The 573,145-nt window shown below is 46.7% G+C and overlaps 13 protein-coding genes across 31 annotated transcripts; 11 read left to right on the forward strand and 2 right to left on the reverse strand.

Annotated features, from left to right (window-relative positions):
- The first annotated feature begins 392 nt into the window (after positions 1-392).
- NOTCH1 (notch receptor 1) lies at positions 393-81,593 on the forward strand. Its single transcript, XM_044992582.1, has 34 exons — positions 393-616; positions 4,736-4,817; positions 42,986-43,248; positions 44,277-44,615; positions 50,613-50,735; positions 51,136-51,369; positions 51,879-52,034; positions 52,236-52,421; positions 53,329-53,442; positions 55,115-55,228; positions 58,280-58,513; positions 58,945-59,055; positions 60,589-60,781; positions 61,813-61,958; positions 62,382-62,495; positions 63,926-64,045; positions 64,449-64,601; positions 65,435-65,663; positions 66,529-66,730; positions 66,943-67,096; positions 67,547-67,731; positions 68,354-68,486; positions 69,003-69,260; positions 69,349-69,461; positions 70,450-71,021; positions 72,469-72,897; positions 73,747-73,895; positions 74,505-74,721; positions 75,026-75,116; positions 75,363-75,528; positions 76,298-76,593; positions 77,112-77,259; positions 77,375-77,472; positions 78,366-81,593. The coding sequence occupies exons 1-34, from the start codon at positions 559-561 to the stop codon at positions 79,800-79,802; spliced, it is 7,617 nt and encodes a 2,538-aa protein (XP_044848517.1). The 5' UTR covers positions 393-558; the 3' UTR covers positions 79,803-81,593.
- Positions 81,594-89,544: 7,951 nt separating this feature from the next.
- SEC16A (SEC16 homolog A, endoplasmic reticulum export factor) lies at positions 89,545-130,434 on the forward strand. 5 transcript variants are annotated; one of them, XM_044992705.1, is made up of 32 exons: positions 89,545-89,665; positions 97,155-101,058; positions 102,118-102,263; positions 104,601-104,689; positions 105,800-105,935; positions 107,185-107,383; positions 108,683-108,860; positions 109,766-109,908; positions 111,124-111,185; positions 111,437-111,575; positions 111,978-112,220; positions 112,629-112,726; positions 113,632-113,713; positions 114,178-114,295; positions 114,609-114,720; positions 115,002-115,107; positions 115,374-115,514; positions 115,663-115,776; positions 117,739-117,943; positions 118,784-119,035; positions 119,765-119,853; positions 120,866-120,913; positions 121,100-121,261; positions 121,931-122,008; positions 122,247-122,303; positions 122,965-123,070; positions 123,429-123,566; positions 124,530-124,624; positions 125,668-125,742; positions 126,358-126,417; positions 127,328-127,405; positions 128,786-130,434. In XM_044992705.1, the coding sequence occupies exons 2-32, from the start codon at positions 97,234-97,236 to the stop codon at positions 128,852-128,854; spliced, it is 7,443 nt and encodes a 2,480-aa protein (XP_044848640.1). In that variant the 5' UTR covers positions 89,545-89,665; positions 97,155-97,233; the 3' UTR covers positions 128,855-130,434. The 5 variants fall into 5 exon arrangements, with proteins under 5 accessions (XP_044848640.1, XP_044848641.1, XP_044848643.1 ...); XM_044992706.1 differs by having other exon boundaries at positions 117,739-117,922; XM_044992708.1 differs by lacking the exon at positions 126,358-126,417.
- Positions 130,435-133,206: 2,772 nt separating this feature from the next.
- On the forward strand, positions 133,207-150,427 carry INPP5E (inositol polyphosphate-5-phosphatase E). Of its 4 annotated transcripts, none has more exons than XM_044992597.1 (11): positions 133,207-133,334; positions 135,056-136,125; positions 140,325-140,448; positions 141,341-141,438; positions 142,273-142,397; positions 143,187-143,306; positions 144,396-144,503; positions 144,651-144,812; positions 145,654-145,769; positions 147,031-147,167; positions 148,455-150,427. In XM_044992597.1, exons 2-11 carry the CDS (start codon positions 135,278-135,280, stop codon positions 148,585-148,587), a joined length of 1,971 nt encoding a protein of 656 aa, XP_044848532.1. In that variant the 5' UTR covers positions 133,207-133,334; positions 135,056-135,277; the 3' UTR covers positions 148,588-150,427. The 4 variants fall into 4 exon arrangements, with proteins under 4 accessions (XP_044848532.1, XP_044848534.1, XP_044848531.1 ...); XM_044992596.1 differs by lacking the exon at positions 133,207-133,334 and adding an exon at positions 134,128-134,247; XM_044992598.1 differs by lacking the exon at positions 133,207-133,334 and adding an exon at positions 134,128-134,247 and having other exon boundaries at positions 141,341-141,402.
- A 699-nt stretch (positions 150,428-151,126) lies between these two features.
- On the reverse strand, positions 151,127-161,751 carry PMPCA (peptidase, mitochondrial processing subunit alpha). The gene is made up of 13 exons (XM_044992600.1): positions 161,649-161,751; positions 160,563-160,765; positions 159,797-159,876; positions 159,424-159,506; positions 159,042-159,136; positions 157,531-157,631; positions 156,794-157,057; positions 156,351-156,443; positions 155,854-155,972; positions 155,290-155,380; positions 154,438-154,500; positions 153,788-153,932; positions 151,127-152,698 (listed from the first exon to the last, which is right to left on the reverse strand). The coding sequence occupies exons 1-13, from the start codon at positions 161,699-161,701 to the stop codon at positions 152,529-152,531; spliced, it is 1,560 nt and encodes a 519-aa protein (XP_044848535.1). The 5' UTR covers positions 161,702-161,751; the 3' UTR covers positions 151,127-152,528.
- Positions 161,752-161,930: 179 nt separating this feature from the next.
- Positions 161,931-168,136, forward strand: ENTR1 (endosome associated trafficking regulator 1). The gene is made up of 8 exons (XM_044993229.1): positions 161,931-162,080; positions 162,165-162,259; positions 162,344-162,685; positions 163,436-163,509; positions 164,939-165,050; positions 165,814-165,876; positions 166,750-166,889; positions 167,461-168,136. The coding sequence occupies exons 1-8, from the start codon at positions 162,011-162,013 to the stop codon at positions 167,552-167,554; spliced, it is 990 nt and encodes a 329-aa protein (XP_044849164.1). The 5' UTR covers positions 161,931-162,010; the 3' UTR covers positions 167,555-168,136.
- A 2,171-nt stretch (positions 168,137-170,307) lies between these two features.
- On the forward strand, positions 170,308-201,505 carry SNAPC4 (small nuclear RNA activating complex polypeptide 4). Its single transcript, XM_044992847.1, has 24 exons — positions 170,308-170,480; positions 170,725-170,868; positions 173,336-173,376; positions 174,287-174,448; positions 175,499-175,624; positions 177,149-177,227; positions 177,858-177,939; positions 179,686-179,790; positions 181,077-181,149; positions 181,836-182,000; positions 183,192-183,339; positions 183,847-183,953; positions 184,845-184,939; positions 185,517-185,611; positions 187,541-187,626; positions 188,972-189,385; positions 190,722-190,811; positions 191,798-192,047; positions 192,653-192,723; positions 193,077-193,184; positions 194,271-194,298; positions 194,957-197,097; positions 198,993-199,134; positions 201,045-201,505. Exons 1-23 carry the CDS (start codon positions 170,435-170,437, stop codon positions 199,113-199,115), a joined length of 4,779 nt encoding a protein of 1,592 aa, XP_044848782.1. The 5' UTR covers positions 170,308-170,434; the 3' UTR covers positions 199,116-199,134; positions 201,045-201,505.
- A 421-nt stretch (positions 201,506-201,926) lies between these two features.
- On the forward strand, positions 201,927-221,528 carry CARD9 (caspase recruitment domain family member 9). Of its 3 annotated transcripts, XM_044992166.1 has the most exons (13): positions 201,933-204,710; positions 206,691-206,914; positions 208,945-209,082; positions 209,867-210,192; positions 210,837-211,016; positions 211,870-212,022; positions 212,947-213,072; positions 213,177-213,368; positions 213,948-213,989; positions 215,373-215,421; positions 217,604-217,674; positions 219,352-219,428; positions 220,769-221,528. In XM_044992166.1, exons 1-13 carry the CDS (start codon positions 204,697-204,699, stop codon positions 220,863-220,865), a joined length of 1,689 nt encoding a protein of 562 aa, XP_044848101.1. In that variant the 5' UTR covers positions 201,933-204,696; the 3' UTR covers positions 220,866-221,528. The 3 variants fall into 3 exon arrangements, with proteins under 3 accessions (XP_044848100.1, XP_044848102.1, XP_044848101.1); XM_044992165.1 differs by having other exon boundaries at positions 201,927-204,710; positions 219,352-221,528; XM_044992167.1 differs by lacking the exons at positions 215,373-215,421; positions 217,604-217,674; positions 219,352-219,428; positions 220,769-221,528 and adding an exon at positions 214,835-215,025 and having other exon boundaries at positions 201,930-204,710.
- Positions 221,529-222,940: 1,412 nt separating this feature from the next.
- On the forward strand, positions 222,941-225,654 carry DNLZ (DNL-type zinc finger). Its single transcript, XM_044992595.1, has 3 exons — positions 222,941-223,191; positions 224,468-224,607; positions 225,357-225,654. The coding sequence occupies exons 1-3, from the start codon at positions 222,973-222,975 to the stop codon at positions 225,526-225,528; spliced, it is 531 nt and encodes a 176-aa protein (XP_044848530.1). The 5' UTR covers positions 222,941-222,972; the 3' UTR covers positions 225,529-225,654.
- Positions 225,655-228,192: 2,538 nt separating this feature from the next.
- On the forward strand, positions 228,193-234,899 carry LOC123352457. 2 transcript variants are annotated; one of them, XM_044992594.1, is made up of 5 exons: positions 228,193-228,473; positions 228,686-228,788; positions 232,403-232,585; positions 233,151-233,191; positions 233,567-234,893. In XM_044992594.1, the coding sequence occupies exons 1-5, from the start codon at positions 228,336-228,338 to the stop codon at positions 233,735-233,737; spliced, it is 636 nt and encodes a 211-aa protein (XP_044848529.1). In that variant the 5' UTR covers positions 228,193-228,335; the 3' UTR covers positions 233,738-234,893. The 2 variants fall into 2 exon arrangements, 1 of the variants encoding a protein (XP_044848529.1); XR_006574187.1 differs by adding an exon at positions 229,857-229,999 and having other exon boundaries at positions 232,403-233,800; positions 234,825-234,899.
- A 1,683-nt stretch (positions 234,900-236,582) lies between these two features.
- GPSM1 (G protein signaling modulator 1) lies at positions 236,583-376,764 on the reverse strand. Of its 8 annotated transcripts, none has more exons than XM_044992587.1 (14): positions 376,633-376,764; positions 329,132-329,353; positions 327,544-327,679; positions 326,175-326,317; positions 321,787-321,910; positions 319,212-319,327; positions 318,114-318,269; positions 315,266-315,374; positions 309,808-309,922; positions 284,222-284,292; positions 277,839-278,018; positions 243,888-244,047; positions 239,446-239,654; positions 236,583-238,885 (listed from the first exon to the last, which is right to left on the reverse strand). In XM_044992587.1, the coding sequence occupies exons 1-14, from the start codon at positions 376,689-376,691 to the stop codon at positions 238,703-238,705; spliced, it is 1,983 nt and encodes a 660-aa protein (XP_044848522.1). In that variant the 5' UTR covers positions 376,692-376,764; the 3' UTR covers positions 236,583-238,702. The 8 variants fall into 8 exon arrangements, with proteins under 8 accessions (XP_044848522.1, XP_044848521.1, XP_044848520.1 ...); XM_044992586.1 differs by lacking the exon at positions 376,633-376,764 and adding an exon at positions 354,120-354,230 and having other exon boundaries at positions 277,839-278,012; XM_044992585.1 differs by lacking the exon at positions 376,633-376,764 and adding an exon at positions 354,120-354,230.
- Positions 376,765-399,652: 22,888 nt separating this feature from the next.
- Positions 399,653-471,981, forward strand: CCDC187 (coiled-coil domain containing 187). Its single transcript, XM_044993098.1, has 33 exons — positions 399,653-399,707; positions 400,540-400,583; positions 403,203-403,296; positions 404,603-404,672; positions 405,489-406,117; positions 408,532-408,651; positions 410,303-410,401; positions 415,446-415,574; positions 416,207-416,946; positions 417,391-417,485; positions 418,399-419,060; positions 419,987-420,086; positions 431,669-431,859; positions 442,623-442,717; positions 443,715-443,825; positions 445,238-445,356; positions 446,408-446,538; positions 447,453-447,598; positions 447,737-447,924; positions 449,223-449,310; positions 450,684-450,830; positions 451,829-452,007; positions 454,890-455,074; positions 457,287-457,387; positions 458,791-458,872; positions 460,895-461,019; positions 461,831-461,925; positions 462,973-463,058; positions 464,526-467,524; positions 468,114-468,455; positions 469,020-469,163; positions 469,735-469,860; positions 470,387-471,981. Exons 1-33 carry the CDS (start codon positions 399,653-399,655, stop codon positions 470,540-470,542), a joined length of 8,673 nt encoding a protein of 2,890 aa, XP_044849033.1. The 3' UTR covers positions 470,543-471,981.
- Positions 471,982-483,624: 11,643 nt separating this feature from the next.
- On the forward strand, positions 483,625-520,781 carry QSOX2 (quiescin sulfhydryl oxidase 2). Of its 2 annotated transcripts, none has more exons than XM_044992148.1 (12): positions 483,625-483,942; positions 493,513-493,613; positions 495,929-495,977; positions 497,224-497,332; positions 497,527-497,617; positions 502,182-502,327; positions 503,380-503,523; positions 506,726-506,855; positions 510,111-510,233; positions 512,006-512,156; positions 516,509-516,697; positions 518,877-520,781. In XM_044992148.1, the coding sequence occupies exons 1-12, from the start codon at positions 483,681-483,683 to the stop codon at positions 519,425-519,427; spliced, it is 2,046 nt and encodes a 681-aa protein (XP_044848083.1). In that variant the 5' UTR covers positions 483,625-483,680; the 3' UTR covers positions 519,428-520,781. The 2 variants fall into 2 exon arrangements, with proteins under 2 accessions (XP_044848083.1, XP_044848084.1); XM_044992149.1 differs by having other exon boundaries at positions 497,227-497,332.
- A 12,896-nt stretch (positions 520,782-533,677) lies between these two features.
- Positions 533,678-555,194, forward strand: LHX3 (LIM homeobox 3). Its single transcript, XM_044992996.1, has 6 exons — positions 533,678-533,899; positions 545,769-545,940; positions 547,749-547,951; positions 550,656-550,807; positions 551,751-551,922; positions 554,142-555,194. Exons 1-6 carry the CDS (start codon positions 533,830-533,832, stop codon positions 554,558-554,560), a joined length of 1,188 nt encoding a protein of 395 aa, XP_044848931.1. The 5' UTR covers positions 533,678-533,829; the 3' UTR covers positions 554,561-555,194.
- The last annotated feature ends 17,951 nt before the right edge of the window (positions 555,195-573,145 follow it).

Genomic DNA, 573,145 nt, shown 5'->3' on the forward strand with positions numbered 1-573,145 from the left:
AGCTTTGGGCTGAGCAACGCCGGGATCCCTCCGCGCGCACACACACACACACACACACACACAACTTCCAGCAGCCTGGGAAACTTCCCGAGGCCGAGGAGTTCCCCTGGCCGGGCTCCTCCTGCGCGCAGGGGCTTGGGGAGCAGCTCCCCCCCCAACGATCCCGCCCCCACCTGCCCTTGGCAGCCCGGGGGCAGGCTCCCCCTTGCCCTTGGCAGGCTGCTGGGGCTCAGGGCACCTGGGCGGAAGGATCGGGGGCGGGGGGGGGGGGGAAGGGGAGGAGAGCGCAGCTCAGAGCCGCCGCCTCCTCCTCACTAGGGGATTTGCAGCCGGAGGTTGCACGGGGCGCTGCGGCTCTCTGCGGCTCTCGGGGGCACCGGGCATTTCTCCCTGGGAGCGGACTGCTTTCCCCGCCTGAGTTTGGGGTGCTCTTTTGGGGGGGGGATCCTGCATGCCCGCCGGCTGGCTGGGGGCGCCCCGGGACCGATGTGGCTCTGAAAGCGGGGGGCCAGGACCAGCGCAAGCGAGAGACGCCGGTGCGGAGCTCGAAGAGAAGGAATGCAGCAGCTTCTGGTGCAGAGCCTCCTGCTGTCACTGCTGCCCGTGCTGAGCCGAGGTAGGGGCCAGGGCCAGGGCCGGGCCTGGGGGAAAGGGAGAGGATGGGGGGGAGGGGGGCTGTGGCCACCAGAGCGTTGATGCTCCGGAGCCGAAGTTAAGTGGCGCCCCGGGAGATGGAGCTGGGCTCCGGCGTGTCCCAGCCAAAGTCCTGCCTTCTCTCGCCGGCGAAGTGGAAACTTTCTGGCCCGTTTGTTTTCCTTCTTCCCCTGCGCAGTGCTCCCCCCCTCCCCCTGGGGGCAGCCTGGCGTGAGGAGAGGGGGCTCCCTGACTGGAGAAGGGGAGAGACCCCCTTGGTGCTGGGGGGTGCTAGCGGGGGAGAGCCCGGGGCAGGTGAACCCCTTTGCAAAGTGAAAGCAGGGCTGTCCGGCAGCGGCTCAGCCCGGAGCAGGCTGAAGGGGAAGAGACCGCGGCTTGAAAAGTTCTGTTCTTATTAAGGAAATGAGCAATCCGGAGTGAAATCGCTCTGTGTGTGTGTGTCTGTTGCTGTCTGCTTCCAACTGCCCTCCAAGAGGGAATCTCTCCTCCCCGCTCCCTCCGATTTTAAAAGATCACAACCCACCTGAGAGGGTGTGTGGCGGGCAGAGCTCCAGGGCGGGGAATCCAGTGTGTTTAACCCCCTCGCTTTTAAAACAAGCCGGGGGAAGAGCTGATCCTGCCTCACAAGGTGGCATAACTTCTTCAGCGCTCAACCAAATCCCAGCCAAGGAGGCTGCGAAGGGTGGAGCTGAGTTCTCTTAAAACTTTATTCTCTCGAGCTCTCCTGAGCGGAGCAAGCCTTTAAAATCTGCCATCACCAGGGCTGGAAAGCATGACTGGTTTTGTAAAACAAAACAAGCCCGTGAGTGTGTGTGTGGGGCAGGGGGGTTAGTTTTGAGACCTGATCTCAGGGTAGCAATGTGGTGAGTTGTGGGGGGGCTTTTCTATGGGTTCTTTTTTCTCAGCAGTCGAATATTTCATGTTGCAGAGCTCAGAAAGTAGCTCTTTTCCCTGGCCGCTTTTCAAGGCAGGACTGTGCGCTGAACAAGCCGGAGACTGGTTTTTATTTTTTGAAAGCCCTGTTCATTTTTTATTTCCTGTTTCTCGAATCGACGTCAGATTTCTTGTTCTCTCAGCCCTTTCCTTGCAAGTGTTGGGGCGGATGTCAGAGGCCCTTGTGTTTCGGCACCGTGCAGTAACCTTTGGGGAAACAATCAAATGGAAACTTGTGCAACAATTCTTTTTTAGTCTAAAAGGCCTAAAAATGAAAGATGCCTAAGTTTCACCAAGGTGAGAGAAATGAGTAGGAAGATGCTTTCAAAAAAAAAAATCTTCTTAACATGCAGAAATAATTGTATTGTGCATCTCTGCTTGAAAATGTAGCACTTCAATGCCTTTATCCTCACAACACTGAAAAAATAAAGATGGTGAAGCGCTTTTGAAAAGCGCTATATAAGAGTATAAATACAGGAGTAGCACCTACTCATGTGAGGAGTCTCACTAACTTCCTGGGGCCTGCTAGTGCGGAGGAAGTGCTACTCAGTGAAAAGGCAGCAGAATCTGGCCTTTAAGTGTTTGGCTCAAACCGATGCTAACTGTAACATAGTGGGTTGGATTCTGCCACCCTGACTCCCACTGAACCCAGTGCCACTGATGCCAGCAAGGGAGGCTACCAGGAGACGCAGTGCTGGCGTATAAGAGAAAAAAGGCCGTGCTCAGCCAGCCCATATAGCCACCTCTCATTCCTGCACGCTGCCCTCACATGTTGTTGGGGGTTTTATATATATATGTGCGTATTTAAAAAAAAAAAAGGATGCCTAGCTGCATCTGTCCTAAATGCAACGATTTTTAAACAGGAGAGAGACTGGGGTTTTAGATCAGGGAGCGTCGGCCTGAGCATTGAGACACTAATGCCCTCTGCCTTAAGCAGTGTAGCCTTCCCCTGTGTACTTCAGAGTTATGATATAAAGGCATAAGTCTTACTCATAGTAAGGGTGTCATCACAGCCTTCCGGGAAGGGCCCCGTTTAGGTACCATTTGCGCTGTCTGGTTTCACTTCACTTTGCATAACTGAGGAGATACCCAGGCTGGCCTAATTCCCTCCTCCCCAAAGAAAACAGCCGCAGTGTTTTGGCATGGGAGGAGGTAGTGGGGCTGTGAGTTGACTCAATCAGATCTTTCAGGCAGCAAGTATTGAGTATCAAGGGTGATACAGGATTGAGAGCTGCCCTACAGTAAATAATGTAACAAGAGGTGTCTTTAACGTTTTACAATGGGCTGCTCTGATTTCCCCCTTTGTTAGGAATCAGGGAAGGCTCTGCTCTGCAGCTGTTGCTTTTTCCCACGAGCAAGGAGGGGAGTGTGCGCCTGTGGCTTTACGACTCTGTTCTCCCTCTGTAGGACAGTCTGTAGTCACTTTTTGTCTTTCTTTCTTCTCTCTCTTTTTTTTTTTACCATGAATATCTGAACAGCCAGACAATTCAGCAATAGTTTCAGGAGCATTTTCTGTAGCCAGGACAGTAGCAGTAAGTGGGGGGGGGGGGAAGGCGGGGACGAAACCCAGCTAGGTGGCTGAGAACAAGGACGGGAGTCTGCCCTGTAATCTGAACTTAAAGTTTGCAGATAACTTTGCCTTGTGAAAGCAGCCCGGGCTGCTCTGTGACTGCTTTTCTTGAAAGCTCCGTGGCAGCCCCCTTTCCCCTGTAAGCTGTTAGACAGAATTGCTAGCACGTCGCCATATGGTTGGTGGCATTCCATTGTGCACCCCCATTTGCATATTGGAAACACCTTATGTCACGGGCAGCCTTCAATCCACTAATGTCCCATGCCACTGCAGTGGGCCTCCACTGGGTTTGATTGGTTAAGAGCCTATCTGCAATTATTATTGAATTATTTGTATGCAGTGCTGCAGAGATGCATGGGGCTTTGCAGACACACCAAACATCCAGGGATGCATTCTGCTTGAAGACACCCCGGTGTAAATCTGAAGTAACTCCATTGATTGATCTGAAGTTACTCTGGTTTTTCCCCAACGTGAGAGTCAATTTTGGCCAAGGGGCTGTGCCCTGAAAAGTTTACAATCTACAGGCCAAATTAAGATGTAAAATCAGGTGTAATTCCAGGATAACTGAGAGCAGAATTTGGCCCAAATGACCAGATCCTGAAATCCTTATCCTAGTAGGCTTCAGTGGACTACTCACTTAAATAAAGCTTACTCTCATGAGTAATGGTTACCGGTTGGTCCCCTTGGTTAGGTTTTTAGAATAGCCCATGTCACCCAAATCCTAAGGGCCTGACCAACTCCATACTAAGGCAGTGCTCCCAGTGAGCTCCTTCAGAGTGTAGCTGAATAAGGAATGAGAGATTGAGTCCGAAATCCATGAAGTTTGCAAAAATGATCTTTTCAGGCCAGCTTTTCCCTGCATAAAAGACAAGAGACTGGGCCATGTTATGCCAGCCCCCTTTGAAATCACATGCTGCCTAGGAACTGGTCACAGCTTGGCCCAGTGCAATTAGCCATGCATTTTTATGTGTTTCATCATTTGATGACATCGTCTACTGAGAGCCCATCGCTTCCAGAGCTTTAGCAGAGCCAGAGTCTCTGTGAGCCTGCTGTTATAGACTAATATAAGACCTCCTCTCATTGACTTGAGTATGAGAAGGCCTTTGATCAGCAAAAGACTCTCTGGAGATTAGGCTAATAGAGGTGTCGAAGGCCTGTTTTACACTACAGAGTTAGGTCACCGCAAGGCAGCTTACATCGACCTAACTATGGAAGTGTCTATGCTAAAATTTCACTCCCGCTGACAGAACTGCCCTGGGATGCCAATTTAATAACTCCACTTCCACGAGTGGCGTCGCGTCAAGGTTGATGTAGTTAGGTCGACACAGCGTCAGTGTAGACGTTGCATTGCTTACGTTGATTGTTACTGGCCTTCAGAAACTGTCCCACAATGCCCCACGCTGACAGTTCACTCGATACAAGCGCTCCTGCTGAAGACGCACACCGTCGACACAAGGAGTAAAGTGTCAACACGCACAAGCGATGTAATTATTGAGGCGTCTGTATGCCAATGGTCAACGTAATTTTATAGGGTAGACATGGCTTAACTACTGGCTAATTCTCATCTTCTGTTTGCAGGTTTACGATGTACCCAGCCTGCCGAATCCTGCTTGAATGGGGGAAAGTGTGAAACTTACTCCAATGGGACTGGGGTATGCCTGTAAGTATAAAAGCGAACCGAGCCAATGAGTTTCCTTTATCTAGATGAACACATTGCCATAAAGTTGACTTTGCTTTGAAGGACCTGAATTCAAAAAGAGGAAAAGCGTTTTTTTATTTGAGGTGCAAGAATAATTTGCAGCCATACTGGGACCCAGTCCTACTTGGTGTCCTGGTTGGGGGGAAAATACAAGAAACGTGTCACCCTGTTGAAGGCAGTGGAGCAGGATTTAGTACCATCTGGACCAATAAGTAACTTCGAAGGGAGACTCTTGATAGCTTTATTCAGTTTTTTTTTAATTCACTCCAGGACAAGCTCCTGCTTCTGGCCCCAGAATCTTGTGCTTTAGAGACACCTGCTGGGCCTGTAAAAAGCATTAATGTTCACTGCAAAAAATCCAGCAAGCATTTGAAGATTATCGTATTATTTACCCTATCCTTTGGCCAGAGGTCACACTCAGTGACAACCCCATGATTCATAGATTCATAGATTCCAAGGCCAGAAGGAGCCACTGTGACCACCTAATCTGACCTTCTGTATAGCAAACCTGTGGAGCTCCTCAAAAATAATTCCTAGAGCAGATCTTTTGGAAAAACATCCAGTCTTGATCTAAAAATTGCCAGTGATGGAGACCCTTGATGAATTATTCCAGTGGTTAGTTATCTTCACAGCTAAAACTTTACATCTTAATTCTAAATTTGAATTTTTCTAGCTTCAACTTCCAGCCATTGGATTGTGTTATTATACCTTTCTCGGCTAGGTTGAAGAGCTCATTATTAATCAATATTTGTTCCCCATGTAGGTACTTACAGACTGTAATCAAGTCATCCCTTAACCTTCTCTTTGTTAGAGATTGAGCTCCTTGAGTCTGTTGCTATAAGGCATGTTTTCCTTCTCCTTCTCCTGCTTCTTCTCTGAACTGCCTCCAGTTTATCAACATGCTTCTTGAATTGTGGACACTATAATGTCAATTTACAATACAGCGCGATCTTCCGAATGCCATGATTTTGATTCTGCTGCCACTGAAATAAAGAAATATTTAGGTATCGATTGACTTCAATGGGTGTGACAAGGGGCCGCCACCTCCCATTAGAGTCAATGGGGGTTGAAGGCGGTTGTGACCAGGCTCTCAGCTATGGCACATCAGCATAACTCCATTGAAGTCAATGTTCACCAGCCAAGGATATGGCCCATGCTGTGTTGCAGGATTAGGCTCATAAGAATGCGGGTTCACTCAGTAAGAGAGAGGCACCTTTTGCCTGCAAGATAGTTTTATGTGACGGTTCTCTGGCCGGCTTTCTCCAATCCTGGATCATGGAGCCAACTGATATGTAAAATGTTGGGATTTCCTGAAGGACTCACCAACCAACCCACCACAGCGATGACTGATTCACTCCAACCTTCCAAGGAACAATAACCAAAGAGAAATGAATAAGATTTCAGTTTTGGTTTTTTTTAACTATTACATAAACGAAATCCGAATGGGTTTGTTTTCCAGCCAGCCTCCCCCATCCACCTGTTAAGCGTGTGCGAGGTTGGGGCTTGCCAAGAAGACAGTCTTTTCCATTCCAGACGTCCAATTCAGAGCTCCCCTCTGCAGAGGGACCTGAAGGCATTTCCATGCCAACTGTTGAATGGCAATCTTCCTCGACAACATTCGGGGGCGGGGGGGCGGAGGGGGAAGATCAGGTTTTCACGTCTGCTTCAGTTGGGTTATTCTGCCCAGTTTGGCATCTCCTGCCCCCTCCCTTCCACCCAAACTGCCACCCCCTTGGAAAAAAAAATCAGCAAATTAATCAGGCACATGAACAATTTAATGGACAAAAGTTGGATCCCTTTGTGAGCTACTAATGAATGCACGCCACTTTTTTTTTTTTTTTTTTTTTTGCAGAAGCCCTTACCAACGCTTGACGCTCTAAATCTTGTTTTCTTTCATTCAAAGAACGACAGCTGGGATTCGGTCGAAATTCGGCAGCTATTGTTAAGGGAGGCAGATTAATGCTGTGTGACTAATCATGTATGGCTTCCCCGAATGCATAACTCTTTCCATCCCCCACTCCAACCCTACACCCCTCCTTTTCCTTGTGGTTTCTTTCTTTCTTTCTTTCTTTCTTTCTTTTTTTCTTTCTCTTAAGTTCCAACTCCCTGCAACTCCCGATTTACATTGCATGTGCAGATGGCAGTGGAATCTAATTAGATCTGATGTGTGCAAGCTCTGTTAAAAGGAGCAAAAGCCTCCAAAGTATCTTTTTTAAGAAAAAAAGAGAGACTTTGGTATCTTTGAAGAATTTCTTTGCTGGCAGCCGTAAGTGACTTATCTTCTTGACCACAAATACAGAGCCGCTTGCAAACGTGTGAGCTGTTTTTGCAGGAAACTAAGGTTTCAGTAGCTGCTAATATTGAATGCTGTGTAGGTTGAACTTTTAATGGATGATGATTTCGGGAAGGCAAGTTTGGTGGGGACTGAGACGTTGGATGAGATGTAACTTCCAAGGTACCTGATAGGGATTAGCAAAATCTTACTTTTCAGACTTCTCTAAGTATCTCTTTTCTAGGAGTTTTGCTTCCAAGCCCCTTAAACAAAGCAAAGTTAAGAGCACAGATAGAAGAAGTGGAAAAAGTTGGCACCGCCCATTGGCGCCTGAATGAAACATACCATTTTGGCTAGAGGCCACATCTCAGTTTGGCCTGGCACTTAACACAGTTTGGCCATAAAGCCCCTTTGTGCTTCCCCCACAAATCCAATTAGAAAGTGGAGTGAAATAAATAGTGTACGAGGGAGAAGCTACTCCAGTGGAGAAGTATCTCTGCGTTTGTTGTGGATACTCATTACAGCAGAGAGCTAACTGAGTTACTTGAAAGTAACTTTGGTTTCAGAGTTATCAGTGTATAAGCCCTGTTATGGAAAGCAAATCACCAGGGTGAAATGATGAGCTTTCACTTACTTTTGTTATTTTACAGCTACATTTCCTAAAACTCCTGGTCCTTTATCTTATTGTCTCCTTGCCAGTCTGTCTTGTACATAGAGCTTTAATTGAATGAAGAGGCCTGGGCATTCGATCAGCTAGAGGTCTTGCAACAGAAGTGGCCTAATTAAATTGCCTTTAGAGTTCCTATATGCAGTGTAGCTGTAGCTGTGTCAGTCCCGGGACATTCAAGAGAGACAAGCTTTTGAGCTTATGCAGAACTCTTCTGCGGGTTTCGGAGTATGTTTCCCAGCCCTGAAGAAAAGCTCTGTGTGAGCTCGAAAGCTGGTCTCTCTCACCAGCAGAAGTTGGTCCAATAACAGATAATACCTCACCCACCTTGTCTCTTTAGAGTTCCTATGCAGGAATAATATGATCTTGCAAACAGCTTGAAAGTTTATTGTGATGTTTTACCTAACGGGATCTTGTGAGGAACTCAACTCAAGGTAAAAGTAACCCAACACCAAACTCTTGCCCTGGCTTTGTAACTTTAAAAAGCCTGGTTTGCAAAAGTTTGTACCAGCAGGTGGTGAAGCTAGCCACTAACTGCAACAGCACTGAGAAGTGTGGTTTTGTGGTGTGTGTTAACTGTGGCTTAAGGAATAGGCTCTCATTTGAATCAAACATGTTCCCAGATAAGATGAAAAGGTTTTTTTGAAGATCACTTTGACTTGCAGTGATAGGTCCTAATTAAACATTGTACAGTTATATTTTGGACTGGTACCACTGCAAATTAATAGGACTAGTCTAAGATTGTTGTGACATACAAACTTTATTCCCAGCAAGCCCTTGTTCCACTAGTTAAAAGCACATGGTTTGGGAGGGGGCTGAACTCAAACTCACTTGTGTTTCATCACTGAAATCAGGGGGTTATGCCATAGGCGCCAACTTTCTCCGGCGTCGGTGGGTGCCCGCGATTCCCCGCCCCGACTCCACCCCATCCCTGGCCCCGCCCCATTTCAAAGTCCCCGCCCTAACTCCACCCCCTCCCTGCCCCTATTGGATCCCTTCCCCAAATCCCGGCCCTGGCCCTGCCTCTTCCCCCAGTGTGCCGCATTCCTCCTCCTTCCCCCTCCCTCCCTGCCCCGCGAATCAGCTGTTTCACAGCGCAAGCGCTGGGAGGGAGGGGGGAGAAGCAGGACGTGGCGTTGCGCTCGCTGAGAAGGTGGAGGTGAGCTGGAGCAGGGGGGCCGGGCGGGGCCATGGGGAGCTGCTAATGGGTGCTGAGCACCCACCAATTTTTTTCTGTGGGTGCTCCAGCCCCGGAGCACCCACGGATTTGTCACCTATGGGTTACGCCAACGTGCTGAGAATCTGGCCCTGTGTAGCAAAGCGGCTTTTAAGGTGAAGGAAAAGGTTAAATCTAACCACTAGGTTTGCAGTGAGGAAAAGGTCAGTTTGCTAAAGTACTTCCTTTTGTTTATGAATCTCTGCAGCTACATGGCTCAACTTCTGGATATAGGGCCTGATCCAAAGGCTGTGGAGGTCAATGAAAAAACTGCAGTGGCCAATGGAGCTGATCCGTAGGAGTTGGGGAAATATTTAGTTAAACCTCGATTTTAAAAAGCAAGAGATTATTATTTTAGATTAAAATAATTTTGTGGTGACAACTAGAAAACTACAGCGACAGTCTTAATTCTGCAGTCCTTTGTGGCCTCTGGGTTATTCAACTGCTCAGTCATTGTTATCTCATTTTAAAGGACGGATGTTTCCTTCTGGTTTGATATTTCTCATGTGCTTTAGCCCAACGTTATTTCCATGAAATAATAACAAAGAAAAAACGTCGCCTCCATGCTGGACAGGAAGAGGGTGGAGTGTGAAACAATCAACCAGAGGAAACTCTTAAAGGAACAGTCTCATGGTGATTCAGCCACTTTGAGACTCCTGGGTGGTCATTTCAAGTCTGATCTCATGTTTTCGGAAGGAACATGGTTGGAGTCTGGAGACTTGGTGGAAGAGGGTAGATTAAAAATACAAAAGCATCAGCATCCCCTGTTGCAGCTTCCAGTGGAAGAGAATCTTGGTCCAGATCCTCAGGTGGCATAAATCAGCACTGCCCCCAGAGTCAGCAGAGCTTCATCCATTCACACCAGCCAAGGATCTGGCCCCTTGTGTTATTTTATGCTGTTTTATAGGGATTTTTTCATATATTATTTTCCCCCACCCATCCCAATGTGGCTTCTATTCTCAAACAGTCAGCAGAGGGATTGGAAGGGTGATTTAATGGCTGAACTTTGCCTATATCGCTTGTCACGTGCTCAGTGCAAGAAACTGGTTGCAGGGCCCAGCCACCTCAGTGCCAAACTTCATTTAGGAAGTTTTTCAGAACAGGGGTGTGGGGGGCTCATTCTCCAGTGCCTTTTGCCTTGTGCCTGTGCAGAGTTATGCTGATGAACTGTGAATCTGGCCTTGGTGAAATCCCTCTTGTTGCCACCTTGAGCTGATTCAGATTCTGCCTCCACAAAAACACACTGAGTTATTCCAATCCCTCGGCCAAGGGCTTGGGAACAGGAGTGTATCACGCCGTTTTCCTTAAATGCCACCAAAGACTCTGACCAAGACTTAGAAGAATGAAGAGCCTTAGAACTTGTGTGATCCTGTTTATTGATCACCTGCGCTCATGATGGCAGATGTAGCTACACTGCTCATAGGATTCTGCCTGTATATTATGTTTTTTTTTCCCTTCATCGCTTGAACTTGCCCTGTGAAAACTATCTGACCTCAAAGGGCTAGAATCGTAGCTGGTGTGAATCGTCATAACTACGTTAACGTCAATGGAGCTCTGCTGATTTCTGCTAGCTAAGGATCTGTCCCAAAGCGGGTTATAGTTTATTGCAGGGAGTCTCAGACTTCTGCACTGCAAGCCTCTGAGTGCGACCCCCCTTATACATTAAAAACACTTTGTAATATATTTAACACCAGTATAAATGCTGGCGGCCAAGCAGGGTTTGGGGTGGAGGCTGACAGCTTGCAACCCCCCCGTGTAATAACTTTGCGACCCCCTGAGGGGTCCTGACCCCCAGTTTGAGAACCCCTGGTTTGACTGTATATTGCATTAGATGGTTCCACTTGTTCCCCACCTTCTTTGCCCCTCTATTTGTAAGACATTAGAAACAAACAATTTGGCAGTTAAAGGGCTGAATAACATACATCAGCAAGCAATTAGCAAGTTTTAAACTAGCGTCCTTTGTAAATTAACTTTCTCTTTCTGGACCTGGAGGTGCTCTGACCCTCACTTTGCTCATGTTCATAGCCGTGCTGACTGGTAACTGTATGTACGTGAGTGGAATGTGAAATTTATAGAGCATAAACATATTTAACCAACTAGTAGCCTCAGGGTGCAATTACCATAGGCTGGTGTACGTGTGGTCATTATGGTGAGTTCCCATGGCTAAGCTATCTCCAGGGTATGGGTATAGTTTTTCAGGGCCATAAATCAAGTCTGTAGGGTAGAGGAGCCTGCATTTACTTGCAGGATCCTACATCAACAGCTGTATCTTCCCAAAGCAACGTAGACTTTTGATGTGAAAGGTGAGGCATATCTCCATTTTTTTTTAAAGGGGGAGGGATAGCTCAGTGGTTTGAGCATTGGCCTGCTAAACCCAGGGTTATGAGTTCAATCCTTGAGGGGGCCACTTAGGGATCTGGGGCAAAATCAGTACTTGGTCCTGCTAGTGAAGGCAGGGAGCTGGACTCGATGACCTTTGGGGTCCCTTCCAGCTCTATGAGATAGGTATATCTCCATATATATATAGGTGGTTGGCTTAGATGTAAGATAGGAATCCATCCATCTGTCTGAGGGCCATATCCAGACAGGTGATGAGCAGTTCCCACTCACTTTGGTGGGATTTGTGGATGCTCAGCATCTCTTGGGATTGGACACCGAAAGAGGCCTCTGACACAGAAGGAGGGTTTTTCGGCCTCTAACTGGCACCAAGGGACCAGCCTGGCACACCAGATCAGGGAAGTGCAAAGGGAACCTTTGTGCCACTCCCACATCCACCAAACAAAGCCTGTTGTGTCAGGCCTAGGCACTGCAGGGATCTGAGTGCACAGAGGAAAACAAGAGTCCAGTGCAAATTCCAGACTAATGGAGCCTGCCTTTCAAATGGCGCCTCTTGCTCTTCATCACCCTGGGCACCATTAGGAGATGGCTGTTTATCCCCCTGTGTCTAGAAGGGGATGTACTGATCCCCCATACTGTGGTAAACGCCTGCGGGTGGTACCTGCCCAGTTTTTAATGGCGCTCACTCTACTTTCTGGCCCATTGTGCAGTAACAACTTGAGTTGCTTTTGGTGTAGGAAGAATTATGCCGAGACTTTAGTATCTGTTCATTTCTGCTCCTGGACACGGGAGTTGAACCACAGGCTTTGCGATTCCTCCATGCAATTCTGCTTCTGCTGCCACATCTAAACACGGGACAGTTTTGTTTCTCTGGAAGTGTGTGTATTTGGAGACCTCCGCACGGTTCAGTGCAGTGCCACAACCGCCAGGAGGTAAATGATTTACTTGGCTGTAGCTAAATTAACATGGAGCTTTGGCAATCGGTGTCCTGCATCCCCAGAGCAGGTGTGTGGAGCTGAAGCCGAATGCAGGAAGTCAATGGAATGGCATTCCTGGAGTGTAATGGGCTGTCCAGCAGCAGGAAGCTTTCAAGGGCTCAACTCGAAGGACATGGGATGTAAACTTTTGCGTTTTCAGGGTAACCAGGGCAAAAATGGGCTGTTTGGGCAGGGATGTCAGAGCATGGCCACACAAATGCCAACATACGGGCCCAGTGTTGCTTGAATACAGGCTGCATATGTCAGAGTCTTCAGGAACAAGCCCTGTAGTGTATTCCTTATTTACAGGCAAAAAGCTTTGTGAGCCATAAAATTCACCTCTGTGAAGAGAGCCAGTCCAAGGGCCATTCTTTGGAGGTGGTAAATGGGGCGACTGGAATACCACGTGCTGGCTGTCTGCATATCACTGCCGCAGTTGCACTGAAGTAACTGAGGAGAATTTGGCCTTGGTGTTGACAGCTCCTCCATTGTACTTTCAGTGCTGAGGGCAATGTACTGCTCTGTTACACCAGTGTAAATCTGGAAACAGCTCCCTTGTAAATCCAGAGTAATTCCATTGCAGACAGCTGAGAGCAGAATCTGGCCTTAAGATCCAAATTTTCCCCTGATCTGCATCCCGCAAAATCCTCTGAAGTCAATGGGATGAATGGCCGGCGGATTGGGTGTGCATTGGCTTGCATTCTCATGTAAAACCATCGAACCCCTTGGGGAATTTGACCAAGCTCACCATTCCCATTAACTGGACTGCTCTGCTTGTCGATGTTATTTGATGCTCAGCTGTTACTCTTCACTACTGACAACTTGTGAAACAGTCACTAAACATCCCTTTAGCAGCGATATTCAGAGCACAGTGACTCTTAGGTAAGAGCCTGATCCTGCATGATACTCTGGCAGTGCTGTTAGAAGGATGATATTCTTACTCTTTATTATTTGTGTTGCAGTAGTCCCTAGGAGCCTGAGTAACAGACCAGGAACCCATTGTGCTAGGCACTGCACAAACACAGCACAAAGAGAGGGCTCCAAACATCTTACAATAACACAAGTGACGCTTGCTTATTAAGCTTTGCGCTGATTTGAATCGGTTAGGTTTTTTGCACACAGGGAATACCAGTGGTTCTCAACCTGTGGCCCCATCCGCACACAGCTGCGACCCAGGTGACATCCTCAGGGCCATACAGGTAGCATTGGATGTGGCCCACGTAACACATTCTGGGCCGTATATGCGGCCCACAATGGTAAATAGGTTGAGAACCACTGGAATAGACCAATAAAAATGTGCATTTACTATAAATTCAGTAAGGAAGGCCCCATGTGGTGCATAATGTTAACGATATCCCTGAGGAAGGTCAGTTTAATATTAGCGCCTTCTCTGCAGGTCCAGGAGTTTCGTTTCCCATAGAACCATCACGTTGCAAAGAATTCTGCTCCCGTGTTCTCACACATTAGGGTTGTGACTGTTTATTTATTTTCCAAGGAATGATACAGAGACAATAGGCTAGATTCTCAGCTATTGTTAATCAGCGTTGCTCCAGTGACTTCAGTTGAACTATTCCAGTTTACACCAGCTGGGGATTGGGGCTAAATATGGAAACGTTATTGTAGAGTTTATTTTCTCCATTTATGTTTCTTTGCCATCTTACAGACATTTGTACTCAGAGGCTCATAGTATTAGAACTTGAAATCAAGCTGTCTTATCCGAGGATCAGATTCTCCTTTTAGCAAAAGTGGTGTAATTCTGGTGTAATGCCAAAGAAGTCTGGAGTTATTCCAGATTTACAGTGGTGGAACTGAGATGAGAATCTGGCCTATAGTATGGAAGACAATGCACAAAATAAAGGCTTGCTCCAAAGCCCACTGAAGTTAATGGGCATCTTTCCCGTTCATAGCTGAGATGAGAGTCTGATTAGAGTGGGGGTTTGTTCGTTGGTACTGAATAGATTCACATCATAAATTGCCTAGGGAGGCTGTGGAATCTCCATCACTGGAGATTTTTAAGAGCAAGTTAGACAAACACTTGTCAGGGATGGTCTAGATAATACTTAGTCCTGCCATGAGTGCAGGGGACTGGGCTAGACGACCTCTCGAGGTCACTCCCAGTCCTACCGTTCTGTGATCATGAAAAACCACATGGATCAAGCCTGGCTGTTCTTGGTTTAGAGGCTTCCAGTTTTAGCAGAAGCGAGGGAAATTCCCTTCCATCTCAGGCCTGTGTATCCAGAGGTGATGCTGTGTGCATGCTAAATACTTCCCTCCCACACCTCTAAACCAAAGTGTTACGGGTGAAGAACGGGGGCTCTGAAGTTTTCATTCTGGGCTCCCATTGAAGCTAATAGCAGAACTCCCATTAGCCTCCTGTGATGTGATTTTGGTGTCTGTGAAGCATTCTCTGGTAGATCTCGGTAAGACCATACCCTGGCCCCATAAGACTATACCCTGGTCTCTCATCCCACTGCCTACCTCCAATGGTGGTTTAAAATAACCGATCACTTATAGTTTTCTCTTTCAAGTCCATCTCTTTGAAGCTTATAAGTAAATGAGTGGTCAGCGCTGTTTTAAACTGACCGTATGAACGAAGTACATAAATGTCTCTAAGGAAGTGGTTTTCAGCCTGTGGTCTGTGGATTCCTGGGGGTCCGCAGCAGACTATGTCTAGCTTTCCAAAGGGGTCCGCACCTCCATTGTAAGGGTCCACAAATGGAAAAAAAGATTGAAAACCATCACTGTAATGAGACGTGGGAAGAGTCATTAGGATAAATAACTTGGTTAGACCTTCCTTATGGAAACTACAAAAGAGCTGTTGAGAAGTTCAGGTTGGAGCTAATTAATTGCAGGGCTGCACTTTATAGAGTGGTGAAAAATTCTGCTGTGTATCAGAGCCGGCTAGCTGCCTTGCATTTACATCAGCAGAACCTACAGCTCTGAAGTGCAGCAGTACAGGAGATGGTGGAGGAGGTGTTGGCGGGGTCCTGTCTGCCACTCTGGAATTTTTCCTTTCATTAAAACTGTGCTTTAAGCCTGCTTTGATTGGGGCATATATAGAAAAATGCTATTTGTAAAACATTGTATATACTTTTTGTGAGCTATATATATATGCACATTATAGGCAGGATTTTCCAAAGCACTCAGCATTGGACTAACTATTCCAGTGGGAGCAGTTAGCCCAACTCTCAGTCCCATTGACTGCAATGGGCGCAGAGGCTTTTGAAGGTCTCTGCCATCTAATCTTATCTCTATCAGCTATAATAGATACGCTCCCTATCTGCCTACCCATCATAATATGGAAGTGGCATTCTTGAGTGGTTAGAAGGTGGGGCAGAAAGTCAGGGCTCCTGGTTTTATTGGGAAGTCCCTTAACCTCTCCGTGTCTTGACGTTACCTGTGCATTGAAAACTCTCCTTATATGACGCGTAGAGCACTTGAAGCAGGAACGCAGTGCGGTAGAATCTGCTTATACAGATGGAGCAGGAGATACGGTGCCTGCTCCCTGAGAATGTAGTGACAAGAATCCTATTGACGTGAATGGAAGAAGGATCAGGGTCATGGGTAAACAGTGCTTCGGATAAGTGTGTGGTTCCGGTGTAACTGCCCTGTCTGGGGGCACAGCCCAGTTTTGAAGTTTTCCCTTCCCACTGCAGGAGGGGAGGAGTTCTGCTATAATGTGGCTGATGTGTATTAGATTATTTTCTAACTCCATCAGTGTAGTAGGTGGTTTGGTTTGGTGTTTTTTATTAAAATCAAAAATAACCAGAGCGGCTTTTAACTCAGCAGTACTATCTCTGGCCCTGATTCAGCCAGGCAAGTGAGCACATGCCTAATTGATTGAAATCGGGAGGATTATTCACAGTTGGAATTAGATACCAGCCCATGTACTTTACCAAATTAGGGCCTAATTGCTGGTGCCATTGGAAGAAGCAATGATTTGAACATTGCACCTAATGAGAGCAGAGTATTGTAGTTTGTGACCGTTATTCCCCAGACAAGAGTTAACGTTTTGTTCTAGCTTTTATGCCATGATGTTCAGTCCCCACGGCTGTCTGAAGTTAATATTGGCAACGACAGTTAATCAATTAACATTTAGGCATTGGTTGAAAGCCCTCGTGAACCTTCAGCAAATGCGGGGGGAGTGTTGGCGGGAAGGGAGCTGAAGTTTAATGGGAAACTTTCATGCTCAGTCAAGTTGCAAAAAGTTTATTTGCACATAAATCACTTTCTTTTTAACAAGATTTTAACCTAATTCCCTTCCCAAAACTCTGGAAGGCTTAATGGTATTTAGATGCGAAATGGATTTGTAAGTTTTAAAGATGCCATAATTGCTCCCCTATTTAATAGATTGTACAACTCCAGCATGTAAGGGAAGGCTGGGAGGTTAGTCTGCTAAAGTGCTTTGATTTATGATGCTGTGTTGCTGCTCTGACAGGGGGGAAAGAATTCAGAAAGAAACCAGTTTATTAAAGTTTAGATATTGCAATGTCTCACTATCCTGTCACCTAGAGCCTGATCCAAAGTCCGCTTAAGTTGATAGACTCTGGTTACCTTCATTTGGCCTGAGAACAGGCCCTTATAGCTAACTCTGGGGAGCCAAAAGGTTGCAGAGATGTAGCTGAAGGCAAGAAGGGACCTGCAGAATCAGGCTGGATGTGAAAGTTTCATTCCAGTGCTGGGCCAGGAGCTGGAATTTTTAAGCTACTGCAGAACAAGAGGATGTTTCATTCACAAGTGTCTTACTCTTTTGTGAATGGAGACTCGGCAGGCTGGAATCCGAAAGCTCTTTGACAGATTGTAGGCCCCAGAGGTGATCCTGCAAACCCTTACTCCCTTGAGTAACCTCATGGAGTTGAATGGGATAGCTGCCATGGAGCTGGGGAACTGGGCCTCATTTTGTACAGCATCTTTCATAGTATCTTTACCCCCCAGACACTCTCCGAGACATTGGAGGGCTGATCTCTCTTTCCCAGGCTTGCTGATCTCTGGCATCACAGCCTCTGATTTCGGAGCCATCAGCGCAGTCCAATCACCAAACCTCCATCCTACGGTATAATATTACAGGCGCCAGAACTAGTGGCACGATGCTTTGACTGCGTTTATGGGCCGCGCTGTGACCCTGAGAACGACAGGCTAATCCATCAAGGCCCGCTCAGGCTGCAATATGGCACGTCTTGTGTCCACCGAAGACAGTCCCCGGGAGGGATAACAAAAGAAGACTTCAGCATTTGTGCTGTTCACGCTGTCAGCCACCCTATGAGTCCTGTACCCTCCTGCCATGGTGGTCACAGTTAAAGGGGTTGTGCTCATGACATCTCTTCTAATGGTATTAATGTCTTGTAAGATCAAGAGGCAAAGTGCTTTAAGGGTCTTCTAGTGTTTGCTGCATAGCGCTATTGAACTTTGAGTATGCAGTTTCATTTTGTTTTTATAAGAACTGACTGTTTTAGATTTGGCAGGGTGTGTGTGTGTGTTTATGCTTAAAATACCAATATTAGACACAAAGTAGATTTCTGCAGATAGGCTGCAGTTAAATAATGCGGGGCTGCCAGTTTTTTAAGACATGTGGATAAGGCTCTTCCAAAGAGATGCAGCGCTAGTTAAACAGTGCAATAGTTCACTTGGGGCATGCGGCCGCCTGCGGTTATGGCTAACAGGCAGACCCAATACTGTACTATTTTGTCATGAGGACGATGCAGCTAAAGACAGGAATCACTCCGTTCTGCAGTTCTGCCAGCGTCCATCAGCTCAAAGCTCTGGTGTCCTCTCGCTGTCTGAACGTTCAGGCGAGAAAGCGGTTAGTTTGGTTGGCTAGAGAGGAAAAGGATAGTGACAGTTGTTGGATGGGGGAATGACCCTGCAATGGAATGACCCTGGAGGAAAGAGAAGAGGGGAAAGAAAACCCAACCTCTCCCTGGCCCCTAGCTGCTATTAAAATGTTAGACACAGGCCTCAAAGTCAAAAGGCAAGGCAGCAGACGGCCCTTTCACCATGCCTGCTGTTCCTAATAAAAGGTGGGTTTCTAAGGAACACTGCAGAAGAATGTGGGATAGCGGCCTGAGGGCAGAGGCTCCCTCATTGTCTGCTTTCAGTCAATAAGGCTTCATGTTGACACAGGGATTTTTGCAGGCAAAAGGTGTGGAAGGCACAGTCTTCCCCTCTCACTGGCTGTTTCCTTGGTTAAACTTAACAACCAAAATATCAGGCTCAAAGGAAATATTTGTCTGCTCAAATGTATTTTTTAATCTCAGACTTTGTTTGGACGGGGGAATTTTGTTGCCAAAAAACTATTTTAAGGGATTTTTTATTATTTAAAAAACACACAACTCCTCTGTAGTTTATGGGAAGACCCAAGATAGATCCATCACTATTCTTGTCTTTCTCTTTCATGCTTGGTGTCTGTTTCTTCCTCTTTTCCATCTCGTTTGTTTCACCATAGTGCAACTAGTGAAATACTTTAGGGTAATGGTTTCAAAAGCATCCACGGGATTTTGGCCTCTTAAGTCATTTATGAGCTTTTCAAAATCCTAGTCTCATTCTGTTTATAAATCAGGGCTAAATATAAATTGTTTAACTCTTGGTAGCCTTCAGATTTTAATCTTGGGTTTTATTTCCAGGATTAGTAATGTAGGATATAGGTATCAAATGTGTTGCTTGTGGGACTTTTCCATATATGGAGCTGAGGTAGTTTAAATGATTATCCAAAATAATGGATGGGGTGATTTTTGAGAAAGAAATGAAGTACCGGTAAGTCTTATTCATCCTTTAGTGACATGATCGTTTCATTGGCACTGAAGTTTATGCCACAATTTCACGGTTTATCAAAAATAATTCTGGCCTAGTACTGCATGTGAATCCTCTGGGTAAGGCAGAGATACATTTACTCACACGATGCAGTGATCTTATTATAAGTCAACAAAAGAGCTTTAACTTTGCTGTGAAAGTGGTGTTGAAAGATGGCACCATAGGCCATAAAATGTCCCATCCTGTACTCTCCAATGACAATAACATTTCCAAGGTTAATGATTTCTACAGCTGTCTTTAAAAAAAAAAAAAAAAGTAAAAAATGTCAAAATTTGTGGAAAAAATAATGACAAGGTGGGATTTCTTATTTTGTTTTGTTTTATTTTGAACATAAAAAAATAAGTGAAAATTCTCAAAAATGTTCGGATGAATTTCTAATGAAGTTTCATGGCAAAATCCAAATTGGAAAAAGTTCAAACCCATGTTCATTTGCAGCTAATATGCAAAGTGCAGTGGAAAACTATTGGACGTGTACTCAGCTGATGTAGAAGGCTTGTGTGGATCCGGTTCCCAAGGGGTACATTGAAGCTAGACCACCTGCAATCAGACTGTGGGTTTGATTCTGTAAGCTCTACTCACACTCGCTGTCCTTAATCAAGAAAGTACCACAATGGGGCCAACCTGCATGAGTAGGAGGCCTTAGATCCTTATGAACTAATCCCCAGAGTGTTCGATACCCTTGCGCTTTGGACAGCCCAGTGGATCTGTTGCAATTAATGCCTGACTCTGCATTAAGCCTGGATTCTGTTTTTCAGGGCTGAGACTGCTTTAGAAGTATTGGTTACATTTGAAGTGCCAGAAGTGTTTTGTTTCAGATAAAAGCAGCAAAGAATCCTGTGGCACCTTATAGACTAACAGACGTTTTGCAGCATGAGCTTTCGTGGGTGAATACCCACTTCTTCGGATGCAAGTTCTTGCATCCGAAGAAGTGGGTATTCACCCACGAAAGCTCATGCTGCAAAACGTCTGTTAGTCTATAAGGTGCCACAGGATTCTTTGCTGCTTTTACAGATCCAGACTAACACGGCTACCCCTCTGATACTTGTTTCAGATAGAATCTGGGAGTAAAGGATCCCTGATGAAATTAATTTAACCTTCAATTAAACATATCCAGGGAATTCTCTAGGCCTTCAGTCAACAAGGGTAGAGTGCACTTGGATCTGAAAATACTTTATGGCAAGAGATGGCTGGCTCCTCGGCTAGTGTAAATCAGCATTGCTCCACTGAAGAGATGGCGTTGAAAACTAATGCAAAAATCAGCAGAACAAGTTGGCAGCGTGCATTTTGAGGGTGGGAATTAAATGATTTTCCTCTTAGCCTCCTCATTTGTCATCCTACATTTTTATTGTGAATGAATCTCTGAGACTCATCATCCCATTGAAAGGCAGTTACTTCCATGTAGCTATTTACCATCATTGATGAATAGTCTGGGCTGTTTCACTTAGTGATGGGATTATATTGTTTTTCATTACAATGGGGACTTGGATTCCAAAATTGTCCAGATATTTCTGCCTACAAAACAATACAAGCAGCTTGAGTCATCCCGTACTTCTCTCAGCCACCCTTGCACTCCCACACAAGCGGTTCCAGCGTTGGGGAATTCCTTTTGTTTGTTTTCAGACAAAAGCTTACTTCTTAAAATCTCACTTAGGTGGCTTGGGCTAGGTATAAAAAACATCAAAGACTTTGGATTGCCATTTGATTTTTTTTTTTTTAATTAAGCAAAGATTGCAGATGTGGCTTCCTGCTATATTAACCGTACGTCACTCATAATAACCTGCTGCTTACCCAACCACTGTTCCTTTTGAGCCGGTGTCCTGGGGTGTTTAATAAACTCAGGCCTGGACAGGAGTTTAAAGTGAAATGGGCTGTTTTTTAATTTAGCATCACTGTTTGGCTGTAGTGGTTCCCACGTGGATTCTGCGGTTCTAGTGCTGTCTTGTTAGGAGAGGAAGGGGAGATGAAGGAATGCTGGCAAGAGGGAATTCCTCAAGCTCCTGCATGAGGACTTGATGCTGATAGGAACAAATCTTTGCCCTTGTGTTTTATCCAAGATGTGCCAGGTGTGTGAGCGCTGAACTCCTTCCTCGAACCCAGTTGTAACAAGAAGCGGATGAAGGACAGACAAGCCTGCACACTTCTCCATGGGGTGTAGAGCTGGGCAGAGTAATTGTATTGGCTTTGCTTTGCCCATCCTTCTTTTCATTTGGTGAATGAATTTGTAGTGTTTTGTGCACCTTCCTCTGAAGCAGCTGGTTATGGCCACAATCCGAGACAGGATGCTGAGCTAGATGGGCTGCTGGCTTGGTCCAGTCTGCCAGTTCCTTTATACTCTGCTTTGAGGATCCACCTCTGGTGAGGAGGGATGGGTTTCTCTGCGGTTCTTTCCATTTTTAGCTTCTCCAAAGCTGGCTTTTTATGCCAGCTGTGTTGGTGGCCTTTGGGATATTGTCATGGGGTTCATTAATCGCTGCTGGGGTGTTTCCTTGTGTCTCATCTGAGGATTAGCTCTCAACCAATCTGACGCCCCCTCCTTTGATTGCTTGCCCCATGGTCTCTCTGTCTGGAGTCAGTGTGTTCAGGTGACTAGGGTGGAGTATAAAGTTACTGCTCGAGCATGCAGGGGTGTAATCAGGAAGGCCAAAGCACAATTGGAGTTACAGCTAGCAAGAGATGTGAAGGGTAACAAGAAGGGTTTCTACGGGTATGTTAGCAACAAGGAGGTCAGGGAAAGTGGGCCCCTCACTGAATGGGGGAGGCAACCTAGTGACAGATGATGTGGAAGAAGCTGAAGTACTCAATGCTTTTTTTGCCTCGGTCTTCACAGATAAGGGCAGCTCCCAGACTGCTGCACTGGGCAGCACAGTATGGGGAGAAGGTGAGCAGCCCTCAGTGGTGAAAGAACAGGTTAAAGACTGTTTAGAAAAGCTGGACATGCACAAGTCCCTGGGGTCGGATCTAATGCATCTGAGGGTGCTGAGGGAGTTGGCTGATGTGATTGCGGAGCCACTAGCCACTATCTTTGAAAACTCGTGGTGATCAGGGGAGGGCCCAGACGATTGGAAAAAAGGCAAATATAGTGCCCATTTTTAAAAAGGGGAAGAAAAAGAACCCGAGGAACTACAGGCCAGTCAGCCTCACCTCAGTCCCTGGAAAAATCATGGAGCAGGTCCTCAAGGAATCCATTTTGAAGCACTTGGAAGAGAGGAAGGTGATCAGGAACAGCCAACATGAATTCACCAAGGGCAAGTCATATCTGACCAACCTGATTGCTTCCTATGATGAGATAATTGGCTCTGTGGATATGGGGAAAGTGGTGGACGTGATATAGCTTGACTTTAGCAAAGCTTTTGATACGGTCTCCCACAGTATTCTTGCCAGCAAGTTAAGAAAGTATGGATTGGATGAATGGACTATAAGGTGGACAGAAAGCTGGCTAGATCGTCGGGCTCAATGGGTAGTGATCAACGGCTCGATGTCTAGCTGGCAGCCGGTATCAAGCGGCGTGTCCCAGGGGTCAGTCCTGGGGCAGGTTTTGTTCAACAACTTCATTAATGATCTGGATGATGGGATGGATTGCACCCTCAGCAAGTTCGTGGATGACACTAAGCTGGAGGGAGAGGTAGATACGCTGGAGGGTAGGGACAGGGTCCAGAGTGACCTAGACAAATTGGAGGATTTGGCCAAAAGAAATATGATGAGGTTCAACAAGAACAAGTGCAGAGTCCTGCACTTAGGACGGAAGAATCCCATGCACTGCTACAGGCTGGGGACCGACTGGCTAAGTGGCAGTTCTGCAGAAAAGGACCTGGCAATTACAGTGGATGAGAAGCTGGATATGAGTCAACAGTGTGCCCTTGTAGCCAAACGGCATATTAGGCTGCATTAGTAGGAGCATTGCCAGCAGATCGAGAGAAGTGATTATTCCCCTCTATTCAGCAGTGTTGAGGCCACATCTGGAGTACTGCGTCCTGTTTTGGGGCTCCCACTACAGAAAGGATGTGGACAAATTGGAGAGAGTCCAGCAGAGGGCAACGAAAATGATTTGGGGGCTGGGTCACATGACTTACGAGGAGAGGCTGAGGGAACTCGGGTTGTTTAGTCTGCAGAAGAGAAGAATAAGGGGGGATTTGATAGCAGCCTTCAACTACCTGAAGGGGGGTTCCAAAGAAGATGGAGCTCGGCTGTTCTCAGAGGTGGCAGATGACAGAACAAGGAGTAATGGTCTCAAGTTGCATTGGGGGAGGTCTAGGTTGGATATTAGGAAAAATTATTTCACTAGGCAGGTGGTGAAGCACTGGAATGGGTTACCTAGGGAGCTGGTGGAATCTCTATCTGTAGAGGTTTTTGAGGCCAGGCTTGACAGAGCCCTGGCTGGGATGATTTAGTTGGAGTTTGTCCTGCTTTGAGCAGGGGGTTGGACTAGATGACCCCCTGAGATCTCTTCCAGCCCTAATCTTCTATGATTCTATGCTCCCTCTTCATGACCCAGCCCTCTGGCCAGGTCACTGAACAGTCCTCCCCTTCTGGGGTATAAAAGTCTCACTGGACTAGCCAGTGTTTGGGTATCACCCCCTCCAATTCTAGATTATGCCACTTCCCCAGTGGCGGGTAGGGAAACCGGGGCCACCCACTATTCCAGGTTCCAGCTCACGGACCCTCAGATCAACAGCCATGGTCTGCACCGTCTCAAATCTTGCTGTTTTCCTGGGCCCTTTCCTACTCCAGCCCCATCAGGCTTCTACTCCACCACCCTTCTTTCAGGGCAAGGAGCCCAAGGCTTCTACTCTCTCCCTGGGTCTCCTCCTTTCCCTCTCTAAGCCCAGAGAATGACTGCAGGCTTCCATGCTGCAGCCCTCTTTCTGCTGCATACTTCCTGGCTTTATACCAGCCCCACCTGGGCCTCCCCAGCTGGGTGCCATCTCCAGTCAGTGCTCGCTCATCAAGCCTAGCTCTCCCACAGGTGTGGCGTATCCAGTTACTTAACCCCCTCTGAGTCCTTTCTGGGCTCCTGTGGGGTGAACACCCCGTCAGGGGTGGGAATCTCTGCTTGCTTAGGACAGGACCCTCCCCCCAAATGCATTTCATGAAAACCACTGAACCCCCCTGAGAGGCTAACGGCTTTTAGCCAAGAGAAAGCATAAAGGCTGTAGCTATCTGGGTGGGATCTGAACCAGGGACCCAGGAGTGAAAGTCCCTGTATCCCATTACCCGCTGATCTCTTCTCCCCAGTTATTCTTCTTAATGCACTTTATCCCTCAAGTAGTCGTTGAAAGTCTTCAGTGCCTCTGAAGGTGTCCAGAATCCAGGTGTGTGTTGGAAGGCCATGAATTGGCTTCTAACTCTTGATCCTCCTCTTCTGCCACCTTGCTTACCCTTTCCCCTCCACCCCCTTCTCTCGTGCTCTCCTGGGAACCCATTGTGACTACTAGGAAACAGTCAACTTCTTAACGGATGCATATGCCAGAAACCACAGTGAGAAACTGCAGGTGTAGTTGCAAAGTAACCTGATCCTAAACCCACCATGCCAGCCTCATTATTAGGAAGAGCTTAAGCTCTGCAGAGGAGAGATTGGCTTGAACAGACGTCTGGTGGTGGTTGTTGTTTTTTAAAGAGGCAGGTGTTGGAAGTAACTCATGTCTCGTCTGAACACCGCAGTGATGTTCTGGTGATTTTCCCTCCCGCCCTCCAACAATGATCTACTTTCAGCCCACCCTGGGGGGTTTGAAGGTGCTCCTGTGTGCTTGGCGTTGGAAAAGCACAAACAGCCAGAGGGTGGGGAAAATCTGAACGGGAGCAAGGTTTAAAAACAAAGGCTTCCTCTCATGCGAAGGCTCACACGCACCCAACCTCCTGGAAGCAGAAGGTGGTGATGAGACAGGCAGGTGTTCTGCCGAAGGCTCCCTATGGTCTTGGTTAAGACTTTGATCATTCTGATGTTGAGAAAACTCCCACCTTTATATAGGTTGTGGATGCTCTTTAGCCTCTTTAGAAATGACCTGTTTGACACATGCGGCATAGATCACAGGGCTCCGTTTTGCCATGGTCGTCCCGCCCCGCCTCCCACCCCCCAACCTTCCTGACGCTCTGGAAATCTATTATCCCAGGAATATAATTGAGTTGTATCTAGAAGAACTGGTCAACATTCCTTAGAATTCAAAATTGCACATTTCAATGAGAAAACAGGAAAAACTGTCAGAAAAAATGTCTGTGATTGTCCCCACCTCCCCGCCCCCGCACACCTCCCCGCCCCATTTTTCAACCTGCTTTAGTTTTCTAATATCTGATCCAGAGAGCAGGTGGTGGTGGTGATTTGTGTTAAGTGGCGCCTAGAGGCCTGTGGTGCTAGGTGCTGTACAAACATCAAGTAAGAGGAAGCCCCTGCCCTGAAGATCTTAAAATCTAAATAGACAAGATAAAGGAAAGGAGTTCCTATTTTTATCCCTGCTGAGAAGGAGAGGTTAAGGGACTTGCCCAAGGTCACACAGGGAGTATGTGGCAAGGCTGGGAAGCGAACGTGGGTCTCCAGACTCAGTGACTTAACCACAAGACCATCCTTCTTCCCCCAAATTGTGGTGGCCTTGGGGGACCTCTCTCAGGTTGGAAGGAATAACTTGGAAAAACCTCCTTGTCAGATCCCTGTTTGGGAGAAAGTAGTTGAAAACATGGACCGGGCCCGTTGTAGCCCTGAGGAATCATGGCAGATGGCCAACAGGACAAAGCTGTCTTTCCTTTCCACCTTTAGGCAGTGCCCGGAGCATCTGGTGACTTGTTCACACACCCAGACTTGGAAAGCAGTCCAAGAAAGGATGTATCAGGCTGAAAGAGAGAGACTGTGTACCTCTGGCTAGTGCACAGGGATTGGGACTCCTCCCGCTATTTGCTTTCCCACAGGGAGCAATTTTCCATGCTTGTTTGTCTTCTCCTCATGGCAGGAAAAACTTAGCTTGCGCTGCACTAGACCAAGAGATGCAAGCTATCTCGCTGTCACCTCCATTTCCAGGTTGCAATTAAGTAGATGGGATGCTTCCAAAGTCAGCTAGGCTGACGCCCTGACGTTAAGCTGTCACGTAGACAGTAGTTTGCATGTCTAATCCTTGGCAACGCTCCTCACAGGAATTCTGTGGTGACCACCATGGTTGGTGTGCACTCAGGGAGAGCAGCTTCCAGGAGTTTATGCCTCGAAGTGGAAATCAGGATCTACTAATTGCTCTCAAATGAACTGCTTTTTCAGTGCGTGAATGAAACCAGGACACCAGCTGGAATATGGGAAGCAAATCTTTCTCTCGGTGTCCCTGAGAGCAGCTTTTCTCTACCATTGGCCTTTGCTTTTCTTATTTGTATTGCGGTAGGGCCTGGAGCTGCAGGCCGAGATCAGGGGCCCATCGCACTAGGCATTGTACAAACACACACCTGAAAGGCTGATCGTTTAATTTAAACTAAGAAATATGGGCTTGATCGTAGCCGATATACCTCCAGCGAGAATTCAGCTGAATAGAAACCAGTGATATAACTGGGTGAATAACTCCTGTGTAGGAGTTTAACAGTAAAAAACAGACCTGATAGTTGTTTTCAAGCAACCACTGGGTTACTAGACGCACATTTGGTTACATAAAGGGACTTTTTAAAGACTTGCCCAAGAGGTAGACAGTTCTAGTTTCTGTTTATCTGCATGGAGATGACAGTTATCCGCTATTAATGAACTGGTTGTACACCACTGCCCTCTACTGCATAGAATCATAAATGTTCAACTGTGTCATATCCTTTATACTGCATCCAACTCGAGGAGAGTCTCCTTTTCTTTAATTGTCATTGGAAAATGTTCCACTGTTGGGATATCCAGGTAGTGTTTGGCCAATCAGGGTTCTGCTGGAATTTGGCCTGTGAACAGGTCCAAATTGTGTTGCAACACCCTGGCTTTTGACCTAGATAGGGAGTCGGGTTATTGCATGGTGTGTGGATGAGCTTTTGGCTCATTTGGCCACAGTGGAATTTAAAGCTTGCCATGAACATGATTTCTGAGCTCTCTTTTTGTCAAGACCAAAATGGCTGCCCCATTGGGAGAGCCAACAGAATGAAGAGATCAAAGCAGTGACAAGACGGTCCAAACATTGGTTTGATGTTACTTTAGCACATGCTTGACCAGAGTTCATGGAGCTGAGAAGGTATCACAAAGGTAGTTGTTTAGCTTTGAGATACTGTGCCAAATCGAGGGACTTTGCTTTTAAGGCTCAGTGGGGTCCACACGCTAGTTTGTTGTTGCATGGGGAAGGGTTTTTTTTTAGGATGGTGAAGTATGACGTGAAGCCCTTGAGCGAATACCTCATGGATTTGATTTTCATCTCCTCTGCTGTGCTGTTTCCGAGCGATGGAAAGAATGATGCGCCAGACGCTCTTCAGACACCAGGTCAGGTGGCTTATCTAGGATCATTGATAAAAGGCCACAGATACTGTGGAACAAGGGACTCGCATCCTGGCTGCTGCTGGGGTGTGCTCTGTGCACATTCAGCACAGGTTGCATTTGCGTAGGACTTTTCATCCCAACGTTCTTTATAAACATTACGCTGTAGGTTTGGGCAGATGCAGAAATGGATGCACTTGGTAGTGAAGTGACTTGCCAAAGACCACACAATGAAGTCAGAAACCCGGACTCCTGACTCCCAGTCCTGTGCTTTGGCCACAAGACCTTCCTTCCCCATAAAGCAACAGTTTCTTTTTCCGATCTATCACTGTGCAATCAGATCTTGTCAGAAGTATTTTTTCTTTTACAGCTGCTGTTTCCATCTTTCCTTCTCAGGCCTCATCAACATACACTAATGCTGTGAATGCTAACGAAGGAGAATGTTTGGGGCCAGACCATGAAAGGTGCTGAGCCGCTACATCTGCAGGTGCACCTTTCATGTGCCCACCTCATTCCCATGTATTGAGGAAGGGTAGGAAGTCTGTGGTCCAGTGAACTCACTGAAGATGTCTGCCTAAAAACTGACAGCATGATTCAGCCTATTTGTCCCTTTACGCAGCAGTGCGGTTCATCCCCGGGGAGCTATTGGAAGCCCCGTCTCTTGAGAATACACTGATCCCTTGGGGGATTTACCATAGGGAACTCTCTTGTATTGTCAACCCCACAGGGGCTGGAGAAGGCCCTGTGCCTAATCTCTAACGGTGAGAGGTGAGCTCCTATCTCGCCAAGCTCTGATATGTTCCTGGCACAGATGATAAAGTGCTGCTTTTATTGTCAGCTGGCGAAGTTACCCCACCGGCTGATGAATAGCTGTAAACTTTGAACCCAGGCACTTGGCGTAAATAAATAAATAAGCCCTATAGTGTGAGACCAGGGACTTGTCCATAAAACAACACCTGGAGCACAGCAGCCTTTGTAATCTCCGAGGGCGACACCTGTAATCAGTGGGGCGAAGGGAATGCAGGAAATGCAAGGAGAAGGCCTGGCAATCTGGGGCTGGTGCTCCTGGCAGGTGTCAGCTGTGGAGCTGAGAACACTCTCACCTGCAAGCACCTGGGAGTGTTTACTGCTATTCAGGAGGCAGAGGGAAACTACCGGCCCCATTAATTAATTCAAAGGCAGGGGGACTAATTAAAGCCATGACCCGTCCTTCCTAGACTTTCCCACGGGTGCTTTTACCTTAGGGAAAAACAAACATGGCAGTTTATGTTTCCAGCAGATGAGGGTTAGGAAGAAGTTATTTGCTAGTGCCTGAGATAAGCAGGTCGGTGTAAACTTGGTGGGGATGTCTGGAAGGTGGGAGGTGCCAGTTCCAAACTGCCCTCCCCACCTTTTACTGGTTCTTCCTCACTGAACCTAACCACGCCAGAAGGCCAGTCTCAAGGAAGCCCCCACGCTGGTGTACTAGGCACCAGCATTTTCTTCCTGGGGCATGTAATTAGCCTTGCTAGGTGGGATTACAAGCCCCTCTGGCTATTTCCTAGATCAGCTGTCATGCCGCCCTCTCTCCAGTAAGTGACTCAGCCTCCTGAATTCCATGGCGCTAGGATTGCTGGAGCTCTGTGAGTGAAATCGTCCTGTTTGCCTTTCTCCCTCCTCTCAACCTGAGCTCGCACCCTGAACACAGAGGAGCCGGATGCCGACTCACCTTAGTTTTCACGGGGAAGTTTTAATGTTATGCCCCAAGCAGGCTTTGTTCTGAGCCCTACTGACTCTCATTTGTGGCTTTATCCCTTTGCGCTGGAGGCAACAGTGCCCAGCGCTGGCCAGGAAAACACCCACTTCCTATGACAAGAGTTTTCCTCCTATCACCCTAAGTGGGGTGTCTGAGGCTGAAAGCTCATGGGTTAGTAATACTCTAGTGTGCTGCTAACTGGGAAATGCAGGCTGGCTCTGTTTACAAGTGCTGATTCTGCTGTATACACCTGGCATCTTTTCAATAACCTTCTCTGCAAGAAGCCCTTAAAATGCTGGTTGTTTCATAGTGTAGAGTGTTACCATGTCTGTCTTGTGAGGGCTTTGCAGCTCTCCAGAATTCTGCTGCTCTCCCCCACCATGTGCTGCGCATCCCGCAGGAGCTTGGTCTTGGGTTTCTCTTCAGTCGTTTTTGCTTTGGGGGTGGGGAGGGCGGTTGCTTTATCATCTGTCTCTGGGGTGGCAGATGGGAGCTTAGCTCAGAAAGGAAAACAGCAACACTCTGAATTAGTCTTGGGTTAAAGGTCATAGAAACATCTGCCTTAGGATGCTTTCAGTGGCTGCATTTCTATAGTGTGGGATTGCATTAGGGACAGAACCTGTTGCTGGTAGGCTGATGGAAAATCCCTGCACAGTGGAAATATTGAAATAAGCGAACAAAAGGGGAGGCAATATTTGTTGAACAACAGACATGGGACAGCCTTTGGCATGTGTCCTCCCCTGTCCCTGCGCGCTGTCAGCCCTCGAGTCGGCACTTTGTGTTCCTGTGCCGCTATCTCACTACCCCGTCTTAGGACGTAGTTATACTAGTCTCTTTGCAATCAGCTCTGTGATACTCTGGAGGCCAAATTGAGACCAGGCATAGGGAAGAACAGGTCAGCTGGCTTCAGTGGAAGATACCAGGTCTGCAGTGACCCTGTGTGGTGTTTTATATCCACATTGTATTCACCTCTTTTAAAGGCATATTTGAGTACACCATATTCTTAGACACTCAGCATGCAGGAAATGAATTGTGTGTGTGTGTGTGTGTGTGTGTGTGTGTGTGTGTGTGTGTGTGTGTGTGTGTGTGTGTGTGTGTAAAATGTAAAAACATTAGACGGGTACCCAACCAATTCTACATCCATAAATCATACAAGCGTGTGTGTGGATATGGTTTTCGTATATATAGATACACACACGTGCGCACATATACACACTCACTCACTCTCTCTCTCTCTCTCATATGATCCATGGGTGTAGAACTGAGCATCCTTTTCTAACATTTGTGTTGTAATCTGTTTAGAGCCTGGGATAGACACACTGGATGAAAGTGAACGTACTACGTAGCATTTTAAGTCAGCCATGGTCTAGCGGCTGGCGCAAGGAGCTGGGGCTGCTACTCCCAGCTCTGCCACTGGGACTCACAATATGATCTTGGGCAAGTCACTTCACCTTTTGGTGTGTCATCTATAAAAGGGGGATCAGGATACAATGATCCCCACCTTAGCAGAGCACCTTGAGATCTGTGGATACAAAATGCTAAAGAAATGTTAAGTGTTATTAATTATAACCTCCCCAACCACCTCTTTTTTACCACATTACATTTCATTACTAGAAAATTTGGCAGGGACATAACTTAAAAAAAGCCAAACCCGCCACGATGGTGTCACAGGAGTTGAGCCATCAGCCTCCCTGTGTCATCTCTAAACTGAAAGGACGTTAGAGTGAACATAAAGAGCAAGAAGCCCGGCTGGTGTAAATCGGTATAGCTCCATTGGAATGAGCCAGCGTACGGCAGCTGAGAATCCTGCCCAATATCTGTGTATCTGCATGTGTCGGAAAACGGTTGCTTTATCTGCATTCTGTTATATCTTACCCCATTTCTCTCAAGATCTCACATGATAGTATAGTCACATTTGAGTCAGATCATTTTGAAAATATTATCTTAAAAATGCAGGGGATTTTTGGGGTCAGGAGGCAACTTTGTCACCAGTGTGTCCTCTCCTAGTATGCTGACTCACCCTCTTCACACCCAGACAGCATCTTAAATAACTTCCCGCGAGGTCAGTGCGGGTGCAAGTGAAAGTATTTGGCAAAAGGTGTTGAGCTCAGATGCCATTTGCCTGCTGGAGTCTTCTAACCATCGTTTCTTTTTGCAGTTGAAATATTTGACGCTTCGTCGCCAGGTTAATGAATAAATGGAAGCTTTTTCCAGCAGGGAGAACATTGATATTTTTAGCCATTCTTGTTTGCGTTGGGAATGGGCTGTGGATGGGTTGGGATTTCTGCCGTCTCTCTTGGGAACTGTTTTCTGGCATGAGCTATTGGTTGTTTCAAAGGGGATCTGGGGTTTGGGAGAAAGCAGATTGACTCCATCATGCAAGGGAGTTTGCCTATATTCTGTCTATCAGCACATGAAAATTAATGCGTATATTTGACACGTCTAGTGCAAATTCGTATTCAGCTCAGATTGCCCTGCTGTATAAAGGCAGTTTACTGAAGGGTGGGATTTGTTACATGGAGGATTGGTGTAGCCCATAGAGCTAGCTTCAGCATTTATTTAATTCAGCAGTAATCAGTAAAGGAACCTACAAGTCGGTCTCCTGTAAGACATTGGCTTAAGCAGTTAGCATATGGTTTGAGGCCTATGAACTTTGGCACAGACCAGTGGCCTAACGGTCACCCCTAAGTTTTGGGGAACTGTCAGTAGAGTGTTTAAGGGAGAAGTTTGTCCCTAACGACACCAGCCAACCACAGGAACATGAGCTAACACCAGGATGGGAATGTTTGCAAATGTCTGATAACAAGAGTTTCATGGAAATGAATTGATGTATATGAGAATAAGTTGAGATCATTATTATACTAACTTATAGGAGAAACACAGCCCAACATTAGTAGGGTGAGGACATACAAATAAGGCAGAGGAGAGAAACCCCCACTGAATATGCATTAAACATAGCAGTGTCAGTGTAACATATTAAAGAAATTGTAGCCCAGCCTGTGGGCAGGAGAAGAGAGAGATGTAGCCTTTGGGAGGTGCCTGGATGATGGCCACTGGTGATGAGGAACAACACTTCAAGTTGTTCTGCAAGGGGTGGTGTGAGTATATGGATGTTCAGATGCACATTCTGTATTATTTCTACCTAGGTTAGAGTGTTTGTGACTTTGCTAACTCTATTAATAAACTATTACAAATACACCAGGGCGGGCTCCTAAAGGGTGAGTGTTGCAACTGTGCCCATCGAGGTTCCCAACTATACAGTAATTTTAATAATACTGGGCCTGATCTTGGGACAAGAACCTGTCAAACCTCAGAGTGATCCTGGGAATTTTTAAGTAATCAATGTAATTAATATACGATTCATAGATCGGGCTACATGAGTGAATGAGGCTAGGAGGGCTAAAAGTCTTTCTCTGAAGGCCCTGCTAAAACATTCTGGTCATGGGACGGTCACACTAGCCTGGAGCAAAGCCCCGCAAAGTTCACTGTGCTGTTGCCAGTGGCTTGTATCTTGTTGACTTTCCCAAGCTGAGCAGGGTTGGGTCTGGTTAGTAGTTGGATGGGGCGGGAAGAGCACTACCAACCCTACATCCGTCTTCAGTATGGCCTGAATTAAAACAATCAATGCTGCATCATGGTGCGAGAAGGGGCTGTGTTGTCTTTTTGCATTCAGTGAAAACCAAGGTTAACTGGTGACGGGATCAGTCTGAAAGATCTCCCCACTTGTGATCAGGAAAGATACCATGGCACTTTGCACAAGAGTTAGGGCCGGATTTTCAAAGGAATTTAGCCAAGGAACTGAGTGCCGGATTTTTAAAGGTATTTAGGCACCTGGTGGGATTTTCAGAATCATCTAGTTGCCTTGGCTAATTGCCATCTCAGATAATGACATTTCACTTCCCTGAATCCCAGTATTGTCAGCCCCAAGCATCCAAATTCATGAGCGAGGCCCTAAAATCATGAGATTGGTTTAAAAATCTTGAGATTTAAAATAATAATAAAATTTGGATTCTTTTTATTTGCCCTTGGTTTCTGAGCCTTTAGGTTACACATGGGTCATATTTTCAAGCTTTTCTCTGCAACCACAAGGACCAGAAACTTTTTTTTTAAATGAAACCCGAGCTTCTCAGTTAATCACAGGATTCCCAGAGCTGGGGCTTGAATTAAAACACCAAATAGTGTCAGACTCGCAGTAAAATTGCAAAAGTTGGCACTCAGTAGAATCTTCTTTGTAGTTTCAACTAACTACAGTACCCTTCACTCCCTCTTCTAAGAATTGATCCCACAGACACGTACACATACAAGTAAAGTTACTCACCTGTGTGTCTGCAAATATGGGCCCATGAACTACAGAGGTTGGTGGCTTTCAATGACAAAATGATTCTTGTTTGTAAAGAGCTATAAGATCCTGCAGGGTGGGCAGTGCTGGAAACGTATAAGATATAATTAGTTATCTTGTTTCCATGCCTTATGAGCATGGAAAAAACAAGCATAAGTTCAGGAGTTGCTGGTGTCAGCGTTCAGTATTCCTGATGAGACTGATAACCGTTTGATCGTCTCTGCAAAGATGGCAATATTCATGCCTGCAGCAGGGGGACAGAGGAAGCCCTCACTCCATAATTTTGAAAAGGTCATCAGATTAATGCGAACCTGCAAGGAGTGCTCCACAGAGTGAGATTGGATGGTAGCGATTTCTCTAGCGTTTTCCCCAATGGCAGGTGGGAATGGTATCCCATTGCTTCCAGTACTGAGTGTATAGCAGAGAGAGACACCGGGACACTTTCTTTCCTTTCCTTTCTTCCTGGTTTTGATTGTTCTAATTCAACAGTTGCAGGGAATTGGGGGCTGGGTCTGTGCAGTGGCTCCTGGAGTCTGTGCAGAGCCCTGATAGGTCTTAGTCCATGTAACACACACACTTGCAGTCTTGCGTTGATTGCAACAGGAATAAAGCCAGGTGGGTTTTGTTCGGTTGCTTTTTGCTTAAAATTTGCTTTAATAGTAAATTTTATCCACAGTCTTTCTGTGTCTGCCCCGACCTGCTCCAAAGGTGCTAATATTACCAAGGCCCTTTTGTCAGAGGGGTAGTTGTGTTACTCTGTAGCCACAAAAACGAGGAGTCCGGGTTGTTTTTCAAGTCCCTTTTGTCTTGCATCCTTTGCACACATGAGTTCTCTTTCTTTCAGAACAGCTCTGCTGGCCAGAGTTTTCCTCTCCCGAGGAGTGTTCCAGACTTCCAGGTGTCAGGACTTAGGCCCTGATTCAGCAAATCATTTGAGTGCATACTTGTATTCCAGTGAGTCTTAAGCACATGCTTAATATTAAGCATTATGCGTAAGCGCCCTGCTAAATAGGGATGGAGCAAAGCAAATGTTTAAATGCTTTGCTGAATTGGGGCCTATAAGCAGTGTTGTCAACTGAATTTTGGCCCCAAAAGTTCAAAATTTCTACAAATCCACCTTTTCAAAACCTAAGAGCAACCGAAATATTTCTGTGAAACTAAAGAAAAATACAAACCAAACGTCTATTTTAAAACTGCCCGCAGTGCCTGAAAGCAGTAGGTTGCTGACTAAGAAACTGAAAGGGAAACTGACCCTAAACAAATATGAAAGTGGCTTCATTGTCCAAGGTGTGAGAAATGCAAAAAGTAAACAAAGAGCATAAAAATGTACAGCGTCTTAACACGTCCTTTGCTGTTAATGCTCTGCAGTGTTACTGATAACCTAGGCAAGGATATTTGTTTGTTTAAAATAAGATTTGTAAATTTAGCGACTCTTTAACATGATCATATATTCATAGACTTTTAGGACCTTTTTGATGAACTAGTCTGAGCTCCTGCATAACACAGGCCAGGAACTTTTATCCTGTGATTGTGGCATCAGGCCCATAACTTCTGATTGAGCTATAGCAGATCTTTTAGAAACACACTAGATTTTGATTTAAAGATATGACAGAGAATCCACCCTGTCCCTAGGTAAGTTGTCCCAATGGGTAGTTAATTAACCTCACTGTTAGGGTGACCAGATGAGAGGAAGAAAATATCGTGACACATGGGGGAGGGAGGGGTCACCGGCGGATCAAAAAAAAAAAAGTGCCGAGCGCTGCCGGCGGAGCAAAAAAAGAAAAAAAAGAGTACCACGAAATATCGGGACAAATTGTGTCCCGACAAAAGATCGGTCAGGACGCGGGACAAATGCCTAAATATCGGGACGGTCCCAATTTTATTGGGACGTCTGGTCACCCTACTCACTGTTTTAAAAAAAAACAAAAAACAAAACAGTGCAACACTTCTAATCTGAATTTGTCTAGCTTCAGCTTCCAGCCACTGAATCTTAAAACGCTGCTAACGAGAATCCAAATTGGAAATGGTCCGAAAACTAATTGGGTGGGTGGGCTTTACTCCCAGCAGTGTCCGTGTGAGCCGTATTTCAAATCCCAGCAAAACCCCACCACACATGAATCTGAATTCCAGTTATGGAATTACTGAGAACCCACCACGTCCCAGTTCCCTTTGATTCAATTCCCACTAGAACATGGTTGAATGCCAGATGAACTGAAGCTGATATTAAAATGAGAGTGGTTTCCAAGATTATAATGTCACTGCAATTCAGTCCATCCCTGGATACAGAACCCTCTTCCCCCGCCCCTGCCTCTCACTTCACAAACCACTGAGCCTCTGCAGGGACCCTACATAGGAAGGCGCCACTGAGCGAGCTGAAGACGATTTCACAACGTATTCCTAACGGCAGAGCCCAGTTTGGTTTTGTTTGAATCCAGCACATTGGGGTTTTTTGTTTGTTTCTTTCTCTCTAGGATGGAGACGGGTGAGAATCTTGCGCCGTTCTCATTGCAGGCAACTGTGAAAGTTCTGAGGATTGTTTTTAAAAAAGGGGGGAAAATGGTGGTTTTAACAGATGACTGCACACTTTAGCGGTGTACAGCCGGCGTGCCTTCGCTGGCCCTCTGGGACGGAGAGGAGGGGTGCGCGGCACAATGGCCTCTCTCATAGGAACAGCAGGCTTCAAAACCAGCCTGTTGAATTCCCTAACGCAGGGATGCAGTTCAACCACCCAGAAGTCCACTTCCTTCCCCGTCCCCGAAGCTGCCCCCCGCCCACCCTGTGCAGCGCTTGAAGTTTATTGGACGGCAGGGTACCCGGCAGCTGCCGTCCCCTCATTAACATGCACACCTGCTCCCCACAGCCTTTTGTGTGTCCAGCAGATGCCCTGATTTATTATTATACACATTTTCTTTTTCATTGGGCCTGGATAATGCCATCTCATTAACTCAAAATGTCTCCGAATCCTGACAAATTCTCACACAATCCCCAACAATGAAATCAGAATCAGGTTAAAAAAAAAGGGGGGGGGGGACAGGCGGTGGGAGGAGGGGGGACGGGACCTAGATTTATTCCTGCCTCTCTCATCTCCCACTAGAATGTTTTGCAACCTGCTTCTTTGGTGGCTTTAGCACAGGCTGGAATGCCTCTGGGTTTACGCTTGCTATGATTCATTGGAAGAATCGCCCCTTTGGGACTTAATAATATTCAGTATTTTGTAAACTCTTTGGCGGTTTTCAGGCCGTCAGGGTGGAACCACGGGAACCTCACACTTCAGAGGCAATTCAGTATTGTCCAGTGTCAGGTTTGAAACGAGGCTTTGTGGAGCAGCGAAGTATTCATTAGAGAAAATCTAGATAGTTCAGCTCAGTCTGTTTCTGATCCTGTTCCCTCAGGCAGCTGAGGACTCAGCCGCTTGGAGGATCAGATGTTAAATATGCACATGTTATTTATTTCTATTATGGGAACACCTAAGCACCCTGATGAAGGATCTGGCCCTCGCTGTGCTAGGTGATACACAGACGAGGAACAGAGATGCCAGTCCTTGACCTAGAAAGCTCACAATAGGACAGGACCCAACAGATGGACAAAACACAAATGGGAGTTGTTGGGAGGATGAGATCACAATGAAGTAACAGAGTTTCATGTGAGAACAGAAGGCTCAGCTTGCCGCTTGCATAACCTGAGTTAGCCTCATGGCTGTGTTTAGTCATACTAATGATGCTCACAGAGCTATGCCAGCAGGAAGTGAAGTAACAGGCATCTCATGCTTAAAGTTCCAGCTATTTTTTTCTTTGCTGCTAAACACAGCAGGGTGAAATGGCAAAGAAGCCTTGTGCTGGCTGAAAGGCCTCAGCTCACATCAGTGGTGCTAGCAGCCACTGTCGTTTGTTTTCCATGAACTTCTGTACAAGTGGCTCTTTGCCACTGCTGTTCACGTGGATGTTGTAGAAAGCAGAAGTCTCACCAGTCCTCGTGCAAATAAATGTTTGCACAAATGCTTGCACCATAAGTAGCTTATCTAACTCCTCCTTCTGTATAAAGGATTAAGTTATCCAGTCACGAGTGCAAAAAAATACTATGTGACCTCGAATGACCAATTGCAAAATGTAACTCGTGACTACCGACAGCCAGTAGCTTGTCAGCAAATCCACGAATTTGGTCATGTGGGGAAAAGGAAGCAGTGAATGAGGTTGAAGAGTGATCGAATTCTTAAATATTGACATGTGGGGAATTGAGAACAAAAAAGGGGTTTCAGGGCCAGGGTCTCAGCTGGCGTGAATCAGCATCTCTCCGGTAATGTCGGTGGAGCTCTGTGGACTTACGCTAGTTGAGGCTCCGGCTCAAACCGATTTACTGAGCTGTAGTGCTAATATTTCTGGCAACGGCAGCGGGGATTCTGGTCACGGCTCCCCACTGTGAGTAGCTTTATTGAATGTGGCTGTTAAAAACCATGTGGCCAGAGCTCGGATCCAGTGCCCGTTGAAGTCAGTGGGTGTCTTTCCATTGACTTCAGCGGGCTGCAGATCAGGGCCCAAGAGCTACAGAACTCGGTCTCTCCGTAACTCACTAAAATAAACACAATCGTTCTCCAAACTCATTGCCCCCAGTTACAGCTTTGATGGACGCCACATAATGTGAAACAGGCAAATGTCTGGAGGAGGAATTTAACAGGGTGGGCCAAACTCTGCTCTCAGCTACAGCCATGTAAATCTGGAATACCTCGATATGCCAGGTCACCCCACCGCTGTCTGGAATTCCAGCTGCGTCACTAGGCTCAGGATCGAGCCCCGGTCCCTCACATTTCTACCGTTTCACTCCTTATGTGCTCCCTTTCAGGGTGGGGTGGGGGGGCTGCTGATTAGAGGCTGGTAGGGCCACAGCAATGGAGTAAAGCTCCCTTTGAAGTGCAGTAACGCGAGCGTCCCAGTTCAAAGAGTGAAATAAACAGGATCTTGTGTTGAAAAGGCCAAACAAAAGGTGCTGAGCCGGGCAGATTTGTGCCAGCGAGGCGTTGACGAGACTTGTCTCCAGAACCTTCTTTTGAAGATCAAGTGCCCGCCCTCTTGCCCCATCCCACTCTTCCCCCCCTGTTGTCATCAGCTTGGAGGGGTCCCTGCTGCGGGTCGTTCCCAACAATGGGGTACATTGAAATCTGATTGTTGTCCCCTCCCCCCGCCCCCTTCTTGTTTAATTCATGAATGAATCACAGAGAACAATGGGGTGCAGACGTAAGGGCGAACCCCACTTCGTGGCAGGGGATTCATCTTTGCTGGGAGGATCTGGGAGTGTGGGGCAAAGGGAATCTCTTTGAAGCATTAAGCCTGGTCAGTTACTGGGGGACCAGGGATACCACAGAGCAAACTTAAGCAGCCACTGTTTGTGAGTCAGGAATGACAATCTATTCCGTGGGTAGCATTTCAATCCCCAAGTTGCCGAGCACCCTGAGCTCCTGCCGACGTCAGTGCTGGTTGAAGTTGCTTAGCCCTCTCACAAGGTCACCATTTCACAGCTTCCATTTTCTGCTGGGTTTTATCTACATTTATTTGGGGCCAGATCTGAGTAGCCCTTTACCACGGGAGCAATCCTGTTGATTTCCGTGGGGCTAGGTGCAGAATAAAGTCACAAAAACAAATCCATGTTTTGATCTCGTGCTTGTCCGGAGTAGATCTCAGCGTTCTACAAAGGAGGTGAGTGTCGTTACGCTGTGTGAGTAGCAGGGGCAGAATCTGGCCCTTATTTCTTCATCCTCTCTTCCTCCCTGTCATCATCCCTGAAAGGCTGGCTTATGTTAAAGCACCTAAGTGTTAGGTCAGGAAACACTCCCCATTTGCAAGCCTCTCCCATCACCTGGTTTTGTTTTCTCATGAGCCAGTTGGCTTGGACCTTTTGGCTTCTGGTAACAGATGGTTGGGCCAGTCGCCATTTCATGTGTCTTTTTTTTAAAAGGCCTCCATGCTGAGATAAAACTCAGGCATGTGTTTGTTTGGCCTCTCCCACTGCTGGAGAGAATACGGCTTTGGAAAGTGTTTATCTTCAAGGAAGATCGGAGCAGCTGTTTAGGAAGACAGTAATGTAAGAGAGAGCATAAATATGCCACACCTGTTATCCAGGCTAAAGCTGAGCTCGTGTTTGCCAATGCTGAGATATGTTTGACTGTGATTTCTGCAAGACGGAGGGATGTTGGGGAAGCTGTCAGTTGTTGATGAAATAGTAATACTGCCACCGGACTCCTTGTTAATACTGTACCGTTGACAGAAAGCTCGAGGGATCTCAAAGCACTTTACATGAGTGTTGTGGCCCTTTTGGGGCTCCATCCAGCCAAGCACTTAAGCTCAAGAGTAACTTTAATCCCATAACTAGTCCCATTGACTTCAGGGCAGTGACTTGGGTCGTAGCGTTATACGCATGCTCGAGTGCTTTGTTAGACTGGGGGCTTTGGCCGTTGCACATGTCAAAATGCAAAGGGGCCCCTGATCGCAGATCATTCTGAAGGTACTTTGCATGCAACCCCTTTAAGCTCTCTGCTGTCAGGTTGCAAGTGGCCAAGAGCCTGAGACAAAGTGGAGGAATTAAGAGCATGGTCGGAAAGGCCAGCTGTATGTTTTGGGGCAGAAGGGTGGAAATTGACCTGTCCATGTCAAATCTGGCTTCCTGCTCAGGAGAGGGTGAGGGAATCTATCCAGGACAAAGTATGTGGGTACAAAGACCTCTTAGCACTGTTCAGAATACTCTCTGCTGTCCCACAAACCCTGATTGGGTCTCTACAAGGACTTCATTTTATGATTGCAGGGTGGCATTTTAGTTAAACATCCAAAGGCCTAGTGGACAGAGCACTGGACTGGGACTCAGGAGACCTGGGATTTTTTGCAGCTCTGCCACTGGCCTGCTGGATGACCTTGGGCAAGTCGCTTTCCTTTCCCGTGCCTCAGTTTCCTCGTCTGTACAATTCGGATAATGATGCTGACCTCCTTTGCAAAGTGATTTGAGATCTACTGATGATGAGTGCTACGTGAGAGCCAGGTGTTACTATTTTGCAGGTCTCTGCATGCTACCCGGCTGGGGCTTCTCTTTCATCTTTTCCTTCTCTCTTAGTGTGAAATTCACCCTTGTCCAGAGAAGCCGGCAGAAGGCCTGTACCCCACGTAAATCTTCAAAATAGGCCTCAAGTGGTCCGTTGTGCTGGCTCTCTACACAGGGAGGAATTTCAAGCAGAGTGAATATATATCACACACACGTATCATCAGTGCTTGGGTCCCTTTGATCCTTAGACTTGCATAGTTCCATAAAAAAAAATCAATAAAACGGTATTCCCAGCAAACGTGCTATGCTAACTGGCATCCCTTAAAGAAATAGACCCCACCAGCTCTGATATTGATTAGGGACAGGAGAGGGAGTTGGGGATTGTTCTTCCTCTGCTCAGCTGGTTTGGGAAAGGCAATTCGCATAGATCCTAAGCTTCAATTATTCGGTTGTGCTTCAAGGGAGTCGGAAGATGCCCCGCAAGCTCTTTGAAATCTCAGTGATTTCTGGCACTCCTGTGCTCTGGAAAATGTTGGAGACAGGTGGCAAGGGATGGGAGCTAGCGGGTGTGTGTGAAAGTGATTCTCACACAGGCAGGGAAGTTGGCAGCTTTGTGGGCTGCAAGGAGTGTTCTTCTTTCTCTCCTCCACAGCGGGCTGCGAGGGTCATCAAAGGTGCCCATGAAGGGGCGGGGAAAGGGAGAAGCCAAAACAGATGCTGTAACTGAAACCACATGGGCAAAAATTGTCCTAAGATAAAGCAACGGTGCTATGGACCCAGCACAGAAGCCTATCTCAGGCTTTAGGAGGGAAAATGCCCACTCAAGCTGGGAGCACAGGATCTGTATGCTCAGTGTTAGTCTAAATGCCTTTTTACAACACATCTGAGATGAGAAGTGGGCTCTTCTCGGTCTGATTTTAGCACAGACTGAACTTCTCCCTTTCTTTTCCCCTGCACAATCCACCTAGCTGTCTGTACCATGTGTATTTAACCCCCTACAGCCTGCACTGAGCTGCCAGAAAAGGGAGCTGCTGTTTGCCCTCTGTGTGTTTACTTTGTTTTTAATGATCAGCTGTGTAACTCGGTTTGAGACTGAACTCGGCATTTTCTCATCGGTGTGATGGTCACACCCCACAAGGCAAATGTTTCTTCTCTGATCCGTTATCATTATAATTAATAAACCTGTATATTACCATAGTGCCTACAAGCCTGGATCGGGATCAGAGCCCCACTGGCCATAAGTGCCAACTCCGTGGGTGCTCCGGGGCTGGAGCACCCACGGAAAAAAATGCAGCCCTGAGGATCAGCTCCTCCCCTCCCCACTCTGCCCTCCCGCTTGCTGGCAGGCCCTGCTAATCAGCACGGCCACCTCCCTCCCAGCACCTCCTGCCCACCACCATCAGCTGTTCAGCACCATTTAGGAGGTGCTGGGGGAGAGGGGGAGGAACAGGGGCAGGAAGAGGTGGGGGGCGGGGCTGGGGGCGGGGCAAAGGTGGGAAGAGGCAGGATAGGGAGGGGTTGGGGGAAGGGGTGGAGCAGGGGCGGGGCCTAGGGCAGGAGGCGGGGCTTTGAGCACCCCCCGGGGACACTGGAGCCTCTGCGAGGTGCTGTACAATCATGTGATTACATGGTCCCTGTCGTGTGGCGCCTGCAATCCAGTCTGCACAGGCAGACTCCATACCAGTCTGAGTCTCTTCACAGGAGCAAGGGGTCCACCTGGACGGCTCCAATTGCAGGAAGGGGGTTAGGTGCTGTCTGACTTGCCCGGTGGCTTTGCCTGCAGTTTTATGGCTGTGAAATTCTGGACAGAGGCTGCACTTGGGAGAAGGAAGAACATCCTAGAGATGAAGAAAAATGTCTCCTTTTACTTTTCCCTGCCATCAGAGCAGGCACCGCAGCACCAGTAGGAACCAGTTCACTGCCACTGCTCTTGTGTGACTGACAGTACCGAGCACACTCCGCAGAAGGAGCTCACAGCACTTCCTCCATGCTGATTAAGCCTCCTGATGCCCCCATGTGGGAGGGGTGGGAACAAGATGCTTCTTTGGTGCTAAAAGTTTGGCCTTATCCCCTTGTATCGTAGCCAGGTTGCTATCGGGGAATAAGGCACCCGAGGCCGCGTGTTTCCAGAGCCCATCTGCACCAATTGAAATGTTGTTTGTTGCATTGCTGTGTGTGCAGCTGGCCTGTCTGAGAGCTCACCCCTGGCCTTTGCAGCCAAGAATTTAGCTACACAAGAGAAATGGCCCAAATCAAACCCTTTCCCCTGCCTTGCCGGCTCTCTGCAGTGGCTGCTTTATCTTGGGAATGGTGGGGCGGTCTGACTGACTCTGACTTGGTGTTTTTTCTTCTCCCCAGATGCAACAGTGCCCATGTAGGCGACCGGTGCCAGCTGCCAAACCCCTGCCTCAGCTCCCCATGCAAGAACGCTGGCACCTGCCACCCGGTCATCCGTGGCAATGCTGTGGACTACACCTGTTCCTGCCGCCTGGGCTTCACAGACAGTCTGTGCCTGACTCCCGTGGAGAACGCCTGCCTCAACAACCCCTGCCGCAATGGAGGGACCTGCGACCTGCTCACGCTGACTGAGTACAAGTGCCGGTGCCCTCCAGGATGGTCAGGTGAGACCAGCATGCATACCTCCCTCGGGGAGCCCCAAGAGCCCCACTGCCCGCATCCCCAACACACAGGGGTGGGATTGTTGTAATGCCCTGCCTGCAGGGGCGGCTCCAGGCACCAGCACACCAAGCTGCGGGGGGCGCCCTGCCGGTTGCCATGCGGGTGGCAGTCAGCCTGCCTTTGGCAGGTCTGCCGGTCCTGTGGCTTCGGCGGCAATTTGGCAGCGGGTACGCCAAAGGCGCGGGACTGGCAGACCTCCCGCGGGCGTGCCACCGAAAACCGCCTGACTGCCATGCTTGGGGCAGCAAAATACATGGACCTGCCCCTGCCTGCATGGAGCAGAGTCCCCAAAGCCAGGACTGGCCTTGGAAATCCAGGGTGAGGGGCATTTGCAATGCCTGCTCCCACATAGCAGCTCCCATCCGGTCTTCTAAGGGGGCTCACTGCAGCTGGTCAGGGGCAGGAGGGTCCATGCAGAGCAACACGGGGCGCTTCCTCCTGCCCCCAGGCAGCGAGTGTGTTGCCGTCCTTGTGGGGGCTTGGAAGACCAGGTCTCCTACATGGCAGTGCTATCTAGTGCCTGTCCATGGGAACGAGTAGACAGTGAGAGGGCTTAGAAACCAGCCTCGAAACTCCTCCAGGCCCTGCACCTACAGGCTCCAGGGCAGGCAGCATCGACTCCATCCTTTGTCCTGTCTGCTCTGCGTGGACATGAAAGATACCTCAGCCTTTTTGGTTAGTGGAGTGGCTTGTCCCCTTCTCCTCTTACTACCGTGCCGCGGGCCAGGCGTCGTGTGGGAACACCGTGTGTACAGCTGGGATGTGCTTTGGGGTGGGAGGTACTATCAAGGTGGGGAGTGTGTGTTGTGAATGAAACACACCTCTGTGCAGACTGAATGCCAGTGCAGGAGGAGCACAGTTCAGCCACTGGAATCCCAGAGAGGGGGCAGGATTGGGGGGCACAGGAACCCACAAGGGACTCTGCATCTATCTGCAATCTCCATCCCCACCCTCTTTGTTCGCTCCCCAGGAAAGACCTGCCTGCAGGCAGACCCCTGTGCCTCCAACCCCTGTGCCAACGGAGGGCAGTGCGTTCCTTTCGAAGCCCATTACGTCTGCAAGTGCACTAAGGGCTTCCATGGGGCCAACTGCAAGCAGGACGTGAACGAGTGCAACACCAGTCCTCCCATCTGCAAGAATGGCGGGAGCTGCACCAACGAGGTCGGGACCTACCAGTGTTCCTGCAAGCCAGCATACACGGGCCTGAACTGTGAGCACCTCTATGTGCCTTGCAATCCCTCGCCCTGCCAGAACGGGGGCACTTGCCGTCAGACCGGCGAAACCACCTACGACTGCACGTGTCTTCCAGGTACAGCCGGCCTTGCTCATGCTTTGGCCATGGGGATCCAGTGATGAGGGCACTAGCATGGGTCTTGAGAGATCAGGGTTCATTTCCTTGCTCTGCTGCAGACTCCCTGTATGACCTGGGGCAAGTCATTTGAGGTATGTCTGCCCTGAAGTCGGGACAGCACCTGTAGGTGTAACGGAGCTAGCTTTGATTGAGTTAGCTTGCTAAAAGCAGTAGTGTAGCTGCAAAGTATGTACCCTAGTCAAGGGTTGGAGGGAGGCTAGCCCCTGCCGATGCAGCTACACTGCTATTTTTAGCAAGCTAGCTCAAGCCGTGCTAGTTCAGGTGCATTTACACATACTGCGGTCGCACCTCCCAATTACTGTGTAGACATACCCTTAGTTTCGCCGTGCTTCAGTTCCCCCTTTGTAACATGGGCAATAACGGCACATCCCTGCTGCACAGAGGTGCCGTGGCGATAAATACTATGTTAGATTGTGAGATGCTGAACTATGACATTGGTGAGGGCCATATAAACATCTCCAATCGGTAGATTTGTCTGAGTTGCCATTCATTTTGGAGGACTGATTTTCATCCTATTGACCCTGAAGTATTGAGATGCAGAAAGCTCAGCAAATTCAAAACTTTTCCAAGTAACTACAGTGCAATATACCTGCAGTGACCACTCGAGGGATCGAGAACAACCAACAGCTCTAACAGAGATGTTCTCAGTAAGTCTGGGCGCATACTTTGTGGCAGCCCCTGCTGACGGGAAATATCATCTGAGAGATTATCTCCAGATGGAAATTGACTCCAGTAGCTAATCTGGAATAGTTATTTCAGTAGACGCGCCTGTGCGGACACTCTTACTCTGACCTAAGAATGCCTTTTTCTGATTTAGCTTAATCCACTTCTAAAGTGGCACAGTTATTCTGGAATAGCTAGTTCGGTAAATTTCCAAGTGGAGACAAGCCCTGATGGAGAGGCCTCTTGGCCTGAGTTGGCGAAGGGAGACCCTCCCCATGCTCTCTGCTGCCCCTGCTGGGCAAACCATGGAACAGCACAGATCGGTTCCTGTAGGAGGGCTGGAATAAACGACCGTGAAAGGGGAGAATGGGGTGGGAGAGAGGAAGGGAAAGGGTGGGGTTACCCGCTCTCAGTTAAATTCATCCCTGTGCAGAGGGAGTAGGCCCAGGCGTAAGCCAGTGAGGATTTAAGTGGAGTACAGGCCTAGGGCTAACTGCTCGCCAGTCAGGGAGATGAACGCAGGTCTCTGAACTCAGGGAGTCCTTTCGGTTCTGTCGTGCTGCAGAGGTTTTCACCGCAGCACGCTGGGGTCAGAGCCTGAGCAGCTGGAGGGGAACTGGTTGAGCTTTGCTCGTGGGTGTGAGACAGCTCCCCGGCTTCTGCGGCAGCGAGGTGCTCGCGGCCAGACGGAATGAAATTTACAAACTTCCTGCCTGTCGGCAGCCTGCCCCCAAGAAGGAGCTGCGGTTAGGCTGGGTGAAGAGGAGGCCGAATAGCAGGAGAGCTTTGTTTTCAGGGGGATTAGTCTGGTTTCTCACCCAAACCGGCCTCCTCCACCTGTCTGAGGCAGACACAGCGAGAGGAAGCATCTGCCTAGTCACCCCCCGTTGGAAAGACGCTATCGGCCGTGTTAAGCTGCCTGGGAAATGTCTGTGCGGTGGAGAGGGCTCGAGGATTTTTAATCTCTTTTCACAGATAAACCATGATAGGGTGGATACTTCGGGTGTGAAGATAATATAGTGATTAGAGTGGGGGACTTGTATTTAGGCTCCCCCCTGCTTCTCTTCCCGACCTCCTTGGGGAGTGACACTTAGTGGTTAAAGCAGGGAGTGCGCAATCAAGACCTCCTGGGTTCTATCCCTATCTCTGCGGTTGACTTGCTTTGTGGCCTCTCTGTGCCTCAGTTTCCTTCTCTGTAAAATGGGAATTATGATATTTGTATAGCAACATGGGAATTACCAGACTAGATCAGACCCCAAGTCCATCTATTCCAGTGTCCAGCACCAGCTGCTTCAGAGAGAGGTGTAAGAACCCTCCAGAAGGCAGATGTGGGATAATCTGCCCTCAGCATAGCTCTCATCCTGATCTCTAATAGTTACATTAGTTTTAGCCCTGGAGCATGAGGTTCAATATCCCTTCCACAATGTAGAACTTCCCTGCCCAGCTTCCCAGGACTGTCGTGAGGCCCCTGTCATCCATGTTCATCAAACAAGAATGACCTAAAATGACAGAGCTATAGATGAGCTGCCTACGTGACTTAGAACAGCAGAGCTTTCTCCTGGGCCAGATAAGGGAATGAACTTCCAAAGCTGGTGAGAGCTGGGAGCAAGTTCTCATAGGCGTCGACTGCAGGGAGTCGGGAGCACCCGCCAGAAGATAGCAGTGAACTGGTGGCTGCTTGGAAGGATGGCCATTTTAGCGCCATACCAGTTATTGTGACGGAGAAAGCAGTCCTCCAAGTGAGGGGAGAGGAGAGGGCTTGTGGCGCCCCACAGGCCCTCTCAGAACTGGGAAGAAAGTCTAGCTCTGGCTAGCCAGCTTCCTGCAAGAAACCAGCCTGCCTTGTGCGGCAGTGAAATGCGTCATCTCAGAGAGCGAATCTCCACTGCACGGGGGATGAGTGAGGAAAGCATTAGCTCTTTGACATCCAGCTGTGACTGGAGGGAACTGCTTCCTAGGGATTTGAGTGAACCCTTTATTGGTTTGCCTCCCATGAAGTCCAATGGACAAATATTAACATGCAAAATAACCTTGGAGCTATTGAATGCTCTGGTAACTTCTCTATTTGAGGCTGATCCTGCCAGGTGCCAAGCTCCATTGAGAGCCTTCAGCACCTCGCAAGGATCAGGCCAGCCAAGGCATGTGTCTTGTGAAGCAAACACTGTATCAGATGATTCTGGCCGAGGCATAAAAAATTGAGGGCCATTTCTCAAGATAAGATACTTATTGATGTGCTGGTTTGTAGCTCAGCACATTTTAAAACAATACCCTCTTTTAATGTAAAAAGAGTCTGTCTGTTCAGAGTCTTTTACAGCCCAGCTAATCTAATCTGTGTTATCATGCCTTTGCTTTAGTACCTAACCCTGAATTTAAAGTAATTGCAGCACTAATTACTCATTCGGATGGTTCAAAAACGTTACAAGTTATTGCCACTCATGCTCAGATCTGCAGCTTAAAAGCTAGGAATGAATCAACATTATCTGCTTTGGACTTCTACCAGCAATCATAAATAACTGGTATTGCTTTTCATTCAATACGGGGCTGATGTTTGTGGGAGGAAAACAAGGCAGTCATTTTGAGAGAGGCTCAGGATGTGGCTGGGACGCAGGTACTCGTGAGTTCTAATCCTGCCTCTGACCTGCCTTGGGCAACTCACTTGAAGTCTCTGTGTCTGGTTGTTTATCTGTAAAATGGGAACAATGTTACTAAATCTACTTCTCTGGTGTTGGGTGGAATGTGAGGGGCCTGATTTTCTACAGGTGCTGGGAGCACCCACAGCTCCAGCTGGCATCAATGGGAGCTGCAGGCACTCAGCACCATGGAAAATCAGGCCCTTTAAAAGTGCTGAAGGCATGTCCTGGGGTCAAGGATCCTGCAAAGTGGAAGGGTCCCAGAGATCAGGGCCTGAGCCTGGAAGTCTACATTGCAATTAAACAGCCCCGCAGCGAGCCCAGGTCAGCTGGCACTGGCCAGCCATGGGCGTCTAACCGCAGTGTAGCCATACTGTAAGTAGTGGAAATAAAACCAAAGCCTTGGGTCCTGTAGACCTGGATCGTCTTTGTTACACAATATTATCCAGAATACTTCGTTGACAGACGAAACATTTGGATGAGCTGGAGAGGCAAGGATCACATGAGGGGATGCTACAGGGCTGTGTTCGCCTGGGGTTGTGTTGTGTATACTTCTCATTAATGCTCCAGGGTCCCCGTCCTGTGATTTTTGCAAGCATCACCGCCTGGCTGTATCCACTCTTGCAGCCGTCTGAGTGGGAGGGGTTTCAGGGTATGTCTGAAGTGCAGTCCCGGGGGCAGCGGGGGGTCATGGCGGCTCATGTGCTTGTACCCCAGCTAGCTGTAAAGTAGCGAAGGATTCTGGAGCAGTGACGCTGCAGCAGCACAAGCTTCAGCATGCCTGGGCTATACATGCCTGCCCAGAACCCTGGGGAATTGCTTGCACAGCTAGCTTGTGTTGCTCCCGTAGGTGAGCGATCCACATTAAAGCTAGCTCGGCTACAGCGTCTACATGAGCTGCAGTTACTCCGTGATGGCAGTGTAGACACACCCTCCTGGTCTCTGCAGAGCAGCCATCTGGACACACAGTTAATTGCAGTCGTTTCTATAGTTAGTTGTGTCTGGTTTCAACTAGTGGCTGACTAGGTGAGCACAGAACTTGGTGAGCGGAGACCTGATTACACCTGCAGTGCTAGCCTAGGTCTACGGCATGTTCTTTTCGGCAGGCTGGCCGAGCTGCTGCAGAGGAGCCAGTCTGTGGTGCAGTGTTTACAGTAAATACATCACTTAACCCTGTAACAAGGCCAAGCGACAGTTTAAAATGTTAACAAGCAGGGGAGGGGGCCCTGCTTGGCAGATCTGCTGATAAGATCCTGGCCTCTTTGTGTTTGTTCCGCCCACCTTGGGGAGCTGGGAAAGGTCAAAAGCTGTTCAGCTGCCCTGTGTGTCATGCTATGGGATGAAGATAATTAAAAAAAGCCCCAGGCTGACCGTGCAAAGGAGAGTGCTGGGATTTCGGTAGCATTGGCAGCCTTGATTCACGTTGCAAGAGTCTTCGTGGTGAAGAATTTTCCCTGGGAGGAAATACTGGCTGTTAGCCTCATTAAATGGGCTATTAAAATGCAGTGATTCAGAGCCCAATTCTGCAGCCCCTTCCGTGAGTGATCCTCGGTCACATGGGCGTGCCATGAAGTCAGCAGGCTGCACTCGTGAGTGAGGGGCGTGCAAAGCGAGGCCCCCACCTATTCCCTGTGAAGGATCAAGGTCCTTATTTTCAGAGGTGCCATCGATCTGCCACTTCTGCTGAAGCCAGCGGGAGCGGCAATGCGAGTGCTCGGCACCTCTGAAAAACAGGCCCTGTCCTGGGAAAATCCTCATCCTAGGCAACCAGTGGGAGGAACCTGGCTGCTGCCTCCAAGATTCCTGCAGTTCCAGAGCGAGATTTCTTCATTCGAATGAACCTGCAGCTCATAAATAAGTCTGCAGAGGGGAATGGAGGTGAAACTGGGCGGCTTTCTTCAAAGCCAAGGGTGAAGAGCTGCCACAAACAGTCGGCGTGCGTTAATTAGTAACCTGCCACAGGTTGGACTTGCTGTGCGGCTCAGAATGAAAAGACTTCTTGTTAGTTATTGCACAAGTCCAAGGGAGGAGACTAATCACTAACCAGCCGTGATGAGGCTTTCCAGCTAACATCTGTGTCCTGGTAGCAGTGACATACAGCTTAGCGCTGCACTAGGGAGCAGGCAGAGTCCCACCTGACATATCCATGCTACAAAGGCTGCAATAAACAAGGCCCAGGTGGTTACTGACGCCTGACTGAAAATCAGGAATGGAAGAGAAAACGTTGGCCTGATTCTTGTCTCACACCATTAAATTAGTTTTAGGCAATAAAGGCTGCAGGATTGGACCCAGAGTGTCGCCGAAAGCTGTGTATCCTAGAGCTGAAGCATGCAGCAGTTTGTTGCAGTATGGTCCCAGGGGAACGGGGAGTCAGAGAGGGAGGAGGGCATTTTGTTCAGCTGGGAGCAGAGGCAGAGCTCAACCCAAACCCTGCAGCCAGACACCCCCAGTCTTTGGCACAGTTCACATTGGATGGAGGTGGCTGGTACCTATCTCAGCACCTGCATCCTGCTGTGGATAGCCAAGCCTATTCCTGGGGCGTGGGAGATCAAGCTCCTGTTAGCTCTGTGGCGCTCCGGAGGCTGGGACAGGTTGTTTTCCTCCAGAGCAGAGAGTAGATCTAGGTGTTTCCTTTCCCCAGGTTTTGCTGGTCAGAACTGTGAGGACAACATTGATGACTGTCCTGGGAACAACTGCAAGAATGGAGGCACCTGTGTGGATGGAGTTAACACCTACAACTGCCAGTGCCTTCCTGAGTGGACAGGTAAAGCTGGGGCTGTGGGGAGAGCATGGGGGACTGGGTGTGTGAGCTTAAGGAGCAGGGACTGCAGAAGACAGATCATGCTGCAAATGAAGCAAATAGCAGAAGATCCATTGACTGAATTGGGGCAGATGTTGCTGCCAGTCCACAGCTTGCTGCGTGCCATAATGGACATTGGTCTGGTCCATTAGGGCTGATCCTTTGCACTATCCAGTCCAGTATCCTGCCTCTAGCAATGCTTCTGAAGATAAAAAATCCCTGCATTGTACCTAGCTTACTGTGCAGGGCTGTCCATGTGGCGGGGGAGGCAGGAGATTCCTTCCTGACCACTGTGGAGAGACCAGCTCATGCCCTGGAGCATGAGAGTTGGGTTCACTCACTATGATATTCCTCCCCATTGCAGGCCAGTATTGCACTGAAGATGTTGATGAGTGCCAGCTCATGCCGAATGCCTGCCAGAATGGAGGAACGTGCCACAACAACCACGGCGGCTACAACTGCGTATGTGTCAACGGCTGGACCGGCGAGGACTGCAGTGAGAACATTGATGACTGTGCTATGGCTGCCTGCTTCCAGGGTGCTACCTGCCATGACCGGGTGGCCTCTTTCTACTGCGAGTGCCCACATGGCCGCACAGGTGGGTGATTGCAGGTTTAGTGTGATACATGGGGATGGAGGGAAGTGTGTGCAGCCAGATTAAAGTCCAGTGGCACATTCAGGGGACTCTATCCCGCCCTGGCAGCGGAGTTGGCTTGATCTAATAGCTCTCTGTTCCTCTGGTGTAACAGCACTGGCGTCAGTGGAGTTACACCAAGGGGAATTTAGCCCTTTTCCTTCACCCAGAATAAAGAGTGGATCAGTCATTGGACTGGGAGTCTGGAGACCTGGGTTCTTTTCCATTGTCCTGCTCTGATCATGGGCAGGCTACTTCCCCTCTCTGTGCTTCTGTTTCTGCCACCTGTCGTCTCTCTGGTCTGGGAGCAGTTTGGGGCAGGGACTGCCTCAGTCGCTGTGTTTGTACAGCACCCGGCACAATGGGGTCTGCTCTCGGCTGGGCAGTCTAGGCACTCCCCTCAGACAGAGGTCGGAGACTTGCCTCCACAGCTCTACCCTGACAGGTGTGTGTGCGTGTGCTTTGCTCGATAGGTTTGCTGTGCCACCTGAATGACGCCTGCATCAGTAACCCCTGCAACGAAGGCTCTAACTGCGACACCAACCCTGTCAACGGCAAAGCCATCTGCACCTGCCCCTCGGGTTACACGGGCCCAGCCTGTAACCAAGACATAGACGAGTGCTCTCTAGGTAAACGCAGGGGCTGCCAGCTTTGGGGGTCCTTTCTGGGGAAATGGCGGGGGATCAGGCCCAAGCTGAGGTTTGGTTTAAAAATACATAAACGGGGCGGGGAGGTTGTGTAATGCCCCGTGACCCTCTTGCATCCAGACGTCGGGGCCGTTAGTAGAGACTGTCTAGATGGGTTTTATCAACGGCACTTGTCATTTTTAGGAGCCAATCCTTGTGAGCATGCTGGGAAATGCATCAACACCCAAGGGTCCTTCCAGTGCCAGTGTCTCCAGGGGTATTCGGGTCCCCGCTGTGAGATAGACGTCAATGAATGCCTCTCGAATCCGTGCCAGAACGACGCCACCTGCCTGGATCAGATTGGTGAATTCCAGTGTATCTGCATGCCAGGTGGGTAGAAGGGCTGTCACTTTTCCCTCTCCTAGACCTCAATCCTGACCCTGGGCCCTGGGGGGAGCATGGTTTACTTTGAGAGGACACCATGGGCATGCAGATCCGATAGCAGGATTGTGGCCACCCCTTAGCAATGAGCGATTACTTTACACGGAAGTGTGATTATTTGTAACCTTACCATGAGTGTTTTTGAAACCTTCTAGGAACAGTGACAAGGGAGGTTCCTCCAGCAGGGGAAATCCTGCTGGGGGGCATTTGAAAACCCTCCAGCTGGAAGTCCCATAACTAAACCTGAGAGCCCACAGGCCCCTGATGTCTGCAAACTGAGCCCAGTGATATCAATGGGCTTGAGTCAGAGTTCTGATTTGCAGGGAAGGTCTGTGCTGGTGGAGGTGGGAGGCTGATTTTTGTCAGGGAATGAAGCTTAGAAGAAAAATCCGCTGCAGGGATTTGTTTTTCTTTCATTAAACTTCCTTGACGATACTGCGGCAATAGGAATATTGGGGATGGGTGGGGAGAAAGAAATCAACGAGGGCGTTGGGTGCGCAGAGAATGCAGGATCGGGCCCTTTTTATACACTGCCTCTTACAAACATAGGCTTTACCTGACTGGCCCAGGCTGGGGTCTGTATCCTGTCTCTGACAGTGGCCAGCCCCAGCTGCTTCAGGGGAAGGTGCAAGTACCCCATGGTGGAGATTTATGGAACACGTTGCCCATAGAGAAGGCTTCCTGATGACCCCCATCAGCCACAGGTTGGCTTTTGCTCTGGAGCCTTGCAGGCCATGTTCCCCAAACACGGCGGCCTACATCCATGCCTCGCGCCCCTCGGTGCAGGCCTGCAATGCTCAGCATGGGGGTCTTTTGCTGCAAACTCTGAGAGGCACTTTGGATCTCTGACTCGCAGGTTACGAGGGCGTTTACTGTGAAATCAACACGGACGAGTGTGCCAGCAGCCCCTGCCTGCACAACGGGAACTGCATCGATAAGATCAACGAGTTCCACTGCGAGTGCCCCACAGGTACGGGGCGATCGATAGCATTGCCTTCAGCATAAGCCTTTGTAGTGGAAACAAAGTTGGAATTAATCCACCACCCAGAGGCAACGCTGGGCCGATGGATTTCAACCCAGCAGAGTGGGGCAGATCCCTGGAGCTCAGGGAAATAACGCTCCTTTCGTTTGAAGCCTCCTAACTTTGGCAGCCTGGATATGAGTCTGGAAACTTTAATGTGAGCACCAGGCGCATTCCGGGAAGGGAGGAAGGAGCGCCAGTGGGATTTCTCCCTTAGACCCAGTAAGTGTGTGGGGAGAGCTGTCCGGGATCCTTTCTCCCACCCAAGAATCCCCAACGGCCTATGCTGGAGAGATTCTGGCAGATGATTTCAGCGAGCCCTGCAAGGCAGCAAGCTCTGTAAACCGGTGACTGGTGTATGTGTCCCACTGCCCCCTGTTGGCTGGAATAAGAGCTGCCTTACTGTGTGTCATAAGCCCTGTATTGTGAAGATTCTCCTTTAGCTCTAGAGATGGGCGCACATGCCTCAAAGCGCAACAGTGTGCAGTGCAGTGAGTGTCACAAAGGCCTGAGTCGCCATAGAAGAACTGGTGTAAATCAGCATCTCTCCATTGCAATTTGTGGCGCACAACTGATTTATCCCAGAGCAGCACCTGGCCCTTTTCTGGTGTGAGACCCAATCGGCCAGGTGAAAGAAGAGGCACGGAGGTTCCCTTCATGGCAGCCCCAGCCCTTTCCTCCTGTGGAGCCGAATCCTGAATGGAGCTGAGTGCCCACAAATCCCAGGGACTTGAGTGGGAGCTCAGCTCTTCTCAGGATGGGAGCCGTGTGGGTGGGAAGATGCATTCAACGGGAGAGCCCTTCCCGCCGAGCAAGCGGGGCCTTCCCAGCCCGCGGGAGAGAGCAGCGAGGATTTTAAAAGCCCAACTTTGCACTTGAAAAGGCCCCAGTGTGGGGAGGAGGCGCGGCTGGGCAGAGGGGCCATGCTGGCGGGTTTGAATAGGGTGTCAAAGTCAGGGGGTAGAGCGGAGAATGGGGAGACGGTTAATCTGTGAAAGGAGGTTTGGAAGTTCAGAGCCTTCGCTCCTCTAGAGATGTAAATAAGATGTGCTCAATGCTGGGTCACAGCCCCCCATCCAGCCATCACCATGGAAACCCCAGCCCGGCCTGGAAAATGTCCTCTCCTGCAGGGGAGAGCGGGTTCCTCCGGCCGCATGTGGGGCTGGGAAATACTCGGGTTGTAAAGAATCGAGCTGGGGCGGTGGAGGGGGCAAACCACGGGTGGAATCTGCAGGTCTGTTTGCCATGGACGAGCCCAAGGGCTGCTTGCCTTCTGCCCTGCCCCCCTTGCTGGTGTTAGGAGCCATTGTCCCAAACTTGCTGGGAGTAAGCGCCCTTGTTAAGGGGTGAGGGTAGAGAGGCAGTGGGTGGGGAACAAGTTAATCCAGGTTGTGTCTGGGCTGTCGGGGCGAAACCAGGGGCTCTTCATTCCTCTGCTTTAGCCGCCACCTCCTGCCCAGTGCAGACCTATCAACGCCCGCAGCCCCGTTAGTCTCATTCTCTCAGAAGCCGCTAGGTTCCGAGCCGGCCCCTGAAATGCTCCCAAGGAGCCGGTGCTCGTCCCAGCGCTGGCCTTGCCGGGGCAGTGAAAAACGAGCTTTCTCTCTGTGTTCTCTTCCAGGCTTTAACGGGCACCTGTGTCAATACGACATCGACGAGTGCGCCAGCACGCCGTGCAAGAACGGGGCTAAGTGCATAGACGGCCCCAACACCTACACCTGCGAGTGCACAGAAGGTGGGGAGACCTTTAGCTGACCAGTCGGAATGGGGTGCGGGAGTGTCGTCTGGCAGCTAGAACGGAGAGGCTGGGAACTGGGACTCCTAGGCCCAATTGCTGCCTCTGCCAGGGATTCGCTGAGAGATCCTGGATAAATCACCCTTTGCCTCAGTTTCTGCCTCTGTAAAATGGGGAGAATATTTAATGCTGAAGCATTAATCAGGGCTCGATCCTGCTCCCGGTGAGGAGTTATGTGCCTGAAAGCCATGGCAGCAGGATCAAGGTCTGGAAGCTTGTCAAGGGCTTTGAGCTGCTTGGGCAAAAGGTGCTATAGAAGGACAGCATCTAGAAATTCCTGGAGTCAACCATCAGAGGGGTAGCCGTGTTAGTCTGGTTCTGTAGAAGCAGCAAAGAATCCTGTGGCACCTTATAGACTAACAGACGTTTTGCAGCATGAGCTTTCGTGGGTGAATACCCACTTCTTCGGATGCAAGTTCTTGGTGAATACCCACTTCTTCGGATGCAAGTTCTTGCATCCGAAGAAGTGGGTATTCACCCACGAAAGCTCATGCTGCAAAACGTCTGTTAGTCTATAAGGTGCCACAGGATTCTTTGCTGCTTCTGGAGTCAACCGATATTGGAACTGATTTAGTGCCGTGTTTAGACTGTAGGATCTTCGGGGAAGGGACTATCTCTCGCTGCATGTCCGTGCAGCACCTGGCACAACGGAGCCCTGCTCTCGGTCAGTGCAGGGACTGTCTCGCTGTGCGTCCGTGCAGCACCTGGCACAACGGGGCCCTGCTCTCGGTCAGTGCAGGGACTGTCTCGCTGTGCGTCCGTGCAGCACCTGGCACAACGGGGCCCTGCTCTCGGTCAGTGCAGGGACTGTCTCTCGCTGTGCGTCCGTGCAGCGCCCGGCACAACGGAGCCCTGCTCTCGGTCAGTGCAGGGACTGTCTCGCTGTGCGTCCGTGCAGCACCTGGCAGAACAGGGCCCTGCTCTCGGTCAGTGCAGGGACTGTCTCGCTGTGCGTCCGTGCAGCACCTGGCAGAACAGGGCCCTGCTCTCGGTCAGTGCAGGGACTGTCTCTCGCTGTGCGTCTGTCAGGGTCTGTAGGAACTGCCATTATACCAGTAACGAACCCTACTTATAATCCCACCTGCCTGGGACTTGTTGTTTGGGGCCCTGTCCTCTTCCCCTGTCGCTCCTCCCCACCTCCAAGGCCAGCGCTAGCAAGACAGAGAAGGATGGAAATAAAGCCGCCTCTATCGTCCAAACAAGGTGCAAGGCTCTGTGGGCTCGATGAGTGAAACCTAAGGAATGACTGGCCCAAACGATGACATGAGCCCCAGTGGCAAACAGTGGCTCTTTTGTGGAGCAGCTCCCGCCAGAAATCTTCCAGCTGAATGGCCTCTAATTAGTGTATTGCTAATGCCAAGCCCCGATGAAAAGCTGCTATGTGGGTTTCACGGAGGATAGTCAAAGCTGTACTTTGTCCTCCATGCCCCCGCCCGCCACTTCTGGGAGCGGAGTAGGGCCGGATAATGGCGAGAGCGTTATTATCTCCGGGTGCGCGCGCCCCTTCCCCCCTCGGATTCCATGACAAACGCACGGAGAGGCCGGCAGGCGAGTGAGGGACCGGCTCCTGCGCGGAGCCAGCTTAATGATGATCATTGTGTATCCCCGGGACAAAGCCCAGCTCTCCTGGCTCTGAAAGGCCCTTTCGTTTGAGTGCGGGGGAGACGCTTTTGTTCTGTGCGCTCTGGCCACGTTCTCAAGCAAAGCCCCATTGACTCCTCGGGGCCTGTGCTCTCGCGGCGCTGGGGGAGCTTGGCTGGGGAGGGCGGTTATTAATTAGGGGGAGGGGGTAGCAGTTGCAAGGTTGATAGAGAGAGGCTGGCTCTCCATGCAGCTTGGCATCTTGCGGCCCAGTTCCCCAAGAGAGGCTTCCACTCCCACGGGAAGCTAAGGGAGTGTGAAGCATGGGATTGGGCACCTGGGTCCTTATGCTAGAAGAGGCCAAGGAACCGCTCTCCAGTGGAAAGGAGAAAGGAACGATTGCCTAGTGGTTACAGCATTAGCCTGGGAGTCAAGAGACCCAAGTTCAATTCCCTGCTCTGCCACAGACTCCCAGCATGACTACTCTGTGCCTCAGTTTCCCTTCTGCACAATGGGAATAATAGCACAGCCCTGCCGCCTAGAGAGGCTACATGCAGTGATGTTTGTGAGGTGTGCAGATACTGCAGTGACAGGGGCTCGACAAAATAGAAATGCTGGGATCAGACAAGTGCCTAGGTAGATAAAAACGCTGTGATTACATTAAAGAGCAACTCAAGTCCACTGCCCAGTTAACCCAGAGGCTGGATACAATGGTGCCACCTCCCCCATCTAGCTATTTGCAAACCCATTCCAACTTAAGGTGGCTGTCTCCGATGCATGTTGTGAATCTCTGCAGCCTGCAATTCACCCAGTCTCCCTTCAGCCTGGCACTGTTTCCAGGTTCTTTAGACTGGACAAACGTTCCCTACAGAGCTGCTGGCGTGACAGATCAGGCAGGGTTGGGACTGTGGCTCTCCAATGAAGCCAGCGACTGTAGGCACACACAAGCCAGACCGGCTGGCTCCGTGGCATGGTGGCAGTGCCTGAGCTGATCGCTGTGGGGAATACCTTGGTCCCAGCCCATTTGACCCCGGGAGTAGGGGAGAAAGGGATGAGCCAGGGTGTAGGCTGACTCTGCTGTGGTATTTCCAGAGGCTATGGCAGTGGGCACTGGACAGCGCGCTATCTAGGCGTGTTTGGGTAGAAATGGAAGGGCTGTGAGGTGGTCTGTGGATGGCTGAAGGAAAAATGGGTAACCCTAAGGACTTAGACTCCCTCTCTGTTCCCTCCCCTAGCTGCTTGGGCAGGGGAGCCGTGGGCAGGGTCTGCTCTGACGGGATTCTGAGCATTGCAGCTCTCGTTAGGGGGTGGCGAGTGCTTTGCGCCTCTCAGGACCAGGCCCTGCATTAGGAGGAGCAAGCGCATGACACAAGGCTCCCGCTTTGACTGTTGGCTTCTTCCCCGTGCCAGGATTTGCTGGTGCTCACTGCGAAATCGACAAAAACGAGTGCGACCCTGACCCGTGCCACTACGGGACCTGCAGGGACGGCGTCGCTGCCTTCACCTGTCTCTGCCAGCCTGGCTACACGGGCCACCTCTGTGAATTCAACATCAACGAGTGCCAGAGCCAGCCGTGCAAAAATGGAGGGACCTGCCAGGACAGGGACAACGCCTACAACTGCCTGTGCCTCAAAGGCACCACAGGTAAGGAGGAGTCACCCATCTGGGGCTCTGTCTTAGCAGTGAACAGGGCAGCGCGGGCTCTGGCAGGACTCCAGCTAGCTGTCCGTGAGGGGTGCGGGTGGGTGATCAGTCGAGGTGAGTGTGAACAGTTGGGTCATGGAAACAAAACCAGGAGATGTGGAGCTAATTAAAGCTCTTGCTTTGTCTCCCAGTGCCTGGCTGATTATGGAAAAGGCCTGTGGGTTTCCTATGGAGAGGACAAGTTCTCCCAGCTTGACTGTCTATTTCAGAACCACCTCCACACCTGGGGGTCTGGAAAAAATTTTCAAAGGAGGGGGGTGGGGAAGAGTGTCTCAGTTCCCCACCCCCACTGTCAGTCTCTTCTGACTATATTTTGTCTTGTCAGTGAGGCCTGAGGCCTGTAAACATCTCGTTACATTTTCCTCTTTAAGGGCCTAATTGTGAAATCAACCTGGACGACTGTGCTAGCAACCCGTGTGACTATGGCAAGTGCCTAGACAAGATCAATGGCTATGAATGTACCTGCAAGCCAGGATACACAGGTGAGAGCTGCTGCTGGCCGCTGGAGAAAGGGCCGGGGGCAGGATGGAGTGGGGAGCTCACTGGGATCGTAGGGCTGGATTTTCCCACCCAGTTTGAATCAAGCCCTCTGATTTGCAAGCTCAGGTGGGTATTTAGATGTCTGAATGCTCTAAATCCCACCCACAAACTTTGGATGCAGGGCCAGAGGCTAGTGGCTGGGGTTCTGGGGCCTGCAGAGTCCTTCCCTGACTCTGAGGCTGGGTGCAAAGAGGAGGTAATGGCAGGAGAGCTTATGAAATGATGGATTATTCTTTCTATTATGGTAGGACCTAGAGCCCTAATCAGGGATTAAGGCCCCATTGCGCTAGGTGCTGTACCCCCATATAATAAAAAAGTCCCTGCCCCAGAGAGCTGCCATCTCTACATTGGGCGGGAGATGAGTGCACAGTGGAAGATGCATTTATTTAGAGAATTTACAGTGATTTAACCTCACTGCGCAGAGCGAGGCAGCTGCCCTGCTGCTGTGTGTTCTTCACACAGAGGGATGTGGGCCACGATTTTGGAAGTGGCTGGAGATCCTGGATGCCTCCGTTCCTAGGGCCCCAACTCGAGACTCCTCAAAAGGGCCAGTTTTTTCCAAGGGCGGGTGTTCGGCGCTTTCTTCTAGAGCGGGCCCCATCAGCTGGTCTCCAGTTGGGCCCCAAAGTCTCTGATCATCTTGGAACTTGTAGCCTTCACTGCCAGTCTCCATCAGCCTGTTTCAGAGGGCTCCATGCTTGGCCCAGCCCAGGTTCTAGCTGCATCTGGAGCTTGCCCTGGACACTAGCGTAGACCCTGTCCCTGGCTCCTCGCCCCAGCGTCTGCTGGTCTATGAAACGAGCTATTCACTCTCCCTAAGGGAGGCTGGTGCTCCTGCCGGCCCAGGTGACTTAGCTGAGTCCAGGAATAGAGAGAGCGGAAAGCTGTTGATTAGGCTCCCGCACCGTCAAATCCCATGGGTATCGGGTTGCTGCCTCGTCTAACTGGTTTGTTTGATCGCTGCTGGAAAATGTGTACGTCCTTTGATACGCGCAGACCCCGGCTGGCTCCCTGCTCACCCGCAGCGGGGGCGGTAGCCTTGCAGAGCCTCTCTGCCCTATGCCTGCTGCCAGGGGCTTTGAATAGGGCCTTTCTTTGCCAGGCTGCCAGCAGGTAGGGTTACAGGCTGAGATTGCTCCCCTTCATTGTTTCCTCCTGCAGCCAAAGTAATGTCAGGGATGGCTTCGCTCCCCACAACTGTATTGAATTTAGAAGAGAGGCAAGCTAGCCACTGCTAAGTCACCTTGCACCAAAGTGGAGTCATGCTGCTGGTTACCAGCCCAGCCGGTGCATGTCCCTTTAGAACCAGCACTGCTTGGAGACTCCATCCTACCGTCCTTTACGCAGGCTGGGTGTCCCTTGCCTACCTGCCCTGAGACCCCTTGTATTATTACTCCCCTGATGGGACGTGTGAGTTCCCAGGATGCCTTGCATGCTTCACAGAGGTGATGTTTTTTGGCTTTTCCCTTTCCTAGGGAGAATGTGCAACATCAACATCGACGAGTGTGCCGGCAACCCGTGCCACAACGGCGGAACCTGTAAGGACGGCATCAACGGCTTCACGTGCATCTGCCCCGAGGGATACCACGACCCCATGTGCGTGCTGGAAGTGAATGAGTGTAACAGTAACCCCTGCATCCATGGGAAATGCAATGATGGACTCAATGGGTAGGTTTTCAGGAAGCCAACAGCGTGTATCAGTCCACGCCGCTCTGTTAATGCACCTTCCAAATTCCAGCAGCACTCCTTGCTATTTCAATTTTGGGCCCCAGCCCAGCTCTGCTGCAACATCCAAACCTTGCTCCACAGCCCTCCTGCTTGTGAAAGTAGAGAAAGAACTGACAGGGGTTTGAAGGGAATTTCAATGCAAACAGTCCCCTCTGTGAGCAAGAGTCAGGCCAGCTGTAACCCGAATAACGCGAAATTTGTAGACGCGAGGATTGTGTGAGGCGAGTGGGAAAGAAGTGTGTGAGAAGTTGTTGCGACCTTGTGTTAGATAAGTATGGAATGTAGACTAGAGTCTAAACAGAGATGAGAAAAATAAGATACCAGAATGACCTATGTATAAACAAAATGCAGTTGTTGCTCATTATTGTATGTACCAAAGGTATAAATGCTTGCTGTAATTATTTACCTAGAGAGAGACCTGTTTAGCTCTCTCCCTCCATGCAATTGCTAGAGATAATAAAGTATCTGGCTTGCTGCACCCAACCTAAGAGTGAGAACTCTGTTTTTCTCGGACATGCTATTCCAGAGAGGGGCTCCCACATACAGCTCGGTCAGTGCACCCCACTGCTGATGTACATGGCTAGCTGCACGTGCAGCCCCTGGCTCCTACTGAGCAAAGACTGCCAAGCGTCCTGAATTGCCATGGAGGTCTCGGGACTTGTAGAAACCCAGATTTGATCGTGAGATTCCAGGTGTGAAGAGCTGTAGTCCCCTGAAATCTAGCATTTGACTTAATGCAGCTCTCTTACAGTTCTGGAATCCTGCAGTCCTATCAAGGAGTCTGTAAAGCGCTGCTTCTCCAACTGCTCAGTCATCCAGGATTAGCAGCGAGCTCTTTTCTCTGCTTCAGGGTGTCTGGGAACTTGTGCTTCAAATAAGTTCTGACGACTACAAAAGAAGGGTTGATTGAAGGGGTGGGGGGGATGAGTACAACTTGACTCTCCGCTTTACGTTTTTCTTTCTGACAAAAGCTACAGGTGTGATTGTGACCAAGGCTGGAGCGGGACAAACTGCGACATCAACAACAACGAGTGTGAATCGAATCCTTGCATGAACGGGGGCACCTGCAAGGATATGACCAGCGGATACATCTGTACCTGCCGGGAGGGATTCAGCGGTAAGGGCTGTTGCTACTTTCTTACAGCTGAGTGGCGGGCGTGTGGGAGCTTTGCTTCTCTGGATAGTTCTTTGTGAATTTATTGTCATGGAACACATGCTACGCATCTATGGGAAAGGCAACAATGGATGGGTCAGCACTGGGCTTTGAACCTGGGACCTTCTGCACTAAAAGTGCTGATTGCCCCAACTTCAGCTAAAGGAGATACTCCTCTGGCTGGTAACGGTAGTAAACTCTTAACCTCTTATCTGGACCAGCGTCTAGAGGTAACCAGTGGGTTCTGTGCACATCATTGCCTCATTCATCCCGTCCTCCCGTTCATCTCTCTTGCTTTCCCATCATACCATTCCTCTTGCGCCAGAGGAAACCTCCATCGTGGTCTACACCGAGTTTGCTGATGTGTGTTTGGTTCTTCTAACTCAGGGCCCAACTGCCAGACCAATATCAATGAATGTGCTTCCAACCCTTGCCTGAATCAGGGAACCTGCATAGATGATGTAGCTGGCTACAAATGCAACTGTCTCCTGCCATATACAGGTAAGAAGGCAGCCTGTGCTGAAAGTTACACTGCAGCAGAACTGCTGCATAGGCTTTCGGGTCCTGCATCCTTTCCTCAAGAGAGATCAGCCCTGAAAAGAGAGTCACTGAGCAGCATACCACTCTCCTTTCTCAGGCAGTACCACACCAGTACCTCCACAGGAGAGTTTTGCTATTGACTTCAGTGGGAGCAAGGCTTAGCCCATAATTCATAAAACACCAGTCTCCCTCCCTGTTGTGCACACGCCATGAGCCATATCCTCAGCCGGCGTAAGTCAAAGAGGCAGCGCTGGCTTCCTTGGAGCTTTGCCAACTTACATGAGCTGAGGATCTGGGACTGCATACAGGACATGATGGGGTGACCCGGGCAGTGTTTTGGCACAGCCAAACCTTAGACAAGGAAACTCCAAGGAGCTTTCGGAAGCAGCAGGGCAGGATTTTGAACTTGTGCTTCGTCCCTGCCCCTTTCCTGTGAATGCAGAAGTGAAGATGTGGTTTGTGGGCTCTCCTCCTCATCCAGTGCTGGGTTATTAATAAAAGCACGTTGTGGCTGCTCTGCTTTCAGTCCTGTCCCCCTTTCGGGGTCTGTTTTGTGAACAGCTCTGTTTATCCACTGACCCTCCTTTTGGAAAAATATGCCGCAGGTCGGGGTGCAGAATATGCTGTGGATTCCGTAGGGGGAGGAATTTCTGCTGACCTGATTCCTGTTTGCCAGTTTCCTGCTTCCTCTTGCACAAAATGGCAACATGTGCACAATTGTAGGAAGCCATGACTAGTTTCCTGTCTTCACCAGTAGCCATGGAAACCAATGGGGGGTCGAGGAGAGTGGAAGGCTCTGGAAACTAGCAAAGGCCAACTTAGAAGATAACGGCTGACAAGGAAGATAACATTTTGGAGGGAATTTAGCCCTTGGCTAGTGTGTAAACAGGAAAAATGACCATTCAGGGGCGTTTGAAAGCCCTCTCCCCAAAATTGCACTTTCCTTTCAAATAAAAGCTCGGGTTTGGATTGTCGCCATAGTTTTAATATTTAAAATCTGAAAGGTGGGTGCCCAGGCTGTCTCCAGGGAACCGGGACCAAGTACTGTAAAACCATTCAAAGCCCCCCCAGCAGATGGGCCATCCCCGCCCTTCCCAGTAAGGAGCTCCTCTGGAAGGCCTCCAAGAGGCAGGTCATGAGTCCCCACTCATGCAGCTCTACATAGGCGTGTCGGTCTCCGTGAAATCTGGGAATTCTGAAATGACCCTGGAGGGTTACGGAGGAAGCATGAGCTCCTTTGTCTTGTCAAGGCCTGGAACTAGCCCAAGACTTCTTGGGCAGCGGGCTGGATGCAGCGAGCATGTCACAGGCCCTGCCACCTTTTGTTGACTCGGGACAGCAGCCTGCCATCAAGGCTTCAGCCGCATGTGTGTCTCTCTCTCTGCCCACAGGGGCTACGTGCGAGGACGTGCTAGCTCCGTGTGCGGCTGGTCCGTGTAAGAATGGTGGCGAGTGCAGAGAGTCGGAGGACTACGAGAGCTTCTCCTGCGTGTGCCCCTCCGGCTGGCAAGGTATGGAGGGGATCTCTGCCGCGTGCACTGATCTGTCCTCTTCCGAGTTCAGCACTCTCCTCTCGCTGGGCAGCCAGGTTGTGCTGAACCCTCCTCTGGTTTTGTGCCTTCCCTTTCCCATGTGGCCCAGAGAATATCAGAACAAAGGTGGGAGAGTGGCCTCGTTAAATTAAGGGTATGAGAACCAAGACTTCTGGGGACGATCCCTGGCTCTGCAACTGACTCACTGTGTGACCGTGGTCAACTCACTCGTCGTCTGTGTGCCGCAGCCTCCTCCTTCCCAAGTGGCACTTACCTACCGCAGGGCTGATTTGCACTGGAGCTGGTGCTAGAGGAGACCGTGGTTGCAGCACTTTTACCAGCATGTTAAAGTGCTAAAGCTTTCCCTTCTTTTCTCTTGTAGGTCAAACCTGTGAGATTGATATCAATGAATGTGTGAAAAGCCCCTGTCGAAATGGCGCCACGTGCCAGAACACAGATGGGAGCTACCGCTGCAACTGCAAAGCTGGCTACACCGGCCACAACTGCGACACCGACATCGATGACTGCAAGCCAAGTAAGAGCTGGGCAGAGTGTCTGCTCTCTGAGCTGGTGCTAAAATCATAAGGGTATCCACTGCCACTTGCATCCCTTACCCTCCTGGGCTGGAGTCAGGGACGTTTTGTGCGGCGTGAATAAATAGAGGCTGCTCATGGGGCAGAAACCTGCAGCGACATATTCCAAACTCCTTACAGGAGCTTAAATTGCAGGGAGGGCAGTACACAGTGTAGTGAAAGGATAAGGGCAACCAGTCGTTACAACGTGTAACTACGACGCAGATTCCCAACATTTCAATGAGATGCAGTGTTTTCCTGGCTCGCCATTCACAGGATCTGCTGTTAACAAAGCCTTCAATTGCAACAGGTCCCCCCACAGGGGCATCTGGGATTCCCCTTTGCTTAGGGTGGGAAACAGCGTTGCCCTTTTAATGCCACCTGTTGCACCTTGTGTGTTTTTTTTTTTAAAGGTACCTTCGCCGTTGTCCAAAAGGGAATTGGAACTTTTGGACTGGATTCTCCACGGCCCTGTACCCGCTGTCACCCATTTAGACTAGGGCAGAATGGGTGTGAATCAGAAATGGCAGCATTTCACACCTACTCTGCCCTGGCACTAATGACAACACAAGGGGCAGGGAATGGAGAATCAGGCTCTTTGTGCATTCAGTGCCAGCTCCTGCCTTGTCCAGGATCGGGCCAGGGCTGCCTTGCTCAGCTGCTTTGATACTCCTGTGGCTGCTCGCGGGTGGCGGCATTGTGGGCTAATGCCGCGTGGAAGCGTCCCAGCTTCACTGCTGTGTTTGGGGTTGTGAACTGCTGTATCTTAATGCCACATGACTGCCTCTTCTTTCAGATCCCTGCCATAACGGCGGTTCCTGCTCTGACAGCATCGACGCCTTCTTCTGCGACTGCCTGGCAGGCTTCCGGGGGCCCAAATGCGAGGAGGACATCAACGAGTGCGCCAGCAACCCCTGCAAGAACGGGGCCAACTGCACGGACTGTGTCAACAGCTACACGTGCACCTGCCCCTCTGGCTTCAGCGGGATCCACTGTGAGAACAACACACCTGACTGCACAGAAAGGTAACCAGCCGGGGCGGGCGCTGCTTGGGATGCTGAACAGCTGGCTGCTGCCAGGGGGCGACGGTGGGCCCGGGAGTCGCTGTAATGCCAAGTGTCCCAGCAGCCCCATAGGTCAGACCCTGAGGTCCTTGCTGTACTCCCACTGAAGCCAATGAGCCGGCGTCTGAGAGCTTTACGATATGCAGCCCTTTCCCAGCCAAAACTCCCACATGCTTCCGCTGGAGTTGTGTTAAGGCACTGGACTGGGACTCTGGAGACCCACGTTCAATCCTGCTCGCTCACGGACTCCCTGCAACCTCGGGCAAGATGCTTAGTGTCTCTGGGTTTCAGCGGTACAATGGGGATGCTAGTATATCCCTGCCTCCCAGCAGGGCTGGGAGGGTTACTACGTTCAAGGACATGACCGGCTCAGATATAACCGTGAATAGGGCCATGTACACAAAGCCGGGAAATGAAGCTTGAGCCCAAACCATGTGGTTTTTGCTCCAGTCATTAAAATGGTGGATTTACATTGCAAGACTAGAGATTTTTAAAAACCCCATGAACTCTCCTTACGTTAGGTGCTAGCTAGTGAGAGGTACAACCCATGGGCTATGCCATTTAGTGGCTGAACCAGAGGACTAGCAGTCTGGACTCCTGGGTTCTGTTTCTAGCGCTGCCACTACACTAAAGTCTGACCTTGGGCAAGACACATAAGCTTTCTGAGCTTCAGTTTCCCCATCTGTGCACTTATCTCCTTCCCAGAGGGGTTTTGAGACTGAATCAATTAGTTTGTACCAGGGCTTTGAGATCCATGGATGGAGAACGCCATTACAATCGTCACTATTGTTTACTGGGAAGCAATGTTTGTTTTCCCACCTTCCAGCTCCTGTTTTAACGGGGGAACCTGCGTGGACGGCATCAATACCTTCACCTGCGTGTGCCCACCTGGCTTCACGGGCAGCTACTGCGAGCATGACATCAACGAATGCGACTCCAAGCCGTGCTTGAATGGAGGCACCTGCCAGGACAGCTACGGGACCTACAAGTGCGCCTGTCCGCAGGGCTACACCGGCCTCAACTGTCAGGTAAAGAACAGTCAGCCCATCAATCACATGAGGGCAGGTCCTCACGTAGCATCCTGGAAGGATCGCCAATTTACACCAACGGAGGATCTGCCCTAGGTTCACTGCAGCTCAGCACCCCAGATCTAGAGGTCTCCTTTCTCCCCTACTTGCTATGTCCTGCAGAATCCTTCCCATTCCCAAACAGCGTATGAACTTCCTTCTCCTCTCCCCAGAATCTGGTGCGCTGGTGCGACTCCTCTCCCTGCAAAAACGGAGGCAAGTGCTGGCAGACCAACAACCTGTACCGCTGCGAGTGCAACAGCGGGTGGACGGGCCTGTATTGTGATGTCCCCAGCGTATCCTGTGACGTGGCTGCAAAGCAGCAAGGTAACTTCTGTCCTCGATGCTGTCTTCTGGGCAATAGCGCCCTGGGGCCTGGTCAATTCATGGAGGTTTAGGGTCAGATTTGCAAGGAATGGCCAAGCTCTATTCGGCACAGGGCCCAGGAATGGGGAGAAAGGTGGCTGTACACCCTGACTCCTAGTGCTGCTGGGGGCTAGTTCAGCCTCTGGCACAAGTTAAAGCAACCTCAGGGCTGCTGTGATTTACATTGACTCAGAACAGCTCCCAGTGGCTGCTGTCCTGGCCAGAGATCACCTGAGTGACACAAAGAAGCCAGAGCATGGGCCAAGACCTGGCACTTCTAATAGTGCCCTATGGGGGTGCTTTTCTCAAAGAGCAGCCTCCCCTGTACCGGCCCATTTTGCACAAACATGCCCATGCATCGCTGGCCTTGCATGTGCTTCACTGTGTGCTCCCGGCCTTGTGCTCTCCCAGGCGTCGACATGGTGCACCTGTGCAGGAACTCCGGCCTCTGCGTGGATACAGGCAACACGCACTTCTGCCGCTGCCAGGCTGGCTACACCGGCAGCTACTGCGAGGAGCAGGTGGATGAGTGCTCCCCGAACCCCTGCCAGAATGGAGCTACGTGCACGGACTACCTGGGAGGCTACTCCTGTGAGGTACGAGGGCTGGCTGCCAGCACTCTGGGGGAGCACGTGGGGCTCAGCAGTTAGAGCAAAGGGCTGGGAGATGGGACGCTTGGGTTCTACTCCTGACTCTGCAACTTCAGACAAGACATTTCACTTCTCTGTGCCTCACTCTTCTCCGTCTGTAAAGTGGGGTTAACAGCACTGCCTGTGCATAATCCATTTGTGTTGGTAGCGTGCTTTGAGATCCACAGATGGCAGGTCATTTGTAAATGCTCATTATTTTCTTTCTTTCTTTCTTTCCTATAAACAAAGCTGTCCAAACTTCTGCCAAACCATACTGCCTCATTGGCAACTGACTAGTTCCCTCTGGGCTGCTCCCAGTTTGCATAAAATTGAGTAGATTGCAGCTGCAATCTGCAATACTGAGGCACGGGTATTGCTGGGGAGAGAGGGAGAGCAGTGTTTAGCCCATGCTTTGAACATCCTGGCCTCTAATCAGGGCTAGAATAGCCCCCACACGACCGCTGAAGGAAGAGATCAGGCTCTCAGCTACCTCAGTGATGGGAACAGTATAGGAACCTGAGATTAGAACTGAACAGATTCATTACCAGAGTGAATGTAATTAATGGTTCCCCTTATTCCTCCCTTGCAGTGTGTTGCTGGCTATCACGGAGTTAACTGCTCTGAGGAGATCAATGAGTGCCTGTCTCACCCGTGCCAGAATGGAGGAACCTGCATCGATCTCATCAATACCTACAAATGCTCTTGCCCCAGAGGGACTCAAGGTAAATTAATGGGGAATACTTTTCTGAGTGCAGATATCCTTGATATGTGCTCATTAGCTCCTGTGTACGCACGCTGGTCTTAATGGTGGAAGCAGCTGCAGGAATATTGGATTACAGTAGCCTGTTAGCCCAGCCATCAAGGAGCTCAAGTGGTCTTGTAACGCTGCCGGTCCCCTCCTGCCAGAGACCGGGTGCCCTCAACTCCCACCGAAATGGCTGGAGGGGAGGTTGGCAAGCAGCTGCAGGGGGAGATGCCGTCTGACTGCCCTGTTACCAATGCCTGCCACGCTGACTAGTATTGTCTCATGGTTTCCTTGCACTCCCCCATCAATCTGTCTGTCTCCGTCTCTTGTCCTACACTTAGCTTGTAAGCCCCATGTCTTTTGGTTCTGGGCTTGTACAGCACCCAGCACAATGGAGTCCTGGTCCATGACCAGAGCCCATGGGCACTAGGGTAGAACAAAAAATAAATCAGACTGAACATGGGCTGCTCCCCCCCACCCCCTCTGTCCCCAGGGGTGCACTGTGAGATCAACATTGACGACTGCAGCCCCTTCTTTGATCCCGTCACTCTGGGGCCCAAGTGCTTTAACAACGGCAAATGCACAGACCGGGTGGGCGGCTACAGCTGCATCTGCCCGCCCGGCTTCGTGGGGGAGCGCTGCGAGGGGGACGTCAACGAGTGCCTGTCCAACCCCTGTGACGCGCGGGGGACCCAGAACTGCGTGCAGCGCGTCAACGATTACAAGTGCGAGTGCAGGCAAGGCTACGCAGGTGAGTCAGCCTTTCCCATCCAGCCCGGGAAGGACCCCGAGGCTGCTGGTAACACATCACACTCACAGGTGCCTCCTTCCCCCCGCAGGCCGTCGCTGTGATACCGTGGTGGATGGCTGCAAGGGCAAACCCTGCAGGAACGGCGGAACGTGTGCAGTTGCTAGCAACACTGGCCGGGGCTTCATCTGTAAATGCCCCCCTGTACGTATCTAACTCCTTCCAGGTTTCATGCAACAGTTCTGCTCCATGCTCAGAGGAGGGCAAGCTAGGGGATCTAATAGTCCCATGTGGCCTGAAAATCTGAGTCCTAGTACATCGTGTGGACCCTCCAAACCAGTACACTGGAGGGAGCTCAGACCAAAGGGGCCAGGTTGTGAGCCCCTTATTCATGAATCCCACTGCAGTTAATGGGAGTCTGCCTGTGACAGTAACTGCTCACAGTCTGGCCCCATATGGTTAAGGGGTCGCAGGGAGTGATTCAAACAAAGGGACTGTGGTAGCCAGCTGTGAGTGTGTGCAGGCCATGACCATGGCAGAGAGAGAGGAACTGGGGCAGGTGGCGCAAAGCGGGAGAATGCCATCCTGACCAGGAGCCAGAGCGGGATGTCAAGCAGAAAGAGGTTTTGGCTGAGTATCAGGAGAACGGTGCCTAGCAGTGTGATCTGCTAGGACCGTAGAAGAGGCTCACATTGGAGATGGTGGAAGCTCTGCTATATAGGCCATTTAAAGCTGGACTGGATGGAGTGCTAGAAAATATCCTATGGGGAAGAGACCTGCCTTGGTTGGAGGTGGATGATCGCATGGGAGAGGAGCGTATAGATTTTTTCCCATGTTTAATTTCAAGGTAAATGTTCAGGCTGTACTTTGATTTATTATTTTTGAGAATAGTTAGGTGCCTGATTCCCAGTGACTTTCAATGGGATTTAAGCACCTAACTCCCTTAGGCTGTAATTTACTAAAGAACATTACAGTTATTGTCCCAGAGCTGTGGCCAGGCTGGCCGCCATGATGATGAGAGATTTCAGTGTCTAACACAGAACTGGGCGCCAAACCAGTGTGCTAGGCCACTGCTCTTCTGCTTTCACTGTCTCCCTGTCCGTTTGTTCCTCCTGATCCACATTTCACAAGGCTGATGGCTGCAACGTCAGAGACACTAACTCTGCCGCCTCCCTGGCTCTTGTCTCCCCAGGGTTTTGATGGCGCCACCTGTGAAAACGACTTGCGCACCTGTGGGAATCTGCGCTGCCTGAACGGCGGCACCTGCATCTCCGGCCACAAGAGCTCCAAGTGCATGTGTGATCCTGCCTTCACGGGGCCAGACTGCCAGTACCCCATCAGCAGCCCTTGCCATTCAAACCAGTGTTACAACGGGGGTACCTGTGAATACTTCAGTGACGCTCCCCCATATTACCGGTGCAAATGCCCTGCAAATTTCAATGGCCTATACTGCCACATCCTGGATTTCGATTTCCGGGGAGGCATCGGCCAGGACATCCCCCCACCCACAATTGAGGAGAAATGTGAGATACCCGATTGCGCGGGTTTCGCTGGCAACAAGATCTGCGATGCGAAGTGCAACAACCATTCCTGTGGCTGGGACGGAGGGGACTGTTCCCTCAACTTCAACGACCCCTGGAAGAACTGCTCCCAGTCGCTGGAGTGCTGGAAGTATTTCAACAACGAGCGGTGCGACAAGCAGTGCAACAACACCGGGTGTCTGTACGACGGCTTTGACTGCCTGAAGGTGGAAGGGCAATGCAAGTAAGCAACCTCCTCCCCGTCGCTGTCCCTTCAAAGCCAGGGTCTTTCTGCTGATTATCGGAGGAACTTCTGCTGCTTGTTTTGCTTCTCCAAGTGCTATTTCCTATCGGGTGGGGCCAAATCCTGAGCAACCTCAACACCCACTGACTTCACTGGGAGTTGTAGGTGCTCACAACTTCCTGGGTGTGGCCCTTCTTTGACTAGATCGCCCCATTATGGAACACCCCTGTTGGCTCCTTTTTGGGCAGCTCTGCTGATGGAGCATTCTGCACAGAAATTCACCACTTTGGTGAATTCTCCTCTATAGACAGCAGTGCCTTGTTGAGTTTGGCGCTGTTAGTTTTTAGTGGGAGATCAGCAAGAAACCACCAGGATTCTATAGGAAGTGGTGCTCACAGGGGCAGCTCTAGACATTTCGCCGCCCCAAGCACGGCGTCATGCCGCGGGGGGCGCTCTGCCGGTCGCCGGTCCCGCGGCTCCAGTGGACCTCCCACAGGCGTGCCAGCGGACCCTCCGCAGGCACACCTGCAGGAGGTCCACCAAAGCCGCGGGACCAGCGGACTCTCCGCAGGCATGCCGCCGAAGGCACCCTGCCTGCCGCCCGATCGGCAGAGCGCCCCCCGCGGCATGCCGCCCCAAGCACGCGCTTGGCGTGCTGGGGCCTGGAGCCGCCCCTGGGTGCTCATGTTACAATGGGTGCTACTCATAGACCTTAAGGTCAGAAGGGACCATCATGATCATCTAGTCTGACCTCCTGCACAGAACCTCACCAATCCACTCCTATAATGGACCCCTAACCTCTGGCTGAGTTACTGAAGTCCTCAAATCAAGATTTTAAAGACTTCAAGTTACAGAGAATCCACCATTTACACTAGTTTAATCCTGCAAGTGACCCATGCCCCATGCTGCAGAGGAAGGTGAAAACCCCCCAGGGTCTCTGCCAATCTGACCTGGGGGAAAAATCCTTCCCAACCCCAAAATATGGCGATCAGTTGGATCCTGAGCACGTGGGCCAATACTGAAGCCATCCTTCTGGTGTGCTGCCAATGGCACCAACTTTCAGAAGAGCCCCTAAATACTTGCTGGCATTTACTGAGCATTCTTTTGCAATAGCATGGATTTGATCACAGGTTCCTGGAAAACTCTGTTTTGAGTAATTGTATTCTGCCTCTCTCAGCTTCCCTGGGTCAAAGTAGTCGTCTTCACATCCCGTCCTAAATTGCTACCTACAGTTTAATAGCTGCCATGTTTCACCCCAGAAGTAGTTGCTTTTCAGTGTTGCATAAAGTGATTCCCCTCTTTATAAGGCAATTTAGGATGTCAGGGTGAGCAGTGCTGTTGTTACAGGACAGAAATCCTTGAAACTCCTACTGCTATCTTAGTAGATGGATAATACTATGGCTGTGGGTGTAATTAATCCTTTTCCCTTTCTTTTCCTTCTCCCTAGTCCTCTGTATGACCAATACTGTAAAGATCACTTTTCAGATGGTCACTGCGACCAGGGGTGTAACAACGCTGAGTGTGAATGGGATGGTCTGGACTGTGCCAACAACATGCCTGAGAAACTTGCAGATGGCACTTTGGTAGTGGTGGTCCTGATAACTCCAGAGAACCTGAAGAACAACTCCTTCAACTTCCTCCGGGAGCTCAGCCGCATCCTTCACACCAATGTGGTCTTCAAGAAGAACCCCAAGGGAGAGTACATGATCTTCCCATACTACGGCAATGAAGAGGAGCTGAAAAAGCACCACATCAAGAGGTCGACGGATAACTGGTCGGACATGCCCAGCGCCGTCTTCAACACAATAAAGACGTCCCTCTCGTCACGTGTCGGTGAAAGGCAGCGGAGAGAGCTGGATCAGATGGATATCAGAGGGTGAGGGGGCAGAGAAAAGGCTTTCATTGGACAGCAGTTATTGTGCCCTATTAATATTAATAATCCGCTCTAAGGAAAATGCTGCAGGATGGAGAATTTTACCTAGATGTTGGTTTTAAATATGAAGTGGAACCAAATTTCTTATGCAAGAGAAGTTGGGAAGGGGGTGTCAGTGCTGACACGTTTCTGGTTTGGAATTTATTTTTTTTAAATAATGCTACAACTGACGTGGCTAATGGAGTCCCATGTGTTGGCTAGGAGTCACTCTGCGGGGGTGGGGCTGGCAGTCAGAACTAGCTTGGCTCTCATTATTTTAGGAAGTCACTTAGTTAAGCCTCGATTTCCTGACTGTAGAGGTCTGTTATGAGTCTCAATTACTGCAAAGTTGTAAGGTGCTTTGAGACACTTGCTGAAAAGTGCTGTATAGCTACAAAGGGCCCAATTCTCCTCCTGCTCAGAGCAGTGGAAGTCAGGAGTCCCTCCACCAAAATGAGCGGAGAAGACGATGGGGTAAAACTGGTGTGAGACGAGATTCAGGCCCCAAGTACCCTATCATGTTTGTGTGACTTCTGTCGTTGCTAAGGAAAGACATTCCTGTGTTACTGAACAGCTGACAAATAGACTTGGAGCTAAATCCTACAGTCCTCATACAGGTAAAACTCTAACTGACATTAGCGAGAGCTTTGCCTAACTTAGGTCTGCAGGTTTGGCCCATCCATGAGTAAACAAGTCTGTTTCCACCATCTTAATCCACCCTGATGTGGGGTTATGGGGAGAACAGACATAGGTCTTGACTCTCCTTCAGTCTGATCATTGCTCTCTATTTCCATTTGCTCTTCTTCCATACAGATCCATCGTATACTTGGAAATCGACAACCGCCAGTGCATCCAGTCCTCCTCGCAATGCTTTCAGAGCACAACTGATGTGGCGGCTTTCCTGGGTGCCTTGGCCTCACTTGGTAGCCTGAACATCCCCTACAAAATAGAAGCCGTTAAAAGTAAGTTTTAGCTGGCAGCTGCTGGAGGGATTGAGACTGGAGGTGATTGAAACTTTCCAACCCACATCCGTGATCCAATTATCAGCCAGCCGAGCTCAGAATGCTGTATCCAGAGACAGTTTGGCTTTAATAACCTTGAATCTTTGTGTTCTTTAAATCTACATTAATAAACTAATGCTGTATTTTTTTTTTAATTTTGCTTAGTTCAGTTTTATTTCAAAATCATTACAGCTAAAAAAGGGGGGAAAAAACCCAACTCCAATCAATCAGTGACATGTGAGAGAAGCTGGAGTTTGTATCTTGGAAATCCCCCTGAATCCTTTTGTCTTAACAGCTCAATGAGAGCGCAGTGATTTGAAGTTTGCTAATCCTTTTCCTTAAAGGAGAAAAAAGTAAAGCTGTCTCCTGATGCAGTGGGCTTGTGCAGAGGAGAATTTGCCAATAGTTTGCAATTCTGATTAATAGCGTATAAAATGACCTTATTTTGGGGGATGATTTAGATCAGCCATAGGTACCTCTATTAACTAATTTCTCTTCATTTGTGCTCCATCACCAGTTTGATATGCGGCTTAATGTCTCACTTTCTCCATGCGCCCCACTCTTTTTTAGGTGAAACAGCTGAGCCCCAGAGGAACTCCCAGCTATATCCTATGTATGTGGTGGTGGCTGCACTTGTCTTGCTTGCTTTCATTGGAGTGGGAGTAGTGGTGTCTCGAAAGCGGCGCAGGGAGCATGGGCAGCTCTGGTTCCCAGAAGGCTTCAAAGTGACAGAGTCAAGCAAGAAGAAGCGACGAGAACCACTTGGGGAGGATTCCGTTGGCCTGAAGTGAGTAATCTTACTGTTAACCTGTTACGTGCTGTGGCGTGCAGCTACTAATGACAGTGCTACTCTAACGGAACCGTTAGAGCTCGCTCCTTTAGTGCTTGATACGATACAGCAGGGGAAAAGGTTATAGAGTTTTCAGGGTTTTGCAAGGGGAGAACAATACCCTAGCTTTGTGGGGATTTTAATGTTCTGTAAATTACCATGAATTTCTTCATTTAGTTTTGTGCATGTAAAGCATGTGATCTATTGCCTCTCCGTTTTTGCAGAAGAACTAATTACTTGAGTTTTTCTGTATTTTTGAAAGACCCCTGAAAAATGCTTCTGATGGCACCTTGATGGATGACAACCAGAATGAATGGGGTGATGAAGAAACCTTGGACACTAAGAAGTTCAGGGTAAGCTAACAGTAACATTGAGCTGTTTCATTAGGAAGGTGAACAGTGCGATGAGACATAACACAAGGGTTTGCTCTTAGGATTCCATACCATGCTGATCACAACTTCTGAAGGCTCCTTTTCAGCCTGTGTGTGATGTAATTGTAGCTTTGAGTCTTACACAGCTTTTCATTTCAACCCTTTGTTATATCTTCTCTTGCCTTTTCCTTGAGGTCTGACTTTCAGCTTCCTTTTGTCCTTTCTTAGTTTGAGGAGCAGGCGATGCTGCCAGACGTGGACGATCAGACAGATCACAGGCAGTGGACTCAACAGCACCTAGATGCAGCCGACCTGCGCATCTCTTCCATGGCACCCACCCCACCACAAGGTGAAATTGATGCAGATTGCATGGATGTCAACGTTCGAGGTCCTGGTAAGGGAGATTCCTTGCTCCGATGCTTGCATAATTTAATCTACAAACCTCATTCTCTTTCTACAATTGAGCAGTGCCTATTGCTGTGCTGCCATTTACACATCAGTCTTCATGTAACCTAACACAGAAATGCCCCTCCTAGAAGTCCTTCCATGTTGCATTGCTACTGTTTTGTATGACTTAAGGAGATTTGCCTTTGTGGCATTTTGTTTTCCATAAATCTCTCCTTATTTAACCACAGAGAAGGAAGTCAGAGAATCAAAGAGGTTAGAGTTGGGGGAAGACACCCATTCAATCATGCCGTTCATCTGCCTGCCAGTGCAGGATTGATCCCTATGGGACGTTTACAAGTGTTTTCTTGTCTAATCAGGTTTTAACTATCCCAAGCATCAGAGCTTCATCCACTTCCCTTCGGAGACTTTTCCACAGTCAAATAAGAAAAGCTTTTAAACTTCAGTACAGTGCAGCTGTATTCTGCATAGTGTCTTCCATGTAAACCATGCCCTGAAGTGCTTTGGAGAGTTGAATCCAAGACCACAGACAAAATAGGGAAGCCAGTGAGTGATGAGAAGCTACTGAATGAGGAATAAATTCAGACCTAAATCTGAGGAAGAGGTTTCGTGTCTGGTGTTAGGAAGTAGATAGGAACCAGAGCTCGAGGTGCCAGGAGAACAAGTAGCCCTGGCAAGTCAGAACATCTCCCTGGAATCGCCTATCACAGAAGGGCAAAGAGCCCCTCCTGTTCATGGGGTTGCTCTGTGTTTTCCAGACGGATTCACCCCGCTCATGATCGCTTCGTGCAGTGGAGGAGGGCTGGAGACTGGCAACAGCGAAGAGGAGGAGGATGCTCCCGCTGTCATCTCGGATTTCATTTACCAGGGTGCCAGCTTGCACAACCAGACAGACCGAACCGGTGAGACGGCACTCCACCTGGCCGCAAGGTATTCTCGCTCCGATGCTGCCAAACGCCTGTTGGAAGCCAGTGCAGATGCAAACATCCAGGACAACATGGGCAGGACGCCCCTCCATGCAGCTGTCTCAGCTGATGCTCAAGGAGTCTTCCAGGTACATCAGCCTTCGCTAGCAACCTTTCCTACTGCGGTCCTTTCTCTACAGAGTAAAGGGCCACTGGGAGTCAGTTTTGTGGCCCCTGTTAATTGATCCTATCCCAAAGTCTCCATCCTGGCCTTAATCAGCCAAGTCATTATTGATGTCAATGAGAATTTTGCTGAGTAAGGATTTTAGCATTTGCCCCAACATCTAGTGCTGTTGAAAGGTACAATGATGTAAGACTTGGTGACTTGAAGCCGCCTCTTTAGTGGCAGAGCAGGTACAGCATGGTGGCTGTGCAAGCCTCCCCAGTGCTGCCCCGCTTATATGAGCCACTGCTGGCCTGCAGGGACCAACTCTAGGCACGAGAGAGGGAATTGAGCCTTCACAACACCTTCCAGACCTTGATCTCTCTGTAGCGGCTCCCAGCAAGAGGGCTGGTAGTTTTTTCTTATGTGGAAACCTCGCTGGAATATCCACTGGCTTTCTCCTAACATTGGGGTTTTTCCACGCGTTCGTCTCGTTGTGGGCAGATCCTGATTAGGAACAGAGCGACCGATTTGGATGCCCGCATGCACGATGGGACCACGCCGCTGATCTTGGCAGCTCGCTTGGCAGTGGAGGGCATGCTGGAGGATCTGATCAATTGCCACGCAGACGTCAATGCAGTGGATGACCTAGGTACGGCAGTCTTCTAAAACATGCACCACTGTATGTGGTGCTGCGGGCAGGGAATATTTGTTCTTGTTCTAACTGCTGACTAATGCGGGCTGTATATCACCTTCTTCTTCCCTAGGCAAATCAGCACTGCACTGGGCAGCTGCTGTGAATAACGTAGAAGCTGCCGTGGTGCTGCTGAAGAACGGTGCCAATAAAGACATGCAGAACAATAAGGTAGGGATCTACAGGGCTAGCAGATGCAAGGCAATTATTTTCCTTGTACAAGTCAATCCGAGGGTCATTTTTGCCTCAAATGTAACCCTGGCTGCCAGATGGTGAGGTCTGTACTGCCACCCCCCAGGTTATGTAAACCTGACTTACGCCAATCCGCACTTATGGAAAAAGTTTTGTAAGCTAGAAATAGTTTGGGGTTTTTTGCATAATGGTCGGGTATACGTGTCCGACTTAAGCAAAATTCGAGTTACACGAGACTTTCCAGAACGGAACGCTTGCGTAAGTCAGGGAGCGTCTGTATCTGACTTTTACTCCAGCTGAAGTTGATGGGAGTTGGCTTGAATACGGAGCCCAAGGGTTGGCCCCATACGCAGTGTTAGTGACCTGTGCGCTGTTGGGTTAGGAGGAAATAACAAGTGTTCGTTTGCTCACCTCACTGTGCCTTTTAGGTGAAGGTCACGTGATTAGTGGTTTAGTATTGAATATGGATGAGGTAATTCAAACACAGAGGCATTCAGCAAGGTCTTTCCCTGGACCTCACCAAAAAAGGGGTAACAGAAAACTCCCCCAGCCTGGGGCTCAACCCAGTTCGGTGACCAGTCGGAGCCCAACTTCCCCATGAGTATTGTCCCCACTCCGCCTCCCCAGCAGCCTTTCTCCTGAGCACTTGTGCTAGGGAGAGAGAAGCTATGCAAGAAAGTGAGACTCTGCCCCTTACCACTGCATGAAGTTGAACTCCATGAACTTATGAACCTTGCAATTATTTGTGCAGCTGCTGAGCTTCCTAATTAATAGCAATGTCTTCAAATCTAAAATAAAAACAGGATTGGGCCGGCCAGGAAAACCTGTTAGCTTTGGGGTTTTAAAACAAACTGTCTCCACTGTGTTTCTAGGAGGAGACACCGTTGTTTCTTGCAGCCAGAGAAGGGAGCTACGAAACTGCCAAAGTCCTCCTGGATCACTTTGCGAACCGTGACATAACAGATCACATGGACCGGCTCCCACGGGACATTGCGCAGGAACGCATGCACCATGACATTGTGCGACTGCTGGATGAGTATAACCTGGTACGGAGCCCTCCACTGCATAATGGCCCGCTGGGGGCGCCCACCCTGTCTCCTCCGCTCTGCTCTCCCAACAGTTACATCGGCAACCTGAAACCCAACGTCCAGGGGAAGAAAGCTAGGAAGCCAAGTACCAAGGGCCTGAGCTGCAATAGCAAAGATTCCAAAGACATCAAAGCCAGGAGGAAAAAATCGCAAGATGGGAAAGGTTGCCTTCTAGATAGCTCCAGTGTGCTGTCACCAGTCGACTCCCTGGAGTCGCCCCATGGGTACCTGTCGGATGTTGCTTCTCCTCCACTGATGACATCTCCATTTCAGCAGTCCCCATCCCTGCCTCTGAATCACCTGCCAGGCATGCCTGATGCCCACATGAGTATCAACCATCTTAACATGGCGGGAAAGCAGGATATGGCGATGGGCAGCTCCAGCAGGATGGCCTTCGATTCAGTGCCCCCGCGTCTCTCTCACCTTCCTGTATCCAGCCCCAGCACCGTCATGAGCTGTGCACCGATGAATTTCACTGTAGGCGGAGCTGCCAGCCTGAACGGCCAGTGCGACTGGCTAACAAGGCTGCAAAATGGGATGGTCCAGAACCAGTATAATCCAATGAGAAACAACATCCAGCCCGGGGCTCACCAGCAAACCCAAGCCCTTCAACATGGCATGATGACCTCCCTGCACAACGGCATGCCCACCACTACCCTGTCACAGATGATGAGCTACCAGCCCATGCCTAATACAAGGCTGGCCTCCCAGCCACATCTGATGCAGGCCCCGCAGTTGCAACAGATCCAACAGCAGCAGAATTTACAGCAGCAGCTGCAACAGCAAAATCTACAACAGCAACAACATCACAATACCAGCTCAAACACCAATGCCCACATTAGCCAAAACTTCCTCAGTAACGAGCTAAACCAGTCAGACATGCAGCAGGTGAGCAGCACTACCATGACAGTGCACACTATTTTGCCTCAAGAGACCCAGATCCTATCAACGTCTCTACCATCCTCCCTCACGCAACCCATGACCACCACCCAGTTTTTAACTCCACCCTCCCAACACAGTTACTCCTCCCCCTTGGACAATACACCCAATCACCAGCTTCAGGTGCCAGACCACCCTTTCTTAACACCTTCCCCGGAGTCACCGGACCAATGGTCAAGCTCGTCACCTCATTCCAACATATCTGATTGGTCAGAGGGGATCTCCAGCCCTCCCACAAGTATGCAGTCACAGATAGTACACATCCCAGAAGCCTTCAAGTAAAGAAGGTGTTTCAGAGACATTGACACAGTGGGACTTAGGATCATCTTTTAAAAACTTCTTCTAAGGACACTGGTTGTTTGGACTGAAGGATCCCTTTTTATATGTTTTTTTATACAAAATAAGAACACAATGTTTAATCTTTTTTTTTAGTATTTATTTATGTACTTTTTATTTTACATGAAAACACTGCCTTTTTATTTATATGTTCTGTTGTTAAGAACTCAAAATGAGACACTTCAGTTGTGCGTCAAGGAATTAAAACCTAGTAAATCTTTTATAGAAAATTCTTTTTTGTTTTTGGGGTGTTTTTTAATATGTTGACTTGATGGGGGAGGTTGTTTTTGTAAAGTTGTAAGCAAAGATTCGTGATTCTGAAATGCCATTTATTTATTGGTTTTTGGGTTTTTTTGCGTTCAAACCCAGAAAAAGTGGGAGGGGAAGGGGGGAGAATTAGCTACAAATGTCACCCCTTGAAAAAATTATAAATTAAGCATGAATTGATTTTTGAAATGTACTTTAAAATGTTTTCTTGGGTGTTATCTGAGAGGACATTTTATGGTACTAGTCATGAATCTTTGTTTAAAATTTCAGTATTATATAGTTGTACATTTATCTTAATACATAGAAATTCTTGTTCTTTCTTTTTTATATATATTTAAATGCTGTCTATATTAAAAAATCAGGATTACAGACCTGTGATAGGTTCTAAGCTAAAAAAAAAATCTACATAACGTTGCTGCCTAGAGAAACAGAACATTTGCCAAATCTGTTGAAAACCCATAGCTATGGAGTCAGTGCCGAAGAGTTTCTTGGTTTTTTTCTGCAATTGACTGAATAACAATTGAAACAATAAAAATGCGAGGATTTGGACTTTTAGAACCACATCCTTCTTTTAAGGGTGGCCCGTCCTATTGTAAAGGAGGCATTTGTCAATTACTATAAACCAACTTAAATGAAAGTTAACAGAGCATTACAGTGCCCAACCACAGTCTACTATCAATCCCTAACATCCAAGCTCTTTTTGAAATGTTGAACTTTTGGGTTTGCAACTTAAGATGTCAGGTTTGGATGTAGCCCTGACCTACTCTACCACGAGGGCAGAAATTAGGAGACGCAGACAGAAACTGGGCTGCTGAGCCCATGTTTTTAAATGTTGACATTTTATTCTTGCTAGTTTGGCATGATGCATCGGGTTTATATTGGTGCACACTCTTTTGTGGAGGTGGGGGGAAAACAACCATGTAAAATATAGTATAAGCCTGTGGCAGATTTAAGGTTTGTAAATAAGTTTTTTTTTAAAAAAAGGTGGATTTTGTTTCAAAAATCTAAATGAACAAGTCTTAAGTACATCATGCTTATTAGAGGTGTCAGAATATTGCTCACTCATTGACTGCAAAAGGAAAGCGAACACTATGCATACACACAGGACAGTCACTCACCTAAAATGCAGTCAATCAAGGAAACCTAAGAAAAGGGAGAGATTCCTGATCCCTTTTAGTTAGAAACCAAATATGATTTCAATTTCTCAAAAGCCCACGGCTTTCTGCAGTCCCTTGTGTGCTCATCTCTTAGTAAACACGGAGCATCGGTATTGTGACATCCCTAATACAAGTGATTTAAACATCATGTGGTGTTGTCTTCCTATGTTTTATAAACTAGAATGTAGTTTACGAAAAAATCTTCTGTAATAAAGTTATCTACCTGCAAAGTTGTAGTTTGCAAAAATGATGTATTTTTTGGTTAACTGATTTGCAATAAAGGATGCTCCTGGGCGTCTAGATTTTACTAAAACTTGAACATGATGTTTTTGCCATGTGTCGGTAGAATTTTTGTGGACAAACTCCCCAGCCTGCCTGACCCAACATCTGCTCCTCATCAGTATCTGACGGCTACGTGAAAATCCTGCATCTCCAAATGATTCTTACTATATTGTTTGTGCAACTAAGACCAATCCAATTCCTGTTGAAGTCAATAAAGATTTCATTGGAAGTTGGGATTGGGCCAGTAGGAAATGCTACTGCAGGCTTTTATTCGGGCAAAACTCTCATTGGCTTCGTTGGAGGTTTTGCCTGAGCAAGGTCTGTAGGAGGAGACTTGTACTGCGTAAAGTCCTGACCTTGCAGTGAGATCTGTACAGGAGGTCTCTTACCTGAGCTGTGGCATTGTAAGGACTAGATCAGGGCCTAAAATGGGAAAAGCTGGGAAGATGTGTTTTAAACAGCTTCTTGCATGGAAACTTCAACTGCTTTCTTAATTCTCCCACTGGAAAAATAATCCCTCTTGACCCCAAAAGTTAGATTTTAGGAGAACTTTGTGGTAGATGAGATAGCTGGGAGCGAGTGATGGATAGCTGCTTTTAGTTATAGATGGGTTATTGGGAAAAACAAACCAACCTTTGGTGTTGAATAATGCAAAATGCTTTACACTTCACACCCAAAGCAGAGTGCATCTGGAAAAGGCCACAAGTGGGGCTGCTAATGTAGATACTGTAAAGAAATCTAAATCCCTAGTTAAGTGAGAACGTAGCCTTGAACTGAAAATGAAACCAACACTATGAAATTCAGTGAACTAACCTCACCAGAAAAGCAAACATGACTATTTACGTTGTGCTTAGATCTTTAAGATAATTATTTTAATTCTTCTTTTTCAATAAGAACTCTGTATTGTTCTTAATGCAACTGTGAAGTCCCAAAGTACTGAATATAAATAGAAACCTAATGTATTACAATGACTGGAAACTTCTACTAAATCAGATAAGCATGTTAACTCTTGGAACATTGATATTTCTACTCTGTTGCCCAAACAAATGCTGGGGAAGAGTGTGTGGGTGTGTGTATACATACCTATATATGTCTGCACACATCTATATATAAAGCACTGTCTGGGTCTCTTCCAAATATTTGCAGTATGTCTAGCAAGAAGCTGCCCATGCAATGCTTCCTCCACACTGATGAAATAGCAGAGGAATCTGTAATGCATCCCTCCGGAGCAATAAGAACTGCACAGTACTTACTGCAGGAAATGTTCAGACTACCATACTGAGTCTTTGTGATTAATTACAAGCATAAGTGAAACAACATCTTACATTTCCATAGCCCCTTCCCATCCGAAGGATCCCACAGCACTTCACAAGCCATCCAGCACCAATGAAATGCAGCTACTTCTGGGGTAAAGGGAGGCGACTAATCAGCATACACCACCCAATGGAAACATGGTGGAATGTGATATTTTGGCCAAGAACACTAGGGACAAACCTCTTCTCTTATGAAAAGGACCATGGGATTATTAGGAGAAAGTTCCTAAGGGCTGGTCTACACCCCAAACTTACATTGGCATAGCTACTTCTCTCAGGGGTGTGAAAAATCCACCACCCTGAGAGATGGAACTATGCCGGCCTAACCTCATAGATGTGCCACTCAATGGAAAAATTCCTCCTTTAACCTAGCTACTGCTTCTTGGGGAGGTGGATTTACTACAGTGACAGGAGAACCTGTAGCAAGAGCCTACATTGAAGCATTACAGTGGGGCAGCTGTGCTGCTGTCATGTTTTAAGTGTAGATGTACCCTCAGTTTCTGAGGTCTCATTTGAAAGGGCCACTCCCAAATAAATCTAATCCCATGATGTTTACTATCTCATAAAGGAGGAAAGCTGAGCTGACGCCACAATGATTTGACCCTGTGGTTCCAGAGTGTCGAGGAATTTCAAGCCTGAATATTTAATAGATTCCCAGGCCAGAAGGGACCATTGTGGTCCCCTAGTCTGACCTCCAGTACAACACAGGCCAGAGAACTTCCCCAAAATAATTCCTAGAGCAGATCTTTTAGAAACACATCCCATTTTGATTTAAAAAATGCCGGTGATAGAGAATCCACCACGACCCTTGGTAAATTGTTCCCAACAGTTAATTACTCTCACTGTTTAAAAATTTACAGTCTGAGTTTGTCTAGTTTCAACTTCCAGCCACTGAATCATGTTGGATCCAGCCATTGGATCACATATTTCTCTGCTAGATTGAAGAGCCCATTCTTAAATATTTGTTCCCCATGTACATACTTGTGGACTTGATCAAGTCACCCCTTAATCTCCTCTTTGTTAGACTCAAGGAGCTCCAGCTATTTAGCTTATCACTGTGACATGTTGCCTTATCTTTTAATCATTCTCATGCCTCTTCTCTGAACCCTCATCAATTTATCCACATCCTTGAATTGTGGACATCAGAACTGGACATTGTCTTCTCGCAGTGGGCGCACCAGTGCCAGATACAGAGGTAAAATAACCTCTTTGCTCCTACTCAAGATTCCCATTTATGCATCCCAGGATCGCATTAGCTCTTTTGGCTACAGCATCAGACTGAGAGCTTATGTTCTGCTTATGTCCACCATGCCCCTCGAATCTTGTTCAACCAGTGAGGTGTGACCTGGTGGAAGTTACAAGGGGCTGCCCTCTGGATCACAACCCCACTGGTTATAGGGTAGGGTTGCCAACCCTCCAGGATCGTCCTGGCATCTCCAGGAATTAAAGATTAATCTTTTATTAAAGACAGCGTCATGTGATGAAACCTCCAGGAATACATCCAACCAAAATTGGCAACCTTATTATAGGGGCAGATAACTACCAAAATCCCATGGTCCCAAGTCCCTTTAGGAGCCCAGGCAGGGAGGGAAGGAAAATCTCACCTCCTCTCTGCTACTCCCTCCACATCCTCCCTTGGTCCAGCCCTCTGATAGCTTAATCAGTCCCAGGGCAGTTCTTCCCCGACTCCCTCTTCTCTCCTCCCCAGACATGCCAAGGAAAGCGCTGCCCCTGGACACTGGACCAATCTCACTAATGACTGCTGAGTGCTGTGGAGAGAATAGGAGAGAAATATTCCCACCATCAACCCTTTGCCTAGGTGCTCCTAGCATCAGAACCCACCCTACACCCAGGACTCATTCCCCCATCCTTACACCCCCCCATCCCCAAATCACCTGTCTTTTCTTGCCATGACCCCCTTCCATCTTTTATGGCTGCAAAGGGATGATGGGATTTGAGGGGGGGGGGGGTCCTGGCAAGAACCTGCAGGTGGCTTGAAGAGTCAAGGTGGAAAGTGGTGTTGAACTTCTATACTATACCATAGTGATCAAAGGATTTATAAGCACCTGTTTAGACCAGAATACCACTCAGCTGCTCCGAGCGCAAGCACATCTGCTGCTAATAAAACACTGGTGCATCTGAGTTACTTGTTTTTATGCTGGAGGATTAGTTGCGTTGGTGGTATTTTTGTGTGTGTTTGTTTTTTCATTATTCCTGCTCAATTAGATGGAGCATTTAGAAATTGCTGCTCTGCCTGGCTTTCTGGGGGCTGTCTGTGCTTGCTCTGAAAGTTTCCAGCACAGGTGCTTGGGTCCTGATCTCTGACATGTGCCCCAGCAGTTCTGATTGTCCCCTTAGAAGGAACAAAGTGGGCCCATTTCATCCCAGGTGTAACCTCACTGGCACTGCACCAGGAATTAATTTGGTGTTTTGAATGATGAAGGCTAACCAGAAAAAGCTACGCATGTCTGAGTTGGCTGGACTGATAGGATGCTGATAGCTGAAGCATAAGCTCTCCCCGGAGCAATTGCTTCCCTGTTGAACTCAGACTGAAAGGTAAAAAGTCTTTTAAAAAATAAGCTCCTTGAGGCAGGGACTTCATTTTTCCTGTTGTACAGGGCTGAGTGCATTTCAGCACTTAATAATGAAAGGTGCATATAACTGCATTGCACCCCAAAGAGAGTAATGGTAACTGCACAGAAGAGAATGAAAAGGAGGTTTGCAAATGTTCTGTTTTCTTACCTTTCACGCATCTGCAGTTTATCCAGTGTGCAAGGAAAGGATCCTTTGCCCTTACTTGGCTAGCACGTGTTTCTTATTTGGTACCCCGACCCCAGAGCTGGCTGCACTTCAGTGGTGCTGCATGTAGATAGTAAAGGCTACAGAATGAAATATCATCAGCATATCAGTGTGATAATATAGTGCAATCAGTCACTTAACAGCAGGAAGAGCAAAGATAAGCTCCCACTCGAACCTGATAGTGTTTGAATTCAGTAAATAGCATCAATAATAAAAGACCCACGTAGGCCCAACCAGGCTAATCAAACTCAGATGTCCTCACAAAATACTCCTGGGGGAAGCACCAGGACACAGCCTTTGTGTTCACTTCAGGGCGATGTAGGTAAATGGCATTTGACAAGCTGGTTCATAAGAATGTCCTCACAAAAGAGAGATGAAAGGCACTTTTAAAAATCACAGCATTGCGTCTGGTTCCCACACCATCATCAAAGTGCTGCCTGCCCTGCTCCGACTGGGCTTTGAGGCTATTACCTTGCTTTAATGATCAAGCGGGCAGGAAATGGCCCTTGCACTGATAATGACCCTTGATTAAAATGTTTGTTTAGGTCACTTGTATTTCTTGTATTTTTGTCTCTGAGGCTTTTTGTTCAATACAGAATATGACAATGCAGGCACAGTGGAAACACCTGTACACAAACTGTTGTAAATAAGACCCATCATTCTTACTTTTGAAGAATGACTTCCTCTTTACAAGCATTGTCTCCAGGAGAAATATATCCTCACAATAGAGCTAGAGCCCAGACCTACATGCAGTAAAAACTCTGGCCCAGTTTATGGTAGAGTGTTAGCAGCTTCTTTAGAAAACCAAAACTTGTACTTTTCTGGAGCAGTGCTCCCACAGTTCTTTAAAAATGGGGAACTATGGTTTCAAACTGCAACATAGACAGGGCCCTGTATCTACCTCGTCTGTAAAATTACAATCCATGGAATCTTAAACCACAATCCTGCATATATGCACATGCTTAACTTTAAGCATTCCTGTTAAATTAACGGTGTGCGTAAATGATTGCAGGATCAGGGCCTTAACGTGTAGCTTCTGAAAGCAGTGAGATAACAAGCATCTTGGTGTATTCAACTGCCGCTCAGCCAAAATAATTTTTGATAGGCTCAATTTCTAATAACCCAGTGCTATTAAAGCCCCATTGTACTTCAGTGATCCATTCTGTGACCTTTTGGTAACTCAGCGAATCTTTTAGGCATACTTACTACAGAACTCCCAAAATCTTTGCCTTGAGAAACCAGACAATGTTCTAGAGATGCAGTTGACTCTTTTGAGTAAACTTCTAACTAGTATTGCTCAGTACACTTTAGCATATTGGCGCAGAATGAGTCTGGAAAATCAAAAACTCAGTGTCACTTTTCCCCTTTCTATGCTCCTTAGAGTAGGCACCTGACTCAGCTGAAAACAAGTTTTCCAGCAGCTGCCTTGTGGGAAGGGCATGCTGTATAATGAAGGAAATGGAAAAGGTTGGTAGACCCACATTTCCCTTTTAGTTGGATGCTAATTTTGCAGGTCCAACATTCCACAGGCAGTGCTCTGCCTCACCCTAGTGGTTCTTCTTCGCAAGTTCACCTCTTCAGTAATGGCAGGTCTATCCTTAAAACACTGGTACCGTACAGCTGTGCCACTGTAGCGCTTCAGTGAAGATGCTACTACACCAAAGGAGAGCCTCTCCCCTCGGTGTAGTTAATCCATCTCCAGGAGAGGCAGTAGCTATGTCGACAGAAGCCCTCCCATCAACATAGCGCTGTTGGCACTGGGGTTTAGGTCAGTACAACCATGTCAACGGGGTGTGGATTTTTCACATCCCTGAGCGACGTAGTTATACCAATATACATTTATAGTGTAGACCTGGCCTCAAACCAGTCTATATGGTCCATTCAGCCCTTGCCTTTCCTTCTGAAACTGCCCATGAGCTCTCCCTAATTTACTAAACTAACAGCTTATTGCCTTATTTCATGTGTCTGCAATGCTACAACCCCACAACAGCCAAGGCCACCCCATAAGCTCTTTGGGGCAGACTGTCTTTTTGTTCTGTATTTGTCCAGAACCTAGCGCAGTGGGGTGAATGACTGGGACTCCTAGATGCTACCTAAATGCAGTAAGAATTAATAATAATATAGGAACTGGCACAGATGCTGACTAGGCCTTACGATTGCTGAATCAGAATTTCCTTACTTCTCAGAATGGTTTGTGGTATGGTGGGCTTCTTGAGGCTGTGTGAAGACTGTGAAACAGGCAGGAAGATTGTTGGCCAATGACTCCCGTGCATTGTGTTTATTGTTCATTGTGATGTGTCTCTATGGTGCTTTGAACTGAGAGAATGTATGCGATGTAAGAAGACTTCATTGCTCTGTGGTTATTGAGAACATTGAGCGAGCTCCTGACAGGAAACCACCTGATTATTCTAGTTGCTTTTTCTAAATTGGAGTTTTCCGGGTGAATCTGCAGGGGCAGAGCCCTTCCACTCAGACTTTCACATTGCAAGAAAAACGAAAGGGATGGAACAGAAGGTAATGGAAATTTCGCATGACAGAGAGAGGAGATTCTTCATTCTCCATTTTGAGTTTTCAAGAATATGCTTATGTAAGGGACCTGGACATAAGCAGTCTGGGCTTGCAGTCACAGCTGGGCTGGGATCCACAAGTCAAGGAGGGTCAACAGCGAGCAGGGGTCAGAGGAATCGCTGGAGCCAGGTTCAATAAGCAAAGTTGGGTTTGGAGTCCGCCCAGGGTCGGAGATCAGAGGTAGTACCAGGCTGGAATCAAGAGGCAGGGTCAGGGTCCGAGTGGGGCTAGGGTTGGAGAACAGTGATCAGGAGACTTTGGTGAGGTTTGGAGTCACAACAGTCCAGAAATCTATGTGGCTGTGACTTTCTGGGCAGCCTCCAGGATTAAATAGTGTGCGTGGCCAGTCAGAGGGGGGCCGGGCACTGTCACGCTGCGTCTGCTGGGCAGTGCTTCCTGCAGCACCCACTCTCCCCGGCGTTCCCCGGCTGTGCCCGGTGACAGTGTGGGAAGATCAGCCAGCCCTGGCTGTACAGAGTGGGGTTCTGGTCATACAGACCCTTACAGTTTAGTCAGAGATGCCTAATTATCACACACCTCCTCCTGCACACCTGTGCCCAGCACGCGTCACAGCCAGACTTCTTGGTCCTAGCCGGCGCCTGGGCTGTCAGTGCAGGGGCTGACAGCGCTCCCAGGCCAACCCGGGGACGCAAGCTTTCACCACCACATGCACTGAGGGCACAGGCAAGGGGGGAGAGGGGCTAAGGCTGTGCAGTGCCAGGGCCACTGGGGAGGTGGGCGCCTGCTTTCCAGCATCTGCCCAGTAACCAAGGGCTGTGTTTAATAACTCACTGACAGGGGGGCAGGCCAGATGCAGTGGGGAGGGGCGCTCAGACATGGTTTGGCATTGGGGGGGGTCATAGTGTCCCAAGGGAGGTAGGGTCTGGTTGGGCAGGTCTGACGTGATGGACAGCCCCAGCCTGGAATAACAGAGGCTAAGCAGTTGAATTCTGCTCAGGCCCGTCAAGGCGTCTCCAACCTCCCTAGGTGGGGCTCGAACCTGCCATCCTACCGTCTCCAAGAAGCTGTATTTGCTAGCGTTCCCACCAACCCTCAACGCGCATGCGCCCAACTCTGGAGGTCTTCGGCTGTCACCCGCCGGTGAGCGCCGAACTCTTAAAGGGATGGTTACATTTTCTGTCCGCCGACGCAGCCTAGTTTACACCCGCCGCCCCCCGACGAACCCTTTAAGCAACTCAACGGAGAGCGGAAAGAAACAAAATGTGTGTGGCGTCGAAGCGTACGCGCCTGCGTCATCGCGTGCGGCGCGTGACACGTCGGCGGCGGTGGCCATTGGAGCCGGATGTTCCAAGATGGTGGATACTGTTGGTGTTGCGGCTTCTGGGAGGCGGGGAGGCGTCTGCTGCTGAAGGGGCTTCGCCCGCTGCGTGCACCCCCTGGGGGCCGAGCCGGGCTCCGCCAGGTGAGGGGAGCGCGCCGGGGGGCCACCGAGGAGGGGCGCCGGCTGGGGGAGCCTGGGGGATGGCGGGGAGGGGGAAGCTTTGCGGGTGGGAGGGAGTTTGGGCTTGGGGCTGGCCGGGGCGGAGGAGAGTCTGGGAGGGGGGCTGGTTTCGGGGGCGTTTGAGAAGGGAAGCGGCTTTGGCCTGGGAGACTCGGAGCCACAAAGCGAGATGTCTTTAGGGTGCAGCCTGGCTGGGGGAAGCCTGGGGCATTGGGAGGTGTGGATGCTGTGTGGGAGAAGTCTGAGGTGATTTGGTTAGGTCTCTGGGGTTGGGGGTGGGGAGGTATAGCCTGGGGACTGTAGCTAAAGACTTGCTGAGCTGTGGGATTAAAATCTGTGGGCAGCTCTTCACATTGAGAGAAAGGAGGGCCCAGTGGATAGGGTGCTACCTTAGGACTTGGGAGACCTTGGCAAGTCACTTCGACTCTCTGCCTCAGTTCTGTATCTGTAAAATGCAGATCTTAGCACTCCCCTATCAAACAGGGATGCTGTGAGGTTAAATAAATTAAAGATCGTGAGGTGCTTGTTGAGTAATGGGTGACATACAAGTATGATGTATAGACAGTAGGGGTGGAAGGTCCAGCACTGGATACTTCAGGGACTGGCTGTCTACGATTACCCCGACTTCTCGTATGTATTCATATTGGTCCCCAAAACATGGTACCTAGTGTTCCCACCCTGGACAATTCTGATTTTTCTCAGGGTGCCTTTGTGGCCTATAACCAACATAAGCAGCTGTAGAAAAGGGATTTCTTGGAAATCCTGAAGTTGGATTGGGGTCCCTGCTGTGACATTTCATGATATTGCGACATGGTGGTGCTCAGATGTTGCAATGTATGGGTTTATACTGTCAGAATGAATTTGCAAAGATGGCAGTTGAAGTTTCTGTCCCTCCACTTACTTGCTTGTGTTGGGGAAACCCAAGCTTCACAGTAGGTTAGAGTGTATGATTGCAGGTCTTAGTTGTGGGTAGATGTGGTGAATTAAGGCTATTTTGAAAGTATGTCTTTTAGTGTAAATGTCTTTGTTTATTTTCAACAAGGCATTTAAAGTGCTCCCTTCAAAACCAAAGTCACCCTTTTTCAAACTGTTTTAGCTTCTTAGCCCTGTGCATAATTGAATAGGAGAGACTGAGTACCAGCTGATGATGGCCGAGTATTGCCTGAAAAAGTTGGGAACCACTGACCTAATTAACTAGTAATTTCTTTTCCAAACTAATGGAAAGGTTTATGTTGCTGTTGTCTGAGGGCTGCATGTTCAGCTCCATGTTCTTGGTTCCAGGAGCATCAGAGCAATATTTGCGTTTATGTGGAAACTGGTAGGAAGTTTTTTTTCACTACTGTTGTAGCATGGTAGTGTTCCACAGTAAGTTAGATGTCATCCATACATGCAGGAAGATGTTCTGGACAACTTATGGTTTGTGGCCCTGATCCTGTAATTGGATCCATACGAACACAGGGGTTTGCCCATACAAATCCAACTGCAGGATTGTGGCCTACGATGACAAATAACATATAAAAGGTTTGGGAGACTAATAAATCATACAACTGAATTTTTAAAAAGTGTTCAGTTGTTATGCTTCTAGGGTTGGAGAAAAACTACCTTGCAGAATAGAAAGGCACTGGTGTACTTTTGCAGGATCTTCTGTGATAATACAGTAAAAGCTGTGTTATCTGGCAATTTACCAACTGGAAAGCTTTAGAAACCGGCATTTCTGATATCTCCCAATACAAATATTCAGTAGGGTTGCTATGGGGCTCCACGGGGCTCCCCAGAAGCGGCGACATGTCCCTGCTGCTCCTAGGCGGAGGAACAGCCATAGGGCCTCCGTGCAATATCTCTGCCTCGAGCGCTAGTTCCGCAGCTCCCATTGCCTGGGAATCATGGCCAATGGGAGTTGCGGGGGTGGCACGTGCAGGTGGAGGCAGTGTGTAGAGCCGCCTGGCTGTGCCTTCACCTAAGAGCAGCGGGGACATGTTGCCGCTTGCAGGGAGCCGCCCGAGGTGAGTGCTGCCTGGATCTGGCACCCCACACCTCCTCCCATGCCCCAACCTCCTGCCCTGAGCCCCCTCCCACACCTAAACTCCCTTCCAGAGCCTGCACCCAACACCTCATCCTGTGCCCCAGACCTGAGCCCCCTCCTGCACCCAAACTCCCTTCCTCGGTAAGTATAACTCTTAGTTAACCGGAATTTTTGACTAACCAGCACCCCCCCCCATTCTCCCAACATGCTTGATAACAGTTCACAAGCTCTTATCTCTTTGCTTGTGTTGAAAGCATAGCAGAGATGTTGAGGAAACTTTGGATTCCTGTCATCTCAGCCAAAACCAGAGTTGCTTCTGGATCTTGTTTTGATAGTTAAAATTGCTTAATTGGGTCTGTTTTGATCACTGAGTAAATTATGCATAAAATATTTATGACCCAAGATCTTCAATTAGGTAAATCTGTAATCAGTATTCTAACTGTATTTGTGCTGTTTACGTATTCCTGCAATGATGTTGACAAACTCTTGTAATAGATAACTAATTTAACTACTTTGGTTTGTGCGTATTGTAGTGTTATTGTACATGGGTTACGGTACACTAAAGATGTTAGGAAGGAGGTACACAACATTGAAAAGCTCTGTGGAGAAAGTAATAGGCCTTCCTTCATTGTTCACTGCTTCATGCTAACATTTGTCACATTTCACTTCAGTAGTTGCCATTTAAGCTCCACAGAAAATCCTAACATAAACAAAGAGAATTTTTCCAGATTATACCAGGGTGTATCATTTGCTCCATTAAGATCCTTTTCAAAGAATTAAGAAAGCTGTAAAAACTTATAACAAATGATCAAAACTAAAATGGTATAAGCTTTATTTAGCTAGGCTGTCTTTGGGGTAAATGATCACCTCAAGTACATCTGTTGCATTCAAACTTCACTAAGTGTTGCAGATGCTATTCAATGAATTTCAATGGTTTCTTGTTTGGGTTCAAATCCTGATCCATTGCAAAAATTCAGATTTCTACTAAGATGTCACTCTTGACACACAATAAGTTGTAAAAATGAAGGATCATATGAATATAAATATCTTAATGTGAATTGCAAGAAATTTGTGAGATTGGGGGAAAAAAATCTTCTATGAGCTATTCGGCATGCTTAAATAGAGAACTGTGTGTGTGAATAAAGCATGTCTGAGACAGAAGTTGATCTTTCTGAAACACTTCTTATGCTGTATTTTTTTTAATAAACTGACTTGGGGCTATGTAATAACATTAGTTAATACAGGTTTCAGAGTAGCAGCCGTGTTAGTCTGTATCCATAAAAAGAACAGGCATACTTGTGGCACCTTAGAGACTAACAAATTTATTTGAGCATAAGCTTTCGTGGGCTACAGAATTCAGTCTAGAATTCAGTCCAATATCTAGTCAGACACTAGACAAAATACAGACATAAATGTTTTATCCTTTGTGGATAATACTGAAAGTTAGAGGTGGTGGTGATGTCATAACCCTCAGGACATTATTAAATTAATTAAGAACACCAAACATCTCTTCATAAGAGGCAACAAGAAAGAAAGAAAGAAAAAAAAGCTACAGTCTGGTTCTTGAAATTGCATTGCAATCTGAGTTTTTTATTAGTTGGCCTCTGGAAAGACAGGTCACATGAGCTTTCAGTGGAATTATTTTGCACACTGAGCGATCGATTCTGTAAACATACTAACAAATATTTGAGCAATCACACTGACTATGCTGGGCCCTCAGTTTGACTGTTCTGAAATGTATTAATACATCTTTTAGATATTACTTTAACTCTTAACGCTTAAGCCCAATTTTTCAGATTTTAGCTATATCTTTTTGGGGTGTTCTAATGACTTTTTTTTTAAACAGTTTATTTTCCTTTGTTTAGGTGTTATCTACATGGGAAAGCTTTTTTAGTATAACTAAAGGAGTGAATTTAAGCTGACATAGTTGTAGCGTATAACCCCCTGTGTGGACACTCTGGCAAACTCTCCTAGTGGAGACGCAGTTTGTACCAGCAGAATAAGTTATACTGGCCAAAACATTCCACAAGTTCCCCGAACAAAATAAGTTATACTGAGAAAAGGAGTTTGTTGTTATAAACTGCAAATATGCTAGGGCTTTTGCCGGCATAGCTATGTCTATCGGGAGTGTGATTTTTTTTTTCTTTTTTTTTCACTTCCTACTCCTAACTGACATAGCTATGTTAGCAAAACTTTCAAGTGCAGAGCAGGCCCAAGAGTGGCTTTTTTTGCTTTATTTTATGGTACTTGGGGAAGAGGTTTAAGCTAAATCAAAAAAGCCCCTCTTACACTGGAGTAAGTGTCTACATTGGGTTATCAGTGTATCTATACCTGGATAGCTATATTTTGATATAACTGGTAAAACTTTGTTTTCGGTAACCTTTTCTGGGGCTTCCATTTTTATGCAATTTTAGATTTTCTGTAGCCATTAGGTGACTAACATTTAGTAGGCCATTGTGCATTATCAACTAGTAAAACTTTGAAATACAAGAGTTTCCACCTTAGATGGGAACACTCTAGTTGAATTGGCTTTGAGATTATTGTGTAGCCATCATCATTCTCACTTATTTAAAACAAAAAACAAAAAAACAAAAACTCTTCTGTTAATTTTAAGTTTTGGAAAAAAGATTTTTTTTCCACATTGATATTGTTGATTAAAACTACTTGCTTTCATCACTTTAATAACCTGCACAGTTTGTGTTTTTAATCTCTTGTACATCTTTTCTACTTGCTGTGTGTGATCTGTTTATTAACTTTGATCCAGAAAAGGATGCATCTTCTTGGCTTGTGCCTCTAAAATAAGTTGTCATTAGAATTCTTTATTTATTCCTGAGGTCCACAAAAAAGAGAACAAGTAATTAATGAAAAGTAGGACTCTTCACTAATTTTGAATTTGCTAATTATCAGTTGTTACAAGAACACTGAAGATATTAGTATTTTGCTGTTTTGTGTGTGTTTCATAAGATATTGTTAGGAACAAAGACCCTCTCAGAAATGTGGAAGTCAATACTTATATTATAAAACACCTGATTTCTCTACCCAATTACATTTTCAAAAACAAGTTTTTTGGGTAAACTAAAAAATGTATAAACTGAAAATAAAAATTTTGTTCACAAGAAATTATGGTTTCCACTTGAACTATTGTCTTACATTTCTGGCTTCCATTTTCCCATGCATTGCATCAGAACAACTAGTACAATGAAAACAAAAAAAATAATAATTTTAGTGTAAAAACCTGAAAACTTAATTGTGGAAAAATAAATATAAGGGGATGTCCAAAACAGATTCTTAGAAGCATGTTCATTTTCTAAGTGTGTAGAATCAGGAGCTGCTGACGAGGCAGGGTTTCCTGGTAACATCCTGGTTGGCAGTAGTTGTGCCTTGCTGGAAAACCTTCTCCCAGATATCAAGGCAGAGAGAAATGATTACAATATTTGAAAACTCTTTGAATTGTTAGATGTGTTTGTAGCAACTAATGTTCCCTGACATGGATTAAGCATGCAACTGTTTTAAAAAAGAATTTTAAAGAAAAATTAAAGTCATTCTTGAAACTAACAAACCTAAGTTCAATATTTCTATTCAAAAGCCTAGCATTAACTCAATTCTTCTCCTCCTCCTCCTCCCCATCTCAACAAAAGATTTGCATTGGATATAAAGCAATAACTAGAACATTGTAATGGGGTGCATTGGCCTTTTGGTCCCCATGGAGGGGGACCCCGATAGTTGACCCCCTTCTCAATGATCCCATTTAAAGAGGGGCTGCGTTACCATGACTTATGAGCTACAGTAATACAAATAATAAATAGTAATGAGAGATTGTATTCATTAGAAACCAGGAGAAGTTGCCTTTGGGAAATATATAAGGGCTATCCTGCTCATTGGCTTATGTGCTTTGTGTTTTTGAAGTTTACTGATTTTTAAAGTTTTACAGAATGAATGCAGCCAGAGACTTTTTGCCAAGATTATATTTTGATTAAGCTGAAACCCCAGAGAGAGGTTTTTGCATTTAATCCCTTTTCTAGCTGCTTAGCTCCTCACCCAGTCACAAACATCGTTCTGTTGTAGTTTCTTAACATACAACTCTTGCTATCAAAAGACACAAGTTGCATAACCAGAAATTTAAAGGTGGTTTTAAATAGGTTCTAGTCATCTGATTGCCATTGACTTTGGGGGTCATATTGCTAAAACACTGCACAACTCTTGGTTGCCTTTTATTATGAAGGATAAACAAAAATGTATCCAATAGATGACACAACTACTGTGGATACTTTTCTCTCCATGATGCAAACTACATTAATAGCATATTTCTATTAAAGAAAGGTCCCACTGTGTAGTACAGGACTAGTAATAATGCCCCAGATCTCATATAAATCACCATGGCTTGTTTTATTTTATTTTAATTTTTTTTACGTGGTACAGTATTATAAATGGAAAAATACGGGGTCTTAACTAACTTATGAAAACTGCTGTTGCGTAGCCCACTGAATTCTTATAATTCATACCAGTGAGTTTAAGTTGAGATGGAAAAAACTTCCAAAACAGTCTTATTAAAATTAACCAGAGAGCATATATATTTTGACGAACTTTACAATAGAATTTAGACAGTATTTTAAGTTTAAAATACTTTGCTTCTGGTAATGTCTCCCTTCCCTTCCTCCTTCCCCTCGTCCCAGAATGTCTTGCAGTGATAAAAGTGGAATGTGGTGAATTAATGCAAATAACATTGTATGTTCTTTATATGGATTTCTTTCTGAAAGTAATATGCTTTTACTCCATCCATACAGCTCTTCCTGTGTTTAAATACAGCTCAAGCTAAAGCGCTTTCGAAGAAAGTATGAGAAGCAGATAGTTTTCTTAACTGATCGTTTCTTAATATCTTCCACTAGTGCACTACCACTAACTGGTGCTACCAATGGTGGGAGTGCTAGTATAACTCAGTTGCTGATGTTTTTGCCACTATATTGTCTAATCCTGCTTAAAGCAAGTCTAGACAACATGATGGTATAAATGTCACCGCACTAGTGCTACCGGTGTTAGTACGAGACTTTACAAAAGAGCTCAGCATAAGTGTAAAAGTCAGTGTAAACATTGCCTGGGTCCAAACCGTATTTAAAGACATTTCCCTGTGGGGTTTTTTTTTTACATTGTTTTTAAAATGGTTTGGCTTTATTTGCACTGAGTGGCCAAACAGTATTAGATGGAACCTCATGTATAAATACAATTATAAGTCCAGTGTAGTGAAAACTCAACGTGTGAAATAAATATACATTCTGGAAAAAATTTTATTTTTGGGAATCCTGTGTCTTCAGCAGATCACTTTCTGAAAATTCTTTCTTTTAGGAAAAAAACAGAATGAGATTTTTTTAAATGCTGAGTTTTCTTAGAGTAGGATGTGAAACTAATTTGTCTTTATGTTCTCCTTTGCAGTGTGGGGAAAAAGGAAAACCTGTCTACAGCATTCATTGGTGGTTCTCCAAACAGCATTTGACTTCGCTAGAAATTTGTCATGCAGCCACCTCCACAGACAGTTCCAGCAGGAGTTGGTGGACCACCTCCTGCAGGAATTGCTCGTAACACGTATTGGCGAAACAGCCCATTTAGTAGACGGGCAAATGCACCGGTCTCAGGAGCAACTGCCCCAGTGCAGCCTGTGACAGACCCTTTTGCATTTGGCAGGCAAACTCCACAAGGTTCCCTGTTAGGTAATCCATCCAAAGGCAATCCCCTGGTTATGACAGGTCCTGCTCCATCAGTGTTTCCTCGTCCAGCTGGTGTGCATTCTTCTCAGTCATATGCAGGGGATAATTCTCATGGACTGCCTACATCTTTACCAACATCTGTATCTCAACCAGGAATAACTTCAAATACTTTTTCTAATGTGGTGACTCCTTCATCACCTGCACATATTATAAATAGCACTGGAGAAATGCATCCAAGTGCAGAACATGGACCCCATAACTCTTCAGCACAGTCGCTTTATAATACAGGAGCAGCACATGAAAGTTCTCTCAGTGGACATCCGGCTATGGCACATGTGGCAAACAGACCCCTAAGCAGACAAGATATTAATAGGGATCCAAGCAACACTAGTTCAGTGCCTACAATAGCACCATTCCTCCCTCCACCTCTTCAACAAACCCCACCTCAGTGGAGACCCATTCGAGATAACCTGCAGCCTCAGGTTCAGAACTACTGGCCCTACACTGAGCCACCTTCTCAGAATGCAGTTTATAGCGTTTCTCCTGTTACGTCCCATCTTCCTCCCCAAGCAAATCTGCATCAGGGACCTGCACATCAACATATTCCACAAAGTACCATGCAAGCACCTTTGGTCACTGGTGGTGAAAAGAATGAGATAAGCAGCTTCCCAGTTGCCAACCACCATGTGAACAGCTTTCAGCCTGAAAATATGTTTAGACAGAATATAAGAATGACTAATCCTTGGCCAAGTCAACCTTACCAAGAACAGTTTTACCCACAGCCTCTTTTACCAGACTCTGGTTTTGTTAATCCCATCACTCAGGAAAATAACCCACAAAAACAATCTCAAAATGTGTCTGAAACACCAACTGGACATACATCCACAAATGCAGATTCAGGAACTCTCTCCATGTTTTTCAAAGGGGATGAGGCAGAAAATGAAGAAATACTTTCATCAGAAAAAAATGATCTGTCCGGTAAAGCTAATTATGATGCTTGTCAGCTACATTCAGGGCATATGTATCACCAACCACTGCATCCTCAGCAGGCTGCAGCTAGTGTTCTCTCTCAACCACAGATTAGCATAAGCTCAGCTAATGAGGCAGCGCAAAAGGGAATGGATGTCCAATATTTTTCTAAAACTATAAGCAGCCAGCATGAGACACAGACCAGTAAAAACTCTATGTATATTAGTGATGACAAAGCAAATGTTAGCAAAGCTCGTGAGACTGTTGGGTCGCATTATGAAAATGTTGAGAACCTGGAATGCATTCAGAATCAAGAAGTTCTGCCAGGTGAACCACAGACTATTAATTGCTCATCCCCAAGTGTAGGTTCTGATCTGCACAGATATGGGTCACTACCAGGGCAGTTGCTTCCAAAGAACACCATCATGAGCCATGCAGAAAGAGGACCAAATCTAGAGGCACCCGACTCGTTACCTAATCCTGTCCGATCTGATAGTGTATCCTCAAACTACAGTAACATAAGCCACAAGAGTGTTTCTAGTTCAACAAGACCTCAAGAGCTTGTTGGTACATTTATTCAGCAAGAAAGTGGGAAGCCTGATGAGGTGTCCTCTGCCAGTTTCTTTAAGCAGATTGACTCCTCTCCTTTGGGAGGAGATTCGAGTGAGCCAAATGTCAGCAAGAATTACCATAGTAATCTGTCCCAGCCTCCAACTCCAAGCCCTCCCAAACCTACAGGAATATTTCAGACAAGTGCAAATAGTTCTTTTGAACCAGTAAGGTCCCATGGAGTTGGGGTAAAACCTGCAGAGGTTGACCAAGCAAAGATGGTGGTTGAACTAAGAGAGAACCACCCAAACCAAAAGAATATTAAGAAAAGTACTGCTATGCCAGCTGCCTCACCAGGTAATCTTGAACAGCCACCAGATAACCTGGAAACTATTTTCATGCCCCAAGTACATCCATTGCCTCTTACAGTCACTGGTGAACCTGGAAACATGTTGCAGACTGCTAGTGGACCTGTTGTGGAAAACATACAATCGGTACCTGAGAAAAGACCCTCAACAAGAGCACAGGGAGCAACTAAAAAGTGTGAGAGTCCAGCAACAACTCTCTGGGCTCACAATGAGTTACCTAACTTTGGGGGCAATGTTCTTCTAGCCCCTGCCGCTCCTGCAGTGTATGTACCTGCCAAACAGACAGTGGAAATTATTCAACCGCCTGAAGAAGGGCTGTCTAGTCAGCAGCCAAATAAACCAGAGTGTGTTCCTGTGCAACCATCCCAGCATGGGAACGCCTCTTCTGAAAACCTTGAGAATCCTCCCAAAATGGGAGAAGAGGAGGCACTTCAGTCTCAGGCAAGTTCAGGTTATGCAAGTTTGTTGTCTTCTCCACCCACGGACTCTCTGCAAAATCACCCTATCTTGATTGCCCAGCCTAATCAAAGCTATAATTTGGCTCAGCCAATTAATTTTTCTCTTTCTTTTTGTAATCAGCTAACCAGGAATGAAAATAATCTTTCACTGAAAGATCCTGGAGTTGAAGATAAACCTGTAACAAGACTCCAAGCTCCACATGCTGGTGGGATCCTCTCTGGGGAAAATGTGCCGCTGTCTGTGATGCAGGTTGGATCTTCAGTTAATACTCCTCCATCTTCTAATCTGTCACATTCTAATTTATTACAAAGCCCTGTTAATTCTTCAGAAATCACCTCAAATCAATCCACAAATTTGTTGATGCAACCTCCATCTCAAACTCCAATTAATTTGGCTCCAGAAGGTCAAAAGAATGCTAATTCAGAAGGTTGTCTGCCTGAATTTGCTAGTAAACCAGGATCTAACTCAGCTGTTTCTCCTGGGACAAATCTCCCCAGTGGGAATGCAAGTGTGTTGTTAGTTCCACCAGTGAATACCATGGTGCCTAATAATAATTCTACAAATGACTCGCATAGTCATGAAGAAACTTCTGGAGCACTCGATTTTACAGTAACACGGACACTGGACAAAAGCAAGACCAGTAATCCTGTACAGATGCATAATCCATTACTTTCTTGTGGTCCAGTATTTCCTCAGCAACCAGTCAATCATGCTATCCAGGTGGGGCCAGACACACACGACAAACAACATTTCTATCAACAGGTAACAAAAGATGTGCAGCTTCAGGCTCCATCAGACAGAGCCACACAGGGGGCATTGCTTTCTCAGCAACAAAAGCAAACTGCTCTAATGCCGCAAACAGTACCTTCTGGGCAGTCCTTGGTTCCTTCAAATTATCAGATGGCTTCAGGAATTAAACTTACCCAAGCACCACAGCGACAAGAGAATCAGGTGTCAACTAATAGGTATTATCCAGCAGGTCCCCCAGAGGGTAGTTCAACACAGCCACCAACAAGCTATAGTCAAACAAGTCCTGATAAACAACCATTTTCTGGTCAGTCATTGAGTGCTCCAACTTCATCAGCATCTGTTACCACCAGTCATCCAGCCATGCCAACCATGCAACAAGAGCAAAATCCACCACCACCTCAGACTCCTCAGGATGCCTGTGGGCCACCACAAAACCCTTACTACTATTACAGACATCCTTATGATGCTTATCAGACTCCATATCCGCAGCCTTACCCTCCCCTGGATCCTAGAACAGCAGCTCATCTCTATTACCAGGTAGAGCAGGAACTTTTTTTCTTTTCTCTCATACACCTCTACCTCGATATAACGCTGTCCTCAGGAGCCAAAAACTTTTACCGCGTTATAGGTGAAACTGCGTTATATTGAACTTGATTTGATCTGCCAGAGTGCGCACCCCCCCACCTCCCACGAGCACAGCTTTACCGCGTTATAGCTGAATTTGTGTTATATCAGGTGGCATTATAACGGGGTAGAGGTGTAATTGTATTGATATATTTAGTAACTTCTTTTTGTCTGAATCATAATGAAGTGTTTGAAGTGATCAAGAATATAGCATCATCTTGAAAGATTCACTTTATATTTCATTATAGAGTGAAATCACAATGTCAGTAACATAATGCAAGAACTCAACAAAACTGTAGGTAATGGGAAAGCCTTTGGAAGGATTTTTGGTAACATTTTCATTACTAACTGGCAGCTTTAAAGCTAACAAACATGATACATATCTGATGTCAGAAAGCAGAATCAAAATTAATAGAAAAATTAATTTACAATCAGGAGTGTGAAAACCCAAACGTATAAAGACAGAACTGAAAATGGTGGATAAATTATAAACAGATTTAAGATAGGAAATGAGTATTAATATTGTTAACTTCCAGGAGTGACAGTGACTATCTGAACACTGTTTTCTTGGCCTGTGTGAAAAAGATGGTAGTTTCAACCTTGTCCTAGTGGGACGGATGTCCAAATCCTAAAAATGCCTTACCTCCCAGTGGGACTATTGACAGTTTCAGAAGTATTTTCTTAAATTGGGTTTTAAGGCACGTTGTCAGGCAACAGTGTAGCCATGTGTACCCTTCGTGGCAAGATAAAGTACTTTAGTATCCATGGCTGTCAATACAGCCTCTTCCGTGGGTGCTAATTTCAGTTTTTTAAGATGGTGGGGAGAGGAAGAAGGGAAATTGAGTCATCAGAAAGGGGTTAGCCATAGCAAAATGTGTATGGGGTGAGGGTTTGTTTTTTTTAATAATTCCATGTCAGATTTTCAAACAATTTAATTTACTAGTTGGTAATCTATAAACCTCTCTTCTCGAGGATGATGTCTATGGACAATATGGTCCCCGCTACCAGCACTATGATAGAAGCAATGCTGCCTATGCAGATCCTGGTGGTTATCGATACGGTGAGCCTGAGCGTCCTAGTTCCAGAGCTAGTCAGTGCTCTGATCGACCTCCTTCTAGGTATGTAATTACGGAACTATGCAAAGGTTTAGTGTGTCCTGATGGATTAAATTTAATTATGCATAATGAACTTTTATCTTGTGTAGCTCACAGTATGGGACCTAGATGGTGGAAATGAGTCTGTCAATATTGACAAAACATTCTACAATTTAAATTATACTTTCTATTAAACACATAATTCAAAAGTATGAATTACAGATTGTTTGCTGCCTTTAGAGGTGAGGGAACACAATGCCATGTATAAAATGACAATGATATGATTGCGGTCATCTCCTTACTGCTCCTTAAGCCTTCCTTCGTGGCCATTTGTAGGCTTTCATTACTGTCTTCCCATTAGAGGGGGCTCAACAATAGAATCAGTACTGATATTACCTATTTTCTGTCTGTCCACTGAGAGAGCAATGCAGATTACAGCCTCTTATTAGAGTTTAAGAGTAATGTTTACAAAGCTGTGTGTAAGAGGGAAATTCTCCAATCCTGTTAACAAATGGCATTTCTGCATGTACCTCCTGGGATTTGCTTTTGAAAACATACCAGTACATGTTGCCTACTGAGACACAGATTTTTTGTTCTCAGATGGGAGGGAGGATGAGAGTCAGATGAAAAAGTCCACAATTCTGCATCAGGTCAACTTTTCCAATGATGACCTTCACTGTGGTGGTGATAAGCTCTAGCCAATTAACTAATAAAATAGCATAGAGTTGTGGGAGGGGATGTGGCAAAACAAGCCTGAAGTAAGAGGATGAATTGAAATTACTAATGTCAATCAAGAAGCAACCAGTTTCCCTTTTCAAGGGTAACTAATTTATAATAAATATTACATGAGTGATTTGTATGACTTTTTCATCCATCACAAGATATTGCTGTAGCAACAACATGTAAATTAGAAGTCGACAGGCTTTGAGAGAATGGATTGTCCACTGGAAAGCATTAACCTCCCACCAGTTGTCATCAGCTATATTTTCAGTAATTCTGCTATGGAACCTCCTTTACCTGGAATAATACGTATTGACAGCCTCTAAAAGGGAATGGAGGAAGTTATGGGTTTAAGGAGCAGTACAAACAGCTGCAATAGTCTTGTGCACATCTGAACCTCAAAAAAAAAAAATAGTGAGAATTTGTGGTGAGATGAGTTAATGGGATTGCTTTCTCTTAATAGCACTGTTCTCAGTGCACATCATCACTCTCTTACAGATAGTATTTCAAAGCTCCTTGGAATCACAGCCTTGTAAAATTATTCTTGCCCTCTCGCTGTACATTTTTTTTAAAGAGATGAATAAAATTTAGTCTCTTTATCGTAATAGAGAGCAGACAAGTAGATTTTTGTTTGGGTTGATAAATTTTCCTGACCATTTGTGCAATTACACAACTTTACTGGTCCTTCTGTCTAAATGTTTTTAATGCTTTTATAAAGTTCATATCTATCCTGCTAAGACTGAGCAAGACTAAATAATTATTTTATTTTTAACCAAAATAACAGATTTCTTCTATTAAAAATCAGTGTTTTATTGCACAATCTTTGACTTAACTCATGGTCCTGGCTCACAGTGGTAAGTTAAAATTTTCAAAAGACACAAATGGGAATTGGTTGCCTTAGCTGCCTTTTGAAAATCTCTCCCAAAGTAGTCCAGGTTGACAAAATTTTATCAGATCAAATTCACTCCTGCAAGAGTGGATGCTGTCTTTACAAGCCTCCCACTCATTGCTACGCTGCTTGCACCTCTCTTCACCTATTCAGGCACTCACTGAATGTACACTACCAATTATGTGATGGGTTTGTGGTGTGGACAGACTTTCAGATTCATTTAATTGGTGGCATTGGTTACTAAAAAATTAATCCTGCAGAAATGGAAAAGTTGATCCCCACCAAACATTTGTTCCTGGTTCAATAATATGGCTGACCTCGCATGAGTGGCTCTAGAGCTGAGAATAGTTACCTCAATACCTAGTTAGCTATACTGGCAGCCTCAGCAGAGAAGCCAGTAAGAATGCCAGTTGTAGAAATGGCTTTTGTGATATGTTTGTCTGTCCATAAGTGACTGGACTGACCACCAAATCTGTTCACAAGCCACTTAAGCTATTGTACGGTAACACCTTTCAGTCACTGATCATATGGAATGATTTGAATTAGTGATGTTCTGGTATATAGGCTCTAGTTCTCTGAACCTTCCACTTCCTGTAACTGCAATTTTTTAAAAACTATAACACTAGATATTCTGCTCTCATAGTGAGAATAACCATCATCAGCTGTGTGTATCCTCTAACAACTTTAAGAATAGTCACTATGCCTGTTTTAATCATGGTATTTTATCTCCTGTATTTTTTTTCCTCTTTCAGACAGGGGTATACTGAAGATTATTATAATCCAAAAAGTGGTTGGAATGATTACTATGCAGACTACTATGCAAACCCATATAATTATGGAGGTACAGTTGGACAATGAATTCTAATTTTTTCTGAGTTTAGTTGGTTCAGAAAAAACATGGGAAGTATATTAAAATTAGCATCAGAGAACTGTTATAAAACTAAATTTGTGGTCTTTTACTGAAATAATGATATTGTCATATTTTCCACAGCTAATGAGAATAAAGCTTTCAGTTTGTTGAAAACTGATCCTCCTGCATTGCGGTTGTCCTTAATGCTTTGCTATCATCTCTGTATCCTTGGTTCAGTAGGAGGAAAAAGCAGAGAATTAAGTTTGAATTTGTTGTTTTGATTCCCTATTTGACAATGAGGAAAATGATCAAACTTTTCTTTTGCCTTTAATTTATCATGGTAAAATTATATGGTGGCACGTGTATGGGATTGCTTGCTATAGTGTACAACATATATCACTGTGCCCACTTGTGCCTGAACACATGTATTGTGGACAAATTCTTAATCACTGGAAAACTAGTTAATGATCAGAACATAAATTGACTCTACCTCAAAATGTAGTGCTCCGCACAAATAATATGCCCCACAGTCACCCATGGGTTAACAGTGTTCTGGAGATCAGCACTTGAATTCTATCAGACCAATGGGTTCTCTCCTCCAAACTCCAGGATTTTATATTGAAAGTTTCCATATCTTCTTGTAGAAATAATTTTATCATAACTTAGCCTCATGGTAATTTAGATGAAAAGATCTATTAAATTGCAGAGACCATCCCCTTGAAAGAGTACAGTATAGTATCCAGATAAGGTACATAACAGTAATCTGATAACTACACTTGGGTGTAACCAAATTTATCACAGGGACATGAAATTGATATACAGCTTTTTTGCTTACAGTTCAACAATTCAGTCTATAACTTTTATTTGATCTCATCTGGTTCTGGCAAAATGTATGAGTATACATATTTCTAATAAAATTAGTATCTCAACTTTGTTTTGAAAGCTTTTTTTTTTAATTGGATTTGTACAATAGTTATCTCAGATGGTAACAAAACATAGGTGTATGCATTTCAGGAGGGAACAAATAGAGACATTCTGTGAGCAACTTACTGGGCAAAGATTTTAGATTAAACCCGTTCTTTTTTTTTTTTTTTGTTAAAGATCCAAGTCGCTGGGAACGTTATCCATCAGCATATGACTCCAGATATAGAGATCCCAGAAGTTATGACCAGAGATACTGGTATGACACTGAACAGAATCCATACCAAAAGAGAGAGGCATATCCATATGATAACAGGTTTGTAATCCATGCCCTTTATTTGCAGGCTTTGAGATATGGCTCTTTAGTGTAATTTGCTGAAACTTTTGATTATCCAGAAAGCTTCAGAGTTACAAGTTATTCTGTAAAAGTTCTGGGCAGCATTTTTTTAATTCATTTTGAAGGAAAGTATCTTACTCTAGGTAGGCAAATCTATTGCATGACAGATTATGAAAATGTTTGAGGTATAAAACAGGATTTTTTAAAGTGTTCTTTATCGGTCTGTATGTTTCTTTATGGCGAGGAGAATTGTTATGGAAATTGACATACATTGGATAAACCAGATTTGAGAGAATGATTTTAGGAAAAATAGGACTTGTTTTGTAACTAGCTTTTTAAATGGCTTAGTACAGAGTCTAAACAGAAACCAACATAGGAAAATGTTCTTCAAGTTTTCTGTGTTAGATGGATTCAGAATGGGATATTGGTCTTAATTTTGAATAGCCTAGATCAGGGGTCAGCAACCTTTCAGAAATGGTGTGCCGAGTCTTCATTTATACACTCTAATTTAAGGTTTTGCGTGCCAGTAATACATTTTAACATTTTTAGAAGGTCTCTTTCTATAAGTCTATATTATATAACTAAACTATTGTTGTATGTAAAGTAAATAAGGTTTTTAAAATGTTTAAGAAGCTTCATTTAAAACTAAATTAAAATGCAGACCCCCCCTGGGCCCGGTGGCCAGGACCCGGGCAGTGAGAGTGCCACTGAAAATCAGCTCGTGTGCTGCCTTCGGCACGCGTGCCATAGGTTGCCTACCCCGGCCTAGATTTTTGCAATTAGTCTAAACAACATTTCAAGTTGGAAGGGATACTGTCAGGGTAAAATGATGTCTTTTTAAAAACTGATTTTCATACTTTTGCTACTAACACATAGTTACTAAAAAAATTGAAACTCTTTACTCCATCATTTGTTTACTTTTTGCACTTCATTTTGGACAGTGAACACAAGACTAGTCAATTTCACTTTCTGGTTCTCAGGTACTTGCTATAAAGCTGGGTTTAAATCACAGCTAGAAAATATTTTCAAGGGAAAAAATAACTGAAGATATTTCTATTAAATCAGGTTTTGGACTGTCTACTTTACAAAACCTAAATCTGTGGACTAGTTTGTGACATGGTCTCTTTAAACTGTACTCTCTAGTTTAATGGACACAAATATCCACTGAAGTTAGTTCTTCCCAGGATACAGGTTCTTATCTTTATTTTCATGTTTCATTGCTCTTTAGACAAGACCGATATGAAGATCACTGGCGATATGATCCTCGCTTTGCTGGAAGCTTTGATGATGAAACTGAGCCTCACAGAGACCCTTATGGTGATGAATTTGACAGACGAAGTGTCCACAGTGAACATTCTGCCCATAGCCTCCGTAGTTCCCACAGTGTTCATAGCCATCAGAGCAGCTTCAGTTCTCGCTCTCAGCAAGTGAGTTTCATGTGAGAGCATCATGTGTGTGACTTTGTTCTGTTAACCCGCTTGATGTTAGGAATGGGGTTACCTGGCAATCTCTTGGATCAAATCTCTAGAAGCAAGTGGAAGATCATAAACATACAAAAGTTACAATTATTTCTGTTCTTAGCTTGGGTAATAGAGGCATATTTTGAAAGTTCGTATTCAGCAACTAGAGACAGAAGATTGTGCCACAGTATGTGCTTGATTTTAAAATATTTATTTAGTAGTTCTTAGTCTTTCATTAGAACTGGGGCTCAAGTTGTGCTTGGTGATACATAAGAACATAGGAAGAAATGGTCTCTTTGGCTAAGGGCTTAGTCCTACAATTCACTGGGGATGGGAGCACTGCTACATTTTACTATAGTTGAGAATGTGTCCACATTCCTATTTTTATATGTCCTGTTCCTCCCAACATCACAAGCATAAAAACTAATGCTGGGCTGAAACTTGGAATACATTTAAAGAGTTGAGGCTGTTGAATTGATATGTAGAACAGTCTTCTACTGTAAGGTTTTAAAAAAAAATTACTCTTCTATTTTAAGTACAAATGCACAGATAATTCCATGAAACATTTTTTACTGGTAGATGATTCTTGTATACTGTTAGTAGAGTTTGCACTTGCATTATCTGTAGTCTCATATGTAAACCTTCCAGAAATCCAGATGTAGTTTTAAATTTAGTCATCCATTTGGGACCCAAATGTTTCATTGATATTGGACATGGAGAATTGGAGGCTATCCAGGCATTTATACCGAGTATCCATACTCAATCTAGTCGGATTTTCTCTTAAGTCAGGAGAGGCACTAAGAAAAGGTTGTGGGGTCGTTCTGATCTTGGCTGAGCTGCGGATGAAGCCACACTCCAGTCTGCAAATCATTCTGTGAATTTTTATTCTTGGCAAAATACACATGCGAATAATCATTTAAAAAAGGAGGGGGAGGAGTTGGTAAAGAGAGAAGTAAACCCACATGTGCAGTCTGAGGTGAGCAAATCAAATTGTAAGAGGGGAACATAGGGAAGTAGAGCTAAAATAGTTGTCTGTTTTAATGCTCAAGTCCATTATACCACTTGATTCATTGTGCAGCTTTCATAAATCCAGTGAAAGTCCTGTGCAACTTACTATATTAAAATACTTATAAGGAGCCCATATAGCTGCTAAGTGGGAGATGATAAGCTCCTCAGTCCTGCTTGCCATGTTATTCAGCAGGAGGGGAAAGAATCACATGGGCTATTATGTCTTTAATGCAACAATTATTAATATGTTCTATTCAGAGCCAGCTTTATAGAAGCAACCATGATCTGACAGCTAATGCATATGAAACCACCACCCAGCCAGTCTCGCTTCACACAGATTATCCATACGGAGGATACCCTGCTAACTTTGATGGTCAACAGCCTTTTACAGATTATGGTTACTCAGCTGAAACTGGATGGCCATCTGTAGAACAAGGTATTTGCAGAAACGTGGGGGATGGTCAGATTGAGAGGGTAGTTAACAATTCTATGCTTTTGTGCCTTTCATTCAGCTTTAAAATGCTTTACAAACATTTATTGAACCTATTGGTAGTAAAGACACCCGTGTTCATAATAGATATTAAACTGATAACAGTAGAATGTAATGTTCCCTATTTGTAGAGTCATAGATATGAGCTATACCTAAGGTAAGTTTTGCTCACTGTGAGGATAGTCCCTTGCTTGTTCCATCCTGGGTTGTCACTGAACAGTTCCATTATTTTATGGCCAGATATTAATTGCTACTGGTTATGTATTAAGTACTGCACACTTATTTTGCATTTGTGGTGTTTGCTTTAGAATCATGTGTATATAATGGGATACTGTAAAACTCTCTTGACTCCAAGCATGCTTTGAATTCAATCTACTCTTAATTCATGGAGAATCTTTAAAATAAACATACCTTAGAAACAATTGTGTTTATATAATCCTTTGCTTTTTCTATTAGCCTTGCTTCTTGCAGTTAAACAGCAGTGTTTCTAAAAAGAGTTTTTCATATAAAGTATCAGTAGTTTTTTAAGAAAAGATTTGTCAGAAGTCCTCTAAAACATAGAAATGTACTGGGGATTGATAAGCAAAAATAATGTTCAGGTTCTCGGTACCAAATTTTTTCTCATTATTTCAAATTTCTGAGAGTTCTGCTCTCAGTACTGTCTTGCATTTGATAGGACAGTATAGCTATTAACTTGTTGAAGATGGTGTTTAGCCAACTTCAATAACTAGTTTGTTTCATGTCTGCTTTGATTGTGATAAGAACTATATAGAAAACTAAATAAAACGTAAATAACTAAGTTGCTGCAAGGTAATTGAGTCACTTGATTCTGATCTTTCTCTCTACTGTAGTCCCATCAAGACCCTCGACACCTGAGAAATTTTTAGTGCCTCATGTCTGTGCAAGGTTTGGTCCTGGGGGCCATCTGACAAAAGTGCTGCCAAACCTGCCTTCAGAAGGACAGCCGGCTTTGGTTGAGATACACAGTATGGAGGTAAAGCAAAAGTGCACCAGGAATACAAATGTGTTTATGTTTATAATATCTTTGGGTTTTTTTCTAAAGGGAAAATAGGGCACTTAAGTTTTGTTATGGCTTTCTGTTGTATGTGCGTTAGTTTATAGAAAAACAAATGTTGATTCTTTGCGTCTGTAAGTTTCCTTATGTTTTCACTTTTGATTTCTCTGCAAGCCCTTAGTGTAGAATAGCTATCTTCTTTTCTCACTGTGGCATTTGATTAATTAAAAAAGGATTTCCAAGTCCTAGGAAGGTTGGGGTCTTGATTTTTGTGTGCATGCAGCCATTGATTGAGACATGAGCATTTGTACCTTTCTGTGCCGACTGCGACAGTGATGATTTGCTATCTTAGTGTATGGCTACGCAGCCTGTGGCAGTGAATCTCTGAGCCCGGGTTGTCAGACTCACAGGGCTTGCGCTACCATGCTAAAAAAGCTGTGTAGACATTGCCTCTTAGGCTTTCAAGCCCACCTCATCCTTAGGCTTCCAAGCTCCAGCCCAAGCCACACTGTCTACACAGCTATTTTTAATGCAGTAGCTCAAGCAGGAGTCAGTTGACCCAGGCTTGGAGGCTCTCTGGGTAGGCTTACACCCGAGGTACTTAATCTCCTTCCAACATGGGTATTTCCCTTTCTCTTGTGACTCCACCAGTGAGCCAAAGGAATACAAAGTTTTTGGTCACTAGAAAGATGTGGACAGATTGGAGAGAGTTCAGAGAAGAGTGACAAGTGAGTTGGAGGATCTAATTTATGGGGAAAGAGTAGAATGTGGCCAACATGACCAAGATAGAACACCATTATCTACAAGTATGTGAATGGTGTACACAGCAAGGAGACAGAAGAATTATTTAGAATGTCACAAGGAGATATGAAAAGGAAAATGTAGGCTTAATACCAGGAAAAACTTCCCATGAGATCTTCTGCTTTGGAATAATTTCTCATGGAAAGTAATTAAAACATTTTAAACTGGATTGGACAGGGCCCTAACGAACATACTATAGGGAAAACAGCTGTCCAGGAGTGGTAGACTAGATGACACCATAGGTTATGTGTAGCTTTTATTTATTTATGTATTTTATTTTGATACACTGTTAGGTACAAAATGAATTACTGTATAAATAGTGGAATTTATAGATGTAAGAGCTACTCATCATGCTTTTATGGTTTGTATTTTTTTTGTTTTGGTTTTTTTTAGACTATGTTGCAACATATGCCAGAACAAGAAGAGATGAGAGCCTTTCCGGGCCCTCTTGCTAAGTATGTTTTATGGATTTCATAAGCTGTTTTAAAGTTTTCTCAGGCTTAATTTTTCCTTGTAATTTTGCATGGCCACAAATAATAGATTTAAACTGGTTAGATCAGATATCTCTTATCTATATTCCTCAAGCCTAAATGTTACTGGAGGTTTGACTTTGCTCTGTTCTACATACTACTTATTATGGTGATGATGATGTCTGGCACTTCATACTGATTCTTTGTTTCATTGCATACTTTTCTTCCTCTTCCAGAGATGATACCCATAAAGTGGATGTCATTAATTTTGCACAAAACAAAGCCACACAGTGCTTTCAGAATGAAAATCTAATTGACAAAGAGTCTGCAAGCCTGCTTTGGGATTTTATTGTATTGTTGTGCAGACAGAATGGGGTATGTCATATTTCTTAAATCTTTGTAAGCTTTCTCTTGATGCCCTGAAGGTCAGTTTGCAGAGCCTTTATCTTTAGGTTTTAGATAAGAATCTTAAGATAAAGCAGCTCCATTTATGTGAAGGTGGCAAGAGTACGTAAGGTGTTTGTACTGGGCCAAGAATGCAGGTCTAATACTCAAAAGGCAGGCATTCCTCCTTGCTGTTTTGACGTGCAAAATAAGATGAGAGCAATGGGTCTTTATCTGTATAGTCCCAATGGGTCACCTGAGTTGGCCAATCCAATCTTATCTCCTTTTGTCCAACCCACTGCATCATTTGTGTTAATTAACTTGTTGAACTTCAAGTGTTTAAAATAGTTCAGTCAAATTATTTCAAAGTGATTGAATTTGTTTCATTTATAGACTGTAGTGGGCACAGACATTGCAGAGCTTTTGTTACGAGATCACAAAACAGTTTGGCTTCCTGGAAAATCGCCCAATGAAGCAAACTTGATTGACTTCACTAATGAGGCTTTGGAGCAAGTGGAAGAGGAGTCTGGTGAAGCTCAACTCTCATTTCTCACCGATAGTCTTATAACCACAATTGACAGTCTTGAAAGAGAGACGGAGAGATTCAGGGAGCTTCTGCTTTATGGTCGTAAGAAGGTGAATGCTCATATTGTTGCTTAAAGTACTGGTTGAGTTTGGTTTTTTAACTAGGATTTATTGTTCCAAAAACCACACATCCTTAAAGCCCTAGTGGCTTGCATATAATTAAAATATCAAATAATAAAAATGAAAGCTTCACAAATACTAAGGTATATCATATGTAATATTTATGGTACCATCAATGTCTTTGGAACTCTACAGTAAAGAGAGATTCTCTGTCCCAAAGAATTCACAATTCAAAACCAAATTATATTGTAACACACTAGCATGTGACTTAATGAGTATTTTCAATTCATAGTCATGAGATATCTGCACTAGAAATCATTAGCACTTTGTCCTGAGCTGTGTATTGATCTTGTTCCCCAATAAACTCATGTACTTTTCATATGCTTTCTACATTAATAGGATGCTTTGGAGTCTGCCATGAAGCATGGATTATGGGGTCATGCTCTGCTGCTTGCCAGTAAAATGGACAACAGAACACATGCAAGAGTCATGACCAGGTAATGATTTGCTGCTTGATGATGATGATTAGAATATACTTCTAGTATGGAATAGCCATTTATTTTCCATTAATGAGGTAAAGTCCTGTGGCTCAGAAATTGAGGCCACAATTATGGTGTGTGCCTGTGCCCATGCAGGAATTCTGCTTTAGATATATCATCTGGGTGTTGACTTAAGTCATGTTGCAGCTTTAGTTTCAGGGACTTCAGCCTTTAAAGTTAGACTTCACAGAACTTCAGTGACTGCTACAACTGTTGGCAAGAGCTATTCTGCCACCACCTTCACTGTAACATGATTTCCTCTTTGGATCTTAAACCATGCCGTAAACTGGCTTACTAGCTGACTGACAGATCTGCCATACAAACTATAGAACATTAATGAAAACGGGGAGGGGGAATAGCATAGGAATTAGCTTCACTTCACGTTTCAAAAGCTCCGATTTTGACACTAAAGGGATTAAGTCCACTACATGTATGCTTCTCTTCCTTCAGAGTTTTGGGTGGCTATTTCCCCACTTACTTTTGGGACTTTTAATACCGAAGTAATGTTATGCCCCTGCTGCTCCTTATTTCGGAACGAAGCAACCATCTTCCAGCAAGGACCGTCTGTACATAAGAGCAGCATTTTCTCTCCTCCCACAGCTTCTGAAACAATGTTACAACTGCTGTCTGCTGGCACTAGGAGCCCAACTCTTGAGGTTGTTCCTAGGCTTGTATTTGCAAATGGCTGTACTGCAAGTCCAATGGTTTAGAAAGTAACTGTTCTAAAGATGATTCACTGGCCAGTTACACTTATTTCACTGCGGTGCTTTGAAAATGTCTGTTCTCAAAGCTAAACTAAATATAAGAATGTTAGTCCTGTTATCTGCTTACCTACAATTATTTTTATTTTTGTTTTTATATAGATTTGCCAACAGTCTTCCAATTAATGATCCTCTGCAAACTGTTTACCAGCTCATGTCTGGAAGAATGCCAGCAGCATCCACAGTGAGTTTTAACAATAAGCTTCAATTAAGACTTGTATATGTTCTCTTGTGAATTACCTCTTACAGCACACTAGTGATATGCTTTTACATATAACTGGGTACCAAAAAGAATTAGGTAAGTTCATGGAGGCTAGGTCCATCAGTGGCTATTAGCCAAGATGGTCAGAGGTGCAGCCCCATACTTTGGGTGTCCCTAAACCCCTGACTACCAGATGCTGGGACTGGATGACAGGCAATGAATCACTTGATAACTCCCCTGTTCTGTTCATTACCTCTGAAGCATCTGGTACTGACCACTGTTGGAAGACAGGATACTGAGCTAGATGGACCAGTAGTATGGCCATTCTTATGTTCTTGCATACCTGGCCTAGAATGCAAAAATTCTTCTAGCCCTTACTCAGGTTGTAATTCTTATCCACGCACCCTTCCATTCTGTGGCTTGATGGGTATCTGCTCTAATTCTAGTGCTGTGGAGATGAGAAATGGGGAGATTGGAGGCCTCATATTGCTATGGTACTATCCAACTTGACCAATAACATGGATGTGGAATCGAGGACTATTATCACCATGGGAGATACTCTTGGTAAGTCATTTGAAGTTGAATCTGTGGAGAATAAAATGAGTAAACAGCAGGGATGTTTATATTGGGAGCAATAGAATGGATGTGGGCTCTGAACAAATGAAGGGTTTTCTTAAACTTAAATTGCTGGGTTTGTTTTATGAAAACTAACAATTGCTACTTATACAATAAAACCAAATCTTTTTTAGTTCTGCGGATTTCTGTTTTGTGAGAATAAATTGGCATTACAGAGAACCAAAACAATTCAAGATACTATGAATTAGTTATGTCCCATTCAGATACAATTTCATGAGAGATCTATTGTGCTTTGTTTCAGCTTCTAAAGGCCTTTTAGATGCTGCTCATTTTTGCTACCTGATGGCCCAGATCGGGTTTGGCGTTTATACAAAGAAAACAACAAAGCTTGTCCTAATTGGATCAAATCACAGGTGTGGAATTCAAATTACTTGCCTTTGTTTTTGTTTTTGTAAAATGTTGCTATTTAAAAGACGAAAATAGAAGGAAATGGTTTGTGATAGTCTAACAAGTAACATGCCACAATATATAATTATTTAACCAAAGCTGCTTATTTCTGAAGCATGGAAGTTTCTTAATCTGATGCTTTATACTCATTAATGCAACATGACTAACTTTTGATGTGCCAGTAACATTACATAATCTAAATTAGAAGTAATGTCAAAATTAATTTGTTTTTCCATTTTTCTCTCAGTTTACCATTTTTTAAGTTTGCCACCAATGAAGCCATTCAAAGAACAGAAGCCTATGAATATGCACAGTCACTGGGAACCCAGCCCTGCTGTTTACCCAATTTCCAGGTTAGTAGCGGTTCTGTTTTGTTAGTGTTGTATCACAGGTTTTGTATGAAGTGCTCTTTATCCTTTTTCGTAACGGTGTGGTGTTCACTTTTGTTGCATACTCTTTCAAGTACTTTGAAAGCTTTTTGACTAGTATTCATTTTTAAATCTAGAATACATGTGATAATGGGGTACTTCAGTTTGTGGCTGGAGTAACAAACTGCCCTGCAGTACTTTTAGAAATTATGTGGGCATGCAGTATAACTTTACCTTCTTGCATTCTACAGGTTTTCAAATTCATCTATGCTTGCCGACTAGCTGAGATGGGACTTGCTGCACAAGCGTTTCATTACTGTGAAGTGATTTCCAAAACTGTCCTTAAAAATCCCTATTATTATTCGCCTGTGCTTATCGGCCAACTTATTCAGGTACTATAGGGATGAGTACTCTTCAGAATTAAGCACTCATGGTTTGATACATATTGGTTCATGAATGATAGTTTACAAATCTCTAAAATTTCTATTTTATTGATCTCTTTACCAATTTTGTTTATTTTTATAATGCTTCCTTTGATAGATATCATCTCAGTTGCGCCTGTTCGACCCACAGATTAAAGAGAAACCAGAGCAGGAATTATTTATTGAACCTTCTTGGTTAGTACGACTTCGGCACTTGGATGGACAGATCAAGGTATCAAATCTGCTTTCCAAAATAAAAGGCTTCCGTGCTAAGATTTTTACTTAAGATCCTTTTCATAAAATGCTTTTGTGGTGCACTTGTTCTTGTTTAATAATAGATGGGAATTATAAAATTCTGATTTCTTACATATTAAAGCTACCAGTTGCATACCACTTAAATCAGGTTGATGTGCAGACTTGTGGGTGCCCCAGTTTTCAGTATAAAATGGAAGATGGTGTGTGTGTGCAGGGCCGTCCTTAGGCATATGCAGCATAACCGGCTACGTAGGACACCTGAAAATTTGAGCCACCCTTGAGTCTTAGGGCTTGGCTACACTTGAGAGTTACAGTCCTTAGAACTTGCAAGGCAGGGAGCTGACACAGTGTCAGCTCCAAAAATCCACTCTCTCTGTCTCCCCCACGCTCCCTGTCACACACCACCCCACCCCCCTCTTTTGAAAAGCACGTTGCTGCCACTTGAACGCTGGGATAGCTGCCCATAATGCACCACTCCCAACACTGCTGCAAATGTGGCCACACTGCAGCGCTTTCCCTACACAGCTGTACGAAGACAGCTTTAACTCTCAGCGCTGTACAGCTGCAAGTGTAGCCAAACCCTTAGGCTGTGGCTACACTTAGCACTTCAAAGCGCTGCCGCGGTAGCGCTTTGAAGCGCTAAGTGTAGTCAAAGCACCAGCGCTGGGAGAAAGCTCTCCCAGCGCTGTCCGTACTCCACCTCCCTGTGGGGAATAACGGACGGCTTTGACCACACTGGCGCTTTGCAGCGCCGCAATTTGCAGCGCTGGAGAGGGTGTGTTTTCACACCCTGCTGCAGCGCTGCAAATTTGTAAGTGTAGCCAAGCCCCTAGTGTCCACCCTCCCGCCTCTTCCTATCACTGTTCTGACCCTTTTTGCAGGCTCCCACAGATAGCTGCTGCAGCCTGGTGAGTCTTCTTCCAGAGGGGATCTAGTACTTAGAAGTGAGAGAGCCTGCCAGACCTATTAGCACAACAGTGAAACTGTTAAAGAGCCATTCAAGTAATGAAGCCGTTTAACAAACATTTGCTAACCCCCAGGTATATGCTGTCAGTTTCTGAATTTACAGACAAAAACTATTGTGCATCACTAATATTTACTCAGAACAGGTTAGCCTACGGGACCTTCATTTAAAATTGTCTTTAAAAATCTCATATTAGTGTGATGCTGAAGATTATAAAATCACATTGCTAAAAAAATCCTTACATAGATTTTTAGATGCCCAATCTGAGTATTCATCTTTAGCCTTAAATGCTTGGATCTTCAGACATATAGCTTTTTAAATAAATCCTTCAAAAGACCACTGTTCTCTAAAATACACATACGAGCCTGGGCTGCCCTCGGGCATAGGGGCACCAGTTTAATAATATTGCATGGGCCCCAGAAATCCGAAGGATGGCCCTATGTGTGTGTGGAATAGACTTCTTTATACATTCTTGTGCAAGGAGAACTGTAAAACTCTAAGGTTTTAATACCCCATAGGAGCAAGCAGAAATGCACTTGTTAGAAGAATGAGCGTGTAAGTATTGATCGTAGTAACTGACTACTAAGTTGCACTATTAAGTTTCAAACACTGCAGGCGGGGGAGGTATGTTGATTTAAAAAAACTAATAGAATCAGTATTTTTTTTATAAAACCTGAAGGAAACTTTTCTAAAACTTGCCTTTGCTTTTGCAAAAGTTTGTGTGTTTGTGTATATTTTTTTTTAAAGCATCTTTTGGGGGGATTGAATTTGATCTAACAATGACCCTTTACTTATTTTTTTTACCTGAGAAAGTTGTGAATGGAAAATCTAGTTGCAAAGTTTTCCCTTCCTCACCTTCAAGAAACTAACAAATGATCTTTTTTTATTTAGAAGACTTTCCTTGTTATGCTCTTCCTCGATTATGAATTTAACTCTTATGTTGATTAATAGGCTTTTGTTTTCTCCTAACTACAGGATGGTACGATAGCTTACAATGCAGATAGATCCACCCCTCAGCAGTATGCCTGTAGCACACCAAGCTCTGAATTAGACCATGTCAGTCAATGTGATGGAACAGGTTCTGGACAGGAAATGGGGCCTGCTACTGAAAACCCATTGTTGACATCCTTGTTACCTAATACTGTGCACCACATGCAAGGTGTGCAGCTAATGCCTTCAGGTTAGTATTTCACATTGTTCTCCTTGTGCGTCAAGGGGAAGAACCAATACAGTGGACTACAAAATAAAGAAATCACTTAAAAGTAAAACTAGTGGGATTTCATTTCTCAACTATATCATTTTAGTTATAAATTGGCTCTTTTTGTGATTGATTCATGCAGCATTAGAAGTAAAAATAACACTTCCTTACATAATTGCCAATTAGCTTTTTCTGTTGCACATCAGGGGGTGTGAAGATTGTACAGTTCATATAGAAACCCATAAAGGCATAGGGCTCATGTCTCATTTGTAATAGGGACAGAAATAGATGATATTTGAAATGTAACTGGGAGTGTTTAATAGTCCCCTTTTGACTTCAGAGGCGTTTACTTTTTTTTAAAACTGTGTTCATTGTCTTTTGAACGACTTGTTTTGTACGTTGGATGCTTCTAATCCTATTGCTGCTTCACGTTGGATGCCACAGGAGCAAGTGTGAGACCTAAGGATGTAAAAAATGCCAAGCAGCAGCAATGGGAGTATTGAGGTCTATTCTCCCAAGTAGGCATTCCATGAGCATATCCATATGGAGGTGTTAGATCCTCCTCAGAGGCAGAAGTCTCCTGGTATGGTGACTTGCTTAACTTTTGTCAAATAAACAAATACAGACTAAAAAAGACTTACTGCCCATGAACTGCAATAACTTCTTCACAGTAAAATGCATCCCTATAAAGTAGACAAATATTCTGTGTTTTACAGATGAGGTTGTTGGAATTGGAACTGAGCAGATCCTAGCTCCTCAGTCCAGTGCTTAGACCATATCTCTCTTTTGTTACCAGTAATTTTCTTAAATTTTGTTCTGCAGCCCCTCAGACTATCCTTGAGGGATCAGCAGCTATGACTCCTCCTACGCAGCAAGAAACTGTTGGTGGTGTTCCTTTCTATCCTGTGGCCCCTCCCTCTATTGGGCCAGGGTCTGGCTTTGCACCACCAGGCTTTCCAAATCAATATGGAGCTGAACAGCCTTCACTGTACCTGGGATCTACAGTGCCACCGGGAGGACCACCTCCTCAAGCAGCAGAACCACGGCCAGAAGAGCAGTTAAACCAGGAAATAGGTTTGTGCTCTGAATAAATGTTTTCCCTGCCCTTAAAGGCACTGAAGTCTTTTTGGAGGTTGAGTGTACAGTAACTTGTTTCAATCATTAAAAAATTGTGAAGTAAATCTTGGGTAACTGAGTGTAGAGTGAAAACCTAAAAGACAGCAAAGAATCTCACTGAGAAGAGTTTAGTACTACTGGCTTTGCATATCAGGTTTGACATAAATCCAGTGTAAGTGAGTCACAGCCTGTTCCCTACTGGACACTTGTCTGTCACAAAACCATTACCTAATGTCATCATATGGGCAGTTTCTGTTGGAAATGCTCATGACTGGAACTGGAGAAAGTTCTTCACCTCAAACTGAAAGTGAATGTTTAGAACTGTGGGAATCAGAGAATTTAAATAGTAGGAGATGCTGCGTGTGAAGGCTGAAGTCCACTGACAGAGCTGTGCAATGAATCCCCCAGATCATCACCCTAAGGAATGCCTCACTTAGCCAGTTCTGACCCTCCTTTTTAGGAAACTTAAATACACATGAATTAAAAAAAAAAGACATCAAATGCAGTTCATGCAAGCCCTGAAATTTAACGTTAGTTCTTTAAAACATCAGGTTCTCTAGCACTAGAATCACTAACCAATGAGAAGTTGGGTAAAGTTTATCACAGTTCTAGTGCAACTGCTGAGACATCTATTATGTCTTGAAATCCACTGAAATTTACTAACTTACTCTGTTCTTGTTTTTCAAGCAATGCAGAGAATTCCCCAGGAATCTCCAATTCAAAAGACTTTCCCTGAACAAAGAGAGGAGGATTTCTATGGCAAAATGGCAAATATGGTATTTTTATATCATACATCCTTAGTGCTTTCTCCAAATCGCACTATGCAAATATGGAACTCATTATTCAGTGGCACTCTCAAATACTAAGTTCATGAAGTGCACCTCAGCACCAATCCAGTCTTTTGTTGCAGAAGAAAAAAATCCAGGAGAAATGTGAGACCTACTATTTTAAAATACTTGTGGAAGTAGAAAATCAGACGTGTTGGATTTAAAATGTTTATATGCCAACCCACCACGACCCAGCAGGGCTGTAGCATATCCTAGTGAGCAAGTCTGCTGATCGTGCTTTTAAAAGGCAGTATTGATTTGCACTTGAGTCCTGCCCTGAACAATGGGTGGTGCTATCCAAATTGTACATAAATGTTCAAAACCTAGCCATGAACATCTGTTTTACTGTACAGCGGGTATTTTCAGCGTTAAGTCACTTAAGTTGGACATCTCCTAGGGAACTGATTTAGCCCCACGAGGTAACAGGTGCTTAATTGAAACAGAATTAATGTTAATTTTGCTTAATAGGGACACATTTGGCTATTTCCGATGGATGAAGTGATGTTAACCACTTGTTAAATAAATAAGTGTACAAATCTAAATTCTGATATTTTTAATACCAAAGTTGCTAAATATTTTAAAAAATAATTTAAAGATCACATACAGACAATGTAGCAAACATTATTCATTGCAATATTTTTGTAACCTTTAATTTTTTTTACAGCCTCTCTCTCAATGGTGATAGCTGTTCAATGAGTGTGTTCAGTGGGATGCCCTGACACAATTACCTCTTTAATAGATTGGACACATTACTGTGAAAGCAGAGTTAGGTTTCAGTTTTCTCTGCCTCTGTACTATGCACCTAAACCAGAGGGTAGAGATGTGCCTGAACAACTAACTCAAATGGCTTGCATTTTGTTTGGGAACATGTAATTAAAATTGGAAATGAAGGGGATTGTACTGTCTACATTTTGCTTAATGGCTTGCTTATTAAGCATGTGCTGGCTTTGTATCTAACCAGGCGCCGGGACGAAGATCCAGATCTACCTCTCAGTCTTCAGCACACATGGTACGCCATGACCAGGCTGGTTTTCACTATCTCGTCATTCCTATCTACATTTCACCCACTTCTAATGACTTTGCATCTCTGTTATTACTGACATTTCAAAAGAAGGAATTTCTTAAGCAAAATAAAGTATAATCCCTCTAGGTTAGTAGTAAGATGATTTAAAATCCCTGCATGTTTGTAATGCAGGGCTATGGGCGAAGATCTCGGACCACCTCAGAATCCTCCACCCATTCTATAGGACGAGAAAGATGTAACTCTGCAGCAAAGCAGCCCTCTCCTCCTCCTCCATCCATTCCTGAAGGGAAAGAGACCAACAAAGAGATCAAGAAGGAGCCAGCAGTGAGAAAGGTAAATTAAAATGGGTATCTAGTTACAAGTAGCAATGATTAATGGCATCTATAGTAAATCATGGTGCTAAAATGGGGGAGAGGCTGCCTATCTGAATCATCAGATGAACATTTTGTCTTGACTATTGCAGCCTCAATCTACACATTCAGCTCAGGCCCCAGACTCCAGCATGTGCAGAATGCTGCTACTTGGCTTTCCAGCATGCACTAAAGTTACATGCACTGAAGCATGACACACATTGCAGTTGGCTTCTCATTCTTGTCAGGAGCCAGTTCAAAACTGCCTTCTCTGACTTCAGCCAATCTCTCAGAACTTGTCTGACTCCCCATTTCCGCTCAGTTAGCACTGACCTCTTGGCCTGCCATACACTTGTCTCAGCTGAGAAGAGCTTTCTCCTCTGCAGCTTCTTACATCTGGCTCAGCCTTCTTGTATCCCTCTGCCTCATTGAAATTCATGATTTCAAATTTCAGCTACCAGCTCTTTCTCCTTTCCATATTAATTTTTCCAGCCTTAATTTTTCTCTATTGATTATCATTTAAACTGTCTTGGGATACAGTTTATATGAAGGACTAATTGAAATGGAATTGTATGAAGTTAGATTTTTTTATAAATCTGCTATCAGCAGATTCTTAGAGGAATACACTAAAAAGCCTTGTATTTATTTTTAGAGTGGTGCAAATTGGTTTCGCTGGCTGATGGGAAAAGGAAAGAATGAAGCTCACCTTCCAGATGATAAGAACAAATCAGTAAGGGCCCTAAACCGCAGCACACATCACACACGTTAATTTGCTCAAACTGTTTTCTAGTCCATAGAGTATGGATTTTTTTTCTTGCGGCCAAACAAAACTTAATGTATAAAGTTTTTTTCAAAATGCCTGTCTAATTCTGAAAATGGCTTTCAAAATTAATATTATAAATGATTTGCCGGTTACTAGCCTTGTGACCTATTTGCACTCTTAATCTTGAACTATGATTTCTTCATAGATTGTTTGGGATGAAAAGAAACAGCGCTGGGTTAATTTAGACGAACCAGAAGAGGAGGTAAAATACTGAGGAGTTTCTCTTTTTCTTTGCCTGAGTGGATAAGTATCAGATAATGGGACTTCCAAATAGTGGCTCTTAAAAGCCATCTTTGCTGGCTTACTTTGGGTTAAAATGTAGTATGGCATTAACTGCAAGTGGTAAACAATTTATGTAAATCAGAGTGAGTGATGTGTTTTCTGGGTCCGTTTCTTCCCTCAGTTACTGGTGTGGATCCAGTGAGTACTGTGAAGTTTCTTAAGGGGACTTATTCTGATTTACACCAATGTAACTGAAAGTAGACTATGGCCTGTGGGAGTTGACACCACTTAGACCACTTTTTCTCATCCACAGAGTCATGATGCTGGTGGGGGCAGGCGGGGAGGCATCATGTTTTATTATAGCCTAAAGCAAAAAATCCCCTCCTGCACATCCTTACTCTTTAAGGTCAAATATTGCTGTTGATGCTTTTTTTTACGCTTATAATCAATGTCAGGAGATTGTGAAAATGTTTGATTTCAAATAAGGGGTTGCCTGCCTGAAAAGGTTGAGAAATACTGAGCTAAACTGGGGAGGGAGGGGAATGTGTCCAATTACATGCTTGATGGAGTGGCAAAGGAAAACAGAGAAACGTCCGCTTTAAAAATGCGATTCAAAGACTAATACTGTTTTTTGCTTCCAGAGGAAGCCACCGCCACCACCTCCAGCCGGGTTTCCTAAAGCTCCTCAGACTGCTCCACCTGGGCCCGGGGGTCCACCCGGTGTCAACATTTTTTCCAGAAAAGCAGGTAACCACACAGTAGTGGATGGCATTCCTCATGATAAAGGGAAAGGCTTAAGATTGTCCCTGTTGTGAAGAACCCTAAGGCGAAGTTGCCACCCCTTTTGGAGGTGGCTTCTTTGATGAGCACTTGGCAGCTTGCCATGTCATGGTGTTGTGGGCAGGATTGGCCTTGCTGGGTAAACTAGCATCATGATTGTAATTGCTGCCAACACCACATCCTGTGATTCAGTTTACCATCTTGATCCTTGGGCCTACTTGTTTCTGATCCTGAAAGATGTTCTAACCAGAAGACATGTTCTGTCTCCATATTACATTTTTACTGCAAGCTGACTTATTTCCATATGTTTGTTGTCCTGTTTCAGCAGGCACCAGAGCTCGTTACGTTGACGTTCTAAACCCAAGTGGAGCGAAATCCAGTGGTGCTGTTCCTGCCCCATCAGACCTGTTTGCCCCCTTGGCACCAATGCCTATCCCTGCAAACTTGTTTCTTCCAAACTCAGGTGCGTAAACCCAATGCAGATAAACTGCAAGAAGCAGGCATCTTAAAGGATGCTTATCCATTACATGTATCACAAATATCCTTTTGAGCCAAAAAATGTTAACTCCTGTTACTATTGGTCTAAACTTTAAAACTTCTTTAAAAGTCATTGAATTCCATATTAGCCTGGAGATTGCAACTGGGCGAAAACAGCTACAGCTCTGCACGTCACAAACCTCGTCTTTTTAGAAAATGTTTACTAAAAGGGGTTACCTCTTAGCTGTCTTGGGCAGCTAGGACCTCAGAATAACAAATCTGAATGGTTCCAGCACCTGTTCTCCAAACAACATGAAACTTTTAAACATTGATGCTATGTAGTAACTCCATTTTTTATTTAACAGGAAATGGGAGTTTTTACTAAACCCACAAAGAGCATCTCATAAAACAATCTGATGAAGTAATGTATGTTCTTTGCTAGACAAAAAGTGCTTTTGTTTCCCCCAAAATTTGAACTGTGCAAGGTGACATAATTCATCAACCCTTATTCATATTTTGCTAAGTACTTGGCATCAGTTTTCGTTTCTTACTTATCTGCTGTTTCCTGTCCCAGAATCATTTTTTCTGGGCCTTACCAGCATATTTTCCTGCTGCAAGTCCTCTGTTTGCTGTGTTGCTCCAAGGTTTCCCATATAAAATGTATATACTTCTATTGCATATGGCTAACTATAGCTGTGTGCTCATCCATTGAACAAGACTTGCCACCATCTTTGAGGGGAGATTGGAAGAAATAATGGAAATAGATCTAATATATTTTTCCTTTAATATCAAACCAATGTAACTCTTCAAATGAGATTTTTAATTCATCTCATTCGCTGATTGCAGTTTGCTACTCTGAAAACCTGGATCTACTGTTGATCCTGTTCTTCATTTATCTGTAAGGTCTGATACAGTGTTCATTTTTGGTTAAAACCTGTTTCTTCTGTAGTTCCTGAGGAGCAGCAACCTATGGAGGGAAGCGGGGCACAAGAACAGACATTATCTGCAAATCAAGTCAGCGCTGATGCTACTACAGAACCACAGGTAGGTTAGTAAAGATGCAAACCACCATTCATATCCAATTATAACTTTTATTGAAAAACTAAGTATTACGGTTGCAGTTTCCTAGTGGTGTAATTTAAAAGGCATGTTATACCTGTACATAAATAACCCTTAGTGAAAGAAGGGATACAGCTAGGAAAAGGAGACAGAAGAGGAAACACAGGGGCAGAAGGAAGATGGAAAACTTTTCCTGGGCCCCAGTTTTTTAGGCGCTCAGTGTGGGTCCACAGGCAGAGCACCTATAGGATTAGGATCCCTTAATTATTTTTCCTAGTATATAATATGTAGGTAGTCACTTTATATCTCACTGGTCACTTATAGCCTCAGAGTGACATGATCTACTCCCTCTGGAGATGAAGCATCTTTTCCATGCTTCAGTACTATTTACCTTATTGTTCATATTGCTCATAACTGTGTTGTGTAGTCAGGCCACATTTACGTCATTGAAATATCAGTCAGTACATGGGCAAGAATTCTTTGGTCTTATGATTTCTTCCCAAAATGTCGAATTTTGTAATACTAATAACCTATTAATAGAATACCCTATCTCTTCTGCTCACCTCCACATATTTAAGATGTAGATTTCAGATATTTACATTGTGAGCTCTTTGGAGCAAAGACTCTGTTGCAGTAGCACAATGGGGGCTCAATCTAACTTGGGTTCTCTGGGTGCTACCATAATACAAATGAGTCCTAATTAGAACTCCTAACGACTCATTCTTTCCCTGCAGTAGTTGCCATTGAATCTCAGTGTACTCACCTGACTCAATCCCTGATGGTTTAGTAAAATGGCTCTTCTCAGGGCTATTCTTGAAGGACACCCAAAAGCTTCAGGTTGTGCAGAACATGGCAGCCTGCTCAGCAGTGTTAGCCTGATGAAGTTTGTTATATCTCAGTGTATTGCATTATGGTTGCTTCAGAAGTTTTAGTACAAGCATAAAGCAAAACAGAATCCCATTGGAAATCTGCATTGGGTCTCGCTGACTGAAGATATTGAAAATGAATAGGGTTACTTTTTTTTTTAGTATTTAAACTCTACAATGCTTCCACCTGGTTCTGAACTCCCTGGGTCCAATCCAGATGGCTCCCAGTCAGGAGAGGTAAGGCTTGCTTCAAAGTGGGTCAACTAATGCCTCTGTGCAGTGTATTTTAACCACCAGGCTGTAATGGTTTTAACCTGCATAATCTAAAACAGCAAGTAACTGATTCAATTGCTGATGACTAGCCAAGATGGAAACTTAGTTACTGCCTCAAAATCTAAACAAAAGAGCCCCTCAGTTCCATAAGCAAAGTACAAGCTAAATGTCTTAATTTCATTGCTGCAAGAGCACCTTGTTCGTTTGAACAAAAGTTTGAAAGGTCTTTTCAGAACAAAGTATCAGTAACAGTTCTTTGGGGGTCCTGCCTCTGTTCATGCATTTAATTTCACTAATATTAAATGCTTGACACACGCAGAGGAGAATAGATCGCTATATGCCAGGCCACCTTTGTTCCTACTAAATGATCTATAATTTTGTGCTTTCTAAAAAAAAACCCTTTTGATTTAAACTAACTTCTTGCTCTTCATTTTTTTAATTCAAAATTGGTTTACGCCTTTCTTAGAGTGAAACTTCATTTTTAATGAAATAAAATGACTGAAAGCTGCTTGGGGCAGTGACATGCATGACGACATTTTTATTTGTTTTTTGTATGTGTGTGTTCTTGCTGTTTTGTAGCTTTCGCGCTCTAGTTCAATGAGTTCATTATCACGTGAAGTAAGCCAGCATTTTAATCAGGTACATGTGGCTGGCCATTTTCACTTACATTGGCTTTTTCCCCCTTTATTTTGCATTTGCTCAGTTTCTTACTAATGCTACTTTAAGTCATTTTCCCCCTCCTCCATTTCACAGAATTAATATTAAAAACAATGTATGATGCAGTGTTCCTTTTAACACTTAAACAGGGTCTTCAAAATTTCACCATTACATTTATCAAAAAGCACATAATCTAGGCATGTTTGCTTTATTTTTATGTTCATAAGTAATTCACTTGGTAATTCTGCTCAACTCTGTCCTTACATTAATGAAAGAGCCAAAGTAGTCAGTTGCCTTAAATTAAAAACAAGCAAGAATATGCTTGTTTTTAATTTAAGGCAATACTGCAATATGCAGTATGCAGTAAGGCAATATGCTGCAATACTCTGAACTCAGTAATGATAACCTTGCCCATTTCATCCGTAAACAACCCCTGTAGGAATTAAAGGAATGCTTCATCTCTGCTGTTAAGTTTCAGTACACTGTAAAGAGCTGACATCATAAAACTTTTTTGTACTTACAATAAAGCACAACAGTTATCACAGATGGAATATTTTATTCTTGGGGGAGGTCTAAGCTCTACTAACAAAACCACAGGTTACTAATTCAGTAAAGCTGCACTGGTGTCTTGTTACTTTTGTTTTTGCATGCTTAGATTTTCAGAGCTGTTTACAGTTCGTGCATGTGATATTATTTTGCCAATGCCTACATTAAGCAAGTAATAATAAAGGTTGCAAAAAGTGCTGACACATTTTGCATCCATGTGTTACAATCTGCTGCTCTGTACCTATTATAGGCATTGCTACTCTAAAGTGTCTTCTTTCTACTAGTAAGCAAACAAAACTTGGGAGAGAGAATACATAGCGTTAATGGAATGTAATCTGCTTTCTAGCCTCTCCGTAGTGTGCCACCTTCTGGGGGACCTCCAGCAGGAACTGTTCAGTTCTACAACCCTTCTCAATTTGCACAAGTGAGTGAAACCGTCATTGTTGCTAGAGAAACTGTGTGGGCTCCTGTATCTTGAAAATAAAGCCAGGTAGCAAAATGTTTCCGACATAGCTCACAGTGATGGTGAAATCTCTTGCTTCGTGTCTGTTGCTCATATCTGCCTTCAGAAAGTGATGTTGCATGATATACCAGTTTCAAACATACAGACAAACTCTCTGCTTTCTTTTCTGCCCTTTATCTCATTGTGATTCATCTCTGCATATGCTCTTCTTTTCCATCTCTGTCCCTTGTTCACTCTTGTTCATCTTTTCTGATCCACACCTACAGCTCTCCTATTGTTTCTGTGGTGCTAGTCCCTTCAATTTGCAAATCACTTGGCCTATCTCTTCTGCTTGTCCTGCCCTCCATAGTGTTCTGGGACTTAATCTTATTAAGTGCTAAGCCAGGGGTCGGCAACCTTTGAGAAGTGGTATGCCAAGTCTTCATTTTTTTTTACTGTAATTTAAGGTTTTGCGTGCGAGTAATACATTTTACATTTACAGGGACCAGCGGTCGGAACCCCAGACCGGCAGCAGGCTGAGCTGCTCATCCCACTGCCGGTCTGGGGTTCCGTCCGTGGCCCTTGCCAGCCGGGGTCCCGGCCCCGCTCAGCCCACTGCTGGCCCGGGGTTCCGTCCATCCAGGCTGGCAGCGGGCTGAGCGGGGCCAGTGGCCAGGACCCCAGCTGGTAGCAGAGTGTGACTAATCAGCTTGCGTGCCGCCTTTGCCATGCGTGCTGCAGGTTGCCGACCTCTGTGCTAAGCCATAGTCCTTTACGTCTGCTCCTCTCAACCAAGTATGCAGGGTCAAAAGGAGTGGGGCCCGAGAGATACTCTAGTTTTAGGCTTTGCTGTTAGGCTAGTAACGGGGTAGCCATGCAGCAGGCTGTCGTTACTATTGGGTCAGGTTCCCTTGCTCTCCCATCCTATTCATCACTTTTGAATTTGTGCCTACACGTGCAACCCTCCACACCTGTGCTGTGGAGAATCAGTCTTGGTGTGTTACAACAGATTTCTGAAATGTGGCTTAGCATCTTAATACTTAATGGCAGCAGACAAGCAAATTGTTCTCTGCCTTGCTAACTGAATCTCTGATAAACTTTGGTTTTATAGTTAAGCAGTTCACATGGATAGTAGTTACATGTAGAATTGATGCTAGAATGTTAAATTTGCTTGTGGACCAGTCCAACTCCTATGTTAATCACTGGGAATTGGATTAGACCTCCACTGTTTTAAACCTGTCTTTTTTCAAAGCAGAAAAAAATTCAGTATTTGTTCTGAAAGGTAACCAGATTTTTGCAGGACTTTTAGTTGGTGAGAAGAGCAATTAAATTACTTGATTTTTATAAATCTTTCTTTTTCAGTCTCCTGCAACTACTGGAAGTTCAAGGCTGGGGAGAATTGGACAGCGAAAATACCCAACATTGAAATAGACTATAATGACTTGATGTTTGGAACACTTACACTAGTTCTGGACATTCTAAGAACTACTCAAATGTTATGGCACATAGTAGTATCATTGCTATCTTGAAATTGACATGACAGTAATTTAATGCTGGCTGATCGTTTGTCATGGGTCTCCCTACTTGTAGCTCATGTACATGAATCATTACCAAACTAGAAGAAATACACATGTTCCCTTAAAAGCTGGTTAGAAAGATCTAATCTCCTATTGGGGTTGGAAAAGGATGAACAGGGGAGGATGTGGTTGTTGTCTGTTGTGAAAACCAACTGTAAACTGCCACCAAAGGGAGGAGTTCTTCGGTTGATTTTAAACCTACCAGTGTGACTTGAAGACATAAATTAGGTTTCAGGGTCATTGCTGAAGGACACTTCCCTCCCAGTGTAGGACTTACATGTCCACCTTTTAACAGAATACTCTATGGCCTTAACAGGACCATGCACAATTGTAATGCATATAAAACAATACTGGCATTTGCCAATATATGAAGGTTTAAGATGCTCATCTGGGAAATGCCTCACATGCTTATTTTTTTTAGGGGAGAGGGGCCACAGCTCATCCAAATAAATAAATTGACCTATAGTGAATTAAAACTGTGACTGTAATAAAATCTAAAATTAGTCTGATTTGGATTTTATCTAGTATGTATGTAGTTGTGTTTTAGACTCCTTGTAAAACAAATTGTATAGTCTGAAAGAAGCTCTTTGTACAATAGTCAATGCTGTACTATTTCTGATGAGTGAGTGTTCTTCTTAAGTGCAATATGGTTACTTGCTTTCTCTCTCAAACTACAGGCACTATATAATTAAGGTGGTAACAGCTTGAAAGTTGTTTAAAAATAGTTTTCCTTTTGAGTGCCAGAATCTGTTCCTAATACTCTGCTCTTGAACTTCCATTAATAAAATAACTAAGGTCTTAAATAGTTAACAACTGAATTTCATACTAAATTAAATGGATTAGACCTCTATTGATCAACTTGAAAAGCTTTAGGTTTAATATAGAAAATTCTGAAAACTATTGAGGTGTAATATTCACATGCATTGAAAAGTCTAAATGGCCCACAAGGAGAGAAAATAAACTTCAAATATTTATTAAATCATTAGGTCATATTTTCTTTAGGATTTGACAAGGAAGCTGATTGATGTTACTTGCATTTCTGCCCATGAGTTGTAATAATGTATATGTGGAATTGTTAATGTTGGCCCTTGATTTTTTTTTTCTTCCCCTTTTCCTGGGTAATACCACCTTTTGAGATCTGGACAGCCTTATGTATATTTCCAAAGGGATTATACATGATTTGAACTAAAATGTGGTGACCTGGAGGAATTAGTAGCCTTCTGGTAATGGTCCATACTCTAAATCCTGGACTTGGTCAGCAGCAGTCAGTGTGGCTTTCTTTTGTAACTTAAAAACCTGTTCAGATACTTGGCTTTAGAGACTGCCAAATATCTTTTAATTCAAGAAGGCTTCCTCTGAGCTGGGAGCTGCTATCTTTCCGAAGTGTTAGATTTGACGCTGTAAATTCTTAAATAAAATATTTTGCGCTCTGGAGCACTTTCACACTTTACTTTTTCTTGTGGTTATTGGTTAGCAAGCTGGTTGGATGAAAGAACTTTTCTGTACAGTTGGAGATACAACTCTGAACACTTCAGGCTTCTTAAATAATTTAGAGAATACTGCCTCTCTGATCTCAAGGATTGCCACTTATCCATTACCAATCTTTAACTTGTATATATTGGAAATTGATATTTCAACCTCTGATTTAAAAGTGATTATTTTCCTTTTAATGTTCAAAATTAAAACCCATTTTACAGTAAATAAATGACTTTCCAATTTATTGCAGGCTTGTAACAGTATTTAAAAAAAAGTGCTTATTAGAAAAGCAATACAGTTGGTTTAAATATCCACTTCTCAGTAAATATCATACAAGGTTTTTTGAAAGGATTCATCCCTGGGTAACCTTCCCAAAACCTCTGATTTTTATATGGTTTTATAAATGTGCTGTTTCCTATTGGTTTTGCATTACTGCAGCCTGATATCAAAAGTAGTCAGTATCTTCTCTTCCACCTTGATACTTTTTTGTGTGTGGCATTTTCCATTTGTCGTGAAATGGTTTAGAAAGCACAATGTTTTTAGCTTTATAATATGCTACTATTAACTGAGTCACAGGGCAAGCAGGTATGTTATACAAAGCATCAGTGATGCAGACTTGATACTAATCTAATCCTCCTAGCTTCAAATGTTTTTCATTAAGTGCTAGCGTTCTTATTTTTTTTATTTTTACTGTGTTTTCTGTTTTCAGATACAGCCAGTTTACTAATGTTAATGAGGCAGCTTTATAGTTCAGACATGGATAATTAGTTTTTCTTCACATCTTCACTGCATGTTTTGTCTTAACTTTTGAAATGCCTACACTTCCTGCAACCACAGGGTCAAATGCTGGCAGCTGTTCATACTTCTGCAATTAACTTAATTTATCTACGTCGGAACGATTAGCTGTCAAGATTTGACCCTGTGGTTCTTGTGAAACCTTTGAAAAGGGAGGTCTTCTCTTGGTATAGATACTAAAGGTCCTATGGTAGTTTTCAAAAGTTCTGGGACCTTGGATAATTTTTTTCCTCCACCTAGAATGCAGCTGCATTTTGATGCTAGTTTGTATACAGTGGTGAGTTTGGGATGACAAGCACTGATCCTATTTATGATGTACACATTCATTGAATTTTTTTGTGTGGAAGAGCCCATGATAAAACCTGCATTAGTTTCTGTTCACTTACAGACGGCTTGAAGTAAGAGGCACTTGCTTAGAACAGACATACTTAAAAACTGTTGCATCCCTACTCTATGAGCACAAGTCAATAAGGTTTTTCCCCTTTTTTAAAAAAAAAGTGGATTTAAGTAAGTATTTAGTAGCATGTATCTAACCTTCAATCAGTTTCTAAGACTGAGAAGCAAGAAAGGTCTTGACTGACACTTCGATCTTCAAAAGAAATTTTATATGAAAGTCCTCCTAGTGCTTAATTTGTAATGAGAGGTTCTGCAGCTCAAGTAATTTTTTTACATTGATAACTGATGCAAGAAGCCTAGAGCTGCCGGGGCTATGAACTGCCAAGCCTAGAGGTGCCAGGGCTCAGCCTTGGCAAGCACTGGCACAAATTAAGCACCGAGTTCTCTCCTTCCATCTCTCAGGTGCAGTGGGTGAGATGGTGTCTCCTCTGATCCGTAATGATTTCCCATAGGGCCGCCTACTGATACGGCAGATCAATTCTGACTTCATGTGCTAGTTTTTCAAAAATCCTAGGAATTTGCTCTACCTTGTATATTTTTAAAAAACATTTCCTTTCCAGAACTGAGACAGAAAAAGCTTCCATTTGTTCTTGCTCAAGTTTTGTAGTGTATGGTGGAAAGTATACTGCAAAAAACCTGGGTTTCTGGCTAACTCTAGTGAGAATCTGCTTGTATAATTAGTGCAGTTTAAAGGATGAGTGTTATTGCCATACCTACTTCAGCCAGTGCTCCAGAACTGACAGTGTTAGAAGCAACTGCAGGATACCATGTAATGGATAGCTGTGGAATAGTGTCTGCAGATAGACAATGTTTCTTCCTAAACTCTTTCAGTTTCATACCCTGAATCATCCCTTCTAAATTCTGTATCCTATCATAGAAATAGCTGCTCTTAGTATATCACATTTAATCCCTTCTGGTATCTTGCTAAATTGTTGAAAAGCTGAACTGGGAGGCCTGTGATTCTCAACAAGGGGTCGGTGGGGGTACATCACTTCATCTAGATATTTGCCTAGTTTTACAACGGGCGACATAAAAAGCACTAGCAGAGCCGGTACAACTGAAACTTGCATCCAGACAATGACTTGTTATACGCTGAAATGTAAGCACACTACTTATATGCCAATGGATTTTTTTATTTATTTGGTAAATGGCTTCCTGTGTCTCCCCCCAAGTCAGTGGGCTGCGCCGCTTGTATGTTTATGTCTGATTTTGTAAGCAAGCAGCTCCCCAGGGAGGTGACAGTGGGGGGTGCGCCAGACAGCTCGGACTCCCGCAAGGGGCACAGGAGGCGGGAAAGGTTGAGCCGCTGCTCTGGCCAAGCAAGGGCCGGTGGCTGGAGGGCGGGGGGGTGACAGGTGCAACCACCCCCGCCGTGCTCAGAGGGGCTCCCGGGGGCTGGGGCCCGGCCGGGCAGCGCTACGAGCCCCTTGTCGCCCGCGGCTCGGCGGCCCGGAGGAGCCCGTGTCCCGTTGTCACGGGACGGGCCCCGCGGCGGGGGGCGGCCGGGGCTGAAGGCGCCGGTCCCTCCTCCGGGCGGCAGGGCGCGCTCGCGGCGGGCTCCGGCCCTTCGAGCCGCGGCTGCTCGTTGTCAGGGGCGGCCCCGGCCCGCGGCTGCCGACCGAGCCGGTTGCTAAGGCCGGGCCGCGGGCTGCAGGCGCGGACTGGAGGTGAGGGCGGCGCCGGATCCTCCCGCTGGGCCCCCGTCCCGCCGCGGCCCCGCCATTAGCGGCTGCCCCCCCACCCCCGCGTCGCTCGGCCTCTGACTCGCTCCCCCGGCCCGTAGGGTCACTGACCCCCCCTTGTTCGTCTAGGCCCCCCCGTGTATCCCCCCCGCGGGGACTCCCCCCGTGTATCCCCTACAAACACACGCAGAGTGTGTCAAACCCCCTCCCCCATACACACCCACCCTGGTGTGTCTCACCGCCATAGCCACAGGCACAGTCTGCCCCCCCCTATACACACACACAGTATCCGTGTCCCACCCCGCGTGTGCGCACACACTTGCCTGCCGTGAAATAAGTGTTTCCAACACTAACACAAAGCACGATCGGCCCCAACGATGGGGGTTCCGGCCCCAGGAAAGGGGAGCTGGTGGGGCGGGGGGGCCTTTCCTAACCATGCTGTTTAGACTCTGTCCACCCGGTCACCGAAAAGTCCCAGCCCCTTTGGAAACAAATAGTTTCCCCGGTTCTGGGAGTGACTGGCCCTTTTGGGGGGTAGCGTAGTGTTAGGGTTGAACAGGAATTAATCTGGAGTCCTCCTTTTCTTTAGCTAATAAAGAAACCCTGCCTTTATTCCCTCCAGGCTCCTATGCTGCTCCAGTCACCATAGTAGTTTTAATAAATTGTTGTTTGCATTACCAGCAGAACTTTTCTTACAAGTACCCTAGAAAATAATAGGTGGTATGGTGATTTGAACCCATGAGTCTCAAAGGGTTTTAGATTATTTTGGTTTAGCTCTAAATTGGTGAGGAACAGTAAAATGAAGTAAGCTGCTCTTAAACCAAAATAAGAGGGGTTTGCACCAGTTCAACAAGTTATGCAAGCTTGTGTGCAGGGGAGGCCTAAGGCTCTGAGGCAGGTAAGTAGTAGTGTGCCCATTTTACAGGTGAGTAAATCTCCTCTGAGGGGTTAAAAGCTCATAAAGCTCCTAGTAAATGTTTGGTGCCATATTAATAATAAATCAGTGGTGAATGCAGGAATAGAGTGTCATTCCAGACTCCCAGCCACTGGAGAACATGCAGGGCCGGCTCTAGGCACCAGCAAACCAAGCATGTGCTTGAGGCGGCACAATTCCAGGGGTGGCAGGATCCCAAGACTGTCTCCCATAGAGGGGCACATACAACTCCTAATGCTGCTGCAGCTAATGGAGAGTCTTCAGCTTAAGAGGTAGTGGCCTATGTGTTTTGCAGCCACAGGTCTACCTTAATTGATTATGGTGATTCGGGATCATTACAGAACCTGAGATCACTGAAAACTTACTGGTTTCTGATGCTGAATGTTTTACCTACCTATATTACTGAATCACCACACAGAGTGACCATCTGAAAGCCTAAAAGATTAAGGTGGTAACTTGTATGTGGTTTTAATTTCCATTTCCTGCTCTGCTAAAGCGAACGAACATCCTGTCCTATTAAACGCATGGTGGGAATTTACTTCCAGTTCTGTCACATACAGTCCTTGGGAAGTCACTTCACTCTTCTGGGCCTAAATTTCCCCTCCTGTAAAATGGAAATAACACTGACCTTTCTTACAGGGGGCTTGTTGAGGTTTGGAAAATGCTTTGAGATCCTCTGATGGAAGGTGCTATGCAAGAGCATGATTTTATTGTGTTTATAGTATATGGCTCAGGAGGTTGTTACAGTTCTGTTTCTTTTGGGCAATTGCAGGTTTCTTACCTCTAAGGCTTTTCCAGCCATGCATCTTGCTACTCACGTAACTTTCCTGTATTCCTGGCAAAAGACTCAGGTGTATTCACATTCCTGATCTGTGTTTTGATTCAAACACCTGAACGTACCACCCTGGGAGCCAAAACTGTACAGTAAAGGAAGATGACTCTTTGAGGGACTGACTCTATGGAGAGGAGTCCATAACTGGTACATGGGAGGAGAATGAACCCTCCAAATGGATTTTCCCCACATGCAGTGGCATGTATTACTTCAAGCACAGAGGGCAGAGTACTACAGGACCAGCAAGTGAAGAAGGCTGGTGGAGCTATGAGGAAGGAGGCTGGTGACAGCAGGGTGCTTGCACTTGAGGACCATCCAGACATAGAATCCTTTTTAAATGACACCTTAAGGTTTCCCCCTGATGAAATCAAACCCAATATGAAGATTAAATCTGTCACCCCAAAGCCTCCCAGGAAACCCAGGCTGGCACGAGCATCATCTCTTGATGAGAAAAGCTGGAGGAGGAGGAGAGTGTTTAGAACGAGTCAGGAAAATCTGATCGATCCCAGTGAGACAAGCTCCTCCAATGGCTCTCTCCAGGAGTCGTCCCTGAGACCTCCCACCAGGAGCAGAGTGGTACTCAATGGTGATCAGGGTTCTTTGCACAACTTGCAGGATGCCTCGGAACCGAGCCCTTATAGGAAGAACAAGGGTAGCATTTCTGATTCCGAGAAACAGGTCTCTGAGGTTCCCAGTGTCTCTGTGGGGCTTATGCAGGGGAAAGAATCTTCAGGCAGCAAACCCCGGCTGTCCAAAATAACACCGCCTCGACCGCTGCCCCCCCTGGAACTCAGCGTGGCCTCTCATGTGCTGAGGACAGCTAATAGGATCGACTCCGATTATATGGATTACCAACATTATTCTCAGAGCAGGTTTGAAAGGTTGAGCAGCAGCCTGAGTGACACGGGTCTTCACAACAGTGGGATGGTCTGCGATAGCTGTTCCACAGACTCCATGAAGTCTACGTTCAGCCTGCTCACCCCTCTTCGTGCCAAGGATGTTCGAAACAGGTATATTCTCCATGTTTTCATAGCAGAGAGAATACAGCATTTGTTACTAGATGGCCAACTGCCTTGCAGAATTCTGTTTGTCTGCAATAAATAACTTGACCACTGAGCAAATTATCATTGTTCACTTATATTCACTGTCATGGGAAGGGCAAGTGAATCCATTTTTGAATGGCTGCTTTATGGCAAAGCTCCTCAGAAGAGCAGCATGTTAGGAAGAAACACGGGCTGGATCAATGTGCGTCCAGGAAGTGCAGGGAATATTTTGAGAGCAAAAGCATAACATGTAGAAAGTGCAGTCACTGGGTGTATTAATCAAGGTTTCATAGCAGAATGCTTTTCACATGCATAGCTGTAAAGGTTAATGTTCTTAACTGTTTTGAAGATGAAAAGCTCAGAATAAGCGCTAAATATAATGTTGGCTTTTTCATGCTGTAACTTACTTTCACATGAAAAAATGATTCAAAAGTTAATTACTTTCAGCTTTCTGATAATACATAAGTAGTTGGTTTTGCCGGGGTAATCCCAAAATCCAGATATTCTAGCTGAAACTACTAGTTAAAACAGGGCTTTTTTCTTTAGCAGAAGCTGCATGATTTTCAGAGATATCTGATCAGAAAACTCCAATGTCCAGTTCATTTTTATTTCCTGTTTCTGGGCAGGAGGAGAAAGTAAACAATTTACCAGGATCCATAAATCTGACAAGAATATCGTATTGAAGGAGAGGCACTGGGCACATGCCGTTTCCATTGGCTTCAGTGGGAGCTATAGGTGCTCAGCCCCTAACTTAGGCATCTGATCATTTAATGTAATGAGTCAAATTGAGATGGCTGGGATCTTGTCAGAACTGGCAAATACAGTGGTATAGCCTTGGTGTGTTTGTCCATTGCTAAAAGAGCTCACATAGGGCCAGCCAAGGATTTACCTGCTACTCTCAGAAGTGAAGAGAATTAGCCAATGAATTACAGGGTGACATCATCTGCTAATGTGGTAGAGCAGTGGCAGTTCTCCGTTTTGCTGGAAGTGTGTTTCTGCTAAGTAAAAAGCTAGGAGAATGCCTTCCAGCTGCTTGACATTAGAGCAGGCTTTGGCCCCAGCCCTGTGGGGTGCGGAGTGGCCTCAACTCCCAGTGGTGTGAATGGGTACTGAGGCTCTCAGTTCCTTACATGAGGTATTCAGCTTCTCACAGGATCAGGCCGCATGTCAGCACCTATTTCATCTGTGTCTCGCAGGAGATTCTAGCCTGCAGATTTTCTAGAATCCCTTGGGAAGGGAGCACAATTCTTCCCCTCCTCCCCTTCCTACCTTCTGGAGTATGTTATAGAAAAGAGTATAAAGAAGGGCTTGTGTTCTGTAGAATGAAGAGGGAATAAATCCAAGAAAAGACAGTGAAGTAGTGGAATCCCTCTGAAATCTGTAGTATCTCCAGAAACCCCAGGCCTAGAACTAAATGCAAGGCTTTATGAATGACAGGCTGTCGCTCAGAAAGCTCCGGAAAGGTTTGAAAAGCAGAGAGAGGCCCAAGTCAAAACCCTGATTTAATGCAATCTCCAGCTTTCGGGGGTGTTTGATACTGAGCCCAAAACTGGATCTGAATATTGCCCATTCTCCTACTGTGCTTCCTATGTGTATCTCTTGCTTCTTTATCCCCCACGTTGAGTTGGATTCAACAGTTGTTTTGTAGGGAACAGGCTTGTGAGTCCTCCTCATCTAGTTGCCAGCATAACCCCAAGCAAGCAGCAACAGATTATTAAGAAGTAGCAATTGTCATCATCCAGTTTCTATACTGGGACATTTCCAAACACTAAAGAAGGAAGGTGTTTGATCATCTGTCCATCCCAGTTGCTGCTTTAATTTTCTTCTTATATTTGAGAATTTTCTAGTTTTATTCAAATGCTCGGTAGCATCTGGAACTCATTGCCACAAGATGGTGATGCAGAAAACAGCTTAGCAGGGTTCTAAAGCATATTAGACATTCATATGAACAATAAGATTAATAACATGTGAGGCTAAATAATTATAAGGGATATAAATCCTCATACCGTAATGTACAAGTCAGGTAATTGGTGTTAGGAAGAAATTTCCTCTGCAGGCAAGTTATTGTATACTTATCTGTTTTGGGTTTTCTTGCACCTTCCTCTGAAGCAGCTGTTGGAGACAGGATACAGGGTGAGGGAGACCATTGGTCAGATCCTGCATTCCCTGACATTATGTTGTAATCATTAATTGCAGGGTTTAAGGCTCCACAGACTAAACCAGATGAGAAGTATTAATTCAGCCTGCTCTCCTTTCATGAGTGTCCCTGCCGAACCCCGACCATCCTAGCAGCAGATTCCCTGCAGGACTCATGGGAGCAGTTGGGGAAATCCATCTGTTTCAAATTGCACATACTGTTTTATGTAGGGCTCCAGAAACCTTTTATTTAGAAAAATCTTATTTGACAGAGTAAATTGAAGTGAGAATAAGATTATCTGAATTTGACTCCTTAGTTCCCTGCACCCTAATGCAGGAACTATTGTAATGTTTTTATTTTATGAGGTGAACTAGTTCATACTATTATTGGGAGCTAGTTCTTGGTGGGGCTCGGTCATCAAACCAGTCACACTATTTGTTCCCATGTATGAGTTTAATACTGGAAGAAGAAACAATCTGTACAGCCACCCGCCAGGTACAGCACAGGTAACATCACTGCAAGCTTCCCCGACACTGATGCACCAGGAGTGTCCCTGCCATGACTGAAAGAGACTAGGAACAAGAGGCTAGTTCAGTGTTCATGGTTCATTCAGTCCTTGAACGCTCCACTGAGATTAACATGAAATGTGACATTCGGGGGAACTGAACTCTGCCTACCAAATTCATTTTCTACAAGCCAATGTTGGCAGATGGTAGGAACTTCTGTTCATACCAACCTGCGTTGTGTTTGAATTGGTGACCTAGAGAGGTGCAGCTACGTACCATTTCCAAGTGCCTGAGTTGTCAGTTGACCCTCCTCCCAAATTCATTTTATTTAGAACATTTCAGCCAGAGATCATTCTCCTTTTCCTCTGCTGAATAACTAATAAACTAGCTTATAACATCCCATCTGTTGACTGTGTTGGTATACTTATATGGCACCCAGTAGTGGAGCATTATCAGAGTTATCCAGAAGCTAGATGAGGGTTTTCTCCTCTGAGTGAGAATACAATTTTAACTGGAGCCTGACTTGATACTTCTGTTAGATATTCAGCAAAATGTGGGTGGGCTCTAATACATTATTTCTGGTTATAGTGTTCCTTCCTGGAGTTCTGTCCAGTTCCTCTTCCTAAGATGACTGGACATGTGTTCCTCCAGAGCTTCCTGACACCAACCTGAGCATTGGTCAGAGGTTGAGTGGGGATCGCTTGAGAGAATTGCAAGCAACTTTGGCAGTGCTCAGAGAGAGCTCTCTAAATTGGATGTTGTAACTGAAAAGAGTGTTAATACAACTTGGCTGTTTAAAAACGTCCCTTCCGGTTTAGAGTATAGTCAGGAAGCTTGCATGCTGTGAAACAGGATCCTGAATGTTCTGTTTCTCCATAAGAAGACCTCTGAGAACTCCAAGCTACTCTTTGTTTTGTGTGCTTCAGAGTCTCATGCTTATGGCCTGGTGCTCCCTCAGGCAGGGATGATCTCATCAGATCTGCCAAGCTAAAGCAGGCTTGGGTCAGTTCAGTACTTCACTTCAGTGGATATGAAACTCCTCAAGGAGCACCCCTGGTGCTGCAGGAAGTAGTATGAGTGATTCAGTACATTGCATTATTCCTGCTGAGCCGTTACTGACCGGGGCCCATGTGTTATAGTAGAACTGTGCTGCTAGAATTGTCATCTCTTGACTAAGATATCAAACAAACCTGACCACTTGTGGGTGTTAAAAAACCCTTGTGGCACTTTTCACAAGAGAGTGTATGGATCCTGGTGTTCTGGCCAGATTCCTCTTTTGTCATGTCTTCTTTCCCTGGAAGCAACTCAGTATTTAATGCTGCATTTCCAAAGGCTGTGAATATTAGCTCATTTTTTAAAGGAACTTTTAATAGACAAAGTACTATAAAATGTTAAATATTGTTAAGATTTGGGTCTATTCTTGAGTGATGCAAACTAGGATTCCAGCAACCAGAACATTTGCTTATTTGCCTTTTTAACAATATGGAGTTTTAAAAATACATTTCCCTTTCCCTGTTTCACAGAAGCTATTTGGAAGGCAGCCTTCTAGCTAGTGGTGCATTGCTGGGAGCAGAAGAACTGAGCAGATATTTCCCGGATCGGAACATTGGAATATTTGTGGCCACCTGGAACATGCAAGGCCGGAAGGTGGGTACATGAATCTCCTGAATTTGGCTCTTGGCAGTGCATGTTTCCCCCTATGTTTGTTAAACGGACTAGCGCCGCTGCTTCTTGCGAAATTGTCACTTTCAATATATTTATGATGTTGATCCTCATCTGCCTGAGTAGCTTAGTCTCTATGGCTGCTCAGCCTTCCTCCTGTGTCCTTGGATCCTCTTGCACATGCACAGTTGAGTAGACGTGACCATTGTAATGGTGAAACCTGTAGTATTTGGTAAACAGGGAGCAGGAAGCGGGGAGCTGCCGCTTTTTTATTAGTATTGTGAGTGCTCCCTAGGGCCTTAGTTAGGATTGGGGCCCTATTAATCTGTGCGATGCACAATTGCTTATGGAGAGAATGTCTTTGAAGAGGAAGATAATCATAATTACATCTCTGCACAGCAGAGAAACCTTAGATTGCTGCAGCCAAGTTACTTAGGGACAGTACCAGAGAGAGACTGAGGAACACTAGGTGAGTTCAATGGGGGATGCAGGTGCTTGGCACCTCTTGGGATCAGGACCTTAAAGAGGTCGGTATATTAGCCTCTAAACTCTTCTTAAATAAATATCCGAGAGAAGTTAAAAATACACACTGGGCCACGGCATTCATCGTGTGGCCTTGACCAAAACGCTTCACCCCCTCTGTGTCTCAATTTCCACATCTACAGCCTGGGTACAATGATGCTTTGCGATGGGGCAGGGAGGTTATTAGACTTGATTAATGTTGAGCATCTCAAAATGCTGTGTAAGTGCAAAATATTAGCAGTGGTCGTAAATGATTTATTAACTCATTAAGCTTGAAGCTTTTCTGGATTTTCCCTCCCCTCCTTTTCCAAATGCTAGCATAACAGATACTGTGCATCTCTTCCCTTTTTTGCAGGAACTTCCAGAGAATCTGGATGACTTCTTGTTCCCATCGGATCCTGACTATGCCCAGGACATGTATGTTATTGGCATTCAAGAAGGCTGTCCAGACAGGTAGCAGAAACAGCGTAATGAAGAGCCACCCTTGTCACTTGCTAATCACTGCTGGGTTTTTTTCTTTTTAAATTAGTTTTCAATTCACCAAAAACCGGAATAGACTTGCCCTTGTGCTTTATCTATATTTCATAAATCTGTGAATTCGTCAGTATAAGGAGAAAACGAGTTCTAGAAGGTGCCTTTATTTAACCTCATAGTAGCCCTAACTGCCTATCATCACCCAAAGTTTGGCCTCGGTACGCCTCTCACTGAAGGCAATAGCAAAACTCTCTCTTGATTTCAGTGGGAACCTTCAGCTTTGCTGCTGACTTGTGTGACCTTAAGCAGGTTAGCTCCCCAGGGTACTGCGAGGCGTCAGGCTGGATGAAAGGTGCTGTGGATGTGCATTCATTCTTAGCATCCTTCCAAGAGTTTCAGAATGCCTTCTGGCCGTTCCTGTGATCTACTGATATGTAAAACTATGTCAGAGTAAAGCTGCTGCATGCAACCGGCAAGGTGCTTACTGTGTTTGCCTACAGGTTTTATAGTCCTCAGTTTAAAAAGCTGTTTGTCTTCAGATCAGCGCCATTGTTTTGGCAGAGGAGGTTTGCTGTGAAAACCCTTATATGGTAGCGGTTGCTGTACCCTCACACTAGTGGTTCTCCACACTGCCTGCTCATTCCATTGTCTTCCTCATCACCTTCACCTTCCTCCTCATCACCAGTGGGCATCATTCTGGCACCTCCCAAGGACTACATCTCTCTCTCCTCCTGCCCACAGGCTGACAACTCTTCCCCTCCACATTGTCCTGTAGTTGTGATGTAGCCATGGTGCTTTTGTTGTCTCCCATAGAAGAGAGTGGGAGATCCGTCTGCAGGAGACGCTGGGGCCCCATTACGTCATGCTGTACTCATCTGCACACGGAGTTCTCTACATGTCAGTGTTCATAAGAAGAGACCTCATCTGGTTCTGCTCAGGTATGTTGTTAATTAAGTGCTGGAGATTACAGCGAGGGAAAAATTGCGCTGTCACTGTGTGGGACAGGGAGGCTTGTAATGAAACCTCAGAGAGTGGCATCAGTTAAAGGCATAAATTCCCCTTACCTCCTGAAAGTGTTTGTGATGCCCAAACTCTGATCAGTAGCCTGCCAAGCCAAATCGGACCAGGCCTTTTGAGAGCTCCGTGGCGGTTGTGAGCGCTAAGCACCTCTTGGGAGCAGGGTAACCTATGTATTTATTATGAACCACAAGCCAGAGAGGCTGGCTTTCCGGACTAAGCCTCTGGACTCCCTTCAGTTCGAGGCTCATCTGCCACCAGGGTGGGTGCATCCTTTCATCCTTCTGAAGGCTAGATTCCCAGATAGACAAGCTGAGTGACATTCATTTTGCTGCGTCTCTCTCGCAGATGGCACCTTGACAGCAGAGGTCCTGTCTGTGCCACATGGACCTTCACAAACCTGTGGCCCTTGCTAGGTGTTTTCCCTATGTCCTGAGCCAGAATATTCCTCCACTCCACGGTTGTATGGTAGTGTGTGTTCCTGTTAACTGCCTGGCTGGGCCCCTGCCGGAGGGTGGTGTATTGCAATGATGCCAGGCACGTACAGTTTGTAAAGTGAGCTGGGATCCTCGGAGCCCTATCAGACAATGCAGCAGTCTGATTAAATGACTGTCCCCTCCTCCCTTCCCGTCCTCTTTCCTCCGCACAGGGCAGTTTCAATGGGCTTCCTGTAGCAGCAGCAGCAACTTCTCTTTCCCTTCTCCCTACAGAGGTGGAATACGCCACTGTGACCACTCGCATTGTGTCTCAGATCAAAACCAAGGGAGCCCTGGGAATCTGCTTCACGTTCTTTGGGACTTCCTTCCTCTTCATCACTTCCCATTTCACATGTGAGTCAGTTACTTACTTAACACAAATGTCCTGCTTGGGGGGGGAAATTGCTTCACCTGGCTTACAAGATACATGTGCCCATTTGCTGTATTACTTACTGCTCTGAGGCTGACTCTGACATGGAGCGTCTGTGTTTTGCTCCTCACACTGGTAAAGTGTATGAATTCCTTATTTTAATCTACTCTTTGCCATAGCACACCCCACCATTTAAGCTGTGAGCAAACCCAGTGGGGAATGAACTCCTTGTTGGCATGTCTGAACTACTGCTTCTGCCTTCACTGCGTTTCTGAGATCTGAGCCTTTCCCTCTAACCACACAGCTAAACCCTGCTCTTCTGGCTTTATTACTGTAAGCTTCTCTGTGGTCTTCCAACACTCCCTCCCCCTCCATACAGAGAACAGCTGCTAAAATCCTCTCCTGCTCTCATTCCATCCCCCCCTGCTTTGAATCCCTCCACTGACTCCTTTCTTCTCCGGTGCCCCAAATTCAGGCTCCTTGTTTTTGAGGCTGCTGCTCCTCATCTATCTCCCCTTGTCTCTCATCATTTTGTCCCATTTCTCTCTCCTCTGCTTTGCCAGTGATGCCAGGCTTATCCCCATTTGTCCAGCTTTCCCACACTCTCCCCTACATAAAGAATGGGGGCTGGTCTACAAAGTGACTCCCCTCCCCTCATTTAAATCTCTTCTGAAGATCACTCCTACCGACTAGGTCACCTCCATGAACATTACCTTAATGGATCCTGAGAGTGCAGAGGGGTGGTGATGCTGGACACTGGGTTTGAAGCTGAGGATTGCAGGGTTGGGAAGTATGAGGGAAGGGAACTCACAAACCAAACATCTACTGACACACCAAATGCTCTGTATGTTGTGTCCCCTTTCCCCATCCCTCACCTCTTGCTGCCTTTTTAGTGTATACTCTCTTCAGGGTAGGGACCATCTCATCCTACATGTTTAGAAAGTGCCCAGCACATTTTGGACTCTGCCACAATCATTCTACATAATAATGATCCATGGCGATTGAATTCAAATTCTGCACAAAATCTCCATCTTTCCACATACATTTGCAGTGTTTATGCATCTCTCTTTCAGCGGGGGATGGTAAAGTGTATGAGAGGATACTGGACTACAACAAAACCATCCAAGCACTTGCACTTCCCAAGAACGTCCCAGATACAAATCCCTATCGATCCAGCCCTTGTGAGTAACTTGATGTGAACAGAACCCATGTCTCTGGGCGTGTGTATGCGTGCGCATGCGCGGCTAGTGGAAGGGTTTGTGGGTTAACTTGCTGCTCCACCCCAAAGCAGAAATGGGGCTGATGGCCTGTCTCACTTGGCTTTGCAGCCGATGTCACAACTCGGTTCGACGAGGTGTTCTGGTTTGGAGACTTCAATTTCCGACTCAACAAGGATCGTGAGAGCGTGGATTCAATCCTGAACCAGCATCTAGAAAAAGATATGTCCACGCTACTGCAGTATGACCAGCTCATTAAAGAAATGAATGATGGTAAGGGACTTGCTGCCTTCACCTCTACTCCTAGGCCCCACTGACTGGAGATTTCCAAGCATGTGAATGTCTGCAGCCTGCCACTGTGAAATAAGTGAGGGCGTTGGCTCTGGAAAGGGAAAGCCAATAGCTTTCAAATCTAAGGACACTTCAAAGTAGGGGAGTAGGAATGTGAATTCTTGGGTTCTGCCTGACATGCCACATGCTCCTGCCGAGGTAGTCAATTATTATGAATCATGTCTATTATGGGGGAGCCTACGGGCCAGCCAAGACTGGGCCCCATTGTGCCAGTTGCTGTACAAACACAGGGTAGAAGATGGTCCTTGTCCCGAAGAGTTTACAGTCTGAACAGACAAGAGAAACGCAGGGCAGAACACACAAGTGAACAATGTCATGGCAGCAAATATCATGTTAATTCCACCACCTGGGTCCTAGTGCCCCTGGAGTTGGGGGGAGTCTCCCCTGCACTTAGGTGGGGTGTGGTTTGCCTCTGTTTACTGCTCTGTAAATTGGAGATAATTTCCACCTGTCTCACAGGGGTGCTTAGAGCTGATTGATTTGCAAAGCATGCAGAGGGTTTCAATGGAAGGTACCATAAACATGCCAAGTATTAGTTCTCCAGTCTTTTAAATGTTCCCTTACTATAGATTTGCCCTTAATTTGAACAGACTTTAGCTAGCCCCATTTATGCTGTCTGGGTCCGGTTTTGTAGCCCTGTATGTTACTGGTTTAGTTTCTAGCTGTGATTGCCAAGCTGCTGTTAAAATGTGTGTTGTAAATGCCCAGATGCTGTTATGCTCGGTTACGAGGGTTCTTCATGCTGCCTCCCCTTCCCCTGCAGGGGCTATTTTCAAAGGGTTCCAGGAGGCTGCCATTCATTTCCGTCCTTCCTATAAGTTCGATCTAGGGCAGGAGAGCTACGACACCACTTCCAAGCAGAGGACGCCTTCGTACACGGTACAGGGTTCCTTATAAACACGCTTCTGGGGAGGGGATGGACTAACAATCCTCCATGGCCACTGTAACGGGTTCCCTGCTCGTGGCTGGGACGCCTCCCCCTGGCTGCATCTGGGAAATAGCTCTGCGTGGGGAGATGCCCTCCTACCGCTCGTGTGGCCCCTCTTTTGCTTCCTCTTTACGGCTTGGCCCTCCGGCCACGTCACTAGAGTTTCCCTTCCGGGGTATCAGGCTCACTGGCCTGGTGGACCGGCTGTCATTCCCAGCAGTCCTCCAATTCGACTATGCCACTTCCCCAGTGCAGGATGGGGGAACCTGGGCCCACACACTAATCTGGGTTCTAGCTCAGGGACCCTCGAATCAGCAGCCACGGTCTGCACTATCCAAAACCTTGCTGCGATTTCCTTGGGCCATTTCCTGCTCCACCGCCCCTCTGGGTAAACCCTGCCTTCATGGTCAGGGCTTCTACTCTGCCCCGGGTCTCTTCCTTTCCCTCTGTACGCCCAGAGAGTGACTGCAGGCTTCCTGGCCTTATACCAGCCCTGCCTACTCCTGCCCAGCTGGGCTTCAGCCTCTCTGTGCTTGCTTGTCAAGCCTAGCTCTCCTTCAGGTGGGCCTACTTCACCCCTCTGAGCCACATTAACACTTTCCAGGCTAGTGTGGGGTGAACATCCCATCACAGCTGGATAGCAGTTCTGCTCCTCTCTAAGGGAGGAAATCCACCTATCATGGGGGACTGATGGGATGCCCTCCCCATCACCATGCGTCTACTTGATCAAACTGCCATGCTGGGAACTTCCACGTCTTCCTGAGCAGAGTGGCGCACAGGGGGTGGGGTAGGGGAAGGGTCACTGGATGCTCAAATACATGGATCTAGGAGTCCCTGTCCCCTGCCAGATAGGAGGTGAGATGTGGCAGGCACAGCTATCCCTCTTTGAGTCCAGAGGGTCAGCCATGTAGGGCATGGAAGCTCATCGAGAGGGAATTCTCACCCACACGTAGAGCTGGATGCAAAGCAGATCCTTGGGTTTGCAGTGCCAGATGTGCATCCTTCAGTGTGCTGCCTCCATCCCAGGGTGCTAGGACAGGGGAGAATGAGTCCTACACAGGGCTCTGAGTTCCTTTGATTGCAAGGCACTTCTGAAAGTGGAGGGTTTTAAATTAACCTGTGTCTTTAGTGAACAAGTGTTTCTCTCCAGGGCAGATAAGCAAAGGGGAGTGACCATCTGTTTCCCTTCTTCTTTCTCTCTCGACCTTCCAGGATCGAGTGATCTACAGGAGCCGTCACAAGGATGACATCCATGCAGTGAAGTACGCCTCCTGTTCCGTGGTCAAAACATCAGACCACAGGCCAGTGTACGGGCTGTTCCGGGTGAAAGTGAGACCCGGCAGAGACAAGTAAGTGACCTGTTTGTGCATCTACGCATGTGATCAGGCTGCAGTGATTTCCTAGGACATGTTCCCAGTCAGGAATTTGTGGCTTATGTTGTCACAAGAGCTCCTGAGATGGAATGAATCCCCTGTAACTCACTGCAGTGTATTTGCTCTCTGTGCAACGTTTGGACCCAGCGCTGAAAACAATAAAAAGCATTTAACCCAGCTTGGCCATAGCAGAATCCATCCTGCCAGCCCCCTTGGTCCTTCTGAGGGATAACTTGAGTCCAGTGCATTTACCACGTAGGCATGCTCACCTGAGAGACAGCTCTCATTGCCCTTTATAGAGGAAATAGGGGGGCTGCCCTTTTTCCCCTCCCCAGAAGTGGTTGCGTTTCAGTAGAGCTCTATGTATACAGCTTGTTAAGCACCTTGGGATCCTTTAGGATTCATAACTCTAGAGAAAGGTAAATATCAATCATTCTCTAACATTTTAACAGCTTGTAAACATTAGTTGGTTTGAATCCATGAAGCTGGCGAGTTGCATGCTCAAGTAATTAAAAATGTAAAAGAATCTATAAATTAGAAAACAGTGCTGACTGGGTGTTTGGGAAGTCAGTGCAGTTAAAAATGGCTGTTTGCTCAGTTTCAGATGTGGGTGGGTTTGTGCCTGAGCTCAACAGGTGCTCTGTTCTGTTGTGGGTGAAATGTGACCAACTCAACGTGATAAATACAGAGCTGTTGCTGATTCCATGAAGGCAGACAGGTTTGGTGCATTGCTCCAATTCTGCTCGCTGGGAGGTACCTTCTGGGCTCAGGAGGAAGAGGAAAGCTTTCCGACTCTGCATAAGTAAACTCCATCTTAGCCTGAGCGGAAGAGCTGGGACGAGCTGTGGAGCCTTGCACAGTTCAGAGAGACTTTTCTTGGAAGTTAGATAATGAGACTAGCAGGACCAGTTCATAGTTAAAAGAAACAATGAAGGTTTGGTTAGCTGTTTGATTGACAGTCATATGCTTAAGGGCCCAGGGCTGACAGCAGCTTCCTCAGGTATATCTCCCATTAATATTGGAAGTTTCATGCTTAGATTGAGGGTGTTTCCCTTTTACTACTCAATCTAGCCTCTCCAAACAAGCAACGGCAGAGAAACACTTAGTTTCACTTAATGTTAGAGCAAGAGCCAGGTGCTTAGTGCGAGAGAAAATGGAAAAGTTCATTCTTGCTCCTGTCGGGTCCTACACAAATCATGGAGCTCTAAGCCAATGTAAGTTGTGCGCATTGCACAAATCTAACAGCTTTTCTTTATATTGTAGCATCCCGCTCGCTGCAGGGCAGTTTGACAGAGAACTTTATTTAATCGGAATAAAGAGACGAATTACAAGGGAACTTCAGAAGCGGCAGGAGATAAAGGACCAAAAATCCAGCAGAGTCTGTACTGTTTCCTGACCTTAAAGCCCAGCAACAAGCTTGTAAATGGTGCCCTAAAGGAGGATTTCAGACCCAGGCAAAGATGACTTGATTCCATGTCTGCAGAGGTACAGCTCAAGAGGAAGGGGTCTTGGTCTGAGCACCAGCATGACAGTTGATGTGGCCTGTACCAAATGTCTTAAACTTCAGCTCTCAAGTTTCATTTGCATGAGCTAATCCAAGGAACTTGAGTGCTTTTGCTGAAGAGGAAGGGAGTAAATATTCAGAACAGATGCCCCTGCTTATTCAATCAGGTCACTTTTAGCAAAACTTCCTTTGCAAGCCACAGGATGCAGTTAGGTGGTGATGTTGGCCATACCCAAGACAAGATGCCCCATTGGGTGCATTTGTATTATGAGTGGTTACTCAAGGACATTTTTCAAAAAGGAGACAGTTGTGGTTCCATCTGTTCTATTCAGTCTGTTCTGGATACTTGCTTTGTAAGTATCCATCTCAGGAGGGCATTGATGTCAGCTGTTTATTTCTTTACGTGTAGCCAAATGTACAGTATTCTGTAAAATACCTAAGGGGACCAACGAGAGAACCTGAGCAGTCTCTCTCCCAGCTTGATGCTTGCTCATAATAGTTTTGTTGTTGTGGGCCACTACAGCAAGATCGGTATGGATGTACAGTAATCAAAGTGCATTTGATATGGCCTTTTAATTAGTATTTATTTTTACTACTTCTGTTGTTGCTAAGGGTGCATATTAATTTCTCAAACCAGCACATGTCCTTGGATAAAGTCAGACTTTCTGAACCAATGTTCATATCGTAATTTATGGATCCTCTGCAGTAGAGATCCAGTTTCTACTTCAGTGAGAAATTGGCCACAAGCTTGCAGCAGCAAGAGACACTGCAGCTGAAATCAGTGGTGTTAATGTGTAAAAATCTAGAAAAAAGTGATTTACTGTAGAAGTAAAGACAGCACTAAAGAAAGCTACTTTGGGGTGGGAGAAAAATCTGTTTTGACCTTTGGGAGCTATTCAGAGCAAGAACCAGGAATCAGAAGAACTCAGTTCTGTTCTTTCTCTGATTCTCAGTTTGGAGAAGTTCTGTCTCCCCTGTGGTTGTTTCCCAGTCAGCAAAATGTGGAGAATCTCTCTCTCTCTCTCTCTAATGGGGCTTTTTCTGGAGATAAAGTATTACACTGGTAAAATGTATGTGACAGTTAATACTATAAAACTTCTCATGGGCATACCTTGCTTGAATCATTAGCTAAATTTAACACTTTTTAAACCACATTACTACTGAAAATACAAAGCAAATGGTTTGGAGGAAGCTCCATTGTAATTAGGTATTTGGCAATCACCTACTTCCACAAAAAACCTTTGGATGAAAAGATGTATTTTAGAACATGAACAATATTGTGATCATTCTCAACTCTGAGAAGAAAACCTATGAGAAGTGCTACTGTTCATTGGTAATAAATTAATCATCTTTTCATGTTTTAAACAAAAATCCTGCTCTCAGTAATCATGTATCAATCCCTCCTTGAGCAAAACTTGCATTGTGGTATCTGAGGGTAGAATTGTTATATGTGTAGGAGAGACAATAAGAATTGGCTGCTTTACGGAAGGAATATAAGGCTCAATCTTGCAAGGTGCTGAGCACACCAGCCTTGATCCAGCAAGACTGAAGTCTGTGGGACTACTCACATGCTTAAAGTTGAACATCTGCTTAAGTGCTTTGCTCGACTGACCTGAGCACCTTATAGGCCTGACTCCTTAATGTGTCTCCCCATCCCCTTAAACCAAAATCTGATTCCTTTTTTAAAGTGATATTTTCATACCGTAAACATATAAAGAAAAATCCAACTTTATCTGTGTTTTCAGCATTTTCATGTTAAAGCACCTGTTAGTGTATTTTCTGTCCCAATTTCTTTTTACAAATAAAATGAAGAGCAGATTTTACTCAAATGGCATAGTTTCTAAATTAAGCTGGTTACTGAGACTTAGATTTTGTGTGAGAACAGTACTAAGCTAGAAAAGGGACCTACTGCCCATGTGCCATAAATCCTTTGCTGAGAGAGTGAAGGTCCCTCTGTATGTGCATAGCCCTAAGCTGATGGAACCATGCACATGCCTGGATAAATAGTCCCGAATGATGCAGAGCTTCTGTGAATTTAAAGCCATCTCTGTCTGTGCACAGGACAGATCGAGCCATCAGTCTTAGCCTTTTCTTTTTGGTTCCTTTATATTAAAAAAAAAAAAAAAAAAAAAGCCATCCAAATAAAACAGTGCACCGTAAGCCAGAGCCAGCTTTGTTGCTCAGCAACAGCAGAGCCGAGTTCTAGTCAAAGCTGTGACATGTGCTTACTGTCTGGGTGACCTGGGGCAAATCATGTCATCTTTCCTCAGCTGTAAAGTAGGACCCAAGCTTCTTGCCTTACTAAGTGTTTATGGATTAGTTTAAAAGCACGTCATGAACTATCCATTCAACAAAGCAGTCTAGAAATCCCTTAGAGTTGATAACTTTCTAAACTGTCATAGTCACTTTACTCACTTACTAATCACACCCATTCATTTCAATGTCTTTATTTGTTTCCTTGACAAAGATACACACCACAATTGCCAGGACAAAGCTGTATGTTGTAAAACATACCATGGGTTCAAAAAGCAGCTGCATTTTGTTAGAATTAATAGCACCACTTTGGGCCTGTTCTCTGCTCCAGGAGCATGCACAACTTCCACTCACATGAATGAATGTGGGTGTAGCTAGTAGCTGCCTCTGAACCTGCTCAGTTTGATCACTTATGCATAGTCATTTAATGGCAGCACTAAACAGTTTAACTATTTATGCCTAGAAAGGTGATGGGTTCTCATGTGCCTGAGAAACAGGTCGCTAAACCCTGTTACTGGTGGTATTCTTATATGGATTTCTTCTTATGGGCTTTTAGTAAGAACCAGTTACCTTCAAGACTAAGCTCTTTATACAAATCATTGTCTCTTTACTGACAACATTTAATTCGGCTTAATCTTTCCTTGGGAAATAAACTTATCAGGGTAAATGGCATTTCTGTTTGCAAGAAACCATTAGTTACACTTAAGGTTCAACCTAACTTCGTGAGCTCTGTGTGGCCAAGTATCTACCACCCCACACCCCTTTACAGAGAGGATCTGCCTGACAGCACAAAGTATGTTATCCATGATATGTCTAACAAGAACATGCAGCAATCTTGTTCAGATTATTGAAGGTATTTTACAATAGCAGCCAGTATTTACATTTTAAAATTAATGAAGTATAAACTCAGAACTCTGTCGTGGGGACAGATTGTTCTAGTGCCCTCTGTTCAACTTGATTACAGTTTTATATATCCTCTGCACTAGGAAGCATCACATTAGCACCTTACTTTAGCAGTACTTGTAACAATCCTCCCCACGCGACAGTATTACTACTCACAGTCTACAAGATTGGAGGACAACTGACTTATGAAATGTAACTTCACCTAAATCTATTCCTTTAGTAAGGAGTACCACACACATTCTGGGCTACAACCACCAATGCTCAGACCGATGAAGAAAAAGTAACATGAACACACTTCCCTTGCAATACTGGATATTTAAAACAAGTGGTAACTGTAAGATCTTGGCTGGTTCATCAATGTGTGTAGCCCTTTCACCTGTAGTGGTTTAGGTTTGCTTTGCCACACTACTATTCAAGGTGCCAAGAGAAAGGCACAGCCTTCTGTGGTAGGCAGAAGAATTTATTGATGGCCAAAGTGCTCATTCAGAGCTGGGACCGGTCTGTAAGCCTTTATCAACATGAACACTTCACATTCTGAACATCTGAAGCCGTCTCAGCTACAAGGAAAATTCCATATTTACATCATGTGCATGTAAATATTTTTTGCAGTGACATAATCCAAAGAACAATATGTATAAAAAAAAGTAAGTCTCCTGTTCTAGACGGTATTTGCTGCTTTATCGAAAAAGCCGATACATCCTAGGTAGCCGCCCGTCCTTACTAGACAGTGCTGCTTGAATGTGTTCATACGTAGGTAATTCCGTCAAGTCACCCAGTGCAGCCACTGCTGGTTTGTTACGAAGCATTTTTGCAACCACCCTCTTGATGTCATTGGGTTTCACGTTACCTGCAGACGATAACAAGAGCTATTTCAAATGCATTTTAAACAAAGATAGAAGCTTTGCCCTGGAGACGGAATAATTTCATCATGCCGCCTCTATACTTGGAATGCCTGCATTTTAATCCCAGCTCTGACAAACTGTGTGTCAGATTTCTCCTTCTGTCAAACAGAAGCACCGAGCTAGCTCGCAAACAGTTGTGAGGGTTACTTTGTGAGATGCTTTGAAGATATTAAGTCAATGTATTACAAGTACGCCCAGTTAAAGGGGGACAGTTCACAACTGCATTTCCCTCTGATTTTTTTTTAACTAGTAAATAATTGTCACAATTATTTTGAGATCAAAGAAAACCTTTTTTGGTAACACTTTGTGTCAGGCCAGTTCTGCTGGTCAGTTGCTCTGGTTTTGGTACAAGAACCGGCCCGTATCACTCATGCACTACGCCCCACTCAAGAGGGCTTTTCTCCGTAATTACAGCAGCAAAGCTGAAATAAATTCAGAGGCAACATGCAGATGACAGAAGAGACAGGGATGGGGAGGAGGGGCTACTCCCAGGATTGCCCATAAAAGCCTTGAGGCTGGCTCTTAATTTAAAAATCAAATTGATGGTGTCTAAGCCTTGCTTAGTGTAAACACACCGTAGGGCTGCAAGGACAATACGAGCACTTCCATTTGCACTGTCACCCTACCTCCTAACACCCCGCGAAGTGAGAAATGTGGTACCTGTTCTACAGAGGGGGAGACAGAGGATCAGAAACATTAAATGGCTTGGCCAGACGCAGAGCAAGTCCATGCAAGCGCTGGGATGGCCTGGCTGTCCAGTCCACTAGACAGTAAGGACCAAATCTGAAGTCTTTCCATTGATTTCAATGGGCTTTGGCACTTCATCGCCTCACTGGTTACATTTGCTGTCTATATTTGAAATACCGTCAGCAGCAAGGTGAGCTGGGCATTTGCCTCAATACTGACAAACAAATATCTAATCTCTAGAGCGACTGCTGCCCTTGGGGGATTCTGCTGAAACTTCCCTGCCCCCTATCAGCAGAGTGCAGCTACAGTCCAACACACTCAGTGCAAAGTCCATGGGGTTTACTCACCGATGAGAGAGCACAGCTCATGAGGGAGTTTTCTTGTGTTTGTTGCCAGCACTTGCCTTCCTACATCCTCAAAGATAACTGGCCGGGATTCTAGGTTCATCATAAGCATGGATTTCAACTGAGTCTTTGCTCGCTCCAATTCCACCTGTATGGCAACAGAAAATACAGCAGACTGCTTTAGACTGGTCTCAGGACTGGCAACTCCTCTGCATGCTGTACACAGTCCTCCTCCTCCTCCTGGAATAACTGGGAGACATCAACATCACATTCTGCTGTCAGCCTAAGTCTAGAGCTGGGATGGCCTTTACAGCTGGAATGAGTCTGCAGAGGTGGGTTTCAGAGGAAAAGGAAGGTGCTTGGTAAGTTAACAGAGATGGTTCCAAAATGAAGTGATGTGAAGTCAGGACTGGGCAAAGGGTCCCTTCTCCTGCGTAGATATTTGCCACCCCTACACACACAAAATTGAGCTACGAACACCTGACTCCTTGTGGAGATTCTCTTGTGACTACTAGACTATTAAGACATGAAACACAGTCAGAAAATGTACATTCAAAAGCTTATGTATGAAATTCATCAGCCTAGCTAGGGCCCATCATCAGGGTATTTCAGTACTGAGACCATGTGCATAAAACAGGGTCTGGGCAACTTACCTCCCCCACTGCTCCCGCCATTAAAACGAACTCTCTCGTAATTATTTCCACCATTTCTCGGACCTGTAAAAACAAGCGAGTCTTTGAAAGAAAAACAGAACAATGCCTGCTCATTCTCTCAAGTCAGGTTTAACCGGAAAAAAACCAAAAAGATCAAAACCCAGTGATCAGCAGGGTGTGACTTTCCCCTTTCTGAGTCTGAAAGATTCAAACCCCTCCCTCGTTGAACTGCACGAGTACAGGAAAATTGCAGTGCGGCACCACAGCAGCAATTGCTGTCAGTGCGAATGGAACTTTGCCAGAAGGGGAGGGAGGCTGTGCACAGCACCTGAGCCATCTGGGGAAGATGTTTATAGTAGTGGGTCAGGAATACATGAACCCAATTCACCTTTATACAAAGTCAGCTAAGGGGGGGAAATAGGATTCCCTCTTCCAGAGTGGTGAACTTTCACAATGCCAAGAAGATTTTACAGTTAGAATTGGCTATTATGAACATGCAACCCCACTGCAAAATAACGTATCATTCCCTCTAGGGGTGAATGACTTAAAGTTTGATGTGTTATATGCAACCGATAACTACTTAATGATAATATGGAAAGAGCTGAAATTAAGTCAGTGACAGACTTACCTTTTATGAATTTATGACTTTATGGGGGAGGGATAGCTCAGTGGTTTGAGCACTGGCCTGCTAAACCCAGGGTTGTGAGTTCAATCCTTGAGGGGGCCATTTGGGGAACTGGAGTAAAAATCTGGGGATTGGTCCTGGTTTGAACAGGGGTTGGACTAGATGACCTCCTGAGGTCCCTTCCAACCCTGATATTCTATGACTTGGAATACAGATGAGCCACGTACCTGTCGAGGATCTGCACTGGCATGAATACACAAGAGACCTGTATCCTCATAACTGTGATGGTAAGAGGTTGCATTATACATCCAGTGATGCCTGTAAGTACAAAAACATGCATCTGAGTGCTCTAAAACTAACAAAAGACAATACTCCCTGCTTCATCTTCAAGGTGAAGATTCCCAAATGCTGATGGGAATTCAAACTATCAGTCCAATCATTAGGAACAGGTCTCCGCTCCCCTGATTATTTTCTTCTGTACATGTCTGCCTTCTACTCCCCTCCTCACTGTTTCTATAGGAGGATACTGTGCAGGAACAGTTGCATCAACTGCTAATTTTCAAGATTCCCCCCCAGTTGAAGGCATGGGCCAGTGGAGGACGACAGGATTCCAGGGCACCCGTGTGCTCAGTTGAACTACACCCACCTCCTCCCAAATAAGCCACATCTGCTTCTAAGAGCTGATTTTTAAAAATGGACACATTTAGGCTTTTAGATGAGGCCTTCTGTTCAGGGCCCTCATCCAGAAAAGTGTCTTTTGGCAGCATTCCTTGAAAGAGAGGTAAACAAACCTGTTGAGCACATTAAGATACAGACGGGTGAACATGCCCTTGCCAGGCCCTCCAGCAGAAAAGGAACCACCACCTCCCATCATCATGTTTAATACAGCAAAGGGAATGAAGTCTTCCTCCTGAATCACAATAAGAGAGTCCGTCATCTCTACAGTGAAGATGCAGTGCAGGGTGTCTCAGTGCTCAAAGGTAAGTGGAAGAGGCAAAAAACCAGGAGAAAGGCCCCTGATGAACACAAGAAGCCATGCAAATATTGGTGCATATCTCCAAGATCTAACTAGCGATACATGTGATAGCAAACTCCTGCATTTGAGAGCTGGGTGGCAAAACCTTTCCCAGCCTCCCAACAGGCTACTGATGGAAAAAGCTCCCTTGCTACCTGCATGCATCTGTGCTCTCAGACACAAAATAGCTCCAACATTTGAACAATGACATGGTTGCGCAAGGTTTTGCTAGTTTATGGTGTGCACAGCAATGAATTCTGGGACAGTACTTACCAGAAAGGAACAGCTTTCTAACCCAATCATGATGTGGGTCAGCTCAGGGATTGGAGTCGGACCCAAACTCACATCCGACATGTCTTTTTCAAGCTGTGGGAGAGAGAACAAATTAGGATTGAATTTCACCTTCAAAGTGTGGCCTAGTAAATTACAGAAATCAAACAGGTTGCCCAGCGGCAGCCACAATGGGTGCACACAGAGCTGTTGCACATTCATAAGCCTGTACTTCTATCTGCACAGTAGGCAACTGCATGTACAAATGAGCACTGATGTAATTAACTAACTGTTTTGTGGGTACGAATGCTGCTTATCGCAAGTTCAAGAGGTGCCTTTTTGAAAATGAAGACCTACCACTATGAATGAAATCAAGGGAGCTCAAATCTATTACTGTACTTTAAGAAGTCGCATGACGCACTGATTAGTTCTTGCTTTTATTTTACCTTGATGATTCCTCCCGTGTACTGTGCGACTGATTTGTCAACTTGCTTGGGCTTGTCGCTTTTCCACACTGGATCTACACCAAGCAGATACTTCCTGGCACACTCCACCAACTGCTCATGCTCTATCCCAACCCCAGCCAACACCATCCTGTCAGGTGTATAGTAATTCTGCAGATACGAATGGAGCACTTTCCGATCCATTTTCTCTATGTTTTCCACGGGGCAGAACCTGTTGAGTCCCACGGTGTTCTCCCTGTAGGCTGCCTATTGGGAGGGTGAACATACAACCACCCTTAGTTTAGAACACATAATGCTCTGTTCTCCCTCAAACTTACGATGTGAGCCTTCCCTTGCCCCTTTACATGTAGGCTAATGTAGATGCAGTACGAGAGGGAAGACATATTGAGCATCATTTCATGGAATGCTGGAGACAGGAAGTTCTAAAAGAAGCATGACTGCAAGTATCAAGCACACTATACAAAGACTGCAGTGTGAATAAGCTTTGCTTTATGTTGGAACCTTAACTGCCCCTTTCTTGACTTTCTACCTCATGCAGAATGTAGGATTTCAAAACGGAGCATAAGCACAATGCTCCCCCCAATTCTATGTTAGCATAATAAAAGCGCGTTTATAGCCCAGATAAAAAGCACCAGTGAAATTAAGTAAAGGGTGAGAAATAAACTGCATCACGTAGTGCAGAGAGCAACATGTGAGAGACAAATCCCACAGCAGTTTACCGCATGTATCATCTCCGTTAGTAGAGGCTCTGGATCAGGTCTCATATTCAGATCTTCAAGCTCAAACTGCACAGCCATTCGAGTCATCTCGATTTCTTCATCTACAGTGAGAGGAAAAAGGACATGAACCACTGTCTAAAGTATTGAAAGGTAATGAACTCCCTGGGTCCTGCACAGACAAGGAGGAACACCGTGGGATGTTGGCTCCAGCAGAATCCCTAAGGTCGAGAAACAAAGAAGCTCAAATTAAGACAGGTGAGGGAAAGAATCCATGCACACTATTCAGTCTTAAGTAAAACACTGAATATCAGAGAGGTAGTCATGTTAGTCTGTATCCATGAGTCCTGTGGCACCTTACAGACTAACAGATTTATTCAGGAAAAAGATCTTGGAGTCATTGTGGATAGTTTTCTGAAGACGTCCACGCAGTGTGCAGCAGCGGTCAAAAAAGCAAACAGGATGTTAGGAATCATTAAAAAGGGGATAGAGAATAAGACGGAGAGTATCTTATTGCCCTTATATAAATCGATGGTACACCCACATCTTGAATACTGCGTACACATGTGGTCTCCTCATCTCAAAAAAATATACTGGCATTAGAAAAGGTTCAGAGAAGGGCAACTAAAATGATTAGGGGCTAGGACTTTTCATCTTGGAAAAGAGGAGACTAAGGGGCGATATGATGGAGGTCTATAAAATCATGAGTAATGTGGAGAAAGTAAATAAGGAAAAGTTATTTACTTGTTCCCATAATACAAGAACTAGGGACCACCAAATGAAATTAATGGGCAGCAGGTTTAAAATAAATAAAAGGAAGTTCTTCACACAGCACACAGTCAACTTGTGGAACTCCTTGCCTGAGGAGGTCGTGAAGGCTAGGACTATAACAGCGTTTAAAAGATAACCTCCATGAATTTATCCAGTTAAGTCCATTAATGGCTATTAGCCACGATGGGTAAGGAATGGTGTCCCTAGCCTCTGTTTGTCAGAGGGTGGAGATGGATGGCAGGAGAGAGATCGCTTGATCATTACCTGTTAGGTTCACTCCCTCTGGGGCACCTGGCATTGGCCACTGTCAGTAGACAGGATACTGGGCTAGATGGACCTTTGGTCTGACCCAGTACGGCTGTTCTTATGTTCTTATTTGGACATAAGCTTTCATGGGTAAAAAACCCACTTCTTCAGATGCATGCAGATATAGGAAAGCAGCAATAGACTGGATCCATTTGCAGACTAGGGCGATATTATTCTCTGTCCATCTTCTCAGATGGAAGCAAACAGTCTAAAACAAACCCCGTTGCTAGAAGGAAGTGGAAATGACTGACCTGTCTCATAAGCATATTAACTTTCATAATTATAACAATCTAATGTTTGCTCTGTTACTTCAATACTCAACACAGCCTTTGTAAAGTCTTTAAATCAGTAGGATGTAATGAATAATAGTACTGAAATAATGTTGTCATGCAACGTCTAGGTATCCTTTCCTGAAACAGAGACTCAGATTCTCGCACCTGATAACCTGGGCTGTAATACAACATCAGCCAGTAGATTGACCACAGTGTCTAGGCCTTTGGCATCAGCAGAAACAGCATACATTGTGGTATCCCTGCAACACAAACAGATATTTTGCATTCATTCAGTTTACAAGTAGAATATATGAACTCCTGGTAATATTTGCCCAGTACTTGGAAACGGTAAAGTGCTAAAATTCCTTCTCATTTTATGTTCACACTAGCATCCTTATTGCAATTTGCCACAAAGAGATTACTCTTGCTATTCCAAAACAAAGCGATTGTTGTGATGGAACAGAAAATCAAGTTCAGCCATGCTGCGTCGCTGTCAGCAATCACGACAACTATTCATGTGTGTGGAAATACAGAGTAAGATGTGTACCTTGATGCCTGACAATCACAAATACCCCCGTGTTTTTCCAAGGTCAGAAGGATTTCATCTTTGCTGCCAAACTGGGCTGTGGACTAACAAAGAAAAAAAAAAGTATTACGGCTTATGAAATGTATGTCTATTTATCATTTGTTAGTGTGACCTAATACACTGAAGCACTTTTCTTTTTTTCCCCACTTGAAGCAAATATATGCACAGAACTTAAACTGGATTCCTTGAAGTCAGTAAGAATCTTGGGTGCTTAAGGAAAGCAGACTTGGGTCTTCTGAGAATAATTACAGACATACTAATAACTGAGTTTAGGTTTTTTGTAAGTATTTAACACAGAGGCTTCAGGAACCTTATCATCACAAACAATACTTACAGAGAAAGCCAACTTTTCCAAGAAGTGTGAAATGCCGCTAAGGTATTTTGCTTCATGTCTTGATCCTGAATTTATAAGAACTTATATAAAAAAAAAAAAAGAGAGTTAATATTTATTTTAACCCCATAGCCTATTCACTGATTTTACAAGCATGAGACTGCATATGACTAGCAAAGACCATCTCAATTTAAAGCATAGTAATTTCAGTACATTAGATTATTTCTAAGTAAATATTTAACTACCATATCTCTAAGGACTTCTCTTCACTGCAAAGTTAATTTGAGTTATAACTCAAGTGTTGCTCCCGTCCACACACAAAACCCCTTGACTCAAGTGAGGTGCTTTTAACCAAGTTGGCTGGCCCACTGGGGTATAGGCCAAAGCTCAAGTTAATGCAACTCATCAGCTGCTAACTCGGCCACCAGTGTTATTTTGCAGTGTGGCTGCTCTCGTTTGAGCTGGGCTAACTCAAGGGGAATAACTCGAGCGTAGTTAACTGTGCAGTGAAGACAAGCCATTAGGTATGTCTGTATCACGTTGGTATCTAAATACCAAATCTGCTCCCAATTAAGTCAATGGGAATTTGGCCACTGGTGCCAAAGCAGGATGTGGTCCTCTATATATGGTAGATCCCCAAATGCTATGATTCCTAGATTACAAAGCCAGAAGGGACCATTGTGATCATTGAGTCTGGCCTGTATAACACCAGTCATAAAACTTCCCCTGAGCAGCGAGACTTGCCTGCTTGAAGTCATTCAGTACTTACTCCCTACAGTACAGAACTGTCCAAATTTGTTTTGTGATGCAATCCGCAGTCCATTCTCTAGTGTTGTAACTTTGGTTTCAAATTTCTCCTGTCCGTCAGCTGTTGCAAAGACAGGCTTAGGCACTCCAGGCAGAGGAGAAGTGAGAGGGACGTTGGGGCAGCCCCCTCCACTGCTGTATTTTCTGTAGGCTGCCAAGCCAAACCTAGACCAATCATAGACATTTGTATAAAAATATTAATCACAGTGCACCAGACCTCAGTTCATCAAACAGGCTTTTAGTAACAATTGAGAGTGGGTGCTTTGCTTGTGAGGATTATAGCACTTCCCTACTTTGCTAGGGTGTTGAGAAGATAAAAATCTCCTCAGATACTACAGTGCTGGGGGCCATGTAAGTACTTAAGTAGATACAGGGAATCAATTGGCCTTGACCTCACTAGTGACAGTCATACTGCCAGAAGGTTGCTGAGGTTTCCAATTCTGTCCATCAAGGGCTGTTCAATGTTCAGCAAACTGTGAAGGAGGCTAACATGTCCCCACAGTCATGCGGTTGAGCGAATGGGGTTCTAGCCAAAGGAAAGCCCTGCATGATGCCCCAAGGGAAGGAGGCTGGGTAGGTGAGACAGACAGATGTGCTGGTCAGGTCAGGATCTGGTCAGCGGAAACTCTATTCGGAGCTCAGCAACAGTAAGGCCCCAGGACACGTGGGGGGGGGGGGATCTTGTGAGGTCACTTGCCGAGAAGCAGCTAGGGGTGTCCTGAAGGTGGCATCCCTGACCTAGCTCTTGGGGGTCCCTGTCAGAGGAGCGCCTGGGTGCGGCACCTGGGTGCGTGGAAAGGTGCTGGTGAAGCAATTAGGATTCACTGATGAGTTGGGGGGGGGGGGGGAGTCTGGCAGGGGCCGCTGGGGAAGACCAGGATTCTTGAGTCTCGGGCAGGAGGAAGAGCTCGGGGGGGGCAAGGGCCTTGGGGCCCTGCCACAGGAGAGGCTGGGGACTCTCTGGGGTGAAGGGTCACAGGGGGGCTCCAATGGGGGAGGGGCCGCTCTACTCAGCTACTGTCCGGGTGGGGGAAGCGGCTGCGCTCACCTGCGAACCGGGCCCCACGCGCCACCCCGAACCCGCACCATGTTCGCCGCCATCTTATGTCCGGGGAGCCCCGGCCTCGGCCCTCCCCTTCCGCCCGGCTGCCCGGCACGGAAACCACGTGCGTAGCCCGGGGCGGGGCTAAACGCGTTCGACGGCGGCGTTTGCGGGTTGGCCAATGCCGGTGAGGGGTGGGGCCGAGTGCCCCGGGGGCGGGTTCTGACTGGTTAGCGCTGAGGCGGCTGCTGGTTGGTCAGTCCCAGGAAGGGCGGGGCCAGGCGGGGATGGCCCCGCCTCCGGCCCCGCTGGGAGCCGACTGGCCGCCCAGGGGCCTCCAGCCGTTGCTGAGGGGAGGCGGGGGGGTCATGGCGGGTCACAGCCGCGCCCCGGCCGGCGCCCCCCGCTCCCCTTCCCCGAGCCCGCACCCCTGGGGCGGTGAGAGGCGGGAGGGGGCGGGCACCGGGGGGGGTCTCCCCGCGTGCGCCCCGCCCGGCTGACGCGTCCCCTCTCTCCCCGCAGGCGAGGCCGAGCCCGGCGAGTCCAACCCCTTCTCCTTCCGGGAGTTCGTGCGGAGCCAGGGCCGGAGCGCGGCGCCGCGCGGCGCCAGCCCCAAGGTGCGGGGGGGCGGGGGGTGACTGGCGCGCGATCCCCCCCCCCGGCCAGCCCGCGGTCCCCACCTCCGCCCTCTCTCCCCACAGGCCGCCGCCCGCCCTGCGTCGGGGCTGAGCCTGCGGCGCCAGGAGCCCTTTTTCCCGGACCCCAGCGCGGGCCGCGGGCCGCTGGACGAGGAGGAGGAGGCGGAGTGGAGCGGCTGTTACCAGCCCGCCGCCGTGGAACACGCCCACCTGGCCGGGCCTGGCAGCGCCTCGCCGGGGCCCAGCGCCTTGGAGTCCTTCTACTGCCACCGCGCGGACTGGGACTGGTCGGGGCTGGAGGACTCGGCCCCGTGGCCGCTGGACGAGAGTGACCCCCTGGGCTACGCGTCCGGGGGGGAGGCTGGAGAGGGGCATCGTCACGCGCCGCAGCCGAGCTTCCGAGAAGTAAGTGCCTGAGCTCGCCCCTGGTGCAGCTCGTAGAGCCCTTCCGAGCAGCCCAGCTCCCGCTGCCACACCCAGGGTCCGGTTCCAGGCCTGAGGCGCGCTGGAAGCTCCCCAGCTTCTCTCCCACCAGCAGAGGCTGTTACCTCCCCCGCCTTGGCTTTCTGGTATATTGCCCTGGTCGTGTGTGAAGCGCTGGAGCTGAACTTCGCACCTCAGCATGTTACAGAACAGTTAGTTTAGGGCACCCTAAAGGGCCTTTAAAATGTATCCGCATTTTCACTGAAGTCTGTGCATGGTATTAAGGCAACTTGGCTTCAGAGTTGGAGCAATATGAAATGGAAACCCCTTGACATAGTTCTAAACTCTTCTATGTAGCAGAAGTTAAAACTAATGATGATGTGTGGCACACCACAAAGGTTTCTATAGGCACTCAGGGTGACCTATAAAATCCCCTCATCGCTCTCCATATATTCATGGCAATAAAATCTTTATCCAGGCACACACTTGTCTCACTTAATCTCTTCATGCCTCATGTTTTTCCTCTGAGATGGAGAAGATTATTATGTTGGTTTTGAGAGGATATATTCTTAAATATTTGTTAGTGAATTTAGTTCACGGAAATTGCCAAGATTTTTCCAGCTCTAGAAGTGAGACTTGAAGGTTTCATCAATGTTGGTTTTTGCACGTTAAAAAGATCAGTATGCTCACCAGACCATACATTCCTGATTTCTAATTAGTGTTTTTCTGCAGCTACAAGAAGAAAATGACAGACTGAGAAGCAAGGTTAACCAGCTTCACTTCTTCTCTGAAACTCAGACAGACAGGTATGTATACTACAGCAGAAAAGAAATCATGAACTTGATAAATGAAGATGAAGTGCTGATATCCTTATACATTGTAACTGAATGAAACAAGATTTGTGACAGTTTATGCCAGTGGTCACCAACTGGTCATGGTCGATTGGTCGATCCTATAGGATCTCTCAGTCGATCGCAATCTCTGGTGGTGCAGTGGGGCAGCTGCTAAGGCATGCTCCCTGCCTGCCCCGACCCCGCAGCTCCCATTTGTTGGGAATGGGGAGCTGTGGCCAATGAGAACTGCAGGGGCGGTGCTTGCAGAGAGGGGCAATGCATGGAGCCATGTGCCCCCCACTCTCCCCCAGGAGCCACAGGGGCATGTTGGCCCCTTCTGGGAATGGTGTGGGGCTGGGGTAGGCAGGGAGCCTGCCTTAGCAACCGCCACGCTACATCACCAACTGGGAGCTGCGGAGGTAAGTGCTGCCCAGCGGGAGGCTGCCCCCCCCAGCCCTGAGCCCCCTCCCAGAGCCTGCACCCAGAACCACCTCTTGAACCTCAACCCCCCTAGAGAGTGAGGGTGTGGGAGAGCGAGCAAGGGCGGGGGAGGGTAGAGATCCTGGGTTGCTCTTAAATTAAAAAAGTGATCTTGGGTGTAAAAAGGTTGGAGACTACCGGTTTACACTATTGTATGACAATTTCACTACAGGGTTATTTCAGCTGAGAAACTTTGGCTTCTAAGAAATTATTTGGATTTCCTTTTAGAAAGAAATCAGGGAAAGTAGGTAGAATGTTTGTCTGATTTGGTGTCTTGTTTTTTAATAATAATTGGAGCCAAATCCTGTCCTCTTTTATGGCCTATTCAACTCAGTTAGGCAAGTTTGCCCTCTCTGACAATTGGAGCACTTCCAACCTTCAAAGTGATGTATTAATAATCCTTACTTTGCTCCTGTGAGGTAAATAAGTATTTTCATTTTACCAATAGGGAAATTGATGGTGGGGCGGTTAGGTGAATTTCCCCAGGACACAGGTGAGTCAGTGACAGAGCTGTGATTAGAACTCAGGAATTCCTTTGTCCACTGCATAATGCTGCTTCACATACTGAGGCAATTCACACTTTCCTAAAAATGGACTGTTACTCCACCACCAACCACACCTCAGAATGGCTTGAAAAGCAACATAATATAGACTGACAGTGAATGGATGTGTTGTGCAGAGATTCAGCTGTATAATTATCCTTAACGCTCATGGATGTTGAACAAATAAATCCCCTGAGGCCCACCCAACCTAATTCTTTGGGTGGATTTTCTATAGTGCATTAGAATGAACATTCTTGTCATACTGAAGCCTCTATCTAGGATGTTCTAAAAATACTGATAATAGAATCTTCTTGCCTGCAACACTTTACTCTCTCCCATAGAATGCAAATAAAAATGCCTACTTTGTTCTCTTTAACAAGGGTAAAGAAGCTTGAAAAAAAACTAGAGGAGAACAAGATTAAAGAGGAAAAAGAGGCCCGGGATCTAGAAGCAATGGTGCAGCATGTAGAACAGAATCTCCAGTTGATGACTGTAAATATTTCTTTATGTTCTTATAGTACAGAACCATGATCAGGGCTGCCCTGTGGGTTTTTGTTTTCCTCCTCAAACACTGGAGGAAGCATAAGCAATGCAGGCGGGAGGATGGTTCAGTAATGGTAACATTCTCTTTTCAACTCTGACACTTTGGTTCAACTTTTTCCCTTCCATTATTCAGGAGACAAGTTATCTATCACTTTTCATGGTATCAGGTGTCTATTACTGACAGCACTTCTGAAGCAAGGGCTGCTAACATGAAAAGGAGCTGAGTTCCACTAGAGGAGTCAGGGCTTTGCATGATTGATTAAAGAGTCTTAATCACTTAAATTCAGCTGTTTCTGTGTAGCTTTCTGGAAACACCCAACTTACACATAATTTACAAATGTTTACGTATAGGCATTGCTTGCAAGAAAATTGGTAATTAAGTCATCTGTTTGTTTATAGTGAGTAAATTCTTTCCTTCGAAGGCAGAGAGAGATTGCTGCCTTGATCATTTGATTGGAATGTTATATCCCTTCCCTATCTTTAGTATCTGTGGCACCTTAAAGACTAACAAATTTGCACCTAGTCTTTAAGGTGCCACAAGTACTCCTGTTTTTTTTGCGGATACAGACTAACACGGCTGCTACTCTGAAACCTATCTTTAGTATGTTATTTTAGTCTTTGAGGTAAGACTTATACATTCTTCTGTATTAGGAAAATGCATAGTGCATTCTAGGCACTACCACAGTATAAATCTTGGTATCTTGTATTCCAGAAACGGGCTGTGAAAGCAGAAAATAATGTTATAAAACTGAAACAGGAAAATGCACTACTTCAGGTATGAATCTGTCCTCTCCTTTTTAAGGTTCTCTTACTGTATGAACTTCAAGTGAACATATCTTGATATTACACAGAGTTTATAACAATGCTACTGGAAAAGTATTCACCTGTGGGTGAATCTTCTATAAAATGTCCTTGTGTTCTGACTGAATGTAATGTAAATGTAAACCAAATATTTCACAACTCCAACGTTTAGAACTTGTGCGCCATGGGACCAGTAACTTGTGAGGCTTCTTATCCCACAGAATCTGGGATTTCTCACTTTCCATTGGCATAAACACTGACTTTTAGCCGTGGTATGTTATGTGATAGACATTAAAATTGCATTATTCTGATTGACCTCTTCCTCATCCCCAATGCACACTCTAAATTTGAACTGATTTTAGTGCCTTTTCTCTTAGCAGTGTAAGATAGGCTAGTAACCCCAACACCACCTGGAAGTCCAGCTTTCTGATATCAAATATTAACTTCTAAATGAGTTGGAAAATCCACTACTCTAATATCAGAATTAAAATTTGAGTAAGGGAAGCAGAAGCAAGATGGTTTTCAGAATGAAGCAGATTTTGAGACTGCTAACTAGCAACCCGCCAGGGTTAGAAGCATTTGGTGGGACTAGTACCAGACCTGAAAGCATTTGTAAAGGCTTCCAAGGTTTAGTCCTGGATGAGAGATCACGTGAAGAATTTTGATCCCTGTAAGTGGAGACCATGATCTTGCAGATGGCACAAGTTCCTAATGGAGAGAGCCCTAAGTTAGCCCCCCAAAAGCAGCATTCAAGACTCATAGGAATTGTTTTCTCATGCCATCTTATATAAATAAATGTGCACCTGCTCTAGGAAAATTGCTTATAATAAACTAAACTCTTCCTAAGGTTCAGCTGAAGAATTACAAGGCAGAGAATGAAGCCATGAAGACTGGCCAGTCTGCTAGTTTGGCTGTAGTGAAACAAAATGCAGATACTGCCTTGCAGAATCTTCTGAGAGTAATTACAAATTCACGCTCTTCAATAAAGTAAGTTCAGCTTTATAAAAAGAACTGTAAAATAAAGAACTTGTCCTAACAGGAGTCTGTAGACTAAATGAAAATTACAGTACTGGAGGCTTTTCCATTGACATTCATGAGATCATGATTTTACCTTTTTGTTTACATTTTGAATTTCAATTTCACATAGGTGGAGGTGCAAATACTGTTCAGTTTGACTTTCTAGTTCACCTACAGTAGCTCAGTGTTATGTTTGTGCACACACTGCAGGAAAATAATTACACAATTCAGAGTTTTCACTAACTGTTCAAAATTAAGTCCATTTTCTTTGTAGTATTAAGTTTTTGTACAACTAGGGTTTTTAATTAATGATGTAAATGTTAATCCTAAACTACCTAAATCTTTTTTTACAATGAATTTTGCAATTCAAGTGAACTGTGTTTTCTTAGCAACTGAAGTTGCATAAATGTTCTCTGATCTAAATAAGTTTGAAATGCCCTGTTTGTTCTTTGTCTCTGCATATTGACCCCTCTTCTGGTAACATTTCTTGTTGTTCGTAATCTGCCCTATCCTGTTCAGTATTTTGTTTTTTAAATTCCAGGCAATTGGTCTCTGGAGCAGAATCATTGCAGGTTGTTGCTGAACTCCTTAAATCGATAGACAGAATTTCTGAAATTTCAGATGATGGACCGTGAAAAAACCACTAAAGGAACTCTACCCCATGAGTTCTGTTTACATATAGAAATCACTATTTAAAGATTGTTTGCTTTGATATTTAAAAAATGCTGTCTTAAAATATGCAACCTTTACCCTTACTGTTTTTATTGTGGGAGAACAGTTCTGCACTGGTGCAGTATTACCCTTCCTTACATTGTACCAACAGTGGCTTTCCAGAACCTGATCCAGCAAAGCACGTACTTTAAGTGCTTTGCTGGATTGGGACCTCAAGACCCAGCTGTCACTCTTTGTGCACTGCAGTCTCCCATTAAAACGAAGTGGAGCACTGGACTCAAAACATTTGTGTTCCCTGCCTTTTTTCCTCCTTCCCTCTAGTAGTGCTGTGTCAAAGTATTTTATAAATGCTGGGAGCAAATAAAAAAAAACACAATTTTTTTTTTTACTGCCGTGAGGGGTGAGGTAGGGGAAAATATTTTGAACTTTTATAATTAAATATGAGAATGAGACGACATACATAATGCTTTAACAGTTTAAGTACTTCCTAAATATATTAAAAAATGCTCTTTAATTGTTTTAGGTTTTGTAATAATACTTTTTTTTTAAAAAGATTAAATACGACTGCCTTTTGGTGATTCTTGATGGTTTAAACAAAATGGTTTTCAGAAAAAAAAAAGGGTTCTTTTTAAAAGTGTGTGGGGGGGAGTCACTTTGGTAGAGGTGAGGCAGCTGCTTTTGTGCACTGGACTACTTTCATAGGCTATGGCTACATTAACGCTTCAAAGCGCTCCCGCGGCAGCGCTTTGAAGCGCTAAGTGTAGTCAAAGCCCCAGCGCTGGGAGAAAGCTCTCCCAGCGCTGTCCGTACTCCAGCTCCCTGTGGGGAATAACGGACAGCGCTGGGAGCCGCGCTCCCAGCGCTGGGGCTTTGACTACACTGGCGCTTTGTAGCGCCGCAATTTGCAGCGCTGCAGAGGGTGTTTTTTCACACCCTGCTGCAGCGCTGCAAATTTGCAAGTGTAGCCATACCCAAAGACATTAAGGTCAGAAGGGACCATTATGATCTTCTAGTCTGACCTCCTGCACAACCCAGGCCACAGAATCTCACTCACCCACTCCTGTAACAAACCCCTGACCTATGTCTGAGCTACTGAAGTCCTCAAATCATGGTTTAAAGGCTTAAAGATGCAGAGAATCCTCCAACAAGTGACCCATGCCCCAAGCTGCAGAGGAAGGCAAAAAAAAAACAACCCAGGGCCTCTGCCAATCTTCCCTTGAGAAAAATTCCTGCCTGACCCCAAATATGGCAATCAACTAAACCCTGAGCATGTGGGAAAGACTCACCAGACACCCACCCAGGAAAGAATTTTCTGTAGTAACTCAGATCCCACCCTGTCTAGTGTCCCATCATAGGCTATTGAACATATTTATCACTAATAGTCAAAGATCAATTACTTGCCAAAATTAGGCTATCCCATTATACCATCCCTCCCATAAATTTATCAAGCTTAGTCTTGAAGTCAGCTATGTCTTTTGCCTCCACTGCATCCCTTGGAAGTCTATTCCAGAACTTCACTCCTCTGATGGTTAGAAACAGTCATCTAATTTCAAGTCTAAACTTCCTGATGGCAAGTTTATATCAAGAAAAAGTCCAGAACTTTGATCTATACTCCCACAATAGTGTATTCTGCCTAATACAGGAATTGTTGTAATGTGTATAAATACACCAGTAAACTCACATTTGAGCAGCAGTGAATACTATAATTACAAAAACCAAGGAAAACTCTCCATATACTTACTTCAGGTGTGACTGAACCAATGGAGCTAACATTTCTTTGTGCAAAACATGTGCCAATGATGTAGTAGTGACTGGAAAAATGGGGAAGTTAATATAGGTACAGCATGAGAAGAAATTAGCGTTTGGGGATTAGTAGTTATTGTACATTTGAGTATTTATTTCCAATGTTATTCTGGCAGGTGCAGTGCAGGGAACTGTTGAAAATGTGTCTACTAGCTGCACCATCCTACCTCAGTTCTACCCTGTTTTGCTCAGTTAACACTGAGGTGGGTGTAAGTGGCATGCACACAGGGTAGCCGTGGAGAGACAGCAGCGAGAGCAGATCAGCAAACTCCTTCACAGCCATCCCAGGTGGATGTTTTCCTTTGTTGGCGGCCGGGGAGCGGTGGGTCCCGCCTCACGGCCAGACAAATGAAATCACAGCAGGACTAGCAGCCTCCTAGGGGCAGCAGGCGCCTGCCCGGTCACATGAGCCCTGGGTTCCAGTTGTTCCGCTCCGCTTCTGGCTCTGCGGCCGGTTACTACGTGTGGGGTGAGGCCGCCACCTCCATCCCCTGCCTTCGCTAGGTACCAGGCGGCCGAGAAAGGCGCGACCGCTCCCGAGCCGCTGGCCAGGTTCCCGCGGCTCTGGCTGCAGCGGCGGCCGGCCTGGCGCCTGCTGTTCCGCCCTCCAGGGGTTGTTACCCGGGTGCCTCGTGCCGCCTCCCCAGCGCCGCGGCAGCCCGGGGCCGGCCCTAGACCGGAAGGAGTCTGGGTCTAGAGGAAACACGTGCTGGGCCACCGCCGCCTCTCCAAGCCCCGCCGTGACCGCCTCGGCCCCTTCCCGTGGCGGAATTCAGCCAATCAAACAAGTCTCCTCCGGGCTATGAAAAATACCGCGGCACGTGACTCCTCAGCCCAATCGGAAAGCCACCTCCCCCGACACGTGACAGCGGCACTTCCCCGGCACGTGATACCGGCTGCCCAATCAAGTCAGCTCCTGGGGCAGGGGGTGGTCTCCTAGGCACTGGGAGGGCGGTGCTAGCCCGGCAGCAGGGCCGGGGGGACGCTGAGGGAGTCTCGCCTTCGTCTCCCGCAGCCCTCGGGGCGCCGCCGCCGCGGCCATGGCCCATTACCTGGGCCCGGCTGGGGACCTCCTGCGGGAGCGCGGTGAGGGGCAGGGACGCGGCTCTGTGCGGGGCTGGGGCTGGGGCTGGTAGCCGGGCGGGCTCCGGGGCTGGGTGCCCGGCAGTTCCCTGGGGGACGCGCCCGTGGGGGTGGGGTCTGCAGGGGGCTTTCCCTGCTGCCGTTCCCCTGGGGAGCTGCCGCCACGCTCCCGTCCTGGGGGGGCCCTGCTCTGGTTCCGTCTGTTGTCGCTGACTCTGCTGCCTCTCTCTCTCGCTCGCTCGCTCAGAAGTCATGTCGCCCGTGGATTTACACGCCGAAAGGGAGAAAATCCGGCGGGAAATCGAGGAGCTAGAAAAGAGCTTGGACCCCAGTATCCCGAGTATCGAAGTCCTTGTGTCGGATTCCAGCCTGGACTCGGATTCCGACGTAGGTCCGTTCTCACGCCGTGCCGTTATTTCTCTGATCGTTACTGTACTTCTGCCCCAAAGATGTGTCCTGCAGTGTCTAGACACTGATACCAAAGACAGTGGCCTTATCGCCTAGTTACATCGGACTTGCGTGCGGAGCTTAAATGTTGTCACAATGCTTTCTGCTAAAAACTGCTGTCTGTGCCTGCTTTATAATTTATGAAAGGCTTATTTGGTACCTTGGGAGAAAATTAAATGTGACATTTGTTTCTTGTAGGGTGCTAGAAATCCAGTCATTATCCTATTTATCCTAAAGTGGTCACTTGAAAACTCTAAGAATGTTAGGGTCTTTCTTACATATTTTTAAAATCATCTTATATGTAAAAGAGCTTTAGATTCATATATTTTACAGATAGAAGGGACTGTCACGATCGTCTAGTCCGACCTCCTGCATAGCACAAGCTCGAGAACCCTTCTTAATAATTCCTTCATGAAGCCTGTAACTTCTATTTGAGATATAGCATAGCTAAATGAGAACAGTCCTCTCTTCCGTGATAAACTCGGTGGGATTTGAACATGACACTTTCTACTTCTCTACTAAGCAATTGCACCCGTGTTATAAGCATCCCTATAAAATGAATATTATACCTCTGCTTTTGCAATCAAATTGTAGTCAGATACGTGTGGTTTTTATTGCATCACGTTTCTTAGATAAGAATCTTATTTCTGTGGCTTCTGTCCACAAAAAGCATACATTACATCACATCAGCACAAAATACAACTGTACTGTATTTTATGTAATGTACAAATTCTACTGTAGTGCTTTAAAGCCAAAGAAAAGGGAGTGTGGAATAGGAGAAGGGGAGTAATAAACCCTTGAAATGAATTTGAGAATTGATCAGGCAGAGGGTTACAGAAAAGCTTTTTCCAAATCGTGGTGTCTACTGAGGAGAAGGTTCTTTGTGCCATCTGTTGCCAGGTTTTGTGATGAGACAGATGAAGTGGGCAGTAGTTGAGAGGGAGGGGATTAAGGAGGCCTATCATCTGCCAAGTGGACTGGAACCAGTCAGTGGAGTGTGTTACAAACAAGAAGAGCAATATTGAACTGGCGCATGGAGTCAAACTACTATTTTGGAGTGTTGTCAAAAGCTAAATCAAGCAGGTATGAATAAAAAAAACAACCCGACTGTTCACAACTGCCGTGGGCATGTCCATTCAGTGCAGCACAGAGACACACAAACCATCTGTCTTTGCCTGCATCTGCCTGGTGAGACATCCCTTTAGAAAAAGAACTGCAAAAAGTCTTAAGCCACCAGCTGCTTGTCTTGGTGATCACTGTGCACGTTCCTTCATTTTACTATGCCCCGGTTCTCCACATACCCAAGTACATGCTTACCTTTAGTAGTCTTATTGAGAACAAAAATGGAAGCTATTTACTGTTGAAGTCTGTTGGACTACTCGTGCTTCTAAAGTTAAGCACATTCTTAAGTGTTGCAGGATTGGAGCCCTAGTCTGCACCCTGGATTATTTGTTTGTGTTGCTCACCATAGGAGCTGAGACATAGCTTCATTGCAGCTCTAGTTGAGAGAGGTTCTTTCATTCTCCAAAGGGCCCCAAAAAAAAAAAGTCAGTGAAAGGTGATTGATCGAAGTTTGGTCTTGGCAACCTTAACAGTGGCCTAGAATGTTGTTGGGTCAGACTTAAGAAATTAAGCATTGTTCTGTTTTCTTGTGGTCACTTTAGCTGGAAAGCTTTTGATTTCAAAGCTCTTGTCATCTTTACATAAGAACAGCCATACTGGGTCAGACCAAAGGTCCATCTAGCCCAGTATCCTGTTTTCCAATAGTGGCCAATGCCAGGTACACCAGGGGGAATGAACAGAACAGGTAATCATCAAGTGATCCATCCTCTGTTGTCCATTCCCAGCTTCTGGCAAACAGAGGTTAGGGACACCATCCCAGCCCATCCTGGCTAATAGCCATTGGTGAACCTATCCTCCATGAACTTATCTAGTTCTTTTTTTGAACTCTCTTATAGTTTTGGCCTTCACAACATCCTCTGGCAAGGAGTTCCACAGGTTGACTGTGCATTGTGTGGAAAAAATTACTTCCTTTTGTTTGTTTTAAACCTGCTGCCTATTAATTTCATTTGGAGACCTCTAGATCTTGTGTTATGAGAAGGAGTAAATAACACTTCCTTATTTACTTTCTCCACACCAGTCATGATTTTATAGACCTCTGTCATATCCCCCCTTAGTTGTCTCTTTTCAAAGCTGAAAAGTCCCAGTCTTATTAATCTCTCTTCATACATAAGCCATTCCATACCCTTAATGATTTTTGTTGCCCCTTTTTGAACCTTTTCCAATTCCAGTATATCTTTTCTTGAGATGGGGCAACTATATCTGCATGCAGTATTCAAGATGTGGGCGTACCATGGATTTATATATCTTTTCCCATAATAATTTTTTTTTTGTACTTCTATTTCTAACAGATGATCTGGACAATGATGATTCAGATGCCCATACTGAAATGGTAATTCATCTTAAAATGCATCATCCAATCTTTCTGCTAATGGGGGAAGACCAGACAGAATTTTGTATGTCTGTAGGAGGCTTTTCACATTTTTGCACCTAAAGGGAAATGTTGCACCTAAAAAGGGAAAAGTTATTGCTAAAATTTTCATTTTTACAAGTCCTGTTACTGGTTTTTTTTTTTTTTTTTTTTTAGAAAAATAAAAAAAATTTAATTAGAGATAATATTTCCTAGAACTCAAGTAAGAGTATTTAAAAATATTTGTATAACAGAGCACGTACAAAGGGAACTTTCTTTGTGGGTCAGATCCAGTTGCTGTCATTGCAGGGCTCACTGAGTAGTTAGATGTTTGGATGTAGTGCATTGGCAAAAACAGAGTTCTGTTTCACCCATAATGTTTTTATTGAGTAGTTCATACAAAACTGTCTCTAGACACTCTAGAAATCATGCAGTTGGGAATAAATAACAGCAAAGGGGGAGAAACGAGATGATGAGTCAGGAGTGGAGTTCTGGAAGGCTGGCTCATACAGCAGAGGAGAAGGCCCTGGCATCAACAGCTGCAAAATTGTGAGACTAGCCAGAGAAGAGGCAAGTACTAAGGGCCTGACACTGCACCTATAGAAGCCAGTAGCTACATTCCCATTGACTTCAGTGGAAGTAAGTGCAGATCCAGAATCAGCAGAGGAAAAGGGAGAGGGACAATAGGCAAGGTTGGTAATGTTGGCAGTGAGAGCACTAAAGAGGACAGCCAGGTTAGAGATGCACAGTTGTTTTCAGAAGGATTCACACGAGATTCCTGACGTTAATGGTAGTGGCTAGTTAAATAAAAATCACTGTCTGTCTGCTCAAAGCGAGCTTGGCTCTCTTCCCTTCTATCTGCTTAAATCACAATTATTTCACCTCACATCAGGAAGTAGAGAAAGAAGGGGGCAGTAGTGATGACGACAATATTGATGATAACCTCCCAGCGGACCCAGAAACGTGTTTACAGATGAACCTGGTGTATCAGGAAGTTATTCAGGAAAAGATAGAGGAAGTCAACCTTCTGATCGCACAAAACAAAGAACAGCAGGTAGGTTGAACTTTGGGGAAAATGTTCTTTAGTGCACAGTTGGGGTGTGATTTTTCTCCCATTCATATCAATGGGGGAAGAAGTCCTGCAGATGTTTTTTTAAATGGGAGTAAATTTGAGTCCTTGAATTGTGATTTATTTGGTATGAATCATTTTTCAAATCTCTGGCACTTCGAAGATTTTATCAAGTAACAGCGGATGGCAGCGTGATCTGCAGAGTAAAGGAATCCTATTGATTTTGTTTATATACCAAGAGCCTGATCCTGGGAATCATATGAGTGGCTCCATTAACTTCACTGAAACTGCTTATGGATTGTAAGGATGGGCAAGATCAGGCCCTAAATCTGGGTTTAAAATGACTTGAAAAACCTAATATGAAGAGAGAGATTTTTTATGAAATCCTGTTTTAGGGGCCTGTTTTCACTGGGTTATTTAAAGAAAAAAACAACAACATTCAATTGATGAGTTACAAACTTCCAAGCAGCATTTTCCTAATGTAGGAGAATCACTAACATTACGAGCATCAATGTGAGAGGTAAACTAGACTTTTATTATAATTGGTGCCATGTGGGTAAGGAATTTATTTTTCAAGTAGATTGCACTGAAGTTTTCAGAAATAACACATTGATGGGCCACATGGATAAAACTAAGATAGGGATATTAATCTTCACAATGCAAACCGGGTTTTTTTTGGCAGTTTTCTATTATGGTTTTAGACACTTCATTCCTGGCCATTGGTGATTTTGACATGTAGCACATGTATGTAGTTAATTTTTGCTTGCACTGGGACGGTGACAGATTTTTGTTCATTACAGCAAGTTGCTCTTGTCTCTGTTTTTGCATTGGTCCACTTGGCAGTTGCATCTGAAATTTTCCAAGTAGCAGAAACTACATTTAAAAGATCAGCTTTATATATAGTCTGATGGTACAAGGTAATTGGGGCTTAGCCTGGGATGTGCATAACACCAGGGCCACTGGCTGAATTTGAGGTGGGATCATTTAAAAGTCTCAGTAATGTGTATGGTTTTTCAATTAATGATTGTACTGCAGAAAGAAATTATGTGTGAGGTTGGTGGTCCAAAGATGGCGAAGGCAGGAGATAGTAAACTTCTACCGTTGAATGTATTCTTGGGCCATTTTATGAAGCCGTACTTCAAGGATAAAGTATCGGGCATTGTAAGTATAACTAAATGCATACTACGCTCATTATTCCGGTGTCATTTAGCCTTAATTTGTTACTTATGCTCCCTCTTGAGATGAACATTGCTGAACATTAAGGTCACTGCATCTAGGTTTTCAGTGTTTTGGTTTGTTTTTGGAGTTTTTTTGCGTGATTTGAGATACAGACTTAGCTTATCGCTTGCTTGCTTGCTACCTTTTTGGCCATCAGACTCTTCAGATCTAAAAGGGGGAGAGATTCCCCCCCCCCAAATTCTGGCTTACACAGCATCCAGAAAACAAAATATATGTTCATAACCATTCTGTTATAAAATATGTCACCTGGAAGAGGATTCTAGGTAATAGCATGGAAATCTACCCACCAAACTTTCTAGGCACAGCACAGTATATCAGGCAAATGACAAGCTGTGACTTCTGTTTGTTACCTCATCTTCCCAGCCCAACCCTCACTGTCTGTTTCACCCACCTGTTGCATCCTGGCTGTCATGTAAACTGAGCTCTTTGGGGCAAGGGCTGTCATCTGTTGCATAAGAACAGCCATACTAGGTCAGACCAATAGTCTGTCTAGCCCAGTATCCTGTCTTCCAACAGTGGCCAGTGCCGGGAATGAACAGAATAGGGCAATTATCAAGTGATCCATTGCCTGTTTTCCAGTCCCAGCTTTTGGCAGTCAGAGGCTGGGGACTCCCCGAGCATGGGGTTGCATCCCTGACTGTCTTGACTAATAGTCATTGATGGACCTGTCCTCCAAGAATTTATCTAATTCTTTTTTTTTTAATCCAGTTGAAGTTTTGGCCTTCACAACCTGTCAGTGCCACAGTTACGTGTCTTAGCCCACTAGGGCCTGACCTTGGTTGTGGTTACTGTAATACAAATAATAACAACTGCGCTTTGTTTATTAATCCTTATCCAAAATGGTCACACAGCTTTTTGAATTGGAGTGGGCAGTTGTCACATAGAATATCAGGGTTGGAAGGTCATCTAGTCCAATCCCCTGCTCAAAGCAGGACCAGTCCCCAGACAGATTTTTTTTTTTACCCCAGTTCTCTAAATGGCCCCCTCAAGGATTGAACTCTCACCCCTGGGTTTAGCAGGCCAATGCTCAAACCACTGAGCTATCATACCATTACCCAAAGCGCTCTTCCACCCAATTCCCAGCTGGTGCGAGGCACTCAGCATGGATGAGTGGACTGAGCTCTGGGTAGAAAGAAAGGAACTCCAGAGTGCTCATCTTAGCTGTGCCACTGACTTGGTCGGTAGTCTTTGGCAAATCACTTAACTCTCACTCCCTTAGGTACCCTATCTATAAAATGGGAATAAAGCTGCTTGCGTGCCCATTCCTCATGGAGCTCTTCTGAACTAGAGTTTGTAAAATGCCCTGTGCAGTGGGGGAGTGCGAATGCACAGTCTTGAATTAGAGTCTGTTTTATAGCAGTTTGGTGTCACAGCTCTGGGAATGAGCTGAATTCTCAATCAAAATGTAACATCTGTGCTGTTTCTAACATCTCTGATCTTTACTAGGGCCCTCCTGCCAATGAAGATACCCGAGAAAAGACAGCACAAGGCATAAAATCCTTTGAGGAGCTGCTTATAAAAAAGTGTAAGAAACCTCCTGTCTGTGTGCGCTGCTCCAAGTTCTAAATAGGCTTGGCAAACTCACTGAGGTTTTCCCCGTCATCTTCCTTCTCGTTTTTCTTCAGTGTTCACACTGTTCTGCGTCGAAGCCACTAATGGAAATGGTGCGGACGCTAAAAGTAAATGGGACTGCTCTGAATTATGCTAAACTCCGCTAGCCTTGAATGTTGGCATGGCTGATAGTTTCACAGCTCTTCCCTTCCCTTCCCTTGCACATGCCCTGATGCATTGCATGTTAAATTGTGCAGCCGTCCTATTAGCTCACACAAGCTAAGCAGGGTCGTGCCAGGTCAGTACTCAGATGGCAGCACCTAGGTGTTATGGAATTGGTGCTGGGGATGCAGTCGGTGATGCTCTTCCATGAGCTGGATCTCGTATCAAGTTAGCAATGGAACCAGGAATAGAGCCCAGATTTCCTGTTTCTCTGTGCTTCTAGGCACAGAGGGAACCAGCAACAATCTGGGCATAATGCAGGTGGACGTTTCCAAGAGACCCTGGAGATACTTTAAAGTGGTGGTTGAAGGCAGTGGGTTTGCTTATTGGAGGTGGCCTTGTATTAGTGACTCTGGTGCCCTCATCTGTGTTTTATCCCCAGGGAAAAGCAGAGAGAAGAGCCTGCTGAACAAATCAGTAATAAGTGACCGTTTGCAGCGTCTGCTTCAGCCAAAGTTACTGAAGTAAGCAAAGCCTAAGAAGTCCCATCGCCGCTGATGAGACAAGTGTATGCTAGGATTTGATGGCTGGTTAGACAGTGGGGAGGAGAGTGACTAAGAGCTGGTATCATTTCCACCTCCCTTCTCTCAAGTGCGTGCCTTGGCCCAGTTACCATCACCTGCAGTGAGGTCACAGAGAGCAGCAGGGAGAGGGTTGTGTGTTTGGGCTTGGGGTGGTCAGCCGGTGCCAGTAGGGAGCATAGGTCAAGACACGAATGACTTGCTGATTATCTGCAATATAATCCTTAGGCTGGGAGTTCACTTTTATACCTCACAAGTACCGAGACATTTCCTAGCCATCCAGCCCTTTCCATTAATAGAATCATATGGCCTAAATGTTGTACCAATATAATAAAAACCAGCAGGATCTTATTAAGAGGGATAAGGCAAAGATGCCACATTTATTGTAAATACCATAACAAAACAAAAGACAATGTTTTTCTACTTATTTCTATCACTACTTATTCCTTATACACAGACACACACACAGACACACACACAGACACACACACAGACACATATATTCATTCACACAATCATTCATTCAGGTTCTGTATAGATGTTATAGTTACCAGCCTAGATGTTGCTCATGCCAAGTTACTGGCCAGGTACCTTGGTCATGAGGATGGAGCCGAGTCTGTGTCAGATGCATCTGATGCTCCTGGAGGTTGGTATCAGAACCATAGACTCAAAGTCCTCAGTCTTTAGAGTCCAGTTTTATAGGGATTTTTCCCTATGTTAGTTCATAGGAGTTGCCTCATTCTGCTGTTGCTAAATCAATCAGCAGATGGCTGGCTCCATTCTGTCAGATGCTTGTTTTTCCTTCCTTTGAGGTGTGGTGGGTCATCTGGTTGATCCCACTTGACACCTTCTTCAGCCAACACTGAATTCTTCAGACTGGTAACTCCCTAACCATTCAGTCACATACATTCTCTATCTTAATCACATCTATTTCACTGTTTTGGCTTACTTAGAGTTAATTAATGTTTAACAAGTTTTATACAAAGTATTTCTTTGAGCAGGCTTCACACAGACACAGCTGGTGGCTTGCAGGTTAGAATCACAAATTTACTTTTAACATAAACCTTTAGTTATGAGGCATCAATTAACAATAAGTCATTTTTCATATAAACCATGTCTAATATAAACCTTCTTTAATATCCCTACATAAAATCCTATTACAGGGGCTGCAACATTTAGGTTTGGAGGGCTACCGTGTAGCCTTTGAGCCCTAGCTATGCATCCTAGAATAAACTGAACAGCATCATGGAGACAGATTCTTGTTCCTACTCAGTATCATCCTGCACTTGGCTCCTGGGGGGATATGGCTTGTCTGAGCCACGGACCTAGCACGCTTCTCTGTGTCTGCCACCGCAGCAGCCATTGCAGATCCTCTTAGATCCAACTTGCGGGAGGTGGGGAAAGCACTTGGTCTGTCACCTGTTCTGTAGATTCGCACTTGGTATAGATGAGGAGGCAAAGCAGGAGCAGTGGGTCTGCTATGTGGAAGAGTGTCTGGTTGGGGGCTGTTTTCTGGAAGGTGGGGACAAATGCAAAGCGTTAGGTGAATTTTGAAATAAGCCCTGTGGAATAAGGATGGCAGAGGAAAAAACCCAGCTTTTGGGCCTGCCAGCTTTAACGCTATTTTATAATACTTACCCTTGCTTCTGTTTAGTCATGTTTAATAATCTTGGAAATGTCTTTAAACAGGCTCAACTATTTGAATCAGAAACTGGAAAAAGCCAAGAATGAAATGGAAAAGAAGATTTTGGAAAAGCAAGTCAAAGAAGCAGAGCGTGAAATAGAAGAGATCAAGTGAGAGGATTTATATTCTGGGTGAAGTGAACACTACCTCGTCTTTAAGGGGGGCAAAACCCCCTAGAAATTTCATAAAGCTCAGACACCAACAGACTTAAGCTGGGAAAACCTTGCCTTATTCTGGCTTGCAAACCATTCCAAAACCAGTGTTCAAACCTTGCAGCGTTGTAGAGTGTTTTGGGTATTAATATGCAAATATTGGCGTCCCGCTTTGTTTAATAACTTCTGCTGCCAGTACTGAAGTGCTGCAAGCAAAAGCTGTTGGTTTAGCTGCGTTGAGGTTAGAAATGTACTGACACATTCTGTATAGTGCTTTTCAGAATTGTGGTAGAGTTAAACTCCTATAAAGCCAGCATCAAGGATCCATGTGTGCTAAGGTACATGTGTGTGTGAATGAGGCACATTTAAATAGGTGCCATTTGGACTTGGTTAATTTTTATAATTTAGACATTTATAGCCAGCACTTTTCTGAATTCCTGTCATCACCCCTATTGCAAAGTATATTAATGTGTCACCTTACTTAGGGCATTGCCACATCTGGGTGCTATGAAGAGAAAATACAGTTTATACATATCTTAAGTGACTGTCTTAGTTAGAAATGCTCTAAATTCCATAAGAGGATTTAGAGACAAGTCTAAGTTGTATGGTAGGTGTATTACAGCTTTGGCAGCTACAGTATACTAAGGGAGTTAAACAGTGTGTGTACCTATTATTTAGTTGTGTTGTCATGGTAGCTAGGAGCCCTGATCATGGAGTGGTCTCCATTGTGCTAAACACAGCACGTTTCGTTAATCACAAAGAGTTGAGGATTTTTTCCAAGGGACCTATGGGGATTAGGGAACCAACTTCCATTGAAATTCAGAGAGACTTGGGAGCCTGAAGCCCTTAGATCCCTTTGTCTTAATTATAGAATGATTTCCAATCTCATGTTGCTTCAGTCCCGTACAGCCGGTCTCGTGACATGCTGTGAGCCTAACAAACACAAGTGCTTATCTTCTCTTGCTGTTCGCTGACAGCCCTTGATGCTACAAAGGAAGCATCTGTCCCTAGAAAGACTGTACTGTGCAGGTGTGCCGGGGTGGGAGAGGGAAGGCAAATAGATGAAGCAAATGCCAGTGTCAGATCATGTTAACAGTGATTAAGAGCCTGATCCTGTGAATTGCTGAGTCTCTGCCTTCAATGGGAGATGTAATGAGATTTGGAGGTGTACAACGCTTAGCAAGATTAGGCATAGAAAGAGACCCAATGGTTGATGTGATCATTCCTTCCTCCCCCTGCTTTAGCCAACTGCCAGAGGAGGCCTTATTAGGAAACAGACTGGATGAACATGACTGGGAGAAGATTTCCAACATCAGTGTAAGTTGGTAGAGCAATTACGAAGGGCTTGGCTACACTTACAAATTTGCAGCGCTGCAGCAGGGTGTGAAAACACACCCTCTCCAGCACTGCAAATTGCGGCGCTGCAAAGCGCCAGTGTGGTCAAAGCCCCAGCGCTGGGAGCGCGGCATGTTATTCCCCACAGGGAGGTGGAGTACGGACAGCGCTGGGAGAGCTCTCTCCCAGCGCTGGCGCTTTGACTACACTTAGCGCTTCAAAGCGCTGCCGCGGCAGCGCTTTGAAGTGCTAAGTGTAGCCACAGCCTTAGACCCAGATTCTACCTCCCTTCCTCTGCAAGTTGCCCCATTATTTCACAACTAGTCCCACTGAAATCAAAGAACTACTTTGGGTGGACAAAGGAGATAGAACCCAGCCTTTAACACTTCACTCTTTTTTTCAAAGGTCTGAAACACAAATCCTGATTAACTTCCAAATATCCATCTGTTTCAAAGGGGGAGGGGACAGGTTTGAGACTTGGCATCGTAGAAGGGGTTCAAAAGTTAGATGCCAATGGAAAATACCCAACTCTTTACGCAAAGATTAACAGCAAAATATATTTGAAAAATTATTTAAGAAATAAGCCTTTTTGCATCAATCTCACTCAATTTGCTAGGCTATTTCAGTAATGTCCTGAAGGGAGAGCCAATTTGTGTTGTTTCTCTTAGTTTGATGGAAGTCGCAACGCAGAAGAGCTAAGGAAATTCTGGCAGAACTGGGAGCATCCAACCATCAACAAGAGTGAGTGGAATGAAGAGGAGATAGAGAAGTTAAAGGAAATAGCTGCGAAACATAATTGTCTGGACTGGCAAACTATAGCCCAGGAGCTTGGGGTAAGGTGCTTGCCACTATGAACCGAATATTTATTTGAGGCCCAGGGTTAGATTTTGAAAATAATGCAGTCAGTGCTGAGAAGTGGCTTGAAGCAGTGGGCGTACTGTGGGGTGCTGTTTTGAAAAAGGAAGTTCATTGTAGTGCTCAGGAAATGGATAAACCAAGTGAGTCCTAGCAAGGCATAGTGCAGGCAGGTGCTGTGAATGTGGGTTTTATAAACACTTTATAGTCATGTCAACACACTCTCCAGTCTGTGCAGGACACTTTTCCAGGCGGTGTCAATTGAAAGCTAACTGTGTTACTGCCCCACTTGGGTTGCAATAACTTGCCATTTGTGCAGCAGCAGGGAACTCCTTGCAGCACGGTGTTCAGTTTCAGTGTCGACACTTTTTTAAAAAGATGTCATAAAATTGGAGAGGGTTGAGAAAAGAGCCATGAATTATGGTCTGGAAAACCTGCCTTACAGGGAGAGTTTAAGTGGTGACTTTGATCAGTTTATGTGGGGAGAAGAGTTCTGAAAGACGGCTCTTTAATCTAGCAGGCAAAGGCATAACAAGATCCAGTGGCTGGAAGTTGAAGCTAGGCAGATTCGAAGTGAGAAACAAGGCACAACTTTTTAACAGGGAGGGTAATTTACCAGTGGGACAACTTACCAAAGGATGTGGTGGATTTTCCATCACTTGAAGTCTTTCAATCAAGATCAAATGTCTTTCTAACAGATGTTTTAGCTCAACCACAAGGTCGGGGCTTGATGGAGAAATTGCTGTGAAGCTCAATGGCCTGTGTTGTGCAGGAGGTCAGACTAGATGACCATAATCAGCTCTTCTGGCCTTAATTTGTGAAAGGAAGAAAGATAATGAATCAGTGGGAGTTAGTGTTGGACCATTAATTGACAATGATTATAATCACATCACTGTCATCTGGTGCTCCCCTCTGTTTGCTGTATACACTGGTTATCTTGCTTGTCTTAAACCTCTGTTATAAATTCTTTGGGTAGGGACTGTCTTTTCATTGTGTATAGTGCTTCATACAATTGAGACCTGGTCCCTGACCTGGCACTACCACAGTATTAATAATACTTAAAAGGACTGGATTTGAACCACCACAGGTTCACGCCAGATTGAGTCAACCCTCTCTTTCCCAGGTCAAAATGCCCCTAGTGATCTAAGTAACTTTTTGTTTTTATTAAGACAAACCGAAGTGCATTCCAATGCCTGCAGAAGTTTCAAGCCTACAACAAAGACTTCAAGAGGAAAGAATGGACAAAGGAAGAGGACCAGATGCTCCTGCAGCTTGTTCAAGAAATGAGAGTAGGAAGCCACATACCTTACAAGAAAAGTAAGTGATCTCCAAGGCTTGTACTCACGGAGTAAGTGATCCCTTGTACTCACGGAGCCTGATTCTCCAAGGTCTTGTTTTCAGTGATATTCCCAATGTGCGGCACCCTTTCCAAATACAAAAGGTGACATGGTCCCTGTTCTGGAGAGGTGGAGTTAATTTCATACAATCCTTGGACTTGCCTCCTTTAATTTTAAAAGGCTCATCTGCAATCATGACACCTGGTGACAGTAGCCTATCATATCTTCCAAGGATGGATTTGGTCAGTACTTGGGTGCAAAACCTCCCAGGTGCTGCAAGATTTGTTGTGAGCAGTGTATGTATGTAATGCACATGATTCTAGTATCAATGGTAATGTTTCTTACACACTGTGTGTTCTCGGTTCTTGTTGCATGCCAGTTGTGTTTGAGAAGTTAAATATTTAAGTTGTAACTACAATGTGCTTTAATAAGAATGCTAGAAGCATTGTATTAAAAGCAGAATTTAAATATTTCTTTCAATTTCTAGTTGCTTATTACATGGAAGGAAGAGATTCTATGCAGTTACTTTACCGATGGACAAAGAGAGTGGATCCCAACCTAAAGAAAGGATTCTGGACGCCAGAGGAAGATGCTGTAAGTTCCTTTAGCTTTTCTCTAGTGCTAGAAAAATGACATGGTACAAAAAGTGGATAGATTAAGCCATTCCATTGTTCTGTGCTGAATAGCCACATGTCTTGGAGGTTTTAATCAGTGGAACATGAAAAAGCAACCAGAAGAGGCAATTCAGAAGTTTTAGGAGTTCACGTGGTATCATGGGGCCTAGTTTCAGATTAAATTATAGTAGAGACTAACATATCTGCTTCTGTCTTGAGCCCATTTTAGCTGAAATGGACAAACATGCAATCTCTGCTGGGTTCATTAGTGAAACATTAACTTTAATTAGTGTTCTGTCAACACTTGACTGTCTTCCTACATTATCTAGGCACAGAAGCGGGTTGTGATCTCTATTACAAAGATGGCATAGGTGCTATACAAACCCAGAGGTAGATGCGCAACTCTCCCCTGAAGAGCGTCCAGTCTGCTCTGACTGTATTTCGCTAAGGCTGAAATGCCAAGTCTGTTTTCCTCTTCCTCATGCACTAGACCAGTGTAGCAGTGTTGTTATTTTTTTTTGTTTGAAAACAAACTAGTTTAAATAGTTCTATGGGTATTTTTAAAAATAAAATTAATTTGGGGGCATAAATGATCTGGCATGACCTCTCTGAGTAACTCCAAAGCTCAGCAATGATAAAATTGAAGTCCTCTTGTGATGGATCTCTATTTGCCGTGTCTTCTTTGGGGGTGGGGAGGGAGGGTGGGTGTGACTGGGAGGGCACAGACCTAATGAAGGCAGAATGAATTAAAAGCAGGGTGTGATGCATATAGCTAGGTAATTCCCAAAAGATTCCAGCCAGTGGAGACTTGTTAACTTAGAATGACTTGGATGCATTTTCAACCTAATCTTTCTTTGTGTAATTCATGTAGAAGTTGTTGGCAGCAGTTGCTAAGTATGGAGAACGTGACTGGTATAAAATTCGGACAGAGGTACCAGGAAGGAGTGACGCTCAATGCAGAGACAGGTCTGTATAGTGACTAAAAGAATCTTGCTTCCAAGTTCTCTCCTGTAATAAAGATGCAGCATTTAAAAAAATTAAAAATTTTTTTTTACGATACATGCACTTAGCTCCTCTGTGCACCTTTCACAAATAAAACCCCTCAAAACCTATATTCTACGTAGAACAAAGAGGCCAGAAGGAATCTCGGTGTATCCCCTTCCACGTTTTCACTGCTTGATTATTCTATGCATGTCTATGAAAAGTCTAGTCAGTGACTCTTGTGATCTGTCACTGATGTGGGGAGTTAGAGGTGCTCAGCACCTTCCAGGATTAGGCTCTAAATTAGCAATTGTACCTGAAATGTATCTAGTTTTGTGTTGCCTTTACTACTCCTTAATTGTGGGTCCTGGGATCTTTGCTGAGAACCAAGGACTTGCATTACCAGCAATGGAGCTGCAGTGTCAAGGATACAGGCATGTGGGACTGCATGGGGAAGGAAGGGGTCCACTGATTTTACTCTCTTCATTTAACTTTAGATACGTCTCATGAAAGAGAATATTTAATCCCGTTAAACTTTGTATCAAATCTTTTAATTTTCTAGGTATTTAAATGCATTACACCACGACGTAAAGAAAGGCAGGTGGAGCTTAGAGGAAAAAGAAAAGTTAATTGAACTGGTCGAGAAACATGGTGTAGGTAAGTTTTTTTTTTGTTTGTTTGTTTGTTGTTTTTTTTTGTTTTTTCCACTGTGGCATGATCTTTAAGGGCTTGTAATGGTTTGAGCTGCCTTCCCCCCCACTCTCCCCTTCCCCCCCCCCTTTAATTAAAATCCTGCAGTTGGTACTGGAGAGCTTTGCTTCTTACTGAGAAATGCATTTTGCCATCTTCCATGTATGGTATGGCCTGCATGTAGTGATCTCTGGAATAGGGAGACTGTTTACATAAAGAAGTCTTGAATTGTTTCTGTGCACTGTGCAGTCCTGGTTACTGAAACCCCCTGCTTGTGAAGTTGACCAGTAGAGGAGGAAGAATTCTATAAATGGGCTCCCCTGTGCATTACTTTCTTTCAGGATAAGATCTTATGGCAGTACAGAAGCTTTTGGGCAGGCAGCTATACACTTCCCTCTTCTAATAGTAATTACTGGAAGGGAACCTTCTTTCCACCTTCTAACCCCAGCTACAAGTGTATGGCAAAGGGAGATTGGAGCACAGGACTGGGAACTAGGGATTCCTCTAGCTTTGGTCCAGCTCTGATACTGACTCTTTGTGGCTTTGGACAAGAAATTACATAACATTTGTATAGCACTTTTCATTTGGCTCACATCCAGTCTTATGTTCCTAAAGCTCATGCTTCAGGAACGCGCACAAACATGATTTTCCCCACCTCCCCACAATGTATTTGGGTTTTTTTGTGGTTGTCTTCTGAAGTATCAGTCATGGCCACTGCAGAAGGTAGGCCATGGCTCTGAGGTGGCACCGAGCATTCTGTGTCTCTCAGGTGCTTGGCTGCCTGGCTCTTGCTCACATGTTCAGGGTCTAACTGATCACCATATGTGGGATCGGGAAGGAATTCCCCCCAGATCACATTGGCAGTGACCTTGTTTGTTTTTTCTGTCTTCCCCTGCAGCGTATAGGGGCAGGTCACTCTGGGTGTATCTCCCTTCCTTTTCATTGTGGGGGTCTCGGACACCTCTGTCCCTTCTATTCTCAGCCTGTGGCACATAATGGGCTAGTCTCCTGTGGGCTGTAATGCTTGCTTCTAATTTTGGAGGCTGGATTTAGTGTGTGGGTGGTGGTGGCGGCCTGTGCTAGACAGGAGATCAGACTAGATGATCTGGTGGTCCCTCCTGGCCTTAAACTCTATGACTACGTGTAAAAAGCACTTGTATTAAAGGGACTGTGTCCCTTTAAAGATCACGCTACTTTCTGAACGTCGGCCTGCTCTTGACGCAGGTAACCTCTCGGATTACTGGAACTGAAAGAGATTAGAGAGAAGAACAGTCACCCACTTTTCCAGTTTATGTACTTTGTGCATTTCACAGCACTTTGCATATTGTCCACTTCAGCTTCCCTGCATAGCTGGTCAGTGTCCTCTCTCTGGGCCTTTCACAGAGAGGCATGGGAGAGAGAAACATTTTAAAAGGTAATAAAATATGATCGTAAAGCCACACACACAAAAACTGTCTGGGAGCTCAGGGCAGGTGTAGGATCTGAAACTAGTTGGAACTTTTCTTATATTGACTAGATTTCAAGCTGATGTCCCTCTTATTTAATCCTTGCGTAACCCCTGTCTGGTAGGCTGTATTTTACATGTTGCTGTGAAGGAAGCTGAGGCGCAGAGGTTTGGATTCAGGAACACACATAAGCAGGTGTGTAAGTCCCATTGACTTCACTGCTAAAAGTTAAGCATGTTCTTGTCTGACTTCCTGAACTGAGACCAGAGGTTTTGACTAGCCTAAGGTCAGCCAGCACATCTGTAGCACATCTTAAAAGTATTACTAGTCAGTGGAAAAAAAACTTCCTGAACAGCATAAGTAAATATTATCTGGAGTCTAATCTGGTGAGAGAGGGACTTGCTTTCCTTAATTTAAGATATTAACATGGCCCAACTATTTTTCTCCTTAGGTCACTGGACTAAAATAGCTTCTGAATTACCACACAGAACCGGCTCCCAGTGTCTAAGCAAATGGAAAGCCTTGATTGGGGCTAAGGTATTGTAACTCTCTGATCTGGTATAGTGGGTTATCTTCCTTTTCCTTTGCAGTAATCAAATGACCTGTTTTGAAGTACAACATCCTACTATGCTATAGACCAGTGGTCCCCAACCTTTTTGGCTGGCTGGCGGGCGCCAGCCGAAGGACCAGTGCGGCGGTGGAGCACCTGCCGAAATGCCGCCGAATTTCGGCGGCGACACCTCTCAATGACATCGTTTGCCATCGACAAGCGACATCGAGAGGCGTCCCTGCCGAAATTCAGGAGCGACGCCTCTCGATGACGTCAGTTGTCGATGGCAAGCGGCATCATCGAGAGGCGTCCCCGCCAAAATGCCGCTGCGGCATTTCGGCGGGTGCTGTCCCGGGGGCCAGGACACGGGTGCATTAAGATGCCCCCGCGGGCGCCATGGCGGGGACCTCTGCTATAGACCCATCTTCTTTAAGAAAAGACTGGGAAAAGTCAATCTGACACAAGTCAGTGAGCATTCAGGACCCACGCCCTAGGACCCTGCTAGGGGGGTGGGTTGGAGCCCAGGTCCTACTGTGATTCGATACTCACCCTGCCGTTTTGAAGCATGGATGCAGCTCAAGCTGTGGACCTGAGTCAGAAAGTTGGTGTAGTGCGGTGTGGACACATGAGCATGGCCGTGAGACCCAAGTCCAGCAATTGTAAGCCCAAATTTACAATGCCATATGGACACTCAAGCATGGGCTTGGAAACACCAAGTCCACAAGCCTGGTTCCCACAGATGTGGGATTACAATGCAGTGTAGACACACCCTGTGGCCAGATTTTCAATGGGGGCTGAACACACTTGAAAATCTGGCCACATGTTTTAGGTACCTTAAGGCATGATTTTATTTGCCAGTGGGGAAAATACCCATTAACATCAGTGCTGCAGGATCAGATCCTGAATGGGGAGCTGTTGGGTGCTGAGCTCTTATTAAACTCTGGCCCCTGGTCCTGAAGGTTAAAGGTTTATAGAACCTAAACGTGTGAAGACGAGAAAGACCTGTGGTGTCAGTGTATCCACTTGGTGCATTAAGCCTTGTTGCTGGAGACAGAAATCGGTGTTAGAACTTGCCTCTGTATAAGGAATTCTGAACTCATAAAAGGCTTTGGTCCTAGAAGTAGCATGTGAATTATGTCAGAGACTGTAAAGTGGGGTTGCCTCCTGGCAAACTATGCCTTCCTGATGGCGTGCTGTCCTCTAAAGCATTTGTATGTAATGCCAGCTGGTTGCCTCCAGCTCTAATGAAGAAGAAATGGGGGAGACACAAATCAGTGGTGAATATTTGTCGGCTCTTATTTGTTGGGTTTGTGGTTTTTTAATGCTAAACAGAAAAAGTCTGGGCCGAGGAAACGCCTTCAGAAACGCAGGCGAGTGCGGAGACGCAGTTCCACCTCTTCAGAGAGCAGCAGCGAGGATTCAGAGCCGGAGCTAATGAATAGCTCTGAGGGAGAAATAGACCCCGCCTCAGGATTCAGGGGTACAGTGCCTGGCCTTGACCTGTGGATCCCGACGAGGACAGATCCGGCCAACTGCAGGAAAGCCAAACACTTGATTTCCTCCCTCTACTGTTCCACAAGTGCTTATGTAAAGGGACACTTAAAACGAGTTCCAGCTAAGTCTGCTCGGAGACGCAGGGGCAGAGTCCCAACTGATTCAGCAGGGTTAAGTACCATACTGAAAGGTATTGGATATTCACCTTCTACTGACCTCAATTTGAAGGATCCAGAAGAACTGGTAAAGGAGGTAAGCACTTTACTTCTCCTTTAAAAAGATTGTACTGTTGGGCTGTCAACTAAGCTCAAGCTGTGAAGTGTTGATCAGGTCGGATGGGAGACCGTTAAGGCAAGTGGTGTGGGTGATTATGGCCCCTTTTTCCTCTCTGAATCATTACTGGACCACTGCCCCGTGTGTCATAGGGGGCACTGTTTTGGGAAGACCACCTTTTGGATGAAATGTAGAATCCAAGGCCTTGCCCTTTTTGGTATCCTCAAGGCCTCTGTAGCACTTCCTGTAAGAATGGGGTGTTAACCTCAAAGTCCTAGCCAAGTGCCAGTGTCATCAATTGCATTCTGCTTGTCAATTCACTCTGCCATGACACACTTCCTGCCCAAACTGTGGCTTCATGTGGCTGTCAAACAGCTGCCACCCTCCACCCCAGAGATGATGGTATTACTGGGGTCAAGAAAGAGCCCTCTGTGCACAGAGGTGTGTTAGTATAAATTGTAGAGCATTTCAGGTTAAAAGCTAACAAACGATAGTGTATATTGGCCATGGGAGCCTCTATTCATCTCAATGCAGATGAGGTATTTGCATAACTCGGGGAAAAATGTAATGTTACTGTCTGGGTCACACTCTTCGAGGTTGTTCTGGAAAATCAAATTGTCAAGTGTAGCATTGGCTTGATATTCAATCAATGATACTGCTTTATTTTCCTGAACAACTTCACCACACCCCAACAGGATGAGGTGCCTTTGGAAAATTTTACACAGTGTGTCTTGTGGTGACTTTGATTACCCAATTTCTCTGGGAAAAGTTTCAGGTTTGTGTCTCTTCTCTCTCCTCCCCCCCCCCCCCCAATGAAGCCAGAATAGCAGAACAGGTGGGTCAAAATGGTCCTAAATTTGGGTTTCCTAACGTTTTTTCTTTTATTACTTCAGAGGAAAGTTTATATGCATCTGCAAACCAAACATTGCAGCACTGGGCTAGTGTGTGAGACAAAGTTAAACTGGAAACAAATGAAAGTTGAGCTGGTTACTTTGAGAAAATGCAGATATCTAGCTGGCAGTGCAGATTAGTTCTTCACAAGACTCTTAATCCTTTAAACTTTTTGTTTTGGCTCATGGCTTAGATAAATTCATGGAGGATAGGTCCACCAATGTCTGAGCCAAGATGGTCAGGGATGCAACCCCATGTTCTGGGTGTCCCTAAACCTCTGACTGCCAGAAATTGGGATGGTTCTGTTTGCTCCCTCTGAAGCATCTGGCCCTGGCCACTGTCGGAAGACAGGACACTGGGCTAGATGGACCATTGATCTGACCCAGTATGGTCATTCTTATGGCTTTTATATACTTTCCTCTAGGCTTCCATAAGAGGAAAGCAAGTGTTAAAGGTTACCCTGGAAGATGTGAGGAGAGTGCTAAGAAATAATACCTGTTCTCAGAGGAAATGCGTAAGTGCCTTTTTGTTTGGTGGTTCTGGCTTCCCCTGCTAATAGCACAGACAATCTGTTTGGAATTCCAGATGTTCTTCATGATAAACCATACGATGGACTGAAGGGAGTAAAATTTCCAAAGCAACTTTAACTTCCACACTCCTATTTCCTGTCTGAGCTCTTGTTAAAGGGCCAATGATGCATGTAGCTGTGAGACTGCCTCTAAACATATACCTAACCAGGCTACGCACTTAAACAATGCTAGGACTGAGAGTTCCATGTGCTCGCCACTAAACTTAGTGCCTTGCACTTCTCATTTATATGCCCCGATGGAAGGCTTCGCTTTAGCGCGCACGTGATCAGCTGAGTTTGTTTTTTAATCCTCCGTGAAGGACCAAACCCACAAGTGTTTCAACTGGTGGTTTATCCAGTGTGATCCTGCCATAGGGAACAGCATTTGAACCTGAGTTCTGTGTAGATAAAAAGATAAGTAGCTAATGTGCAATTAACAAGGGAGGCAAAACAAACAATCTAATTGGTCAGCTGCTTACAAACTATGCCCTGTCCCCATCTACACTGAAATAGTAGAGTGCCCTGTAACTAATAATATTGGCATCCCTAAGGACGCGGTTAGGAACTCACGTTGATGCACTTTGTGAAGAGAAAGTGAAGGGGAAAGGGAAGGATAACAGTACTCTCAATTCCTAACCTGAGCAATCTTATGGCTCTGCTATAATCATTTAATGTTGGTGGTCTGACCTATAACCCCTGCCCCGGTAAGAAATCCAGGGTGTATATGCTTTCTTCTAATCTGCAGCCTTTATTTTAACACACAGTAAGTGTTTTGACTCCAGTGTCCTGGTAAAATGGAATAAAAACCCACTGGAGCAGATCCTCCACTGGCATACATAGGCATCGTTCCATAGAATTCCATGGAGCACTGCTAATTTATAGCTGTTGGTTTGAATTTTTGTGATCTTGTATCTTTGTTCTGCCACATACAGCAAGACTGGCTACGGAAGCCTTATGTCCCCGCTTCAGCAGTGGCTTCTGGAGTGACACCGGGCACGTCAGTCGGCCAGGAGCTGCAGGGATTACAGACCACTAAGGAGAAACGGTACCGTCGCCAGAAAGAGCAATTCCACAGAAAGTATCTGGAGAGGAGGCTCCTGATGGCAGTGACTCCGTGGGTGGGCAATGTCCTACTGCCTTGCACCTTTAGAGCTGAGAGGGTGGCGTCCCATCAGACAAAAGGTACCATTGACCCCATCAGGTTTCTATCTGTCCCTGTCTCCCACCCCCCTTACAAGCATGGCACCAGACTCTTAAACAGGGCTCCAGGATTGTGCCTTAGGACACAGCACCTTTCATCTCAGGATCTCAAAGCACCTTTGACCACCTGAGGTGTAGGGTAAGTGGCATTACCTCTTACCATTTACGGTACAGGTACCAGAGACCCAGACAGGAGAAGGGATAGCCCCATGTCACACAGCAAGATGGCAGCAGAATTGGCAGTAGAACCTAGGAGTTGTATTCCTAGTCTCCTGCCCTAACCACTAGACGACACTTTTCCTTTGTAGGTTAGATTTTATTGAGGCAGTACTTTTTCCTATCCAGGAGTCTCTGTTAATCGAGAGGCAGGGAATTATGCTCATTTATTTACTCAAAATATATGGTCATTCTGAGATCTTAACAGAGGGGATTCTCTTTTGCCAGAGGCTTTTATAAGAGCAGAGTGAGTTGCAAGTGTCGTTATTCAGCTCCTCAAATGTTAATATTGGAGGGGCGCTGCTCATAACCCTCTGCAGACGTATGTGAATGTTCACTTAACTTTTTTTACATTGGATTCTTTTTTCCAGCTCTTGTTATTCAAGAACAGCTTCAGACAGTCACACTGGGCAGCACTCCAGTGTTCACGCTCTTCATTCAGGTGGGCACCGCTGCATTAACTGGACTCCAGAGTTTTAACATAGTTATTTTTATACTTGTATTTGATAGATATTTAACATCCATCACTGGCACTTATTTTGCTCTCGAATGATTACGTCTTGCTGTATTTATATGGCCCACGTAGAGAAGCCATGATTGTAAATTCAGCTTAAAAAAATAAATCTTGCAATACAAAGAACCAAATACTACCTAGCTTCTTTCCAGTGGCAACAAAAAAAGGCCCTGAGGTTCTTCAAACGAAATGTCTCCTGTTTGCAGGGTGTCGTCCCTTTCACCCCCAGAATGCCTCTCTTCCGAGCTGAGCTTTAACATAAGATTTTCATCTCCTTGCAGCTCTTCCAGATTGACACTAGTGGGTGCATGAAGGTTATTCGTGAGAGGAAGATGAGGCAGTCAGACCTCATCAGGTCCATGGCTGGGAATACAAGGCGACTTCAGAAGGTACTGTGTGTTTCAAACCCTGTCCCATTGTGCGGGGCGCTTGGGTGGAAATCACCGACTGTTTGTGTTAAGGGAAGCTGTATGTATCCTGTTTGTCAGCTGCTGCTTTGTACTTCTCACAGAGGAGAGACTAAAACCAGTGTTAATGTGGCTGAGTGGATAGGGCGCCGAATTGGGCAGTGGGAGACCTGGATTGGGTTTCCAGTTCTGTCACTAACTCTTGGTGACCAGAGTCTAGTCACTTAACCTCATTTTCCCTCAGCTATAAAATGAGGTTAGTAAAAGTTACTTACCCTATGTAAAGCTTTGTAAGATCTACTAGTGAAATGCTGTATTAGAAGAGGAAGTGGCTGTTGTGAATTTGTAATTACAACTGGCTAAATGGCTTGTCTAGACAGTCCAACCTTTGCATACCTTATGCTTGCTGGGTCTGCTGCTGATGATTCTCTTTTCAAAAGCTGGTACTAGGCTCTCCCATGCATCCCCGCCATACTGTATGTGCAGGCAATAAAACAATTATTTATCTGTATTGCAGTGTAGTGCCTGGGAGCTAATGGGGAAATAGTGAAGATGTCTTTGCTGTTGGTGTTCACAGTAATGAAAGGGTCAGCTGGGACCTTGCCTTCACGAGCTGATGCTCTGTGGCTGAATGATTAAAGTGGTGCCAACTGGCTCCAAGAACAGCAACATCTACCAAGGAGGATTGTTTGTGTCTCTCTTACCAGAAGTTCTGACTCCCATTCTAGGCCAAGTCCTGTGGACTTGCTGCTCAAACTCTCTAAAGAGGCATGTGGTGTCAGTAGAAGGGAAGATAAGAGAAATCCAACCTGCACAGCTGCACTGACATCATTAGTTTTATTGGGGTCCACTTCTGACATATGTTTTCAGTGTCCTGAGGATATTTTCCTGCTAATGCGCCAATGTATAGCTGCAAGAATCCTGTTTTCCTGCTGGAGTACAAAGCTCTCCCAGAAACATCTGAGAAATGATGTACCCACAATATGAGTGCCCTCTACTTCAGTGCTGTGTATCTGATCTCTAGATATCCCAAGAACACAATTCATAATCTGTTTCCCTTTTTTGCAGCCCTCCTGCAGTTCCAAGAACTCTTCAGGTACCTACCCTAACACTTCCTGTATACTGTGAAAATAAATGGGACTTGTGCTTAGTTAATCACTGGTTAATACGACTCTCAATCTAATGTGATAAAAGCCTCAAGAACAAAATCACTTTTCATTTTACTCTCTGGGGGCTTTTAAGCTGATTGTATTTGATCATTCCATTACTGGCCATAGAAAGATGCCGTTTAATAAAGAAGGGCAAAGATTCTGGAGGGACAGGGTGTCCAACAATGCTGTGACATCATCTCTGGACATCAGCTCTGTAGTGCTATTGAAGGCTGGGTGTTCTGGCAGAGCACCCTGGCGCGGTCTAATACCGGTGCTGAATGTTGGTGTTATATTGACCTGATTGAGCGGGCGTTCCCTTCCATGGTATAGTTCTGTCAGTAAGTTCTGCCCACGACTCCTGGGACGATAGTTACATTCACTCCTCATTACTGGGATTCGAGTGTCACTTTTTTTTAAGAGGCCCTCAGAACAGGGCAGATTAGATACATTTTGTCGAAGAATCCCCCGGAGCTCCCTATTAGCATGAATGGCAGCCGTGTGTTACTTACCATGTTAAGGTACCCTATGGTTTAATAGCTAGGGAGCGACTTTTAAAGCCTCATTCGGCTTTGAAAGCATTGATAAAATCTCTTCTTTCTGAAGGCTTGCCAGCAAAGCCCCGCACCCAGAAGGTCCCAGCAAAGGAAAGAGCCAGGAGATCCATCGCCTTAAAAGCAACGGAGAACCCTGCAGCTGTGTCAGCAGATGTCCCTACTCTTCCCACTCCCAGGCAAAAACCTAAAACCGTCTCAGAATTACTGAGAGAGAAGAGGCTGCGGGAGTCCCGGGCTAAGAAAGCTTTGCAGAGAACAGTGATTCTTGCCCCCCAGGTGTTGGTTTCACCCTCTGTGATAATCCAGCACCCTGTGCAGCAGGTAATTCCTGCCCCACAAGGAGGAAGTGAGCCTCAGACAGCTGGATTGGCAGGTAGCAGGAATGCTCAGGCAGCGTGTGTACCAGTGTCATTACCTCCATGTACTCCTGTCATGGCTTCTGTCTCCTCTCCCAAACCTGTCGGAAACCATTCATCTCCAGCCCCAGAATCTGCAGAGAGCACTTGCTCCTCCGAGAGGAGAGCGAAATCCGAGAGAGAGCTCAATGAGGCAGCTTTGGGAGATGTGTCCAAAGGTGAGGCTTCTCAGGACAGACCCATGGGTGCAGGGGAGAACGGCCTGTCCCAGCGGTGCAAGAAAGCTCAAGCATTCAGTGGCAGCTCAGCACCTGTAGTCTTGCAAAACCATGCCTTCGTGCCACAGCAGATTGCATTGATGCCATCTTCAGCCATTTCTCTGAACCCTGCCGCCGTGAAGTCAGGCCCCCAGGAAACCTCTCCCTCCACATCCACGACTTGTGCCCCAGCACTGATCAGGTCACAGCAGAATGCAATCAATCTATTGCCTGCTATCCTAGCTCCCCAGAGAAGGTCTCACGTGGTTCCCAAGAACATCATGCCCATCACCTGGGTGGTAACGCAACAGGGTTTGATCCCCACCTCGGTACAAGCATTGGTGAGTGTTCAGAGCCAAGGGAAGCAGCCTGCAGCTGGGATCGTAGGCAGTGCTGCCAAAAATCAGAGTCAGACTGGAGAGACCTCTGCCCCAAGAGTGCCGCAGATGCCACCTGAAGCAAGTCACCCTCCCATCGGGTGCACGGGTGCACAAGTGCTGAGCCCACAGTTAGCGGAAGGGGCATCCTCAGGGAAGACGATTTGCTTAAACCCTTCCACTCGTTCCTCATCTGTAACCTGTTTGGATCCTGGGCACAACTCACCCAGCATGACTCCCCCAGCTCCTGCATCTTTAAACAGCCTCTCGAGGATGTCTGACTCCTCTGGAGAGAGGAGTGCAACTCCAGCGAGCCTTCCAGATGAAGGAGCAGCTCTGCACCCCAGCCCTGTGGTGTTGCCCCAAGCGAAGCCTCCTGCAAGCACTCCATGGGCTGACCTGCTCTGCTCACCAAGTCTCCCTGGCCCGGGCGAGAGCAATAACTGCAGTACACTCACCGGAGCCGCCTCCAATCCAAACATCCTGCTGGAAGGGAGCCTGGTGCAAAGGCAGGATCAGCTTCTGGCCTGTAACAACATAGTAGAGAACTCAGACGCTCCTGGTGCACAGGTAACCAGGAACAGGCCAATCTTCCCAAAGCCACAGAGCACCCCACAAGTGGACAACCCCCCGGGGCTGCCCACACCCAGTGCCGAAAAGAACCTCCTGGACGTCAACCTTCTCTCCCTTGAGGATGAGGCTTTGGTGAAGGAGTGGCTGAGAGGGAAGCGAGGCATCCCGGTGCCCCCATTGGAAACCAGCTTGGCTTACTTGCCGCCTTTCTTGTGCAACTTGAAAACGCTCTCCAGGCTGCTTCTGCAGAAGAAGACGCTGGAGCAGTGTGTGTCGTGCCTCGGGACCTCTGAAGAGCGCAATGATGGGGGCGCTGGGGCTGATCTGCCAGCTGTCAGAGCGCTGGTGTGGCAGAAACTCAGCGATAACCCTGCCTATCTCCTGCTGAAAGCCAGGTTTTTAGCAGCATTTACTCTCCCAGCCGTCCTAGCAACTCTGCCTCCTCCCTCTGTGACTACGACTCTCTCCAGCAGCTGGCAGCAGTGTTCAGAGAGTGACGAAGAGGAGTCCTCTGCTGATAAGGAACTGATGGAGGTAGAAAGCTGTGGGAAAGGACCAGCGGAAGTACCCTTGGATAGCACAGCTGGCATTGTCCCTGGGAGTGAGGATGCTGACATCACTAACCAGGTAAAGTCAAAGCATTGAATTGTTCCTATTGGAGTTAATGGCAAAACTTCCATTGACTTTGGTGGGGCCAGGATTTGGCTTGTAACTTTTTTTTTTTTTTTTTTTCCTTTTTGAATAAGCATGGGTTTATCTGGTTGAGAACTAGGGGAAAGTTTCCCTGCTCCACGCAATACCCTGCATCCACGGAAGTCGGATCCTCTCTTCTCTTCTTCCCCCCCCCCCCCCCCAAAAAAAAAAAAAGGATCAAGTTTCCATGCAACATGTTAGACTCGGATTATGTGCCACTCCTTCCCACGCATGCCAAAGCCCTCTTTCCCGGAGCACCCAGTCAGTAGGTACAGCATAGTCAGTGCAGCGTCTCTGGGTCTGTTAAATATGAAGCTCAGGTTAGTTTACAGTACCCCTAGATTTTCACGGGGCTGCAGATGTAAACCCAGAGCTGCTTTGTAGAAGGTTGTCAGAGGGAATCTGGAGAATTTGGTTAGGGCTGTTGGTAGCCATGACGGCACAGGGTTTCGCAATAGTGCATTTCTTGGTTGCGATCTTCAGAGAGACTTTCAGTAACTTAAATTCTCTTTATAGTGTTAAAACACAATGGTCTTTAACTTCTAACCATGTTTCTAGCCCTGTTCTGAAAGCTCCTGTTTACAGAATTCGTGGTGTTTCCCATAAAGCTCCTCCTTTTCGTCTTGTGCTGGTGGATACTACAGTAAAGCAAAGCAGAAGGATGCTTGGGGAAGACCTGCAGCTGTTTACCTCTCCCAGGAAAGCTTGGGTTAGCAGGATTGGGTGTGTCTGAGAATTCCTTACATTGTGGATAGGTAACACGGTGGTCTTTGCATCTCCAGGATGTAAGGAGAAGAGCACCTGTGTCCCTATGTAGAATGTGAGGTTCCTACTCCACAGCGTCACGTGTGACTAGACTAGGGTTTTCCAAGTGCTTGTATGCCTGTCCAATGGAAGGGGTTTTGGGGGAGAGATGTTCCTGATGAAGCTCCGTAACACCAAAGTTGTGGATGGTGACTATGCCTCATTCTTGGGCCCTCCTGATCCTTATTCCGTTGTTCCTATGTTGCTACTGGCAGTCCCTTCCTAGAAGAGCTGATCAAAGAAGGGTGTTAGAATAGTGCCGGCTTCGCCTCTTCTCCTCAGGGAAGAACCTGCGGCTAGGCTTGCCCCCTGCCTCAGCCCCACAAGCTGATACTGGGGTGCTAAGCACAGTGGGTCGTACCCAGGAGGAGCTCTCAAATTGCTCTAGGGGTGGGCAAAGACTTACAGGTCCTGCCGCCCACCCACCTTCATTCAGTTGGAGTGGCTTCATTTCAGCAGCAGGGGGCTGATGGGGAGAAGTCAGACTAGATTCCCTTTACCTGCTAGAATGTGCACACAGTCCAGGTGGCTGCATTGGGGTGGGGAAGAGTCTTTCACTTTGAGACACTCTGGAGCCCCTTGTGCAGCAGGGCCCCAGCCTGACCCCCAGCTGCAGTGGCACAATCATCATGTGTGGGAGGAGGAATCGTTCCCACGGAGCCAGGCAGAGGCTGTGAGCTAGGGAGCTGCTGTAAAAGCAGGGCTCCAGCTTGAATCCTTGCAGTATCACTGTCCCCAGGAAGAAACACCTGAGCATTGGCTAGATGAATTTTTACTACACTCTGTATGTAATGTTCCTCACTATTGGGAGAACACATGCTGTCTGGCACGGCTGTGTGATCGAGGGGAACAGGCCTCACGTTGTGCTTTTAATGATCTGGGTAATAGAGAGTGCTATTTTTGTTCCATTCTTTCCCAGCCTTGCCAGAATCCCTGAAGGATTTGTGGGGAGAAGGTTCCGGTCCTTCCTGCGATCCCAAGTATCTTCAGCCTGCAGTAATGCCCTATCACTGGTTATGTTGCAGGGTGCTGGAGGTGAAGCGCCTGCTGTGCAGTCGGTCTCAGGCTCCGGCACTGACGTGGGTGAGGCCAGAGTTCTGCGAACCAGGAGAAGTACTCGCTTCAGGAAGAGGAGGAAGCGGATGTGAGAGAAGCATGCGGAGAAATGTTAGTAACTCCGCTATTTCTCGCTTGAGGAGAGAGACCTGGAGAGGCACTTGTGTGAGGCACAGCTTAGAAATAGCTGGGGAATCCTGACTCAAGGCCTATATCAGTGGTTTGAAACAGGCCTGTCTCACCTTCCCTGTGGGCATGCAGGTCTGAAGTCACTTGTTTAGTCGTGATCAGTAAAGACCGTAATTACAAGGCATGCTACATTTATACAGTGCTTTTGTCAGGGTTCCTTCCCCACTCTGAACTCTGGGATACAGATGTGGGGACCCGCATGAAAAACCCACTAAACTTTTTTTATATTTCACCAGCTTAGGTTAAAAACTTCCCAAGGCTCAAATTCCTTTTCTTGTCCTTGGACGATATTGCTGCAACCACCAAGTGATTTAAACAAACATTCAGGGAGGGGCCACTTGGAGCCCTACTCCCCTCTCCGCAAATATTCCCCCAAACCCCTTCACCCCCTTTCCTGGGGAGGCTTGAAAATAATCTACCAACCAATAGGTTAACAAGGTGAGCACAGACCAGACCCTTGGTGTTTTAGTGTCCTAAAAAACACCCAGGTTCTTAAAAGAAGAACTTAATTAGAAAGAAAAAAGTAAAAGAAGCACCTCTGTAAAATCAGGGTGGAAGGTAATTTTACAGCGTAATAAAAAGATTTAAAACACACAGGATTCCCCTCTAGGCTCAACTTCAAAGGTACAGAACAGGAATAAACCTCCCTTTTAGCACAGGAAAAATTCACAAGCTAAAACAAAAGATAATCTAATGCATTTCCTTGCTATTACATCTAAAATTACAGAAATTGTAAGTATCATTTCAGTAGGAGCTGGGTTACCTGCTTGGTCTCTCTTTGTTCCAAGAGGGAACAAAAACAAAGAGCACAGACACAACCTCTCTTTCCCCCCATCCCCCATTTGAAAGTATTTTCTTTCCCCCATTGGTCCTTCTGGTCAGGTGCCAACTGATTAACCCCTTACAGGAGGGATCTGATGTTACTGCATTCATCAAGGTTGTTACCCTTCCATTTATATTTATGGACCGCTTTAGAGAGACAGGCCACTGTCGTATGGACTCAACAACCCAGAATCCTTGCAGTCAGTGGTGAGAATTGGTCGTGAGGCATTGCAACTGATAGTGAGAGTTTTGCATGATTGGTTGCTAAGATAAGACAAGTCTAACCAAAAAAACCCAAACAGAGGATGAGCGTTTAGGTGAGGAGGAGTGAGCTCCTGGGGAGAGGAATGTCTGAAGGATGTGTTCAAAGCTATTGGCTCCTGCTGCAGAGCTTAAACATTGTCCCAGTGTCTTCTCTACACCCTGGCTACTGTGTGCCCCTTGCTGATGGCCTTACAGAGTTCTGGTGATGGGGGTTCACTTGGGCTGCTTTTGTCTGATGTCTGGCTGACTCTGCAACAGTGGAGCAAAGATACTGAAGGTCCTACACTAGCAATGGCAGATGTTCTCTATTTTTAAATTCTCAGTGGCCAGAGTGATGGACTTTTGAATAGAGTGCAGCACATGGTCTCCATCAGGCAGTGCTTCTAACGTGAGCAAGATCACCCACAAGCCACTGCTGGGCAAAATAAGTGTTGTTTAGTTCTCAGAGGGCCTGGGGAGTTGGATGCTTTTCATGTCTCTACCATAGAGACTCTGCGGGGCAAGTGGTTTCCTTGCCTGTATTCACAGGGCTAACACCATATTACACAGGTGCTGTGGTCTGATCAATGTAAAAAACACCAACAGCTTTTGGTTGACAGTTACCAAAAAAGTGAAAAGATTTATTTTTTTTTTGCCTTGATCCCTCTTCAGTTCATGGAGTTGTTCTCGTTTCTTTTTGATTCTTTTCTTAAATGGCTTTAGAAACTGCCTGTGACTAATGAGAGGTGAATGTGTTCTTATTACAGGAGTCTCTGAATGAAGCTTGCTTTCAGACGTGGCAATAGCAGCTGTTCCTTGCACTACTGACCAGTGATGCTTCAAATAAACTGACTCTGCAGCTCTGGGGAAGAGGAAAACGGTTGCACTATTTTTCCCGTCACTTAGCCAAGTCTGTATATTACTACAGTTCTCGTTTAAAACCACTAATTGGGAAAGTTAGACACGGAAGTCTCTTTTTTTTTTTTTTCCTTGACACAGTCTGATTCTGTTCTAACATTCTTACAGTCTGGCAGCAGCATGGACAAAGGTGGGAGAAGACTATTGGAAACAGGCGTTAAAAATGAATGCTTGCTTGTTTTTTGTGTTGGAGCCTATTTATATAAATGTCTGTCCCCAGTTCAGAACATGAGTCTGTGTTTTTTAATGCTGTGGCAATGCTTGTGGTTGACAATTAACTGGTTCTGAGGTGACAATACTGTTGAATCATCAGTGGATTTATTTTGTACCTGAATGATTCTGACTGTTTGATTAAATATAAATGTTATATCTTTTTCTCATTTAAAAAGATTTAGGCATGTTATTTCTGGCCCCACAAACAGGAGAGGTTTCGTTTGAATATGCTTTCCTGTAAGTGTTTGGTCTTTGACAACAAGAAAGGTGATGTTTGTTTCCTCGCATAGCACCCAAGAGGGAGTGGGAATTAACTGATCTTGTGGTTAAGGCACAGGACTTGGTCACACAGGATCCCCTTCCTGGCTCTGTCGCAGATTACAGTGCAACCTTGGGCATGTCACTCTCTCTAGTTCCTCATCAGCAATGCAGGGATTTTTGTCCCTCAGGAGTGCTGAGGCTAAATGAATGAAAGTTGGTAAAGTCTGAGTTCCGTGGATGAAAGATGCTGGAGAAGAGTAGACACTGTGGAGTGGCTCTAATTTCCCAGGAGCACAGCAGTGATTTCAGGCTGTAGTGATGCTATGAAGCATGGCCTCGCTGGCAATGCCTTGTCCCACCCTATGCCTGTGTGGTGCTTTCCAGGGTCGCCAAGTCCCAGTAGGCCAAGGTGCTATTCAAATGTTAAGCCTGTATCACACCCAGAGAAGGGAATTCCAGGCAAGTTTCCCCCTCCCAAAGCGTGTGCGAGCCACCTTCCTGCATGAAATTCACCCCAAGGCACAAGCTTTGCCATGAAACCATGTGCACCACTTGGCACACAGCTGTTAACATGAGGCTTAAGTAGGGCATAGGACTTTATGCCCTGGAGTCAATGTGCCTTTGGGAATGCCACTTAGGTAATGACACCTGCTAGGCTGATTAGCCAGGCTGCCACTGTGTGGCACCTGATCTGAGTCTCTGGTGATGGGGTCTAATTGTAATGCCTCCTATTTAGTGGGTTAATTGGAATGTCATGGTTGTCTACCTCACACTTGGAGGGTTGCGTGTGGTATGTGGCCAGCAAGCTAGGACTAAGGTATGGAGCATGGTGGGGGAATAGAAATAGGGACCATACTCTAGAGCATCCCTATAATTCAAGGACCTGGGATGCCCACACCTTTGGTCTAGGTGGTACTCCACCAGATGGTGGGGTGGGAGAATTGGACTGATTCTGGAAGCTGTCCTCGGGCTCTGTTGCAGAGACGGTAAATGCATAGTGTGCACAAATTCCCTCCTGTTTGCTGGCACCAAAAGGCGGCTCTGCCAGGGAGGTCTCTCCAGTGGTTTGGATTTAAAAGTAACCCCCTTCCCCTACTGTGCTACAAACATGCCCAACACCTGGATTCTGTCATAATGGAGATTGGAGGACGCAAGAGTGGAATTCCCAAAACCATTTTATAGAAAGAACCAGAAACTTAGTTATTAAATGAAGAAAACTTAAGCTACAGCTCAGCCCTGAGCATCAGTCATGCTAGCGAGTCCTTTACCTATCTGTCTATTACACAGCTGAAGAAATGATCAATAAGCAAACTTTCACCTAGGAACCAAGTGAGGTCATCCGAAACTATTGCAGCCCTCTCTTGTCTGAGGCTGAGCCTCTATCTTCGGTGGTTATAACAGATTAGAGTTTATATATCTTCTGCTTCAAACACTTCAATACCATTTCCTTCAAAAAAACAAAAATCACTGCCAGCCGACACCTGCACTAAGCCGACACCTGCGGACCCAATGCTCCTGAGCAACCTCTTGTCATTATTTGTCAAGAAAACATGGAAATAGAGGCAGGTTTTTATGCTTTAAGATGGCACTGAGGTACTGTCATGATGAAGGCCCCACAAGGTGGATAGGCCTATCAATTAGCACATTGCTTTCAGATCAGCCTCACCCAAAGTCTTCACAAAGCGTATCTTGGAAGGCATGTGCTACACGTGCAGTTTGTACGCAGCAGGAAGCACAGGGTTTGCAGACGCTCCAACCAGTTTTGCTCCACCCAGAGGATTGTGCTGAGAGGCCCAGGAGCAGGGGCTCTGACCGCCCTGCATGAGGCTGTTCAGGAGTTTAGCCTGTAGAAGAGTTTAGCCTGTAGGGAGAGGTGCTGATCCAAAGCTGTATGACGCTGCATAACTCGATACTGCAGGAGTATCGAGTTATGTGACTCCTCTGGACTCTTTAAAATCAGGCATCTGAATTGTCATCGCTGTTACAAGTCTCAAGTTCTGTGGGAAGAACAACAGAAATAGTTCCGTAAAGGAGCAGTCAAAGTGATTTGTGTGCGTGCTTAAAATCCTCCAACAACTATTGCTGTGCTGCCCCTCCCATCACATGCTTAGAGCTGGGGCCTAGGAGCCAGGACTCCTGGGTTCTATTCTTTGCTTTGTCCAACTTGAGACACCTAGGGCCTGACTCTTTTCAAGGGCCGAGTACCCACAATTACCACTGAAGTCAATGGGCACCCAAAACTAGAAGCCCCGTTTGGGAAAGTGTCATAATGGTCTATCCCATCAACCCCAGGCACACCAGCTGTGGCTCTACACCAAGAAAGAATTCTTGTCCCTGTCTGCATTCAGGTACAAAGGTGTTGGTGTGTTGATAAGGCTGCAGTTAAAGGGATCAAGGTTTAACCTGAAAGGCTGTTATAACTCCAGTTGTGTGGGTTTTTTTTTTAATAATGAAAGCATTAGTTCTGTTTATCATCTCCACCCCTCCGGTCCCTGAAGACCCCTGTCCTATAACATTGGACCTAGAAACTTGAGAACCTACTTCAGAAGCTGTTGTTTTCCCACATGGCTGTTGTGCAAGCTTCTTACTGAAGAGATTGGACGTTCTAGACAGTGCCTGTGCACTCCTGTAATACTTCTCATCAGTGGAACCTTATAACCATTAAATAAAGAAGCCTCAACTGCTTCTCAGAGTTATTGCGTGGTACAGATGGGGAAATTGAGGCACAGAGAGACGAAGTTATTCAGCAAGTCAATAGGGATGTGAGGTGCTTCCAGACACTAGGTTCTTTTTTTCCCCTTGTGGCTTCCTCTTTTTTTTTTTCCTTTGTCTCGGATAAGCGCTGTTACCCACTGGTTTCCCCTTTCTTCTTTCTAATTTTTACTCTGAGTCATCTGTATTGCAGATGGACTATTTAGGGAGGCTGCCATGCAGCTGGGTTTGCTGGGAGATGGGACAAAGAGCATTGCCATGCTGAGCCGGTGAGAGAAGGAGCCGAGGAGAGCCCGGGAGAGGAGGAAACACTTGATGCGCAGAGCCAGGTTGGTCCATGTAACACAGAACGTCTAGTAGTTATGGAAATCTGGATCCAGTCTTTGACTAGAGGGAAGGGTGGGGTGTGTATCAACTGGGCAAGGCATTTCTACTTCTTTTACCTGGTTGGGAACTGGGACTGGCTCCGCTAGTGGGCAGAGCAGTTTGTGTGCTGGGGTAGCAGAATGTTTAGGGATGGGTCAGGCAGGCTGCTGAAGTCAATCCCACTGGCTTTACCTAGTGTCGATCACTGTAGTGTCTATGCAGTGAAGTCAGTGGGAGTTGTGTCTGGGGGGGAGCAGAGTAAGGCCCGTTAGGGACCGAGAGAGGGAGCTAGATATACCCCAGGCTCTACAGACCTGCTGCTGTCAGGAATGATGCAGGTCCGTCCCCGTCCCCCCCCGAAACAAATGAAACACTCCTGGATTTGTAGGTGGCTGGCAACCCCTCTGGGCCATTGGCTACTGCAATGAATCCTGTTCTGATAGGAGCACTGCAATCAAATGCCTGGGTCAGAATGTAGGCACCCATTTCGGTGCAGCATTTGGCCCCAAATGGGCAAAACAAGGAATGGGGATAAGAGGGCATCACAAAGTCATCGTTAGGTCAGAAAGGTCTCGCCGAAGCGTCAGGTTATTTCATGTTTTCTCTAAGCGGGGGAGGAGTGAACCTGGCCCGAGTGTGCATTCCTTGTATCAAAATGAGTCGCTGATCAAGGACAATGCACATCTAACTGTAGGCTACAACTTCTGTAATGTGGCTTCTGCATCTTGATGTCAACAGTCCCTGAGTGGCTTCCTGATTTCCTCGAATCGGCATATAGCCTGGTTGAGCTGACTCTAGAAAATTCCAGTCTGGTTTCATTTTGGTTTATGGGTGTATGGGAAAGATTGCACTGGGGAGGAAGCATTGTGGGAAAGAAACCCCAAAGTGCAGCAGCTGCTGAGGGTGGATGCCAAAAAGTTCCTGCAAAAGTAACACTCAGGAGGCTCTCTGCAGTGACACAACGCTGTCAGCTGACCACCTCAGGCAGTGATGTTTCAAAGCAATGTGCATGGTGCACGTGAACGTTGCTAGGGTTACCCAAAGCTTGTGACTTTCACATGCAATGTGGCCGGCACTGCACGTAGTTTGCAATGTTGCAAGATCGTGTATAGTTGTGAGTTTTGCACATCCACTTCCTTTGCAAATGCAAATTAGACACTATTAAAAATATTAGCTCTTGGTGGTTACAATTAACTGCAATTTAAGAGCATAGCTGTTAGGGGTTCTTCCCCTGGAACTGTTCAAACAGGTTCACTCTCATGTTCGAATATGTGTCTATCCCTGTTGCCCAAGGGGCCGCACAACACTCTTAGATGATCTCTGGTTTCAAGCAGGTAATAGCTATCTGTTGTGTGATGGTTCTTTGTTTATGCTCTACCCTTGCACTTGTGGGTCACTAGATTAGGTTTGGGCCCTGAGCACATGTGACCCCCTGTTAATGTCAGTGGGACATGTAGATTCTCCCTTGGTACAGCCTGTTAGGAATCCATATGCAATTTGAGTTCCTGGAGTCCCCAGCATCCACGCAGGAGCTTTCGGTCTTCAATGCTACTGACCCAGGGTGCACACTAAGTGGTTTCACTTCCCTCCTCTAATGACTCAGGAAATGGCTGGTTGAAGGGCGCTCACCAGAATTTCTTCACCTCTTCACAGTGGTGCCAACCCTGCCAGCTGCTGAGGGAGCTTGGGACGTAGTGCCCCAGCCCTACATTTGCTTGCACAAGCTGGCATTTCTGCACATGAGGTGCACCATGACCCGATCCACTTATGGAATGGGGGGTGCATGTATTTTGTACGTACAGAGTTAGAGGCTGCTGTGGGAGACATGGTCCCTTATGGTCAATGAGTGTGTTTCCCAGTCTCGTTGGGTTGATGGTGTTGGGCCACCTGCTATCCTTGCTGCTCATCCCGAGCTGCTCTGAGGCTTGTGGTGTGGCTTTCAGACAAGAAGACCTGGCCTGCCAGTATTTCTTGCTCTCCACCATGTCGGAGCAGGAGGATGACGAGATGTGCTGGAATAACTTGGAGAACTTCCGGGTGAAGCTGATCTCGGTGATAGACCCCTCCAGAATAACGCCTTATCTCCGCCAATGCAAAGTGATTAACCATGACGACGAAGAGCAAGTGCTTAATGACCCCAGCCTGGTGGTCCGGAAACGGAAAGTAGGTGGGTACTGGGCAGCTTCCGACTCGCCACGTGTGGGGGTGGCCAGGCTCTGGGGTGATACACTGGAATGAAAATGCCGAGGTGTCAATTGCTCCTGCAGGCCACATGGTGTTACCATCAACATTTGTAGTGCAATTCTGGGAATCATGCTTTTCAAGGTGCATCTTTTCCCAGCCATTTGAAAATGGTTTTCTCTAAATCCAAATAAACAGGTAAATAATTCCTTCTCCTTGAGCTAACGTGGTGAATTCTCCATCACTGGCAATTTTTAAATCAAGATTGGATTTTATTTAGTGATTTATTTTAAGATATGCCCTAGTTCAAAGGGAATTATTTTGGAGATGGTTTCTGGTCTGTTATATGAGCTCAGACTAAGGGATCACAGCACTTCGTACAGACCTTAAAAAAGCTCTGAATCTAGGATAAACTATTTCTGTGCCTCAGGTTCAGAGGGACTCTGGCAACGTTAGAAAGAAAAATTAGCCTCTATTACTAGGAGTCCCTGGGGTTATTCAATCTGAGAACATTACAAATCAAAGGTACTTTTCACCACCTAGTCTATTTTACAATATTAACCCCTAGCTCTTTTGTGACAGTTTTCATCAGACCTCAGTGCTTTACAACGGAGGCCAGTATTGTCACCCCCATTTTACAGATGGGGAAACTGAGGCACAGAGCGGGGAAGTGACTTGCCCAGGGTTACCCAGCAGGGCAGAGATGGGAACAGAACCCAGGGCTCTGGAGTCTCAGACCAGTGCCTTAGTCTCTAGGCCACGCTGCGTCACTGTTAGTAGCCTCCAGAGGTCTGAATCAGGATTGAGATCCCATTGTGCTCCTTCCCAAAGAGTTTACAGTCTCAGAACAGTTGAGTTTCAGACAGCGTGGGCTGTGAAACAAAGCTGTTCACTTTCCCTTGGAAAGTGTAACTCACTAACCGGTTCTCCTTTGCCACCATCGCAAGGAACCGAGACTGGAAAGGCTTATTGTGGACTCTTCCCTTGCCTCCATCCAGCTGAGTGTAGGATTCTTCTTTCAGAGCAGCAGCCGTGTTAGTTTGTATCCGCAAAAAGAACAGGAGGACTTGTGGCACCTTAGAGACTAACAAATTTATCTGAGCATCAGCTTTCGTGGGCTACATCCCATTTCATCGGAGGCATAGAATGGAACATACAGTAAGGAGATGCATATACATACAGAGAACATGAAAAGGTGGGAGTTGCCCAACCAACTCTAAGAGGCTGATTTAATTAAGATGAGCTGTTGTCAGCAGGAGGAAAAAAAACTTTTGTAGTGATCATCAAGATGGCCCATTTAAGACAGTTTGACAGGATACTTAACGTGGGGGAAATAGATTCAATGATTCTTCTCTGCAGGATATTGACTAGCACGCACTCTGCTGTTTGGGTTTCCAGCATTGCAGGGAGTGTTTAACTTCAGACTGACACCATGAAAAAGACCTGCCTGTGAAAGCATCTCTGGTCCTATTAGACTTCATAATTCCAACTTTAAAACCTGGTGACAGACTCCCTCTTCTCTTGCTCTCACTGTGACCCCACCTGTAGCAGGCTGCGGTCCTGCTGACCTTGAGAGCAGAGCAGAGGCTCCAGCACTTCCTGGCAGATACTTTGCCCCTTGCAGGATCAGGACATCTGTGCCACCTAACATCCCCTCTTCCTGAATTTGAGACCAAAGCCGCCCAGAGTTATAGGAACTTCCATGGCCATTTCATTCAAGCCTGCCTGCTCTCCTCCTCCCTAGCCTTCAACAAGGGATTGCTTCTCTTGCAGCACCTGCTCTTTGCAACACTATAGTAGGAGCAGAGGCCTAGGGGCAAACCCTGCTCAGCTAAATTGCCCCTTAAAGCCAGTGAGAGAGTTGCCTGGGCCAGGCCTGAAGGGTTTGACACCAAGGACTCTCTTCTGCTCTTGCTTACAGAGGAACGTAAGTACCAGCCATCTCTGGAGGTGCAGGGAACGCGCGTTACTCTGACGTGCCATGTTGCAGTAAGCGCCTTTGTTTCTGTATTGCAGGCGTCCTCCTGGATATACTTCAGAGGACGGGCCAGAAAGGTTTTGAGGCCTTTCTCGAGAGCCTTGAGCTTTACTACCCACAGTTGTATATGAAAATAACCGGCAAGGAGCCCAGCAGGGTCTTTTCAATGATTATCGGTAACGTTTTGATTCATTCCCACAACAGTCTCTTTATTTGATGCTGCTTTGCAGCTAGAGGAGACCTTGAATTCCACGGTTAAATCCCCGGTGGGCCATGTGGGCAGAGCCCCAGCCAGCCTTTCCAACTAGGTCACTGCTCGAAAGCTCTTCAGCGAGGGTCAGACTAACCTCCACGAGCCGCCGCCCGATACCAAGGCTCCAATCCTGCAGTCGGATCCCTGCGGGGAGAGCTCTGTGGAAGCCCACCCAGATCTGATTGTAGGTTGGAGACTGAAAGCACAATGCTGTGTTAAGAGCTACACCGCCACCCCCCTCTTGGGGAGCGCCAGTGCTGCTCCCTGTCTCAGAAGGAAGAGCGGATGCTAGCTAATGGCCTGGTTTCCCCTCATGGACTGCTCAGCCATGGTGCAAGCACACAGAATTCCCTGTGAAATCACCAGCATGTGTCCCCACTGGACATGGGTCCCAGAGTGGCTGAGGCCTGGGGCGCTGTTCTGGAGCACCTGGCATGTCCACAGGCCACTGATGGTACGGGGTCATTGCTCCTTCCGGCTCTGGCCAGCTGTATGTTCCTGTCAGCGTGACTGTACCGGGTGTGGGGCTGGCTCAGGGGACTGGGGGAAGAAAAGCTGCCATGGCACTGACCTGTGGGCGCTGACTACGTGTGTCATTGGCTAGACAGCACCCGCAGGGAAGTCTTGTGATAAGGGACCTCTCTGCCTGGGGCTGGGGACTTGTGCTGGGCCCGAGACCATGTGGTGTGAGTCTCTCTGTTGTGCAGACACCGCGGGGGAATCGGGCCTGAGCCAGCTCCTGATGAACGAGATCACGAAGCTGCAGAGTGCCGTGCAGGAGGAGAGGAGGAAAGCCCAGGAGCTCAACATGTGGCTCCATGCCAAGGAGGATGCGCTCAAGGAGATGCGGGTGAGGGACAGCGTGCTGCGGAAGCACCAGGAGAGGGCCCAGAAGATGAAGGAGGAGAGGGACAGCTTGGCCAAGGAGCTGCGGAAATGCAAGGACGAGAACTACGACCTGGCCATGAGCTACGCCAAGCAGAGTGAAGAGAAGAACGCAGCCCTGATGAAGAACCGGGATCTGCAGCTAGAGGTTGGTGCCTCGCCCTCTCTCTCCTTCCTCCCTCGTGCACCCCCGGGATTGGAGAGCTGAGCACAGTCGGGCCTTAGCGACCGGACGCCACAGTCCGATGTGCACCTCTCTTCTGCACCGCGTGCCAGGAGTCCTGAATTCACTGGGCTGGGCTAGTGCATTCAAGGGGATTTTTGACATGGGGTGCTGCAGGCCTGGCTTTCTCCTTGGGCAACAAGGGTGCACATGATGCAAATGGCCTCACGCGGTTGGCGCTAACTCACAAGCCTTTCAGGCCAGATGCTAGCGGCTGCGTGTGCTGTAGAGAATGAACAGGGTCTCCCCTGTGCAGCGATGGGACATGCTGGCAGGGCTGTCCCTGCGGCTCGGCCTGTTGGCTCAGGTCAAACGTAGCAGCAGCTGGGGGAAGCTTGCAGCGCTGCTGCCGTGTATCTTACACGTGGGTAGACAGGTACCATGTGCTGTGAGCAGAGAGGACTCTGCCACGTTCCCTCGGAGGTGGGGAAGGCATTCCCCTCGTGCTGCTTGCTGGAGGATGGGACTAAAACCATGCCACTACAAAGATTTCCCCCTCACCAGCCAGCACTCCTCATATGGCTCCTGGCGAGGCCTGACCAGCTCCAAACTCCCCCCTCCCCCTGCAGATTGACCATCTGAGGCACAGCCTGATGAAGGCCCAGGACGACTGTACCCTGGAGAGGAAACACACCATGAAACTGAAGCATGCCATTGAGCAGCGACCGAGCCATGAAGTGGTGTGGGAGATCCAGCGGGAGAAGGAGCTGCTGCTGGCCAAGAATCAAGAGCTGGAGAACACGCTCCAGGTGTGTGGGGAGGGCAGGTGTTGGGACTCAGGGACTGGTTGGGGTAGCAGCTCTGCCTCACTAACGCAGGCTTCTCCGCGGGGGTTGGTGTCAGGGCCCCTCTTGGTGAGGCTGGGGAGCTTGGCGGGGTGAGAGCCGTGGGTGAGAGCAGAGCATGCGCATGGTGCGTTGTGGCAGAGGGACCCCCTGAGCAGTGGTGGTGGGATATAGGGGGTGTGAAGGTTGACGGCAGCTAGATGGGCTCGGAGGGCAAAGGGAGGGGAGAGAGAGAGGCGTGAGCAGCCGTGGTGGCAGAGGAGTACAGCATTAGTGAGAACAGCTAGGCCTGAGGCTCAGAAGGGTTTAAATTAAGGGCCCCAGACTTGCCCAACTCACACTACACCTTCCCCTGAACTGGCGGCCGTGACAGCGGGATGCGGGGCTGGACGGGGGCGCTGATCTTGCCTGGCAATTCCTGTGTTCTGCAGGGCTGCACGGGAGCCTGCAGATCACACCTGCCTGGCAGGAAATGGAGCAGCACGCAGCTGCCTTCATCTTTAACATGGAGGACACAGCAGCCTGTGGCAAGCACGGCCTGGCATGTGATGCCCTGTCTTGCTCAGAGCAGCACCTGCTGGGACTCTTTCTCCAGGCGACTCCCCTCCATCTCACAGATGAGGGCAGACCGGTGCTGCATTGGAGAGCATATTGCTCACCTCCGCTTTAACCCAGAGGCAGAGTGGAGGCCCATGGGGGTGGTGGAAGGGGAGTGAGAATTGGCCATTAGTGCTGTTAGGCTCGGGAAGGGGAGAGTGCCTCCTGGCTTTCCTAGCCAGTTGGGCCACCCCTCATTGTATTCCCCTTCCCCCTGGAGGTCGCCAAGGAAGGGAACTCTGAGAAGAACAGCCTCTACGTCCAGACTCTGGAAGCTGATCGGAGACGGGCACTGGCGGAGCATCAGGAGCTGGTGAACACCATCTACAGCCTGCGCAAGGCGCTCAAGCAAGCAGAGGATCTCCAGGACAAAGTATGAAGTCTGGCAGGAGGGGGGAGAGATGGAGTAAACGCTGTATGGGGGACATGTACAATGAAAGCCACTCTCCTCCCTGTGGAGCAGAGCAGCGCCCAGGCAGCTAGCGCTGCGGCTTGGCCTTCTGGCTCAGATCAAACGTAGCAGAAGTTTAATGAGAAACATGATCTGAGATGGGTACTCCTCTGCTCTGGTATGACTCCCTGTTCTTGGGAAAGATGTGGCCTCTCTCTGCCTCACGTGTAAGATGGGGATGATGACACTGATCCACTTGGATCACCAGGAGAACTGATCAGTTACTGTTTGCAAAGTGCTTACGTCAGGCCCCATATCTCCTTTGCCTTCCAAGCACTTTCCCACCTGCAGATCTCAATATGCTTTCTCAGTAAGAGTAAGCACCATCCCCAGGGGGAACTGAGGCACCGAGAGGCCATATGACTTGTCCAAGATCATACAGTAAGCCAGCGTCTCCTTGCCCTCAGACTCGCCCTCCATCCACTCAATCAGGGCTATGAGGGGAATGTTATGTTTTCACCTCCTTGTTCCCAGCAATTAGCTGCCCTTCCATTGATGGTCTCTGTAGCATCCTGGGGCTGGGAGCTTGTATTGCTGTTAATGTCTCGGATGCATGTAAATGGGAAGTGTCATTTCAGCCAGCTTCCTAGCCCCCTAGTTAGGGTCACAGCATTGGGTGCCTGGCTCTGTCTGAACATTCCTGTGGCCTCATCGGTGTAATTGGCATTGGGCTTGGACAACTAGAAGAGTCTCTTTGCTCTGGCACGGCTCAGCAATCCATGTCTGGTATTTACACTACAAGCCACGGGTGTTTCAAGAATGTTTCAAGAGCCCCTTTGCCTCCAGCATTGGGTGTCTTGGTCAAGCGAGCCCCATGAGCAGGGCGCTTCTGTGCTTTGCTTGCAGCATGCGGAGGAGAAGGAGCTGCTGGAGCTGCAGTGCATGTCCCTGAGGAAGGACTCTCGGATGTACAAGGATCGCATTGAGGCCATCTTGAAGCAGATAGAAGAAGTGGCTGCAGAAAGAGACCAGGTGATAAAACTTCCTGTTTGGAGCCCAGTTACCAAAGATAATGGGAGGTGTAGGCTCAGACACCATGTCAGTGACACGCTTTGCCCTCCCACCTTCTGCACCAGGCACTGCTGACCCGAGAGCAGTTCCACATGCAATACTCCAAGAGCCTGGTCAACAAAGACGCCTACCGCAAAGAGATCCGGGAGCTGGGGGAGAGGTGCGATGAGATGCAGCTACAGCTGTTCCAGAAGGAGGGCCAGTTACTAGCCGCTGAGGCCAAGCTGAAAAAGTTGCACCTGGAGCCACCCACGCTGGTAAGTCTGCAGGAATACACAGCTACATGCGGGTCCTGTGCTGTGGGCAGGGGAAGAGGCTGGGGGGGCCTTGGCTCTGGGTGTTGCACTGACTTCAGACACTGACACTGTCTGTAGTTGGGATCAGCCTCGATCCAGCAATCAATGGCTGTGCTTAGACAGGGAAGTTGGGATGGGCCACAGCAGAGCTCACCCTGGTTTCCAGTGTAAGTAACCTCCACCAGTGCAAACGCATCCCTTCCTTATTTGCATTTGGGGCTGGCCCTGGTGCATCGAGGCCAACTGCTGGCGACTGAAGCCCAGGAAGGATGAGGCTTGAGCCGTTGGGGGGAAATTCGGGGTGGGGGAAGATGTACCATAACTCTGTTCCTAAGCCCAGAACAAAAAGAACACTCTAGTAGTATCATAGTCTCTTGGGTGGCTTCTGGTTGGGCCGGTAGGGACAGGTAAGAGGGAGGAAATCCCTGCGTCTCACTTCCTAGTTTTCGTTCTGTTCCACGTGCCATCATTGCCGCTGTCTCACTGTAGAGCATGCTCCCCAGACAGATCCCTGACCGGCTTGTTTTCTTACAATTCCAGACTTCTGACCTAGATGACGCCTCACCCAGGAGTTCCCAAGAGGTGAGGAAAGTGACTAGCTGGCTTTAGTCTGACCGCTTTATGGCAGGTCTTTGGGTTCCCCAGCTCTGCTCAAAGGCTCCTTAGCAGATAACTTGCAGCCAGCTTCAGTTTGTGCTCCAGTGGCACAAAGCACCTGGAAAAAACACACCCCAGTGTAACCAGCCAATGGAGGATGCCCCTAGTGCAGAAAAACCTCTAGGAGGTGTAGATCCTGCCATAACAGCGTGTGTATCTGGGAGCAAGAGAGGCATGGCCTGGGCAAATAGTGCTCCAGCCATCCCTGTGAGCTAGAACCAGGACTATAGTAGTACCAGGGCTGCTCTGCTTTTGCACTGCAGACCAGCCCAGTGGCTGGCTGGCATCGGGTTCGAGAGGATGTGTGCACCAATCCTGAGTCATCCAAGCACATCTGGGCTGCAGCTCAGATTCTGGGCCGGGATTTGTAGCTCTGTGAGTGTAACTTTAAATGCTCAGGATACAAATAAAGGTCCCAGTTCCACAGCCCTGACTTGCGTGGGGAGCCCCACGGACTCTGAGCAGATGAGATGAGTCTCTGCGAGGATGCACTGAGACAGCCTTTCCAGCATGGTGCCCAGCATGGCCAGATTGCTTCTGCTGGCTCCTGCTTCACGGCAGCTGTTGTCTAGTGTATTGCATCTTCAGTCAAGATACGAGATGTGAATAAAAGGGAATCCTCCCCCTGCCTGGATATAAAGGAGTCCCAAGTCTCAGCCAAAGCCAGTGCAGCCTGAATTTCCATGGAAAGGGGGAGTTAGTGGCCTGTAATGGGGTGGGAGCAGGGCTGGTTTAATTGATTGAAACCATGGCAACTTTGCATCTTTCAGGTGAGATCTGAGGTCCTGGCCGCTTGGGATCATTTACAGATCTTAGCTCTTTCCTGGTGACCTAATTAAACCCCAATGGAGGCAATTACAACCTGCCTCCTTGCATCCCCTGGCCATCCCACTGGAGAAGTTACCCTCCACTTTTCCCCACACTGCTCCAACGGTTGTGTAATGTTTGCTGCTGCTGCTCCCTGCCTAGAGGCAGCTGCATTCAGCGGTAGGTAATGAGACTGATGTGGGACGAAGGGTGCCATACACGCAATAGAAGCACTATCCTATTGGTGTGGGATAGTGTTTTTTCACTGGAGAATTGGCTTCATTCATGCAAAGCACTTGTATCTACAGGTGTGTCACTAAGGTGATGATATTGCATAGGATGGGTCGGCTGCCTTGCAACTATCGCTAGACAGGAAAGAGAAACTTGTGGAATCCTGGGGCTCTGTTTGTTTTTATCGTTTGTCTTTTTTGTGGGAGACGAGGAGAGGAAAATGAGTATTGCTATTTCCCCAGAAGAAACCTATTTCTTTTTGTCCCAAAGCTCTCTTTCCATGGAAACCTGGATGAGGACACACTGCTGTCTGATAAAAGTAAGACTTTTTGTTTAATTTCTACTTGGAGCCATTAGAGCAGTATTCCTGATACAATATGTCTAGTGGCTAAAGCAGGCAGCTGGGAGTCAGAAACTCCTGGGTTCTGCTCCTGGCTCTGCTGTGTAGTCTTGGGGCATCAATGGGGCTTGAATTCTCAAAAGTAATTAATGGTTTTTGGGGCCCCAATTTTGAGATATGCTTTTGGGACTCCCAGGGTGGGTGCTCAGCACTTTGTGAAGAGACACCTTCTGTGGGTTGACTAACTTGGGTACGCCAAAATGGAGGTGTCTAGAACTCCCGGTCATCTCCCGAAAGGGATGTCTGTGAAGCCCTCTGCTGAGCACTTAGAGCTTTTTACCTTCATTCCTCTCTTCATGACATGTGATCTGGGAGGGTCCTCAAGTGGCTGCATTCTGGAAGGGTGTGTTGGGCTAGCTCATTATAACAGCACTAGGCAGTACTGTTCCATTTGATCCTAAAGTCTCATTATTAAGCGAGTGCCAGTGTACTGATGCCCCCAGGAAAAATGAGCTTGGAGATGTGCAGGGCTTGACTTTTCAAAGATGTGGAGGACTCTGTCCCCAGCGAAGTTAAGGAGTACTGCCGGCACTCGGCATCTGTGAAAATCAGACACTACGTAATTTGCCTGGGCTCTCGCTGCTTGTCGGGGCAGCTCTGAGAACAGAACCCAGGTGTCCCGACTCCACTTTAACTGAGTCGTGCACCTTTCTCCATGCTCTTTGCTGGGTTGTTTTTTCCCCTTAAATTACGTTATTTTCACTTGGGCTTTGACAAAAGCAGAACTAGCTAATGAACACACCATCCCCGGTTCTGCTTTTGTGGAGGTCCAAGTGGAAATGACTCATCATTGAGGAAGATTTGACAGGCTACACTGAGAGTTTGAACTGCGCTTCCAAAAAGAAGAGAGAAACTGCCGCATGGGAGCATCTTCCTGTTTTAACCTCCTGAGGGGCCTGAATATTTTTTTTCACCCATTTGGGAAAGGGGATCACTAAAAAGCTTGAGAAGCCCTGGTCTGATTTTAAGTACCAGTCCAGGTTAGCAGGTTGGTAACGATCTCTGCTCCTGGATGGATTGCTATGAGTTCAAGTTCTGCACTCGCATGATGAAGTCATAGTATGAACTGCACAGTTCTATATAGGATTGATCTTGCTAGAAAACTAGGCTGCGTTAACACAACCCTCAGTGTGTGTTCTAATTAACATGATATTAAACGTGACTTAGCTAGTGTGGACACTGACCAGTCATGTTTAATATCATGTTAGGCAATGTGACCTCTCAACTTATCTTCATTAGAGAACAACCTTAAGAGGCTGCTTTGTTGAGGTCCCTTGCGTTCATGCCCTGCCAGATAGCAAAGATCCCACGTCCCTTTTTGAAAAGAGTTAGGGAAAAACCCCACTGTCCTGAGCAAGATTCCAACAGCTAATAAAATGGCAGCTTGCTCTAGTGGACTGAGCTCAGGACTGGAATCCAGGACCTCCTGAGGTCTGGCTTTCATTTTGCCACTGACTTGCGGTATAGTTTTGGGCGAGTCACTCCAATTTTGTCTCCTTTTCCCCACTCGTCTGTCAACTGAGGATAGTAATGCAGATTACATCCTAAGGAGATTGGAAGACTGGCTTAATGTATTGCAGCACCTTGAAAACACGGAGCACTCTGCATGTACCAAGCAATAACCTCCTACACTAGGTGTGAGCTATTGCCAGTGACACAATGGCCATTGCCCTTCACCTGCATCGGTTACTGTGTTCTCGTTGTCTCACTTGGTAATTCTGCAGAGCACTTTGGGACACCCGGGGTGTGAAATGCACAATGTCTACAAGCAATTTGTTCTATTCTAAGGTTGTAAAACCACAAATCAATGACATGAAGAAGGATGGGCTTGTGGTGAAGGCCCTGCGTGGGGACTCAGGAGATCAGGACTTTGCCATGCAATCCCTGGGTGGTCTTGGACAAATCACTTCATCGCTCTGAGCCTCGGCTCCCTATCTGTACAAAAGGAGACTCCTTCCTTTGTCTGCCTTGTCTCTATCTATGGAAAGTTTTTTTGGGCTGGGGCTGCTTCTAGGACAGCAGGGGTCCAAGTGCTAAAGTAACACAGATAATAAACAACACCAGTTTGCGACTACACTTGCAGTTTTTCCTTCTCTCTTAGAAGATCTCTCTGACGGTCGGGATCAGCAGTTCAATGCGTTAGAGAGCATCCAGGGCCTGCAATCGTCAAACGTAAGTATCTTTGTGAACCCTCCGCTTTTTGGGGCCTCACTCATGATGATTAATATTTGCATTTGCGATAGGCTTGTCCAGTTTGAAGGTACCTGGCACTTTCTCAGGGAGAGTTTTATGTATTCTCATGACCAAATTCATCCTTCAAACAACAGCAGGGCATCATTGTCTCTTCCATCTCTTCTGGAAGCTGCTGCTCTTTGGGATGGGTGGGAATGGAATTCACCAATCAACACATCTGCTGCCTCACTGTCAGTCAGGAATGTACCATTTCATGGCATGTTACAAGAATGGGCAGCCTACGGGCGCCATCTCCGGGAGGGTGCTTTTGGGACAGTTGTTGGTGTTTCTCTCATCCACTTGACCTTTACGTTAGGATTTAGTGGCTGATCCTGCCTTCCTTGCACATCCCAAACTCCCATTGTCGTTGATCATTTATATTGCTGTAGCGCCAGATCGGGACCTTTGTTGCGCAAGGTGCTGTACAGGCACATAGTAAATGCTTGTCCCTGTCCCAAAGAGCTTAGACTCTATGGGAGTCTTGTTGAACAGGATTGGCTGGGCCTAACTGAGGAATAATCCACATTAAATTTAAAGGATGATACTGAGCCTCTGATTTTCTAGAATTAGCACTGGCAACGCTATTTGGGTTTTTAAGCAATTTCCTATTGACAGGGGAGTGTTTCCTTTCTCATCTATGTCAGCCCTTGCAAATATCTCTCAGCTTCTCCTTTTTCTCCTAACATCACGTCTCAGCCACTGCTCATTTCTCCCCCTGCTCCCCAAACCTGCTCTAGCTAATTAATGTTCAGCATCTATGTTGTCTGGACACTGATGTTTGTGATTAAATGGTCTCCAAAGCAATATTGCTGTTCCTACTCATGCTGTTGGGAAGAGGATGTGAACCTCAGCTGTACAAATGGATGAATCCAGACATCCCTTCTGTGCCCCAAGGAGCTCTTAAGTGGTTTATCCTCTGATTCTGGTGTTTAGGGCTTCACTCTCCAAGCCCTCACTCAGGCAAGTAGCCCCACTGCCTCTGGTGGGATCGGTAGCATGAGCACTAATCTGTAAGTGATGCAGGAGCCGGGCTCCTGTACAACATACAGTGGATGCTGTGAAGAACCAACCTCCTCAGGAGAGATGAGGGCAATTCAGGGAGGGAATAGTGGTGGAGTGGATCTTCAGTCCATCGGATGTCTTCAGAAGGAGGCCATAGAGTTCTAAGTGTGAGCCAGGGCCTGAGCCTGACTCGGCCATGCACAGGATAATATGGCCAGGAGTGAACACAGGAGGCTGTAATGTTCCCCGGGGACCTGTGGGCATCAGAAGCTGCCAGCACAAAGCTCCTGTGCTTTCTAAACAGCAGCAGCACCCAGAAGATGCATTTGGCTATGAAGCTGCTCTCAGCCCGTTCACTGGTACAGGTTCATTTTTAATGAGTGAATTGAGCGCTCATGGAAACCACTGGGAGCACACATCATGGCACTGCATGGACAGCAGCTGTTCATGTTTTCCACACCCCCTCCACTGCCCTGCCCATTGTGCCTCTTTTGTCCTTCAGGGGCCAGCTCCAGAAGTTGTCTCATTGCCCACATAGTTCCTGGCCTCTCTGTAGAGCAAGGCTGGCCCCAGCCCCAAGCTTCAACTAGACCAGGTCTTTCTTTTCCTTTCCAGGAAGGTGGCCCACCCAACGGAGAACTGGCTGAGAAGGAGCGGCGGCGGATGAAGGACAGCTTTGAGCACTATCGGAGGTCTGGCCTGTGCGCTCAGGACTGCTCTTGCCATGTTTACGTAACCTACTGGTCACTGTGTGTCATGTCCCCTGCTGTGCCTGATCCGCGGAGGATGAGAATCTGTTACTGCCTTCTCTTCTAGCTCAAGCCGTAGGGACTCGTGCATTTAGTCCCAGATGTGCCGAGCAAGTTGGCCAAAATGGCAGCCGTTGCGTTGCACTGAAACAAGTGTGGATGTTTTCAGACACACATGTATATCATGGCCTGTGTCATAGGCTGCTTAATGCCATTGACCGATTCCACCGTGGTTTAACAGAGGGGTACCCAGAGGACATGAAGCTGGAGGTGATCACCTAGGTCATGGGCAATGGATCACAAGGCCACTCACTCAGATTTGTAGGGGGTCTGTGCAGGGGCTCATGGGCCATAGGAGTCAGGCTGCTGGTGGGGAAAAGGGGGTTCCTGAGAGGAGAAGGTGAGGGTCAGGTGGCAGGGATCTATGCTCACCCCACCCCAGATTTTTAATGGCACTCTGCAGTCCTGGGAGTGCCATACTTTGGGAACTGCTGGCTTGGTAAGTTTGATCTATTTTACTAGCTCAAGGTTCCATCCTGCTACTGCTGACACCAAAGACCAAGCTCCTATTAATGAGACTCAGGGCAGGTTTGAGCCCTTTCAAAACGATTGCAAGCTGCCGAGCGCCTCTGTCTCCATCTTTGGGTATTGAAGGGACCGAGCATCATGTCAAATGCAGATCTTAATTTTCACACTAAATAGAAATGATCCAAAAGAGCTAGATGCTGGAGCAGATTACAGGAAACGTCTAAAACTATGTAGTGTTGCTTCTGTCAGTGGTAGTGTGCTGGGCTCTTATGTAATACTTGTATTCAAGAAGGAACTGAGAGTCAGGAAATTCTTGCGTTCAGCTCTACTGTACATTGAGGAATATAGGAATGGCTTTACTGCTCCAGACTAAACCCAGTAAGCTTCTGATCAGTCTATATTGGATGCTTGAGAGGAAACCCAGAACACTGATATCACAATTGTGGATAATTTATTTGACAAAGTTGCCCCAATGAACAACGTTGATTCAACCAGTGCGCCCCAGAAGGTACAGGCGCATGATACTGTATCAGGAAGGAGTCTTCTTCCTGACCTTCAGCAGGTGATTACGTTGTGTCCTGGTGCATGAAGGTAGATAGGCCGCCTTAATTTTTACTTTGGCCAGTGTCACTACAAATGCACAGTCCTGTTTGAGTACTAATTGAGTTTTTCCAGTTTGCTGGTTTATGTGTAATTGAGAAGCTTGTTGCTCATGGAATTTTGCTTTTCTCATAAATGTTTAACCTAACTTACAGAAAGAGGGCATTGCGAAGGGTGCAGAAGGGCAGACACCATGAAGTGGACTGGGAAAACAACACTGGTAGTGACAACACAGACACTGAAGGCTCCTAATAGCATCAGCCCAACTGCAACGGGAATTACAAAAAGTTTGCTGGGGTTATAGTGCAAGAATCTTCCGTTCTGTCCGTCCAAGCTGATTGACATTTAAAACTTTCTCAACAACCACCTTGAACATTTACCAACATTGAAGGCACTGGATTGGGTTGCAGGAGATCTGGACTATATTTCTGCCTCTGCCATAGCAATCCTATGTGACCATGGCCTAGTCACCTAACCCGTTCACGTCTGATTCAGAACCCTAATTCTTTTATATATTTAATGGGGATGATGTCCTACCACTTGTGGAAGGACATCTAAATGCATTAAACTCCCATTGCTGTAGCAGAAATACTTATGATCATGGTGCTATGTTAGTGTATTGGACTGTTTTTTGCACAGAATAATACAAGTAAAAAAATAAAGTATATTTGCTTCAAAACTGGACTAAGCAGTGTGCTAAACTATAAAATATGCTAAAAGTTGTTGCTATGGCAACAGCACACAACAATGGGATATGAAAAACCCTGTGTCCGTATCCAACCTACTAGCTTAAGAAAATCTTTTCCTTATGATTTCCAGAAAAATAACCAACTGAGGGAGAATGTAATACCACTTAATGCCTCAATTCCATAATTATTAGCACCATCAGTTAAAAAATAACAAGCCATCTTTCCCTCCCCCCATCGTGAGACTTTAATAAATGGTGGATTCCTTTTATTTTATCTGCTTCCTGCAGTCACGTTTGTTTTCTTCCACACCCATGAGGGATAGAACTTTACTGTTTTATTTTTTAAATGAAACCGGAGGAGCTGGGACATTAAGCATGTTTGGTATGGAAACACTGTGCTTGTAACTCCAGCTGTGTGAGTAGGCCTCTTGTGGAGCCACTTCAGCTCCATGCAGGTGTCATGGTCCGTTACTCCAACAACGGAAGGGCCTGAACCAGAAAACTAACCAAATCTAGCAGGGTGCAGAGGACCTGCCCTTCTATCATTAGCAAATATAAAAGCAAACACACACTAGCATAGGTTTGACCAAAACTAATTTAGCTCCACAGTCTTGAGGAGTGTTTTGAATATACATCAGTTACTGTTATGTTAAGCACTTCTAAGGCTCTGTGTACTATCAGAAAGAGAGAGCACGAGTGTGCTGATAGGGACTTGACTGCTGGTGTAGAGGGGTAGATGCCCAATGCTAATCGCAAAGGAGAGAACACACTCCTTGCACATTATCTGCTGTCCTTCTGCCCACCTGCAACTGGACCTATACAGCAGGATAATGTAACAGGTTTTTATTTTCCTTGGATATTCAGTCAGCCAGGGGTTGCTGAGGTTTCTCATACTACTCTGGTAAGTGGGATGTGAGACTTTAGTGGGCCCTGGCTTCCCCCTTTAGTAGTAAAAGCAGCAAAGAATCCTGTGGCACCTTATAGACTAACAGACGTTTTGCAGCATGAGCTTTCGTGGGTGAATGCCCACTTTGTCGGATGCAACCTTTAGTAGTAGATACCCTGGGCACTGCAGGGCTCTCTCTGGGAAACCTGGGCCTGTGGTCTGCCAGACTTGTGTGGACAGAGCCCAGAATGACTAAGGAGGGTGTCTCTTTACTTTGCATGGTGATGGGGGTAGATGCACCTCTGGATGGCCCAGCCACCGGTGGTGGGGGACAGAGTAGTAGGCTGAGTGGCTGTGGGTCCAGAGCGCGACTGCAAGGGGGAAGGAGGGATTCCCCTCTATTAGACCCATTTCTCTGGTGTTGATTTAAAGCTATAGGATCTAAAGGCAGTAGGAGAGGACCCCCCCTGCTCCCAGCTCAGTGGTTGTGTGGGGGGGAGGGGGGAAGGGAGCTGCCTGTGTATGATTTGGGGCACAAGAGCCAGGCTCCCTGGGTACCCAGCTCAGTGATGTTGGGTGGGGGGGGGGCTACTTCCGATTTTGCAGGTAGAAATCCCTCCCCCCCCACCTCGGTATCCCGGAGGGGGCAGGACGGGCTCCCCCCGTAGCCCGGTGGATTGGGTGCACGAGGCCTAGCGGGGGCGGGGAGCCCGGCTCGCTGCCCACACCTAAGATGGCGGCCGGAGCCTCAGCGGCCGCCCCATCCGGGAGGCGGAGCGGGCGGGATGCTGCGGGCCGGGCGGAGGCTGGGGCCGCTCGGGGCCCGGCTGGGGTCTGTGTGGAGATGGGCCCTGCCGTCCCGTCCCGGGACTCGGGCAGCCCCAGGGCCCCACCCCTGCTGCCCGGAACCCGCCTGGCCTCGCAGGCTCTGCAGCGCCCCCGGGCCGGGCGGCGCCGTGGGGCAGGTGGAGGCCACGCACTACCGGCTGGTGTACACCTGCCAGGTGGGGCTGGGGGAAGCTGAAGGGGGGGGACCCTGGGGTGCATGGGGGTGGAGGACTGGGGGGTGTTGGAGGGGGAGGCTGGGGTGGGGGGTTCGTGGGGAAGAGGGGGGTGGATGGGTGCAGGGGGCTACTGAGGAAGGGGAGAAGTTGGGGCTGGGGTGGATGAGGGCTGGGGGGCCCTTGGGAGGGGATGGGATGGGATGGGATTGGGTGCGAGGATACCCCAGTGATTGAGGGTTGAGGACTCGCTGCAGGGTATCAGGGCATATCGCTGCTATCTCTTGGGGGACAGCTGTGTTGTTTTGGGGCCAGGAGTTGCTGCATGCTTGCAAATGGGGACTCTTAAACCCCATAAGAAAATGTTTTGTAGCCCCACAGCCCCTATTGCAAAAGGGAAGGCGACTAAGGCTAGTGCCCACTAAAATTGCTTCCCCCTTTCAACTATTTTTTTAGTATTAATAAAGTGTGTGTGTTTCATTTAATCTCTTAAATGTCTTACTAAAAGCTAACACGTGAGATGTCACATTGGGTGAATATTTTTGAATCAGCTTCGGGGTTGTTTTAGTTCATAATAATGTTTTGATTATTTGCCATCTGTGCTTTCATAGTAAAATTCAAACCTTTAAATCATATCCAAAATAAACTTAAATACACAAACCAGTACAATCCATGGTTCCTAAACAACCAAGAATATCAGGCTTGAGAAACTGATTGATTTGTATTCTAGTTTACATTTAGGAATGCAAACCAGTGTGGTTTTTAAATTATTCTTTCAGCAAGAGAGTGAGGAAAGATCAAGTATCAGAGGGGTAGCCGTGTTAGTCTGGTTCTGTAAAAGCAGCAAAGAATCCAGTGGCACCTTATAGACTAACAGACGTTTTGCAGCATGAGCTTTCGTGGGTGAATACCCACTTCTTGCATCCGAAGAAGTGGGTATTCACCCACGAAAGCTCATGCTGCAAAACGTCTGTTAGGAAAGATCAGTAAGTCTCAGAAATCAAAATGCATTTGGGGCTATATTCTTTCCATTGGCCCAAGTTCAAATGGCATAGGAAGGTAGCATACCTCTGAGTAGCAAGCTGGGTAGGATCATATTGTGGGGCTGCATGACCACTTTAGTTGAAGAAATGTCATGGAGGGGGGGAAACAAGTCCTTTTTACTAAGATAAATGGTGTCTCTGATTTTGTTGGGCTGTAATATAGCTGTCTTTTTACAAAATAAACATAAAAATATCTAAGCATCTTGGTCATGAAATTAACTTTGTTCACTTTCTAGGTCTGCAAAACACGGTCAGCAAAAACGATTTCCAAACTAGCGTATCATAACGGGGTGGTGATAGTAAAGTGTCCTGGTTGCAAGAATCATCACGTCATAGCAGATAACCTGGGATGGTTTTCAGATTTGGAGGGGAAAAGGTAACTGTGTCAGTGACAGCAGCTCTTCCTCCTTCTCCCCCCATGAAAGGCCATCAAAATATACCCCAATCCTGTTTAGCTGATACAAAGCCTACAAGAAACAGAAGTCCAGTCTAAGTGGTGGTTTAAATGCTCAGGAAAGTTATTGCTGGGGATAATCTCTGATTCAGCTAACTTTCTGAAGTATGTAAGAAGACTCCAGTCCCATGGCCGAGTTTTCTGACCCGTTGCGGGTAGGTGGTGTAAATAATGGAGGCCCACTAAGTGGATGTAGCCAAAACAGTTAGAAAGTGCATGTTGCACAGATATCACTGCTGGTAGTTGTAATCTTATTGCAGGATGTGATATTCTTTTGTTCTCCATCAGGCCTAATTAAATCATTGCTGGTCTCTGGCTAACATGTTCAAAGGAGCCTAAAGGAATTAGGTGCTCAAATCCTGTTGAATTTCAAAGGCTTCCAACTCCCTTCGACTCCTTTGAAAATCCTACCTCTGTCTAACTGCAGTTGCCAAATTAGTGATCATGTTGCATGAAAGTTGCCCCTAAAGTCTGTAATCCCATTTTATCCACTGTCATCTGGATTAGCTCTGATAGGAGAAAATGTTATATTCATCTTCAGAACCTGAATTCCTGTTAATGGTGAAAACAGAATGCAGCTGAGAGCACCTAAGCCTCAGCTGCAAAATCTAACATCTAGTCTCATGGGCACCTTTGCAATGTTACTAGTGTTTTTTTAATTTTTAATCCAGGAACATTGAGGAAATCCTAGCAGCCAAAGGGGAGAAAGTGAGACGTGTGGTTGGTGAGGATTCCTTGGAACTGCTCCTGGAGAGGACTGCAGAGACAGAGTCACAAAACCACCACACAGAGGGAGGAGGTGGGGGAAGGTCCTCGGAGTCTGGAGACAAGGGAACAACCTGATCAACAGAGTTCCCTCTGCTCTGCGCTTGGCAGAGAAGTACTTTGCCGTCTCTCTCCCTATTTCAACTTTGTGTTTTGTTTTTTTTTTAATAAATTCAGGATCAAGGAAGCCTTGGCCTCTGATTTATTTCTGTCTTTGTACTGTGCAGCTTCACCTTGGACCAGTCACATGGGAGTTGTTTTTTGACAACTAGAATCTTCATGTTCTCGCTATAGCATGTAGTGGTGGTTTTAAAACCAGCCTTATTTCTTAAATGACACTAGAAATCCTGCTTTGTTCTCTTGTTCCAAGCCTGGAACCAGTAGGTCTTCGTTAACTTGTTTGGGGCAGAGGGGGAAAACACTAAATTAGTGAGTTTTAGCAGTGTTTTGCTGTTCTCGTCTGCTATCTGCATATTTGAATGTTAGTTCCTCAGCTGGTATAAATCAGCATGGCTGAATGGAGAGAGATTGACACTCATACCAGCTGAGGAGCTAGGCTCTTAACGAACTGGGGCTTGCAAAGCCAGTGAGATTCTGGTCTGTAGAATACACTTGTGATGGGGAAAGTGCAGCCTGTGGCATGGGTTGCTTGGCTGGAATTATCTGAGAAGGACTGCTGCAGTCAGGCTAGAGACACCTACTCTATCTTCCCTCATCTCCATTCCAGCCACAAGAGCCAGCAAATGGGTGAGTGACAAACGGGGGGTTCTGCTTTACAGACACTAGAACTGCAGTTACTCTATCTTCTGTACCATGGCCTTCTGGCAGGATTGGTGTGTGCACATACAAGCTAGAGGAATGATGTTTAGTCAGTCACAGCTAAGAACTCCATTGAGGTCTATGCCGGGCATGATGGAGGTAGCCAGAAAGTATTTGCATTGTCCTGGACCCAACCTCTCCAGGTCATGCACAAACTTTCATCTTTTAATAATCCATCAGCAGCATGCACTGATTTCCTGTGCTGCCCTGGGCATGTCTTGAACACTGGGCTGGTGCCCAAGTGCTCCTGAGTTCTAATTTGGGCTCTGCCACAGTTGCTACATGGTCCAGTTGGGCAAATCACTTCATCTTTCTACCTCAATTGTCCCTTGGTGCAAAATGGGGATTAGGAAACCTAATTCCGTTCCTCATGGGGGTGTTCTGAGGATTGATTAAAGCTTGTAAAGTGCTGAGAAGTGAGCGCTAAGTCTGAAAAGTGTTTCTAGAGCCACTTGTCAAACACTTATTATGGGATGTTAAAATCAACCATAGTAAGAACCAAAAGGCTAGTAGGATGACATAATGCACAGTGTGATTTCAGTGATGTTTTGCAGCAGAATGGTCACATCAGATTGCCTTTGAGAAAGATGGATTGATGCCCTTTATTCTTGGGGGGAGGGAGAAAACGGACTAGTCCCTGAGGTGTAATGGCCTTTCTTGCTGAGGTATAATAAAAAGAACCTGAGTCCTTATCTGTGCTTAAATATCTGTCTTTTTTTAGGTTCTTATATGGCCTTGCCAGAGTATGTGAGCACCTCACATATATTAATTAACCTACCTAGTGCCATTCATCTGAAGCTCTCAGTACTTCAGAAATGTTAATATAGCCACAGAACAGCTCTGGGTGGAAGGCTAGTAGTATCTTCTTGCTTACAGGTAAGCCTAGAGTGTTACATGGCTCCACTGAAGCAGGACTCCCACAGAGCTACAATTTACAATGGCAGCTGTCTGAGGAGGACAGTGCTGGCATTATGTGTGTGCAGCGCCTAGCGCAAGGCAGCCTCTGTGCTTGAATGAGCCCTATAAGGTCTACCGCTATACAAATAATAACTAGGAGTCGGGGGTCCTATATTCCAGCCCCTTGCTCTACCCAGGAGACACATCCCATTAGAATTTGTGGAAACAGGCTAGCACTGTCCTCCCAGGAGCCTATTCCCACCTTCCTGTCCCTCAGCATGGTAAAAGTGCTGAGATTCCACTGCGACAGATGCTTTAGAAATGAATGCAATAATCTATACCCCTCCCTGAGCACTGCGAGCTCGGTGCTGTCCTGGTGATCATGAACTTGCAAAGGTATCTTTGAGAAGTGCCTCTTACCTGTCAGATTATACGCTAATTAAGGACAATGGGATCACACTACTCAATGGGCCATGTGGCAAGGGAGTGACATAGGGAGCCTGCTGTTTAAATGATACTGTTAACCTAGGTAGCAATGAACAAGATGGAGAAGGCTGGAGAGCTGCCGAGGATTCAAAGCCAATTGGGGGCTGAACACCTCTGAAAATCAGGCCACAAGTTAATTATTATTATTATTTAGTCATAGACCAAGACTCCACTGTGCTAGGTGTTGTACAAACACAAACAGAAAGGTGGGCCCTGCCTGAAGGGGCTTACTCTTGCAAGATCCACAGTAATGTGTCTGTAGGCAGGGCCGGCTCTAGGGGTCTTGCCACCCCAAGCAGACCAAAAAAAAAAAAAAGGCTGCGATCGCAATCTGCGGCAATTCAGCGGGAGGCCCTTCACTCCGAGTGGGAGCTAATTGCTGCCGAATACCTGGGCTTGCCGCCCCTCTCCAGAGTGGCCGCCCCAAGCACCTGCTTGCTAAGCTGGTGCCTGGAGCCGGCCCTGTCTACCACGCTTTCCATGGATTGGATTGGATTGGATTTGAATGGCCTCTTTTAAGAGCACCCTGGGAAGGGATGTATTTATTTGCATGATAGAGAAGTCTAGTTGGGGGAAAAAAATCCACTGTTGCCTGAAGCAAATCTGCCAAAAAGCCTACATTGGAATTTCTGTTGCTATTGTATATTTTGCTTTTCTCTCTTCCCTCCCCAGCTGCCCCTTATATGAATAATACTTGGCACTTTGAATCTTCAGAGAGAACTGTGTGCTTTGCCCCTGTGAAGTGGCTTAGTTTATCTGTATTTTGTTATAGGAGAGAGAGGCCAAAGTCATGCAGCGAGGCAGTGTGCCTGTACCGTGAGGTACGTAATCCTTTGCAGAAATAGCATTTGCATGCACTTTAATTATGAACAAGCAATGTGTTAGCCTGTCCTCTTGCTCCACGAGCCTGAGAGGTGGGAGTCCAGCCTGCTTTCACTCTGATGGGGGTGGATCAGGCGGCCTGGCGTGTATATGGACGGTACCGTGTAGCATACAGGTTTCCTATGCGCTGTCTCGTTTGTCTCCTCCTCAGATGGCCCACACCTACGGCCGGCTGCTGCAGCGCTGGAGGGATCGAGCATTAACGGGCCAGTCGGAGGCTCGCCGAGTCCTAGCCGAAATGCTAACGCCCTCGGGTGAGTTGTGCACGTGTGGTGATCGCCCAGGTGAAGGAATAGAAAACCTGCCTTACAGTGATAGACTCCAGGAGCGTAACAAAGAGAAGGTTACGGGGTGACTGGATCACAGTTTGTAAGTACCTACAGGGGGAGTAGACGGTTGATGATGGGCTCTTTGCAGGTCGAACACGATCCAATGGCTGGAAGTTGAAGCTAGACAAATTCAGACTGGGGGTAAGGTGGGTACGTTTTTAACAGGGAGAGAAATTAACCCTTGGGGCAACTTACCAAGGGTCGTGGTGGACAGGGCCGCCCAGAGGATTCAGGGGGCCCGGGGCAAAGCGGGGCGCTGTGGCGCTTGTACTCACCCGGCAGCGGTCTGGGTCTTCGGCGGCGGGGGGCCCTTCAGCCGCTCCGCGTCTTCGGCAGCACTGAAGGGCCCCCCCGTGGCCGAAATGCCTGCAGAGCCCGGGGCCTGGGGCAAATTGCCCCCTTGCCCCCTTGCCTCTGGGCGGCCCTGGTGGTGGAATTATTGCGGGGAAGTTCTGTGGTCTGTTGTCCAGGCGGCCAGGCTAGATGATCACAGGGGTCCCTGCTGGCTTTGGACTTTATGAATAAACGCAGAGCAAAGCTCGGGGTCTATTTGGAAACACGATGTGTGCACATGCCACTGCCCTCTGCTGGCTGGAATCAGATCCCTGTGCTGCCGGCCTGTAATAGCCACAGCTACAAAGAGGTTAAAAGGCTCGATGGGGCTCCTGGAGATGCTCTTGGCGTCGATGATTGTAAGGTCTGGATCTCCTGCCTGCAGGTGCCGTGTTGTCTGTGTGGGACCAAGCAACCAGGGCAATGAAACCTTCCAAACAGTCAGGGAAAAGCCCCACCCGAGTCCTGCTAAGAAAATACACTCAGCCAGTGCTGGTGGTGCAGGGCAGATCCCTGCTGATCTCGTTCTTTTGGGGCCTTCACGTCCATTGCGTGGGGTTTGCATCAGACCCCCGATGCTCTGGCGTTTGTCCTGGCTGTGCTACCGCCCGTTGTGCTGCATGCAGGCGAGAATCACCCCGTTTTCCTGTTTGCCTGCAGGTGGCTGTAGGTGTAACTGTTACCGCTTCATATCCTGGGTGACTGGCTCCAGCCCGAGCACCATTAGCAAGGTTAACGAGCAGATGAAGAGGACGGGGGGAGATAGGGAGCCCCCTCCCCACAGACTCAAGCAGCGGAGGAAGGTTGATACCAAAGGGCTGTGCCAAAGCTGCTTCTCACCCCACGGAGTTTCTGCTTCGAGTCCATATTTTGCATTATGTGCATTGATTGCTATGTTCTGCTAACTGCTCATGTAAAGGGCCTCGTGCAGGGGAAGGGGGACTGGAGGCGGGGGGGCGGGGATGGGCGTTAGGGCTTCCTCTGACGGTCTCTGGGGTTGGAAGGGGATTTGCCCTGAGACATCACTGTCACGGAGTGTGGGGGAGTCAGGGCCCTGCACCCCCCCCACTTCCTGCGATTCACCGGGACTCGCAGCCAGCCCGTAACACAGCAGGTTTATTAGACGACAGGACACAGTCCCAAGCGGAGTGTGTAGGTACAACCAGGACCCCTCAGCCAGGTCCCTCTGGGGGACAAGGAGCTTAGACCCCAGACTTGGGGTTCCCTGTCTCTTCCCAGCCAGCCCAAAACCCCTCCAGCAGGCTCTGCCCCTCCTACCCTCTCCCCTGCCTTTGTCCAGTGTCGACTCGCCCCGCTCCCCTCCCTGGCTCAGGTTACAGGCTCAGGTACCGTCCCTCACCTAAAGTCACCCCCTGCTCTCCCATCCCCCGTGCAGACAGTCCCAGGTCAGTCCACCCCGCTCCCTACTGCGTCGCAATCACTGACTGTTTGGCTGGGAGGGGGCGCGTGTCTTTCTGTGAAGCGTTAGCTATAGATCACTGCCAGAGACAGGATAGCAGTTGGTTCTTTGGGGCAGGGCTCTGCCTTTCTGTTCTGTGTTTGTCCAGCACCAAGCACAGTGAGCCCTTCGTCTGTGCTCACGGGTGCGATGATACAAGTACATAATCAGAGTCCCTGGGCCTGTGACGTGAAATGGTCCTAACTTCCTTACTGGTTACTTTCGCCTGTGAGCCTTGAGCACAGCAGCTGCAGATGAAGGACGCTCGCTGAGCTCTTAGTCTGGCCTCTTGTTCTCAGTGAGCACGTCCCTGTCTGCTGGGACCCGGGGCTGGTATGGAACTGACCGTGACACAGCCGGCCCCCTGGCTGACACCACCTCTGGATTAAGGGTGTGGCGCTCCCGGGGACTGTCGGGCATGTGCTACACAGAGAGGCTGAGCAAACAGCCCTGGTCCCAGTCTGGCGGGCTAGTGGCCGCAGGGGGGCATCTGAGGTCAAAGCCATGGCAGGAGGGAGGCGGTGTAAAGGGGGTTATCAGGAGCCATGTGAGGCCTGGGCTGTGGCACCCCAAACACAGACCAGATGAGCCGGCTCATTGTCTTCTGTTGCCATATCCACTCCCCGTCTGCTCCGTTAACCTCCCGGCTTCCCGCCCCGCCCTGTAGGAGACCCCCATGGCACATGGCGTCCGGCCTCAGCCCAACCCTAGGGGCTGAGGAGTTGCTGCGGGAGCAGCTTGTCTGTCTGCCCTCATGGAATCCTAGAAATGGAAGGGACCTCGCGAGCCAGGGCCAAGTAACCCTAGACCATCCCTGACAAGGGTTTGTCCAGCCTGCCCGTAAAAACCTCCAGTGACGGGGATTCCACAACCTCCCTGGGAAGCCAGTTCCCGAGCTGAGCTGAACTGCCCTGGGAGGTAGAAAGTTCTTCCTGATCTCTAATCTAAATCTCCCTGGGTGCAGATTAAGCCCATTGCTTCCTGTCCGACCTTCCTGGACATGGAGAACAATCGACCGCTGGCCTTTTCTAACAGCCCTTAACATACCTGGACACTGGTATCTGGTTCCCCCTCAGGCATCTTTTCTGAAGACTAAACCTGCCCAGTTTTGTAACCTTTCCTCAGAGGCCGGGTTTTCTAAACCTTTTATTGTTTTTGTCGCTCTCCTCTGGACTCTCTCCTGTTTGCCCAGAAATCCCTGGGGACGACCAGCTCTACACGGTGTATACGCACAGCTGCACCTCTGCCTGCGCTCTGCTGCTGTGGAGATCAAACCCCAGCACCAGTCGTGTCTCTCTCATTTACTGGTGTTCTAAGGCTGCCCAGTTGAGATTGTCCTGGCCCCCCCGGTGCTGGGCGCTGTACAGAGTTAGTCTCTGCACTGAAGAGCTTACGATATAAAAAGACAGACAAAGAAGGACGTGCTTTTACCCCCATGTAACAGGGGAAACTGAGGCACAGAGCGACAAAGTGACTTGCCCAGCATCACACAGGGAGGCTGTTGGCACTATCTGGAACTGAGCCCAGAGCGCCAGAGGCCCAGACATGCTTTGTCCAAACCTCTCTCCCCCTCCCATCTAACAGCGAGGCCTGGCTAACAGAAAGATTAAGGGCCTGGGAATAAAAGCCAGGAATCCCAGCTTCCAATGCTCTGCCCCAACCACTAGGCTGCATTGCCCCGGTGTGACCCACTGCTGTGATAGCCTGGTGACCTTGGCAATGATCTTCCTTTCTGTCTCCCTGGCAGGCTCTGGACCCCTGCCCCCCGCCGCAGGCCATGCTTGTCTCAGCACTGCCCAGCACCAGCGGGGAGATGACATCACCTTGTACCAGGCGGCCAGCTGGCACCTTCTCTCCTGCACCGGCTGCTGCTCCAAAAGCTGCATCCGCTGCTCTGGCTCCCTCCAGCCCCCTGCCGCACAGAGCCCAGGTGATACGTCCGGTAAAACATCCTCAGCTGCTGTAAATCAGAGCAGCTCCAGCAAAGTCAATGGGACAGTGTTGACTGACTCCCACTGAGGATTTGGCCCAGTAACCCAGGCAATTTAAGTGGGGTTAGCCAAGCCAGGAACCAGTGCTAGGAACGCCCTGGTCATCTTACCCACCAAAGCACAGGCCTTTTGTAAATGTAAACCCACTGGCCTGGCCATCTGCGGCTCCCACTGATACCTCTAGCAGGAGAAGTGTTAGCCCCAGCGCTCTGGGTAACTGTGTCCTCCCTCCCTGGAACTCCCCCTGCAGCCGTGTGCTGTTCAGTAGCTGCCGGCTGCCTCCCCCGGATGTCGGGAGCGATCCCTGCTCGCCTGTGCAGAGTACCGGGCTCCGGGGAAGGCAGGTGCTGTGACGGTTGGTCTGTATTACCATGTGCCAAGCACGACCGCACATAGGTTGAGAGGCGCTTCGAGATCTGCGGCTGGTGGAACGTGCGATGTAAGGACGGGGGATTGATCCTAACCGTCGCCCGGCCCTCCTGTAATACGTGGTTCGCCCTGCAGGTGTCACCATGGCAGAGCCCTTAAAGCAGGAGCTCTCAAAGGTTTGTGCTGGTGCCCCCCCTTCACACAGCAAGCCCCTGAGTGCGACCCCCCCCCATAAATTACAAACACTTTTGAATGTATTTAGCGCCATTATAAATGCTGGAAGCAAAGCGGGGTTTGGGGTGGAGGCTGACAGCTAGCGACCCCCCCCCGCCATGTAATAACCTGGAGACCCCCTGCAGGGTCCCAACCCCCCCTTGCCTTAAAGAGAGGAGGCTGAGCTGCTGCTATTATCAGCGCTGAATGACGCCAAGCAGCAGCCAGCCTGGAAGATGCTTATGGGGGCGAGACGCGTGCACCTGCCTTACCCTCTAGAGGGCGCCCTGTGTAACTTTCCCTGCAGATTGATGGACATCTTCTCTCCCACCTCTTAGACTGAGCAGCAGCATCCGCGGGGCCTTGGCTACACTAGGGATCCAGCCCACCCTGCGCAGCCTTCACCCCTGGCCCAGTCTCCGGCGCGCTCTCAGCTTCTTGGGCCGGACGCTGGGCTCCGTCCAGCCCGTCAGCAGATGCAGATTTGCATCTGCTGCAGCCTCCTTTGATCCTGATGGGGGCAAACAAAGGGGCTGCTCCAGGGGGCCGGTTTCCTGGAGGCTGCGTTGCAGGTGAGCGGGGGACAGCACAGGCCTTGTGTTGGCTTGGGAATTGCATGACAGCAACAGACCCTGGGGGGCTCCTGGGAGGAGAGGTGTCTCACGCTCCTCTCTCACCATGACTGCCAGAGTGTGATGCTCCCACCCCCAGGGGCTAGGCAGGGTCTCAGGAAGGGCTGTGACCCATGGTAGCTCTTGAGCAAATGTTAGGCCAAAGCGGAGGGGCACCTCCCTGGGCAACGGTGAGAGGAAGGGAGCCTTGGAATGAGCTAGAACCCCCCTTGCCCCTTCTGCTGGGGTGGAGCAATGGGTGGACAGAGGAGAGCAGGTCTGTGTGGGGAGCTGGGACGACAGCCAGAAGCTGAGGTTGGCCAGGCTGCTGTGCAGTGGTGGGCCGTGATCCTAGCCAAGCAGGACAGGCCGGAGAGCTCAGCCAAGTACTTCCCTGGCTGTTCCGACAGCAGGCATCACTCCTCTGCTGGGGCTGTAACCCGAGCTCCCCAGGCTCTCGGAGATTACAGGTTCAAATCCCAGCCGGGCTGAGATCTACAAAGGGTATTGAACGTCATTTCCCTGCTGTGCATGTGTGACCTGTGCATGTCTGCATCGCAGAGAGCCCTTGGCATGTCCTGGAGTAGGTGTTTACCCTGCTGCTCTTGTCCAAAACTTTCCTGGTCTGGTGCATGGTGCCGCCCAGTTGCTGCCCTCCTCCCCAGAAGCAGTCGCATTTCTTGTGCTGTCTGTAGCTTTGGGGTGCTAGCTAGTACTGTTACTATTCTGACCCTGCTGTAAATGCAGGTTGGTGGTTTACAGCCTGTCTCCCTTTATCCCCAAGTGATGCTGCCCTCAGCCCAACCCCTCATCCCTTGGTGTGCTGCTTGGTGTGCCATGGAGGAAGCGGGTTTAAAGTGCCAGGATTTCCCCCGGTGCATGGGGCGAAGGGGAGGCTGGTGATTGCATAGCAAGCTGGCAGGGGGTTGTCCCCGGGGCACTCCTTACATGGCCAGGCTCACGGTGGGTGACTTCCGTTTCCTAGGTGCTGAGAGGGGCCTGCTGCCCAACGCAGAACAGAGGCTCCCATCCCAGCTGGCAGGAGGTGATGAGACCTCACCTCCCCTTAGCGTTTTCAGTGGACTTGCCCTGCCCCCAGTGTGCACGCTCCTAGTCCGGCTCCATCCTACAGGCTGGGCAAGATCCTGCTAGCTCTGGGCCTGAGTGGTTGATGTCTAGGGGGTGAGAGGGAGCCTTCTTCCCAGCCAGCCCAGGGCCGTGAGAGGCTGGGACCTGGCCAGGAGTCGGTCCCAGGGCTCCTGTCTGCCAGTGCAGAATGCTAACCTCGAATCCACGCCCCTCCCTGGGCCAGCCCCACTCACCCTAACCCTGCGCTGGCTCCTGCTCCAGAGTCAGCACTCACTGCCCAGGGTCCCCCTCAGCCTGGCCAGAGGGGCTGCTGGGGTGTGGAGCAGAGGCATTGTGATGACCATGCAGACCTACCACCTCCCTGCAGCTGCCTCTCCTGCAGAACAGCCCCTGCCATGCCTGCAGGATCCCAACCCCCTTCTCTGCTTCCCGCCGGTGGGCAGAAGGAAGTGGAAATGTCAGGCATCTGGACTGGGGGGGGATCAAAGCGCCGGGCCTCGCCTGCAGCCTTGGCGGGTGATGTTCCTCGCTGCTTGGAGAGCCCCGTCCTGGGTCTGTACCCGGGGGCCAGCTGTAAGGTCTGTTACCAACGCTCTGCTTTGCAGCCTGCCCTCCCCAGCAGCCTCCATCCTCCTCGGTAGCCGCGGACGTGGCTGCCCCAGAGCTCCTGGGGGCTGGAGCGTGGGTCTCAGAACGCAGTTTGCCAGCTCAGCTCCGGGGGCTGCTCTCAGCTCCACAGGCGAACGCCCCAGGACAGCATGTGAGGGGGGAGGCTCAGGTCACTGTTCCCCTCAGCTGGCCCATGACTTTGTGCTGCCCTGGGTAGGGCCAATGCTGCCCAGCCCTGGCCTCGCTGGCTCCCAGCTATTCAGGAGTGCTCTGGTATCGCTGCCAGCAAGCAAAGCCAGAGGGTCTGGCCCCAGGAGGGGAGCGTCCAAGGGCTAGTGGGAGAAGGCAGCTGTGAAGAGTCCAACAGCCATGCTGGGCCTGGGAATCTGTGGCCACCCTTGCAATTCCTGTGGCTCAGCTGGCCCTTGGAGCACCAGCCCCAGGTGCGCACTGGCGGGGCTCTTGCCTTCTGAAACGGAGACTTGCTGGGTGCATGCCCGGGGCCCTGGAGCTGGGGTGGGTGAAGGCAGGTCCGTGTAGGACCTAGTAAGGCCTGAGCGGCCCCTGAACCATTGTAGGGGGACAGCACTGCTGCCCGGCAGGAGCGGGCACAGCCTGGGCTCCCCTTTCCCATTCCAGGTCCCCTAAGGTAGGACTGAATCGCCCGGGGGAGAGGCCTCCTTCTAGGCTTTGAAACTCTGCCCCATTGCAGCCTCCCTACTTTGCCCGGTAGGAAAGACAGGCCCCACTGGGTCCTGTCGTCAGTGGCTGGGAGAGCCAGTTACTGTTCCCACGAGCCGTGCAGCAGGGGCTGGCCGTCGCTGCAAACAGAGACCCAGCAGCAAGGAAGCTCGTAAGCACCTGCTTAACCTTTAGCACGTGCACTTTCCCCAGGCACGGCTGCTGGAGTTCTCCTGAAAAACACAGCCCCCAAAGCCCTTGGTTCCTGCCTCCTCTCTCCGGCTGGGAGCCCTCAGCCCCGGCTCCCAGCCCCAGGGCTGCTGTGTTCTAGCCAAGCAGGAGGAAGTTACTCTTGGCATGGAAGTTTGGACCACACGTTTATTAAGCACAACCTCCCTCCCCCAGCCCCTCTGTATTTCTATATATTAATTCATTTGGCAGATTATTTTTTTTAAGGAAAAAACAAGTACCTGGTGGGTTGAAATTCCCCCTTAAAATGACATTAGCAAATGCACATGTAAAAAATAAATAAGCTCCTACATTCAAGTATATGGCAATTACGTCACGCTTCCGCAAGCTGATTGGTCAGATTCCAGTTCGTGGCCGGGCCAAGCAGGGCGGCACGGGCACAAGTCCACAGCTGGTCATGGTGTCTTAACAGCCGGAGCCCGGGGGGGGGTGGCCCCTCTTACTGAATACAATACAGGGAGCCATGGCCCCGCTGAGCTGGTCCATCCATCCAGCAATACTGAGGGTGAATTCTGCCTGCTCCCACCTAGGACATCCGCACAGGTTAGCGCACTGGTACCTCTCCCGAGCGTCCGTTCAGTTGGGCTAAGTGCCACCGGCCTGAGTTTCTTGCTGCTGGAAATTTTCCATGAAGGCCGCTCCTGAGAGCGACGGGGACTCGGCCCTAGACCCAGGCATGGGCTTGGGGGAGATGAGCAGTAGCTGGAAGGCCCACTGAGGACCAGCGTGGCAGTGCAGCGTGGCACCTCGGTACAGCAAACCTGGGGGGCAGCTAGCCCCCTTCTGCGGGAGGGCTCAGGGCTTTGGGGGAGGGAGGGGCCTTGTTTTTCAGCCTATGTGAAAGTGACAAGTCCCCACCAAAGTCAGCACCTTCCCTGTGCGCCCCTGTCCTAGCCCACACCGTGCCTGCCAGGCTGGGGCCTCTCGCTACTACTGCAAGAGAGGAGGAGGAGGGTTGTTAAGCCCCTGGGACGCGGGCAGTGCTCAGAGGAGTGTTAAGCCCCTGGGACGCGGGCAGTGCTCAGAGGAGGGTTGTTAAGCCCCTGGGACGCGGGCAGTGCTTGGAGGAGTGTTAAGCCAAGCCCCTGGGACGCGGGCAGTGCTCGGAGCTAGATTCACAGCTGTAGTCCCAGGGTAGTGAACGGGGCCGGAGTGACAGCCCTGGGGCGGGAGGTTCCACCTTCACAACACGCAGCAAAACAAGGTTTAGCCCCTGCTGCTTTGCTTCAGCCTGAACCCGCCGGGGCCCCCGTGGGGTTCACTGCCAGCAAACACCCAGGAGCTCTTTGACACAGGCCAACAGCTGTCAGGGGCTAGTGCCACGTATACTGGGGCCTCTTAGTTCGTGGTCACAGGTTCCACTCCCGAGTGCCCCGCTCCCCGTGTAACAGCACAGCCAGCATGGCACCGGAGACAGTTATGGGCACCCTCCGTGCTGCTGCTGTCTTTGCAGGGGAGGCGTTGCCATGAGCGGGGGCAGCGCCAGGTGCACAGAGCACCTGAACGGGGCTTGCTCGGCACCGTGGGAGAAAGCCAGCTGTGCTGAGAGGTGCCAGAGCCAAGCTTGGCACTGCGGGGCAGGACCCCAGCTCCAATGGCTCCCGCTGTCACCTTGGCAGGCTGGTGAGGACAGCTCCAAATGGCTCCTGGCCAGACCCGGGAGGAGTCCAAAGGAAAGAGAGGCTCCCTGTTAACCCATGTGTGGCAGAAATAAAATACATTACGGCACGCGGGAGCACGGTTGCTGCAGCACTCTGACTGCTGGCCGCCTCCAGCTTCTCCACGGTTGCACCCCCTGCCTCTGGCAAAGGGCCCCAGCCCCGCTGGACACCCCTTCCCCACAGAGCTCGGCAGGGAGGTGCCGACGCTCCCAGGCACCGCTGGCAGGGGGGCTGCAGCAGCCAGTTCACCAGTTGTCTCAGTCTGTGTCCCTGGCACTCTGTGCCCAGCCCCCAGCCGTGCGTGCGCAGTTCCTCCGAGCTTTGCTCAGCTGTAGAACAGTCATTGGTTGCCTATAAAAAGCCATATAGAAAAACTGTCCCCAGCTTGTGAACCTGCCCAGCCCCTACTCCAAGGAAAGACAAAACCCCCAAAGTGGCAGGAAACGCCCCCTCCCCCTCTACACCCACCCCCCTTCGCTGGGCAGGGCTGCTCCTCCCCGGGAACGTCTGCCGCGGAGCCGCTGGGCTCAGTTTTTAAACAGACGACGCTTTCCTCAAAGCAAACCCCCAATTCTTAGCTGGAGCTGGGTCTCCTCTGCTGCTGCTCCTCCTGGGCCGAAGCCAGATCCACCCTCTGCTCGTCCATACGCTTGGCCTGGACGCGCTGGATGAGGCTGAAGAAGTCCTCATCGGGCATGGTGGGGCCCCGGGGGACGGCGTCTGGCGGAGCGCAGCGCTGGTCGTCTATCCGGGATGACTGGCACGGCCGAGGGGAGGGGAGGAGAGGAGAAGAGAAACAGGCGTTAGAACCGGTTCCCGCCTGCGCTGGCTTCATCCTGCTGGGGAGCCAGCGAGCTCCCTGCAGCGGGCTGGAGCCCAAAGGGGTTGCCATGAGGAGGTGGCAAGAAAGGGCAGAAGAATCCCACCCTGGAAACAAAGGGAGCCGGGAACAGTGGCCCTGAACCCAGGGCCGTGGGGGCGGGGGGAGGAGGGGCTTTTCATGGCTGTTAAAAGGCTTTGCGGTGAGTCCTGCTTTAATGGGCCAGCCTCTCAGGGCCCCCCTCCCTCCCTTCCCGTTTGCCCTGGGCCTCGGCCTACCTAACTGCAGGTGCCAATCAAAGAGCAGCACAAGACCTTGACTGGCACCTGCTCGTCTGTTCTGGAGGCACAAACCTGGCCCCGCAGAGAGGTGGCTGGGCCCTCTGCCGGTCTTGCCCCATGTTCGTACAGGGCTGTGTACTGTTCGGGATGGGCCCTAGGAGCGGCCGGAAAGCTGGCGCTGCCCCTGGGGTCGGTGCAGAAGAGCAAGCTGCCTACCTGGCACTTCATGAGCATGTTGAAGAACTCGTCCCCTGGCTCCTGGGCATCCCCCTCCATGCGCAGGTGCCCCAGGTTGTTGTGAGTGATGCGGAGGCCGGGCAGGCTGCCCACGCTGGCACGCTGGTCATCCAGCCGCCTGCTCTGGGAGCTGGCGATGAGATCAAAGAACTCCTCTGTCTGCGGAGATGCTATTAACGAGGACTGAGCTGCAGGGGAACAGGGAGGGCACCAGGGCGTCAGTGCGGGGATGGCTGTTCAGCTCCAGCATGCTGCTCAGTCTCTAATTAACTCGTTCACCACCCCTCTGAGGTCCGAAAGCCAGGACGCCTGGGTTCTGTTCTGGTCTGTGATGCTGCTTTACTTGGTGATCTTGGGTAAGTCACTTTGCCCCTGTGCCTCTCAACGCATGCACAGTGGGGGTGGCTAATCCCTCCCTGCCTTTGTAAAGCACTTATGGCCCCCATAAAGCTCAAAGTGCATCATTATTAACTAGTAAATGATCCCCTTTTAGAGGTGGGCAAGCTGAGGCAGTGGGCGGGCAAGTGACCTGCCCAAGGGCACCCATCTAATCGGTGGCAGAGCTGGGATTAGCCCAGGCCCATGGTCAGCCGCTCGCAGCAGAAGGGTGATTTGAGCTGCCCCCTTGCTCTCTTAACTCTGCCCCCTGCTAAGAGTAACCTCATTTCCCTGTACTGAATGGGCTCACCTGACCCACAGCAGGAGAGAAGCAATTTCATCTAATTGCAAAGAAGAACAAATGGCCATGACTTTTCTTTTAGAACAGCAGGTCTGGACCCGCCAAAGCTGCATGGCCCCTCTGAGCTGCGGGCAGCTCCCATTACCAATGTGCAGGGCCCCGTTTCAGACCGTGCTTTCTGAAATCAGCCAGCTCCAGTGACTGCCACTCCTAGGGAGCGCAGACAGCTGGCGCTGTGAACTTCCCCACAGCAGTGCCACACAATCCACTCAGGCTAGGTGTGCTGGAGGCCTTGCAAGGAGCGCGCTCACTCAGAGCACAATGGCTGGCGGGACCTTGCGTGTGGAAGACACGAAGGCTCAGTTTGCACCCTGAAAGCTGGCCCGGGGAGCAGCACACGCTGTGGCTATCGTTTTCTCTATGGCATTAAAAGATCCGAGGGGGTTTAGTGCCTTGCTTGACACAACATCAATAAAGTCTAGACGGTGTCAGTGCCTCCCTGGAACGAGGGCTCTGAGTGCACAGACATCGGGCAGCGGAGGGGGAAAGCAGCTGGCTTTAGAGGGTAAACCGCAGAAATCTGGCTACACCTCTCCCCTGGCTGACAAGGCTGCGTTAAGGGAGCCGCACAGGATATTAATTGCACTTGGACCGTTGATTAGATGAGATTAGGGAAGAGATGCCTCATTGACGTGGCCTTACAGGAAGGCACCAAATCTTCAGCACTCTCATTGCATTACCAGCCCTCTGCCTGGGAAGCCACGCGAGCAAAAGCTGCACCTTACTCCGGGGCCATGACCCCTGCTACCCCCCACATCATCCCCTCCCGTACAGCCGTTCAGTGCTGTCTAGTGCCCCGCACAGGGACTCCCGAGGTCCATCTCTGGCTCTCCTAGCGAATGGCGGTGCTGCCCCAGGAGCTTGACCCCTCCAGAGCAGGCAAGTAATACTCCCCTCCCCCGGCCCGGGGTGTGCCGCAAGGCTGACCTGGGTCTGAAGCGCCTGGCACCGCTCTAGTGCTCTATGAAGGGTTAGAAACGCAGCATTCCAAGCTCTCAGCCCCCTGCTGCATCTTGGCGGGGAGTAGCTGAGTGGATCAGGGAGCAGAACGTTGCCATCGACGCGGGCACAAGCACCCAAGCGGCCTTTAAAGGTCCGACACGGGCGAGCGGTTCTGCCTTTGAGAACTCCCGGGTGGTGGGACCAAGCAGACCCGTTCCTGGTTACAACGCGTCCTCTGCTGGCCCGTTCTGAGCCCGGGAGCAGCCTCCTCAGTGCAACTGCAGTTAATAGGCCATGATTACAGTGACCCACCGAGGAACTTGTCTGAAGAGACATTTTCCGCCTTCCTCATTATTAAGCCTAATTTTAGGATTCAGGGGGCAGGGGCCGGCCAGTTCCAAGTAGACGGTAGTTACAGAAATTGTGCTTGCAATTGACCCCAAAGCCCCTGGAAGCCTGAGTGGCTTTCTGTCTTGCGCTCAGGCAGCCTCCTAACAGACGCCCCATGCAATTACAAAGGGTGGATATAATTAGAGGCCATGTAATCAGCCAAGTGCAAGCAGAGGTAAGTGATTCATCAGCCAGCTCGTCCTTTCCGAGTCCCCCAGACTACACTCGCCTTCCAGGTCCAGTGCAGCTCCGGTATCTGCCGGTGCAATGGCTGCGCACGTTCTGTCCAGCACGAGGCAGAGGTACCTGCGTCAGAGCGCGTGTCTTAGGAAATCACAGTCTGCGCCTGGTTCTTTTCAGCCCTCCCAGAGCCAGCCTGCTCCTCCGGCGGCTGTCTGTCCGGGTGTGTGTTTGGGAGCGAGAGCACGAGCCAAGCTCTCTGCTGATGTAAATGGGCTCAGTTCCACTGGCTTCAGTGGAGTTTTGCCCGTTTCCCCCAGCGGAGGATTTGCGCCGTGACTTCCCACCACCCTCCTTACAAGCAGTCAGTGCTATGCTCACATCCCGCCCAAGTGCACACGCTCCGAATGCCACCTAAAGGTTCCGGTGCTGCCTCCCCATGAGAAACCAAAGACCAGCAGGCACTTGCAAGGTGCGCTGCTGGCACAGACAGGCCCCCCGAGCCAAGGACCTGGCACTCCACCTGAGGGGCTGTGCTCTGTCTTAGAGCAACTCTGTGGGAAACGGGGTTGGGGGAGCGAAGGGAAAGTGCACTGCAAGCTCAGCCAGCGGCCCAACGTGCTGGCTAATGTCCCTACGCCTAAGCACAGACTTGTGCTGCCAATGCCCATCACGCCTGGCATGACCAGGTCTGGATGGCACCACACCTGGCACTGCTGGGAACCTCAGAGAGGAGGTTTTTCAAATGACGGGCATAAGCAAACAGAAGGCGCCGCACAACAAAAGCGTTCAATCACAAGCCCTGAAACAACATCCAACAGTCCATGAAAACAGCCGGGTGGTTCCTTTTTGCTGCTGGTTAGGAATGAAACATTCCCCCGCAATGTAGAAATCCAAACACGCTGACACCGGGCGAGCAAAGGGGAGCCAGTAAATAACTCTAATTAGAAAGTAAAACAGGGCACGTAGTTTTACTGTCTACATGAGAGTGCAAATTAATTAAACAGCAGTGTGCCCAACTCGCACGTTTCTCGAGTGTCTCACGGTATTTGCTGTTGTCCTTAAAGCCTCCTGTTACGGAGGCATGTTAATACATGAGAATCTCAGCTTTCATTTCAAAAAGGAAGGAAGGCCCAGACCCCCCAAAAGGGATTGATTCCAATGAGAATTTGGCTCAGAACCTCAAAGATATTTTAGGCACCTAAGTTTCTAGCCATCAAGGTTGTGGAGAAAAGCTTCAAACTATGAAGTGAGGACAGCAGAAAGGCTCAGCAATCAGGAGCCGAATCAACAGTGCTCCAAATTCACGTGTTTATTAACAAATCATGTGTTTTAACCCAGCCTCCTGCTCTGGAGTTCTAGCGCCTGGTTTGGAACACCTGGGCTGATGGTAATACGGAAACAGCTTAAAGGCTGCTGCTGTCTAAAGCTCCCTCGATTGTGGCCCTCAGTGCAGCTGGGAAACTCACGCTGGTTTCTGTCTCAGCAACGCGCGTATCTCTAGAAAACCGATGCGCATTTCCAGGCTATTTTTAGGGTGAAAAAGCCACCTGACTCGGAGCCAGTCTGTGCTCCTTGTCACAACCCAGCCTGACCTGTTCAGCACGGTTTAGCTCTCGCTGCTGCCAGCTCTGTATTCCCTGGGTGGCTCGGTGCTGCAGCTCCGGAGTGGCCTTTTTAGTGATGTCAGGTGTCTTTTTTTAAAATAATCTTTTATGTTTGTTTGTTCCAAATGGCATAGTTTGATCAAAAACATATGGAACAAATAAAAGGATAAAGTACTATAGAAAAAACACAGCAAACGACCCAGGTGTGTCACCAAATAGAATTTTGCAAGACCGCCTTAACAATGACTAATACTTAGCGCTTATAGCACTTTTATCCAGAGCAGGAAAGTGCCTTATAGCCAACCCCAAAATTTGGGTTTTTTTTTTAATTTGTGTCTTGGTCCTTGTGCCTTTGGGGCTCATCTTTTCAAGCTTTTCTCTGAAACCAGGAAAGATACTTTTGAACAAATGAAAGCTGAGATTCTCACATAAGCACCTGACTCCAGGAGCTGGGGATTTCAAAGAAAACAAAAACTATTGCCAGACTTGCGTTCAGTTCATGAGAATTGGCAGCACTGCAGGCATGTCATTACTCTCATTAACGAGAGCCCCCAGATGCTTACATATTCTTTCTTCCAGGGCAGGCATGGAGGTGGCAGCAGCCTCTGCAGCCTCTGTCTGGCATTCTTCTAGCGGGCAGCGCTGGTCATCCATTCGGCTGCTCTGGAACTTGCTCAGCAGGTCAAAGAAGCATTCCTCGTCTGAAGGGGCCCGGCTGATTTTCTGCAAAGAAGAAAGAAAACAGAAGAAGTCAAGCAATCAACAGCAACTCCTTGCATCTGCAACTGCTGACTTACATATATACAAGTTTCCTGCCTTGTCCTAGGCCAAGTGGAGGCTGGATTCCCTGCTGCTCGGTGCTGCAGAGTGGAGCCGTCAGAGAGGGTCAGCGCTATTTGATTCTCTGCTTGGCTCCGCCCCCAGCCACAGGATAGGTTAGAGCAGTTCGGGGATTGCTCTAACCTGCACCAGCTGGCAATGACCTCCAAGGGACTGTCCGCACCCCCGTCCCTCCCCCAATTCACTCCTTGGCCAGGGCTATGAGGGTAAGGCCTAGAAACTGCCTCTGTCCCTGCTGCAGCCTCCCCCACCCGCGCGCGCACACACACCACCCTTAGCAACCCCAGCTGGGACGTGTGGCGGGTTTCCACCTGAGCAATGCAAAGGGAGCAGAGCAGGACAGCGAATGGTGCCTCCGGGAGTCAACAAATTCCCTTTCACTCAGCTCATTGCTCATCTCCTATTAAGGCAGCTCTTTTCCAGCGCAGGTGTCCCGCCAGGCACACAGCTGTGTTGTGTCCCCAGCCATTCCCGTCTCCGAAATAGCTTCTTGCTGTTCTTCTCCTTGCCCTTCCTTTCCATCAGGGGAACAGAAAGAAAGATCAAGCCCTCGCCCCACACACCCCGGCAAGGCAGAGTTACCTTCCTTTGCAAGTGCTCTCCTTAGGGGCTATTGCCAGGGAGCATTCGCAAAGGCACACGGTGAGCAGCCGCCACCGTTCCAGCAGAGGAACAGTTGTGGCAAGCCGTTCTGTTAAATAATCCAATCACGTTTCAGCCGACCTGGGAACTCTGGATGCATTCCAAGCAGCCTTTGGCCGGGGCTGCGTTTCTAGTCTTCCTTTGGGCTCCTAGCAATGGGGAAGTTAGCCTTGCTGTCCAACAGCCTTCATGGCTACAGAGCATCGTGAACACGCGGGCGCGCTCTCCCCTGGCACGCCAGGATTGTGCTATTGCTGGGAGAAAAGGCTGGTTCCAAAGGAGAGAGGGAGGGATTTCCGTGCCCTTGCACGGGACAGGGAATTAGTTACTGAGCAGTGTTGGGGCAGCTAAGTGAAAGAGGAGATCTGGACAGGAGCAGGGTCAGCCCAGGGAGAGATTAGGAACCTGGGAGCAGGACTGGGCTCGAAGTCAGAGAGGGGCAGGAAGCCAGGGAATGAGCTGGACCATAGGGTATCACACAGAACCCCCTTCTGGTGTGTTGTCCCCAGCCCCGTCCTCTCCCTTTGCAAGGTTATAGCCCTGTACACACAGACAGCAAGTGTTCCTCTAAATTTAGACTCCCATAAAGGCCTCCACAACGTGAGCTTCCCAGCATTCTTCCTTCCTTTCTGTTACCCACAGGAGACCGCTGGTTATAACGATCATCGAGCTGCAAATGCCACTCAATTATAGCTCCTCAGGAAAACAATTCCCGCCCGAGAGCCCCAAATGAGCACCTTTCACCAGACAGCGATATATTTAAGCTGTGCTGTGGAATGGATTTGCTTCCAAAGCCTCCATGCACAAGCCCTGTGGGGTGACCAATTCCAGTTCAGACAGATGCGTTTTTATGCCATTACCAGGCACGCTTCGTTAATGGAGTAAACACAGAGTCCCCTCTTTGGCTCAGCCAAATGCAGCGTAAGCAGCAGATTTCTCTGAAGAATTACTCAGAATTGGATGTGAAATTAGAAAATGAGAAGAGAGGCATCTGCCAGGCTCAGGAGGGCCCCGACTGGGCTTGGGATCTGGTACTGTCACACAGGCTGCTCAGATGCTACCAAGAGCAATGGATAAAATCAGTGGACATTGGTGAACCTCTGGTATCCGCTCAGTGGCCCACTGACATGAGCTGGTGGCATGGATGGAATGACAGCACCAAAACCAAGAACAATTATTTGTTATTAGTATTATGAAGACCCAGCTCTTCAAAGGGATTTAGGCACCTACCTCCCATTGAAACTAATGGGACCCTGAAACCAATGAGAGCTGGGTGCCTAAATACCTTGGAGGATCTGGATCTATGTGCCCCAGCAGGATCAGGTCCCCATTGTGCTAGGTGCTGCACAACCACCTGGCAAGAGAGAGTCCCGTCCCTGAGGCATTTATGATCTAAACGGACAAGTCAGGCAAAGGGCGGGAGACAGGAAGGATTATTACAGGGCTTGAGGTGAAGTGCTCTGCCAGACAGGGGGGCTGTGGCAGAGAGGGGACTGACCCCAGATGGCCTGTGTCCCAGGGCCTTCACCGCACAGCCATCCCTCCAGGCAGGCCTCAGCAGAGAGGCGCTTCATGAATGGGGCCCACAGATCGAACCCCCTTCCCTCGCCCGCCACAGGTGGGTCCCTCCAGGCCAGTCAGTGGGGAATCGCGGGTGCGCATGCCCTGGGGAGAGGGAGATTTAGCTCTCGAGTTGACGAATCTCGAGCTATTCTCTAGCACAACGTTCACTGACCACAACCAAACCGGCTGAAGTAGGGAAAGCACGTTTCGTGCGAGACGGGCACGCTCATGCTGAACTGACCACGTGGCCACACCCCGTCCGTACCTAAGTCCATCTGACAGCCCCTCTTCTGCTGTGCTGCTTCTATACACTGAGCTGGCTTGTATACAAATCACCCACCGCTGTTCCCCCTCCCCCGGGCCGCTTGTCCGTGTGCCAGGCTTGGCCTTAGATTGCGAGCAGGACTGTTCTCCACGAGGGCCTGGAGGCACAAGTGCCCAGCAGGTGCTATTGCAGACACATACTAATAAACGGGCCGGCTGCGCTTGTGGAGTTGGGGAGCGTTCGGCCTTCGGGCTCAAGCCATGTGTGGGACGCCGGGAAACCCAGTTGTGCTACTGCTTCCACAATGCAAAGCCTGGCTGGAGATTTCTTCTTGAATGCACCAGCAGCGCCTTCAGGCAGCCCTTCGATGAGCTCACCAGGCTTTGCTGATTTTAACCCTTTGCATTCTACGTTTTCCGAAGCGCCTACCAACACCGGCTCCTTTCTCCTCCCATCATCCCCGAGAGGCAGGGGACGTCCGAGCCCTATTTTACAGACTGCGGAGCAGAGGGGTCAGGTGACTTGGCCCGGGTCACATAGCAGGTCACTGGCAGAGCCAAGGATAGAACCTAGGTGTCCTGGCTCCCAGTCCACTGCTCTGATCACTAGAATCTGCTTCTCTCATGGACACTGAAGTACAAAATGAAGTAAAGCTCCGATGCATCCTGGGATAGAAGCGCTTAGAGACGCTCACGTCTTAATGTAAAAAAAAACAACCCAAAACAAAAACAAACAAACAAAACCTTCTTTTTCTTCCTGGTTTTGGCTTTTGCGGCCTTATGCATCCTCACTAATTTGCTACCTTAACCCCCAGAACTCTCCCCATCACACTCACCAGCTTTTGGCAGAGGTCTGGACAGGGATTCCCATGGGGCTCCTAACTTGGCCAGTGGAGGGGAACTCCTGGGTGATGCAGGGCTTAGCTCACACTCCTCAGCACCCTGGCTGAGCACTCTGCTTCTGGAGTGACTGCAGCCCCTTCCCAACCAGGGAACAGGGCCAGGTGTAGCGCCCAGGTGGATGCATTCAGCCCTTAGGCCCGGCCCTTTTAGCACTTGGCACTGGAGTAAAGCCAGCAAAGCAAGGGGAGAAGTCCGAGGTCGGGTCCTTTGCTGACTCTGGGATCATCTCAAGCTTGTCAGCAAGGCTACGGGTTGTCCTTTATGGGACCGAGTCTGGCGCAGGAGAACCCACGTGAGGCTTCTCTTATGGGCCCCTTCTCGTTCTGTCCCAGTGGAGAACCCTTCTAAACAGGTGGAGACGACTTCGAACAAAGGGCAGCTGGCTGTTTTCAAAGGGGATGGAAAATCCCCAGCAGAGAGTCGTGATGAGGGGGTTAAAGCAATGGTTTTGGCTCAGTAAATGAAAGAAAATAATTTTCTCTTATGCTAAGCAAACCAGACGAGATACATTCGACTTCTATTTAGGGCATCGTCAAAATTAGCAACAGGCCAGGCAACGGAACATTAGCAATCTGGGAGCTGATCGGGGAGGAGTGTGTGTGTGTGTGTGTGTGTGGGGTGGGGGAGAGTAAAACCCCACCTCTTCCATGTGCTGATCTGCTAATAAAATGGTGTGTTGAAAAGAACAGCCTCTGAACCAATAATAGCTGCACCCTGGAAATCAAAGGGTTTAAATTGAGGATGCGCTGCATTTATTACAGTTCTGCCACATCAGGTTGCGTGACCCAAATTTCATGAGGGAGAAGAAATTCTGCTCTCAGTCAACCGATTCAACCCAGCGGGTTTCAGCGGGGTTGCACCAGTGTAACCAGGAGGAGCATTTGGTCCAGAGAAGGACTCTGACTTCAGATGTGCAAACATTAGGGAAGTGTCACTGGGGAGGAAAAATTAAGCTAAGAAGTGATGCCATGTGCTCCAGAGAGCTGAGTTCAGATTCCGCCATCGTGTGAAAAAATGAGCTTCTACTGGACACTTGTCTGGGTCACAAAAGCATCACACAGTTTCAGGTGACTGGCAGCCACTGCTCAAGCAAGGCCCGGGGCTGGGCCAGGAGGGGGTGTTTTGCCTGATCTGTGAGAGGCGTCAAGGACTGGAAGAGCCAGGGGGTGGTTGGCGGGACCTGGGCCAGCCTGGGAACGGTCAGGCAGGTTCAGAGATGGAGGCATGCTGGGGCAGCCGTACAGGAGTCCAGGGCTGGGGGAGCCGCAGATCAGGGTCAGTGTTCACAGGCAGCCCAGGAGAAAAGCAAGGGATGCAGCTGAAGCTCACGGGACACTGGCACGGTGGTACGGGGGAGCTTTTGCACTCTGCTGGCCCAAACCAGTGCTATTCATCCTTCTCTTTCAATCACCCTTGAGAAACAACTCCCACCTCCTCCACGTCCCTCTCACTGCGGACTAGGCTCGCTTTCCCCTTGGTTCGCCATGGACTGGCTCAGCACCCCTCTAATTAAAATGCTAAAACCTGATGATACCCCGAGCACTTGGCTCCCTCAGTGCACACCTCTGGCCTGGCCTCGGACAAGGAGCTGCAGAGAGAGCGGGACCATCATGATGCAGGCCACAGATGGGGGCGCGATCAAGAGTGTGCGGACGATGCCATTTTGTAGAGTAAAACGGCGTCCTCATCTGGCACATACGGTGCATGTGCTACAAAATGGCGTCCTCCATGCTATCTGGGGTCGCGGGCGTTAATAAAGCATCAAAATGAGGTCCTGCCACCAAACTTTGGGAACTGCTGCTCTAGCTTGTAGGACTGGTCCCCAGCTCCCCGGATCTTTCATCCATGAATTAGACCTTGTCTACATGTGTCCTTAACTTACCATAACAATGAAAAATGAGATGGGTGCTTCCCCAGCTGCCATATCAATAAGCCTCAGACAAAACCTGTTGCTGAGAAGTCCTTGCCCATTCCCTAGTGTCCTCTATAAGGACGGCAGGCAAGGAGATGATAAATGAGCCTTCCAGACAGCAGAGGGGCCCTTCTCCGGAGCGGCTCATCATTTATCTGAACAACACACACCTGCGGCCCAGCACAGCCCGGGGAACCGTTGCCAAAGAGACAGGCCAAATGGGTCTGCGCTTCCCTATATGGATTTTAAATGGAAATGAGGCGTGTGTGTGGCGGGAGGGGGAGGGAACTGCCCTAATGATCAGAAAGAAAATCTCTTCTCACACGGCACCGTTCGCAGCGGGATGGATCTCAGAGCACTCACTCAAACACGACCCCAGCCTCGCGAGCAGAGCTCATAGCCTGTAATGAGGAATGCATGTGACTAATCGAGTTTCTTTCTCCGCCAGCAGTATGCAATTTCGACGTACTTATTCGCTCTATTAAACGATAGTTTCTGCCAGCTGATGGAGCGACTCCTTTAGCTCAAGTGCTAGCAGTGTCCATAGCACCTCTCCTTTGGCTGCTGTCCCAAAGTATTTCCCAAAGCAAAGAGTTAGTCCCTGCTCCAACGCTGGGTTCCAACTCTGCTGACGATCCACATAGGGAGTCATTACAATTAATTCCGGTGTGAATACTTATGTGCATTAATTGAAAATCCACTTCCTCAAAGACTTGCATGGGCCCCTTGGAGATCTGTTTCCCACAAACATTTGTGCTAGTGAAGCTGCAGCACTCAAACATTCCCAGAAAGCGAACGACTGGCGCAAACCCATTCACTCAAACTCACAGCAATTTTTTAAAAACGTGCTTCACCCATCTTTACTCACAATGCCCCAAGAGGTCAGTAATATTATCCCCTCCTTACAGATGAGTAAACTGAGGCATAGTGACTCAGCCACACAGCAAAGCAGTGACAAATCTGGGAATAAGGACCAGAAGGCCTTGGTTCCCAGTGCCTGGGATGCTGAGTAATGGGTCACTGGTCCTGCTGATCTGATATAGGAAATTTCCACTTCTTATTTAGACTTAGAAATCATTCCAAATGCCTCATTGCAGCATCCAGGGCCCAATGCAAAATCCATTGATGCCAATGGTCATTGGAGCAGGCCCTTGGAGTCACCTTTGTGTTTCAGAAACAGGCTTCAATCCTCATCTTCCCCCAGAGATTTATTTTCGCTCCAGGAGGGGCTGCGGGGAGGTCTGGCTTTGTTCCTCTGTGGGAGACCCAAGTGAGGAGTTGCAGTCTTTCTTTCGGGAGGGGAAGCTTCCTGAGGCAGCTCCTACGCCTCAGCCAGGGATGGCAAAAGACATGTGAAAACCAGACGAGGTATTTAATCGTCAGGGGAAAGCTGAGGGGCTCCCTCAATAAGGTCTCGGCCAGGCGGGTGGGCCCTGAAAGGGTGAGAAAATCCAGCTGTGCCTGTCGCCCTGGACTGGAGCCTCCCCCATGTGCTGCTGGGGTTTTCTGTATTGTGAAACAGGGACTAGCTTACATGCCAACTTCTTCAGCTCAGCTATAAATCCATTCTCGCTCTAAAGGGCACTGGAGACACACACTCCTCTCCCCCGGCCTTGCTGCTGGGCAAGACATGAATTCTCCTCTTGCCATCTGAAGGCAAGGAAAATACAGCTTGGAACGGAGCCAAGGACAGGGTCAGGGCTGTTTGGGGGTCAGAACAAGGGAGGCTGGCCCCATGTTCTCCCCTCAGGGAGCCTGCATCAACCGAGCTAACGGAGATGTGCCCAGCCAGCAAGGGGGGCAGAGAACTGCCTTTGGTTTAAAGTCACAGTCCCCACTTTGTATGACTGACATTTTCATCACGACACCCAACTGCTAATCAGAGTGCAAAGGGGGCTAATGAACCCCTGCCAGTCAGACTCGGTTACCTGAAACAGGCCTCCCTCATTTGAAGACATCCAGGCTTTTGCATACATTTTTTTTTCCTAAGTGATCAGCAGCCCCTTTTCATCTGCTGTTTTGTAACCAAGGTGGAGACAACACCAGCTGCTGTCTGGAAAATGCATCGAAAAGCGAGTGCCCAAGCGATTGGGTGTCTCTGAGTCACCTTCTCGCGCACTCTGAGGATTTTTCAGAGATGCTGCACACCCACGACTCCTGATGGGGTGTGTGGCGCTTCTGACAATCAGGTTGAGAAGCTTAGGGGGTTCTGAGACTTCTACCTGCTTAGCAGCATTCACAAGGGAGTGAGACATCATCCACCAGTTTCCTCACAGCTCTTGTGGTCTAAAAGTTCTACTTTGAGAACCACTGAACTCACCTAAAATACCTGGCTCAGGGCTCCATCTTCTGAGCCCAAGCTCCACTTCTGTCCAGACCCTCATCAGTTAGGCTCTGACCCAGCTTGCTGAACTGAGGCAGAGTCCTGCTGACATGTGGTCCCAGGCCTCTCATTCTGCTGTGTGAATGCACTCGTATGGCTGCGAGACCCGGGCCCAGGTTTACAATGCAGTGTAGCCATCCACTAGAGGGCCCAGGCTAAGGGGCGAAAGGCTATGGGGAAGATTAAATGGGATTCAGTGCCTTGGAAAATCATTGCAGTAGCAGCTGTGCAGGGCCAGCTTAGGGGGAAATTCAGCAAATCACTTACGCACATGCTGAAAGTTAGTCGTAAGCACTGGCTTAAGGGCTTTGCTGAATCAGGGCCTTTAGGAGGAGATTTTCAAAAGCACTGAAGAGATGTATCCACCCGAGTCTTGTTGACTTTCGTGCTCCTGAGTCCCTTTGAAAATTCCCCTAAAACTGCCTCTGCCTCCTCTCACAACAAGGGCAGATTCCCAGGGCGACGCTGGGGTTCCGTCTTCCCCCTCCCAGGCCCGGCGTGTCTCTGCAAAAGGCGGCCTTCCTTTGACACGCACACGGGCAGAGCTACATTCTGAACACGGCGCCGGGTGCGTTAACACGCGCATGAGCACTGTTTGTGGCACCGTGGGGTGGTTTTATACAGCACCTCTCCTTTGGCTGGTGCCCCAAAGTGCTTCTCAGAGCAACGAGTTAGACGGCGGTGCTGAGTGGCCAGCCAACGGAAGCACCCTCTGCGCACTCAGCAATTGCTCCCGTCCAGCCGGGGAGGTGAGAATCTCGTCTGTCACGAAGGGCCTGCGGGGCGGAGTTACCACCTCCCCATTGCTTGGTCCCTTCATCGCCAAGATCTTCAGCTTCATGGAGCGAAATAGAGAAGGACCCAGTGCTGGAACCCTGCAGCTGGTGTGGCTGTTCTGTGCACGCAGCTGCCACCCTGCCTAGTTACTGATGGGTGCTCCTCTCTGCTCAGCAGCCACCCATGGAGAGCACAGCACTTGGCACTGATCGCAGTCACGGCCGGCCCAACAGACCCCAAAACCGAACTCCAGCAGGGCAGGGCCAGGAATTAAAATTCACTTTGAAGAGGGAGCAATTTGGGGCAGGGACACCGTCTCCCTTCTTATGCTGAGAGCACCTAAGACATCGAGGGAGATACCGTAATACCTATAATAAACCACAGCAACCCTGCGTCCAGGAGAGGGGGACAAGAAAACGAAGAGACAGAGCGAGAAGGAACAAACAGGAAGCAGGTAAATCCTGGAGGGCGAGTGGAAGGAGGAAAGTCACATTCTGACTCAGCGACCCCATAGTGTCCTTGTAAGCTTGGTCGGACGGTAGGGCTTACAGCAGGGGACTAGGCGTCAGGACTCCTGGGTTCTCTTCCCCGCCCTGTGACTCACTGTACGTAAATCATGTACCCTCTGCATGTCCGAGTTTCCCCGAGTACCTTATGTTTGTGAAAACACTTTGAGATCTTCAGATGCTAGAGAAAAGCTTCTTTTTTTTTAAAGAGAAAAGCTGCTAATTATTATACTAGTGTAGTACACGGCATCTTGACACCCCTTCTTCGATAGTGTCATAAATGCAGCAAGAAGGGTGACCAGCATTCTCTATTGATCGCACTATTGTCCATATACTCCATAGGGGCTTTGGAATGACAACATCTGCTAATAACGTCCAAGGTTTCAGTCCCCTTTAGAGGCTTATTATAAGAGCTGGTCAAAAATTCTTCATGACAATATTTTCTTCCCCCAAAGAAAGGTGGCTTTTCAGCCAAAATAGAAATGTTTGTTTTGTTCCTTCAGTTGAAATTTCTGACAAAAAAAAACCCCAAACTGAATTTTTTTCAGTTTTTGAAAACCAAAAAATGTTTCAAGTTCTAGTTAAAAAAAAACACACATACACACCCTCCAAAATGTGAAACTTTTCAGGCTAAAGTTTTGAGGGGGTAGGGATTTAAAAAAAAATAAATGTCCCCCAAAAGTCAATGGATGTTTTTTGTCCAGCTCTCTGCGTTATACATTTAACTTCACACCACAAAGAGTCATGGAACTTTCCTGCTGGCAAATGCTTCCTCCTCACGGACACATACACATCACCTGCCAGTTATAAATACCCCAGCCAAATGGCTCTGGCAGCCGGGGCTTCTCCCACAAAGCTTCCTGCTGCCTCCACAACATTTTAAAGTTAGTTCTTTTTAACACCGTAAGAGTCAAACGGGAAACAGGAGCCAGGCAGAGTGGCTGGAGTGGGATACAGTTTGGGGAGGAAGGTTTATTATTGATCCCCATACTAGGAGAAAAATCCTCCCACTTGCATCTCATTTTACAATCATGAGATGCAATCGTGTGATTTTCTGACATGCTGCTGGCTTGAGGGTCAGAGACTTGAAGTTCAGAAAGGTCCATGATGATCTGCTAGTCTGATCTCCATAAACGCAGGCTGTCCAATGACCCAAGGCCATCATGGGGGCTCTCAAAGCCTCCACACCCTCCAAGTGATATAGGGATTGTCATTGGGGATCAGAGCAGAGGGCTGGCCTAATCCAGTGTCCTTTCCCTGACAGCGATCGGCGCTGGATGCTTCAGAGACAAATAAAAGAAATTCTAGTGGAGAATTAAGGACTAGGAAGTCCAGAGCAGCAGTTTCTTCCAACCCCCATCAGTCAGTGGCTGGCTTATGCCATGAAGCACAAAGGCTAATACCTCTTCTGAACTTTGTTAATCCCATCCAGTGTAACTACAGATGTGCTCATTATCCATGTAAATAGCTAGTCTTCATTTCTCTGATCGCACAAATGACATCCCCTTGTAGCACCAATTCCATTAAGGCCTTGGAGAACTTTGATGCCCACCCCAACCAGAAGAAGTCTGTTTTGTTATAAAATGTACCCCCAGCCAGTAGAAAGTCTCAAATCTCTAAGGACTTTTCACTGCCACTTAAAACATCCCTGTTTTGCATGAAAGGTCACTGCTTCTAAATACACAATGCGGGACATCACCGAATGGAAATTAAAATGGTAGTAAGTTTCTGAACAGTACATCAACTTCAAAACCTCCAAATTTAAGGCATGTTTTTTGGTGTCCCTCGGTCTTCTAGAGCACCTTCCATCACAAGATTTCAAAGGGCTCAGCCCCACCTCCGCACCGATGTCAGCAGCAAATTCCCCATCGACGTCAGTGGCATAAGATCAGATACAAAGTGCCTGGACCATAACACCTGAGCATGCCAGTAAGGCAGGTAAATATCAGCAGACCCCTTTCCTAGGTAGGTTCTTACGCTGGCCATCAGCAGCGCCTCCCAAACATTGAAAAGAGACTTCTTCATCTCTCAGGCGCTTCCTTCTTCTTTTAGCCAATTAAGGGCTCAGTCTGCAAAGGAAAATACCTTGCAAGGTGACAGGCACCGTCCGCTCCCACTAACTTCCTGAGGAGTTAGAAGAAGTCCAGGCCTGGCAGGAGGTGTGCCAAGAGAGGCAGGAGCAGAGCCTGGGGCGAGTGGGCTGAATGACGATACCGGCCATTAGTGTCAGAGACACACTCTGGCTGCTTCTGGCACTGAACTAACGTTGCCGTCTAACCTGTTTTTGGAAAACAGGTTAGACGATGAAAAGCGAAGCAAGAAGGTACAAATGGAGCCGAGGCACTGAAGTGAGCCTTGCAGAGGAAAAGCGGGGAGTGGGGGGAGCCCTGTGGTCAAACATCTCGGTCTGTTTGACAGGAGGAGGAGCTGTCTGGAGTTTTCATTCTAACTCTGGCTTCACAGCTTCTAGTGATGATCAGTTTCATGCTAGCTAGAGCCAACACTCCCCATGCTAATGCTATTGCCATTTTAAACACATTCAAAAGGGCTGTTTAACTTGCACAGTCTTTTTGCTGAGCAGAGCATTTTAATGGTCTTTCAAAGTATCACGACCAGCCACCCTCAGAAATAACCTCACAGTGTCCTGGCCATACACAGGCACCCCTCACCTCCTCCTAAATAAACACACCCATCATCATGAGTGAGACCCCAATCATCAAAATCTCTATGCTGCCTTTTACACGTAGGGTGACCAGATGTCCCGATTTTATAGGGACAGTCCCGATATTTGGGGCTTTGTCTTACATAGGCACCTATTACCCCCCACCCCCGTCCCAATTTTTCACATTTGCTGTCTGGTCACCCTATTTACAAGACATTCCCAAGACACCGGGGGGCTCCTCTCTTGAGGCTTGAGGGGAAAATGAAAGCAATAAACAAGAGTGTTACAAAGAAGTTCAAACTGAAGGGGCTCTTGCAAACTTTAAAGAAGCTGTTTTTAAAAACAATTTACAGACCAAACCACAGCCTTCCTATCCCCCCAAAATATAAATCTATAACAAATCCCTCCTCGCCCCTCATGTGTTCTCTCACTCCAGAGAACAAGGAACACACATAAAAAGACAGAGTGCTACTTACTGATCCCAGCAACAAATTCCCTCTAAAGCTTCTGCTTTCACATCTTGAAGCGCACGAACAATCTCACCCCGTATAGGAAGTAATTGTGGAGAGAAGCTGCCGCTTTGATGCTTCTTAGCTACTGCTAGCTGGTGAGAGCGCTCTGTGGCTGCTATCTCCCCGCGCAGGCTGCCGGAGGTAAGATTTATGTGGAGCGCTCAGCCATGTGAAAAATGTAGACAGCACCAATGACCCGCTCTGAGCTGAGATTCGGTTTAAAGTGACAGGCTCGTTTTCAGAGACCCTGTCCTCAGGTAACTGTGTTCTGCCCGCACATGGAGAGGGGTGTGTGGACTCAGTTAAATAGGTCGGCTTTCTCACAGCTGATGCCACGAGCCTAATGTTATTAGATGATCTTCAATATGCGCTAGAGCTCGGAGAATATTTAGCTCTCCCTCCTCTGCCTCGCCCACCCACCCGGCCACCGCACACATTTTAGCTTATAAATAGACTATCAGTTTTGCCAGAGTGAAGCTACAAACACACACACACTAACTACACAGGGCATATAGAGGCACAATATGACAGGGAAGAGTTTCAAACACACAAAACTAAAGCGCTGTTTGCTGCTCCTTCTAATTGTTTTTCATATATAATTTCTGTTTGTAGTTTTTTCTCCCATTGCAGAAGCCAGAGGCATGACTGTCTGTAACCTCCTCTCTTAACTCAAACGCACTGATATTAAGGAGATGGGAATTCAGTACCAAAGTGCAGCAAGGGTTTAATAACAACACTAATCAGATGGAAATGCTGTAAGAGCCAAAGAACCAGTATCCCCCATTTTACAGATCGGGAAAATGAGGCACCAAGGGGTGTAGCCATTTGCCCGTGTCATGCAGCAGGGCAATAGCATAGCTGGGAGCAGAACCCAATTCTCTTGGCTTTCTGTCCAGCATCCTAACCACCAGACAACACTGCCTCCCTAGACTGGACCCTTCCTTCCTGGGCAAAACTGCCAGCTCCAGAACAAATGCAGCTGCTGTGAACCCAGGTGTCTTCCTGAATCGCTTCTCCAGGCTTAATCCCGAGTGCCCCATTTGTTCCCACTGACAGCAAAGTACCTCCAGAATCAGGGTCTAAATAAGCAGTGGTGAAAGTCAGGGCTGCCCAGAGTGGGGGGCAAGTGGGGCAATTTGCCCCAGGCCCTGGGCCCCGCAAGGGCCCTCACGAGAATATACTATTCTATAGGATTGCGACTTGTTTTTATGGATGGGGCCCCTGAAATTGCTTTGCCCCAAGCCCCCTGAATCCTCTGGGCGGCCCTGGTGAAAGTTCCCTGTTCTTCAAGCAGGGACATTTTATTCAGCTAGAGACATGGATTCTCTTTGCAGGGAACCACACACTGTTCTTAAAAAGGGGAGATAGTGGGGTTGGAACCCGAACTCCCGGGTTCTCTCTCTGGCTCTGCCACTGATCTGCTCTGAGACAGTCGGTGAGTCAGTCCCTGCGTCTCAGTTTCCCCTCAGGGAGGAAGATAATAACTACCCTGCTCCCAGAGAGGCTGGGACACCTAATTGGTGTTTGCAAAGTGATGTGAGACCCGTGATGGGAAAGTGCCATGGAAATGCAAAGGATTACTACTAAATACACCTCCTTGCAGCAGCAGCTCTGGGCGCTCGTTGCGGTAATGCTAACAACACTCTATGGCAGGACGGGGCAGCAGGGCCGTGGCTGGAGATGGGGGGGGGGCTGGATTTAGAGGTAAAGCTCCTCACACCCAGAGATGATGGGACAAGAACTTGAAGAGGAGAAGAAAGAATTATGCCACTGAGACAATTTGGCTCTGAGATGGAGGGTGGTTTCCAAGTGTGATCGGATCAGGCAGTGTTCAAGGGCCAGGGAGAGTTCTGAACCGATGAATGAAAAAAAATCACTCACTAATGAGAGCCAGTCCTCAGATGCGTCCTTCTACATGACCCATCCCATACTGACCAGAGACAGCCCCGACGTGGGACCTTCCACGCAGACACCCACCCCGTATGGACCAGAGCCAGCCCCAACGTGGGACCTTCCACACAACCCCACGCCCTGTATGGACCAGAGCCAGCCCCGATGTGTGACCTTCCACGCAGACACCCACCCCGTATGGACCAGAGCCAGCCCCGATGTGTGACCTTCCAGCAATCCCCTCCCTCCCCATATGGACCAGATCCAGCTCTGATCCATGACCGTCCACACAACCCCCCTCCCTGTATGGACCAGAGCCAGCCCTGACATGTGACCTTCCACACAACCCCACCCTCCCCGTATGGACCAGATCCAGCCCCAACGTGTGACCGTCCACACAACCCCCCTCCCCGTATGGACCAGAGCCAGCCCCGATGCATGCCCTTCCATGTAATACAGACCAGAGCCAGGCCCGACATGTGCCCTTCCATTCAGCCATTTCTGGTCAGCTCATGCTCCTTGTTAGTACAGGTGCAGCACTCCATGGGTTGTCCAGAGAAATCCAGATGTTGGGACATTACGAGAAAAACCAGAATTCTTCAGGAGGGAAAGCCAGTCCCTTGAAGTACAGTGCACACTTCATAACAGTGTTGGGGCACTCTGCCCTAAGCTTCACCCTCCCTCCCTGAGACTCGGTGCCCTGAATGACAGGTAGATGAATGTGTGAACTCCCGACTGTACAGTGAAAAGCGTAACTCTATAAACCAGCCTGGACACACCACCACGCTCTCTCAAACTCCACAGCCGTCGCTCCAATCTATCCACAGAGAGAAATTCACCTTGAACTATTTCCTCCAGTTCTTTCCTTTTCTGACTGTGCCGGTGATGAATCAGAAAACTAGAGAAGATACTCAGGCAAACAAACCAGGGATCTCTCAGCAGAATAGCAGGGTGACAAGCTCAGCACAGCTGAGTGATGGAGGAGGCACGTCTGCAGAAATGCTCTCTCTTTCTGGAACGCAGGCTTGACAGGGACAGGTTTTTCTTCCTCGTCCTCTAGCTACCGCACGGCAGGAGAAGCCAGAGAAGGGCACCGGAGGTGCCCGTCAGCACTTCATGCCAAGACTGGCCGTCTGGACACAGGATAGGAGTGCCAACGCCAAGAGACTCTCCGTACAAGCGACATGTCTCCCACACTAAGTTTCTTGCTCACCTGCCTCAAAGACTTAAAGCAGCTGCTGCTACCTGGCAACGTGTGTTTCCTTTGTAAATACGTATCTTTCAGGGAGTTCTTTTCAACAAAGAAAAATGTTCATTATATTTCAGCCACCAGGACAGGAAAAGGCACGTAAAATATACGAGATGGAGGACAGACCACGAAACCAAGGTAGGCAAAGAATATGGCGAGAAGAGAAGGGAAGATGAAAAACTTGTGTACGAGAAGAGTGGAAACACACCCTGGTTGACATTTACAATCATTTTAATGGGGATTTGGTTTCAAAATCACCTAGGTGACTTTAAAATCTCAGACTCTCTGCTTATTAAAGGAAAATCGCCATATCTAATCCTTCCAGGGTCAGAGAAGGAAAGTCTGAGCTCAGTGATGCAGGGGTGAGTTAGAACCCGAGCTCAGAGCTGCTCACTGGAAGCAAGAGAGAGTGTGTGTGTTTCAGCCATGCAGACACAGAGGGGAGGCTTATGGGACACTGGGTTTGCACTAAGGACTGGCACATTAGTTTGGTTAAAACAAGAAAGGACCTGAACCACAATCTCCAAGGAGGGCTAAGGGGGAGCTAAGCTGTGTGTTGGCTAAACACGCAAGGGTGGATTTCACCCAGAAAGCAAATATAAAAAAGGAGGCATGGAAACGCAACACGACTGAAATGTAATTTAATTGAAATGAAATGTAAAGCAGGTTCTACTTCCTCGCTCATCACCTGCCCCTGGGGCTTCGTCACAGAACACGGACTGGAGGAAGGACACCATGCAAAATTATGATTACAGCAAATTGGCCAGGAGCAGTGACCCGTGAAACTGAGCTGTAATGACACAAGGCCCCGTCAGTGAACGCGTGGCAAAGGGAGGAGCAACGTGGGGGGAGCCAGAGCCTTGTTGGAACAGATTGTCAGAGACAACCACTGCAGGCGAGGCTCAGGGGTATCACAACTCTTTGGGGGCATGCTGGTTACCACCACGTTTGCCCCTGCCCACTCCAAACACGCTCCTTAGTTGTCACACTTAAAACTTTGAGATGCTTTATACGTCGGAGAGGGTCTGTCTTTAGCTCCTGGGTCCCCTCAGACGGCACAATTCAAATCCTCCAGCTGCCACACAGGAAACACCACAATACGGAACCAGACTGTGGAGACTGCTGGTGCTAGCTACTGCATCACAGGGGATTCCCGTGGAGCAGCTCGTGAGCTCAGGGTGAACCCCAGTCAGGTGCTGACAGTCCATACAAAGCCAGCCGTGCCATGTAAGCCCTCTGCAGGGGGGTCAGCAGAGCGGAGATGTGGGGGTCACCTTGTTCCCTGCCATTATTTGCCATCAGGATGTTCAGGAGAAAATAGAAAGGGCCTGATTCTGCATGGCCCTGTACCTGGTAGAGCCATTTACACCAGTGCAGAGAGGGTATAAAATGCCACTAACTCCGGATTGATGCATTCTGCTCCCACTTTGCACCGGTGCAAATGGCTGCACAAGGTGCGGGACCAGAACCAGGCTTAAAAGCCCAGCTGCTGACTGCAGCGCTTGCAATCCCAACTTCAGACATGTTGCAGCAACCGGGTCTAGAGGTAATGGGGCGAAGGAGGACCAGGAGCACAGCAGGAGCACGAGTACTTGGCTTGGGCACCTGCATGGTGTCGTGGTTCCACTTCCAGGGCCGGATCCTCAGCTGGCGTCAATCAGATCCATTGACCTGAATGAGGCTATATCGATTGACACCATCTGAGGATCTGACCTCTGGTTTTTAGTGTTGACGCTAGGTTGGATACACAGGCAGAGGCTCGTCACAAAGGGCTCTGAAGGGGCTTGAACTCGATGTGGTGGAGAAGGGGAAGCCAGCCTTCGAGAGGGTGGTGTGCTCAGATTGCCAGGCGAGGGAGATCATTTTAGGACCTGTGTTTGGATGGACTGAAGGGAAGGGGTGGGCAACGTGCACATCAGAAAGGCCAGAGACTAAAGACTCCAGGTCATCTGCAACATAGCTGGGAAATACCAGTTATCAGAATTAGCGCTGTATGAGAGAGAGAGAGAGAGAGAGAGAGTGTATGCATGCATATGGACACGAAGATGCACATAATTTCATCCTCAGGGGAAAAAAGTATTTTCCTACTTGGATTGTTTCCAACAATTTTTCCCCCCTTAGACAACTCATCCACTCATTCCCCTTACACACCTGCTAAAAGCTGGGTCCATTGTTTCAAATAGCCACATTTTATTATTTCAGATGAAGAAATCAAGCACCCCTCGCTTCCCCAAAATGCATTAGCTGAGGCCCTGGTCACTTGCATGGATCATGCCAAATGGATTTACACACGTTAAATACAAATAATTTGATTAGATAATAGATCACATTATGATTTTTGCATAAGAAGGCGAACGTGTGCTCGCCCGCGTGCGTGTGTGGGGGTGTTTGGTTTAGGTGTTGGTGACACCTCAGATACTTAAAGCTCTTGATCTGAATGCCAAACCGCTATTGCCAACACATTCACACGTAGCTACTCTGTGCAACAGTCTCATTAATTCTGATTTTACACTTCCTTTTTTAATACAGTGTAATCTAGCCTGAAATTACAAGGTCTGTAATATAGAGCCCAATGGATTTCTGGTGCATGACTATCTCAGGTTTATTGTGGAGAAGACAACATACCACGTATGGTTGTAACCACTCCATTCACAAACAGTAACAGTAGTACTTTGTGGTTAATCTAGCACCTTTTATCCAGGGATCTCAAAGCACTTCACAAGTCAGGTTAAGTATCACCATCACCACTCTACAAACGGAGGCTCCACAGAGTTTAAGTGACTTGCCCAAAGTGACTCAGTGAATTAACGGCAAAGCCACGGTTATCACACAAGCCTTCTGCTCCCACTTGCCCACTCAGCCTCCTCAGTTAAAGATTTGCTTGGGAGCGGGTATTTCATTCGCTGTTTGAGAGGAGAAGGGAAGAGATGGATGTGGGTAAGCACCATGGGCAGTGCCATCGGAGGATATATGCCTCCTAATCCAAGGGGGGAAATTAACCAATACGCCCCAAACAGCACATGTATTTTTTCACATACTGTACTCGATGCATCTGATATTGGAATCAGCCGAATATTTGCTTTGAAAACTTCTGCGAGGAAGGCTGCTTGTGTCTTCTGATTCCCAAAATGGCGCTGTTTAGCTGTGCTTTGGGTTTATTTGCAAACATGCTTGTTCTTACAGGTATTATTTTTAAATGTGTATTGAAAAGATCCGATGCACGTATCTTAAATTTGCAATCCATCTGGCAGCACGCGCTATAGCAACAGTGAGAAGGATCATGTGAAGGTAGAATATGTATACATATGTAGACGTATACACCCACCCGCATTAATACCACCAGCTAGCTTCCATTTATATAAACACCTTTCCTCCCAGAGGACGCCAGAGCCCTTCATTATTGTTATTGTTTATTTGTATTCCAGTAATGCCTAAGGGCCTTTGCCAAGATCAGGGCCCCTTTGTGCTAGGTGCTGTACAAACCCATACAAAGTGAAATCCTCGCCCCGTTGAAGTCAACGGGAATTCTGCCATTGGTGTCAATGAGACTAGGATTTCCCCGTGGTCAGAGACAGTCCCTGCCTCAAAGAGTTTACAGTCTAAATAGACAAGACAGACAAAATTGTACACATGCCTGGAGGGGCGTCTCTTCCCTCATCAGTGAAAAGTAGCCACTGTCAGGGTGAGTTGTGGCAGCTGTTTCAGTCTGGCACAGAGGCTGGACACAGCAGTTTGGGACAGGAAGTGAAGAGGATTATCTCCAGTTAAAGCTGCAGTGAGAACTGTACGGAGGCCAAACGGGAACTGAGCCATGGACCTCACACCCCAATTTAGACATAAAATACCAGGGCATTTTTAATGATCCCTACTAGTCAGGATCTCCATTCTCTGTCTCATCTGAAAGCCAGGGTGTCTCCGGGAATATTCCGGGGGTGCTCAGCTCGATACTGACTCAAAGGAGAGGGTGTCACCTGCTGTCCCACCACCACCACTCACTGCACCGTGATTCTCCCTTGCGTACCCTGGCCTGGTGTCTTGGAATGAAATTCCTCTCAAATGTCCAGCTCTCCCCAAAGCCCTCTAACTCCTCCTGCAGCCGAAATGGAGAGACCCAGGAGGGGAGATCTGGGTCCAGACGTTTGACTGGGGTTCGCTATTTGAGGGTACATCTGCCCATCAAGCTGCAGGGGTAATTCCCAGCTCAAGGAGGCATATCTGCACTAGCTCGGATCAAGGTTGCGTTCTAAAACAGCAGCACGGTCCTGGTGGTGCGCTGGCCGCCCCAGGCGTGTGCCTAGTGTTCTGCCCGGGACTGTACTCAGAGCAGCTAGCCCCTCCTGCTGCTCGCACCGCCCAGCCACACTGCTGCTGTTAGCACGCAAGCTTGATCAGAGCTAGTCCGGGTATGTCTCGTTGAACAACGTGGCTCTCCAAAGGTGCTATTCTGCCTTCATTCCCTGGCACGCCACCTGTATTATTTCTGACATACTGAAACTACGTTTTCGCAAATAGCTTTTTCCAAACACTGCCCTGATTGCAAGCGAGAGCAGCCTTCCGAGAACGGAGCCTCGAGAGCGTCCTGTGCGGCTGAGCTGCCGCACCAGAGTTTCAGCCCCAGTTACAGCAGCAGGCTCAGCACTCGGCAGCTGTCAAGCTCTCGGGGCTGAGCAGCCCTCCGTGGGGAAGGGGAGGGCCCCGCCTGGGCTGTGAAAAACCCATTCTTTTGGCTCTTTTTTAGATTCGTTGGAGTTAATTGCCTCTGGGAGATGCAATAATAGCCCAGCTCATATGAAAAGGTAGATTCAGGCTGGAGGTGAACCACAAACAGAGATGAGCCTCTATTCCCTGCTCTCCCCAGAGGGCCTCCCTGGATTTCATGTTAACTCTAGCCCCAGGGTTTGCCCCGTCCGGTCCCTGCCTGCCAGGGATGCTTGTCAGGCACAGCTCAGATGAAGCGTAGACAGGCAGCTCCTGGAACAGTACAAGAGGAGGGTGTCTTCTTCCCAACAGTGAGTTTGTGTATCTAATAAACCCACGAGACGTCCTGTACGGTAACAGGCATTCACATGGGCACAGCGGCTCTAGTGCCTTACAACCGTGAGAGTCTGGTAATCCTTGTTGTCTCAAGCTTCTTTTATTTATCTATTCACCTACCCGCCTAGGGCCAAATCCTCGCCACTTCCCCACAGCCCTGGACGGCCCTCGCCCGAGCACTCTCTGGAAGTGATGGCTTCCTGTCTATGCCCCGAAGCGTGGCCACAGACAATGGGTCCGTCCCAACCACTCTGACACAAACTGGCTCCAGAGAAGTGGAGCAGAACATGCAGCTCCTCCCCAGGGGACGTGCAATCCAGAGCTCGTCTGGGCATCTCCCAAGCGTACAATGCAGTGCAAATGCTGGAGAGAGGATGGAGTCTTGGTGGGGGATTAGAACCCACCACCCTTGGCTCCAGGGATGAGCATTCCACCAGCTGCGCGGCCCCAATCCTATGGCTCTTCCGGGGAGGTATTCGCGTAAGGAATGGGGCACAAAGACTTGAGGATGTGCAGAGGTAATTGTGCCTAGTTTGGAAAGTGCACAAGGCCGACACAGACTGCGGCTGGGTCTGAATCTACTACACAAAAGCCGATGCTTTTCCTTACCGCCTATTAACTGTGCAGCTAAGCCCATTGACTTCACAGGGCTGCTGTATCTCTGACAGCACACCAGTTCTCCGAGCTGGGGCCCAGAAATAATCCCCTTCTGGCTGAGAATTACAACCCAGAGCCTTCAAAAGACATTTGTTCTCATCATTGTGTCAAAGGGTCACTGATGAGGCCTCTTTTCTGCTGGAATGGACAAAAATGATGGAACAGTCTCTGCTGGGCAGCTTCTAATCAAGGATTTATCCTTCACAAGCCTCAAGGGCAATCTCAAAATGCCATTTACCGTTGGTCCCAGCCAGTCCCGAGGCATCGCAGTTTTGGGGGTGCTGTTGCGGCCTGGCGAGAAGGTGACTAACTCTGCCTGGGGTTTGCCGCACTGTAAGCACACACACAGGGAACAAGGCCAGTAAGCAGTGTAAGTGCCAAGCCGTATGAAATCAAAGAGCTTTGCTGTCATTCGTCGCTTGCATGTGTGTTCTGCATGCATCTGTCAGGGAAGAAGGATTGTCTCATGGATAAAGCAAAAGGCTAGAAGTCAGGTAGCTACGCACAAAAAGAAGATCTAGGCATCATGATGTGATCAGTGAAAATCTCCACTGTAGTCAAAACGTCAAGGTGCATAAGGAATGGGACTGAAAATATCCGAATGCCATCACGTAAACCAATGGTACGCCCACAGTTGGAATATTATGTTCCATTCTAGGCACCCAGTGTCTGTAAAAGGATCTAGAAAGAGTGAGTGCTCAGTCAGGTTTGGAAATGATTAGAGCCATGAAGAGAGAATGAAAATGTTGGGGATGATTTAGAGGCACACAGAATAATAAACAGTGCAGAGAAACTAAATCAGACACCGCTATATGGTCTCAGAATAGAAGAAGAAGGTGACAGTCCATAAAATGGAAAAACAGTAACTCTAAAGCCAACAGAAACTCTAAAGCAACACATAATCAACTTGTGGAACTTATTGTCACAAGATATTGATATCAAGGCATTAGTAGGGTTCAGAAAAGGATCAGAGTATATCGATACCGAGAAAATCCACAGCTGCATTAAAATGGGTGAGGAAAAAAAAAAGAGACATGAGCCCTCATGCTTCAGAACAAAACCAAACACAAACTACATAATTGTCCACTCTGAGATATCTCCCCCATTCCTCTGAAACATCTGTTCTGGCCAATGCCAGAGACAGGACAGTGGGCTAAGTGGACCACTGGGCTGACAATATATGGCAGTTCCTTGATTGCTATAGATATGCTTTTTAATTTAACAGATGTATTAGCATGGATTCAGTTTACTATTTTTAAGCACTCTCTCGATTACATATAATAATCTATTCCAAAGGTATATTTACTGGTGTAGTTAATTTCTGGAAGTATTGTGCAGAATGGACAGAAAGGCAATAATTAAATCAAATCATTAGTAAGGTATTTAGTGCCTCTCTAGTGACTTCAGTCACATCTCTCCCACCTCACCCCCCAGACCGATTTGCAAAAGTGGCCGCAGCGACAAAATGCACATGCAGCTGTTGTGCCCAAAAAATAAAACTCTCCTGGCCTGTATAATTTATTTAAAAAAAAAAAACGAACAACAAAAACCACATTCCGGAAGATTTTACAAGGGAGTGTATGGAATACCCCCAGGCATGACAAAGAAGTTAGAAACAAGTGAGGAGTTCCAGATTTCAAGACAAGTCAAACATTTGCAGTTTTATTGCTCTGGGACTGGCTTTAGTTCACCCTTCTTTTTTGTTATTGTTCTCTTTAAAGTGACAGTTTACGAGACCCGGCAAATATAACATCTCTTTTATTGTCTCATCCCACTTGAGTGTCAGCACCTGCCCAAGAGCCTGCTGGAGAGAGGACAGCTCGAAGAGAAGCCCAGGCCTCGGCTATGGCTCAAAGTGCCAATAGCTTAACGACCTGCCGCAATGAGTCAAATATGCTCAGGGGTGTTATAAAGAGGACGGTGATCAATTCTTCTCCAAGTCCACCAAAGGCAGGACAAAAAGCAATGGGCTTTATCTGCAGCAAAGGAAATTTAGGTTAGATATTAGGAAGACGTTTCTAGCTCTAAGGATAGTTAAGTATTGGAACAGGTTACCAGGGGAGGCTGTGGAATCCCCATCGCTGGAGGTTTTTAAGAACAGGTTGGACAAACCATCTGTCAGGGATGGGCCAGGTTTACTTGGTCCTGCCTCAGCATGGGGAGCTGGATAGATGAATTCTTGAAGGCCCTTCCAGCCCAGCCTGTCTATGACTGTCAGCCCACCCAGGCTAGCTTTAATCTAGGTAGCACGGGTAACAATAGTAGTGCAGACACCATGGGATGGGCTTCAGCATGGGCCAGCTGCTCAAGCCAAGCCTGCTGGGGACCCTGGGTACGTATTCGGGTTGCTGGCCTGTGCTGCATCTTCACGACGATCACTACGTGTGCTCGCTGGATGAACGCTAGCGCGGGTGTGGCCCTGACGATCACATCTTTGCTTGCGGTGCATTATCCAGCCCCTTGTTTCTGAATCAGCCAAGTGCTCTCCCAGGGACGGGGTAGATGAGGCCAAAGGCAAATCTAACATTGCCCCAAATCCTTCATGCCCCCTTCCTGCCGGAATGGCTCCAAAGGAGTCCTGAACAGGGCCCTTGCATTGGGGATTAGGGTCCTTCCATGGGCCGTAGCTGGTTCGTCAGATCTTCTGAATCAGAGGTAATTTCTACCTTGTCTCTTCTGGAACCAGGTTAGAACACATGCTCTGAGGCAGGACAACAGAGCTCCTGGCTGGTGCTGTGATTAACCCCTTTGCTGCCAGACTTCCTGAGTCCTTCCCTGCAGCACGCGCTGCTGAGCTCAAGCCGGATGTGTGCAGCAGGAGTCGAAGCAGCTCTGTAGAGCTGTGTCAGTGTTATCACAGTGCCTGCAAAAAGGACACGTGTGGGGCGGCCTATTACAGCACGCTGGCCTCGTGGCACCACAGTGTGACCGCGACCCCCGGGGGCCGAGGGCAGCACCGCGCTAGCCGCTCATGCTCAGCAGAAGGCCATGCTAGGGTCTGGCCTAGACTCAGTCCCGATGCCTGGCAGGCTTAGCAGCAATGAAGCAAGTAAAGGCCCAGTGGTCGCCGTGGTGCTCGGAGCCTCTCTCGCGTGCACACTTTAACTAAAGACAGAGCCGAAGCAAATCCTACACGTTGGTGACGTTATCATCAGTGGGGGGAATGGGGCTTTTCACGGAGAGAATTCCATCACCTGGTCCCTGCCAACAGTCGTGGAAGCCGCGCTGCTCTGATAATCAATACGTGAGCTGGTAGAACGGATGTGAGCCCTTCTCCTTGGGAGGCTACTTTTTGCTCCCCCAGAACCACTTCCTTCCAAGCGGAGATTCACTGCGACGCACCGACCGTTCCAGCCTCTCTCCTCCACTCCCCTAGTCAGTCCGTCCCATGGTTTCAGATTCAGGGAGAGATACCGCACGTGTGCTGCTGGGGAGTGAAAGCTCTGGGCTGCGAAGCACATGAGCCTGGCTTGGCTCCCACTCAGCTATTTGTGCTGCATCTCTACAGCTCACGAGTGAGATTCCTAGAATGCTCCACGCCTTGTACAGCGATTACCCGTTCCGCTCGCACAGCCCCTCGTGCGCACAAAAGACCACATACCTCGGACCTTTTCCTTGTGGCAAGTAGTGGGAGACGGTTACGAGCAAAGGCTGAACTTCAGAAAGCTCTGTCTCTGAAGAGGCTCTAGAAAGCTCTCCAGGGCAGGCTCTCCGTTGAGGCTTCCAGCCTCTGCGCAGCAAATATCTTGGGAACAGTTTCTCTGCTGGTAATGAGGCTCTTCTGCTTCTGGCTGGGACCCGGCAGCACTGACTGGTCCCTGCAGAAGTAAACCATGAGGAAAAGCGCTTCAAGAGCCCGGTGAAAGTTCAGGGACCTACCCCTGGTATTTCAAAGGAATCTACGCAACTGTGGCAGCGTCCCAGGTGGCAGCCACAGTGTCGTCCTATTAGAATGTAGCAAACCCCTCAGTGGTCTTGTCTCTCCATGATTCCAGGTAGTCTTTTTCTTCTTCTCTTCCTCCTCCCTCCTCTTTCCTAGGGCTTGTCTACATGGGGAAGTTTTACCAGTTATACTGGTGTAATTATAGCAGTAGAGTTAACAGGTGTAGCTATACTGGTATAATCCCCCTTGTGGACACGTATTGCAGAATAAGGGTATGTCTTCGCTGCCCGCCGTCCAGCCAGGATTGATTTATCATGTCCAGTCTAGACACGATAAATCGACCCCCGAGCGCTCTCCCGTCGACTCCTGTACTCCAGCTCTGCGAGAGGCGCAAGCAGAGTCGACGGGGGACCCCCGTCCTTTGCAGCTGAGTCTCTGAAACATCTTCGGTGCATGCTGGAGAGTTGCCAGTGGCGAGGAATTCGCTGGGATAGCCAGGTGCTAACCCAGGAAGAGCCCTATAGTTGGGCAGGGACTTTCAGCTCAATTGGGAAAGGAATGAGAAGCTAGTAGAGTGCACAAGCACGAGTGCGAATGGCTCACGTTGGCCTTTGGTGCTTAAGAGATGAGCTGCAGGGTGTTATGAGCTGCTGCTTCTGCATGGCATTCACGTGCAAGCCCAGGCAGAGTAAGTTCCAGCACCGGCATCTGGAGAGGCCATGGATAACATGGGTTAGGAGAAATTTTCTCCGCTCACGGATAAACTAATATGCAGATAGGACCCCTGTCTGTTTTCCAGCCACAGCGAAATGCCTATCCCACCGAGGTATTTAGCACAGCCAGCCACAGTCAGTTCCACTCACGCCTGCTGTTGGCACAGCACCGTTCCCTCGCTGGTGACGTCAGGCTTTTGACGTCTCGGCCTTGCAGTCCAATGGCACTCGTGACCAACGTATCAGTTCAGCGCGCTGTTTCTGGGCTCATAAAACCACTTGCCAAAAGCACTTGCCCACTCTAAATAAGACAAGTGAAAGAGCCCCCGGCATCCTGTCTACGGGGGGGAAATCGGCAAGATTTTCCATGCTTTTTACAGCGACAGCTCGCTATACTAATAAAAAAAGCCTAGTGAAGCCATTTGTCACGGGGAATGTTTAGAGATACGGCGTGCATGAAAACTGTTTAGTGTCCAAACACATCAGCAGCCCGTCTCTGCAAGTCTTCATTCCTATCAAAACCAGGTTCCTCTTTCTCGTGACTATAAATGGTCTGTGTTGAGAGAACTGAGAGCAGGGCAGTTCTAACGGAGGAGGGGGCTCTGAATTCACCTCCCAGGTGGATCCTGCCAGAGGAGGGTTCACATGCGCAGGGCCATTCCCAAGGGGCCGCTGCCCTTGGCTGCGGTGCCTATGGCAGAATTCCCACTATTAGCCCTGGGTTTGTTACTTGGCTGTTTTCATTCCCATCAGACAGGCACTTAGGCCCTGACACAGCAAAGCACTTTAGCAAGCAGGGGAATGTAGGCGCGTGAACCATCCCATTGACTTCGCCAGAACCCCTCGCAGGCTTAAATGGAAGCTCAGGCCTTGTGCGCGTTGTCGGATGAGGACATGAGCTGCAGGTCCCAGTCCTGGCCCCAGTCTGTTCTGGATGGGAATTAGAAGCCGCCAGTTTTCATCTCAGTCCATTTGCCCATTTAAAAAAAAAAAAGGGGGCGGGGGACGAGGATGGGAGAGCAATACTCACGTGAGACTGTTTTGGAATCCAGTGTGTTCTCCTCTAACATTAATCCACCCATTTAAAAAGTGGCCCTTCCAAAGCACTGCCCTCCTTTCCTCAGAGCCTTTCTGCACATGACACATCCCAGCCGGGCAGAAGGAACTGATGAGCCAGATCGGTGAAAGAACGAATCAACCTGGACTTTTCCGCTCAAAACCTTGCGCAAACAGAACCCTTTCTCCAGTCTGCTAGCCTTGAATCGGGGGCGGGAAGCGGCCTTGTGGTCAGGGCGCTGGCCTACCACCCAGGAGAGGGGAGTTCACATCCTGTTCTGCAAAATGGGCATAACAGTCCTCTCTCTCTCTTAGGAGCCTGGTGAGGCTCTGTCCATTTCGACTGTCACGCCGACGGGACTGGCTCACAGCTGTGAATTCCTGCCTCAGGGCAGACTGGCAGAAAGCAGGGTAAATACCCCAAACTGGTGGTGTTTTACAGTTAGATTTCACCAAGCCAGTGACAAATGTGAGCTCCTGGGGCGCTACACCAGTCTCACCATGGAGTCACAGACAGACCCTCAGCCTCTCCAGCCTATTGTACCTCCCAGACCAACTGGACTTTGTGATTAAAAAGCCACTAAAATCACATCACATAAGGTTGCTCCCAGTTCCAAAGAACCAGCCACTTACCCCAGATGAGTTGGTATTCTAGATCCTGGACAGTGCTGGCAGGCAATTCTTTAGTAAACTAACTATAGCTAAGAAAAGGAAATGAGATTTATTGAGAGGTTAAAGCAGGTAAAATATATGCACAGGTGAGTCACTGTCTAATGCCAAATGGTGGCAGTGATGTAATAAACTGCCAGTTTCCCAAAAGTCTTTTCAGGGTAGCCAGATTGTCCCTGGGGATCGCCACTTTGCATCAGTACACTTCCCTGTAAGAGTCCAAACAGTCCAGAGATGAAGGATCTTTCCTTGAATCCATATTTACAGCTTCTTCTGACAGAAAACAAGCTGACAGTGTCTCTACCCACGCAGGCTTTTCCTAGGACAACGGTGAGCGAGGAACGCACTTTGAGCCTCTGACCTGCGGCCATCACACACAGTGGCCATCTGCTTCGAAATAAGCACGTTTTCTGATGAAGTCCTTCCTTAGCATTCCGCAAGGCTTCCTTGATGGGTTATTTAGTTACAGGGGTATGTACAATGCAAATGTTTGCTGCTGTATCGTAACAGGATACAGATAAGAGAAAACAATGCAAGCAATGTCCCATTGCTGTTTACGCTTCATAAAACTAAATACACTCTGCTACCTTCAGCAATCACTTTGATCTATACTAATACACAAGTGAATTGCCCTGAGTACACGCTGGCATGACCAGGCCAGTGGCACAACTACTGTGAAGTACTTTGAGATGCTTGGACAGAAAGTGCTTTAGGGTGAGATTTCAGCAGCTCTTAAGTGAGTTAGGAGCACAAACCTCAGCTGACCAGCAAAAGGACTCGTGCTCCTGGGCCATTTTTAAAAGCTTTGGGAAATCTCACCCTTAGCAATGCCAAGTAAAGTAGTGAGAAAGCTCTCTGGGGATGCACCGTGTAAGATGCAGGGTCCCCTGGAAAGCACATCGGCATTTGGACCCAGCCTTAGCATATGATCAGTCACAGAGAAATGGGAGTGAACTTTAACATCACACACTTTTGCTTAAGACCCTGCTATAAAAAAAATAACCGAACAATCCCTCTCCACGAACACCAACCCCAGCCCCACCCTAAACCAGACCCAATCTGCACCCTGACTGCAGAGAAACAGGTCTTCAGAAGCCCTATGCTTCCTATGCAAACCTGGCAAACTTGATCTACGGGAAGCAAAGCAAAGCGTCTCCCAGCCCCATGGGGCGCTGGGATCTGTCCTCACATCTCCCCAGCTCACTGGCAGCACGCTAGCTGAATTCAAGGTCCTATCGAGCCCTGCCCAGTCCTGCCGGCTCCGTGCGAGGGCCGCGGCCAGAGGGCGGATGGGCTCCCAGAGAAGGGAACTTTGGCGGACAGGTGGAGAGGGTGAGCAGTCCCAACTACCTGAGTGCTCCTGGCTCAGGGGGACCAAACAGCAGAAGGGTTGCCGCACAGTGATATAGCCTGGCCTCCCATTCAGCTGTGCTGGGGCTGACCCCCCACCCAGCCCAGCCGGCCCCCCTGCACGTTCTCCTACTTTACAGAGCAGCTCAGTCATGGCTTCCCCCCTACCCGGCCCCAAGATTAATTGGCATCAAGGCCCACAACAATGAGAATACAGCACCTTGCAGCCCAGGCTTGTAGACATCTTTACAGTGATGGTTTGTGGTTCACACACCTTGGGTGAGGTAGGTAGGCAGTAACCATCTTACAGAAGAGGAAACTGAGGCACAAGGTGTCAGACGGCTAGTCTGCAGAAAAGCTGGGGAAAGAACCCAGGTGTCCTGACTCTCAGTCCTTCCCTGAGGCATATTGCTTAACTCCGTAACGCCCTTTGGAATCCAAGCAGTATTCAAAATGCTACAGGAAATAAAGAGCATTGCAATGCACAGGGTTTTGCAACTCTCAAGGAGGAAGCACGGTCCAGCGGTTTTAAGACACTAGCCTGGGATTTGGATTCAATTCCTTGCTCTTGTGTAACCTTGGGTGTAGTTTCTGGGCCTCACTTCCCCACCCGTAAAATAGGGATAATATCTACTACACAGAACTGTTGTGGGGTTAAGTACATTAAACTCCGAGCAAAGAAAACAGCTCTTTGTTGGTGTCCTTCGCTGACAGATTTCACCCATTGGAGGCTTTAAGCGACAGTCTTCACTAAAGGACAGACTTTGTGGATTCTCGTCTAAAAAGTCCAGCCAACGGCAGCTTCCAGGGAGCTGGCGCTGCAGTGTCGTACTGTGACCCAGCGGACACATCTCATTTTACCTCGTCACATTAGCATCTAGGGTGGGATTTACCGGAGCTGAGCTAAAAAAGGATCATGTAAATGAGGATTAGAGCTTTAAAAGCCCACCCACGCGCCCATAAAGCAAACTGCGGCACTGCTGCATCAGGCTTAAGCAGAAGGAAACCGAATGAGAGGTTTTTTGGAAAAGTGACTGGGGCAAGAAGTTGCCATGAATTATCCAAAATAATGTGGCCATGACCTACAGATGCAGTCTGGAGTGAGGGGTCCTTTTTAAGCATGTGTGTGAGGGGCTCAGCACACATAACCAGGGCCAGTGTTTCAAAAGAACTCTGCACCCGAAGTGTCACAGTAGGGGCCATTGGGTGCAGAGCACTTTTATAAATCTGGCCCCACACATGCACCCGTACACATTATTACATAGACCTATACATACAAAGAGGCGTGTGAGTACTTGTGCACACACCCACCACGCACACAGAGTACTGATGAGCGCATCAGACTGTCTGCTACGGTGCCATCATCACAGGGACGTCTCCGCATCTTACAAAAGGGCAAATCAAAATACTACCCGTAGCTTTTTGTGTATGAAGAGAGGGGCAAACCCCAGAAAGGGGGTACAGCACCCCCCGCTGGAAAGTAGGGGAAGTCACAAGCACCCCATTGCAAATGAATATTGGAAACTAACATTTTGCTATACACTCCCATCCTTCATGGCAACCGCCTACATTTCAAAGCGAGAAAAGGCAGACAGATAAAGAACAAGGGACAAAGCTCTGTGTAAAGAGAGGAACCAGCCCAGACTGATTTATTCCTGGCCCCAAAGCATGCATCTGTACCAGCGTATAACCCTTAGCCTGGCTACTGACTGAAAACAAATCCAATCAAACCCTTCTTGCTAGCTCTCACTGGATATGGGCCACCAGCCACGAAACACGGGACACCCCTTCAAATACAAGCCAGGTGATCACCCTCAGCTTTCAGCCCAGGGCACTCCTGAGAGTCTGATCCATTCTCTACTGGGGCGGGATCAAAGGGACCATGTTCAGTGCTTGCAGGGGATAAACTCAGGCTTGTTCTTCTGTAAATTCTGCCACCCTTTCTCACGCCCTGTGGCTTTGCGGGGTACATTAGGCTCACGTCATGCTGGTGGCCCTGTGTGCAGAACAGATGAGAAGAACCCTAAGCCTCTGCCCATATTGCAGACAGAGGCATAGAAGAAAAACCTCAGCCTGAAAAGCCAGAGCAGGCTGCGAGGCAACGCGTCCCGTTCTTTGCAAGGCCAGAGAAGATGTGAAAGGGGCTTTTGCCTCGGGAGTGCACTGTCCGATTTCCCTAAAGGTGTTGGGAACAGTAATTCCCTCGTCTGCATGCACACTTCTATGGTAGAGGCTTGGGAGCTTGCACATGTATAAGACGAGATAGTCAGAATGGCCCCTTCTAACCTTAACAAAATATATCCATGTGTGTATAACTTAGGGTCTGATCCTGTAAACACTATGGGTTTGTCTACACTTGGAAATTCACCAAAATAGCTACTCTGGACTAATCCGTTGGGTATAAATCCTGCAGTGGACGTGCCTATAGAGCCATTTCAGTACATTTCAAAGTGCCAACAAGGTCCTGAGCAGAGCGCACCCTGTCTGCAGGATTGGAAAGTACTCAGGATAGCAACTTGTCTTTTGGTCCGCAACGTGCGACGTTCCTCCCTGTGAAATAGCAATAAATAAAGTGTGCATGTGTGCACCCACGTGCGTGAGCACTGCTACCCCTTGCTGGCCAGTGAGTGTGTGCAGGCCTGTGTATTTGGGGAGGGGACAACCAAAGGGGTTACAAGTTCTGGTTCAGACCTGAATCTCAGCCTCAAAGCAACTCCCCAATTGCCAGCCCCTCTCCCCTCCGCCCACCCTCACCTCCCGGGGGCGGCTCGCAGACAGCTGGGCTTTTCTGCATCAAGACTTCCACAAGGTCACCATCCGCCAGTGATGTTCAGTGGGGGCTTTACTACCACACAGAACAGCCTATTTACTCGCCATTGTGTTCCTGGGGGGACGCCGTTTGCCTGACTGCTTGCTGGAGCTGGGCTTTTGTTTGGTTTCGGGCTGCAGGTTTGTGTTAAAAATACAAGGCTATTTCTGGCAGAAATGTTTTCTCTCTCTCTCTGTGTTTCTTCTGCTGCCCCCGTGCCGCCGCCTCCTCTTTGGCTCGCTGAGCTTTGTTTTCCTAGCTGGTGACCAGCCTTGCACGGGCAAACAGAAAAGCGCTCTTCCTAGTAGACTCCCATTTTCCAAGGTGCTACCTGGGACTGGGATATCAACTCGCAGAGTTCTCTTAAAGGGACACAGTCCTGATAAATATCCTACGTAGGGTGGTCTGTGGCTCCCAGCCCTGGGGTCTGACCAGTAGACCGACCGCAACCCGGGGAACCCAAATGCAACAGTCGAGATAAATCCAAGTACCTCAAACCCTAGGGAAGTTTTGAGTCTAGATCCAAACTTTGCAGCTCAGATTCATTTCTAGCTCATACCAAAAGCTTTGGTTTCCCCTGATTGTTGTTAGTGTTTTTAATGCTAATAAAATAGGTCCTTTGCTTGTTTGTTTTTTCTGCATTTGGACTCAAATGTTCCCCCGTAGGATTTTGTGCGAGTGCATGAGAATGGAGCATTCCCATGCAGCTGGCATGGCTTAGCAGTGCCCATTTTATTATTTAAATCATAACTGTCGCACGAAGCGCAAAACAGCCACCTAAGGAATCATAAAAACATGATAAAAACATAAGAACGGCCATCCTGGGTCAGACCAATGGTCCGTGTAGCCCAGTAAGTATCCTGTCTTCCAACAGTGGCCAGTGCCAGATGCTTCAGAGGGAATGAACAGAACAGGGCAATTATTGAGTGATCCATCCCCCGTCGTCCAGTCTCAGCTTCTGGCAGTCAGAGGCCAGGGACACCTGGAATATGGGGCTGCAGCCCCGACCGTCCTCTAAGAACTTCTCTCATTCTTGCTTGGCTCAGAGCTCCTCATTTGAGATCACTCAGTGAAAACATTTCAAAGCCACCTTGCCCACAATAAAGAAACCTGCCGTTGCTTGCGGGTCTGACTCCCCCCTGCAGTACTGAATACAGAACCCACACAGCGGCAGGAAGCCTCTGCAGGGTAACCCATTACCTGCCTGTCAGAATGGAAACCGGGACCAAAATAACTGTGTGCCGAACAGCTTGATGTTCAGGGATAACAATATATACAAAAAGACACCAGCAGTTTCCCAGACTGGGACCCTCTGCCATTCAGGGACCAACTCTGTAATTCAAAGCAACTCCACCTTCTGACACCGAACACCGTAACTGCCAGATGACACCACCACAGCCAGTAACTGAACACAACTGGCACCAGCTTGTTTCTTCCCAGTTTCCCACGGCAGAGCTCCTCTGCAGTCACCGGCGAGCCCTCAGAGAGGAGGGGCTGGCCTACGCTCTTCCCTGCTCCCTGAAGAAGCACATAATGACGCTCAGCTGCTTCCCAGGGCCTACCCAGAGCTCTAGCCCCGAGGAGAACATCAGCACCAGCCCAGGGATGGGCTCAGAACAAAAAATGGGCCAACCTTTTCCAAAAGCGACTCGTGATTTTGGACACTCAAGTGGGAACTCCTAAAAAGCGTCTGATTCCCCAAAAGTGCTGAGCACCCGCCCCCTGAAGAGCAGGCATCCTCACATGTATCAAGCTAGGGGCCCGCAAACGGAGACAGCCAAAACTGCTACAAATGTTGGCCTCACACACTAACACTCCCACACTTAGGAGAAGTTCAGGTCCCCTCTCTAGTAAAAACAGCAAATGGAAAACAACCATAGGCTCTTTCACATCATCATAATTATTCACAATTATTTACAGTAATAATCCACAGCTCTTACACAGCACTTTGTACCAGTAGATCTCATAAGGAGATCTTTATAAAGGGAAGTATCATCATCCCTATTTTAAAGATGGGGGAAACTGAGGCAGGGAGCGGTGAATTGACTTGCCGAAAGTCACACATCAGGCCAGTGGAGAACTGGGAATAAAACCCAGGTCTCTGAAGTCCAGTGCTCTATCCAGGTCCAGGCCACACTACCTCCTGCCTCGTCAGGCTACACGTGTGACAAGAACGAACATTTTATAAAAAGCTCAAAGAGCTCTGTTGGGAAAAAAACCCCAAACCCTCATCTTCCTACCGATTGAGACACCTGGAGTCGGACATCACTGGCATCCAACGGTGACGTATTGGAATCCTGGGATTTCCTCTCTGAACTGGACTGGTTCTCCTGGTATTTCTTGGATCTCACAGGCAGAGACAAGAAGTCCTTTCCTGTGATCTTCAGGTTTCCCATGTGGTGGCTATCCCCATTCTGCTCCTTGGGAGGACAAGAAACGGTTATTGCACAAATCATTCAGCTGAGGCTTAACGTGGTGATTGCAGGTTTACACCTAGAATCTGTAAGAAATTAACCTGGAGATTAGCAGCCATAATCGCACATTTATGATAGTGTCAGGGAGTGTTAGGCATAGACAATTTTAGAACATTATAACGGCGATACTGGGTCAGGCCAATGGTCCATCTAGCCCAATATCCTGTCTACTGACAGTGGCCAGTGCCAGGTGCCCCAGAGGGAATGAACAGAACAGGTCATCATCAAGTATCCATCCCCTGTCACCCACTCCCACCTTCTGGCAAACAGAGGCTAGGGACACCATCCCTGCCCATCCTGGCTAATAGCCATTGATGGACCTATCCTCCATGAAGGTATCTAGTTCTTTTTTTAAACCCTGTTATAGTCTTGCCCTTCACAACATCATCTGGCAAGGAGTTCCACAGATTGACTGTGTGTTGTATGAAGAAATACTTCCTTTTGTTTGTTTTAAACCTGCTGCCTATTAGTTTTATTTGGTGACCCCTAGTTTGTGACTGATGCACCATTGAGTAGCAGACAATATGCATTACTGGAGAGGATGTATCATTCACAGGAAACAAAATTAGTCCAGTTTACACTAGCTTGTCATTAGCATTTTTGGGGAGCACATCATCATTCTTGAAGAGTCCAGGATGGGAAGGGGTGGGGACTTGTGTTCTGTTTAGAGAGGGAGGGATATTTTAGATGTGTGTGTATGAGTCAAGACCAGTAACGTATTATATTTACCAGGCACATAGATAACCATCCTGCAGGCCTGGCTGCAATCCCAGGACAACATATTAAGATGTGACTGGAGGTAACCACCACATCAGAGAGGTCTCCTAGTTGCCTTCTCTCTTCCTGACTGTCAGCTCTCTACCTCTATAGCTGCTTTTCAAAGCCTGCTCAGGTCGGTCAGTTCCCCTTCCCCAAAGGGGCCTGATTCCTTGCTGGAACAATACTGCAAAACATTTGAGAGGTGTCAACTAACAAATAGGACTTGGGACTTTCAAGGATATCACCCGTTTGTAGCGAAAGCACAAACAATCCTGCACAAATCTTGGCCTAAATCACTGATGCAGCGCGTGACACAGAGGCAGCATCTTCCTCTACACCACCTAGCACATGGCCAGTGCTCCATAAGGATAATAAACAGGATGCAAGGATTTCCTATAGGAAACCGAGGAGAACCCAGCAGCTTGGTCACATTTCAAACTACTCAGAGAGAAAAACTATCAGGTCAGGCAGACGTATGTGACTCAATCATTCTGAAGCAACTCCCCAGAAATTGATTCAATCACTTTAATTCCATCCGTAGTGGGTGTAATTGTCATAGAAAAAACCATTTCCCCTACAGATAGTAACAGGCATCTCTCTGATTTGCAAACACAAAGGGTCCTTAGAGCTCAACAAAGGAATCAGCTACTGCAGGAGCAGAATCACTCCCTTTCCATCCACTTGCTTCCACGCCTAGGGAGATATTCTTCCTTTTCATCCATCCACCCTCCAGGAGCCCAGCACAGATCAGGGTTAGAGGCGAGCAATGACCCAAAAGGCAGAGGTTATAGTTTTGTCTGAACAGAGTTGAACTAGCTGAACTTCCTGAATCTGCAGAGAGGGTCGGGGGCCTCCCAAGAATGGGCTTCCTGGAGGTGGAGTATTTTGGCGCTTAGTCTGGATGGGACCAAGAAGAGCAGAGGCACGTGGGTTCCAGAGAGAGGAGATCAAACTGCAGAGATTTAACCTGGATCCAAGTTTTGAACGTCCCGAAGTTCAAGAGTCATTTGGATGAGGGATTTTGATCTCTTGATGGCTCTTAGTTCTATCCACGTTTGCTGGCAAAGCCCTGTTCTAGAATCCTTTCATGCATCTTCACCAACCTCCCTCTGTTGGGAAACCACATGCAAGTAGCTCTTTATATTGACAACAAAAGACACTTCTCCAGAGAAAGCAGAAAAACAGGTGAAGGTGCTGGCTCAGCATGGAATAACACTTTGTTATTTTAAATGCATGATTCAACCCCACCACGAGCTGGTTTCATTATCCCCTCTGACCAAGGGAACCTCCTTTGCCCAGTGGAAGGACAGGCAGGGTTGGGTTTTGAAAAGACTCCACCAAGGCTCTGTCTACACTACACATGTAGAGTACAGGCACTCCGTGGGGGGCTACATGCCGCAGTGAAAGGCGCTGGTAGAGGGCAGGCAGTGGGACACTCTGCTGCTAAAAATGGCATGGAAAACAGTGACTCCGGAGAGCAGAGAAACAAATCAGCCATAGGCTCCCAGTGCGATGCTGTGACAAAACAGGCTCATGTGATCCTTAGATGCAGGGGGGCTGGAACAATTTGTATAGTGGGGGTGCTGAGAGCCATTCAGCCAAACTGCAAACCCTGTATATGATGGAAACCACTTCAAGCCAGGTGGTGTGGCAGCACCTCCAGCACCCCTATTTCCAGCACCTACACGTCTAAACAGGGGAGTACTGAGTCGGAGGAGAAAGGTGATTTTATCTCTGTACACAGCATTTGAGAGATCCATACTGGAATACTGCATCCAGTTCTGGGGTCTAAATTTCTAAAAGGGTGCAGGAAAGAGCCATAAAAATGACTTGAGGGCAGGAGAAAGTGCCATAGAGTGAGAAACTTAAAGAGCTCAGTGTGCTTAGTTTATCAAGAAGAAAATGGAGAGGTGATTTGATTACAGCGTACATGTAGCTTCACAGGGAGAAAATACTGGATACTAAAGGGATCTTTAATCTGGCAGAGAGAGACATAACAAGCAGGATGGATTGATCTATATCAAAGACATTTAAATCAATCAATTTTAATGATGATTAAAATCAATTATTTAAATTGAGGTTTACTCCTTGCTGATTTAAATCATGCTTTGCATTTCTACTTTTTAGTTATTTTACTAAAGAAAGGTTGATCTCATTAGTTGGTAACCACTAGAACATGTTGATTTGCAGCTAAATATAGCATTTACACTAAATTTGGTACTACTTTTTGCAAACGAGGAGGGTATACTGTATCTATACAAATTTATTTAAGCAATTATATAGTGTAATTTATATAACTTCATTTATTCAGAGTCTTAATTTTTACATTTTTATATTAGACTATGGTTAATGATGCATTTCTTATTTACTAGATGATGATTAATTTATTTATTATTTGTGATTTGTATTCATGATCTCTCTGGCTGGTAATACAAATTCAATTATAATGCACAAAAAGAACATTTCTCTGACATAACTAGAAGTACCTTAAAAGTGCTGGATACATAACCACAACGTTTATTAAAACATATTTTACATTTTAAGCTAAATGAGCTATTAAAGAAAGGAAGTATTATCTGTAGTTAATGAACTGAACAGCTTGTTTTTGGTCACCATGTCCTTCAAGGATTTTAGAACTAATAGATCTCATCTCTCACACCTAGTTTTTATTCATAGATTGGAAGAGGAAAACAAGCTTTCCTGTTTTTTTCAATTCCTAATTGGTTCCTTAACTTTGAATGAACAGGTCTTTGAATGAACAGGTCATTGAATTGAACTGGCTGAATAAACTAAAATGAAGAAAATATTCTTTCTGCACAAGCAGAAAAGGCTACTGTTGTCAAAAACTGATTTAATACTTCAATGAACTCGGGTTCCGGGCGCTGACCCAGTGACTTCCACCAGTTCAGCGGTCTGACTTTCTTTAAAACACTGCAGCAAACACGTAACGCTTAGCATTTTGGGGGGTATTTAATTTAAATTATTTTAATAGATTATAATAAGTTGAGGCCTTAACATAGGTTGTCAATTTCATATTTAATTTTCAATAGGTTTGTTTTAAAAAAATAAACCTGCATTAAATTAAAAAAATCCTTTAAAAAAATCATTTATTTTTATCCATTCTCCATCCAACATGATCCAAAAGCTGGAAGTTAAAACCAGACAAATCAAATCATATAACAGAGCACAAATTTTTAACAGGAGAGTGATTAACCATTGGAACAAACTCCCAGGGGATGGGGTGGATTCTCTATTCACGATATCTTTAGATCAAGACTGGATGCCCTCCTGGAAGATGCTTTAGTCAAACAAGTTACTGGGCTCAATACAGGGGTAACTGAAATTTGAGGCCTGCATTATACAGGAGATCAGACTAGATGATCTAAAATGCTCTCGTCCATGAATCTGTGAAAGTGACCGAGGGATCGGGGCAGGAAAGGGTGAGAGAATTGGGTGATGGGGTGGAAAAGAGGCTGGAGAGACTGAAGAGATGAGACAGAGATGTGAGCTTTAACCTGATCACTCTTCCCCCACTGGAGGCTCAGTCATAAGGTGACCAGATGTCCTGATTTTATAGGGACAGTCCTGATTTTTGGGTCTTTTTCTTATATAGGCTCCTATTACCCCCCATCCCCTGTCCTGATTTTTCACATTTGCTGTCTGGTCACCCTAGGCTCAGAGCGGATGGCCCCCCGCCCCGGGCTATAATCACATTCCCTCCAAGTGGGCTGAAGAGCAGAAGGAACAAGGCATCTGAGGCGGCCTAGGAAGAGACCAAAATACACTCTCTCCTCAAGGGCCACTTAAAGGAGAATGGGAGAACTCAGCCGCTGCCTGCTGACAGCTCCCATTTACTCCAGCCTCCCAGCAGGATCTCTGGAAGCTCATAATCCTGCCTGAGGGCTCAGCTATTACACTGAAGCACGCAGCAAACCACACATCAGCGAGAGAGTCCCCAAGGCCATCCGGTTACTCAGCACTAACTATCCCTCAGATGCTCATTCAGACACTCTCTGATCTCAAGCGCCGCGGCCTGGGCGTCACAGCTCCTGAGTCAGAACAGCAGGCTGGATGCTGCGCGGGGGAGGCTGGCACAACTAGCACCACTCCAGCTGCACAGCACAATGTGTCCCGGTCAATGGCTGGGTGAATTAACAGGGCAGTGATCTCGTCGGGGACTCGAGAGGTCTGGGGTCAGACTTACAGAGGTGTTTAGGTGCCTAAAGATGCAGACGGACACAGTGGCGCTGGAACCGTTTTTATAGTGGGGGTGTTGAGAGCCATTGAACCCACTGTAAACCCAGTAAACCATTTTCAAGCCAGCGGGTGCGGTAGAACCCCCAGCGCCAGCACCTACGGATGGACGCCGAGCAGAATTTACACAAACCCCATAGCAGGTTAGGTACCTGATTTCCACTGAAAGCCAGTGGGAGTTAGGCACCCATCCACATCTTTAGGTGCCTACGTATCTTTGGAAATCTGGTCTTTGCTTGCTAGGCCTACCCTGACCCGTAACTCACTCTGCAACCTTGGGTGAGCCAGGTCCCCGCTCTGTGCCTCAGTTTCCCCATCTGTAAAGAGGAGGGGGGGGGTGATAATTCTAACATAGCTAGATCTATGGATGGAAAGGGCAATCTAGATGGTAATTATTACTATAGATTACATTCAAAGCAAGGCAGAGTGCTACTGGCCTGGGAAATCTCCACAAGGCGAGGGAACGACTAGACCCCGTGACAAAGGCAGTAATTGCCAGCAGAATCCCAAGAAGAAAGTCAGTGGCCTGGGGAAGGTTTCACAGGAAAATTATTTTTTTCCCCGAAGATGGGAGGTTTCAGCATCTTCCAGCTGGCTCAGACACAAGCCTAAGCATATGAGAGAGAGAGAGAGAGAGAGAGAGAGCGCGGAGAAGAAACATGCCTGGACCCAACATTTCCTAAGGAGAAGCCACTGGCAGGAAAGCCTCAGTGGTAATGTGAAGGCTCCTGCCTTTGGCCTCTCATTCCACATTCACCCTGAAGACAGCCCTGTCCCAGAGGAAAACAGATTGAGATTGGCCACCAAGAGCTAACAGGGTTAAAAACTAACTATCGTCCTCTCCAGGAAGGACTGTTTTTCAGAAAGTGCAGCCATTGGTTTTTCAGATTTCAACCAAGTGCCTTTTGTAGCTCAACCAGCTGTTCCCCTCCTCCAGGATCCCTAGAAACCCTCTTTGGTTAATCCCAGCAACTCTAGTGATATCTACTAATTGCACATGTCCCCGCAGATGAAGTCATCCAACAAGCCATTATAGAGTCCTGATATTTAATCTCCTAGGCCAGCCAATGCGAATTTGGTTGTCCTGTCTCCCTGCCCCTTCCCTCCATGACTCCTTTAACAGAAGCTCTGCTTACCTTTTCGGAGGGGAACTTCAAGAGGTCTAAACTGTCCATGCTGTTCCTTTGGCTTCTCTTAGGCCTAGCTCCTGAAAAACAACAACACGGACTTGCATGAAGTGGCTGTCACCTATTGTCGGCATTAATGTCATGCAGATAAAATTCAATCCACAGCAGACCCCGGCTCCTGTTAACTGGAGTGATATAAAGTCAACAGGACAGGATGTTGCAGCCGGGTTGTCCTTGAGATTCAGAACATGTTTTGTTCCCTTTTGTTTGTTTTTTCAAACCACTATCGCAGTTCAGTTAGTAAAAACTAGAGCAGGGTTTCTCAAACAGGGGTCGCCGCTTGTGTAGGGAAAGACTGGTCCCAATCCTTTAAATGTAGTGTCTCTGCCACCTGAAATCACTGAATGTCACATGGTTCCCACCCAAACCTAGACTCCCGAGAAAGGGAGAGCCAGGTGGGGGTGGGGGTTGTGCCAGGAGTTTTCCCAGCCATGGTGACTATAGCATAGTGGGGACGCTGCATGTATCTAATTGGAAGTTTTCAGGCTCAGAAAACAAAAGCCATCCTGATTCCTGAGAATGGAAACTGTGAGAGGTAGAGGAAACTACAGAGCTTTGTATGGTTCCTGTGACAGCAAATTCAACAAGAGCAAAACTATTCTGATTTCCCACAGCAACGCCCATTAATAATCTCAGATATTTGTATTACGGTAGTGTCCAGGCACCTGGATCAGGATTGAGATGCCATTGCACTGGGGATTGCACAAAACACAGCGCAAGGTACATTCCCAGACTCAAGGAATTTACAACCAGTTTAAGACAAAATGCAACTAATGCATGTAATAGACACACTAAATGGTGAGGGGGGGCGGGGATAATTATGGGGAAGCAGAGCAGCATTACGCTTCTACAGGAAACAACAGCACCAAGCTGAGTCCAGCTGCATTGCGAGCCTGTGTGTAACCGGGACCTTCATGCCGCCAAAGAACCGGAGCGAGTGAAGGGCCCGTCGCCGAAGTGCCGCCAAAGACCTGGAGTGAGTGAAGGGGCCATCGCCGAAGTGCCGCCGAAGACCCGGACCACCGGATTCTCAGCCAGGGCTCGCAGGGCCTGGGGCAAATTGCCCCACTTGCCCCCCGCGGGCGGCCCCAGCAACAGGTTAATTGGAGCACCAGTAGTCAATTAAGGCCGTGTGAGGAATCTAATAAACCCCCCTGCTTCAGGCAGTCAGAGGGGGAGGAGGAAGGAGAGAGGACTGGAGCTTGGAGGTGTGTTGGGAGATGTAGAAGCCCAGAGAACCGAAGTAAGGGAGACCCTGCCCCGGCAGGGCAGGGAGACTCCCTCCCCCGAGTGCCTAAGGACTGAGGATAACCCCACCTAAGGGAGAAGAGGGTAAGAAACCCGCACAGGTTGAGAGGGGCTGGGACTCAGAGCGAGCAGCAAACCCAGACCCCTACCCTGCTTCCTTCCTCTACCACCTTCCCGGGCACTAGCAGGGCCCTCGGCACCCAGGAGCAGGGGCAAGGGGGTGACGTCTTAGCCCTCCCCCCCCAAGAAAAGCGCAGGACCCACCATATGAACATCGGCCATCTTGTCACAATGGTAATTTCATTTTACTAACCTATATCTAATTGCATTACCCCTAAACTCTGTCCTGTCAGCCTAAAATACTTGGATTATTACAGTCCTAAAGCCTCAGTTCAGCAAGACACTGACACACGTTTAAGTCCATCTCTATTCAGCAAAGTGTGGCAGCACCTGCTTCGTTTTAAGCATGTGCTAAAGTCACATTAAAGTCAACAGGAATTCAACACATGCTTAAAATTGAGCACAGGCTGAATTGGAACAGTTTGTGGAATTGGGACCTACACAGAAATTAAATCTCTCTAGAGAAAAGGATTTTTTTTGTTAGGCTTGAAAGCAAAGAGCAAGGTGAACACCGGGGCAACCACCATGTCCCTCCAACAGGGAGATCTGTTGCCTTGCCACAGCTGCAAAGTCAAGGCCAATGTCTCAGCTGGCACTCGCTCAGCAAAACAGGACTCTATCCCGGAAGTCAGGCAGTTGGCCAGGGTTCAGCCACAGAGCTCGCCCAGCTTTTGGGCAGATGGGAAGAAAGGCCTCTGCCACTCTAAGCAACTTGGGTAGAGCTAATTTGCTTTTGCAATTTTTGCCTCCGTCCCTGCCTACTTTTGCTAAGAGACCTTACAGAGCCTCAGTATCTGAGAGCATTAATCATCAGCCGCAGCATTTGCACTCAGAACACGAACAGGGCCCAAGTAAATATGTGCTCGGGTCAAATTCTCTATTGGTGTAAACTGACACGGCTCCGCTGCCGCCAATGGCATTGCACCAATCTACACAATCAGAGAGTTTGGCCCACTGTCTATAGAGCACCTGTTCTCTAGTCATTTTAAAGCATTTTGCAAACACTGCCCAAGCCCCTCCTGGGCCCCCGCCCCAGGACATCGCTGTCCCTTGGAGCCTAGACAGAGCCCAGAGCTGAGCCCAAGGTCACACAGCAAGGGCCTGGCAGCCCCAGAATGCTCTGACCATGGAGCCACATTCCCTCCCTTTTCACAAGTCATCTTCGGGCGCTGACAGAGCGGAGGGGAGGGGCCCTACCACCTAGGCTCCCCCGTCCCCACCCCAAATCGAAGTGTGCTCCTCCCATCCCAGTTACCAGAGTTACCTTCCAGGAACCTCCCATTAAAAACAGAAGGCGTTTCTCGGACAACATTCATTTTGGAAGAATCTTTCTCCTGCATCTGCTGTGACGGTTGCTCCCTGATATCCAGGAGTGCTTTGCACCCTCTAGGTATCAGCGAGACTCAGAGAATCTGGGCAGGATTATTATTTCTGCTCCTAGAGAGATTCTCTCTGGGTGCTTCTGTATAAACAGGGAGTCCATATGGGAGTTGAGAAATAGAAGGCGGGGGGCGGGAAGGGGGCGGCGGTGTTAAGGACCGTTCAATAAAGGTGCCCACAAATCTCCACAGCTACCCGAAAGCTGCTCAAGGCACTGAACTTTCCTTGGAGTAAGTAAGCAACAGCCTCCTTCGTTATGTGCAGCGAGGGGTTTGGAACCAAGATCATTATAAACATTTAAAGCAGCTTCCACATTTTGTTCTTGCTGAAGCAATGCTTTTGAGAGGTGAAGTCCAGTGTTCTAAAGCAAGCCTGCACCCCGGTGAAAACAAAGAGCAGTGCTCTGATTAGATAAATAGAGATCATTTCTAACAGCCTCAAGACTCGTTAATTATACACCTCCATCCTCACTGCTTGAGTGTATTTGCAATAGCATTAGACCGTTGGAGATAAAAGCATTAATCTCTGATCTGACAAACCTACCTTTCCTTTGTTACTTTAATATACGTATTCATCTGAGACTTTCCCAGTAATTGGGGTGTAACACAATTTGTTTTTTCAGTTGTGGCAGTGTGGTCTTCCTTTATTGCCACTAGGATTTCAAATTCAGCTGAGGGAAAAGTTAAGAGTTAACAAATACATCTTCCAAATATCTAGTTACCTGGGAGAGAAATTAAAATCAGTTATGGGGCCAAATTCTGAACTCAGTTACCACAATTTTTCCACACTTCCACTGAGTAATACCTTACTCTGCAAGCAGCCCCATTCAAACGAATGGACGAAGAGTAAGATACTGTACTACTCAGTGTGAGTAAAGGTCTCAGAAGCTAGCCCTAAGTTTGGAGTAAATCCACAGAGCTCATTGGAGTTTCTTCACATTTACACAGGGGTGCAACCAACACCAGAATGTGGTGCCTTTAATCACACTCAGCCTCAAGAATAGCAGAGATTTCCATACTCACCTAACCACTGAGAAAATGTGAATCCAGCTAATTCTCTATCACAGACCAGGGCATCTCTTCAGATGGTTCCAAAGTAACTTCGGGGTGTCCCGTCCCACAACCTCCTCCAGATTATTTTTCCCAGAGATATTTGTAACTGCCTAATATTCAGCAAAAAAAATTGACACTCTCTTTCTCTCTCTTTCCTCCACTGATCAACAGCAGCAGCCGTGAATGCAAAAGATTGAGCAACTGAAAACCTGTGTCTGTTACTCTGTAGTTTTTTTTCTTCTCCCCTGTATTTATTGGCATGTTTACGAAGCCCATTGCAGACTAACGGAAAACCTCAGGGGCATTTCTAAATGCTCTCTCTGTCTTTAAGGTTTGCAGAGGTCTTTAATCTAGCAAGTTGAAACCTTTTTGTGAACATCAGCTGAGCAACCTAACTGACTGACTGTATTCATGGCTTATTTTTTTTTGGAGAATCTGGGTTTTTTGTTTTTGCTTTTTTTTGATACTCAAGGTCATGGGTTGTTTTTTTCTAAATCGTTTAAAAAAATATATCCACTTTATGAGCTAAATAGCTTGATTAACCAATCGGAATCTCTCTGGCTTGACGATTTGGGCTGAGTTAAATGGTTTTCACATTTCAGTTTTTGCGTTTTATAAAACCGGATACGTCCGCCACCACCTGATCTTAAAGCAGGCAGAAGCGACGGCCTTCATAAAATGATCTGTACTGAGATAAGCACAGAGAGACACACGTATGTTCTCTCTATGCACATATTTGAGATATACTCATAAATACCCCCCCTCTCTTTTAAACCACCTCGTCTCTACAAACACCCGTTCTTACCTCTTTACCTTTCTCCACCTCCCACAGACAGCCCTCCATATCTACCTATATCCAACACCCATTCCGACCTCGCTCTCATACACACATTCTGTATTTCCCTATATTTATACATTACTACTCACAGCCACCACCACCTTTGGGAGAGTTAAAAGCTCTCCCATTTCCTGGAGTGACTGAATTATGGAAAGTAGGTTCCAGCTTTGCAGGCCATGGATCCAGTTGTTTACCAGAATCGACTGAACTGGAAAATCCTGCCTTTTTCCTCTCCAATGTCCAGGGCAGGCCTTGGGAATGGCTCCCCTCGTGCGCAGCAGGAACGTCACTGCTCAGCATCTGGCCCACTGGCCTCTTGGTGACTTTGCATCAGGCAGTGAAAGAGAAGGGGTCTGGCCCGTGTCTGCAGCGCAGGAATCCAATGCGACGCGCTGGAACGCACGCTTCCGCTAGATACTCTCCAGCCTCGCTGAAGTGACGTTAATAGGTCAGAATCAGGGTACGTCTTGTGTACTGACAGGAGGATCCAGGGACGTCTCGCGACACCTCTACCACTTTTATCGTCCAGAGGGGCTGTTTAATAACAACAAACCCTTGCCCTGCTCCAGCACCTTCTGCACAGGGCTATGAAAGCACTTTGCCCCATGAGATAGCCGGGGAAAGCGAGACCTAGGGAGGTTCAGTGACTTGCCCAAGATAATGCAGGTAATGACGGGCATTGGCAGAGCTGGGTGGGTGGAACCCAGGACAGGAGGTAGTTCAAGCCGCTGCAGCTCATCCCTCTGGCACTTTGAGAAGCCGCGGCACTTCATGCCGTTGTTATTTGCCCTTCGCCGGTCACAACTAACAACCTTCACACAAGCCTTTCAAAACATGTTCTGTTTGTGTTTGAAAGGGGCAATACATTTATACGCATCTGTGAGCCACTGACAGACGTGTTTTATGGACGGCTTTCTTATTCTGTAAACCATTAGCTCTAAACTGACTGACCACGTTTGGGGTTTTAATTTGCCACTCATTGATGTTGAAAGGGATTTCCAGTGCCGTGTTTTCTGCAGTGAAATACTTGGGGGGAGGGGAGCAGATGGGCTTTAGAAGAAGACACTTGGAAAAGATGAATTATTTGATTTTAAAAGGCTTTTTATTGCATTTGTATCCAACCAAAAAAAATAGAGGCCCCAGTTCAGCAAATATTTACACGTGAGTAACTTTACACATGTTGTGAGCCACTCTGCACATGTGGGCAGGTCTGCCGGGTTTGCTAAGATTACTCCCAAGAGTAAAGTTACTCACATGCATTATGAGAGACCCACTTTGCTTGGAATTTGAGACTATCAAACAAGATTGCAAGCGTTTTATTCTCTGCTCATCTTCCAGGAAACATATTGATTCAAATGCTTCCCTATGGAGAATGGAATTTAATCGAACGTACGTGTGGTTAAGGAAGCACACATGACATACAAGGACATCTGACAGTAGCATGAATGTCTCAAGTGCTCCAGATATACAGAGATGTCCTGAGGAGAGGATTTTTCAGTCTGGATTAAGTTCATTTTACAGTTCAGGTTGCAGGAGGCTCAGGGCTATGATTCACATTCAGTGAGTTATGAGTTGTCTCGTAAAATTTCAGCTCCAATGGTGGATATTATTATTACTATTTATTTGCACAACTGCTGCAGGCACCCTATCTAGGGGCAGGCAGTGTGCATACACACAGCGAGAGACAGTCCCAGTTTTACACTCCAAATACACAAGAAAAAGGGTCTTGTCCAGGGTCACACAGCAGGTCGGTGTCAGAGCCAGGCACAGAGTTCCCCACCCCAATGCCCTGTCCGCTGTACCCTGTTGCTGGCACTACAGCAATTGAGGAAAACGTGAGGTTCTCAGCTAGCATGGAACACAGAAGCTGTCCACAGCCCTGACCCGACAATCTGATCCGTGCAGCTGGGGATCTGTGATGCGTTGCACCCAGAATAGGATGTACAGATCCATACATGTCAATCAGTCTTCAGGATCAGGGACTCTAATTTTATCAGCAAGAGAGAGAGAGAGAGAGAGAGGCCCAAATCAGAACCTCAAATCCGAACACTAAGGTTGGATCCAAATCCCTGGATCGAGCCTGCCACTGCAGTTCTGGGTTGGGTTAACAGTCAAAGCCAGAAGTTACCAGTTCTCCGGTCCAGATGCCAATGAAGTCCAAGATGACAGGCGAATCCTGAGGTCACATCTCACAAGAACATCACCAAAGAGGCTGGACATCAGTAAGGATTCAGCCTCCAATGCAAATGGCAGCTCCTTAGCCCCATCTCTATACACTGTGCACCTCTAATAGCAGCCAATGCAGCCATTTCAGGTTAGCAGTTTAGTTGGAGTAACGTTACAGCTGTGACTGGGTACGGTTCCCTCGTTCCAGATACCCCTACGGATGGAGACTGGCGTTTATCTGGTGTTCGCTGTAGGATCTTGAACAGATGGAGGATGAGGAGAGCGCATACACCCGTAGGGGGCAGTGGCTCTGCAGAGAGAAGGCCTTCTTCTATCTAATCAGCGCTCATTGACAGAGGGAAGCATTTATGGGCACTCCGAAAGCTGTGCCGGCAAATTCCACTGGCAACATGCCATGGATGCGCTTTGCTCTGGCAAAGAGGCCAGCTAAACATGAAGCAGCCCTTAACTACCCCCTTCAGTGCCAAGGTTTCATCCCAGTGCTTCTCAATCCAAAGAGTGTCTTAGCATGTAGGTCATGCAAATGCCATGCTTTCCCCCGGGGCCAAGAGGCTATGGAGTGAGACCCTGGGTTTATACCCTAGTGCGGCACTAAGGATGCGTGATTTGGGTCTTCGATTGAAAAGTTCAGCCAAGCTCGCACCTGCCCTGTTTCTACGGGAAGGTTCTTCCCATGATGCTTTTCAGGAAAACGAGGCACAACCTCTGTGTCCACCTTGCCAGTGCTGCAATCCCCAGCCATAGTGCAGCCGGGTCAGCTGGTTGCTGCCATAACAGCCTTTGAACATCCCAGCAGCACTGCAGGTCACCCCGGGCCACGGTTGCGCTGGTTCAAGGCGCTCTCTCAAGCATACAATATATGGAAGGCAAGAAGAAGAGGAACACGTTGTAAGATCACAAGCATGAGGCATTCTGCTTCCTGGTGGAAACAAGCACCACCGCCATGCTCTCACGCTCTGCCCTTTGTACAGCACTGTTTAATTACAACAGGCTGGGGAGGCGGTATGCTGAGGGGAAGGAGTCAGTACTGACTCGGAAGGAAAGAGCAATAACCAACACTGCTTCCTGCAGCACTGGCATTTCCCAGGGAGGCCTCCCAACAGCCGGGCCCGGCCTTGCTTGGCTTGCGCGACTGTAGTCACTGGTGGTGCACGGTTGCAGCGGTAGCAGCTCAATACAAAATAAGACACAACCATAGAAACCACTGGGAGGGGAAATCTCTCTTCACCACCACCTGTTAACAGGGATTTTCCTAATCGTGGTGATGAGCCCCCACCTGTAATCCAGCCTCACCCAGAGTCGCTGTACCCCTCGCGAGGCGAGCGTGGGCTGGGAGAGCTACGCTCTTTTAAAGACACCCTCCGTCTCCGACGGGCACCTCGGAGCTGCAAGGCTTTGATAAGATCCCGCAGAACGTGCGTAGCGGTGACTCAGGGGGCTGTTTAAGGAGCTCTCCTCGAGATGACATGTGCTTTGATGACTCCTAGGCTCCCCCACCCGCGGGGAGCTGCCTACTCCATCCCCGTTAAAGACAAAGCAAAGCCCCCTCTGGAAGTGTAACGAGCGGCAGTTCTATTTGTGGGCCAGGGACATGCCGAGCCCCTGTGGGGAGGCTGCGCCGGATTAAACCCGACAGCGAAGCTCCACAGAAATCCAGTCTCTCAAGGCTAGAGGGCTAAGATGTTCTTCTACCCGCCCTCTCTCTGGCTCTTGCGGCAGGGCCATGGCGCAGCTCGCGTGGTTGGCTCAGCGGCTTGACCCAGTGCCACCGTGGGCACAGGGGCTGCCCTACAGTGCGCCAGCGTCGCCACAGATCACCACAAAACACGACACGCTTTGGCCCTGGCCCTCGGCACCCTTCAACGTTCACTCTCTCAGGAGCTGCTTCTCTCCCCCTTGGGGCCTGAGCCAAAGCCCAGTGAGGTTAATTGAAGGACTAAAAGGGGAAAAGGGATTCGAGCCTTGGGGTTCAGGATCTGTGGGTCGGCTCCTGAAAGGGGCTTGCCAGCCCCTTGCTATTTGAGCTCCAGCCCGGCATGCTCCCCCCCTCCACCCAGGGCATTTAAATTGCCCAGCTGGCAGATTTTGATGTAGGAAGTGTCAACGGCGGCGCAGCAGCCCAGCCACAACACCCTTGCTGTGCACGGTGGCTGCCGTAGTGCAGACCTGCCGTGTATGTTTGCCCAGCACCTCGCACAACGGGGTCCGGCCCCTGGCGAGGAGATCTAGGCACTACCGTAAATACCAGTCCCCAGAACAGCCACCCGGCTTTTGAAAAAACACCCACAAAACAGGCCCTGTAAAACTAGACTTGGCGTCGAGGGCTCAGAACTGCCCTGAGACGTGGTCTAGTGATTGGAATGCACACAGCGCGGCTCTGATCGCATTCTGCTGACACCTGCCAGGGAAATCTGTGTCAAGCTAAAACGCCATCATTACAGCAACCTCTTCAAAGGGGGTGGGGGCGAGCGCACCAGGGGGGTGGGGGTGGGAGCCTGCAGCAGGAGCAGCAGCTCACTTAGAGCTTTAATTAGTCTTCAAACACATAATGGGTTCGGCTGCTGTAAATCCACTTGACCTCCCCTATTATCAACACTCCTCCCCGTGCCTGACAAAGGCTGGCACTTGCTTTCCCATTGCCCTGAGATAGCACTACACAAATAATACTGGTTATTTACAGTAAACGGGTGCTGACAGGCCTCATGACACAGAAACCGAACTGCTGGCCAAGGCCACTAAACCCCCGTCTCCTGTACCTGAAACCATGGGATAGTGACTGGGGATTTCCCCTTTTGACTTGGTAACGGCTGCAAGGTTTTGGGGAGGAGAGGAGTCCTGGGATCTCCTGGCACTTCAGTGGCTGAGTGTGCAGGGAGGAAGTACAGTGAGAGGATGGCGACTCAGCTGGCTTTCAGGCAGAACATGACTAGCTCTGGTTAAACTATCTGCAGAGGGGACGGTGCTGGACTGAGCCTCCGGAGGGTTCAGTGCATGGTGCTAGCAAATATTCCTTGAGGAACCTTCGGCCAATCTCTCTGGGCCTCAGTTCTCAATGATAAGCATATTCCCTTTCTCCCCCCACCTTTTTTGGACTGTGAGCACTTTGGGGGAGGGACTGTCTCTTCCCCTGGGTCCGTGCAGTGCCCAGCACAAAGGGGCCCTGATCTCCAGCATGGTCTCTGGCTGCTACAGGAAATAAATAATGACTGTGCCGGAGCCTGCAATGTTCAGAGAATCCAGCAAAAGTTGACTCCCCAAAGCCGGCTGCTGGACTCTTGTGTCTACAGAGTTACAAACACAGGGACTCGATATTTTCCCTACCCAAGCAAATAAGACATTTCAGGGTACATGTACCGGTGTCTGAGGTCTGCACCAGGCTAGGAAAAAATACAGCTCAGAATCCAATGGATAAAGATGTAGTGACAAGAAGCATGAGATCACCCCGTGGATAGGGGCCAGGATCAAACCTGGCTGCTTCCCAAGTCTAGCTGGACTCTCCTCCTAAACGCTGAGTTCCAGGACAAGGCTCTGCATTCTGGGCTCTTTCCTCAACATACCAAAAGCAACTAACTGGCTGGGAACATCAGGTATCCAGCCAGAGCGAACCCATTTCCGCTGGGAAGACAGGCTTCCAATGTGTTTGTGCTGCCTAGCTCTGGACAGCTGTATTCACCGGCATAAAGAACAGCAAACAACTGAATCAATATTAGAGCCTGAATGTTATCCCCAAACTCCCCACGATAACAGCTTTGAGAGATTTTTTCCCCCCCATGACAAAACTGTTCCTTTAAGATAAATATAATATACAACAACAACATCGCACCTCTCAACCAAGCAGCTTCTCAGCTGCTTGATTTGGCAGGAGATGCACCACAATGTTGTCACCCTAGTTCTACGCCCTCCGGCAGCCTGGCTCAGAATAGCATTAATAATATTTCACAAGTACACGGCCCCTGGGAGCCCGTCGGAGCTCAGCAGCCTCCATGATGGGCAGCCTGTGCTCAATGCCTTACGTAACTGGGGGAGTGGGCGAGGGGCAGGAAGGTTAAGAGGGAAATACTGGACAGGACAAGCCCTGCCTTTCCACGCTGCCCTGAGATCTTTGATGGCCACACGGGACAGGCAGGACTTGAGATGGGAAAGCCTCCTCTGAGACGCTGAGATCACAGATGCATCATCCCCTGGCGAAAAGCGCATCTGACCTGCAGAGAAGTCAAAGAATGAGGCTATTCATTGCTGGCCTTGGGTATGAAATGATTCCGTTTCTCATGGACTCAAGTGTTTGTTAAGGATCTGGTTTCTCTTTGCTTGTGGATAAGCCATTGCAAGAGACTTTCCTTCAGAACTGCCCCTACGGACACCCAGCTGCCCTCTAATGCATGGCTTTTCCGTCCAAGTTTTCAAGGAAGCCGTTCAAGAAGGAGCGAGCCTCTTTTGGGAGGCTGCACATCTTTAGTGGTAGGATAGAGGGATTCTGTCCCCTAATCTGACTCATGTGCATTTCGGCAAAGCCCTGTGCCTCTGTTTCCCCATCTGTAAAACCAGAGTGGACATCTGGCTCCCAGGCAGGGCTGCGGGAGGTGGCGGAGGCTTGCTGGCAAAGTGCTCTGAAACTCGAGGGAATTCATGAACCAGTACGGTCCAACCAGCAAAACCAAGGCTGGGGGGTTTGATTCTGGAAACCGGATTCCAGCCAAGCCCCTAACAATTTTGCATGGCCAAAAAGAGAGTCAGGAGGGAATCAAAGCCTGGAACTGAGAGAATCGGGAGCTGGATCTGAGTCCATCTGGAACTCTAAAAGCATCCAGGAGATTCACCTCTCGACTGGGCCGGGGGGCTAGATGCGGCAGTGCTCCAGGATCCAGCGTGACAGCAGGATTGTTAGGCCCATGGTGAGTGGCCCCACAGGGTGGGGGTGGGAGGGTTTGCTTTGCGTTGATCAAGAGTGAGTCCCGGGGGCCATTCAAGGAGCAGCAGGATTGGACTCAGAGGAAGAGCACCCCACCTCTCATCTGAAGGGGGGGCCTTCTCTTTGGGGCTCCCCAGGATAGCGGGGAGACAATAAGGTAACCTCAGGGCCCTGGGAGGAACAGGCAGCCCCCTTGGCCTGCTTCAGGAGAGCTTAGAGCTTCTTACCCTGCGATTATCAGCTTGTGGAAATAAGCAAGAGATCAAAAAGGAGCCGAGCCTCAGCTAAGCAGTGACATGCTGTAATTAACACGGGTGGGGGCTTCTGAGGCAGCTAAACAAGCACAATTAAGGCAGCTGTGTCCTCCAGACTGATTCAGGGTAAAACAAACAGCAGCTGGCCCAGGCCACTCATAGTCCTGCAGTTCCTCCTCCAATGCCCACAACACCGGTCCCTGAAAAGAGGCCCCTGACCCATACTCCTGGTGCTGGCTTCTCACGCACACTGCCGTGCGCTAGTAACACAGGCCTCTTATTAACAGGGCACCGTCTGGCCAAGGATCAGAGCTGCTTTCTTCACAAAGACATCAACCAGATGAGATGGAACCAGCCACTAATGGGCCGGCGCGCGAGAGAGCTCAGTGACCAAACGGCTGCTGTTCATCTCGGAGGATCCACCTTGAAGCGTCCCGGGGCAGTGTGTGACGGGAGGTGGGTGGCAGTGCCGGACTGTGGGCTCCCCCACGGGGAGTGTCATCGGTGCTACCCACCCCGGGGAACTCCCACTCGCTGTGCTAAGCTAATTACAGCTGTCCCGAGTGCTCGTCTACTGGGCCAGCCCTTCTGCTCACATAAACCAGTGAGATTCTGTGGCCTGTGTTGTGCAGGAGGTCAGACTAGATGATCAAAATGGTCCCTTCTGTCCTTAAAGTCTATGAGTAAACCAGTGTAGCTAGCATGGAAGTCAATGGAACCATAACAATTAACACCATCAGAGGATCTGGCCTTACTCTGTTCACTGAGATGATAAAGGAGAGACCTCGGTCATCAAGTCGTCTCTGTAAAACCCTTTGAGTAATACAGCATTAGCCCCTTCTCCGCCATATTAAACTCTTCCCCATGAAAGAGGAAGCAAAAAAGTCTTGGAGACAAAATGCCCTCTGCACTACTCAGGCCCTCAGATACTGTAGTGATGGGGCCATAAAAGTACTTAGTTGGGGAATTTCTCTTTACATCAATTATTTTTTCTTTACTATAACAAAAAAACAGCAACCCCAAACCATGGCTAGGTGCTTTAAGCTCTTGATAGTGAGACCCTGTGCATCTCTTGCAGGGCAGCGTCATTCTGTATGAGTGAGAAAGAACCATTCGTCATCTCCTCTCAGATCCCTTGTAGCCCCAGGCACCTGGCCTGGTGGGTGTATTCTTACATTTAACGGTGCTATGTATTTCAGTTAAGAACATCACAACCATGGCCACTTCCAATGCCCTTGGCTGGACAAGGAAACTGCTTACCGAACGTGAAACTTTGAACCAAACACAGCATATACCAGGAAGCCAAGATGCAGGTGTAAATGGTAACAGGGCTCTCGTGCTACCATCTAAAGATGGACTCCTCCAGTTCAAAGGCAAAAACTTTTATGAGGGATTAAATATTCCCACAATTATTAGCCTTTCCCAGAATTAGAAGTTTGGAAGGGTTCCTCAAAGGTGCCATGGGAGGCCATAGGAGGCATCATCTGACATCTCCGGCCATATGTACATGCATATGCCATGGGATGCCAGAAGAGGCATCATCTTGGCTCATCATTCTCTCCGATGCACCAATCCCTGACAGCAGAAGACAAGCTGAGCAATCTCCTCTGACATCTAGAAAAATGAACACATTCGTTTCATTAGCTCATTGCCTTCCACTGTGACCTGAACAAGACTTGCTGTACTATACAACTATGTCAGAAAGGAGATTTGCTTAAGAACAGAGGCAACTGGAGCTAGTTATGAAGCAGGCTAGAAGGGGAATCAAGGATTCTGAAACATAGGACACATATTTTTAAATGGCATTAAGACAGAATTGGTGGCACTCTCAACTGAGCATCCCAAACAATTGAAATCTGAATGGCTTTAGCTAGAGGCTCAATCCCCAATGATTATTTAGAATAGGCTTGTGGTTTAACAGCTGCGTAACGAGACAGTAATATTCCTGCATCACTAGTGTGCTAGTGCTTTACTGGAAGGTGTGTGGGAGAGGTTCCCTGCCCTACAGAGCTCATACTATAAATAAGATCATCCAGTCTAAATATCTATTAAACAGCTGTTTGATCATCATAAACCAGACCAGTGTGTGTCCTCCCTCATGCTTGGATCAATCAGAAGTAACTCTGGTGAAATCAAGGGAGTTTCACCAGTGTCAGAGCTGCCTGAGCCAGAGAAGAATAAGGTGCAGACAGCTGGCACGGCCACAGATGAGCAGCATTTCTGAAAATCAGGCCACTTATGTAGCTAAGTATGGAGGCAGCAGCGTAACATCAGGCACCTAGGACTGACAGTGCTGTGAGTGTAGTCAGGAAATGTGAATGATCCTTGGGCAGCTGGGTTTGCTAGACGAGGCAGAGGCTTTCCTCAAGTGAGGGCTAGTAGGAAAGGGTTAAAATCTCTCCAAAGCTCTTGGGTAAAGGTGACTGGTTTTTTTTTGCAGCGGTGCCATCTTGAATCCCTGCAATTTAGCTTACTCTGTGTGAACTGCAGGAATGGGTCTGGCTTCCCACTGAAGTTATTCGCTACCTGCCCTTGAAACGGGCTGACGGGAAACCAGTCTGGAAGGAAGCTCGCAACAGGGCAGCAGAGGAAAGCGGGGATCCCCAGGCAGACCGGTTGCTCTCTAATTAGTGACACACTGTTCTGGGACCAGACGCCATCGAGACAGCTGCGAGAGGCCACCACTAGCAGGCTTTGCTTTCCAGGCATTCTGAGCGGCTGTCAGGCTACGGGGCAAGCGGACCCTGGACAGGACATTGCTCTGCACAGCTCTCCACATGCTCATCAATCCTCATCTGCAGCATTCTCTGCTGGGCCCCTCCCTGGGCTTCCCTGTGCAGAACAGATCAGCTACCCTGTTTGCACCAGGCTCTAAACACTCACTGATCACCTGGCCCTCAATAATTGCAGGCAGTGGCCCCTGGTATTCCTGTCCAGGCCTTCAGCCCTACCAATGCCATCTCGCTGGACTAAGTGCAGGGAAGGATGAGGGAATCATGCAAGGAGCCAAGCGATAAAGCTCTCCCAGAGCCCAAGCTGTCACATGCTGGTCCCCTGCTCTGCCTCCTGACCATTGGAAGCAAGGTCACTTAATGTCCTGCAATGCTGCTGCTGTCAAGCGAAGTGGATTCAGGCTGACTTGCTGCTGGGTGTGAAAGCACAAACAGTCCTGGAGCAGCTTTCACTTAAGGGATGCACTGAAAAATTCCAGCTAGCTAGCTGGCTGGCTGGCAGGGACAGCTCTCTGCCTTCTGTCTAGCATCTCCACCCCCTTTTGACATGACCAAACCCCCTTCCCTTCCCATCCCTCTGCCCAGCTGGCAGCTTTCCCCAGATCCATGCCAATTTCCACAAGGGAGAGAACAGCCACTGAGGAGCTGAGGGGAGCGAGAGCAGGAGCTCTGTAAGGCCCTGCTCTGTTTAATGTACCAAAGAGACCTGAGCAAACCCGTGTGGGGAGACAGCACTCACTAGGCATGTGGGAAGCATAGCCTAGTGGTCTGAGCACAGATCTAGGAACCATGACCTCACAAGTTCTAATCTAGATCTGAAAATGACTCCCCTCCGGGGCCTTGGGTGAGTCATTTAACCTTTCTGTGCCTCAGAGTGCACAGAGATCAAACTCACCTTCGTCACAGCCATGCTGCACGGATCGCGAAGTGCCATGCGCTAAGGCCTGTCTTCCTATTTAGAGCAGAGCCTGAAAAACAAGGCTCCGCCAGGCAGGTCCGAGCCAGCTGTGCCCCTGCCCGGGGAGCCATCTCTCTGCCTCCGAGCGGTGACCCCCCACTCCCACCGCCAGTCTCTAACGGGAGCAGCGAGCACACATTGGGCTGTTTATGCCTCCTGCTCTCTGGATCCCATCCCAGCACAGGACAATGTTTTCCATTGTTGGCAGCTGCCTTGGCTTCCCCTCACTATTTGCACAGCAGGTTCCCTTCATTTTCTCCAAGCAGCAAAAACCTGCCAGTAACCAGCTTTTAACTTGCCCCTCCTGCCACAAGAGGCTCTTTGGCTTCATAGCAGGCGTCCCACCTTGGGTAGAAGCCCCTCTGAACAGCCCTGCCAAAGGCCGTCCCCGGCTAAAGGAAACTGACTGACAGCTCTCTGCTGCCTGCCGGCGACAAGGGTAAAACGCTGGGGCCAGGTGGACGTCTCAGAGCTGGAACCTTTTTGTCATTCCACAGAGTCCCAGTGCTACACAACACAGTCTCACCTCTCTCAGCTGGGCTCCGGAACAACGGGAGCCATAGGCAGCCACAAGGGTTCACCTGTCCTTCTCCCTGGGGTATCTGTGAAAGAGGCCGGAGCCCAAGCCTGACCTCCCGCACTGAAAAACAGAACAGAGGCAAGCCGGGCAAGGTCTCCCGCCTGGTCCCATTTCCCAAGCCCCCAGTCTGCTCCCACGAGGCCCGTCATCTTCCAGGAGTGAACGGGGCATGTGGCTTCCAAGGCCCGTTCTTCCCTCAGTCACGCTACTGAAAGTGCCAAAGAGGTGCCAGGTGTGAACACATGTCCACTAGGCACTGAATTCTCCTATGTGATACCAAAACGACCTATCTGAACCCCAGGTAGAAAATAACCAGACGCAGCATCATTTCATGCACAGAGCTCGAAGTGCTTACAAAGGTGGGTAAGGCATCTCCCCGTTACAGACGGGGAAACCGAGGCAAAGAGACAGGAAGTGACTTGCTCAAAGTCACATAGCAAGTCAGGAGCAGAACCAGGCATAAACCGGAGCCTTCCTACTCCCAATCCGGCGCCCTGTCCCCTGGACCATAATCCCCTAGGCCTGCTGGAAACGAGGAGGGGAGACTGGAGAGGAAGGGGATGTCCTGGCCGCTCTTCTCATTCATAATAAAACAGGTTCTGGGGGGGAGACTGCTTGTGAGCTCCTATCAGAACGCAGAATGACTGCTCTGTCTGCACACGGCCATTGCAACGCCAGTCTCTAAACCAGCGGTTCTCAACCCATGTACTATATGCTGGTCTCTACGCGGGCCGCATCCTCACAACATATATAATACCTGTATGGCCCTGAGGATGTCACATGGGCTGCAGCTGGGTGCTGATTGGGCTCTAATGCTCACTGCTTTCGAGTGAACAAATTCTGTTCCAGCCCAGACCCAGCTGGCTGGGTGGTAAATACCACACCTGAATAACTGCCTCACTTACACAGAGCCAGTAGGTGCCGCCAGTCCCAGCCAGCCAGAGCACCAGCCCTACCAAAGCACTTAGTCCGTCCCCAAAGGCAATGCAAGGCAGCTCCCTGCAGGACCCTAAGCTTCACAGGAGTCACTGCTGCCCCCGGGGATGCAAAGTGCAACGCAAAGCAGCCGGATATAGAGAGACGGCTCAACCTCTTGGCCCAAGAAGCAGAGTAGGTGGGGGAAGGGCAGGGTCCTGTGCGGAGCTCTCTTGAAATTGGTGATGGGCCAATCTCAGAAGGTTTGTCTGGGATGAGCCCTGACAAGTGTGGACGGCACAAAAGCCTCCATCCTGCGACCTCTGAAATCAAACGCAAACCGCGTACTGCTTAAAGCAGAGGCAGCACGGTACAGTGGACCTGGTTCCTATTCCTCTCTCTGCCCCTGCCTCACTCTGTGACCTCAGGCAAGTCACGTCACTGCTCCGTGCCTCAGTTTCCCCAGCTGTTCATTGAGGACGAGGAGACTCCTTCTCCTTTGTACAAGGCTTTGAAGCCTATAGGTGTAACGGGCTCTAGCAAGTTCTACGTGTTCTTTACTCAGAGGGGACAAGTCCAAGCCCTTGTGTCAGAAATCTCATGAGAACAGGTTCTCTAGGGAGATTCACGGCCTCTCTCTTTCCCTGACACTCACTGATTTTGTGAGGAAGACTCTCCCTTTCTGGGGGGTGAAATTGTGGTCCGGGCCCAGACGCTGGGAAGAGACTCAAAGGCCTTCTAAAGGCATCAGTGAAAACAGAAGATGAAGCTCCCTGCACGTGCCCACCCCTAGCAGTTCAGTGGGGGAGTTTCAGGTAAAGGGCCTGGTCAGTTACATTTCTCCAAACTGATTCCTCAACCCAGCAGTAACTGGGTGAAATTCGCGAGACCCTGTTATGCCAGAGGCCAGACCAGATGATCTAATGGTCTCCTCTGATCTTAAAGTCTATGAAACCTCAGTTCCCTAAATTAAAATAGAAGTGCCAACCTCTCCTGAGCAGACGTACTGCAAAACCTTTTGTTTTCCAGTTCTGCTGTATTCAGACCCACATACCCCTGCTCAGAGGAACGACTACAGCCCATTTATTAGCTCTGTCTTTGTTCCTCTGGCTTGCTTTTGTTTGCTGCTTTAAGCTTGGCATGTTTGGGTTGCATGACAAGGTCGCTGATTTCACAAGACTTTTACAGCCGCCATCCCGCTCCTCTGGCCTCCGGCTTTGTCTCCAAACAGCCAGTTGTTCAGGGAATATTAATTAGATCACAAGGAACCCAGCAAGAGGAGCCAAAACAGCAGAAGAGACGGATCAGATATGAGCCTTTTCCAAACGCAATGCGATGCCCATTAATGAGACGCGAAAATAACCAGCAGTAAATGTCCGTAGTTTGATGATACAGCTGGCTATGTTTCAGTTCCAGGCCCAGATTCATGGAGACCATAAGCGAGAAACCGCCAGAGGAATTTAGAAAGCAATTCAATTGACTTCAAACAGGTAGAATATTTCTAACAATGCTCCCCCTCCGCCATCTGCTGATTTTAGCATCCACCTGAATAAAGAGCCACTAAATTACCTTCCCCATGCTCGGAAATGGAAAGGGTTGGGGTTTTCAAAGAGCTTCTCACCACAAGATTTACTGACCCCATAAAGCGGGACTTGTCCCAACGTCAGTTCTACGTCTCGCCTGCTTCCTGGCACAGACACACATTTTCCTCTGGCCGTTCCCCGTGCTGTGAATTGCTGCTGTTAACGGTAACCCTGCTTTTATTACACACTGGGACCATCAGAGGCACCCAGGAACGTGCCTTGCAACCATTAACTGAGCCTCACTGCTCCCTTGCGAAGAGGAGCAGGATTAACCTCCCCTGTGCATCGGTGACTTCAGCAAATTCACGTGGGGAGGGAGTTAATCTAAGGCTATGGATACACTGAAATTAAAAACCCCTGGCTGGCCCAGGCCTGCTGACCGGGCTCATGAGGCTCGGGCTAAGGGGCTGCTTAATTACAGTGTAGCTGTTCAGGCTCGGGCTGGAGCCTGGCTTGTAGGACCCTGCAAGGTAGGAGGGTCCCAGCTGCAGCCCAAACCTGAACGTCTACACCACAACTAACTAGCCCCTTAGCCCGAGCCCGCTGGCACGCACAGCCCAGCCACGGGTGTCTAGTTGCAGAGTAGATCTACCCAAAGATCGTGGGACAGAACCCAGGAGTCTGTACTCTAATTCCTGTGCCTGAACTACAAGGCCATCTTTCCTCTCTTATTATACACACACAACTATTGTGAGACACACACACACACACACACACACCGGAATCACACACAGGGTCACTGCAAAGGCACTCATGCTGTGGCATCATTAACATTTACCCTAACAAATCTGAGCATTTCCTTGTCTCCCTTGAAGTGAAAGCTCATTCTTACACAGCGCAAATACATGTTTTAGTAACAGCCCATGTCCTATAGTTGTTTCCATGGGTGCAGATACACATAGAGAGATACAAAGACAAATATGCATCTGTTCTACAGAGGAATACAGCTGTGAAAAACCTCTGTAGCAAAGGACAAAACCCAAGGGTGGGTTGTCAAAAATTCATCTGGTTTGGGGGTTCACTGAAAGTCCTAACTCAGGCCTCGGTTAGGTGATCATTTCATCCACTGCTGAAATGCAGCTACATCTGGGGTAGAACATGGCAGCTTTTTAACACAACCTCTAGAGAAGCTACAATTTCTACTTTAACAGGAGGTGAAGAAGAATACTTTATCCAGTCAGGGAAGCTGCAGTGAGCAGGAAAATGAAGATTCGGCTGACTGATCAATGCTGTCCTGTGAGCGGGAGGAGAAGAGCACTGAGACATTGGACCAATACCAGATTTTCCAACTCAGGTGAAAAAATTCTGGCTTTTTTCCCCCGACAGTAGAAATCGGGCTGTATCAGTAAACTGTAGCCAGATAATCTCCAACATGCTGGAAAATCCATAAGCCCCACTCCCCAATCGCACTGCACCCAGCTTCTGGTAAAAGATGCTTCAGAAATTGCCCCGTCACTGAAAGAAAGGACAGTATTTACCTCCCCTCTCGGACATGCCCGAGAAGCTGCGGTGAAGTCTCTCCCTGGCAGGCCATAGTTCGTCAAGGAAAGCTCCGATCTTTGTCACAGGCCCACGGTTCACTCCCTCTCACTCCCGCGCTCCCCTCCGTCGGTCGCTTTCTTTATTAATTAATTAATATTTTTAGAACATTTTGTCCTTCTCTTTGGAACAAACCTGACCCTGGAAACCCGATCACTGGCACCGCTGATGAATGAGGTCATTATAACCTATCAAAGCCTCAAACAAACAGGGCCGGCTGATTAACGCAGCCACTCTCTCGCTCTGTGATAATTAGGCACGTAGACCGGCATCGCTTTCCGTCACTCAGATCAAAGGGGGAAATGAAATCTGGCTCTGGATGCGAACCCTGCCCAGCACTAGCCTTGGGCTTGGAGGGGACAATGGCAAGGTCGATGGGCCTAAGATTTGCTGCCCCTCCCCAAGTCACTCCCTTGCATAATAATTAGTTTCAATGATCAAGGTTCCCCTCCCTCATCTCTCTTTAGCCCTGCAAAAGGCTTAACCCTCCCAGCACCGGCTGATCTCCTGGGGTTTGAGGTCTTGAGGACTGGGGAGCTAGGGAGTGGGAACAGTTTCTGGATGCTGGGAGGGGGAGCAAGCCACCCCATGTGCCTCTCCCTGGTGAGAAGCCCCATCTTCCTCCATGCTCAGCTCAGCTCCAGTCCTGCGTTCACTTGGGAACCAGCACGGGGGGAATCGTATCAGGGAGACAGGTCTAGAGGGAGGAGGAGCGAACAGCACCAAGTACTGAGGCCTCAGCTCCGATCTTCCTGTCTACATGGGGAAACAGATCAGCTGAACTCCAGAGCTCTAATTATACATCTCTCCGTGTGGACGCAATTTTGGAATAAAGTGACATTTTCCCCCACATAGCTTAAACCGCTTCCAACGCAACATGGAAAAAAAGGTCGCTTTTATTCCAGATCAGTGCGTCGGCCAGGGAGCTGCACCGCCAGAGCCACAGCAGTATAATTAGACTAGTACAGCGTGTTAGCAACCTCGGTTGCCAGAAAGATGCTGCTATTATCCAAAAGTTTCCAGTAAGCCAAAGGCCCGTGCCTGAGACGGCAGCATGGGGCGGTCCCAAGGGGACCTGCCGCCTGCACAGGAGGTAACCGGGGAGCCCCAGCTGGCATCCAGTGCTGCAGGTTGGAGGGAAGGTGGCAGTGGGGAGGGGAGTCCTGGGGATTCATGGTTCCTTTCCTTGCCTTCTCCCGGCTGCACTCTGCCCTGGCACCAGAGACCAGGCTCAGCACATCACAGCACTTCCTTCCCTGGCTGCAGCCCTGCAAACCTGCCTGTGGCCAGGGCTTGCCACAGGGAGCAGGGGCTACTGGGATGTCAAATGGGTATCAATCAACAGCACGGCAGCTGCCATGATCCAAATCCCATTAATGTTAAAGTGAGTGGGACGGGATCGGCTCCTGGGCTGGCGTCGCCAATGACCGAACGCAGCCTTTATTGGGATTGCAAATAGCCAGCATCCACTGTGTAGCTCTGCCTGTCAATTTCCCCACGTAGACAAACCCTGTTATACACTGGGAGACCCTCAGCTGGCTGCCTGCCCACCAGCTGGGATTATCAAACACACCCAGCCCCCCGGAGCTCCATCGCACTAGAAGACAGATTAGGACAGGGCTGAGGCAACTTGGCCACGCCACGTGGGGGCATCTTGTCCTGCTGGGTCTGCTGTGTGGATAAACATTGTGCCTCAGATGGGCACACGGGCACTTTTCAGCCACACTCAGCTGTCGCAGAATCAAAAAACAAGGAAGCAAATCCAACTTCTAGGTTAATTCCTGCTGCCATTCAAAACAGAAACATCTGCCAAAGGAAGGAGGCTTCTACTGAGGTGTAACAAACAATGGAGGACATGAGCTAATTGACGAACAGAGACGTGGAAGGACAGCCTTGCAAAATGAGGCTGATCGCATGGTTGGTATGGCTGCAGCATTCCAAACTAGCTTTGAGAGAGCTCAGCTCAGCTCCCGCTGCAGCACAGGCCCTGCTCAAGTGGAATGAATCCTCTGGAAAGGCCTTTGGTATTTCAACTCCAGGCTACACCTTCAAAATCAACAAGCAACACAAACAGGGATGGCTAATTTCATTTCAGAATCACACTCAGACCGCTGCGAGATCCTCTTTCAATCTGCTGCCGAGAACAAAATAACCAATGCAAGAGAAAAGTGTCAGCCTTAATAAGGTCAAATTTAACTAACCAACAGCCCCCCAGGACGCTACTGCATCTATGGGGAGAAACGAGATCTGTCTGATGCATGAAAGATATTGGTGTAAGAGAGGCCATGAGGGGGATGGTATGATGGGATAGCCTAATTTTGGCAATTAATTGATCTTTGATTATTAGCAGGTAAATATGCCCAATGGTCTGTGATGGGATGTTAGATGGGGTGGGATCTGAGTTACTACAGAGAATTCTTTCCTGGGTATCTGGCTGGTGAGTCTTGCCCACATGCTCAGGGTTTAGTTGATTGCCATATTTGGGGTCGGGAAGGAATTTTCCTCCAGGGAAGATTGACAGAGGCCCTGGAGGTTTTTCGCCTTCCTCTGCAGCGTGGGGCACGGGTCACTTGCTGGAGGATTCTCTGCACCTTGAGGTCTTTAAACCATAATTTGAGGACTTCAATAACTCAGACATAGGTCAGGGGTTTGTTACAGGAGTGGGTGGGTGAGATTCTGTGGCCTGCGTTGTGCAGGAGGTCAGACTAGATGATCATAATTGTCCCTTCTGACCTTAAGTTTATGAGTCTATGAGTATTCAGCATCGCTAGATATGAATTATTCTGGGGGTACTTTGACACTGGTTTTCGGCATGCTGAGGGCCCGTTTTCATTGCGCTCTCCAAGAACACGCACACTGCAAACACCATCCTTCCAGCCAAGAACTGCAGGGCACCATTTGGTGACATGCCGTGTTTTCCCCCTCACCCACAGGGGCCTGGGAACGGTGAGACTGGGATGAGATACGGACTCTAGCTATGAACACAGGCCATGTGGGGTCAGCCAGCCCATTGCCACCATGCTAAGCCGTGGCTGCCCCACTTCCAAAGAATGGAAACCCCGGAGCAGTGGTGAGGAGAGCTGCTTAGAACAGGTCGGACCAAATGGGTTTTCATCCGAATTTCCCTATTCATCAAAACCAAAACCTTCCACGGAGACCGTCTGATTTCGATGAAGTCTCAGGAAAGCCAGGCAGGTTTGCGACAGACCCAGCCTGCTACACCCTGGGCAGCTTTCAAAACCTGCCCGGTGTCCTGCCGGTTCCTCTGTCTAACTCTTCAGCAACCCCCCTGCCAGGCTACCGGGAAAGCAGGATTCCAGAGTCTGCAGTCCCAGGGTCAGGGACTTCCAGGTCCTGTGGCCAAAGGCCAGCCAGCCAGGCAGAGTGCCCCGGGGTCACTTCCAGGGTCCATGATCGCAGACCCCAGGGCTTTCCCTTTGACAGGGAATTTTAATTTTTTTTGTTTCTATTCCTAATTGGAACGAAAGCAAAGTTGAAACATCAAAATCCTCCGTGAAATGGAAGTGCCTTTCTCCACATCGCTCTCCTCCCTCGATCTGCCCCACCCCCAAACTGGCAAGGGATTTGCAGGGCTCTGCTCTGCTCCATCCTGGTTCGGGTTTCACTGCTTAGATCTGTAGGTCTATCAGGGGAGCATAGAGAAACCCCAGGGCCGGCGGGCAGAGAGGGTGGGTGGGTGGGGGTGGGGGGAAGAGAGAGCCTTTTCTCTTGGGAACCAGGGAAATGCCTGTAGAGCTTTCAGGGATGAGTCAGGCCCTGGGATGCTGAGGCATGTCACTCACTGCAGGTCAATGCGAGGGCTTGCTGGAGGCTCCTTCCCGGGGCGCCCATGAGTGGTCAGACAGCCAAACAAACAGTTACCGCCCTTTGGAAACGTGCGTCGCCACCCAGAGCAGTCAGAGGGGCACCCGGAGCTCAGCAGAGTGGGGCAGGACAAAGTAGTGGGTTTGTTGCCCGTCACAAGATTTCATAGCATCTCTCTGCTCCCTGGAGCCCAGCTCTCCACCACCCTGCACCTTGGGTCCTGTACACCCCTGTGCAGAGCATGGCACCAAATCCGGACTCTGCACTCACTCACACCACTGGCACTGCTTCCCGCCCATGTGGCACTGCGGAAAATGATTCCGCAAGGGGCAAGGAAGGGGAGAATCAGGCCCCAGTCTTTTCTGGTGACAAACCACAAAACCCCCTTTGTTCCCAACAATTGTCCTGGGCCTCCTTCCATCTGTGGAACGTTTAATGCAGCCATGCCCTATAGCACTCGCACCATCCTCCTTGCATCCTTCTCCCACTCCGGCTTTCGTGCCTTCTCCCACATTGCTCCTGACGCCTGGAAATGCCTCCCTCTGCATACGCACCAAACCATCTCCCTCCTCCTCCGGGAAGCCCACACTTCTCCCTGCCCTGAGGTCCCCATCTCTCAGCATCTCTCCATCACCTCGGGTTTTTGCAGCCACCTGTTGTACCGCATTTGAACTGTTTTGTCTGCATCAAGTGTCCATCAGACCCCAGCAGGCATGGACCTGTCTATCCATGGGATTGTAAAGCAACAAGAGTGCTATCAGCCTTTAGCAACAACAAAGGTGACGGTGATGAGCAGCATTTTGCCTTCAGCTGAACAGCTCAGAACGAGTCTGAGGAAATGCCTCTTCACACGGAGGCCGGTCACAACCTGTGGAACTCGCTGCTGCAGGAGGCCAGACAGTCAAATACTGCAAAACCTTCCACTTAAGAAGAGGCTCCCACATGCTTCTAGATGCAAGGCAACCACTACAAGGGCCAGGACCTTTCCCCCATTGCTCGCGTCTAGACGCATTTTTGGAGAGGCTTTCACCTTGTCCAGAAACACTGACTATTGCCAGAGGCTAGACACCAGACTCGGCGGACCAACAGCAGCTTCTATTGGTTTTAACTTTGCTTTACATTTAACACCAACTACCTGCAAGAAAACTAGCAGCTCCAAAGACACGTGAACAGAGCAAGAGGTCAGGAACGCCAACCTGCCTTACTTCAAGGATAGGGGAGTGTGGGGAAGTAAGGGGATATAGGTACAATGTAGTGGAGAGCGAGCGTCCCTGCCTGGGCAGACAGACTTGCCCCAGCTCCACTCCAGCTAACGCGCTAAAAGCGCTGTGGATGTTATGGCACCAGCAGTGACTCGGACTCACAACAGTGACCAGTGCAGACGTCCCCGAAGAGAGACAGTTCCTGAGACTTACCTTGCGCTTCGTAGCCAGCAGAATGACGGGTTGAATCCCCATCCTCATCACCAAGGGCTGACTTCAGCTGGGCCACGTTCATTCGAGCCGTCAGCTCCCCATTCCGATCCCCGATCTGCAAAGCCAAGACCAGCCAGGGAGCTGTTGAAAGGGCAATGTGCCGTGGGCCTGCGTCCCCCGCGCAGATTCAGAAAGCCCCGGCAGACGCAGGCGACACTGCATTACGGACACACTGCGTGCCATCACTCCATCAGTGTCAGGCATTGTGGGACAGATGCTGGAGGACTGTTACGGTCAACATAAGTAAAGCAGTGTCTACACTCACGCTGCATCAACCCCAGGACGTTGACTGTGGCTCAGGGAGGTGGTATTACTGCAACCCCTTGACAGGGCATTTACATCAGTGGGGGAGAAATTTAAGTGTAGACTCATGCACAACCAGGTCACTGCAAGGCAGATTACGTCATTCTAACTTCTACCTTAGTACTGTAGAGCAAACCTGAGCAGCTGAATGGACAGTACATCTGTGGGGCTTGGACATGCCCGGGTCAGTACTAAACCAGAGCTGGATGCTCTAGCACAGGGGGAGGCGACCTGCAGCACGCGAGCTGATTTTCAGTGGCACTCACACTGCCCGGGTCCTGGCCACCGGCCCGGGGGGCTCTGCATTTTAATTTAATTTTAAATGAAGCTTCTTAAACATTTTTAAAACCTTATTTACTTTACATACAACAATAGTTTAGTTATATATTATAGACTTATAGAAAGAGACCTTCTAAAAATATTAAAATGTATGACTGGCAGGTGAAACCTTACATTAGAGTGAATAAATGAAGACTCGGCACCCCACTTCTGAAAGGTTGCCGACCCCTGGTCTAGAAAAATTCCATTCAGGAGCAGATCCTTGGGTTTTATGTTCTCCCCTAGTGATATCCCACAACAAACTGCCCCAAAAGAGGTCTTTTCTGAAAGTTAATGACACGCTGGTGAGTAACATCCTTGTGAAATGTCTGTATTAACACTATATGAAGAAACAGGGATACTTAATGATATTGTGCTTTAAAGTCCGTGGCCAAACAGGGAGAAACAGGTTCCCCGCCCAGACAGGAGAGAAGCCAGCTATTTACCTGTCTCCTAGGTAAATTAAGCATGGTGGAATCAAAACAATGGAAGCTCCATTTACATATAAGGGGACAGGAAGCCTCCAGTAAGGGAGAAACAGTCTGAGGCCATCCTGCCTCTTGAAAACAAGTCACTGAATTCAGGAATCTATAAGCAAAGACAGAAGCAACCTTTGGCATCCGTCACTAGACAACTACAAGGGAACAGAGCTCTTGCAAGCTGAGAAAGATGGGACCTTTAACCACGGGGGTGGGAATGAAGTGTCCGGTACCTGAATATAGGCGAGAAGCCTGCTTAGGCAAAGAACTTGCACCTAGGAAGACAAGGGAAGCCAGCACCTTGTACTTCTACGGAAGGTCCTGACAGAGGAAGTCAGCCAAGGCTGGGAAGAAGAGTGACTGGCGAGAAAAGCCATCTGGAACAAAGCCTGTACCTTGCTAGATTAAGTTTTAGATGCACGTTTTCACTTTTATTTGCTTGTAAACCTTTCTGACTTTATTCCCCTTACTTGGCATCACCTATTCTATACCGTGTTCATAAATTTGTTTTATTTTTACTATAGAATAACTAAGTGCTGGGTTATTTACCCCAGTTACGTTAATAAGCTGCAGTGTGCTTTTGTCTCTTTAAAGGAACAAACCTTATTATTTATTAAATATTATCATCTATGAAATGTTTAGCTGATTCCCACTTGTTTCAGATGACCTTAAAGGAAGAATTAATATCCGACAGAGACATTCTGGCAGCGGACTGCTCGTGGGCACCTATCAAAACACAGAGGTCCTGCAGGGGGAATATGGGGACAGAGTTTTGTCCTAATCCTGGATCTCCCATAACAGAGGTGCCACTTTGCTGCGAACAGAGCTTTGGAAAGGTGTTCCTGGGCAGGGTCTGAAAGTTGAGACGTGGGCCACACTTTTTTTTGTATTTACATCCCTTGCTCTGTCTATCTTGGAGCAATTTATGTCCCCAATCTGGCTCTTCACTCCCTAAGAGAAGACGAATGCTAGAAATTAATGCGTGTCCTCCCCCCGTATCCCTGAAACGGACATGATTTTTCAGCACCACTCCATATTTAGCAACATGGGGGAGTTTATCAGCCACCTGCCATGAGTAACCCCCTTCCGACACTGCCCTGTAATCAAAGCCATCAGCCCACAAAGGCTTCCCCCCGCCACCCCCAGGAGCAGTCAAGGCTGCTATTGTTTCTGTCCTCCCATCCTCGTTCATCTGCAATGCCAACAGCTGAGCCTCCATCTGGCTGTGAGTAATCAGCGCCACGCTGGAAGACTCCAACTCAACGCCGAAAAGTCAATTTGTTCTGAAATGAACAGGGCCAACAAACAGTGTTTCTTCTGAATGGCTGACAAGTATAATTAAGTGTATAATTAGGCTGGTGTGTTAGCCCTACCCCCAGATTTAGCCAAGCTAACAGAGGCAGGAGAATGTACAAAGCACTTATAAATGGTGGTTTCAATTAATGCTTCAAAAGGGGGATGTCGTCAACTGGGGAAGGCTTTAAAGGGACCATGGCTGATTTCCGCAGATCAGGCTGCAAAGGGTAAACAACAAAGCACTCTTGGTGTCTAGATTTGTAAGCCACCCGAAAAGCCTTTGGCTTTGTCTATCTCAGAAAAGTTGCATCCATATAACTAGATCACTTAAAACTGATCTAGTTACACCAGTGCAAAACCCTAATGGAGACGCACTTAAACTGGTTCTGCTCTCGCTTATATTGATTTAGCTCAAATTGATACAAGCAAGGTTTGAACACGTTTAAATGCAGCTCCGGGGTTTGGATTCGGATAGCTAGCTCGATAACATATATATAGGAAAAGCAACATGTCAAAACCCCCACTGGCTTGGACTTCAGGCTATGAGCCATGTTCAGATCGAGGGCAAAGTGGGTGAAACTTCACTGATGCCACCTCTGGGGTTTGCCCTGGATCGGGACAGGCCCAACGTTTGTGGACAGAGGAAAGTGTTTTCTGGGGTAGTTATATGGTTGCTTTGGCTACCGCTGGATTAGCAACTACCTTGTGCTGACGCTTTCGGTTATCTGTGCCCCAAGAGGCACTATTATATAAACAAAAATAACAGCACACAATTTTAGGCTTGCAGATGGTATTTTTCAGTCATTTCCTTGGCAGCGGTTTGAGCCACTCGAGGCGAGAGGTGCCAGAGCCATCCTTAAAAGATGAGTGACGCTTGTCTGGCTTTGGGTCAGAAATGCAGACCAAGGCCTGACTTGCTTCTCTGCCCCAGCCAGGTCTCTGTTTGCAAACCTGGGTGGAAGGCTCAGGAGAACTGGCTTCTAAGGGGTTTCCCAGCACGTCTAAGCCAGAAATATGGTGAGAAGAGCCACATGGGGCGATTCTGGCCCTTCCACTCTGAACCTAGAGGCACCCAAGCAAGAGCAAAAACAAGATTGGGAGGAGAAAGGTAACCTAACATTTTAAAAAGTGGTTTGGTTCTAAAATCCAACACTGTGACACAAGGGGTGTGACGCTGCATGGAATATGGGAGGCACTTTACGATATGCATCCGACGAAGTGGGTATTCGCCCACAAAAGCTCATGCTCCAATACGTCTGTTAGTCTATAAGGTGCCACAGGACTCTGCTGCTTTTCTGATACTGTTGATACCAGTATTATAAAATTGCAAGGAATCTGACCAGATATGCCACGTAAGGTATCTGTGAAAATGTTATGATTTGCCCAGTATGATAATCTCATTTATATGTTTGTATCACCTTTGAATTGTAAGTTATAGATACGTAGAGTATGTCTGGGTTTCAAAACCTGTGCTGTATTTCTGGGTGACATCCCCACACCGATTGGCATCAGCCTGTTCAATGGCCCATCAAGGGTCAGCAGCGGTACAATGAACCCATTGAAAGGAAATAAGGGATACGCCTATTGAGTCAGCAAGGCATGTGGTATGCCTGTGGACAGAGAACTCTGAGGCTTTTCCAGGCCATGTGCTGGGAAGCTTGTATTTGGGACACAGGAAGTACAAGCCACATGGCAAAAAGACTATAAAAGGCAGCCGCATTAGCTTCATTTTGTCTTCATTCCTGCTTCTTCCCTCTGGAGTAACTTCTCTACAAACGAAGCTCTGAACAAAGGACTGAATGACCCGTCCAAGCCGTGGATGTTCCAGAGGGACTTTCAAGCCAGCAAACTCACCAACGCTGCCAAGAACCTGCTACATGGACTTTGAAATCTCTGTACGTATCTGAGTGCTTTATCATTTGCCAGCTCTCTTCTTCTTCTTCTTTCTTTTTTCTTTATAATAAACCTTTAATTTTAGGCACTAAAGGATTGGCTGGGAGCGTGGGATTTTGGGTAAGATCCAAGCTAATATTGACCTGGCAATGTGGGGTTCAGAAGAACATTTTGTATAGTGGGCAGAGTTTTTCAAATAACTTCTCACTGTACTGGACTTAGGTGCTGATTGGGAGCCAGAAAACTGGAATGTGATAAGGGGGCTGGGTGATTTCTTGTTTTTTTAAACTTGATGACCAGTGTGGGAGATGAAAAGCACAGTCTGAGTTTAACTTCAGTGTTAATCACCAGTTTTAGGAGTCTCTGCTCCCCCTTTTGCAGCCTGCCCTGCCCTTGGCATTTTCAGAGAGGGCTGCCCCACGCACCCCGGGTCACAAGGGGGATGGCTCTTATTTTTTCCCATCTTTACTCAGAAACTTTCCCTGCCCCTTTCTCCATCATGTTCCTTATGGTGTCGCAGGGAGCTGCCAGCCCTGGGTAGAACAATGCTTCCGCTCACCCAGAGATGTGGCCTCACGTTGCATCTGAAGAGAAAAGCCGTCACCCATCTCTTTCAGACCCCCTGATCCTCTACAAAACAGGACTGGGCTCTGAGTCAGCGACGTGCTCTCTGAGCTCAGCCCAGGTCTCAAATGCGGGTGTTCTCCTAAGTGGTTGGACACATGTTGTATTTAGATTCCTCCAGGCCAGCTGGAGCCCACCAGTGCAGAACAGCTTGGAAAGCGGGGCCCACCCTTTCCTTTTTGCCTTGGCAAACACCCCCCAAAAACCGTGCCGAGCACGCAATTTGCAAACCAGGGCCGAGTTAACCAGGTACAGTAACTCTATTAGAAACAATTAAGACACAGCTGGGGGAGGTCTCCCGTGATGAGATTTTTCCAGCCTCGGTTTGCAATTCTCAAAGATAGCACATAAAAACCAAGCACTGCACATGATGGAAGCTTTCACGACTGGAGAAGAACTCCCTCAGTGTGTCTTATTAGCATAATCCAGGTCTTCCTCCCAGCAGGGAGATCTGGTTCGCCCTGATCCGGACCAGTTCCTCTTACCTCTTGTGAGATTTCAAGATGTTTCCTTGCAAAGCGCAGGGCTTGGTCATGGTTCCCAAGAGAGACATAGGCATTTCCTAGACTCCAGCAGGCTCTTCCTTCTCCCACTCTGCAAAACAGGAAATCATCATCCATAGGCGTTCTGTGAGATGCAGCAAAAACCAGCCATTTCAGGACCTGCATGTTTCTGGCCTCTCCTTGGAAGCCTCAAAGGCCCTGTTTCCATGCCGATTTCTGTGTCCACTTTTGCGCAGATAATCAAGCCTATGGGTGAAATCCTGATTCTATTGAAGTCAATGGCAAAGCTCCCATTAATATCAATAGGGTCGGGATTTCACTCCATATCTTATAGAGCAGCTATTTGCACGGCATCTCGCTGCACCTGGAAAAGTGGCTGCACACTTACAAGCCGCGCGTGCAAGCTGGCTGTGCAGAATGAGGGCACACCCCCTTTTGTGAAGGCAACCAGCTGGGACAGGTGACGTGAGCAGAGAAATCACAGGCCCTGGCGAAAAAATGGCTCTAGACATTAAAAAGCCTGGTCCAGGTAATCAGTGATGTAAATCAGTGTAGCCCATTAACCGTAATAGAGCTTCATTGATTTACGCTGGTGGGGGATCTGACCCACTGGGTGCAGGGTCAACAGTCAAGAGGGGGATTTATTTTAAGTGCCTTGTGGATAAAATGGCCTTTTGAGAATTCCTTCCTTCCTGAGACTGGTTTTAATCACTCAAAAACCACCTTGATTTTTTCTCTTTGGTCACCAAATCATTTTTCCCCCTTGCCGGACTTTCCCTCGTCCTGGGGCGAGCAGCTGCCTCTGCAGCACTCCCACCCCCCCCGGAGAGCAGAGGGGTGGGAAACTGGCAATCACTCCGGGGGTCCCCCATGCAGCAGAGCACAGCCGTGGCTGTCGTCATCTTCCAAACACCACCAGATGTTCAGCTGCTGTCACTGAACGCTCCCCGGCTACCCTCGGCGATTAACCCCTTCACCGTGCACACACGTTCCCACAGCAACAGTGACAGGGCATCTAAGCGCAGCCCCGTTTGCTCATGGGCCAGGGATGAATAAGCAGGAGCGTAGCACGGCTCAAACACAGCAACAATGCAACCTGCACGCGGCACGGGCCTTTCAGTGGGCGGCCCCATGGGCCACAAAGCGGGACCGCAGCAGCCGACAATAACCTCAGCGACCTCCTCCTCCAGGGCGCAGCTCTTCACAGTCCACCCCACTTCAGGCATGAAGCTGAGAAAGCAGACGAGCTTTACCCCAGGCCCTGAGGGTCACCAGGCTGTGGGAGCAGCAGGGGAAGGCCTCCCTGCACTGAGAATGCCCCACCGCCAGCCCTCAGCTCTTGGGAGCGCTAGAGAGACAACTAGCCCAATGGCTTGTGTAGGAAAAGGACAGGTGCCTCTTCTGTACCGTGGAGCGGAACCCCATGCTACTCCAGGGGTGCAGGTGGGGGGACCTACGGAGCCCCCCGAAACCTGTTCCTGAGGAAGACACTGTCCGGGGATGGGCTACTAGAGGGTTTCTAATTTTCAGTGTTTTTAAGGAGATTGTGACTCACTTTTTAGGGTTAAACATCAGCCCCACACTCCCACGTTTAAGCATGTCCTTTGAAGTAACCCCTCCTTGCTCTGCTCTCCTCTCCTCAGGGCCAGCTCCCAGGGAGGCCGGAAGATCTTTAGGGCTCACCAGCCTCCCATAAAGACTGCGCCCAGCCCCACACAGGAACGTCTCACCTTTGTATTATTCAGCCTGTGTTTGATAAACACGTGTTCCCTAGGTTTTGCTTCTGTGCTGCTTTTACTAGCATCAGCCTAAACACAGAATATCCCCTCTCAAGGCCCACCAGCCCCCTTCATGTCCGATGGACGCCTGGGGGGCTGCTGGGAAAGAGAACGCTCTCCATCTCCCAGCGAGCCATCAGAACCGGCATCGGTTTCTGATCAGACAGAAAATGCCCAGAAATATGCAGGCTGTCTCCATTTCAATGTCCATGCTCCATCTAGTGGCAGGAGTTAGCAGGGGCGCTGGGAGGATTTTTATAGTGGGGATGCTGAAAGCCGTCGAACAAAGCTGCAGAGTCGGTCTGCGATAGAAGTCGCGTATTCCTTGCTATTATTCCTTCAAGACAAGGGTGCTGCACCCCCAGCGCTCTTAGGCCCAGTGCCCCTGGGGACTGGAGCATCCCAAAGGCTCTTTGGAAATGGCTCTGTATGGGGCCAGTGAGTGGTATTTTCATAGCCTGATTAGACAGGAAGGCCTATTTCAACACACCTAGTGCAAGGCTGTTCCTTCATGCAGATCTGTAGCACTTTCTCCTCTCTCGCTTTCATGCACTCCTAGAAGCTAGAGCTGGAAATGACCCTTCGTACGGCTACACTGCAATCACGGGCTGTGACTGCAGCTCCTGTAGACCTGCCGCTCATTCCTCTCCCTGCTGGTGCAGAGTTGTTCTTTACATCCCATTCAAGCGCTTGGTCTAGTCTCCAGCGATGGTGCTTCCACCACTTCCATAGAGAGACATAAAGGTGCTCACCAGGAGGTTGCTGGGATAAACAGAGTAGCAGCTGGGACGGACGGCTGAACATAACAGACCTTTAGTAAATCTCACCAGAGAGCTGATATCACCCACATGAACACAGCTGGGCAGGGGGCTTTGCCCCCATTGTAGAGGCTGGACCATCAGAAAGATTTAGGAGTCTGCTACTATTGCAAAGCTAACGGTCTTAGTCCTTTAGCCCTAGAGGCTCAGGTGTTTAGTCTGAGAGACGCCAGGTTCAATCCCCACTGACGCCATTATACTAACAAGTCACAGATACGGTCCCAAATCTCTCACCTGTCCCCCAGCTCCTGCGCTATCAGCAGGTGCTTTAGATGGTAGTCGATGGCTCGCTCGTAGTCTTGGAGCAACGTGTAAGTGTTTCCGAGGCTGTAGCAAGCCTGAGCTTCTACTGCTTGGTCTTTCAGTTGTCTGGAGAGTTGGAGTGTTTTCCTGCAATAAACAGACGGAGACACAGACACATTCATGCACAGCACATCTGCAAGCCAGGGAGAAATGCTGATCTGCTGAGGGCAGATTCCTTAGGGAGTTTATCTGAAGCCAAAGAATGTCACATTCTAAGGGTGCGTCTGCATTGGAGGTGAGATTCCAACTCGTGTAGACATCCCGGTGCTAGCTTTGACGGAGTGAATGCACTAAAAACAGCAGTGTAACCACAGAGCGCCAAGTATGCTCTCGTCCAAGACCCAAGGTACATGCAGGGTGACTTGCTGCTCGTTCAGAGCTAGCGCAGGTATGTCTACCCAAGCTGGAAAATTTCCCTCCAGCTCTAGCGTGGACATCCCTAAGACCTGCTGATGGCTGCCCTGCCTTCCCAACCCAATTCTATACCTCCGGCTTCAGTGCTTTATACCAGGGTGAATTTAGCCCCATTGTATTGATAAATTCAGCTCTGCTCTGTCAAGCAGAACCGACGGAGATAAGTTTTGGGAACGTGCAGGTCTGTAGAAAGGCTGGAGACTCACTCCTCCTGTTACCCAGCAGTCTGTCCCTGCTCTTTTGGGATGCAGCCTCCTTGGGCACAGCTCTTCCAGCACCAGCACGGCAGAGCGCTGCTTTGGAGAATCCGGGAATTTGGACTATAATAACATGCACCAACTATCATCTGTACAAGTTACACAAGTGGCCAGCAGGGGGCGATATGATGCACACATCAATTGGGAGCTGAGCTCTGGCTGGAGAAAGACAACACTGAACCGGCTCCAGTTCCCTGTGGGTGGCTTATACCTAGTGCTTGAAGCTCCGGGATGCATTACAACAGACCGGGGTTCCCAGGGGAATAGCTTCGCTCAGCCTGGCTGCTCTTGTGCATTCTGCAAAGGCAGAGAGCCCAGAGCCCGGCCTCTGCTTTCCCCCAACAGCTGTGGCACTTACTTGTAATACTCCGCCGAGATGTCAAACCTGCCGAGGAAGATGTGCGCATTGCCCAGGTTGCTGTATGCTCTCCTCTCGGCCGCTTTGTCCCCAAACTCCTTGGCGATGGCGAGTCGCTGGAACAGACACAGGCAGGCACATGAGAACGCATCGACTGCAGCCCCAGCGCCTCGGGGAGCATGTGCTACTGCTGGCCACCGACGCCCTCTCTCCAAGGCCCAGACCCAGCCAGCCACTGAGGCGCGATGGTCCTGCTGGCTTACAGGTAAGCGTGTAGTTAAGTGATCAGCTGGATGGGAGGGCAGGGCCCCAATCAGCTGGAGAAGCGACGCGGCTGATCACTCCGCCGTAACGCCCAGGAGGGGTTCTGTTGTGCCGCTCAGGGACGTGGGCGCAGAGCGAATCCCCTCCCCAACTGGCTTCCTCTCACTGAATCCCAGCTCTGCTCCTCATCCTTCTCTGCCTGGCTCTGCACTGCTCCAGCCGGGCCCATGTCTCGTCCCGTATTTGGTTCTGCCCACCCTCCTCTCTTCTCCTATATTTGCCCTGCCGCACCCTGGGCTTTGCACGGAGCCTGGAGCAGTGTCCCACGCCCGCCTCCTCCTTCCAACCCCTTGTACCAGGTGCCGTTTCTGCAGTTCCTGCCCCGGTCCCATCTTAGTCACTAGCTACTGAGCTCCACGGCGCTTTAGCCTGTCTGAGCTCCCTGCGGCTGAGCTCCCTGCGGCGCCCCGGGAAGTAAATGAGCCCTAAGCTGCTGGCAGCAGGGATCGGGTCACCGCACCCATTGGCCGAGCATTACAGTCCTTTGTCACAAGCATTCCTGATGAGACGCCTTGGCAGCAGCTTCGTTAAACGCATTGTCATCGGCAATTAAAACGAAGACTGGTAGGAGTTCAGAATGGAAGAGCCCTGCGAGGTTACCCACAATCTGCGCCGACGCTGTTTAGAGAAACTGCCCGTGTGGTTCCAAACAAACCCCACTGCAGGGCTGTGGGCCTGGCTGCCCATCCCACACCCAGAGGCGGCCAGGCTGACCTGCTCCAGGCAGCTCTCCAGCAGGCCGACTGCCTGGGACCTCCCCTGCTGGGGCCCATTCTAGGATCCAGCCTGCTTTCTGGAGCTTCCCCCAGCTGATCTCTTTCAGCCTTTATAGGAATCAGGTGCTCCCCGGGCAATCTGGCACCTTGCAAACTACCGGGCCCCAACAGGGCTCCACTCAGAACATGGCTGGCGGCTCCAGCCCTCTGGCTCCTCGGGGGAAGACTATGCTGTTACAAACCTGCTGGGACTTCTCCCATCCCAGATACCTGCTGCGCTGCTAAAAACAGCCTGTGTGACCTCCCCGCTCGACGCTGCTCCCACCGCCGCTGACGCTAACTCAGGCCAGTTGGCATGGCAGGGCCAGCCAGTCACCTGGCAGCCGGGTTACTCTTTGGTTGGGAAATCCTGGCCCCATCGCAGCTTTGACTGTGTTCCTTCCTGGGGGAACCGTTCCATGCTGTGGGGCACCTGTCACAGCAAAGATGGGGCCCAAGACGGGGCTCTCTCTGCTTGCACTGGAGTAGGGCCCCGGTAAGGCAAGGAAGCTGGGTGCCAGTCACTTCCCAGGGGCTGTTTCAAGCAAAGGAGGCGAGAAATCATTTCCTTCTGCAGCACTGAGTCAAACGGTCTTGGCCTGTAACGTTTCACTCTGCAGCAGGTTATTCAGCACCACGGATACCGCTGCGTCTCTCCCCACTCCACACAAGGGGCGTTTGCGTCGGGGGTGGGTTTTAATCTAGTCAGTTTCTGGGTTTTAATCTAGTCAGTTTCTTGTTCAGGACAACAGCCGGCCCTGGCAAACTCAAGGCCTTTATTTATGCCCAGCCCGAGTCCTGCGAGCTGCCTCCCGTCTGCCCAGCGGATGTGCCTCACCCCTGATGAGGGGAAGGACGGCTCCGAGGCGTGGGAGAGGAGCCCATCCCTGGGTTCTCCGCACGGTGCATCAATCAGGGCAGTGGTTGGCGTGTATATTAAACGCTTATACCTCAGGTGGATTGCTTCTGTGGATTGGTAAAAACACAGGCCTCTGGGAGTGGCCTCCAAACACCACTGATCTGTCTTCTGAGCACCAGCAGCCGCCTTCAGTGCTCTGATTCTCAGCACTCTGGCCTAAGCATCTCCTACTCAGGGAGGGAGGCAGGGAGAGCCCATCGCATACAGAGTTTACCTTGCAGGGCAATATTCCTGGTGGTGACCAATGATTATTTTTTGGTGGTTCTTTACTTAGCCTGTCAGTAACACATGGCTAGATCGCCTCATCTGACAACAGCTGCCACGTGAGATTCTGCCACCTTCGTGCTGAGTGCCACCTTACTCCCACCGGCTCTGGTGGGAGTCAGGAGCTACTCAGCATGAGGAAGGGTGACAGGATCTGGCACATAGCGTCTGTAATGGGAGATGAAGGATACGATGCAGCTAGGGGTGAACGGACCAATGTCTAGGTCCCTTCTACATGCCAGGCACAAAGACACGTCTGAGGAAGCGACTGGATCACCCACGCCCTATGAGAACAATCGACACCCCTCCTTACCTCTTTGTGGAAAGCCGTAGCTTCGCTGAAGTTCCCGAGCAAGTACTGGGTATTGCCAAGGTTCCCATAGGCTCGGCCCTGAGCGGCTCTGTCCCCAAGCTCCTTCACCAGAGACAGATTCCTCCTGCAAGAAATCAGAGCAGCACGTCCAGTCACTCTCAGCCAACAGGCATCTGGCTCCCATTGACCTTAACATGAGATACAGAGAGCCCAGGGTCAAAGCAAGGAGCTGAGGGGACACAGCTCTCCCGGGCCTGGGTAAACAGCTCCCCTCACAGAGCAATAGTCTCAAGTTGCAGTGGGGGCGGGTCTAGGTTGGTTATGAGGAAACATTATTTCACTAGGAGGGTGGTGAAGCACTGGAATGGGTTACCTAGGGAGCTGGTGGAGTCTCCATCCTTAGAGATTTTTAAGGCCTGGCTTGACAAAGCCCTGGCTGGGATGATTTAGTTGGGTTTGGTCCTGCTCTGAGCACGGGGTTGGACTAGATGACCTCCTGAGGTCTCTTCCAAACCTAATCTTCTATGATTCTATGATCTGCCCCTCCTCCTCACCTGATGTGGCGAGAGCTCCCCCTCCCATTTCAATCACCTTTAATGGCTGGGGAGAATGGCGCTTTTACGCCTTCAGACACAAGCGAGAGATTCTACCTTGGGGCTTTTAGCATTTCACACAGGCCAGACCCTTAGCTGGCCCAAACCAGCGCCACTCCCTCAAATTCAGTTGAGCTGTGCTGATTTGCAGCACCTGCCTGGGTGTTGAAACACCTTCAGGCCTGGTAAGAAATCGCAGGACTTTACACAGGGAGAACAGTGTGATTATCCCCATTTTACAGATGGGGAAACCGAGGCACAGGACGGGGCCGTTACTTACCCAAGGTCACCCAGCAGGCCAGTGGCAGAGCTGGGAACTGAATGCATTACCACTACCACTTATTCTAACCATCTCTCCTTACACACAACTGCCCCACTCAGCCAGAAGAGCAGATACCTTCATGCCCAGAGTTATTTCAAAGAAAAGCCAAGGACAGAGTGTTATTTTCAGCTTTGAAGTACAGTATCTATTTCGGGGGATGGTCCTTGGGAGTCATGCTCTGCCTCAGTTTCCCTCTCTGTAAAATGGGGATAATGATTCATATCTTGTTTCTACAGTGCTTTGAAATCTATGGGTAAAAAGAGCCAGAATAAGAGTCAGATGTTATAATTATTATTAAAAACATTGATGAAGCAAGAGAAAGAGGGAAAAAAAACCAGGAAGGGCCAGGAGCTCTGAGCTATTTCTCTGCCTGCCTTCCCAGTGCCGGCAGCTGGGATGCATCTGAGATGAGCATGACTGGATGCAACACTGCAACGACAAGCGCAGTCAAACCCTCTGCAGTATCCGCTCAGCACATTCAGAGCAGCCTGGATGCTTCAGGCTGGCATGAGTTCACCCAGCAGATGCTCGACATGCACTGACTGCTCTTTGGCAAAAGGATGGGGAGCTATATGCAGGTGCTACACATCTGCAGAGACGAGGAGACTACTTTAAGGGAGATGCTCGTCTCTCCCTTTCAGATAAAAAAGGTTATTTTTAAAAACCCATTTCATTTACTGAAGTAAAAACCAAAGGGGAGAAACCTTGCAGTTAGCTCTAAATAAGCCTAGCGACAGCGTTCCAGCACATGCCATAGCAAACACATCGGCAGCCATGTGGAAAAGGCACAGTTGTTACTGTGGGACACGCTGCAATGCCTCAGAACTTCACGGTGACAGAACAGGAAACTCTTCTGCAGAAACACAGGCCCTGACCACTTGAACTAAAGGTGACTCTCCATTAGCTATTGCAGTATAGGGCCAATGATACTCAGTTGAAGAGCTCTAATTCTATCCAGTAGAGGGCAGTGGTGTGCACACAAGCGAGTTCGTGAGTAGATTCTGCCCCGCAAATGATCATACTTTGTAGAACATTGTGGCATCACAGCAGATGCTCAGGGATTAAATTTAACTGTGTGTGTTACAGTTTGACCTATTCTGAGCTATACTCAAGACAGGTAAACTCAGAAGCTTAGTTTACAACTCTCTGAAAGGAGTTTTGTTGTTTTTTTTTAATTAAAAAAGCCTGCAGTCTTTCCTCATCCCTCCTTGTACAGAATCCCATTCCCACCCCCAGAAATCCCCAGGCAAAAATTAGTCAGAATTATATGAACTGCCAGAAAACACCATCCCCACTGATTATTCTGGCTTGATTAAGATAAGGATCGGAGCACAGACAAGCCACATCCGACTCTGGCACATGAGATCAACTCTGGCCCAGCTTTTCATCTGCGGAGTGCAATGTTTCTGCATCTCTGCTCATTCTCACGCAGCTGCCAGATGGGACAAAGCAGCTTATTCTGCTGCTCCTCTAAGCAGGTGCGCATAACAGTATGTACAGCATTTGGGTCCCTTTAATCCTCAGCTGCTGAGCCAGACCCAGCTGATCCCACCCACAGAACAAACATTCCTGTTCCCCTTTATTCTTCCAGGGAAAGAGAAAACTATAAGCCCTCTGCAAAAATGTGCAAGGTGTTTCCTTTTCCAACTCTAGGCACGGAAATTGTACCACACTATAATATCCATAGTAAAAGGAACAGACACAAATTCTAGGGGCCATAATGCAATTGTTGACTAACACTTCGCTCATTAAGGATCATCACAAACTCTCTATTCACAGCAGTCTACCCCTCCTTTCACTTTGCTTATCCCGCACGCTTTATACGATTCCCTTGCTGCACTACGTTATTTCAGCCATCTTGTATTTGACTGGAGCAGGGGACTGCAGTTTGATGTACCATCCGTCAGCTCTCTAGCTTTATCTCCTTATACTATGTGGCAGGGGAATAAAGGCCCAGGGGTTACAGGCACTGCACATTCTTAAAGGGGAACTGAGCCTGGTACATAATAGAAAATAAGAGCTATTTAGGATTTCAGATCCTTGGCAAAGTCTAATGTAGCAGTGTATGATTATCAACACTTTGCAATTATACAGAGTCTTTCATCAAAGGATCTCAAAATACTTTGAGATGTTTCAGACAAAAGGTGGGCGAGATAATCTCTTGTATTGGACCAACTTCTGTTGGAGAGAGAGCAGCCTTTCAAGCTTGAAGGCTCATTTCTCTCCAACAGAAGTCGGTCCAATAAAAAAATATTACCTCCCCCATCTTGTCTCTCTAATAGCCTGGGCCCGACACCGCTACAACACTGCACTGAAATGTTTATTGACGTTTCACACAATGTGGAAACTGAGGCACAGAGAGGGCAATAGCCTGATTTGTAGAGGTGCCGCGCCCCCGAAGACTTCCTATAGGTGCTCAATATCGTGGAATATTAGGCCAAGAGAGACTTGCTCAACTTCTCACACAGAACTCGAGAGAAACCTAAAAGTCCTGGCTCCCAGGCCCCCTACATTAACCAGAAGTGCCTGTCTCCTGCCTCGCCGTTTAAAAACTATCAATAAATACATTTCAAAGCAGCCAAAAAGCCAATTCCTCCTTTGATGGCCTGCCAAGAGTAGAGTCTCTCTTCTGCCCGATGCCATAACATCGCCGGCACCTCAGGCAGGCTGAGGGATGCAGCACTTTGAACTGGTCGAGGTATCCAGTGCCACTGCCAGCCACAGGAGAATGAGCTCCAAGCTCAGGTCTTGGCATCTAAGCTCCCCTTTGGTTCAGTTCATATTTAGTGCAGGGGAAGAGGGTCTTTTCCAGGAGGCACTGAGGGAGGGTCTCTGGCCTGTTACGCAGGAGGTCAGACTAGATGAGCCTAACTTCCGGCCTTAAAATCTCATCAACGTTTACTTTCCTCCCCCTTTCCCACTCCCCGCACTTTCTGCCTTTATTCTCCTCTCAACAGCCCATATGGGTGTGCCCCACCCTGCCAAAGAGGTGAGCACACCGGCCCCTCTACAGGCAGGCAAGGCGGTCCTGGGGTCAGCCAAAAGGGGTGGGTGGATGTGGGGATCACTGGGGAGGAATCCACAGCGCTCCCCTGCCCAAAAACACAGCCGAATCCACCCCCAACCCCGGGGTCCTTGCTGGTTTAGTCAGGCGGGACCCAGTCGCCTTCTAAGTGGAGTGCTTTAAAGAGGGCTGTATGAAAAATGACTTGTCACAAGCCCAGTGCTGTTATCTTTCACCTGTCGGCCATCACCACACTTCTGCAGCTCCCCAGAGCTGTCATCAGGACAGTAACAAGACACATGCACACAGCGCTGGAATGATGCACTCATCAGACCGAGCACGGAGAGAGCGCCAGACGCTTTGCAAGTTTGCCATGCGCATGATTGCAGCCGGGTAAATTACTGCCGACCACGATGGGGCTGTTTGTGCATCCCCGTCCCCCGCAGATCTGGGAAGGGTTGGTACTTACTCATAGTATTCCGAAGCTCTCTGCAGCGTCTCCTTGACTTCTGGAGGCAGGGAACCCGGGTCTTGGGCCATGCTCCAAGACAACTGCTTTCCCTTTGCATGGTAAACATTGCCAATGTTATACAGCGCTCTAGCTTCACCTACCTGGAAAGGGGGGGGGGGAAACCACAGAAGAGCAGGTGTTACACTCCACATTGTAATGCCAAGCTTCCCGTCTCTGGGCAAAGGGCAGCTAACCAAAAGCAAGGGCAGCCTTGTAGAGCATTACAGCTTCATTTTAGAAGCTGAGTCTGAGGGACTGGATGAATCCAAGGACTGTTAAAAGGACTAGAACCTGCCACCGTTAGGTCGCCAGTTCAAAGACAGCCCAGGTCAATGATCCCTAGCTCTTACCTAGTGCTTTTCATCAGTAGACTTCAAAGCGCTTTACAAAGGAGATCACTCTCATTCTCCCCCTTTTACAGATGGGAAAACTGAGGCACAGATCGGGGAAGCGATTTGTCCAAGGCCACCCAGCATGCCAGTGGAAAAGTGGGGAATAGAACCCAGGTCTCCTGAGTCCCAGTCTAATGTTCTATCCACTAGGATTCACTGCTCTGAAGAGAAACCAGTAGTGACCTCAAGTCCTCATCTGATGGCTGGTTGGTGGCCTATGTGCAAGGGATGGTTTCAGTCCAGCCCCTCATGGATGGGGACCATGGAGACTCCTATCTATACATATAACAAGCCCAGCACAGGCAGGAATGGTGCCAGCTATCCCACAATGGCCCTTGCCAATCTCCTGTGGGCGCAGGGGGGGAGTTCAACCCCCATGACTCATACACTGACTGGCCTCGCCAGTGAAACTGCCCGCTCAATGCTCCCAAACGTGGTGAGATCTGTGTGCGCGAGAGAGGGAGGCGTGGCTGCTGGTCCACCAGGAACTGGGCTGAGACACACCCGGTTCATTTCACACTGGCCACCAAGCAGCATGCGTCAGAGAGAAAGACCGAGAAGAATCCCTTTCCCTGCCTGTACAACTGAGGTCCAAGAACCATCCTGGAGTTCTTTGCTTGGCCCCATTCTGTGAACTCCAGGAATGTGAATCTCTATTTATTTGGGTTGTTTTTTCTTTCTGGGGGAATCCATTGCTTCCTGGGTACTTTGGGGTCTTCATTCCAGGGATGGCCTGCCCGCATTTTCATCCATTCACACATCCCCTACTTCCTCTGCCACTAGCTGCCCTGGCATCAGATCTGTAGCAGAACAGGAGGGCGATACGGTCAGTCTCCTTCCAGAGCCAGCTTCAATGCTGTCCCAATTGTTGGCTGGCAGGAGGAGGCTTTTAAAAGCCAGGGAATATTTCCTGTTGGGCATCATGGATCAAGTACCTTGTCTCCCTGCTCCTGAGAAATCTCCAAGTGTCTCTGGCAACAAACGATGGCTTCATCAAACTGCCCAAGTATTTTCAATGTATTCCCAAGGTTGCCACTGGCCTTGGCTTCTCCGATACGGTCCCCAATGGTTCTACAAGACGACCGGAGGAAGGGGAAGGGCAGTTATAAATGCTGGGACTCAGCAGGCAGAATTCAATCATGCTAATACTTAAGGCTGTAGCAGGAGTAGGCACTGAACCCATCCGGCTCCTAGCCTGTATGCAGCATGTGCAAACGGAGGGAGAAAGCTCATTTAGTCTTGGAGACAGATTTTTGATTCCCCTCTGGCAGTTGTCGAAATCCAGGATGGAAAATAAAGTTCTATTTACCAGACCCCCACCCCCAGACTTGAAGCTCCCCCTCCCCTCTTACGGTCCTTTCAGCTGGAGAGGACAGGACACAATGCCCAAGATGGCCTATCAGTTCTGCTCAGTCAGAGTTTGCCTTCTTTTCCAGGGACTGAGCATACTCCCAGCCCCTGGGGACTAGTGATGCAGGCACATCGGACAGCACTTCCACTAGCCCCGCCCAGCCCGGGTACCGGTTTTACACCCGTGCCTGGAGGCAGCCAGGTTCTGAAGCTGCCCTGCAGCGAGTTCAAGTCACGCAGGGACAAATGCCACGCCGTGCTGCTCACCCGGGCCACCACATCGGTGCTGCGTTCCCTGCAGAGTGCGGAAGGTTCTCGGATATCAGTAAATCTAACCAACTGCAGACGGAGAATTGTCCCGTTTTTAAAGGTGTTTATTAAATGGGTCTTGAGGCCACACATTTTCAGCAAGCCTCCTTAATGACCCCTCAAAAGGCGTGGTTTCAGCTGACACAAACCCGCTGCGTGGGCGGGCAAGTCAGCGTTACCTCTTTGCACACACAAAGCAGATGCGCTTCCAAATGTTGTTGGGGGCCTTTGGAAAACCTGGCCCAAATTACCCAACTAAGATGCTCCGTGAGAGGGGGAGCAGCCTTGGTGTAATGTGGTGGGGCTGAAAGGATGCTTTTTTTTTTCCCCCCTAAAAGCTGGTCCCATGAAACCCACCTTTCGCCACTATCCAAAGGACCAGAAGGTCGCATGCAATGGCACTAGAAACGGCCAGCACACCTCGAGGCAGGGAGTCCGACTGGAGGTGGCCCTTAGAGCGACTGTTAGAGGAGACAACAGATGGCCGTGCACTGCTTTTTGCTCTGGCCTGGGCAGGATGCAGAGGAAGCCTGGCTGAGATGGGCTCCGTTGTAGTGACACCCCCCCATCCCCCCACCAGGGGAGAAGGTATTTTGGGGAGGGGAGGATTCAGATTTTAAACGGGCCCCAGACCTTCCTCCCAATATCCTCCGCCACATTCAGACTCCTCGCTCTTCCTCCCAATCCCATACCCTGCGGAGACTCTTCCTCCCTGGCTCCTTGATTCTCTCCAGTCACCCACCCCCTGGTGCCCCAGATCTGTTCTCAGTTGCAGTGACTGGATCCCTCAGGCTGCTGGCCTGGGATCCCAGGGATCTTGCCTTAACGCGAGCCCTGCCTGATCGCGTTCACAGGCACGCTTACCTGGCTAGAGTGAGGTCATGCTTATGGTATTCCAGGGCCTTGGAATATTCCTTTAGGTAGAAGTAGGCATTACCCAGCTGGCTGTAGATAGCGCTAAGAGTCTTCAGATCCTCTGTCCCCACCTGCACTGCTGCTTCGAAGAAGGCTGCTCCAGCCTTGAAGTCCCCAGCTTTGCACAGTCGCTCTCCTTCGAGGGCTAGTTCGAGGCAGGAGGCCTCCATCCTGTTAAGATCAAGAAGATCATTTCCAGATGAGCCAAGCTCTCGAGTTCCCACCTTTTTACACATTTTGCTGAGAGCACAAGGAATAAATGCGTGATGCAAACCACAGACTGCCCCTACGCAGACAGAAGGCCCGACACGCTGAAGGCAAGGGAGAGCCAGAATAGATTTTAAAGATTAAAGGCAAATTTTTCAAAAGTTTGATTGAAAGTCAATGGGATTTAGGCTCCTAAGTGCCTAAATCCCTTTTGAAAGGGACTTGTGCTCTTAGGTGACGACTTAGGAACTTTTGAAAATTTTACCTTAAGTGTGAAGACGCGGGGAAGGGGAATTGTACAAAACGCTCCATACAGAATAACCACCTGATCAAGGGTTGTTAGACACATGAAGTGGAGGAGCAGCTGATTTCCCCTTTCATAGGGCAGTTGGAGTGATCCACTCGTCTTCCCTTCCCGACAGTCAGAAGTTTAGGGTGGCCTCGGGCATGGGGTTGTATCTCGGACCATCTTGGCTAATAGCCATTGATGGACCTATCCTTTATCTCATTCTTCACCGAACCCAGTTATACTTTTGGCCATCAACATCCCATGGCAGTGAGTTCCACAGTTTAACTTGCCATTGTGTGGAAAAAGTACTTCCCCTTGTTTGTATTAAACCTGATGCCTATTTAAAAAAAAATGAACACACTTCAGACTCCTGTTGAAATAAGAAAACAACAACACTCCGCACATCGTAGGCTCTCAAATGCTTCACCCTCATTACATTTAGCCTCCACACCCCTGTGACGCACACTCTTCATGCTAGAGACGGAGAAACCGAGGCACAAAGGCTGAGTGACTGGCTCAAAGTGGCACAGAGAGTCTGTGGCAGAGCCAGGCTCAGAACCTAGGTCTCTTGACACCTAGTCTTGTGCTTTAGCCACAAGTCCATCCTTTCGAACAGCTCTCTGAACCGGCTTCAGTTAGCACATGTAAATAGCCCAGGTGCTAAAGGGTTCCTGGACTATACGAATTAGGAGTGCTCATCGCTGTCACAAAGCGGAACCAGGGGCTATTTCCCGACCTGCTCTCACCATCTGGCAGCATGACCAGCTCCTCATTCCACTGCACAGCAAAGTTGTGTTGCTTCTCTTCCTCTCCAGGCAGCACCTGATGTACTTCCTGGCTATAAAAAAATGATTAATCATGTTTTTATGGCAGTGTCTAAGGGCCAGCCAAGACCGGAGCCCCTGGTGCCAGGCACTGAACAAACAGAGTGGTTGACGGTCCTCACTAAAGCTTGCAATTAAATAGACAGGGTAGACCCAGGGTGAGAAGGGCAGGTTTGGAGTGATGCTGAACTGAAGAGACTGTGAAACGAGAGGCAGGGAAAAGAACAGGGTTGGAGCAAATATCAGGCGTCAGCTGGCCCCGTGTGTCTGAGACGAGGGTAATCCAAAATTACAGGCCACCTTTGAAAATGCTGGCTTGAGTGATTTGGCTAGTATTACACACAGGGCCAATGTGGGATTGTTAGGATGAGAACCCAGGCCTCATCTCCTGGTTCCCAGGCCCCACACACACTCAGCGTCGCCGCACGAGAGCAATGGATGGGTGTGGTTTTCTTTAAGGGAGTGCATACCTCATCCACCCTAAATTGATGCCCATGCCGCTTTCCCAAGGGATAACGCAGAGGCTAGCCTGGTTGCTGCACATTTTTAACGAATCCCACAGAAATCTGGCAAGCACTACAAACTTTGGACTGTATAGAATTTCTATGCTTATAAGCCACAGTTCCCTGGGCCTGTTTTTCATTAACTTCCCGGCCGTCAGTTTTTCCACAGGCCTGCTCTACACATTAGCACTAGGGCCCACCTTTTGTCTCTTGTGCTTCTTGACACCTCTTATTACTTACACACATGGTCAATAGCCCATCAAAGCATAGGGAACCCGGGCAAAAGAGCGGTGCAAGAGGTATTTCCTCCCAAGGCCATCTATTCCGCACAAGGAGCCTTGCAGCTCTGTCTGCGTTACAGCTGAAGCCAGGCATCTTAGAACCGTGTTTACACTTTGTAAAAAGATGAGTATATTTTGAAAAAAGAAAGAAAAGGTTTAATTAAAAATATTCAATGACATTTAAAATATTTTTAACGACAATTCTTTAATTTTTTTTGGGTCAAAAACCAAAATATTTAGGCCAAAATGGTTTATGGATTTCTTTATTTATTGTGAACATTTCATTTTGGTCAAAAAGGCATTTTCCATTGACTACAAAGTTTAGATGGCACATATTTAGGGTCAATACTTGTCGTGATTTGGGCTCCCATTAAGGTTTGCCTGATCAGTGTGCACCCCCCCCCACTCTGGTTGCCCCCAAAACACAAACAAACCCAGTGTTACACCCCGGTGCGGGATAATCTTGTAGCATGGTTTGGCCATCACAGATCCCAGCTGTCAGAGAAACCATGAGGTGTTTAAACACAATTGTCGCTAACATCTCTACAGCCTCTAATGTTGACAGTGCTGGGCTGGTTTGTAGCTCACAACGTTCTTTGCACAACTCATAATCAACCTGTGGAACTCACAGCTGCAAGGTATTATTCAGGGAAGTATCTTAGCAAGACTCATAAGGAATTGATACTTCCATGAAAAAGAATAGCACGAACAACAACCCTTGGTAGAGGAATATTAACAAGGGTGTTCAAGCCTCAAGCGAGCCCAGGTGTATTTTGGGGGTTTTCTCTATTTCGTCTGCAGCAGCTGGATAGGTCAATATCAAGAATAGGATACAGGCCATTAGTTCGAGTAGGGCAGTTGCTACAGTGAGCTACTGTTTGCTGAGATTAGTCATTTAAAAGATTATTTACAATGCTGCGCAACAATGCTGAGATAAAGCAATAAGCCTCCTACAAGGGATTAATCCAGGACCCACATTTAAAAGACTTTCACAGCTGAGAAGCGTCTTTACGTTTCCTGAAAGACAGAGCCGAGGCTAGGTTCCAGGATGGTAGTTTTGACAGGTTCACTATTCAAACATCTAACCTCTCAACCCCACGGGATTTCCAGGCAAGATAGGAAGATAAACTGGCCAGACAATCATCGCAGCACCATGGAGTCATTAAGAGCTACCAAAGAAATAGCAAGCCATCGAGTGCAGAGTGCAAGACTTTTGCACGTGTACTTTTCTACGATATTTACTGCAAAAAATAACCCCCCTGCTCTGAGTTCATGCTGAGGAAGCAAAACGGCCCAATTACAGGTTTCCTTGCCAAGTTGGTTCATGCAGCACTGAATTGTCTAACACACGGCAGGGATTCACAGAGACAGAAATTTTATTTTCCTCCTTTAGAATACCAAGAGCAATTGCTAGGCATGGCTGAGGTATATGAACCCCACCACAAACTAGTCCTGGGATAGATTACACCAGTGGTACAAATGCCAATCTTCTCCTTTAGATTTCCAGACTGCCTCGATTCTTACAGCAACCCTCGTCGGCTCCATCGAGCTTTTACAAAACGCTTGCAAACACGGGCTAATTAACGCTCACAAGACAGGTAGATACTGGTGAGTAACCAACATTATCCCCATTCTACAGAGGGGGGCAAGTGAGGCCCAGCATTTAAGGGGCATGCTAGGAGGCTCTTTGACTGCTTAGTGGCGATTATTTCTTTGAACCAAACACTTCGTTCATCCAACCTGCATTAAAAATAGAAATTTGTGATGCTGTCGATTTGACACAAGAAAACAGAACAAAAAATGAAACCAGCGGGAGGCAATAGAACCAGGGTTGGATAGTGGCGATAGTGGGGTAGGGCAGGATTGGAGGTCAGGACTCCGGGGCTCTGCCACTGATTCACCATGTGACTTCTGGTAACTACACATGCCTCAGTTTACCTTATCTGTAATGGGGATATTACCTACCTGCCTGAGAAAGATAAAGCAGATCATTAGCACCAGAGGGTCATTACTTGCATTATGTTGGCATCTGGTGGCTCCAGTCATGGAGCAGGACCCGGTGTAGCCAGGTGTTGTACAAACAAAGCACTAACCCAGTGTCCCTGGCCCAATGACCTCACTGGCTAAGTCTAGGATGAGACAATGGGGTAAGACAGTCGGGGAGAGCACAAAGAAACAACGAGGCAACACTGTTGAGCATGATCAGCAGTGGCCTCAGCACATCAGCTGCCTGACCACAGAGTTTTTGTAGGCCCCAGGGCAGAGGAGAGTTTTAGGGAGGGATCTGAAGGAGCTCAAGGAGGTGGCTTGGAGGCTGTTTGCAGGGAGCGCCTCCACGTAGGGGTGGCAGAAGAGAAAGCACAAAGGTGCTTGCTTGTTAATTTGAGAAATGGGCTCCGAAGGCCGGCCCCACTGGCAGAGTGGAGTCAGGAGCCGACGTTGCAAAAGCACCTGAGCGATGACAGGGAGGGTGGAGACGGAGGAACAGCGCAGTGCAGGTATGAAAACTGGCTGGTGCATAAAAAGATGAACCTGAGCCACTCTCTCTCCAGGTGCAGACAGGGCTCTTTTCCCCTTGTCTTTTCCAATGCTTCGGGCAGAACTCATCCCCCCTACGGTTAATTCATGCCGTGGCACTCTCACCCCCAAACGTCATCAGCCCCAAACCCAGGAAAGACCCGGGCGTTCGCCGTTCATCGACAAGAGTCCTGCACAGCCACCAGAAAGAGGTCACTGATTTGGGCCAGAAAAGTAAAACTGGCCTCTCTTTGTTTGAGGAACTGCAACACGCAAAACCAACCCTTCTAGGGCTTTAGCGACAGTGATTCCAGCCAGCAATTGAGAAAACTGGAGAGACACCACTGAATTCTCCCAAAAATAATAAAACTGATCTCTGCAAGCCCTAATGAGCAGGCCAGTCTCTCTCATGCACTCCACCCCCCAAGAATGTCCTTGGCTAGCATATTCTGTCACAGGGGAGCAGTTCTCTGTATAGTGTTTGGAAAAGAATTGAACAAAGTGTTTATTACAACTTGCTCCTTCTTTAATGTGACGACTCCCATTTGATCTGCTTTTGCTGATTTCCATGTGGTTAGAATGGTATTTTACTGAGGCACTACTTTTTAAAAAAAATATTATAGCTGATTGCCAAAAGTGTGATTGGCTTGTCTGAGCAGCTTCCTGGGCAAATGAAGGACACGACATTCCTAAAACAATTTGGGCTGATTTCTCAGCTTTTTGGGCTGCTAATTTACCTCAAAGCTATATAGTTATAGCAGAACAAAAAACTTTGAGTAGACAAGGTACAAGAAAGACAGAACAGGAAAAGAGTGTTTCAGTGACCCAGACATAGACATTTTAGAAATGTTACTGATAATGCAGCTTATGAAACATTTCCCCCTCTCTATCCTGCAGCTTTAAAATTTCTAGCTTGTCTGCAAAGGCAGCTGCTGTTTTGCAGACTGGCTGCAAGATGTCACAGAAGACTCACACACACTGTGCTCTCACTCAGACTTTTCTTTGTTCTTTCTTGTTCTGTGGTTTGCCTGTAATCTGACATCCAAGTTGCTGAGGCCTAGAGTACGTGACCGCTCTTTGGCCGGGAAAACACAGAACTCATTTGTCCGGAGTCAGACAAGCCAGGGGTAGAGAGGAGATGAAAGGTTTTGTAGAAAGTTTGACTGCTGCACCATTGCATAGGGGTTCCCTGGTTTGAGACTGTAGAAGGACGGATTGTAACACTGGTGGACAGGTGTCCCCATTGCCACAGCAAAGAGGCCACGGAAAGAATGGCCAATCGCCTGCAAGTGGGACCTCTGAAGATAGGGCGACCAGACAGCAAATGTGAAAAATCGGGGGGGGGGGCGGAAAATAGGCGCCTATATAAGAAAAAGCCCCAAACATCGGGACTGTCCCCATAAAATCGGGACATCTGGTCACCCTATCTGAAGATCAAGACTGAGGCATGGTAGCACGAAGAAACTTGCTCCGCTGGTGCCTTCGCTGTTCCTCCCTTGTAGAGGAAGAGAGCTCCCCACTGGCACTCGGAGCCCTACCAACCTGTTTTAAAATGGGGCACTGCACACCCGAGCTGCAGAGGCCCAGGGTAACCCTTGCTGCAGGTTCCAGACTATTCACGCCGCACATCCAGCCACCCGCATGGCTGCTGCCTGCCGGAGATGGACGACATCAGTGCCGAGCAAGCAGAACTGTGCTGCTCTCTTGTCAAAAAGCCAAGCTGGCCCTTCCCATTGTCAGCTAATCCTATTGGCCTGGTAATCTCGCTGGGCAATCCTGTCAATACAGCCCCTCCTCCCAACAGGAGGATTTGCTTCAGCTGGCTTTGCACCCTGATCAGAGCGACCCAGAGCGCTTAACCAGCCAATACCCCAGGCTGAGAACGGCTACCACAGGCAGAGCTGCAAAACATGTGTTCTGAGGCGACAAAGTCTGAGAAGCGGGGCTTCCCGGTTGCCGCACCAGGGTCACTGATTTGGGGGCTACTTTGTCACACACTTGTGACTGCAGGGAACACAGCGAGTTGCATTAACCCTCATTTCTGCCCTGCAAGTAGAAATGCAATACCCCTGCTCTACAGAGGGGATCCTGGGAAACAGACAGGCGGTGAGTCAGCGGCTGAGCCGAGAATCAAACCCAAAAGCTGAGCTACTCTAACTGCAAGGGAAAGATAGTCCTGTGGTTAATCTGGGTTTGATATGGGAGTCCCTCTGTGAGCCTGGCCAAGTCCCTTAGCTCCGCATCGGGAAAACACAGATAATTCAGTGTAGGGGTGCGGTGAAAATTCATAAAGTGTGGGGGGCCCCAGACGCTACAGTGTGCTACAAAGTGACAGCATGGCCTAGTGGAGAAAGCACAGGACTGGGACTCAGGAGACCTCCATTCTGTTCCTGACTCTGCCACGGGCCTGTTGGGTGTCCTTGGGGAAATCACTTCACACCTCCGTGCCTCAGTTTACCTAGTGGAAAATTATACTGACCTCCTTTATGAAGCGCTTTGAGATCTACTGATGAGTAGTGCTATAGAAGAGCTAGAGATGATTATTATACAGTGAAGCAGGCCATAGAAATACCAACACAGAGCAAGAGGACACAATTGTGTCTTTATTGTGGGACAATTTAGTGCTACACTTATTTGTTCTGCGCATACTCAAAAGAGGAAGCGGCTGCAACATTTCTGTGTTGTTCTCAACAAACCCAAAAACCAATACAATCCAAGGCATAAATGGGGCATACTTTTAGCATCATTTGCTAAATTCTTAAAGCTCTAAGCAACATTTTGGCAGCTACTGCTATTTCACCAAATGGGAATTGGGTGTCTAATTCTCCATTGTGCCTTGGAAAATATCCCCCAAGTTCATAAACAACAGTCTGACTGGCGGGTAACCAGGGAAAATGGCAGTACGGTCACTGGGAGAAAGAAAAGCAGCAGCAGTTACTTCTCGGGCTGGGTCAGATTTCTAAAATAATACAATCAGATAGACAGACAGACAGACAGCTAGAACGCTCTCTCTCCAGCTGACACACTCTCATGACCTCCCTTCTCTCTCTCACTGCTTGGCGGCCCCCCAGCCCCTTAATAACAAAGGGAATAAACACCCCAGAACAGCTCATTGAATGGTTTACCTAAATTCCAGCACAAACATTTGATTGAAACCACTGTAAAATGCCCAGATTGATGTGGTTATTTTACTTGGGTTAGGAAGTCCCCCTGAGTTTCAGAGCAACACCAATCCTGCTTTAAGCTGTTTTCAATGGAAATAAAAAGAAATTACACCATCTGTCTTCAACCCATGTCTAGAGATCACGCCTGGAAAGCTGTGCAGAGAAACCAGCCTTTCAAGAATAAACTTCCTTTGTGGTATTTTGCACTGTAATGTCCCAGTTTTGCATTTTCAGCATCCCAAACTCCCACTGGTTCCAAAGGCAGTTTGTGGTTTGCAAAAAACGCAGGATCATTAGAACTTGTCTCTACCGTTATTATTATTATTATTCATAATAATTTGGAGTGGTTCCTTCTATGTCTTAGGTAGGCACTTTCCCCACACCTGCTCCAAAAAGCTGACAGTCAAAAGACGGAGACCAGGGAAAGGGGAATAACAATAGGCTACTTATATGCAAATCAACTGGATTCATTATAAGCAGCACCGCAGGGATGAATCTTTGAGAGACGTAAATGTGGAGAGGGTTACACATGTTACCCTGTTACATACGTTAGGGAAGTTTCACTAGCCAAGGCACAAGCCACACTCTGCTGTAGGACCCAGCGGTAGGTTTCTAAGTAAGACATCGCAAACGAGCCAAATCCTGAGATTCTTACTCACATAAAACTTCAGCTGGTTTCAAGACTGACCTTCCCCGAGGGTCCCGTTTGCCCAAGCACAGAGCACATAAAAGCTGAGGTCACCAGTTCCTCTAATCCTACGGAGCAGGAATAATCAGGGAGCAGATCACAGGCTCATCAAAAAGAGAGAAAACTTTTAAAATTATGTAAACGACTTATTTAAAACAAACAACCAAACCCACCCGCAAACAATCCAAGCTTAGAAAAAACCTAACTAACTGTAACAAAACACCCACCTACTTCTTCCAAGGGCAACATCCATCACTCTCATTTTATAGTGGCCAGAGGTGAAATCTGTTCTGCCGCTGAGCCTAATTTGTAAATTTCATACCCACAAACACAATCGCATACGCTTTCTGGGTGCTTTGCTAATGTTACCATAGTAACTACTCAGGCACAAGGGTGTCCCGGCTCCCAAATGCATGCAGCCTTTAATTAAAATCTGTTTGTCCTTGAACTGGCTGCTTTGCTGAATGTCTGACTTGCCTAATTACCATCAATGCTCCATTTGGGACTTACTAAAAAGAGAGGGCGATGAAAAGGCTTTTTCCCTGCTGCACACATGGCAAATGAAACCCCTTTGCTGCTGTGTGAAGGGATGAAATTTGCAGGGCTGCTTATTATGGGGAATACAATGTGGCCCCCACAATCACTGGTCCTTAGACACCCCAAAGCCTCTGTATTCTGTGGGAGCATTCACATGCGGCTGCTCCAACTTCAAAGCCAAAAAAACCCAAATGTTGCACACTGCGTTCTCCAGCTCCTGAGTCCCAGGGCGCCGTGGAAATCAGATCAGGACATGCCCGTGAGTTTGGATCAGAGGAAAGGGGCCCCCAGAGAAGGTCATGCTGGGAAGGAGCTATTTGCTTGGGCTAAATGGGTTGGGATTTCAGCAGAGTGGGAACAGCACAGACTCACAAGAAGGATGCGGGTAGGAAAGATGGCAGTATCACTGCCAAGCCTGGTGGGTTCAAAGTGTAACAAAGCACCAGGAGCTAAGATTGGGGGGAAGGATAGCTCAGTGGTTTGAGCATTGGCCTGCTAAACCCAGGGTTAGGAGTTCAATCCTTGAGGGGACCATTTAGAGAACAGGCATTTAAAAAAAAAAAAGCAAGCCTGGGGATTTGTCCTGCTTTGAGCAGGGAGTTGGACTAGATGATCTCCTGAGGTCCCTTCCAACTCTGATAGTCTATGATTCCTTGGTTTTAGTCCTGGCTCTGCCACTGATTCACCAGGTCACCTCACATAAAGCCTGTGGACAGTGTGTTTCTCAGGTTACTCATCTGTAAAAGTGGCCTAATGCTGCTTATATATCTGCCTGGATGCCATGTGGCTTAATGAACACTTGTAAAGTGCTGTGATGTCCGGAGCGACAGACATTCAAGTGATCCCCACGGCGGCTCTCAGCTTGGAGCACAGATTTTTTTTTTTTAAAACATTCACAGCATAGAAAAAGCCACAGCGGATGGTGAGTTTGGCATGGGGAAGACCGTGGCATGCTTATGACACTGGCCAAAGACATGGGTTCAAGTCTCTGCTCCACCACAAACTTCCTGTGTGATATTGGGTAAGCCAGGCTTGATCTACACTTAAAACTGATCCCACATAGTTATGCCCACCAGGGGGATGAAAAAAAAACCCCACATGCCCTAGTGACACAGCTCTGCTGACAAACCCCCCAGGGTAGACGCAGCTCGGCCAACAGAAGATGCTTGTCAGCAGAGCTAACGTTTGGGGAGGTGGCGTTCCTACACTGGCGGGAAAAACTCCTGCTGCTGGCATACACAGTGTCTCCACTAGGGAGCGACGCCAGCATAGACGCTGTAGTGTAGACATAGCCTGTTACTCAGCCTCTCTGTGCCTCAGTTCCCCACCTGTCACTGGGGATAATAGCACCGTCCTACCACACAGGAGTGTTGTGAGGATAGATCCATTCAGAGCTGTGATTAGTGCTCAGGCACTGCACTCATGGGGGCCATACAAGTACCATAGACAGCGAGGAGAAAAGAGGACCGGTGTGTTATTCTTGACAGCCACCCTCCAAGGACAAAAAATGCAGACGAGGAAGTTAGAGCCTCCATTCCTCCCACACAGAAGACAACAGGCCCTGGCCCTCTTTTTCCGCAAGTTGTGCATCTTCTGCACAGAGCCAAAGGCCCAGCCCCGAGCCCCCCAGCAGCAAGAGGCCGCACTGGACAGTTCTGCAGACGGCTTTTTCTGCTCAGATCACTGCCAGGAGCTGGGGCTTCAGAGGTGCCAGGGGCACCTTCAGTTCCACCCAACACAGTAACCGCTTTGCAGCCTCACTCCGTGTGCTTGGTGGATTCTGACGGTCAATCCTTTGGCCTCTGAGAGACACTGAGCCAGGGACGCACTGCTTGTTCTCCTCTGTGCTACCGCTGCACCAGAGAAGGGGAGACGGATTCTACTGGCTTTATCTCTGCAGCCCCAGAAAAAAAAATCTGCTTTTCTTTTTTAGTCTTAGGGCACCAGAAAAACAAATTTCCACCTTGATCACTGAAACCCAGCAACCAAACAAAGATCCCTTCTCCATCCACCTTCTCTCTCAGCTTTGCTCCATGCAGGGTAACAGAAAGAGCCACAGAGTCATCCACATACGGTGGCTATAGAAGAGGAACCGTAAGTTGTAAGCGGGCCATTCACTGTGCCTCACGGAGCAGAAGGCCCATTCTCTCTGAGCTGGGTTCTCCTCTGGCTGCGGACCGTGAATCACAGAGCTGTCAGCGCCAGCCCGTTCCAGACAGAAAAGTTGGTCTCGTGCTGCCAAAAGAGTTTCCTCTCATGAGCCAACACAGCTTGGAGTTCTGCAGGAGAGACACCTCTTTGAGCCACCGCCCACCTCCAGCTGCTGCCAATGTGCTTTCCACATGTCTCAAGAAAGTTTTAGATCAATAAAAAACATGCAAGGGTTGGAGAATCCCACGGAAGACCCCGTGACCACCTTTTCTATTTGCTCACCCCCCTGGGCTTCACGGGAGCCCCAGCCTTTCCTTCTTCCAAGACTCGAGGGCTTTCCCCGGGAAAGGCCCAGGAAGACCGTCAGGCCTGCGTAGCCTAGAGAGACAGTCGCTGCTCACTACTCAGTGCAGCTAAAGAGGATTCAATCCCTGCTGAGCCAGCAAATCGCTGATGACAGCACAGTGAACAAGCTGATGAGCGTGGGCACAGCCATATGGTATTATTAAAATGGAAAATTCTGCACATTAGCTGCTATTTTTGTTTCCCAGACCAAGATGCTGTAACTTGTGAATTCATTTCTCCCCACACCCCAGCTAAGCTCCCAGCTAACAGCACAGTAACACCCCACCCCCCATTATGGGTTTCAGCAGGGGTAGGAAAGAATCAGATACTTTGAGGCAGCCTCTGCTTATAGGTACGACCCTCCTTTAGGGAAGACTGGTCATACAGAAATGCACATGGCTCTAGAACAGCAGCATTTCCAGCTATCAAGAAGCACCAAAGAGCCACATATCAGACTTGTAAATGCAGGAAAAGGCACCTGAATCAACACACAGGCACATTAATTAATAACAAATGGATTAAATTACACGGACTGTTCTCCCTACCAGCTTACCTGGCTCTCACCAATGTACCCTCTGAGTGCTTCACAGATAGCAGGGGATTTATCTTCAGTGCACTCCTGGGAGGCTGGGCAGGGCTGTTAGCCCCATTTTAGAGAGAGGGAACTGAGGCATGGACGGATTAAGTGATTTGCCCATGGTCACGCAGGGAGTCTGTGGCAGAGCCAGGAAATGACCCCAAGTCCCAGTCCTCAACAGAACTACAAGACTATCCTTCCTCCTTGTTTGCCTTGTTTAAAGAACGCTCTCTTTGTGAGGAAGGAGAGGGAGAGCAGAGCGATGGGAAGTAGGGAGGTTAGGTGTAGCCTTGAACAGCAAGATGGCCCAGATTCGTTCATCACCATCACCTAAAGACTAACGATGATTTATACCAAATATCTTTTTGCTGCCTCGTAACTTAACCAAAGGACCAAAGAGCCAGAACACTCCTTCACATAAACCATGGGAGCAAACACAATGGCTCCAAAAGAGAAAATGCTTTTACACTACACGAGAATGTACCAGAGCTGGCGTGAGAGCTAGAACGTCCTCTTAGGTACAATGAAGCTTCTTAAACATTTTAAAAACCTTATTTACTTTACAAACAATAGTTTAATTATATATTACAGACGTATAGAAAGAGACCTTCCAAAAATGAAGAGTGAAGAGTGAATAAATGAAGACTTGGCACACCACTTCTGAAAGACTGTCGACCTCTGGCTTACTCCAAACAGAGCTACTGTGGTTATAAAGCAAGAATCATGATTAACAGAGCACAGGAAACATATACACTGGGAATATGAGGGCTACAAACCTTTTCTGAGGAACTAGTATTTGTTCCTGTTAATGTGATTTTATGGCTTCAGCGTGATAAACTCAAACACCACATTGAAATGTGTCGAATTTTATATGAAAGTAAATATTTCACAGCATCAGTTATGGGCTGGTGCAAATCCTTCCTTCTCTAAGCAACCACAGAGCAAAGTTCTAAAGTGCCTTAACGTGCCCAGAGATTCACTGGTTTGTCTAATTATAGCTGAATTAGCAATGCAAGTGGCAGCACACCTTTAAAGAAACTAATCAGGCTGGGAATTATTTGCCATCAGTAATTTGCTCTCTCAGCTTCCAAACGTTTCCTGTGCAAGAGGAGCAGTAAATCCGAACTATTCGTGACAAATTACCAGGCTCAGATAAGAGACGCTCTAACTCTCAGGCTGTGTCGTGTTCAGCTACATTGGCTCATGACGGATGAAGATCACATGCCACAAAATGGACAAATTGGCACTTAGGTCTCTCATGCCAAACTATACACCAGTCACAATGAAAGGTCACCAGAGGGAATAAGCGTGCGGTTTGTTCCCTTTGTTCTTCTGTAAAAAAAGAAGCCCAGAAAGTCTTTTTTCCTCTCTCTCTCTCTCTACAGAACTTTTTTTTTTCCTGTTGGCTTTTTGCATTAGAAAAATCAGGTCCTGTTTACCCTGGAGAACTCTGGCAGCTGGAGGATGGCTGAGCATCCCATTCCAGTTCTGTTTTAATTCTGTCCCTTGCATGGATGCACTACGCTAGTCTTTAATTACGTGATCACATTCTATTTTTTGCTACACGCATGGTCACTGGCGTCTGAACCCTTCAGATTCATAGCACAGACCACTTCTATTTGAACTAATCGGCAACTACTTGCAGAAGTAGGCTACTTTCCTCTACATCAGTGGTTTTCAACTTTTTGCCGTTTGCAGACTCCTAAAACATTTCAAAGGGAGGCACAAAGGCCGCTTTGGAAATCTTAGACACAGTCTGCGGACCCCCAGGGGTCTGCGGACCACAGTTGAAAACCACTGCTCTGCATGGACCAGCCCCCAGAGGGGGACACGACCCACACTTTAAACAGTATTTCGGAGACAGGAGTGCAATGCAGATTCCTGGGTTCAATTCCTGGCTGCGGGTGCAGGATGGGTGTGATCTAGTCCTTTGAACAGTGGTGACATACAGAGTTACGCAGACAGACGGCAGTGGGCTAACACTCGAGCCAACTCTCTCGTCACTATTAGCACTAATTAGGTTCCCCTGGAAAAAGTCTAACTGGACAGAGGTGTACAGGCCAGACTGGGGGTGGGGAGTCAGTGAGCCCATTAACCTGGGCATGGGAAGGAGTGTTCGGTGGGGGGAAAAGGCTAGGAAACCCATCTTTCCCACCCCACCCCCTTTTGGGGAAGTGCTTAGAAAGGTGAGATACCGTGTAAAGGTAACTGCTGTGTATTGGTGGAGAGATTAACACCCTGTAAATAAACGACACAGTGGTGTTGCCAAGGAAGCAGGTCCCAGTGCTGTCTGTGTTCACAGGTGAGGCAGGGGTCAGGGTACGCTGCCCCGCCACAACACAGCACGGTTACTCTAAAAAGGCCCCGTGGATGAGACGTGGGTCTGTGATACTGGCGAACGGTGTTCTATCCCCCGGGGTCCGTTCCGGCCACTTCATTAAAGGTGCCTAGAAAGGGAGCTGAGCTCATTTGACAATCTAGCCTCCAACGGATACAGAGTTCTTTTGAAAATCTCTCGTCTATAAGGCCCACGCATCGAGGATCCCCAAGGGCATCCAACCTGATCCATAGCTCAGAGTCACTACCAGCACTTCTGAACACAGCCCAGTGATAAGGTGGAGGAGCTGGCTGCAGGAGGGGTAGAGGTCTGTCTCTCTTCAGGCAAAGCCTCACACCTGCTATAGACAAGAGGCAAGTCCTGGAAGCTTCTCTAACAAATGGTGTGATGGCTCAGCCCTTGACGATCCCCTGCTGCTCTTGGAAGAAAAAAATAAAACCAATGCACTGCAGCAGCTCACCCTCAGAGCAGAGAACGGACAGGACTCAGCTGTGATGAACAGAGACCACTGAGGCAGCTGGACAAACGGAGACCCTGTGATTCTCCCAAACTCCCAATGTAACCCTCGGTGCTCCCTAAGTCCTGGCCTGCAGTAGTCAGTCACCTTCAAAGGAAGGGGAGGGGGAAATCTACCACTGACCTTGGAGATGAAAGGCACAAGACTAAACTGTTTTTGTTCCACCCAGTATTTCTGAGCTGCCAGATCGACCAGCTGTCTGAGGCAGACCCTGCGTTGTATTTCCTAAAGCATGTCAGGAGATGGAAGCTGCACCAGGGAGTGTATGTGGAAGAGACAGGGTGGGGTTTTTTTTAAACTGTCGCTCTTTCATGTGCAGGGGTTCCCTCTGATTGTCCTCACGTGCTGCACAAATCGGCTTGCCGCTGCCCAAAAACCATTTCCTCACGCCACAGCTCCTGGAAGTAACACAGTGAGGCCAGGCTCATTGCAGTCCTGTGTGCGAAACAGGAGAGAGGCTGCAGGAGGGGGAAAGTGCAAAGCTCCCAGGCCTCCCTGGCGTTTTCGCAGGCTTCATCTCCCTTCCCTTCCTCCCCGAGAGAGGGACTGCTGCTCGCCAGCCCTCATCTTAGTCGATTTCTATCCCCCATTAGCCCCAGAGTACTTACAGGGCATTCACTTCCACTGCACACTGCTAACAAACAACAGCCCGGGCAGCGGTTGTGTTTTGTTGCATTTACTCTGCTATTAACTGAGCCATCATTTCAGTGCACAGACAGGGCCCCCTCTGTGGCTTTGGGGCTCGAGAACTCAGACCTCTCGCCTCCTGAGTTTTCTTCAGGGGCCAGGATTAAACAAACCCCACCCCTCAAAGCAACACTCGGCCAGACCTTCTCCTGCCTCCCTTCAGAGCCTGCCTCGCCCAGAAGCTCCAAGCTCACAGAGAAACCTGAACGCTTGCAGGTTTCAGGCCACGTTTAAACACTGAGGTTTTGCACAGCAGTTAATGAAGAATACCTGGCACTTCTAGAGCAACTTCCATCGGAGGGGCACGAAACACTCTGCAAAGGTGATTACTGTTATCCTCATTTTACAGATGGGGAAATGACCAGTAACTGCACAGGAAATCTTATGTTCCAGACCAGTGAGAATCAGCTCTTCGGAAAAGCGTGTGTAATGACCCCTTGTGGAAGCTGGCAGCAGGGTGGGAATCCAGAACCTTCAGCCCCACAGCACAGACCTCCACCACTCAATCTAAAGCAGGGGTGAGCAAACTTTTTGGCCCGAGGGCCACGTTGGGGTTGCAAAACAGTATGGAGGGCCGGGTAGGGAAGGCTGTGCCTCCCCAACCAGCCTGCCCCCTGCCCGCCCCTCTCAGAGCCCCCCCCGAGCCATCCGACCCGCGCCCCCCCGCTCCTTGTCCCCCGACCGCCCCCTCCTGGGACCCCTCGCCCCTTATCCAACCCCCCGGGACCCCACCCACTATCCAGCCCCCCCTCCCTGACTGCCCCAACCCTTATCCACACCCCCACCTCCTGATAGCCCCCCCAGGACTCCCATGCTTATCCAACCCCCCTGTCCCCCATCCCCTAACTGCCCCCCCGGACCTCCGCCCCATCCAACCGCCCCCTGCTCCCTGTCCCCTGACTGCCCCCCGGGACTCCCTGCCCTTTAATCCAACCCTCCCGCTCCCAGTCCCCTTACCATGCCGCTCAGTGCAGCATGTGTGGCAGCCGCGCCGCCTGGCCGGAGCCAGACATGCTGCGGTGCTGCCCCGCAGGAGCACACAACCCCGCCGCCCAGAGCGCTGCCCATGCAGCGACGTAGCTATGGGGGAGGAGGGACAGCGAGGGAGGGCCCGGGGGCTAGGCTCCCTGGCTGGGAGCGCAAGGGCCGGGCAGGCCGGTCCTGCAGGCCGGATGTGGCCCGTGGGCCATAGTTTGCCCACCTCTGATCTAAAGGGTAACACCCTCAGCTGTCAGTAGTAGACTAGTATCCTCAAGTGGTGGACGGGGCCAGGGGTACACACTGGCCAGGATGTTACATGTTTTGCAGTCTATTGAGGCAAGTCAGGTTAATGAGTTTAATATGGATTTCCTTTCTCTACAGTTAAAACCCCACTCCCACACTCATATCCACTAACTAAGGTCAAGGGTAGCATCACTTCAACACCTGGTATGTCCCTTGTTAGGGTCACTAGACCTGTATTTATGGTGGGACAGATTCATTGACCTGATGGGTCATTCCTTTCTCTAACTCCTCTCATGCAGCAGGTAGAGAGAGTGTTGCACTGTTCTGTCTCCTTGGTATGGATATTTTTTTTCAAACAAGGGTACTTTAAATTACTTCAGTGAGCATTTCAGAATGGGAGGGAAGGCTCGCAGAGATTCCTAGGACGTTCTGCTTTTGTCTACAATGTCAGCACACTCAAAGGAATTCGCTCCATTGCACTGTGCTGGAAACAATGCCTTTGGGATGCTTTTGCCAGAGGTGAAGTCGCATTTCCTTTAGCGGTTTCTCATACCGACTCTTTCCAGCATCCAGAGAGCAAGAGAGATCAGGAGAGCGTGAATGGTTTTGCATTGCAATGTTCCTTTGGTTGTGACATCAGTGCATCCTCAGTCTTACATATTTGTTTTTGTTTTAAGCCAATATGTCATTTCGCAATAAAATAAATAGAATGAAATGTACCATGCACAGCATAAGTAAACGGGTGGATTTTATGGGTAGGCAATTTGCTGGCTGCTCAATAGACATAAAATGAAGATAGTGCATTTAGTTATTATTTATTTTAGTCACATAAACCCAGCAGTGAACAGGGACATGCTCATGGCTGAGTTATTACTGAAAATGTTTAGACATTTTTTTTTAAATTAGAGAGCCATAGTGAATGTTAAATGGGAGATGTCGAAGCTCAGCCATCTGTTCTTCAACAGAATTTATTTATTAAAGCCCCAATCCTCCTATAGGATCCATGTCGGCAGATCTTTCAGCCACACGGAGCACCACTACCTTCAGGGGAGGCAAGAGGCTACATGCAAGATTGGACTTATATTTTCGGCGTGAAATCCCGGCTCCATTAAGGTCAATAGCAAAACTCCCATTGACTTACCTAGGGCCGGTATTTTACATGCTGTCTTTGAGTGCAGCTGGTGAAAAATTCAGCAGTGCTAATCTGGGTAATAGGACAACCATGCTTTGGGAAATCTTCTTACTGGGATTTTAATGGTGCATCTCAAAAGGCAAATTTTAAGCGTAGCAAGAGCTCAGTTCTTGCCCCCTAGCACACACCAGGCTGTATTTATTTGTTTTTCAGTTGAATACTAGGCTTGTCTTCTAGGAGAATTTAAATCAAGACTGGATGTCTTTGGCCTTGGTTTAGGAGTCCCCAGGTGAGTTTCTCAGGCCTCTCTTATGCATGAGGTCAGACTTGGATGATTATAATGGTCCATGCTGGCTTTGAAATCCATGAATTACAGCAGGGATGCTGCTACCCCTCGGGAGCCCACTCATCAAAGATGCAGGTTTTAGGCAGGATGTGCAGGTCTGTATTTGGATTCTGAGACCAGCCCATAAAAGGGAAGTACAATTTTTATACAAAAGGATTAATATTCATTCTGCAGAGGGCTCTCACCTCAGTCCCACTTAAAGGCTCTATGGGAAAGTTCCAATCACGTCAATGGGATCAGGGTTTGATTCTTCAAGTGCTGAGAAAAGTGTATAAAATCTAGTCTACATGGAGTTATTCTGGAATAGGTCGTCTTGATTAACCGCTCCTGATTAACTCCACATATGGATGTTCTTACTCCAGAATAACAGTGCCCACAACTGGAGTCAATCAAGAATAGCTATTGCACTTTACATTCACAATCTGCCTGCACATCAAATTTGGTAAGTAAGCCCCTGAATATGAGATTTAATCTTTTTAATACAGATCTGGGTCGAGAGTCCAACTCTGCAGCCCAGGCCCATGTCTGGCCAGCACACTTATTATTTGGAAAGTGTCTTCCTCATCTGGTTACATTTCCATCCCAGAAGGTTCTTTCTTCCTGAGAGCAGAGCCCACTTCATGTTTATGGCCACATCAATGTGCGGATTGCGGTGGCTTGGCTGGATTCTCAGAACTTTGAGCTTTCGTTTAAAAACACTGGTGTCTGCAGCTCCGTTATGTATGCAATGGCCCCTTCACTAGAGAAACAGAAATCATCCCCCTAAAACTGGGGAAGTTCTCAGCCAGTGAGAATGGAATAGTATTTCACACTTACCCATCACACCTGCCTACTGCAAAATTCTTGCTCCTTCCTCTATACCGGGGTGGGCAAACTTTTTGGCCAGAGGGCCACATCAGGGTTGCAAAACTGTATGGAGGGCTGGGTTAGGAAGGCTGTGCCTCCCCAAACAGCCCGGCCCCCACCCTTATCCGACCCCCTCCCACCTCCCGCCCCCTTCAAAACCCCCAGCCCATCCAACCCCTCCAGCTCCTTGTCCCCTGATCACCCCCTCCTGAGATCCTCCCAACCCTAACCCCCCCCAAGACCCCACTCCCTAGCCAACCCCCCCCACTCCCTGTCCCCTGACTGCCCCAACCCCTATCCATATCCCTGCCCATATCACAGGCTCCCCGGGACCCCACGCCTATCCACCCCCCCCATTCCCCATCCCCTGACTGCTCCCCAAAACATCCGCCCCATCCAACCCCCCTTCTCCCTGTCCCCTGACTGCCCCCTGGCACCCCTTGCCCCTTATCCAACCCCCTTACCATGCCGCTCTGGCAGCCGCGCCACCTGGACGGAGCCAGACACGCTGCCGCGCTGCCCTGCAGGAGCATGCAACCCCGCTGCCTGCGCAGCAGTGTAACTGCAGGGGAGGGGGAACAGCGGGGGAAGAACTGGGGGTGAGCCTCCCTGGCCAGGAGCTCAGGGACCGGGCAGGACGGTCCCACGGGCCACCGTAGTTTGCCCTCCTCTGCCATCTGGTATGGTCACTCTCAAAGACAGTCCAAGACTAGATGGGACTTGGGTCTGATCCAGTCTAGCAAGTCCTATGTTCCTAAATACTGGAGGCAGGGAAATGTCTTACTACAGTCAGTGAGGAACTTTTAGACAAAAATGTTTTTTTCCATTGAAAAATGCCAATTTGTCAAAACCAAAATGGTTTGCAAAACAGGATCAGTTCCAGTGACCAAAAAAAAAAAAGAAAGAAAGAAAGAAAAAAGAAAAGAAACAGAAAAAGTTTTAAAACTAATGCATTTCCAGAATGAAACCCCCCAGCTTTCTGGTTTGAAATGACTTTTCATTTAGAAATTTACGCTAATTAGGCCAAGTAAAAGGTTAAAAAGAAAAAAAAAAGGTTGGACTCAAAATAAAATGTTTGAAAATGCTCAAAACAAAATGTTTCAATGGCCCCAAACTGAAAAAGCATTTCTTGGTGAAAAATTCTGAGATTTTCACTTCTTGTCCTGATTCAGGAGGGTAAAAGTTTTTGAACTCTCAAAAATAGTCACAGGATGGGAAAACGGTTTCCTGCCCAACACTCCTTGTCATGGCTGATACCTCGGCTGTAACGTGAACGACGCTAACTGTGTTCATTGTCTGAATGCTTTCAATTCAGTTCACAGGGAAAGTGGATGCAGTTTTGGTTTTCAACTGGAAACCAAGGCAATACAGCTAACTCCCCCCTCCATGCATCCCCTCTCCTCCTCCCTTCCCACCCCACCCAGCGGAACCTGCTGAGCTCAGTGAATTTCAACTAACAAACTCATGCCTGTTATGAAATTGCACGTGCTGGGGACTTCAAGGGATTTACCTTTCCCACCCCATATTATTATTTTTTCCCATAAGCCAACTGAAAGGGATTTTTCTTGTTCCCAGAAACTCAGAGGAACAGGCTTGAGAGGGCCAGTCTTTCCTCATTCTAGCTCACCTGGAAATCCCTGCTCCTGCCCCAGCTACACCGAGCATGCTACATCTCCTCGGAGGCATGGACTCCATCTCCTGGGCAACAGCTGAATGAGGGAACTGAATCAGCTCCCTAAAAGGTGGTACCAATTTACACCAATGTCTAAGGCTCATATTGTATCTAACTCCATCAGGGCAGGTCAAGCTGACCGTGCCTGTTTCTTTAAGAGAATCGGGGTTTGTTTTTCCCCTCTGCCCCAGGCTTTCAGAAAGGGTATCACTGGGCTGGCGAGTGCTCGGCCTTCCTCCTACACATGCTACCCACACAGCCGCAGCTCAGCGCGCCAGTGGCGGACAGCTCCGATTAGCATGGGCAGGATGGGGGACAGAGAGTGCCAGAGGCTTTGCACAGAATCCACTTGCCAGCGACTTGCGGCCAATCTGATTCTGTTCCCTTTCTGTCTCATCTGCTTTCCTGCAGCTCCAGTGCTGCTAAATATTTCAGGCTTACAGAGGCCTTTAGAATCCTTTTGAAAACACGCCCCTCAGAGCCCATTCTTCTGAGCCAGTCGGGGCCTGATCCAGAGAGGTGCTGAGCAGCCACGATTCCCCTGGAGATCGGTGGGAGTTGCAGTTGCTTGAAATTCACACGCAAAAGGGGTTTGGCTGAGACCTTGATTCTACCTGAGATTCCTTTGCTTCATACTGAAGTGTGAGCAAGAGTAATAGACTCAGAGAACCCAGAATGACGAGCAAGTGCCTTCCCCGACCTGCCCAGCGCCAATGCAAACTGGAAGGCCGATACCACTCATTCGTTCCCAGCCAAAGCACACCTGCAATTGCCCATTATCATCCCTTCAGCTGATCCGAGCCCTTGGGTCCAAACGCAGAGGAAGTCGTTAAGTGAAAACGGAGCTGGTGGTTTACGCAGGTCACAAAACAAACAAACCAACCCCCTCCCTCCCGACAGTTCAGCATTCCCCGCCGCAGCCTAGCAGGAGGAGCTCAGGTCTGGAATGGTAGGAAAGCTGCAGGCTAGGACAGATTTCCCCTGGCATAGCTGCGGTAGAGCAGATGGCACTGATGATGCACCGCCTCGCTGAGCTGCACCCGTCTCGCACTTTCAGGGCTGTTAAAAGCATCATCGAGCGCTCCCTGAAATTTTGGGGTGATAAAATTCTAAAACAAACCCAAAGACCAGCTGTGCTTTGTTTATAATAAAAGCTGCCTTTATACCCCCGTTGTTGGTTACACTCCAAACACGGACAAATCACAGAGTTCTCCTGGGCTGTTGCAGATCCACAAAACACCCAGCTGGATTTCTCCAAGAAAGGGCTTCTCCCGTATTTCAAACCCAGGAAATGGAGTTCCCGAGGAGTTCGGAGCTGAATATACCAGCCTGTCCAGCTTAGAAGCCAGCACCCGAGGACACAGCTCTGCAGCTCCTCTAGGCAAAGCCAGACTCCGACTGGCAAACAAGTCCACACTGGGACAATGCACTGTGTTCCTACGGGACTCCAAGCCAAAGAAAACGCAGCAGCCTTGTGTACAGCCGGGTTATCTGGGCAAACTGTTCCCATGTTGCTAAACCTAGAGCAGCTCCACCAATGCAAGCAACAATGGGTTACCTGGTGTAGACAAGACCTAGCGTTAGCTCGACTTGCTTTGAGCAGGATTAGACATGGCAGAGTTTAAAATACCAGTGGCCAGCCCACACTAGTGCTCCCACCAAAGGAGCTGCACAGGTGTTAGTAATGGTGGGAAACTTTTTCCCAAGAACTCTATGCCAACAATTGTATTGTTTTGTTTTTTCTTAAATGAAGCTGATCCTTACAGACTAGGAGCTGGACCAATGACAACCTAAGGTCAGCAGCAGAGCATAAAATGCTGCTTTTCATTTTTTATGACAGTATGGGAAAAAATCTATAAAGGCCATATGTTTTAATGTGTAAGCCCATAAATTGAAATGTGGCAGGGTTCCCGACAGTCTTGCAGCAGGACAGTAAACGGGCAAGACCAGAATTATGCTGTTTTGCTGACCCAATAGAAACAGCCGACTTTGCAAACCCACTGCCTGTTTAGTGCTACTTTGCAAAGCCCATATTGCATAGCCACTAGTTGAATGGCAAATCCTGGCACTCTCGTGCAACACAGTTTCAGTTCTTGCAGAAAAGCAGCATGTGATGTAACTAGGGGAATTCTCAAGCATTTCTCTCAAGGCCTTTTGGCATCAGTAAGATTTTAGCCTTAGGCCTCATCTACAGTGGGGATTTTGTAGCTTTGCTGAGATATCTGCTCTGATGGAAAACTCTAGTGTCCACGTGCCGCACTAGCACGCAAAGATAAAATGAATGGTGGCAAGTCACCTTTTACACTAGTGCAGGGCTCCTACATGCAGGGCTTGGCACTGGGACAGTGAAAGCATAGCATCACTGGTGCAAAAATCCCTAGGTTAGATAATAATTTGTTCTAAAGGACTGGCCTTGGAGACCAGAGCTTGGTATCTTTACACAAGCCTGCAAAAATAGGCTCGGTCCTGCATTTCCACAGGTGACAGTCCCAGGGCCATGGGCATCTATTTTTTTTTCCTGGAGAGTCTTCCAGGGCCTAGTGAGAACCCTAACTAACCCTATTACTCTCTCAAACCCCAAAATCAGGTGCCAGGCCCCCAAAATTATGATTTTAAGACAATCCTGAGATTAAAAAAAAATTTGGGGGGGGGTCTTTTTATTTCCCTTCTGGTGTTTAAATTTTTAGGGGTTGTGTTTTCAAGGTTTCTTCACAAGCAGAAACTTACTTTCCTTTTAAATGAAAGTTTCTCATGTAAATCACCTGACTCCAGGAGCTGAGACTTCAAGGAAAACACCAAATATGGTGAGAACTGGTCACGCTGTCTCCCTTCCCGCATCTAGGATAGCGAGGATTTCCCTCAGGCCTCAGTAATGCCTCTCCTTAATCTGCTACAATGGCTATTATGCAATGGCAGACACTCCCTCCCCTCTCAGGGATTGAACATGCGGCCTTCCACAAATGCCTCTGGCCCAGGGAGTGGTAGATCCTGAAAATAATCTAAATGGCCTGTAAAATGGAGAGAGCTAAAGCCAGACTGGGGATGCCAACAACTGAATATTGCTCTGGGGTCATATATCAGAATGAAGACAGCCTAGTCTGGACATTTCATAGCTAGAGTTCAGTGTAACCAGTGTGGCTAAAATGTGCATTAACTGGAGATCATTCCCGAGAGCTTTCAGATTGCTAGTGCAAACGCTGTGGTCACCTCAGGATTTTACAGGGCTCCAAATAAAAGGAATATTAAGACTGCTCCTAACAATAAATCTTTAATCCTGCCCTTCAGAAGAGCAAATGGACAGTGACAGAGCAGTCGAGCAGCAAAGGATCCTCTCTAATTTAGGTGGTTGTTAAGTAGTAACATGCTGTACGTAGTAACACTCAGCGGCTGTGTCTAAGCAGTAGCCATGTCTGCTCTTTAAAAGATGCTGTGCCACGTTGCTTTAGAACAAGGATTCATCTTTTCCAATCAAGTCCCAATTCAAAGTGGGTCCTAAGGCTGTCTGTCACTCTCAAGCTTTGTCTATTTCCTTTCCCGTCTCCCTGCAGCTGCCTGATGCCCTGGGCATGACAGAAGCTGTGTATGGTTCAAACCCCAGGTTTAACAATCATTGTTTATTACCTGCCTGCCGGAAGCACTCTCAGCAGCTGCAGTGGTCATGGGTCTGCAAGAATGGACGCCAAAGACACTTCCACAAAGCCATTTTACATAAGCTCCCCTCTATAAAACTCCCATGGTGAATTACAATGGTTTCATACTGAATGCAGCCTTTTTTATAGGACAAAGCACTGGCCTTTACCCCTTACTCCGAGGCTGGTTCATATATGGGGTGGATTTGGCAGCCTAGATTAAATAACTGCATGAAGCCAGGAGGGATCCTTTTATAACCAAAATAGATAATTTCTTCAGATCTCTCTGCCTCTGTGCAGACATGCGTATCGAACAGAGGAAAACTCCTACAAGCAGCCTGCATGGGTGGACGGGGAGAAGATACAAAAGACAGAACAAAAGCAGGCTTCACTCTGAAATACACCTGAGGAACCCAGATAAAAGTGACGCCGAGAACACGACGGGGGACACTGACGTCCTTACCTTAGCCTGTACGGTCTGTGGGCAGGGGAAGCTGGCAACACACAGGAACGACAGAATTTCCATAAGGATTTAGGGTGCTGGAGGAGCCTGTCTATCTTAATCCAGGGCATTTTGGAACGGCTGGATTGACAAACAGCCTCTACTACGAGCAGGCTGCCGGGAGCCTTTGAAGAGCAGTTACACCCTCAACAACACTCACCGCTTTAATTGGTACATTTAAAAAAAAAATCTGATCACATGTTTTGAGCTGTTACTTTCCTTTTTTAATGCATCCCCAACTGTGTGCAGAGCTAGCCCCAGGCCGCCAGCTACCGTAGAGAGAGCTGACAGCCTTGACAGATGACTCAGTGTTTGTTTAGAAGCAGGTTTGCACAGTATCTTCTTTCTGCCCCCATCCTAGCTCCCCAGAGGAAATGGATTTTGGCAACCGCCTTCTATCTGGGTGGGCAGGTTCCAGAGCTTGAATGACGAACACCTACTGAACTGGTGCATTAAGAGCCCCAGGGCTGGATCTGGATCTTGCAGCAACCTCTGTTCATCTGGAATAGCTCCACTGATTTCAATGGCGTTACTCTGGGGTCTGCAGTGATCAGAATCTGGCCCGTGTGCTTTACATTTGTGCTTCATTGAAACAGGACAGTGTCTTGGTCAGTGGGCAGAGGAAAGGAAACTTGATGGGACTCTACCGAAGGTCCACCCATAATCCCAAGTATTGTGGGTGGAGCCTGGGTAGAGCATCTTTTCCGTTCCCCTGGCCACTGACCAAGACACTATTCTGCAGTGTTGGTGTAGACATGTTGGTCCCAGGCTAGTAGAGAGACAAGCTGGGTGAGGTACTATCTTCTATTCTCTTTCACCAACAGCAGTTGGTCCCATTTCTCGAGCAGCTCCAGTCCTTAGATATTCATTAGCTTCTTGGCCACACAACTTGCCTTCAGTTTTTTGGGGAACTAATTTTGAGCAAGCCACCAGAATCATGCCCACAGTATTTGCAAGCACATCCATTTGCGCTCCCCTTTGGCATAAGCAATAGGAGGCAAGATAATGTGCCCCTGAGTAGGCCTTTAACTAGCAAAGCATTTAAATGCATGCATAAATCAATGGACTATTCATATGCTTAAAATTAAGCATGCATTTTGGTGGATCGGGGCCTTAGTGAAGGACACCACTGCAAGCCATGCAGACCACAGCCCGAAGTCCTGGAGCCTTAAAAATCACACTTGTGCTGCAGCAAAGTAGTGTCTTATAATTTAAAACAAAAAACAAGCCACACAGAAACTCAGTTTCTTCAATAGGCTTCACAGGTAGCACACACATAATTTCAAGGTTCCAAGATATAATCTGCTCCATCTTTGTTTACACCATGGAACACCATCTTCTTAGACCATGAGATGACTGCTCATTGGCTTGCTAGGCCAATTCCCCCTTATCTCATCCAGCTCTGACAGACCCATTTGGCAAATGGGATAGAGAACTTGACTTCTATATGATGCTAATTCCACATTGATCTTCAGAGTGTTATCAGATGCTTTGGTAATAACGGATTATATTCCTGCTTTCGTGTGCTCTGTAAACAAATAAAATCTGATAGCCTCCTGTATTTTATAGGTTTCAGAGTAGCAGCCGTGTTAGTCTGTATCCGCAAAAAAACCAGGAGTACTTGTGGCACCTTAAATATAATCCCCAAAACAATTCCCTGCTCATCTCTAAAATGAGCCTCTGGCACAGAGGCTTACTGGAAAATAAATTACTGTTTCCTGATGCTGAATCAGCTGCGATATGACAGGTTATACACACCACAGACAACCTCACCAAGCTCTAGGAGTAGGTTTGATGTGGGCAATACATTTTCATGACAGATGGTGACAAGCACAGAGTCAGCATTGGCAGGAATGGCTGCCACCTCTGTTGCTCTTACAGGAACCAACAAATTTCCATCCCTACCAGCCCACAGTTGCTCGCTCCATCAGCTTTACTGGCCCCTTAGTCTGCCTGTTTGGTACAGCCAACTCCAAAGCCTGCACTATAGGCCACTTTCAACAGGCCACTTCTGTCTTTAGAGACCACAATCGCCCAGGCTGTCAGTCCAATCCTGTTAGAACTTAAAGGCCAACTCTCACCAGGTTGCTAGTCCCTGGTTACTGATGGCCTTATCTTCACTGCTAACAATGGTGATATTTTATATCACGGCAACTAAAGCAAGTGAGCTATCCTGAGGTAAAAACCACAGTGAGGACAGGGCACTTCAGTGTTATCGTGAAGTAAATTAGACAAAGTCAGAACTACTCTTGTCTGGAGCTGGTCTCACCTAGTGAACCTCATGGTAAAACTGAAGCACCTTATCCCTAGTGTGTTTTTGCCTTAGGATAATAGGACACAAGGACCTCTTGATGTCGACTGCCAGAAGGCACAAGAGTATATACGGGTACCAGGATCCCCGGGGGTTCACCAGAAGAATGGCACGTAAGGTCACACCTGTCATCATAATCATTGTGAGATATACATATGGAAAATACGTGCGGCGTGATACATATATGCTGGAAATTATGTTCTCTAGGCCTTGTAATTAAAGGCAGGTCACTCAAAGGTAGCGTGTCTGGAGACAAACTTCTGCAGACAGCAGGCGGGAGACCCTTATCTCCCTGGTAGACCACTGTATATGATGTGTCTCACAACGGAAGTCTATCAGCATACTAAGTCAAATGCTAATCAAGAGTTTACAGAGACTTCAGATGGAAATTAACAGGAAAAGGTGAGCAGAGGGCAGAAGAAACCCTATTTGCAGGTGAAGATCAAAAGTCTGGTCTATCTATTTGGGGATGCAGAGAAACACCCTAGCATCCTTCAGCCTGTGACGACCAGCTGCCAGCAGGCTAGATGTTATGAAAGGGGGTCCTCGGCCATCCTGTCTGAAAACACTGGGAAAGGGACTTGGGGTAAGCTATGCTGTAGGAGACAAGGGAATGGCTAGTGTGTTATGTTCAGGCTCTAGAAAGCATGTTATGATTTTCTTTTCTAGGGAATGCTCCAGAGGGACGCCTGGGGGGGTGGCGTGTGCCTATCACTAACCTGGACCGAGAGGGGGATGCCTGGAAGGCAGTGGTTGAGTTCCCAGGATGGTGAGGCAGGGAGCTGATCGCCAGAAGGTGCAGACAAGACTCACACTAAGGGCAGGTGGGAGCAAGATGCCTCACAATCCTGGGAAGCGTCACAGAGAGTAACAAATGCGTGTGAGCTCTGAGGGAAAAAAAGATACCCCTTTATTAGCAGTGAGGACAAGGCAGAAGAGAGGTTTCACTGTGTTTTGATCTAAGCATCATCTCCTTCTCTCCCCCCAAAACCCCACTCTTACTGGCTGGCTTGTCTTACTTAGCTGTTCATCACAAGATCTCCTTTCACAGGTGGTCTAAGCGAAAGGGGTGGAAAAATATGCTCATGGTTCACAGAGATCCGAGGCAGGACATTATGGTTTGTGTTCGTTATTATTTGGGTTGTGGTACCTTCTAGGAGCCCCAGCCATGGAGCAGGGTCCCATTGTGCTAGGTGCTGTACAGCCACAGAACACAAAGATGGCACCTTATATCTGAAGATCCTGAGCTCTTTGCAAACACTAGGTGGTGAAGCCTCACCGAACCCCTTGTGAGACAGGTGAGCATAACCCCGTTCACAGAGACAGAGAGGGGCCATAAAACACATATAAAAGACCTGTTTAGAGCAAGTGCCAGGGACAGTCCCCTCTTTTGGGAGATATCAAAAGGTGAGCAGAGGCATTGAGAGGCAAATTGACCTCAGTGCAATCTAACGCCTGGCCTACACTACAGAGTTAGGTCGATGCAAGGCAGCGGACGTTGACCTAACTATGGAAGCATCTACATTTAAACGTTGCTCCCGCCCCACATGACCACCTTAATAGCCACCTCCACGAGCAGCCAAAGGTCCAAGTCCAAGTACTCAGGTTGATGCAGTGTCCGTGTAGACCAGGGGTCGGCAACCTTTCAGAAGTGCTGTGCCGAGTCTTCATTTATTCACTCTGATTTAAGGTTTCGTGTGCCAGTCAGACATTTTAACGTTTTTAGACGGTCTCTCTCTATAAGTCTAGAATATATAACTAAACTATTCTTGTAAATAAGGTTTTTAAAATGTTTAAGAAGCTTCATTTAAAATTAAATTAAAATGCAGAGCCCCCTGGACCGATGGCCAGGACCTGGGCAGTGTGACTGCCACTGAAAATTAGCTTGCATGCCGCCTTTGGCATGCATGCCATAGGTTGCCTACCCCGGTGTAGACATTGCGTTGCTTACATCGACTGTTACTGGTTTTCAGGTGCTATCCCACAATGCCCCCACACTGACAGTACAACTGATACAAGCGCTCCTGGTGAGGACGGCACACCGTCGACACAAGGAGCAAAATGTGGACACGCACAAGCGATGTAATTATTGTGGTGGCTGTACACCTAAGTTAGGGCAACTTCATTTTGTAGTTTAGACCTGGCCTAAATCAGAGAGATGGTGACTAGCATGTTAGCCCCACCCAGCTGCGATGAAATGGAATGGCATCCGCAGATGCAGTGATGTTACCATAGGCACGTTGCCCAGTGCCTATGCTTGGGGCCATCAGAAAGAGGGACCCAGTGCAGTGGCCTGGTAAAGTTGGACAACTGGCATGGCTGAAGCAGAAAACCTGGTAACCAGAAACCTGCTGCAGCGACTCAATGGGGGCAAAGCTGGAGGACTGTAATATCGTCCCAGGAGGCAGCTATTTAACAATACTAAAAGCTTCTTCATTGCACAAAGGAATTAGGAACTGCATTTCCTCTGTTCCCCCCCATTTCACAATAGCACACTGTGAACAGCTGCCACCCAAACGCTCCAACAAAACTGGCTGCCTCTAGTTAGCTCTTATTTCATTATAGGCCCCAAGAGTGGTTTTCTACTAGGAAACGGCTTATTTTTTAAAATTAACTGCTGACTACTTGGAGCCTGCAAGATGGATGGGCGTACAGCAAAGTGGGGCTCTGGGCACTCTCATTATTGAGAGTGGTTCCCATTCTCTCTGATGAGCTTATACCTGGATTTAGGTTTTTAATGGCGACCAGATGTTGCGTGAATTCTAACTGGGCCTTTCACTCCAATCTCTTTTCATTTCCCTTGTGTGTATGTGGGTTGAATTGTTCTGTAGGGCAGCTGCTCTCACAATGACACAGACTGCAGTGGTGTGTATACACACACCCCCACCACACACACACACACGTGCTTTGTTGGGGCAGCCAGCCACAGACCATGTGGTTCTCTTGAGCTCCCCAGAGTGACTATAGAGCCTGAGCAATCTAAGGTTACTGCCTGGGTCTCCCGAAGTCTTGGCTTGAATTCCCCAGTCATGGAAGGGACTGGTGACTACACTACAAGGTCAAGGGAGGCTTTGGGTGCAGCTGATTTTAAAACCATCAGTTCCCAGATTCCGTCTAAACAACCTTTCCCCAGTGATGAGAAAGAACAATATGACTATTGTAACACGGAGCAATGAGGACTGGCACCATGCCACTGTATTGGAAAGCACTAAAATAGGAAACCAAGGAGGAAATTCTCCTTTCAATGCACATCTCATCCTCTGAGGGAGGAAGGGCGGGCACGGAAGAATGAACTGGGACTCAGAAGACCTGGGTTCTAAGCCCAACCCTGCCACCAACCTCCTGTTTGACCCTGGACAAGACACTCAACCCCTCTGTGCTTCATTCCTCCCTGCCCCCCCACCACACACACAGTGTAAATACGGAGATAATGCTTCCCCGGGGGATGTGAGCATATAGCCAGCAATCTTGGCAAACCACTCTGAGATCCTAGTAGGACAATGTCTGCTGGTCAGCGTGGGGATGGGTACGCTAAATGAACCTAGAGAGAGGGATACGAATTAGCAAGGTTTAGCTCTCATTGGCATGACTGAGGATTCCATGGGTGGAACGAATGCAGAATACACAGAGATTTGCAGGGCTGATCACAGAGGAGAATTTTGCCCTGAGGTCATTTGTTCTCATGAGGTTCCATGCCATGGAGTACAGGAAATTGTAATAATTCATTACAAAAATCTGCCTTAGAAGCTACAGCAGCAGCCAAAACCTCCAACAGGCCATACTGAACTAATACTGAGAAATAAGGTTGCCAATTTTGGTTGGACGTATTCCTGGAAGTTTCATCATGAAACAATCTTTTAATTCCTGGAGACTCCAGGACAACCCCGAGGGTTGGCAACCCTACTGAGAAAAGACAGCCCTTGAAGGATCCACCAAAGAGCAAACGTGGTGCTGTGGTTTAGAGAAATGTAGGAGAAGTCTGGAAAAAGCCAAAGGAATGTACGATACCCTCCAAACACAGGGCAGTTCACTACAGGAAAAGCTCTGTATTACCTGCAAATAACCACACGTCAGCACGACATCATCTTAATGTGTGATGGAATTTCACTTGACACTATGATTTGGAACATACAGGGACCATCTGGCCATGTGCATGAGCTTCATCTCAGAACCTATTATTATTAATTATTTGTATTGCAGTAGCATTTACATACCCCAGCTGAGATCAGAGCCCCATTGTGGTAGGCACTCTAAAAATCAAATAGTGACAGGTTTCAGAGTGGTAGCCGTGTTAGTCTGCATCAGCAAAAACAATGTGGAGTCCTTGTGGCACCTTAGAGACTAACAAATTTATTTGGGCATAAATTAGCCCACGAAAGCTTATGCCCAAATAAATTTGTTAGTCTCTAAGGTGCCACAAGGACTCCTCGTTGTTGTTGTTTTTAAATCAAATAGTAAGAGCGAGACTCTGCCCTGAAGAACTTAGAGCCTAATAGACAAGACAAAGTATGGGAAAGGAAATAGTGAGGTGAAGTGACTGGCCTAAGGTCACCCTGCACATCAGTGGCACAGCCAAGAACAGACCATGTCTCCTGAGTCCCGACCCAGTGCTCTATCCCACACTCACTCTCTGAAACAAACTCTGAAGTGATCAGGCTACACTCCATGGGCAGGCACATGGGGGGGGGAAGGCACAGGAAACAGGCAGTTTCGCTCAATACAAGGGGTTTTCAAAGCCACTTCCCATGATGGGAGCTGAGCCTTGATTTTCTGCTGACCAGAGAGCGTGCCACATACATATCAAGTGCTGGTGCCAAATCAGAGCCACACGCCTTAAAAGAGACGGCAGGCCAAAATGTCTGCTCTTGGAAAGGAGATATTGGAGCTGCCTCTGTAAGGTCAGAGTCTGTGCTCCTATCCTGGAGCCCAGGTCTCACGGGGTATGTCCGCACAGCAAGCAGAAACCCGCTGCCGCATGCCATGCTACGTCATTCAATTGCGGGCTCCAGCACCCGAGCCTAAATGTCTACACAGCTAATCTTAGCGACCTGGGCTCCGAGACTCACTGCTATGGGTTTCTGCTTGCCATGTAGACGCACCCACATCCAGCGGTTATTTTATAAAAAGTGATTTTACAAATCCCTCATTTTAATGGAAACATTTTTAGCATTTTGTTTAAAGGCCCTTGTGTAGTGGTTTTGTTTGGATTCAGACATCCCTCTGCAGTATGCCCAACACAGACGCTACCGCGCTGGGCTGGTGCGTGAGAACCAGAGCATGAAATCTGACTAGCTTGGGTGAGCGAAGTGCAAAGAGAAAAGACAGAATGTAACTGGTGAAAAGCCAACTCCAGGTCTGGAATTCCTTCAGGTTTAACAGCCTGTGGTGTTTTGAACAGAGGGCAGGACACTAAGCTTTCTAAGTGCAGTATAGTGTGTAACCTGGCACCTTTCTAGGGTGACCAGACAGCAAGTGTGAAAAATCAGGACGGGGGTGGGGGGTAATGGAAGCCCATATTAAAAAAAGCCCCAAATATTGGGACTGCCCTATAAAATTGGGACATCCGGTCACCCTACACCTTTCGCTGCTGGAAAGGAAAGACCAGTGTTCCCAGCTCAGCCAAGCCCAAAGTAACGATTCTGGCAGCTGAAGGTGGCTTGCGATTGAAAGGAGATTTTTTGTAGGTGGCAGGCTGGCAAAGTTCCATGATTATTTTAATGCTGCTGGGCCTGTGCTGAGGTACTAATTATGTGCTATGGTGCCGAAGGCCTTGCAAGCCATCCTTTTTTTAAATTTACATTGAAATAAATACATAAAATATGGAAAACAACTGGAAAGCTGTATCTAGGACTTGATTCTGCAAATGCTCCCTCCCTCCCACGTTGACTTCAGTGGGGCTATGGTCAGTATTAAGTACTTGCAGGACTGTGCTTTTAAAGTATATATTAGGACAGGAACAGGCACATGGAGAGTTCACAGCCTTGCACTTTAAAGGCTCACTTCTAAAAAACGCCCAAATCTGCCCGACTCCCTGGCCTGTTCTGCTGCAGGTTCTTTTCCCCCAGCCTGGTCATTTCTTGCACAGAAATGATGGTTAAGCACAGGGTTGCATCCCCCTCGCTCTGTCTTACTTGATAGCTGCCGCTGCGAGTAGACAAAAAAGGATTGGCAGAGGACGCTAACAATGAAATGGGTGTGGAGACAGGGATCCCGCTGTCTTTTTGGTAAAGTATTTTCATAACCATTGACTCAGTAGCACTCACTCTTCCTTCAGAGGCAGGACTGAGCCAACAGACCACATGGCACAGGGGGTTCTGTGCTGCTGGAAGCAGCGAACAACCGGGACATCAAACATTTCACACAAGTAGGGCTGGTAACCCTGGCGTCCGAGGCAAGTTCCAGCTGGGAGGCGATTATAAGTTGCAGACTTAAAATTCCCCCTGAAGTTGTATTGGGGTTAGTATTTTTCACGCTCTTCCCTAGAATGTTGTGCAGTACTGATGCACGTCGTTAACAACTGCTGTGTTCTACTCCAGAAGTGGTTGCATTTCAGTGGTGTCCCCCCTGATTCCCAGTCCTTTTCTCTAACCACTAACACCAGTTCTTTTTATGTCCCTCTCTCACCCTGGCTCAACTGCATTTAACATCAGATCAACATGACGTAAATTTACCAACTGGATTATGTCAGCTTTCTTTAGCTTGTAATGAAAAATAAAATCCTATTTGTACCAGTGGAGACTAAACCGATTAGAAAATCAGATCTGTCAAATAAAATTTAATGACAAATACCTTAGAGGAGGGAAAGCTCAAGATAGTCTATGGGAAGTTTTCCCACTGACAGTATAAAAATAGTCCCGATTTACAGCCCCACAGACAGTTTTAATGGTCAGGTTGTGCAAAGATACAGGATGTATTTTTGTTTTGTGGCTATGGTCAGCGTTTGTATTTTATTTTTTGTACAGGGAAGTGGTTTTGAATTCTGGAAGCTGGGCTGGCTGCTCAAAGGCCAGCAGAGCTGGGCAGGCATGAAGTGGGGAAGAAGGATTGCTTAGGCAGCAATCTGGAGTAAAGTTTACTCTTGAACTATCACATCCTAAAACAGTCCTGCCTCACGACTGAGCTGGTGGCTCACTTGTCAGGGCTGAAGTTATTGCCGAGTCACCTGAACTGTGTAAAGCAAAACAACTCAATGTTTAAAAAAAACATGAGTTTCATTCTCTCCTCAAGAGGTCTAGGACTGGTCAGGATTGAGATGTACTTGCCATGTGAGGTGCAGGGTTGGAATAGCAAGGGGGAGGGGGGGAGTTAAGGTCAGCCTGAGATTCATTGACAAATCTCTGGGTGGGCCCAGATTGACTTAGCCAGGCCTGTGGCAGGGGAGCGTTCAGGTGTATGGTTAGAATTGAGAGTCGGGGACAACACTGAGATGTTGTAGATTAGGATAACGGTTCATTGGCTGTGTGAGATCCCAAAAGAGACATGGCACAAATGTTGCAGGTCAGACTGATGTGCACCTGCCGAGCTGTCAGCGAGGAACAGGGAGTGATGCAGGGAAGGGTTTGAAGTGCAGAGGTTAGATGCAGGGTCCAGAACAAGCAGGGGTTGTGCCAGGACACAAGAACGGCCATCTTGGGTCAGACCAATGGTCCATCTAGCCCAGTTATCCTGTCTTGCAACAGCGGCCGGTGCCAGGTGCTTCAGAGGGAATGAACAGGGCAATTTATCGAGTGATCCATCCCCTGTCATCCCAGCTTCTGGCAGTCAGAGGTTTAGGGACACTCAGAGCAGAGGTTGTGTCTCTGACCATGTTGGCTAATAACCTTATTGACAGACCTATTTTCCAGAAAAGCCCTATTATACTTTTGGCCATCACAACATCCCTGGGCAGTGAGTTCCACAGGTTGGCGTTGCGTAGTGTGAAGTACTTCCTTGTGTTTGTTTTAAACCTGCCACCTCTTCATGTCATTGGGTGACCCCTGGTTCCTGTGTTATGTGAAGGAGTTAATAATTCCTGATTCACTTTCTCCAACTACACCAGTCATGCTTTTATAGACTTCTGTCATATCCCTGCTCAGTGGTCTCTTTTCTAAGCTGAGCAGACCCAGTGTTTTAAATCTCTCCTCATATGGAAGCTGTTTCATACCCCTAATGGTGTTTGTTGCCCTTCTCTGTTACATTTTCCTAGTCTAACGTATCTCTTTTGAGATGGAGGGACCAGAACTGCATGCAGTGTTGCAGAATGAGGTACTGGTAGAGCAGCGTGCTGGAGCCGTTCCTGCAGGGCTGGACTAAGATACAGCAGCAGAGCTGCTGGGGGATGGAGTGGAGGAGGCCGGGACAAAGACTGGAACAGCTAGAGGGATGGTATGGGGTAGGACGGACGGACATCCGCAGAACTATATGGGGAAAGCTTGCCCAGCATCCGCCCCCAATAGTTTGGCTCAAGACATGGATATTAGCCCCTCATCCTCACCAGCCTTTCATACCCCCCTTAAAAATAAAAAACAGAGAATAAAGTGGTCTTTTGAAATTCTCCACAGAGTTTCTCAACAGCAGTTTATAAACACCTCTGACTTTGGTGCTGGCTCGCACACTGCTTGCAGAGGATGACTGACAACATTTTTAATGCTGCAGGGGCTGGGAGATGTCTCTTGGCTTTAGAATACTGAGCACAATGGGTCCAGCTCGCCAGCTTCCTGTTCATTTATCCTACCAAGACCCCACCCACCAACCCCGATGGAATTATGCATCATTAATTCTCTTGAAATGTGGCTTGCTGGGCAATATCCCTGATCCCTAATACTTTAATGTGCTGCCACTGACAATACCATTCCATATACGGGCAGCTGCATTGTATTATGCATGTAATATGCCCTAATTCAAACTCAGCCTGGGCATTAAGGAACTACATTTGCAACCAATAACCCCCCCTTCTCACCACCACCCTCTGCTTTTGCAAACTGACTGCTCACTAGCACAGGCTCAAAATGGCCTACAGGGGCCTGCAGGCCCCCAGGGCTCCCTACCCCCAAAGAAATGCCCTGCTCTGTAATATGAGGAGCAAGAGTGACTAAGGATGGTCAAGTTTCAGGGGAGACATAGTTGGCAGGGACACCAGGGGCTCACGAACACAAGCCAGTGCCAGGCTGCTACCCCAAGCTCTAGAGACTCATCATGCTTAACAGAGATCTCTCTTTTCTACAGCTCTGCCTGCCTCGTCACTTACTGCTAATGAATCAGAGCCCATGACGAGCTTTCCCTTCCCAGGGAGGAGAAAGAGCCAAATCCTCTGTGTTGTCCATTAGGGGCCTCATTTGCCAACCTAGCATGAGACGTAGTCAAGTACCACAGGGACGGGCACCAGTGCAGAACCTAAACCAGAGACAAGTCCCAGCCGGCCAGGACCCAGGAACCGACCGGTTTTGGAGCCACAGATTCACCGGGGGAGGGTCCCAGTGCTGGAGGGGAGCGGGACCAGGAGATACGAGCAGTGAGGATGTGGGTGGGAGCCGAAGGCCTAGCCTCAGTTGCCCTTCACCCGCACCATGAAGCGTCATCTAAGACTCCTTACAATGCCATGCTGAGCAGCTGCAGAAGGCCAGGGGGCCGTGCTCGCGGCAGGCCCAATTGTGAGGCAGCTGGGCCCACCAGAGAATCTCTGACATCACTTCAGGCCGAGGGCAGAGAAGACCCTCCTCACCCAGCCCTATGCCCTGGCAGTGCCAAGTGGAAACAGGACAAGTCCCAGCTATGCAGCCCACTCTCCTAGCGTTTTCCTTGGCTCAGAGGCCTAGTGCGTCCAGGCCAACACTCCCTGCAAGGAGCTGAAATATTTAGGTAAGCGGCTCCTTTTTGCTCTGGTTCTCAGCGAGGCCTGGCAATGTGCCATGGAGGGCTCTCCTCACTGTACCCCATCCAGGGCCAGAAGCACTAGCAGAATGAGCCTGCTCTCCCCAGCAGGGAACAGATTCTTCAGGGGGAAGAGGAGGACAAGAGAGAAAAGAATCCAACCTCTGTGACCACTTACCCGAGCTGAATTCTGCCCTGTTGATGCTGACCTCTCTGGCCAGCCCTTAGCTGCCCAGGAGCTCCGGCAGGAACATGGAATTTGTAGGCACAAAATCCCTAATTCCGGCCAAAGAATGGCAGGGAACTGAACACTTACAGCACTGAAGTTTCCATATAAATCACAGCTGGAGAGATCACACTTTAATGCACAGGTGAGTGATATTCTTTTGAATCCAGGCAGGCTCTTCCATCCTGCTGAGCTCCTTTAAAGACGAATATCTTTCCATTAGCTGCAGTCCATAAAGAGCTTTTCCCAGCTGTACACCACATTGTACCAGTTTTCATTCTGAGGGGCCAGAAGCTGGTTCTCCAGCCTTATGCCAACATATCCGATCTTCGACCTTCCTGCAGCCGAGTTGGGTTTTGCTCCTGCTGGAGACGCATGCCAAGGAAAGGCAACCCCCAGCTTTTTATTTTAAAGTACTGGCATAAATCCAAATACTGGAACATTTTCATTGCTACTCTACCAAGGATAAGAATTCAAATTAAACGGGCACAGGCCATTTCTATCCATCTTACCCAGGTATTTCTAATGCACCCACAACGGCAGTAGGCTCTGCTATTTGTCATGTAGCATCCTCATTCTTAGACTTCACATGGAGGCGTGGGGGTGGGGGTTAATGTTCGTACAGGAATTTTCAAATGTCTCTTCGGCAGCAAATCAATTTCCCAGCCCTGATAATGGCTTTTCATCCTGTGGCTGTAATAGACGCACGCTATCTAATTCCCTTTCTAAAATAAAATTAAGCCAATCCCTAATTGGTTACATCACCCAGGACAACTGCAGAAATTAATTCCATATAGCAGAAGTACCAAGGGCAGATGGAGTGCATGAATACTCCTAAAGAGAAAACCAATTAGCACCAAGGCTCTCACCAGCACCCGCCTGCTAGGACAGTGGTTCTCAGACTTATTTGACCTGCGCCCCACTTCTCTGTGTCTGTAGCAATTTACGTCCCTGCCTCGCCACACAAGTACACATGCCAATTAAAAAAAAAAACCATGCAACTCTCACTAAATATTAAAAACAGTAAGGCATTGATTCAAACACGGCCAACGATCCATTGTAATAAAGAGCCCAAGCAAAACTGTAATTGTGGTCAATGCTTACAATTAAATGTGCACACTGCATCGTAGCCAACGGCTTGACATACAGATACCAACGACTTTGTATAATGCTATTCGAGCTTAACGCAAATCCATCAAAATGCATAGCACCATCCAGAGCCAAATGCACAGCGCCATCTGAGGACCCGATATGTCTGGAGGAATCAGTGGTGTTAGGTATTTATTGCTGTGGGTAAAATGTGCACAGTATTCCCCCCGCCGCAAAGCTCAGAATACATTCCGCCCTCCCCCAGTTTGAAACCGCTGCACTGGGAGACTGGCTGCCTACACAGCATGGTCTCAGCCTAAAGGTCACGTCTTTTGGGTATTGCTGACCCCAGCTGGATTTGAACCAGCAATCTAGTGGTAAAAGGCTCCTCCTAGCCACCCAGACAGCCCAGGCTTTTTAAAACAAACATTTCCTGCGAAGGCAACATTCCCACTGTCCAGCCAAACGATTTTCTCACCACCCAAGTCAATCCCAACGTGGCTGCCAATGATCTCCTCACCTGGGGACCCGTCAGTGCCCCCTGACTGCTCCTTTGCTGACTCTGAGCGTGGTTCTTCAGGCCCCTTCCTGGGGGGAGGCAGAAAGGAGCTACGGCGAGGCGGGCAGCACAGCAGTGAACCTCCTGGCAAAAGCCCTTCCCATAGCAGGTGATGGAACTCAAGGCCATCACGTGCAAGGCATGACCGAGCTATGCTGTGCAGCAGAGGAAGGGCTCAGGCGAACGCCGTCATTTCCAAGCCCAGGTCTCCCTGTCCAGTAAGGCTCAGGGATGACCAATTAAAATGTCAACATTCATCTCTCCGTGAACTGACTTTAGGGGGATGCTCCCAAGCCTCAAAGTCACTTAAACTTATTTGACTTAGAATCACAGAATCATAGAACTGGAAGAGACCTCGAGAGGTCACCAGTCCCCTGCACTCATGGCAGAACTTAGTATTATCTAGACCATCCTGACAGGTGTTTGTCCAACCTGCTCTTAAAAGTCCCCAATGATGGAGATTCCACCACCTCCCTAGGCAATTTATTCCTGTGCTTAACCACTCTGACAGTTAGGAAGTTTTTCCTAATGTCCAACCTAAACCTCTCTTGCTGCAATTTAAGCCCATTGCTTCTTGTCCTATCCTCAGAGGTTAAGAAGAACAATTTTTCTCCCTCCTCCTTGTGACAACCTTTTATGTACTTGAAAACTGTTCTCATGTCCCCTCTCAGTCTTCTCTTCTCCAGACTAAACAAACCCAATTTTTTCAATCTTCCCTCATAGCTCATGTTTTCTAGACCTTTAATCATTTTGGTTGCTCTTCTCTGGACTCTCCAACTTGTCCACATCTTTCCTGAAATGTGGCGCCCAGAACTGGACACAATACTCCAGTTGAGGCTAATCAGCGCGAAGTAAAGCGGAAGAATTACTCCTCGTGTCTTGCTTACAACACTCCTGCTAATACAGCCCAGAATGATGTTTGCTTTTTCTGCAACAGTGTTACACTGTGGACTCATATTTAGCTTGTGATCCACTATGACTCCCCCAGTGCTCCTTCCTAGGCAGTCATTTCCCATTTTGTATGTGTGTAACTGATTGTTCCTTCCTAAATGGAGCATTTGTCCTTATTGAATTTCATCCTATTTACTTTGGACCATTTCTCCAGTTTGTCCAGATCATTTTGAATTTTAATCCTGTCCTCCAAAGCACTTGCAACTCCTCCCAGCTTGGTATCGGCTGCAAACTTTAAGTGTACTCTCTGTACCATTATCTAAATCATTGATGAAGATATTGAACAGAACCAGACCCAGAACCGATCCTTGCGGGATCCCACTCGTTATGTCCTTCCAACATAACTGTGAACCACTGATAATGACTCTCTGGGAACGATTTTCCAATCAGTTTTGCACCCACCTTATAGTAGCTCCAGCTAGGTTGCATTTCCCTAGTTTGTTTATGCTAAGGTCATGCGAGACAGTATCAAAAGCCTTACTAAAGTCAAGCTATACCACATCTACCGCTTCTGCCCATCCAAAAGGCTTGTTACCCTGGCAAAGAAGCTCTTGGTTGGTTTGACTTGAGTTGATAGAAAGGGCAGAGAGAATTGCATAACTCCGAAGCCTGCCACCCCACTAAAGTGCTATTTCTGTTCCATCCGTTTGTCGTATCTGCTCTACAATATGAAATATTTTAGGACAAAAAAATGCAGGGATTGCTATTGCTTGAGGGAAGATGACATAACATGCACAATGTCTGGCATAAGCTCTGTTAGTTAACTGCCACTCAGCTAAACTGGCATAGGGAATACTGATAGAGCATCTTGATTGGAAGACTAATATAAAGTGTTCTGATGACCTATATACACAGATGCATGTCTGTGTGTTTAGGGCAATGCATTTATTATTTGTATTACATAGCAACTGGACGCCAAAGCTAAGCGCAGAACCCCATTGTGCTATGGGTTGTACATATACATAGTAAGAGGTGTCTCCAGCCCCAACAAATTTACACTCTAAATAGACAAGAGAGACAAAGGCTGAGAGAAAAGATGGATCTTCATCATCATCATCATCCCCCTTTTAAATATGGTGAAATCTGAAATACGGTGACTTGCCCAAGATTACCCAGGGAGTCTGTAGCAAAGCCAGGAAACGAGCCTACATCTCCTGAGTTCCAGTCCAGTGCCTTAGCCACAAAACCATCCAGTTGCTCGCGGAATGCCTGCTGCTGTGGGGGAGTGAATGTTCTGTTGGCTTCAGTCTGGGATGACCACATTACTCGTGAATGCTAAAACTACACACAAGTTCTGCAAGCCGAACAGATGTCAACAAAACCATTACTCCACACCAAGTAATCCTGCATTTTGCCTAGACCCCTTGTTACGCAGCACAGACATTTGAGAAATGTTTGTGTGTGCGATTTTTCAGACCCTTTTTCCTGCCAAGCCAGGCTGTCTTGGTGCCATGAGTTCAGCCGCACAGGCCGTAGGTGGGGGCAGAAAAACTATAGCTAATAATATTTTAGCAACTCCTAAAAATGATCTAAAATGGCTTTTCCAAATGTAATATAGCAGTTTGAAGGTTTGATAAATCAGGGCTAAAAACAAAGGCCTTGTAACACAAAAGAGGGGCATTGTTGGCTTTCCAGTGGTCTACAGACCGTACACCTGCTTGAGATCTATGTCCTTCAGCCTGCCATGCATGAAGGGGGGGAGTTTGGCAGTAGAAATGCACATTTGGGAGAAGGAGGAAACACTGGTGGGAAGGAGAGTAGCTGTTTAGAACTGCAGAAGTTGTGCCAGCAGAGGTGAGGTGAACAGAGTGCAGGGAAGACAGTCAACAGTGCAAAATAAAACTCATTTGTTGTCTGAATCATTGTGGTCCAGTCAATTAACCCTGCAGCGAGTGCCTGCCACTCCGCATGTATAACTCGCTGCACCAATTCCATCTATTTGCCTGTCCTACCAAATAAAGGTGCCTGCCTACTTGCAGTATGCCAATCGGTATCCACCCTGGGAAACTTGTGCATGGTCAACTGCTTGGGACCTGCATCAAAATTAATTATGCAACAGGAGAGTTTTTCCTTCCCAATGTTACCACTCTAAACACTTAGGTTTGGTACAGCGATTCCAGCCATTTAGTCTACATGTGCAATTTCAAAGGATGCATTTCACCCGAACTCCTTTCCAGTTAGACAGAACAATCCAGTCATGTTCTTTTTATCTCTAGTATTTTCTTGAAAAAGCTTCAGTGATGTTTCTCTTACCACTAACAATCAGAAACCTCTCATAGATGGCTCAGAGGATTTGCAGCGAGATATGAAGCTTTTCATCGCTACGTTGCCTATTCAGTTCCAGTCTGGGTTGATACGGGTCGGTGGATTTCAGTCCAGTTCCTAGCTGTCCATGGAACAAAAGTCACCTGCTAATTTTCACCTTGTGAGTAATTGCAACTGAAAAGCCAGTGACTGAACAGAAAAGGGAAAGGAGATGACCATTCTGCATTCACGAGGTGGTTACTACATTTTATTTCAAAAGATAGCAATCTTATCACACAGGCGAAAGTATTTTCTTTTGCTCCCAATTATACTTCACCTTCACTACACAAAACACATCACCTCACGTCCAAAATAATACACAGCCATTTCTTTGAATGCTTTGGAGGCTTGCTTCTCTGAGTGCTGTGTGTCCAAAAAAAGATCTGAATGTTTCATGGAGTGTTGCAAGCTCTGGGAGCTATTAAAAAAAAATGCTGCAATATGGATATAGGCTCTTCCCAAGGGAATATCGCCCAGGTGATGGACATACTGTTATATGGATCTTCTGCTCAACTTGGCTTTTATTCAAAAAGAAAGAAAACCACTAAACTTTTCAGGGCACTCAGCGGGCTGCTTTGGGATCTGAATCCTAGACCCCAGATTCTCTGCAGTTATAGGGCTAGAGCAGTGCAGAAGGGGGCAATTTAGAAGTTGGTGCAAATGTGTTGGATGCCCTCCCGGCTGACACACCAGGGACTGACCCTGGGACCTCCAGAACTATACAGGTGGGGGCTGTTCCGGACTTATATCCACTATGGATTGAGCCCTGAGGGGAAACTAACACCCACGCACCAGATGGCTACACAAGCGCCCTAAAAAAGCACAGCTCCAGGACTCTGGCAGTCCCATGCAAGGTGTGTGTGTGTGTTGGGGGATTGTGCCCTGGTGCCCTTTTCTAGCATGGGAGAGTGGCCAGGATCTGGTGTAAAGCACTTCAAGTGGAACTGTTCTGAGCAGAGATGCACGTTTCTAAACCAGGGACGAATAGAACAGCCCTGGCCTCGCTCGCCACACCCCTCTCCCATTTCAGACTGCAGCTTTGCTCAGATTTCTGGAGCAAGCAGCCAGGCCCACACCATCGATCATTACCATGACTCGCAGTACAAAGGTGAGTGATTACGCACGGTCTCTTCAGAAGGGCAGCGCTGCTCAGAAAAGGCAATCTGCATCAACACTCCTGCAGGGCCATAGTGCCACATTTTCTACTGCAGCCAGCCGGAGTCCGACCTGAGCAATGTATCTAAGTAAGGAGCGCAGCCTCTAAGCAAGCCTCATGCCACCTCTGAGGGATGTTTCATTAGTCTCATTTACCAATGGGGAAACTGAGGCACGGAAGAACTGTGACTTGCACAAGGTTCTCCGTGCTGTACTTGGGGATCACAGACCTTTCCCCCAAGGGATTAGTAAATCCATAGCACTGGCTTTCCCCTGCTCTGTTAAAACACTTTCCAAACACAGGCTTCATATGGCCCGATTGTGCCAGTGCTGAGCTACCTCAGCTTTCACTGGCTTTGGCAAAATGCAGCCCATGAGTCTCTCACAATAGGGCACCTTCATTAAGAGGAAGAACCAGGCTGCTTTGAGAGACTCTGATATAATAAATTGCCCACCCCCCACACAGCTAGGTCAGGTAAATGCTGGATTAACACTAATGAACTGGATGCTAGAGGCTGTTCATCCCATGCTCAGGGGAAATTAGGAACATTTCTAAATGCTTTGGGGTCTGTCTGAGTCTTTTCAAACAAGCAGCACTGGGGAGGATGGTCTTTTATCCAAGCCTTCGTGCCAGCTTTGTTCGTTTCTGATCTGAGTGCACCATTAGCTAATGTCCTCTCCACGTAGGATTGATAATGTGCCTGGGATGCGCATTCAGTGTTGCTCTGCTTTCCCAAGAACATGCTGACCTCTCTCCCACACAGCCTCATCAATCTGCAGAAGGGCCTGTTAAAGCAGAAGGCCTTTAACTTTTTGGATTTCAGAGGACACCCCCCCAAGGAGGAGTCTGAGCCACAGTATCCACCACAAATCATAATCCAGGATGCCTGGCCACTTTCAGTCCTTGTACATGCTGTTGCATAGTGTTTAAGGTGACTGTCCCAGCCACCCTCAATGAGCTTGGAACACAAAAGGCGCGACCGCATTCCACAGCATGTGAGATTCCCCTGGAAGCCAATGGGAGTTTTGGGTGCACAAAGCATGTATGTCAGGCACAAAAGGACAGTCTCAAGGCTGCAACGTGGTGTATTTTCCCAGCAGGGGGAGGGGTGCGACATTCAGTCACAGCAGTCGTGGTTTGTGGGAATTTCATAGCCCTCGTAGTCTGAGTTCAAGCAACTCCAAAAACTCAGCTGAAGTGGCCAAATTTCATTTGCTGTGGATTTTAGCAGCTCACCTCTTTCCTAAGAGCGGTCTAGATGAATCAACCTGCAAGAGGTGGGGCATCTACCCACCTCTCCTATCCCTCCCTGAATGAGCAGTTGTGCAGCACTGCATGCAGTTCTGGAAACCATGCAGGGGTGAGCATGTATTAAAGAGTCGCAAAACACCCACTTGGATTTCCATCACAGAAATCATTAAAGTTTAAATAAACAAAAAGGTTTGCAAGAAGTAAGAGAGATTGACTCTACCTGCTTAGAAGGTAGCAAACATTTCCACAACCCCAGCCTAAAACAGGTGTAGGCTAAACCACTAGTTGCAACAGTGCATTCTCTTTTGCAGGAGTGGCCAACCGGTGGCTCCGGAGCCACCTGCTGCTCTTCAGAAGTTAATATGCGGCTCCTTGTATAGACACCGACTCTGGGGCTGGAGCTACAGGCGCCAACTTTCCAATGTGCCGGGGGGTGCTCACTGCTCAACCCCTGGCTCTGCCACAGGCCCTGCCCCCATTCTACCCCGTCCCCTGAGCCGGCTGTGCCCTCGCTCCTCCCCCTGCCCAGAGCCTCCTGCACATCACGAAACAGCTGATCGGGAGGGAGGGGGCGGCACTGGGAGCTGATGGGGGGGGGCTGCTGACGTATTACTGTGGCTCTTTGCAATGTACATTGGTAAATTGTGGCTCCTTCTCAGACTCAGGTTGGCCACCCCTGCTCTTTTGGCTGTTACCAGTAGCTGGTGGTCAATGGGGGTGGGGTGGGGAGCCCTAAACTGGCACCTGGTGGTCTATTCAATTCATATTCAATAGACTCAGACAAATAACCCTTTAGTTGCTGGGTTGAATTATTGTGTAAAGCATGTATCAAAGAGGGGCCAATGGAAAACCCACCATATTGTGTATGATTAGAGGGAATTTAAAAAAAAAATCCAGGTATTACAGAGACTGTGTTCCATTGCTGGAGAGAAATGGAAATGCGGATAATATTGATAGCAACACAGAAATATCTTACGGTCACAAACTTTCTCCAGCTCACTAGACTTCTGCGATTTGGTTCAAGTAACAGGTAGGACCAGAGCTGGGAAAACACAGCCATTTCCATTTGCATGTGGTTCATGAAAACATTCTCTACTTTTATGTGTGTGGCATCCATTTTTTGCTTTGAGACTGAGGTTTGGGCAAAACCTACCTCTGCTCTGAATGTGTAATGTAATCAACACTCCCACCCATCACTGCTTGGTCCAGGCCAAATCTTAGCATGATGCTAAGTAACACAATTAGTTAGTCACTCTAGGAGCAAGAGAGCCAAAGAGAACTACAGGTCTGTGTGGCCAGCAGTTTCAGTAAAGAATCTCCTATATGTTAATTACAACCATAGCATAGCTTTTCTCTACTAGGAGGGGTGCAGTATTCTCTCTCCTGCTCTTATCGTTACACTTTCTGTGCCCCCATGAGAGTAACAGCCTCTCACTTCCCACACGCCAGCACTTCCTCTCCTCTTACAAAACGCTCCGGAAAACCCATTTCTAACCAACCCCCCTCCACTTATCTTTGCACCCAGAATCCTCAGTGCATGTTATGAATTGCAGGCCTCCCGTGTACCCTTTTTCACCTGAAACAGACGGTAAGCTACTCAGAGCAGGGCCTACCTTGCTACACGTTTTAGAAAGCAGCACTGGTCTATGCAGAATCAAGCATCCTGCCATTGTTTCACATGATTCACTGGTAAACCACACTTGTGGGCCTCTGTCCCTCCCTTGTCAAGAGGACAAGAATCCACTACAGCTGCTGGCTGTTGGAGCTGTTCCTTCAGTTCCAGGGGGTAGAGGCTACATCTGGTGAGAACATTTTTTTTAAACTAAATGAATTTTTGTCACACAGCTGAAACATGTTGGTTTCAACAAGGTTTTCAAGTGGGACTCTTTAGCTCTTAGGTTAGGGGTCTGAGATAGAGAAACTCAGATACCTGCTCTGCTCCAGTCTGAGCAGCGCTGGACATCCCAGATCAGGCTGCATCAGACACCGGCAGGGGCTTGTTCCATAGTAAGGAATTAAAAACCTCTAAAGTTACCGTGTAAGGGAACCGCCATCCTGCGGCCAGCTGCAGTAGCGGGAACCTGCTGCTTTTAGCAGTAAAGGTCCCTGGTTCAAACCCCCGTGGGTGTGTGTGTGTGTGTGTGTGTATATACACACCCACCCTTCTGGACTGGGGCTAAATGAACCAGTGCCAGGGCAGGGATGGGGGATGCTTCTCCCCCCACGCCCGTCTGCGCCAGGGCCGGGGCGATCCGAGCGGCGGTTGCTGAAAGCCGGCTCCGTTTCTGACGAGGAGGGTTCGCAGCCCAGGACGCAGGCGGAAGAGAAACCCGGTAAAACCCCGCTAACTGCAGCCGCGTGTGCACCCAGCTGACCCCTGGGTTTCGCTTTGGAGCAGAGCCCCTGGCCGGGCTGCGAAGCCTCCCCGGCCCGCTGGGACCGAGGGCGAGACAGTCCCCAGGAAACACGTTCCCGCCGACAGCCGGGCTACCAGCAAGGGGCGACGGAGCCAGCCCGGGCGTGCACAGCTGCACCGGACCCAGCAGCGATTAGCCGGCGGCTGCTCCGCCGTCTCTCCGGGCCGGGGCAGCACAGCGGGGGGCTGCCCGCCGAACCGGCGTGTTAAACCCTCGCAGCAACGCGGCTCGCTCAAGCCGGAGAACTTTTGCTGCGCCCCGGCTCGCAGCCAGCGCTCTAATGCCGCCACCCAGGAGCCTGGAGCCCGGCTCCAGCCCCGGCAGGGGGGCGCGTTAACATCTGCAGATAAAGCCCTCGTACCTCGTGTAGAGTCTCTTGGCGGCAGAACTCTGCAGCTCATCGCGGGGAAGAAAAGCCATGAAAAAGGCAGCTCCAGCCTGAATCCTTCCCCCGCCTCCCCAAGGAGAATTCGTGGAGCAGCAGCAGCAGGAGAAACCAAACAGACACACACGGAGCGAGATCCACTTTGCACCTATAGCGGCCGCTGGGCGATGTAACGGTTAGATGGCAGCAGCTAGGAAGTGATGTATAGTAACAATGACCAGCAGGCAGGCCCCTCCCCTGCCTGGTGATGTCAGCCGGAGCGAACAAGTCAAGGGGCTTAAAGGGACTTTATCCCCCCCCCCCCCGCTCTTGATTTCAGCCGCCCAGTGTCCCCTGCTCCTGGCAGTTCTCTCCTCTCCACCCGTGTGTGCCGCTGGCCTGCCCCTCTCCCCCAAGCACTGAATTCAACAGTTTGCTGGCAGCAGGCTGAGGGCTGGAAGGGGAGCGCTCCAGCTGTCTGGGCCGAGGACGGGTGAGCAGAGGAATAAATCCCGGGCCATCCAGGAGAAAAGCCGAAATGCTGAGAGTGGATCTGGGAAGGGAGCATTAAGGAAAGCTGCGCTTTCCGGCAGGCCCTGCCCTCACCGAGTCTCACACCAGGGCTCTGACATGGGGAAAGCAGCACTCATTCATCGGGCGCGTCCCCGTCCAATGAAGGCCAGGCACTGGGCACCCTTACTCCTGCTGAGCAGCGCCCTGTGCCCTTGATTTGAATACTCCAGGAATAAGGAACAGCAGACTCCCAGGAGCCAGGGATCCAGCAGGATGAGGGGCATCACGGTCTGGCCTGTAGCAGGTGATTGCCCACCGCCACCTTGTGAATCTTTGTACCTTTGCTACTTATTGTCAAGCAGTGGATTTCAGGGTGTTACCCATCAGGTGTCCAGAGATCTATACGGATTCAACAGAAAGGCCGGGTGCCTTTTGTAGTGAAAATATGCTGTGCTGGCAAACCACACACATGTTTATTACATTTACTCCTGGCTTAAGGTAAAGCAATGCTCAGGTTATTGATTAAGCACAGACTAGGCAATAGTGCACGTAGCCCCTCCAATAGCTTACGTAGTCCCTTCACCAATTATGATATATTGCACAAGGGGAGATGGCTATGGGTGAACCAATCAATATGTTACAAGTAACTGTGATCTCATGCTCTTTGTTCTAATTACTAATAAAAACCCAGCTCAAGAGAGCTCGGGACGCCTGCTTAACAAACCTCTTGACTCCGCGTCTCCTTGATCCCAACAGCCTTTGCTCAGCTATCTGGGCCACTCCTGCGTCCATTGCATCAGTGCCTCCTCCACAGGGTACAAGTGCAGAGCCTAAATTAGTCTAGTGCAGAGCCCAGCATGTCTGAGATCCTCCAGGCCATCTCGAGAGGTACGTGGCCTAAACTGTAGCAACTCCATCAGAAACATAAATTGTGGTAGATTCTACCAGCTCTCTCCACTCGCATTCACGTTGGGGACTCCGTGGGCAGAAGGACTCCAGAGACGTGTCCTGCTTGTTACCGTTTTTGCACTCTTGGGAATCAGTTTTATTCCTCTCTAGAGTACGCAAAGATCCTGCTCAATGCAACATGGAACTTCGGAGACCTTGAACAATGTCCCGCTGGCTGAACTGCAGAAACCTCTCACTCCACTCTCTAATTGATTGAGCTTTCAAAACCAACAAGCCCGAATCCCCACAGTCTAACAATGGGCTTGATTCAGCTGATAAACCACAGCAGCGAAACCTGACACCATCACGCCAAAAACCTCAGCAGCAGCATTGTCCTGGGTACACACCACTCCACTTGATTAAAGGGAGCGAGCACTGAACCAGGAGGAAAGATACACCCACAGGGCCAGGCCGGAGAGCTGGGATTAATCACACCGGCCAGTGCTTATTTAGGATTGCACTGAAACCAATGAGACTTTTCATGTGAGCAGCTCTTCGTCAGTAGGAGCAAGCACTTCACAGGCTGGCCCTAAGAGATGTCGGGACTCCCAGGGCTTTTGGGATCCCCCTCCTGCTTCTACAGAAGAACTTTGGTGCAAAGAATGAAAAACAGCTGCTGATGTCACTGGCTGCAGCCCTCCCTTACCCACAAGAGACAGAGGGTGCATTGCCACATGAGGCCCACAGTGCTTGGTTGGCATTTAATGATGGTGGGCAGCTGGAGTCATCGCCCTGCAGAGGAACAATGCCGGAATAGGGAGCAAGAGAGAGGAGGATGGAGCCTGACTTCCATTTTGGTTTGGTGCCAGATGAATAGCATTCCCCACCAAGCTGAGCAAATGGGTCGCCCACAAGTTATTGATGTGGAGGTCATGGGGTGAAATTCCATGGCTTGTGCTATGCAGGAGGTCAGATTATATGATCCTAAAGGTCCCTTCTGGCTTTAAAAACTATGACTCCGCAATGGATAATTTATCATCTGACAAAACAATGGCTTTTTCTGCTTTCAAGGCAGTCATGAGCAATTTGCACCAGATTTTAATTCATTAATCAAGTTTATTCAGGCGGTTACAGATGCTCATCGCAAGTATTCAGTGCACAGCCAACACTCCAGCTCGGCCACTTAGCTGCAATTACATAAGTCACATGGTATTGTTTCTGAACCCTAATTGGACAAGCATGTAAACATTTTCTGTACAAATACTTACACGTGCAAATGAGAACATTTGCTCTCTGTGACTCCCTGCAGGCATGCCAGTGACACTGCCTGGTCCTGCAGGCTAGGTACTAAAGGCCTAGCGGGAATTAGGAATTCCTAGACATAGGGATTTACTGGATTGCTAACATTTACATGAAACTATTTGCAGCACTCGCCCAACTCTGCTTCTGTGCATCTTCCCTCTTGCAACACTTCTTTACGACTGACAGACAATTCCCTTTTTGAATTATTAATCTTGCTGCAGAGACAGAACTCCCTTATTTTTCAGTGGACAGTAATCATGGCAAGTTATCCCCTTGTTACATTGCTCAACCTATGGCATTATCTACGCAGTTGCCTCTCAAGTTTTACCATCCTTGGGTACCAATAGCAGAAGCACTAGTGTAAACCTGTCACTGGATTCTTAACCAGCCTATTAGCAAGACCGGCTCTGAAAATGGTTAGTCAACGTGGTGATAGAAATGTCAGTGGCAATCAACATTAATTCTCCCACCATTGCGATCCCTGGTGGAGCTGCGATGAGAAGACCTGGACATGCGATTGCACTAGGGACACTGTGGTGGTGATGACTATTTATTTCTGCCTAGCAAAAGTTTTGCCTGGATCACAGTTTGCCAGTGAAGGGAGAGACAGAAATAAGTTGGGGCCAGCATCTGCCTCCACTTCCGTTCACGTTCTGTGCTGCTGACAATAACACAAGGGCTGCTTTTAGAGTGAACAAATGTAAGATACAGTTCAACAGATTCCTCTGTGTAACGGGCCGGAGGTCAAGAAGACAGAGTGGCCTGAAGAACACAGGGGCAGGCATAATTGCTGCTACAATGGACACTGTCATGCCATTAAGTTTGGCCAGCTCCTGAAATAAAAATCTGAATGCTGTAAGGGCATGAACACCTGCTGTTTGGCTACAGCTCTCTGTCAGTCGCTTTAATAGAAATCCCGGGGGGTGGAGGGGTCAGGTTAAAAAATAAAACAAAGCAGTGAGCATTCATACAGCACCTTTCATGCCAAAGAACCCCAAGGCACTCTATGAAATTAATACAGAGATCCCTTCACACGCCACCTGGGAGAAGCATGGCAGCTGTTTAAAGCACACAATCATTCTTTTTACATGCTATTCATTGTATTGTGTAAATATAAACACATGAGTTGCCAAGTGAGGTGGTATTTTCATTTTGTAGATGGGGAAACTGAGGCAGAGAGGGTGGCTGTGGCATAGCCAAAGTCACACAGCGAGTCAGAGAACCAGGATGACAATTCAGGACCTCCTGATTCCCAATCCTATGCACATTCCTCTATATCACATGACTTCATACCACCACGCATCCATTTGAGAAATGAAGTGAAGAAGAATGCAGTGTGAAGAAGCATATTCTTGTGATTTTACATGAGGCTTATGATGTTTGGTGTTTTTCTTTAATCCCCATCTCCTGGAGTCAAATGAACATGTGAGAATCTCAGCTACCACAAAGAAAAAAAATAGTTTCTAGCCATTGAGTTTGCAAAGAAAAGCTTGAAAGCATGACCTGAGTACACCCTAAAGGCAAAAAACCAGAAGGCAATGAAAAAGAACAGCATTTTGGGTGGGTGAGGGAAACAAAAACCTCATGATTTTTTGGAGTCTTACTCATTTTTGAATGCTTGAGGATGCAAATATGGAGAATGCACCAGCTTGAAGCAGCAGTTGGAATTTGGCTAGTTCTCCTTTCAGCAGCACCGCCACTTATGAAAAAGAGTCATGACTCTTTAATGAATCCACATCATCAGCAATTTACACACCTCACCTGATAGGCAGCAGCTCCAACGGCTTGGTGTTCCTTGCATCATAATGCAGCATTAGCTCATTTTGAAGTTTTTTGGAGGTCTCCCATCCAAGTGCAGATGCAAGCACAATCTTGCTTGGCTTACAAGCTCAAACAGGATCATGACACAAAGTGGTAGGGTTGCAGGAATCTTTCTATTTTTTAAAAAAATTCCTATCCAACGCTATCACATCAGACTACGAAGCAAGCCCTCACAATAGTAGTGTTTCTTGCCATGTTGATTAAGAGCTATATTGCACAGTGTCACTGCCAGAAAAGGATAGAAATGGTACTCTTTGGAGGTAAAAATATTTGCACACATGTAAGAATCGTGAAAACAGCACTCTGTAGGAAAAGCCAGTTCTACAATAACCACAGAATTATGACATTGTTGTTGATCACTGAGTTTTGGCCAATCATGTGTGGACTGGTGGCAAATTAAAAGATCGCTTGCGGATCTGATGAGTTTCTCGTCTAGGAATGCTAAGGATGCAGGAACTCACTCCAATCACAGGATGTCTCTGTAATTAGCAAGTAAGCTTGTTGTTTTGTCCATGAAATGTGTTGCTGGTGGCCTCTACTGGCGATAGTGCACATAAGGAGCAGTATCATTCAGACTTCAAAAGCTCTGACACACTCAAGCTAAAATCACTGCTGAGTTTGCAACCCATAATAGCTACTCTTCACTCCATAGTTAGAGACACTGTACATTTTTTTTAAACTGATTTATTCCAAAAGCCACCCACAGCTGGGTACAGCCCCTGGTAAAATAGTATGTCCCAATTGTTCTTTTAAAAAAATCCTTTAAAAGGGTCAGAGAGAGGCAAACCAAGCAAAAAATGCTGACAAGGGTAAGGCAAAAAGTGATTAGAGGTAAGCAAGAAAAAGGAAATAAAAAAGAAATGCAAAAGGACTGGGTAGTAAGGGGTGGGTGTGGGCACGTTCTGGGCAGTCAGACCTTTGCATGTTGCTTTTAGGTGTGAACAACAAAAATAGTTTAAAAAATTAAGACCGACATTAACAGACCATGAATTAACGGGATCAACAAGAATGTTCTGAGCACAGAATTCTAATCCAGAGCTGTCACATCGAATGACTCAGAGGCACCAGGCAATTCACATAACAGCTCAGTCTTGGTAAGCAGACGGAGGGAGCATTAGTTAATGGCTAGAGGTGCTAGGTCTGTTACTGAGCTGTGAGCGGTGGTAAGACTGTAGGGTGCTTTGGTGCAAGAGAAAAGAAAGGTTTCCCAGAGGCTGTAGAGGACAGCCGCAGGCCTCCCAGTCTGTGCCACACACAGTCTGTCTGACCCAGGAGAGCTCTCTTTGGCTTTGGGATTTTTATAAAAGATAATTATATGAGAGCTGCAAAATCAGTTTCCTTGCAACCACCCGGGGCCATGCAGGAAACTCAGAGGGGACCGGGAGCTGCTAACCACTCACATTTATTTAAACCAACGTATTAAGAGGGACCAGGTTCAACAGCGTATCATGGGGAGGAAATCCTGCCTTGGCCTAGGTAATCTCATAGCGTTTTGCCCATCGAACCTTTAAGAAACACTTCTTCTTGCTCCCACCCTGCCAAGCTTTGCTCAGGAACCTGAAGAGCGGATTGTCTTCAAAGGCTTTCACAGGCTTATTTCAGCTGATTCCAGTCCCAAGGCAATAAACTTCTCCTTCTAGGTGGTGGGAGCTGGGGAGAAGCTGTTATTTCCCCTCCTAAGTAGGAAGAAAAAGGTTACTATAACCTGCAAACAACCTCTTACTGAGCCAGAAAGATTATTCATATTAGAAATAAAGAGGATCATATGGGAGTAAAAAGCTGCTTTGCTGGAGTGGCTCATCTCTTTTAAAAGCACCTGGAGCCCAGGGGCTCCAGAGTAAATCTCAATAATGAGATTCTCTGAATAATTCAGCCCTGTGCCGCATGGCCGGGAGCACGCCTGTAACAGCTGAGGAGCAAAAGCCTCCCTGTGGGGCCAGATCCTGAGCAGCACTGAGCATCTGGAACAGCCTTGGGCTTCAATAGGGCTTGCAGCAGCTCAGGATTTGCCCCTTCTGGTTCTGTATGTTTTCTATTTCCAGCTCCTCTGACCTCCTTGCATTTCCTTTTCATTAATTCTCTTCCTCCCATCCTTGCCCAGAGGCAGATCTCAGCTGCCTCCCATGACTCTCAGACTGGGCTGGAATCTACATAAATAGCAAAAGCCCCTGACCGTACACCCATTCTCCACATTTGCAGGCTCTACATGAGTATTGCATGAATGGTTCTGTGCCACTATTTCCAGGGCCGGCTTAGGCTGCTCTAATGAGGTTATTCTTGGGGCCCAGCATCCCCTTAATCCACATCCTTAAAAAAGGGACCCCTTCCAATCCCTTTGCTTTCATTTGCTCCTTTCTCCCTGTTTTACTTTCTGCCTAGCCCTCCCCCAGGCTGAAGGGCACGTTTTCCTTTCCCCAACCCTGAGCCAGAGGTCTGCTCTCTGGCTTGGCTAACAAGGTTCGCAGCCCTGCGGAGGAGTTGAAGACACTGTTCAGAGTCACCGATCCAGGAAGGTTTTATGGTTTCAGATAGGAAGCTTGCTCAGCTCCAGTCTCTGAACCTCCCCCCACTGGAGGACGACTGGCAAGAGAGAGAAGGGCTGCCTGGTGGCTGGGTGTATCCCAGGTGCAGGTCAGCACAGAGTGAGCCGGACTTTTCTGTGCTAACTCTATCTGCAGCCGCTGTCCATAAAGCCAAGCCTGTGATGCTGGCTTGCCTGTCAGAGAACCAAGCCCTGATGTTCAGTTGCAAACTGCAGAGAGAAAGGGTAGGAAATTCTCTCTCTCAGGTGCCTGTCAGACTGGCATCCTCCTCACCCGAGCCTGGCTGGCTGGGAACTCTGCACTACAGCTTAGTCAGGTAGCCCAGTGTTGATGATTAGCCCAGCGTTGATGATTTAAGGCTGATCAGCTCCAGCCTTTGGAGCTGCCCAGCCGTAGCAGTTGCGTGTGCTGCGTTTTTTACAGCCACTCTAGATTAGCTCTCATTAAACAGTGATAAGCAGACAGCTGTGGTAATCAGGGGTGAGGCGATCCAGCGTCCTTGTGACTAAGGGAGAGGCCCTGCTTGCCATGGCGCTGCCTGGCTGAGCAGGGTTTTCGGAGGCTGCTTGCCACCGGATACGCCTCCACTTAGAACAACATGGCACTTTGTATGAAGCACCTCAGTCATTGGGGATGGCCTTAGGATTTGGGAGGCCTCCAGCATGAACATTATAACGGCCATACTGGGTCAGACCAAAGGCCCATCGAGCCCAGTATCCTGTCTTCCGACAGTGGCCAAGGCCAGGTGCCCCTCAGGGAATGAACAGAACAGGTCATCACCAAGTGATCCATCCCCTGTCGCCCATTCCCAGCTTCTGGCAAACAGAGGCTAGGGACACCATCCCTGCCCCTCCTGGCTAATAGCCATTGATGAACCTATCCTCCATGAACTTATCTAGCTCTTTTTTTAATCCTCTTATAGTCTTGGTCTTCACAACAGCAATGTAAGTCCCAACCCCTCCTCTACGCCGATTCCTGTCATGGGGCTTCCTCCTCCAGACGAACTGCTCATCTAGCTGATTAGGCCTACGCACATGTTGCCGGATCTGGACTGGATCTTGACAGGAACATTCACAATCCCCCTGGAGTTGTGGAAACTCAGCACCACTCAGCTCAGATACCAGTGCAATACCCCAAAAGTACCCCCCCCCAACGCTTGCTTGTGTAGCCCGAGTTTTAGCATCATCCTGACTGATGAGGGGGTCCTATTAATTTCCTAGGCCCAGCCTTACCTGTGGGCCTAGAAGGCTGCTTTGACTAGACAGCTAGAGACAAAGAATTTAGGTCACATGCAGAAGATGGGAGACAATTGCCTGAAATGCTGTGACAGTGAGAAGGACTTGGGTATGTCTACAATGCATTGTGAACCTGGGTCTGTGGGACCCAGGCTTGTGGACTTGGTGTTTCCAAGCCCAGGCCTGAGAATCCATGTTTCAGCATAAACCTGGGTTTACAGTAGCTGGAGCTGGGCCTCATAGCTGGGCTAAAGCATCCATACTGCCCTACGCAGACCTTCTGACTCAGGTCTGTGGCTTGAGCTGTGTCCACACTGCAAAATGACAAGGCTTGGACCTGAATCACAGTAGGACTTGGGTCTTACCCACCCCCCTAGCAGATCCTAGGATGGCATCCTGAGTTCTTGCTGACCTGAGTCAGACTGATTTGTGTGTGGACAGAAGTGGGGCTTGGGCTTAGTGTGCGGCATAGACACACTCTTAAGTGTAATGGTAGATAATCAACTGAACAGAAATCACAGTGCAATGCTGTAGTGAAGAGAGTGAACATGATCTGTGGGGACATTAAGTAGGAATAGGGAGGTGCCTTAGTGAGACCATTACTGGACACTGTATCCAGTTTGGGTGTCCACACTTCAAAAAATACATTGAAAAACTGGAAAGGGTTCAGAAAAGAGCTACAAGAATGGTTGAAGGTCTGGAAACTATGCCTTATAGCAGGGGTCGGCAACCTTTCAGAAGTGCTGTGCCGAGTCTTCATTTATTCACTCTAATTTAAGGTTCTGCGTGCCAGTCATACATTTTAACGTTTTTAGAAGGTCTCTTTCTAGAAGTCTATAATATCTAACTAAACTATTGTTGTATGTAAAGTAAATAAGCTTTTTAAAATGTTTAAGAAGCTTCATTTAAAATTAAATTAAAATGCAGACCCCCCCGGACTGGTGGCCAGGACCCGGGCAGTGTGAGTGCCGCTGAAAATCAGCTCGCATGACGCCTTCGGCACGCGTGCCATAGGTTGCCTACCCCTGGCTTATAGGCAGAGTCTTAAGAAGTTCAATCTATTTAGGTTATCCAAGTGAAGGTTAAGAGACTTGATTACAGTCTACAGTTACCTATATTGGGAATAGATTTCTGATAGTAAACAGCTCTTTAATCTAGCAGAAAAAGTCATAGAGAGATCTAATAGTTGGAAGCAGAAGTGAGACAAATTTAGACAAGAAATAAGGTGCACATTTTTAACAGTGAGGGTAATTAAGCACTGGAATAACTCACATAGGGACACAATGAATTTTCCATCACTTGAAGTCATAATAGGCATAAAGCAGAAATGATGGGGTGAGATTCTCTGGGCTATTCTATGCGGGAATTCAGACTGGAAGGTCATCACAATGGGCCCTTCTGGCCTCAAGATCTATGAATCAATGAAGTCACTCTTCCTTTTTTATCTATTGATTAGATTTTTCTGGGTTGGCAAGTCTTCGTATGATGCTTATGTTGTGCCCGTTATGTTTTTATTGTAACACGTACTCTAAATATTGACTGTTCTTGGTTTGTCCAGAGTTCTATGCAAGTTTAGAGCTAAAACCACAATTAACAACAACATCTGCTCAAGTGGTCTCTTGAGATCAAACACTTGTATCCTTTGTTGACTGCAGCCTGAAGCCTACGCTGGCCTCTTGAAACAGAAAAAAAAGTGACATCTCAAAGAAAGGACTGAGGGGTGACAAAGCTTAGTGTTAATTCACTTTTACTACCCTCGCTGCTAACTTTCTTTGGAAAAACAAATGGAACTGAAGTAGCAGCTCAGCTCTGCGGCACTGCTATGGCCAGCGGCTGGATGCAGCTTTTGGCTTTCAGTGGAGAGCTGCTAAAAGGTGTTGTCATAGAAACACCAAAACAGCATTCGGGAACCTTTCCAGCCCTCTTTGCACAGAGGAGGGCTGCACGTTTCATTTGCATGCATCTGGATCTTTAGAAACCCATTCCCTTCTGCCTTTGTGTTCCATTAGAACCCTACATTTTGGCACTGTCAGTTAGATGCTCCCATATCCCTTTACCTCTCGCACTCAATGGCAACACTCCCATTGTCTTCAACGGATGAAGGATCAAGCCCTAAAGAACATGTATCACCCCCCGGTGCATAGTCCTCAGACACACCCCTGGCTTCATTCCTTCCCCCACTGAAGTACTTCCATTGACTTTGCTGGAAGGAGGCACAAATCAATAGGGTCAAATGGTCTGCTAGGGTTTGCTTTAATGGAGCCATGGCAGTTTACATCTGCAGAGAATTTGGCCCTCTAGCCTACAGGGTGTTTATTTTCTAGTGGAGGCTGGTAGGTGTGTAATATCTAGCGTCCCCCGCTGCATTCAGCAAGATGGAGATTAACTTGGTAAATAATGAGACAGGCGTTTGCTGTTTTATATCAATATCTGAAGAGAAAAAAAAAACACCCGAACAAGTGCACAGTTAGGCAGTCGCTGTCAGAAACAATCTTGGGTTAAATGGAGGCGTCTGCCTAGCAGCCTTGGAGATAATGGCAATCAAGCAGTGGCAAGTTTAGGACAACTCAGGGTGATGGAGTGTAATGGGGCAGGAACCAATCCTTCATGTTAGCTTACCATGCAGTTCACCATGCAACATTAGCTCATATCAGGGCTAAAACAAATACAACAAGGGGAAATCAGGCAGATGGTATTTAAGAGCAAAGAATGGACATCCACAGGGGTTGTTCTTCATGAGTAGGATGTAAAAAGCGATTCTGCTCTTTTGGTCTGTCATAGTCCCCATACTGGAGCTCCAATTAGGGACGGGTCCAATCTTATCCGATTCAAGTCATTTTACCCCAGAGGTGAACTTGTCCTGGTGTATCTGTACTTTGGCATAATACTCCAGCCAGTCCAAGGGTTACAGTCTATCTAGGTATTTACACGGCGCTCCTCCTCACTACTGCATCTGCAGTTTCTGTTGCTGAACGCAAGTAAGAGGCTTGCTGTCGTAGGTCGGGCTGGTCCTTTGAGGGGAATGGGTTTAGACCTACTTAGGCCTAATTAGTTGCCTCCCAGGTGATGGGTTTCAGGCCAGAGATCAGGTGATAGCCCTGGAGGCCGCCTGGTCTTCACATAGAAGAGCAGCAAGCATCCCAGTTAGGAGAAAGAGGAGGCATACTCCCGGAAGAGACCTGGGTCAGAAGAAAATATGTGGGAGGGGACGCGTCTCACTAGCTATCGGGGGACCTGGCTGGAGATACCTGCTCTAGAGGTTGGGTTGGAAGCTGTGCAACATGACTTTAGGAGGGGCCAGGCAGCAGGTCCTGGTCGATTGGTTTTGATTTAGGTTGGATTGTTTTGTTTTGGCAAATAAAATCATCCCTGAAAAAAGGGATCAAAATTCTACAGCTGTGGGGAGCTTTGTTTGATGCACTGGCTGGAGAATTGGCCTCCCTGGCTTACGATTATAGTTTAAGAGGAAGCAGTACAAAGCAAAACACAACCCTGCCCTGGGATAGAGGTGTGCAAGAGGACCGGCGTCTTTAGCACCTGTCATTCGCCAGCTCAAAAGGAATTTTCTTTCTTATGGAATGAGTCAGAGGATTCTGAACATAATTACTGGAAATGACAAAGACAAAGAAGCGACTTGCATTGATGTGGAGCGTTCTGTAGGAACTAAGGAACATGCAGGGCCCTGCTCCATGGAAGTCAATAGAAATTTTACTGTTGACTCCAATGGGAGCCTACTGGAGTGGTGTGTGCTGTGTGGCATGGTGCGAGTTAACCCAGTGTTACCACTCAGTAATGTATGGTGATGGACGCAGCCTCACAAAAATAATATTGTTGCCGCTCTCTCATGCCACTCCATAGATCATTGTGCTCAAAAGTCAATAAAGGGAAGATTTTGAAGCCAGTAAATCAATCTGGGTTCATCGGATACCAGCCTTCTTATAGAAGGGCTGCTCGCAACTCACGGCATAGTCTCCTTCCGCTCTGGGGCTAGTGCATTTCGGTATTAGGGCGTATGCTTTCAAAAGGGACTCTGGTTATCCTGGTGCCCAATCTGGCATGCCTTAAAGGGCACCCGTCTTGTGAAAGCCAGACCCCTCAATGGTATCTCAGGTTGGGCACCCAGAACTGGAGGCACCGAAAACAGCTGGGGAGTTTGGAAAACGTAAGCCAATATTTTAGGGGTTTTTTCATATGTATATTTATGGAAGTGAAATGCGTCCTGGTGAGAGGGAGGGGCCAGTGAGCAGGCAGCTCAGGGGAATGCTGCTCCATCGATTCCCAGTAGAGCACCTGCCAGAAAATCTGCTGTTGCCAGGGGACAGAACCTCCTAGAGGGGCTCTTCCCCAGCTCCGACCTTCCCCTGGACCACAGAGTCCTAACTGTCCGGTGTTCATGTGGGGCAGCTTTGGCCATCTGAGGGACTTGGCCAACAAGCCGAGTCGGCCATGCACCTACTCTCCCCTCTGTGTTTGCTGGGCACAGCTGGTCCACCATTGCACTGGGTTGTTCTCTTCTGCTGCACAATGGCACATACAGAACCTCGTCCAAAGCCAATGGGAGTCTTTACACTGACTTCAGTGGGTTTGGGATGAGGCTCATAAGCCGCAGGACCACGCTATCACATCCCCTCCAGCTTTTTCATTTTACAGGGAATTGAGATGTTGTGGTTATTACGATGAGACGTGCTGTTTTACCTGGAGATCCTCCATTTAAATCACCTGGTCCCAGCTCTGGTGCTATAAATCCTCTAATATAGATGAAGAACCACGTTTACTATAGCCAGTTACCATGGATACTACATTCTCTCCCCCACGTTTGATGTAACACCATAGGCAGCTAGTCCCTGGGTCTTCCAGTTAAGATTCTGTTCACATATTCTCTTACTGATAGAAAAAATCCCAAAGAAGCGGTCCATGAATAGCTAATTTCTACCTCCTGTCTCCATTGCTGTAGCAATAACTGAATGGCTTTTTTTTTTTAGGATATATAAATGATACTTTGCCCTTTCCCATATTTTATTTGGCACTTAACATAAAATCTGGAGGGTTAAAGGTCTGTTTCCCTCTTGATGTACATAATTCTCATCAATGTAGAGCACCAAGCAGAAAATATAGGCTTCAATTTACAGGCATTCCCAAATGAAGTCAGTGCAAACAGAAAGCTACATAGGACTTTCATCTGATGGCTGCATTGCTATTCATTTCAATGGGTCCTTGCACAGACTCCAGGCTGGACAGTGGTAACCTAACAATCTTTTCAGCTTTGCGTTAAATAACACCTCTGCATTTGCAGGATTCACCACACAGCTCTTAGCTCAAGGAATGCTTAGGGGATACAGCAGCGAAGTCAGTAGGACTCTGAACTTGACACTTTGCAGGATCAAGCCCAGATCAAGTCCATTCAGTGGAGTGATCCGTGCCCCTATTGAGCTCACGTGGAGTTCTGCCATTGATTTCAATGGGTGCAGGATCAGGCCCTTGGTTGTCAGGCTTCAGAGTGGCACACTTCATTGTTAGTCAGCTCTCTTTTCCCTCCAGATGTTTATTGCAAAATTCGTGTCACATCCAGTTTGCAATTAAAGCCTGGATCTGTGCTTTGATTGTTGGCTAACTAGGAACTGCTGTGAAAAATGGGCCTCTGATGTAAATTGCTTCTCCAAATCCTCCAGAACAATAAACAAGGAGCATTTATTTATTCTTTTTCCTGCACATATTTCCCCCTAAGTGAGGAGCTCCCAAAACTAAGCACCCAGAGCAACAGACCAACCAAAAGGAGAGAATGGAGAGTTTTATCCATATGCAGTAGCCTGAAGAAGTAACAGAGCTGCAAGTTGCATATTCTGCCGCCATCTCTGCTTATGCTCCCTGGAATTTATCGCTAGAACTATGGAAATCAGTTGCTTCTGATCACACAGGCTTAGGAAACGTTCCCCTTTGGTTCGCATACATGCACATCTCCTGAATGTGATCACGCACTGTGGTTTCATTCACGGCCGCCCAGAGGATTCAGGGGGCCTGGGGAAAAGCAATTTCGGGGGCCCCTTCCATAAAAAAAAAGTGGCAATACTATAGAATAGTATATTCTCGTGGGGGCCCCTGCAGAGCCTGGGGCAAATTGCCCCACTTGCCCCCCCCCTCTCTGGGCAGCCCTGGTTTCATTTCCCCATCAATGGCAACGTGCTCTAAGAGAAAACAAAGACAGAGCCAAGCTTGCAGTTTGAACAAACTCAGATAAACCCTCCACACTCAGAAGATGCTGCCTCACAGGTATTTAGCTGTAATGCAACTCAAAGATCATTGAGTTATAGAAATATTACAGGAACACCTAGGTCAAAGCTCTATTGTGCTAGGGCCAGCTCATACCCAAAGTAAGGGCCAGCGATGCTCCATGCCACGATGGGCTTATAGTCTAAATAGAGAAGACAGATAAAGGATAACCTCCTCATTTCACAGGAATGGAGGCACAGAGAGATTAAGTGACTAGCCCAAGGTCTCACATGGGAGTCTGTGGCAGAGCTGGGGCTAGAACCCAGATCTCCTGAGTCCAGCCCTTCCTCTCAGACCTTCACATTCTGCAGGAAGGAAAGGACTACGCAGGCACTGACTGAAATGGTAGCTAGCAAGAGCTGCTGAATTGCTCATTTGGATTCAGAGTATTGCAACATTCATTTTGTGGGCTAATGCCATTGAGTGTGGTATCCTGCAAATCTCTCAGCAGGTCCATAGCTGCAAAAAACTTGCAGTGATCTTCCTTGGAAGGCCTTAAAATGGCTATTCTCTGCTTTATGCCCCCACCCCCAACACTCCAGGCCAGTGGCATTGAAATCAATAGGGGCTGCATTGAGTGTTAGGGGGGAATTTGGCTTTTGATAGCTGGTGCAGCATAGTACTGGATGATCTAAAGCACAATGGGCCAAATTCTGCCCTGGATGACATGTGAGCAACGCCTATTGAAGTCAGTGAGGCAAATTCTCCTCCGCATCATGTTGGTGCAGATCTAAAGTGCATTCACTTGAATGGCTGTGCTTCTGCATGGCAGAGCAGAATCTGGCTCACCGACTTGGGTGTTACGCACATGCTACTACAGGCAGGATTTGGCCCAGCGTCAGGTGCCACTGCCTCACATCTTGACAGATTTGTGGTCTAACACTCTGCCATGTGTAGCACAACACGCCGGGCAAGTGGCCAATCTCCTGGCTTTCCTCTGCACAACCAGTCTGCTGAGTTCTTAGCAGTGCCCAGAGAGATGGGAGCCAAATTAGACACCTGTCCAACCCTAGCGCCTTCAGTAGGATTATACGGGAGCAGCTGAAGGCACAGCATGGCATGACATGTGTATCCAGGGCTGCCGTTGTGAGCAATGGCTTGAGGTGCAACCGAACAGAAGATGACTGCAGGGGAACATGAGACTTTCCCTGTACTCTTGTAAGATTTCCAAGATTTGGATGTTTTCAACCAAAGCCCTATTTCAACCGCAAGGTTTCCCATTGCTGGTTCCTTCTCCTTTCCCAGTGCTCAGACCCATTATTACAATGGCTTTCTGTGAATTACGAGATTGAATTTGAGACTCTTATCACTTACATCCCTGAGTGGCTGTGGCTCCATTCTTGGCCCAGCTTTGCATTCTTAGCACTGGAAGATCTTAATCAGGCCAAAATGTGGGTTTGGAGCTACTTGAAATGGTGATTACTGCTGCAGTGATCTGCAGCTCAGGAATTCCTAGCTGGGTTAGGCTCCAAACGCTAAAATAGTTGAAACATTTGAGCCTAGGCTGAAAAGATATTTATTAAATCGGGGGAAGGGTTGATACTCGCTTTTCAAACCAACTTTTGTACACAGACCAAAGGAATCCATGTACATGAAAGGATGTTGTTTGTGTCAGTATCTCGCCCTACACTGTATGGACTTTCCAATAATATTGAGTTCTACAGTGCTGGCTCGGCCATTTAAACACATCTGACAGCACTTTCCAACAGGGAAAAAAACCAGAGGAAATAAAACAGAGGCAAGAATCAGGCTCAATGTAAATCTGAAGCTGAAGAAAGAGTACCTCAGCCTGCCCTGGAGAGCAGTCCCTGGGGGACAAAGAATGGGATACGAAGTGTCTTATTTGCAGGTCATTCGTTGAATTCCACCCCAAAACGGCAGCTGTTGGTAGTCATTACTGCAGTTGGGTCAGAAGACGTTTTCCATCCATATTTGGTTAGTTATAGAAATCAGTTCACTTCTGTTATATTTGCACTGCTTTGTCTTTGCTTTCCATGTGTATTTGAGCCAATGGATTTACTGGCTGGAACACCCATAGAAACAGCACACGTTTTAACCTATATTAGAGGGTATTTGTGGGAAGCAAATTTCAGATTCATAGATGCAAGAATTCCACAGGAAACCAGAGTCTAAAACTCATCCAATCAAGAAACAGAAACATTGCCAGATGATCTGAGTCCAATCATCCCCAACTGGAATTGAGCTCCCCTGTCAACTTGTTGGAACCATCTGTTGTGTCTTGTCACACTTAGAATGTAAAATCTTCTGGGTGGGGACCATCTGTGTACAGTGTCTAACACAACGGGGATTGGAGCCTATAAGTGCTACACTGTGATACACATCAAGAGCCATCTTCAAAACTAACAAACACACAGCTCAGATATCAGCGACTCTCAAGAAACTGCTGGCTAGCCATCTGCAGATCCAAGAATTAGACATGGAAAGAACTGGACAAATAACATCAAACAAATTAACCCCAGAAAAATCTGAAGCTGTCACTTGCGGACAGTTTGCAGATAGAAAGAGAATGAACTCAGCAGATGAAGTGAAGTGCTTACACCTCTCTGGTCAGAACCTTCGGAGGTGCTGCGAAACGAGTGGCTGCATCTCAGTCCAATGCCTGGGAATCCCTATTGCAAACCAGTCACAACCAGTGGGCGCCCCCCCAGTGAGAGTCTCAGAGGACAGGCAGAAGTGAATCGTCCTCTCTTCAGAGCAGAGGGGATACACTAGGGGAAGGAGGGGAAGGAGCAGTGCAAGGGGGTACTATTAGTGCACATTCAGTACCTGGCCTGTGCCTAGCTAGAGAACTCTATTCTCCTGTGCTCTCCTGGCACATCCTTCAGTCCAGGAGGAAGGCATTGGACAGGGATGTTCTCTACAACTTTCCCTGCTCCTTCATCCATGCATGCATCTGGGCAGAGTTCCTCTTTGATTTCCTCATCTCTTTCTCAGGGCAAGGGGCATTTTCCAGGGTTGTCTGTTCAGGGTCTCCCTGGGATTTCTTGTTTTAACTCTTTGACCTGCGCGCCCCATCCCTGTGTTCCATTTTTGTCCCCTGTAATCACTTACATTCTGGGTTCTGTAGCCACTCGCTCATCTGAGGGAGCAGGTCTTTTATTGTTCTGGGGGACTCCCCCCTCCCGCTTCCCAGGATTCAGATAGGTCAGTGCCTTTCCTGAGCACTAAATTCGCATCTTGGTAGTAAAATGAGCAAGAATGGTGTGTGTAGGGATGGAGCATTACACCAAGGGAATGAGTTAAGAGCTCCTGTCTACCAGTTCTTAAATCTGGGACTAGACAATCCAAATCCAGCCAGCAACCTGGATCTCACAGCGAAGACTGAAGAACTCATCAGCCCCTAAGCCAGGGGTAGGCAACCTATGGCACAGGTGCCGAAGGCGGCACGCGAGCTGATTTTCAGCGGCACTCACACTGCCTGAGTCCTGGCCACCGGTCCAGGGGGCTCTGCATTTTAATTTAGTTTTAAATGAAGCTTCTTAAACATTTTAAAAACCTTATTTACTTTACATACAACAATAGTTTAGTTAGATATTATAGACTTTCTAGAAAGAGACCTTCTAAAAATGTTAAAATGTATGACTGGCACGCGAAACCTTAGATCAGAGTGAATGAATGAAGACTCGGCCCAGCACTTCGGGTACGTCTACACTACGGGATTATTCCGAATTTACATAAACCGGTTTAACAAAACAGATTGTATACAATCGAGTATGCGCGGCCACACTAAACACATTAAATCGGTGGTGTGCGTCCACGGTCCGAGGCTAGCGTCGATTTCTGGAGCATTGCACTGTGGGTAGCTATTCTGTAGCTATCCCATAGTTCCCGCAGCCTCCCCCGCCCCTTTGAATTTCCGGGTTGAGATCCCAGTGCCTGATGCGGCAAAAATCATTGTCGTGGGTGGTTCTGGGTAAATGTCGTCAGTCACTCCTTCCGCTGGGAAAGCAACGGCAGACAAGCATTTCATGCCTTTTTTCCCTGGATTGCCCTGGAAGATGCCATAGCATGGCAATCATGGAGCCTGTTTCGCCTTTTGTGACTGTCACCGTATGTGTACTAGATGCCGCTCACAGAGGCGATTCAGCAGCGCTACACAGCAGCATGCTTTTGCTTTTGCATGATAGCAGAGATGGTTATCAGCCATATTGTACCATCTACCATACCATAAATTGGTAATAAGATGATCGTGGCTACCAGTCCTTTTGCATTGTGCCATTTGCTGCTGTCATAAGTGCCCCTGGCTGCTCTTAGCCAGGGGCGCAAAAGCCAAAATTGGGAATGACTCCCTGAGTCAATCCCTCCTTTTTGGTATCTAAAAATAGAATCAGTCCTGCCTAGAATATGGGCAAGTGTACTAGAGAACCACTGTATCATAGAACCAGAGAGCACAGCTGCTCTGTGTCAGATCCTGCAGAAATTATGAGCTGTATGCTATTCACAGGGGGTGCTCCTGCAAAAACCCCACCTGTTGATTCCGTTCTTCCCTCAGCCTTCCTGGGCTACCGTAGCATTGTCCCCCCACTTGTGTGATGAAGTAATAAAGAATGCAGGAATAAGACACAGTGACTTGTTAGTGAGATATGAGTGGAAGGCAGCCTCCAGCTGCTATGATAGTCCAGACAGGACAGTAAGGAGTATGTAGGAGAGGAGCCCAGCATCCCTCTGCTAGTTCAGGGGCAATTGAATCTTTTCTTTACACATGAAGGGTGGGGGCTGATGGAGCTCAGCCCCCTGTTGCTATGATGACAATGGTTATCAGCCATATTGTACCATCTACCAGGAAAAATTAGGGCCAGGCGCCCTTGATCGACCTAACAGATGCTAGTCAGCATGGTTACCAGTCCTTTTGCACTGCCCCATGTGCCAATAGGCTGATGATGAGGACGGATACCAGTCGTTTTGTACCATCAGCCATCCATAGCGTGGGGGGAGCAAGGATGTTGGTGTTGAGTGCTGCACCATCGCGTCTATCTGCAGCATTCAGTAAAGATAGGGTGACATGTAAAAGAGTCAAGAGAGGATTGTTTTCCCTTTCACTTCTGGGGGTGGGTGGGGGTGTGCCGTGCGTAAATTGCCTAGCTATGCCCTGACCCACCGCGGACACTGTTTTTGACCCTAGAAGCATTTGGAGCTCAGCCAAGAATGCAAATGCTTTTCAGAGACTGCAGGAACTGTGGGATAGCTTGAGTCCTCCAGTCCATGAGCGTCCATTTGATTCTTTGGCTTTCCGTTACGCTTGTCACGCAGCAGTGCGCTGAGCCCCTGCTATGGCGTCTGTCTGGAGATTTTAAAAAAATGATTTTGAATTTTGTCTTCTGTAACGGAGCGCTGATAGAACAGATTTGCCTGCCCTTACAGCGATCACGTCCGCATGGTCCATGCGGGAGCTCTTTCTTTATTTTGATTTTTAACTGCATCGCCACACGTGCTGATCGGAGCTCCACGCTGGGCAAACAGGAAATATTCAAAACTTCGCGGGGCTTTTCCTGTCTACCTGGCCACTGCATCCGAGTTCAGATTGCTGTCCAGAGCGGTCAGTGGTGCACTGTGGGATACCGCCCGGAGGCCAATACCGTCGATCAGCGGCCACACTAACCCTAATCCGATATGGTAATACCGATACTAGCGCTACTCCTCTCGTTAGGGAGGAGTACAGAAACCGGTTTAAAGAGCCATTAAAATCGATATAAGGTGCCTCCTAGTGTGGACGGTTGTGGCGTTAAATCGGTTTTAGGCTCCTAAAACCGATTTAAACGCCTAGTGTAGACCAGGCTTGAAAGGTTGCCGACCCCTGCCCTAAGCCATTCTCTCACCTTTCTTTCTGCAGGCTGAGTGCGCCATCTGCTGTTCACTGAAAAATGGCTGTTCCCTTCCTTTGGTCTGAAATGCCAGAAAGCTTTTTAAAGATAGATCAGACAGTCCCCCAAAAGCTGAGTACTGCTAGTGGCAAGCGTTCATGCCAGGTCCTCCAGAAATCATGACATTGGCTTAAAAATCATGATAAATAAATTTGGGAGTCTCTTTGCCTTCTAATTTCTGTGTCTTTAGGGTGCACTCATGGCCCAGTAGCCAACTGGGCTAGAAACTGACTGTTTTTTTTCTACATAAAAGCTGAGATTCTTACTCCATGTTTCTCCAGGAGCTGGGGATTTAAGTTAGACACCAAACCTCACAAGGCTCAGCAGTGCCAACTCTCCTGGTTTGTTGTGACAAACCCTCTCATTCTTGTCACCAAGGAAGGGATCAGAGTTGAGACAGGCCCATAAAAAGAAGCACAGGAGGAGACTTGATTTGAGATGGGGACTCGTTCCATTACAACAAGGATTTCTGGGGGCGCGTGACTCATCCCAGCTGGGGCTTGGGCAAATTCCTCCAGGCTGAGTGTGAGGTCTGAAGCAACTGAAATCAGATCCACCTCCTGAGAGTGGGCAATGATAGTTTTGCAGCCACATTCTCCATTACCCTGAAGTCCTATGGGCCAAGGCTGTGGGGTTTGTTATTCTAAAGCCACCTAAGAGCAGCCCCCTCTCCCCACCAGCTCTAGTGCGGTATTCTCTGTCAGTCTGAAAGTTCCAGGCCTGCTGCCCATCTTGGGCCCTGAATTCCTGATGACCTCACGTTAGAGAATCATAGACACACAGGGCTGGAAGGGAGCTTGAGAAGTCATCAAGCCCAGCCCCCTGCGCTGAGGCAGGGCCAAGTACACCTAGACCATCCCCGACAGGGGTTTGTCCAACCTGTTCCCGAAAGCCTCCTATGATGAGGATTCTACTGCATTCCAGTACCCGGCTGAGGCCTCCCCAGTGCCGAGCGGAGTGGGACAGTTACCTCCAATGTCTTACATACAACACTCCTGCTAGCACCTCCCAGAATGACATCAGACTTTTTTGCAACTGCATCACATTTTTAACTCATATTAAGTTTGTGATCCACTATCACCCCCAGATCCTTCTCAGCGGTACTACGGCCTCACCAGTTAGTCCCTGCTTTCTAGGTGTGCGTTTGGTCGTTCCTTCCTAAGCATAGTACTTTGCACTCTGTCGAATTTCATCTTGCTGAATTCAGACAAATGGAGAATCTGGGAACGTTGTTTTGAATTCTAATCGAGTCCCCCAAAGTGCTTGCAACCCCTCCCAGCTTGGTGATATCTGCAGATTTGATATGTATATTCTCCATTCCAGTATCAAAGTCATGAATGAACATATTGACTAGTACCAGACCCAGGACTGACCCCCAGTGGGACCCCACTAGATGCAGTTTGACAGCAAACCATTGGTAACTACTCTGAGTAGAGTCTTTCAACGATTGCCCCTCACCCAGGGCAGTGTGCAGGGGCTGGGCACTCAGCACCCCAGCAGGATGCCAGTCTTTGTGGGTGGATAACGACTTCTAAAGAAAAGCCCTTGGCACCCTGCCACATATTTGCAAGCTGAGATCTGCGTTCAGGCCGCTCTGTAGTCAATGAATCGCGTTGCTGTTTGTTCTCTTGTAATCCCCTAGCAGCCTTGCATTGTGCTGTCACTTCTGTCCACCCACCAAAGAGAGTTCAAACAAAGGTGTGCGCACTGGGATCCTGCTGCTCTCTCTCTCCCGCCCCTTGTGGCGCCCACATAGAAGGGGCTGGGGGCGGGACTTGGATTTCGTTTCTCAAGTTTACCTTTCCTTTCAGCTTTACACACCAAGTGGCTGGCTGGGTGCAGTCAGAATGGCAGCAGGTTAGCTCGGCAGCTGGGGGACAGGCTGGGGGGAGCAGCTGGAAAAGAGAAGACTGGGGTGCTTTTCGGGGGCTTTTTCTCTCAAGCCTTCTAGGAATGGGGTGCTGAGCTTAATCAGCCTGGAGAGATGAGGAACAATCTCCAAAGTGCTTCTGTGAATGGCTGGAGGGAAATGGTGCATTTGGGATGTAATCTCGTCGCAGCTCCTGGGCAAAGAGCCACAAAGATCCCACTGGCCACGGAGCTGTTACAAGCATGAGTGATGTTAAGGTATCAGGCTGGTTAACTGGGGACTGGTTGGGAGTTAAGTCCCTTAGCGCCATTGCTTTGGAATGGTGGCATAGTCTAGTGACTAAAGCAAATAAGTGGGACATCTGGTTTCCAATCCTAGCCCTGCCACTGACTGTCCATGGTATCCAGAGTCACCTACCCTCTGTACCTTAACTTTCCCATCTGTGAAATGGGGGCACTTGCATCCCTCACAAAGCATCGAGAGGATTAATCAAAACTGTCATTGTTTGCAAACACCACAGAGGTCTTCAACGTGTTCTTTAAATGCTAAGTGTTGTTACTGATGGTCAGCAATTGTAAACAAGGGACATTTTTTTTAAGCATATCCAAAGCATAGAAGCGTTATCAATTGTCATCAAGGACTAGCACGGTCTTGTGAATATTCCAGAGGTGGACCCCAGCTAATCAAACTTGCAGCATGGCTTTAAAAGTGGACTGCAGAGTTGCAGCCGAAGAATCAACCCCGCTAGCAGGTAATTGGCTTATGAATTTCCAGTGCCCGTATAGGGTAACAGTGAAAGACAGGTCTATTTTTATTTTAAACCAAAGATTTTTACTTAAAAGAAGCCTGTGATGTTTAGTTACCATGACTAAATATTTACTAGATAAAGACAGAGATTGGGTGACATAAAAAGTGATTTAAGAAATCTATTTTTAAATCCTTCTTATTGTTTCACCCTCTCCATTGGGGTTGTGTCTTCATTGCAAAAGATAGGTGTGGTTTTGTACTGAGCTCGCTTTCCCAGGGTAAAATCCGAGTGGAGTCAAGGCACTGAAGTGTCTACCTTGATGTAACTAGGCAAGAGCACCCCCGAGTGCGTGTGGTTGGAAGGGAAGGGGTGGAATGTTGACCTTACTTCCGCACAGAGTTGTTGTTTTTTTAATTAATTTACTTTTTTAGTAATTGGATGCAAGGCCTGATCTTGCAAATCTGCTTTCACACAGGTAGCCCAGTGGGCATTAAAGTGAAGTTCAACCCAACAGGAATGAGGGTGGCAAACTCAGCTCAGTTTTTACACAGCCAAAATTCCCCATTGACATGGGTGGAAGTTTTGCTGAGTAAGCATTTCACACGCTGGCCCAGGGAGCATCAGCTCAGCTGAACTAAAGTACGTTTAAAAGAAAGAAAAGAAATAACCCAGCAGCTACCATTATCCTATATGCACCGAGGACACAATTCAGTGATCCAAGAATTCTACAGATGCAACAGTCAGTCATAAACTGTACTTGAGGGGAGACAAGCTCTTTTAGGGGCGGGTGTTCCTGTGTGCTGTCACATCACTGGCATCTTTATTCTTTTCCCAGATGTGGCCTTGGCATGGAAGAGTCTTCACAAAGCCAAAGAAGTGGTAAGTGAGGTTTGTAGCACTGTGACTCTTAAGGAAAGTGCCTCTGGTTACATTAAGTTTTGCCTAAATGGTGGCTGAAATCCTGACGCCACTGACTTCACTGAGGCTGGGCTTTCACCCTATATCTCCAGCTCTGTCCTCTTTTGCTATTATGGTAATAATCAGAGGCGATGTGTGGGGGAGAGTGGGTGCATGCATATGGGTCACGTGCCCCACCCCAGAATTGCTGCTTGGCATGTCCTGAGCATGCTCAGTAACATCTGCTGAAGCCACTGCCCTCACTCTGCTCCCGCACTATCGGCAGGTACAGGTCGCCTGCTAGGGTTGCCAGTTTTGGTTGGATGTATTCCTGGAGGTTTCATCACATGACATACTCTTTAATTAAAGATTAATCTTTAATTCCTGGAGACTCCAGGGCAATCCTGGAGGTTTGGCAACCTGACTCGTCTCTGGCAATAGTGAAGTATGATATTAATAGGTTAGGCCCAGATCCTGCACACACTTCTACATATGTTTAACTCTAGTGCCATTGACTTCTCTGAAAAAATAATGAGGAATCCTTGTGGCACCTTAGAGACGAACAAATTTATTTGGGCCTAAGCTTTCGTGGGCTAGAAACCACTTCATCAGATGCTGATAGAGACTAACACGGCTACCCCTCTGAAAGCTGACTTCTCTGAGACTACTCTCGCTTGGGTAAAGTTATGCATCTGGATACATGTTTGCAGGATCACTGGTATCATAGATTCATAGATTCTAGGGCTGGAAGGGACCTCGAGAGGTCATCGAGTCCAGTCCCCTGCCCTCATGGCAGGACCAAATACTGTCTAGACCATCCCTGATAGACATTTATCTAACCTACTCTTAAATATCTCCAGAGATGGAGATTCTACAACCTCCCTAGGCAGTTTATTCCAGTGTTTAACCACCCTGACAGTTAGGAACTTTTTCCTAATGTCCAACCTAAACCTCCCTTGCTGCAGTTTAAGCCCATTGCTTCTTGTTCTATCCTTAGAGGCTAAGGTGAACAAGTTTTCTCCCTCCTCCTGATGACACCCTTTTAGATACCTGAAAACTGCTCTCATGTCCCCTCTCAGTCTTCTCTTTTCCAAACTAAACAAACCCAGTTCTTTCAGCCTTCCTTCATAGGTCATGTTCTCTAGACCTTTAATCATTCTTGTTGCTCTTCTCTGGACCCTCTCCAATTTCTCCACATCTTTCTTGAAATGCGGTGCCCAGAACTGGACACAATACTCCAGTTGAGGCCTGACCAGCGCAGAGTACGGCAGAAGAATGGCTTCTCGTATCTTGCTCACAACACACCTGTTAATGCAGCCCAGAATCATGTTTGCTTTTTTTGCAACAGCATCACACTGTTTACTCATATTTAGCTTGTGGTCTATTATAACCCCTACATCCCTTTCTGCTGTACTCCTTCCTAGACACTCTCTTCCCATTCTGTATGCGTGAAACTGATTGTTCCTTCCTAAGTGGAGCACTTTGCATTAGTCTTTATTAAACTTCATCCTGTTTTCCTCAGACCATTTCTCCAATTTGTCCAGATCGTTTTGAATTATGACCCTATCCTCCACAGCAGCTGCAATCCCTCCCAGTTTGGTATCATTGAAAACTTAATAAGCGTACTTTCTATGCCAATATCTACGTCGTTGATGAAGATATTGAACAGAGCCAGTCCCAAAGCAGACCCGTGCGGAACCCTACTTGTTATACCTTTCCAGCAGGTTTGGGAACCATTAATAACTACTCTCTGAGCACGGTTACTCAGCCAGTTATCCACCCACCTTATAGTAGCTCCATCTAAGTTGTATTTGCCTAGTTTATTGATAAGAATCTCATGCGAGACCGTATCAAATGCCTTACTAAAGCCTAGCTATATCACATCCACCGCTTCTCCCTTATCCACAAGACTCATTATCCTATCAAAGAAAGCTATCAGATTGGTTTGACATAATTTGTTCTTTACAAATCCATGCTGGCTAGTCCCTATCACCTTACCACCTTCCAAGTGTTTGCAGATGATTTCCTTAATTACTTAAACTAATTGGTCTGTAGTTCCCTGAGTTGTTTTTATTTCCCTTTTTATAGATGGGCACTATATTTGCCCTTTTCCAGTCTTCTGGAATATCTCCTGTTTCCCATGATTTTCCAAAGATAATAGCTAGAGGCTCAGATACCTCCTCTATTAGCTCCTTGAGTATTCTAGGATGCATTTCATCAGGCCCTGGTGTTTACTGTGTTGGCTGCCATAGGGCTATTCCTGATTCACACATTCCTAAACCAGATTAGAACTGGGTTTAGCATTATACCCAGATGTAGACACACTCTTTCCTTAACCTATGTATTAGATAATTTTAACATTAGCTTTAAGGCCTACCAGTGTAGATAATGGAGAGAGGTGTTTCTGTCTCTTATCTTTAGTCAACTGCATTCCTTCCAACTGTAGAAAATACCAAAAGTAACATGCCTAGACATGCCACTGTTTACACACAGAGTAGCTGGGAGGAAAAAAATAATCAGAGAAGCAACATATGCCAGCAAAAGGCTACCAGAGAAATACAGCCTATGTCTCTTTTGAAAGGGAAATTTGCCTTTTTACAGTTACAGAGGATTGAAAACAAATTTGACCATGAAGATCGGAATTATGCCAAAGCTCAGAAAGCCAGGAAAAAGCTACAATGCGAAAGGAACCCCGGTGAGTTCTGATTTACTGGAGAAACAATGCTGGGATTGATTGGCTGATTGTCTGCAGCAGGAGGGGAAAACAAAGGGGAAAGCTACACTGCTCTTAATGAGAAAGAACTAACTGGAGGGGGGCTGTAGCTAAGGAGGTGAAATGTAAGGTGCAGGGAGTCTGTGGAGTTAAGGCACAGGCTGGGGTATGGTGTTAATCTCAAACAGCGATATCGAGAGAAAAACTACCGGGGACTCGTCTCCATTAGGATTTTACAGCAGGACAGTTATCTCTGTGTCAATACACACTTTTATTGCAGCAAAGACAGTCTTTAAAATAATTCTCTAAAAGCCAAAAGAGGCTAAGGAAGGAAGCAGGGAGTGTCACCAGATCACTGATGAAAACCAAGTGACAAGAACTCAGTTTGTTGGTTTTATTTTCACATTCACAACTGTGAGTTTATTGGCAGCAAAACATTGAAGGTGATGACTCTACTGGATGCTATTTCTTCCTAAAGCACCAGGGCACTGCCCCATTCTCAAGGTGACAGCTTAATTCCTAGGCTCTTGTCTTGTTAATGGGAAAAGCAAGAGAGGCTTATGGAGCCGGTCTGTTACAAGGGAATGGATGCTTTGCCTTGCTGACTGCTTTTGAAGAGGAATTTCCTTTCTTTTCCAGCAAGAGTTACCATTAGACAGGCGAAATGAGGATTCAAATTCAGTCCTGGGGTTTAACTAACACCAGGGTTCTGAGACTTTCCATCACTGGCTGCAGCATTAAAGCCCAGAAGTTCATTGAACACAGTGTGACAGCAATGGAGGGCAAGATGCACGCTCCATTGAAACAGTGACAGTCCTCGTCCCTAAGGCCCAGGTCCTGCATCCGGATCTATGAGGGCAGACCCTACTCCACACAGAGCCCTGCTGATGTCAATGGGCTTCACAGGGGCCCCTCTGCACTGATCTAGGGGACTGAGAAAGCCGCCAAGGAAAGGCTCAGTCGGAACGGGCGAGGAGAGTGAACTAGGGGCGCAAACATTCCCTACAAACAACAGATTATATGCCTGAGTCCACTATTTGCCATTATTTGCCAAAACACCAAAGAGCAAAGCCAGAAACAGCCCTGTCCAGAACCAAAGGCTGGGCCAAGTCCAGGGATTTGTTACGGTCTATTCCTCACGGATGAAACTGTATCGGTGTGTTTAAAGGGCCAGATCTGGTTTTGACAAAGCTCCCACTAAAGCCTGTTGTGCTCTCTTCAGCCAAACTTAAATATTAATTCAAGAAAACCCTCAGACTCCCATTGATTTGGTTGTGTTATGCTACAGACAGTAACAGAGGCCAAGAGGAACCCGTTTCAAATGAAATCAAGACTGAGGAGAGCTGTCTATCCTGCAGGTATGTTACACCCAATATCTGCTTCTCAGGCTGAGTGTGGCTAATTAATACAGATTTTGAAAGTGTTTTCGGGCCCTTGGATGCAGACACCTGTAAGGAGCAAAAGTCTCTTAAGCTCAAAACTTTAGTTTTTTTTTTTAAGCTACTAAATTGTTTCACCCTAGGAAATCTCACCAGCAAGGCCAGTGGTATGCTGAGCCACTGTGCTGATTTACTAGAGCATCTTCCTGACGAGCCTACCTGAATAATCTAACTCTGTTTTATAATAATCCCACCCTCCTCTGCCTTTTTTTGGGGGGGAGCGGGGGAAGGGTAGATTCTCCCACTGCTCCTTGCTTTCTTTGATTTGCCAGTATTGAACTTAGCGATAGATATGCACTACTGCCTTCTTCTGGAAGGAGCCATAACTGTTCAGTGTGTCAGAGACCCAACACTTCTCATAGCTAATGGTGAAATTCCCCTTTTTCTCAAGTGGTAGGGATTTGTGCACTGGGTTAGGTGGACTGGGTATTCTCTCTGTTGTCACCATGAAGTGAGTGAGTGTTGCCAGGAGGTCACAGCAGTGACCTCTGGGATTCTATTGCTGGCTCTGCCACAAACTTGCTGTGATCTGGGGCAAGTCCCTGATCTGCTGTGCCTCAGTTTCCCCCTCTGTTATATGGATGAATGAGGATTATTGTGAGGCTCTGAGATCCTCCACTGGAGGGGGTGATAGAAGCTCAAATTAGTGTTGAAGTAAGAAACGTAATTAGCAGCTTGAGCATTCAGTTCCCCAGAGTTTGGTGCATTCAGGCTCTTTTTCTTCTCTCTAAACAGGGGAAATTGTGCAAGTGTTTCTCCTGCTTGGCCAGAGAACTGGTCCTTTGAGAGCCAGGCTGTGAGGAATGAGTCAGCGAGAATGATGCATCTGCCTTGCAGCAGGGAGCCAACCTCTTCAACATGCAGCCCTGGCAGAATGGATGTCCAAGGCGGCAGAGCTGCAGCTGGCACTCAGTCCGCTCCAGAGACACTAAGCGTACTGGGGAGGAGGGGCAGTTTTAGTGACCAGGTAAACACAGGCAAGAAGAGCCCCACAGGACAGATGGAGGGAGCTCCCCGCTCCCCACAGCATCTGCCCTCTTCCCCTGAGGACAGCAAGCGAGCTGCCCCCTGTGCAGTCTGGAGCCACACTCCCCTGGGCCCATCAGCCCTGCCTGCCATGCGCCCCCTTTTCCCCTGCAATAGTCCCAGTGCTCAGAAGCAGCAGGGACTGAGGAGAAGATCACCCGGCAACAAGCTAGAGCGACTCAGAGAGAGAATTCGGGAGCAGAAGCAGCGACACCAACGCCTGAGTCAGGAAGCGAAGCAGCCCAGTGCCAGCTACGCCAGGGAACTGCTGCCTGGAGGGCCCCTGAAGAGGAAGGTTCGCAAAGTGGCCTGTGCTCCTCCAGCCCCAGTTTACAGAGGTCAGTGCCAGTCTCGTGCCTACTGGGTGCTGCCTGAGAAGAGGCCCTTGCTGTGCTGGGCGGCAGCCTGCAAGGCCCAGCACCTGCTAGAATAGAAGCTTCCCCCTTCCCAGCCTTGTTTCTAGCGCTGGGAATGGGGGTGGGGCCCGGGATGCCAGACTTTAGAACGGGGATAGTTACCAAAAAGGTCAATTCATGGTGGTGTTTTACATTGTAGTTGTTTTTTCTCTCTCCCCTTGAGCCCTGCGCTTTCGGTCTCCTGGTAACGAAGGTTTACAGGCCTCACAGGCACAGGGATCCAAGAAATGGACCCAGGAGCAATGACATATTAGAGTTATCCGCATTTGTTCAGGATAACTGCATAATTAACCCCCTGGCTTCCACACCGTCCCATCACACCCCTTCATGTACTCCATTGTATATACCTTCCTTCCCCTCTCCTCCCCTCCGCCAGCTGAAACGGCCACCTGCCCATTAATCCACCTGTGAGCTTTACTTTCCAACGTGCCCAAGACTCTATGTAGCTTTGAGTGGTCAGGACTTAAATCAAGAACCTGCCACAAAAATGTTTCCTTCTTTCCCCCCACAAAACCAGAATCCTCCTTCCACCAGCTTCACGCAGTGGAGGGCCACCATTGACTCATTGGCCCTTCGCTTTCACAGCTTTGCTCGCAGGTAGACATAAGAGAACTTGCTTAGGTAGTTGCCTCTTTTGGGTGGCCTGGTGGATAGAGCACTGGAAAGGGGCTCAGGAGAACTGGATTCTATTCCTGGTAGGGTGACCAGATGTCCCGATTTTATAGGCACAGTCCCGATTTTTGGAGCTTTTTCTTACATAGGCAGGGGCGGCTCTAGGGATTTTGCCACCCCAAGCAGGCTGCCTCCGGCGGTTTGCATGCGGAGGGTCCGCTGGTCCCGTGGCTTCAGTGGAGGTCCTGCAGGAGGTCCTCCGAAGCCACGGGACCAGCGGACCCTCCGCAGGCAAACCCCCGAGGGCAGCCTGCCTGCCGCCCTTGCGGCGCCGGCAGAGCGCCCCCCGCGGCTTGCCGCCCCAAGCACGCGCTTGGTGTGCTGGGGCCTGTAGCCGCCCCTGTACATAGGCACCTATTACCCCCCACCCCATCCTGATTTTTCACACTTGCTGTCTGGTCACCCTAATTCCTGGGTGACTGCTTTGCTGGGTGACCTGGAACAAGTCACTTCTCTGCTCCTCAGTTTCCCTGTCTGTAAAATGGGAATAATGATACTGACTTCCTGTGTGAAGTGCTTTAAGATCGGTGGATGATGAGTGCTAGACATGAGCTAGGTGTTACTAAGAAATAATAGAGGAAGGGTCAGTCCATTTTATTGTTCTTTTGACTTGTCAGCCTGGAGGATCCACTCTGCCTTCCCTGTGAACGATATCAATCTTTGTCAGATACACATGGAAAGAGACTCCTGCCGTGCATGAGAATTGGTAGGACAGCAGCGTGGAGGGGGCATCACAGAGGAGTTAAAACAGAAGCTGTGCGGTTCAGAACGCACCACTGAGGATGTAACAGCTTGTTCAGCAGAACTAGAATGGTTATGAAAGCAAATTTTAGCAGCAAAGCTGGGACAAGGGAGCCTAACTTGGCCTTAGAGGATTGTACACCGTTAATTGTCACTCTGCTTTGGAGTGATTTAAGATGTCAGGTTTCTGCAAGTGAATGATGGCCCAGACTCAGCAGCAAGGATGCTTGTGTGTTTAGATTAGCCTGCCAGCCTGGCTGCTGTTTCGGATGATGGGGAATATTGAGGTTACATCAGAATATAGAAGACAGGCTGAAAAACTAAGCATGTCAACCAGTCTTATTCATACACTAATAATGCTTTCCCATTGCTAATGCAACCCAACAATTAATTCTGTTTGGTCAATTATCCCTGTGCACTCTCATAGGATTTAGAGTCCCAGCCCCACTGGCAGTCACTGGTGTTCCCAGAGAGCTTTTCCCAGAAATAGCTGTTTACATTGTGGTGCTGTTCAGTGGCCAGCATGAAGTGAAGTGCTGGGTCTCAGTCCAGTTCCCTGTAGACAAGTATCAGCATCACAAAAACCAAGCCCTGCAACTGACACCAATTGCCCTCTCTGTTGGGAACCTAATCTACACAGGGGCCAAACCCAGGATCTTTACCGAGCCTGCATTAAACAGAATTTAAACCAGTCCAGACTGATATAGTTTAAAACACAGTTTGATCACTCATTGACAAGACCAAGCGAGATTGAAACTAAGTCGTGAAACCACGTTGCCACCCCAGGACCAGGTCAGATATGAGCTGGAATTGGTTTTGATAAGTATGCGTCTACTTTTAACTACATGAACACATTGTTATTGGCCAACAGCCCTTGTGTGTCTCACTGTAGAGTGACTGTTTTTAATTTTCCATTTGTTTAGGTTTTAGTGCTGTAAAACTGAAGGTTGCTCATTCTTCTGCGGATGAGGAGACTGGAATATCAGAATCTGAAGAAGTGGCCACCACCAGACAAAGTGGGGATTATAAAAACACGAGTCCAGGTTAGTGCTGCTAATAGCACAACGGACTATTTGCTAAAGGGGATTTTGCATGCATGAGATATCAATTCTGCAAATGAAACTTTGGGCTGAATATCCAAAGAATCTTTCCACTAGTCAGAGGTAATAGTCCTCCCAAAGAAAGGGGTGGAATCCTCCTTACTTGGGTCATTTAAAATTAGAGCAGCTGAAGAAGAGAGGAAGGATCGTCTAGTGGTTAGGGTGCCAGCCTGGAACTCAGATGATGTGGGCTCAATTGTCTGCTCTATCAGAGATTCCTGTGTGATGTAGTCGCTCTGTGCCTCAGTTTCCCATCTGGACAATGGACAATAGCACTGCCCTACCTCACAGGGGTGTTGCGAGGATAAATACATAGAGCACTGTGAGGTGCTCACTCTAGTCATGGGGGTTGTGGTTGCACGTGCTCGCCCTTGGAGCACCCCCTTGAAGCGGTGTGGGGTATTGCCGCTATCTTCCATGTTTCCCGCCTGCCTTTAACTCCAGGTCTTCTGTGGTGCAGCCCGGTGACCAAGTTACAAAGCTCAAACCCCTTCTGGGGTCTCCCAAACAAGTCCAAAGGAATCAGGATAATTCTTCTGCCCCCTTGAGCTACTGAAGTCCTCTCCTTGTACTTGCAAAACCTGCATCTCAGGGCTTCCCTGGCAGGAGCCTACCCTGCCCCTGTAGTGCACTGCCTCCATTATCTATCTCTGTCCCCTAGGCGTGGGCTCCTTGCAGCTAGAGAAACCGGTCTCCTCTGAAGTCTCTCCCCTCTCAACTGAGCTCCTTCAGTCTATTTACTGTGGCTTAGCTCTGCCTGGCAGCCAATTAGCTACTCACCTCCCCAGGTGCAGAGCATGACTAATTGGGTGAATTCACTAACCTTGCAGGCTAAGGGGTTAAGCCCCATCACAGGAATCATATAAGTACCTTAGATAGATAGATAAAGCAAAAGAAATCTTGGGGGCAGAGGCCCCAGCCAAAGCCAGGGTGACCTTAGTTCCATCTCTAGAATTCTATGAAAACAGATTCATGGAAAATGGCAGTGAGCGATTGGGTCCCTGCACTGCCACAAAGCCCTAGCGTGGACCCAGGGCAACGCAGAAGACATAGGTTTAGATCAGAGATCTTTCTTTTGTCCTCTGGTCTGGCAGCGTGCTCAGAAGCAGGGGGTGCTTTCACCACTCAGGAGGCCTCTCCAGCCAATTAAAGACGGTCATGAATAAGTTCAAAAGGGCTGGTCCTTACTCCTTGCCCAAAGGCAGGATGGCCTCAAGAAAAGGAAGGATAAAAGTGAAGTGATGCTAAAAAATGCCTGGGAGGGATCAGTGGACAGACTCCCTTTTTCTTCAGGGTGAATTGGATCGGGCTCCATCTTGCTTTCAACGTTGCAACTTGGTACTACATTATTTCTGAAGCATTCTTCTACAAAGCATGGCACAACAAAACAGTGAAAGGCAGCTAGTTATCGTTAGAACCTTAGGAATGCAGCTGGCAATAAAAAGACAGCTTGTGGAAACCTGCCACTAATTTGACTGTCTAAAGCCTATCTATGCTAATTTCACAGTGTTTGGTATATCAGCAAAAGGGGTCGTGTTTGCAATTTGATTGCATTTCTAAGCTCAGTCTTTTCTGTCTTTTCCGATGGGTCAAGACCAAAGAGACAGACGCATGACAAGCAGAAGTCAAAGGTCCAAGCAAGAACAGAGTTCATCCAAGTCTCCTGTCCCCAAGAAAACACTGAAAGAGAAAGGTAAAGAGGAAAATTATTTGGGCTGCCACAATGACAGGGATTAATAGGGGGGAGATGGACAAAGGTGCTTAAGAAAATGTCCAGCTGGCAAAATCTCATGTTGTTTATTTATATTGTACATTATACACATGAACTCCTGGGAACCACAGTCAAGGATCATGGTCCATTGGCCAAGGCACTCTGTAGACAAGTAACAAAGGCAGTGACATTACGGAACTGGTGGCCAAAACAGTCATCTAAGGGCAGGGGTGAAAATTTGGTGGGGGGAGGATGAGATAACAGCAATGAAATAAATTGGCAGAAAAGCAGAAGGCTCAGCTTCAGTGGCCTGTTGACAGGAAAGCCCTGTAGTCTAGTAGATAGACTGGACTCAGGACTGGGCTACTGGGGTGCCATCTTTGGGCTGAGAAGTAAAAGATTAGGAGCAGTTCTAGTCATTTGAAATCCCATGCGGGGGTTTGCAGGGATATTGGTTACACCCGGGGCCAAATTATGACACAGATAACTCCATTCTGCTTCCCCAAGAGTCCTTCTCTGGTTTCAGTGGGGTATGGTGTGAGTTATTTTCTCTTCTAAACTGTTGTATTGCCACACTGTTAAAATGGCTATCCTGCTGCACCCCGGAAGTGGCTGTATTTAAGTGAGGCGTGTTCTGTCAGGCCTGGTCTAAATTCAAAATTAGATTGACCTATCTACGGTGCTCAGAGCTGTGAAAAACGTCACACCCAGAGCCCCGTAGTTAGGTTGACCTAACCCCCAGTGTGAATGTGGATAGGTCGATGGAAGAATTCTTTGGTTGACCTAGCTACTGCCTCGGAATGATTGATCAACTATAGCAGCAGAAAAACCTCCTTCTGTCAACATAGGAAACATCTGCACTCTGGTGCTAGTGTGGCACAGCTGCAGTCCCGTAGCTGTGCTGCTGCAGCAGGGACACCCTCACAAGGGTATTTAGAGGTTTAGCTGCAAAGTGCTTTGAGACCCGTATGCAAAGTATTTCAAAGTATTATGACGACAATAAATATAGGCTGGGCTTTCCAAAGGCACCTGGGGAGGCTGAGCACTACATTTTCTTATGCTCCGTTGATAGTCCTGGCCATAGGACAATCCTTGCCATTTTTAGTAATACTTTGCATCCAAAGGGATTTGTGAGTCTTACTTCATTAGGGCTTGTAAAGTGTTTGGTGTTCCTTAAATCAAAGGTGCTGTAGAAGTGCAAAGGACCATCACCCCTGTTTTACAGGCTGGGAAACCGAAGTACAGAGAAAGTGGATGATTTATCCACTGTCTTGCTGCAAGTCAGTGTTAGAAGTGGGAGTCTTAATAACTACACCACACCCTCTCCTCATCTCTATTTCTAAGTACAACATTTTATTGTTGCGATCAAGCCACTTTGCCCATTTAATGCCACCCTTTTGGTTTGGAAACAGCTGCATTCAAACTCGTAGTACTTGATTGTAGTACTGCTGAAAAGGATCTGGGGGTGATAGTGGACCACAAACTGAGTATGAGTCATCAGTGTGATGCAGCTGCAAAAAAAGGTGAATAGGATGCTGGGGTGTATTCACAGGAGTGTTGTATGTAAAGACACGGGAAGTAACTGTCCCACTCTACTCAGCACTGGTGAGGCCCCAGCTGAAGTTTGGTGTCCAGTTCTGGGCATGACAATTTAGGAAGAATGGGAAGAAATTGGAAAGAGTCCAGAGGAGAGCAACGAAAATGATAAAAGCTTTAGAAAAACCTGACCTATGAGGAAACCTATGAGGAAAGGTTGACAAAACTGGGCATGTTTAGCCTTGAGAAAAGAAGACTGAGGGACAACCTGATATCAGTCTTCCCATGTGTTATATATTCTATAAAGAGGACAGTGATCAATTGTTCTCCATGTCTACAGAGGGCAGGACAAGAAGTAATGGGCTCAGTCTGCAGCAAGAGAAGATTTAGGTTAGCTAGAACTATAAGGACAGTTAAGCGCTGAAATAAGTTTCCAAAGGACTCCCCATCATTGCAAGCATTAAAAACAAGCTGGACAAAGCCCTGTCTGGGATGGTTTAGGTTTACTTGGTCCTGCCACAGTACACGGGGCTGGAATTGATGACGTCTGGAGGTCCCTTCCAGCCTGACAGTTCTAGGATTGTATGAAACTTTGTAGGAAACAAGCAAGGGGTACTGGATATGCAGAGTATTTAAAGCAGAGGTATTGAACACCATCAAGAGTATAAAGTATGTGACTTCAGAAAAATAAGCAAAAGGATCCCCCATCTAATGCTATGCAGATGAGGTTATGAATGTAGCAGCGTAGTGCATTCTGTTACCAAAGTGCTATTTAAAATGCATGAAATATAAAATAATTTTCTTCTCCCTCGGTTTTTTGTTTTAATGGATTGCTTGAAAAATGGCTTGATCTTCCTCAGAGACTGGGTCATAATAAGACCATGCTATATGAAACATTCATCATTGTAACTGCCAGTGTCAGGATGTCTTTATTGGCCATTAGTTTCTGTCAGTGAAGAAGCCAGGGCAGGGCTAAGAAGAGATGAATGAGGGGTCAGGGGTCAGAGGCAAAGTACTTGGGAATTTGATGAATTATAAATTTGCTGTAGTTAACAAAAAGTTAAGTCGCAATGGCTATAAAATATTCATCTGTTCATAGAAAGCAAAAAAAATATTGCAGAATATTTAAATTAAGATGGTTTCCCTCTGGGCAGGCATGTTCATCGGGGATTCAATCTGTTCTCAAATTTTGACACAAGTTTTTGTAGTTATTAAAAATTGTGCGGATTAAACAAAATAAAGATTTAATTGAAATTAGACAGCGCTGGGGGAGGGAAAAGTGCTTAGAGCCCTTTTTAGTTTTTGTCTGTTGCATTTAGAGAAACTCTAACAGATATTTAAGTTCTAAAACTGCATACTAACAACCACCACCTGCATTTATAATATGGCAAAACTATACAGAGAAATAGGCCAGAAAGTTGATTCATTCAAAATATCGAGTCTCAACCCCCTGGCTGTTGCTAGAGTTTGCAGGTACCACTTTGGGTGGTCAGGTCAGTAACTGGATTGGAGCCGTCCAGAGCAACTACAGGGTGCTGCAGGAAGTGATGTCAGTCATTCCGTGGGTGGTGCTCTTCCTGTCTCCCTAGCTCCATGGACTGCGACTTTGTGTTGAATGTCATGTTAGTTAAGCAGATTTGTTTTCTCACATGACCTAATTGTCTAGCAAAGATGAGCCCAGGAGTTAGTGGTGAACCCAATGCCGCAGAATGGCGCTAGGGGTTGCTGTGTGTATGTTGCAGATACAGGGCCAGAAGTTCAGCTGGTGTAGATGGGCGTAGCTCCATTGAATTCAACAGAGCTGTGCCCAGTTATGCTGCCCCAGTATCTTGCAGTTGACATTTAAACAGGATAGCTGAGTATGCTAGTATAAACCCTTAACCAGCCAATCTCCCAAAAGGTCGCTTTAATAACGGGCCAGATTTATTTAGTGGAATTTAAAAAGACAGCTAGGCTCCTCCTGCCTCCCACTGAAAGCTAGTGGGAGTTAGATCCTAACTCCCTTAGGGGATGTCTACACATGGGGCCGGGATGTGATTCCCAGCCTGAGGAGAAATACTCACTGTAGCTGCGGCAGCATGAGGGGCTAGCCGCCCCAAGTACATGCCTCTGGTGTCAAATGTCCCCAGGGTGGCTAGCCTCTCTCACTGCTTGCTCCATCGCAGCTACCCTCTACTTTTAATACGCTAGCTCGATGAGAGCTAGTGGGAGCAGTTCTCCTCCAGCCGGGAATCACATCCCAGCTCAAAGCACACATGGATCCGTGGATGCTTTAGCTTTTTGCATCTTGGCACCCATCTGCATCTTTAGTTGCCTTTGTAAATCTGGCCCAGTGTCTATTTCACCTTAACAGAATTATCCCTTTCAAACCTCTTCATAACGTTGTTAAAAACCTTTGTCCATGGAAAACTTCAGGGGGTTTTGGCATGTGGAAAAAATACATCTGTTTAGCCAACTTCACACTCTGCTGATGAGATGTTTGGTATAAATACATAATTATGCCAGTGGGAGTATTGGCATCCCGTGAATATAATCTGAAATTATGAAGTAAAACTTTGATAAATGTTGTATATTATGTGACACCACGTATTAAGGAAGAATTATTCATTTGTGCCTCATGCTGTATCATTTATTTTTGCATTATCCACAGCCTCTCATGCTGTATGGCTCATTGATTCTTCTATACTGTATCCTGCTGATCCCTACCTGTTTAAAAATAAATTAGTTTACTCTAGTGAGGTTGAAATAATCAAAAATAAAATCATGTTCCCATTAAAAAACCTACGGTTCCCACCTCTGAGGTACAAAAAATGGGGCATCTGGGATGATCCTAAGAACTTACAACTGGACAGCTGGAAGCATCTACTGAGCACCCTTACAAATTTCCCCAGAGAGCTGCCCCCCAAAAACCACTGACTCAGGGAAAGCCAGGACAGGTGGAAACGCTGTTAACACCCCCAACACCTTCTACAGCCCACTGTGTCCAAGCCCCTGCTGTGCCTGTCAATAGATATGGCTTGGGAAACTCACAGGCTTTTCTTTATCTAGCATCCTCAAGGATTCAGGGAGTCTCAGGTTTCAGCTAAATGCTTTTAACAGTCACAGGAACATGATGAAAAAAAATAGGATTCAATCTTGTATCTGGAGAACAGCGTAACTCTGTCAGTCCCCAGGTCTCTCTCTAGCCCACTTTCTCTTACGTGCCTGCAGTCTTCACAAGATGACACTAGGCCACTCTGTAAATGGACCCTAATAGGGAGTGTAGGTCGCAAATTTGAGAGGCCTTACATTTTTTTATAGCCTGATGAACTTCAAAATGCTGATGAAAAATTTTGACACGCTCTAACTGGAACCTGTTGTGCCCCCCTCCACACACACCAGCATCCCCAGTGGGATCCCTTTAACTTTCTCATAAATCGGTTTCAAGTGCCCTCCCCCCCCTTTTTTTTTTAAAAAGGAAGAAAACCCACATCTGTGTTTTGTTTTCCAGGATCCAAACTGATTGGTGCTTCTGCATGGCGAGAAGGTCAGAAGCTGGTGAAAAAGTTGCTTGGTCCACCTCCTAAATTTACAAAGCTGGGGAGCACATCTGAGGAGCAGAACCCTAAAAATGACTCTGGTAAAGTTACCTGTAACTTCTGGGTTGTAAGGAGAAAGGGAGAAATCCTGGTCTTTTATTTTGGTAAAGAACAAAAAAATAGTGGCTGAACACCCCTTCAGAAACTAGATGAAACAAATTGTTTCTTCAAGGTCGTTATGAGTGTCTGAGGTTAAAAAATGGTTACAAGTCCCCATCTCTTCACTAAACAACTCCATGGAACAATTACAATATCACCTGTTGGTAGTCAGCTGGCACAATGACTCCACAGTGGTTGCGGAGATGTGGCCAGTTGATGGTGTCATTATGTTTGACCCAAGACCTTAGATGGAGTTCTTATCTAAAGGGCCTTTTGATAAGGTGTCTGCAACTGCTCATGCGTATTAAATTGTTTTTACGTGGAAGGTCCATAATCCACAGATCATTCATATAGCTGAGCATTGCAATGTCAAAAAGAGCCTTATCCTACAGCGATTTTCAACCTGTGCTGAGATTTTACGGCTAAGTAACAAGCCCCAGCAAAGCCAGAGTTATAAATGCAAATGTAGACAGACTGTTAGCAAAAAGTATGCTTTGTGACTGACATGTTTGATACAGAAAAAGATACACCCCCAAAGTAATAAACTAACTGTTGCTTTAAAATGTTTTTGCAGAATCTTGTAAAGATTTTGTAGCAACCCCACAAATGGAACAAAGCTCTAGAGAAAATGGTGTTCCCGGTGGAGGTGATCACATGGTGAACAGCCCTCCTCATAAAAGCTGTCAGACTACACCCGGCAGTTCCATTGAAATTGCCAGCAATGCACTGACCAGAGATGCAAAGCAAATACTAAGGGATCTATATTTGCAAAACCAATCTTGTGAGGAATACAGAAGGACAAAGCTGCAGAAAGATACCACAACAGGAAAGGCAGAAGATTCAAAGCCATATCCAGAAACCAATCCTCCTTCAACTGAAATCAGCAGCATCACTCGCTCTGATTACAGCAGAGACAAGACCAGGTCCTCGTTAATGAAAGCTGGAATAGAGCCAAGAAATTGCCACGGAGGAAAAAGTGCATCTCTTCCAAGAAGTAAGGGCTCAAACAGCCCAGGACAGAAAGTGTCTGAGAAGGAAAATATTAAGAAGAGGGTAAACGTAGGGAAAGCCCATGCCTACAGCCCAGAAGAAGTGCATGAATTTATGCACAGAAAGGTTGAGGAAAGAAAGAAGAAAAACCTAGAAGAGAAAAAGTCTTTAAAGCAGGCCAGAGAAACAAGAGCTCAGAGGTTGCAAGAGTTGTACAGGAAACAGAAGGAAGCTTTTGCAAAGAAATCATGTTCTGGGGGGGCACAGGCTTTAAACAGGGGATCTGTTCCTGCAACACAACGTTCTCTGTATAAACTTGCCCAAGTAAGTACATAAAAGAAGATCAATGAACAAGGACGGTGATAGAGTGAAAAAAAAATCAAATCCTGATCCGCTGTAATGTGTTTGGAGGCAATTTTAAGTGTTTATATAAACTGAGTCATATCTGGGCAAATATAGGAATTCAAGTTCTAATGATGATGATCGCTGCATGGGTTATCGGTGGGGTTGGAACCCTTGATCTTTAGATGCAAAAGTATAAGCTTCCACTACTGTACTTGAGCTGAAGGAATAGCTTAATTACTTGGCCTCTGCAGTAGACTCTTATCTGATTATGTAGGCCAGCTATTAGACGAGGTGAAGACCAAGCTCACGAAAGCTCATGCTAAAATAAATTTGTTAGTCTTTAAGGTGCCACAAGTACTCCTGTTTTTTTTATTGTTCCATAGTTATTTAGCAATTACATTAATTGTTATTCTTTCCTTTCAGGAACAGACAATGAAAAGGAGCCTGGAAAGGAATTTTATGGAGTGGGTGCATAAAACATCATGTGCATTATTGAGAAGTGAGGAGCAGGGAAGCAGGTATTAAATGAGCCATCGAGATACAAAAGTGCATCTCTTAAGCCCTTTCTCTAGCATGTCCTGGAGATTTGTCATAAGTGCTCTGTTTTAAACTGTAATGAATAAGGTCACTGGTTACTCAGCAACAAGAAAGGACTTCGAGGCTGATGTACCAGGTGCTGTCAGTTCCCATATTAAAATCTGCCTCATCACATATTAGTACAAGTGCAGTGGTTGAAGTAGGGCACTGGGAGCCAGGAGTCCTGGGTTTCATGGTCTGAAACTAACTTAATGTGTCTGTGGGAGAAAATGGCCTAATCTCTGTGCCTCGGTTTACCAGCCTGTCAAAGGATGATAGTGATACTTCACAGGGAGGTCATGAGGCCTAACTAATTATTGCTTGTAAAGCATTGTGAGATCTTCCCCAGAAAAGCCCCGGTGTGATTTGTTTTGCTGGTAGGTTTGGTCTCAATCTCTGTTATAAGAATATTTCATTTCAAATTAGAGTTTTGTAGAAAAAACCAAACCCAGTGCAACCACGATGGTACTTTGCCCAGTGCATGGGTTGGTTCGATTAATCAGTGACTGGGTTATAAACACAGCATGAGAATCATGCCGTCTAGGTATAGGCCAATATTTCAGCCTGGTTTTATGCTTCATATTATTAAAGACTTTAATTCTACAGCATTTACTAGACAAGCCTCTGAAGCTCTGTCCTAGATGTTAGCACCTCACTCTACATCTTCAGTCCTGGATTTGTCAAGCATTTTCTAATCTATAAGCATCAATCTCTCTCTCTCGCTCTCTGTCTCATGAGCTGCCTTATTCTGTGTCTGGTCTCTTTGTCTGGACACTTTGTCTGGTCTCCTCTAAAAATCAGCCTGACTTCTGTTACTTCCTGCACTGATGTGGGTCCCCCTTTGTATTTAAACAGTGACTTACATCCAAAGACAACTCAGCCACCTAAAGCAACAGAGACATTCGATTTTCCTTCTTCACTGGCATCTGAAAGTGGGTTCCTCAGCCCTTTGAACCTTAAAGACTTGGCAGTCAGCCCTTCTCCAGCTCACTATCTGCCTCCCCAGAGCTTTTTCCTTCCACTGAAAACTGCAAAATCTGACCTCAAGGCCTCAGCTTCTGAGGACACTTCCAGCCCCCCTCCATATAGAAATACACAGGATAGAGTGAAGGCCATTCACTCCCTAGCCAGGGAGCTTGGTGAGCGGATTGAGATGGCAACTGAAAGACTGAGGGGAACAAGCAGGCTACAAGACTCTAACGACAATGGAGGAGAGGAACATCTTCTTTTAGAACCTCCCAGTTGGTCTTCTCTACGGTCAAAGCCCAAGACACCTAAAAGTGAGGGAAACAGGACCATGAACATACAAACACTCCTGGGTGTTCAGAGTCCTAATGGCGTATGGATTTCATTGGACCATGCACAGGACAGCACTCTCGACTTGGGTAGCCCCGAAGGAGCAGAAGCCCAGGAAAGGAAGGAGCGGATACAGTCTGACACAGCCGCTGTTAGTGAGGCGTTCCCGTGGAGTTCCAATTCGGTGATGCATGGGAAAGCCCCGGAGGACGTGTGGAAAGGTAGAGCATGGTGACACAAGATGCAACAGGGTGACCGACATTAACACTGCGGGAGATTTTCAAAGGCATGAAATAGGAGTGAGCCACTCAGCTCCCGTTGACTTTCCCTGGTCTCTTTTGCCTTTGAAACTCACCCCTGTAGAAAACAGCAGAAACTGGCTAGACTTTAGGGCAATGTCCTGTTTGTACCAGTATGAAGTGAACATTTTACCATATTTAGTAGAGGCTGGGGCAGTCTGGATCACCAGCTCTGAACCCTTCAGACTCTGGGGAAGTTCTTCTCAGATCAGAACATCCCAGCTTGGGCCTAGCTCTCACGTTATGTTATTTGTTTGCATAGCTATAGGCTTAGCACTGATAATCCTCCCAGTGGAGTCCAAGGGGAGGGAGATGTCTGGCCACTGGATGCTTGGAGTACTCCAATACACCAAAATAAAGACCGTTCCTACCCTGCTGACAGAGAGGAGGGTTGGGTGCATAAGGAATTCCAGAGATGGGGATAAAATTAGATTTTCCAGCCTATCCATCAGGTGCTCTTCTTGTGCACATTGAGGAAGTTGTGAGACTGTGGGTGGGACTGGATTGAGAAGAAGTTCACTGTTTGGAAAACTGGGATAAGATTCTAACAGATTTATTCTCCTCTCTTTGCACTTCTGAAGCTACAGACTTGGGTTCTATTTCTGGCTCTGCCACTGGCCTGTGATGCCCTACCCCCACCTCATGCCTCAGTTTCCCCATTTGTGCAATGAGAATAATAATGCCGACCCACCTTCCTGAAGTACTTGGAGATCTTTGAATCAGGAGAGCTATACAAGAGCTAAGTGCTTGTACTTAAGTAGGGAGAGAAGAACAGATGCCAAAACTGGGACCCTTTCATTCCTGTGAAGAGTGTATTATTAAAAACCTTCATTTGTCTTTTTTCAAAGGTTTTACCGCAAAGAAGGAATCTGACATGGAAACGTGCCTATTGCAAGGAAAGCTGATAACCAGCATGGCCTCTTCATCTCCCAGATTCCTCACTAGAAGGTAAACAAATCTGGTTACGTTATTCTTTGCTAAATGCTTTGCCCACACATACAGTTAAAATAAATGGCACCAATTCAGGACGGAGTACGAGTGCTCTTTATTCCTTAGTCAGAGAACTGCCAAGTAGGCTGATTTTGACACAAGATAGACAGAAATAGGGAGCCCCCAATTTGTACAGATCAGGCAGATCAACAGGAAAATGTTGTCAACAGCCTTTCCAAGAGATGGCCCTAATCCACAAAGTTTGAATCTTGAGCAAAACTTCCCTGGAGTTTAGGGGGGATTGGGATCTGGGTTTCTCAATCTCTCTCCCCACCCCCACATCTTTTTCTGAAATGGCAACAATATCATCCCAATGCTCTGCGAGGTTTTTAGCTGTCCTGGAGAATGGAAAGGATTAGAGACCAGAAACTCAAAGCAAAACTCAGCTGTAGAGTTTGCCTGAATCCTATCAAGCCTGGGGTTGTGCAGAACTCAGCCCAGGAGTTAGGTTTGTACCACAAGGGTCTGTCTGCAGTTGGCTGAGGGGGTGAGTCTTAGCTCCCATCGAGCTAGCATGCTAAAAATAGAACACCACGGCTGTGGGATGGGCTAGCTACCCCAAGAGCTTATGTGAAGGTCTCTAGAGAATCACAGAAATGTAGGGCTAGACAGAAGCCCCAAGAGGCCATGGACTCCATCCCTCCCACTGAGGCAGGATTAAGAATACCTAGATCATCCCTGGAAGGTGTTTCTCCAACCCATATTTAAAGACCTCCCATGACAGGGATTCCACAGCCTCCCTAAGGGTATTTCTACACTGAAGTTAGCTACCCACAGCTGGGCCCGTGCCAGCTGACTTGGGCTAAGGGGCTGTTCCATTGCATCGTGGACGTTTGGGCTGGGGGAGCCCAACTTCTGCCTGAGTTTTGGGACTTGGGGTATGGAACAGCTTCCGTATGTGGAGAGATTAATACTGGGACTTTTCAGCTTGGAAAAGAAACAACTAAGGGGGGATATGGTTGAGGTCTATAAAGTCATGGCTGGTCTGGAGAAAGTAAATAAGGGAGTGTTATTTACTCCTTCTCATAACACAAGAACTAGGGGGCACCAAATAAAATCAGTAGGCAGCAGGTTTAAAACAAACAAAAGGAAGTATTTCTTGACAATGCACAGTCAACCTGTGGAACTCCTTGCCAGAGGATGTTGTGAAGGCCAAGGCTATAACAGGGTTCAAAAAAGAACTAGATAAGTTCATGGAGGATAGGTCCATCAATGGCTATTGGCAGGGATGGTGTCCCTAGCCTCTGTTTGCCAGAAGCTGGGAATGGGCGACAGGGGATGGATCACTTGATGATTCCCTGTTCTGTTCATTCCCTCTAAGGCACCTGGCATTGGCCGCTGTTGGAAGACAGGATACTGGGCTAGATGGACCTTCGGTCTGACCCAGTAGGGCCGTTCTAATGTTCTTATGTTCTCTTCCACCTTTCAGGGTCTAGAGCCTGGGCTCCAGCCCGAGCCCAAACCTCTACACCTCAGTTAAACGGCCCCTGAGCCCGAGCTCCATGAGCCCAGGTCAATTAGCATGGGCCAGCTGCAGGTTTTTAATTGCAGGGGAGACATACCTAAAGTGACTTTTTCCAGTGCTTAACTATCCTCAGCGTTAGAAAGTTTTTCCTAATATCTAACTGATATCTCCTTTGTTGCAAACTGAGCCAATTACCTCGTCATCCCCTCTGTGGACATGGAGAACAATTGATCACCTTATGTTCTGTAGCTAATACTAGCTCCACCGGATCAGGTGAATGAAGATCAGGCTAGAGAGAGCCTCCCTTATATACTAGCACGTCAGGCTACCTAGAAAGTGGTGGGTCCAATCTTGCAGGGTGCTGAGCACCTGTGTCTCTCATTGATTTCAATGGAGTTAGAGCACCCAACACCTTCCAGAAGGTATGGCAGGATTTGGCCCCACAAGACTATGATCTTCCCAGTACAATTCAGTGATTGCCCACTAGGGAGAGCTATTAATCTATTGAACCCTTCAGAGAGACTTTTCCCCGTTGGCTTTTCTACTCTCTTAGGTGTTAAAAAGCATTGTGAGCCAGGCTGTCTAAATTAAATTATAGAAGGAAGATCCGTTGTTTCCGGGCCAACCTCTGAGGAGAGACAACACTTTGTGTTCTCGGAGGCCTCACTGTTCAAATCAGGCACTTCCCATGTGTACTTCGCAGAAATGTGTCAGCTCTTTACGTAGTTGAATGGTGCAGATGGAGGGCCCTATGGTGTTAAGAAGCCGGCTTCCTTGGGGGACTATTTATGCCTTTTCTCCCCAGCATGTTTCCTTACGTTTGCTTTTGAGCCACACACAAAACACTTTGATTACATGAAGGACTTTCATAAACTTGCAGAGGCACCAAAATTCCAGAGTGCAGATTGGGGCAACTAAAATGATTAGGGGTTTGGAATGGGTCCCATATGAGGAGAGACTGAAGAAGCTAGGACTTTTCAGCTTGGAAAAGAGGAGACTAAGGGGGGATATGATAGAGGTATATAAAATCATGAGTGGTGTGGAAAAATGAAGAAGGAAAAGTTATTTACTTGTTCCCATAATATAAGAACTCGGGTCCACCAAATGAAATTAATGGGCAGCAGGTTTAAAACAAATAAAAGGAAGTTCTTCACACAACTTCCTGCCTGAGGAGGTCGTGAAGGCTAGGACTATAACAGTGTTTAAAAGAGAACTGGATAAATTCATGGAGGTTAAGTCCGTTAATGGCTATTAGCCAGGATGGGTAAGGAATGGTGTCCCTAGCCTCTGTTTGTCAGAGGGTGGAGATGGATGGCAGGAGAGAGATCACTTGATCATTACCTGTTAGGTTCACTCCCTCTGGGGCACCTGGCATTGGCCACTATCGGTAGGCACGATATTGGGCTGGATGGACCTTTGGTCTGACCCAGTACGGCCGTTCTTATTTTCTGTTCTTATCCCAGTGTAGCTAGTTACCGCAGCACACTTTGTAGTGGGGAACACACATCAGACCCGAGCTTGCAGCCTGTGGTTCTGATCCTGAGAGGTAATGAGCACTCACAACTTCCCAGCTCCTCTTATGTGCAGTGCCAGGCTTACAATGGTGCCAGACCCAGGCTCAAAAGCGGCTCGGACCGGGCCTGCTCCACTTGTGCTGCACCCGGATCGCTCCGGGGATCAACCCCCCATGTCATGTTCCATTGCCCCCCTGGGGGCCCACAAATATGTTTGGCATTGGGCCCACAAAAGATTAATCCAGCCCTGCTTATGTGTGCATAACACCAGCTAAAATCAATGGGAATTTTGCAGGCAAAAGGGAAATTCATTGTTTAAAAATCCCTCATCAGAAATCCCTGAAAATACTAAGCCCAACTGTCGGAGTTACAGTCCTAACCTTAACTCACCTTCTCCTAGATTTAGGAAAACTTTAATGCCAAGGTGAATGTTAAGGTCTAGAGTGCATCCATGTCAGATGCTGATGGATCTCTGCTTATTGACCAGTCTCTGTACTCTTAAGCCAAGCTTCTGTTTGGTAGGTACAGAAGAACGAATGCTGAAAGCTCTGGAGTTGAAATTAACAGCGGCCCCAGTCCTGTGAGGTGCTGAGCGCTCTCAACTCCAAATGATTGGGGTGGGATTTTTCCAGTGTCTTATGGGGCTAGATGTCCAACTCCCATTGAAATCCCAGCCTCCACCACCTGGCAGGATTGGAGCCAATGGGTCTTCCTGATCCAGGCAAAACTCCTACTCACGTTAAATAATTGTGTCAAGTGTCACAAACCATTGATTTCCTCATGGTGATTCCTACTAGAATGTACGATGATCTCCGAAGGGGATGGGGAGGGAATGGGGGCATCCTGAACAACGTACTATGATTTTTCTACTCTTGTGCCACGCACCAGAGCCATGCATTGTTTACCATGCGTCATGCTTACTTCTATAAATTAACTTCTGTCTAAAGACATTTTTAGGGTATTATTTATCCCAAAGATGTTTAGAAAAGTAATAGGCAGATCTTCCGTCCCTCACCCCCTCCTCTTCCACAGAACACACAGTGGTATAACATATGGCATTGACAGAAGTAGACTAAATTGATTATCTTTATGAGTACCTAGTTAAATCTCTACTGATCTCCTTTTTGCAGAGGATTAGAGTGGTTTAGCCAATTGGATACTATAGATTCATTTACAGTAATTGTTTTCACTCACTTTACTCTTGAAGATTGGGAGAGTGGGGGAAGAGAGAAATTTTGATTTCTGTAGATTTAGCTTTGAGTGCATGTGTGTGTGCACACATTTGTGTGTGTGTATTATAACACACACAAACACACACACAAGTTTAATTAAAGAGGGAGTGTGGCGAGAATGGCAATTTTGGAAGCTACGCTATGAACATTTTTAATAAAGTTGATTAAATTAATGCGGACTCAAATTTTCCCTGTCAGCCTTACATGCAGTGCAGGTTTAATGCAGATGGTGGTACACAGAAAACTCCTGGCTTGTAGAATATATTCTATACAGTGAGAGCTATTTATATAAGGGCACTTCATTGTATTATCAGTAGGGCCCTACCAAATTCACGGTCCTTTTCGGTCAATTTTACGGTCATAGGATTTTTAAAATAGTAAATTTCATGATTGTAGCTATTTATATCTGAAATTTCATGGTGTTATAGTGGTAGGAGTCTTGCCCCAAAAAAGGAGTTGTGGGAGATCCCAAGGTTATTGTTGGGGGGGTCGCGGTACTGCCACCCTTACTTCTGTGCTGCTGCCTTCAGAGCTGGGCAGCCGGAGAGCGGCGGCCGCTGGCCAGGAACCCAGCTCTGAAGGCAGAGCCACCACCAGTAGCAGCGCAGAAGTAAGGGTGACATGGCCTGGTATTGCCACTCTTACTTCTGTGCTGCTGCTGGCGGGGCACTGCCTTCAGAGCTGGGTGCCTGGCTAACAGTCATCACTCTCCAGCCACCCAGCTCTGAAGGCAGCGCCCCACCAGCGGCAGCACAGAAGTAAGAGTGGCAATACTGAGACCTCCCTACAATAACTTTGTGACCCCTGCAACTCCCTTTTGGGTCAGGATCCCCAATTCGAGAAACGCTGGTCTCCCCGGTGAACTCTGTATAGTCTAGGGTAAAAGCACACAAAAGACCAGATTTCACATAGAGAAACCAGATTTCATGGTCTGTGATGTGTTTTTCGTGGCCATGCATTTGACAGGGCCCTAGTCATCAGTGTAGACTTAACTCCTCAATCCCCACAGGACAGAGCACTAACAAATATACCCCTGGATTGGCCAGGGATGGACCAGGAGAGCTAAATCTTAAAGGGGGAGGGATAACTCAGTGGTTTGAGCATTGGCCTGCTAAACCCAGGGTTATGAGTTCAATTCTTGAGGGGGCCATTTAGAGAACTGGGGTAAAAGTCTGTCAGGGGATTGGTCCTGCTCTGAGCAGGGGGTTGGACTAGATGACCTCCTGAGGTCCCTTCCAACCCTGATATTCTATGAATCTTGTCCCTAACTTGTAGTTCCCAGGAAAAGGGAAGGAGTTTGCATGGCTACAGCAGGGATCCTTGAACTGGAGGGAGGATCAGAGCTCCAAGTGCAGATTCAGCATTGCCTGAGGAAGTCAGCACTTGCTTTTCCCATTCTTGACATGTTCCTGCTCCTTACTGGGGGAGGGAGGAGGTGCAGCATAAGACTGAGGGCCATATCCTGCCCTGCGTTTTTCATTTGACTTCAAAGCCACCAATACGATGGGCCAACGTCACTCTCACTTTACAAAGATGTAAATGCCGAGTAACTGCATGAGGTGCTGGATTTACACTGGTGTAATAGAGCACACTTTGGCTGTTTGCCTCCTCAGGGCCAAATTCAAACTCTCAGGGTGCGTGTACTGGGAAGAAAGCAGAAGAAAGGCAATATTTGACGTGTTTGGGATTGGATTTCCAGTGTTAGATTCTATTTAACTATTGAACTGCAGAATGATCTACCAAAAGGGAGACCTGCTGCTCTTCACATGCAAGCTGGGAGCTGCCTTCATACAGTAAATGCCTTTAATACAGCACAAGATTCTTCTAAGAAGATTGTTTGATCAGTAAAACTGTAAACAAAGTAAACAAGAGGGAAATGGAAATTGGAGAGAGAAATCCGGATAGCTCAGCTTACTGAAGTTATGAACAGTAATTACTGGAATTACTGAAAGGTAAAACCTCTTCTTTGTGTGCATCAGCCATGTTCACAAAGGTTGTACTGATTCCTATTCCAGTGGATCAGTTGCAAGGATTATGCAGCAGTTACGTCACCCATGTACAGCACAAAAGATCTCAAAAACAAAACATCCTTGGAGGGAAGCAAGGTGGCAGATGCTCTGCACCTCTCAGGATCAGGCCCATTATCTTAAGACGCTGTGGGGTCTGTTATTCTCATCTTGATGCCCTGGGATTTATATGCAACTCTCATTCACGCTAATGGCAGTGAGGTGCAGAAATCCCCCTGAATCCAGATGGGAATAGACCCTCAACTGTAATTGACAAACACCAGACAAAGTAGAAATAAGATAGACTGTGCTGATCTCCTGAACAATGCAATTACTGAGAAAGCAGAGCTCAGTTTGTTTAACATGCAGAGTCAAAGTCCTTACGGCGTCACAGAAACGCTTTCACCAAGAGAGGCCCTCGCACAAAGCATCACAACCCTGTTGCGATCACTGCCCTGAGAGATGAAAGGAACTGTGTATGCACAGAATATGGCTACAGTTGGACTTGAGGGATGGAAGGCAGGCTGTGGTGGTGGGTAACTCTGAGCTCAGTCCATTGCTAGCTGAAGAACTTCTAGTGATGGTGCTGTACTGATAATAGAGATGGAGGGGCAAGTGGAGAATATAAAGAGACACTCACTCCAATCCTGCCCTATAACACAGAGCTAACTCCTTCGTTCTCAGTTTAAACGATTTTTACCAAAAAAAAACAACCCGGGGTTTTACAAAAAATATTACTAGTTTCCCCCCCCCGATTTTCGCCCTACTTTTATATAATTAAATATATAAAAATAACTTGTTTTATTAGGAAAATACAATACATCGCATGAGATCTATGTATTACAATAATACATTCGTCTGTGTGTATATGCAAAGCTGCCTGTTGACATAAGGCAATGTATTAGTCTAGAACAGGGGTCCCCAATGCGGTGCCTGCGGGTGCCATGGTGCCTGCGGAGGCATCTAAATGCGCCCGCGTCCTGGCCGGCGGTGGAGCATCTGCCGAAATGCCGCCCAATTTCTGCGGCATTTTGGCGGCGACGCCTCTCCATGACGCCACTTGCCACTGACAAGCGGCGTCATGGAGAGGCGTCGCCCCTGAATTTCTGCGGCATTTTGGTGGCGACGCCTCTTGATGATGCCGCTTGCCGCCGACAAGTGACGTCATCGAGAGGCGTCGCCGCCGAAATGCCGCAGAAATTCGGCGGCATTTTGGCGGGTGCTCCACCGCCGCCACGGTCCTTCGTCTGGCCCCCGCCAAACGAAAAGGTTGAGGACCACTGATCTAGAAGATACACACAATAAACAAACAGGCACGCAGGCAAGCGCTGAAGTGTGGCCGCAGCTGAACGTACTGATGAATCTCACGCCCTCCACGCACACATTTCAACATAACGGTTTAAAGATTTGACACACTAAAACGGGAAGGAAATGAAAATCTGTCTCAGAATACCTTTCAGAACCCAAGTATTAGAAAGTTTAAAAAAATAAATAAAAAACAGGAGAAAAGGATGAAGTTGGCTGTATGTGCTGCAAATGGTGTGGTCCAATTATTAAATGTAAATATTTATAGGCGAATAGTTCTAAGTTTACAACAGTAAACTGTTTACTCAAATGAAAAGTTTTATTTGGGGATTAGAGAGATATTGTTTTCCTGAACTCCCAAGTGGCATTGTGTTTTGAGTTCTGTTTTAGTTCTGCAGCAAACCAAATTGAATTCTGTTCAAAGCATTAATATTTTCCCCCTGTCCTTCTGTCCACCAAATTAGACCCCAATATTTACCCAGAAAAATTCATAGTTTTTTGCACTGTATTTTCCATTAAAGAAATGAGAGAGACTGTCTCCTACGAGCCATCACGTAGTAGTGAAGGGTAATTAAACAGACCAGGGCTGGTCAGAATTTTTTGAACAAACTGAGTCTTAAACAAAAAGCTTTGTTCAAAAGTGAATGTTTGCAGGGCTGGATCCTCCGCAGGTGGAAATCAGGACCGTCCCATTGCAGAGATGTGCTGATTTATACAAGCTGAGGATCTAGCTTATCAGGTTTGAATAGGCACCAATGAAGACCTCTGGCTTTGAAGAGCTCCATTCATTACCAAATTACGCGTTGCTTCCACAGGATTTGAAATTCCTGTTTCTCAGTGACTCTGCCGTGCCCCCTTTCCCTCTGTGTTTGCGGAGCTCTGTGCCCAAGGCTTTGATCCTGCCCTGCACGGGTGCTGCGGTGCCAGCCTATGTGCAAATTGAAAGACAATGAGCTGAATGGAGATTGCAAAGCACCCAGGCCTTGCACTGGAGCAAGGCTGCATGGTCACCTAGTCACCCCTGCCGAGCAGCGGGTCTGAGGCCCAAGAGGGGAGCACATGCCTCGGTGCCTTGTTAATACAAGGGAGGTGTGTGCTGAAGTCTGTGCGCGCTAAGAAACGCCCATTGGCCTATGCTCTGCCCTTTTGACTCTGCACACAAGAGGCAGCTGAGCTGGTGACTGCTCAGCTCGAGCAGCTCCGCCATATTTCTGTCCATGGCTCCTGAACAGCTCCCTGCACTTCCACTTGTTCTGGAGCATGTGCTCTGCTCTGTACCAGCTCAAGGCCAAGCTCCCTGTGCACATGGCCAATGCCAAGCTATGCTTTCCATTCAGCTCCCCTACCATGCAGGAGAGGTCACCGAGTGCACTTCTGTTCCCTGCTATCACTATATTCCCGGTAGGGCCTGATCTTGTCAACAGGAGTCTTTCCATTGCCTATAATGGGAGTTTGGATCAGGCCCTTGATCTGCACCCTTTCTGAAGCAGGAGATGTGCTTTCCCAAGTGATCCATATGGAAGTCGTGGAGCCAGTTAAGAAACTGGCACAAAATGCGAATACAGAAACCAGGCCCCAGGTATTTGCCAGAGACAAATATTAGAATTTCTTCCGGAGAAATCCCCTCCCACCTCTCCCTACTCCATCTTCGTACCCATGTTCTGAGGACGGCATCCAAGGAGCAAGTTGGTAGGAGCCGTTCTACTCGTCCTAGCTATTTCTGGGTCATTCTGCACCAGGAAAAACAAAGAAAAGCTCATTAATGAAAAAAATGAAATGGGATTTCCCTAAGCTGATTGCCGATTAAAAAAACCCCTTTTCCACATTCATTTTTTTGTACAAAAACCATCTGTCAATATTTCAGGCTGCCTCGGTCTCCCCGCCTTGTTCGAGCTGCTATTAGATCAATAGGTGCCCATTTTCACGCGTTTCTTCCTAATCTTTTTAGATAAGCTTTGTGCAGGGTTTTTCAAAACATTCCCAGTGGACCCTGTGTCCATTTAGCCAACAGGCAATGAGCTGTTTTGTGCTCAGAGATGCGCAGCTCCAATCCAGGTTAAAAGCGACCTGACTACTGAACAGGGGCGGCTCCAGGCCCCAGCATGCCAAGCGCATGCTTGGGGCGGCACGCCGCGGGGGGCGCTCTGCTGGTCGCCAGGAGGGTGGCAGGCGGCTCCGGTGGACCTCCCGCAGGCGTCCCTGTGGAGGGTCTGCTGGTCCCGCGGCTTTGGTGGAGCATCCGCAGGCACGTCTGCAGGAGGTCCATTGGAGCCGCGGGACCGGCGACCGGCAGAGCGCCCCTCGCGGCGCGGCGCCGTGCTTGGGGCGGCGAAATGGCTAGAGCCGCCCTTGCTACTGAATGTCGGACAGGATTGTGGGAAAAAGCAGCTCATTGGGACTCCTAGGCTGCATTTTGACATGATTCACCGTATTAAAGCATTTATGCCTATTGCAGGACTTAGCTGGGCCTTTGCCATGCTGACCACAAGTCCTAGAAACGTGATACAGAGCGATACTTTGCAATTCCATAGCACCTTGCATAAAAGCATTTCAACGAGCTTTGCAAACATCTAGGGCGAGGCTGTGCAACCCTGACTCACGGTGGTGGAACAAGTAACTTCCTAACGTGAGCATGGATTGCACAATCCATCTGTAATGAATTAAGCCTCAAAACAGCGAGGTACTTATTTCCATTTTCAGGAGTGCTGAAAAATCCAAGCTCTGAGCAAGTAGTAATTTGGATGGGTAATTAGGTGCCTCTTTAGCTTCTCCATCATCATCAAGGTACAGGAAGGGGGATTTTGTATATTGGCAGGTATGATTTTTGGTCCAACTTTATGTGAAGCTTCCATTTACAAAAGAGCTAACAAACAAACAGACGTTTTACTAAATGGTTAATCCATTGTTACAAAGTCCAGCAAATTGCTTATAACCATATAGAACACGTTGTAGTGGTAGGTTTATAACCAACTATAAAACGCTCTACTCATATCTGTCTCTCTGTTTATAACATTTGTTTGCTAATGAAATCTAACTGGAAAGTGTGACTTTTTTAAATGCCAATTGTACTGGTCTGTTTTATAGGTGTGGAAGCTGACAGAGGTCAGGTGAATTTCCACAGATCACTCAATTAAACAGAGCTAGGAATAGAACGTAGGACTCTGACCCCCAGTCCTTTGATGTTTTCCTACAGACCAGGCTTCTTCTCCAGCCCTCTTCTCCTTCCCAGCCTCCTAATTGTTTTTCTTGTTGTTTAGCAAAAAGTGTCTTGCTGAGGATTCAGAGCAAGCCTTCAGAATGAGGACTCATAGGTATTCCTCCCCATTTTGCGATTCTGCACCTTGGGCAAGGTGCTTTACCTCTGCCTCAGTCTCTCCATCTGTAAAATGGGAATAATGATCCATAATGATGGTCTAAGGACTGATTGTCCAAGGACTGTAAGCTCTTCAGGACAGGGACCATCTTTTGGTTGTGTGTTTGTTTAGCAAACCTAGCACAATGGGGCCCTGATCTGGGCCTGTAAACAATATAAACAGTAACAAATTCCTTACCTCAGAGAGTTTACTCATTCTTGTTTGTAAGGTGCTTTGAGATCCTCAGATGAATCAAACAGTCTTATTGTTATTACAGCTTGAAGCCATTTTAGGCAGCAAGATTCTATAGTTAGACAAAAGATTTTCTGCATCCATTTCTGTATTCACTATTTCCTCAGGAGATTTTGTGTGGGAGTTTTAGTGACACTACAGATAGCTTTCATTCATTTGCTTCCCCAAGGTCCATTGAGAAATATAGAATCAGGCTCAGCATTGAATGGCAAGTTGACACAGTGGGAAAAATCCATCCCTGGTATAACTTTGATGTAAATCTAGATTCTATTGATTAAACCCAAGACAAATTTGGCCCACTTTATCTTGAGGTCAAATTTTAACCCTATTATATATTTTTTTCTTGTTAACGTAATGCAGTGTTCTCTCATTCACATCTGTCATTCAGACAATTTTTGTTTTTGGCAAAACAGTCCAGAGAGAAAACCAGCAAATCAAAGGAATCGCTCCATATTTGATGCTCTTTCTGAAGCTCAGAATCAAGGGGAAATTATTTCATCCTCTCCTAGACGAAGTCTCAAAACATCTCTCAGTCATGGATTTGAACCCCGCGCTTCTCCAACCAGGAGGATTGAGATGCAAAAAGAATTTGAGGACGACTTTGGTAAGACAGCATTTAACAAAGCATCACGAAATGCAGTAGTTATTCATGACATTTCTAAGCCAGTTTGTAACGCCATCAAATGTTCTCTTCTGTCCTGCATTAGAAGAGTATTATGGGGCTTGTATTGCCAGCTGTGATAAGTCCAGGGGTTCTCAAACCTGGGGTCATGACCCCTCAGAGGGTTGCAAGATTATTATGCGAGCTGTCGGCCTCCACCCCAATTCCCGCTTTACCTCCAGCATTTATAACAGTGTTAAATATTTTAAAAAATGCATTTTTAATTTATAAGGGGGGGGAGTGTTGCATTCATAGGTTTGCTGTGTGAGAGGGGGTCACCAGTACAAAAGGTTGAAAACTACTGGGATAGTCAGACGTGTTTTGAATTTTTGATGTTTCAGCTAAAAAGGTCATTGAAATGTCAAACTCTGGCACATACACAAAAAAGGAAAAAAACACGAGCTTTGCTGTGGAAAAAAAAATTCCCTCTGTCTTTCTAGCCAACTGTAGCAGTGACAAACATGCCCCTGATTGTGATAGTGTATATTGTTGCCATATGCTTTTGTAACCCCTTGAGGCTTCATTGGAGGATCTCAAAAAGCTTTATGATTAACCCTCCCAACCCCCTCTTTGGTACATACGGGATATTGTCCCAGTTCTGCAGATGGGGAAACTGAGGCAGAGAGCTTTTAACCAAGTGAACCAAGGTCAGTGGCTGAATCAGGAGTTGAACTCAGGATTGCTGGGGGATTGGCAGGAGGAAGGTTGTCACTTTATACTCTAAATAAATGTTTGCATAGAGACAAGGGAAAGTTTGTTGCTGAAAGGGTTAAGGAGCAAACAATAGCAAGCATGCCTTTGTCAGAGGAGACCTTGGCTTCCTTTTGCCAAACAGTAGCAGATGGTGCATTGTTTCGAGGGCTTTTCAGAGACAAAAGAACAAGATCAGATAATCTTTCTCCAAAGAGGGCACTTTGAAAAGCCCTTGCTCTTATCAAGGATGCTTCATTGTTGCCCCCACAAGATTTTATATACAATATAGGATTTTTGAGGTGGGTGAACAATCAACATTATTTATTCTGTTTCTTCCTCAGCCTCCAACAAATAGGGAGGGCAGTTCAGATGCTTGGACACTAAATCTCTTGTCTGCAGAGTTTCCCATTGAACAAAAGATGTTTCACTCATCCGGTATTAATGGATAAGGGCCCTGATTCTGCCGTCTCTTGATCAGCGAGGAAAACACCCTGCCAGATACAGTGTACGAGTTGAATGATAGAAACCTCTTCCTGTATACAAGCCAGGCAGAAGTCTTTGCAAACCCCCAGCATTTGCAGAGGTTAAGGAGTTTGACTGAATCCAGTCCCAAGTTTGATTGTAAGCAGGGTAGCTTCCAGCCTGTGTCACTTCTTCCTAGGTGAGGTAAGGGATTGTCATTTTGAGGGACAATATAGATTTGAACTACAGGTAAGAAAGAGCTCTGCTCACCACTGGTGTCAAATGGGAGATGCATATGAAAGACAGTATTAAATGCTCCCATAACTAACAACAACAGTCAGTTAATACTGGTACACTTTTGCAGAAAAGAGTGCGAGTCATTTCTGCAGTGCAGATTGTATAATGAGGCGCAATTATATAGATCACTGCAAAATGTAAATATTTATCTTTAAAATATGTATGCATCCCCCAGGTACTAATTGCCACTGAGTATTTCCTTTACACTATAATGAAATCCTTAATGTATACAACAGAAGGGAGCAGAACAAATGGGAGCTTGCAAAATATCTAATATTTGTTAATATCTACCACCTAGAGTTAAGTGAAAGAGCCCATCCCTGGCTCTTGACACTTCTGCTTTTATAAGAAAACGCTGACCATATAAAATCCACAGCTCCACTCAAATACAATGGACTGCCCACTTCATATATACAAGTTGTTCTTTGACAAACTCATGTAATTTCCACAGAGGATCACTGGAAAGCAAGACACATTTTTAATAGAGGGGCATGCCAGTCAATTTAGGCAGAAAATATACTTTAACTTAATATTGGTCTGAGCTGGTAAGCAAATGTTCTCCAGCTTCTGATTAACACCAGCCACTCTTCTGTAGGGTCCTGGGCTGCATTCTTCTTCCGCGCAGCCCGGCTACAGCACAAGACTGAGGCGGAACCACATATTAAAAGATCATTGAAAAGCAGCAGCCCCAAAAGTTCCGCTCTTTTTTTCTTGCCTTAGGAAAATCTCCCCAGCAGCTTAAATGAGTTTTGCCTGTACAGGAGCTGGCACTACAATTGTTTATAAGATTTGTGTAATCCGCTATAGATCAAATCTTGTGCCTGTCAAAATCAATGGGAGTTTTCAAGGGAGTAAAACCAGAATTCCACCTTAAGTGTGTGGTCCTCCAAAGCTATCATATATATTGGGGGAGATTTTGGGAGGTACTAACAGCAGTTAAGCACTTGTTTGTACTTCTGTAACTATATTGGGCTAGAAACAGATATAAGTATAGTGTGCATGGAGATATACTAACATAAAGGTATAGTTTATTTAATATTGAGATTAACATGTATGCTATTTAACATATCGTCTCCTAGGTGCCTAAATCCCTTTTGAAAAGGGATTTAGGTGCTTTTGAAAATCTTACTCTTAATGCCCAATCCTATAGTCTGCTCGTGTGACTGGCATGATTTTCAGTTAAGAGGACTTGTGAAAGTAAGGTCTTCTCACATGACTATGGGTCACAGATTCTGTGCATGCTTGTGGGGACTAGAATGAATAGTTTGGGATCTTCTGAGATGAAAGATTGTGGGCTTTAAACTGAATTTCACTGTAGGCCCAAGATTTCTCATTTTCTTTTTAATTCAAGCTACAGTACAGCAGATGTTTTAAATTATTTCGTTAGAGTTGGGAATAAAGGTGCAATCTGAGCAAATAGCCTTAAAATGTAATAATTTCACTGGAAGCACAAACAAGAGGTATTTGTACATAAAACCATTTCCTTCCTTTGCAGACACTTAATCTTTTGTGTCACTAGAGGGAGCTAGCCTCTTGTTTGTAGAACTTGGAGACGTGATTAAATTAATAGAATCAAAGTATGGCAGAGACTTGTAACATCACTGCTTCCATTAATTGTCCTCAGACTGAGGAGCTTGAGACAAGACTCCTTTGATGTTTTGCCTTAAGATCATATAGTAGAAACTGAAGCATCACCTCATGTATTTCACAACCGCTAACAACCTCATTGCCTAGCAAAACTCAAACAAGTTTGGTCTTTGACTTCCAACTGGCTTTCAAGTGTTTTGCGATGAGCCCCCTTTCAGTGGGGGGCATGGAAGTGTAGCTTTCTCCTTGAATCAATAAAGAAAATTGCTCTGATTCTCATCACTATTAACTTTCCCCTTCTTTGACCTAGTACCATTCCCCATTTGAGAGGGCTGTTTGCATTGTTCATTATCCGGCAGATAATCAGACCATGGAGTGTTTGTTCAGGAAGAGACCCCCCTCCCCACTCCCTCATTCTGTGTCACAGCTACTCTTCTCCCAAGCTCTAGCATGCCGCTATTTGAAACACTCCACTCCAGGAAGTGTCCTGGGCACGTGTGTGTCTCCTACACTGAAGCAACCAGCATTGTTCTTGCACCACTGGTTGCACATTAGAAGTGCAGTGGATTGGGAGAATTCAATCCAAACGTAACTGGTGAACAATGGAAATGACATTTTTATGGAGATTTTCACAACTTTGACCAGCTATAGTTTAAAGATTTAATAGCTCATATTTCTCTGTCCCATGTAAGGGCTGAAACCATAGCGAACATGCTCCAATTTGGAATGATCTCCCTGCCTAGCTCTGCTCCCATTAACTAGCAGCAGAAGCCAACTGCTTTGTCGCTGTGGAAACAGCTATAGGTAGAAATTTTGACTGCCTCCTGGACTACTGTGCAGAGCTGCAGTAGGGGAGTTGAACTGGGCCTACCAGTGGAATTTCAGCCAACCTCTTGTGCTAGAGGATTTAAAAATAAGCACAAAATATGTCAGAAGCCAGCGAGAGTAGACAAAGTGATTCTGAGAGGTTAGCAAGCAGATAGTATGAAGACAAGCCAAAAATGTGGAAGTGCTCAGGTCCTAGGCAGATTTATTTATATAGGGAAACGGACAAAACACACAAAGGCTACAATTCAACAAGGTGCACAAAACTGCCAATAGTCCCATTCATTTTCATGGGATCAACATACATACCTTTAAGCATGTACTTAGTCACACGGGACTACTCTCGTGCTTAAGGATCTTGCTGAGTCAGGCCTAAGGTTAGAATTTTAGCCACCTGGTTCACTTCTCAGGGTGTTTAATTTTTGCAGCTCTCTCAGCTTAGATGATGAAAGTAAACCAATCAATTTCACTTAGCTACAATCCGTTCCTAATCTCACTCCATCTCAGGCTCTTCTGCACTAGTGCAATGTTGAAATGTTTGGGCTGCAAAAAATGCAGGGGATGTTTTCCCCTCCTCATCACAAACTGTTTCCACTGGATTTTGATTTCCTTAACTCATGGAAACATTTATTATCAGGCTGAAACTGTGAAAAACTTGGTTTAAATTTGACCTAACTTTTCCCCGCCTCCTATAAGGTGATCATGGCACAGGGGACTGGACATTCAGTTGTGAGATTATAAATTCCTTTCAGAGGTTTATAGAGTCCAAGGTCAGGAGATACCATTGTGATCATCTAGTTTGTCCTCCTGTATAACACAGACCACAGAACATCCCCAAAATCATCCCTACAGCAGATCTTTTAGAGAAAACATCCAGTCTTGATTTTAAAATTGTCAGTGAATCCACCACAATCATTGGCAAATTGTTCCAATGGTTAATGACTCTCACTGTTAAAAATGTGCAACTTATTTCCGGTCTGAATTTGTCGAGCTTCTAGTTCCAGCTATTGGATTTGTCTGCTAGACCAAAGAGCCCATTATCAAATGTTTGTATTTATAGATTGCAGTCAAGTTATCCCTTAACCTTCTCTTTGCTAAACTAAATAGATTGAGCTTCTTGAGTCTATCACTATAAGGCACATTTTCTAATCCTTTAATCATTCTCGTGGCTCTTCTCTGAACCCTCTCCAATTTATCAACACCCTTCTTGAACTGTGGACACCAGAACTGGACACAATATGCCAGCAGTCGTTGTACCAGTGCAAATGTATGTGTGATCTTGGGCTGCTGAAGCGCCTTGAAGGCTCTCTTACACGGAAAAAGAAAGCTCTTCATAAGAATTACTCCAATTTTATCATAAAGGAAAAAAATACAGCATGATAGTTAGTTGTCTCAAAGTTGCACTTACGCACATTTTGAGTCACAAGTGCATATCTTTGTGATAATTGGTTCGGACTGATTGCTGACACTGGCAGAAAAAAGGGAAGCTGTCCTTGAATAAAGCAGCAGTAAGTGCTTCTGTCTAACTGCAAGTGATTAGAAAAATGAGACTTTGAGCCCAGCTTTTTAAATTATATCTAGTAGGGATGCTACAGGGTTTACTTAGATTATGCAGGTGTAGCGGTAAGTGATTTAATAAATAGCCTCAATGTACGCACACTCCAGTATGTTGTTTTTTTAAAACGCTATTGGAATAGAACGAAGGCTGTGAAATTTAGCCAGATAAGGGGTTTTTTGAATGCAGGATGCAAAGAGTGCATCAAGATGGAGAACACAGGGGTGCTGGATGAATGGGGTTTGTTTAAATGAGGTCCAGCTTTATCTAGCTTGCTTTCATGCTGGGCATATGTAGGCATTAGGTGCACTTGCATCATCTGCATCGGCAAGTTCCCTCTGCAGGTTCCATAGAACTGCATCTGACCTGCTCCGTATGCATCTGCATGGCACATACCACTTGCACACAATGAATGAGCTTCTGCACTAGGGGTGACCAGATGTCCTGATTTTATAGGGACAGTCCTGATATTCAGGGCTTTTTCTTACATTAGCACCTATTACCCCCACCCCCGTCCCGATTTTTCACACTATCTATCACCCTATTCTGCACTAAGCGGCCAACAAGCTTCCTTGCACACACTCTGCCAGGGAACGTCCCTGAAACTATTTAGAGTCAGGAGAGAGACAGTCAAGATGGCAATGCCACGTGCTTTAGCAAAACAATAAGCTCCCAGTGAGTAATAATGTGACCTCACATTAACCTTATGTTCAAGAGAAATAAAATAAGATGGAAGTGATGCAGCAAATCATTTATTCACTGTGGCCGAAGTAGCATTTTAATGCCTCTAATCTGTATAGCAGATTTGGAGGATAAGATGAGGCTACCTCATAGTCATAACTATATCCCGGAGAATCCCTTCTGGATTCCCAGCCACAGCTTTGGAATGGCCCAAGTGTTAGAGTGCCTTTAAACAACCAGATAAGCAGAATTAGTGTTTAGAACCTTAGGGTAATTTTATATACAAGTGTATAAACTATATACAATTATATAAAGGAGACACCCTGAAATGGATGTTGAACATGATGAGGAATCCAAGTAGAAGCTAAGGTACTGCTCAGCTGTCTTTTCCCTGCTACTCTCTTCAATACATGCAAGATTTTGCTATGCAATCAACAGTTCTTTTCCCTGCAATGTCACTAAAAATGTGAGATTCCACTGCTTTTTGGCTAAAGTACCTTGTAACATTTCACCAGCTCAGTATTGCCAGCCCAAGTATGCAAAAGTCATGAGTCAGCCCCCCCAACAAATCACAAGATCTTCTTAAATTTTTTTTTTTTTTTAAAAAGTGTTGGACTCTTTTTATTTGCCTCCTGGTTTCTGTGTCTTTAGGACACACTTGCTTCACCTTTTCAAACTTTTCTCCAGAACCAGGAGAGCTAGAAACATCCTTTTTTAAAAAAAATAAAAGTTGAGATTCTCATGCACTCTTCTCTTGAGTCCAGAAGCTGGGTCTTTAAAAAAAAAAAGCCCCAAATTTCATAAGACTTGTGCTAAAATCATGAGATCTGACACCACTGCATGATGTCAGTGAAACTGCCGGCAGAGCTCTTAATCACCTTGCAAAATAGCAACAACGTTTCCTTAGGAAGCCTGAATAACTTTGGGGCATTGACGTTTTATTTCCCCCACCTCTGTGTACACATGCCATGATGCTTTTTAGGTCAAGAAACGCACACGCTTTCTGCAGCTTTGATAGATGCCCCTATAAAAAAAGAGGCTTTGGCATTTTAAAAACCTGCATATGTAAAGCTAGTATTGGGATTTGGGAACCTTTGGGCCCAAAGTATACCAGCATGATCTGTCCCCCTTGATGCAAACATCCCTGAAATTCTGGGGGGAAATGCAGCTCTGAAATTTATAAATCAGGCCCATTTCTACTTACGATACACACAATGATCCATTTATGATACTCATTTCTGACAGTGACGCAGCTCAGAGTAAATATGTAACCTGTTTGAACAGGCTTCACAAATTCATCGGAGAAGCTTTATATAGCCAAGAACATATAATTAGTAAACATTACATCACCTATAGAGCAACAGCCAGGAGAGTTGTAATAAGGAAGTAGCTCTGAGATGGGAGTGCCTAGAGTGAGAACAAGCAACAGCATCAATATGCCGCGGTTATGAGATTGTTCCCTCCCTGCCAAAGTGAAAGAATCACAACTGCAGTGCAGTGCTGAGAGAAGTGGGGCACATGGAGGAACAGGTGCAGCGCCACAAGAAGTCTAGAACTGGTGGATCAAGGTTTGAAAGCTTTTATTCTATTCTATGTATGTGCATTCTGTAGGTGCAGCCCCGAGAGAGGGAGGAAAAGGTGGGATTACCCCCCTTTGTACCCTCCAGATTCCAGGCTGCTGCAGGGGCTGAAACAGCCCCAGGTAAGTTTGAGCAGCCCCCAGCTGCTCTAATTTATGGCAGCCAGCCATCATCCAGCCCCACTGCCGGCACACCCCCTTTGAAGTTCCACCCCTTTCCTCTGCCCCTCATGTTGCTAAAAGATTATCCAATAGCACAGAAGGGAGCAAAACCACTTTATGCTCCTTAGGCTAGAGACATTTGTTTCCTGTGGATGCAGCACTGGTTCAGCCCTGGCTGAGTCCTCTCCCCTTTGTGGGTGGTCACCAGCCTTTGGATCCTGCCTGCTTCCAAGCTCACTAGGTCTGGGCAGCATCCAGACACTGTCTTTAACTCTGGCCTCTGAGGCACACTCCTGGGGTGCAGACCCCCCTGCCTTGCACCCCCTCTTTGGGATGTGGGACCCCACAGTCCAGCTGCACTAAGCCTAAGATCAGCACTGGACCCCATCCAGTAGCTTATGCATGCTCTGTTAGAGCCACACACTCACATTATTCTTAGCTCTGTATCTCTCCTGTACCGTCTATCAAAACCAACAAAGCCCCATATGCTCTCCCTGAGTCTATGCCGACCCATTCCCTGAGTCCCTAGGCCCAGTCTGTGTGTGAGGCAGGTAGGCCCTTCTTCCCCTTGCCGTCCTTCTGGTTCCTGGCGATATTCAGCTGGTGAGAGAGAGGAGGTGTCTAGTGCAGACGCTGCCCTTAAAATAAGTTTCAGTCCCCTCTGTCAGGCAACTCACTGGGCAGCTTCAAAGCCCTAGTCAGGTGGCTAAAGTCCCAGTGCCCAGGAGGCAAACAGAGAACCAGGATCCTCTAGCCTGGCCCCGCTTTTTAGGAAACACACCGTTCTCAGAGAGGAGAGTCGTTGAAAGGTGATGCCCCCTGGATGCTTCTCTCATTCAGGGTCAGACGCGTAGGCCCCCTAACACAAGACTGCAGGCCAACATGAGGGTTACAGTGCGCAGTGAAGCGTGTGATCAAGGTCACCCATGAAATAAAGATAGAACGTGGTTTTCACAGACTCAGACTGGGGGTGCAGAGTAAAAGCCAAACTGTCACAAGCACATGGGAGGCACTACTGCTCTAATAAAGGCCAGAAATCCAACCAGGGAAGGCCTCTGCCAGGAGATCCAAAGAGGTGTCAGTGGGGTGAAGCAGCTAGGGGTCATGTACACACTCTTCCTTCCTCCTGAGTAGCCACCACCTGCCCCTATGGCTAAGTAACGCACATCATCTGTCATAATATGCGATTTGGAGGGCATGGCCAGCCGTAAAGCATTGCAGAGATCGGGAGTAGCCGCCCCATGATCCTGATGGAAAGTAGCCTTCAAAATGCTGCTAGATTACATATCACCAAGACCCCGCTCCAGCCAGCCATCCCTGTTCAGCAAAGCAGTGACACGCAAGTGTTTCAATCCCATTGACTTTGGTAGGACTTAAGCAGGTGCTTCAGAGTAGGGTTGGATCAGAGCCCAAAGTCAGTGGTGATTTATACAGATTTAGTGATGTGGTTTTGGCTGAATGGAGCTGTTCTACCAGCAGCTGCAGATGCCTTAGGACATCCTGCTCCCGATCTCATGGCTTGTGGAGCTGGGACAGGCTGGGGGCTAGTGCATAGCACGGAATAGGCAGAGCAGTAACCCTTTCCTCTTGGCGTGGATCCCTGGGACAGCACTGGGGCTTGGTGGGTTCCTTCCTGGCACTCTGCACCTTGCCATGGCTGCTGTGTGGTTGTGATCCTGGATGTGCAGTTGTTGAAGGAATACACCTGAAAGTGCGGGTATCAATACAGCTCTCTCATTACCACTCTCTCTGGCTAGTGACCCATTGGCTATTTTTGTTAAATCATTGGATGCTTTCTCTAATGCATTCCAAGGGGAGTAGTGGGGGAAAAAGACATATCTGGCTTCAAGACTAAGCTTGATAAGTTTATGGAGGGGATGGTATGATGGGCTAGCCTAATTTTGGCAATTAATTTGTCTTTGACTACTAGTGGTAAATATGCCCAATGGCTTGTGATGGGATGTTAGATGGGGAGGGATCTGAGTTACTACAGAGAATTCTTTCCTGGGTGTCTGGCTGGTGAATCTTGCCCTCATGTTCAGGGTTTAGCCGATTGCCATATCTGGGGCTGGGAAGGAATTTTCCTCTAGGGCAGATTGGCAGAGGCCCTGGGGTTTTTTCACCTTCCTCTGCAGTGTGGGGCACGGGACACTTGCTGGAAGGTCCTCTGCACCTTGAAGTCTTTAAACCATGATTTGAGGACTTCAATGGCTCAGACACAGATTTGATACAGGAGTGGGTGGGTGAGATTCTGTGGCCTGCATTGTGCAGGAGGTCAGACAAGATCAGGGGTAGGCAACCTATGGCACGTGTGCCGAAGGCATCATGCGAGCTGATTTTCAGTGGCACTCACACTGCCTGGGTCCTGGCCACCAGTCCGGGTGGGCTCTGCATTTTAATTTAATTTTAAATGAAGCTTCTTAAACATTTTAAAAACCTTATTTACTTTATATACAACAATAGTTTAGTTATATATTATAGACTTATAGAAAGAGACCTTCTAAAAATGTTAAAATGTATTACCGGCAGGCGAAACCTTAAATGGGAGTGAATAAATGAAGACTTGGCACAGCACTTCTGAAAGGTTGCTGACCTCTGGACTAGATGATCATAATGGTCCCTTCTGACCGTAAAGTCTATGATTCTATTGAAAATCAACATTAATGGTCCAACGAGCTCTTCAGCCAGCTCTTTTAAAATTCTTGGGTGCAAGTTAATTGGACCTGCTAATTTAAAAATGTCTAACTTTAGTAGCTACTGTTTAACATCTATGATTGAAGGAGTACAGGTGGGTCCTAGTCATTCTTCAGAATTAATTTGTGGCTAAGAATTCAGATACTGTCTCTATTTTCCTATCTTTCATAGGCAGAGACCCCAGATGCATAGATCCTGAGGAGAGATACAGGGATCACCTTGAAAATATACAGCAAACATCTCTGAGGCTGGCTCACAAACTGAAGGTACAGTACGTACCCTAAGCAAAATTAAATGTGGATTCAGTGCTCCATGAAAAGAGATGCTGGATATTCCTGTACATGCCTTAAAGCAGGTTACCTTCAGCTGGCGGTGTTAGCTCTATGATCTCTGTTTTGCCACCTCAGGTCAACTCCCTATGACACCTACACCCATCGTTAACTGCTAAGCCCAATTCCCCACTGGCAGACCCAATTCTAGCACCAACAGGCAAGACTGAATTGCCCCTGGGAGACACAGTGTCCTCATCTGCAAGTGGCAGTTCCCCAAGCTGCTACAGCTGAGGTCAATGGGAGTGTAGGACCACACCTGTAGATCATCGCTCCATCTCTGCATTTTCCTCTGCCTGCAAAGATGCACTTTGGCCCCAGCTCCTGCGGTGTGGGAGGTGAGGGTCACTAGCAGGTCTCAAACACCAAAAGGGCAGAATGCAGCCATGACATGAAGCCCACAGTGATGGTGGGGATCGGTGGACACCATGGGTACTTTTTCTGTTACCCAGAATCTGTACTGATGCTGAAAGAGTCCTTGATGCTATTTCTCCAGAATTAATTAGATTTCAACCACAGGAGACAAATTCTGCCTGGGCAACCTTACTGAAGCCAATAGGGTTACACGGCTGCTCATGAGAGTGGAACTTAGCATTGTGTGTTGAATTAGGCAAATTACTTCCCACAGTTTTAAAACTGGTTATTAATCACAATCATTTAAAGAAAAGCCCACAGCACATGTTTGGAACTTGAAACTGAACTCCGCTTCCTTATAGGAATGATTCATCCTTTCATCCCCCCAGCCACATTTATTATCATCAGAGGGTCTCTGGTAAAAGCTGAGCTACATGCACCAGTTTGCCTGCAATAGCAATAGTGCAAGAACAAGGTTTTCACTTCTCGGCATCGATAAGGTCCCTGTAAGGAGCTCACAGTGAGGTTTTAGCTCATTACCATGAATGTAAAAAGTCCCACAATTTTCTCCCCACTCCAGGCCGATCGGCTCCAACAGGAAGGGCGGCTGGCTAGACTGCGTGAGAAAGCAAAGCTAGAAGCTCAAGAGAGCCAGAGGTCTTTGGATGAGTTGCTCAAGCATCAGTTAGTGGTAAATCTGTGTGGCCCCAGCCGCAGGAAAATGGCACCATTCTAGACTTGGCACAATCATCTTTGGAGTCATTGAGAGCTGGGGCCAGTACCTACCTGCCTCTCTCACCCGAATGAACAAAGAATGCAGACTGTGGATATATTTTCCAAAGAACTAGAGCCCAGATCCTCAGAGGTACTTTGGCTTCCATGGGACTTGAGTACCTATGGGAGGTAGGAACCTCCATACCTTTGATGATCTGGGTTCATGTCTCTTTGGTGCTTGAATCCCATAGACAGTTGGTGGGACTCAGGCACCCAAGGCATCTTTCTGTAGAACCTTTCACTGTAGTGTCTGAGCACTTTTCTCCTGAAGGTTTGTAAGCTATTCTTTCATGCTTCTATTTAGCACCCCATAGGCCTCTTGTCTGACCAGAACCTAGGAGTCTCCTATTAAAAAAAGAAAAGGAATATGTGGGGAGGTTGGCACTCGGCTTGTTTTTCTGTCTTTAGGTCCCCAGGTCCTTAATTCAGGCAAAATCCCACTGGTGTCAATGGGCATTTGCCAGAATAAGGGATCCCAGGATTTGGTCCCATGTTCATGACTACAATGCCTTGGACTCAGACCCACTGTGCAGTCCCAGGGCATTGCCGCATTATTAAGAATGCCATACTTTGTATGAGGTTTTGACCACTTCTTCTGTCCCTGGTAAAAGATAAATATCTCATTGGCTTTTTAAAAAGAAAGACCAGGAGGTAACCACAGTATTATGGGACATGCTCATTGTCAACATAGCTTCTGTGTGAGCTATTGTGGGACATCTCCATATGTCCACATAATCCTTTCACTGCTAGCCTCTAACTCAGCGGCTCTCAACCTTTCCAGATGACTGGACCCCTTTCAGGATTCTGATTTATCTTGCGTACCCCAAAGTTTCCCCTCACTTAAAAACAACTTGCTTACAAAAATCAGACATAAAAATACAAAAGTGTCACAGCTCACTGTTACTGACAAATTGCTGACTTTCTCATTTGTGTCCTATAATTATAAAATAAATCAATTGGAATATAAATATTGTACTTATATTTCCATATATAGTATATAAAGCAGTATAAACAAGTCATTGTATGAAATTTTAATTTGTACTGACTTCGCTAGTGCTTTTTATGTAGCCTGTTGTAAAACCAGGCAAATATCTAGGTAAGTTCATGTACCCCCTGGAGAACCTCTGCGTACCCCCAGGGATACACATGCCCCACAGGTTGAGAATGACTGATCTAACTCATTAGTCAATACAACCCTTTAGGGGTCATTGGAATATGAAAGGCACTGTATAAATCCAGGTTCTAGCCAGGAGAATTACAGAAAGGGCTGAAAGGTGATGCCTTTTGTAAGATCGCCATTGTCATTGCGGGTTCATTTGGTTTTTACAGGGGCTGAATGGCTCCCAAGCCAGCTGCACTGTGAGGGCAAGACTGAAGCATGCTAAACAAGACCAGAGAGAATACCAATTTGAAGGTGATCCCGAAAGAGATGATACAGCCGAGGACAGGTACAGTAAGCAATGGACAATGGGATGCTTGATTGTTTTACTCTATGATTTGTTCAAGTTCAATGACTCAGGGCTTTGGAGTGTTTGAACTGTGCATCGGCGAACTGGGCATCAGTAACATGTTTCTGCTGGATGTTCTCACAATGGGAATAGCTCGCATGGCAGCTGCGCTGTACGTGGCATTCGTGTCCTAACCCTTTTGAGGTTTCAGTTCTCCAATGTAAACAATATGTCCTCCACTTGCAAGCTTTCTCTGGCCTGATTTATGCCCAGATCCTGAACGGAAACATCTCTGCCATGCGCAGCGAGTATCATAGGCTAGGGGAGGCTGAGCCTCCCCAAACAGCCCGGCGTGGCCCCACCTAATGCCGCCTGCCCGGCACTCCAGGGCTGGGGGCCACCCCGCCCACCCAGCACTCCAGGCGCTTAGGCAGCCACTGGCCATGCTGGGGTGCTCTGGGCTCTGGCAGTGGACGGGGGGCAGAAGAGGCCTCGGACATAAAGGGAGGGGCCAGGGGCTAGGCCCCTCAATGTCCGGTTCACCCGTTGCCCATGATCTCTGCTGTATTTTCTGTAGCAGGAAAAATTGCATCTAGCTATAGATCAAAGATCTCATTTATTATTTTGGTGAACAGGAACATGCTTTCCTCAGTTCCTTTGATTTGCAGTCAGGTATCTTGGATAAACCATATATTGCTACCTGCTGATGAGAAGGGGTATCCATTTTGACCAGCATTGTGGACACTGCCTACCAAGAAGGGGCGTTTTTCTAAGTGCACATTTTAACACTCATTTAAAGTGGCATAGACTAAATACTTGAGAATTGGTTCCAACCTCGCACTGAGCTAAGTACCAGAAAAGAACTTTTCATATATATAGAAGATCCACTATGGAATAAATATTACTAACGCGCCATTTTGAAAGGTACTTGAGATCAACTGAGGAAGAGGGCTCTCTAAGAGCTAAGTATTATTACTGTCCCTGGCAGCTAATACACCACAATATCATGTAAGAATGTGTTTCTCCCTCCCTCTCCCCCCCCCCCCAGTAGCTTTAGAGCACAGTCTCCAAAACAATCTGCACTGAAAACTGAAATCAACTGCAATGTGATGGATGCCATTAAAGCCACCGAGAGAAAATCCACTGGGGAAATGAACCTGGAGTCCTCAACCCAGCAACAAGGTGACTATCCAGTTAGGTGATTCAGTGACATTTGGGGGCAAACTTACAGGTGCCCCACGGTGGCACCAGAAGTGGAGCAGCATTTTGGGGTTTGGACACTGAGCAGAGATTTCATCAAATTTCTTACTGCACCTTTGAAAATTCTGCCCCAAATGATTTAACTCACCATATATATGAATAGTCAGAACAGTATCTTTGGGTACGTCTTCACTACCCGCCGATACGGCGGGTAGCAATCGATTTCTCGGGGATCGATATATCGCGTCTCATCTAGACGCGATATATCGATCCCCGAACGCGCTCCTGTCGACTCCGTAACTCCACCAACCCGAACGGCGGTAGCGGAGTCGACATGGAGAGCCGCGGACATCGATCCCGCGCCGTGAGGACGGTAGGTAATTCGATATAAGATACTTCGACTTCAGCTACGTTATTCACGTAGCTGAAGTTGCGTATCTTATATCGATTTTCCCCCGTAGTGTAGACCTGCCCTTTATATCCTTTAATCACTCTACAGACATTAACCCTGAGAACACCCTGGGAGTTAAGTCAGCTGGTGTCATTAACCTTATTTATACAACAGCAGGGAAATCAGAGACAAAAAAGATTAAGTGACTTTCCTAAGGTCACAGGAGGAGCCAGTGGCAAAGCAGGGATTACAACACATGAATGTGTGGTAGGCTTCTGACCCTGTGCTCAGATTGTCTAGTATTTTGGAATGGAAGCTAATTCACCTAGACCGCAGTATGAACTGATCTGTTTGGAAGCATATTAGAAAGCTAAATTGTTTAGCTTTAATCTCTATTTTTACAACTATGCTATAAAGTTTAGAAACAGGATACATCACTTCTCCCCTCACTCCCGATATGAAGAAATATTTTACTTACGGTGACTTTAATTCTCTCTTTCTTTAGGATCCCTGTCTGCAAAGCATGGGGACTCTTTGCCCATACGTCAATCCTTGAATCCTTTGCCTCCTTCAGTAAATCAGCCCAACAGCAAGACACTCACAGCAGACGATTCAGGAGACAGCAGCGAACAAATGGATTCCACAAGCCAGGTACTTGGGCTCCAGAGCTCCTCTCCTGCGAGTCATTGCACATGGAGTCACCCACGTGGCTTTTATTTGCAATGCCACACTTGGGGGACATCCAACGGCTTCCCCCTAATAAATCCAGCCCTCTGCTTATGCCTTTAGTGGAGTGAAGTCAGTCAGTTCTATGGAGGATCCAGCACCTTTTGCCGTTTTAGTTTGACAATGGCCGAGCAGTACTTGAGGGAAGAAGAACTACGAGCCCGGCACCAGACTGCCCTCCTTCGACTCCGAGAAAAAGCCCTTCAGGAGAAAACCAAGGCAGAGCTGGCCTGGCTGGAGCATCGGAAAGGGTGAGCCCGTTTTGCGTACCCTTCCCTTAGTTCAGTACCTGGTAAACACATTGGCTGACGGCAACAGGCCAGTCAGAACAAGGCAGCTGGGCTCTGCCCACTGAAGGGAGCTTGTACCCCCTTCAGGGTGGGCTACCTTGTAAAAACAGAGAAGTAAACATCCTGCCCCTTTACAGGGCAAATTAAGGCACAACAGGGCTTCCCCACAGCCAGAAGGGACAAGGCCCAGCTTGTTTCAACTACATCCAAAGCCTGGCTTTACTCCAGCTAAGCTCTTATCTGCGGCTTGGCTCCCCACAGCAAATGCCTCCTGCAGTGGGCTGGAGCTGGAGGTAATTAATAAATTCCCCACAGCTGACCCAGCCTTGCAGCTCAGGCAGATGCAGTTCGTCTAACCAGAGTGACCTTTAACCCCTTTCCTTCCAGCCTCCAGTCAGGCATACATAAGATGGAAGCCACACCATGAGCCTGAACCCCTCCCCACCTCCTTGATTTTGGGTTAGCTCTACAACATCCCCATTTCACAGATGTGGAACTGAGGCAGTGAGAGAGATGTGCAGGGTCACCCAGGGTGGCTGTGGTAGAACAGAGAATGGAACCCCAGTTGTCTGAAGCCCAGGCTAATGCCCTAACCACTGCATCAGCTTCCATCTACAACATGGAGTATGCCAAAAAGCAAAATATATGATAACTAAGGGCTGGGCTTGGGGGAAGGGTTCTCTCAGGAACTTGTGAAGGACTAAACTTTGCTTGCTGAAGAGGCTGCTCTGAGTCCAAGCTGGTAGTCACTAGAAGTTGTTACCATCTGGGGGCTGTTAGATGGCCTGAGAGAAATAAGTTTGCTGGGTGTCACTCCACAGAGTCTGCATCACAATAGACAGATATTAAGGGCCAGATGTCCAAAAGAGTCCAGTCCCCATTTAGGCATCTGAAATGAAGTGATCAAATTTTCAAACTAGTTCATCATCCAGCAGTTCCTACTGCTCTCCGAGGGGAGGATGGAATCTCCATTGCTGTCAGTGAGAGCTGCAGAATGCTGGGCGCGTCTGGAAACCTGGCCATCTTGCAAAGAGCTCCAAGGCGAAATGGGCTGTGAATACTGAAGTACCTTCTCATTCTCCTGATGGGGTTGAGATACAGGCAGGGCAGCGTGGTGAGCCTTGTACTGATGTACCTGTTCTGGGGATAAAGACTTCACTCCAGGCCCCAGCCCTGTCATGGGGACACCTGTCTGGGCATTGCATTCACACATCCAAACATCCTTCTGGTAGTGATTTTGGTCTCCATCCTGCTTTCAGCTGTCTGGAGAATCTGCGAGACAGTGAGGAAGTGTCTGCTGTAGCTGAGAAGCAGCACAAAATCCTAACCAGGCTGAAGCAAGAGCAGGTAATGTTATTGCCGTGACACAAGCCGGCTTTCTTCTTGAAAAACAAGGGGAAGAGTTAACACTCAGAGCTGATGAGACTCTCTTGGACAGTAGTAAAGGAGTACGTAGTGTTGTTGCACAGACTTCATAATATACTTCATTGATGTTGATTTTTATACCTCAGATAAGTTATTTTATGCCATGGGCTGTACTCTATACAGTTTAAAGAAGCAGGAAGCACCATTTCTCTCTGCAACTCCAGTTTTACTGCAGTTATCTACTCTTACACCAGATTGTATGAGCTCTTTAGGATTCCATTGTTGAGATATAGGACATTAGCCAAGAGCTAGTGGTGGTCTTGTGGCTAAAACACAGCCATGGGAGTCAGCTCTAGATTCTATTCCTGACTCTGCCGTAGAGTCCTCTGTGACGTGGGCCACGTCCCAGTCAGTCAGATTTTTCAGAAGTGGCCTGTCATTTTGGGGCCTTGAAGGAGTCTGATTTGCAGAGTGGCTGAGCATCCACAGCTCCTAATGGCTTCATCTGGAGTTGTGGGAGCCCAGCCCATCTGAAAACTGGGCCCAGGTTGTCTCAAGTTGGGCAAGCAACAACCAAGTTATCCAAAATTAGTGGTCACCTTTGAAAAGTGGAGCCTTATGGCCTGACTTTCAGAGGTGCTTGTTTCATTAGCAATAAGCGTTGCAGTGAGCAGATAGAGTTGTAGGACAGAGCTCTTTACTGAGCGTGCACAGAAGCACACTGAGAGAGGCCTGTGTATCTAATAGCAACCTGGCCCAGCAAGCTCACCTGAGCCCCTGGTGTCTCACCAACTACATCCCTCCTAAAACCTGACCCTCTTTCTTCAGTCCCCTTCTTCTTCAGTCCCCTTTCTTCAGATACTACGGTGTGGAGCACTGGAGCTCTCTCTGATTGAAACGGGGTCTACAGTTACTCAGCACCTTGGAAAATCAGTGGGAGTCAGTGTCAAAGCTTGAGTTTGAAGTGTGGAGTTTCTGGCTCCCATGTGCTACCAGACCGTGCCTCACTCTCACCTCGCCCAGCCCCCCAGTTTTCTCTGCACATGCTTTCATCAACATTCAGAACAGTTTGGCACTTTCTAATAACTCTACGAAACATTTCCTTTACCTGTTTGTCAGTAGCCTCGCGTCTCTGGGCACAAGTCAGCAAGCACTGCTCAAAGCAGAGACTGAAAAAATTGTACACAAAAATGCACATAAAAAGCTCTCTATATATTGAATATCCAAAATGCACTTTAATTGCAATATTTCCACTTGTTACTAATGATCATAAACTGACCTGTAGGCCTTTTTCACGTGTATTTGTATTTTAACTGTAACTTATGCTCCCTCTCTTCGCTGTCTGTTCTGTGCAGGCGGAAATCCAGCACCTGCGAAATATCTACAGGGCAGCTCACCAGGAGAGAAAGTTGCTATTAAAACAGCAGAGAGAAATCTTACTGATGCAGCAGTCAACAGCACAACTCCAGCGGGCGCTGCGTGGCTTGGCACAAGGGCCACAGGTGAATAGACCTCTTGAAATGCTACCATTACATTTGACACTGGCAGATTTGGGGGCATTACAGGTAGAGGAAAGCCATGGGTTTGGTATCTTATTAACTGCAGTAATGAAGCGAAAGCAATGATAAATGTTGCTATGGTATTGATTCCTATAGGAAAAGAGGAATGATATTTTACTTGCCCATTAAAAAAATTACTTGCCTCAGCAAGCTGGTGAATACAGTTTTGCAGAGTTGGTATAAGCTGTGCGCGAGGCCTCATGTGGGTAAATTTCACTCCACCCTAGCAGCCTATGAACAGCAGCACGTAAATGCTCTGCCGCGCAGAATAGAGATGCACATGTGACGTGACAGAATTGAGAGAGGAAAGGCACATGGGATTAATGTTCTAGCCCTTTGTCTCAAGAATATCAGTACAAATGAATGCGACTCCTCATCATAATCTGGGGTGGGGTGTCTTTATATTGATTATATTGTGCCAGTCAATCTGGCAGAATCTGGCATTGGTAATACCAGCTTTGCTCAAAAGAGGTAAATGCCCAAGATAGTAGATCTGTTGCAGATCCACTCCCAAAGAGCCCCAATACAGAGTTTGCACACCCCTGTCAGTGGGCTTCTGAAATCTTTCCCCCTCTATACTGCAGGGGTTCCATAGAAGAAAGGGCCCTCCACTCCTGCAGAAAAAGGCCCAGGATTCAGGATTTACTTGCATCAGAACAAATCCAGTGTAACACCACTATCTTCAGTGAATGCAGATTTCTACTGGTGTATCAGAGTAAAATTTGGCCCTATACGTATATTTTAAGGGTAGCATTTTCAAATGCATTCAGTGATGGCCTAACCTTGCACCCATTAAAGTCAATGGGAGTTTACCTGGGTTTCTTCAATGGGTGTCAGTTCTGATTTCAGTCATTTTCCATTCCAAGGAACTGCTGCAACCTCTAGTCCCTGCCTCTAAGGAATAACCAGCAAACTCTTATGCATTGCCCCATTCCTTTTAGTTTACAAACAGCTCAGCAGATGCTGAAGAAGCAATAAAGCAGAAGACTGGGACAATTTCCAGTCCAGCAATATCCTCCATGCCAGCAGAAGCTACAGCATACTCACAAAGGCCTGTTCTGTCAAGGAATGGAAACAGTTGTGCCCAGTTAAATAATACACTGAGCAGGAAATACAAGAGGTCGGTAATAGCTTTTAAATTCTTTTTTGCAGTTATGGTTACTGAGAAAACCAGCTAAGGAAAGGATGTGGGCTGCTATATCCCAGATAACTGACCACTCATTAAAGCAAGGCATTGAGACTCATTAAACATAGATAATTAAGCTTCCAGCACCCCTGAGAGATAGACTTGTCATGGTTACACAGAACTTGTGGGACACACTGCTACAGCTGCTGATCAGCATACAGCAATAACACACAATAGGTTAGGACAGAAAGGGAGATTGTGCCCAGTTGACATAGCAGTGGGAGTTTCTGTAGGCAGAATGCAGTTATCTGAGCTGGAATTTGGAGATGAAGAAAGGGCTATGAGATCTCTAATGACAAACTATAGTGAAACCACGCTATTACAGCTCGTCTGAAAGAGGTCACCCCCAGAAACAGTGTTACACATTCCTTTGCTGGCACATGGGTCCAACAGGCAGGTATCTGAACTGTCTTCATGGTCTCCCATCTAAGTACCTGCCACTCCCATTGACTCCAAATGGAGTAGTGGGTGCTCAGCAGTTCTGAAAATAAGATTTAAAAAACACTCATAGGATTTCATACATACCCTCTGAACAGCAGCCTTCCAAAGCAGGCTGAGGTAAATGTACACATAAATACTAGTTTGCTTTAGAAAAATAGGTGTAACGTGTGTATATATATATATATATACAATCACACCTCTACCTGATATAACGCTGTCCCCGGGAGCCAAAAAATCTTACCGCGTTATAGGTGAAACTGTGTTATATCGAACTTGTTTTGATCCGCTGGAGTGTGCAGCCCCACCCCTCTGGAGCGCTGCTTTACCGCGTTATATCCGAATTCGTGTTATATCGGGTCACGTTATATCGGGGTAGAGGGATGTGTGTATATATATGGAAATATAAATTACACCTCTCTCTGTGTAAAGGAGCCTCACTCATTATAACTAAGAGCCAGTATAGCAGGCTGGTGAGTCAGTGCTGAGCATTTACTTAGCTTCCCAGAGGGAAAGGTTTTCAAATAAATCTCTGCATGAAACTGATCTATAATTCATGTTGTTATTGATTACAAGTCACAGGAATCGTTAGGAAGGTTTCTTGGCTGGACTTTCACTTCTTATTACTGACAAGTTTGCTCATAGTGGAAGAGTAAATATTAGCCCACGTCCATAGCAGACAGGCCTAGTGGGGTTCAAAATGTACCCAAACTGTGGCTGCATTGTTGTATACAGATCTGTTTCATGTGTCAGAACGCAGAAGGATACGTATGCTGTCTGTTCGCCAGTGCAGGTGCATTAATATTTTATACTGATCAGGATAATAATTCAAAGCAATTGGCATTCTCTGTTACTGTCTCAGAGTTTGTGTGGGGGTGGGCAGTGGAGCAACACTTACAAAATGAAGGCAAAATTAAAATAATGTTTCGGACTGCCCAGACATAACAAGTAAGTGCTGACATTCGGAAAGCACTGCTGGTGTTAGATTATACGAGTGGATCAGGCTGGTATCCAGGTGCTGCGTTCCAGAACTTGTAAAGAGCCACCTGTGATATCTGACTGCACAACTTTCTGCTTCCAGGCTACTTCAAAACACCTTGCAATGTTGGTTCATTTGGAAAGAAGCTAACCCTTCCTTAAAACCATCCATGGGCCTCATCCAAACAGGAAATGTTGCAACCTTGGTGCCCCAGTTTAATTGGAAAACAGCGGAAGAAATCCTATATTATTTTTTCAGCATTCTCCTATAAGACTTAGGGCCTGATCCATAGCTCATTGAAGTCAATGGAAAGATTCCTATTGACTTTAGTGGGGTTTGGAACAGATACTATATGTATTTTTATGCACAGCAGGACTAGATATTGCTGTAAATTTAAGCAAATCTATACCACTTCCTAATGATTATTGCTTTTTCTCAATATTTCATCCTAAGGAATTATACTTATTAAGCTTTATTCTGTATAGTGGTTTTAATCTGAATGTTTTACACTGTTTATAATAATTATAAAAGGAAACAAAAATAATAAAAACAATTATGTAATCATGTTATATTGTCAAATAACAGTTTTCAGCTAAGGAGTCACATCTTCTGAAATGTATTTCCAATTGACATTTTAAGGATTGGTGATATTAGATGCTTTATATGACCACCGAAAACCATTTTGTCCAAATTAAAAAAGAGAAAATAAAAAATATATATTTTGCAGTTATCCACTGCCTTCTGCTGGATGGAATCAAATTGCTCAGCTATGTGTCATGGAGCCTGTATTGCTAACAGTTAATGGAGAATCTCCTGTAATTCAAATGGTAGAGCTCTATGCCTTTGGAGTAGGTAGATATGAATTCTATCTCCCAGTCCCTGTTAAGTTCAAAGCAGTTATGGTGACCAACATGTGAAGCTCAAATGGCCGCAGATTTGTTATGTTAGATTTTTTCATATAAAATAACTGTTGAAATCTAGCAAATCATTGCTGACTTGAGTAGGAGCAGCGTGTGGGCACCAGGGGCTGGAATTTGGCCCTATATTTTGCTTTCCTTGATGCTGCTGATTTTTTTTAGTCTTCCACTGTGTTTGGGTGAGAGGATAGGAATTTCCACTATGTAAAACCAGGCAACAGATGAGATGAAGGGAAAATGCCATTTCTTTGCTACCTGTGTTTGGAATGGAAAATAAATGCTCTACGCAGGTAGCATTACTGACTTCAATATTCTGCTGCTCTTTCTACAAACATACCCACGTAAGCATTCTCCAGCCTCTAAGCTGGACTTGCAGTAGCCTTCGATACGTACCTTTATTGACTTCCCCTGGGTTTGTCATGATTAATTGGCAACCATGAACCCAACCTGAAATCATTAATTGCTTGTCTAATTGTGTACAGCTTTCCTACTGAGAAAGAGAAAACATCGCTGCAAGGCAGGCAACAGGCAGAGCTGCCTCAGCGGTGGAAGCGATGGTCAGGTGCACAAGATCCCGAGGTGTTTGAAACAATGGCCAAGGAACCATCTGATTCCAGTGATCAAAGCACAAGCCTACTTGTGATGGATAAAGATTCTGAAAACACAGGTATCTAATACAAAAGCTTCCATGCCAGAACCATCCCGATTGAGTGGCATGATCAGTCCGTCAAAACAAGCAAACGTGGTAGAAGTTGAAAGCTGAAACCCTCCAGGTAGTACTTTAAATGATCTGTTAAAAGGGGACAATTAATTCAAGGCCACAATACTGGCTTCAAGCCTGAGCTTGATACATTTACGGAGGGGATGGTATGATGAGGCTGCCTACAATGACATGTAGCTGATCTGCGACTGCTGGTAGCAAATATCCCCAATGGCCAGTGATGGGACACTAGTTGGGGAGAGCTCTGAGTTACTACAGAGAATTCTATCCCAGGTGTCTGGCTGGTGGGTCTTGCTGAAATGCTCAGGGTCTAACTGATCACTATATCTGGAGTCAGGAAGAAATTTTCCCCCAGGTCAGATTGGCAGAGACCCTGGGGTTTTTTTTTGCCTTCCTCTGCAACATGGGACACAGGTCATTTGCAGGGTTAAACTAGAGTAAATGGTGGATTCTCTGTAACTTGAAGTCTTTAAACCATGATTTGAGGATTTCAGTAATTCATCCAGAGGTTATGGGTCTGTTACAGGAGTGGGTGGGTGAGGTCCTGAGGCCTGCAGTATGCAGGAGGTCAGACTAGATGATCATGATGGACCCTTCTGGCCATAAAGTCTATGAATGTATGTCTCAACCCTCATTTGAACCAATGTAAAATATTTCTGTTGGATTAGGTTTGCTACATTTTGGTGTCCTAAGTAGACCTTGCCACAATTATCCATGTTTTGGTCATCGCCAGATTGGACTTCTGGATTGTGGCCTACTCAAGAGTTACTAGGGAGCTTCAATCTCTGCAGAGTGGTTTCACTTTTATAATACAGTGTAACTTGGTTAACAGGATAGATTTAAGCACTAGTTCTAGCAGAATTAAATAGATGTCAAACTGGTTTCTTCAGGGCCATGAAATCCCAGCATAAGAAGCTAAGGAATGTTGGAACCAGAAGACAGTATAAGTACAAATGGGTCTTTTGCAGACAGGCAATACTTTTACGTGCCACACAGTTGGTTGCAGTATACAGAAGGCAGCTTGATAACATTGGGCTGGCAGACAGTTGATGCGCATGTTCCAGGTTTATGATGTTTCATAATGCACCCCATGTATTTTATGTCATCTGCGTTGCCTCCAGAGGGTGAAATCCAGGTCCCATTGAAGTGACTTGCAAAACTTTCATTGACTTCAGTAAGGCCACGATTGCACTCGAAAGTGTAAAGCTAGGGGCTTAAGCTGGCCTTAAGTGATACATAAATCTTGTGCCAGCTCTCTGCACAGGGGTAATATTTTCACCTAAGATGAAGATTTGTACTTTGAGAGAGTATTTCACTTTGGATCCCAAGTCCCTGCACAGAGGTGTTTTGCCCTTTGATAGCAGAGGCGACGTGTGGAGGGGGACGTGGGGTCATGTGCCGCCCCCAGATTTGCTGCTTAGCTTGTACTGAGCATGCTCACATGGACTGAGCGTGCTCAGTAACACTGCTGAAGCCAGCTGACCTCACTCTGCACCCTCACTATTGGCAGGTGTGGGTTGTCTCTGTTTAACAGTAAAAAAATAATAGAGGCTCTAAGATGTTGGCAAAGCTGCATCTAAGTGTTGCTGTAAATCATCGTTTCTCCAGGCTGGGAATTTCATGGTATCTCCCATGGGAAAATGTGATCAATATTTTCTTACACACAAACACTCACTGTGCAATATGAACGCTTATGAGGCTTGACAATATTCCTGGGTCCTTTTCTTAATAGAACAAATACTAGCTAAAAACCAGCTTACATTATAAACAACCCATCCTTGAGTCTCACTTCCTGGCCAACAAAAACAGAGGTACTTTTGCTGAACCCCTAAAAGAAAGGAGAGGTTTGTATAGCAGGAGATTGGTCTTCTAGTAAATTAATTAAATGGATAGGATGGGCATAAAAATAGCTGTGTGCTTAGATAGTTAATGTTTGAATAGTCTTAAGTATTATTGTTAGTTGCTGCTACTGTTGGGGTGATTTTTATTCAGACAAGGAATATTTGGGGCAAAATCTTGTTTTAAAAAGTTTACTTAAAGACACTTTTTGTAAACCACAAAAAAATTGCATTGAATTTACCAGAAAACTAAAGTATAAGTTAACTTAGTCATGCATAAAAATACAATGTTGTAACTTTAAGAACTTCATGTCTTTCAGAGATTAATGCTCTCTTACATTCGGAACACACAAATTCAGCCGAAATGGATGAAGCTACACTCACCCCTGTTCCGATAGAAGACAAAGCCCATGAATTTCTTGTAAGCACATCCTGCTTTGAGCTCCTGTGTCCACTTATGACCACATGGCCACTGAAGTAATTCTACCCCAAGGCCTATGGGCGAGTCCAAACAGCGATGAAGTGGCGCATTGGATTCATACTGGCTTCACCCTCCCCACAAGGGTGAATTCCACCATTTAAGATCTTGAATAGCTTTATAAGCAGGAGCTCTTATCACCTGCTAGGTTAAAGTTACTAAGGGTAACCGGTTTGAAAATATGGCTCCCTTGTACTGTATGTTGTTTATTTGAGGCTTAAATGCTGTGTGGCCTAAGCAACGACCCAACCTTCCCCTCTCTTGCTCCCAAGGGCAGTAACTATTACATGCTCATACCAGCAGATTATTATCCCCACCACCCACCTGCAGCAGAAATGCAGGGAGGCTGCATAGGGGTGTGTGGGGTGGGGGTGGGGGGTGAGAGGGTGTCTTACGCCTCCTTATGTCTCTGTATAGGCCTGGCCACTGTCTGGCCCTTAAGAGTTTGTCTGCACAGCAGCTGGGAGCAAGTCTCCCTGTCCAGGTAGACAGACTCACAGCAACTGTTTGAGCTAGCGTGCTAAGAATAGAAGTGTGGACATTGCTGCCCGGGCAGTGGCTCTGGCTAGCCGCCCAAGTCCAAGCCCACCCAACCCCCTGAAAGCCAGCTCAAGTGGCTAGCCCAGGTTGCCACCCTTGCAGCAACTTCCATACTGCCATTTTTAGCATGCCAGCTTGAGCGGAGCTAGCGTGAATCTGCCTGTCCGGATCAGGAGGCATGCTCCAAGCTGCTGTGTAGACGTACTCTGAGGTACGTCTACACTGCAAAGAAAAACGCGCAGTGCCCAGTCTAAGAGTCTGAGTCAATGGCTTCAGGCTGCTGAGGCTCAGGCAGTGGGACTAAAAACAGCAGCGTAGCTGTTCCCACGTGAGGTGGAGCTGGGGCTCTGAAACTTGGCAAGGCAGGGAAGGTCTCTGAGTCTGGGCACTAACCTGAGCGGGAATGTCTGCACTGCTAATTATAGCCTCACAGCCTAAGTCAGTTGACCCAGGTTCTGAGATTTGGTGCCATGGGTTTTTCTTTGCAATGTAGACATAGCTTAACTGGCTTTGTGCCAAATCTCCCAACTGCAGAGAGTCTGGGCGTGTCTTCGCGTACAGCACTACAGCTGTGTCACTGTAGCACTATAGTGAAGACGCTTCTCCCATTGGCGCAGTTAATCCACCTCCGCGAGAGGCGGGAGAAGCTCTCCTGTTGATATAGCGTTGTCTGCACAGGGGGTTAGGTCGGTATGGCTACGTCACTCGGGGTGTAGTTATACCGATGTAGGTCTGTAGTGTAGACCTGGCCCCTCTCTCTGCCGTTTTACAATACTAACTCTGACCTTTGAACATTTACATTCTAGGATTCCGATCATAAGGAAAAGAAGTTTGTTTCAAACCGAGCACTAGCCCCTAAAGACAATGAGGATATTAATTCCCATGACAGTGAGTTTACAATGAAAGGTTTGGGGATACTTTCCACTCGGTGTAACTTATGCCTTGCTTGAGTAGGAAATACTTTTCAAGGAACTGGTAAATCATATTTAATGCTATTATGTCCAATCTGTTTCAACCGCTTCAATCAAACTTTAATATAGGCAGAAAGAGAGACAGTCTTCTCATTTATTACCTAAGTGTCTTGCTCACTGTACCGAATGTATAAATCACCTTTAGGCAAGATGTTGGAGATCTGTCTAAGGGTTATTATGAGAGATGATTATACTGCTTTTGCAGAACAAAATCATAACTTATTTGGATTGTGTCATTAACAATTTACTTTCTTTTGAGGTATTTTCAAAATAATTTAAGGGTCTGCATCTTAAAAGAACATAGATCAGTTAAAGATAGACTTTGACAGGACATACTGGAGTTATTTTTGTTTCCAGGTTTTATCTTCAGTTCATATTTCTTGCTCTGAGTTCAACTTATAACAAATAAAACTGGCTTTTTATATATGAGACAGTTATATCATTTATATAGTTCTGTGTATGCAGAGTCTCTGGATTATAAATATATATATATGGTCACATCAGTTCTTATTTGTATCATTTTTACTAATGGCGCATCAAATTCACCCAGATCCCATGATGAGGGCTTCTCAATTCATTTATGTAATTATTTTTATAACAATGATCCAGATTACATAGGCGTAGTATAAGCTTCATTTCAACAAGGTACTTAAGTACGTGCCTAACTTTGAGGATGTGGGTAGTCACATTTTAAGTCAGTTAAGTCAATAGGAGTTTCTCCATTGACTTCAATGAGGCCAGGATTTCACATTTAGTGTTTTTGTCCTCATCTGTATTCCCTGTCCAGAGCTCAGCTCTGTTTCTTTACCTAAGGTTGCCATTGGTTAACTGTTAACACTCGTGCACAGGACAGGTATTTTGCTTTCTGCTAGTGTTCCCTAGCTGGCTCCTTCTGTGCTGACAGTGGAAGATTACTGAGGCTTTCTCAGACTTGGAATTAGAGCAGGTCAAAACATTTGTGTCACACTTTTTTCAAGAAAAAATGGTTTTTCAATGAAATGGTTTTGTCAAAATTTTGAAAAATACAGAATGTTTTGGTTCTCATTTTTTCTCCCCCTTCACTCCATTCTCTTCCCTTCTTCTTCTTCTAGGTTTAGTTCCATCTATATGGTCTTGTGTCTTTGAGTCCATTTCAGTCTCTCCTGATGCCATTCCTTGGAAACCCTGCAGCTAATCACATCCTTCTGTATAATAGGCATCCCATCTCGTCTGGGTCTTTCAACCCTTCTCTTATCCTTCACTCCTAAATTTAACACCCTGTTTCCCATAGCTTTACCCATGTCCAAATCATTTCTCTTGTTTATTCCATCCAGAAGTGGGAAAAAAGGAAGGGAAAAAAACAAATATTTTTGCTTTTTTCCTTGAAAAACTGAAAATTTCCATGGAAAACTGTGACTGGAATGGAAATTTTGTTGTTTCATTCCAGTGTTTCCATGGGGAATACCTAGCACTCTTCAAACATCACCACTCAGAATATATTTCTCAAGCCTGCCCAAACACTTGATGTAGTGCTTTCAGAAGCAAACGATACGCAGTACGAATGTGTTTAGTAAGAGCTTGCATGGTTGTCTTCCCAGTGTGAACAGGGGTAGTTTTTGTCTGAGAATCATGTTAGACTAGACCATTTTTTTATAAAAACATGCCAGAGACATTACCTACATATCTGCTAGATGCTTCAGTGATCAGTGCTTTACATAAGCCCATCTACAGGTAGACCAAGGGGACTAGTAGCTTTAGATATAACAGTGGTAGAAGACACAGTTTGGCTAGCACAGCTCTTGGGGGAGTAAAATATCCTTACGTACAATGGTCAAAAAAGCCATACTAATCATCTGGCACCACTTTACATTCTCATGGTTAGAGCCAGCCTGGTGCTCCTAATGCAGACCACAGGGCCGTAGATTCTTCCTTCTGTGTCCCAATAATCTGTGTATTGCAGGTAATGCTACCTCATCCTCAGTGGAAGAATTAGAAAGTGATACACTGACAATGGAAAAGGTGCACAGGGTGCAAGGAGAAAGCCAAGAGACTGCAGAAGATGAAGGCTCATGCCATCCATATAAGGTGCATGGCGGGGCTGCTATTTATGTTTTGAAACTGGCTTTTTCCCAGATAAACATGCAACCAAATAAACCCTCAAAATCAGCCGGCAAGACAGCATGAACTCAAGCTGTTGGCATAAAAGCTAACTTGTTGTGCCAGTGCTTTGTTGCAGTATGTTAATGTATGACCCTTAAATCGGATAGGTTGGCTTACTGTGGCAGTACAACTCTTATATATATATGGCCCTACTAAATTCCTGGTCCATTTTGGTTAATGTCACAGTCATAGGATTTTAAAAATCATAAATTTCAGTTTCAGATATTTTAATCTGAAATTTCATGGTATTGTAACCGTGGGGGTCCTGACCCCAAATGGGGTCATGGGGAGGGGGGTCGCAAGCCTACTGTAGGGAGTGGGGGTCATGGTATTACCACCCTTTCTTCTGTGCTGCCACCTTCAGAGCTGGACAGCTGCTAGCCGGGCACCGAGCTCTGATGGCAGTGCCACCGCCAGCGGCAGCGCAGAAGTATGGGTGGCAATACCACATCATGCCACCCTCACTTCTGCGCTGCTGCTAGTGGCGGCACTGCCTTCAGTGCTGGGCTCCCAGCCAGCAGTTGCCGCTTTCTGGCTGCCTAGCTCTGTGAAATCTGGTCTCTCCTACAATAGCCCAGTTTCAGGGGGGAGATCAGATTTCACGATCCGTGACGCGTTTTTCATGGCCATGAGTTTGGTAGGGCCCTACTTATACAGCTCTCCATTTATATTCTCTTTCTCCTACATAATCAGTGGGGCTGATTCTTCCTTTGTCTCTTAACCATGGTCCATGCAGGCTAATGATGGTGACAGAGGCTCAGGGTTGATTTCAGGTGGAACCTCAGCAGTGGAAGCACAGACAGGAAAAGGAAGGCAGTCAGAGGAGCCGAGGTACGTTAACCCCTGAGAACATGGACTTCTGTCCCATATTCTGTTTCATTCACAAAGGATCAAAGCCTGTCCCAACTTCAGAGAGCCCTGACCCAATGCTAGTGGTTGGTTCTACTGCAGAAAGGGGGAAGTAGGACATAGGGACCCTGCACAAGGGTCTGCTCACCATGTGTGCCATGGAATCCTGCAGGGATCCATTAGCCTTTCCCCCTGCACTGAGGGAAAGCACAGAACAGCTCCACTGCCATTCTGTGGTCTGGGAGGGAGGTCAGGGGGTGGAGCCATCTATTGCTTGGCTCCAGTGGAGACCCCCTCGTTCACTGAGTGACCTCTTAGGCCGTGTATTGACTTCCTGAGCAGTCAAATCACAGTAAATTCAAAGCAATGGATTGCAATAGGATATGAAATCACAGCTGAGCAACAAGGGTGAATTATTCTTCCAGGTTAACAGACTTAGACATAAGGGGCAGGTTCTGCACTTGGATGCCAGTATGAAAATCCCATTGAAAGCATTGAGAGCCATAGAGCCATACAGCCAAGGGAACATTTGGCCCTAATCTATGCTTATAGTATACACGTGTCTGAAGATCATATAAGATGCGACATAATGGGTCAGGATACTGAAGGCACTAACTCCTCCTATTGAAAATGACAGTTGGTTTATGCGGAATCATTTTATGGGTCTGATGAAGTAACTGTCACATAAGCAAAATGGGCATTGACTTCCAGTTTACATGTGTAAGAAATTACTGCTAAGAGCTGATCCAGAGTCCTCTGAAGTCAATAGAAAGACTCCCATTGACTTCAGTAGACTTTGAATCAGGCCATCAGTGTCTGAGAACACAGTTAAAAAATAAGTAATACCATTTTGTCTTGACCAGCCCATTTATTTATTGTGTGTAGACAATGATTGACATATTTAACATTATATCCAGCATTCATTAAGATCACCCGAATACAGGGTTTAAGTACTAATGGATGCCAAGCTCTTCCTAAATTCACTGGAAGGATACTTTAAATCCAGCAAACGTGTGACTGTATTTCCAGGACAAATGTGAACTCCAAACAAGACTCAGACATCACTTACATGGGTGTAAAAAAACTCCAGGTGTCTGAAATCCTTCCACTGCAAGGTAAGAAACAAACAATTTTTTGCAATAAAGTTTGTGTTTTTGTGTAACGCCATAGAAGGGTTGACTCACGGCTGGTGCGCCCCCTTATGGCTGGATGTGGGAGTAGCAGACTCTCCTCCTCTCGCTCTCCCTGCCAACAGTTGCTCCAGCCCTGAGATGGCCAGTGTCTTCTCACACCTCAGCCTTTCAGTCAGGTCATGTTTAGTCTCACCCCTTCCATGGTAAACACAGAGTCCAACAAACTAAACTCAAATGAACATAACGCCTTGCTGCTACCCAGGCTTGCTCGCCTGCGGGCTCTTCACCCCTTCCCAGGCTCTGCAGAGATGTCCTTCCACGCTTTTGCAATGATGCCTCCCAGGGCTTTCTCCCTGGAGGTCTAGCTTTAAACTCAATAGTCCTTCTTCCCTTGTGTCAGGGTGTTTCCATACCACCTTATCCAGTGGATCAGAAGGGACCCCAGATCCTCCCTGTCCTTTGGGTTCCAGTCCAGGCAGGGACCTTGCGGTGAGCAGCTAAGATTTGCTGCCTCCCTGGATTTCATCCTACCTTGGCCTTCTTTCAGGCCCTTTCCCACAGCCCCTTCCTAAGCTTGCTGCACATCTGCCTCTCTCTAAGTCCTTCCTTTACTCTCTACCAACTAGAGATGGACTGCAGAGTTCTTCCCCTCTCTCCCAGCAGCCTCCTTCTCATCTGGGCTTCCTCCCTTTATGCTCCCCACACAGTTCCTTCCCCAGCTGGGCTTAATACAAATAAATAAGAAGGAAAAGGTGCAACCAGGTGAATTAATTGCTCTGTCTCTAGTTAACTCTTTTAATTACTAGTGTGAGATACATCACAAAAACACTCGCAGATGAGTCACAACCCCCTTTAGCAGCCAGTCATCATAAAAGATAACAGCCTACTATTGCTACCAGGTAGTGGAATTACTCCTTTAGCTCAAATGATAGAGGTCTATGCTTTGGTGGTGAAAGTCCTGAATTTAAACCTTCTGGAGGTTATTATATGTGCTCACTATTTACATTATTTAGCTCTTCAGTGTTATCTGGCCTATTTTAAATTTATGCACAATATGATATTAAAAATGGTGCTTGCCTTGACTGCACAGTTAGTGTTATTGACTTTGAAATGAAAAATGCAACTGTGAACAGAAGGTGTAGCTTGAGTAGGAAAGTATTACATATATATTATATAAAAAAATCAGTATTTGCCAGATGGAAAAAGTTAATATCTGGAGGGCAAGAAATGTTGTTTGCAAATTTCTAAAAGATTCTTGCAAACAGCAGAATGAAAAGAAAAAGAGAATAGGCCCTAGTCCTGCAGCTGGCTCCCCCCAGATCGAGACTGATTGAAGTAAGGGAGGAAAGGCCCTAGGAGGAAAGGATTGCAGGATTTGAAGGCTCAAGTACTTGACAGTAACCATTTAAAATAAAACTAAATGACTGTCCTGATCGCTGATTTTGGCAGATGTTCCAGTCAACGAAGAAGAAGCGAAAGTATCTGCACCATATGAGAAAAATCCTGCTGAGGACAACCAGTTGATTAAGCATGTGGACAATGATCCGTGTGATCCCTCTGATGAAGAGCATGCTTTGAAAACATGTTCAGAGGGACTAGGGTCCACAGTATCATCCACTGAATCACACGACTCCTCTCTGAGATGTGAGAGTGTAAACTCATACCACTCCCTCCCTGAGTTTCATAAAGCGACTGCAGTTCGGATCGATGTCTCAGAAAGCTCTGTTTCAGACTCTGAATTAGAACCTCAGGACACAGATATCAGCCTCCCTGAGGAGTTTACCATCCAGCAACAACTGTGTGGTGGTGATGGTGCTGATGTGTTTCCTAACCCTTTGACAAAGGCACAGATAGCAGTAAGTGACAGAAATGAATTATTATCCAGTGATATATGTGATGAACAAGTGCCCCACGATGATTGCAATCGTGAGGCCTCATCGCTCTTTCATGGCTCTGAAAAACGTCTTGGAGATGTTTCAGAATATGAGTATACTTATGAATCACATTCTGTCACTTCCTCAAACAGCGAAAAGCCAACGATAAGTGCCTCAGGTAGAGAAGAACCATTTTCCTTTCAGTTCGATAACACTGCTAATGGAAGGACCAAGCCGTACTTGGAAGCTTCAGCTGTACTGCCTTGCTCAGAAAACTGCAGTGTAAACAAGATCCCCTCTCAGGGAAAATCTGAGCAGCATTCAGATTCATCATCCAGCTCCTTATTGTATAATGATGACTTTTGTACTGAGAAGACCTTTGAACAACAGGGTTCTGCAACTAGCAAAGCTGAAAAGGATGGTGAAAGTTATGATTTATCTGTTGGTCAGAGTAAAGTAGCGTTCACGTGGTTTCCATCCGAAAGTTCCCTGAAGCATCTAGATGCTGTTCCTGAGCAGTTCACTAACTGTGTATTGCTTCCACCTAAAAAATCCATGACAAATGAACAGATGCCATTGTTTCCTGTAGACTCTTCACTAGCCTCCAGAGACTCGTCAGGTTTAGAGGAAACTAAAACTAATCAGACAGAACTTTTAACTGAAGGACACATATCCAACAAACCAAACGAAATTGCATCGCCACACTTATCAGTGCCCACAAGTTCTGAAGAGGCTCCTACAGAAGCTGAAGTCAGTTCATTTGACACACAAACCTTTCAGAGGGTGGCTGCACAAAATCAAAATAACTCAGCAAGAGAAGGACAAACCTTCAAGAAACCTGAGATGGTGCCGTCTTGTTCTATCACCTCCAAAAAGCAGTTGCCACAAGCGAGACGCTGCCCTTCTGAGAGTGAAGATGATATGATTTTTATCAGTGATGAGGTTCTGCCTCCTATTGATAAAGATGCCTTGTCAGAAATACTGTCTCCTGTTGATGAAGTGCTATCCTATGGAAGTGTTGATTTACCATCATCTAATAAAAAAGATTTGTCATTGTACAGTGAGGACCTTCCCACACCACCGGAAGAGATAGGGGGGATAAAAAGTGGGGACATTAGCTTCAGCACAGAAGACTTCCCTTCTCCGCCAGAACAAATGACCTTCTCCGAGAGGAGAGATTCACACTATTCTCTGAATGAAGATGTGTCAGGACAAACAGACAAGTTACCCTCATTAGGTGATAACGCTATGCCTGAAGAATTGCCCCCACCATCTTCAGAGTTAATGGATGTTTTTTCAGCTCAGGACGGGACTCTCTCTGGAGGTTGTTGGAGTAAAGAAATTATTTCAGGCGGAAAGGAGAACTTATTAGAACATGTGACAGTGGAAAACGAGACAACACTGCAGCCATTAGGCTCACTCTGTATGTCAAGTCCCACTTCTTCAGGTCAAACCATTAAAAGGATGGAACATTTAAAGAAACAAAGCAAGCCATTTTTAACGCTGTCCAAAGCTCAGGAAGATCATGACAACCCATTATTATCATTTGAAGTTGGAGACAGAGTATTAGTGAAGCACATCCAGCCAGGTACGCTGATGTTCAAGGGGTGTACCTCTTTCAATGAAGGCTATTGGGCTGGCGTGGCACTTGACAAACCAGAAGGTGATCATGATGGAACTTATGGAGGAGTGAAATACTTTGTGTGCGCTAAATATTTTGGCATCTTTGTCAGACCTGATCAAATTTCACATCTCTTGGAGGATAATGAAAAGAGTTCTGATTACTCCAGGGATGAAGACTCGTTCTCTGATGATGGATCATCCAGGGGGGACTACAAACGTGCTGATGATAACCAGCAGGGAACAGGATATACAGAGCAGAAACCTGAAGATACATACAGTGCACGAGGTTCAGCACTGAAAGAAAACAAGTCTAGATCGCACGCGTCCATGCCATCAGGAAAAGAGCACAAAGGACAGTTTCCTACCGATGAGCAGTATATGTCCAATGAATTCATTTGTCAAGCTGACTTTGTATGTTTAGAATCAGAGAAGGAAACAACAGAGCTAACACAAATAAAGAAGGAGACAATTGCAGAAGGTGTGCTTCCAATGAGAAATAAAGACAGTAACACAGGAGAAGTAAACAAGAGCAAACGTATTAGTTGCTTGTTGAAAGACCAAGAAAGAAAGAAACTGGCTGATGATATCTCAAGCGAGATCACAAAAAAACTTTTGTATGACACTTTAAGTGCATTTTCTGATACAACCGAACACAAATATAAAAGTGCCTTTGAAAGAGAACTGCGGAATCATGTTAAAGGCCTAAAAAAAGAAGGCAATCACAGCACTAGCTTATCAGAGCGATCAGCTGAAGTTTTGGATGTCTTACTGTGTGACTTTGACACACATAGCATTCATGGGCCTCACACAGCACAAACAGTAGCAGAAAAAATTGTAACTAAATTTGTAGATGATGCAGTGAAAGAATATAAGAAAATTAAAAGGAAACAAGGAGCTAAAGCAGACATGATGTTTCACCTATCTTCTGAGATTCCTCAAGGCTCTTTGCCAGTAAGTATAGACTCAGGAGTTTCTTTGTATTCTAGATATATCTCTTTAGGCCTCGATCCTGCTGTTGGGTATCTGCAGGCAGACCTTTGTGCTTGTCAAGTTGTTTTTTGCCATCAGTAAGTTATATAATGTCAAGAGAACAATTCGGGCCAAATTCTATTTGGGAATGTGCAAGGGAATCCTGAGTCTGGCTCCCTTCCAACCTCTGAGGTAATGTTCTGCCCAGGGAGGGACGTTCCAGAGAGGCAGTTAAGGATCAGGGGACATGCTCAGCGTGATTCTTGCATAGACCATGCTCAGCCTGACCCATCGCAGAGTAACTCCATCACATGCAGAGCACCCCTGCAATCAGCAAAGGTGTGTGTGGGTGTGGTGGGTTGTGCGTGGAGCCAAAGACAGTTACAGTTAAAACTTTTGTGCAGCATTAATGTACATCTGCTTGGGGGTCAGTTATACTGGAATCTGGCTCTTAGCTGTTAAGCTTAAATGGCTCTTTGAATATTAGCAAACTGAATACCTCTTAAAATTGAGAAAAAATACAAATGTAAATGCAATGGATTATTTTCTTTTATTTTTTTTCCCCTTCAAGTTCCTTATTAAGATCCTCGATGCTGGTGTTTTTGGAAGCTGTGAAGATTTTGATCAGCTCAATTCTATCCAACATACTAAGGAAATAAAAACTCAAAGGCAAACTCAGCATAGATTAGATCACTGGCACTCAGCTCCTTGGAAGAAAACAATGGAGGTTCCTCTGGTGGTACCACATAATAGTTCACATGTGAAGATACTGTCTGCACATGCAGTAGATGAACTATGGACTCCTCAAAACATTTGTTCAAATTCTAGGAGGATCAATGTGCCAAAGGATTTTGAATGTAATGACATCTCAGATGACGATCTGGAAGCAGAAAGCAAGAGGATTTATAATCAGGTATTTTTAAAGTGTTAGCTGCGGTTTAATATTTCCAGTTTTTAAAAAATGAAAATTGTTTTTTAAGGAGCACCTAACTTCAATCTACTGGCTATAGCAAAGGGAGATCAAAACAGGTACAGAAAACTGAAGAGTTAATACATTATTTTTATTAAGCTATTGTGAAATAAAATATAGATTGCACTGATCTGAGACAACTATTTTGTTGCCGTCCATTGGGACACACAAAACCAACATGATTTTCAGTCCCTCCTGTTCACTATTACATGTAAAACAGCAGCAATGCCTAAACTATTCATACTTGCACAGTAGGTGCTCGGATAGTGCTGTGCTGATAGTGACTAGTATTAGGGTTCATATGTTCTTTAGATTCTGGCCACTAGAGGGTGGCATAATCATACCCACTTTAGAGATGTCAGCAATATAATTGTGTGTGGGAATCTTGCACTGAGTCTGGAGACTCCAGGGCTGCCAGTCTGGCCCCTTTCACCAGCCTTTAACTTTTGAAAAAATAGCAGTGGCAGATTCAATTGATTTTGCTATTCTGTTTCCTCTTTGTTCCAGGTTATAGTTGATTTAACTCATGAGCTGCTACACGCAGAATATCAGGTGACAGCAAATCCAAATCCTCTTCCGTGGCTCAAAGAAAATTTGGATTCTCGCTATTACAGACATATTTGCAGAAACACAGATATCAGTGAGGTCAAGGTACATCATGGGGATTTAAAGGGCACAATTCTGAAAGTCAGTGTAGAGATCTGAATGTGTGATGAGTAAAATGGTAAGGAAATGTATAACACTTAGGTAAGCAGAGTGATAAGAGCATAACACAGGTGGTGATAGAGAGGGTTGATCTGAAATGCATGCATAAAAATAGAGTGAGGTGGGCAGCTAATCCAAAAATCCCCCTAGCACATAGACTTCTAAAGCCATTTAATTATGAATCATTAAGCTGCAGGCACATATTCTACAGCCTGGAGATGTTTTTATGTTAAAAGAAATGGGAATTGGGCCTCTAAATCTCTTAGTCAGCTTTAATCAGAGGTGTAGCCTTTAAAGTATTCTCACTTTAAAAATGTATTTTTCAGTAATGATGACCTTAAGCCCAAACCCAGGATTCAGCACATTCCACACCAAACCCACAAACTTGGGGACATTTCCAGATTTTGAATTTGAATTTCACAGATCAAATCAACATTTCTCATTTGCAACTTCCACATCAGTGACAAATCTTATATGCATAGCATTACAGTTCAGTTTTTTTTTATTTATTTCAAAGTCATTTATTCAGGGAGAAATTATTAAGATAATGAACTTGGAAAAGAACAGTTTGGAGATGAAGAGGAAACTCCTTAATATGACCAAGTATGGAAATTGTAAAAGGGACCGAGTGGATCTTATTCTGGTAAGCATAATGGAGATGTTTTATATTTTATCTATATTAAATCTACAATCCTTATGGACTCTTGCAACAGAGCTACATTTACTTAAAATAACATATTGAATGTTATGACTCTCCTGTCTTTATATTTACAATAATAATCCAGCACTGGCAAAGCATTAACGCTCAGGTGATGGATTTGATTGCATGTTCTAATGGTTGCTTTCAATGGGAATTGCAGTTACTCAAAAACTCCTAAATTTTGGCCTTGAATTAGTTAATTTTATTTAGCTTTCTGTTTGAATGCAGAATTAAGTCTGCTCATTGGGCTCAATCCTGCAAGGTTCTGAGCACCATGGCCGTGCGCCAGCAAAAACTTTAAACAAGTGTTTAAGCATGTTACTTCTCCTATAGACTTCACAGGAACTACTCGTGTGCTTAAGGTAACGTGCAAAGTTGCTTATCTGAATAGGAGACCAACTGCTCAGCATCTTGCAAGATCAAGCCCTTTTTCTAGATGTCAACATTTATGTCTATGCTATATTTTTAGATTCAGGAGCTCCACAAAGAAGAATCTCAGTGGACTGACTATGCTGAGGATGAATTAGCTGTGAAGATGAGAGTTACTGAAGACATTTTTGACAGCTTGATCCTTGATACAATAGGAGTTCTTAAAAAGATCTCTCTCAAAAGAACTTCTGATTAGATGTTTCTCTTCGAGCCCACAGTGGTGCAGGTTTTAAGCTCTGTGAGTTTCAATGCAATGGTTCCATAAGCACATGCTTAAGAATTTTTATTCTGAACTTTGCATCCAATACCAGCATCTCCTAGCTAAGTTATATGTTCATGTTCACAGTGAAAAGGGTGCAAACAATTGACTTATAGGGATGAAAAAATATCACACACACCCTTATGCACTGTAGATAATGTCTTCATGGCAGCCCCACATATTCTGCTCCAAAAGGCCAAGAAAGGGTCAGCCCAAAGGAGGGGCCACCACATCTGTGGTTAGGCAGATCCTATGACCCCCTACACACCTATAGAGAGGCTGTGGGAGTGGTCATTGTGGCAACCTACAGGCTGGAGTTGCAGTAGCAGCAGCTACAGAGCTACCAGCAGCTCTTCACTCTGACCCTGGATTGTGGAAGTGGATTTGATCTCCCTAACCCCCTCCAAGCTCTCCCTAATTTCTCAGGATTTACGCAGGTGGAATGGATTTCGTTCCCATATGAGACCACGATGCCTGCTCTCTGCACTAATATCTCGCCCTACTGCTCATGTGCCTTAGAACCATGCTGTGCCTTCTGCTGGTTGTGCTAAACCCCTCAGTTTCTTGAGATAGTTAAGATTAAATTGGAGAAAGCAAAATTAGACTGGAGCAAGAACATACTGTACAGAATGATCCTGCGCTGGCTGGGGTAGGCAAATGACCAAGTAGGTATTTCTGTTTTAGTGTCTGTGCTCTTATGTAAATGAGACACATACCAATTGTCTGTACACTGTGATGCACTTTATATGGGATACTTCCTATCAGCAGCCCAGTTTGATGAATGCTGTATATATTTATGAAAATAATTAGGTCTTTGGTATGCATTTAGCACATGTGAGTTTGTTTGAATTATTATAATTCCTCTAAAAAGAATGTATGCTGAGCATGTACGACTTGCCTTGGAATGGGCAAAATTGGGAAACTGAGGAAGTAGAGGAGGAAAATGATCACATTCCTTGATCTAGATAAGGTTTCCATGTGTGCCCTGTACTTGCATTTTTTTCATATTCAGAGAAGACCAATGACTTTGTTACTGTATTAAACAAACATTGGCCAGTAGAGACTAGGCATCTGATTTGTTTGCATATGATTTGTTAATTGGTGTTTTATTTAAGTTACCAATATACAGAAACTGCTTAAAACTGAGGAATTAAATAATTAGTTCAGTTGATTTATTAAATCTTACTCATTCAGGGAATCAAGATTATTTAATATAATTTATATGTAACTGTTTATATTTAAGGCACAATATTTAAAATTTGGTATTGTTGAACAAGATGTAATTCAAATGTATTTTGTGTTTATATTTTTAAATATAGATATTTCATGCTGCAGTTTTCATATTGATTTGTTAGGCTTCTGAACAACTTAAATAAAAGCTTTCTTTTTTAACTGTTTTCATCACAGACTGGAATGGACTGAATACCATATGTTAATACATTTATATTATTTTATTAGTTACCCATTTGTATCACAATCGTGCCTAGCGGCACCAATAAGAGACTAAAATCCCATTGTGCTAGGAATTGTACATCCATAACATGAAAAGAGCTTACAGATGTAGGCAAAGATTTGTGCATATCCTTAACATTACACGTTATAGTCCTTTTGCACTCACTGATACTGTTCACATTGCATAAGTTAGCATGTGTGAAAGTCTTTGCAGATTCAGTCTCTAAGTAAAGCAAATAGTGGAATGGGCAGTTCTGACATTCAGCTGCAATATTAAAATATTTTCTATTATTCAGACAGTTCTGGTGAAATTAGCATGTTGTGGGGTACAAGTAGAGGCACTACCACAGGAACACACATTCTAGGCCAGATCCTTAGCTGGTGTGAATCAGCATTGCTGCACTGACTACAGTGAAGATGTCAAATTATGCCAGCTAACGAGTTGGTTGGACTTTCTTGTGTTTAAATTCTCATTCTTAATGTACCACTAATGGAGCTCTCAGTTAAAAGTGCCCAAGCCAGAATTGAGATCAGCAATGCACACGTGTTCACCCCAGTGTCTGGGTTGCACTGGCTCCAAAAAAGGCTAACCATCACGTCACTCTCCTCCAATGCAGTGCTACTGTAGACAGCAAGTGCTGATGTAATAACCCCAGCAGTGCAAACTGCCCTCCCACCCTCATCCCAGAAGGCATCAGGTATTTCCCCAACAATTCTGTTGGTACACAGAAAGAGTTGCTAAAGCTCCCACAAGCCACTGCTTTGGGAAGCTTTGATGGGAACTGTTCGATAGATACCAAGAGGGAAATGCGTTGCAATTTTTTACGAGAGCTATGTGTGAGTGCAGGATAATACTTGCAACCAAAACAAGATGGCTGTCGTGGACTCTGGCACCATTCCTGTTTACATGCGTGCCATCCTACTGGTTCGGTTACAGTGTTTAGATTCTCTACTGTAGAAACAAGCTTTGGGATCAGCTACCCTTTCCTGTCACCACAGTAACCTGACCTCTGCCCTTTGTACCTATTGAATGAATTGAAATTAAAACTCTTGAGGGTGAAGGCTCTAACAGAATCAAAGGGCAAAACCATCTGATGGAGCGAGAAGAGAGAACTGGCCTTTCGGCTGTTTCCAAATGACATGAAAAAAGGAGGGACAGAGGAAGAAAAACAGCTATGTGTTCTGAACATTTGGAATCCCATTTTGAACATCTGGCTGAGGGAAGGGTGTCCCTGAGTCGCTTCTCACAGACTGAGGCAGCTTGGAAGACTGTTAATGCTAAAATAAATGTGATGGTAATCCACACGCCCTTCAGTCCCTAGCCAGCTACAACTGGACCACATGCAGAGGTTGCTGAGCCTGCTACAGCCTTGGCTAACAGTACAGGGTCTTTTAACTTAGGTAGAAGAGGCTCATGCTTTGGTTTCCCAGGTTCACTCCCTGATGCCAGCGACCCACCCAGGGTGCAATGTTACATGCCCTCTGCCCTTTTAGGGAGATTAATTTTCCTATTTTTATCCTCATGGTAATTCAGCTCTTTGTTTCAACAACAAGGTTTTCTTATTGTCAGTACAACAGTGTTTGACCTTCCATGCTTGTCTTCCTGCACAAATGGCTTTGACACCTCTGGTTTGTAACCACTGTTGTGTATTTTATTTGTGTTATAGCAATGACCACCACCCCCCTTACAGCCTCATGCAGCAATTCTATTTACAGTGTCACAGAATCATCATCCCCTTTTTGACAGAGAGAGAAGAGCTTTCCCTTTACCCTACCCGGTGCTGGTTGGCTATACACTTCCCTTCCTCCCCCAAGCACCTCCTTCCTGTGCTCTTTTCAAACTACTTCCCTGCTACTTCACACTTTAACTTCCTAACCCCAGTCTAGCCTAGTAATCAGGCACACCCCTGACTAGCCAGGCTTTCTCTGGAGGAACCTAATTGGTGCTAATAGTGACCAGAGTGCTGGCTCAAGCTCCATCTCTTAGCACTCTGTGGGTTAATAACCCATCTAGCTGACTGGGACAGTTTGCTCCTGTCCTGGTTTTACAGCCAAGTTGTTGGGTACAGTAACACATCTATATGTTGAAGAACCATAGTTTTCTCAAAGTTTACTTTCTTATTATATAGTACCAGCATCATCAAGATTCCTGTTATATAGTTAGCAATAAAGAAGTGTTTTTGAGTATAATTTATATATGTGAATGAGTGCCTCAAGGGCTTGGTTTATTTTAGAGTATTCAGATTGCAGGGCTGTATGTTACACTTGAGAGAGATGACCATTACAGCAGCAATCAGGAACCTAAGTGAAGCCTGAACCTTTGCAGGATAGCTATATATAGAAGAAGGACAAAGCTATAAAGTAACTGCTGCTTGATGGGAATAAAAAGTTTATACACAGAACATGTCAGACATGTTTAATATCCTCCACCATTATGTGTACAAAGCCTTAGACTTTGGCACCCAGATATATTGACCTGTTCAGGCAGTGGCAAGACTTCAATATCAAGATTACTTTATTTCAAGGTCTAATATTTTGCTTGCCTTGGTTTTGATCAATATTAACCTCCTGGGTCAATAAATCTTGATACTAGCCTCAAGAGAAGTCATTATCTTTCATAGAAAATGATTATTTCTCAGTTAAACCCTACATTTAATTTTCCTGTAATCCATCTCTTTCAGTCTCACACATTTAACAATTCTTCTTCTGAATAAAATGCACTCTAAAATACCTTAAACATCACCAATTTAAATTCCTCGTTAGCAGCAACTAGGAGATTCTGATGAATTTAGACTCCACTATTGAAACAATCTCATTTTGTTGCATTGGATATACAATAAAAATAGAGTCAGACAATTCTTTGGATCAAATTAAAAGATGACATAAAGAGTGGCGTAAGTTACAATTCTGTAAGTAGATGTAAAGGAACATAGACTGCTAAGGGGTGGCAAAGAAGTGAGTAGCAGGTGAAACAATTAACAGGAAAGTAAAGGATAAATCAAGGGGTGAGACCAGCATTTATGTTATCTCTGAATTTGGCCTGTTGGATATTTAAGGTACAGCAGCTACAAGCAACTAATATATAGCAAAAAGGGCCATATGGAAATTTGTTCTCAAAATACAGATCTAGCCAAATGCAAAAAAGTATCTGACATCCCAAGAACTTTTGCTCATTTCTGTTTCGGTGATGGCGAAACTTCAGTGTTGAAAAATGTTTAACCTCCAGTCGGCCCATAATGCCGGTCTCCACTGTCCACTTTCATGGTTTTTCCTACGCTGCCCCTCATGCTTGCACAACTCCCTGTAAACTCCCTGTAAACATCTGCAAAACTAACTCATTATCTTCCTTGCCAACAAACAGCCTACAAAAAAATTAACAGGGGTAAGGCACCTGGTGTGCTGAGACCCCTGCCTATCACACTGGCCAATATTGTCTTATTGTTTCCTTGTACTGCTTGTTGGTCCATCTGTATCCATCTGTTATTTCCTGTCTTATGCTTAGATTGTAAACTCTTTGGGGCAGGGACTGTCTGTTCTGTTTGTACACCACCTACTACAATGGGGTCCTGGTCCAGGATTAGAGCACCGAGTCTTTATGATAACAAATAATAATAATCGTGTAAAGAACACTTTCAAATATGCACAATGAATTTGTGACTGGACTGAGGCCTGGTCTACACTAGGACTTTAATTCGAATTTAGCAGCGTTAATTCGAACTAACCGCACAACCGTCCACACCAGGAAGCCATTTAATTCGAACTAGAGGGCTCTTTAGTTCGAATTCGGTACTCCACCCCGACAGGTGGAGTAACGCTAAATTCGACATGGCTAGCTCGAATTAGGCTAGGTGTGGATGCAAATCGAACTTAGTAGCTCCGGGAGCTATCCCACAGTGCACCACTCTGTTGACGCTCTGGACAGCAGTCGGAGCTTGGATTCTCTGACCAGCCACACAGGAAATGACCCGGGAAAATTTGAATTCCTTTTCCTGTCTGGGCACTTTGAATCTGACGTCCTGGCTGGACATCGGGGCGAGGTCCGCAGCACCTGCAACGATGCAGAGCTCTCCAGCAGAGGAGTCCGGGCAATCCAAGAATAGAAAGAGGTCCCCAGCATGGACAGACCGGGAAGTCCTGGATCTGATCGCTGTGTGGGGCGAGGAGTCTGTGCTGTCGGAGCTGCGCTCCAGCAAGCGGAATGCAAAGACCTTCGAGAAGGTCTCCAAAGCAATGATAGAGAAAGGATACAGCCGGGATGCAATGCAGTGCCGCGTGAAAATCAAGGACCTGAGACAAGGCTACCAAAAAGTCAGAGCGGCAAACGGACGCTCCGGAGCCCTGCCCCAGACATGCCGCTTCTACGAGGCACTGCATGCCATTCTCGGTGGGTCTGCCACCACTGCCCCACCAGTGACCGTGGACTCAGTGGATGGCATAGTGAACCTGGACAGTTCCTCCTCGATGTTCGCCGATGGGGAAGATGAGGAAGGGTCTGTGGAGGACGGCGCAGGCGACAGCGAACACAATACCGCTTTCCCTGACAGCCAGGATCTCTTCATCACCCTCACAGAGATCCCCTACCAACCCTCCCCGGCCGTTAACCCGGACTCTGAATCAGGGGAAGGATCAGGCGGTAAGTGCTATAAACATGTAAACATTTATTTTTTATAAAACAGGTATAAAAAAATAGAAATACTATATATAAAATTTTCAATGAAAAACTATATGAAAAGTAGGTCCACACATATAGGGATTGAACAATAATCCTCCAGGGACAATTCAAGAAAGGTCTCATTTAGGTCCTCGAAAAGCCTCCGCAGGAGGTTCCTGGGGAGAGGTGCCTTGTTGGGTGCTCCGTGGAAGCACACTCTTCCGCGCCAGGACATCCTTATGTACATGGGAATCATCGCCTCCACAAGCATGGCCGCATATGGTCCTGGTCTCTGCAGGGCTTCCCTTAGCATCCGCTCTTTGTGACTCCGAGGGACCCGCATCAGGGTGATCTCGTTCATGAAATGCTGCATCTAATTAGGGCAATTAGTGTATTGTTACTGTTGTGAATGGTTGACTTTTACTTTGCATAACAATGACCCTCGCTTAACAGCCACGTGTTGTAGGCCACATAGGAAAAGCATACATTGATCTTTCCCGTGCACTGGCGGGAGTGGCTGGAAAAGGGTCAGAGTATATGATTTCCAGATTGCCTTTAGCGGGAGGGCACAGCTATCCATTAACTGATAAGCAGAATGTACTGAAAGGCTTACCAGGACTGTCTGCTAGACGGATTCAGCTGTCTCTCCCCACTTGTCCGCTCTCCTGTGCAATGCCGCAGCCAATGAGAGCGTATTCCGAAATCTCGAACTTGTCCTGAGATCTCGTGAGACTTGTTGCCCTGTATGGTCTTGTTCAGAGAAACTGACTAGACTGTGTTCACTGTTTGCAAACATGTATCTGTTCAAGGAAATCAGTTACTTTTCCCATCACACAGCTTCGGCTCTTTCCCGGACTGCCCCGGCATCCCCCTCGCAGAGGCTGGCGCAGATTAGGCGGCGAAAGAAAAAGACTAGGGACGAGATGTTCGCGGAACTGATGGCCTGCTCCAGAGCCGAGGCGGCAGAGCAGAGACAGTGGAGGGAGACCCTATGTCAACAGCATCGCACACACATCGAACGGGAGGACAGGTGGCGGCAGGAAGACCAGCAGGCGACTCAAACGCTGCTTGGGCTAATGAGGGAGCAAACGGACACGCTCCGGCGCCTTGTTGATGTTCTGCAGGACCGCAGGCAGGAGGACAGAGCCCCCCTGCAGTGTATCTGCAACCGCCTTCCCCCGCCAAGAAGTCCTGCCCCCCCCTCACCCAAAAGTACAAGACGGAGGGGTGGTAGGGGCCGTGAGAACTGTCACTGCACCACTGCATAGCGCTAATGTACCACACACCTCTCACGCTATACATTTGTAGAAGTGCTTCCCTTACAGGCTCACCCAGTCCCAAATCCAAGTTTCATCCCCCCACTGTGTATTAGATTATTAAAAGCTGTTTGCTGTTATTCACTGTTTCGGTCACGTCTTTCGTGTCAGAGGATTTTTTTGTGTATGGGGGGGGGAGGGGATTTATAATTGCACGGTATAGCCTACATTACCAGGGTACAGACTTGGGGCCATGATCAACTGCAGGGCACACACACACTGCAGTCAGTAGGCACCAGGGTCACTCTGTGTGGTGTATGCTGCCCCGGGTCATTCTGTGATGTGTATGCTTGTCCAGGGTCCTAGCGCCTGCCACCCCCTTAATGTTAAGGCACGCTGCCCTTACCATGCACTTCCACTGTAGCAACGAGCCTCTCCGCTGCCCTGAGCCCCAACAAGAGCCCTCATCCACGGACAGATACTCACCCTTCCCCCACACCCCTCACCCCTTCCTACGCCCAAACCCGCAGCCCACTGCCGTCATCCAAACCCCTATCCAAAGAAGGCACCACTCGCCCCTTCCTGCAATCCCTCCCCTTCATGCACAACCACTTGCAACCGTCCCCCACCCCAGAGACCTATGTAGGAGCAGGAGGATGTCATTCCTCTATGGAACAAGCGGTCTGTACATCAGTGCACACCGTGCCCAGCACAGTATGCGTCCATGTTTCAACACCTGAACAGAAATGCAAAGTAAAACAAAGATTTATTAATAATGAGTGTAACAATTAATTTGCTTTAAAACGTGCTTTGGAAGTGGGGGAAACTTGGAGAACGGGGTATGTAACCGCAGATCGAAATTGACACATACAGACACAGGCCCAGGGTCAGTTTCTCTTGAAAGCAAGTGGAGAGTCATAGGTTACCCTGCTCTCCGAGGAAACTTGCTTTCAAAGCCTCCCGGATACACAGCGCTTCCCGCTGGGATATTCTCTCGGCACGGGTGTCTGGCTGAGCGTAAACTGCAGCCAGGCGATTTGCCTCAACCTCCCATCCGGACAAAAAGGTCTCGCCCTTGCTCTCACAGAGATTGTGTAGCACACAGCAAGCAGCAATAACTACGGGGATATTCTTTTCGCTGATGTCCGAGCGAGTCAGTAAGCTCCGCCATCTCCCCTGCCCTTGAGACGTCCGAAAGCACACTCCACCACCATTCTGCACTTGCTCAGCCGGTAGTTGAAGAGTTCCTTCTCTCTGTCCAAGGCGCCTGTATAGGGCTTCATGAGCCAGGGCATTAGCGGGTAGGCTGGGTCCCCGAGGATCACTGTAGGCATCTGCACATCCCCAACCGTTAGTTTGTGGTCCGGGAAGAAAGTACCTGCCTGGAGGCGTCTAAACAGACCAGAGTTCCTGAACACATGCGCGTCATGAACCTTGCCCGCCCACCCAACGAAGATGTTGGTAAAACGTCCCCTATGGTCTACCAGTGCTTGCAGCACCATTGAAAAGTAGCCCTTTCGGTTAATGTACTCGCTGGCCTGGTGGGCTGGTGCCAGGATAGGGATGTGAGTCCCATCTATAGCCCCACCGCAGTTTGGGAATCCCATCGCGGCGAAGCCATCTATGATGTCCTGGACATTTCCGAGAGTCACTACCTTTGAGAGAAGTTGCTCAACGATTGCGTGGACTACTTCAATCACAGCAACCCCCACGGTAGATTTGCCCACGCCAAAGTGGTTCGCTACTGACCGGTAGCTGTCTAGCGTTGCAAGTTTCCAGAGGGCTATGGCCACTCGCTTCTGCACACTCAGGGCTGCTCGCATCCGGGTGTCCTGGCGCTTCAGGGCAGGGGACAGCAAGTCACAGAGTTCAAGGAAAGTGCCCTTACGCATCCTGAAGTTTCGCAGCCACTGTGATTCATCCCAGACCTGCAGCACTATGCGGTCCCACCAGTCCGTGCTTGTTTCCCGGGCCCAGAATCGCCGTTCCACACCATGAACTTGACCCATTGCCACCATGATCTCCACGGCGCGGCGTACCCTGCTTTGTGAGAGGTCTGCGCCACTCTGTGAATTCCTGTCCTCACCGCGCTGCCGGAGCCTCCTCGCCCGATTTCTCAGCAGCTGACTGTGGAAGAGGTGGACGATAAGGTGCGAGGAGTTGACAACGGCCATAAGTGCAGCGATGATTGCAGCGGGCTCCATGCTCGCAGTGCTGTGGCGTCCGCGCTGTAACCGACCAGAGAAGGGCGCGAACAGATTTCCCGCCGGAGCTTTCAGGGAGGGAGGGCGTGATTGACGGTTCAATGACAACAGTTACCCAAAAGCACCCTCGACACATTTTTCCCCCAGGAGGCATTGGGAGCTCTACCCAGCATTCCAATGGGCAGCGGGGACTGCGGGAACTGTGGGATAGCTTCCCACAGTGCACCGCTTCCAAAGTCGATGCCAGCCCCGTTACTGTGGACTCAGAAATTCGAATTAGTGTATTTACTGTGGATACACAAATTCGACTTCATAAGGTCGAATCCACAAATTCGACTTAAGTAGATTCGAAATAGTTTTGTAGTGTAGACAAGGCCTGAGAATCGCTATCCCTATTAACCCTAACACAGTGGGGATTAGATTCACAAATACATGAGGGTTTTGTGTGTTTTTGTTGCTGTTTGGGTGGGTTTTTTTAAAACTCACCACCATCACACCATCATGGACACACCTGAGCTGGTTGTATGAGGAGTTTCAGAAGTAGTGGAAGGTTAAAGGAATGAAGCTCATTTCTATTAGTTATTCTCCTCCTTCCTGGCATTTCTGTAGCTTGCACAGGAGTGAATTCCACCCTTTAGAAGCAGCCACAGAGCCCAGCCCAAGTCTATGCCTGCAAAATAGGATGTATAGGCCCTTGGATAGGTCCTCTGTGAATTTTACCCAAAGTTGTTGGGTTTTTTATTCTTTTGGCTTGACTATACAGGGAAATTGACCAGCAGCACTATAGTGGTATAATTATATCGCTATAGCAACGTTGATATCGCCCCTCCCCTCCATGTAGACACTGTTCTGGAGCAAAATCACTTTATTCCAGAATAGTGTGTCCACATGAGGAGTTATACTGGCATAGCTACTGCATTATAATTATGCCACTATAGTTCTGCCAGCCAGTTTCCTCATGTAGACAAGCCCTCAGGGTTCTGCAACAAACTGCCTATCTGCTGAAAGGGTCATTTTATTGCAGAGTCAGCATCCATAGTTTTCTTGCATTTACGCAGCTTGCAGAGCCATATATTTTCAGCCATGTTATTCCCCATTCTTTCATCTGGTCCATTTCACTTTGCTTCACTTTTTTGCTGCAATTAAAATATATTCCCTTACCAAATATTCAGTCAAAGGACATTGCATGCACCAAATCAAAAACTTACAGACAAATATAAACAGACAACCCCAATTCTACACATTTATTCATGAGTAGCAATAAAGGTGGCAGAATCTGGTCTCTGATTCTCAGCTCAGCATTATGTGTTTATTTTATGTTATGTATTTGTAAGGTTCTAATCTGCGCTATAGACATGATGTGAACATTGACATCAGTGTAAATGCAAAGTAAGTTATCATGGAAGTAGATTCCATTATCTGAATTTACTCTGGTGTAATAAGAATCTGGCCCCATATGTTTAATATTTTACCCTGAAGTATTGACAGGTGAATTTGTCTGTACCCTAAACAGCAAAAGTAAGAATGGGTTTTGGGTGACTTCATTCTTTATTTGAATCTATGAGAGTTCCTAGAGTCCTTTGAATTCTCCCTCTGGGGAACATTCTCTCTCTTTGGTAATGTAATGAAAATCCTTAATCCTACATCTACAAATGAAAGGAGGCTTTGGTATGCTTGCTACTGCTACAGGAGGTGTTAGAAATGCATTACTAGCTCATAATCAACCTGACTTAAAAGGGACAATATTTCAAAAGTCCTCTTTAGAACTTGGGGAGTTCTGGTCAGCCTTTTTATCATGTCCTGTGTGCTGAAAGTCCCATTAGTGTCTCTCTCCTGCTGAGTTCAACAATTTAAAATATGATTCTTAGTAGAATTGATCCCAACTCCTCACAGACACAGTTTTAAACTGTTCTTCTCCATGAGCCAGGAAGAAATGTCATGAAGTTAAAAACTTTTATTTTCTTAATAAATGTTTAATTTTTAAAAGAAACTATAGACATGTTTCTGGTGTTTGTTCATTCTCCTGCACTTCCATGACAACATCTCTTGTTACTTAATTGTATAGTCAAGAATTTCCTTGGAAAACAAGATCAGTCTTTAGAATATGCAAAAAAAAAATCTTAGCTATTATTACCAATGGATGCACTAGTCCAACCACTGTGAGGTTCTTAACTGTGACCCCCTTTACGCTCCTCTGATTGTATATGGGGGCGCATAGGGGGCAGAACAGGTCCTGGAAAATTGTGCCTGTACAGGGGTGGGCTGGTGCAGGCAGCCCTAGGACACCCCACACACAGAGCCCCCAGGGTATGGAAATGCTGAAGGAGTGACTGAATATGAATGGGAAAACATCTGAGGTAGAAGAGGAAGTGTCTGGAATGCTGATTGTCAAGCTTTTCCGGGCCATGTGTGTATGGGGGAATTTTTTTCAGCTGGGGAATTATAAGAATGAGATACTTTTAAGCAGCACCCCTTTTATAATGCAAGTTTTGGCTGTGAGTGTGTGTTTCCATGCAACATTTTACAGTGCTTCTGAGTCTCACCAGTGTAAGGGAGAAACTCAGCTTCTTTTGGGGGAGTAGACTCCACTTCATTTATATGGAGCTTTCCTTCATTTAGGGCAGACAGGACAGCTTCACTGAGGGCACAAGATGCAATTTTTTTGGTGGGGGACAATTCTCAGGGTAGCACCCCTCTGTTTTCAGGGGGATACCTGTTCTCATTTTGCAGGGTCTCCCCTCATTTGAGTGATTGTTTTGGGGTGCACTCTTCATTTTGGGGATGACTCCCTCATTGGCGTGTTTCTTTGAGTGACTCTCCCTCACTTGGAGGCAGCGTTCCCCAATTCTCACAATCTTATCTCGAGTCTCATGATATTTGGCATTTTTCTTAAAGTCCCAGCTCCTGGAATCCCGTGATTAGGTGCAACTCTTGGCTGTCAAGTAAATAAAAAAAGACAGTAAGTTTCTAGGCCTCATGGCTGCAGAGAAAGGCCCAAAGACAGAATCCCCTGAGGGCTTGAAAGCCAGGAGGCAAATAAACAGAACCCCAAAGGTATTATGTAGCATATCCCTTGCTTTTTGAAGGCTTGGGGCTGGCAATGCTGATGTTTGGGTTACATAATGATTGGGGGATGTTGATTCTGGCTGACCCCCCACATCTGCGGGGCAATGCCCTGTGTGGATAGGTGGGCTCTGATTCGGGGTGACGCCCCCTCATTTGTGGGACAGTCAGTGCAGAAGTCCTAGTGCGGAGGAGGGCTGATTCGGGGTGACTCCCCCCTTATCTGTCGTGCGTGTCAAATGTGCCTAGGAGGGGGCGCTAATTCGGAGTGACTCCCCTCATCCGAGGGGCGTGTCAGTGCGGAAGCCCTGCGGGGCGTGTCTCGCTGCCCCCGCCCCTCGTGCGTGCCAACCCCAGCCCGGTGCCGGTTGTGGCCTAGGCCCGTCTCCAGGGCCGGCCTGTTGCTAGGGCGAGCGGCGGCCGGGCTCCCCCTCCCCTCGGCTCCCAACATGGCGGCGGGTGGTGCAGGCGGCGGCTGCCCCCCGGCCCCGCTGCTGCTGCTGGGGCTGGTGGCGGCGGCCGGGCTGGGCGGGGAGGCGGCGCGGCTGTACCGGCCCGGGGAGGACCCGCTGACCGTGCTGGAGGCGGGCACCGTGCGCCGGGCGCTGCTCAACTCCTCGGCCGCCTGGGTGCTGCAGTTCTACAGCTCGTCGTGCGGCCACTGCATCGGCTTCGCCCCGACCTGGCGGGCCCTGGCCGGGGACGTGAAAGGTGAGTCCCGGAGCCCCCCGATCCCTGCCCCGGGGAGCCCAGCCCGGCCTCCTCCGCACCGCCTAGGCCGGGGACGTGCCCCTCTGCCCTCCCTCCCCCGTGCAGGCTCTGGCTGGGGATGTGCATGGAGATCCCCCCGCTTCCTACCCCCTCGCCCCCACTGCAGCACTTCGCCCTGGCTGCACATGCGAGAGAAGATTTCAGCCTCTCCTACTCCCCCCCAGCCCCTCCACCCGCATCAGCTTTGCCCTGCCCGTGAGATCTGTGCTTTGGGATGTGTAAAGTAATGGGGTGTCCCCCCTTAACGCCACTGATCCTACCGCCCCCACAATCCCCATTCACACAGCTAGCCACCATAATAAGCAACTGTCAACATATGACTGTACGTAGAGAGCTGGTTTTAGTTGGTAGATCTCCAAGCAATGTACAGCATGGCAGCCACCGCCATCCCATCACCGATTCAGTCCCCATAGCAAACTCCCCTAACCTGTCCAACTTCCATCTGCCCCACTTGTAGGGGCTGCACACACCCCAGCAGAACCCTGGACAAGGACATCAGGACCTACCTCAACATTATACCCCAAATCCCAGTTTGCCCCCGCTTTATTTTATTTACTTGTGGATTTGCAAAACACTTGTCACTTTATCAAAGATCTGCCCAGAAAGGAGCAATATGTGATAAATGGCAACAACAGTAGAAATAATGAATAATATTTTCAAATTAAGTTTGGAAGAAAAAGAAGAAAAGAATCGCTGCTTTCACTGTCATGAAGAAGCGAATTCCACTGCTGGGGTGTTGTGTATGTGCAAATATCCAGTATCCAGGTGCTTCACAGTGTACAAGTAGAAGCTCTAACAGCATATGTGGTATATTTAGATTGTAAACGCTTCCAGGCACTGCATCTTCTGTATGTTTTGTAAAGTGCCTACCCTATTTTGAGAGCTAAACAAATAACGAAATAATAGTTTGAGCTGCAGTGCTGTCACTTAACTTAAGCTTTGTTAATATAAAAAGGAAGACTGAACACTTGCATAGAGCTGTATAGAGGAATGAAGATAGAAAAGAATTAAGTACTGTAAAAATCCAAACTAACTGTAAGCCAAAATCTCAGAGGCGTGGGGATTTAGTGCTCAGATACCCTGATGATGGGCACCACCTAAGAACCTGAATAGAACAGAATTTTGTCAAATGGTATGTCAACTGTACTAAATTCCTGTTAACAATCTGAGCATGTATGTCTTGAGAAGCCACCTTTATTTCCTTATAATGAAATGCTATAGTCCTATATTAACAATAGGTTTTCACTCGGGTGCTGCCCCCCAGGAATTAACTTTCTGATCCCATTAATGAATGTATAATATTTGATTAATGAAAAGTGCCTGGCTTTCTTTTGGGTGTTGTGTTAACAATTTCCTTTTATTATTTTTATATATCAGCATGGCACCTTGTTAATTTTACATAAAAATAGCTTTCATTGCTTATAGTTAAAATGTATATTTTCTTACTAATAACTTTTTCAGCAACATTTTAAACTTCTCCAGTCCAGAACACTTGAATTTTTCATCCACAGACTGGCTTCCTGGATCACCAGCCACAAGATTTATATCATCCTTGACATGAGTTTGCCTTTCCCTTAACATGAATTGAAAGCCACATTTGAGAACCGACTGGTTAAATGGATGAACCTTAGCCCAGTTTGAGACAGCACTGGTGGCTAATCTGCAGGGTGGATCCATGTGCAGCACATTCAATGTATTTCTCGCATATTACTTGACACTGTAATGAATTTTCACTTGTGGCCTTCTGGAACAGTGACTCTTACACAGTGTGGCTGCTAATAGTGCTATCTCTCGCTTCTGTGCTCTTACAGTTAATACAGACACTCAGGTCCCAGCACAAAGCAAAAATAAGTGCTTCATTCCAAAAGGGAGTGTTGGATAAGAATAACAATGGGAAAATAGGCAGACATTGTGTGTGTGGTGTGAGACTGCACAATGTGCCAGCAGTCATGACAGAATCATTTTGTAATAATCGGTATTTGATTTGTGTGCCAAAAAAGTTGTGTTACCCCTTTCCCTAGGTGTGGTGTATATTTAGTCAATTAAGATATTATTATTTTACTATTTTTACTCGTTGAACTAGCACTGACAGTCATCTCAGAGCCACAGAGAATATACACCGGAAGAGATCGCTGCCACAAGTTGCTTTCAGTCCAATATGACATTACTGATGACCAATCAAATGCAAATACCTTTATAAAAAGAAAACTACCTTGGCGTAGGGTGACCAGATGAGAGGAAGAAAATATCGGGACACATGGGAGTGGGGGTCACCGGCGGAGCAAAAAAAACCAACAAAACAAACCAGAGTGTGAAATATCAGGACAAATTGCATCCCAACCAAACATGGGACAAATGCCTAAATATCGGGACAGTTCCGATTTTATCGGGACATCTGGTCACCCTACCTGGGCGGTGCATTAAGCTTGATAGACTGAATGGTAGAAATGTGGTTTGAAGAGGAATTTGAAAGAGAGATGGTGGAAGAGAGAGGATCTTCCAACTCTTAATAGCAAAATGGGGTGATTTCCCGAGAAATCTGTGCATGTTGGGACTTGTAAGGAAAGATACCTTTGTTCTCTTGTGAAATTCTGATTTTAATGGAACATCTTATTTGGAGCCATTGTCTGTGCTTAACTCAGCACCATATGGGTTCCAATTATTAGTTTTGAAAAAGGCGTTTTGCTTTAAATGCATCAGAGCTCGCAGCTCTTTGCAAATATAGCCATAGAGTTCAGCTCAGCACTTCCTAGGTTTAGACCTTTGTTGAAACTTTATTTATATTATTGTGAGCAACTGCAGGGTTGTGGGGAGCACCTTGTGGGAGGAGGGATTTGTGCTTCTAGCCACATCTGAAAATTTCCCCCTAAAAGATTTACTTTTTTGTGATTGGCAGACTTTATTGCATTAGCAATTTGCCAGACCAAAATGGGCACTACTAACAGTGCAGTTGGTTAGGGCAGTGTCTGAAATAACTTCTCTGTCTCAGTGTCTGGAAAGATTGGTGTTAGTAGGAAACCCGTGTGAGCTGCCACAATGAGGAAGGAAATGGAAAATATTTTACACAGGGGAGACTACTTCAATTTATCTTTCATGGGTGTTTTACTCAAATACTAAAACGTGTTTCAGATCTCCTGGCACTTGTCCACATAAGTAAATTGTACTGATTTAACTAAATTGAGTTAGGAATTTGTTTTGTAAATATGGTTCATCCCCTTTGTGTGGCTGCTCTTAGGGCTTGTCTACATGACAACTGGAACCAAAATAACAAATTGGTTATAATTCACTCTTAGTTATTTTGAGGAAAGTTTGAGTGTGGACACGTTTATTTCAGATGAAGAGAGTCATATTTTGACTTGTTATATCAAAATAGGGCACCTAAGCCAAAATAAATTCCCACACACAGATTTACACTGAAATAAATAAAGATGTGATTTACAACCTAAATTAGGTATTTCAGTTGTAGTTACCACATTGACAAGACATATGGATCTCTAAATCAATATAAGGCACTCTTATACAGAAACAGTGTCCATACAAGGGGGTTGCAGTGATTGAACTAAAGCCGCTTTTACTGATCTAGTTAAAATGGTGCAGCTTTTCTATATAGAGAAGGCCTGTGCTAGTGTAGTTCACTTTTATTCCTTTTCTGAAAGTCTCAAATTCTGCAGTAACAACTGCAAACTTCAAAAACTGAAAGCAGGAACCATGGCTGTTTTATGCAATGCCACATACACTGATGGAGCATCAAAACTTACATTTTCATTTAGGTATCTAATCTTCCATCAAAATAAACATTAAAATTAATTTTGGAGTTGGTCCTGATGGTGCCCAGTTGCTAAAATACTAAATATTAAAACAGTTTCCAGGACTGCTGCTCTATTTAAGTTTACTTTTGCTATTTTTTAAAGGCAATTAAAACTTGTCTGTAAAATTTGCTTTGGGCCTGGAATTTTACATAATAGTTCTCAGTGCAGAGATAACTGAAAAACCCTGTACCCACTGCTGCCAAAGCTGGCACTTATGTCTTCCTTCTTGTTTCTTAAATGAACACCTTTTCAGGAGAAGCTGTATAGTACAGGAATAGACTTTCATGCTAGTTCCACACCTGATCATTAGGGAATACTAATAAAGGGAAGCCCTGCAGGGTCTGTCGTATCTGTTACTAAAAATTAATAATGGAGAATACTGCAATGCCAGTAGTATATAAGAGAAGAAGGTTTGTGAAAAGGTGTTCCCTCTTTAGCAATGTTTTGATGTTGATATGTTGGATACTTTAGAATATTAAGTGTTGATAGATTTTATCTAAATACAGTCAATTTGTCCAGCCTTTGAATTTTTTATTGTTTGTATTTTTATATTTGCAGGGATCTATAAGGGAGGCTGGAAAATTCTTCAGAATAAGTAGTAATAGTCTTCGTTTAAATAATTTTACTGAATTTCCTTTTTCACACATTTTAGGATCTACATGAGGTACTTAGAGATCCTCCAATGTAATCTGTATCAGAAATTGTTTTCCATTGATATCCCTAACTTTCATTTTTGGAACAATTTCCAATATATTTAAATATATAGCAAAGTATTGCTGTTACTTTGGAAGCACTGGACTAAATTTGGCATGTGAGATGTGGCATGTTAAATTTTTAACTCTTTAGTAATGAAGCATCGGAAAACCTTGGTACTATTTTTCATTCTGCATTCTTTGAAATCTATTTGGGCCTTTCCGGTAATACCAATATCACTTTAAAATCTAATATGCAGTAGTGTTGTAGGCTGCAATGCCATTGCAAATGAAATGTGTACAGTTTAGGCTGCGTGTTACAAAGGTGAACAGAAGCATGGGTTTCACTTCCCTTAGAAAACTAAAGGCTCTTTTAACAGAAGTGAATGCTAAACTGCATGCATCCCAGCTGGTGCTCTTTAACCCAAGTATTTAGCTAGTGATGGGCTTGCATTGTTGTAAAGTAGGTTATTTGCATTAGGTTTATAGTGCTTCTGTTCATTGTGTGTAGGGGGATCAAGACAGGTGGAAAAGGGAGGAGGAGTGGTAAAAGTTGAATGAGACAGATACCATGAAGCCAAACTTTTTTTTAAATTTTGCATTTTATTTGATAAAATAGTCTGTTGTATCTTTTGTGTTCCTGTGAATACATGTCCATCTGTTCTAGGATGCTTATAGTTACTGCTGGCGCCTGTTCAGCTGTCGGCATGTTCACCACAACTGAAATTCTCAATCAGCTGCCCCATCCTTCCTGATAAAAATGCAGGAGTGCTTTCAAAGAAAAACAAAGGTCACGCTAAATTTCAAAAGCAGCCTGGCATAGAAATGTCGATCAAGTTTTGAACTTAATGACATTTTCATGTCCTTTGACGCAGAGGCAAGTTTAACTTTAGTACGTTTTTAATTAAAGGAGTTTGTTGATTCACAGGAATTCGTAAAAGAAAAAACTCCCAAAGACACTAGCATTAATAGTGACAGATGTATCTTCAACTTCTGCCAAAGCTGTTTGGATTCTTCTTTCAGTATTTTAAAGTAACTACTTGAGGATTCTCCTTCGACATACTGGTGTAGTAGGGAGTGGCTTAAAAAGAAAATTCCTGTATTCTTATGCATCCAAGAACAATTGTACAGATTAAGTCTTGTCTACATTTGCAGAACTTTGCTAGCTACAGCAGTGTTCAGAAATGGTGATCAGACACCAGATGTGGTTCTACCAGCACCACACTTGACAGACATTTCTAGCATGACTATGACAGCACCATTTCTTTGCATAGTATAAACAGATTTTTTTGGAAATGAGAGACAATGATGCTAGCAGAACCTGAGCTGTAAATTGCTTTCCACCCTCATCAAGTCCTGAAGTGCAGTTTCTATAAAATGTGTGACTACCAAAATGTGACCACCAAACTTTGTAAAACTGTGTCCAGCTGTGAATTGCTTTTAAAATATTATAAGCCCTATTAAGTGCGTGGCCTTATTGTTTACTTTTGGGAAGCGGGAGGGAGAGCCTTAGCTTCATCTCTGCACCTACACGGAAAAATAACTTGTAAGATAAAATTCAGTATCTCCTACAGATGGATGCTTGCATTCCACAACTTCTTTTTGTATAGGACAGCAAGAAGGGAGGTGTATTACTGTATCTTATGTCATTGAGCTGTTTCACTGTGAAACTGGAATAGTAAACATTAATACAGCTCTTCATGGTGAATATTTCCTAAAACGTTTTTTCCTCAAACAAGTGTATGGTTGCCATCTGTTACACCAACTGGATGATAGTATTAACTACATTAGTTTAGTTATATGCAATTTGAGAATTCAGAATGATGTGATCTGTTGTTCCAGTGCAATTTGTATGATATTGTTTTTATTAGGGTTTGAAATTACCTACTGAAGCTAGTCGGATTTAAATGATTGCACAACATGGCATGAAATGTCACTATGATTTTGCTTATTGATCATGATGCAGACATTTTAAAGTTTTCTCTCCTTTTGTCCTTCATACTGTGTTATGCGTTATCACTAACGAAAAATCCCTGATTATTCTTAGATGGGTATCCTACCTTCATAATAATAAAACAAATGCTTTATTCTTATAGAAGGAATAGCTTGGTGAGCACATTGTTATGCTGAAAATATTGATCTGCAGATGTGGACTGTATCAGCCATTCTAAGTCAGCAATATTATACAAGTTATTCTTTTTAGGAGAAGTGAACAATAGCTTTCTGCTTCCATAATTATGGACTTTATTCCTGACTCCCAACATATAAAGTATCCAGAGATTATTAGACTGTATTTCAGATTGGTCTTCAATCCAACAGTCAGTACCTGAAGACAAAAGAAACTATTTCCTGTACATATTATTGCTTTTTTCTCAGAGCTAGATGATAATTTTACCAGGATAGAAAGATTTAGAATTCTTGCAAGACATGTGTGAACAATTGTATACTATTGGTTCTAAGTTTTGTAAACTATGCTGTAGACTTTCAGTGCAGAGTACTAAAAACTTGTACCACTTCGGCATGCATTTAATTGGGTAAGGGATTGCAACAGCAGTCATTTCTTCTGCCTAGAAATAAACTTTAGGAAAGGCAGTTATTAAGACCATAACTTTCCCGATCTCACCTTTTTGACACACTGAATGGAAAGTCCTTTTTAAGTCTCTGCCTCCGTTGTCCTGAGGACAGCAAGCATTGACACTTTTTGTCAGACGCTTTTTGGTGTGATGTGAGAATACTGCATGAACAATCCAGTTTGAGCCTACAAAACAATATTTGAGGCTGTCTGTTAAAACTGTTGTTGTAGTCTGCCAGATGAAAATAGAATGGAATTAGTTATAAACAAAACCTTCTGGAAAATGCCTTGAGTTATGATACTGCTGTAAGAATTCCTCTGTCAATGCCAAAGAGAGACTACATCCTATTAAGTTATGGATATAGCCAAAAAAAAATTGTTTGTACACTTGTTTTGTTCACAGTCTAGCAATTTTGACATGACATTAAGGTTGCACTAATTACAGTAAAAGTTACCTAGCTCTTCTTGTGCTTGCTAAGTTTAGAACTCTGGGACAAAAAAATACTGACAATTCTAAAGTTCTTGATGCAAAGCTGATAACGTGAATGTATCCGTTTGCTTTGGTACCACACCTAGGCATAGGACTTAAAAGTCAACAGTGTGTTTGAATACCAAAGGCTCCAAAAGCTTGGATGTCTGTATGAAATATCCAAGCTACTTGGAGCTGCAAAATTGAGTTGGAAATCTCACAAGAACAGCTTGATTTTCAGCATTTTGGAATTTACACTTCACGGTCCCTGGAGGACATACGTGGGCAAAAACAATAGAGGAAATAGGTCGAGCTAACGTCTTAAAAAATATCTGAATAAAGTTTTGGATGAAAATTTTGAGGGACAATGGTGTTAATTTATCTGAGCCAGTTCACTCATCCCTAATAAGCGTATTCTATCACACAACAAAATGAGTAATGAAAATGAGTGATAACGATCCTTTTCCAAATGTCAAGCCTTTTATCTTTGGCCTCCAACAAGAAACACAAGTTTCTTTAAAGGCCACTAAAGAATGATAAAACTGATGGTACAGCAAGAAAAGTGACATACGCTATTTATAATAATAATTGGAGATATACCTATCTCCTAGAACTGGAAGGGACCTCAAAAGGTCATTGAGTCCAGCCCCCTGCCTTCACTAGCAGGACTGGTTTTTGCCCCAGATCCCTAAGTGTCCCCCTCAAGGATTGAGCTCATAACCCTGGGTTTAGTAGCCCAGTGCTCAAACTACTGAGCTATTCCTCCCCCCACTGAGTTCTTGTTTCTTGTTGTGGGGGGAGGACATGCTGGTGATGGGACCTTTTCTATGCTGAGGGCTGGCTTTTGAAGCTCCCTCCTTGAGGATGTCCAGAGTTGTCATGGCTGTTTTCCAAACTTCTCTGGGTTAGTTATGGACATTTAATGTTCCTTTGTTTTCTTCCATTATTCTAGATAGGTAGGGGAGGAAGGTTGTTGGGGAGTGGGAGTTGCAACAGAACTTTATTTTTAAAAGATTGAATATTTTTCTGTACAATGCAGAGGTATCTCTTAGCAATGAAGCTTAATACATTTAAATGTTTGCTGGCAGCAGGTACTTCACCATATTACTTTAAAATACCGATAAAGGGGGAAAGAAACAAACTATCAAAGGCCTCCAAAGGTTCTCTCATCAAAATGGTTTGTGTAAGAATGTTTCAAGCGATTTCTCATTCTAAATATTTGTAGTTATTCTCAATAAAACTCTTTACAAAACTTGAAACTACACCCCAGTTAATCTTCATGGTGCTGTATTTGCTCAGATATTTTCCAGTTCCATCCAGCATGCCCTCAGACAGTACTTACATCTAAAAGCACTTTCATTAATCAAAATGTGAGCTTTGTGGTTTAATTAGGCATTGCACCATTTTGTAAGCCTCTGAATAAGTTACAAGTTCAACAAAAAGCAGGTCTATGTTACCATCAGCTCTGATAGATTATACATCATCTATGTAACCATGTAACTGAAAGCCATGCAGATGGGTGACCATTATGTTCATCTTGGAAAACTGACATGAAGAATACAATTAACTGAATAATGAGCTTAGCTGACAGGATAAACCAGAGAATACGGTACCACTTGTTAGTGTTGGGTTGGGCCCTGTTTCATCCACTTGGACTGAGTAAATGCCAGCAACCTGAGATTGAAGTCTAATTGTTTGCTTTGGGTTTCTTTTTCTTTAGATTTGTTGAAAATACTTCTCTCCTTGTGGTAGATGTCATCTTTAGTTAGTCTTCAAAATTCATCAGCCAAATTATTATTGAGGGTGCAAATGTAGGACAGATGTGCGCAGACCTATGACTTGATCCTACCCCATTTAAGTTGGTGAGAGTTTTGCCACTGACTTCCATGGAAGCCAGAGCATGACCTAAGATAGGATGCCTGGTCACCACTGCACCAAAAAGTAAATGTGTTTTTTATTTATTTTCAGACTGGGAACCTGCCATCAGGATTGGTGTGCTGGATTGCGGGGAGGAAGAGAACTATGAGACCTGTAAAGAATATGGTATTCTCTACTATCCAACTTTTAGGGTAAGTAACACAATATACAGCATCAGGCAAGTGGTGGTCATTCCATTTTGTAAAAAAATACTTGTTATAAATCTCAAACAGTTTCTGTTATTCCATGTTCCAAACTACAACTGTTGAACCTCCTACCTGTAGTTAAAAACAGAGCAAACTTATTTACCCAGAATATTGTGTACTTGTTCTTGGATTTGGGTGCTTGCTTTTTCTTCTGCAAAGATTCTTGTGATTATAATAAAAGATGCTTTCAGGCTCTGTTAATCAATAGAATGGAATAGATGATGCAATTATCTGAATCAGCTGGACTTACGATTGTCCTAAACGCTGAATTAGAATTTTTCAAACATAAGACACATGGCCCAGGAAGCAATATATTCTTTAAAGCATCTTTGTGTTTCCTATCACTAAGGTATCTGGATGCAATATATTTTTGTTGGCTGTTAAATATGTAAAGATCCATATATAGTAAACAACATTAATAGAGTTATACATTTTGTTTCAGTTAGTGACATGAGGGTAAATCCAGTAGTTCAAAACTGATACATCAGGGACAAAGATGGAATCAAGTAGCTGATTTAATGAGAGAGTGTGTGTTAGTTTTTTGTAATCTTCGCCTCAATCCTTCACTAGCCTCATATCATTCTTAACTTTTTACTTCACTGTTCACTTGAATTGAATTTAAAAATACTTTCTGCTGTTTGCCAAGAGAATCAGGAACTGTGTTTTAATACGGAAATTTTGCATCTAAGGATGAAAATGAACTTCTGTTTTTGCCATACTACTGATCTTCCCTAGTGTGTGTCGTCGTCATCATCATCATCTACCCCATATGAGAATAAAATGGGGGACAAGGAGAATCTCAATAAAAAGTTTGTAGGGTGAGAAGGCAGAAGAGAGGTGTTATAATACAAAAACTGTTTGTTCTTCTGGTGGTGGGAAAAATGGTGATTTTTGTTTTCTTTTACCATGTGGTGAGACCAAAACCTGACTCATTTCTTCCCAAAGCACTGTATGTTTTGCTTTTTAAAATAGGTAGAAGTTATGTTGCATTATGTGTTTTGTTTTAACCACTAGAGGGAGTTAAGCATGTTTAGGGTGTGAGCAGTATTCTTTAGCATGGAATCCTAGATACATAGGGCTGGAAGGGACCTCGAGAGGTCATCTAGGTCAGCCCCGCATGCTGAGTCAGGACCAAGTCAATCTAGACAATCCCTGACAGGCATTTGTCCGGTGATGGGGATTCCACAATCTCCATTGGTAACCTATTCCAGTACTTACTTATCTTTCTAGTTAGAAAGTTTATTCTAATACCTAACCTAACCCCCTTGCTGCAGATTGATTGCTTCTTGTCTTACCTTCAGGGGACATGAGAAACAATTGATCACTATCCTATTTATAACAGCCCTTAGCATATTTGAAGATTTACTATGTCCTCTTCAGAACATTCCCATTTTTTTAACACTTCCTCATAGGTCAGGTTTTCTAAACTTCTTTATCATATTTGTTGCTCTGGACGGTTTCCTATAAATGTGGGGCCCAAAACCAGACACAGCTGAGGCAACACGAGTGCCGACTAGATCCGGACAATCACATCCTGTGTCTTACATATGACACTCCTAATAATATACCCCAGGGTATTAGCAACTGCACTGTAGTGTTGGCTCCTATTCAGTTTGTGATCCGCTGTAACCCACAGCTCCTTCTCAGAAGTACTACTGCCTAGCCAGTGATTCCCCATTTTATATTTGTGCATTTAATTTTTCCTGTGAAACTTTGCAGTTGTCTTTATTGACTTGCATTGTGTTGATTTCAGACCAGTTGTCCAATCTATCAAGTGCATCCATCAGTTAATAGTATTGCTAAGTAAATCATCAGTATGAGTCAACCTCTCAATCCTAACCTTGTCTATGAAGTTGGAGACTTCAGTTGAATTTTTTCAAAATGCCTCTGAAAATTGTTTTTTCCTGAGAAAATCCATATGGAATTTTATGTTACTAGTTTGTTAAATTATAGAAATTTTTGACTTATAAGAGTTTGATTGTTTAAGGATCAGTGGGCAAGATCCACAGCTGGTGTAAATCAGCAACCATTATACCCACACTAGCTGAAGATCAGCCCTTGGAATTTACCAGGCAAGAGTAAAATTTCAGTTGTATATTCTGCTTGTCTGTAAGCTGGATAACAATATGTGATGAATTAAAACTGTAAAAAGCAAGAACTCATGAAATTGTGTTCTGCCTCTGAACTGAGCTTTCCTGAAGTACTTTTTCCCCTTGAGCCATGAGTTATCTTCAAAGGAATATTTTTTTTTCACCCCACAGTACTTCAAAGCATTTACAAAGCAGTTCACAACTGGGGAAAATTACAAAGGTAAGAAAACCCCACTCTAACCTATCTCAAAAGCATTTATCCTACTATCCCAGAGTACATTATATAATAAACAAGATTTCTTTACCTATCAATAAAATTCAGGCATCCCTAGGTGGAATACACGGGCTGTTTAACAGCACAGTAAGCAACTGTTTAGAATAGAAGGTTAAAATATCCTTTGCAAATGAAACTGCAGGGGAAATTTTAGATGGCAGAATGTAATTGCTAGAGTTTACATTTGTCCGGGACGGTAGAGTTAACACCTCTGTGCTTTTAAAATACGTTGTAGTATTTTATTGCTGCAAGTGGGCAGATCCTTCATTTTATATCTCATTAAAAAAACACATACCTCTCAGCAGCGTGGTGTCCCTGTTGAAGCACTTGCTTGGCTCTGACTTCAATGGAAGATTTCCACCTTCTGATTTACCAGCTCTACTTTCTCCAGCACCTGAATTTATTAGAAGTCCTTCATTTAAATGTTAAACAACCTTGGACTTTATGGCTCTGATATGGTCACACTGTGAAGTGGTCTGGCTACAGACTAAAGTAACACATCTTTTCAAATGGACTAACATATAAAAGGCCAGCGGTCAGAAAACAGACCACCTGCACCATTGACCCTTCTGGTAGAATATTATTGCAATTGTACCTGCTATTTTTAGGGTTTGCGAGTGGGTTGCTCCTGTTGGCAAAAAAGTTTAAGGAATCCCCTGCCCCCCTGCCCAATTTCAAACCTTAGGTTAAACTCAAAACCCCGTCAGTATGTATTGCCCTTTGTGGCTGGCTGTTACCTTACCTGGGCCATTTGTTAAGAGCGTACACCAATGGCTCAAATGTTCAATGCTTGCTGTTAGCCAGCATACAATCAGAAAGCGTTCATTTGGTCATTGAACATCTCTGTTGCAAAAAAGCTGCTTGAACTCCTGCCACTACAAGTGTTGTTTGTGTGTGAGTGCAGACCAGGATGAAGCAAAATGATCGTGTATTGAAGATGAAACTGATGAGACGCAGGTGAGCTATTTTGAGTAAGAAATGTCTTTGGTATTTTTAATCTCTTGGGGAAAACAACTTCTACAAAAAGTCCGCAAACTTAATCTTAGAAATAAAAGTACTTCTACCCCCTCCTAAAACAAACATTGTCACCTAGCTTTTTAACTAAAAAACCCCCTCAAACAGAGAATGAGACAACCTGAACTTAGTGATACTTTTCTGTCTTCTGAATAGTTCTTTATTTATCTGTTTTTAGCAGGGTCAGATCGTGAGCTCCAAACCGTTCGTCAGATGATGATTGATTTTCTACAGAACCATTCCCAAGAATCAAGACCACCTGCTTGCCCTCCCTTGGATCCAATTCCGTAAGAATCTTGTTTGAAATAACAGAAAATATTGTACACTTAGTATGCTACTCAAATAAAATGTCAGGACTGTTTCCAAGGATAAAGAATGGTTTTTGTATTTCTTTTTAACAAATACTTTGAGTAAGTTCATGTTGTGGCCAATGAGAACATTGAATTCTTCATGTGCTAAATAGCTTTTCTTTTCTTAAAAGGTCCAGTGAGATTGCTTCTCTTTTTGACAAGAATAGTCATCATTATACTGCCATTGTGGTTGAAAGTAGTAACTCCTATGTTGGGAGAGAGGTAATGTGTGACTTGTGAATTTAATCCAATATTTAAATCATGAATAATACAATTGAGGTTGTATTTTATTCAGTCAGTGGAACTATTCATGTGAATAAAGGTGCGCCTGCTTGCAGGATTGGCATGTAAATTGTGAAAGCCAGATCATATGCATTTAGAATATGACTAAGCCATGTGATGCCATAAGACATTGGCTTTTACTTTAGTCACAGAGGAGTGTGTTTTTTAAAGAAATGCAATTTTACTTTTCTGGCTATTTGGATTCCTTTCATGCCTTAGTGGAAGTTAAGTTTATCCTCCTCAATATTAGCAAAATACTTCTGACTGTCAAACCTCACATCATCACAGGAAAAATATGTCAGATCATGAATGACATTGCTTTATCACTATTAGAGAACCATTCATAAAGTTTGTTCCTTTTGGTCAGCTTTTGCAACATCGTTATTTTACTGTAATCTGTATGATCTACTGTGTGTCTGTGTGGTCCATACACCACACTAATTAAAATAAAAAAGCCACCAAAACCAAGACAATGCAGAATATTGTAGTAGAACTCTTGGATAATGATGGTCTTAGCTCAGTTTGTGCTGCGGTGTAGTAGAGACTTCAGGAGTTGTATGATCTTACGTTTAGGGTATTGCATATCCTGTATGCTGTTATAATGTGGTAATATGCTGTTTTTCATACATATTAATGTCTCAAATTGGCCCAAGCTGCTAATATGTTTTTTGGAGTCAGGGCCTAATTGCCCATTTAAATCTTCTAACAGATTTCTGTGTGTGATTGATATCAATCAGTGAAGCAGTTAAATATGTCATTGTAACAAGTAAGTGAGGTAAGAACCCCTCTGGGTACTTAGCCTTCCTTTGGATGTGCCAAGTACAGAACACAGCAGGGTCTTTTGCAGCAGGAAAGGGCCAACAACGAATTAACTAACCATGGATATTGGAGTGCTGCACAGGGGACAAGCTTTTTTTTTTTTTTTTTTTTTTGAGCAATATTGAAACCACTATGGGATTCAAAATGCCAGACTGAAACAAGCTGCTTGGTGGGAGAGATGTAGATAATGCCAGTGCTGCAGTGTGCTAGACAACATCGTCCTTGCCTTGAGGAGATGACAGTCTACCCCTGCGTATAAATCTTGCTATACATGAATGGGGTAGCTTTATGTGCCACATTGCATAATTAAATGTGAAACTTAAGGACACTTACAAAATGTTGTGCCATCATTCCAGTGTAGACTGGATAGTAAATATTTTCAGCATCTTGAACTGAAGTATGAGGAGGTGGAGAATTAATTTTTTATGAAATTTGGTTTGGCTCCATTTCACAGTCTAAAGAGCTGCAGTTAGCCTACACAACTTTTGTTAGTTTTCTACTACTGCCGAAATCTAGGACAAGTAACGAAAACAAATTGCATGATTACTAGGCATAATCTGTATAGAAACGTGCAGTGTGTGTTTGACACTTCTAATTACATTAGATTAGGAGCTGGCCAGCGGCACAACCGGAGTGTGGAGTGCTGCCGGCTTTGGGAACCAGGTTCAGAAGCAGACTGCTTCCCAGGCGCTGGTTCACTGTGGTTAATTGTGGAAAATCGACATTACTGAGATACAAGGAGGTGTCAGTAACAAAGCTTCTCGCATTTTATTTTGTCCATTCTGTAGTCTTATTGCCTTCTGCTCTCTGCCTTCTGAAAAATGGAAGATACTCTGATGGTATCTGCTGTCAAGAATGGAAATTCTACTAACATTGTATAGTGTTCTAAGTTTACATACAGTGTTTAAGTGAAATAGACACACACATCACCTCTAGAAGCTTACACTCTCAATAAGACAAGACACGCACACAACACATGGCAGAATAGTTCAGGAGAGGGAGGTTTAGGTGTTTATCACTAATGAGAAGAGATGGGTTTGAAGGAGCTAGCTGGAGAAGAGAGGTGAATGGATCTAGGGGAGAGTTTAAGGCATAGGAAGCAGCATATTCTTATTTGTATTATTATTTATTTGTAATGCCTAGGAACCCCAGTCACGTACTAGGACCCCATTGTGCCTGGTGCTGTACAAACAGAACAAAAAGACTGGCCTTGCCCCAAAGAGGCTACAATCTAAGTATAAGATAAGAGACAACAGATGGATGCAGACAGACTGACGGAGGAATGTAAGGAAACAATGAGAGAGTTCTGGCTACAGTGATAGGTTGTGATCTCCAAGCACCAGCAGCCTAACTGCCAGAATGCCTACAAAAACTTGACAACAAAGGAGAGTAATGGAGTGGCTTTGTGGATGTTTATGGGGAGTACCTCCCAAGCATGAGGGGTAACGTAGGAGCATAGCAGAAGGTATAAAGCCAAGTGTGTTGGGGCAACAAGGGGGGAGTGAAAAGAGAGGATTGGGAAGAGTGGAAAATAAAAGAGAAGTAAACAAGAGATTATTGAGGACCTTGTAGATGAGAATTAAGAGTTTGATTTGATATGGTAAGAGTGAGCCAATAGACAGATTTGTGGAGGACAGTCATTGGAATGGCAGGAGAGGAAGATGGCTCTAATAATGGGACCTTGAATGACTGAAATGGAGAGAGAGTTGTGAGCCAAATGTTCATTGGAATCTTAACTGGGCCTGCATATTTGCAAGCATAATTTTGGGAGTTAATGTTCAAGTGATGTAGACGTTCAAGTCCTTGATTGTGTCCACAAGTCATAAACTTTGACATCTAAACTGTGGAGTCAAATAATTGTCCCTACAATTATTAGAGCTCAGAAAAATGGAAGCCAGTGTCTGAAAAATTGGCTTTAAAACCCTTGTATGTATGTAACATGTCAGCACAAACCAGTGGGTGTGTGACAAATATCATTTTATCATCTGTGTTTGGAGGCTTCTCCAGGACATTTCATCACTCTCTCTCATGTGGTCTTCAGACATGTGAGACTTGAGGGGGAAAAAAGTCAGAATGGGTTAAGGAAAAATCATAGAGCTCAGAAGACAAGAAAAAATAGTTTCTCCCAGTGAAGTAAAATTTCTGTTCAACAGAAATTGTTAGTGTCCATATTGGAATACTAATAAACAATAGGGCTGTCGAGAGATTAAAAAAATTATGTACAAAAACTGCATTCAAAAATAAAACCAAGTAAAACTTTAGCGCCTACAAGTCCTCTCAGTCCTACTTCATGTTCAGCCAATCACTCAGATAAGTTTGTTTACATTTATGGGAAATACTGCCGCTTCTTGTTTACAGTGTCACCTGAAAGTGAGAACAGGTGTTTGCATGGCACTGTTGTAGCTGGCGTCGCAAGATATTTATGTGCCAGATGTGCTAAAGATTAATATGTCCCCTCGTGCTTTAACCATCATTCCAGAGGACATGCGTCCATGCTGATGACGGGTTCTGCTCAATAACGATCCAAAGCAGTGGGGACCTACGCATGTTCATTTTCAGAAGGTTGATTTTCTTTTTTTTGATGTTTCGGGTTCTGTAGTTTCCACATTGGAGTGTTGCTCTTTTAACTGTTCTGAAAGCACACTCCACACCTTATCCCTCTCAGATTTTGGAAGGCACTCAGATTCTTAAACGTTGGGTTGAGTGCTGTAGCTATCTTTAGAAATCTCACATTGGTACCTTCTTTGCGTTTCATCAAATCTGCAGTGAAATTGTTCTTAAAACGAACGTGTGCTGGGTCATCATCCGAGATTGCCATAGCGCAAAATGTGGTAAAGCAGAGCAGGAGAGAGACAATTTTCCCCCAAGGAGTTCAGTCACTAATTTAATTAGTGCATTATTTCTTTTACGAGCATCATCAGAATGGAAGCATGTCCTCCGAAATGGTGGCCAAAGCATGAAGGGGCATATGAATGTTTAGCATATCTGGCATGTAAATACCTTGCAATCCTGCTACAAAAGTGCCATGCAAATGCCTGTTCTCACTCTAAGTGACATTGTAAATAAGAAGCGGGCAGCATAATCTCCCATAAATGTAAACAAACTTGTTTGTCTGAGCGATTGGCTGAACAAGAAGTAGGACTGAGTGGACTTGTAGGCTCTAACGTTTTACATTGTTTTGTTTTTGAGTGCAGTTATGTAACAAAAAAATTCTATAGTTGTAAATTGCACTTTCTCAGTAAAGAGATCACACTACAGTACTTTTATGAGGTGAGTTGAAAAATACTATTTCTTTTATCATTTTTAGAGTGCAAATATTTGTAATAAAATATAATGAGCACAGTACACTTTGTATACTGTGTTCTAAGTGAAATAAATATATTTGAAAATGTAGAAAAACATCCAAAAATATTTAATAAATTTAAATTGGTATGCTATTGTTTAACTGCGATTAATCACAATTTTTTTAATCACGATTAATTTGAGTTAATCACATGAGTTAATTGCAATTAATCGACAGTCCTAATATATACATATACTTGATGAATAGTAAGGTGGTTCTATCAACAGCTTAGTTTACTTAAAAGTATGGTGCACTCCCTGTAATATACTTGTCCTTTTTTACAAGAATTGGATATTCTTTGAACAGTGTGTAACTCTCCTGTGTTGTCTTCTCATCACCCAGGTGATCTTAGACTTGATTCAGTATGAAAACATTATGGTAAAGAGAGTGCTGAATTCTGATAAGGCTTTTCTAGAGAAACTTGGTATTACCTCAATCCCTTCATGTTATCTGATCTATCCAAACGGGTCCCACGGATTAATTAACATGTAAGTACTATATATTTGTAAGGGATACTTGCAGTACTTTGAGGGGTTCAGTTAAGCTTTAAAACCGTTGCCTTAGTTTCCTTGCATACAAGTGAATGTATTTGATAACCAGGTTTTATTTGTGTATTTAAATAAAGGCAATGTATCCCAATATGTGATCAGTTCATTTTACTGATTGAAGTTTAATGTTCAGACTCTTCATATTTGGAGAGGCTGACAATCTCAGACATTGTTGAGACAGCTATTCCATTGCATATGAAAAATATCCCATTCATGTTTAATAATCTTATACTTGTACAGCTGACTCTCTGTAGGAGTTTACAATACATTGAAATGGACTAAGAGAACAAAAAATAGATTTTTCCCTCATCTGGGAGAAAAAACAAAATGCTGTAGTGATTAGTTATAACTTCACTGCAGTGGTGAGTTTAGACTGTTCACAAACTTGCTTGTAAAATGAGCGATAAAGAAGAATGCTCCATCTGTGAAATAGAAACTCCAGGCTGATGGTGTCAGTGCAAAGTGTTCTGAAAATATAAGCTGTTGAGGAGTAGCTAGTGACATGCTGATAGTCTAGTGATGTTGATAAATAGAATATCATTGAGGTTTTGGGAAGAGACTTGTATTAGTAATGTCTCCCACTGCTACCAGTCAGTATCACTGACTCATTATTGTGATGCCTGTGAGGAGAATATGTACGGTTTGGGACAGATCTGAAATAAAAATATTAAGTACCAAATCCCACAGATCCGACTCAATCAAATCACCTGTTGGATTCAGTGAAAGTGTTGCCTGCATAAGGTGTGCAAATATGACCTGAAGTCTTTATGAAAATGGGATGTTGCTGTTCATTTGAATGGTATTGCAAGCCACTAGTCCTAATTATTTTTGCTGCTGCTTCTAAAATTTGCAAACATGCCGCCTTTTACCGGACTTTTAAAAGAAAGAGTAAAGAAAATCAAATCTCCTATTTCACAGATATATTAAACTGTTCCTGTCAATCATTTAGCTTGAGGTGATTTTTAACCCTTACACTGTCCTTTCATCCACAGTTTGAAGCCTCTTCGGTCTTTCTTTTCTTCCTATTTAAAGTCACTGCCCGGTGTGAGAAGAAAACTTGTTTCACAACTTCCACTACCAAAAAAGCAAAATAAACAGGAGGGCACAGAAATCAAGGCATGGAAGGAATTTGATAAGTAAGTGATGCTGTTGAGCTTCAGTTTAATGGTTGGTAGTTAAAATCCACAGTTATTATTGCCAAGTGGGAAGCTATAAAATAATTGATTTTAACATCTTACTGTAGCTGAAAGCTTTATTTGATTCCATAACTACTCAAAGGTTACACCCGGAATTGAATAGCTGAACCACACCATGATGACCTGCTGAGCAGAACAAAGGGATTGTGTGTGAATATTAAAGGGATCCTAGCACTGAAATGTCTTGCAGATCACGTTGTACAGCATTGCTTTCATTTGTTTGTTCAGCAGGATCCATTTCACAATATACTAGATACACTGGTAAATTAATTCAGCCCTAGCAGCAAAGATGTAATAAATACTCTACTTAGTGAATGTACCTTTCTTGCAATTATGACTGATGTTTTAGGGATTTTAAAGAAGCTTCAAGCAATATTTTCAATCTGCATTTGGAGCAAATATCAGAACTTTCTTCCAGAGAAATGCAGTCAGAGACTATTTTTATTTTAAACACATGCTTTACTTAAAAAATCCAGGGCTCAGTTCTGCTCCCATTGGTGTCAGTGTGAGCAGGATTGAGGTTCAAACCAGTATCTGAAATGTAGGGTTCACTAGTTTATTTTTAATTGGAAAACTTTAGCTTGTAAATCAATATCCCAAATAAAAATAGTCAGTACTTAAAATTTTAACAACAAGCTTTTGGCAAACCTACAGAAAACAGCGAACCCAGTATTTGTTTGTATAGTGGTGAGTCAGGACACCACTAGAAAGTGTTAGGTAAATGTATATACATTAGAAAACCCTAAAGTCACCAGAAAAGATGTTTATCAGACCAAATCCACTTAGGTTTATGTTCACCCTCTGACTGTTTGAGAGAAGGATACAAGAGCTTTGCAGTGAGATAATCCTTCAGCATCTTTAGCTGGAAAAGATGTAGGACTGAGTGCTTCCATTTTGTACTTATTTTCATTTTTTGTTATGGTTACTATTAAAGTGTCAGCCCTGTGTGGTTTTTTTGACAGATGGCTGTTGTTTTCTTTTAACAGTTTATATAGAGTATTGTGTTTTGATAACTGATTTTTGGAGCTAATGAGTACCTTATTAACAGGAATGATTCTATCAGTCTTGGTGCTTGTACAATACAATTTTTTATAAAAGATCACTATATAGGTATCTCCCAGCTAGATTGTTTGTGTGCCTGATGATTTAATACTGACAACTATATTTAAGAAGTCAGCAGACCTACTAATAAATAAACTTTTTATAACTGTTATTACGTGAATACATTGTTAACTAAAGAGGTGACACTCGGCCACTCAGAATACATCTATAGTCTGTATCATCCAGAATGTAGCTGTCACAGTTCTTGAGATACCTGTATCTCTAACCTCTTTATGGCCTCCATGAGGGGATGCCACTCAGGCCTCTAGCCATCACCTTTCTTGGGGTGGGAGCCAACATCCCTTCCCTTCCAGACAGGGGATTTAGGCTAAAATTCCTCCTGCAATTCACTGTGATCACTTTAGCAGGTCTGAGTTTAGTTCACATCTTGTTCTCTCCCAGGGGCTATGACAGGGTTAATCAGTGTCCAGCCAGCTCCATAAATCAAAGTATTTACTTGGAACCAAAAGCATTATAGAGAAAACATATCCTGAAAACAATAAACAGCTTATATGCCTGCCTCCCTTACCAGGTATCACCCATCTACAACATGGAGACGCTGGTAGATTTCAAACTCTTTTCTGCAGGGTGTGTCCTTCGTGTCACAGCCTTAGGTCAGTTCTTGAGTTCAGTGAGAGTGACCTTCCCCCTGTAGCAGGCTTGGCGGTTCTTTGTTTGGTAACCTCTTTCAACCAGTTCAAAGCAGGATAGTCCATTTTCCTCATGTGGTGCCTTTCCAGACTTGTTTACCTGCCTAGGGATTTATATTAATTTATTTTTTGAGACAAGGGAGTGACCGTGTGGAAGTCACCTAAGCATGCATGAATTATCAGGAACTAAAATTACTGGGGAATAATTAACCCCTACACACATGGCAGAACAATACGAGGGGAGAGGGGAAACTGAGTCTCACTTTTTTTTTTTCATAAAAAAACCCAGAAGTTTCCCAGTTCTCCACTGCAGCTTTTCAAGTGTTTTTAAGTGTACTGTTGTCGTTATGCAACCATTGTTATCAGAATAAGCTGGTTTTCTGATTGATCAGCTCTCTTAAATCAGCTGTTTAATCATGTGGGTTATAAGACATAAGGGTCTTCAGGAATTTTTTGAAACTTTAGGCTGTCGGGTCTGTATCCAGTTCTGTTTGTTCTGCTGTGTTGCTATATTTGGTACTAACTTGGGCTTGTAATCTAAAAGCACTGAAGGATACAAACTCTACGTCTACACTGAGGGGGGGTCGACCTAAGATACGCAACTTCAGCTACGCAAATAGTGTGGCTGAAGTCGGCATATCATAGGTCAATTTACCTGGCCGTGAGGATGGTGGTGAGTCGACCGCTGCCGCTCCCCCGTCGACTCCACTTCTGCCTCTCGCTACGGTGGAGTTCTGGAGTCGACGGCAGAGCGATCGGGGATCTTCTGTAATTGACTGACTCTTAAATATGCTATGGTGCACAAGGTCTCTCTAGTGAGACTGCTACATTTGGAGAGAATTTCTAAATTCCCTCTTTCTTAATATGGGTTTATTTTCATTTTTGTTATTGTCAGTTTTCTTGGCATTGTTCCTCAAAGATACTTCTGTTAAACAGAAAGCTTCTCCCCTCACAGCCTGTTCTTCTCTACTTATATTTAACTGTGTAGAGAAGTCACAAGTTACGACACCAGCAATTTGCTTGCTGACATAATGTCAGGGTTATGATTTCTCTAGAGGGAGAAATTGGGCTGGGAGGCAGAAAGTTCTTACTCAAACACAAGATAACTTTTTATGCAATTGTGCTTATTTGTCTAGTCTCTGAACTAGTGGCATAAAATTGCTGTTCTAAAATTAGAGTACTGTGGAAGCCATTAAACTTGACATTCACTGTACTAGGCACTGCACTGTATATTCCTGCACTTGGAATAGGAGATACTGCAATCACTGTGAAATTGCAGATTATGAGGTTTGAATAGTGCCCACTACATATCAGTTTTACCTTAATGACTGGTGAGCAAATGAGTGAAAGAAAGCTGCCTCGATTTTTAACGTTATATATGTGTGTTTTAGAGCTAAACTGTACATGGCTGACCTTGAATCAGGATTGCATTACCTGCTCAGGGTAGAGCTTGCCACTCACAAGACGCTTGAGGGAGCTGAGCTAAAGACCTTCAAGGATTTTGTTACAGTCATTGCCAAGGTATACACTTCTAATCTTTTATTATATTCACTTGACTCTTACAAATATAATGTAAAGTTTGCTATTTGACAGAATATTTTATGCTTCTGAAAATGTCTTTCAGAGTGCCCTTAAAAATGTACATGTTTTGGTTTCTACAGTATCTTCGATATAGAAATTCTGTTATGCTTCTGTGGATAAACCTGAAGGATTAAAATGCTCTTTGTTGCATTGCATGGCTCAGAATAAAATAAGGATTCTGCTTGTCCCAGGCTTGCAGGACAGACCTGTGAAAATTGGGGTGGTGGTTCAGATTTTTCTGGATAGGTAATGATTGTAACTGAGCACAGATTATTTCTCCCCCCTCCCCACTCACTCTGGATTCTTGGAATTTCTTAAAGGAACTTGAAAATTGTTGTGTCGATGTGACCACATACAGTGTTTGGAAAATTAGGTTGGACTTCTATGGATACAGCTGACTTTAATCAAGATTTTTGAACATAGCTGATGAGCCCCATATTTCAAAGACTCTGAACAGGGTCATCTCATGGGTGCTGTGAGGATAAACCCTTCAATGTTTGAGGTGCTCAGATACTGTGACGATGATGGGAGTTTAGCTGGTGCTTTGTTTTGGACTTATTTGTCCTAAAGTTTAGACATTTTTAAAGTGAGTCTGATATGAAGACTTGGAAAAATTCTAACCGTTAAAAGTGACCCCCAGTTAAACATGAACTGCTGTATCTCTCCGTATTTCATTACCAAGTAATTAACAGATTGTATTTGTTTGTAAACAAGGCAAATCAATGGCTGTTTAGAGGAACAATAAGAGTTATATAACATTTCCAAGTATCTGGCATTATGTGAAAATCAGTCAGACAGGTTCTTACCCCCTCTGACAGTCAGAGGTCAGAAATCTCTAGCTGGCCTCATTTCCTTTAAGAAAGTGTAGTGCTAATCTGTCCATCATATTATCCCTAAAACAGCCTCTGTTCCTCCTGATGGAGCCTGGCCAGCTAATGTAATTTATTTTCCTGGCTATTAGTGAATAAATGGGGAATGCTCTCTTCTAGGCAGCAGAAGGGTTTTTTCTTTTGTATTTTTTTTAACACTTTTTAAAAAACATTTCTCTTCTGATATTTCACATTTTATTCACAATTCTGATTTCTTTCATGTATGGGTCTTTACACCAAAGGACTTCAGAAAATATAGCATACTGCACTGATGCATAGTTTATATCAGATGCATTTGAGGTTTTGTTTTTAAGAACTTAACTCCTTTTTAAACTAAATATTTTGTGATCAATTAATAAAAACATCTATGTGAACTTAGATTTTAGGACTTTGTACACTAGCCTCATAAAAGCATTTATAGTGCTGCGAAGTCACTAGAGTCTGTGCTCCTATCTCCTGCTCAGGGATTTTCATTGTTGTAGGATTAGTTTCTTGGCTATTTGTGCAACTTGCAGTAGCCCTTTCTTTCGAATCCTCCATAAGACTGATACCTGTCTCAGATCCTCTATTATGAGTGCAGCTAAAATGGGATTCACATGCCATATGCTTCTTTGTTTCCCCTGACGTTTCCACTGGTCAGCATTACTTTGGGAAGATGTTATAACTTTAAGTACATAGATAATATCTACCATATACAGTATCAGTATTTCAGTTGTGTACAGTTTACTCATATTACGGTAGTTTATAGGAACCCCAAATCAAGGGTTAGGGCTCTCTGTTCTAGGTGTTATGCAGATAGCAAAGAAAACAGTTGCTGCTCAAGAGTTTTTCATTAAACCAATTAAGAGAGCTCTGGGCTAGAAGAAGAGCCAGAAGAGGAGAGCAAACACTGGATCATGAATCAAATAGTTGGAAGGAACCAGTTATCTGCCAGGACATATCTTATAAACAATTGAACAGTTACTGCTCATTTTCATTTCTATAGCATCTCCCATTGTAATGTTCTCTACATGTCTGATAAGCAGACATAGGGACAACTTTCCCTACTGTTGAAATGCTGCTACCTTTGGAACTTTTTAACATGGAGCATTTCTGCTTCCTATCCTAAGCTGTTGTGTATAGACTCCCATATGCAGTTGAAACAGCATGAGGCATTTAAGTATGCAAAGTGTACGTACCCAAATTGAAATTGATCTGGACCAGTTGGATTGGGACCTGTATTCCTCATAAATAATACTGAAAAGCACCATTGGAAGCAACCCTCTTTACAACTCCTCAAAGACAGCAGTATGGTGCAGTTTGTCTTGTCCTCCATCTGTGTCACTGATGGGAAATTTGCATCCCAAGTGTTGTCTTTACTTGTGGCTGAGGTCTTTGATGCTATGTGCAGTATAGTCAGAGCAGTTTACAGGTTTATGCATCATTGTCCAGAACTGATTTGTTTTTTTGTTTTTTTAAAAAGGTCAGTTCCCAAGAGAGAACTGAAAAGCTTTTGGAAATTAAGAAGCCCCAAACTGTAATAACATGAAAGTAGACTTACAAATTACAATATACACCTCTACCCCGATATAACACGACCCGATATAACACGAATTCGGATATAATGCGGTAAAGCAGCGCTCCGGGGGAGGGCCGGGCCTGCGCATTCCAGTGGATCAAAGCAAGTTTGATATAACGCGGTTTCACCTATAACGTGGTAAGATTTTTTGGCTCCTGAGGACAGCATTATATCGAGGCAGAGGTGTATTTCCAATTTTAGAAGTGACATTACATCTCAAATAAAGTAGGGTCAGATTGAGTCAAAAGTTTGATGGGAAATCGCCATAGTTTTGTAGGGAGCATTGTGACACTCTTCCACTTGAGTCAGGATTGAACCAATACTCTGGCATTATTATTATTTATTTCTATTAGGGGCTGGTATCATTCAGGAGAGGTGTGAAAACGAGGTCCTGAACATTAAAAGTCCTCTGGAAGTGCCTGCCAAAATTCCATCTTGTGGTGTATTCTGCCACGCTGAATTCTCCCTGCAGCTGGGATACAATTTTCTTCATATTCTGTCTTAAACTGCTGTATTATGTTTGCGTTTGCTGTAAAATACCAGCTGCATTTCAGTGGTGAGCTAAGTATGTGTACAGATGTTAAATTAATGCAAAGTGGGTATTTACTGAAAAATATAATAAGTGATTAATTCCAATTGTATGTAACAAAAAATCTAGTATGGCAAGTTTAATTAAAGCTTTTAAGAAGTAAAAACATTTTAAAACATGAATTGGTCTCACCGTAATGAGTGCTTTAAAATCTATGGGTACTTTCTTATTTCCATTAGTTATTTCCTGGCCGTCAGCCCGTGGTGAAGTTGTTAGAGACCTTGCAAGAGTGGCTGGTGAGCCTTCCATTAGACAAAATCCCTTATGATGCTATCCTAGATCTGGTCAACAACAAAATGCGGGTAAGCTGTTACTAGTTTCCAGCATAAAATACAGAATTAGTAAAGGATAAGGTTCTGTATAAATCCAAGACACCACTTACTGATGCCTCCCTCGAGCATAATGCAGTTATAAGAAGGTTAAAATGGAAATAAAGTGAATTCATTAACCAGAAAAAAATCCCCATGAAGGAACTTAAATGAGAGACATGAAGTACAGTGCAGCATAGCACAGTCCTCTGTGTATGAACGTGCAGTCTCTGATGTTACAGATCTTTCCTTTGCATGCTCAGATAATTCAGCGACTCTGATGAAAATGTTTGCTCAATATCCTTTAAAAGAGACACACACACACACACACACACACACACACACACACACACACAAATATGAACATTGCCTTTCATATTGGCATTGGCAGAGAAGGGCAGCACAAATCAATTCCACACATTTATTGTATGCTGAGGCACACCTCCCTCTTTATTTCCTTCTCCTCTGATGAATGGGATTTTTAGGACTTTGAATTGGACCAGTTATTGCCAGCACTGTGATTGTCCTGAAGGCCAGAGTTTAAAAGCTGGCAAAGTTAGCCATTCTGATTTTACATTAACCCTGAAGACTTTTCAGAAACTAGGTGTTGAGGAGAATTAAAAAAAAATTCTTTGTCTAGTGTTTTTGTAAAGTATCTTACAAATTAGGATGACTAATATTTTCCATCACACTAATAACAGTACATTAGAATAGCCCAGACTACTTAAATTCTAAGTTCCTTTAAGCATGAATTTAATAGCTTCAACTTAATACACTGTCACAAATGGATCATCTTTTTTTTAAGTTAGGATCTATTGTCATTAACAGTAATGTTAACTAATACATTTGGAGGCTGGTCCTGGAATGTGCTGAGTGTCTGTGGAGCACTGGGTACCCTCAGTTCCCTTTCACTTCAGGGGAATTGAGAACTTCATCTTACAGGTTTGGGCCATTCTGATCTGAACTGAGCATTTCATTAAACTGCCTTTTTTTTTTCTCTTTTTTTTGAAAGGTGCTAGCTGGGAAAATACATTAACGAAGGTTATGTCAGTGTAGACAGTGGTGTGCGGAGTACAGGCACTGCGTGTGTAGCTGTGCACCACAGTGAAAGGCAGGCTGTGTCCACACTTGTCACTGCAGTGTGTAGCTGCATGCCATGGGGAGCAGCCAAAGCCTTTCCCTGCCCCACCCCTTCCCCCCGGCTGGAGCCTTTCACTGTGGTGGGGAAATGCTCCAGAAGCAGGAAACTACACTACTGAAAATTGCAGCGTAGACATGGGGGGAATGGAGAGAGCGAACTAAGGCATGGAACCTGGGGGTTCAGGCATTAAGAACATTTATTCTACTCACCTAAGCTGTGTTCATCATCAACACTGCTGTTGATACCTGTGCTAGCTTTTCAGGCAGTGTCTGTACTCCACACACCACTGTCAGTGTAGACATACCTTCTATTTAACCAGAAGATAATACTCAACTAAAAGAATGTCCAAACATCAACCTGTAATATCAGCATTGTACATGTTTGGCTGTATAGGCTTGCTTGTCTAAGGCCTTTTTCTACTAGTCACACGTGCATAAAGGTCTGTTTCTTTTAACTGACTTATTGAAATTACCAGGTAAACACAACAAGAAGAGGTGCACACATACCAGAACTATCTTGTACGTTCAGGAGCAATTAACAGACGTGATAAGTTCAGTAGGAAAGTGTCATTTTTAAGTAATCTGGTCTCAGACTGGACACATTTTAAAGAATATTTTCTTTTCAGATTTCTGGAATATTCCTCACTAACCACATTCAGTGGGTTGGCTGTCAGGGGAGCAGACCGGAGCTAAGAGGTTATACCTGTTCCCTCTGGAAGCTGTTCCACACCTTAACTGTTCAAGCTGCAGTTCGACCAAAAGCCTTGATCAACACAGGTAAGCAGCAGTTATGCAGAAGAACAAAAGGAGGGGAGATCTTGATGTGGCAATCTAGCTGTGCATAAATTAGCATAACAGATACTGGATTTGAATAAATCTCTGCTCAGAGATCACACACACAGGCTTTAATAAAAGATGCAATCCAGCTCCATGGAGGACATTGACATCCAAGGCTCAGTTTTTCAGTTCTAGACCAGTAGGGGTCAGGGCATATCTGCTGCAACCCTTCTGGTTGACTCAAGAACTGTGTTGATGGGCTCTGAAAGGAGCAATGGCCATCTCTTCTCCCCTGAAGGATTGGTTAAGTAAGGTATATGGCCTTGAAGATGGAGAAAAATGAAACACTGATGAGTGAGAATGTCTTTGAAACACTGAACTGATGTTTTTCCCAATGGAGTGTGTGGGGAGAGGGGGTATGCAAATCTGTTTGTTAGGATACATCATATTCTAAATCATAGGACTGAATAATTATTTCAATTGCATTTTCATATTGTAGGTCAACCATGAAAGTTTGTGCCCAAAGTTTGTGATATTTCTTCTTTAATAGCAGACCCGCCAAATAATTGCTTGTCTTTTAAAACCACAGGGGGTATGAAATCTTGGTATCGATTCATATTTAAGAAGCTCGTATACATTGTTGGTCAGATGTACATTTTATTTCCATCATGGTTAGAAGACTGAATTATTGATGCTAAAACAAAATGGTTTAGAAAATTTCATATTTGACAGGAGGACAGTATTTTATTCTTGCTCTGTTGTATTTTTAAAATATTTGCGCTGATTATAATGTCAAAGCAATGTAATGGAAGAGTTCTAGAAATGTTATAGCAAATGGATAAATTATGGAATACCTTTCAAATCATCTTTTCAGGAATAGGGCAAGAATAATCTGAGGTTGGAAACTACCCAATTAAAATTGAGGCAATCATTTTCCCTTAATTATGGCCCCAAATGCTCTGTATGCTAAAAATCCACTTTGGTTTCCATCAGTTAGGACGGACTATTTAGTGATAGAGAATATGGAGGTTTGTACCTTTTTTGCTGATATACCTGTTTGAGAGAGACTTTGTAAAACAAATGGACAATTAGTTTAGGCAATTAGTTTAGCCGGTATAATTTACACCTCCCAGTGCTCTTTGTTCACTCATTCCACTTGCCACAAAAATGCTGTAGTTTAGCAGTATGATTTTTCTTTTTTGTTCTCCATAATTTAACCATGCAAAATTGCATCTTAAATTGCTTCTATATTGCAAGTGTGTTTTCAAAGAAGGCAGAAATTTAAAGTATACTCGAGAACCTGAAAAATCTTCAGTACACTTAACTATCAATTTAAAACGGGGCAGATATTTGATGATCACTTCTTATGGTGAAAGAATTGGGTCAGTCTGAGACTGTCGGATTATGTCTTGGGAGGTTTTCCTCTCCTTATTGCTTGTTTAAATCCCATCTACTAAAAAGCATGATGCACTCCCTAATCCTTCCCACCACAGGTAGGGTTTTATGATTCTTGTCCACTTTAAAGATTAGGGTTACCCTGAATTGCAGTAGTTTGGGAGGAAAGAGAAAAGAAGGATTACATGATGATACATGGCAGATGTTAATAGAAGATCCATCTCTGGGCTGATAAAAGAAAAACAAACAAAATGAGCCATTTTGCGTTTGGATTTTTTATAAGCAACGGTATTTTCTTGGTAATTCTAGTTTCTTGTAGAGTCTGTTAGCTAAGGTGAATTTGCTCTCGTTTTCCTAACATATCGTTTCCTTCAATATATATTTGCAGACACATTGTTAAAATGTGGGACTGTGTGGTCTGATCCTGCAACAGGATCGGTGTAAAGGAATCTAGTGGAATCTTAGTGCTTAAAATCATTGCAAGAATTCAGTCCTGCAAATCCTTAGTTATATGAGCTGCCGTGTTGAGATGATGGGGCTATTCTCATGAGTAAATATTACACGTGTAAGGTTTTCCAGGATGAGGTCCTATATTTGCTTTATTGATAACATCCATATTTTCTCAAGAATCTGTAAATCAATAAAATCACAAGAAACCGTCAAAAGATGAACATTGTGACACTTGAGATTTCAAGGATTTAGAATTTTAAGAGTTAATGCATATGGTTAAATCTGCATGTGATTCTTTGCTCCTATGTAAAGGGGCTGAGTTTGCCAGTAACCTGAAGAATAGCATAAACTGCGTTTGTTTAAAAAAATTAAAAGATCAATCTTTAAAATACTGTTGCTTAGTAATAGTTTTGTCTTGCCTGAAATTCATGTTGGCTTTCTAAAATTTATTTTTCAGCAGTTCTTTTAATACTCACATTTAATCTGCTTTAATCTCAGTTGTTTTTTTTATTTATACATGTCTGTTCAATCACAGATATTGAATGTCTGAGTAGAGATTGTTCACCATTTATTACTTCTCTTTGGTTTCAAATAATTTCTTTTTATCTTTGAGCTTTCATGTTTACAGCATAATGCTGCTGTTTTGTTGCTTACATGTGTTTTATGAATAGATCCTTGTGCATGTGTTTCTGGAGTACGTGAACAGTTAATATTTTTAATAGCTTGTGCTAACAATTTTTCCAATGAAAAGTGCAGGAGGTTGTAGATGCACTACAGAACTGTTTTGAAATTAAAGTACTTCAAATATAATTATATTTAACATTAGTAAATGTAAATAAAATTTTGTATATGCCTTTAGAAATATATATTCAATTAAATGCTGTAATCAATTATGGTAGAACCTTACTGTATCTCATTCCATTGTAGATTGTTGAATTTTTGTTCAGCTACAGTAGTTGCTAATTCAGTCAATCAATTCAATCCAGGATGCTACTTCACAAAATGTACTACATTTGGCAAAGGTTTTTACGTTAATTATTTGTGATAATTCATAGTATACTAGTAAATATACTACAGTATGTTTTACAAGACAAGTTAAGTACTGGTCAGACATCTCTACGCTACTCTACAATTAAATCTTTGAGAAGTACTGTAAGACCACTCTGTTTACTGACTACGGGCCCATGGAATTTGAATAAGGACTACTTGTAAACACTGTATGCAGTCATAACGACAGGATAAGGCTCTTCGTTTGCAGAGGGCTTTGCAGTTTTTCTGCACTACATAATCACTCATGTATCTTCAGCATGAGCATGTAAACACTATGAACCAATAGTCATGATTCTACCAGAAAATCATTCCAAAATTCTTATTTTTATAAGTGTTACTTAAATAAAGTCACTGTATTAAATATACATATATGTATGCCTTTGTGTTTATGTAAATGTAGTGAGAATGCAATATTTGTGTTCCTCAACTTACAGAAAATATTAATGAAAGGTGAGAGGCGGATTGTGGCTACAGAGACATCTTTACCTGTTTGAGGGGTTTTGCTGTTTGTTTGGTTTTTTTTAAATAAGGTCACCCAACATTATAGTATCTGAGCTCAAATTTAATATTGAATTGACATTATGTGTTCATTCAGTCATTGAAAGAGGTCTTGGAGTGAGTATACTCTTTTTTTGTAAAAATCACTTGCTATATAAAGAAACTACACTTGGCTTCACAATGCCAAATCTTACACTGTGACTTGAGCTTCTGAGAAAAGTGTTTTACCATCTGTGCTGCACATAGATCTTGTAACTGACTTTCTTCTCTGTATTGGCAAAGTATCTTTGGAAAGGGGAAATAAGTGAACACCATTGATTAGCTTTTGATACATACACCTCTACCCCGATATAATGCGACCTGATATAACACGAATTTGGATATAACGCGGTAAAGCAGTGCTCCGGGGGGGCGGGGCGGGGCAGGGCTGCGCACCCCGGTGGATCAAAGCAAGTTCGATATAACGCGGTAAGATTTTTTTGGCTCCCGAGGACAGCATTATATCGAGGTAGAGGTGTGTATATATAATGTTATCCTTCCTGCATTCAGTTCACCTTTGTAGAGTCAGATATCTTTAATACTCTGTGTCTGTCTAGTATTTGTTTACAACAAGGTTTTATTTGTATAAATAGCTAGTTTTATTAGGCAGTAGAACTATTTATGCAAAACTGTTCACTGTCCACCTCAGTTGTGATTCCCTGAGGTGCAGTTGTTGTGTGAGCTCACTTGGACGATGGATATCCACATAAAGGAACATCTGTAAAATAAAAGCAACATTCTAAATTTGAAATGCCAGCAACATTGTGTGGAACCAACAGGGGGCAACAGTTCCTTCTCTTCCCGCCCCCCATGATTCATTTTTATTTTGGTGTGCTATGTATCTTGCTTGTGCAGGTGAAAAAATGTTGGAAGCTGTGTTTGTTCAGGTGCTGCTAACAGGGACCCATTGCTCTTTCCAGGTTTTGAGGATAATCCCCAAGTGGTCCTACAGATCATGCGGAGGTATATTCAGCACTTTTTGGGGTGCAAGGCTTGTGCACAGCATTTTGAAGAGATGGCTAAAGAATCCATGGATTCCGTGAAAACCCTAGACAAGGCTGTTCTCTGGCTGTGGGAGAAGCACAATGTAGTGAATGACAGGCTTGCAGGTATGGGAGATCTGGCATGTACCAAAACTAGCTTTGGTCTGGTGGCTATGATGATAGTACTGTTACACAATGTAATTTGAACAAATAGTGGTCTGACTTCTGGGGGTGTTCAAAAGTTACTAGAACTGATCACAGGGCACATTTCCAATTCCAACAGAAATAACTGCAGCGTGAGTAAAACTTCCATTTAAGGCACACCGCTCTTCAGGTCACAATGGTTCAGGGTACAATAATGTGTGTGGTGGAAGCTCCATTGTTCTCAAGAGCATCAGTTTTTCTGAAGTTCCACCTGCTGCGTGATGAGATGTCCTTCCAGCGTGCGTTTCAAAGCCTGCTTGAAACTGAGCAATGCAGCTTAGCTACTTACTAATCTGTCAACGAGAATAATTACAATTCTTTCCAGAATGTTTTAGATCACCATTAAAACCTGTTTTCATTTTGTTCTAGCTGGGAATACAAAAATCACTAGAGAAATGTAATTGAGAAGATGATCATAATTGAACAGGATTCAGTTCCTTGGTGTAGAATGGCTTAAACTATTCATAAATCAATAACTGAATAAACTAATATTATTCTTCAATCAAGATTTGTTTCCCTATAGAGCTTTTGTTATAACAATTGGACTAAAACACCATGAAACTATTAGGTTGTATTTAATCCATTGTGTTGCACTGGTGTCCTATAACTAAAAGCACTAAAGAAAATTGGTTTCTATTTGCACTTGGTACCTGTCTGCTGTTATGGATTAGTGTATGTAACATTACTTACAATTCAAATGTACAACATTGTGTTTATTTTCTGGGTAAGTTGCATTCCCAAGATATGTGATGTTTTTAAATATTGTTTTGAATACAAACATTTTGTCTTGTGCCTCCAAGCAGGAGAAGCACGCAACATATTAGATACAATTTCCCTGTAATGCATGTTACCAACGTATGAGGGGGTAAAGGGAAAAATTGGAGTCTTTTTCTTTACAATAGATTGCTAAGTATTGTCAAGATAGAATATAATAGTTGAGAAAAAAATATTTTCTCCTTGGAGAGTTCACTAAGATGCTGCTTTGAGTGATGCAACAGTTGGTCAAAGTCCCTTGTAGTACAAATTTTGAACATGCATTGCAAAGAATGCCAAATGATATGTGCTAAATTTGTTAAAATCTGTTTTCTCTTTCGGACTGTAATTTAGGATTCATCTATAGTTTGTGGTGGGTTGTAGGAACTTTACAACGGGTAGGGCTCTCTCTAAAAGCCACTTAGTGAATTCTACTAATAGTTATTTCCTGTTGTGTATTAGCATAGTTTTGTGAAATTTTTGAACAATAAATGTATTATCAAAATCAGAGGTGCTTGTATAGACACTGTAGCCATGTTAGTTTTTTCAACCAGATAAGGATTTTTGTTTTAAAAATACCTAACTGAAGTTCAAGGAGTTTATTCTAGAGCAGACAAAGTCCAATACTAGCTATGGAAGACAGCTACCACCAATTAAGACAGAATGATGGCTGCTGCTATGAGAAATTGAAACACTAAAATTGAATCGAGTCCAAGAGAAACGCTTATACATTTAAAATGTTTGTTTGCTTGTTAACTTTTAAATGTATAAAAACCATTATCAAAGTACTGAAAATGGTTTGCTATAGTAGTAAAACAGACTTCTGAAATAAGCAAGGTAAGGATGGAATTGTTGCCAGTATCTATAGAAATTTGAAAATATATTTACAAGACTTTGAATAGCCTTGAAGCATCTTGCCAAAAACTAGGCTTCAGGACTACATAGTACTGTGCACAGAAGAGCAGTTCATTTTGAGCCATAACTTAAATTAACTCCTGGAAATGCATTTGATTGAGTGTTTTTTTATCATCGCTAAAACTGTAGCATTTGTGAACTGCTCTCCTGTTACAGAGAGACTGTCATAATTTAATGTTTGTGTCCTCCAAGAAAAAAGCAGTAACTGAGAATATGAAAATTAACATTTCAGCAAGGAAGGCTTTGGATTCGTTTCAAAATTCATTCTTGATCATTCTTAGATTAGTATAAACATGTTGACTGTAGCTTTTTAAGTGTGGCTTTTATTGTTCCCTTAAACTAAGCTTACTACTTGCATTAAACGGAAAATAGTCTCCTCAGTTTCAGATGAGCAGATGGACAGTATTTGTATTTTCTCTTTTTCCTTACTTAGGTGATCCGAGTGAAGATCCAAAATTTCCTAAAGTTCAGTGGCCAACTCCAGATCTCTGTCCTGAGTGCCATGATGAAATTAAAGGATTACACAGCTGGAATGAGGCCCAAGTGCTACAATTCTTGAAGCATCACTATCACAATGAAAATATTCTATATAAATACATGGAAGGCCAGGTTAACGCTAATGAAATAGAAGTTGGGGATGTGAGAGAGAGAAAAGACAAAAATTTACCCAAGAAAACAAATGGAAACAAAGACGACAAGATCCTGGATCAACAAAATATGTTGGATTCAAAATCTAAGGTCTTAGATAAATTAATAGCAAATAACGGACCTGTCAGAGATAGAGGTAAAAATGCAATCGAATCAGTTATCCATAAAGAGACCAAGCCGTCTGTGTCTTTCTTAGGGATTGGATTTTCTAACATAGACATGAGTCTGTGTGTTGTACTTTATGTAGCATCATCCTTATTTTTAATGGTAATGTACTTTTTTTTCCGAATGAGGTCCAAACGGTGGAAGGTGAGGTATTATCGTCCGGGTGTGTAGAACTTACCAGAAATGACATTTTCATTGTAAGTGGCTGATCAGTACCAGACGCAGCTTTAATATTTATGATCAGGGATTTTATACACAGTATTGTTTCAAAACCCTCCTCCCCCGCTCCCAACTCATTTCACCAGTGTTCTCACTTTGTGCTGTAGAGCGTGCTCTAGGAATCCCAGGTCCATAGCACTGACTTAAAGTGTTTACTAAAGGAGAAAGATTGAACTTTTCCATTAACATATCATTACGTACTGTTTGCATCCTTTACTGGGCTCTAATGTGAGGAATTGCACTATGTAATTAGTTACTCCAGGTTTTGGAAAGAAACTGAATACTAGTGTGTGTGTTCTGACACAGCCGTTTAATTTTATCCTGAGTTGACTAAATAATCTATCTGTCCACCCGCTGCTCATTGTGTGAGATCTTGTTGCCTTTGGAGAAGCAAGAATTTTGATTTTTCTTCAGAGCAAGAAAAAGTGTATTTGAATAAACTTTACAAGTGTATTATGTTTTTTAAAAAATGAATGTTTTTCTCCATTACATTTTTGCAGTTGGAAGCCATAAGTGTCCAAATACAATTCCTCCCTCTCCCCTTAGTTCCAACCAAGGGAATTTGCACTTCCAGGAGGCTCAGCAGTTGGGGATATTTGGATGATTTGAATAGTGTACAAGATGCCTGATTCTGATCTTGCGTACGGCAATGTCCGTTCAAAAGGAACCCTGTTGACTTCAGTGGAGTTACACCATTGTAAGTGAGAGCAGACCCAGGCCCAATCTTTTTGCCTGCCCCTCTATTCCAAGTTTAAGCAGAGCATTGAATAACCCACTCTTTATTTGCTAATTTGTAAGTAGGGAAGTAACTGAGGAATAGTTAGGGGAAATACCGTACTGTTGAATTACACTATTGGAAGCCACGTCTCATGAACTCTAGTACAGTGAAACTCTGTGCCCGGTCAAATAGACTGAAAGTCCTGAGTGGTTTTGGTGGCCAATACAAATTTCAGTTCTGGTTACAGTGAATTTCTTACAACATTGTGACACATACAAAAAAAACTTCAGTATAAAGAGTTCCACAATGTAAGCAGGTAATTTAGAACTCTCCCATCCTGAGCCTGCGAGGTGGTGAGGAATATGAGTGATTCAAGACAGTCTCCTTCTGCTAGTGCATTCCACTATTTGGATTAAAAACAACGGAATAAGAATGGCCATACAGGTCAGTCTCATGGTCCTTCTACTCCTGTGTCCTGTCTTCTGACAGTGACCGGTACCAGATGCTTCAGAAGGAATGAACAGAACAGGGCAATTATCAAGTGATCATCCAGTCCCAGCTTCTGGCAGTCAAAGGTTTAGGGACACCCAGAGCATGAGTTGCGTCCTTTACTATCTTGGCTAATAACCATTGATGGACCGATCCTCCAGGAACTTATCTACTACTTTTTTTAACCCAGTTATATTTTTGCCTTCACAACATCCCCTGGCAACGAGTTGCACAGGTTGACTGCATTATGTGAAGAAATACGTCCTTATGTTTGTTTTTACACCTGCTGCTTATTCATTTCATTGGAGTGACATTTTAGTTGCAACTGTGCTCATCACTTTTACTCCAATATGGGGTGTGGCAGCTTTTTGGAACATAGAAATTGCCATTCCAGATCAGACTACTGGTCTATCTGTCGAGTATCCTGCCTCTGACTGTGGCTGATGCCAAATGCTTCAGAGGAAGGCATAAGAAGCCATGAAATGAACAATTACAGAATTACCAGCCCGAAGTACAAGTTTCCAGATTTCAGCTGTCAGTCGATGGTTTATGGCGTGGAGCATGAGGTTTACAATCCTATCTAATGTAACTCGGTGTTCTTCTGATCCATATAAATGTCTAATCTTTTTTTAAACCTGTCACGCTGTAACCTCAATGTTTTCCTTTGGCATTGAGTTCTGCAGATCAATTATGTTGTGTAAAAAGGTATTTCCTTATATCAGTGTTAAAGTTAACTCTCAGTTTCACTGAATGTCCCCTTGCTCTTGTATTATGAGAGGGGGAATAAACAGCTCCAGGCAAATTCAATCATTTAGTCCTTCATTTTATTAATTATTCTGTGTACTTCTGTAATGTCCTCTTCTTATTTCCACTGCAAGCCGTATTATAAAGTTAAAACTTAGCAGTAAAAATTAGCTAAAACTTAGCACATACGTCTCAACAAGGACATTTTTTTTAATTAACAAAGGGAAATTATAGGGATTTGTGGGTCAAACTGCAGCTTTGTGTAACTTTAAAAGAAGGCAAATGATTATTCAAAGAAAGCCAGTGCAAAGGTACTAGCAGTGACTATTGCATATTTACAATAACCACTTCAAGAAATTTAATCTGCATACATTTGTATGTGTCTAAAAATGCCTAAATCTGCATTCACACGACAAGCGCTGTGAAGAAACCATTTAACTCATGTTTTCTTATGCTGCCTTAGGGCTAAAGTTTGTTTATGTGCAACACCTGAATAAATGGGCTTTGCATGAGTGACAAACCCCACCTGTATACCTGGAGCTAGAGGGTGAACACCCATGCAGGAGTTCTGCATTCTGTCCACTGCCTGGGCCCCTTGGCAGTGTGCTGAGGTAGCAGAGTCTGCCGTAGGGTGACCGTTTTATGCTTGGGGTATCTGTAAAGTTGTAAGAATTTCTGCCAAAATGGATGGGAAGAAGCAGCCAAGAACGATTTCACGTCAGTCTGCATTTTTCAAAGTAAATGGATGTTTTTAAAGGTGTGGCATGATGGACCAAAATGGCTTCCTCCCTCTTTGGTGGGATTAAGAATCCCTGTAAGGTCTCCTGGGGCTCATTTTTAAATACTCCGAGAGATGGTGAAACAAGAGTGGAAGTTAACAATTACAGTTCTCAGTCTGATCAGTGCCATTGTGCTTTGTTATTATAGGGATTCAAATAGTGGAGGGCCCAAAGGGAGGAGCTTAGAACAGAGGCCAAAATTTTGGAACTTGGAGGCGTTAAGCCAGGCCCCTAACCAAGTGGCCTGATTTTTTCGGGTGGACTTGACAAAGTGGAGGGAGCTCAGCATCTCTAAAAGTTCAGCACCTGATTTGGAAAATGTTGATCAGCCTCAGAGGGATCTTTGAACTTACTAACAGCAGCAAGGATCACACATTTTAGTATTAAATAACACTGGCTTATTTTTTAACTCTGCTGGATGTGTAGAATTGGGTTTGTTAGTTTTTTTGTCTCATTTTATTTTCATCAGTATATTAATTGAACCAATCAAGCCAGTGAAGGATCATGGGGATGATTTTGCCCTTAGAACAGCTAGTGAGTGATGCATTTAAGAAAATGTTCTTTGTTCACTGTATAAATACTGTAAGCTTTCACTGCCTTCATACTGTTTGAAACATGGGAAGTGGAACAGATACCCAAACTTCCAGGATGGCTTTTTCCGCCTCAAAGAATACAGATAGATGTAAACAGAATTTGGATTATCCAATCTTGGTGTTATGGCAAAGTGCTGCCATGTAACTAGTACATAGCTTTCATTTTCATTGGTAGCAGTGCCCACCTAACTTGGAAAAGCTACCCTGAACTTCAGGTTTAGTTTTGTAAATCTCAATTTGTGCTGTTATTATGTAGGTTTAAATTGACCCGTGTTATTTCCTTTTGTGCGTGATGATTGTCACGATGGATTTCCACATTCAGTGCTATAATGATTTTACTCATGATTGACTGCGTCTCCAGAAAGTGTTAAGTGTCCATCATGAGATAACGCAATGCCATTTTGACATGCTGTATTACAAATAGTGTGTCATCATCTGGTTATTTCCTTTATTAAAATGCCTTTAAAAGCACCTATTCAATCCTGGCATTTTGATTTTATAGTGCGCTAAGGTCCAAAATTTGCAAGGTGAGAGAAATCGATATGTATGGATCATACCAGACTTCCAATTTCAGGAAGGAATTTTGTCCATCGTAACCCACTGAAAGGGTTCTGTGCTATTCGGATGTTTTCAATGTGAAAATATTAAACTGCAGAAAAAAGTGAAAATAACAAATATAGGGACCTACTAGGTCTAAGGGGGGAGGGGACGCTAGTGCCAAGAATGCCAAAATGAAACTCTTCCCTTGAGTTCCAATTTTAACTGCAAATTGTGTGTGTTTCACGTGACTCCTGTTTAGAACTGGACGTTGGTACCATTTTTACAAAAGGTTCAAATGTATTTTCTGTGTCTGAAAATGTTGACTACAAGCTGTTGAGACTGAATATAACCGTTCAGTAATTTAAGTGTTTTATTTATTTTTGATTGAATGACTTGAATAAAAGAGAAAGTAGTGGACATGAAAATGTCAGTGTGATACCTCTCTCTAGCAGAGAAAGCGCCCATTTTGTACTAAACTGTAAATGAATGTGCTCATTTAAATAAATAAATTGCAAACATTTTGGAAAAATGCATTTTTATTTTTGTGGTCAAATCCTTTTTGATCTGGACTTTTAGTACAAATTGGGGAATGTTGCAAGAATAACTTGGTTAAAGTGCATTTCAACCAGTAGGGGGCATCATGTGTTGTTACACTTTTAAAAATATTTGGCCTGAACCCAACACTTAAGTTTAACACTTTGAATTTCCAAATTCACTTCCCCTCAGCCTCCACTCCCAACTTCATAAAGCATTAATGTAAACGGCATATTGGTGAAGCTGTGTCTAGTGGGGATGAAAAACTACTTTCTGTATTTCACTTTGTTTCATGGTTCTCTGTGAGAGCTAAGACAAAGGAACTTAACTAATAGCCAAAGTATTTGCTTCCTCGCTGCTGCTAATCTTTTGGGCTGTGATTACACTAGACATTTGTTAATTTCTCACCAGTGCAAGTCCTCTGATGGTAGCAACAATGGGTGTGATAAAGTTGACCCTGCCACTACTGTTTAACCCTGCTCAAATCAATTCTGGGCAACACTACTGAATGTGCTGAAGAGAGTGCTGACAGGAAGACGGCTACACAAGGGCTACTGTCAGTGGGAAATTTTTAAGGAAAAAATTGGTTGTAGACAAGCACTTCAAAGTTGCAAACTTCCTTACAGAAAGGTGTGTTCCCTCATTGTAGCGTGTGACCCCGGCTAGAACACATAGGATTTGCTCACTAGGTGTTTGGAGGTTAGATCCCGCCCCCCAGGAAGCCCCTCAAGCACTATGGAGCGATCCTGTCCTGCTTGTTGAAGTAGAATTCCCCCTTGCCCCAACTCACCAAGTAACAAACGGTGCCTCCTTTTAAAATAGGGGCTGGGAGTAATCTGTGGAAATCTTATTTCAGTACCAGTTAAACTGATTAGAGTTTCAGTCTAAACCAGTTATAAAACCCGTATTTGTTACCATAGGGATGAACCAGCACAACTTCTGTAAAGGACAATTCTGCCTCTAATATTAAAGGAGAATATGTTGACATTTATTTGGATTTATAAAAGCCTTTGACAAAATCCATAAGAGAATTAAGGAAACTAAGTTCTCCTGGGTCAGAAACAGGATTAGATGGTCAATTTTCATCAGGATGGAAAATTAACAGGGGGTTGTCCCAAGGATCTGTACTAGGACTTGTTTCATATGGACGGTGTGAGGTGTTTAAAATTGCAAATACGATGTAGGTCAATCAAAACAAGAGAAGACCATGAGGACCTCCCAAAAGTGCTGTTACGGCTGAGGTGGGACTGAGAATGAGCTCCCACCACCTATAAAAAGCAGTGGGTGAGAGGATGTTTTTATTGGACCAGCTTCTGTTGGCAAGAGCTCCATGTAGCTCAAAAACATGCTGGGACGGACACGGCTCCAGCAACACGGCCTGTAGAAGAAGGTGGGAAGAAAGTGGGTGCACATTTAGTCTAACGGGGGAAAGGCCCTAGGGTGACCAGATGTCCTGATTTTATAGGGACAGTCCCGATTTTTGGGTCTTTTTCTTATATAGACTCCTATTACCCCCCCCCCCACTCCTGTCCCGATTTTTCACATTTGCTGTCTGGTCACCCTAAAAGGCCCTCTCATTGCAGTGTGTGTCAGCGACGCCAACAAATACACTATAGTTCCTAGCATAAGGTGACTGTTGGAGCAAGCGGTTTCCTTCTTTTTGTAGCAAGTTACCAAAGGGCAGTAGTAGATACTGGTTATAAGGAGGGGTGAGGCTGGCCTGTATGCTTCTGTGCCAGCGACTACTGCAAACAGTGGGAGGCATTTCAGCCTTAGCCCAGAAGTTCACCCGCCTCAAGCAGGGCAGCCTTGAGCCAGTAGGATTTCTGGTGGCCAGTCTTTGAACTGTCCTCTGGAACAGTGGTTCTCAACCAGGGGTACGCAGAGCTCTTCCAAGGGGTAGATCAACTCATCTAGATATTTGCCTAATTTTACAACAGGCCACATAAAAAGCACTAGCGAAGTCACTACAAACAATTTCATACAGACAATGAGAAAGTCAGTAACAGTGCGCTGTGACACTTGTGTGTTTATATCTGATTTTGTAAGCAAGTAGTTTTAAAGTGAGGTGAAACTTGGGGATACACAAGACAAATCAGACTCCTGAAAGGGGTAAAGTCATCTGGAAAGCTTGAGACCCACTGTTCTAGAGGGGCAGGGGGACTAGCAGGTAGAGCAAAGCGGGATGAAAAGCAGTGTCCTTCACAGCCAAACTAGCACCATATCATGAAAGTAGCAACAGTGAATGTATCTAGTTTGCTGAATAAAGATACTGAAATTGCTGCTTCCCCATCCATCGGGTTTCCTGTACACACACAACACTGATACTGCTCCTCACCATCATATCAGCTAAGGATTGGGCTTAGATTGCAAATGCTTCTCCATAGGTGACAAGCGGGTGCATAACAGCATCATGGGGATGGTGAGAGGAGAGCTGAGGAAGCCTGCGTTGGCAGGCCTTAGACTAAATGACAGGCTGAGGTCTGTATGAGCCCAAGTTAAAGAGAGTGTCATGTTTGTGATATCAGCGTAGGCCGCTCAACAAGGAAGTAATGAAGAAGAGAAGGTGTGTTTCCACCAAGCCTGGCAGACACAGCAGCCCCTGAAGAACTGCTGGTGGTGCTGGGTGATGTGAATGCGCGCACAGGCAAAAACAGAAGGGGGCTTTTGGGACATGCAGCCTAGACAGATGACTGAGGAAGGGAAAGCTGTCTGTATTGCCAACCGATGGATGACAGCCAATACATGGTTCCAAAACAGCATGAGCTATTTGGTTCTGTATATCAGGTGGAAACAAAATCCAGCTCAATATGATGTTGGTGAGAAAATCTCAAAGTGATACCTAGCAAGATGGTAGCACTGCAACACAACCCCCTTAGGGCAAAGATTGCAATAGAGCATTGGGCAAGGAGGGAACTAAGCTGAAACGAAACAAGATTAAAGTTGGGGAAGTGCAGCAAAGAAGTTTGGAAACAGACAGAGAGTAACGAAGTGAAACTAAAGCTTAACTAGTTCAAGTATGTTGGTGACTGGGTCACGGAATAGGCACACTTGGGTGTGAGTTACTGCCCAGACTGGAGAGTACTGGAAGAGGATGGAATAACATCTCAGGTGTTGTGTATGAAAAGCATATGCCACTGAAGGCCCCACTGCATAGAACAAAGGGGCACCCCACAATGCAGTTTGTTGAGAAGTATGAACCTACAGGCTATTGCCCAATGCGGAGAGGTATTTGAGATAAGATGTCTTCACCCCATAAGAGAAATTTCACAAAGAGACAAATTTTGAAATGAAAATATTAGGATGGAAGTCAAAATCCATGGGGTGGCTGACTACATCCAGGAAGTGCAACTTTGCTGCTTCGCACCCACAGGGAGAATGAACGAAGGGGACCAGGTGAAGACAGCAGGGCAGGTGAGGGTGGTAGGAAAAAGACCCTTAGGAAAACCAAGGAAGAGATGGGTGGATTGCACCCAAGAAGATGGTAAGCAGGTGGCCCTCAGTGCCGCCTCGGATAGATGAAAATTTTGGGTGCTTACACAACAACCTGACCTCAATCAATGGGATAAGTGACAAGAAGAGAAAAGCATGAGGGACTTCAGTGGAACCTTAAAAAACCTTGGTGGAGGGGGAGCATGATGGGGGATGAAATCTAACTGTTCCTTCCCATCTGCATTACCTGGCATCTGTCAGTTTGAAGTGTTCATAGACTGGGTTCTAAAAATAATGACTCACTCAAAGCCCGGCTTGTATTACAGCAGTGCCTAGAGGCCTCGAACAAGATCAGGGCCCTATTGTGCTAGGCACTATTCAAACATGGAATGAAAGAGTCCCTGCCCTGAAGAGCAACCACACTAAAGAGACAGACAAAGGGGAGTAGGGTAAGCAGCGGCGAAGCCCCTTGCCCAGGGTTAGTGGCAGAGATGAGAATAGAACTTATGTTGGCTGGTTCCCACTCCAAAGCCTTAGTCACTAGCCCATTGTGAAAAACTTAAAACTCTGCTTAGTGTGCAGTGGTAATCAAAGCAAGTAATGTTTAGGGTATAAGAAACCTCCATCAGCCCCACACCTGGACTCATGACAGACAGAGACCAGGCTGAAGGGAGGGGGAAAGGATGGACAAAATTCCAATGCAAAGGAGCCCAGAGAGAGAAAGAGAGAGAGAGACTGAAGAAACTTCTGCCTCTGAGGCAGAAAATTGGAGAGCCACGTCTGTGCATTCCAGCAGGTGCACGTGCAGAGGGTGCTGACAGAACAACTGCCTGGAGCCCAGGAGGAAAAAGGATCTCTTTTCTACGACCAAGACTTGAAAAGAAAACCAGCAGTTACCAAACCCGAAGCCAAAATTACTGGTAAAAAACAAATAACCCCTGGGACTCACTGCCCCAGGATATCACTGGGGGCAAGAAAGGATCAGACACTGATATGGGCAAGGAAAGCAGCCACAATTTCACTAAATAGCCATGAATGTGGCTCCTCACATGCAACTCCCCCTTCCCTCCACCCCTTCACTGTTTCTGCTCACACCGTGCTCCTTTTCTTACCCTGCACCTTGGGGAGTTAAGGAGCAGGTATGCTGGGCCTTTACTCACAAACTCAGCTAAGAGCCCTGGATGGATGCCCGGTTGGTAGAAATCCACTTTTATTTGAGCAGGCAGCCTCCTTGTGTGCCTTGCAGGGTTAGCTGCACAAAGATGGGCAGGATGGAGGCCTTATCGCCCAAATGCATGTCAAGGGCCATCCTTGGAGCCCTGCCCTGGGCACAAGAGAAGCACAGAACATGGATCATTTCAATCTTGTGAAGCTATTTCCCTGCTCTTGGAGCCAGGCAGTCATTTAATCAGCAAACATTTCCACCCACAAGCGTGACGGCTGGACTTGAACCATCTTTTCTGCTCGGCTCCTCACCTGCCTCGTTACTAACCATTAATTTACTTACCAGGCTTCTGATTTACTCAACAGCTAATGTACTTTAGCTGTCCGGGTTGTGTTCCGTAAACGGTGACATGCTGTACCACCACTGAGGATTGGGTTCCTTCCACCTGATAGCAGCAGCGCAGTCACCCACTCGGCTCTAAATCTTCTAGCCACGCTGAAAAGGCAGCGAGCCTCGCAGCTGCCCGGCTGAGTGTGCTCTCTAATGACTGACGGCCCGGTACTCAAAGCCCTAATAAACATTTGAGACTGTTAGTGGAGGGGACAGCTGGAGTCAAAGTCAATGCAACCCTGACTGACTTTTGCAAGCGGGTGGGGAGGGGAGGAAAATGAATCTTCCTTAAGGTTGGGGGCTTCCCGGATTTGGTATTTGCCTGTGATTGTCCCAGGCGCAAAAGCAGCTTGTTACATTTAAAAAAAATCATCTGATGTTTTAGTATTTTTCTTGAAGAAAAAAGCCAACAAACAAATGCAATGGAGCTGTCCAGATTAAATCCACCCGCGTGACTCCTGGCCTCAAGACAAAGGCAAACAGACACGTCAATTCGCTTTATGTTTCTGTTAGCTGTAATTTACCAGTGAATGGTTACGCTAGGGTTGCCTTTACAGAGGGGCTGGAACGAGGGGTGCTGCTGCACCCTCAGGCTTCCTTGAAGTGGTTTTCATCATACCCAGCTTCACAGTTTGGTTCAATGGCTCTCAGCACCCCTGTGCCTTTATCCGACCAAGGTCGTGCCAGCCTCCCCACTGGCTGGAGAAACACCTTCTCCTGGCTAGTCCTGGGGATCACCCTTGGAGCCTGCCGCTCTCCGATGCCCCCAGCACACACAGGCGGTTACCCGCTGCATCTGTTCATGACTCATTCATGTGGCTGGAGCACTACTTGAGCCGAGCTCTCAGCGAGGGAATATTAACTCTGGCTGCTGGGGAAAAACCCTGACCAGGAGTTTTTCACCCAATTAGCCTCTTTTCACTGCAAATCTAAACGGACCTGTCTAGTCCATAACCTGTTTCCGTGGGAAATATATTCACTATTTATTAGTTTATATAGCCAGGTGTGTGTGGGGGGAGTTAATTGGAGAAATTTGAGTCCTGCTAAGAGGAAGGCTGGATGGGCTGTTTGAAATGGAAAGTTGCCTACAGAAAAGCAGGCTGCAAACAAAGCAAGTGTCTGGTTTCATAATTAATAATGGATGCGACAGGCCGGGGAAGGGTTTTATCCGCTGACATATACCCGGGGCGCTACGTCACCGGCGGAGCTTTACCTGGGGAAAAGTGGAAGCGCCTCCCTGCAAAACAAGCCCCCTCCTGCTTGAACCTGCAAAAAGCCACGTGCCTCAGGGACGGGGCTCGCCGGAAGCGCTTTGCATGGGCCGGTGCAGATCGGTCAAACCCCAAACTTGGCGGGAAAGGATCCGTTTTAATCGAATATTTCGAAGTGGTCAGAACACCCCGGTGTGACCCTCCCAACCAACCAGGGTCAGTTCTTCAGGTCCGGGTGACTTGTCCTTCTTTACCAGCCATTGACAAATTCCGAAACCCGCCTTTGAACAGCTGGAAGAGAAGCTAAACGAGTTGCCACTTGAAGGCCCCGCTTTGACGCACCTGCTCTGCTCCGATTTCATTGCCCGCACGTGAACGGTTTCAAGATTTCGTGGGGGGTTTTTTCCTTCACGATTTGGGAAAAAATAAACGGCCAAAAAATTCTCCTAGCTGTTTTTAAACCAGCGGCCAGGCCCTTCCCGAGAGCTGGGGGATTCCTGGGGCATCCGGACAAATGCTGAGCCGTCCCTAACCAGCCTCTTTCTCTTTAAAAAAACGTTCCCGTTGGGTTGGTTTGGTTGTTTGGTGAGGAAAAGCAACATCCGCCGGAAAATGCCCCCTGCCCGTTAGCCCTTGGGGAACAAACTAGTAATTGTCGCTAGATCTGAGCAGAGCAGGGGGAGCCCCGCCGCCTGGAACTAACCCCAGGGCCCAGCGCTGGGCCCGCCGCGCTCTCATCCTCTGGGGTGTGTCTGCACCGAGCAGAGCTGGCGGGCTGGGGGGCTGGCTGGGGGCTTTCCCCAGGGCAGTGCCCCCCCCTCACTCAGGGACTGGCGCCCCCCCCCCCAGGCGTTTGATCCCTGAGAACTAATGGACCCACCCCCTTGGCCTTGCTAACCGCGAGCAACTTGTGCGCGATGGAACCTGGCACCCAGCAGAGCCGCTCCCGTAGTCAAGGCGAATTCAGTTCGGTCCCTGTCTCGCTTCCATTTCATCCCCCCCCCCCGCTAATTAAAGCGGAATACTGGGGGGGGGGGTTGCTGTGGCTGACAGGGCTCAGTGGGCGGGTTACAGCAACAGGGAGACCGGCTGCTGTGTCCCAGAGGATGAACTCGGTGGCTTTTTATGGTGGATTTTGGCGACCCGTTGGATAGTCGGCACCTTCCCGCGACTATAGAGCGAGACACAGAATCTGTGACCAGCCCCGGTCATGGCGCAGCCGGGGAGCGGGCTGGGGTCTCCTGCAACGCTTCTTTCCTCCTTCCAGCTGCCCGGCAGGTCTCAAGCCTCCACCCAGCTCCCGACCTGATGTTTTCATCCCCCCCCCCGCCTAGGGGCATGAAGGAGAAACGAGATTCCTCACGCGGGGGCATCGCAGCGTGGGGCATCCTCGCGGACATACTTCGTGGGGGTCTCGGGTGTCGGCCCCTCTCTTGTCCCCGGGTGTGACTTTGGGGAAGCAACGCGAACATCTGTGCTCGCAGGCTGCCCGCCGTAAGCCGCGGTTATTAATTTGTAATCCTCTCAAAGAGGCGGTAAAGGGATTCATTGAGCTTAACTGGCTCACAGTAACAGCCATAATTATCAGCCCCTGATGGGGGGGGGGGGAAACACACACACACACACACACACACACACACCCTTGTGCTTGGGTTAAACACGACGGCCCAAGCGGAGAGGTGTGAAACACACCACGCCAGGTGCCTGGGAACCCAGGGCCGATTCCCGAACAGAAGAGCACAGGGCTGTGGGGGGACGAGGCGGGGTGTCCATCGGTGCTGACCAGGCTCAGAGGACAGACGAGCCTGTGACCTATATCCGACCGCGGGGAGAACCGAGTGACCCAGCTCCAGGCAGATGCTGGAAAACCAAACAAAACACCCTGGAGTGAGCCCCGAGGGTCTCCTCGGCCAGAGCCAGCAAAGGGCGAGTCCCCGGGGCTAGAGAATCCCCCCAAGACCCGTTTGCCCTGGGGCAGGTTTGCCTCGGACTGTTCGCAAAGTTCCCCCCCCCCGCCCCCATCGGTCCCCAGGTGCCTACGCCTCTGCCGGCCTTGCGGGACTCCGCGGCCACCCGTGGGCACTTTCCGTCCCGGGTCCCGCGCACGCCGCAGAGCCGTGTCTGCACTCGGGCTTTTCTTTTCCAGGCCTCCGCTGGAAATTAAGCTAATTAAAGGCCCCCCAGCTCGAAAGGCCGGAGGGGGACTCAGGCGGGCCGGGCGCGAGTCTTCACACTGACCCTGGGCTAAATCAGCGTCTCAAAGCGCATTAGCGCCCCAAATTCATTAGCTAATTAGACAAACAAACCATCCACCTTTAACCAGCAAAGCTCCCGAGACGGGGGGCTGGGGGGGGAGGGATTCCAGCTTCCGAAAGGGAAGGTTCTGCCCGGGAGATGGAAAAAAGCAACTTTCCTTGGGGGAGGGGCAGAGATTCTCGAATCCACCTTCGGGAAACGAACGATTCGTTTGTTTGTTTTGGAAATCGCAGCTGGTCTGCGCTACCTAACGCGCAGCTGAATTTCCTCCCGGCTTCTAGATTCCCCCCCGGCAAAGCCAGGGAGGGTCAGAAATCGGGACACGCCTGAAGAGTGGGAGAAAACATCTCGGGTTTCTGGAGCCCCGTCCACAAACAACGAGCGATTGCGCTCGTTCCCCGCGCTACTTTTTGGCCTCGATGGTTATTGATCGCTCTTCCCGGACTGAATGTGGCTATTACCTTTGTCAAGGGATTATTGAGCCTCTTAATTTACAAGAAATATTTGCTTTTAAGCAGTTTTTCCTTTTTTCAAAAAGCATCTTTGATGGATAGCTCCGCCCTGGCCCTGCAGCTGCCTCCTGGTGTAGTTAGTGAAACGGGAGGGAATTGCAGCCGCGCAGGTTTGAAGTTCCAAGGTGTATTTTTAAAATGCAGCAAACGGGTTTTTTTTTTAAACAAACCCAACAACGCTTTGTAGTTATGTGGCCCCGCGTTTCTGTTCGGGGAATGATTTATTTCAGGCGCGCGTGGGTGAAAATACAATAGATTCCCTCGGGTCGCACAGGGTATTTCTCGGGTAGGAATCAGTTAGGAAAACCAGCCCCCAACCCCTTTAAAACAAATGCTCCGATGCTGACATCTGACAACCAGCCCCCACCACAAACCCAGAGGAAGGAATCGCCCCTGCACCGTGTGCGTATGAGCCGAGCAGGGGCGGAAGCACCCGCAACTCGGCCCATTAATGGCCTGATGGACCGAGGGAGACTTTTGTGGCGGGACAAAGGAAACGCGTCTTAACGAAAAGGGAGCTCTGCATAAAGACAATGAGCCGGCGCTGGGGTCCGCCCAGCCCCATTGTGCGGGCTGAAAGCTGGACACGTGTATGGGTATGTCTGGGGGGCGGGGGGGAGACCACACGCCAGGCTGGCTGGGCGTCCCGTGTCAGCACCACGGAGAGCTCCCCCTCGTTGGCAGTCACTCCCTGGGCTTTGTTATGCTAAGCAGCACACCGGTGGCAACGGAGGGTCAACTGACGCCAGCCACTGCGCGGGTGGGAAGCCAGCGCTGAGCCGGGCCCCCTTCCCCGGAGCCACTAGATTAAAAGGTTGCAGCCTCTCCTAAGTGCGGGGAGGTGACCGCCCGGCGCAGCGCTCCCCGCAGGGCTCCCGCAGCCCGGTGCGGAGCGGTGAGAGGGAGTAGTTTTCTTTCTGCCCAGGCGACCCGAGCCCACCAAGTTCTCCTGAAGTTCGCCCGGGTCGGTCCTTCCTCGCCCGGCCCCGAGATGCTGCTGGAAAGAGTCCGAGCTAGTTCCGAGAAGGCAGCTGAGATCTGCCCCTTCAGCCGGACCCCAGGTAAGAGTCTCTCTCTCTCTCTCTCTCTTTCTTCCCAATACTGGACAGCAGAAACTCCCCTCCCCCCCCCGGGCTGTTCAACTGTCGGTGACACTGGCGTGGAGGTCAGGAATTCCCACCCCACTCCGCAGTGAAATGGGTCGCCTGGACCAGCAATGTCACCTTGTTCTCAGGAGGTTCTAGTTAAGATAAATTGCAGAGGGGGGGGGGGTGTCTCCGTTTGAACTATCAGAGTGCTGGGGGGGGGGGAGAAACCCCTTTATGTGTAACCAGGAAAGCAGGTGTTTGTCACGTGTGGCTCGCAGATCTCTAGGGTGGCTACACCAGACAGTCAGTGGCTTTCGGGGCTCGGGTCCCAGGCGCCTGGCTGCTTGAGGCTGGTAATATTTGGTGTGGCTTTTCCATCACCAAGTGGCAGGACCCTTTGGCAGATTTCCCCTTGCCTAGAGCGGTGTCCCCACGTGTTGCAGTCCGAGGTGGGGAGGGAATAGATCCGGTGCAGGCGGCATCTCCTGCTGGCTTTCTGCAAACAGCGTTGAAAAAGGAAACAAAACGAAAAGAAAAGAAAACGTGCGCTGGGGGGGGGGAGGGGGGAGCCTCGCTCGCCGTGTGGGGCTTTGCCTGCCACAGACGCCGGGAATGGCTAATGAGCGGTATTGTTAGTGGCTGGCTGGACAGCTGTAGAGCGCGTGTCTGAGCGGAGATGTCCCAGCTCCTCCATCACTCCCTGCTGTCAGCTGCCAGAGCCCCGCAGCCGCCCACCCGCCCCGAGCCCAGGCTCTTCCATAGGGACGCGCAGGTGAGCGACCGGTGCCCGCTGCTCCGGTCCCCAGAGCAACCCACCGGCCCGGCCGGGACGCTCCCGCGTGCGGGGGCTATTTCCGGGGACACGTCCACCCCAAAGTCCCGCGCCGCCGAGAAAGAGCCGCGTGTTAAGGAAAACTCGATTTCCGAGCACACCTCGCTTTGCTAACGCGGCTGTTCAGCCGCACGTGGCGACCCAGCCGGTGCGGTTAGTCAGGTGGCAGCTCCGCCCTGGGGTGGCTCGAAGCTCGATGAACTAGGAAGACAAAACCCCTTATTCTGCTGGAGTGAGAGAAATCAGCCACATTGGCCTTTCCATGAACTCGCCTGAACAAGCAGCGCGGGGTTCGAGGCAGCCGGATGCGGGGTGTTATTATCCATCTCTTAGCTGGGGGAGACGTTAATAGAACAAGGGAGCAGCTAAAATGGTAAAACACGCCGCTGAACTCTGTCCAGTCGGTCTCTCCTGTCCCCTCCGCACACCCGCAGCCGATCTGACATTCAGTCTATTTCCCTTATTTATCTGTTCGGTTAGACACCGTCTCACCCTTTCATAAATACCCAGCCCAGCTCTGCCGCGACCCGGCTCCAGCCGTGTCCCTTTCAATGGGTTATCGCTCACCCGGGCGCCGAGACGGAAATCTAGCAGAACCCCGACCGCTTAGCCCGTTAACGTGCACATTGGAGCCGCGTTTTAACAAGGGGGGTTTGGAGATTTGTTCTGTCGGAAGAAGGTTCCTCAATGGAAGTGGAATTCGAAGGGGAATCTTGTCCGGCCTAAGGGTTGAGGGGTTTTAAATGTAGACACGTCAATGCGGCCCTGTCCCTGGGCATGTTTAGACATAGCAAGAGGAAAACCTGCCCGACTGGAGAGTCAATAATCCAGGGAAATCCACTTGATTTTTGCCGATTTCTCATCTGTTCATTTGGGTGATTAACTCTCAGACTCGGGGGAATCGCTCTAGTTTTGTAACCTTTTAAACTCCTTCTTCCACTGAGTCTAACGGGTATTTGACTGATGGCTGCAATGTCCTTCCCGGAGCAGTCACCGTGCTGGGTGGGTAGGGGCTGGGAGGAGAGCGCGGCTGACATCCAGCAGGAATGTCCATGGTTCAAAGGAGCGGACTAAGATCTCGATATTACTTTCGTTTCTGCTTTCAGGTAATACACCCGCCACCCTGGACTCTTTAATCTGTTTCAATAAGGGGAAAAATAATCTGGAATTTTAATCCTAAAAAAATGTACTTCCAATACGGTACTTTCTTAATTAGGGGTGGGAAAAATCCCAGCTGCCCCGGAGAATGGCGATGTTAAGAAGCCATCGCTGCAAACGCTCTTTGCTGGGGCTTTATTAACAGAGAAGCCCCGTTAGACAAGAAATAAAATGGGGGGTTCCTGTATAAACAGTGACAAATATTGTAGCGTTTCAGGAGTGCATCCAGACTAAACCGCTAGCGGGTTAAAACAGCATTTGCACCCCTGCCGCACAGCCTTCAGCCTGCAAAGCCGCTCGATTGGGTTTGGTTATTTGGTGTAAATCGAGCGGGTATGGCTGAGCTAAAGCATTAATCGGTGCCGTGTGTGTGCGGCCGGGAGCCCAGTTCCTCGCCGAGCGGCCAGTCTGTTACCCCCGGGGAAGAGCGATGGAATTCCCGGGCTGGGGCTTTGTCGGATGCTAGAGACCCCGGGCAAAAACCCCTGATCCTTCCCTTCCAGATTAACCCATAAACCAGGAGCACACGATGCCCCCCCCCGAGACAATTCCAGAGCCCTGCACTTGTGGGAGATGCTAGTGCAAGGCAAGATCCTAACAACAAAAAGTGCAGCCCTCATCCCGCCCAGGTAAACCCCACGCCTGGGAGCCAGAAAGCCCAGCGAATGCAGTTCCCGAGCCTGCAGTTACCGAAGGGGAAATGCTGCTAATGCAATACCAGATGCTCCAGACCTAACAGTCTGCCCCTTCCAGCACAGCTAAACCCACATGCCTTGGCTCCAGGGTGGTTAGTATAATTCCAGACCAGTCTCCCTAGTTTAGGCATGAAAGGAATAAGAACACACTCCTTTGTGTGGGTGCGAATTGGGCTTTAAGAAGCTGGGTGGATGCAAAAGCAGATCACACCTACCCACCCCTTATACCTCTGCTCTTTGATAAAAAGCTAAGCCTACCTAGAGCCATAGATTGTACCACTCCTCGGGCATAAGTGTTTCTCATTTGATACCATTAGTGTCGCCCGGCTCCTTCAGAGAAGGCGATCAATAGGACATAAAATTATTATTAAAGCTTAAAAGTTGGAAATAACATTGAGGCATCGCACACCTTTCACCAAAATGCGTTTCATATCCTCGGAAAATGCAGGCAAATGGGGCATTGATTTTGAATTCATCTGCAGGGTACGGCAGGAGCACTACGCTTGATTTCCCCAGACACCTTTTGCCTCTAAAGATCAGTGTCAATAAAATTTATCAGGGTGTTGCCGCACTTAACATTGTATTGAGCTGCCGAGTAAACAGTTGTCTTAAAAAAAAACCAGAGTGGGGGCACTGGACACCCTTATGAGAACGGCTCCCTCTGCTCTCCAGGCCAGGGCAAGGTTAGACGGGCTTGGCCGAGTCCTGTGACACGGTGGGAAGGGACAGGAGAAAGACACCGGTTTCTCGAGCCATTCTGCCCACAGCTGCTCCCAACATTCCAAGCGTGGCAGCCGGCCACCCTGCAAGCTCCGAGTCAAGGGAGCTGGTCCATGCAACTCCCGAGGAGCTTGGTTTGCCGCGGAAGCCAATGGGAGCCTGTCCATGGGGCTTTGGATCGGGTCCCGGAAGCGCAAGGAGCCCCCAGCATGAAAGGGCTCCGCTTTAAAGGGGGGAATAGGAGTTTTCGGGGAGTAAGGGGAAAGAGATGCATAGAAATAATTCTAAAAATCAGATTCCTATTGACTCAACTCCCCCCATCCCCACTTGTCTCTCGGAGACCAGCGTGGTGCAGAAGAGGAGGCGATTTCATTCTCCCAATAGATCTTTTGTCATTTTGCAGGTAGCTCCTACGAACTAATGATCTGGCCCATTTCCTTTCAACCTTGGGACTTGCCTGCCTGGGCAAAACCCCCTTCCTTAAAGAGAGAGGGGGTTTCACAGCTGGGAAGGGCGGCGGGGTGCTCGCGGATAAGCAGCTTGCTCAATATTTTGGCATTATTGGGGGCAGCCTCTTTACATCCCGACCCTGCCCTTGGTTCCAGGGCTGGTACGCAGAGTCAAGCCCAGGTTGGAGCGCGTGTGGACCCGGTTTTCCTAACCGCTGCATGGAAGCGAAGAGCGCGGAAGCCCACGTGCTACCGCGTGGGCTGAGCAGCAGCGTCCGTGCGCGGTGCTGGGGTATCCTCCCTCCTGGTCCTGGGGGAGATGTGAGCTTTCCGAGCGGCCAGGTAGGCACTGAGCTCTGCCCCCCACCCCATCAAACAATGCGCTTCCCTTTAGAAATATCTTCCACGTGTGGACACAATGGGACAGGAGAGGAACGCAGGGGGATGTCACGAGTGTATTTGCTAAATGAGCGGCGGGTAAATAAATACAAAAGCAACGCGTTTTCCTGGGGGGGGAGTTAATTTGATACTTCCAGATTCGATGGGACCCCCCCTCCCCAAATCCCAGCTTCGCTTGGAGAGTAGGCCCGGGCTTTGCGCTCGCTATTTATTCGGCGAGGAAGGTGATGGCTGTTGCGCTAACAAGCTGCAGGAGACTGTAAATTGCTTTCTGGGAAATAGACTCGACTAATCTCAGCGCTGCTTCCCCTTCTCCATTTGCTCCCCGCTTCCTGCTTACGCCTGGCCTCCCTCTGCCCGCAGCCCCCCTGAGACAACCACCTCAGGGCCCAGCAAAGCAGGCGTCAGCTAAAACCGTCCCTGGGGAGCCCCACTGAAGTATTTTCAGCGGCGATCAGGCCCTATTCATTATTTGTCCCCTGCACACATAAAAATGACGAATGGTTCCCTTTGCCTCCGCCGGCCCCTGGAGCCCAGTTGAGGCCTGCAGCCTCCCACTAGCTGGCGGTGATGATATTCCATCCTCCTTTGCATGGGGTGAACTTTAAGTCAGCAGGGTTACTCCTCAGCCCGGCTTGCTCCTGCGTGCAACTCCCTCTTCTGCACTGCGAGCGCACGACACCTCCAGCGGGGTGTGGGTGGGTGTTGTGTGGACCCTGGATGGACTTGGAGGGTTCCGTGCGGCACAGGCATATGGTCCGCGGCTTCGGGCTTGCTTGGGGAGGACAGGGAGCGCCGGAGAGGGGAGAGGGCGGGCAGACACGGGCCACGTTTGCCTCCGAGACCCCGGAGTGGGCGGCAGCGCCCCATTTGTGCAGAGTTTGTGGCGGAAGGCGATGCAAGATGGATGCTCTTAAGGAACTGAGCGCGGGCAAGGACTGCTCCAATACAGAGATGCTCTTCGCTTTGCTGGCACAGAACGAGGATGTGCGCAAAGGTACAGGGCGTTTCGGGGGCTGGGGGGGGAATCCGGCTTCTCAATGGGTCTGCAGACAGGTGATGGTTCTAGGGGATCTTCGAACAGGTGCAGCTGGCAAGATCGCAGAGCACCGCGCAGTGTAGGAAGAGGGGTCAGTGCAAACGCGCACCCCTGGATCTGTACGATCAATGATTGCTAATTATTACCTCGTTTATTTGAATGCACTTTTTTTTTTGGCGCCTCTGAACTCCTGACTCAACGGTAGGAGCAGGAGAAATGGAGAGCGGCCCCTCCGCCATTTATTTATTACACATCGAGTTAATTGTACGTCTGTCGTCATAAATCAGGGGAGACTTTTGCTGAAAAACTCAAACCAGCCTAAGGCGAATTAATGGTGGAAAGAACTGCATGAAAATATCATTTATCTGTAGTCCCGGGCGCCCATAAATAATATTTCCGCTGCCCTGGGCCAGCTCCTTGCAAAGGACTCCGGCGCCCTCGGTAGAAATATGTCCGTTGCCTCGACTGATTATCGCTCCGCCCGGCAGGGATCGCTCGGAAACTTCTCGGGGTGCTCTGCAGGGAGAGTTGCATTTAGAGCGGAGCTCTGCAAAATCCAACCCCGGGAGGCAAACGAAATCTTCCCCTGCGAGCTCGCCCCAAACGAGGCGCGACCGGCCCTGCTGCGATCAGTCAGGGGGCTGGGGAATCCGATTGTCCCCCTCCGAATGGGGAGTCCCTGCTCCCTGAAATGGTTTGCTCGGGTCTCTCCGGTGCCCTGTGGTTTCTTATCTCAGTAATGCCCGGGCTTATAGATCAGAGGGCGAGGGATCAGGCAGGGCAGGAGAAGGGACAGGGAGGTATCCCTGACATATGCTTTAGCTGCTGCTTCTTTATAAAAGCAAGACCGCGTGAGGCCTTCCCTGCCGCCCAGAGCCTGGTCTCTTTCCTTGTCTGTTTCACCCGCTATTCGGAGTCACCGCGGCCCCCTCTCCCAGAGCCCAGCGCATCTTTTATGTCTGAACAGGCCCGATCTTCCCTCCTGTCCTTATCTAGGCAAAAATTCCCAGGAAGCTTGACTGAGGGTTTTGCCTGAGAAAAGATTTCAGGATCGGGTCCAAAGTCTTGGGGATCTTGAAATGAACTAGCCCTGAGATGGTGAAGGGTGTTGCAGCTTTGACAGATTTTTCTGCTTGGTTGTTAAATAGCAACTCGCTGGATGTTGATATTTCATGCACTTTATTCAAAGTCTTATTGACACCATGAGGGGGAAATTGGGTACCAGTTCCTGGGACACAAGTACAGTGGGCAGAAAGGCGCCACATGAAAAAAAAAGGCCTTAAAATAAATCGGTGCGAGAAACCCCAGGTTTAAATTTTTATATATTTATTGTTAAGAAAAAGAGTCAGGTCTCAAGAATGAAACGCGCCTTTCCCAGCAACAGATCAGAAAAGTATTTTGTCCCTAAAGAAATTCATAGTTTATGACACCTGCCTGCCCGGAGCACCGAGAAGACGGTCCTGCATTATTTTTGACCTTGGACTAGATGACCTCCCGAGGGTTCTTCCAACCCTCATCTTCTAGGATTGCCTAAAAGCGTTGGTTTTAAAGGTATAGCTCGGTCCCCTGGCCGGAAGGCTGCTGGCTGAGATCAGGGAAGTACAAGGATAAAACGGCTCAGCTTGCAGCGCGTTTGACTAAGGGGGTTGTTCGCACAACCTGTGCAATTCTGTCCCTTTCTCAACGCGTTTTTTGAAACACCCTTTAAAAGCACCGCAGGGCACCAAGGCCCATTGTGAAGGGAAAACAACACATCTGGTCTTTTCACGTTGCGGGCTAAACAGGGTTTCATCCCCCGGGCTAACGAGAGCCAGGGAAAGGGCGGTGTTTTTGTGCCACTCATGTTTCCTTCCGAGCTGAAACACACGTTGGCGCAGGTGTAGAAAGTTAGATCGCTGGTTATCAGAGGCAACAGCCCAGGGCTGGAGTGTGCAGATGAGACCTGACAAGGCGAGATTTCGGTTTTAATACAGCCCCAGAATAAAAGGGGACAGAAAAAGTCAGACCCCCCCCCCCCCGCCCGCCCGCCCCCCTCTACTCCGGCACCCTGCTCAGGTCTAAGCCAGAGGACCCCCGGTTTTCTCTCTCCCGCCGCCGAGGGGAGGATCAGGATAACAGCAGGGCATTAAAGTTTTAGCAGCGGCTCACAATGCAAACAAAAGCTAGATGCCGCTTCCAGCGCAGGGCCGGGGCGTGGGACGGATAAATAATTGAGCAGGGAGCTTTCTACCTGGGCTGCTTGAACAGCCGGCGGGGCTAGCGCCCAGCGCCCCTCCCCCAACTCCTCGCCAGGTTCGCCCCGGGGACCTGCCTTGTTCATCGAGAACGAGCGAAAATCGCCTCTTCCTTTTCAAGGCACTTGGGTGCCGCTCTGAGGAGGCTTTGCTGGTTCTTCAAATGCCACCCCCAGCTTAGGTCCCAGGTGCCCATCCCGGCAGTGCAGACACAGGATCAGAGCGAATCTAACCGACAAACGAGTCCAGCCAGAAACCCACACGCACCCCCCTGCCCCCAGCGAAACGCCTCATGTCTTGTTAGACTTCGAACCACCGGCCCAAGAGCCAGCGACAGGGGGTTTGCAAACGCACTTTATTTTCTCACCAAATTCATTCCCCGCTGAACGTTTTAATATCCAGCCTGGCTCTTGTCTGAGACTCAAGGAAAGACAAGTGCTTCCTAGTAGTCCTGGGTTCTGGGCAATACGCGCAGGGGGAGAGGACAATATTGACTCCTGCTCACCGCGATGGGCAGCCCGGCTAGCCCCAGGTTCCCCCTGCCCAGGGTGTACGTCTGTAATGGATCCCACAGGGTGCCATGTGAGCAGCGTCACATGCAGTACACCCAGGATATGGCCTACGGGCAGCGTCGGCCACCTGCGAGCACCTGTTCGTGGCGCGCGTCCCTGCTGGAAAGCGACAAACTTTATTCCGCTCTGGTGATGCCCCAGCTTGTTTCTGGCTGCCGGGAACTTGCATCCCCAGGGCAGAACCGTTCCGAAGCAGTAGGGGTGGCTACACCCGGTTGGGGGAAATCTATTAATTATCCTGCTGGTCAGAAGCCAAACGTGTATTTACATTCTCAAGAGGCGGGTCGGTGACTGTGGAGACCAAACAATTGAATGGCCCCGTCTGTAGTGTCAGTGGCTGCCGTGGGGCCCGGTGCCAGAGATCACCCCGGAGATACTCCTCGGGGCAGCATCGCTGGAGGGACCATGACAATATTCGGTTATTGATGGCAAATACAGCGCAACCTTTGCTCGCCCATTTCTTTAAAAAAAAGGAGGGGGGGGGGACATTTCTCAGAGCCCCTGCATTGAGTCTCGGATAAACACAGACCCCAAGCGCTGGGAAAAAGTCGTTTTAATAAGCGGTGTTTGTACCTTTCCCTGTGTGTGTCGCCCAGGCTGTTCGCTGACTCGTGTGGCTGGCTCGCAGGCACACAGCCAGACTCGTCTCTCTGGAAAAGATGAAACACTTTGTAGCCAATATCGGCCTGTGCAGATCAGACTAGAGGGGGGTCAGTTCTGGTCTTAAATCGAAGACTCTACCGAGTACACGCACATGGTTTATGTATTTGTACTTCGGTATCTATTTGGACCAAGGCCCGGGCAGCTCCGCTTGCAGCGCAGAGGGTCTTTGCTGAGAACAGGTGGCCAATCGGGGAATGAATTTTATTTCTTTTGACGAAGTACTTCAGCGTCACCAAGAAAATTAAGACCCGAGATAAACACACAATGAAACGCAAAGCTCAGGACAGGGTCCAGTGTTGGCTGGCTCAGGAATCCCAGGGGGTTTCCTTTATACCGCGGCCTCGCCCGTTTATTCCTAAAAAGTTCAAGCGGCAGCATCCCTCCTGCGTGGACCCTGGAACCTTGCAGCTGGGCACTGGCGCTGAAATTAACCCCGGTGCCCACGTGATCGCACCCCCCTCCCCCAGGCTCTTAAAACTGACACCAACGAAAGAAGCTGAAGTGACCCAGGTCTAAAAATAAACTGATTTAGTGAATTAAATCTCCTCTCTCTCACCCCGCTTAGTCTGCAGCAGCCTTCACCGTTTGAATTGTCAGGCGTGATTTGGAGAAAGATCCAGGGTGGAGGGGGATTCCTGATTGGTTCGGGGGAAGGCTGTGACCAGGAATATTTGACTCAGGCCTAATTATAGAATTGGTAGCAGTGAGGGAGAGGGACGGGAGATGTGTGTAAAGATGGCAAACCCAGGGCTCCCGGGGTCAAAGGCAGTTTAGATTTGTTTTTCTGGTGGGGGGGAAGGGACGACCCGAAGGGCTACAAAGAACCATAAAAATGGGGGATCTGCTCCCGCGTGTAAACCCAGGGAGGATGCTGCACCCCGAAGACACGTTTTAAGGACGTTTCCTCTCTCTGCTGGACTCACAATGCAACGTAAGGCTCTAGTCATTTAATAGGGGTGTGTGTGTATATACACACCCTGCAAGGCAGGAAATTAATTTCCACGAGGGTTTATATTAATTTAAGAGATTGTATTTTGTCTTAGAAAATCAGATTAGAGGCAAGGAGCAGAAGGAAGCAATATTCCTTGGTTATGAGACGGTGATTTGGGAGTCTTAAGCTTCCCCCCTCATCTCTCCCTCCCCACCCCAGCTTGGGTCCTGGGGGTCAGACAGCAGCACCTTCTGTCTGACCTGAGCGTCCGCCAGCAGCTTGTGCGGAGGAGCTTAGCTGGTGCTGGACAGTTGCTGAGAATATGGGATGCCAACCTTGGAGTCTAACGTTAGCTGGCAAGTTGTTTCTCTCTCCTTGCAATGTCTTTGCTGTATTTTGGGTGGGGGTGTCAGATGATCAATAATTGTGTGTTTGTTTCACGAGATTTTTGCACGTCTTGTGTTGCGCGGGAGGGGGGGGGGGTGATATATTAGACAACGCAACGAGCCTGTCAAATTATTGTTGTTTTTCTGAATATTTCCCTGGGAATTTATACCAAAAAAACCCAACAAAACAACAACAACAGGAAAAAAACCCAAAACAAAACAAAAAAAACCTCAAAACAAAACAAAAAAAAAGCAGAACTTTTTTTGGCCAATGTAATTTGTACTGGTGGGTTTTGTGGATGGCGGAAATGGTGTTATTCGCTGGGCAGAAACAGAATCAAAATGCAATGAGGATAAATCTCTGTTTGCTGCTCCTCCGTTGCAATGCTCGGGAGGGGACCCCTCTAGCCTCGCCCGGCCGGGGCGCCAACAGCTGATTTCGGGCGCGGGAACACTGGTTTTGTTTGTTGATTTGTTGACACTCCACGGGACTTCCAAAGCTCCCGGCGATGGGGATTCCACCGGGATGGAATCGGGCTCCGGCACGAACTGTTTTGCCTTGAAAAATGTTTCTCTTTTCCGACCGGCACCTGCGGTTGTGTTCGGCTCACGCCAAATGCAGCCGGGTTGGGTGGTCGCGCGCGCGTGTCCAGGACCCGGCGAAACCCACCCGGGGCGCGTGTGCGCCCAACCCGCAGATCTGCAATGGAGCGGCGCGTCTCGTCTGCCATCAGCCCGCTTCGGGGGGTGCTTTGTTTTGAATGATTTTACCGGACCCGGAAGTTATACCTGCAAAATGCGGCTTCTGGAGCAGATCTAGAGCAAGTGCTCATTCTAGGACACCGTTAGAAATAATCCGGCGCCTCTTCCCCCCTCCTGAAATAGGAGATCAGAATGAATCCAGCTTCCCAGAGGCATTTGAACCCGTTTCTTTTCTGACCCTCCCCCCAGTATTTATTCTTAAAAGGCACTTTCAGCGTCTCTGGGTCTTGAATAATAAATCCCAGAATTTTACACACGGCCCCACACACACGCGCGTTGCCTTTGCCATGTTTAAAACCGGCGTGGGCTATCACGTGACTTAATGGGTCGGTTTTCCCGTCTCTGTTTTTATTCTGGATGACCTGGGATGTGCTTTTGTCAACAACAGGCGATTGTGATTCATCGTTTCAATGTGGGGGTTGTTGGGGTTTTTTTTTTGCCCGGCACGAAATTGTTGCTGTAGTTTCTGGGCCCCGGGATGCGAGAGAGACAAGGGGGGTAAGGTGAAATCTGTTCTTGCACCAGGCCTGAAGAAGAGCTCGGTGCACGCTCCAAAGTTCGTTTCCTTCCCAAGCAGAAGTTGGTCCCTGTCTCTCCAACATCAGGCAGTTGCATTGTGGGCTCTGGAGCTCCCGTGGCTCTTGCTGTGGAGGCGAATCCCAGCCTTCCCACGCCGTGAAGTGTCTCCCATAGAACCATGTTGTGCCTGGGTCTGAGAGCTGAATTCATGCTCGCTAACACGAGCCCGATTCGCAAGCCCGAGCCCGAGAAACCGACCCAGGAAACGTGCCCGTGTCTGTGTGTGGACACAGAACGATTAGTCGGCGCTCCTTCCAGCAACTGGAGTTTAATTCATGCGCAGACGTTACCCCCAGATCTGATCCAATCCTGTTCCAACTGACGCCTTCCCATTGCGAGGGTGGGATCGGGCCCCTAGCTGCTCTAGAACTGAGAAATTAAACCGCATAATTATGTCCTTTATCCCCCTCTCTCCCCTCCCAGAAATCCCTCTCTGTGCAGGCTGCAACCAACACATTGTGGACAGGTTCATCCTGAAGGTGCTGGACAGACACTGGCACAGCAAATGCCTGAAATGCAGCGATTGCCAGACCCAGCTGGCTGAGAAATGCTTCAGCAGAGGGGACAGCGTGTATTGCAAAGAGGACTTTTTCAAGTGAGTAAAACCAAACCAAACCAAGCACCCTTGGAGGAAGGGGGGGCGTGACGTGGTAGAGATTTTAGGGCCGGGACATGGGGGTGGGGAAAGTGACTAGCCACCGGTAATCATTAATCGTAGCAAGGCCCCATATGGAGGGTGAATGGAGAAGTGGGGTGAGGGGTTGTGGGGCATGGGGGGTATTGTTTTGCTTTCCTAGGAGATGCTTAGAACTGCTCTGCCCGTCCACACATCCCCTGACTACCGCTGGAAGCGGGCTTTCTCCCCTTGGAATATACGGCTTCCTGGGAGATCATGGTTGCCTCTGATAACTATCTGCATGCAGAAAAGAACCGTGCGAATAAAGAGGAAATCAGAGGCTGATTAAAAAAAAAAGTTCAGTAAAGGAGGGGGGAGAGACAGATTTGCCTTTCGGCACCTCACTCCCGCAAAGGGATTTCAGTAAAGTTGATGTGTAACAGGGGACAGCGGCACCTCCGGCTGACTTGCTTTGCAGCCGCTGCTCAGAGTTCTCCTGGCGGGGGCTCCGAGCAAACAGGCCCCGGGCCTGGCGCTGCGCAACTTGAGCCCAAAGCGGAGTTGTGCCTGGCCAAGAACCTCAGCGAGACTCTCCTTCTGATCGTGACACGCGCGGCTCCGAATATCCCCGCAGCGAAGCTGAAATCGATCCCCAGAAGACAGGGAGAAACACGCACCAATAGACGGCTAAGGCCTAAGTTTGGGTTTTTACATTTTAATTCAATCGATGATTTTGTGTGTTTGGTAGTAGCAAACCCCGCCCCCCCCCCGCCACTCTTTCCCCGGTTTTATCCCGGTTGCAATAAGTAAAACAGGGCTTGCAAGTGTAAGAGTCGCGCGCCATTCCCGAGGTCGGAGCTCATCCAGCATCTGGGACCCCGCTGGGTTTCCCCCCCCCCAGATTTTGCATCCACAGCAAAAAGAAAGCGGGCCCTTTCCTTTGTGACCCTGCAATAGAAACCACCCGCAGTCAAATCAAATACGGAACGAGAGTCGATTCTGGAAACGCCCCCCCCCCCCAGCTCGATACAGAATTAAACTCCCTGTAGATACTGCCTGCTGGGACCCCGCCCACCCGGGGCGTTCAGACCCGCTCCCACGCGCGTTCTACCGAGCCAGCGTGTCCCCCGGGGACCAGGCGCGCCGCGTGTCCGCGCGTGGAACGCGTGGGGGGCGGCGCTGCTCCCTGGGCCCGTATCTTTGTCTTGCTAAAACGCCAACGATCCAGCCCCCGGTTTGAACTTAAACCTGCTGCCCCCCCCCCCCGGGCGAAGAGCCCCCGGGCCCAGCAAATCCTTTGGCGTGTGAGCCCCTCGCTCGCCTCTCACGCCGCACAAGCTCCACTGGAGCCCAGGCGAGGCGAGGCAATTCGGTGCCACTCACTGGAAGGCAGCTGCCCCCGCCCCAGCTGCAAGGCAGACCCCTCTCAACTGCGGGCAGCAGCCGGGCAGGCTCCAGTTCAGGGGCTGGATTCGGGGACCTGCCTCGCTCCAAGCACCTCCTGAGGCCTCGGAGTGTCCTGCCCACGCTGCATCACCGGCTCAGGCAGGGCGTCCTCCCCAGGCGGCCCCTGGGCTTGCGGGGAGCGGGCCAGCCCAGCTGCAGGGCAGGAGTCCGCTGTGACGCGACCCCGGATTCGCTCCGACCGAAAGTGAACACGGTGGGAACCGAGCAAGTCCGACCCCTCCCGTGACGCAGAACCAGCAGCAGCTTCTGCCCAGGGCTTGGGGAATCTTTCGTTGCAGTTCAGTCACTAGCAACTTTCTGTTGGATTTTTTTTTAAATAGGAGGTTTGGGACAAAATGTGCCGCCTGTCAGCAGGGGATCCCCCCGACCCAGGTGGTGAGAAGGGCCCAGGATTTTGTCTACCACCTGCACTGCTTCTCTTGCATCGTGTGTAAAAGGCAGCTGGCCACGGGGGACGAGTTCTACCTCATGGAGGACAGCCGGCTGGTCTGTAAAGGAGACTATGAGACCGCCAAGCAGAGAGGTAACTGGGCCAGTCAGCCTGGGATGGTCCTAGCTAGCAGAGTGCCCCGGGGAATCTAGGGAAGTGGGAGGTTGCCTCTGGCCACCCCCCCACCCAAATTCCTTCCCATACAAGCTGGTAGATCAAGCAAGATTCAGTAACAGAGATGAGGGGAACTCGATAAAACTGAGTGATCTGCAGCTTAGAGTGTCTCCTTCAAAACATAGCTCAGGAAGATAAGGGGGTTACACCCTTGCATTGCTCGGAGAGATTTATTTTATTTTCCAAAATATAAAATCAGTGAGAGAACTAAGAACATATGAATGGCCACACTGGGTCAGACCAAAGACCCATCTAGCCCAGTATCCTGTCTTCAGACAGTGGCCAATGCCAGGTCCCCCAGAGGGAATGAACAGAACAGGGAATCATCAAGTGATCCATCCCGTCACCCATTCCCAGCTTCTGGCAAACAGAGGCTAGGGACACCATCCCCTGGCTAATAGCCATTGATGGACCTATCCTCCATGAATTTACCCAGTTCTTTTATTAACCCTGTTATAATCCTGGCCTTCACAACATCCTCTGGCAAGGAGTTCCACAGGTTGACTGTGCATTGTGTGAAAAAAATACTTCCTTTTGGTTGTTTTAAACCTGCTAATTGCATTTGGTGACCCCTAGTTCTTGTGTTATGAGAACTAGGGAGTCACCAAACTAGGGGTCACTATTAGCCAATTATTAATTACTTTCATCCGTCTCCCACCTTATAGCAAGTAAACCCTACTTGAGAATGCCCAGCACCGAAATAAATTAAAACCCATATTTCAGCTTGAAAAGGGTCTGTATTTTTGTATCTGGGCTTAGGATAGTTTTTTTTTGGGGGGGGAGCATCCCGAGGCAAAACTTCTATTGACTTTATTGAGTTTTGTTTGAGTCAGCACTGCAGGCTGATGCTTTGACACGGAAACTTTTGTTGCCATTGACTCCAACAGGGGCAGCAAGACGATTGAGAAATTGTTTTTCCAGGGGTCCCCTTCCGAGCCGGGAGCTCTCGGGGTCTCTAAGGACCACACGCTAAAACTATATTTTGATTTTGAAATTCTTACTAAGCACCAACCTGTTCCAAACACATGATCTTCTAAAGTCAGGTGAATTCATAGGATAATCATAGAACACGCCTAAAATCTTACCAGCTTCGTCGTGTTCCAGATTTCCAAGGGGACAGTAATAGCAGCTATTTCAGCCTTCACTGGTTTAAAGGAAGCAACGTTCCATTTTCTGTACAAGTGGTACTGGGAATCGGCCAGCTCTCTGCTGTGGTAACTGTCCGTCTGTATATCCCTCCATGCGTCCAAAATGCAAACCCCATTCAAATGCAGACATTTCTAAGTATTAGCTATTTATAGAGCGCATATAATTGCTGAAAGAGAAGAGACAGTGGGAAATTTCACACACACACACTGAATCAATCTCTCTCTCTCTCTCACACACACACAGTTTTGAGGTGGTTATTAGAGTTTCAGGTGCAGCTTTAGAACAGATGTTTGCTGCTGCCCCAGTCAAGCAGTTTGGCAGAGATCTGGGGGGCCCAAAGCAACGTTAAAATCCCCCCCCTTTATAAGTATATTTGAGCCTAATTGTGAACAATTTGGTTCTAGAATAACAAGCGGGGTTATTTAGCCCCAGAGTTAACGCTTCAGCGGTGTGTTCTATACACACATCGCAGGCTGAGGGCCCAAGATAATGTGATCCCAACTAACGTGTCAGACCCCAAGGTCCCTACACTCGACTAGCAGATTAACCCGTTGGATCTTTTCCAGATTGCCCCAGGCAGGCTGGGTGTCTTCTGTGAGCCACTGATGTCCTGGGTCTCTCACGCACCCCCAGCAGGGGGGGTTCAATGAACGGCACCGCGGTTACTTACAGGGGTTTAATCGGATGACTGGGATTTGGGATTTCAGGGGGAATATATGGCCCCCGTGTTCGGGTCGGCGCCCCCTAGCGGCGCCCGCTGCTGTGGGCGTTATGACAGTCAGGTCACACGCCATCCTGCACGGTGAACTCCAGCGCCACTTTGGGTTGGCGCACCCCGGACACACACTCCCCCAGCTCGCCGCTGGGGGCCCCTGTTCATATTCTGCGAACAGTAGCGGGTCTGGAGGTGAAGGAAGCAGAACAGTGAAAAATCACCCGTGGGAATAATTCTCCGGCGGGGAGCGGCCCACAGTGGAGCCTGGTGAAATCCGACTCTCGCTTTCAGAACGTGCGTCCAGGGTCTAGTCAAAGGCCCAGTATTTGTGCCCCCGTGAAGACGGGCGGAGTTGCTGTCGAGGGGATATTTCATAGCCCTGCTCAGGCCAAAACCAACCAAACCACACAAAGCAACACAAAGCGGCGCGCGCACCTCTTACTGTGTCTCCCGGGAGAAGTTAAATTAACACAGGAGAGTAACCATGTGTCACCCCATGAAACCAGAGCGATTTCCGTTCTCCTCCGATACATTGTGCTCGTCCCTTAAATGCTGGCAAAGGGAGCGCGGGTTTGTTTTCCCCTGGACTCCCCCCGTCCAGTTCCAGACTAGTTTGAATGCGACCAAAGCCAACCCGGGCGTGACACCCCAGTGCCAGGTTTTCACTCCTTGCCCTGGGCCATTCTTCAGGCGACCGTGACTCAGACGGGGCTCTCTGCGTGGGCAATAACGGGCTTTATTTCTTGCCAACGTTTGCAGAGGCGGAGTCCACGGCGAAGAGACCCCGAACCACGATCACAGCCAAGCAGCTGGAAACCCTGAAAAACGCTTATAACAATTCCCCCAAACCGGCCAGGCACGTGAGAGAGCAGCTGTCCTCAGAGACCGGGCTGGATATGAGAGTCGTACAGGTGAGCTGGGGCAGCGGGAGCATCCCACGCAGGGGTCCCTGCCCCCTTGGAAAGCCAAGGGAGTCCACCCCCCACCCAATAAATCGCTCTTCTTTGTAAGGCTTCCTTCTATATACAGGTATTGACTCAACAATCCGTGTTAGTTGGTCAGACTGGATCAAGAAAAGGGTCTTTTTTGTTATTAAACATCTATCTTGTGGTGGCCATCTCTGTACAGACCTGGAGTAATGGCCAGTGCTTGTGCTTTCAGAATGGTTTCAACACACACACACACACAGATTTGCCAGAGCATATTTGCTACAGCTGGGTAAAATGCTCCAAATTTGGATTTTTATAATGTTGGTCAAAATTTGAAATGTTGATCAAAAAACTGGGGGTAAAAAAAAAATCACAATTTTCGCAGATCCATGCCTTCCACCCCACTTCCCCCTTGTTTTCTTAAAAAAACCAGCTCTAAAGCTGGCAAAAAATATTCACATTTTGCAACGTTAAAAACAAAAACATCAACATTTTGAATTTTGACAAAGAAAAACAAACCTTGAAATAATTGTTCAGTGAAAGTTTCACAATTTCCTCCCATTTTGGGGGCAGATCTAATATTTGTACCTGATCTCTGTGCTTCTATCTAGTCAAAAGGCTCTGGTCCCCCAATGCACCCTACTCACAGGGGCTTCCCTTGATTTCAGTGGGACTCTGTGCAGGTGCAGTGGTACTTGCATGTGGAATGAATAGCTCGAAAAGCCGATTGAAAGTTTTTGGCCTATGAAGAGTTTTATCCATTGAAAAAAGGCTTTTCATTGAAAACCAAATTTTTATATGAAAAAAATCATTTGATGCAAATATTAAAATTGTTGTCATGCCTCTCTCTCCTGCCAATACTTTTCTCTAGAAAACTAGAAACTTCTCAAGTTGTTCCTTTAACCTCCTTTGTTTCATTGGGCAGGTGTGGTTCCAGAACAGAAGGGCTAAGGAAAAAAGACTAAAGAAAGATGCTGGGAGGCAGAGATGGGGCCAGTACTTTAGGAATATGAAAAGATCCCGGGGGAATTCAAAATCTGACAAGGACAGTATCCAGGAGGAAGGCCCAGATAGTGATGCTGAGGTCTCCTTTACAGGTAAGAGGAAGAAGGTGCATTTTCTGGTTGGCACTACTGGTATGCTGCGGCGATCACAGGAGTGTAATTCAAGGCTTGAGCGAGATTTCAGGGTGCATAGGCCTCATGCTAACCCCCTGGACAGGGGTCAATTTCACCCCAAGCGCATTTTTCACCCAGCCTTCTTCCAAGCAAAGCTGTTGGTTTTGCATCACAGTTTCATGTCATTCTTTAAATACCATTTGCTTGCTAAGCATTTCCTGCCATAAAATAATCAAAGAAAACAAATGCCCAATACAGGTGAATTAAACTGGGAACATAAACACAAATACGTGTCAGCAAGAACTGGAGCAACCCATGACTGAGTCTGCATTCTGCTAAGTAACTTATCTCCACTGTGACTGCAGTGAGTGATTTAGAACTCCTCAGGGCAGGAGACAATTTGGACTCAATTGCATTTGAGAAACTAAAGGTGGAAGCTATTTTTTTTTAAATGGTGTCACATTGGAAACCATCAAAGGAAAAACATGAAGAATGTCACTCCGGATTTGTCCGGGCAAGTGACCTCTGACATTAAAGGAACACGTTTCTTTGAGGAACTTTATAAATGATAAAGATTTAAAAGCAAAAAAGTCCAGAACGATTGATCAGAATGTTTATATTGCAAATATTGATAGGAGAGTCTCTGAAACCCATTGGATTGTTTCTGGGGTGGTCATATTCCATGAGTTATGTTCTGGAAGTGTTTTTATTTCAACAATTTTTGGGAGGTGGGGATTATTCCACTGAATTATTTTGGGGGTATTTTTTTATTTTATCTCCTTGTTTTGGGCTGTTGCTGTCATAGGATTTCAAGCTTCTTTGGAGGAGAGATGTCACTCTGTCATCTGTATTGACAGACCTTCCCTCCAACTTTGATGCAATAGAGCACTTAACCACATGCTTAACTTTAAGCAAGAGTAGTTGCCCTTGACTTCAAAAGTGTTATCCAGCTGTTCAGTGCTTGCTCAGTATCATGGACACCTCGTCTTCGTGGCATTTCTTAGCACAGCAATCAGTTAACGGCTCCTTCCTGTGATCAGGTACCTTCTGCCAATACAAGGTACCGATAGGGGCCTGTTACCGTAGAGTTCAAGAACCTCGCAATGCCAAAAGTAGTTTTGAGCCAAAAGCATCAAGACTTTCCATTTTGAAAATATTGAAACGTGAGGTTTTTGACATTTTCAAAATGTTTTTTCCAATTTTTCAAAATAAAGTTTTGTTGAAGTCAATGTAATTTTGTGAAAAATTTTGGTTTTTGTCAAAACAGCGTTTTCCAATGGAAAACTCTTTAGATAAAAAATGTTCGCTCAGCTTAATGTAGAAATCTATTTAAAAAATTTCAGCTTGTCTATTGATTCCCTAACACTGTATTACGTTTTCATGCCTGGTCCCACATGAGCTTATGCAGCATCATTATTTTATATGACTATCCCATTACACAGTAACGAAAAGTATTAAACACAACAATTGATAAGTTTAAGATATGCACCAGGTTGATATCCTAGATAAGAGAGTCAGTCTCAGTTTTTATGAAGGGTCCAAGAAATGCAAATATAATTTTGCTGGTAACTAGAAAATATTTTTTCATTTTCAAAAATGTTTTAAGTGATCCAAATACACTCCATTAACCTATTTCTGATCACTGAAAAAACACTGCAATTTTAATTCCTTTTCCTAAGGAATGGATGGTTTTCCTTTAGATCATTCCCTTCTAGCAGTGAGTATCATGGTAGCTCCTGAAATGATAGTGAAAATAGAGATAAATATAACTAATGAGGCCATAATAATAATTAATAAAAGGAACACAGAACAATAGCAAGAGGCAGATCAAGAGCCTAGACTCACTTCTCCCTTAAAGGATGTTTTTTAAAAATAAGGTTATTTTTTAGTATCTACATGTTTTTAAAAGTCCAAGTGAATTAGACTCCTGCCCCCATGATAAAAAAAATCCCATTGTCTTGCTGAGATCCAGCCATAGGTAAAAAACAGAGGTAATAAGGAATTGAGAAATGACAAGACCAACATAGCATTGAAAAGCTGTGCAAAACATGCAAGTCCTCTTGCTCTCTTGCCATACACGCCCATCTAATCTATCTATCCATCCATGGGTTTTAGAGTTCCAAAGCATTCAAGGTTTCTGATCAGATTATCTCCAGCTAGTTTGCTTTCCCAATAAATCAAGCCCGTTTCCCTTTCAGATGAGCCCTCTATGTCAGAAATGAGTCACTCCAATGGGATTTACAGCAACCTAAATGAAGCTTCTCCTGCTTTGGGGAGACAAGCTGGGACCAACGGGAGCTTCTCTTTGGAACACAGTGGCATTCCCGCTCAGGACCAGTACCACGACCTCAGATCCAACAGCCCCTACGGGATACCCCAATCACCAGCTTCTTTGCAGGCATTACCAGGCCACCAGCCTTTAATCTCAAGCTTGGTTTATCCAGACAACGGTTTAGGCATCATAGCTCAAGGTGGACAAGGCGTGCCCCAGCCAATGAGAGTCTTAGGTGGGAATGGACCCAGTTCTGATCTCTCCACAGGGAGCAGTGGAGGGTATCCAGACTTCCCTGCTAGCCCTGCCTCTTGGTTAGATGAAGTTGATCATGCCCAGTTTTGATACAGGACCCACCACACTGTGGGGAAAAGACTTCAGGCTACTAAGCATCATCTACTGTTGAGACTAAAATATGGGGCAAAAAATGACTTCTGAGGAAAAAGTAAGATAGTTACACGGAGAAAGAAAAGCAAATGTGCTCAAGAGGCTGGCCAGCCCTGGGTTAGCCAAAGACAATTGACCAAGGATTCACGTCAGAGTGGCTGGCTTAAGGAAAGTCCAAGTGACACTGCTCATTGTGTCTACAGAAAACTACTGAACACCAAGACTCGTGCTTTGCAGAGCTGAGAACGTATTTTGTTTTCTGTTGTCAGTTCATTCTCCAAAGCAATGACTTGCTTCGTCACTTACTTAGCCCTCAAGCTTTTTTAAAAATAAAGATCTCATCCATTGTAAAAGCAGCGACAATGTCTATATTTCTACAGGAGAAATGTGAACAATGAATAATCTCTTCACAAATTCATGGTAGAAAACCGTGTACCTATTTCTCTGTTCTTCCAACAGGTTAAAAAAAAGCAGTAACAGAGTAAGGCTTTTTTTTTTCATTTTTGAATTTCTATTAGCTTTTCTAAATTTAAATGGTCTTTAATAAGCCAATCATTTATTAATAATCACATTTCCCTTTATACTATGAGGACCATACGTTAACTTTGCTTTTCACCTTTTTAATTCGTAGATTGCTAGCTTTATTCTTTCCACATAAACATTAAACTGTGAATAGATGTATTTATTATCAAATAACCACTGTTTTCCAACAGGGTCAAGAAAACTCTTGACCCAAGAATATTGGTCTTTCTGGATTGTTAAACTAATGTTTTTCTTTACTGATTCCTCTATGACAACTTTATTGCAAATCTTTTCAAAGTTGCACCTAATGTCTTGTTGCCAAATACCGTCTCAACATTTTGTTAGGCTTGGTTTAGTTACGACTGTTCTTCATATGTTGTTGGGGAGGCATCCCAATGCACATACTTATGTTCACCACCACTACACTTTCTCCATTCTATGCATTTGTGTATTTCACAGCAGATATAGTGAAAACTGATTGTGAAGAAAGGCAAAACAATATGTATACTGTTACCTGTAAAATTGAATATTGAATTAACTGTAGATTGTGTATGTCCAGTGTCTTATTTATATTCTCTCTCTCTGATGATCAAATACTTTATGACTTCAAATAAATTTGTCAGTTAAAGTTTAAATAAGTCTTTTGCTAAATTCACACTAAAAGCACCAATCTGGTTAAATATCATCTTTAAAATACATTAAAAAGCCCCTGAAGACTTGAGGCCCTGATTCAGCAAAACACTTAAACACATGCTTCACTTTAAGCACATGAGAAGTCCCATTAAGTTCAAAAGTGCTTTGCTGAACTGAGGCTAAAAAAAGATGGTCTCCCTGGTAACCTTTGGGAGCTATAAGCAATATTGTTAAATGATTGCATAGTCTTCGATAACCTAGGATTATTTCGTAGCACTTGAGATACGGGAAGACATACCCAATAATGCAGATGGATTGTGGTTTCCAGTTAGTCTGTGGCAACACATTCTGCATCTTGAGACTGTCAAGTCCATGCATTAAACAACGGAGGCCACAGGAGCATGTTTAGTGGCGTGAACTGAAAAAAGGGAAAGGAGAGTTAACCTGTTTTTCCCTCTCCTAGGCCACAGTTTTCAAATGTAGCTGACTCAATGCGGATCAAGGCACCTTTTATTTAGGTTTCTACATAAATATTTAAGGCCCAAAGGGGGAGATTTCCAAAGGGCATTTGAGTGCCCTTCTCCCATTGGACGTCAGTGAGAACTGGGTGCCTAACTGCCCTTTGTGCCATTGACAATCTCCCCCATAGCGGTCAGACTGGAATGCCTACGTTTAGGCATCCATGTCTGCCTGTAGCAAGTCAATAAGACTTGCTGTTTAGAGGTGCTGCAGAGATTGTCTTCAGCAAGTGCTGTATGCTCAGCCCTCTAAGGATCAGACCCCGCATCCGGCAAAGCACCTGAGCACACGCTTACCTTCATGCTTGAGAGGAATCCCATTGACATCACAAGCTTTTAAGTGCTTTTCTGAACAGGGTTGGGCAACTGCCCAGGGGGCTAAGGTCCCAGTCCTGCCTAGATGTGTACACATGCCTAACTTTACTCGTGGAGAGTAGTTGCACTGACTTCAGTGTGCAAGTCACCAGAGGATCAGGGCTCATGTGCCTCACGTTAGGGGACTACATTTGAAAAAAAATCTAGGCCTTAATTTTTACCTGAGATCAGCTGTTTAAATGTATCAGAGGGGTAGCCGTGTTAGTCTGGATCTGTAAAAGCAGCAAAGAGTCCTGTGGCACCTTATAGACTAACGGACGTATTGGAGCATGAGCTTTCATGCATCCGACGAAGTGGGTATTCACCCACGAAAGCTCATGCTTCAATACGTCTGTTAGTCTATAAGGTGCCACAGGACTCTCTGCTGTTTAAATGTACACGTTCCTGTTACTAGCATATGGGTGAGTATTTTCTTCTGGGCTCTCTGGCCTTTCAATAGGAGCAGCATTGTTGAATGATGAATTAAGACAAAAGTATGAATGTTAAAATGTTCTGTTCAAAGCGATTTACTCCTGGCCTAGCAGTACACATTTCTTTCACTTGGGAGTGGGAACAATGGCTATTCAGAAAGTGGGCATCTTTTATCAATAGGTACCGGTAATACTCAGGACTCTGGCAAACGACTTCTCTTGAATTCGACACCTCATACTGGAGTCAGTTCTACACACAGAGTAGTTGCAGGCTTGGGGCTTTTGGGAATCAAATTAAAGAAAGGAGGACAATAACTGCATGTGTTTCTAGAGTCAGAAAAGCTCCTTGGTTCTATTCTCTGTGCAAGAGGCATCAGCTAATGGTTTCAACATGATCCGGGCGCCAAGTTTTCCTGAATTCTAATTCTGACTGACAGAGTCCCCCTGTGAACATAACTGCTTTTCCTCAGTATCCCCATCTGTAAAATGGGACTAGTACTCATTTCCCCCACAGGGATGTTGCAAGGGTTAGTTAACGTTAGTAAAACAGTTTGGAGATAAAAAAAAATCCCAAATGTGATTAGCAAAACCTTTGTGTATCCTGCCTGCTGGGGAAGTGGGGTCGTTATGCTACAGCACAGGCCAGCCCTAGATTGAATGGGGTGCCCTCACATCAGTTCTGTAAAGAAAGTACCTAAGGATGCGCCCACCATGAAGTCTCCTTCATGACCAATGCATAAAGGAAAGGGAAGAATATGTAGTGACACCCCTCGGGGCACATGCAGATAGAAGTACTAGGCTGGACCAGTTATAGGTGTATATCTGCCTTAGGTACTTATATGCCACCCATTACTGGTGTATCCTCCCAACACTCCAGTGAGGGCAGGGCAGTGTTATTATCTCCATTGTACAGATGGGGAACTGAGGCACAGAGAGGCTAAGTGAGTTGCCCAAAGTCACACAGGAAGTCTGTGGCAGAGCAGAAACTTGAACCCAGGTCTCAGGCCAGCACACTGACCCCTGGATCATCTATCCTCATTCTACAGAGCCCTATACCTACAAATGCATTTGGAAGTGCAGGGTTAAAGACAGCAGCACATTTTAACCTTCCTTTTAAAATCGCATGCATTAAGTCATTAAGACTTGCCTACCAACGGGGGGTTGGATTCTGCAGTCGTAACTCAGACACTGGGCCATAAACAGGCATAACCCCACTGAAGGCCGTGTGCTGGTGAGCTCCCGTCCTGAAGCCCTTACTCAAGCAAGACACTCAAGCTAGACTTCAGCACTCCGAGGCCCAGATGCAAAGTCCATTGACATGAACAGAATGACAGGCTAGATATTGTAAAACAGGGTCTTCCAGCCATCACTAACACGACAGATAGGAAATCTACCATGATGCAAATATTTCAGGGATTTCTTGGTTTCCCTGACAGGTAGCACTTCAACTCTTTAAGGGTTTTACTTCCATTGTGAAATTGGCAGGGGCAGCCAGGAAACAATTCCATTCCTCAAGAAAAGTTTCAAGGTTTCAAAACTTGTTTTCATTTGAATGTGGAAGGAAACACCTTTTTTTTTAATGAAAAAACACCCACCCATGTGCGCACACACTCTCTCGCAGGATAGCCGATAGCTTGGTGGCTAGGGCCTACATGTGGGATATGGGAGACTCAGCTTCAGGTCTCTGCTCTGGATCAAGAGCACTGTAACTACCAGGATATTGAGTTACAGATCTGACGTCTCCTGTTGGTGCTGAGCCACTTTGTGTAAATAATTAAATGTTCATTAAGCCAGAGAGAGAAGCAAAAAGTTTGTTGAAAATTTTGACCAGCTCTAGAAATCAGTTCTAAGAGCCACCTCTGATAGGCAACCTACTATCATCAAATTCTACTGTAAAGTAGGCTTAAGTTTTTCAGTTCACTTTAGAGTAAATGTATCGACCAGGAGACAAGAAGTATTTTCAATGGGGAAAACCTTATTTTAAAAGTATCAGAGGGGTAGCCGTGTTAGCCTGGATCTGTAAAAAGCAGCAAAGAGTCCTGTGGCACCTTATAGACCAACAGACATATTGGAGCATGAGCTTTCGTGGGTGAATACCCACTTTGTCAGATGCAATACCCAGTTTTTTAAAAGATATCACACACTCATCTCTGTTGCCTTATCCTGTGCTTCTTGCACAACCTGGAGTCGCTGGGTGTGTAAAATCTGTTCCCCCTCCCTTTCAAAATCTAAAGTCACATCTTCTGCTCCAAGATCTATGAAGGAAATGCACTTGTGCTATTAAAAATTATAAACAGTCTTACTGTTAAACATTTTCTGGTTAGTTCCTAAACTGGAGTCAGCTGAGGTCAGTAATCTATTTATTCCAGCTGAAAGAGCTGGAACGGCATGACCCTGTGTCTCCAAGGAGCAGGTGGGTAACCTGATGCACGTGGAAAACTACTGAAGAAAACTGGTGACTGATGTGTCAGAAATGCTGCTAATCCCCCCCAGATCTCCCATCAGGTAGTTTCTAAGGGAGGTAAATCTTGACAACCCAACCAAATGTAAACAAAGCAACAGAAACAGTTCCATGTGGACATGCAGATTCTGAGGGAAACAATAGGCAAGAGCATAGGTGCTGGAACTAGGGGTGCTGCCGCTCACTCTGGTTTGAAGTGGTTTCCATCATGTACAGCGTTTACAGGTTTGGGTTCACTGACTCTCAGAACCCCCGTTATACAAATTGTCTCAGCACCCCTGGGCGGGGCGTTGGTTTCATGTCATACAATGCAGACCTCTAGGTGAACTCCAGAGCTCATCAGCCAGATTTGTACCCTGATTTGTACATCACCCAGATTTGTACCCCTAGAGTTTCTTCTCTAGGGGCTGGATTTCAGGAACATTCATTCCTCTTTATAGTTGGAATACGCATATGGGCTACACCCTGTTCTCCCCTGCACCCCGTGAACATTTAGGCACCGTTCCATTGTGCAAGGGGGGGCCAAATTTGGGAATCTGTGCAGGAAGTGCATTGTGTGGCATGGCCTGCCCTCCCATGGGACCATCGCAAGGGGATGTCGGGAGAGAGCCATCCCAGGGATGCTCTGATCCTCCACCCAGTGTGTGGGGGCTACTTTAACAGCGAGGCTAAAGAACCCCCACAAATCAGCACTTCGGCCACTCGTTGCCCTGGACAAAATCCCTGTGGCAATGGCCAACCCTAGTGCCTCCATTGCCCTGGACAGGCACTAGGGTTGGCCATTGCCACAGGGATTTTGTCCATAGGGCCCAGCCCTGCTGGATTTACTCATCACTAGCAAGAGAGGAGACCAGGGCAGTTCGGTCTGAGAAAGCAGCACAGGATGGGACCTATTGTTTGGATTTTAATATAATCCCCAAATTCTGGAGATGAATGTATTCTGCATGCAGCACGCACGCACACATACACATATACATTTGTATGCATATTAATATTATATAGAGAGGAGGAAGTATGATCCTATCTATCTATCTATACAGGACCATACATCCTCCCCTCTAGATAATATGAATTGTGCATACAAACACATGTCTATGTATATGTGTGCGTGCATTATATGCAGAATACATTCCTCTCCGTATAAATAGATATTCTTCATTTTTATAATGTTTTTAAATCCTTTGTTTTTCTCTGAAGAATCCCTTGTGCCTTTTGTTAGCTTGTTAATCAGTTGAATGAATGATGGCCTCGATTTCAATATATAAGTAAACTCTGCAGATCACCACTCTGCCATTCTGTTCTTTTCCTTACATGCGTGGATATTGACCTGGACGGGATTTCTCTGCCTGCAGGGAAAGCAACATTTTAGCCTGCACAGAGAGAGAGAGAGAGAGAGAGAGAGAGAGAGTCTATATATATGGGTGGGAGCATGGATAACACACTGGATTAGGATACAGGAAGACCTGTGTCTGTCACTGACCTGTGTTAATCTGCATTTTGTGATCTATGGATGAAAAGTACTTTATAAGAGCCAAGTATATCTATTATATATATAACACATGTACATCTTGCTGTGTACATATTACACACGCACACACAGAGTTGTGTAGAAATAATGTAGAAATATCTATTCTGTCCCACCATGAAATAGTTCATTTAAGAACTTGAGCCATGCAAACCTCACAGAACGTGCTATTTAAATGGTCCTTTATTGGATTCTAACCAGAAAGGCATTTAGATTGTTTATCAACAGTCTTGTTTTAATTTTCTTTTTAAAATGGAACCACTTTCAAAGGAACAGAAAAATGAAGTCCAAATTAGCCTGGCTTGGCACTTTTATAGGAATGATTCTGATGGTGGCATACATCACTGAGCTGGCAAGCCAGGAATACGAAAGCATAAGCTTTAAATTAACTCAGTCTCTCTGAAAATAATGGGTTTTCTAGTAAGGGTAGCTAACACAATAATGTGGAACAGGGATCTGGCAATTTTTTGGCATCACTGGTGGTTTGAACAATTTGATGTGTTTGTGGCATTAAAATCTTTGCTCTCTCTCTCTCTAAAGCTTCACCCTGCAGCAATGATCAACTAAAAAGACATTTTGGAGAAAATACATTTGAGAACTAACAAATTGCCCCCTTAATCATGGCTAACCCGGGATGTTTTCTCACACTTAAATTAAATGGATTCTCCTTCCCGTGCAGCGTCAGCGAAAAAGGATTTGCCTCAGACAGTGAAGATGGTCAGCTCATGTGAAATTCAAGATGGACAGTTCACCAAGCGTTATAGAAAATACTCTGTATTTTAACTGGCAGTTCTTGTGCTGACTTGTAATACAGAGCCCACAATATAGATAAACTTTTATCTAAGCAGTTATTTTTCTCCTGGGGGCTAGAGAGTTCCCCATCTCTAAGGGGAGGTTAAAGCCACTTGCTGCTGTCACCAGACCGAAAACACTAATACAAATGACCACACCTGCCCATGCCATGGTCTCTTCCAGCTTGTACGGAGAAGCTTGTAAAAGTCTCCCAGTCAGCTGGAAGGGAGTAAATCACTCCTGACAGTTACATCTCTACAGAGCAGTTAGAATTAATGTAACAATTTGGTGCTTAATGAAGCAGCAACATGCTGGGCTGCAGAGAATGGCTGGGACCTGCTGCAGTCATGTTATAATCCCCAGGGGTCCCAAATGGCAGAGATTTAATCAGATGGTGACTTGTTGGGTTGAGAGAATTGCCATGTGGAAAGAAACCCAGCAGAGAGTGTGTAGGAAAAAAACCAACAATAAACAGGCCCCAACTAAGCCTGAAACAATCTCAATGGGCCAGATCATTGATTTCAGTGGGAGTTCAGTTTAAAAAGATCAATGGCATAATATGGTGTTTCTGAGACTATGGTGAGGTGCGTCAACCTAGAGAGATAGAATAGTCCAGCAGGTGAAATCATATTTTAATTACACAGCCCCCTTTGAATAGGCCGATAGCCTGAATGCAGTACAGATTAGATCCCCGACTGGTGCAAATCAGCAACACTCCATTGACTTCTTTGGGATTTCTGAACTTGGAAGACCCACAAGATCAGATCCTTGCTTTCTGAAACCCTTTATTTTGGGGTTATCCCCACTTTGCGGATGTCTTACTTGTTGCACAGTCTTTGGGTGTTTATTATTATTGATTTTAATCATCGATTGTGCTACCGTTGTGCTTCATGCTGGACAAACCTATTATCATTTTATTGTCTGTACTGCAGCAGCGCCTAAGTGTCCCAGTTACAGACCAGGGCATCATACAAACACAGACAGCCACTTGCAGTAGGTCTTCAAACATAATCACAGAACACTTCACAGCTGATTGCAGTCTGTATAGACTAGCGGTGTGTGTGTGTGCACCGTACAGTCGGTTACAGTAGGTGTTTGTACCAAAGCAGTTCTAATATATGAGGAATCAGCATAATTCACATGAAAAATATTTTGTGAAAATAAATTAAATTAAATTTCATAAGTGTGTGGGTGGGCTATATATATATATATCTGTGGAACAATGTGTTTTGAGAATGAAAGACAACCTGATCCGGTACCAAGCACTAGAGAGTCTCTGATTGTCACAGGAGTTGCCAGTACTCAGCACCTCTCCAGATAAGATCGTGTAAACATACTGAATGTTTTAGGCAGGGAAAAAATGCAGATGGGTTTAGAGACAATCCTCTGTTTCCCATGCATACAAATATGTTTCCAATGTGCTGCCGTTTGCAGCAGCTTGGTTGCTTTAAAAATAAATCATGCAGCACATTATATTTTTCCCAATGAAACTGCAGCACAAAACAACATCCCCTCACTTGCAAAAACATGAATGCTGTGTGTGTGTGTGTGTGTGTACAAAACGAAAAGTGTTTGGTTGCAAAGCCTCGTGGTCATCAGCTTTAAGGTCCTGACAGGTTTATAAAGTGCTAAGTGTCCCTGTGGGACCCTAGAACTGTTCACAGATAAGATCAAGCTTGCCATATCCAGCTGGTATACAAGGCAGAGGGACGTTTAAATTAATTCAGGAATCACTTCTGTTTTTCTGATGGAGGATATCATCTTCAATCTATGAAAATTGCACATCAAGAGAATACTTATTAAAACAGGGCTTAGGGCACACAGGGCCTGATTCTCCTCACTTATACTGGTGCAAATCAGGAGTGAATCCATGGAAGGTAGAGTCACATTGCAACGAGGTAAAAGTGGCATAAATTATAGGAGAATCAGGCCCATAGTCTTGTAAACCACATTAAAGACTTTTCCCTGCTCTCAGTGTAGTCAAGAGGAAAAGGATCAGGCTCCTGTTAAGATCAATTATATTATATCCCAAAAGGACTAAATCAGGACCCATTGGGCTAGGTGCTGTACAAACACAGATGAAGAGACAGTCCCTATCCTGGTGAGCTGAATATGTTAAATTGTTAAAATACAGAGCAGATAGGCCTGGTCTACACTGGGAGAGGGGGAATCGATCTCAGTTACGCAACTTCAGCTATGTGAATAACGTAGCTGAAGTCAACGTACTTAGATCGACTTACCACAGTGTCTTCATCGCTGTGAGTCAACTGCTGCTGCTCTCCCGTCGACTCTGCCTGCGCCTTTCGTGGCGGTGGAGTACAGGAGTCGACAGGAGTGCACTGGGGGATCGATTTATCGCATCTAGTCTAGTTGCAATAAATCGATCCCTGCTGGATCAATCGCCGAGCCAGCAGGTAGTGTAGACATATCCTTAGGCTCCAAAGGCAGGGTAACATTTTCAAAAGCATCTAACTAAGTCCCATTGACTTTCAATGAGACATAGGCTCCTAAATTGCATTTGAAAGTGTGACCCTTAGTCTATTCACATTGATTTTAATCCAGTTTTAAATGCAACCATCCAAGCATCCAACAAGAAACCTGGTGGTCCAAAAGCATACATTTAAAGAGATGAACTTTGTGACACAGTTCCATAAATAACAAATTTGGGGGACATTGTGGAGTCCTGCTCTAACACATTAAACTTATGAGTCTTGATCTTGCAATTCTTATGCACACAAAACTCCCACTGAAACTGGTCAACAGCTGGTTTTTATGAAGACTTACCATGAACTGAAAGCACTTTACAGATACAGGGTTGTTTTCTAATTAAGTGCAGGTGCCTAAAGTTTGCTATCTAAAGCCACATCTCACAGTCTGGATACAAGTTTTGGTGCTTATCTTCAGGTGATCACATACTAGGACCATTTATAAAAGGTTCACTTTACTCAGTGCATCTATCTCTGGGGTGGCCCCACACCAGCGATGTCAAATATCTAGAAGCTCGTGGGGCCTGATGTTTAAAATTCTGCCCCCAGTTATGTGCATAATGAATTTGCAGAATTATCACAAATTTACAACAGGACTCACAGTTCAGTTGTGTGTTTACCTGGCCATGAGTTCATGCCAATATCCAACCAGCATGTGTAAATACCCAGTATGTGGATGTTCATTTGGTACTTAATGGTGCATACATGTAGTTTTGAAAATCAGACTGTTTGGGGTCCAAACTACTTGAGTGTGGTTTTAAAATGAATTCATGAGGTGCTGTAAGAACTGGAACTACATGCTGGTATTGGGGTATTTACCTGCATCTGTAATACAAATAAGATTACTGAATGTTGCTTACTCTGTGCATGAATTAGATTGAAAAAGACACACTCCGTATTTTTTCATGTGGTGGCTGACACCTTAAATAACAAGCCCTATTCTGCACCAAAGATCCCAGGGCACTTTTCCTAAGACCATTCACCTTCCTGCCCTTGACCTTGTATGTATTCGGCAAAGCACTTTGGGATCATTAAAGAAGTCTAAGGCAACATTATTGTTTAACTGCCAAGGCAGATAACCGAGTTTCTGATTTGTATTTATCCATGGAATTTATTTTTGGTAAATTAACATCACGATAAAAACCTCACTACATCATAGTCCAAGACTGGGACCATGCTAAGGTAGACTCAAGCGTATTCCCTCATCTGCCCAACGGAGCAGGGATTCAGTAAGAGACACGTATCTCAATGTGAACTAGCTGGGGGCTTTAGTGAGATTTCCATTCTAATTAAACTCTCTGGGTAGGCATCTCCCTCCGCCCCACATTCATACGGACATTTTTCACTTCTTTCCTGCTGAGGATTCCCCTTTTGCTCACCACTCAACTCTGGCAGGTAAATGAGGTAAATGGTAAATTAAACTGACAAGATTGTGAGGGTTATCCAGGCCTGCTCACCAACACACCACCGCAAATAGAGGAAATCGCCAGTTAATGAAGACATCTGATATCCTGCCAATCTTCATTGGACCCATCAGCCGCAGCTGAATAGGTGGGATTTGGGTGCACCTTTTCCCAGGTTGCTGTTACTTACTGGCACCTGGCCTCCCTTACGCAACAAGGGCCTTATCTTACACGAGGTGGAAAGACTCCCATTGAATTCAATGGGCTTTGGATCAGTCCCCAGGAGCAGATACTGATGAACGTGAGTGTATGTTATAGAAACTGGGGCCAGAGGAGCGGAGGGTGGGGCTTTTCCAAGACAAGAATGCGGGGATGAATTTTCTCAAATTATAAGGAGTATGTTGATTTGACCTCTGCAGAACTTGATGCTTTGACTGCTCCAGGAGTTTGTCTTAACAGTTTATTTCGTTTCAATCTGTGCGAGGCTTACATCCAAGCTAATGATTTTAGGTTCCAATGAACAAAATATCTTGGCATGCCCCATGGTGGGAACAGATTTGTTTCCAGCTGGTTGAGTTTTTGTTTGTTTGTTTTATTGCAAAGCCATGTGAAATTGAATTCTTTCTGCTTGGTTTTGACAGGAAACCACAATTTGATCCAAGGTTGTGTTCAAAACTGAGCCAGGTTCATTCAGAAGGTGCAAGATTTTCAGCAAGCATGTGGTCAAATCCTGCTCATGTTTCCCCCAGAAATAGTCCCAGTGACATCCTAACAGTAATGTGTGTACTTACAGGACATTATTCAGCTGATAGAAGTCTCTGTGGGCTGTAGGCAGTTGCAGACAAGGCATGGTCCCTGGTAAACATGGGAGACAAAGCTGGAACTTGTGCTGTGTGGAAAGACATATGTGTCTGTGCCAATAGTTTTTTTTTTCCTTTTAAATAAACACCTCTTATTTAAGTAGGTCAGAGACTTCATATATCATGACACCAAAGGGACTACTTGTGTGAGTGAGCTGAGTGGCATGGAGCTCTATGTCCAACTTTCAAATTGTAATAAAATCTGAAATCAGGTGACTTCCAAATGTGTTCGATTTATGGCTAATTGAGCAGAACAGGGTTATGTGCAATGAGAAGACTAAAGAGTGCTTTGGCCACAAAATGGGGGAAGGAGAAAAAGACAGTAAGATAGTGGAGCTTTTGCAACTGACCAATTAACTTAAATAAAACTCAACTGAATCCTTCCGTGACTTGCTTGGCTGCAAACATGGTGTACAGTTCTGATCCAAAGCCAAGAGGCGGTTTTGGCTAAACTAGGGAGGATTTAGAAAGCAGACCTTCCTGATCGGAGAAAAAGCTTCCAGCTGGTTGAGTTTATCATTTTGAATTGGCTCCATATTTAATGGGGCTTTTTGCGACTCATTTAGAAGGATTGGAGCCAGGGTCTGCTACCGTTCTCTGCCACCAGAAGCACTTAATGCAGCCTTATCATTTTCATTTTCTGAACATAACCGGCTCACTGTGGCCTATTTCTAATGGGAGGCTGCCATGATCTCCCAAATTAATTACTGTGGATGCTCCTAATGATTCTAGTTAAAACATCCCCTTGTTATGCTACACACAGGGACTTGGCTCTTGGGGATAACCGGTGGGTGATGAAGCTGTGGATGTGGGGAAGTTAGAAGTTATTCTGGTTTTAATTTGTACTAATCCAATTATCATCATACATTTAGAAATAAAGAATTGTTCCCCCAAGCGCTTTTCTGGCTCATTTATTTACATGTGGATTAAAATGCAGGACACTAATTGTGCTCCTGGAATGCTGATATTCGCCATTCCACAGCAAATAGTACAACAGTATAATAATGATACTATGTCCCATATACATCCCAAGACTGAGACTTATCTTGTTTGCCTTCAAAGAAGTCATCCTTTCCAGCTTTTTTCTTATAGTTTTAAGCATCTTATCTTAAAGGGACATTGGGATTATTATATGCATTTTCTCCCAAAGATATAATGCTCTTTTTTTTCTATTATAAAAGGGGAAAAAATGAATGGCCTGCATTCACGTACAACCCTACGTAAACAAACCAATATGCACAGCTCAGTGCTCCTAAACAACCCTACAATAAACAAACCAGTGTGTGCAGGGTTATATCCCATGAGCAAAGTTATAACTAGGCTAGGAAGGATCAGAGGTTTTTTGGTAAATGTTGGAAAATGTCAATTTCACCATACACACAAACCAAAGGAAAAATATTACCATAGATGATGATAAAAATTTACAAATAGTCGAAGAAAGAAAAATGTTCCTTGAGCCATAGTGGAGTTTGATTTACTTTGTGTATTTTGACATGTGATATTGATGATTTGTCTTCTAACTGGTGTAAGGCTTTAACTTTTTGAATCTCAGTGGCTATTGTCATTAAATCATTATTGTCTGACCCACCTATTGTCTGACCCCTTTATAATTTCCCATAGCTGAACATTTAAACGGACAATGTTTTCTTTTTAAGCTTTTTATTTTTATCTGTTGAAATTATTGGGAAAAAAAATCAAATTCTTCCAAGCCTATAGCTAACCACCCATCGTCCCCAGCCACTTGTTTAAAAGGAACCCTACAAAAATAACAAGCCACCTCACCCAGCCCAGGGTCCATAAGCAACCCTAAAATAAAAGAGCCATATGTGTGTATGGACACCTGGGGCAATATTTCAGTGAAAACACATTTCAGTTTCAAACCTTTAAGCGTTAAATGTAATGAACAAGAGTGAAGGGCAGAGGGGGGGAAAACAGCTTTGCACCAGAGCTTGAACTGTATTTATTTGAAGTGTCAAAAGCATCCGAATACCTGGAAACTTGAAAGTTCTCTGTTTTCCTCTAGGACTAGTATGTGGCCAGGGTCCCTACAACGATTTGACAATGAGTCCCATTCAGCTGAACAGAACGGCTCTCTCCCTAAAAGGTAAGCACATGTCTGTGTCTTTGTGGCATAGGTGCAGAGTAGTGTGAGCTTCCCCAACACACACACATACGTACTGCACACACGTGCCTCAACCCTGAGCCAGAGGGATCCCTTTATAGTGCTCAACGGAGGCTGGATTTGAACGTTGGACCCAACTCATGAAAGGTTCCATTAATAATCCTGAGTTCCTGGTCCTCAATCCCAGTAGGCTTAATTTGTATAAATAGATCCCTGCCTAATAGCACCGCCAGCAAAGGGAGACAGTACAGGGGTATTGGCGAAACCCATGGAGTGGACTCTGTGTACCATGTCTGCAGTATTACGTGTGGCTTTATCATACAGATTCTTGAAGCTGTTGAGGTCCCTCCCATCCCCAGAATCAGCCTGAGCAGAAAGCAGTTGGAATCTGATCTCTTTTGGGGCTATGCAGACAGGCACAAGGCTTGCCATTAATATGATACTAAGCCAAATGCAGATCACATTTCAACACATGGAGTCTAGTGGCAGCCTTGTGTTTTTATTACTGTCATATAATGAGCCAAAAGCGGGGGAGGGGATGCACCGTGTAAATGAAGGTAGAATTTGGCTCTGCAACTGGAATTTCTTTAGAAAATCTGTTGACGATTCATGAGCCAGAATGGAATCCAACTGGGTCTCCTGTAGCTGTGCTGGCTGTGCAGGACAACAGAAGGTCCAGAGGAAGTCCAGAGAAGAAAAAAAATGACTAAAGATCTAGAAAACATGACCTATGAGGGAAGACTGAAAAAAATTGGGTTTGTTTAGTCTGGAGAAGAGACGACAGAGGGGACATGATAATAGTTTTCAAGTACGTAAGAGGTTGTTACAAAGAGGCAGAAAAATTATTCTCCTTAACCTCTGAGAATAGGACAAGAAGCAGCAGCAAGGGAGGTTTAGGTTGGATATTAGGAAAAACTTCTTGTCAGAGTGGTTAAGCACTGGAATAAATTGCCTAGGGAGGTGGTGGAATCTCCGTCATTGGGGATTTTTAAGAGCAGGGTAGACAAACACCTGTCAGGGATGGTCTAGATAGTGCTTAGTCCTGCCATGAGTGCAGGGGAATGGACAAGACGACCTCTTGAGGTCCCTTCCAGTCCTATGATTCTATGAAGTGACCTACTAACACCTTTTCCCTATAATCAGCAGAAATTACTCTGAATGGCATGCTGTGGGGGGCCAGATTCTTAGCTGAGAATGGGGAGACTATAGTAGCCCCCTTAATGGAGCTGGACCAATGCCAGCCCTGGTCCCACCATCGATTAGAGCAGCAGGGAGAGCTGCTCTAAATTGTGCCTGCTGATTATGGCCCCACGGAGCATCTACCATCCAGGGAATGACAGAATGCAGTGCACTCCCGCCATACTGTCTCCCCCTGACCATGTTTCTCCCTACCCTCCAACGTGGCAAGGGACGGGCACTGGGAGGCTAGAACAGGAGTTGGTTATGACAGATCTACATCCGCTAGGAGTTCCTAGTTCTTTTCTATGCTTGGAGCAATGGGAGTGGGAGTGGCTAGGAGAACCTGACATAATATAAGCATAATATATATGTATTATATGATACCTATATGTGTATATTATGGTACCCTTCTACAACTCTCCATTCTATCAATACATTGGCAGTGTTTATGCACCACAGAGTAACAGGCAGTTGTGTAAATATGCCAGAGGCTTTATTAATATTTTTCTAACTTTATTTTTCATCTTCCACTGACTGATAGCTCCAGAACTTGAGGCTGCTGTCAGCTCTGAAAAGCAAAGGCAGAGACGCAAATGGTCAAGATAGAATATGTTCATGGTAAAAAATAACCGTAGATTCCATTAGCTCCTTTTTGGGGAGTTGTGTCACCTAACACAGATCATCGAGTCAAGCTAATGAGAACTCTCCGCATGAAGTCACCGCTCTGCCATTAATTAAAACCCCTTTGCGTGAAAAGATGAAGAAGAATTGAGGAAGAGCTTTGATGCAGTTACATTTTCCAGAGATGTTGCTGAGTATCCATTACGAGCAGTGAAAGCCTTGTCAACATTTTTCCAAGGAAGAATGAAAATGTAAATAACTTTAAAATTATTCAATGTCACTGTGGTATGGAAAAAGGTCATACTGCTGGATATCATTCATCTCTTTGCCGATTTAAAGAGCTTTTTTCCTATTACATTTTCTTAAATTAATGTTTTTTTAACATTACCCAAAGTAATGCTAACAATTATGGGGTTTAAGGAATTGATCATTATCCGGGCTAGGATTTAGATCTGAAAAGATTTGTTTTGGTTTTTTTTAAATGCCTTTTGATTTTTGCTTTACTACTTGTCAAAAAATATGTATATGATCTAATTAAAAGACAAAAAGTCCAACTACATTTCCAAGCACCGTTTAAAAGCGGAAGGTGATTTGGGAAGGAGCTGAGATTGGAGATTCAAAGTTGATGTAAGTCAGGTTAAGCATGAGTGCAAATGTTTGACGGACCAGGGCCCTAGTGTACAGGGTATTTACTCAGAGGAACCAATTTGGGGCAGAATTCCTGTCCATTTTCTTGATTTTTTTGTTGTTTTTTAATCAGAGTGTGAAAAACTGAAAATGGAAAGTGACACATTATTTAATAGGGTGAAATTCACCCCAGTGCCAGGGGTCAACACAAGACCTTTGAAACCTCATTTAACCCATCTCAATGGAGTTTAGAGGGGACTCGGGAGTGAACATGGCTTTGTGCTCATCCTGCTCAGGGCTGACTTTCACCAAGAACATTAAATATAATAGACTATAATGCTGCTCTGCAAATACTGGCTTATAGGCAGAAAGAATTTACCAGTTCATAGGCTCAGTGGAGTCCACGTCTTCTAGAAGCACAATGCAATGACTCGGAATCCTTCCAGGTGGCCCAGGGTGGGGGATTATTAATAATTCTGTTAATATTAAATCTAGCAAATAGATGTGCCAGGTGCTTTACTGGCATGTGGGAGACAAGGTTCCTGCTCTAAAGCACAAAAAGAAGTGAGAGAGATAGGGAGGAGTTAGGCCTTGAAAACAAGAACCAAGACTTTCAATCCGGACTTTGGCTTGTCACTCTCCCCTTGAAAGGCTTTTTTACACACCTGGGGGGGCGGGAAATGTCTCCTGCCAAGGGCAAAGATCTGGATGAGGGACTCAGTATCTTTCAAACACAGGTTTGAAAGAGTGATAAGTTTTAATTGGTCCTGACTCTCCCCCTGCATCAGAGCAGAACTCCTGGCAACACAGAGGTCAGTTCTTACAGTTGGATCCAGCCATATTGCAGGGCACAATCCTTGCCTGAGTTAATTTGTATTCCAATTGTTTGCGGTCATGAAGGAAAATTTTGATTTTTAATTAGCCTTTATCTGTTTTGCAAAGAAGAGGACTCAGCATTTCAATAATCCAAAACCTCAGCCCCAACATCAATTTGGAAAAAGGAGCTCTGTTTTTATCAGGAATGCTTGGCGTAGTGAAACATGTCATCTCCACGCCCCCTGCTACATCAAGTATAAGGTAGTGTAGTGGGGAATGCCACAGCTGGTGCTTTGCATGTAATTTTCACCCTCTTGTTAATGACCTTGCAGGGATTAGCATGGCCTTCTCCATATGCCAGTAGATTATGTCTGTTGGCAGCTGGTAGTGCTGGAGCAAAATGGGATAGTTTTCATTAGGAGTGCTTGACATTCGGTTGCCCTGGATGTCGTCAATCCTAAACTGTCAGGGCCTTTGAATAAAGCAGCGTACAGATGTGATTTATTAAATGGGCTGCTGGTTTGCTGAAAATGTGGCATTTTCAAGTCAGCAAGGTCTGGCAGAAGAAGTGTAAAGGGGAGCCTCCGAATGACAGTCTCACCCCTTAAACACACCAGATCTGTCCAACAATGTCGGATAGACATACAGCTCTGAAAGGAACGAATGGGGACTTTGTCTGAGAGATGCAAATTGTGCAATGAACACGTTAAAATATAAAATGTGTGAAGTAGCTGCAATGACTGTGTGTATACACACTCATGTGTGTATGTGTGTACACACAGTGCAGCCCTTCTCTAGCAAGTACTTGTGTGTGTATAGTTTAGGGCTGGTGACATGGTGATAATCCCACGGTGGGTTTGGTTATTCCTGTGGCTGGGATCTGGATGAATCCTGAAGCCTTTGCCTCAGAGTCTTGGGGACATTTTAAAAAGGTCCCAAATATACATCTTGGTTACATTAGCCAAAACAGCTCTTCTCTCACACTGAAAATATAAGTCTCCTAGGAAACATATGCTTATTGAGAAATAATAACTATGACCCACAGCCTTCCCCACAGATCCATTAACTGGGAGGAGAGGAAGAGGGTGCTGCATGGGTCAGGGGTTCACATTGCGGGGGGGTGGGAGTGGGGGGAAGGATGGATACGATATCGTCCTGCCCCCTAGCCCAGTGAAGGTTAAGCAGGCGAGATA

Source organism: Mauremys mutica, chromosome 18, assembly GCF_020497125.1.
Source record: "Mauremys mutica isolate MM-2020 ecotype Southern chromosome 18, ASM2049712v1, whole genome shotgun sequence".
In the NCBI taxonomy this organism is placed as follows: domain Eukaryota; kingdom Metazoa; phylum Chordata; order Testudines; family Geoemydidae; genus Mauremys; species Mauremys mutica.

Excerpts from the sequence above, each read along its gene's own strand:
- NOTCH1 (XM_044992582.1), top strand. The coding sequence starts at position 559 with ATGCAGCAGCTTCTGGTGCAGAGCCTCCTGCTGTCACTGCTGCCCGTG. Across the intron at positions 53,443-55,114 it reads CCACTGCGAGTGCCCCACAG|GCTTTAACGGGCACCTGTGT; the intron begins GTACGGGGCGAT and ends GTTCTCTTCCAG. Across the intron at positions 71,022-72,468 it reads AAGGTGGAAGGGCAATGCAA|TCCTCTGTATGACCAATACT; the intron begins GTAAGCAACCTC and ends CCTTCTCCCTAG.
- SEC16A (XM_044992705.1), top strand. The coding sequence starts at position 97,234 with ATGCAGCCACCTCCACAGACAGTTCCAGCAGGAGTTGGTGGACCACCT. Across the intron at positions 112,727-113,631 it reads CATGCAAGAGTCATGACCAG|ATTTGCCAACAGTCTTCCAA; the intron begins GTAATGATTTGC and ends GTTTTTATATAG. Across the intron at positions 127,406-128,785 it reads ACCCTTCTCAATTTGCACAA|TCTCCTGCAACTACTGGAAG; the intron begins GTGAGTGAAACC and ends TTTCTTTTTCAG.
- INPP5E (XM_044992597.1), top strand. The coding sequence starts at position 135,278 with ATGAACCCTCCAAATGGATTTTCCCCACATGCAGTGGCATGTATTACT. Across the intron at positions 143,307-144,395 it reads CATCACTTCCCATTTCACAT|CGGGGGATGGTAAAGTGTAT; the intron begins GTGAGTCAGTTA and ends TCTCTCTTTCAG. Across the intron at positions 144,504-144,650 it reads TCCCTATCGATCCAGCCCTT|CCGATGTCACAACTCGGTTC; the intron begins GTGAGTAACTTG and ends TTGGCTTTGCAG.
- PMPCA (XM_044992600.1), bottom strand. The coding sequence starts at position 161,701 with ATGGCGGCGAACATGGTGCGGGTTCGGGGTGGCGCGTGGGGCCCGGTT. Across the intron at positions 159,507-159,796 it reads TGGAAAAGTTGGCTTTCTCT|TCCACAGCCCAGTTTGGCAG; the intron begins GTAAGTATTGTT and ends TTTCTTTGTTAG. Across the intron at positions 155,973-156,350 it reads TAGAAAGCTGTTCCTTTCTG|GAGGAAGACTTCATTCCCTT; the intron begins GTAAGTACTGTC and ends ATTGTGATTCAG.
- ENTR1 (XM_044993229.1), top strand. The coding sequence starts at position 162,011 with ATGGCGGGTCACAGCCGCGCCCCGGCCGGCGCCCCCCGCTCCCCTTCC. Across the intron at positions 162,081-162,164 it reads GAGCCCGCACCCCTGGGGCG|GCGAGGCCGAGCCCGGCGAG; the intron begins GTGAGAGGCGGG and ends CTCTCCCCGCAG. Across the intron at positions 163,510-164,938 it reads TCTGAAACTCAGACAGACAG|GGTAAAGAAGCTTGAAAAAA; the intron begins GTATGTATACTA and ends CTCTTTAACAAG.
- SNAPC4 (XM_044992847.1), top strand. The coding sequence starts at position 170,435 with ATGGCCCATTACCTGGGCCCGGCTGGGGACCTCCTGCGGGAGCGCG. Across the intron at positions 184,940-185,516 it reads GACGCTCAATGCAGAGACAG|GTATTTAAATGCATTACACC; the intron begins GTCTGTATAGTG and ends TTAATTTTCTAG. Across the intron at positions 192,724-193,076 it reads TGTTCACGCTCTTCATTCAG|CTCTTCCAGATTGACACTAG; the intron begins GTGGGCACCGCT and ends ATCTCCTTGCAG.
- CARD9 (XM_044992165.1), top strand. Across the intron at positions 213,073-213,176 it reads TGGCTGCAGAAAGAGACCAG|GCACTGCTGACCCGAGAGCA; the intron begins GTGATAAAACTT and ends CTTCTGCACCAG. Across the intron at positions 213,369-213,947 it reads ACCTGGAGCCACCCACGCTG|ACTTCTGACCTAGATGACGC; the intron begins GTAAGTCTGCAG and ends TTACAATTCCAG.
- DNLZ (XM_044992595.1), top strand. The coding sequence starts at position 222,973 with ATGCTGCGGGCCGGGCGGAGGCTGGGGCCGCTCGGGGCCCGGCTGGGG. Across the intron at positions 223,192-224,467 it reads GGCTGGTGTACACCTGCCAG|GTCTGCAAAACACGGTCAGC; the intron begins GTGGGGCTGGGG and ends TTCACTTTCTAG. Across the intron at positions 224,608-225,356 it reads TCAGATTTGGAGGGGAAAAG|GAACATTGAGGAAATCCTAG; the intron begins GTAACTGTGTCA and ends TTTTTAATCCAG.
- LOC123352457 (XM_044992594.1), top strand. The coding sequence starts at position 228,336 with ATGAATAATACTTGGCACTTTGAATCTTCAGAGAGAACTGTGTGCTTT. Across the intron at positions 228,474-228,685 it reads CAGTGTGCCTGTACCGTGAG|ATGGCCCACACCTACGGCCG; the intron begins GTACGTAATCCT and ends TCTCCTCCTCAG. Across the intron at positions 232,586-233,150 it reads CCCTGCCGCACAGAGCCCAG|GTGTCACCATGGCAGAGCCC; the intron begins GTGATACGTCCG and ends TTCGCCCTGCAG.
- GPSM1 (XM_044992585.1), bottom strand. The coding sequence starts at position 354,229 with ATGCCCTGGATTAAGATAGACAGGCTCCTCCAGCACCCTAAATCCTTA. Across the intron at positions 327,680-329,131 it reads CATGACCTCACTCTAGCCAG|AACCATTGGGGACCGTATCG; the intron begins GTAAGCGTGCCT and ends GTCGTCTTGTAG. Across the intron at positions 278,019-284,221 it reads TGAAGTTCCCCTCCGAAAAG|GAGCAGAATGGGGATAGCCA; the intron begins GTAAGCAGAGCT and ends TGTCCTCCCAAG.
- CCDC187 (XM_044993098.1), top strand. The coding sequence starts at position 399,653 with ATGGCTTTAAAAGTGGACTGCAGAGTTGCAGCCGAAGAATCAACCCCG. Across the intron at positions 410,402-415,445 it reads GAAAACACTGAAAGAGAAAG|GATCCAAACTGATTGGTGCT; the intron begins GTAAAGAGGAAA and ends TTTGTTTTCCAG. Across the intron at positions 455,075-457,286 it reads TAAAGATTCTGAAAACACAG|AGATTAATGCTCTCTTACAT; the intron begins GTATCTAATACA and ends CATGTCTTTCAG.
- QSOX2 (XM_044992148.1), top strand. The coding sequence starts at position 483,681 with ATGGCGGCGGGTGGTGCAGGCGGCGGCTGCCCCCCGGCCCCGCTGCTG. Across the intron at positions 483,943-493,512 it reads CCTGGCCGGGGACGTGAAAG|ACTGGGAACCTGCCATCAGG; the intron begins GTGAGTCCCGGA and ends ATTTATTTTCAG. Across the intron at positions 497,618-502,181 it reads ACTCCTATGTTGGGAGAGAG|GTGATCTTAGACTTGATTCA; the intron begins GTAATGTGTGAC and ends CTCATCACCCAG.
- LHX3 (XM_044992996.1), top strand. The coding sequence starts at position 533,830 with ATGCTGCTGGAAAGAGTCCGAGCTAGTTCCGAGAAGGCAGCTGAGATC. Across the intron at positions 533,900-545,768 it reads CCCCTTCAGCCGGACCCCAG|AAATCCCTCTCTGTGCAGGC; the intron begins GTAAGAGTCTCT and ends CTCCCCTCCCAG. Across the intron at positions 550,808-551,750 it reads TGGATATGAGAGTCGTACAG|GTGTGGTTCCAGAACAGAAG; the intron begins GTGAGCTGGGGC and ends TTCATTGGGCAG.